General features: G+C 38.8%; 2 protein-coding genes and 2 non-coding genes across 10 annotated transcripts in view; 1 reads left to right on the top strand and 3 right to left on the bottom strand.

Annotated features, from left to right (window-relative positions):
- Window positions 1-105328: 105328 nt before the first annotated feature.
- utrn.S (utrophin S homeolog) lies at window positions 105329-551544 on the bottom strand. Of its 6 annotated transcripts, XM_041564420.1 has the most exons (77): window positions 551116-551544; window positions 538293-538448; window positions 485980-486041; window positions 471883-471975; window positions 469412-469489; window positions 467518-467610; window positions 466130-466302; window positions 457956-458071; window positions 455184-455344; window positions 444248-444445; window positions 442162-442343; window positions 439337-439487; window positions 438763-438882; window positions 433229-433330; window positions 432850-432957; window positions 431272-431451; window positions 430969-431138; window positions 429224-429347; window positions 427895-427982; window positions 425830-426062; window positions 424933-425113; window positions 424616-424761; window positions 424119-424331; window positions 419976-420089; window positions 419662-419817; window positions 418567-418737; window positions 417019-417198; window positions 415245-415379; window positions 414365-414514; window positions 413027-413188; window positions 409485-409613; window positions 408634-408807; window positions 407280-407435; window positions 406737-406907; window positions 403098-403277; window positions 400148-400276; window positions 397785-397955; window positions 394824-394985; window positions 393341-393478; window positions 392484-392636; window positions 391408-391572; window positions 390140-390334; window positions 388843-389015; window positions 388151-388301; window positions 387281-387456; window positions 386537-386672; window positions 384670-384819; window positions 382957-383041; window positions 380475-380689; window positions 379744-379861; window positions 376616-376821; window positions 374998-375152; window positions 362901-363090; window positions 263585-263757; window positions 260673-260829; window positions 220368-220497; window positions 199547-199815; window positions 194840-194986; window positions 181762-181840; window positions 181313-181373; window positions 172671-172732; window positions 170871-170945; window positions 164828-165029; window positions 158167-158252; window positions 153804-153961; window positions 139701-139867; window positions 138844-138955; window positions 128196-128332; window positions 127943-127981; window positions 127670-127735; window positions 124565-124630; window positions 119512-119670; window positions 117795-118038; window positions 115921-116029; window positions 113332-113418; window positions 108995-109017; window positions 105329-106557 (listed from the first exon to the last, which is right to left on the bottom strand). In XM_041564420.1, the coding sequence occupies exons 2-77, from the start codon at window positions 538372-538374 to the stop codon at window positions 106549-106551; spliced, it is 10617 nt and encodes a 3538-aa protein (XP_041420354.1). In that variant the 5' UTR covers window positions 538375-538448; window positions 551116-551544; the 3' UTR covers window positions 105329-106548. The 6 variants fall into 6 exon arrangements, with proteins under 6 accessions (XP_041420354.1, XP_041420352.1, XP_018120690.2 ...); XM_041564418.1 differs by lacking the exons at window positions 538293-538448; window positions 551116-551544 and adding an exon at window positions 499923-500038; XM_018265201.2 differs by lacking the exons at window positions 538293-538448; window positions 551116-551544 and adding an exon at window positions 499923-500038 and having other exon boundaries at window positions 108995-109014.
- A 3902-nt stretch (window positions 551545-555446) lies between these two features.
- On the top strand, window positions 555447-555529 carry trnal-uaa. Its single transcript has one exon. It is a non-coding gene; the product is annotated as a tRNA-Leu (tRNA).
- Window positions 555530-558938: 3409 nt separating this feature from the next.
- Window positions 558939-559021, bottom strand: trnal-uaa. Its single transcript has one exon. It is a non-coding gene; the product is annotated as a tRNA-Leu (tRNA).
- Window positions 559022-566116: 7095 nt separating this feature from the next.
- The window catches only part of stx11.S (syntaxin 11 S homeolog), a 17430-nt gene continuing 6830 nt past the window's right edge, over window positions 566117-576716 (bottom strand). For both annotated transcript variants that reach the window (NM_001093177.1, XM_018264451.2), the window contains 1 exon segment: window positions 566117-569068. In NM_001093177.1, the coding sequence (NP_001086646.1) occupies window positions 568206-569063 (858 nt within the window). In that variant the 5' untranslated portion in view covers window positions 569064-569068 and the 3' untranslated portion in view covers window positions 566117-568205.

The raw sequence follows: 576716 nt of genomic DNA, 5'->3' as shown, positions 1-576716 counted from the left end.
AACATTGACTCAAGTTGAATGAAACAACCTGCAAATTCTGTACAGCTAAAGAATTAAATGTTTGTATAAACTTTTAATTGTAGAACCAGTTGTAAGGAAATTATGTCACCATACACGGCTTCATTTATATTTTGTTATACAGCAGGCATAATTTGCCACCTGCTTCAGGTTCTTGAGGTTATGTCCTTCATTTGACTTTGATTCCTTCTGTTAATATCCCAAACTAATTATCAAATATAATGAGATGACACACTTTGATACTATATTGCAACTTGGAGATGAATCAATATTTTGCTTCATCAGAACATAAAAAAAGTTTAGTAGTACTGACTGTGCATTTTCTAAGCAAGATAAGTATAATCCAGATTTCAGACAGTCCAGAGATGAATATCATAATAAAAAAAAAAAGGTATTGGTATCTTTAGACAAGATAGCCTTTATCACTTCCTGCTGGCAGCACAGATTAACAGAAAAGGCTGCAATAAACTAATTTCCAATTCTGCTTTGTTGAGACCCAAGAGAGCTCTTGGGTGTAAATGAACCACACAGCTAATATTTATAATAGAATTGCTCAGCTAGACTAAGAAGTGCTAAACCTCATATGGTTTCTGTAAACTCCAACATCAGTGAGTTCAACAAAATCAAGTTTAGCATTGAGGTGTTTGACATGGGCTGAAGCTATTCCTTATACTATACTGCCAGTCGACATAATTAAATTTATCTCAAAGACTTTTGAAATATATCAATTTTACAGAAGTGTGCTGTTTCTGAAATAATCAAGTTGCTCTTCACTAACCCCCTCTCAACAATCTGTCTCTCTTTATGCAGAAGTTGGAGTCAGATTTTGATAGATCAGATATATTGGTGTGTGCAATCTTTGCCTAGAAAATGCTGTAGAGCTGACCGACTCCAACATCAAGTTGTATGTAGAAAAAGAATGAGGAGGGGGTTACTAAAGAGTAACTTGATTATTTATTAAATGGTACAGAATTTTTAACTGTTTATAGTTAGTTTCCTTTTCCATGAGAGGAAGGTTATATTCAGTTTTCATTATAGTTACATTTTAAAATGCAACAAAACTTTCTGTGAAATATTATACCTGGTGAATACATTATAGATACCACAAAGTATTCTTTAAACAGACCTGTCACCCAGACACAAAAATCTGTATAATAAAAGTCATTTTCAAATTAAACATGAAATCTAATTTCAATTTTATTAAAGCATTCATAGATGTTGTGGACTAATTTAAAAATCTCAGCTGTCAATCAAATATTGTCTGCCCCTCCTCTATGCCTTAAGTATAGAGGCGGAGCAGACAATTACTTTCACTTTCCATTCAGCACTTACTAGATGTCACTGCTCTCCCCACATTCCCCCATTCTCTTCATCATTTAATTGTGTTGCCAGTGCATGGGGATGGACATTGGGTCCCCCCAATCTGGTGCATTAAAAAGATCCTGAGATGATGCAAGGCTTGCCTTAATAACAGTGTCCACAAAATGGCTCCTGCCTGCTTGCTATAATTATGAATTCCCAGATTGAAGGAAACAAGATTCAAATAATTTATATTGTGTAATTAAAGTTAATTTTGCTTGACTAATGTGATAAAATAGGATCCCCTTTAAGTACAGATGAAGCCATCAGGATTTCACATTGTGTCATATTGTGTAATTTTTTAGTGCTAAGTCCTGCCTCTAGATAGAATCAATGTACAAATTGTAAATATTACCTTATTATGTTGGAAATAACGCGGGCTGAAGAGATATGTTTTGTCAGACACATGCTTTCTCTTTTAATGCCCTCGCTAGCTATCTCCCTGTGTTGCTTCCTTTCCAGGCCTGTGTCATGACCACCAGGAGAATACCAAAATCCTGTGGAAGGCCTTTCTACCGCCAAGTGTAGACAAGGAGGAAGCAGTAGAATCATCAAGCAGTTTGGACCATTCATAATACATTGAGCTTCTGAGAGTGGCAGGTAAACAAGGTTTTCCATGGCCAAATGCATGTTGGAATAAATAAGAGTTGCAAGAGGCCTCATGGAAGGGAATAGTAGGACTTGATGCAAGATGCATATCCTTAAAAGAAAACTAAACCTCCCAAACAATGTAGGTCTCCATAAAAAGATATTGCATAAACAACTCATGTAAAACCCTGTTTCATGTAAATAAACCATTTTCATAATAATATACTTTTCTAGTAGTATGTGCCATTGGGTAATCATAAATAGAAAATTGGCATTTTAAAAAATAAGGGCCGCCCCCTGGGATCATATGATTCACTGTGCACACAAACATACCAACAAACCATACTTGTTAGGTCACATGAGCCAATTAAAAGACAGAGTTCTGTATTTTGCTTCAACACTTCTTTCTGTTACAGCACAGAGACCATCACGAAATGGTGGCTCAAGGCAAGAGATGTAAAAGGGCACGATTTATTTAAATATTAATAAGTTAGAGGTTGGGGAGCACCATCCATCCGACTCAAAGGAAGGTGTGCAGGGTCAAATAATAATTAGTAATACAAAAAAGAAGAGAAAAAGAGATGACCCATCTCATTGCACCTTCCCATCTATGTGTTGCAAAAACTCCAGTGAAGGGATTCTTAAAACTTAACTTTAAATAAAGCATTAAAAACCTACGTCTAGATAGCAACATTAAAACAGAGGTTCGATAGGGGGCTGATAGACTGATTAGCAAGGGGTAGGAGGGGTGAAGTCACTTCACTGGAGTTTTTGCAACACATGGATGGGAAGGTGCAATGAGATGGGTCATCTCTTTTTCTCTTCTTTTTTGATTTACTTAAATATATAGAACAGTTTGGTGAGATTCTTTAATATGCCACTTAATATGATGTAAACTATCTGTTGCTTAAATATTCATTTTGGGGGTATAGTTTTCCTTTAAATGTGATCACCATGCAAAATAATTTCTTTGCAAAATAAAAGAAAGTTATTATAAGCAACTCTCCAATATAGTTATTTATTATTATTATTATTAATAATAATAATAATAATAATAATAATAACATATTTAATGTTGTATATAGTTTGATTAAAGTACAGGTAAGGGACCTGTTATCCAGAATGCTCCGGACTTGGGGTTTTCTGGATAACAGATCTGTAATTTGGATCTTCATACCTCAAGTCTACTAGAAAATCATGTAACACAAAATAAGCCCAATAAACTGGTTTTGTTTCCAATAAGGATTAATTAATATCCAAGTTCCTGTGGCCCTCTTTGTTCCTTATTCCAAGCCCTGTTCCAGTTTCTTCCTTGTTCCTGTACCCTGGTGCCCCTCCTTGCTCTGCTTTTGGATTCCCCGGTTCTGACTCCTGGCCTGTCCCTAGACTTTGTTAGTCTGCTGCTTGCCTTGACTCTTTGGTCTGATTCTGGACTGTGTCTCTGCCTTCTGCTTTCTATAACTTCAAGTTTGTACATGCATTGTGAGCACCGTGAGTTGTAATCACTTTTCTAAGTTTATTAAAATATTCTTTCACCATTATCATGAATTCTGATCTTCGTAATGCTGTGTATGGTTACACCCCTGATTACCCAGTCTTCAGGCTCCCAACTACCTGGTACTCCACAACGTCTCCCCAGGGAAGACGTGACACTTTCTGTAATTTAGAGCTTTCTGAATAAAGGGTTTGCGGATAATGGATCCTTTACCCGTAGCTGTAAACCCGAAACACATTTTGCAGATGTAAATGCATTTGCAGGTGAAAGCAGTATTTTCATGTCAGTTCCAGCATCTCCAGTTCTTTTTCCTGAAACAGTGTAGCAGGTGTCAGCATTGCATGTGTTTTCAAGCCTATTTATCAGCTGTTTTTTGCTGTATTTGTCTCAAAAGTTAGAACACCCAGGGCACAGAACATAAGGGGACAAACAGATATTGCTTTCAATAGCTGTTATATTTACAACAACTCTTGAACATTTGTGATTAATTTTTAATGGAATGTTGCTTAGAAAGGCTTGTTTAAAAAGTTTTAAAGAGCTTGAAGATTCAAAGAGTTGGGTTTTTAGTACTGTAGCAATCAACAAAGAAACGTCATAAATTAATTGACTGCAAAAAAAAAGAAAACAAATTAAATGTTTGGATTGCTCTGGGGAGAAGATCAAACAACCAAAAGCAATGGATGAGTTCTTATAAAAGACATTTTACCAAAAAAAAAAAAAGACTTTTAAATGGGTTGTTCAACTCTAAATTAACTTTTATAATTAAGAAGAAGGAGATATTCAGATACATTTAGCAATTTGTTTTTCATGTTGGGTTGTTTGTAGTTTTGAGTTATTTCACTCTTTTATTCAGCAGCTCTCCAGTTTGCAGTTTCAGCAATCTGGTTATAGAGTGCAAATTACCCCAGCAACCATGCATTGATCGAGTAAGCGACTGGAATATGAATAGGAGAGGCACTGAATAGAAAGATGAGTACTAAAAAGTAGCAATATCAATAAATCTGTAGCCTTACAGATCATAGGTTTTTAGATTGGGTCACTTACCCCGATTTGAAAGCTTGAAAGAGTCAAAATAAAAAATAAAAAAATAAAGACCAAACGAAAACTTGCTGAGAATTAACCATTCTATAATATAATAAAACTTAACTTAAAGGTGAACCACCCTTTTAAGGACACTGTAGAAGAAACATTTATTTTTATGTTGCTGAGAAAGATAACTTTTAAGCTCAGAGTACCGAATTTACCCATCTAGGGCCAGAAGGATTAGAGCAAAATACTACAGGGCAGAATCATTGGAATATATTCTTAAAACACATGCTATGTGTTGACATTGTTATTCTATTCTTTTGCAACATAACGGAAAAATGCAACATTTTTATATGAAAAGCAATATCGCAATATAATATTCTCCATTAGATATTTACTGCATTGCAAATTTTAATTGTGCAGAGTGGACTTTTAAAGGACATGTAAACCCCCTCCAAAAAAGTTTAATCAGTGAACAGCCTCTTTGAAATCTTTAAATAACTGGTTGTTAAAAGGGTAACAGTAAGCCTGCAGCATCCCCTTAATCACATAGAAATCCTTCTCCTCCTCTAACCCACTTGGTCCCCTCCCTCAGGAATTTTCTTTGGCTGTTGACTTATGAGCATGCTCAGTTCTTCTCAGCTCAGATTACTAAACACACCCTCCAGTCCAATGAAGAGGTTAGTGGTTGCCATAGAAACTCTGCTCTATCAGTTTGATCCTGTTTTTTCCCCTAACCACCTCTCCTGAGCTCGGCTTAACTGTTACAGTGCCCAACCCCAGCAGAACTGTATGTTAATCCTGAGTAAAGCTGCATTTTACATTGCATGAACTTTACAGCATACATGTCCTGTTTGCAGATGTCAGTGTTACTGATGATGTGTCAGAGGGAAAATGGCCACCTGGTGAAAGCTGCGACTTGTTTTAGGAAAATGTGATGGTGTTAGCAAATGGAGGGGGTATATCCAATATACAATATAATCATTGTGGGGTGGGGGGCATATTTTATTTCTGTCTTCAAAAGTTGTTTTTTTGTCGTGATTGCAGATTGCTTACTGGTACTCATATGGCTGCCCATATTTAATTTTTCTTATAATTGTTCACTAGATACTGGGAGCTCAGAGAAGAAAGAGTGTTATAAATAATATATTGCTTTCCTGCTAAACATTTCATTACTTTATAACAATTCATATAACACGTGAAAAGAAACTATTGCAAACAAAACATATTAAAATGGATAATTTGTTCTTCTCTGTATCTATTAACAGGTATGAATTGGATTTTATATATATATTATTTAGGACAAAAATAAAGCAAGACACTGTAAGACTCCTACACAGTATATGAATCACTGAGATACTGATGTATGTTACTTTCTTTTATTAGCCATGTCTGTTCGACCATTATATGTAACTAATAGTTAACATTATGCAGCATTTCTCCTTCATCCTATATATATCCTATATAATACTTTTAGCAGTATTTTCGTACTGTATTTTAGGTCCTCTGTTATTCATTTCCCTGGCTTTTTGATTTTTCCCACACAGTTTATAAATTTTACAATCTCGTCAGTCAGGGTTGTGGCAGCTGTCACCATAGATTTTGCTTTCTACAGCGGTCAAGCAGCAAACAACCATATGAGTCATTTACGAGTGAAAGTGCAGTATGCAATGTGCAGACAGTCTCCCATAGCACCAATCAGTTAATGTGATTTTTAGCCAGCTGCAGGTTAAACAGTGAATGATTGGTTACTACAGGTTACTGCCCATGTGTCAATTTGCCCAGTGTTTATAAATGAGTCCCAGAGAGTGACGTTACATGTTACATAGGGCATGTTGATTATATCAACCAGGCAAACATGGCGTAATGGCTTAGAGTCGGGAGAGATTACGTTATCAAGTCAATGTAAGTCAAGGCACTTTTTAAAAAAAAAATAAAAACAGTGAATAAGTAAAGCTCAACATACTTTTATTAAAAGGGTAAAACCAGTAGTTTAAGAGATACTGACACCAGAAATTCAATTTACATCTATCATAATATTGCCTTTGAAAGCTAATAATAACTTTGCCATAAATAGTGATGGACGAATTTCTCCCGTTTCACGAATTTCCAGCAAAAAATTTGTGGAAAATTTGTGATATCGGAAAGTTCACGAAAAAATTGTGAAATCGGAAAGTTCACAAAAAAATTGTGAAATTCTGTAATTTTCGCGAAAATATAGTGAAATTCAGATATTTTCATGAAAAAATCTTGAAAATCTGACATTTTCATGCAAAATTGGGAAAATCAGAAATTGACGCCAGCGAATTTTCACTGCAGATTCGCGAATGTATTCGACGCCGGCGACAAGTGGAAATTCGCTGCAAATTCATGCCAGGCGAATTTATTCAAATTGTGTGTGATTATTAAGAAAGTTCTCAATTAGTACTTGCTTTACACACTGATAAAAAGCATCAGCGTCCTCTTAATTAGAAATAGTTACTTTAGTGGACACATTTCTCTTTAGCAATAGCAATTCCTCAGTTACAGTAAGTGGTGGGAGTTGAAAGGGATGCTCCCCCTTCCACCGCTCAGTGTCGGACTGGCCCACCGGGATACCAGGAAAACTCCCGGTGGGCCTAGGTCTCAGTGGGCCCTCATGCTGCTAAACTTTTGGCCTATTTCATGGCCATTCCCTATTTCTATAAGAACAAAGTGGCTAAATAGTTGAAATAATAGATTATAGTATGTAAAGAAAAGAGACTGGGAGAATAGAGGCTGAGTGAGGAGAGGAAGATAATAGTACTGAGGGTGCCCCTGGTCTAAAAATTTTTGGTGGGCCCCTGGTGTCCCAGTCCGACAATGCCACCGCTTGCCATGCTACATGTAAAATTTCCTTACCCCCCTGCAAACCAGCAGAAGGGGTTGAATGGGGAACTTCCATACAGTAGACCTTGTGGTCCAAGCCAGGCCTGTTGTATGGTAATTACTGCCTACAATCAGGTATAATTGTGATATTAAACAAATCTCTTCTACTTAGCAGATAAAAATAACTAACTACAAATAATTAGACAAGTGAAACATGTAACATTTTACATGTGACACAAATTTTACTACTGTTCTGTTTCTTAATTCCCCACTAACTGTAGAAATAGGAAGCAAATGTCTAACTGTGGAACCATTAATGCCTTGTTGGGCATTTACTGACTTGAATGGAAGTTAATCCTCCAGCTAAAGTAATTGCAATATTACGTGTGTCAGTGCATAATGCAGTGAATCAGAGGTTTACATTAGTACATATTTATGGGCAAATGTAATAAAAGTCTTAAATAAAAAAAAAGTTTAATGAATCAGAACAAAAATTGTGACTGCACAATGTAATATTCTTCTTTAGTTAGTTTTTAAGTTGCTATTTTTAATAATGCATAATTATGGATAGCACAATGCTATGCTGCTTGAATTTGCCATATTTTTGTTGCAAACATATTTTTTTTTAATTAAGAAGTTTAATTGCATACACTGAGAACTGGTTCAAAAACTACAACTCGTAAGGGGACAATCGCAACTGCAAGGGCAGTCAGTTGTGAGTTAAACTCCATTATTCAAAAATGTACTTATAGTTGTGCTTGGCTCTGCTCAGCCCTTCCTGCCTCTTGTTTCAAACCGAGCGCTGCTGCGCTTATTGATACAGGGAAACCCTGGAGCTACTGCTACCTCCACACCAGGTGGTAGCTCCAGGGTTTTCTTCATACTCTGCTTCAAAAGGTGCAGAACACTCATGTCTAAATGATCAGGCACAGTAGTAACTCACTCGCTAAACACTCTAAAAGCCCCAAGTGGACTGTTTGCGTCCGATTTTTGAAGAAGTGTGTGCAATTGCATTGATTCTGATGAACTGGGCACGATTGCAGTGAAACAGTCGCATTATGAGAAAAAAATATTAAAGGGATTCTGTCATGGGACGCATTACTTAATAGTGCTACTACAACAGACTTCTGCACTGAAATTCAATTCTCAACAGAGCAAACAGGTTTTTTTTATATTCAATTTTGAAATCTGACATGGGGCTAGATATATTGTCAGTTTCCCAGCTGCCCCAGTCATGTGACTTGTGCTCTGATAAACATTAGTCACTCTTTACTGCTGTACTGCATTTTACTGATAGACAGTGAAGGCCTGGAGGCACTCAAACAGGGAAACTTCCACCAGGCAAAAGTTTTCAGGGTGAAGAATAATTTATTGTATCCAAAGCCTTACACGTTTCGTGTTAACAAACACTTAATCATAGGCTCATGTACAAACTCACTACATACCAAATTTGCAAAGCAGAGCCTACCTGCAATATTTTCTTAATTTTGATTTAATTATTGTTCCATAATTACAAAATTGATCTGAAGCTAACTTGATATCTATTTGAAACATTTTGCCATTACTCAATAGAAGTTGAAAATTTCCAATAACGAAAAAAGTGATTAACATTACAATCCCTCAGCATTTTTCGAAAAGCTATTTCCAAAGGAACTGTATCCAGTCATTAATGTTCCAAACTAAAAACCATGGGACATTTATCTGTAAATGTAATGGTATATTTTATTTAGAGAAAAAGTGGGTGAACAAATGATGACATGCCACAGACACGAGTGAAGATGATAGGTATGGGATCTATTATCCAGAATGCTTGGGACCTAGGGTTTTCCGGATAACAGATTTTTCCGTAATTTGGATATTTCTACCTTACTGCTGCTCGAAAATCATGTAAAAAATTAAATAAACCAAATAGGCTGGTTTTGCTTTCAATAAGGATTGATTATAACTTAGTTTGGATCAAGTATAAGGTACTGTTTTATTTTTACAGAGAAAAAGGAAATCGCTTTTTAAAATTTGGATTATTTGTATAAAACGGAGTGTATGGGATACAGCCTTTCCATAATTTGGAGTTTTCTGGATAACAGGTTTCCGGATAACAGATCCCATACCTGTACAAATAAAAACATATAGTACACACACTGCATTCGCCCTGCAGTCAGCCATTCATTGAGCCACAAGCAAACATGGTTTATTCTTTATTAGCAATTCTCAAACAAAAATGATAACTAATATAGAGTGCTCAGGTAATTGACTATGCAATTCTCTAACATAGATTCACTTTTAAAGATTCGAAACTGCTGGTTTTACATTTTAAAGAGGGTGCAAGGTTCTATGGAGAATTTTAGATTTAAAAGAGTAGGAGCATGAGAGAGAGAACTTAGTTTCTAAAAATATTATATAATTCGGCTTAGGGTAGGGCTACATGGACGTTTTCGGCACGATCCAACGCGCTGTGACAAAACACCTGTGACAACTGTTGCACACTGTGTCTGCTTCCGACAGTCGTGTCGCGTCAGATCAACGCTGCGACTTCATCCGACATTTCTATCTCTTACCTTATTTTTGTCGCAGGCGTTTTGTCGCAGCGCGTCGGATCGGGCCGAAAACGTCCATGTAGTCCGACCCAAATAAAACACATGCTATAATGCAAATTATTTTAAGCATATTAAATGAAAACCAACCCCTTGAGGCCTAGCTAGGCCTCTGTATTCAAAATTTTTATGAGTAAATCTTTTTCGTGTGACAATTGTTTCTCACTCCAAATGCATTAAAATTAATGGGTCGTTTTCGTCTTGGTGACTTTTTTGTTGAGGCAAAAAATTTTGCGCCCAATTTTTGCAGCAGTTTTGTGCAAAAAATTGCAGATCGTGAAGTGTGGAATTGCTGATCGCTATTCACAAAAAATAACATCCCTTCCTATGCCTCCAACAGTTGTCCTTCAATTGCAGATTATATAGATTAGTAGGATATCTGATGCTTATTTATGACTGTGTAAAACAACATCAAACCCAAACCACATCACTGTCTGATCATCAGGTATCACCATGTAAAAGGCAGTGTTAAATTATTTATTTTCAGCAGGTGACATATATGCTATACATGCTGTTATCCTTTATCACTTTTTAATGCTTTTTTTTAATGGTGTTAAATATAGGAAATGGGTGGCGCAAAAGAAAATAGACAGTGCCATGTATTATTCATTGTTTTTACATTGATTTTCTGCCATGTATTGTTTTACACACCATAATAAAGAGGCCCCTGAATGTATTTCACTGACTTATATTTCAATTAATAAGGTTTTGTTATAAACATTTTATTTATATTAGCATTTTGTAAAAATTGAATATAAGGTATATTGTATTTTCTGTTGTATTAGCATGGATCTTGTAATCTGTAAAAGCTTTAAAAAACAGAGTGAGTAAAGAGGAATAGTCTCTTCTTGCAGTAAATAATAACACAGAGCTCATGTTCAACATGCAGACTCACCTTGATGTTTCCTAGACAAATTTGTGATGTAAACAATTGGTCTATGAGAATCATTGTGACCCTCAATTAAATTAAAGGAATAACAGTTGTAATAGGTAGTAAAATCATTGCTTTTTAGCATGGGAAAAGTCTCTGCCTTATTGTTGTTACTCTTTGTCATGTTAAAAAAGCAGAGCCCCATGGCACTTTAGAATATTAGGAGAAACAGGGAAACAGGGATCCTGTTATGGCAGTATAACCGGGTTTATTTTATAAAATGTGCAAAGTTTGCTACAGGTCTAATCGTTGACAGCGACCAATCAGCAGTTAGCTTATACTGGTCATCTGTTTAAAAGCCATTTATGTGTGAATAGTGTTGCTTCCAGCACACAGCCAAAATAACCATCCAATTTACTAGACAAAAGTCAGATGCATGTGTAGACATAACCCACTAAGGAAGGGATCCCCAACCTTTTGAACCCATGAGCAACATTCAGAAGTAAAAGGAGTTGGGGAGCAACACTACCATGAAAAATGTTCTTGGGGTGCCAAATAAGTGCTGTGATTGTCCATTTAGTAGCCCCTATGTGATTTGTCAACAGACATTGAGACTCTGTATGGCAGTGAACCTAGTTCTTATGCAACCAAAAGTTTCCTCCAAGCCTGGAATTCAAAAATAAGCACCTTCTTTGAGGCCACTGGGAGCAACATCCAAGGGGTTGGAGAGCAACATGTTGCTCACGAGCTACTGGTTGGGGACCACTGCACTAAGGGAACCTTGGGATAACAGGCAGGCTGGTGTTATTTCCATGGCTCACCTGTTCCATTACGCCCTGTACTTTGCATTTGCAGGAAATTCAGCAGAGCAGGAGGTACAGGCTTATTGGCACTTTTCCTAAGTTCTTAAGAAATCTGGTTTTGTCATGTACCACAAGAAAAGCTTTGATTAAAACTACTAAAAATAAGTTCACCTTTATTCCTGTAGAAATGTCAGACATGTCATCGACAGCAGTATTGACTTTCCCACTAGTGATGTGCGGGTTTCCCTGACCCACGCACGCACGCCCGCACCCGCTTCCGAGGGCCTTTTATAGACCCACGCCCACCCGCCCCACCGATGACATCACAATGACGTCACAAAAGGGGCTGGGCGAGCAGACGTGAGACTATAAAACCGGCACCCGGAAGTCGGATGCCAGCATTTGAAGGTTGCACCCACAAGAAGGACTGCGTGGTCGAACCGAACCCGCCCGACCGGGTATCGGGTCGGCCCGCACATCACTATTTCCCACTAATGCAGAAGCTCTGTCCCCAGGTCTGGAAAATACAGAGAAAGACTCAATCCCTAGAATGGCAAATTGTAGTTTAGAGGGTATACAGGTATTTTACACTTTATATACAGTATATATATCATATTTATAGAAAACAAAATATTTTACACTTTATATACAGTATATATATATATATATCACATTTATAGAAAACAAAACCTTAACAAAACCTTAAGTTTGAGTAAAGTAAAACTCAGCAGATTATGGGACATTCATTTGAGTCCAATGTTCCTGGTGTACTTACAGTATATTGCTGGGCAAATGTTGTATAACAAACACAAGTATGGATACTCAGAAAATATCCTTATGAGCAAATAAACAGACAACTAGCAGACTTGTAACATAGCCCCTTGTGGCTGGTAGGCTCCTGTTACGTACAGTAGATGATGATGAAGTTCATCTATTGCATAGGTCAGCATTCAGGCCTGGAGGTCTCTACAGATCTTCAGTATAAAAGGCCACCCTCAACTTTGGGTTAGTAGCTTTGGCTCAGACCCATAAATGGGGGCCAGAAATTTGGATCATCACTTTGTAATCCTGATGGCCATGCACCAAAGGTAATGGGACTACCCACATGTATGTTGAATTGATGTAGAACTGTACACACTTCAAATTAAGCTAACTAAATCTATTTAATTCTACTGTAAGGAGCAGATTTATCTAGGGTCGAATATTGAGGGTTACTTGAAGTTCGATATTCGACTGTCGAATGTAAATCCTTCAACTTCGAATATCGAAGTTGAAGGATTAACCGCAAATAGTTTGATGAAACGATTAAACAAAAAATCGTTCGATCGTACGATTGAATCCTTCGAATACTAAGGATTTTAATCCATCTATCGAACGATATTTCTTCGACCAAAAAAAGATTGCAAAGCCTATGGGGACCTCCCCATAGGCTAACATTGAGCTTCGGTAGGTTTTAGGTGGCAAACTAGGGGGTTGAAGTTTTTGTTAAAGAGACAGTACTTCGACTATCGAATGGTCGAATTTTCGAACATTTTTTAGTTCGAATCGTTCGATTCGAAGTCAAAGTCGTAGTCATAGGTCAAAATAGCCAATTCGATGGTCGAAGTAGCCAAAAAAACATTCGAAATTCGAAGTTTTTTTTTATTCTATTCCTTCACTCGAACTAAGTAAATGGGCCCCTTTAAGTGTAAGATTTTTCTCACTAGCAGTACATCAGAAGACCTAATCACTAATCCAGCATATTTTTTAAACCAATATTTGTATACATGTATAAATATTAATATTAATGAAGGTTCACCTCTTTATCACACAAAACTGCAGCAGCCCAAAAATGTAGTTTGTTTGGGATGGACCAAATCCAAGCTTCTGTTTGGGATTTGAATGGGATTCAGTCTTTTTCAGCAGGATTTGGATTTGGCTGAATCTAAATGCCTGGCCAACTGACTCTAATCCTTAAAATCATGTGACTTATAAATAAACATCAAACAAAGTATTTTTTAACCCTTCTTTATCCTAATTTGCATTTGCCCTTCATGAAAGATTTGTGATTCTGACAAATCTCAAAATAGTGGATTCGGTACATCACTATTTTTTGCCCTGCTGTAACTCTTAAAACACAATGATTTTGCCAGAACATAATGCCAACCCCAAGGGTCCAATGGGTGGCACTTCTGCATTAGTTAGAAAGTTCATACTCTGGTGTAAGCCTCAGTTTAAATGTGATTCATACTGTGATTTAATAATGTTACCACTTATCAGTGTCCAAAAATCAATCATCATAATCAAATTATCATTATCATTCTACTTTAAATTATAATTTAAGATAATTATAATTTAGGATTTGACATGCTCAGGTTTATTGCTAGACAACTAAGATGAGCTGAACAGGTTAATGCAATTTATTATGCACAGCGTCTCTTGTTATTTCAGAGAGCATTTCTGGTGATCAAATAGTTCAGCTGTCATTTCATATTATGAACCTGTGCTTGTTTTACCTGAGACCACTAATTAGTGTCTTTTAAGTTTCTAGAAGAGCAAGGCTGTCCGTGTACTAGGTTATTCACAAACTGCACATTCTAAATAACAGAATTATACACGATAGTGTATAGTTATGAGCAAACGTGCATTTTCACTTTGGCAGAATATTCACATAAAATTTAGAAATTTTGTAACACGCATTGAAGGCAGTGGCCTTTCTCTGCACAAAAACCAAAAAAAAATTGTATTTTTTGGCTTCAACTTTTTCCGTGGCAACTATTTAAGAATTTTTTCCCACAGTTTTTGTGCTGTTTTGCAAGAATTTTCACCAATGGCAAAATGTGTAATTTTGCTTCAAATCCACGCCGCGTGAAACAGTTTGCTAATCACCAGTAGTGTAGCCTTAATAAGGATTCGATTTATAGTGCAATATGTTGGTCTAAAAATGAAGTCAAGATGCAAGTTCATGTAATTTTATGATATATAATATAATCTTGCTAAAAATAAGGTTCTTCAAAATTTGATAGTGCTATATTGACAATGTAAATGTATTTGGCCCAACAAACACTGACCTTCATACTAAAAATACAATAGCAAATGGAGTGAAATGAAGGTGTACCTGCTGAAATCTAAGTGAAATCACATTCATTATTTCTAATATTATGAATGTCTTTGATTGTAAGCAGAATATTTTTAAAAAAGATTAGCAAAACTTTTTTCAGCTGCATATTTACCAAATTTATATTTATATTTCAAAGCATGCTGAGTCATTTTCATATTTCTGCTCTGCTTGTGCAAAACCCATTGCATTGCTTCAAGTGATTTTTTTGTTCCAGATGGGTTGCCTCTAGTCCTTTGTTCTTTTCTATGCAAAATAATATCCAATCTATAACACCCTCTAAAATATTACTAAAGACTATTGGTGTCCCCTCACATGAGCCTTTTCATGGAGTACAACCTCAAACAACCATACCTTTGACCAATTTAGTTGCAGGCCTCTGCACTATTTCCATTGATACCATTTTTATGGATTGGAACCCAAAAACTACACTGCATACTCAGTGTACCTTTTTCGTGCTGTAGAATACTATAGTAGACACTGACATTGCCTAGTTGTAATGTCTGTTATCTACAAAAACAATCCCTTCGTTAAGGAAGTCTCCACTCCATTTTCATTTAGTGCATAACTTTTTACCCAAGCATGAAATCTTGAATTTATAAACCTTAATTTATTCTTATGTCTCTGCATAGTGGAAACATCCTTAATGGAACGTATTGTTTTGTACAATTTAGTATCTTCATGGTATAAACCAAATGATAGAAACCAAACAACAATTTTACTCCCCAATTTTACATAATCTTCAAATACAAAGTGGCCAGGTGTTTCAAACAGGAATGGGAACTGAATGATGTAAGGGCTATAGAACAACTAGCCCACACAAACCAACATAAAAACTACTCAAATGTTGGATACCCCCCCACACACATACAATCTAGAAATATGTTTGCCTTCCTTCAAGATCAGACATAGAGAAGCAGAACAATGTGATATTTCTCACAGAAGACTTGGCGGCATCTGATTAGCCGAGGGCTCCTCCCGAGGTGAAAGGCAGTGGTTAAAGGCAGAAGTGAGAGCCGAGACCAGGGAGTTTAGCTTGGGTTCTGGATATAGGGTGCCGAACGTGACATTGGCTTCTACCGAACCTCGGCAGGTCTGAGCTGAAGTACTTTAATCAGACTTTTAACATCATCTGGGTTTAATAAATCTCAAAAATTCAAGTTTTTTTTTTACTATGAAAAAATTGTTTCTACCCTTTAAAAGTCTGACCAGAAAAAATTGGACTTTAATAAATAACCCCCTTAATGCTGGTTTTCGTTCAATATCCCAAATAAATAATAGAAAGTCATACGATTTGGGTATCAGAAAGAAAAGTTGCACAATTCAAATTTATGCTGGACTTTGTATCAACGTTTTCTCGCATCGATTGTTTTTTGAGAAAAAATATTAGTAAATTAAGTGGGTTCGGGTTTGGGAGTTTGGTCCAAAAATTAAGAAAAAGTTGAGTTTTAGTAAATAATCCCCTTGCAGTTATGTAATAAAATGGACAAAATTACTACAGGTCTAATCAGCTAGCTAGCAGCCAATTAGCAGGTACAATTTACTAGACATCTGTTTAAAAGCAAATCTTATGGGTTGCTAAGAATTGCTGCACCTGGGCAGACACTGTGCCTTTTATTACATATGGAGTTTTATTGAGTTGGCACAAATTTTTATGGTACCTGAAGCCTAAAGGGTAAGGGGAAAATTAAGTGTTTATTTAACAGAACTTCCAGTTATTAAAGCAGTTTAGATTTTTTTTAGATTGGTCTCATGTCTAACAGCAATCCATGACATCAGCAATATCATTAATATTATTCCTCTCCATGCTGAGAACAATTGTTGCATAATAGGAATACTTATTAACCATACAAATCACCGATTGTCCTGCAACTTTTCTCCCTGTGAGCAGCAGTTTGATTTGCAGTTTTAAGAAAATATATGTGCCCATTGTAAATCAATGTCAAGGTTATACAGAGCCTTGTGAATGACGGTTTATTTTTAGGCTTGTCATTTTTCAAAATGCACATAAGAAAAATCAATTTACAGATCTATTACGAGGCACTTTTTGTTAAATAATATCAGTAGGTGAAGCAAATGACAAATATGTTTATACTGGTGCGGATGCTGGCAATGTAGGGAACTGTATCCTATAAATCTTACTTTTCAATGTATCTAGCAAACATCAACATCATAATGATGTTCTTCTTTCTTGGTAAAGCAAAACGGAAACAAATATTCACAAGACAAGGACCATTAAATGAACAGAGCAAAATGAGTACGCTGAAATGAAGGTTATAAAAACAGTAAGGACATATCCAGTAATTCCACTAATAAGTGCAGAGCTAAATAAAGGAGAATTCACAACAAGATATATTCAAATAATACATTTTTTATTGTGGGGCCTGCTCATACACAATGCATAATTACATTTTCTGAAAGCAGCACATTTAAAAATAAAACAAAATAATTTTCAAAACTATTTTTATGAAATAAAGTTTTTAAGTTTTTTTTAGTATGCATCCCTTGCAAACCTTGATTGCCAGTACCTCATTTTTTGTAAAAATTATTTTTAAGGCAAACCGTGCACTGGCAATATTTCTCTTTGTGTACAAATTTTGGCTTTTTATCATTTATAGCAGCCGGTCAACTCCAGATTGGGTTAGACTGAGCACTGCCATTTTATTTCTGTGTTTCGTGTACAAATTGTAGCCAATAGCTGCCATTCAGCCTTTAAAACAGGGAATTATTTATGGATGGATGTTTATTGGCTGGCTTAAAAGCTCCTTGCTTTTTCACTATAGCTCCTGAGTTAAGGGGAAGTGTACCACAGTCTTATTACTCAGCAGATTTATCAAGGGTTGAAGTGAAAATTCAAATTCTGAATTAGAATTTTTGAGTTTTTTTTATGGCCAAAACTGTCAAATTGTACTAAGGAATTGTTAGATGGCCCTTTAAGAACTCAAATTTGACTATTCGCCACCTAAAACCTGCTGAATTGCTGTTTTAGTCAATGGAAGATGTCCTAGGATCAACTTGGAGTTGTTTGCAGCCTTCCTGAAATTCAAGTTTTTTTCAGAGAAAAAACGTGAATTAAGTTTTTAAAACTGTAATTCGATTTGAATTCAATTCAAGTTTTCTGGTTGATCCTATTCATCCAAGTTTGTAAAATTCTATTTTTTAAATAAATTTTGATTGGGCGAATTTCAAGTTCATGGGAGTTTTGATAAATCTGCACCATAGTGTAGGACAGGGATCCCCAACCTTTTGAACCTGTGAGCAACATTCAGAAGTAAAAGTAGTTGGAGAGCAACACTAGCATGAAAAATGTTCTTGGGGTGCCAAATAAGTATGTGTGATTGGCCATTTGGTCTCCCCTATGTGGATTGTCAACCTACATCGAGACTCTGTTTGGCAGTACACCTGGTTTTCATACGACCAAAAGTTGCCTCCAAGCCTGGAATTCAAAAATAATCACCTGCTTTGAGGCCACTGGGAGCAACATCCAAGGGGTTGGAGAGCAACATGTTGCTCACGAGCTACTGGTTGGGGATCACTGGTGTAGGACAATAAGGGCCATTGAAGCGGCATGTGTACAAATGTTGGCTTTTTATTGTTTATTGCAGCTGGTCAATTTCAGATTGACTGCGCTTGCGATTTTTTTCTGTGTTTCTTGATTGACAGTAGTTGGATAGATTTCCTTTTAAGGTAAAAAAAAGTTCATGGTTCTGTTTACAAAGCGTCGTCCCTGAAAACCTTCATTTTTCAGAAACTTGCGTGATTTCTATCTCATGTTATTGATCATGCTGCATGTGATAATAACCATAACTGAGGAAGGTCACAGTCAGTAAATGGCCAAGCAAAACAAAACAAAAAAAAACCTCAAGAAATGTCTTTATTAATATTGTTATATTAATTATGGCTAATCATAAATTTACCTTTAGAGAGATTGGTTTTAGAGGGAAAAAATAAGCAAGAAATTATTTATGTTAATTAAGTTGACCTTAATATAAATATGATCAATTTCTTTTGTGCAAAATGTACACGTCTGACTTTCCCCTGTTAAGGTTTGTAAGGCTCAAGGCTTGAGAGATAAAAGTTTAAATAAAGGTTTTTTATTATTATTATATTATACTTTTTTTTTACTTGCCTTTTTGTGAGTGCTCAACATCCATTTTTCTTGTATTGCATACGGTGTGTCAGCTCCATGGAGCTGAGAGTCTGGAGCACCTTGACCCCAATATGGCTGTAGATAGTGATTAAATTGACAAACCTATGCATTTTTGGTGCTGGAGGAGGGTCGAGTACAGCAGTTCAGAGGTTTGCGGAATATCAGGAGATTCTTCCATCTCATAGGCCCGTTGTACTGTTCGGCACCCTATATCCAGAACCCAAGCTAAGCTCCTTGGTCTCGGCTCTCACTTCTGCCTACAGATGAAGCCACTTGGATTTGTGAGTTAAATGCGTCATGACTCAGAGTTAATTGAAGAAACTGTGTTATCTAAAGTTATCTTAACTCATTTAATGCATTTAACCTTTTCATTAGCATACCAAAGCACCATTGTTCACAATGGTGAATGCTTTAATTAGATGGGATGTTGTGACACAGTTTTCTGTGTTAAATGAGATAAATGGGATATCTGTGTTTAGTTATTCTGTGTCAAACAGACAAACCAAAGTGGCTGCATCTGTATAACCGCCGCCTTTCACCTCGGGAGGAGCCCTCGGCTAGTTGGATGCCGCCAGGTCTTATTTGAGAGCGGAGCAAAGCTAACGGTTCTGGGCGAGCAAAGGGGCACGATCGTCTCACCAGGATACTGGAAGGAAGAACACACCAGGAACAGGCAGGCTGGGCCAGCACAAGCAGAGAATAGTCAGACAGGCTGGAATCAGGATTGGAGAGCGTAGAATAGACAGTGGACAGGCAATGGTCGGATTGGAGAGGTCAGAGTAGTCAAACAGGCAGGCAAGGTCCACTACACAGAGGATAAATGAGAATCACTTAGAAATGGCACTAGGAACAACTTAATTAAACCTAACAATGGGCAGTGTTTTTTACTACAAGGCCCCTTTTAAATACTTTGAATCTTGCGCCCTTACGCGATGACGTCGCCACGCCGGCGCACAAAACCCGGAAGTGCAGGCCAGTGCACGTAATAGGGAAGACGGCACAGGAGGAACAAGCAGCATGTGGCGGGCACCCCAGCCGGAGACACAGCGGGGGACCCCACCCGCTAGACCACCAGGGTAAGTCCTTACACAGAGGAAGGCAAAAAAAACAGCCTGTACAGAAATGACAATATAACAAAACATGCAGGAATACATCCACATTTGCTCAATAGATAATATGACAACATAAAGAGAAACTCCTGACTTTTCATAAAATATGCAAAAAAGGGGATGGTGGGTGGGTGGGATGTTTGTACCTGCTCAGAAGATAAGGAAGTGAACTGCTTCTTCCCCTGACATCACATCCCTGTCTTTCTCCGCCCCCAGTCTGGCATTTCCCTGCCTTAACTCATTCCTACTCACTCACCCACTCACAGCTACATCTGATTCTGCCAATCTTTAAATATAAACCAGTGTAATCTTGCTGCTGGTCATTCTGCTGGTCATTCGGATCCCTTGTCATGCAGCCCCTGTGTTTATAGCTCCAGGGCTTTCCTTTACATTCCCCCTTTTAAATATCATATATCATACTACATAATTAATCATTTGAACAAACCAAAGAAATCTGTATGCCTTTCTGCTTTTCTGTCAGATTTTATATCCTCTTATCACCAATGTTGGATCTTGATGCATGATCACATTTCAGACTATATTTGTTTATTCGCTTGTCATTTCTATGCAGAAAGTTAATTTGGATATGTACTTGAAATCTTTCCTAGAGTTTGAAAACAAAGCATCACTAATCAAAATAACAATTATGTTATTTTTGTTATGTTATTATATTATGTTTTTCCCTCTTATTAAGTACTTCATGACAATCAATTTCACATTCAAATTATTTTATTTGCCTCATAGGCACAGCTTTCATTTGTGTTTTTATCTTTCAAGCCTTTTTGTAAATTATTGCTGGAGATCATCCATCTTTGTTTAATTTGGGATATGGTTCATTCTGTTCTTAAATCAGAGGGTTCAGACCAGAGAAGTAAACTTTGTTCAGTGCACTCATTATTATACAACAGCATACTGCATGGGAAGAATTGCATAAAAAAGGGAAATTGTTTATATTGCTGTATTCCCTTGAAAAAAATATGATTTAGTTGGTAAATATAATAATATTATCGTTAACATGCAACAAGTCCTATAGTTTATACATCTACACTGTTTTTATTCAGTCTGTTTATTTTTAGTGGTTATGTAAAATAAGCAAATTCATACAGGAGTCAAAGTTATGCTAAGCCAGCTATGTTAAGGTTCTAAAGAGAATACAAAATGCATTCTTAGTCCCTATCTGCCCACTTTCTATTCCCTTCTACAGCTGCATTATTATATCCTGTTGATGTATTCCATTGTTCAAGCTTATGACTACTGCACACTTTTCAATAATGTGCCGAGTAGCTGAACTTCTGTGGAAAACTTGTGACCATAAGTAATAGGGAACACACACACACCATAGTAATAGAGGGCACACACAGAAAGAATCCACCAACTGCCTGGGTGAAAATGGTAGTTCATTCCAAGACATTCATTGCATGATGGCACTTAGGTCTTAGGGCTACATACTGTATGTTATTATATTTATCAGACTGGCTCAACTTGATACTAGGAAAACTCCTGGTGGGCCCAGGTGTCAGTGAGCCCTCCTACTTCTAAATGCTTAATAATTGAAGAATATAGTAAGTAGATATAAAAGATTAGGAGACTAAAGAGGTTGATTGAGAATAGGAGGAATAAAGTGGGCCCACAGTCTAAGGTTTTCTGGTGGGCACCTGGGATCCCAATCCGACACTGTATTTATTTGCAAACTAGATACCTGACACCTGTGGTCTCTCATTAAGGAGGCCCTATTCCAAATCTATACAGGCAAATAATGATAAAGAATTAGAACAGGTGTACAGCCTATGGATTGGGATCCACAATATGTGTACGGTTGTACAGTTGGGTCACAATGATCCCTGTTAATATTGTTAAATATATTCCTCCAACATTCCTAATTCAAATGAGGAATGAAATTCATTCTAAACCAAATTATGAGTAAGGACACTTCTTCTAAGGGATGTTATCTAGAAAGTTATCATATCATCATATTAACTACCAAAATAAATGGCTTATGTTCTTCTATTATTATATCTATGTTGGATGTATAACTGAAATATGCATTCATTTCACTTTTTAAAAGAAGAACTAAACCCCCCTAGTACCCTCTTAACTACCTTCCATCTCCTACCTCACCCTTCCCTCCCTACACTGTGTAGTAGACACAAAGTGCCCCTGAGAAAAACCCTAAGTCTAAAACGCAGAGCAGTGCAGTGAAACGGAATTAACCAGAACCATCTTCTGGCCGTCCACATTCTATTACTGTCTCTTCACCAACACTAAGTTTGTGGGAGCATGCGCAGTTGGGCCTAGTCAGGAATCGGCTTCAACTGCACATGCTCCTACAGGCTTCTTGTTGGAGAAGAGACCCCCAAAGAATACGAATGGCCAGAAGATGGCGTGGGGAACTCCGCTGTGCTGCTCTGCATTTTTGGCTCAGGTTTTTTAGGGGCACCTTTCTGTCTAATGCACAGTGCAGGGAGGGAGGGGTGAAGGGGGTATGAAAGGTATTTAAGGGGGCTGTTGTTACTGGGGGGTTTAGTTCTCCTTTAAAGACCCAATAAATCCAGTCTTACTGTTTGTGGTTGTGCATGTTAAACCAAGAGCTCATTCAGTTTATGCAAGAGTAATTATCATTAAATAGACATCTCAAATCTGTTTCAGCAATTTGTGATCCAATTTGCATTGCAACAGCTTTATTATATTATAATTATCAGTCACTGGTGATTCCAGTTTTTGGGTGATGTGCTACAGTTATTATACATGTAGTTCAAATATATTTTTATCAGCAATTAATACTGTTACAGTGATATAGATAATAAAAAAGATGTTTAATTGTTTAGGATATAGTATTTTGAAAAAATAGGTCCCTCTATAACATAAAAGTCTATATAAATGTTGCCCAAAATTTATATTGGTGAGTCTTTTATAGTATAGACAATAGAGCAAATTGGTGTCCTGGTATTGTGTGGACAATACAAATTAAGTTCTCTGCATTTTCTGCATTGCTTTGTTAAAAAAATATATACAGACTGCAATTACATAAGGAAATCATTATAACAGGAATCAATATGTTAAAAAAACAACAAATCTGCAAATGATAATGTACAGTGACAGTATATTTTACTTCCTAAAACATTGGGGAAAAAACGGTGGCATATGCAAAGGTTTGGACACCGTACCACTTGTCCAGTTAAAAATATTGTTTTTGCAAGATTAGGCCTTACTAGCCATTAGATGTTGCCACAGTTGACTATTTCAGAGTTTAAACTCTGTCACCCCAAACTAGGGTGGTCACTCAAAACCATCGGCTCTTCTAAGCAACTGAGTGGAAAATTGAAAAGTACAGTGGACTAATATAGAAAAAAAATAATCATTTGCCCACAAACAACAAAGTTTTGTTGGTGAAGCATTCGATGAAAAAAAATGATTTGGCAACTAATAAAAATTTAATAGATCCATTATACTTTGTAGCAGTGATGGAACTACTGGGGGAGCGGGGGTACGATTGCACCAGGGCCTGCACCCCCACTTATCTATCAAGGAGATCGCTTCTGGAGGGGGGCCACGTCTGGGCCCAGCACCGATTAGTTATTTTACTGCTTTGTAGGTGTGTGGCAGCCAGTGGAGCAGGAAACATTGTACTTGTCTAGGGAATAATGGATTCCACCAAATATCAGAAAATTCTGGATGCCAATATGAAACAGTCAACAAACAAAGTGAAGCTGAGCAGGGTATGGCTCCTACACCAAGACAATGATCCAAAACATTCCTCAAAAGCTACCATTAGCTACATAAAGAAAAGCAAGCTGACGTTTTTTAAGTGGAATTAAAATAGTAATCAAAGTGCCACATTATGTAAAACAATACTGCTCTTAAGGAAGTCAACTATGTTGACAATATTTACTTTTTTCTTGGAAAAGCTTATGGGTTTTAGAATAGCAACTAACAGTTTTTAATTGTAGTCCCACTTTACCCTAGTCAGAAATTTTGGGTCCAGTATATGTGTAAAAGTAATGAAGCACTGACCAGGTCTTTGAGTGGTACAACTGTTATTTCTTGTCAAGTATTGTACTTAGGATGTCTCATTTTGCTTTTGTGCTTCTGTCTGCAATGATTATACCGAATCCAGTTGCAGAACATACAAACACAGGGAAAATAATGTCATGACATGTCAAGATAGGTGCCAAGAAAAATATTACTACATGTATATGTAACAGCAACAAAATTGTGTCAAGAAGCCACATTTTGTTATTTCCAGATGTTAAATGATGGCAAATAAGTCAATGAGAAAACACAAATGGGCTAAACAGTAGCTACAGAGTAAACGGAACATTCTCAAAAGGAAATTTCATAGATCATTTTGGATTTTAAACATTTTGGATGTTTTGGAAATAAAACTTCAACAGGGAAAATGTTTCTCCTAACTATATTGGTGCGCTACACATATAAGTAGGATTCAATTAGTATTGTAGAAACTAGCGCTCAGTAGCCCGAGGTTTAAACAAAGTGTAGTATTTTTACATAGATTCAATACACCGCTTAGTGAGATTGAAATATTATAAAAAATAATAAGTGCCCTTTTTCAAATTTACTATTATATTCTATGTGCCACTTATTCCAGTTCACATGGTGTGGTGAATCTTATGGTAAGGTACTCACGAACGTTCAAGAAGAAATGAGCGTTAAAAAGAATGTTTAGCAGTAGCCTCTCCAGGTAACTCCAAAATCCAAAGCTCTAAAGAAATGCGCTGACAAAGTGTAAAACCGTAATTTTTTTAATCACCAATAAAGTTAAAATTAAACTCACAATGTTACTGTTAAAATTCGCATATAAACTTTTAAAACTCACCACTTTGCCGCTTTCCGGGTCCCCAGGCAGTCTGTATAGATGGAATAGCCGGCGTCTCGACCGCCACGTGTAACCCATGGCGCCTGTGGATGACGTCACTGCCCGTCTCTCCTTTGTTTCCTTTCTCTTTCCCTAACAATAGATTAGTTCTACCTATTTTATCCACTTTCTCTTTTGATTCTTTCAGTAATTTTTCTTTATATCCTCTTTCCTGAAATGTATTGCTCATTTGATCTAATCGATTCTTTAGTACTTTTTCTTTGCTACAATTCTTTTTAATTCTACACATTTGGCTAAAGGGGATGCTTTTTACCCACTGTGGATGATGGTTACTATTTGGTAGTACATAATTATTTGCGTCTACATCTTTAAAAAAAGTTTTAAAGCGTAGTTGTGTGTCTTTTGAGTAAATCTCTAGATCTAGAAAATGTATTTTCTCATAGCTATAGGTGAGTGAAAGATCTATATTAAGATCATTCTGGTTTAAGGAAGCAATCTATTCACATAGGGAACTTTGGGAGCCTTTTCAGACAATTACTATTTCATCTATGTAGTGACGCCATAGGACAAGGCTCGCCCCCAGTTGTAGGTATGGGAGAATATGACACTCTTCCCAATACCCCATATGCAAATTAGCATAACTGGGCGCAAACCTTCTTCCCATGGCTGTCCATGGAACAAGGTTGGCTCCAAGTTATGCTAATTTGCATATGGGGTATTCTATACATTCTTTGTAGAAGTAGTAAAACTACAAGGAAGCACACATTAAATAAAAACTATACAGTGTTGCAAGTTGATACAAACTGTGTATATACAAAATGATGTGTTAAAAATGAACAATAAAATCCACTTAAAGGAGAAGGAAACCCCCTGGGCGCAAAACCCCTCCCCCCTCCCCCCTCCCCTGTGTTGCCCCCCATCGCTTCTCCCCCCTGGCCTACCTGTCCCCCTGGGCAAATGCCCCTAACTTGTTACTCACCCCTCTGCGCAGGTCCTGTCCACGAGTTCACAGTCGCCATCTTCTCCCACGCGCGTCTTCTTCCTGCTTTGACTGGCGTCTTCTGGCACATGCACAGTAGGAACAGTTACCGGTACGGATCTACTGCGCATGTGCCGAATGTCACAAAGTTTTCCTATTTCACTTCGTGACATTCGGCGCATGCGCAGTAGGTTTTTTGCCGAACCGATTTTATGGAGTTTTTTTTAATGATAAATAAGGTCAAATCATGAATTCTAGTTTGGTTGGACTTTTTTTACTTAAATAATCAAAAAATCTTCAAAATGTCAACGGGACATTTGCTATTGACTTCTACATTAACTTGGCAGGTCTGAGTTGGACTTTTTTTTTGGACTTTTAATGGAGAAGGAAAGCTCCAAGACAGTTTATTGCTAACAGATTAGCCACAATAGTGCAAGCTAGAACGCTATATTTTTTCTGCAGAATGCTTTACCATACTTGAGTAAACACCTCTAGACACTGTCTCAGTTTGTTTAGGATAGAAGCTGCCATTTAAGCTTGGTGTGACATCACTTCCTGCCTGAGTCTCTCCCTGCTCACATACAGCTCCGAGCTCAGATTACAGCAGGGATTGGAGGAGGGAGGGGGAGAGGAGCAAACTGAGCATGCTCAAGCCCTGCCCTGGAGGTTTATGCTGAAAACAGGAAGTCTGGTACAGAAGCCCATGTGTACACAATAAAAGGAAAGAAATGGGGTGTTTCTTTTGACTTAGGACTCAGAGCAGCATTACTTTGAGGGTTTACTGGTGTATTTATAGAGACCTTTCTGATAAAGTTTACTTAATTTTAGCCTTTACTTCTCCTTTAACACCACCCGGTTTTAACAAATATTGAAACATTTTTTCCTCTACAAAACAAATAGTATTTTTCCCTTTAAAAGCCGGAACCAGAAAAAACTTGTCTACTTACAAAACATCCAATATAGTTACATACATACGTAGAAAAACAGAATGAATACAATTCAGTCCAACACGTTTCACGTGGTTAGTCTCCACACTTCTTCAGGGACAGGATTCTGTGTCTTACAGTTTACATTCTGTCTGTGTCTTACAGTTAAGTTTAGTAATGTATGCCTTGTTCTGTATTTTACAGCAACAGTGTTCAGTGAAAAATGCACATAATATTAAATACATTATACATATCACAATATCAAATAAACAATACACAATATATAAATTAAATAAAAATAAAATAATCCTTAAGCATCACTGACTTATCTCCTCTTAAAATAATTACTTTCCTTAGAAGGCACTAATAGCAGCAGCAGACATTTTATTCTAAGGTTGCTTATAAGTGTAAAAAGAAAGGTTGTTGTATGATAAAAACAGAAATGTGATTACTAAATGCCAATCTGCATAGTGTCTTGAGTATTCGATTCTGATGTTTTGACATGGCATATCATTATAGTGAGTTTTCTCTAACGGCAGTAACAATGGGCCTATAAACATGAGCTACAGACATAAAAGGTTTTAAATATAAAACTTAAAATCATCTAATGAGCCATTGCAATGCGGAAAGCAGCCATTCAGATGCAAAAAGTCATTGCTGTGACATGTCAGACACATTTAAGTCTATTTAATGAATATTCATCATTTGAACAACTGTGTAACTATGGAGACAATTACAACTTGAAGTGGTGATAGGCCTCCATGCCACGATAATGACACAATAACCACCGTGCAAATAAAACTCGCTATTTTGTTGAAATGGCTTTGCTGCTATAATAACACATAATCACATCCCAATTTGATTGAAGGGGATCATACCCTTTTAACACAAGAAAAAAAGCTTTTTTGCTTCTTGTAGAAAAAATAAACTTTCCTCAAGGATAACAAAGGATAAATGGAAAAGTTTGTGAAGATGTTAATTCTAAAACTTGCAATTTTGAAAAAAAGTCCCCATTAGGACCCATTTAGGCATCCATAATACCAGGGATGTGCCTGTCAATAATGTGTAAGGGTGTCTAAATTTTCACATCCCTACAATAATAATATACTTTTCTAGTAGTATGTGCCATTGGGTAATCATAAATAGAAAATTGCAATGTTAAAAAATAAGGGCCGCCCCCTGGGATTGTACGATTCACTGTGCACACAAACATACCAAACAAACTATACTTGTTAGACAGAGTTGGCTATTTTGCTTCAACACTTCTTCCTGTTACAGTTAGAGCTGTAGTATTTCTGGTCAGGTGATCTCTGAGGCAGCACTCGGACCATCACAAAATGGTGGCTCAAGGCAAGAGACGTAAAAGGACAATATTTACTTAAATATATATACCAGTTTGGTAAGATTTTTTAATATGCCACTTAATATGATATAAACTGTTGCTTTAGTATTCATTTTGGGGGTATAGTTTTCCTTTAAACAATGTTACAAAAGTCTTAGCTCCCAGCAAAGACAAGTCTATTAATCAGCTGCCTTGTCTTACACTGTATCAACAGGACAGAGAGTAGAAAGGGACAGACAAACACTGCTTTCAATGGCAATACATATACAATAACTTGAAATCCATAAAAAAAAATTCTGTTATTAGGCAGATTTATATTTTGGGGTTGCCTTGCCCTTTAAGAAACGTTGCTTTCTTCAGCTATTGCAGAGTGAAACCTACTACAGGTATGGGAACCATTATCCAGAAACCCATTATCCAGAAAGCTCTGAATTACAGAAAGGCCGTCTCCCATAGACTTCATTATAATCAAATAATTTTTTAAAATGATTTCCTTTTTCAAATAATTTTTTAAAATGATTTCCTTTTTCTCTGTAAAACTAAAACAGAACCTTGTACTTGATCAAAACAGATATAATTAATCCTTTTTGGAAGCAAAACCAGCCAATTGGGCGTCTATAATATTTACATGGTTTTCTAGTATACTTAATGTAAGAAGATCCAAATTACGGAAACCCCAGCTTCCCGAGAATTCTGGATAACAGGTCCCATGTAGAGTTTCCTTACTTAGGAGTTAAATGGGAGTAATAAAAGACAAGAAACAAGCTATTTAAAGGAACAGTAACACCAAAAAATGAAAGTGTTTTAAAATAATGAAAATATCATGTAGTGTTGCCCTGCACTGGTAAAACTGATTTGTTTGCTTCAGAAACACTACTATAGTATATATATATCATATAAACAAGCTGCTGGGTAGCAATGGCAAAAAATAAAAAAAAGGCTATATGGCACAGAATAAATAGTGGATAACAGATAACCTTATGTTCTACTGAGCTTATCTGCTATCTGCTATGTAACTGGAGCCTTTTCTCCTTTGAACGGCGGTCCTCCTGACTACACAATAGCTTATTTATATAAACAATAATAGTGTTTCTGAAGCGAACACAGCAGTTTTACTAGGGCAGGGCAACACAGCATTATATATTTATAACTTTTAAGCAATTTCATTTTTTTGATGTTACTGGTCCTTTGAGCTATCCACAGGAAAGCATCTGCGCTATGCTATGGTCACCAAAATTCTTTCATTGATGTTCAAAACATCAGGGGTCAATGTGGGTTGTTCAAGCAAAAAGAGTGCAACTCTATTCTTTTACAAGTGAGGGCTCACCCGTGTATAGTTTTAATATTCCTGTTGATTATATATATTGACTATATAATATCATGCATGAAAATGATGAACTCATGTACCACAAGTTATGATAATCCACCTTAGTGATTTATAAACCTATGGCTAGCAAAGATCTTTTATCCTTGGTAATATTGAAGGAAACTACAATTTGTGCCTAATTAACAAAATTAAAGGGATTCTGTCACAGGAAAACATGTTTTTTTCAAAATGCATCAGTGCAGTGCTGATCCAGCAGAAATCTGCACTGAAATCGGTTTTTCAAAAGAGCGAACATATTGTTTTATATTTCATTTTAAAATCTGACTTGGGGCTAGACATATTGTTCATTTCCCAGGTGCCCCCAGTCATGTGACTTGTGCTCTGATAAACTCCAGTCACAATTTCTGCTGCACTGCAAGTTATCACTCCCCTCCCTCCCCCCAGCAGCCCATCAGCAGAACAATAGGAAGGTAACCAGATAACAGCTCCCTGACACAAGATAACAGCTCCTTGGAATATATGAGAATAGCACTCAATAGTAAAAATCCATGTCCAACTGCGACTTCTTCAGTTACATTGAGTAGGAGAAACAATAGCCTGCCTGAAAGCCTAACGTGCTGGCTCTTTCTGAAAGCACATGACCAGGCAAAATGACCTGAGATGGCTGCCTACATGTAAGGGGAATTTCTTGACACAGACCCCAAACATAAGAAGTCGGAAACACCAATTCTTAAAAAAATGAACTTTGTTTATTTTTCTGATACGTCACTGGCAGTCATATACAAATTCCAACAGACTTTTCAATTGCCGTTTCCACTTTAAACTTTCGATTGCTTTCCGACTTAGTAGTCTGTACGTTACTACCCAGCGTTTAGAATAGGGTTACTTTTCTACTCACAACCTTCTGGTCCTCATTGGCCTGGCTCGGTGATCCGGTGCACCACTACACACCTTCACCATTCCACCAGTCCCCCGCTTCGATCATCCAGCACTCGACCAGTGCCCCTTGACCACTCTGGCGGGTACCAGCCACCTGGACTTGAAGTCTTCTACTTCCACCCTCTCTTGCCTAACAACCTCACCACTGTCACCCTATCTTGGGAATTAATCCCCGGATCCTAATCCGACTCACTCCTTGTCGGGGCAAAAGACTACCCTTTCTTGCTCCCTATCTCTGACATCTAGTGCCAGCTATTACTGAAACTCCCTATCTAGTAAACTACCTGTTTCCGGGCCGGTGTTCTTCTTCTCAGCGATTGGGGAAATTCCCTCTATGGGTTGGAACACAGAACTGCTGCTAACTATAACACTCTACTGCAACCTAGTGGATTTTTGAAATAACCATTTACACAGTGTTACATACAAATATTCATTAACATCATATAATTCACAAACAACATTTTAACCATTTCACCCACCCACAACACAATTCACTCTCTTACATACACGCCAATATTACAACTAAAAAATAATACACTTGTTGGTTTAGGAATGAAATTTGATATGGTGAAGTGAATTATTTGCAGTATAAACAGTGTAATTTAGAAATAAAAACTACACCATAAAAATCATGACAGTATTCCTTTACGCACAAATTATAAAATGTGTTCATTAATGCTGCACCACTGATACATATACACATATATATATATATATAGATATATATATATCTATATCTATATGTATATATATATATATCCACAGCAATGACCCAGCACTTGAAAAAAAAAACTTTTATTGTGCACAATCAACATTGGGCATATATAATCAATTATAAAATTCTAAATATGTTACCAAACATTAATTATGAACAATAAAACAATTTTTCATTTTTGCTATGGATTTTTTTTGTATTATGTTTATTTAAATTTTTATGGAGGAGGATTTTTTTTGCATGTGTGTCAAAAAAACACCCTTTGACTTTAATGCATTTGGTGTGAGAAAAAAAAAGTCGAGTGCATAAAAAATTGTCGAGCAACAAAAAATATTTTGTTGCCTTTTGACTTTAATGCATTTCACACATTTTTCACTGTTTTGCATTTTTTTAGCAGTTTTACTTTTTTTTGCTGAAGAGAAATGGAACAGATTTGCTCATTACTTTTGTTTAGTGACTAAAACCTGTGAGTGCAGCATTCTTTGTTAAATTATATATAGATTCTACCATTTTGTCCATTTCAAATATGTACAATGCTCTGGTTTTTGTGTTGGCTGCCAACTTAGAGTGATTGTTATCACTTTTGGCCCAAATACAGTTCTGTAGGCTGCTGTTTATGTCAAGAGTGATGTATGTGCGACAGTATCTTTAGTCTTTAGGTAAGGTTTTATATCCGAATCAGTGATGTATTTTAAATAAATGAACAAAGCTCACTGTGTCTCGAGATAGCTATGCTGTCACTTTAGGGCTAGTCCACACGAGGAGATTCGGGGAGATTTTGTCGCCTGGCGACAAATCGCCTCGTCTTCTGAGCTACTATCTCCCCGTGTTTTCAAATAGGCTACAATGAAAAGTCGCCTGCGCTAATGCACACGCGCCGATGCGTTTCCAATAGTCGCCCAAAGTTGCCTCAGTGTTTTTTAGTTTTTGGACCAAGTACCATAAGTTGGTTTGGGGCTTGGATACACTGTGAAGGAGACTTTTACTTAATTACATGCTACACAGACTGACTCCAATGCCAGTTTTGGCAGTACTCCTGGGAACTCTCTCTTCAGCAATTACAAAATATTGGGCCTTTGTGGAGGCAAGACAGCTATTCAGCAAATGTTTTACTAGCTCCATCAATATTTTAAATTGAGTTGCCCTAAGTCTGAGTGGACTAGTCTTTTCAAGCTTCAGAAGAATTCATTTTAATTTGTTTGTAAATTGAAAATTTTCACTTACAAATGGTTATTAAAGACCCATAAGTATGTTATGGTGTTATGGGTCAGATGTTGTATATGTGTGTAAAATTGAAAAGTGCCTTGTCTTGTGGAAAACCCCACTGTGAATAAGACAGGAGCAAATGCTTACTTGGGGCTATGTTGGCAGGCCCGGATTTACTTACCAGGCGCCCCTAGGCAGACTCTGTCTTTCACCCCGCCCCATCCTGTCCCGCCTCCCTCCCGTTGGTAGTCTCCCTCTCCTTCCTGCGCCCTGGCGACTGGTGTGTGGGAGATAGGCTATATCGTTATAGTGCACTGTGTGAGGCAGAGCAGGTAGCTAGCACATGCAGCAAGGTTCCCGACATGGAGATCCGCCATTTAACAGAAAGAGCAGAAGGGCAGGGTAGTGGGCTTTTGGACAAAGAAATAGACTAGGCTGTGTAGAACCCATTGTGAGGACAGGAAAGTCTGGGGTCATAGGGTTTAACCCTAAAGAAAGTGAGAGAAAGACCAGTCCTAGAGGCCACACCTTAAATGCGGTGACTGTAATCTAAGGAATGTTTATGAGTACAGGTATGGGGTCCGTTATCCGGAAACTCGTTATCCAGAAGGCTCTGAATTACGGAAAGGCCATGTCCCATAGACTCCATTATAATAAAATAATCCAAATATTTAAAAAAATATTTATTTTTATTTTTAATAATAAAACAGTACCTTGTACTTTATTCCAACTATGGTATACGTAAAGGAGAAGTAAACCATTGCTACTAAAATCCTCTACCCCTTTACCCTTCATAGACGCCTTCCCTGCTTCCCACCCCCCAGCCTGGGTGCTACTTTTGAAAATGCCCCTAACTCTTGCACTCTCGGTGCAGGTTCAGGGCATTAGAGTTGACGACAGCCATCTTCTTCTCTCCGGTAATCTCCGTGAAGTAAGTGCCGTATCGGCGCATGTGCAGTTGGAGCAATTTTCTGTTTTGCGACAAGTGTGCATGCGCCGAAAGTCACGGAAATTGCAGATGTGCCGAAGACCTGAAGATTACCGAAGTGGCTAAAGATGGCGCCCGTAAAGAGTTAGGGGCATGTAGCAAAGGTAGCACCTAGGCTGGGAAGGGGGTTTTAGTAGCAAGGGTTTGGTTCTCCTTTAATCCTTATTGGAGCCAAAACAATCCAATTGGGTTTATCTATTGTTTAAATAATTTTATAGTTAATGTATGGAGATCCAAATTACATAAAGATCCCTTATCCAGAAAAACCCAGGTCCCGAGCATTCTGGATAACCGGTCCCATACCTTTATTATGTATGAGAAACCTTCTGAAACTTAACTGTCTTTAGAAAGCTGTATCTATACTCTGAAATTGGTAGTAACTGTGGACCTCTGTGTAAAAAATCTACAGTTTTGTAAAGGAGTACTGGTTCCATTCTTATGGAATACTTCTTGGTCTTTCCCTTGTCAGTTGCATTTACTCCTTAATATGTTAGTATTCTATACACATATTACAATGATGAAGCACATCTTCCCACTTCTCCCACTCCTTCTTTGTAATTTAAATCTTGAGCTTAAAATTTGAAAGAGCAGTTTTTTACTAATAATGGTGGAGAGAAAAAAAATAGACCTGGAAACAATTTAGCAACTAGAATGCAATTAAAATTCTCTCGGTTGGTTTAATGAGTATATGTTATGCATTTTTAATTTGTTTTCAAAAAAACAAGCTGTCTTATTTTTCTTGTATTCCCTTGACCTTATGTCAATAAATATATATTTTGCTAAGGCTAATATCCATAATTATTGGTTACATTCATGAAATGAAGATAATGATCACGGCTCGGCAATATACAATGACCTTTCAAAATCCTAGCTGCTGCTTACAGGTTATTTAGGCATTAAATGATGTGAATTTAGAAGTACTTATTTCTCCTAGGAAAACTTAATAACATTAAGAATATGGAGTAATAGTAATTGTGCAGAAAAATGATTGTCGAGAAACATGAATAAACCATTTTAAGTTTTAGGACTCATATGTGTTTTTATGCACCCTAATGCATCAGCTAATTGATTTCATTCTATTCTGCCTGGTTGTACTCATGAGTGTTCATTGCATTTATTTCAACACAAAATGCTGAATTTTCTTACACTTGAAGAAGAGCAGTAGATGTGATCTATTTGGATGTTGGCAAATTGTTTGATAATGTGCCCCACAAACGACTGCTTTATAAACTAAGGGCTATTGAGGTTAACAAAGTCGTTTGCACATGGATAGGAAACTGGCTACAGGATCGGGTACAGAGGGTGGTTGTTAATGGGACATTCTCTACTTGGAGAAAGGTTCTTAGTGGGGTCCCTCTGTATTGAGTCCACTTTTATTTAACTTGTTCATTAATGACTTAGGGGAGGGTGTTGTAAGTAATGTATCAGTGTTTGCAGATGACACAAAATTATCCAGCCCAATTAATTCCATCCAGGATGTGGCATCCTTGCAACATGATCTTGACAAACTGGCAATCTGGGCAGCTAAGTGGCAAATAAGATTAAATGTTGTTAAATGTAAAGTCATGCACCTGGGATGTAAAAATATCCAAACCACTTATACCCTTAATGGGACTGCACTAGGCAAATCCATTATGGAACGGAACACTGGAGTCCTTGTAGATAATAAACTTGTTTGTACCAAGCAATGCCAGTCAGCAGCATCAAGTGCAAATAAAGTCTTGAGCTGTATTAAAAGGGGCATTGATTCATGGGAGGAGGGGGTCATTCTTCCACTGTACAGAGCACTGGTAAGGCCCCATCTAGAATATGCCATACAGTTTTGGTCTCCAGTGCTCAAACAGGACATTATTGAATTAGAGAGGGTACAGAGAAGGGCAACTAAGCTGGTAAAAGGTATGGAAAATCTTAGCTATGAGACTGGCCAAATTGGGGATGTTCACGCTGGAGAAGAGGCGCTTAAGGGGTGATATGATGACTATGTATAAATATATAAGGGGATCATATAATAATCTCTCTAATGCTTTATTTACCAGTAGGTCTTTCCAGCTGACATGAGGTCACCCATTCCTATTAGAAGAAAAGAGGTTCCGCCTAAATATTCGGAAGGGTTTTTTTACAGTGAGAGCGGTGAAGATATGGAATTCTCTCCCTCAATCAGTCGTACAGGCTGATACATTAGACAGCTTTAAGACGGGGTTAAATGGCTTTTTAGCAAGTGAGGGAATACAGGGTTATAGAAGATAGCTCATAGTACAAGTTGATCCAGGGACTAGTCCAGGAGTCAGGAAGGAATTTTTCTCCCTCTTGGAGAGCCTTCAAAGGGTTTTTTTTTGCCTTCCTTTGGATCAGTTAGCAGTTATGCAGGTTATATATATATATAGACTTAAAAGGTTTATCTTAATGGATGTGTGTCTTTTTTAAACCTTACTTACTATGTTACTGTGTTGATGCATGGTCTGAAACCAATAGAATAGAGGGTCATGCTTGCAACTGACAAAAATGCACTTATGTGCATTCAGAAAAAAAATGCTTATAAACGCAATATAAGTTTTTTTTTTACACATTTAGGATGCTTTTTTAAACACATTAAAAAAACGTCCATGTTTAAGAGTCCTTAGCGTTAGCCAACCAAGAGAAAACACAAATAAAATTTCTATGTAGAAGTGGATTTTATCTAGATTAAGGCTAAATCAGTTGGGGTAATGTAATAAAAGGTGCAAAGAGATCATTTAAAAACCCTACTGGAAAGGACAATAATTTTTAGAAAAACTAAAGGCAAAAGCAGACCACCAGCAATAAGATGGATAGATGCACATTATTCAGGGATGAGAATAAGGATAAGGCAGTCACTTTTTCCTTAGCATCATAAGGCTACATAATCAGTGAAGGGGTAAGCAATGCTATTCTGCAGAATTATGAGAAAAATAAGCCTTTTGTGCTGATATTTCACCTTTATTTTGCGGTCTTCTAGGGAATATACAGAAAATTTATGAACTAAAGTTCTTAATTTTGCAAAAAAACATTGTTAAATACTACATGCATTTCATTGTAAATGATTTTTCATTGCATTGCTTCTGCTGTTAGAGTCATATGCTAATGGTCTCTAAAGGGAGTTCAGTGTGTCTCACTGAATAATAGAGCTTTACTATTCCCAATTAAAGCTCTCAGCGAGGCACAGCCATCTAGGTGTCTGTAAGGAAATCTCACCCATATAAATTTAGAAGGTTGGTAAAAATTTTACAGTTAATAACAACCTATTATCTACCACTAAAGGCTCATTTTGCTGTTCTGTGGCTGTTAATTAATAGGAACCTTCGGGAGGTCTCGTATGTTAGGTAATTAAGTATAATGTTCATTTCTCAGAAGCAAGATTCATTTGAATATTTAGCTATAACACTTTCCAAGATACAGGCCCAGGAAATAACAAGTTTTAATATTTACATATGCTGGAGACACAGAATTAGTATAATTGCAAGACTATAGGATCATCATTAGATGGTTGCTAAAGATAACAAGTATATATATATATATATATATATATATATATATATATATATATATATATATATATATATATTATTGGGATACCTCAAAAAGAAGCACTCACAGGTCTTAAAACTCATCAAAAAAATTTAATAAATTGTAGGCACAGAAACACACAGTGAATACAACGCAAAAAAAAAAAAAGCCGTTCATGTTACACAAGCACATTATGATTTGTGATTGGCTCATTTGAATTTTATTGAGACACTTACTAACCAATTACATGGCTTCACATTACACACACCCCCTGCCTGACACAACACCACTTGTCTCTGCCTGTATATGAACTGTTTGTTTGCAGTGTTGTGTTTACTTTGAAAAAGGCCCACAATTTATTACAATTTTTTGATGAGTTGTAAGACCTGTGAGTGCTCCTTTTTATATATATATAATCTTCTACTGCCATCATAAATCATATAAGTACAATGCTGTGCTCTGAGAGTCTTCCCGGTATATGTGCAGTTTGCTTGTTCCATGATGCAGTAGGAGAGTGTTGCCATTTTGCTTAAGAGATGTGATAACCGGTAGCTCAATCTCACGTGAGCCTGCAGCTTTCTTTTTTAACTGAATTATGTTTTTAAACATATGATGGTATAATCAAATTGCACACTGTTGTTTTAATAAATGAAAAAATTATATTTCTGGGACTCATTAAGAAGTAAGTAGGTAAGTACTGAGCCCGAGGCAACTCTGCTAATAGAGACGTCCTAGAAATAAGCCAGAAGGGAGAATGACTCCTTAGGAATCTGCCGTACCTATAGCTTGTCAAAATAGGAAATATAATGAACCTGAAAATGTATTGCCAATAAAACACAGGGTTACATCTGAGCTTCAGCAATACACCATTTCAAGCCCATGACTTCTGTCTGATACTATATTAAAGGGCATGTAAAGGCAAAAAAATAAAATCCCATTTTTACTTTCTTTAATGAAAGAGAAACCTATCTCCAATATACTTTAATTAAAAAATGTGTACCGTTTGTATAAGAAACCTGACTGTATGCAGTGAAATTCTCCCTTCATCTACTGCTGTGGATAGGAATTGTCAGATGGTCCCTAACTGCTGAGCAGGGAAACAATCATTCATATGAACAGCAGGGGGAGCCCCTGCCTTACTTCCCAGTCATGCAGTTTGTTTATGATGATCCCTAAGCAGCCCAGACCACACTGAGCATGTGCACAGTCTTGGTCTTGCAAAGATGTTTAACAAAGTTACAAGATGGTGACCCCCTGTAGCCAACTTTGAAAGCATGAATTATTTGTTTGATTAGGCTTGTGGTGCAGTAAGTTCATGTTTATATTTAGTATACAAAATACAGCATTTCTAGCCTTATTCTATTGTAGACTTTACATGCCCTTTAAGCTTGTTGCAATGCTAAAACCAATGATTTATTCACACGCTGCTAATGGCTGTGGTTTTAACTCAATGATTCGTATTACATTGGTGTATTGAATCATCATTTTATTGTTACAGGTGTTGTAACAGATTATGCCATTACTGAAAGATTCCATTTTCTTCCCTTTGTTTTGTTGTGTTCACTTGTGACAGTGTTTCATTGTGAGGACAAACTATTAGAATTGATGACTATTTAAGCAATAAACGTTGCATAAAGTAGTGCTCTTCCTCTTGCAGTGATTCAGATTCAGTGGTCTGTGTGGCTGAGAATACATTTAAAAAAGTACATATTACACGTAGTGATAATGTAGTAATTTTTTGTGCCCACCTGGGTTTTTTTAGTTAATGCAGTTTTTATATCAGAAACGTAGTGAGTGTCATTTGTCGGTATCTAAAATAGCCACATTGAACCAAGTCCTCTTTGCACAGACCCCTATCAGCTTATAGTAAGGACATACAGTATTTATAAAAGCATTATTTTAAGAGTTGGTATGATGTAGCCCCTGGGGTATCGGGTTCTCAAGCTGCACCCCCTGAACTTTGTCTTGAGCTCCAATTGGTGTAATCTTCATAGTTTTGGTACACACTGTAAAGCTGACAAACGTTTTTTATTTTAAAGGGGTGTTTCACCTTTAAGTTAACTTTTAATATGTTATAGAATGGCCCATTCTAAGCAACTTTTCAATTGGGCTTCATTATATCTTTATTTTATAGTTTTTCAATTACTTGCCTTCTTCTGATGAGCTTTCTAATGCCTTCTAAAAATATAAATGCTCTGTAAGGATACACATTTATTGTCATTGCTACTATCTATTACTCTTCTTTCTATTCAGGTCCTGTCCTATTCATATTCCAGTCTCTTATTCAAATCTGTGCATGGTAGTTATGGTAATTTGGACCCTAGCCACCAGATGACTGCAATTGCAAAGTGGAGAGAGGCTGAAAAAAGCTAAATAACTCAAAAATCACAAGAAATAAAAAATGAAAACCAAATACAGTTTGCCTCAGAATATCATTCTCTATGGCATACTTAAAGGTAACGCAAAGGTGCACAACCCTTTAAAGAACCGTTAACTAAAGAGTTTTTTTTTTTTCTGAAACCCCTTGTGAGTTCATTAATTCACACAGGGTTTCCTTCATGGTTGCTTGAGCTGAAAGGCAGTTAATAGGCTTCAGTGATATCCAGAGTTTTAAGCTCCCCATAGACGCGACGATTCTTCTTGCCGAACGACCGATTTTAGGGAAGCCCGACCAATCCTTCGAAATTATTGTGCGGTTAGTGGTATTCGAACGATCGTACATCTTACGATTTTTCGGCCGACATCAGTCAGGAAATTGATCGGCCAGGTCAAAAAATCTTTGTCGGTCCCAGTGCAATCTATCTATGTTTGCAGGGCCAAGCAGGCAGCTCCCCTTTGTTTTCCTGGCAAATTGGTCTTTTTAGTTGATGGTAAATTCGTACGATCATACGATCGTTCTGAGAAGATCGTGGTCTCACGATCAGGATCTGATCTTTTAAAAATCTCAACATCTATGGCCAGCTTAACCCGCTGCAGAAGGAGTGATTGTGACATCACCATGAAACACATGCTGGTGCTGAGCCACATAGTGAACAAAGGCACACATTTTTGTATGAGTGCAGTTACCTACTGTATGTCAACCAACACATCTTTGCATTATCACAATGTTCTTGAAGGTATCTAAATAAACCAATCATTCTTTAGTTGCTATGGGCAACTGCCCAAGTCCAAATATGCCCAGTGTTAGTAAATGAGCCACAATGCCTTCCTCATTGCTCTAAAGGTTATAGATTTGACGGGTATAGACAAAACTTTGCTCATTGCTTTTGTACTTCATGGGAAATTTTCTTGTGTGTTTAATGAATTGCTTAAATGGATATGGATCTCATCGGTGACCTAATATATATTTTACAATAGAAGGCACTTTATTCCCTGTTTAAATATGCATACCAAATTATAATATTGACAATACGTGCTATTTATATTATACTGCTACTACAACTGTTATTAAGACCTGTACAGGAAAAAATTAAGTATGTTACAAAGTCTGTAAAGGTTTTCATTCATCCAGGTCATGGTATACTGTATCTGTATTAATAAATCAAATCAACTGGTCTTGCTGTATTTTAATCAGACAGACTTTCTAAATTCCTGATGAACTCTATGGAATCTTGCTCCAATTTCCATAATCTGTTTAACATAACCAGCATGGGGTCAGAGACCTCAGGGAGGTAAGGTGTTGATTGTATTAGCATGATTGGTGTTATGAGGTGTCATTAAAGTATCCAGAGAATGGGTCCAAAACAGAATTGTATGTGGCAGATAATAGATGTTGCACCCCCCCCCACACACACACACCTTTATTCAAATGTGTTTTTTTTTCTTGTTTCACATTCAGGTAGAGTCTTGCACAGGTCTAGCTGGACAAACCCTTGCCCAACCTGGACCCACTGACTCGTAACCTGACCCGCACCCACCACCTAGAACGATAGCCAAGCCAGGCCGCATAGAGTTAACTTAACTTCCAACCCAGGTCTGTGTAACTGGAAGTCATCGCAGACCAGTGACATTAATCCGGTGTCAATACAGCAGTAGATGCAGCACTGTAGTCACGTACCCAGGCAGGTCACCCAAGGACTGCCCACGCGATCAGGGATCTTCTGCCTGAACCCGAGTGCTTTGTGGGTATTCTGCATGTACAAGACCGGGTGCAGGACTCTACATTCAGGAAAGACATAGATAGAGAAATATAAACATGTAGATAGAAATGTATTTATAAATCAACCATTCTGTAGATTTGTAAATATATTTCTATCTCCCTTTCTTTATTTCTACAGAATATCTATATATTGACAAGGGGACTCCTTCGCCTTCAGCCATCCCATTCAACCCCACTGTTACAAACCGTAATAAAAAACCAGGAGCCAGAAATGGTGAAAAATTGCCACAGCGTTTATTAACATTTTATCAAAAAAAAGGACCTTGCCAGCCTTACCCAAGTCAATATTCAAAGCCAGAATTCCATAAGAGCAGTGTCGGACTGGCCCACAGGCATACCAGGAAAACTCCCAGTGGGCCCAGGTGTCAGTGGGCCCTTGTGCTGCTAAACATTTGGCCTATTTCATGACCATTCCCTATTTCTTTGAGAACAATGAGGCTAAATAGATGGGATAATAAATTATAGTAAGTAAAGAATAGAGACTAGGAGAATAGAGGTTGAGTGAGGAGAGGAAGAATAATAGTACTGAGAGTGGGCCCCTGATATATGGTTCTTTGGTGGGCCCCTGGTGTAAGGTTTTCGGATGGGCCCCTGGTGTCCCAGTCTGACACTGCATAAGAGTGCTACTATACTAAGCCGTTCCTCACTTCAGATCAGCACTATGTCATTTTATCCACCACTGAGTATTAGGCTGCCTCTACCTACAGAGATGATGCTACCTACAGAGATGATGGCCCCAAACTCTGCTACAAGCAGCATCTCCCACCATGAGAGAAGTTCAGCAGCCCTGCTGTCGGTCTGAAATCTGCAGAGTGTCGATGATAGGAAATCCAAGCAGGCTTTTACCTAGCACAAGCAGTAGTAGTTTCTGTATCAATCAACCCACTGTGCAGTTACAGGAGAGAACCTCTTTTTGCCCTCTTCTAAATCTACCTGTGCTGTACTCTGGCAAGGTCCTACCGCTGCTGTGACAAATAAAACATATAATATAATATCATATATCCACTGTTTTGATCCAGAGGAAGGCAAAAACCCAGTCTAAAGCCTGTGCCAATTATGCCTCAAGAGGGAAAAATATTCCATTCTGACCCCAGTGGCGATCGGAAACATTCCCTGGATCAAGCATTTGACATTCATTTAACATGAATAATAATATGCAAACTCTCTCATGTTTATACAGTATAACAGTACCGACACCACAATATAACAGTACATGCAGGAAAACATCCACATTTGCTTATTAATAGATAATATGAGAACACAAAGAGAAACTCTTGACATTTAACAAAATATGCAAAAAAAAAGGGGTGGCTGGGTGGGATGTTTCTACCTGCTCAGAAGATAAGGAAGTGAAATGCTTCTTCACCTGACATTACATCCCTCTCTTTCTCCGCCCCAGTCTGGCTTTGACCTGCCTTAACTCATTTCTTCTCACTCACAGCTGCATCTGATTCTGCCAATCTTTAAATATAGTTTGCCACCTGTCCGGTTTTGACTCGGACAGCCCGGTATTTTGATGGGCTGCCTGGGTCAAAACTTCCTGCCCGGTTTTCCAAATAAAGAAAACCGGGCAAGATTCCCTTGATTGAAACGGCGATCAGACAATCGTCGATTGCTGCGTCATAGTCCCGCCCCCTGATGTCACTGACACACCCACCAACACCACGGTCCTGCCCTCTGACCCCCACCCACCTGCCCGGTCTCACCCACTTAAAAAGGTGGCAACCCTATTTAAATATAAACCAGTACAATCTGGCTGATGGCCATTCGGATCCCTTGTCATGCAGCCATTGGGTTTATAGCTTCAGAGCTTTCCTTTCCTGAATTGAAAAGATAACCAAGGTAGCACAAATAATTCAAAGGAGTGAATGTTTCATAACCCAGCACAAATTTAATCTAAATTCAAAATAACTTACCGCACGTAAATTGCAGCTCCTGCTTTGCTTATTTTTCTGTTACAAGATTTTGTTAATTAAAAAGTTTTAGTGCTTTTTCAGGACATAAGTAATGTGATGAAGGCATAAATGTATTTCTATTCAACATAATGGTTGTCAGCAGATTATGATATATATTTCCAGTATCATATGCATGCAGATAAACAGATGAATCTTGATTAAATTTTCTCTCTCTAGGCAATAATATATAAATGGATTATGTTTGCTAAATTATGTACAGAGAAACATGCCTATTTCCCAGACCTGTACTTTTACCTTTTCATTGTTTTACAAGCCCTATTCAATTAGATTCCATTGTTTAGTCTCTGTCCTGGATATATCCCCTGCAAAATATACTTTTTACAAAATGTACTACCCAAGGCCCCCCACCCTCTTCTCAGCACATGGTATTCAGGGGCAGGCAATTTTTCTGCCGCTCTCTGCAGCAGAAATGCCCAAGCTGTTGGTGATCTATTACCTCTGGATCCAACCAGTACTCACTAGTTCTAGAGCTTCAAGATCTTCAGGATGGCAATAAATAATGAATTTTGGCTCACCAATTAAAATTTGTGCCAGGCTGTTGGGCCCTATAAGAGGTGAAAGTGAGTAGGGCATTGGATCACACTGTATTACTGTTGTGTGTTATGTAAGGGTACTAGGACATGGGACAGTTTGCAGATTATGTAGCTTTGTTGCCAAGGGACAATGGTTACCTCTTTATTAAGATGAATTGAAAGTGGGTTTCTAAGTTACTGATGCCAAATGTCTGTTGTGCCTTTAATTTAAATGTGAATCCTTTACCCAGATTTCAACTTGAATGGCTGCATAATGGCTTTATTTATTTATACAGTTTTCTTTTAAAACATAATTTTACTCACCTGAACCATGATTCCATTCTCTAGCTAAATTCCTTTCCTCTTCAGCATATGGTGCACGTATGGACGATTTAAAGGGATACTATTAACATGTGTTTTTCAAAACGCCTCAGTTAATAGTGTTGCTTCAGCAGACTTCTGCACTGAAATCCATTTTTCAAAAGAGCAGAACATATTTTTTTTATTTAATTTTAAAATCTGATATGGTGCTAGACATGTTGTCAGTTTTCCAACAATAGCCTGTCTGAAAGCAGTTCTATCATGAAGTGCTAGCAAGTACTGTAACTATCCGATGCACGGCCTGGGTGCAGCATGTGCAGCCAGGCCCCCCGCCCCCCTCCAGAAACGATCGTTGCCGGCAGTTTTTTCCCAAGAGCGAACTTCCAGCAGACTCATGGTGCCAAATGTTAGGCACCCCCAAGTGATTGCAGTTACTTATATGAAACCCTGGGCCGGTGCTCCTATCAGCAGAAAAGCCCGGGGTTCTTCCAGCGAAAGAAGCCGGAAGCAAAGCGCTCTGTGGTGCTCGCTGGAATTACTTCAGGCCGGTGCAGTTTTCTGCTGATAGAAGCACCGGCCTGGGGTTTCAGGTAAGTAAATATATTCACTTGGGGGTTCTTACATTTGGTACCCCAAAGTGATTAACACATTTCCTTCTCCTTTATGATTACATACATTTCAGGAAAATTACCAGTACTTGCACTGACTCTTCTCCTCTTTTCCCTGTTTTTATGCTCCCTATCCTTTTCTATCTCTGCACTCTCTTTTTTTACTTTTTTTACCTTATTGTAGTAAGCTTTATACAGTTTTTCCACATACTTTCTGGGGCATTATCTCCTGACTTACAGCTTCCCCTTTGACCTTACTCTATATTCTGCTGCAGCCATGCACCTGTTTGCTTCCATGCCTGTATTTTCTAGTGCCTCCTTGACTTTCATCTGTGACTTAAATCCTGCTTTGAAGCTGCACCTTTTGACCTACTGCCCTGCATCCTTGCTCCCTTTCACTCCCACGCTTTGAGCTGCTTCCATTCCCCTTCCCCTGTGATTCATCACCCTGTTCACTGATCTCTTCTTGTGGTTTCTCAGTAAAGTTTTGAACAGTGTAATTGAACACTCTGGAATCTCTGCAGACAGTCAAATCTCAAGTATAAGATCTAAAACTTTATTTAAAGAAACGCAGATGGGGAAAACTTAGGCATGCCTAGAAGGAACCCGGCGCCCACCAGGATTTTTCTTTTTCTGCAAGTCTGCCGCACTTCTTAATGCCACCAATGCAGGACCATAGGAGCAGGAGCACTTGCTTAATGCCACTGAAGAGGCAAAACAGAGGCAATGTGCACACTAAAGGACACTTTACAGGAGTTGGCAAAGTACAGGGGTAGCAAAAGTAGAAATACAAGAAGAAATAGAAAAAAATTGCATGAGCACAGAGATTGATTTCGGGACAAAGGAGATGATCAGAAATGATTTCAGAAATGTTCATCTGTGTGCCCTAAACACATAGAAAGGGATTTGCAAACATTCTAGCCATTTTGTTGCAGTAGCTTTTCTTTGCTGGAGTTGTAATGCTGAAATACTATAAGCAGCACAGCCCCAGCTGTTATTTTGTAATGCTTCAAAGAACCAAAGGTCAGGTTTGTTTATCATTCAAGGAAGCGAGTCTGATCAGCACAGATAAGGATTACTAGATGATTTTGACAATATTCATGCAGAAACTGCTGCAGAAACTGGAAGCTTGGGGGCAGATTTATTAAAATTCCAGATCATGTCTTTTTCATGATTTGATAAAATTGTGGCAAATAGTGATAGTAGTAATAGTGAAACTCCAAAAATGTGGCCACTTTTTTGTCTCAGTGGATTTTGTCCAAATGCATTAAAGTCAATGGGCTTTTTTTCAACAAAATTTGCAAGTGGCGAAGTGCTGCAAGGCCATGTCTGGCGAATAAATTCGCTCATCACTAGTAGCAATCAAATGTGATCAGTTCATCCAAACTGAGCTTTGAGAAAAATTAAATCAACTGAGTTTTCTTGTGATTTATTTCTAGTGTTACAGTCAGCAACCAAAAAAATCCAGATACATAACCAAGGCATCCAATTAATTTCCGCAAGATAATGCACAACATAACATATATGAATATAAAATCAGTAAAATAAAAATGTAGGTTTTTCTAGGTATTACCATATCTGCAATACGATTAGTTTTGAAGTTATTGCTTGGAAGCATGCATTCTACTATTTTCCATAATACTGCAGCCACTAGGGACTACTGTTATTCAATTTTACTTTGGCAGGGAGATTTCCATTTATATGAATAAATGAAATGTGAAAATGAAGTCTATCTTTGCACAATACATTTTTATTTTAGTTCCCTGTACTTATGATTAGAGTTTATTTGTTTCTCAGTTTACCCACCTGTCAAATAGAGGTAGCTTACAAGACACTTTTTAAAGTTTTTCCCAACATAAAGTAGATCTTGATAATATTTGCTTTGTCTCTCCGTTTGCCTTATTCAAAGTTTCGCAACGTTATTTAACTGGTGTTTTTCGCACCATGTGCACCAAGGGGGCTATTTATTAAACTCTGAATGCAAAAATCACGAAAAAATTTGTGATTTTTTTTTATAAAATAGGACTTTTAAAAAAAATCACAAATTTTTTGGAATTTTTTAAACCCAGAGGATGGAAAAGACCGAATCTGAAAATCCGGCATCTCAGACCTGTCGAGGTTGCATATAACTCAATGGGAGAAATCCCAATAATTTTTGAATGTGCGCTGGGTTTTGGCAATACCCCGTAGTTTTCAGAATTTTCAGCTGAAAATCGTGAAAAAATCGTGAAAATCAGATGAAAAAGTCCCAAAAAAATTTGTGAAAACCTGATTTTTTCCCGCAAAGCAAATTTTCGGGAAAATGTAATAATAAATAAGCGTTAAAAACCCGAACGGATTTGATCGGAGTTCGTAGCAGAAAATATTGAGATAAATTCAGACTTTGATAAATAACCCCCCAAGTGTCCACTTGCAAAACAATTGGATACCAGCGACAAATATTGGTCCCAATTCAATTCAGTGAGAAAAAGGTTTATCAAGTGAAAATTCATAGACGAGATTCAATTTGAGATGCAGTTTTGGATAAACTTATCTCACGACTTATCACGTGAAAACTCTTGAAGTCTATAGGAAGAACAAGAATTCAATTAGGAGAAAAGTTTATACTCAAATGAATCCTCGTCCATGAGTTTTCACTTGATAAATCATAAGATAACTTTTCTTCACTGAATTGAATCTGGGTCATTATGCTTGTTTATAGTGTATAAATAAGGCCAACCAAGTATGAAAAAAAACATTTATAAAAAAACCCATTTAGATTAATTATTACAAATTTGACAAAAGTTTCAATTAACTCTAAAATAACTTGCATGGCTGAAAATAGACCTTCCATTGACTTCTTAAAAAGCTTGCCGGGTTTTAGCTGCTGAATTGCTTAATGCAATTTTTTTTTCTTTTTCAATTGATAAATCTTGAAAATCTGAGTTTGAACAAATTTATAGATCAGGTTTTTCACCATGATGCTTTGAATCATGGAAAACACAATATCAAATTTTAATTTATATGCGCCTAGATGTTTCGAATGCTGTGCTGGAGGGTCCAGAGAAGAGCACACACCACATCTCTCTCTAATTTACCCTATGGTACTACTCTATCTACTTAGAGTCCACCATCCTAATGAAATACTGACATGTTTTAGTTCTACAAATTTAGCAGCCTTCTGCCCAAAAATAGGATTAGAATGTAGACTCTTAATGCTGCTACTACTGCATACAATTTTAATAGAAAATGGGCCTATGTCACTCCTAAGTTTGATTTTTATCATTATCTCATATTCAAGAAGCAATTGTAAATACTGGGATGATTGCTCATGAGAACGATTTGTACCTAAACAAATTAAACTTCAATTGTTATTATAAAATTTAGTGAAATATAGTCATTGTTTTCACACCTCCTATGAAGCACTTTCTACTGGTGGCATTTAGGGAAACGTCTAAAAAATCTGACCGAAAGGATAAAGTTGTATGTGCTGTTTGCTTCCTCGTCCAATGAAAGGTAATAATGTATTACGTATGAAAAGTAATTTCAGAGACAATAATTCAGTACCCCATGGTCATCGAAAATTCCCATTTATCCCCATTTTGCCTGTAAAGCTGGCCATAAACGCAAAGATAAAGTCGGATGAATCCCAACATTTTTTGTATCATGGAAACCGGTTGTTTAGTTGATCGGACAGGTAGAATATTTCTGCATGTATTGCCTATCTGATGATATCAGTGGGTGACTGTTACTACTATTTGTCAGACATAACTTTTGTACATGCTGTCATGGCCAGAACACTACTACTACTAATACTACTACTTTATTTAATCTGAATGGTTTGTGGCAAGTCGTAAAATTGCGATGTATGACCGTATGTCACCGTATGTATGACGTCTGCACGTCTATGGGGGGAATTTTATTTTGGGCAAAACCAAAAATGGAACCCATATCATAAGTTCACTCCGAAGTGTGGCAGCATGTGAAATCATACTAAGCATTCTGAAGCAGGCAACCAAAGCAATTCAAAATTTTAAAGAGATAGATACATATGATTGATCGAGGCAAAAGTATGTCAGCCAAAGAAAGAAACCTATTGCAGTGGTCTGCTGAGTTTTCAGGAAGAGGCTAAATTATGGAGATAACCAAACCTGTATTTCCTTAACGTTAAATATCTAAGGTATTATGGTCTTATAAAGTATAATTTACACAGCTGTCCAATATTAGACTCCTACATTTAACAAAATAATGTCATGAAATTTTAATTAGTGCAGAAAAGCATCAGACAGATGTAGAGAGAAAATGTGGATTCTTGTACCTCATTCATGAGCAGGTCAGAAGAGTTCAGCAAAGCTTTTATTTCAATGATTTCTAGTTTTATTATTTATTGCCTCTACAGAAGAATTACATTTCACAAGGGCAGCTGCCCCCAACAAAAAAAAACGTTTTTCTATTGAAGCTATCAAAGGTTTTAATGATGGCATTTGGCTTAGTGGCTTGATCAACATTGCTCATGAAGAGCTTGTCTCTTATGGCGACGGTTCTGTATTTTAACTAATCATTATGACCTTTATTCTGCTAACCGTAAAATTTGACAGTCCATGTTGCAGCTGGGCAAGTGAAGACAATGTGCTAATGAACCTCATGGTAAACAGTTGAGAAAGCTTTGCCTTGTTGACATTTAATTATTATTTCCAAGAGACAGGATATGTGTTATAGACTGGTATGCTCTATGGTCATAAATTAGGTCTACTCAGTACACTTGCAATTTATTATGACAATGTTTTAAAGGAGAACAAAACTTTGCCACACATTCGTTTCTGGAATGAAAATCCTTTATTACAGTGTATTGAATCATTATGTCAGTTTTGATGCTCATTACCACCAAAGCTCACATTACAGTAGACAGTTTCAGAGTCAGTTATCCTTTATAATTTATTTAATAATGTATTTTATTTACAACATTTTTATTTTGTTTATTCACTTTTAGGTTGTTTTATAGGTACAATCTTAGGTTCTTTATGATATATTGTGATTCATTTTTCTTTTTCTAACTTGCCTCTTAAAAGTTTATTAGTTTGTTGCTTTAGAGTTATATTTGCACTATATATGCAATATTTATGCTCTGATGCTCACTTTTACAAGTAAATCGCCATATGGGCACTTATGATGAAGCCCAAACACTTACAGACCAAAAAACACTGAGGTACCACTATCTTTTTGGTATGATATACATTTAATATATATATTTATGTTTTTTCTTGAGCACAAAATTTATTTTTTGATGTGTGATAATTTCTTATCATTTGTATTAATATATCACTTTACAAGGATTATCTGGGTTTAGCTGATAAGGGACCAATCATATCCATTGAGAAATGATGCTTAGAATTCTATCAGTACTGCTAAGAGTAAGGGGCAGATTCATTAAGGGTCGAATTTCGAAGTTAAAAATACTTCAAAATTCGACCCTCGAATTGAAATCCTTCGACTTCGAATATCGAAGTCGAAGGATTTAGCGCTAATCCTGCGATCGATCGATCGAAGGATTTTTCGTTTGATCGAACGATTAAATCCTTTGAATCGAACGATTCGAAGGATTTTAATCCAACGATCGAAGGAAAATCCTTCGATCAAAAAATCACAGGCAAGCCTATGGGGACCTTCCCCATAGGCTAACATTGACTTCGGTAGGTTTTACCTGCCGAAGTAAAGGGTCGAAGTTTTTTTTAAAGGGGAAGTACTTCGACTATCGAATGGTCGAATAGTCGAACGATTTTTCGTTCGATTCGTTCGATTTCGTTCGAATTCGAACGAATTTAACCAATTCGATGGTCGAAGTACCAAAAAAATACTTCGAAATTCGAATTTTTTTCATTCGAATCCTTCACTCGAGCTTCATGAATCGGCCCCTTAGTGTTTGATGCCTCTATCTTTTAAGGTGTCTTATAGTAAAAATCAAACTTTAAAATGAGCATCTGAAAGAAAATATTTTTTATGTTTCACTGTTTTATTTAGTTATAAAGAAACATTACATTACAAATCCTACAGTTACAGTATCACAAGCTCTACTTTTATTATTATTATTATGATTGTTATAATATTTATATGATTTTTCCTTTTATTTTTTAACAAAACACCATCCTTGAGTTATTACAAAGAACCAGAAACATAATAAAGAACCAGGAATAACTGTTATATATGGAATATTTTGCTCCCAGCTGTTGTTTCAGCACAAATCCTTCCAATAAAAAACCCCCAGATGCAAATAGTTTAGTATTTGTTGATAGCTATATTAGTGATGCTTCACAATGTTTATCAAACAATGAATAATTAATATGTTTCAAAAGCAAACTAAGGAAATAGCTGTATGCAAGACTATGGAGATCACTGACCATGCTTTATACATTCAGTGATTGTTTTCTCTATATTTGGAAGTTTTTATTTATTTTTGCAGATATATGATCTAATGGTCTAACACTGTTTAATTCATTAGAGAAAGAAAATAATTTTTTTAAATTGATGTTTGGCATTACTCATAGACCCTGCAGTGGCCGATTAAGGATGTGAGGCCCCTAGACTACACTTTCTACAGGGGGCCCTTCTAGGCTACTCCTGTTCCCAAAAGTTTTGAGTTTTTTTTTATACAACAATTAAGCTTCAAATTATTAAATATTAGTAATAGCAAAATAATTTCTAAAAACGAATTGAAATATGATGCAATATCAAAACACATCAGAAAAACAACCAAACGGTAAGCTTACACTTTGACATCAGGCTCATCATGAAACAAGAAAAAGCACAATAGAGACCTGGTTGAATAAACACATCTCAAAAGCAACCTTAAAAATCAGATTGTACCTTGATAGTGTGTGTGTCAACTGCAGTACTGCACTATAACTGAACTGAACACACAATAACAATAGAGACAGGAAAATTAAAAAATAAAATACAAAATAAGTTATCATTAGAATGTTTTCTTTCGTGCTCACTGACAGAAAACTCCTTGATCAGGTTTCTGAAATCCATTTTCTGTAGGACATCACTTTCAACTGACATCAATGACAGGTGATTGTTGACCTTAGTTTATTTTTTATTTAAAATTAATTTCTTTTTTTATGAGAGACAGTTTTGGAGAATAAGCACTCCCCAGTTGCATTAGTAACGGGTAATGTCATGAAGAGTCGAAGAGCGATATCCACATTGGGAAAAACAGACAGCAATTACTTCTGCCTTATTAACTGTAGCAGGCCCCTTGCTGCTGTTTTGTCATGTCCTTGCAAAAATTCTCTGTATTGACGCATTTCATTGGCAAAATATTCTCCCAAATCATCTGTATATTTCCTTTGGAGATTAGTAGCTAGTACATGTAGATCATCAGAAGAGTTGTTATTCAGAAATCCAAATGTGTGATGTATACCGCTCAGTGTCGGACTGGCCCACCAGGATACAAGGAAAACTCCCAGTGGGCACAGGTGTCAGTGGGTCGTCATGCTGCTAAACATTTGGCCTATTTCTTGGTCATTCCCTATTTCTATGAGAACAAAGAGGCTAAATAGATGGAAAAATAGAATATAGTATGTAAAGAAAAGAGACTAGGAGAATAGAGGTTGAGTAAGAAAAATAGTACTGAGAGTGGGCCCCTGGTCTAAGATTAATTGGTGGGCCCCTGGTCAAAGGTTTTTGGGTGGGCCCCTGGTGTCCCAGTCCGACACTGATACCGCTGTAGGACTTGTGCCTCTGGTCCATTTCAGCAACAAGTCAGTCAATTACAGAAAACACCTGTTCTGAACCTTTCTCTGCCTGTCTGTATGCACTCTGTCTCTGCAGCTTCATCTGATTGTTTGCTTCTTTTGCTTTTTATCTTTCTGCGAGAACGGTCAGTCTGAGTGCACCTGAAGCAGGGGAGAGTGAGACAACAGGCAAGGTGCAATCCTGGTCTAAAAGTTAAATATGGAGTAGAACTTTACAGCCTCTGAAGCCACTTTTTATAGTGCTTTCGAAATGGGTGGATTAATGCGGTGAATCACAGGTGCCCCTGAAGACAATAGATTTTTTCAATTATTAGTTGTATGTTATATTCTTAAATTTTTTATTTTTATCTGTGGAGCTGGACCAAGGTCACGGGTGCACAGTGGACCTGGGGGCATGTGCCCATCTTGCTTTGTTTTCTAGCTTTTATTTTGTTATTTGCTTTTATATTCTTTTATTCTATTTTATATTTGTATTGTATATATGTATGCGCTGTGCCCTGGGACTGGTCAGGTGCAGTGTAAGCCTGCACTGTCAGTAGTACCTACTAGTCCTTATTTATTTTCTTTTCTTTAAAAAAATGTGTTACAGTGTGTGCTCTCTGTTCTCTAAAGCCACACCTGCTTTTCCCCCGAAGACGGCATGACTTTACAGACATGCACGTACCTTGCCTAAATCTTCCCTCAAGCAGCAAGCAGGTATCAGTGTGCATAGGTTGGGGGGGAAACGCTTGTCTCAACAGCAGCTGCAGCAGACAGTGAATTATTTTTAAAGAAAAATTTTAAAAGCATTTGCAAAAAAACCCATGGGCCCCTGGACACTGTGGACCTCTAGGCTAATGCCTATGTTAACCTTTCCATTAATCTACCCTGAGACACTGGGCTGCTGCCTTTTGATATTTAAATCAGTACAGATTATGAATACAGATCTGCCATTGTAATCAGAGTGACGTGGGCTTTTTAAACAAGTTCTTCCTTTTAGTAACCAGCTTCTGTTAAAATATTGCTATTTACAAAGCCATTAGCTGTACTTTGAGTGATGATGCCACACAGTTTTCATTGTAGACCCAGCATTTAATCAAAAACACATCTACATGCTGATGCTACAGAGTACAGTTTGTGCACTCGCTACATTTGGAAATATTGCTTTTAATTCCACTTGGAGACATTTCCAAAATAACTAATTTAGAGATTTTTTTTTTAACATTCTAAAGCACATAAAGTATTTTTCACAGTGAATTGTAGTATTGGTTTTGTAGCTATATTTCTATGAGATATGTGTTATTAAATATGTTGCTATGGGGATGTAATATTAGCAACTATTTAATCAGATATGTATATGAATTTCTGTGCCCTTTTGTGGGGTGTAGGTAGGGTTGCCACCTTTTAAAAGAATGCTTACCTGCCTGTGGGGGCGCAATGACCTAAAGGGGGCATGACAGTGGCACAAAGGGGTATGTGCTGGTAAATTTGTAATACTGGCCCTGGCAGGTGTTTTACCGGCTAGGCAGGTAAAATACCGGCTGGGTGGCAACCGTAGTGGTAGGGTCAGGGTTGGAGAATAGAGCGTACACGCGGTACCCTTGGGACCTTCTAGGCTTCTCTGTCAATCCCAAAGTTTTCCCCATCAGCTTTTCTTTAAATAAAGTATGCTTGAGATTTGACTGTATGCAGAGATTTCAGAATGTTCAATTACAAAGTTCAAAACAAGAGGTCAGTAAACAGGGTGATGAATCACAGTGGAAGGGGAACAGGAGCAGCTGAAGGTGTGAGAGTGAATGGGAGCTAGGGTTGCCACCCAAACAGCCTAGTATATGGAAGGGCTGTCAAGGTGAAAACTACATATCCTTATTTCCAAATAAGGAAATCTGGTCAGGACATTGAAGTTAATGACATGGCGATCAGCCAATCGCTGATTCACATGTCATCAGCCCCATCCCTGATGTCATCCGTGCCTTCCCACGAAGTCACCAGCATCTCCCCTGATGTCACTGACCCCTCCCCCAACATCTTCCGCCCTGTCCTTTGTACAGTTTCCCCTAACAGAAAAGTGTGCCAACCCAAATGGGAGCAAGGATGCAGGGCAGTACAGAGTAAGGTCAAAAGGAGCAGCTCTAAAGCAGGAGATAAGTCACAGATGAAAGGCAAGGAGGCACAAGAAAAGAGCAAACTGGAGCATGGCTGCAGCAGACTATAGAATGAGGTCAAAGGGGAAGCTGTAAGGCAGGAGATAATTCCCCAGAAAGTATGTGGAAATACAGTTGGGAATTATTACAATAGGGAAAGGTAAAAATAGAGTGCAATAACAGAGAAGGATATTGGAAAACAACATTTTAAAAAAAATGGGAAAGGCCACAGAAAGCAGATAAGGCAAGGGGGCTAGAAGGAAGATAGCAGATAAGGTAGACAATATATGAGGGTGCATAAAAGCAGGGAAAAGAGGAGATGGGGAAGGCAGAGCCAGTGCAAGTACTGGGAGTTTTCCTGAAATGTACGTAATCTTAAAGGAGAAGGAAAGTTGTCACGCTGGCGAATTTGTGCTAGCGTTAGGCGCTTCGCGCTTTAGTGAATTTGCCCCTTAGTTAGCGCTTCTCTAGTGGGCCCTTGGTATCCCAGTCCGAGACTGAGTAGGATTTTTTAGCATCAAGGATGCTCCATACATGCATTTAGCAAGCGCAGGTATCCAGAATGCTCGGGACCTGGGGTTTTTCAGATAACAGATCTTTCTGTAATTTGAATCTTCATACCTTAAGATGGCCACATTTATGCTGTTTTTGTCCTTCACTGTTAAACAGGTGAAATTAGCTATTTTAATAGTGATGGGCGAATTTGGGGCGTTTCACCGAAAAATTTGCGAATTTCCCACTAATATCTGATTTCCTGGTTTGACCTTGGCCTGCTCCATGGACTTTTGTTTGTTGCTGTCAGTTTCGACCACTGGCTAATTCTCTGACAAAAATTTTTGAACAAAAGAGTTGGCAACCCCCCCCCAGAGCTGCTTTAGAAGGTGAAAAATTTAACTTTATACTTCAATATTAGAAGAACAGTCACAAACAGAAATACAGAAATTTGAAAGTAATTGAAAAAAGTCATTATTTCTGGTGAACTATCTGAAACAAACCCCTTTAAGTATTTTGCTATTTTTTTTTAACCTTTAAACGATAAATATAACAGATATAGCAAGGCCAGTATTCTTTCAAAAATAATACAGTCACCTTCAATTCTGGGTACATATTTGCTGTTATATGTGAAAGAAATGTGTCAACTGTACTACATTAAACAAAAACAGTCATTGCAAGGCTATAAAATGCTCATTAAAAATTAAATGATGAAGGTATTTTTCTTGGGCAAAAAAACATGACAAAATAAATCATCTTTGATAATCTGCATCAAAACCAATATTCTCTGATAACTTTATATTATTTTGAACATTCTAATAATAATTTATTGTTTTTTTTTTTTACAACAGCGTGCATGGGTACGGCCCTTTATTAAAGATCCACTCCAACAACTTTCTTCTGTTTTGTTCTGATTTATCATTCTACTTATACATTATTAAAGCCCCTTCATTACTAGTAGCAAAGATAATAAATCTACTTAACTACCTTCCATATTATCCATTGTCTGTAAAGACAGACAGAAGCCTAGGGGTAATGTTTCAAAGCCGAGTTCTTCAAACAAGAACAGTCTAGACACGCCTGACAACCCTGATATCTTACAAGTATGATGTTCTAACATTTGCAGGCTAACCTTAAGATGAAAAATGTTATTAAATATCCATTTTAAATAATTAAACCAGTATTGCCATGGATTGTTGTATTTTAAATCATTGCACAGAGCCTAAATGCAGTTAACAAAACTGACATTTTACATATTTGTCAATTCAGACCACCATGGGTAAACCAGAAGTAAAGTTACGCTACTTATTTTTTAGTCCATTCACAGCATAGGTTCTACAGCTTTGGGTAGATTTTAAACATGCTTTAGATTTCCTCCCATGTCACAGTCATTGACAATCACCTCCCATGGATTCCTCTTGTGTCACAAGTAAATTGAATGGAAAGAACTCAATACAGGTAGTTTCTGTATTATTAAACTACTAGGGGGATATTTATCAAGAATCGAATTTGTGAGTTGTGAGGATAAACTCAAATTTTGAATGTTTGGCATTTATAAAAAATCTGAATGTCAAAAACTGAAATGACAAACAACGGGAAGTAAAAACTCTAATGATGGAGTTCATGTCTTGAAAAAACTCAAATCGATTGAATAAATGTCCGAAAACCCAAATTAATTGAGTTTTCTGATTAAAACCCTCAAATCAACCAAAAAACTTGACAAGTTTAGTCTAGGACAAATTACATTGACTTCTACGTGACCTCTTCAGCATTTAGATGGCAAATTTTTACATTCGAATTTCCAAGGTTTTTTTTGTTCAATAAATACCAGATATTTGAGTTTTTGAAAATATAACCTGAATCTGTGAGATTGGGTGCAAAAAAATTTCAAATCGTGGAAAATCACATTCATTTTTTTTTATAAATATGCCCCCTAATGTCAGTGCTTATTAGTAAGTTACCTTCTGTGCTATATTGTTTCAAAAGCTTTAACAAGTAGATCACATCCGCTGCGACACCCTGTAGTCTAGGTTCCTGCTCACTTCTTTATAGAAGGCAATTAAATTAGTGTTGCAAGATCTATTATAAATAAAACTATGCTGGCACAGACTCAAAGTATTATGATTTACAATGTATTTAAATATTGTATCTCTTATTCACCAATATCAGCACCATGCCAGACCTTAAGGAATCCTGAAAAGTTAAGCAAAGAGGTTTGGTAATCACAGAGGTAAACTCATTTAGCATCCTGCAATAATTTGGTTCTGAATTTCCTCTTGAGTCATTCTTGCTTCAGTAGTTATATTATGAGATGAAAATTAACACAGTAACATAGAGTTTACTCACTTGATCTTTAAATTCCAACGATGACTGTCCACTCTACTCTGGCTCCGGAGGAAACAAAATCAGCTATAAATTGAACTATAACAGAAAATCCTGCATGGATAATAAACAATGGAAGAATCCATGTGTATTCAAAAACAGTTATCTGATCAGATCAAGAAGTTTTTGGGGCTTGAAAGCTTGGGGCTAAATGTTTTTATTATCATAATTTTTCTTTCCAGGAATTTTGAACACTATGGGGGTTATTTAATAATGTCTGAATGCCAATGAATCCACAAATTCGAGCTTTTATTACTATAAAATCTGAAATGTTAGTGACAAAAAATACCAACCTAGGGGTTGGAAAAAGTCAGAATTTGAACATCTGGCATCTCAGACCTGCCGAGGTTGTTAGAATGTGTTCTATGTCAGAAAGTGTAATAAAATGTATTCTGCATCCTTCTTTTGCAGCAGGCCAAGTGTTAATTTTTCATATTTACCCATTTGGTAGAATGCCTAAAAATATATGGGTTACTAGGGTAACTAATTTTATGTGGATTTACCGCACATAAAAAGGAGTAATTGTGTTGATATTGCAATAGCTAAAATGACAGAAATGAAAAGCTTATGGGGGGATTTTCATTTTTGAGCCCTTAGTGACCACATACTTAAGTACATCTATGCACATGGGGTATCAAATTGTTCAGAAGACCCCTGGTATTCATTAGTTAAAATGGCAGAAATTATAATAATAGTTACATAGTTAGTTACATAGATAAATCGGGTTGAAAAAAGACAAAGTTTATCAAGTTCAACCCCTCCAAATGAAAACCTAGCATCCATACACACACCCCTCCATACTCTCAGATAAATGAGATATACCCATATCTATACCAACTATAGAATTTAGTATCACAATAGCCTTTGATATTATGTCTATCCAAGAAATCATCCAAGCCACTCTTAAAGGCATTAACTGAATCAGCATCACAACATCACCCGGCAGTGCATTCCACAACCTCACTGTCCTGACTGTAAAGAACCGCCTACGTTGCTTCAAATGAAATTTCTTTTCTTCTAGTCTAAAGGGGTGGCCTCTGGTGCAGTGATCCTCTTTATGGGAAGAAATGTCCCCTGCTATTTGTCTATAATGTCCTCTAAAGTACTTGTAAAGTGTAATCATGTCCCCTCGCAAGCGCCTTTTTTCAAGAGAAAACAACCCCTACCTTGACAGTCTACCCTCATAATTTAAGTCTTCCATCCCTCTAACCAGTTTAGTTGCGCGTCTCTGCACTCTCTCCAGCTCATTTATATCCCTCTTAAGGACTGGAGTCCAAAACTGCACTGCATACTCCAGATGAGGCCTTACCAGGGACCTATAAAGAGGCATAATTATGTTAATGTCCTTTTTTATGCAAGACAGAACGTTAATTGATTTAGTAGCCACAGAATGACACTGCACAGAATTAGACAATTTATTATCTACAAAAACCCGAAGATCCTTCTCATACTCCCAACATATATTTTATTTTTGCCAAAGTGCATAACCTTGCATTTATCAACATTGAACCTCATTTTCCAGTTTGCTGCCCAGTTTCCCAATTTAGACAAATCACTCTGCAAAGTGGCAGCATCCTGCATGGAACCTGTAGTTCTGCACAATTTAGTATTATCTGCAAAAATAGAAACAGTACTTTCAATGCCCACCTCCAGGTCATTAATAAACAAGTTGAAAAGGAAGGGACCTAGTACAGAGCCCTGCGGTACTCCACTAACAACACTGGTCCAATTAAAAAATGTTCCATTTACCACCACTCTTTGTACTCTCTCTTTTAGCCAGTTTTCTTTATCCAGGTACAAATACTATGTTCCAGGCCAACATTCCTTAATTTAACCAGTAACCTTCTGTGTGGCACTGTATTAAATGCTTTAGCAAAGTCTAAGTAAATCACATCCACTGCCATCCCAGAATCGAGGTCCCTACTTACCTTCTCATAAAAAGAAATTAAGTTAGTCTGGCAAGATCTATTACGCATAAAACCATGCTGGCACAAACTCATAGTTTTATGATTTGCTATGAAGTCCACTATCTTATCCTTTATTAACCCTTCGAAAAACTTTCCTACCACTGACGGCAGACTAACTGGCCTATAGTTTTGAGGCTGAGAACAGGATCCCTTTTTGAATAGCGGCACCACATTAGCAATTTGCCAGTCTCTCGGCACTATGCCAGACCTAAATGAATCCTGAAAAATGATATATTATAGTTTATATATTACTATAGATTATAAGATTATACCACACTATAAGTATAAAACTTTTAATTTATGTTTTAAAGTTTTAATACTTATGCATCAAGTCAGTGTTCATGTGAATGTATCCAATGTGTCAGTAATTGTATGCGCCAAAATGTGCTTTTATGTGTTTGATGTATTTTAACTGCTATTGTTTAGAGTGTTATTGAAGGGATTTTGTCATGAAAAAGCATGTATTTTTTTTTTTCAGAACACATCAGTTAATTGTGCTGTTCCAGCAGAATCCTGCACTGAAATCAGTGTTTAATATGGTCTTTCCAAGGTTTCCCAGGTGCCCTCAGCCATGTGACTTGAGCTCTGATAAACTTCAGTCACTCTTTACTGCTGCATTGCAAGTGATATAAACACTCCCCCCAGCAGCCTAGCAACAGAATAAGTAATAAAAAGTACACCAAAAAAAAATTCATGACAGAATTCCTTTTAATATTGAAATATTTTTTGTATGTGTTAGTGGGTGCCACTGGCTTCTGAGTGTTAATGTTTGCCATGAAACACGTTAAGTCGCCTGTCTCCTATCCACCATTGAACTAGTTTAATGCTTTATAATACAGTTTATTAATTGTTGAATATACATGGATTTTGCCATCATTTGTTGACCATGATGTTATAGACATTTTTTAAGTTGATTATCTTAGACACCTTACCCAGAAAACACCAAGCATAATAGTTCTCATAACTCTTATATTACATATTTCAGTCACTATATAGGAGTTTGTGTGATAGGGATTCCCTGTAGCATATAAATTATGGTTAATAGTGGTACCATACTGTCAAACAATTCCATTGTTATTTATGTCATTAGCCCCAGAGTGCTAGTAGCTTCAGTGGAGCTCACCTTAGTCGATAAAATAAGTAGGTAATGTAGCTGAGTTTGGGCTCCACTGTGCTTTTATTCATAACAGTGGTTAAGTGTTACAATGGATCAAGCACAAGGGTAGCACCCAAACAATGCCCTGTTACAAGCAGGTAAGAACTTCATGGGAAATATCTTAGGGAAGACATATCCTAGATAGTAAGAGGAAATGCCAGGAATTCAATATAGAATTAAACACAAGCATATTCTCTGTAATAAAATGAGCAAAACATTTTTACAAAATTAAACATTGACCTTTAAACAACTGTTATGTTTGTGTTGAAGGGAATGTGTTGTGGTGTATTGTAACATTTATCAACAGCTCAAAATCCTGTGTAAAATGAAGCAGTGTTATTGAATTTAAAAGACTTGCACCTTGGGTCACATACTATAATAAAAGGCTGAATAGACATCAAATGGCAGGTGGTTTCTTTTTTTTAACAGGTACCAAAGACCTAAAATGCTTTCTGTGAAGTAAATTGTCATAGCAAAAAGCCTGGGGAATAATATAGAAGTATTGTAAAAAAAAAAAAAAAAAAAAAAAAAAAAAACACTGGCATTGCAATATATTTTGTCTCAAGGACACAGCATAAAAGCACTTAGGAAATTTTTAATGCAGGCATGCTTATGAGTGGACCAAGACTGTTCATTAACAACAGTTTCATATCCATAAAATTCAAGAGTTAATTTTTTTTTAGAATAATTAGACGCTGAATATGTGGAAGTTCAAAATTATATAAACATCTCATCTAAAAAGTTTTTATGCTGTGATGCCAGGTGGTATCATTGGCAATATGTATTTTATGAGTCATATTCCCTGTTCGTGAGTTACATTTAAAGGTGACCATTCCACTCAATTATAAAAAGAGCAAGTACAAGCCGATAATATGGGTTATACTGTTACTTCCTTCCTCTGTAAACTATGCCCACTCCTTTATTAGCAAGAATTCTTGTACAATCGGAACTCGAGTAACGTCTAGTTTTTACATATGGGATATCCTATAGCAGCCCTAAGCATAGAACGTTTTTTGTCAAAACGTTTGGTAATGATTGGGTTCTTCTATATGCCTTGTGAATGTCACGGCCGGCACCCAATACCAGAACAAGTGCCAAGTACCCTGGTCTCGGCTCGGCTTCACCAGTAGTGTGACCACCGTTGGGCTTTGGGAGGAGCCGTCAGCTTACTTGGGTGCCACCTGGACTTAACGAGGGGTACAAGGCGAGATGTTCTGGCTGGCAAAGGGGCACGGCTGTTAGCAGAGTCTTTTAGGCCGAAGGTCACGGTACAAAAGGACTAGGCAAGCGGATGGTCAGACAGGCTGGGTCGAGGCAGGTGGATAACAGAATCGTCAGGCAGGCAAGGGTCAAAACCGGGTATCAATCAGACAGATGGGATCAGGCAAGAGAGTGGTCAAAGTTCAGGCTGGGTCAAGATTCAGAGTTCAGAATAGTCAGGATACAGGCAGGGTCAAACACTGATAATCAAACAAGATACAGATACATGTTCAGGAAGCACAAGGCTCAGGAAGCACCAGGATATCAATCCTATCACAGGCAATGATAAACAGTAGGAATATCCCATTAATACTTTTAAATTTCGCGCCATTGCGTGCTGACGTCATCACGCCAGCGCGCATGCGCCTACATAACCCAGAAGTTTTAGCGCGCGCACTAAGAAAGAGCCAGCGCAAGAGAAGAGGAGCGGCACGGCGGGCGTCCCCGCTGCACCACTGGACTACCAGGGTGAGACTTATTTATTACAGTGGCATAGGGTATTGGATTTGTTACAATACCATGTTATAGTTCAAAAGAGTCACACATTGAGCTAAACTAGTTTGCATAGGAGTTAAGTCCAGATGTAAATCCCTCCATCAATAATACAGCATGTTTTTCTAAAACACATAGCCAATCAAGCATTGTGTCTATTTGATTAAATGTCCTTCCTCACAGTTTTATGTGGACGGTACCAATGGTATGCTTATGGTACATTTCAGGGAGCACAGATCATAAGAGGCTGTTTTAATTAGGCAAGTAAAAAAATATGGCAACTCCTTTTCAGTATGTTATAGATATTATAGAATAAATAGTGCTCATCAAATGAGTAAATGAAGACAAACAGTTATAGACCATTGGGCACTACATTTACACCATATAGTGAAAATATTGCATTTTTATCGAAAGGTTATATATAATTTAGTGATTAGCGAAATTTTTTACCAGGCATGGATTAGCGGTGAAATTTTGCATTTCGCCAACTGTGAATTTTGTAGCGAAACTATGGCAAAAATTTGCAGCAAAAAAATTGTAGCAACAAAAAGTTGCCGAGGAAAAATTTCACAATGGCAGAAAAATTGCCATAAGAAAAAAAATGTCCATTAATTTTTAATGCATTTGGCCAAAAAGTCACAAGACAAAAAAGTTGCCACAAGAAAAAACGTCCATTGACTTTGGCATTTGGTCACATGTTAAAAAAAAACCTTTGTCAAATATTTTTTTGCTGGGTCGCATTTTGCTAATTTTTAGGGAACCAATACAAAATATTAAAATTCATGCAAACCTTTTCATATCTTTTGGTGTTACTGACCTTTAAGCTGGGTGGATTTGTAAGAAATGTATATATGTATAACTTTATGTGTAAAGCTCTGTAAAGATGTGAAGCGAATAGCAATGTACAATATATAGGCTTATATACATACAAACCTTATAAACATACACAGAGCTTAAGTGGCATGTGGTAAGAGACACAGTAGGAAGAAGGTTCCTGCCCGGTAGAGCTTACAATCTAAGTTGATTTATAACATACATGTTATGAAGGGAGACTTACATCAAGGAGGTACATGCTCAGGGTCCCATTGCACAGACTTTATTAGCTGATCCCAAGAGAAACCATTAGCTACTGCCCACACAGTCTGTAACTACCAATAAGTATATCCTGCTAATTCTTGCATAAGTCAAAACAGTGGGACCTCTAGTGGCCAGTTGTAACATATCATATTGCTACAGCCTTTCTCTTTAAAGAACACAAAAAAAAAGAACAGCAAACAGATACAGATTGGTGGGCAAAAGTGTGCAAGGTAAAGACATTGCGGGGCATATTTACTAAGGGTCGAATATCGAGGGTTAATTAACCCTCGATATTCGACCCTTGAAGTAAAATCCTTCGACTTCAAATATCGAAGTCAAAGGATTTACCGCAAATCCTTCAAATCGAAGGATTCGAAGGATTTTAATCCATCGATTGAAGGACTTTCCTTCGATCAAAAAAAAGCTTAGAAACCTTATGGGGAAGGTCCCCATAGGCTAACATTGATGCTCGGTAGGTTTAAAGTGGCAAAGTAGGTAGTCAAAGTTTTTTTAAAAGAGACAATACTTCTACTATCAAATGGTCGAATAGTCAAACTATTTTTAGTTCGAATACTTCCAATTGAAGGCGAAGTCGTGGTCGAAGTAGCCTATTCGATGGTCGAAGTACCCAAAAAAAAACTTCGAAATTCAAAGTTTTTTTACTTCGAATCCTTCCCTCGAGCTTAGTAAATGTGCCCCTGTCTCTTAAGTGCCAGGACTAGACTAATGTTCTACTGCTCCAAAAGGTATAATCTGAGTTTTTCTATGACAGCAGAAGGAGGAGGAATTCAGGGATTGAATTCCAGAGGTAAGCAGCAGCAACATAGAAGGTTTATAATGAGAAGTGGCAGTAGAAGTGGCTTTCAGAGGAGTGGAGGAGATGGGCAGAAACGTACAGTGAGACAAGTGAGGAGTAGAGGAGTGAAGGGCTTTGAATGTCAGCAGAAGGATTTTATACTCTATCTTTTTCTTAACAGGCAGTCATACTAAATATTTTACCTGCTATTGAAAAGGTTTGCTCTTAGGAGAGAGCAGGAGAATCCTAGCAGCAGAGTTTAAGATCGAAGGAAGATATTTGGGAGTCAGGCCGTATAGTAGGAGATTGCAACTATTGACACTATTTTATTGTATATAGGTATGTATTCATGGCAGTGTGGTTTATATATGATATAAGAGTAATATATGTCTAGCAGAGAACCAGTTTCCATGAAGCTTAGACTTCAAGTCACTCCAAAAGCAAAATAGTCATATTAAAAGGATTCCTGTAATTGGTAGTTTATCTGTTTTTGTGCTAGAGCAACCATAAAACTCATTACTGCATGAAGCCCTCACAACAGGTTATGAACAAAGGGCTAGGAAGTGAGGGGGGACAGTGTGTGACGAGAATGCATGTGACGACTGCAGATGTTCTGGAGACTACAAAAGAGATCCAGGATGGGCCCATGTGTCAGAAACTGACTACCATGTTTCCTTCAATTGTTGGTAATTATAACTTAAATTGCGCATTATCGCTAAGCAAAGATTAGCATTAACACCTGCTCTGGCGTTTCGGTAAATATTTGGTTGTAAAAACCCTTTGTGATTGCGAAATATTTTTACATACACTGCACATGTTCACTAAAGCCACTTGTTCTTAAACTTTGAAACTTTGTGAGGAAGTCGTTTAGCTTTCAAATTGGTCATAAAAGAGGAAAACAAAGAAAATCTTGGTCTTTAACGTTTGCAAAGGTGTATGCGGATGTTTTTTGCGCTAACGCAACAAATAACAATCCCCCATTAGTATTATAACTTTATTATACAGCATATATATTCACTTAAATTGACACGTATTGGTGTGAATTCTTTTCTTTCTCAAAAGAACCATAACCCTAGTAAGAATGGTGAATATTATTAACATTATCAAATCTTACAGATTCAATTGCATTAACTTATTTCTTTGCCAAACATTGTTGTTAACCTGGCTGCTAGGTAATTATATTATGATTCTATTTTTCAGAAATTAAAAGCTATCAAAGTTGTCTTCAAAGAATTAATAGGGAGTGGACCGATTAAAGGCTCCCTATTACAAAGGGTGCTGGTTTTTGTAACTGCTTGCCATTTGAGAATGCAGCTTTGCACTTTTCTGAAATGCCAGTGATTTAATAATTCTTTCCCACAATGGCCTGAGGTGCCCCGGGCTATTTTTAAAAAAAAAAAAAAAATACAAGTCAATTGATTATACAGTAGCTTTCTTTTATTCACAAAGTTAAACATGATTCAAAATGTTATTAATATATTTTTTATTTCTGGAGGCAAACCAAATATGAGATAGTTTCATTCCTTTTGTGAATGCAGAATTGATGCTGGCCCCTTTTGAAGATGTTGCTGACCATTATATCCTCAACATAACATATATTTTTGCACCGGATAAACCTTGTTAACTGATTGCTGTAGAGACGATTTCAAAGAGTTTTAGCAAATTTGGCCAGGCCAGGTGACATACTAGACCTTCAATGTAGTGGATAATATGCAGTAATATATGTAAAGTCACATTTTAAGAGAGGCTGATCACATGACTATGGTGGCAGGTTCCGGGAATCTCTTGAAATCTAATTAATGTAAATGTATAATTGATTTGTATTTTATTAAAGTCAAAAACATATATATAAAAAAAACCTTATAAAATGCTCCTTATTTGCTTGTGAGTGTCTCCTGACCAAAGCAGTGGTCTTGCAGGCTGATCATCCCTGCTATTGCTTTTATAGGGGAGGATCAAGATGATCAGTAATTTTTAAAAGCATAAAATCACCATTACAAGCAAGGCAGAGTTTGGGCTTCCTTCCTATAGAATAATTATTTATGTTTGTTAGCAATCAGACCATCACATTTTGACATTCATACATACAAGGAAGGACTTGTGTAAAAAGCAGTGGCTTGGAAATGCATTTTCTATGACATTCCAACATACATCCACCTTATACATAGGTAATGAAAATGTACTTATAACTCGTGCTTATTGTCATATATTTAGGGGCAGATTTATCAAAGGTCGAGGTGAATTTTCGATTGAATTTCAAGCTATTTTTGTGTACTTTGACTAGGGAATAGTCAAAATTCGATTCGAATTTGAAAAAATTCAAAATTTATCATGTACTGTCTCTTTAAAAATTAGACTTCGACCATTCGCATCTAAAACCTGCCAAATTACTGTTTTAGCCTTTTGAGGACCTCCTACAACCTATTTGGAGTGGGCTTTGGTGGACTTTGAAAAGTCAAAGGTTTTTTTGGGGAAAAACTTTGAATTGAATTCGATCGAATGCGCTATTCCTTCGATTCAAACTATTTGAATTCGGCCGAATGAGGACCTATTCAATTGGAAAATGGACCTATTCGACCCAAAAAAAACTTTGACTTAATTTCGGTAGGTCTTTTTGAATTCGAATTTCGTAGTTTTTTCAATTAGAAATTTGAACCTTGATAAATATGCCCCTCAATGTTTGGGTTGAAAAAAGACAAAAAAAAGTCCATCAAGTCCAACCTCTCCAAATGAAAGCCCAGCATACATACACACATCCCTCCATAAATTCTATATACCCATATTTATACTAACTGTAGAGTTTAGTATCACAATAGCCTTTGATATTATGTCTCTCCAAGAAATCATCCAAGCCATTCTTAAAGGCATTAACTGAATCAGCATCACAACCTCACTGACCTCATTGTAAAGAACCCCCTACTTTGTTTCAAATGAAAGTTCTTTTCTTCTAGTATAAAGGGGTGGCCTCTGGTACGATGATCCACTTTATGGGTAAAAAGGCCCCCTGCTATTTGTCTATAATGTCCTCTAATGTACATTTTTTTCTAATCACTTTCTATTGAGAAATACCATAACATGTATCATTATCAAGTGATAGCAAAACTAGATTAAAGACTGAAACGAATGTATTTTGATTACTAAAATTTCTTTTACACCAAGAAATATAGATTTTTTTTTAAGAACGTTTGTCTTATCCAAATGATAGAAATTTGTATTTTGTTGCATTGATATAAATTCCTTCTATTGAAAATATCTAGAATGGTAAATCATTTAACATGCATTTTCTACATCCATTTCTGTACATCCCTGTGCACTACACTAAAGCAATTTGTAGTGGACTAAAAAAAATAAAACCTTTTTTATAGTTATTACTTGTAAACACGCTGTTTCTGAAACATAAATAGTCAGTTGGGATTTAATATTCTTCTCTTTGGCCTTCAGGTCTTATGTTGGTTAGCCATGCAAACAAGTATTTTATATTTAATTCATAAGTTCTTTAGACTGTTTACAGCATTAAATCTGAGTCTCTACCTTCAAAGAAGAAGAAAAAAAGCTCAAAAAATGTCTTTTGGAAAATAAAATATTCTCTGTTACTTTTAAGTAACAGATTTTTGTCGAGTCTTTTCCCGCACAAGATATTTTTGTGAAAATGTATTCATGAATGGGGGGGGGGTAGTCAGTGTGGATTTGGTTGGAGTGGTTTTCAGAAAATAGTGAGAGTAATTCAGATTTTGATAAATAACCCCATAAAATGTAAACATGCAGACTTTGCTTGCATAAAGGTATTTCTGTAATACATTAACTGGGAAAGGCTATTCATAGGGTTAGACAGAAGGAAAATGGGATGTCTTTAAAAAGCTGCTTAATTCATATGCATGTCATTATATCCCCTTTAAGCAATGAACAATGTCACAAAGCTAAACCGTCATGGTTTTATAAAAGTGTTGGTAAGAAAAAAACATGCTTTAAGGCATTCAAATAAGCTGCAACAGTGGAAACTTTAAGCCGGTGCAATGAGGCCAATAATGCTTGCAAAAAATCAGACAAGCTAAAATAGAGAAAATGGTATTGTACCAGGGAGTAAAATGAATCCAATATTATTTTTTAAATATATCGATAGTAACAGGTGTGACCCTTAGGGCCATAGTTATGAAGGGTGGAATTTCGAATTGCAAAAACTACGAAATTCGAATTCAAAAAGACCAACTGAAATTAAGTCAAAGTTTTTTTTGGGTTGAATAGGTCCGTTTTCGATCGAATAGGTCCGAATTCGTCTGAATTCAAATCATACGATTCGAAGGAATAGCGCATTTGATTGAATTCGATTAGAAGTTTTTTCCAAAAAAACCTACGATTTTTCAAAGTCCACCAATTGACTCCAAATAGGTTCTAGGAGGTCCCCCATAAAACAGCAATTCGGCAGGTTTTACATGGCGAATGGTCGAAGTCGAATTTTTAAAGAGACAATACGGGGCATATTTATCAAGGGTCGAGTATTGAAGTTAAAAAACTTCGAAATTCGAATTCTAAAAGACCAACCGAAGTGAAGTCAAAGTAATTTTCTTGGTAGTAGAGGTCCGTATTCGGCCGAATTCTAATCGTACGATCGAAGGAATTGCTCCTTCGATCTACTTCAATTCAACGTTTTCCCCCCCAAAAAAACTTTGATCTCTCAAACTCCACCAATTGCCTCCATATAGGTTCTAGGAGGTCCCCCATAGGCTAAAACAGCACTTCGGCAGCTTTTAGGTGGCAAATGGTCTAAGTCAAAGTTTTAAAGAGAAAGTACACAATAAATGTCAATATTCGAATTCCAAAGTTTTTTTCAACTTAGAATTGAAGTTGAACTATTCCCTAGTCGAAGTACACAAAAAATAGCTTGAAATTTGAAGTTTTTAACGTCGAAAATTCACCTCGACTTTTGATAAATCTGCCCCTTAATATCAGAGGTGGGTAAGTTGGTTGATGAGAACAGGGAAAAAGCAGAGTTTCAAAATTGTTATTTTTAATCTGTGTGCACAACTGAAGAACCAGCTAAGGGCGAAAGCACACGTGGTACACATGGAGGGGTCAGACTTATTGGACTTTTATTGATCTTTTTTCAACCAAACTTAATTATGTAACAAAATACTTTAAGGAAGGTCCACAGAACAGATGAATTCTAGTTCAAGCACAATATACTGTACTAAAACCTTTAAACAATTCCCCCAGAGACCCCTTTTATATAATAACAAGGTTGCAATGAATAATTTAAAATTTTTTAAATATTTCCACACAATATACGTCAGCTTTATTCAACTCTCCAAAAACCAATGTTTGTTTTCAAGCTCACTTTAAAGGAACAGTAATACCAAAAAATGTAAGTGTTTTAAAGGAATGACTGGTAAAACTGATGTATTGTATGTGTTCTGGTCTACCTGTGGTAATTACAAAATGAAAATAATATAAACTTTAAAGAATTCACTTAATATAAATGGGGCTGAAGATGTTCAGTTTTCCTAAGTTGCTCATTAAAAATTATGGTTAACAGTACCTATAATATGATTTTATCTCAAGTGGGAGGTAGTGATATTACAGAACCTTACTGAGAATGCTCAGATACACAGAGGCTGAGAGCTTAACATTCTCTAATATAAAAAAAAAACACAGTTTATGGATGAACAGTTTAAGAGCTTGTTTGACTGTTCATTCAAATGAAATCATTTGCTGATTGAAAGATATAAAATTGAATTACAGAGTTAAAATGAGGATAGAGAAGTTGTCAATAAAGATCTGGAGGCATGCATGGTAATTGAAGAATATATTAAATATAATCGTGGTTAGAATAATTATTATTTCACTGGAAATAAGGATTTTGAAGGAATATATATATATATATATATATATATATATATATTTTAATATAATATTCGCCTACAATAGTAATGGAGTAGCATGGAGAAAATTATTCAAGGGAGGCCATAAGTATCCCACACAATCAGAATGTGGTTTGCTAATGAAGTGGAGGTGATGCAAAAGGTTGAAATGATTTAACTGGATTTGTGCAAAATGTTTTTGAATGATGGCATGGCACACAATGAGGGCATATTAGAGGTTATTACTTAACATAAATGGTTAAGCTCTTATGAATGTATCCAAGTGAAGGGATAAAGGAGTTTACAGGTATTTTTTAATCATGAAGCTTATCATGACTGTATTCAAGGACAGCTAACAGGCTGAGATCCATATTGTAAACTGACGTTTATATCTATTAGAGCAGGGATCCCCAACCTTTTAAACCTGTGAGCAACATTCAGAAGTAAAAGGTGTTGGGGAGCAACACAAGCATGAAAAATGTTCTCGGGGTGCCAAATAAGTGCTGTGATTGGCCATTTGGTAGCCCCTATGTGGATTGTCAACCTACATTGAGGCTCTGTTTGGCAGTACATCTGGTTTTTATACAACCAAAACTTGCCTCCAAGCCTGGAATTCAAAAATAAGCTCCTGCTTTGAGGCCACTGAGAGCAACATCCAAGGGGTTGGAGAGCAACATGTTGCTCACGAGCTACTGGTTGGGGATCACTGTATTAGAGAGTGGGCCTATGCAACAGAATTATTTTTTCTGCATTAATTAATAAAAGCCAAAAATGTAGAAATATTACATTGCATGAAGATTATATGTTGATCACAGTCGCTGCCCTTAAAGGAACAGCTTATTTGCATTACAGCATTGGCCTGTTATCACAGTATGCAGCACAGGTAACAAAATACAGTTAATATTGAGTCAGTGAAATTTCTTCCATATCAGGGCCACTCGTTAGGCCTACACTTATTGCTCAATTCCCTACCTCAAGGCTCTAACCCAACTGTTACTCCATGTTGGGACAACAGGCTGTCAGTGCTTGCTAGCTAGATCCCAGAGGAAATATGTGGCTTATGATCTGCACCTCAGAACATTAGCGGAATATATGAAGGTGAATCGTATTCCAAGGGGCCTGAGGGTTCGCCTGTGTCCCACATTGTTTGCCTCTGATAAAGAATTCTGCACACGCTGGGAGGCTATTATTAATAAGTGCTCATCTGACCTAATGCTGGCTACGATGGAACGCTTGCAGACAGAGTTACCTGGTATCAAGAAACAGATAGAGTCGGTGGAAACAGAGATCCGGAACGCATTTGCACCAGACGTTGTTGCACAGGTGAAGGAGAAACTGGCGCCCCACATGCAAGGCTTCCGCACAGAGGTGGAGACGCGGAAGCGCTCCAAGTTCCAGCGCGACGCTAATGATTATAGCAATGGTCGGGTTTACAGATGGAGGCACCCAACCCAAGTACCGTTCGGAGATGGTGGATTCACTGCTGGGGAACGACAAACCCGCCCCAAGCAACGGAGGGGAGATGATATATCCCCAGGGCCAAGATCGGAGTCTGCCTCCTCGTCAGCATCTTCTTTTTTAGGTGGATCGCAAACAACGGAAGTCGCACCAGGAGTAAGAGAAGAGGGGGAAAAAAGCATCACAAAAAAGAAAGGCCAAGCTGCGGCTCGCTACAGACGGAAACAGTGGTGAACATTTCCAGTGTGCCCCTCTCGATGGAACAACAACAGGTATTAACAAAGGGCCTGTCTTTTGCATTAGTATCAGACCCGGATTTTTTCCAACTAGACATTGAACTTTATCGCTTTTTCAGGGACATACAGCTTAAAGTACAACATGTGGGGGTGGAAAATAGGATTGAAAAATTTGGTACCTTTACTGGGCATACCATGGGTCTTAAATCCATGAGTACTGTGATGTTTGGGGGATCACAGCGGAGTTTTTTCACCAAACATGCAGGCCACTCCACGTTAAGGGAAACATTTACTTTATTTTCTTCAGTTCAAATAAATCTCTCACAGACAAGCAGTGGCATAAAAATCAAAACAGCTTCAGTTCAGCAACAAAATAAGTCCCAACAAAAGAGCCATGTACTTGCCATGAAAACTTGCAGTGTCCAGTCTGCCGGGAGTGAACTCCCTAGTCTTTTAGAAAGGAACTTTCTCCAACTCCACAGTGAGTAGCCACACATGAAAACCAAACTTTTCAGTTTAACACAGCAGTGAGTTTCCACACCCCCCTCTCACCTGCTGCTCACCTCCATTAAACACCCCTTGGATGTCCAGCCCACCTCTGGCTGGTTAACCCCATGGTGTCTTTTAAAGAGGTAATTTTAAAACCTAAAGAATGGGGATATATACCGGTCATCTACAATATATCCCCCCCAGCTTCTACATATTCCCCCCCTCTGCCTCAACCCAGGGGAGGTGGAGGCACCAGAAGAGCCCAAACAATGGACTCGGGAAAGAGCATCAGCATTCAGGTGCTGTTTTCCGGGTCTGTGCTCTACCCTAAACTTGAACTCCTGGAGTGCCAGGAACCACCGTGTTACTCTGGCATTTGCCCCTTTTTTCTGCTTCATCCATGTGAGTGGGGCATGATCAGAAACCAGCCTGAACCTTCTACCTAAAAGGTAATAACGGAGCGAGTCCAAGGCCCACTTGATGGCCAGGCATTCTCGCTCAACTATTGCATAGTTTTTCTCTGCTGTAGTCAACTTTCTACTGAGGAACACCACGGGATGCTCTTCCCCATTAATGACCTGTGATAATACAGCTCCCAAACCTACATCTGAAGCATCGGTCTGGACAATAAATTCCTTGGAGAAATCTGGAGCCACCAAGATGGGGTGATTACAAAGTGCGGACTTGAGCTCCAGAAAGGCCTTTTCAGCATCAGTGTTCCACTCAATCATAATTGACTTACGACCTTTGGTCAGGTCTGTTAATGGAGCAGCTATAGTGGCAAAATCGGGGACAAACCTACGGTAGTACCCAACTATTCCCAGGAAGGCTCGTACCTGTTTTTTTGTTTTAGGGCGGGGCCAGTTCTGGACTGCATCTATCTTATTTAACTGGGGTTTTACTAGCCCTCTTCCAACGATGTACCCAAGGTACCTTGTCTCTTCCATACCTAGGGCACACTTTTCTGGGTTCACTGTGAATCCTCCCTCTCTCAAGGAGTCAAGAACTGCCTGGACTTTAGGCAAATGGGACTCCCAGTCCCTACTAAAGATGACAATGTCATCCAGGTAAACGGAGGTGTACCTGTGATGGGACCTCAAAAGCTTGTCCATTGCCCTTTGGAACGTAGCGGGTGCTGTTTGTAAACCAAAGGGCATTCTCCTATATTGAAAATGGCCATCTGGAGTGGAAAATGCAGCTTTCTCCCTTGCTGCCTTAGTTAGGGGTATTTGCCAATACCCTTTCGTGAGGTCCAAAGTGGTGATATACCGGGCAGGACCCAACCTCTCTATAAGTTCGTCTACCCGGGGCATGGGATAGGCATCAAATTTGGAAATTTAGTTGAGCTTTCGGAAATCATTGCAGAATCGCAGAGTACCGTTGGGCTTGGGTACCAACACAATAGGACTCGACCATTCACTCTGTGACTCTTCAATAACTCCTAATTCCAACATTTTTTTTACCTCCTCTGAGACAGCCTTCCGGCGAGCCTCTGGAATACGGTAAGGCTTGAGACACACCTTTACTCCCGGCTCTGTAATTACGTCATGCTCTATGACATTAGTGATCCCAGGCTAATCAGAAAAAATATCTTTGTTTCTCTGCAGAAACTCCCTGACTTGTTGGGTCTGAGCTTTTGACAATGCTGTTGCCACGCGGACACTGTCAGCACCAACCTGAGACTCAAGTTTCCCACTAGCCAGTGCCGAAACTGGTTCTCTATCCCTCCAATGCTTTAACAAATTTATGTGATAGATTTGGTAGGGCTTTCTCTTACCAGGTTGGTGAACCTTATAGTTCACCTCACCCACTTTTTCTACAATTTCAAATGGGCCCTGCCACCTGGCCAAGAATTTGCGCTCTACAGTGGGAATCAACACTGCTACTCTATCTCCCACCTGGAATTGCCTCACTTTAGCGGACTGGTTGTATACCCGGCGCTGAGCCTCTTGGGCACTTTGCATGTGTTCCTTAATCAGTGGCATCACTCCTGCAATTCTTTCCCTCATTTGAGAGACATATTCCAAAACACTTTTGTGGGGAGTAGCTTCACTCTCCCAAGCCTCCTTTACAATATCAAGCAGTCCCCGGGGCCTGCGCCCGTACACCAACTCAAAGGGGGAGAAACCTGTAGACGCCTGAGGCACCTCTCGAATTGCAAATAAAAGAGCAGGTAATAAACAATCCCAATCCTTACCATCTTTTTGCACCACCCGCTTAAGCATTGTTTTTAAGGTCTTATTAAAACGTTCAACCAAGCCATCTGTCTGAGGATGGTAGACAGATGTATGTAACTGCTTTATCTGGAACAAGTTACACACACCGGCCATAACCTTTGACATGAATGGGGTACCCTGGTCAGTGAGTATCTCCTTTGGGAAGCCTGTCCTTGAAAACATTAGGAACAGCTCACGGGCAATGGCTTTAGATGTGGCATTCCTTAAGGGAATAGCTTCCGGGTATTGGGTGGCGTAATCAAGGATTACCAAGATATACTGATTACCTCGGGCAGATTTTACCAGGGGACCCACTAAGTCCATGGCTATACGTTCAAATGGTACTTCGATAATGGGTAAGGGCACCAAGGGGCTACAAAAATGGGAAGCCGGGGCTGTTAACTGGCAGGTGGGACAGGACGCACAGTAGGTTTTTACTTCAGACTTTAAACCTGGCCAGAAAAACCGGTCTGTGATTCTTGCTTCGGTCTTCTCTGCCCCCAAGTGACCACCCAGGGCATCATTATGCGCTAGATCAAGTACCATTCGTCTGTATGGCCGGGGAACTAACATTTGTTCAACAACCTCCTCACGGACCTTGGGGACTCTATAAAGCAGATCACTATTTACAGCAAAGTGTGGCCATCGGTTATCTGCACCTGGTTCTTGGGGAACACCATTTATCACCACCACCTGCTCTCTAGCATTAACTAAGGTGGGATCCTGCGTCTGGGCCGTGCTAAAGGCTCCCCTTGACACATCCAGATCAGGAGATACGGGATTTGATGAATCATTCTCATCATCCTCCCCTAGCATTACCTGTAATGGAGAGAAATCCCCCCCCTCAGAGGACAGTTCGGTCTTCTGACTGGGATCCTCTATTGCCTTATTACTTTTCTCCTGAGTTTGGGGCAGTGACACATCATCATTTTGAAAATCATACATCACATCATTTTCAATATCACTGGGTATATCAATTATCACATCCCTTGGGTTTTGGGGACCCAATCCCACCCTCAAGTCAGTGGTTTCCTTCCCCACACTTTCCCACAAGTCCCAGAACTTTGGAAAGTCACGTCCCAAAATAGCGGGGTGCAACAGTTTACTCACCACCCCAACTTCATGCACAATGGATTCACCGGCAATAGTGATGGTCACTGGGACTAGCGGGTAGGACCGGATATCCCCATGGATACAAATTACCCGGAGTGATTTGGCTGCTAGTTCGAATTCTCCAATAACACTGTCTAGTACCAGGGTTACCATACTCCCCGAATCTAGGAGAGCCTTGACAGGAACCTGATTGATGTAAACATCACACTCAAATTGCCCCTCAAACAAGTCAGGGCATGCAGTGTAAACTTTCTGTGCATAACAAGAAAGCTGGGTGAGAGCCCCACACTCCATGGTCTCGTCTTTCCACGGGCACTGTGCTCTAGTGTGCCCCCAGGCTTGGCACTTCCAACACTGCAAGTTCCCCCCTTTCCAGGGTGAAGACGTATCTGTGGGGCCCCTTGTTGGGCCGGTGATGGCACTTCTCCACTTTCTTTCACACTAAGCCTAGGACTCTGCGGGGAACTTTTCCTGGCCGGTGTAGATTTCTCCGGACGTGAACTGGCGAATGGTCGCTGACGGTTGGGAGCAAGTAGTTCCTCGGTAGCCATGTACCTCTCAACCATCTCGACCAGCTGATCCGCTGTTTTGGGGTCCCCATGACTCGCCCAACGCTGTAGGTCAACGGGGAGGGACCGAAGGTACTGGTCTGTCACAACTCGCTCCACAATCTGGGGTCCATTCAGATCCTCGGGTTGCAGCCACTTGGTGGCCAAATGGATAAGGTCGTGCATCTGTGACCTAGGTGGTAGGTTGGTTTGATATTTCCACCTGTGTACCCTTTGGGCTCTGACTGGAGTGGTCACCCCTAAGCGGGCCAGGATCTCTGCCTTTAGCCGATCATAATTCATGGCGTCATCTGGGTTAAGATCATAATGCGCCTTCTGTGGATCGCCAGACAGAAATGGAGCTATTAGGCCAGCCCATTTATCTCGGGGCCACCCTTCTCGCTCTGCAGTCCTCTCAAACGTGGTAAGAAAGGCCTCCACATCATCCGTGGGACTCAACTTTTGGAGAAAATGAGTTGCTCGGGTGGTTACCTGGTTCTCCTGAGCCACGGCAACGGTCTCCCGTCCTGGAGCACACTGCTTTACAGCCTCAGCCAATGCCCTGGCTTGGGCAACTGTAGCATCGTGTAAGGCGGTGGCTTGTAAAGTTACAGACTCTCGCAAAGCAAGCAACTGAGCATCTGTGGAGTGCTGTTGAGACACCATGGCCAATAGCTGGGCCTCCAGACTCTTTTGCTGAGCATCTGTAGCCTGCTGCTGCACGACCATGCTCTGCTGTAGCTGAACTGTAGCTCGAGCCAGTTGCTGCAACAGTTCCTCCATCTTAGCAAAATGGGTTACTGGCTCTTTAAATGTCAGTCAGAGAGAAAAAAAAAAGTCTTTACCCTTCGGTAGTGCCTGCCCGCATCCGAGGACCAGTTGTGATGTTTGGGGGATCACAGCGGGGTTTTTTCACCAAACATGCAGGCCACTCCACGTTAAGGGAAACATTTACTTTATTTTCTTCAGTTCAAATAAATCTCTCACAGACAAGCAGTGGCATAAAAATCAAAACAGCTTCAGTTCAGCAACAAAATAAGTCCCAACAAAAGAGCCATGTACTTGCCATGAAAACTTGCAGTGTCCAGTCTGCCGGGAGTGAACTCCCTAGTCTTTTAGAAAGGAACTTTCTCCAACTCCACAGTGAGTAGCCACACATGAAAACCAAACTTTTCAGTTTAACACAGCAGTGAGTTTCCACACCCCCCTCTCACCTGCTGCTCACCTCCATTAAACACCCCTTGGATGTCCAGCCCACCTCTGGCTGGTTAACCCCATGGTGTCTTTTAAAGAGGTAATTTTAAAACCTAAAGAATGGGGATATATACCGGTCATCTACAATATATCCCCCCCAGCTTCTACAGTACATACAAACCAGATATATCCAATGTTTTTGTGGATGCCTTTATGTCTAATGTCACAAGGGATATAGCCAAACTAGAGCAAAAGTATATTCATGGGGAGGTTAATGTACAGTCCAGGAATTTGAATAAAAGGGAATTTGAGGCATTACAGGAAATTAGAAACAATCAGTTGCTGGTAATTAAACCTGCAGATAAGGGAGGGGCGTTGGTGGTAATGGATAAAGAAATGTATATAACAGAGATTAAGCGCCAATAAGACGATATTGAAACATACAGATTGGCTACCACCAACCCCCTCTTTGATATAAAAAGGAAAATAGATGAATTAATAAAGGAGGCGCTACAAATAGAGGTCATAGACACTACTCTAGTGCAATTTCTACAACAACCTTTTCCTGTTACGCCCATTTTTTACATCCTCCCTAAAAAAAAATCTGTATAATCCACCAGGCCGTCCGATTGTTTCTTGTATAAACTCCATACTGTCTCCCTTTTCTATCTTTGTAGACCAGGTGATTAAGATGTATGTACCTAACCACAGATCCTTTTTAAAGGATACAAATGATTTTTTATCAAAATTGCAAATGGTGTCAGATTTACCGAACAATTTCTTGTTGGTAACTTTCGATGTGGAGAGCCTCTACACCTCTATCAAACATGATGGGGGTGTAGAGGCAGTCCGCATCGAGCTGAGACACGATGAGAGTTTGGATGCATCTCAAAAAATTTTTTTGATTCGATGTCTCGAGTTAATACTCCATAACAATTACTTCTTATTTCAAGACGAGTTCTTTGTACAGATCAAAGGCACAGCTATGGGGTCTAATGTGGCCCCGTCCTATGCGAACATATTTATGAATAATTTTGAAACCAAGCATGTGTATGTAAATGAGTTGTTTTTTGCAACATTGTAAGTTATGGTTAAGATTCATCGATGACGTGTTCGCAATATGGACGGGGCCACTATGTACCCTTAAAGACTTTCACCAACAAATTAATTTGGCGTTACCCCATATCAAATTCACACTACACGCTGATGAAAGAAAAATTTCAGCTTTTTTTTTTTAGATACGATGGTATTAAATCAGGACGGGAAATTGGAAATAGACCTTTTTGTGAAGCCAACTGATAAGAATACACTCCTTCACTACGAGTCGTTCCACCCTGTCTCAACAAAAAGGTCATTGCCAAAATCACAATTCCTACGGGTAAAAAGGATTGTTTCCAACAGAGATAGACAGAGTGAACGTCTAGAGGAGATGCAGGATAAATTTGTTCAGAGAGGGAGAGAGGGTATCCGATGCCCTTATTAAAACAGCAACGGAAAGAAATTGAGGGGGACCGAAAGGAGTGTAAATATCAGGACAAACCTAATAAAAATAAAACTAAGAGGGTTCCATTTATCTCTAAATATACATCTTTAAGTAAAGATGTGGCTAAAATTATCAATAGACACTGGAGTTTGCTTAAGGAGGGGATACCGTCTGTGGAATCCTTTCAAGCTTTACCCCTTATGTCATACAAGAAAAATAGAACCCTTGGTTCTATGCTGGTGAGATCGGACCTAGGGGGCAAACAACTGAGGCAAGGTGTATTACGCTCAAAAAATAATGGGACTTTCCCGTGCCTTTCCTGTAACTGTTGTTCCAACTGTCAAAAGGGAGATACTGTGTATCATCCACGTAAGGGCAACCCCATCAAGATCAGGGGATATTACACTTGTACATCAACTTTTGTAGTGTATATTGTGAAATGCCCTTGCGGGTATTTGTATGTAGGACAGACCACTCGCATGATACGAGATAGGATACGGGAACATAAGTCCGCTATAAGGTTAAAGAAAATAGATCAGGCTGTTGCAAGCCACTTTGTGGAAAAAGGTCATGGGGTCCAACAATTAAAGTTCCAAGTTGTGGATAATGTGCCCAAACTCTGGCGGGGAGGGGATAGAAATAAGGAACTGTTAAAGAAAGAAGCATGGTGGATACGTTGCTTAGAAACCATGGAACCCCATGGCCTAAATCGTGAATACGACTTACACTCTATATTCCGCTAAGTATGTTTTTAACTGGATTTTTATTTATGTTTTTAATATTACAGATTTTTGAACAAGAAAATAGCAGCATAGATATGGAGAAGGAGACTCCACCGACAAAACAAAATATAGCATGTTTAAAACAATTTTTTGTGATCTGTAGTTTGTGATGTGTTTAAGGATTGAGCCACAAGATGGCGCTATACAAGGTAATATAAAAATGTGTAACCATGTGTGAAACATTAACTTGACAAAGGGCCATGCGGCTTGAAACGTTGTTGCGTTTGTTCAGATGATAAAGCCATGAAGTTCCAATAAAGGCTTTTTTAAACAAATCTTCAAGACTGGTGCTGTCTATTGTGATTTTAGTGCTTGCTAGCCCTCACTAACTTTCACTCCTAAAGTGAATTCACTGGTCACTACTATCCACTAGCTAGCCCTAATGGTACCAACCTTCCCAAGGGTCTGGCCACATCGGTCTGCTGCTGCTTCTACATCTTCCATACCAAAAGAGGAAGTGACCCAGCAAACCACTGTCTTATATAGGCTATTTACATTATAAAAATAATTTCTTTATTTTTACCCCTTTACAAACTCATACATTTTCTCAATGGCAATGCTGGGGAACAAAAACAAAATGGAGATTTTAATTGTATATTTGGATTTTGTAATCTATATTCTAAGTAATTTTTACAATATACCAGATGCCATCCCTGCCATCTCAGGTAAAGAATATTTAGCTTTGGTGTCACCTTCTAATTAAGGGAGCAGAAAACTGGTAAATACTGTACATATAACCCTCATTTGGTTACTGTCGCTTTAAATATCAATTTCAAATCCAGGGCCCTGAGTCCCTTTTGCGTATGAAAAGTACTGGGAACTGGGATTTACAGCGCAGTGCCTCCACCTAGGGAACACTGAGGAGCACACCTCAGGGGATTTTTTTTTTCTTTATTTTTCATTTTCTCTAAACAAAAGAATACAGAAAAAAAAAGGGGGAAGGGGGAAATATGGATAATATCTTAAACACCAGTTCACATTAAGCTCCATAGGTTATATCATGAAGTACATCATGTTAATACCCTCATCATAGCATAAATTGCTAGCATTATTATTAGTCTATTTTCTCATTATTCTCTACTCCTATCTTTACCAGCTAACTTATTCCTTGGTCTAATCTTTCAATAAATCTATACCAGGGGGACCATATTTTCCAATAAAATACACTGTATATATTTGTCAGTTCCTCTAACTGTCTAATTTCTTCAACAGCTCTCATCCAATTATTATATGAAGGTGGTTCTTCAGATTTCCAGTTCTTGGGGGTAAGTGTTTTAGCTGTTTGAATAAGTTGAAAGGTTAGTAATTTTGTATACACTTTCCAAGACTTGAGCCCAATATTATTTTAAGACTGGACATGTTATCCAAATATGTGTATGAGGACCCTCGCTTTCGTTACACCCCCAACACAAATTGGGTCTGTGGGTACATCCTTTGAGTCTTGCTGGTGTATAATGTCATCTGATTACCATTTTATATATTGCTTCTTTTACTTTCGATGCCCTAGCCATCTTATTCCCATGTTTAAATAGCTTTACCCAGATCTGTTCTGGTATTGTTATACCCAATTCTTTCTCCCATGCGGAGCAGAATGAGAAGGGCTTAAATTCTTCTCTATTTAGTATAATCTCATACATTTTTCATAAAGGTTTAGCAATGTCTGGGTCTGTCTCTATTATCTGTTCCCATTGGATTAAAGGTCTTTCCCAGTTATAATCTTTATGGGTAATCTTTATGGTAAAATGGTACACTTAATTATATCCCCACAAGTCTCTGGGATGTTTCCCCCATCTCATTTGTATCTCCTGAAGGGAAATCATTTTACCTCCTTTAATAAAATCCCGTATTTTAGTTCTTCCCATTTCTCCCACATTACATATGCTCCCCTTTCCATACTTGGTAAGAAATTTGGATTATACATAAGTGGTTGTAGTACAAATAGGGTATTGGTCAGATGCATACCAATTTTGTTCTTATGCCAAACTTTAAGGGTGGTACTGATTAACGGATGTTATATTTTTGTCTTATTCTTAACCCAGTTCTCATCCCAAAGGGGATTTCCACTAGGAAAAATAAAACACACAAAGTTTGCAATAAAACAAATACAAGTGTTATGCAAACTGTATTTAGTAACTGTAAATGCAAATCACACAATATCGCTTTACTCTGGGGAACACCGGTGTGGACTATCAACCCCTGGCACAGTCTCTCAATGCCACAGTCCCACACTCCACACTGGGTGGATAAATGTAGAATAAATCCGGTCAGTTCAATGTCCCTTCCCCAAGAGCTCTTTTGTCCCCAGGTAGCACTACTTGCCCCAAGGTACCTTTCCCTTTGGAGGTAGTAGCAACTCCCAAGTGGCAGATACACAAGCAAGACCTGTCCTCACCCTGGGGAAACACACAGTGGCCAAAGTATCCACAGGAAGCAGATAGAAACAGGCTCTCCCTGATGCTCAAATACTTTATCAAACAGAGCAAAACACAGCCCTTTCCTTTTCCTTCTCCCTGAAAAATCCGTTCAAGCAGCACACTCCACAGATCTTGATCTCTCTGACTGTTGCAGCATGGATCCCTTTATAAGCTCTGTTGGAAACCCTGTACATTTGGCTCCAAAGACAGGCACTCCCCCTCTGCCAAGGATGCACTGGTGCTCCCAGCCAATCCGATGGCTCTCCAGCCAGTAACTGGGCTGGATGATGTCACAGACAGAAAAACAGGGGAAGGATTTATCTGATCCCCTACATACAGTAAGGGGCAGATTTACTAAGGGTCGAATATCGAGGGTTAATTAACCCTCGATATTCGACCAGGAACTAAAATCGTTCGACTTCGAATATTGAAGTCGAACGATTTAGCGCAAATCCTGCGATCGAACGATCGAAGGATTATTCGTTCGATCGAACGATTAAATCCTTCGAATCGAACGATTCGAAGGATTTTAATCCAACGATCGAAGGAATATCCTTCGATCAAAAAAACGCAGGCAAGCCTATGGGGACCTTCCCCATAGGCTAACATTGAGTTCGGTAGCTTTTAGCTGCCGAACTAGGGGGTCGAAGTTTTTCCTAAAGAGACAGTACTTCGATTATCGAATGGTCGAATAGTCAAACGATTTTTAGTTCGAATCGTTCGATTCGAAGTCGAAGTAGTAGTCGAAGGTCGAACTAGCCCATTCGATGGTCGAAGTAGCCAAAAAAACACTTCGAAATTCGAAGTTTTTTTAATTCGAATCCTTCACTCGAGCTTTGTAAATGTGCCCCTAAGTGTGAAGTATTGTTACCATGTTACCATTATTTGTTAAATGGAATGGTTAAGACGAGGAGTCATATTCCATTTTGGAGAGCAGAGACCTGCAGAAATTCTGAGAAGTGCAGGGCAAGTGTGAAAAACCTTTTGCACCCTACCCTGCACTTAGTAAAATACCTCTTATGAACATCATTGGATATGCACTAATCTGAGTCAGAGGGATGAAAGCTGGGATCAACTGAAATAGGACTCGTGTTAGGGCAATGTCACACATGGGTGATGGAATCTTCTGCATGCAACAAAGAGCAACATGCAACATTGCACTAAATTTACTGCATGAGGACATTCTGAAGAGAAGCCACAAGCCAGTACAGGTATGGGATCCACTGAACCCATTATTCAAAAAGCTCTGAATTAGAGAAAGGCCATCTCCCATAGACTCAATTGTAATGAAATAATTCACACTTTAAAAAATTACCTTTTACTTGATCCCAACTAAGATATAATACATCCTTATTGAAGGCAAGGCAATTCTATTGGATTTAATTATGTTCAAATGTTTTTTTTTTTTTGGTTTTTTTTTTAGACATAAGGTCATAATGTTCCAAATTAAGGAAATACACCTTACCAGGGAAACCTCAGGTCTCAAGCATTCTGCATAATAGGTCCCATACCTTTATTTATATATAATAAGAGCACAAATGTAGAAAATTCTAAGCTATTAGAAGCAATTATAATTCTAAGTCTGTGGCACCAGAAAGAGAAATAGTAATACTGAAAGTCTGTAAATGTGCCTGGAATAAAACAAACACTTTGCTGCACTTGAAAATGAAATGTAAGTCAGATGCTTATCACTTTAATTAGCCCATTCATTAATACATTTTATTAACTCTGACACATTAAGTCATTCAAGCACTTAATTCCCGATGGTTTTATGTTTAAATGTCACAGAAAATTTGTTTGCTATTTAAATCTGCCTTTTACAAAGAAAATCATTTTCACAAACTGCTTAGTAGGGAGAATAGCACAACAGGAATATAGTTAAAATACTAAGCAGATATTTGTCCTTTTGTAAACTTAATAATGTAAACTTAATGGTGGGTTTCATTGCTGTTATCACTGTTTCATTTAGTTCTTTGAAGTGGGTATGGGAAGGATTCATACAGTATCTCAAAGATGGAAGTTTAAAGGGCTATAACTGAGCCATTTGTTTAGCAGCTCACATACAAAGTTTTAACACCTTTCATTTAGGCAAATCGTTGTGCCTCAATCATAAGAAAAGTCAGAGCAGTTAAATAGAACATATTTCTTCCAGCAGCCTCATAATTGTTGTCATTTCTTTTCCACCATAATTGAACTAAGACAAACAGAGCCACAAAAATATATTTACTGCTACTCAAATGCTGCCACATTTCATTGAGCTCGGTATAAAATAAAAGGTGTTTTTATGGAAAATAGTTAACACAATACATTGTTTACTGGGCAAAGATACCTGACACCGTGAATAGTGGGAATACGAACTAAACATCAATGCTTGCTGTGCAAAGTTCATGGAAAACACTCTATAAAAAAGGAAAGGCATTAAGGATTTTTTTTTTAGTTTACTATCACTTGTCTACAGTAATTATGAGACACAAGCTAAAATGGTTTAGCTGTATTATTGTTCCTATGTCACCTGTTACAAGGTTCCCCTGGGGTTACACAGATACAGTTCAATGACAGTGGGGTCTAGAGTTAATAAGGTGAGAGTGCGTATTTTCTGCTCTGAACAGGCCTTGGCTTATCATCTTTGTTCCCCTTTTTGTTTTTTTGGTGATTGGTTTATTGACTCAGCTATGTTATGTATGCTGCTAAAGGTGGCCATAAATAGGCAGATTAAAGCTGCCGATATAGCTCCTTTAGAGCAATTTGGCATCTTATCTGCCTGTGTGTGGGGGCTTCCGGCGGGTTTCCGCGATCGATATTAGATTAAAAATCATCCTGATATTGATCAGGCAGGTTTGATTTTTCCTGCAATCGAGGACTGCATCAGCTAGTTGATGTGGTCCTACGACCCGTCGGCACCCATTTCCTTCATTGTAATCTGATCCGCTTGATTGGCAACCTCACCAAACGAGCGGATCTTATAGTGTAAGGCCACCTTTAGTTGCTACAGTTCATAGGGAAATTATCTGGATATAAACATGTGCCCAGACTATGGCTGAAGCTTAATAATTCTTTTTACACAAATAGGGTTTATTATTTTTTTCAGTATATTAGCATGCTTTGACAATTATATTCTTCCCTTTTGCAAACAATTAAACCATTATAAAGCCAAACAAAACTTGTAGGGAAGTGCCGAAAAACCATCCACAGGAGCATTCTGTTTTTAGCCAGTATCCATTTTGGATATACACAAGGCTCTGATGAGTGATAGACATTTGGCCTGGCTATATTGGCATCTGGGAGTATGTGATTCAAGACAACATTTCAAAAGAGAGATGTGAGTGCCTCCAACAATAATGAATCAATCAGTTAAACAATTAAAAAAATTATTAGGACATAAGAACAAGACCTAATGCGTTTCGTGCCTGCTGGGGCACTTACTCATAGGCTGAATGGCACATCCCTATACACAGGTTATAAAGGGGCTGTAGCCAATCACAAGACAACAGTCACCACTTTATACAATTAGTAAAAGTCCACCTAGTGGTTAAAGTGCTAATTGTAACAAACGTATCTGTGCAAATCAATGTGTCAAAAAGTAACACAATAAATACTAAGTGTAAATTACACCTCAAACAAACCAGACAAAAATAATAATTAATAATAGATGAAAAAAGAAAAAGGGAATGGACAGTATGAAAAATAACTGTTAATAAGCATTAAGAAATAAAAATTCAATTAGACCAGGTTTTCTCCAATTGCACAAAAAAGATATATATCAAAAAACATTTTTAAATATTTTTAAATATACACATAAGGTTTAGATATTATCTGTTTGACACATGTATTCTATAGGCTTACATCTAGGCATGGCGGTTAACAAGCTTTGTGGTTAACTCTAGATATGGCAATTAGCAGACTTTATACAGCGATCATGATATATAGCAGCGAGTGATCATAAGCAGTAGTTAGCAGGCCTTTATTAGACAACACAGAGGTAAGACTATATTACATCGAATCTGGGTACTTAGAAAAAGCACATCAAATAAAAGTCACTATTCAACCCAGAAGGTTTCCTGCTCTGTAGAAAGAAAATCCATTTAGTTTCTAAACGGAGTAACTTTGGTAGTATATCTCCCCCCGTTTTCCCTATACCTAAAACAGATAGTTTAGTGCTATCCCCTCCATTGCATTCTTGAAAATGCTTTGCTATTTGAGAATCTTGATGTCCCTATCATTATAGTATGTGATTGAGCCAAGGTGGGGTTACAAGATCACCTATCTCTATACTAATTTTCATTAAGAAGATTTGAGCACCTACACTTTTAAGGGGTTAATACTGGCATGCGGGCACTTTGTTTATTGTTTTGAAGATTTTACACCAGTGGTTGGTTTTTCTGCGCTTCCCTACAGGTTTTGTCTGACTTTATTTGGAGGATCTCGCAGAGTGGATCAATTAAGGAGGCTGTAATCAAGCTACAGCAGCACAGTATAGAGCTGAATAACCTTTCTTCTATTCATTTAACCATGATGTTTGTCAGTAGTGCATTTCAAATTGCTAAGACCTGGTTAGACTTATTTACCTATAAAATACTAATGTTTAGTGAAAATTCAAATGGAGAAACAGATTAAACAGGAGAAACCTCTATCCGCTGGTTTCCTCTGTCTATTTAGATGAGAACACTGGCAAACATGAGATAGCAAGATCTAGGGTTTTTAAGGGATAGAGTCATCAAATCATCCATCTAAACTGGATATCTATAAAACATACATGCTGCATGGTCAATTACAGACAACATTTCCCTAAATGACCAAGCAATGTCCAAGTTGTCAGGTTGCCTATTCTACCATACTGAAATAAACATTATTTAAATGATTTAGGAATGGTGCTTATGCTACTAAAATAAAATTCCCATATAAAGTTTCCAGTTTTTTCTCATAATTTAACCACCTGTCCCATATCGAAATTTGTATACACTTAACTCCTTTGTTATGTAATAACTTGTGCCAACTATGTTCTGCAATGATAGCGCTATTATTACAAAAATATTGGGTCTCTTAAAAGCATAATGGTGGGCAAGTGATGTTTACATATGTCTGCAATCAATATTATATCGATTAAAGGATCTATTATGAGTAATACTGATCCATTATGTCTCCTGCCTGGATACCAAACATATCTGGGATTATTACTGACCTCTGTCTGTCCTCTCACTATGCTCTGCTTCTTCTCAGTTCCTTCTGTTTACATCTGGTTCCCATGCCTGCCAGAACCTGTGCCCTGGTTCTCTCACTTTAAGACCTGGCCACATCAAAGCAGTTGAGGCAGAAGCTTGAGCCATGACTGGAACCTTGGCCCTTGTTTTGGGTTTTGGCAGACGGTGCGTGGCATCCTGACTTTATCTGAAGTAGATCTACAAAATTTTAAAGAAATAAAAAGTATGCGTAAAGTATAGTGTCTGTTCCTGTTTTGTTGCATATTCCTAAACACACTAAACAAGATCCTAGGGTAGTACATTCTCCCTAAAATAGTTAAAGCAATGGCACATAGGGCAGTTTCAGGTGTTTTGCCTTTCACAAAAAATGATGCATCAAAATCCATAAGCTTGCCTTTTATGATAATTATTTGAACGAACCAATAATACAAAAATCTTTTGTTGGTTCACTAAGATGTTTTATTTAGTAATACCTTTTGTCTGTATTCAAATGTTGTACCATCACCCAGGCAAGTTTTATTTTTTTTTGAGTCTTACTGTGTGTTCTTGTGTGGGATTTTTTTAACCAAATGTATTCAGGTATCTGCCATAGAAGAAATGGGAAAATATAGTTGTGGCTTTTTATTTAGCTGTTTAAGTTCTGTTAGGACCTTGGGGCACCTTGGGATCTATTTATAACCATGACCCTCAGGAAAAATAAATTGTTCTCTATTCATAGAATCAGCTGCTCACTGGCACTTGTCACATTTCATCCATATGCTAGAATGTATCTGCTAAGGCTATTTTATTGAAACTCCGAGTATCAAACCTTCCAAGAAAGATGGAAAAGGAATCTAATGAATGTAAGCATATGTGCTTATGCTAATTTATATACTTAGATTGTCATTACACTGAAGACAAAACTGAAGGTTAATATTTATTTAAAATTGAAGACCAAATTTTATCAGTTCAAAACTAATTTCAAGCTACTGCTTTATGGTTAAATCAATACTATACTCCTGCTTACAGCGATAATATTATTGCAATTAAAACTGTAATAGCATTATATTTTTTCCCTTTCACTCCAGAATGTTTCTAAAAATAATTAGATAAATCATTATTGTCTGCAAGATTAGGGGGATTAAAAATCGGCCCTGGAATTTTTTGCTACACAGAGGCCCAAATAGTCCCCTATAGGTCTAATAACTTGTGGCATCCTATATAGCAGCCCCTCATCTACAGATCCACAGACTACCTGCCTGGGCCCATAGTTACACTAGTATTGTGTCCCTCTGACAGGGAAAAGGCACTCACAGTAATTTACATCGTATAAATTATTTTTTATCCCTTCCTTTGCAACATATTGTACAAATGACACAGAGGCTCAATGCAGCATATATTGTACATATTGCTATGTGAAGCTCATAACATGCATCTGTTCCGCTCAGAAGTCACTTGGCATTGATTGTTCCAGGAGCCCATGGCAACAAAAGGAAAATGATGATTATTTATGTACTGTATCTACCCTACTGTACCTCCTGGGAATTCTGACAACAATGGATTCTTCATTTACTGCAACTTTTCTTAACTAAAGGTGGCCTTACACGGAGAGATCCACTCGTTTGGCGATCTCTCCACCTTAAGGTGGGCAATATCAGGCTGATCCGATCGTGGGCCCTAGGGCCCAACGATCGGATCCTAACGAATAGTAACGGGAGGTCGGATCGCGGGACCGCATCAATGAACAGATGCGGCCGCGATCCAACGGGATTTTTAGTCCCATCCGATCGAGATCTGCCCGACTTTCGGCCAGATCTCGATCGGGGAAGCCCGTTGGGGGGCCCCATACACGGGCCAATAAGCTTGGTCTGTCGTCAGCTTTTATCGGCCCGTGTATGGCCACCTTAAGGGATACAGACACTGGGGCTCAATTATCATCCAAAGGCAAATTTGATTTTATCTGTCGACTGAAGGTAAAGTAATGAAAGCAAATTGATAACTGTTACTATAATTTACCACATTAGGGCAAATTTCCCCAGTAGTGTTAAATGTGTCCCAGTTGGTTTTGTTTACAGGGGCTGAAGTGTCGCTTGTAAAAATCTGTGTCTGACCATCTAACCATGTTACATAATTTGAGTAACCATATGGTATCAAACATTCAGACGATGCATTGCATTCATGTTTAGGATTCTTTTTCCTTACTCAAATGAACCCTTTGGAGATGCTTTGAGATACTGTAAACTTCCACTTGTAAGTCTGTTTTGCAAAAATGCTGAAAATATCATATACTATATTTTATCAAAGATTTGTGGCTTGATTTGTGTTTCTTTTATATATATAATCTTTTTTCAGAAATTGTATTTGGGATTTTAACTGTTGAGGCTGAATTGATAACAATGACAATATTTATATTGTAAAAGAATTTGCCTAAAACATATGGTTTTCTGGGAATAACTTTTAATGGATTTTATGACAAATAAAATGCAGGCAGTGTATTGTGCATTCATTAGCCAAGATGCCAAACATGACATTTTGGTGTCTCAATATGCAATAGAGTTGACTATATCAACTATCAAGAAAAACAACCCCTAAACTACTAAACTAAAAGTCAAGAGATTTGCCAGGTGATGCATAGTGAAGTTTTCATTCCCTTTAATTTAGTGCAAGTTCTATGTCGTATATCTCTTTTACGTGCACACACCTACATTTCTCACTATTTTCTTAAAGCCATTTCGACCGAACTCCAGTGCACATTTTTACCGTATTCATCAATAAATTAATAAGAAAAAATCTGGTGCAGGAAAAGACTCGATAAAATCGTGAAAAAATCTGAACCGTATGATTTTTCAGATTCTCCATTTTTTTTTTTTTTTGGATTATCGCCTGAAAACCACTAATTCTAGGATTATTGTACAAAACCCAGCGCAGATCATCTTGTCTTCCAATTGTAAACAGGACATCTGCCATTGACTTCTACATAACCTCAGTAGGTCTCAGATGGAGTACTTTTTTACTTTTAGCAGCCTCCGGGTTTAATAAATCTTGAACAATTTTGGGTTTTTTTCTACGAAAAAATTGTGTTTTCCCCTTTAAACTCCAAGCAGAAAAAAATCAGACTTTAGTAAATAGCCCCCTTATAGTACAGTACAAGTAAACAAAAGTAAATCCATTATAACACAAAGTTCTCACTCAACAACTTTTATCTCTTTTTACATAAAACAGTTTACTGACCTGTGAACTAGTGTCAAAAAAGATTGAAGATGGAGTCTATTGATAACGCAGTCCTTCAGAAGTACTTCTCACTTTCCATTGGATGTCAAATGTATAGTACCCAGGCATTTTGCAATAAAACATGGATAGGCTGATTAATGAGTGAAAAGGAAAGTTGAGGGTGCCTAACATTTAACATGTATTATTTTGGAATGTATTTACATCCCCCCCCCCCGGGCCGGTGCTCCTGTCAGCAGAAAACTGCACAAGCCCAGGGTTATTCCAGTGAGCACCACGGAGCGCTTCTCTTCCGGCTTCTTCTTTCTTCAGATTTCCTGGGGCAAACGCAGGCGCAGTAGAATGAAAAATCCAACTTTTTAGTTAAGGTTCGACTTTTCACTCTAATGTGCATGCGCAGCCATGAGATTTGCGAAAAATCATGAAAACGGAAAGTTCACGGAAAATTTGTGAAATTCGGCCGTTTCAAGAAAAAATCGTAAAATTTGGACATTTACATGAAAAATTCGTGAAATTCAGACGTTTTCACGCAAAATAGAGCAATTCGAATTTGTGCCTGGAGAATTTATTCGCCCATCACTAGCCAAGATGGCCACCTATTTTGCCCAGCATGGAGGACTAACATGATAATGAGGAAACAGCTGTTGTTCTGCTAGGCTCTGTTACTCATACAAGCCCCAAAACGATCTTATTTAGGAACTCAGGAAATGAAAACACCAACAGAAACTCATAAAACCCAGAGGTTCAGAAACGCAATGTTCTCCTGAAATTTGTAATTGGGTGTGGGATAGATTCCATGCATCACAATGGAGCTGCTGCAGGGATGGAGTCTTCAAATTTCTACTCCTTCAACATAGAATTGAAGGAGTACAATTCTATGTACTAAACTCAACAAAGTTAAGCATTACAAACAAGGTTCATTTAGTACTTAAATTGTGAAATCTTTAACTGGTGTAAAGAATCTTGATTGCAGCCCCCCTTCACTCTGCTGGACTCTCCAACGCAAAACAAATCTCTGTAGGGAAGCGCAAGAATGGATACTACCAAATTTGTATATTTAAGTGCCAAGTGCAACAAACGGTGCTGTGTTAATTATGTGAAACTTGTTTATTCAAACAGAAACACAACTTGCAATTGGCCACCTTAAATACAGTTTCTCATGATTGGACACACCTGTCTATGAAGTTAAAGGCTTAACAAGCTACTCCAACCAATTTGGTGTTGCCAGTAATCAATATTGAGCAGTTACATGCATTCAAATTCGCAAAATTACAAGGGTACCCACATTTTTGCACAGTCAGTTTTTCACATTTGATTTAATTTCATACAACTGAATACTGCTTCACTTAACATCTTTGTTCAGAAAACACCCAAGATGTTCCTGGGAAATGAAAGACATACCACTGTTATCTTTTTTGTTGAAAGTGGAGTAAATTATTATGCAGGCTGAGAGGGGTTCCCAAACTTTTTCATATGACTGTATATGGTTTTCAATACCACCAGTGTTAACTTTAATTCTTTCTCAGCTATGTGTGGGAAAAAATTATTTTGAAACACTGTGTACTCGGGTCAGAATAAATAGAGTGCACACCTTGAAGGGAACATTGAATACTATCTATATACTGATGATACAAAGCTTTTTTGGACAGGGACCTCTTCACCTTTTACTGGTCGCTATGCATGTAAGTCTGTATGTTCTTTATATAAGTCAATTTATTTTACAGCACTGTGGAATATGTTGATGCTCTAAAAATACATGTTAAAGGTGTATGGACAGCCTGCTTCAAATCATCCCATAGATTTTTGGTGATATTCAAGTCGGGGGACTGTGACGGCCATTCCAGAATATTGTACTTCTCCCTCTACATAAATGCCTTAGATTTCCAAGTGTGTTTAGGGTCTTGTCTTGTTGGAATATCCAACCCCTGCGTAACTTCAACTTTGTAACTGATGCTTGAACATTATCCTGAAGAATTTGTTGATATTGGGTTGAATTCATCCGACCCTAAACTTTAACAAGGGCCCAGTCCCTGAACTAGCCACACAGACCCACAGCATGATATAACCTCTACCAAATTTTACAGTAGGTAGCCGGTGTTTTTCTTGGAATGCGGTGTTCTTCTTCCGCCATGTAAAGCTTTTTGTTAGACCAAATAACTAAATTTTGCTTTTTTAAATGAGCTTTTGAATACAACAATTGACTCTGTTTGTGGTGTGAGTGCATAAAGGGCTTCTTTCTCATCACCCTGCCATACAGATGTTCTTTGTGCAAATTGTGCTGAATTGTTGAATGATGTACAGATACACCATCTGCAGCAAGATGTTCTTGCAGGTCTTTGGAGGTGATCTTTGGGTTGTCTGTAACCATTCTCACAATCCTACGCATATGCCACTCCTGTATTTTCCTTGGCCTGCCAGACCTGGATTTTACAGCAACTGTGACCGTGGCCTTCCATTTCCTGATTACACTCCTTACAGTTGAAACTGACAGTTTAAACCTCTGAGATAGCTTTTTGTAGCCTTCCCCTAAACCATGATACTGAACAATCTTTGTTGTCAGATCTTTTGAGAGTTGCTTTAAGGATCCCGTGCTGTCACCCCAGAATGCAGTTTGGAAGGCGCACACCCAAAAAGGAATGCTGAGATGCTAATACCTAGGGGGCCGCCCAAAGAAGCCTCCTAAAATATATCAGCTCAAAAATGAAGGATTGCACACTCAGTCTTAAAGATACAAAAATAATTTTATTAGACACTTACATAATAGCAGGTTGCCTTATGCGTTTCGACCACATGAGTGGTCTTCATCAGGGGCCAAATATTATACAATTACAAAAAGTATAAAAAGGCAGAATGATTGTAAGCAGTTGACAGTTTAAATACCTTTTAGAAACTCATATCTGTCCCATAACCGCATGTATTTCGGCGTGTGACGTCATTTCCGCCTATTATAGGTTAATGACAGGAAGTTTGCATCTATATTACCCAGTGGAACGCACTTGCGTTCCATTCAAATTTGGCGCATGAGCAAAGCATGCCCCATTGTTTCTATTACCCGGTGGAACTCACTAGCGTTCCATAAAGATTTGGCGCATGCGCAAAGCATGCCCATCGTACTAGAACATTGCAAATGACCATATAAAGGGATTGCAGCATAATCTATGCCGAAAAAAAGGGGAAGTGAGACTCACTCCGTATGTCAGTTACTTAGTGTATCAAATAACTGACAACTCTTATGTCTAATTTAACCATAGCATATTTAAAGGAGTACTAATCTATTGACTAAGGACATGGGAGGTAATCACATTGGTGAACAGCTGATTAAACAAAAAACTTGTGTGTGTAATCCTTTATGTCCAGAATGTTTTCTGAAAGAAAAAAGACAAATAAATAAAAATAAAAATAAAGAAAAAATATATCACCAGAAATAAAAATAAAAAGGAGAAAACACGTATTTCTATATATCAAAAAACGGAAAACTGAAAAAACTCCAATCTAAATCTAACCCCACAGTTATGCATCATATGTGTCTCAAAACTAGGGGAGATTGTGGATGCACACCTAAGGCCAATTTCAAAAAGTTTAAAGCCCTGTCTAAATGATTCAAGTAAATATGCAAGTGCATGTAATTTTGAAACAGGGTTTTTTTGTTACAAAGTTATGATCATAATATTGATAAGCCACCATACCACGTCAAGGTAAAACCCCCACATGGTGGTCCCTAACTTATTTATCTTTAGTCATAGTAAAAAAGGAACATTACCTCTCTGTGTAGTAACAATTCTTTATGTAAACATCTCCTGTGCTTTGGTTTCAAACTCTGTGCTAAATCTTCCCCCGCCAACTGCTAAGCGGCTTTTAAGTGGGAGAGACTGCCTTAACCAACGCCCATTTTAGAAAAGTAGAAGTCAGATGTTGTAATTAAAAACAAAGTAGAGTGATATGTGCAGTTGCACAATAGTGTGTATACATGTGTAAATGAAATGTGAAGGTGTGTATGGTAGTGGTAAGGGAAAGTGTATGTGTGGAATGTTTTCCCATTAGACACTTCTCTATGTACACACACACTTATTGTGTCATTCATTTATTTCTCTTTTACACCCTTTCATTCTATGCTTACTTTCATACATACTCCCAAATACACATACACTTTCCTTTGCCACTACCATACACACCTTCACATTTCACTTACACATGTATACACACTATTGTGCAACTGCACATATCACTCTACTTTGTTTTTAATTACAACACCTGACTTCTACTTTTCTAAAATGGGCGTTGGTTAAGGCAGTCTCTCCCTCTTAAAAGCCGCTTAGCAGTTGGCAGGGGAAGATTTAGCACAGAGTTTGAAACCAAAGCACTGGAGATTTTTACATAAAGAATTGTTACTACACAGAGAGGTAATGTTCCTTTTTTACTATGACTAAAGATAAGCTACTCCAACCAATTTGGTGTTGCCAGTAATCAATATTGAGCAGTTACATGCATTCAAATTCGCAAAATTACAAGGGTACCCACATTTTTGCACAGCCAGTTTTTCACATTTGATTTAATTTCATACAACTGAATACTGCTTCACTTAACATCTTTGTTCAGAAAAAACCCAAGATGTTCCTGGGAAATGAAAGACGTACCACTGTTATCTTTTTTGTTGAAAGTGAGAGTGAGAGTAAATGATTATGCAGGCTGAGATGGGTTCCCAAGCTTTTTCATATGACTGTATATGGTTTTTAATACCACCAGTGTTAACTTTAATTCTTTCTCAGCTATGTGTGGGAAAAAATTATTTTGAAACACTGTGTACTCGGGTCAGAATAAATAGAGTGCACACCTTGAAGGGAACATTGAATACTATCTATATCTATATACTGATGATACAAAGCTCTTTTGGGAAGGGACCTCTTCACCTTTTACTATGTATGTAAGTCTGTATGTTCTTTATATGTCAATTTATTTTACAGCACTGTGGACTATGTTGATGCTCTAAAAATACATGTTAAAGGGGTTGTTCACCTTTAAATTAACTTTGGGTATGAACATATCTAAAAGTACACAGGTGGAGGAATCAGCCACAGAAGCCAATGATAGGTTTCCAGAAGCATTGTGAGAGAAGTCTTCAGCCCAGCCTTTCAGTTTCCTCCAGTGGATGCCCATCTCTGGAAGTCCCCAGGGATAAGGAACTAGCCACAGGAATACAGGGCAAGTTGCAGAAGCCTCAGGGAGCGCAGCAGGCAGCTTGGTCTTTCAGTTCCCACAAGGAGATTCCCCTCTCCTGCAGTCCTCAGGAGGAAGAACTTGCCATGGGAGCCCACCTAGGGTCCCAGAAGCCTTGGGATGGGAAGCCAGCAGTCCAGCCTCTCAGTTCCCATGAGAGGAACGGCCATAAGTACCCAGTGTAAAGAACAAGCCATGATAGCCCAGTGCAAATTAGCAGGTATCTTTGGAACAGAAGCAAGCATCATACTTGGTTGTCGCTAGTTGATGCACTTTTCCAGCAGTCACCAGATTGCGAAACCAGCTGTAGAAGCACAAGACATGGTCCCAGGAAGCAGGGCCGGAACTAGGGGCCAGGGGTAGGCGCCCGCCTAGGGCGCAGTCATAGGGGGGCGCACTTTTGAAAAGAGAGAATTTTTTTTTTTTTCCGTTTCTTTTTTTTTTCCCATTTATTTATTTAAGTTCTCCAATGCGGCCAGCAGAGTTCCGCTCTGCTTCCCACCTCCCTCTTAATTGCCCTGGCTGGATCTGGTGCCTCAGCCTGCCCTGTCTCTCCCTCCTGCTAGGTTGCTTGCTCCAGAGACTAAAAGTAGACAAATGCGCAATTGCGCATCCATGCGCTGTAGTAAGCATCGCGCCGGCATGGTGACGTCACTCAGGGAGGGAGCTGTGTGCCTATGCTGGTCTGGCATAGCACTTGGAGAGAGCCCTCAGGCAGTGGGGGTGCGGTAGCATAACCGTCATTCTGGTGTTATTGGCAGATGGTGTTATTGGCGAAGAGAACACAGAGAGAGAGAGAGAGGACAGGTACACACTGATCTGGGCTGGGGCCAGGCAATTTTGGTGATGCTGCATTCTTTGGCAGTTGGCACAACAGGTACAGACTTCAGGGGGCAATATTTTGGGTGCTGCTGGCTGGCACAGATACAGATTGGGGGCAATATTTTGGGTGCTGCTGGCTGGCACAGGTACAGATTGGGGACAATATTTTGGGTGCTGCTGGCTGGCACAGGTACAGATTGGGAGCAATATTTTGGGTGCTACTGGCACAGGTACAGATTGAGGGTAATATTTTGGGTACTACTGGCTGGCACAGGTACAGATTGGGGGCAATATTTTGGGTGCTGCTGGCACAGGTACAGATTGAGGGTAATATTTTGGGTACTACTGGCTGGCACAGGTACAGATTGGGGGCAATATTTTGGGTGCTTATGGCTGGCACAGGTACAGATTGGGGGCAATATTTTGGGTGATGCTGGCACAGGTAAAGATTGAGGGTAATATTTTGGGTACTACTGGCTGGCACAGGTACAGATTGGGGGCAATATTTTGGGTGCTTATGGCTGGCACAGGTACAGATTGGGGGCAATATTTTGGGTGCTGCTGGCTGGCACAGGTACATATTGGGGGGCAATATTTTGGGTGCTGCTGGCACAGGTACAGATTGGGGGGCAATATTTTGGGTGCTGCTGCCTGGCACAGGTACAGATTGGGGGTAATATTTTGGGTACTGCTGCCTGGCACAGGTACAGATTGGGGCAATATTTTGTTTGCTGGCTGCTGGCACAGGTACAGATTGGGGCAATATTTTGTTTGCTGGCTGCTGGCTGGCACAGGTACAGATTGGGGGCAATATTTTGGGTGCTGCTGGCACAGGTACAGATTGAGGGCAATATTTTGGGTGCAGCTGGCTGGTACAGGTACAGTTTGATTCATTAATGTGTTGTAAGTTTTTTTATTACGTAAAATAATACGCGTGATTCTGTGGGAAATGGTCATACAGAAAGGGGGCGGGCGCTGATTGAAGCCCTTGCCTAGGGTGCCAAACTACCTTGGCCCAGCCCTGCCAGGAAGCTTGGGGAGAGAAACCATCAACCCAGCCTCTCAGTTCCGGCCAGAAGATGTCCCTCTCTGGAAGTTAACAGGGGAGAGGAACCGGCCACAGGAGTGAAGGGTAGGATCCCAGGATGCTCGAGGAGAGAAACTAATTTGCATTGTTATAATTATCTGTTATCCACTATTTAACCTGTGCCATATAGCCTTTATTCAATGCAGCTTGTTAATATGAACTACAGTAGCGTTTCTGAAGCAAACAGTTCAGTTTTGCCAGAGCAACAGTACATGATATTTTCAAAACTTTTATTTTTTGGTGTTACTGTTCTTTTAAAGTACAGAGAAGTACGTAGGATGGAGGAGAAAAAAGAAGAGCCAAGCTGTCCACTCTCCACCTTTGAGTACATACCTTATAGATAAGGATACCCGCAAGTGTTTTGCTGAATGCAATACAAATAAAAAAGAACTTTGTAACTTTGTAGGCATTTCCCCATTCTCTCAGTTCTTGCTAAACAGAGAAGCTAATTGATTTACCAGGAGGTGAATCGTTCAGGAAATGCTGCTCTTTATGATCAAAAAGCAGAAGTTTTATTTATCTAAAAAAGCAATTCAACCCTGATGAACCATCTGCCTCTTAACTCAAACAAAAAAATGTTTCCAAAAGTTGCATTTTATTTCTCCTCTATATGTATGAATTTCGATACGACTTGGAATTCAGTAATATAAAATAGATAATATTTTCCCAAAGTAAAAGGACACATTTTTCTCCACCCTTCACTGATATTTTTACAAACTTGTGATTTAATGCTTCACCTCCACTTTTACTTGCCTTGTTTGTAGGTTTGTCTGCTCCAGTCCAACACATGTTTTTGTTTTTTGGTGGACGTTTTCTTTACTATGGTATATTAGATTGAAAATAAAATCTGCTTACAATATAAATACACATCACCATTAATATGGAAGACCTACAATCACCATCATTTTTGTCATTAATTAACACTAGCACACGAACTACATAATCCATCCAAGTTAATGGGACAAATTCAAGTCCCTAGAAAATGATAGTGTAGTATGTAGTATAAAAAACATGGCACTGGTGAAATAATTCCTGCTTCGGAAAACTATTTTTCATAGGCGCACTGCTTTTTCATGGCAGAATATTACACTGGACCATCTACAAATCTTTTCATGAAACTGCAGAAAAATTTGACACAGCAAAAAGTTGCTGAGATTAAAAACATTGTGGGGAGACATTGGTGTTGGGTGTAGGAGGTGCCAAGATAGATGTTTGGAAAGATCTATTAGGACCTGAACATTCAAGAGAACAGGTTTAATGCCTGCAATACAACTACTTTGCAGAACATTTTTCAGGGTGGGGCAAGCAGGTAAAAGTATCAAAAGTAAAACGTCTACAAATATTTTGGTGGCAAAGACACACATCTAGAGACTGGAATGGTTAATACACTTGAAAGAGAGAACTATTGGACATCTAAAATGGTTATGGGGTTAAGTAGCCTGATGGCGAAAAGAAATATTGTGCAGAGAAAATGATATAATAGTATGTGGGGAGGTTATAAGTTACACACAATGTAGCCATCTTTATTCACTTTGAGTCAGTGCATCAGATGCATTGGTCAGTGATCTTAGTTTATTTACACACTTGCGTCGACACTTAGGGGCCGATTTATCAAGGGTCGAAGTGAATTCGAGTGAATTTTCAAAGTAAAAAAATTCGAAATTCAAAGTAATTTTTTGGATACTTCGACTCCGAATTTACTTCGAATTCGATTCAAAGTAAAAATCGTTCGAATATTCGAACATTCGATAATCGAAGTACTGTCTCTTTAAAAAAACTTCAACTTCAATACTTCGCCAAATTAAACCTGCCAAAGTGCTACGTTAGCCTATGGGGACCTTCTACAACCATTTTTTATACATCGAAGTAAAATCGTTCGATTGTACACTAAAATCGTTCGATCGATTTTACTTCGATCGTTCAATGGGCAAATTACTTCGATCGTTCAAGGGGCAAATTAAAATACTTCGACTTCGATATTCGAATTCGAAGTATTTTAATTCGATGGTCAAATTTCGAAGTATTTTTTACTTTGAAATTCGACCCTTGATAAATCTGCCCCTTACAGTCTCAGACTAGTGAGAAATAGCTGATCTGCTGGAATCCACTCGCTTTTGCCTCTTCATTCACAGGCGCAGTGTTGGCCTGGGTGCAAAACTACAGACCAGAGTTTGAAGTGAATACATGCATTTGTGCTGAATCCCATTCCATGGTTCTTTACTCAGGTTCAGTCCCCTCTCAGTGCCGAGACATAAGTAATTGGGTTGAGGCCAAAAAAAAAAACCTGCATTATTTGGAAAAGATTCATTTGATGACTTACACAGCAGTGGTGCTGGGAGCTCCATTAGTGGTGCAGGGACAGGCGGAGGGTAATGTTTTGGTTGCTGGAGGCTAATTACAGCTATAAACTCAATTCATGGTCAAATGGCAAAAGAATTCATACAAGCATATACAATGCACTGCCAAGCTGATACATACCTCCCAACATTTGAAATAGGGAAATAGGTCCAAAAAAGATCTGCTGCGTGCAGCACAGTGAAACTTTTTTTTACCATGCCTATTTAATGATTAAATCCCCTAATTACATGTCCATTTTACAAATATTTAGGGCCATGTTTAATGTTTTGCTAATGAAGGTGAATTGGACTTTAAGCTGTGAGTCTCAGTTCTCCCAAGGGACCTGCTTATCTTAAACAGTTACAATTGTATCTTTGCTTAACTTAAATAGTTACAAATGGATCTAAATGCAGGTGCTGGGTATTCTGGGATCTCTGCCAAAAAGCCTCTTATTAAGTTTCAGAAACATTGTATCTTTTTCTGGCGTCATTGCAGGAGATCAAAGAGAAACTCTGGACTTTTAAATAAAAATCCAGGACTTGCGGTTTGAGCTGTGAAAATCGGGACTGTGCTGCAGAAAATGGGACAGATGGGAGCTATGCTGATATATAATGCCCCAGTACAGAGTTTCAGTGCCAATGTTGTATAGATTGTCTCCATGTAGTAACATAAATAAATAGGGCAGCTCTCTGCATAATAGACTAAAATATGTTGCAGTGTAAACATGGTCCCAACTCAATAAAGGATACCCCAGAACACAGGGTATAATAAAAATAATCATCATAAAAATGCCATTCCATTTTATAATACACCAGGAAAGACAACAGAAATAATACAGTCCCAATAGCAATGGTGCCAATTCCATTAATATACTCCTAGAAGTCATAGCTGCATAGATACAGTGGCAATATTAATGATGATACCTCAGAACACAGGAGAGGATAAATATAGTGCAGGTAATGGTGTGCAAGCAATCAGGGACTCAGGTAGGTGCACAAATGCACACATACAGACACACATACAGACACACATACAGACACACACACATACAGACACACATAGGGGCATATTTTCTATGCTGTGTAAAAAGAAATGTGGTAAAAAAATAAAAAAATTAGCTGTGTAAAATATTGCATGGTGTGTGTAGTTTTATACCATGCGAGCACCAGATTTGATGCTGTTAATTTACATTGTTCTCAGCAGAATCACATGAGAAAAAAAGGCATAAAAATGTTATGCAAATTGTTTTACACAGTTTTATAAATATATGCCATGGTGGGAGTTTTTAGGCTGTTTTCATTATTTAACAAAGCGGTACTGTACAGAGGATAGGTGTCAAACATTGATTCAGTGTTGTTATCACAATGATCTGATGATACAACTCATATAAATGTTATTCCAGTACCTTGTGTTTGGCTCTTGTCATCTGTCTTTATTTAAAGGCCCAACCTCCCCACCCCACAAATATAAAAACTCACATCTCTTACCTTCTGCCCTGCTCTCGAACGCTGGGGACTTTGCAAAGTCTGTCAAAGTCTCCTGCCCTGTTCAGATGTGATCACCATGCCTCCCCCAGCAATTTGCTGCCCTAGGCCTACGCCTTTGTAGCCTGACCACAAACCGGTGCCTGAAAATACTTACCTGATGCTAAGAACTCTGCCCTACAGTTTACAAGATTCATATCAAATATGCTGCAATTATGAATAACCCAAAATTCGGTGCCAAAAAAGTTTTTTTGGTTGGGAGAGAGTGGTCTGGCCCGGAGGGGGCCCATGGGGTTTTTTTTCGGTGTCCCGCCAGGCCAGACCTCTCCTTGCTAGTTCCCTGTCTGATAAACTATTGGCGAACACCTCACTCCAACAACTATCACATAAATATAGGGTCTGTAGGAACCAAGAAAGAACAGAGGGCAAAGTTAAAAAAGTGCTAAAATCCTAATAATATCATAGCTCCCAAACCTTTGGAAAGAGAAAGAGGGACAAAAATATTTGCCAGGCGGAGCCATTTTTGTGGCCACACCCCCTAATTACCATGTTAATTTTACTAAATTTGGCAGATCATAAAAGTTTGAACACATTTATGTGGTTTTTATGTGTTATTACAGTTTTGCTAATAAATATGAATTGCCCTTTAAGCTCATAGTTTCCCCAAGAGACCTGGTTATCTTAAATTGATACTATTATTTCCATGCTTATAATAAATTACCAAAGTATATAAGTGCACCTGCCATGTATTCTGGGCTCTCTGCCAAAAGCCAATTAAGTTTTAGAATCTTTTTCCTGGGCAGTTCAGTGCAGGAGATCAAAGAGACATTCAGTAACTGCAGGTTGAGCTGTCAAAAGTTCACCTATTCTACCAAAATGCTCATTAATTAATGCCTTATTGGGGCCCCCCTTAACCGCAGGGTCTGTATCCTCTTTGGTTACATCCCTGAATTTAAAATGCATATATTGCAGTAAAAGTATACAGTGTAAGAATAAGCAGGTGCAATGGGATATGCCTTCAAACAGCAATTCCACTTATCAATGGTGTTTAAATAATACAACAGGGAATTAATTGCATAAGCATTTAACCTGCATTATTTATACACTTATCTGCAATGATGGTTAGAAATCTGCCCGGCAGTGGAAAAATGGAATTGCTGAAAAACAAGGCTTGTTGCTTAATACTCAAGGCTAATGTTTTTTTTCTCCTTTGCCATTCAACTAGAGACCAAGTTCAAAGGAAAACATGTTTTTCAAAACGGTTATATTTTTTCCTGATTCCCACAGTTAGACTAAAATTGAGTTTGATGTTTTATGGACAAAATAATGTTTCTTCTGGGCCTATAGGGAGTTGTACTTTTGTAGCTGGAATCAAAATCTTGTTTTTAAATTCTAGGCTTTTCCACAGATGAATAAACCCAACACACACCAGCGTGTTTCTATTAAAATCTAAACCAAAAATGTGCAGTTTTAACTATTTACACACATTTTCTAGAATTCTGATTTTCAACATAATTTTTCATTTATCTTGATGTAGTCATTCAAGATAAAAAAAGACTTACTTTCTTTTATAATGTATATATCCATCCATTTCTGACAGGCAGATGATTTTTTCAGTAAAACACTTTACTCATGGAGCCGGGGGGGGGGGGCTTTACGGCTTGCATGCAGTCCCCATATACTTGAAACCTGTTATCCAGAATGCTCAGGCCCTTGGATTTTCCAGATAACAAATATTTTTATAATGTTGATTTTTGTACCTTAAAGGGCATGTAAAGTTTAAAAAATGTTAATGAAAAAGAAACCTATCTCCAATATGCTTTAATTAAAAAATGTGTACCATTTTTATAAGAAACCTGACTGTATGCAGTGAAATTCTCCCTTCATTTACTGCTGTGGATAGGAATTGTCAGATGGTCCCTAACTGCTGAGCAGGGAAACATTCAGACTTATGAACAGCAGGGGGAGCCGCCGCCTTACTTACCAGCCATGCAGAACTCAAGCAGCTTTGTTTGTTTCCCTGTAGAGTAGTCGGCGACTGTGTAGAGATTTGTATTGGATTTTATTTTTGCCTTTACATCCCCTTTACTGTTTCCAACTCCAGCTGCAGGGACAAAGATCATGGAGCCGGATTTAAACAGATAAATTGGGATTCTATTTGGAGGATTATTTTGCTGCAGTCACTTGTTCAGCAGAGTTGGAGAAAGTTTGTATTAAACAATACAAAAAACATCAAATTCACATTAGATTACATGACAACACAGGACCCAGTGCAGTCTGCATATTCTGATTATTAATCAGTCTTGCTGTATTGGCTTCTGGAAGATACTATTTGACTTGTGCTGTTTTGATCATTTATGATGATCCCTAAGCAGCCCAGACTACACTGAGCATGTGCACAGTCTTGGTCTTGCTTATGTTTAACAAAGTTACAAAATGGTGATCACCTGTGGCCAACTTTGTTATTTGTTTGATTAGGCTTGTGGTGCAGTGAGTTCATGTTTATGTTTAGTGTACAAAATACAGCATTTCTAGCCTTATTTTATTTTAGACCTTACTTAAGTCTGAGAAAATCATGTAAATATTAAATAAACCTAAGAGGCTGGTTCTGCGAAGAAGGATTAGTTACAGTATATCTTAGTTTGGATCAAGTGCAATGTACTGTTTTATTAATACCAAGGAAAACAAACTAATTCTGGATTATTTGGATAAAATGGGAGTGTATGGAAGACAGCCTATCTGTAATTCTTTCTGGATAACAGGTTTCCAGATAACAGATCCCATACCTGTAGCTTAATCACAGAGCTCACCAAACACAAGTAGGTGCTTAGCAGTAATAGTATACTTTGAGCATTGGTAACTACAGGAATCTGGTTGCGTTGTAGAGACAATTTCCCTTTAAGCATTTAAGGAGAACTAAAACTTAACCAAAGAAGTGGCTAGAAATGTTTTACATTATGTCTCTTCTGTACTAACCCAAGACAACCACAGCATTTGGAAGTGAAGATCTGTGCCTCCAAAGATTACCTTGTAGCTCCCCATCTTCTTTTCTGCTGATTCACTGCACATGCTCTGTGCTGCTGTCACTTACTGAGCTTAGGGACCGGCCCAAAATATACAGAACACATAGAATATAAATGTCACAATACAAGGCTGATTAGTAATTAATACAGAATACAGATTGCATCAGCTTATATTACAGTCCAACTATTTTCTGCTGGATAATTTGCAATGACCCCTAAGCTTAGCTTCTCAACAGCTGCTCAGAGCCCACTGAGCATGTGAGTGTCACAGACACTTTCCAAGATGGTGACTCCCTGTGACAAGTTCTGGATCATTGCTGCTATTGACAAGCTGAAACCTTAGGCTGGTGAATATATAAAATATGGCATTTTTAACCATATTCATTATTTGTGTTTAGTTCTCATTTAAAGGAACATTTGTCACTATTACACATTTTGATATATTCCATGCAGTACAGTTTTTAGAATCCCTTTCAGATCCAGTATTTCCAAAACACCCCCTCCCCCTAATAATCTCCAGCACTGCCCCTTCTTAGTCTGTCTGACTCCCTCCCCATGTCTCTCTGCTCAGGGCCAGATTTCTATTTCCGACACCCCTAGGCCGGACCACTCAAGGTGTGTATGCGCACAAACTTTCCCTGTCCCTTACGGCACTGAGGACTGTGTGTGCGGGTAAGTAAGTGTGGAGTTTGTAGTGCGTTAGGACAAAGATGCGGCTGGATGGAATTGTGCTGCCCTAGGCCTGGGCCTTTGTGCCACAAATCCAGGCCTGTCTCTGCTTCAGTCTGACTGACTCCCTCCTCCATGTATCTCCACTCTTAGCCTAACTCCTAGGGTTGCCACCTATCCGGTTTCTACACCTGCTGTCCGGTTCGAAAGTCTGAAAACAGGCAAGCCTGTTCCTTGCTTTCTGAGCGTTCTGGCCAATCACAGGCTGCCACATCACTGGGCCGCCCCTTTGCATCACTGGCCCACCCCTTTTCATCATCAGCCCGCCTCTGATGTCGGCAGCTTTTATGGGCCCGTGTATGGTCACCTTAAGGTTGAATGAATTGGTTGCTGGCAGCAGGAGGGCCACTTTATACAAGAGCTAGCTAGAAAGCTGCACAAAATACAACACAGTTAAACTTTACAAAGTTACAGCTCCACTAATCAACACCAACAGGAACCCAGGGCTGATATTACAGAGACAATAGAGGGATTTTGGGCTGCTACTGCACAGTTCTGCTTGCAACTCTTGTGCATCAAAGCCTTTTGAGGTTTAAAATTTGGACTGCCGCTGCTTTGTTCATAACAGATCAATGAAAATGCTTTTCTATCAACCATAGTTCAAGACCGATCATGACTAGATGCATGAGAAAATAATTAGTCCACATAGGCCATTTACATTAAAATGCATTTTATTATGCAAAAAAAAAGAATCAGAGCAGAAAAATGCTCAAGTACATGTGTAATTTTGTGTGAACAAAAACAAACAGGGTATTATTCACTCCCCTCAATAAATTCAAACTGTTTATAGACTGGGGCTCTAAAATATATGTACTTTAAAGTGATTAAAGACCACCCATTGCGGTAGCTCCTCTTCATTCAGTAACAAAATATCATGTAGCATATTCACAACAACATCGGTTCTGGATATATAAAAATATCAGGGGGTTTCATGTCACCCACTCTTTAAGGAGACAGTCGCTCAGACATCAAACAATTGGAAACCCACAGTTGGCAAACATTCGGGAAATTACATTTTGTATTTATTCTCATAACAGCCACATTCAGATTAGGCTTTCCAGTGGAGAAAGAACAGACTATATGACTAGTCTGCAAAGCAGAAAATAAAGAGTTTAAACTGGATAGAGCTTCCATGTATATTTTGAAGCAAGCATTATTGTTCCATGATACAATGCAGGACAAGTCAAGTTAACTTGCTCCCCTGGATACAGTATATAGAGGCCATTCAGATTTTTGAATGCAGTCCTATGGAGACTCTTACAGCACTTAATGGTTCACACGTGGTAAATTCACAAAAAGAGCTAAAACACTTTGCATACAACAACAACAACTGGTGATGTTTCAGAGTCTCCTGAATATTTTGCTCTATACTGAGCACAGGACAATGAAATTTTCAAGAGGATTCTGTAAGCTGACTGTATATACAGGGTGACTTTGATGTGAGGCTTGATAATACCTTAATACTGATATGCCACAAAAGCCAGGAATGAGAGCTGGAAGCATACTTGCTCTAAAGCAGATGCACTGTATGTGATTACAAAAATAATCATAAATTCTAAAACCATCCCAAATCCAAATCCTAGTAACGTTTATTTTTATACAAACATTATGTAAGCTTATTTCCAAATACTCCACAGATTGTTAATTTACATTTGCATAGAAAGGGAACAAAAATAGTGGACAGACATTACATTAATAAAAACACAACATCTTCATCTTTGGATATTCAGTGTTGTAATCCTTCAGTAGAACACACGGTTGAAAGTGGTAGAATGGTTGTCAGTCCTTTGCAACTTCATGACAATAGGCTCTCCCACTGGCTGTGTTATGAAGGGACTTTGTGCCAAGGACAGATGTTTCCATGGATGTACTTTCACATTGCCTGTATAGAGCAGAACAATAGAGGCTGACAAACTCATCAATCTTATACACGGCTGAACACAGTCAAAGATTAATTGTGTAGGGGAGTTCAGTGCTTCTATATATATAAATAGCAAGAGCCACTGTATTCGAGAAGCCCCTAAGAATTCAGAATATCCCCATTTTATACATAGGATTTGCCATTAAAGGACAAGGCAACCCTTATAAGATAGTGTGACAAAAGATAAGCCTAGTTGTAGTAGCAACCCCAATGCCGCCCCCCTCTCCTGCTCCGCGCTTAAAAGTTTAGCGTCGGAGTGGGTCAAAAGGGGCTTCATCGCTAGCGAAGCGAGCGCGTATAGTCGAATATCGATGCAGCCCCTTGTGATGTCAGCAGGAAGAAAATGGTAGTGTGATGAAGGGTGTGATGTGAACTTCTCATTGCAGCATGGCAAGAAAATGATTGTCTAAAAGAAAAGAAAAACCTAGCAGTTCAGGAGGGACAAAGGGAGACTACATGTGGGAGAATTGCAATTTACGGGGATTGTCTTGTCCTTTAAGACAATTAAAGGATCGAAGAATCATTTTTGCTAGAGGAGCACCTTATGCCAAACACAGGGAACTATTTTGGGTATAAATGCAAACTAACCTTATTCTTTTGAATTTTAATTGTTTTTAAACAGTTCAATGCATGCCAACGATCCCCCATAACATAACCTGGACAAAGTTAAAGGGATACTGTCATGGGAACATTTTTTTTTTTTTCAAAATGAATCAGTTAATAGTGCTGCTCCAGCAGAATTCTGCATTTAAATCCATTTCTCAAAAGAGCAAACAGATTTTTTTATATTCAATTTTGAAATCTGACATGGGGCTAGACATATTGTCAATTTCCCAGCTGCCCCCAGTCATGTGACTTGTGCCTGCACTTTAGGAGAGAAATGCTTTCTGGCAGGCTGCTGTTTTTCCTTCTCAATGTAACTGAATGGGTCTCAGTGGGACATGGGTTTTTACTATTGAGTGTTGTTCTTAGATCTACCAGGTAGCTGTTATATTGTGTTAGGGAGCTGCTATCGGGTTACCTTCCCATTGTTCTTTTGTTTGATTGCTGGGGGAGGGAAAGGGAGGGTGGTAATATCACTTCAACTTGCAGTACAACAGTAAAGAGTGATTGAAGTTTATCAGAGCACAAAAGTCACATGACTTGGGGCAGCTGGGAAATTGACAATATGTCTAGCCCCATGTCAGATTTCAAAATTGAATATAAAAAAATCTGTTTGCTCTTTTGATTCTGCTGGAGCAGCACTATTAACTGATTCATTTTGAAAAAATTTTTTTTTTCCCATGACAGTATCCCTTTAAGCACACTAGAAGTCATCTTAGCGTTTCTTAATTTGTATAGAATGATCTGGCCTGCAGTCTCATACATCGTACCTTTGTGTGGTCCTGGACTTTGCAAGATAGCAATGGGTAAAGGAAGAGGATTATATTTTGAGAACAACCCAAAAAGCAAGGTTTTTTTGAATTTGCCACAGGCTGTAATAGCCTAAGACAGAGTAGAGTCAGTTCAAATTTAGATGTATTTATCCCCAAATGGTTTTATTTTTCTAATCATGAAATATATCCCTATAGTCTAATGTTACGTCATTTAATTCCCATGTTATTTCATAGTACGGCTCTTTCAGAAAATACTTCATTGTCATGTTCCTTTCTTTTAGATATTGTAAATACTGCCAAACCAGATGAAAGAGTTATTTCCCATGACAGTATCCCTTTAAGCTTGCAGTATAACAGGGCAGGATCTGTGCCGGCCTTGTACTTAACAACTGACAGTCAACATCCCCATAAATATAATCTGCTGAATACAGGCAGCAAAGTATTCAAGACAAGGTGCAGAGTGTATAAATACAAGGTGGTTTGCATCCATTATCTGCACCTTGCCCCCAGTTATATAAATTCAAATGTTTTTAGTTCCATTCTACCAAACCAGAGACATTCCAGTTATGGTAAACAAGAAGAATGTGAGCATGCATGGTGGAGAACATACCCTACTATTAGACAGTGATAAACAAGAAAGTATACTTTTACAGTTTTAAACGTAATATGTAAATGTAATTGCCTTTGAAAGGAGTATCATTTTGGAAGTTACAAACATACTGTATGTCAGGTCCCAGTCTAAAGCAGGAGCAGGCACTTTTTTGCTCAAGAGTCACAAAAACAAATCTCATAGCTTATATTAAACACAAACATTGTTCTAATAAAAAAAGATCTGCAAAACAAATATTGGAAATGTTGAATTTTGACAATTTATGGCCTCTGTTGAGTCGAATACAGCTCGGCACGCTGCTTTATAATTTAATGCTAAATGTTTATACTGAAGAGAAAAAGACCAACATAAAAACACGCCTTGTAATGTAAGCTGTTCATTGTATGGTAAGTAAATGAAATATGAAACATACCTGCTGTCTCCCAGAAAGGCCTGCTGCAAACAGGAAAAAAGAAAACCCATTAATCATCTCAGATAAAATGAAAATATATAAATCAGGCATGTTGTACCAATTTGGAGGCTTAGAAAATTACTACACAATAGAAGAAAACATTTTTTTTTGGCACCTATACTGTATTAGTAGGAAAAGGTGTCAATTACTGTTTATGATCCTATTTCTACAGGCACAGCCAGGGATTTCTACATTTATTTCCCATTGGATAGTCCAATAAAATGGGCCCTGATTTAAGTTCATTACAACTGAGCAACGTGTGACACCCCAGCACTCCAATATTATATTGTCTGAGACAACTTAGAAGTCTTTTCAAAACTCAACCTGCAAAAGCCAATAGATTGAGGATGTTTCTAGGAGGGCATTAAATCTGACATGGATTTGTTAACTGAGGGGAACGCATTACCATGTCTTGGCTGTTGTTGACCTGCCCAATGAGCTTATTCATTCATACAACTTACTACTTCAGGTATAGGATCCGTTATCTGGACACTCCTTATCCAGAAAGCTCAACATTTTTAAAATGATTTCCTTTTTCTCTGTAATAATAGAACTGTACCTTGTAATTTATTCCAACTAAGATATAATCAATCATTATTGGAGGCAAAACAATCCTGTTGGCTTTAATGTTTAATGTCACCCTAACAAATAATTCCAAATACTATTTTATCATGTTAGTTAAGCAAAATAAACTTTACTAATACTATATAAATTATTCAAATCTTGTTTTCTTCAACCTGGGAATTCATAGTTATAACAAGCAGGCAGCTGCCATTTTGTGGACACTAATATTAATGCAAGCCTTGCATCAGCTCAGACTCTTGTTTGTGTGCCAAAATGGGGGACCTGATGGCAATCCCCATGCACAGGCTACACAATTAGATGGTAAAGAGAACGGGGGGAATGTGGGGAGAGCAGGGAAATCTAGGAAGTGCTGAATGGAAAGTGAAATTAATTGTCTGCCCCGCCTCTATGCCTAACTCATAGAGGAGGGGCAGGCAATATATGATTGACAGCTGAGATTTTTAAATGAGTTTACAACATATATATGGATGCTTTAATAAAAAAATTTGGATTTCATGTTTAATTTGAAAAGGACTTTTATTATACAGCTTTTTATGTCTGGGAAAAGGTCCACTTTAAATAATTTTTAGTAGGCTAAAGGTATGGAAATCCAAATTACATGAAAATCCCTTATCTGAAAAATCCCAGGTCCCTAGCATTCTGGAATACAGGTTACATACATGTACTACTACTTAATAGTCCCATGCACAGAGGGATAGCAGAGAAAAATGGTAGTTTAAGGGAATATACCTTTAAAATGACGCTGATCTTGGTACCTGGGTATATAATGGCAGATACTGTAGGTACGAAGATATCACTAGTAGTTTTAGTAGTAACATGTCTATCTTCAGATGTAATAAACTGCAAGCCAATATCTTTTTGTTGGCCCCTAAAAGTGTCATTGTAAAGTAAAGCCTGGCTGGTTTACAAATAGGGATGGGAGAATTTTTTCGCCTTGTTTCGCCGCAAAAATGACGCCCATAGACTTGTATGGCGGCGTGCGTCAACAAAAAAAAGTCGCACGTCAAAAAAATTTTGCCGCATGACAATATTTTTTACAAATTTTTGGCAAAACTAAACGGGTCAAATTCGCCCATCCCTATTTACAAATAAGTCCAAAGCCACCCTCTGAATTTTCCATACAAAGTTTAGATTCAAGTGAAATATTATGGGGCCTATTTATTATGCAAAATGAAAAACGAAATTTGCCGAAAAAAATGGTGTAAAAAGCTGTGTAAAATAAACAGCAAAGTTATTAAGGTGTGTGATATTTTTACTACACGCGAACGCCGGATTTCCCCCCATTATTTTACACTGCTTCAGACCTTTGAAGGTTCTGTAAGTTCTGGTGGAAGTTGCTCAAAGAAAAAGAGTGTAAAAAGATGACAAAGTTGTTTACATGGCGCTATCTGCCAATGTGCGGCGAATTATTCCACCACATAATAAATATGCCCCTAAGTGTGAGCCTACCTGCAAAGCTATTCAGGTACAACTTCCTATTGCTGTCACTAAATAGATATTTGTCCCCCAGTTTCTATTAGGCTCTGCTCCATTTAGGAAAACAACAAAAATAAAGTTGTAGTGTGATTGGTCCTATAGATTAAGCAAATATTTCATAAGAATGTTTTAATGTATAATTACAGCTATTAACCAATTCTTTATACAGTTCAGACCTGGTCCGTTTATCTGTTTTTATCTTGTGATGTTAACATTTTACTGTTATTAATAAGATATGTCATATTTATGACTGTATGTTCTATTTTAAAAAAAATTTCAATAAACCTAAATAGATATTTATTTTCTAATCAGTATTTAATGCTGAGGCATCTTCAGTTCATTCTCTGTGCCCTAGCGACCCATACACAATTGTGATAGAACAATCCTGTCATAACAATCTCTCTCTCTCCATCTCCAAAGACCATAAAGATTGAGAGCCTTTTAGATAACGAAAAACAGCCAATATCAGCCTTTTCATATAGGAAATTCAGCTTCAATGATACCTTCCAATATTGCTTTCATACTCATATACAGTAGAGATATTGCTTCTGTTCTCACACTATTCCTGCCTTTGTTTATTGAATAGTCTCCATGAAGGAAAAAAAACCCCATCCTTGTCATCTCAACTCTGGGATATGATGTTATCGAGAGCCCGGCTTCATTTTTCTTTGTCACAGCTGTCAACTGCGTGCATGGCTTATTTAAAATGAATCTTTACACTTCCTTTCAATATTGCTGTGCTGCCTGTTATCTGGTAAGACAAAGCTGGCAAGGTGCAAGGGTGAAAATAGGGATTTGCATTGCTGAAGGGAGCAACATTTGCAGCCTTGTGATACCATTTTGGCAGGCCTCCCCGTAGGAAGATAGTTCTGTTTCGTAAATACTATTCAGTAATGAGAAGGATGAGATGAAAGCAGGAAAAAATAAATCATTACAAGGTTTTTTGGGGTAGGCCTACAGATCTGTCAGCAAGCACCAGCTGTAGGTATAGCAGTAAAGGCATTGTTTATTGTAAGGGGGAAAAATCAGCAGTAAATATTTACCTGTAGTATAAATCCAATGAGTTAAGCTTTTCCTACTGCTGTGCACAATCGTTTCATGTATGTTGTTACATATATTATTGTTTCGGTTGCAACAGTATAACTACATATAGTCTACGGTCTGCACCATACTAAACGTTCATTTTAAGTTAACAATATTAAGTAAACAGTATTGTAAGTGAACAACCTTTAGGGCTCTTACACACGGGCGGTTTTTCCTGCGCTCCCCTACGTTGCGCTCCACTACGTTCAGCCGCAGGGGAGCGCAGGAGTAGACGCACTCAGTTATTGTGAAGGGGGTTGTACTCACACAGCCGAACGCAGGTGAAATTCAATATTCTGCGTCCCACTTGTGTTTGGCGCTTACATGCGTCTGTGTGAGTACAGCCCCCTTCACAATAATTGAGTGCGTCTACTCCTGCGCTCCCCTGCAGCTGAACACAAGAAAGCGCAACTCAGGGAAGCGCAGGAAAAACCGCCCGTGTGTAAGAGTCCTTAATCAAACATAAAACAAACAATTTAAAAAGTCTATCTTCCTCTAAGGCAATTTCACTTCAAATCTCACCTTAAATCGACCATTAAGCTAGGGTTTCAGCAATATCTAGCAGAGAAAATAGTCATTTTCTCCAAATAACCCCAAACTTGCCTGTGAGACTGGCCCACCCCCTCCCAAAGGAACAGTCCCACAGTCTGGAACCCACTGTCCTAAAGAAGGAGGGAGACAGTCTGAAACATGTTCTATTTAATAACAATACCAATGGAGAAAAGACAGGCATAATATATTATTCATGCAGCTTCATTGTCATCCCAGAATGCTTGGGATCAAGGGTTTTCCTGGATAAGGGATGTTTCCATAATTTCGATCTCCATACTTTGTGTACTAAAAATCATTTAAACGTTCAAACAATGGCATTGTTTTGCCTATAATAAGGATTCAGTAAGCTGAAATCAAGTACAAGCTATTGTTTTGTTATTACAGAGAAATTGAAAAGGAAATCGATAAAAAAAAAAACAGAACAAAAACTAGTTATGTAATCTATGGGAGATGGCCTCTACGTAATTTGGAGCTTTCTAGATATAGGGTTTCCAGATAATGGATCCTATACCTGTAATATAAAGTTAGTTGTCCAATAGCTGTCCCTAGAATTGGTGCTGAAATACAACTCTGAGCATCTATGCAAAGTGGAATATACTTACAGCTGCTTAAGGGAAATGTGCTGTTGATTTGTTCCATCACATCTGTTAAGTCTGTGCCGGCACTATACGTAGCGTGCAGCACATCATCTGTGGGGAAGATGCAAAACATACAAATTAGCTACAGGAATAGATCAGTGATACTCAACCTTGGACTAGGGATACTGAAAAGGCTACTGGGAACTGCAGTTTAGCAGCAGCACCAGGATATGGATTTGCTTTGCTTTTGCTTCACTTGCACACTTGTGATCTGCAAGTAACACTGAATAACTAAGGTAGAAAGCACTCTTACCTGAGTTTACCTGAGTATACTGTATTCAAGAACATGTCTATTAATGCCTTACTCTGTCCACTTACCAGTAGCTGTAGAACCAGAGAAATATTTTTTACACAGTGACAGAAACAAAGTAGAGTTTGCAAAAGACATACCTCAATTAAGTTTTAAAAAATGTTGTTTAAATAGTCCACAGTTAGCTAAGAATTTCCCCATAAAAAGAAATATTACACATCTATATTCTGAGTCAAATACTTCTTGTTATAAAATTATAGTGACTTTTGGGCTTTCTTACGGACATTGATAATTGGGATGAGGGAAAATGTTTATTATATAACCACTATAACTACAGGTGCTTAATGACTCATTTTTAGTACAGAAGGCTTAGCTTAAAGGAACAGTAAAAACTGGGTTTTAAGGGGGTTATTTATTAAGCGCCGAATACCCAAAATCAGAAAAATTCAGATTTTTCGGGCCTCAAAAAAAATCTGAATTTTTTAGGTTTTATTAAAGTCCAAAGGTATGAAAACTCTGAATCCGAAAACCCGGCATCTCAAAGCTCTTGGGGTCCTGTATTAGTCAATGGGGAAGGTCCCATTGTCTGCGCTGCTGTCCGATATCCGATGATTTAGGGGATTTTCTGCCAAAAAGTCAGAAAACTTTTCGGGCAAAAGTCCGAAGTTTTTCCCAAACCTATTTTTTTTTAATGATAAATAATGTCCATTTGGGCATTCGGTGTTGCCTGGATTTTTATCTTAGAAATACTGAGATAAATAAGGAGCTTGATAAATAACCCCCTAAGAGTTTCCATTTTTATTACATCAGCCTAATGCCATACTTTGCATTGATTTTTACCTGGTGTAACCTATTCAAGTAAATGAGACCAACTTAAGTGGTGTAAAAAGCTGTGTAAAAAGTTGGTGAGAGTTCAAAGCTGAATTTATATTACTTTTTTTTGGATGAGTTTTAGACTTAGCTACACATAGTCATAACATAACTCACAGATCTGTAAAAGTGAAGGTAATAAATGGGCCAATATTTGGGGGGTTATTTATCAAAACCCAAATTTTTCTGATTATTTTATTAAAAGAATCAACAATTTAACCATATTTATTATTATTATTATTATTATTATTAAGGGGCCGATTCACTAACTTCGAGTGAAGCATTCGAAGTAAAAAAATTGTTTTTGGGCTACTCTGACCTTCGACTACGACTAAGAATCGAATGATTCGAACTAAAAATCGTTCGACTATTCGACCATTCGATAGTCAAAGTACTGTCTCTTTAAAAAAAACTTCGACCCCCTAGTTCGCCATCTAAAAGCTACCGAAGTCAATGTTAGCCTATGGGGAAGGTCCCCATAGGCTTGGCTAACTTTTTTTGATCGAAGGATATTCCTTCGATCGTTGGATTTAAATCCTTCAAATCGTTCGATTCGAAGGATTTAATCGTTCGATTGGGGAAAAACGTTTTTTCAGATTTAAGACCAAATTTTTTGGATTGAAGCCCGAATTTTTCCCAATTTTGGCCTGAAAAAGTCAGATTTTCAGGCTAATTCCAGTGCAGCCCACAGAAATGTCCAAATAGGATAAGGACCTCTCCCATTGACTTATATACAACCTCGGGAAGGTCTGAAATGGAGCATTTTCAGATTTGGACTTTCTGCAGCCTCGGGGTATAATAAATAAAAAGGGGCAATAAACCCAACTGATGGACTTTTTCTTTTTTTTTTAACCCAATTTAACTATGTAACTAACTATGTGGGGAGCAACCCCCTTCATAAGAGTTCATAAGAGTCCCTCTACTCTTCCACTCCCCGGCGGCTGAACGGAAGAAAGCACAACACAGAAAAAAACGGCTGTGTGTAAGAGCCCTTCCTTCCCCAGTAAAGACAGGTCAATTACTCGCCTTGTCTTACATTGTTTCAAAAGTCAAAGCCATCAGAGCAAAGAATAGAAAAAGGGAATAGAAAGGGACAGATAAACACCACTTTCAATAGCAATACACATATAAATCACTTAAAAACCATAACAAAATTGCAGTGAATGTATATCACACAGTTGCTTAGAATTGATGTTTTCTTTTATTAGGCAAAAATTATTTGACATTTTATTTTATTTTAGTTTTATAAAGTAATATTGCTTTAAGAATACAACCCAGCCCCCAGCATGAAATAGGTTAGTGTGTTCTGGGATTTGTAAATGTGAGTAACAAGAGCAGTGCAACATTGCTTATTGCCCCTTTAATAATGTGTTTATGGGTTAACTGGAGCGAGTTTGAGCCAAATCACAGTTTATTGGACACATGCTACTTACCTGTCTGCTGAAACTGAGAGCTATAATCATGATCGGCAGAATATCTGGGGGCAGGCAGCTGTGGCGAGACAGATATAGAGACTCCATTAACCCTGGACTCGGATTCAGGCTGCAATGTAATGTAAAACAAAACACAAATGAAGAAGCAATCACCTTGAAGTCCATTCTAATTCCTACAGGTATGAACAGATGCATTGTGCTCAAAGCTTTAGAAAACACATTTTCTGGTACAGCAGAAAATGCTTGATTTTGACCTTCCCAGCTCAATGTATTTTATTTGTAATCATTTCTCGGTCTGCCCTTGTCAAACACATTAAATATTGTCTTCCATGCTACCCTTCAACTACCTTTCAATATATTAATTATTAAGTAGAGATATAGAAAACAAATATATATATATATATATATCCAACAGCAATATAAACATATGGGGTAGATATGTTGTACAACAATAGGATCCATCATCCGAAAACCCATTATCCAGAACAGATATGCTGTTTCCAATAGACTCCAATACAGGTTTAGCATCCATTATCTGGAAACCCTTTATCCAGAAAGCTCCGAATTATGGAAAGACCATCTCCCATAGACTCTTATAAATAAATAATTCAGATTTTAAAAAATGATTTCCTTTTTCCTTGTAGTAATGAAACAGTACCTTGTACTTCTTCCCAACTAATATATAATTAATCCTTATTGGAAGCAAAACAATCCTATTGGCTTTATTTAATGTTTAATTGATGTTTTAGTAGACTTAAGGTATGGTGATCCAAATAACAGAAAGATTCCCATATCCGGAAAACCCCAGGTCCCGAGCATTCTGGATAACAGGTCCCATACCTGTATAATGAAATAATTCACATTTTCTTTTTTCTCTATAATAATAATAATAATAAAATAGTACCTTGTACTTTATCCTAATTCGGACATAAAAAAATAAATATTGCTCTGTGAGGCTACAATTTCATTGTTATTGTTACTTTTTATTACTTCCCCTATTCCTCTCCTATTCATATTCCAGGGTCTTATTAAAAACACTGCCTGGTTGCTAGGGTAAACTGGATCATTGCAACCAGATAGCTGCTGAAATTCCAAACTGGAGAGCTGCTGAACAAAAAACTAAATAATTTTAAAACATTTTTCAAAAAAAATGAAGACCAACTGCAAATAAAATATGAACGTCTACATCATACACCACCACCCTTTTAAGTTGTATGAACACTATTTTGCATTAATAGGAATACGTGTTCTTACTTCTAAAAAGGTAATACTTAAACTCCATGTTGACGTTTTTAATGGTTCTAAGTCTTTTTTTCTTGAAACAGAAGAAGAAAGGGAGAAATTTGACTTACTATATAACCTGCTTTACATAAAATAAACATTTTTACTTATACACTTCATGAATGAATATTACAGCAAACATTTGCTCAGAATTGAATCATATGTTCTTTCAATGCAGTTGTCTCTTCTATATGCATATTACTGTATATGTCTTCTATTTTAATTTCAGTTTCATCATACTGGGTTACCTAGCAATATACTGTGTCACCATGGTTACCGGAAAACTACCAAATAGCATCATAAATAATATCACATAGCTAATTTATTTGTAAAAGGTCAAATTTTCCCAAAGACAGAGTAAAAAAAAAGAAGTCAGATTTCCCTTATTTGAGGGACAGAGAATAAAATACTGCATTTCATTACAGTTAAGGCAATTTATATAATTAACCAGCATCAAATATATTGTGGGCGACTTCCTTTGGAGCCATTATTTATAAGCTAGCTGAAGTCAATTGACCTTCAAGTGGGGTTTCTTAGTGTTTGCTATTTACCACAGCAGTCACGCTGAATATCAGATGCAAAGGAAGTGATACCTGTTCTAATAACTGGCGTAATCGATGAAGCTGGGACTCCAACTGTTTGTTGTGGTCTTCTAAAATTTGCATTCTAGCTTCCAGGCGCCCTTTGTGCTGTCTAAGCAGTTTTGCCTCGGCGATGAGTTCTGCATCTTCTGAAGCGTGCTGCAGGGATATCACCGAGTCTGGGGGTGATGATGGCGGGGTCAGTCCTCTTCGCAAGTGCTGTGCTTTCAGCTGCTCATATTCAACCTTTAAGTTTCTGAATACAAAAAAAGGATGCAAACAAATTGTAGGATATTTTTGAGGTGGGATTTTTTTTTTCTAAAGGCACAGTTCCAAACAGTGTTTCAACTCTTCTCTGAGAGGAAGGTCAGCACAATATCAGTAGAGCAGTAGGTACTGCATTCACCATGTCACTTAGTTGGCAAGCCTCCCTTTCAATGTTGCTGCAAATTAATGAATGAGTAGATTTAGCAGTGCTAAGAGTATATTGTTAACTGGATGGGAAGCCACATTAAATTACATTAAAAATGTCTTTATTAGCTTAAAGGAAACCCACAGACACAAAATTTCATGAGTCTATTTTAATTCTCTGTTTCATAAGGGTAGAACTCCATGGGCGACTTTAATGCGATACCATCCGTTCCGAAGTGCTGAGACTGTTGGATGAAGACGCAACATGCAGCATTTGCATCCGACAGTTGCGTCGTGACGGATGCACGCAGCAACAACATTCCTATTACTTACTTTAGATTCGGCGCATCCAACATGACGCAAAAAAAAATTATGAAAAAATGTGCAGTTGCCGAAATGCAGAATTTTGCCGCAAATCCATACCTGGTGAAAAAATTCCCTCATCACTATTAATTGGCTATGTTTTGTATGAGATCATATGTTTAGCTCAGAATTCCCAAAGATGTTACCTAATGCACTGCTTATGCAGTGTTTAGGAGTTGGACGAAGGTTAACAGATGCAATCATTTTTAGAATATAGAATTTCCTTAACTTTATGGTAGAAATCCATTGGTGACTTTCAATGCCATACCATCCGCTCCAACGTGCTTAGATTAATCGCAGGCATCATGTCGGATGCGCCGAATCTAAGGTAAGTAATAGGAATATCGGACATTGTCACTGCGTGCATCCCACACGACTGTTGGATGCGAACGATGCATCTTGCGTCTTCATCCGGCAGTCGTGTTGGTTGAATGCAGCGACAACATCCGGCCTCTGTCTGGTTTAATCGTGATGATTACAACAGACAGGGGCTGGGCCTAATTTAGACTTGGCTGCAGAAGCGGTTACCCTTTCCAAGTTAAAGTGTTCCCAGGCAGAACTATTTTTGGCCAGTTGGGTCAGGTGTCCCTAGTCTTTAAAAAGGGAAGTCAACATATGCTCAGTCTCTTTGGTCCCCACTTGCCGGAGGGGGTAGAGAGAGTGAGGTGTAGGTAGGCCTTACTAGGAGAGGTAAGTGAGGAAAGATCTGTCATAGCTCACTGTAGCAGTGAGGGTTAGGATCAGAGAAGTAAGTTAATCAAGCATAAGCTCCATCAAGAAGGCCAGGATGGTTACCACTCAGTGTCAGCCACAAGCATAGGGATTTTGAAGATCCGTGCTTGTGGAAATGGCATGCATTAGTAACATCCACTGCAATGGAATGTTCCTAGCCCAGGTGTACATAGATAAAGTACATTAAAGCACAAACAAGGCCTCAGGAACAGTTGGAAAATACCTTTGTTCTTCTTCGAGATCAGCAATTATACGCTCCAACTCTCCCCTCTCTTCTTTTTCTACGGACTTCAATATCTGGGCTGGACTCTGTGGTTGTCCAATAGGTGAATCTCCTCCCAGGGTGTGACAGAACTGCTGGATGAGGGCATGCTCATCTTCCCTACAATCAGAACAGAACTCTATGAAATTCAAATATTATGTTTCTCATAGGCAAATCATTTGTGAAAATGAACTAATTATATTAATGCCTTAAGTCCATTTTTATTATAATTAATTCAGTTATTTATAAATAAAAATATGGTTTCATTAAGGCAGCTTGTATTTTTCAATATGAGTTGCCTTTGAGTGAAATTGCAGTGTATAAAAAAATACAACGTTCTTCAGACTCAATTCCAGGATAGTAATTAAAATGCAGAATAAAAGTGCTGCAACCCTGCTTCAGTCCAACTTTCCTTGTAATGAGACTGCATACTTACTATTACACCTTTCAATCCAGACACAAATCTCTTTTTAACCAGTTCATATCTTGTAATGTTCAATAAAATTCCTAGAAAACCCCTCTTATTCTGCCAGCATGGTTTTATATCTTTTTTTAATCACAAGACTGAAAATTACAGTGAGAGTACTTTGAAGTGGTAAGAAGGATCATCCATCAAACTGAGTGGTTTCAAAATGCCTAACCTGCTTGTTATTGGGATATTGTTTTTTAAAGAGCGCTAAGAAATAACAAGGACCATTAACAAAGCCAGCATTTTTGGAATATAATTCTGCTCAATGAGGATGTGCTACAGGAATGGCCACAATACATTTGATTATATAATGTATTGGAATATTAACCACACAGCTGAGTGATGGTCCATTAATGAATCTTCCACACACTAAATACATAATAACTGAAAGATGTCCAATCATTTCATTTTCATCCAGGTGCTTTGGTTCCATGACAATAACTTGTTCGGTTAATTGCATAATGAGGAAAATGTAACCCAATAAAGAAGCTCCCGTGGACAGGGACTGATGTGAATGATCACTATAATATCAGATATAATATGTTTTCACTATATAATTGAAACATAATAATAATAATAATCATAATAATAATCATAATAATAATAAAGGGCAAATATGTTGGCACTAAAAAAAAGTTGAGCAATATAGTTCTCATATATACTTCTATGAGCAAAGTTAAATCGGTGGAGGAATAGGCAATACTGCAGGTGTCTATTGAAATTAGAATGCAAGCTTCAGTGCGGCATGGATTGATATGAATAAAGAATACATGTCTGCTATTAAATAAAGGATAATAATTATAAATATTAACACAACACATTTTTATTTGCAGGAGATGACAGTTTAAGTAAGGTAAACATTGTTCTGTATATAATAGAAACAGTCTCAAACACTTGCTTTGCTCTGCTAATTTAATTAGTCTTTGAAGAGCTATTTTAATTAAAGAAATGGAAAAAACCCACAAGAGATACAGTTATTAACAGAGAAAAAAGCAGTTGAAATGGGAAACAGAGCATTCAGTGACAAGCTGTACAAACAACTGAAAGGCGCTAAGTCAAAGTTAAGAAAGATATTTACCTACAGTAGATGAACCCATGGTGCTACGAACAAAACAATATGGCAGCAGAACAAACGGTTTTTAGTGGTGCATTTCATTATAACATGGGTAACCCAGCCTTGAATTAACTTTGTAGAAATAAATACTTTACACTGATTTTAGTTCTTATTAAACTGTACGTAGGGAGAGAGGGTGAAAAAGAAAGATTCAGTTGCATATAAGCCTACTTTTGGTTATAGCGTTATATGAATTCCATTAAAAAATATGGAATTAGTTATGTTAGTCAGTTAAAACTGTCATCTCTGAATGACGGGGAAATTTTAAAAAAAAATGCCACAATGTCTAGAATGGCCAATTCAATTATGATATATGAAATGTCACATTGCTGTACAAAGACATGTAACCAGCGCTTAAACTATGGAAAACTCTATCTTTGAATAACAACAGTGGCATGAAATACCCTGAAGCCCAATACTGCATTACACAGCTCAGAACATAATGACAGCATGCGATTACCAAGAACGCAGTGATATTTGCAGTGTACAAGCCTGAATTTGTACCAGACCTTATCTTTGATTTGACAATCTAATGCAATGTACTGTTGGATTGGAAATAATGTTAACAGGTTATAATGAAAAATGACAGGTACAGCTTGTCCTAACTCCTGGATCCGAACAAATCTAACAGAAACCTAATTCAGTGGCTGAAGATCAAGCACGGGATAAATAATACCTTCTTCTGCAATGCATAGCATGAAACATAGCGCTTAATCATGAACTTGTCAGTTGCTGTTAACCTAAAGCCCAACTTATAAAGATTAAGTAAAACCTTGCAAAGCTCTGTTTATCAACATTCATTAGTCTGAAAAGCAAGAATCTGATTCCTGAGTCAACCGAGTACTTGTTTTTAAGGAGATTAGAGCATGTTTATTATTAAAAGATGAATAATTTAGTCTTAATGAGCGCGGATAGCGTGGGCTGTTACACCAATTCAACCCAGAATACTTGATGGCTCAATGAGCTGCTAGAAGATTCTAAAAGCTTGTTTTAACATAATCACTAAGCAAAATATTTAAATTGAACCCCACCCAAGTGTTCTTTTGCATTCTGATAATTATAAAATTGAGTTCTGAGAAACTTTCCAAAATGCATTCATTAAAAATGTTCTATGTTTTTATATTATATTATTTTTTTTTGCACCAGTACTCCTGACTCTAGAAATAATTTAACAAAAGACCTCTCACCTTCAGCCAAGTACTATTAATGAGCTGTCTTATGTTATTATTAGTATGCGTTAAAAAGGACAGACAAACCCAGCTTTTAATAGCAATTACATTTACAAATAACTAAATGTTATTTTAATATATACTGTACTGGAAAGATACCTGACCTTCCTTGACATTTTTCGAAATTATGCAAAAGGAAACACAATAAATAAAAATGTGGGAGGAGTAAGTGAATCAGAACAAATGTGAAGGCACAGCAGAGCATCAAGAAAGGGTGGGCTTTCTGGTGGCTGATTTTATAGCTTATCATCAATTTTCCGTTAAGGGTGAAGTTTCAGGAAATAATAGATAAGTGGCATGCAAATACAGTATGATACAGGTATATGTTCCCTTATTTGGTAACCCGTTATTCAGAAAGCTTTAAATTATGGAAAGGTTGTCTCCCATAGGGGCAAATTCACTAAGATGCGAAGTTGCGCCAGGCGCAACTTCGCCGCACTTCGCCAGGCGTAGTTTCGCCAGCGCTTCGCAAATTCACTAAAATCCAAAGTTGCGCACAGGGGTAGCGTAAGGTTGCGGAGTTGCGCTAGCATTGATTCGCTATATAAAGCGAAGTTGCGCTAGCGAAGGCTAATTTGCATACGGCGCGAAATTCAAATTTCAATGGAGGAACACGTATCTGCACTACAAATGCCTAGAAAACCTTCAAATCTGCAAATAAAAATGTTATCTTGCCCTACACATGTGCCCACTGTCTAGGTAAGTTGCCATGAGTCAGGAAATGTAGGGGGGAGGAAGGGGAGCCCCAAAAATTTTTCGATCTTTTTCAGCCTATCAGCCATCATGTAGAAAACACGCCAGCGTTTTTTGGGACTTAGAAAAAAAATTGACTTTTTTTGAAACAATCCCTATCTACTCTATTGCGCTTCGCCAGGTCTGAGGTGGCGAAGGCAGTCTAGCGTAAAAGGTAGCGTTCAGTACACTGCGCAAGTTAGTGAATTTGCGTAGTTTCGTCGCTAGCGAAGATTCGCCTGGCGTAAGGTTGTGAAGTAACACTAGCGAAACTATGCCAGCGTTCGTTAGTGAATTTGCGCAGTAGCGAAAATGCCAAACGCTAGTGAATTAACGCTAGCGTTCGGCGCTTCGCGCCTTAGTGAATTTGCCCCTTAGACTCTATTTTAATTAAATAAGTAAAAATTGGAAAACACATTTCCTTTTATCTCTGTAATAACAAAACAGTACGTTGTACTCTATCCCAATTAATTAGTGGGAAAACAATCCTATTGAGTTTATTTAATGTTGAAATAATTTTTAGCAGACTGTTAGCAGACAGAAGTTCCAAATTACTGAGAGATCCAGGCCTTGACCATTCTTGATAACAGGTACCATACTTGTATAGGGTTTGGGAGGAGAGGAACATTGATAACAACTAGAGAATACAAGTATGCTGGCCACATGGGTACTACTGCTGCAGACTTTGTAAATTGTCCTTAAACATGTATATTGGCAAGATGCAATTAAATTAATCCTTTGGCTATAGTTGGCTAATCTGCCAGGAAGTGGGAGGATGTACATGAAAAAAATACCACTGCAGCACCTCTTTGTTGTGAAGTGAAAAGTGAAAACTTGGATTTATTAGGTCATACATCCAGGCAACATTTTGGGCTTACTCTTGCCCTTTCTTGAGAACTTGAGGCTTGATAAAAGGTGAGAGTAAGCCCGAAACATTGCCTGGTTGTTTGACCTTATAAATCCAAGTTTTCACTTTTTGCAACAAAGAGGTGCTGTAGCAGTATTTTTTTTTTCTGTATGTCTATGCAAAACCCCTGGCAAGGGTCTCCAGACTGCTTTGCACCCAACCTACAAGGTTTTGGTGGTTGAAGCACACACAATATTGACTACTCAGGAAGTGGGAGGATGGTCATCCTGACAATAGTTAACCTCCCTCCATACACTAACTTGTTCTCACCCTGGAGCAAGTTACAACTGGGTCACACAGCAGTCACTACAAAAGGTCATCTAGGTGCCCCTTTATCTTGCTGTAGCACACAATTGGCAAGTTCAGTAGGATGAACTAACCCATCACTCCATGATTATTTACAAAAGGTAAAGACTTAGATGATCATGGATGCTGATCAAGTTCTGTATCTATGTTATATACCGGTTCATAAGTATTGTTACCAGCAAGTATTTTCTGCTATATATTCACATTCATCATTTTTGCCTGTTATTTTATAAGCCTCAGTATAATAGTTTACTTACATGCTTCCGGTGGCAGAGCTGTTGTCGGTGAACAATGAACCATTGGTTCGTTCCATTTGTGCCAGCCTGAGAAGCAAGAAGCATTCATTAAATATGATGTATTTGGCCAAGTGAATATATAGTAACAGAGATGTCTGCTTGTATTTAGGTGATTTGTTCTATTAGGCTGAAGAACATCTCGTAATTCACACAGTGGTGTTTAGTCAAAGATATATTTTTGCTTGAGTATTATTATTGCAGGTCCCTAAGGTTATTTTGCTTAGAGTGGGCTCAAACTGGTAGTTACTGACAATTTGTGATATATCCGTATAGCTGGAACAGGAGGGCAAAAGAACATTCTTCCGTGTGAGGAACCGACACGTATATAATCTCTAACAATTATAAAGACTCAAAGACAAATGGAACCAGTGCTTAACAAATCACTTCAGGAGAGAAATGTTTTCAACCTTTGAATTAGACTCCTACTTTGTGTAATGAGTGATTGGTAAATTACAGAAAAAGTTAGCCAATGTATTTTTAAAGTTTGTTTAAAAGTTAGCACCGTCTGCATTCATTCTAAAAGAATCCACAGTTTTAATGTCTGCCTTTTATAAATTCATTGATATAGTTTTAAGAGAATATCCAGGTCCCACTGACTGAATTAAAACAATGCAGGCAGTTTGAATTATTGTGAAAAGAATATATGAAAACAGTTTTTATCATGAAAATATTTCTGAAGGAAATGCACATTTCAGAAAACCTCACTTTCCAAAGGCTTGTTTATAACTCTAATTATATTCAAGTAACAGTAAACACTTTGAAGCAAACTATTTCCACGCGTAGTATAGTAGGAAAAAACCCCACACATTTTTAATGAATAAATAAATATGTAAAGCAGGTTGGGACTGAATATTTCTCTAAAACAGAGAAATATCTGCTCTTTTAAGGACCTTTTTCATCACTTCTCCCTTTTCAAATAGAATAAGAAATGACAATGTTGTCAGAGAAGTAAAACTCATAAATGCACAATCACACTCAGATCAAAGGCTTGAGTTGAAAGCTTTAAACATAGAGTTTTCAAGAACAAGCTTCACACAGCACAAGGGAAAAGTTCTAGAGACGAGTAATGTTCCTGTGGGTTTGGTGGCTTGTCAGCTGAGCAAATAGCAATATACTAACCATTAACTTAAATGAACAGCCTTCACAATCTAATGCAACCACTATAAATATGAATACAATATACATAAGAAATAAGACAAGAGGGACTGGACAGGAACATCCAAAGGATACGCCTCTTAAATTCTACAAACAAATATGTACAGAATGGTATCAACATGGGGAATCTCTAGGGAAGAGCTACTTTGAAGATTCTATTATGTATAAATTATTTTTCCTTTCTCTTGGGTTCTTGAGTTTCTAAGGTTTCTGTTGGGTTGAGCGGTGTGCCCTCACTGTATAATCTTATTTGTAGGGAGATTTTGGTCATTCTCATCTTGAAAGTAGTACATGTGAAGGTAAATTGCCCCAAAATGCACCTTTTTTCCCTTTTTCCAAGCAACAATTGTTTGACAACTGCTTGAACTAGCATGTTCAGGTTCTTCTTGAGTAAGTAAGGGTGGTTTAGAGTGATTTGGTGTCGCATGTTAGGATTACTAAAAATCACTGTGACCAAAATGCCTTTACCCTTATGCTGGAGGAGATCAAAACCCTGCTATATGGAAAAAATAATCCTATTAGCTCAAGAATTTCAACTTCTATTATTAAAGGGGACATGTCACCCTAAGAAATAATTCCAAATTCTTTTCTATCATGTTAATTGAGAAAAATAAACTTTACTTACACTATATATATTATTTAAATGTTGTTTCCGTCTGTCTTGGAATAACACTATCACAGCAAGCAGGCGGGAGCCATTTTGTGGAAACTGTTATTAAGACAAATTGTGCATAACCCCAAAATCTTAGGTTCCCCATGCACCAAAATGGAGATCCTAATGCCCATGTGCAGTACCCTATGTAATAATAGAGCCTGAGAAGGGAAGGGGCAATGTGAGGAGAGCAGTGACATGTAGGAAGTGCTGAATGGAAAGTGATTGACTGCCCCACTTCTATGCCTCAGGCAGATAATATTTGATTGACAACTCAGATATATAAACACCTTTATGCCTTTTATATTTATAACAGCTATGGATGTGTTAATTAAAAAATCATTTGTGTTCCATGTTTAATTTGCAAAGGAGTTTCATTATGCAGCTTTTTATGTGTAGGTGACAGGTCCACTTTAAGTTTGTGTGATGCTTATTGGTTTCTATAGTATCTATAGTATGTAAAGGAAAGGGAATCTTACCACTATGGGGCAAATTCAGTAACCTGCGGCGTTTTGCTAGCGCCAGCTTCGCCACACTTCGCCAGACGAAATTTCGACAGGGCGCCGCTAATCCACTAAAATCCAAAGTTGCGTTCAGGGAGGCGAAAGGCAGCGAAGCTGCGCTAGCGTCAATCGTCAAGCAAAGCGAAGTTACACTAGCGATGCCTAATTTGCATACGGCGCCAAGTTAAAGTACAATGAACGTAAATGTAGCAGCAAATACATTACACTACACAAGCCTGGGAAAGCTTCCTAAAATAAAATAAAGTTGTTATATTGCCCTACACATGTGCCCACTGTATAGTTTAGGTGCCATATATTAGTAAATGTAGGGGAGAAGGAGGGTGCCCCCAAAAAAATTTACGATCTTTTTCAGCCTATCAACCTAAAAACTAAAAGACGCCAGCGTTTTTTGGGACTTAGAAAAAATTTCAACTTTTTTTGAAGCAATCCCTATCGTCTCTATTGCACTTCGCCTGGTCTGAGGTGGCGAAGGCAAGTCTGGCGCAAGAGGCAACGTTCAGTAAAATCCGCAAGTTAGTGAATTAGTGTAGTTACGTCCCTTCAGCATAGCGCAACTTCGCCTGGTGTAAGGGTGCAAAGTAGCGCTAGAGTAGGTCCACTTCGCTATCGAATTTCTACCAGCGCCCGTTAGTAAATCGGCGAAGTAACAAAATGACGTCACACTGGCGAATTTGCCAGTCATATCGCAGCACTTCAGCTGCAAAAGCGGGAGAATATTTTGTGGTATCTGCCTACCTGCTGGCATACTGTTCTATCCTTGAGTGGGTGTCATCATCAAGCAGTTCTGGGGAGTGCATACCACTAAAATTAAAAAACATTATTACATATAGATTTGCATTATATTAAGCAAAACAATAAATACTGTAAGACCTGGTACAAATTTAGTCGAAATGTAGGATGCTCATAGACATACAATTATATTTGATTAGGTCGTATGCAAATATCCATATTAGATCATGTTAGAAACCATAAACCATATTAGAATACCAGTCATAGAATGATACTTACTCAAACTGGTCAGGCCACATGCTGATAAGGGTTATAGGACTGCAAGAAAAGGAGGAAATCACAAAAGAAACAAATTTACTGTCTGCAAAATAAAATTCGACATGCCAACCCCCTGCCAATTTTTGCCTTTTTTTGGCACTTTGCATACTGCGTCCTGCATTGTAATTATAACGTAAAATGTAATTGCTTGTTTTAGTGTAACCATTTCTGATAGAAGTAGGTACTTTTATAAAAGCAGAAGCAGTCGACTTACGTCTCCATGTTATCCCCTTCCAGGACAGTCTGGACTGGCAAGTAACCTAGCCTGGGGTGCTTGTCAAAATATTTCTTGGAGCGGAATTTGTTTTTCAGCACCTTGGTGAAGTCCCGAACGTCTTCCCCTGATGTTGTCTAAGAACAACAAAAGAAAAGTTTTACATGGCAAACATGACATTTCAGTGTCTCATACATGAAGCTGTTTTTCATCCTGGCAGCAGAGACCTCTTGGATTAAACAGGCCTGGAGTGCTAGACAACTTAAATAATGAAAGCCTGGCAGAAGTTGTCCTCAAATCTGACAGCGCTCTGCTAAATCTGCAATATAATTAACACAGAAATTTGACTTTTTAATTTCAAAAAGAAAAATGAAAGACTTAGAGAAATAGGCAAACTCTGGCACCAATCCAAAACCGAGAAGATCTGTAGAAAAAATGCATATTAACAGAAGCAAATATTTCCAACACAAAATTATGAGGTTTGATTCTCAGATTTCAGCAGAAAAGAATGTGTTTTAGACAAAATACAAAACACTGACAAATGACCTGGTCAAAAAAGGGTCCAAATCATTACAGCAATACAGATTCTTCTTGGGTGGATTTTGTTGAAGGCTTAGAGAGGATAAGGCTCCCCAAACTAACACCTATAGAACTCTTACAACAAAAAGGATTAAGGGTCTGGCCACACAAGCAGATTCGGGGAGATTAGTCACCTTAGCGACAAAAATCGCCTGTGGCAATGCACACGTGTTGCTTCATTTTCCGAAGTCGCCCGAAGTTAAAACGAAGCGCTAGAAGGTGCAGCCTGAAGGGTGGTATATTAACCTATGCACCACCTTTCAGAATAGTGATATATAACAATCATCGTGACTGGCTTGAGATAAATGAAATATGGGATATAAGTACATTTATAAATGTGCCATTTTGCAGCTAGTGACATGTACTCAACACTTCTACAATCTAAGAAACAATAGCAGTATTTTTTTCAAGTTTTAATGCCACAATTTTCACCATAGTTTCTATAGTATCTGCATGTTTAAGCTAAGTGTACCTTTAAAGAAAAGGCACGCTGGATAAGGAGGTAGAAATAGGAGGTGAGAAAGGAGTCACATGAAACGAGAGGAATGGTATGAAAGAGAAATCAGAGGAAGAAATTAGTTAATTGTAGATTTTAGTATCATCGTAGCTTCTATTATGCTTAGAAATCATTTAAGTCACTCTTAAAGGCATTAACAGAATCAGCCATCACAACATCAACCCGGCAGTGCATTCCACAACCTCACTGACCTCACTGTGAAGAACCCTCTACGTTGCTTCAAATGAAAGTTCTTTTCTTCTAGTCTAAAGAGGTGGCCTCTGGTACGGTGATCCATTTTATGGGAAAAAAGGTCCCCCACTAGTGAATGTACTTGTAAAGAACAACAATGTCACCCAGAAACAATCTAAACATTGACAGTCTACCCTCATAATTGAAATCTTCCATCCCTTCAGCCAGTTTAGTTGCTGCACTCTCTCCAGAGTCCAAAACTGCACTGCATACTCCAGGTGATAAAATCTGTGTTTTTTTTAACCTTTTTTTCCTTTAATATTAAAGGAAAACTATACCCCCAAAAGAAATATTTGAACAACTGATAGTTTAGATCATATTAAGTGACATAATAAAGAATCTTACCCAACTGGTATATATATTTAAGTAAATATTGCACTTTTACACCTCTTGCCTTGAACAACCATTTTGTGATGGTCCCTGTGCTGCCTCAGAGATCACCTGACCAGAAATACTACAACTGTTACTGTAACAGGAAAAAGTGTGGAACCAAGAGACGGAGCTCTGTCTGTTGATTGGCTCATGTGACCTAACAAGTATAGTGTGTTTGGTATGTTTGTGTGCACCGTGAATCATACAATCCCAGGGGGCGGCCCTTATTCTTTAAAATGGCAGTTTTCGATTTAGGATTACCCAATGGCACTTACTACTAAAAGTATATTATTATGAAAATGGTTTATTTACATGAAGCAGGGTTTTACATATGAGCTGTTTTATGCAATATCTTTTTATAGTGGCCTACATTGTTTGTAAGGGTATCATTTTCCTTTAACAAATATCTGTATTATATTGAAAATCTGATATTTATGTAGGTCTTATATTTGGTCTAAATATGTTCACCTTTGTATCATTCAGTGAAACGCTGGAAGCTATTTTCCTATTTCAGAAGCACGAGCATCTGCCATTATTTCACTCCTTACTGTTATTTACAAAGTACATTAGAGCAGGGCAACATTAAAGCAAATGGAAAGAGATCTTGGAAGAAGCAGACTGCAGTATAGATTCAGGGCTTTATTAATAGAATATCTGAACTGATTTTTTAGTTTATGGTAATATTTATGAGAGAAAGTTTTCTTGTTCTAATATATCCAGCTAAGTATGCCTTCAAAAAGCAGCCTAATATTTCTGTGCTGAAGTCTCAAAAAAGCACTGCAAACTGTCAGAATTGCCATTTTTAGTTCAAATTTAATGATGGGCCAGATGTTAATCCCAAAAGAGATAAATTCAGCCATTACTTATTTTGTGCCTTGTGTTCCAGCTATGTTTGCAAGCGACTGTGTTGGCAAGAGTAACAATACTTCATTTGTATGCAGAATCAATGAATACAAGAATTAGAATGATGGCTATAGATAAACGCCTCAAACAGTGATGCTAATTTTGCATGCCATTAATAGTCAGTAAAAGGTTTATAAACATATTTTATATTCTTTGGTACACAATTTTAATATTGCCCAGTAAAACAGAAACCTGTAAAAAAAGAAATATTAAGGGATAAATACATCATTTTTAGGTTCAGGCATATCATGGCACCCTGCCTGTATAATCAGACACAGTCAAACTCAGATTTTACATTTTCCAGAGGATCAGGAAATTAAAATATAAAAATGCGGAAAACCAAAAATGTGGGGATGTAAAATCAGAGTTCATCTGTATAATTTATAGGGCATAAACAGGTGTTTTCAAGGAAAATGGGCCAAATTCATGGCATAAAAACAGGAGGAAAAATACAACTTAAATTCCGGAAACCCCATAAAAGATTGTGGCTGGTTGGGTGAGAGACCTGTTATACACAATGCTCAGAACCTGGGGTCTTTCTGTAATTTGGGTCTCCCTATTTTAAAGTCTACTAAAAAATAATTTAAACATTAATTAACCCAATATAACTGTTTTGCTTCCCATAAGTATTACTTTTATCTTAGGTTGAAGCAAGTACAAGGTACTGTTTTAGTTTTACAGAGGAAAAGAAAATATGTAATATGGGAATTATGGGAATGCCTTTAGTCTATAAATTATGTTTTCTTACTGATACTACAGGTGTTTTTGTACTGACCAACAATGTTTGATAGTTACCATTATATTTAAATCCTTTTACACTACCTAAAGTGATAAAGATATGGGATTCCTTATCTGGAAACCAGTTATCCAGAAAGCTCAGAATTACGGGAAGGCCATCTTCCACAGAGTCCTTTTAAAGCGAATAATTGAAATTGTAAACAATTATTTCCTTTTTCTCTGTAATAATAAAACAGTACAGGGGGCAAAACAATCTTATTGGGTTTATTTAATATTTAAAAAAAATTTTAGTAGACAAAGGGGCAAATTCACTAACCTGCGGAGTTGCGCTAGCGTAGGCTTCGCGGCACTTCGCCAGGCGAAGTTTCGCCAGGGCGCCGCTAATTCACTAAAATCCGAAGTTGCGCTCAGGGAGGCGAACGGTAGCGCTAGTTGCGCTAGTGTTAATTCGTTAAATGCCTAATTTGCATACGGCACCAAGTTAAAGTACAATGGACATATATGTAGCAGCAAATACATTACACTACACAAGCTGGGAAAGCTTCATAAAATAAAATAGAGTTGTTATTTTGCCCTACACATGTGCCCACTATATAGTTTAGTGCCATATGTAAGGAAATGTAGGGGAGAAGGAGGGTACCCAAAAAAGCCTATCACCTTAAAAAAGGAAAAGACGCCAGCATTTTTTGCGACTTAGAAAAAAATTCAACTTTTTTTGGAGCAAGCCCTATCTACTCTATTGCACTGCGCCTGGTCTCAGTTGGCGAAGGCAAGTCTGGCGCAAGAGTTATGAAAATCCGCAAGTTAGTGAATTAGTGTAGTTACATCCCTTCGCCATAGCGCAACTTTGCCTGGCGTAAGGGTGCGAAGTAGCGCTAGAGTAGGTCCACTTCACTAGCTACGCCAGCACCCATTAGTAAATCGGCGAAGTAACGGAATGACGTCACTCTGGCGAATTTGCGCTAGCGTTTGGCGCTTCACACTTTAGTGAATTTGCCCCCGTGTATGGAAATCCAAATTACAGAATGACCCCATCTCTGGAAAACCCCAAGTGCCAAGCATTCTGGACAACGGGTCCCATAACGGTCTGTTGCAAATGAAAACTATAAATGGCTTGGTTGTTGCTGAACCCTAGACGCATGATATTTATCTACTCTGTGCCTTATGTGCCATCTCTCTGGCTGTACAGAAATTATTATTATTAACATGTATTTATATATCGCCAACATATTGCGTAGCACTGAAATCAGTACTTTACACATCTACACATGTATTTCTTCTTGTTTACACCTAAATAAAAGGGAGATACCATTGCCCAAGATTGTTAGACTTTATACTAGAGCACACTGCAAGCACAGGTATTATGATCCAAGCAGATCTAAAGAATAATTGCATGTATAAATAAGCAGCTTGTACGGCAGGTGCTGACTTGTCAGCTCTACAGAAAGCTGCAGCTCACACACAGGCTAATCGCAAGAAAAGTTTGCTAACTGGCATTTTATTTCATCCTTACTGACAAATAGATAATCATCAGACTAAGGATACACCTGAGCCAACTGATGTTAAGCTTCATTAGAGGAGAAATACTTGGCAATGCCATACAATACGTGCTTTCAACTAAGATCGCGCTTATAGTTCTTATACGCATCTGGCTCTAATCCATCTGTATCTGTAAGCATTATTCAAATATTTAGCAACTATAATCTGATGCATAGAACAGAATTGTTTAAAAAATGAAGCACTCTCAAAAGAATATTTTATAAGTGTTTATGCTTTTTATAGCAATGTGGAATATATATGGATTTGGAGATATAAATAGAGTTTCATATGATAAATGCCTGGGTGCCCACCATACAACAACTCGTGCCCTGGTGCTACCATTGGGAGAGTAAAAAAATATATAATTCCCTCAAGGGAATCTTCCTCAAGACAAGACACTATAGGGGCAATATACCCCCACCTCCTTTTTCTACATGAGCTCAATGAATAGGGTGTATGCTGAGCATGATACTAAGCTTGCACTTACTACAATATACCTTTATGTGTGTGTAAATATATATATATATATCTATAGAATTTATTTATTTTTTTAATCCAGAGTTCTCGGGACTTGGGGTTTTCCAGATAATGGGGTAAATTTATCAAAGAGTGAAGTTCCACCACTAGAGTGAATTTCCGCAGCTCACAATTAATTTCTATGGGATTTTGAAAGGCATATTTATCAATGGGTGAAAGTGAAAGTTCACCCTTTGATAAATACGCCTTTAAAAATCCCATAGAAATGAATGGAAAGTGGAATTTCACTCTAGTGGCGGAACTTCACTATTAACGTCACTCTTTGATAAATATACCCCATTGGCTTTTTCTGTAATTTGTATCTTCATACTTATAAGGTGGTATTGAAAATGAACAAACTTTCCTGTGACTATTGGTTGCAGGAAAGATCATAATTGTAACGTCTATTACCACCTTAAGTCTACTTTAAAATCAGGTAAACATTAAATAAACCCAATAGGCTGGTTTTGCTTCCAATAAGGATTAATTATATCTTAGTAGGGATCACGTACACGGCACTGTTTTATTATTACAGAGAAAAAGGAAATGATTTTTTAAATTTTTTGATTATTAAATATTTGATTATAATGGAGTCTATGGGAGACATCTTTTCTGTAATTCAGAACTTTATGGATAACAGGTTTCTATATAACGGATCCCATACCTGTAATTTTAAAAAAAAAATTGTGGGAACTACTATCCAGAATGCTTGGGATATGGGGTTTCTAGGAAAAGGGAACTTTCTGTAATTTGGATCTCCATACGTTGAGGGGCACATTTACTTAGCTCGAGTGAAGGAATAGAAGAAAAAATACTTCGAATTTCTAATGTTTTTTTTGGCTACTTCGAACATCGAATTGGCTATTTCGACCTTCGACTATGACTTCGAATCGAATGATTCGATCTAAAAATCGTTCGATTATTCGACCATTTGATAGTCTCTTTAAAAAATACTTTGACCCCCTACTTCGCCAACTAAAACCTACCGAACATCAATGTTAGCCTATGGGGATGGTCCCCATAGGCTTTCTAACAAATTTGGGATTGATGGAAAATACTTTGATCGATTCGAAGGATTTAATCGTTCGATCAAAAGATTTTTCCTTCGATCGATCAATCAATCGATATTCGAAGTCGAAGGATTTTACTTTGACGGTCGAATATCGAGGGTTAATTAACCCTCGATATTTGACCCATAGTAAATGTGCCCCTAAGTCTTCTAAAACAATTATTTGAATATTAATTAAACCCCAATAGGATTGTTTCAAGTAAAAGGTACTGTTTTATTATTATAGAGAAAAAAGAAAAATTTTTAAAAATGTGAATTTTAAAATCCCATCCCATAATTCAGAGCTTTCTGGATAATGGGTTTCCTAATAATGGATCCCATGACTGTATATAAAATTGCTTTTATCTAATTGTAAAAATCACATATAGCAGCCAAAAGCATTGGTGTATAAAAACAATAGCTTGGGTACTATGTTCAGTAAATACTATTTATTTTAGGGAAAGCAGGAAACCAACTAAATGCAGATAACAGTTTATTTTTCCCTTTATAACCCAGAGGCATTTGTGCTGTGCAAGTAAGTGTGCTTTATTAGGTATGAAACATATTTCCCCTTAAGGAAAAAGCTTCCATTTAAGCTAATATTTCTTGACATGTTGCTTATCACGGAATGGAAGCGTTTAGGGAAATACAATATTGGTCAGCATCCTTCTAAAGTAACACATCAACAGTAATTACAGCAGCAGCAGATCGATCCACTGGGAGACAAGTATCAGTTCTGAAGTTTTTCCCCCAAGGATTTGAATCAGAAGAAAAAGTGTCTAGTCTTAAAATGTTATAGAGGTTCTGCATTAACGAAAAGTAATCTAGTTTATTTACAACTAAATGTCCCCTTTTGCAAATGTGAACATTTTATTCTCACACCGCTGAAAGAGGGGGAAAAGTCCTTTATTTTGCCTTAAAGCAACCTTTCTAAACCATTTTTTTTAACAGATAACAGATAAGCCTTTCAAGCAGACTTTGATTACAGCTTTTAGGGGCCTATAATAAAGATGGAATTTGCTTTCTCGACTGTTATCACAACACCTATATGGCTAATCAAACAGGCCTAATCATAAAGACCACAATGACCCCTCTAGGATCACAGGATACACCATTCTGATTGTCCAAGAGAAACTAAAACCCACAGGATATAACTGCCTGACACAGCTTTCTTAAAGTACTGTACATTAAAATGTTGCCCTACATGTAGCAAAAAGAATAAATAACATAACAAGCAGTTGTGACAGTAAAAAATCACTTACTTTTAATATTTTAAAATGATCATAATTGTTCATTTAAAATATATTGTGTTCTTCAATCAAGAGGCCTGGCTGACTTATATTTATTATTTACCCTAAAAAGGCCCAGACCCTCTCCTTACTGCTGCTCTCCTTACCTCCTTCCCTGGCCCCGGTCTCTGCAGAGTGAAGGAATAGGTAAGTGGGGGGTCAGAGGGGGGTTGCGACTGGGAAGGGGAGGCCGGAGAGGGGTTGTAGCTGGGGGGCCATTTGCGGCTGCTGGTGCAATGCTGATAACTACAGTGCAGCACAAAATAAAGATGCTTCTAGAATAACTGTGCTATCAGTAATCATGAATCTCCATGTATATGCATGACACTTGGGAAAAATTAGGAGGAAAAAAATAAATAGGACATTTAACCCATTTTCATTTCTTGGTGGTGCTTCTTCTATAAAGGGGAAAGCCAAATAAGTCATCCGCACTTTTTAGAACACATCATCTTATGGCTTGTGGAATGAAATGTAAGAAGATTAGTATTTTGTGAGTTTTAACAGAACAGAAAAAAGTCATTATCCTAAATGAATACACATGGGGGCACATTTACTTAGCTTGAGTGAAGGATTAGAATAAAAAATACTTCGAATTTCGAAGTACTTTTTTGGCTACTTCGACCTTCGACTACGACTTCGAATCGAACGATTCGAACTAAAAATCATTAGACTATTCGACCATTTGATAGTCGCAGTACTGTCTCTTTAAGAAAAATTTTGCCACCTAAAACCTACCGAGCACCAATGTTAGCCTATGTGGAAGTAGGCTTTCTAAGTAATTTGGGATCGAAGGAAAATCGTTCGATCGATGGTTTAAAATCCTTCGAATCGTTCGATTCGAAGGATTTAATCGTTCGATCGAACGATTGTTCCTTCGATCGTTCGATGGGACGAATTGCGCTAAATCCTTCGACTTCAATATTCGAAGTGGAAGGATTTAACTTCGAGGGTCGAATATCGAGAGTTAATTAACCCTCGATATTTGACCAATAGTAAATGTGCCCCATATATAAGATCTTCTTAAAGTATTTCACGCGGTGTTGTCCGCCTATTTATTGTGATAATTTTTAGTGTTTTAACTGGTATATATATATTTCATTATAAGCAGATAAGTAAAAATCAAAACGTTTTATGATCGTGCCCAGACTGAAATTGCCAATACGTGCAAATTATACTGTATATATTGTCAGTAATTGCTTGGAATGCCTAGGTGGCAAATAAGAAGAATATACAGTGGGACAACATGGCCTTGGAAGCAGAAATGATGAAAGAGAATGATTAATCAGAAAGTGTGAATGCAATGTCGTTTAAGACTTTTCTTGACAGTACATTTTCTGAAGCAATCAAAGTAACATCTTTACACCTGGACATTGCCAGATGGAGTTCAATGAAATCAAATAGACTACATTCTCTGTGCCAAGTAATGGAAGAGGTTGATTTTCTTAGGTGCAAGCTTAAATAGAATAGAACAATATGGCCATAAGATTTCCAAGATAAGACCTGGAGAATTTACCCATTGCCTTGAATGAGAAAATTTCTGTAACCGATTTGAGATGCTACACCTGATAAAAACCAGATTCTCAAAAATTTATAGGGATGCACCGAATCCACTTTTTTGGATTCGGCCGAACCCCCGAATCCTTGGTGAAAGATTCGGCCGAATACCGAACCGAATCCGAACCCTAATTTGCATATGCAAATTAGGGACGGAAGGGGAAAACATTTTTTACTTCCTTGTTTTCTGACAAATAGTCACGCAATTTCCCTCCCCGCCCCTAATTTGCATATGCAAATTAGGATTCGGATTCAGTTCGGCCGGGTAGAAGGATTCGGCCGAATCCGAATCCTGCAGAAAAAGGCCGAATCCTGGCCGAATCCCGAACCGAATCCTGGATTCGGTGCATCCCTAAAAATTTAGTTTAAAAAAGAGATGACATTACCAAAATAAAACAAAAGTTAAGAAAAGTCAACATTAAGAAGGATAAATTAACTAAATGGTGCAACCCAGAAAGCTGCCAAGAAGGACAAGTACCACCACCAACAGCACCTACTGTAACAACTATAGAAAAAGAACCACTGTTTTTCAGAAGTTCGGCTGGAGCAAAATAAGTTTCTGGTATGCAGAAAGGATGTGGACTGGCAAGGAAGGAATGAACAGAAGACATTTACAGGAAAGTAACAACTAAAATACTTTTGAAGATGTCAGCTACACGGCTGGAATATGGAGACAGATTCAGACAGGTCACCGCCAAAAAAGCCAACAGCATTGGAAATATTACAAACAACTGAAAAAGAACTAGACCAAATAATGCCAACAAGCCTGGAAAGCATATGGTAGACTGAGAGAGGATAGTTCATATTCAAATATCAAAAAAGAAGCCCTTACAGATCTGCAAACTATCAATCAATTGTCCTTATTTTATATCAGAAGAATTATTCTAAAGATTATACAGTCTGACTAGAGCCCTAAATTAAACAAACAAACTGACCGACATGCAAGATGGGTTCAGAAATATTTCCGGAGCAAAAGATAATCGTGCGGATGCAAGCTTCAGCTGTGTAGACCATGTGAATTTACAGATTATCCTTAAGAAAATGTGTGTACTTGAGCATCTCATTGTTTTTATGCTACTTAAAAATGATAACCTTTATACACACTAGCACAGGGTATTTTTTTAAAACCAACCTGTACAGAAGGCAAACTGTTAACGTTGAACTGGAAATCTGAAATCTCAGCAAATGACTTTCTGGGCAACTGTTCCCACCCTACAAACTCATTTCAGAATTACACCATTTGTTCTATAATGTAAGTTTTTCTTTGTTCAAAATCTTCCATCTTATTTTTACCTTAGAATAGCAGACAACTGAACATGCAATAAAAAAGTATTATTAAGATTCCAGATTAGGGGCACTTACAGGAGTGCAGTATTCCACCATTGGGTGATGTAACTTGTGACCCTTTGCTGTCCTTCCAGAAAAGAAGCAACTTTGGCACACATCATAGTTAAAATGCTTTAGACTCCTGTACCTAGAAGCAGAAAAGAACTCTATTATAGCCAAAATGTAATCATTTTTGTTTGCATTGTATTAGATTATCTTTGAAATTGCTATTTGTCTTGCATTATGTTGTTGCTACACTATGTATAAAGCTGGCCATACAAGAACAGATCTAAGCTCAAAATTTGATCCCTTCAGACTGAGTTGGTAGCTTATCTGTCCGTGTATGGGCCTTCCTTGACAGTATCTGTCCGAAAATCAGAGAGAGGATGACATATGTATGTTGATGTGGGGATTCAAAGGGCCATAGGATCAGATCATCCTAATATGGCCCAGTACATAGTTGGCCATATGTGGCAAAGATGTGCTTGTTTGGTGACCTTGCCAAACAAGCGGATGTATGGACATTTTAAAATTAATGGTAAGAATACACACCTTGCATGAATCTGCTACTCAGTGTCAGCTTCAGTGTTCCTATCTGTTACTTCTGAGATGCAGATTCAATGCATGTCTGCCTTCTCTGAACCAACTCCTCAGAAAGTTTCTCACAGCTCTAGCAGTGCCTTATGTCCAGTGCATGACCCTTATTGCTTCAGATGGTCTACTAGTAGCTAAGGTGATGCTTACATGTGGCTGGGGATATAGGGGTCTATAATTAAGACTATCTAATGCTGTGTGTGTGGCCCAGAAAGTGTAAAACCTTGGTTTACTTATCAAGAAAACATACATGATTTTTTTTCATAATCCAGCAACAGACAACATTTATATTTATATACCTGAATCCAACAATGGGGCATTCTTTACAGATGTTACACTTGGCTTGATGCTTAGCTGTTTCAGCGGCGGCTACTCTGTGAAGTACAGGTAGCCATACAATAGACTGAGGTTCCAAGCGCATCCACTCAATGAAATGTTTGACGTCAATTTCTGGTTTATTTTGAGCCTATAGGATGACAAAACGGCAAGGATACAATGTAAGTTGGATACAGAAAACAGGATTCAGACTATAAAACCTTACTAACAGTTATGCTTGAAGAACAAACCACTTTGATATTGTTTTGCGTAGGAAGACATTAGTGATGGGCGAATTTGGGGCGTTTCGCTTCGCCGGCGAAATTCGCGAAACGTCGAAAAAAATTTGTGAAACGGTGCCGGCGTCTCGTTTTTGACACCGGTGTCCATTTTTTTGGACGCTGGCGCACATTTGTTGGTGAAAATGCGCCGGCATCCAAAAAGACGGATGGACGACAGCGGATTTTCACGAATCGCGGGAATTTGTCACGAATTCCCACCTGGCTCATAAATTCGGTCATTAATAGAAGACATGAGAAAAGTTATTTGAACGTTCTCATATTTTCCCTTAGCTAGCAGAACAACATCATAGGAGTTTTTTGTTTGTTATATTTCCCCCATCTGGGAAAAATGGTGAATTATGTCTGAAACTGCATTTTTCGTTTACCTGTTGCATTTTGCATACATAAATGAGCCTCAAAGTAGGTACAGAGAAACTCATAAGAAATAAACGTCTTACAAAACGCTACTCTTTTTTTATACTACCGGTACTTTATCTACTATTTTATATTCATACAGCAACAATACAGCATTCAAAATGCATAGCTTGATTATTAATCTTATTATGTTATAATGGTACTTCTCACCAAAGTGGAGTAGAAAAGGAAATTCAATTTTCAACAGTAAAAACACTGCAAGAAAATGTCCTAACAGCAGACTGTACTGCATATTCATTTACAATACCTGCAGTTAAGCAATTTTTCTTCCAGACCCCCGTTCATATTTTTGATATTGAACAAACATTGATTTTAACATTATTTGTAATTATGTTCGAACATGTAAATTGACAGCAGATGAAAACCCATCAGCATATCCCCATCTGTCCCATATCTTGCCAACGTCAGCTGAGCTCAGACACGGTAAGTACTTGGACTTTTTCCTAATGAGGAAAGCCTTATGTCTGTGCTAGATATGAACTAGCAAGGATGCCCTTTTCTTCACAGGCAACTGCAGTTTCAGTTTCAACAGGAAAAATAAATATGCACAACATTATGGGGCCCATTTACTTAGCTCGAGTGAAGGAATAGAGGAAAAAAACGTCGAATTTTTTTGGCTACTTCGACCATCGACCTCGATTCGAACTAAAAATCGTTTGACTATTCGACCATTCGATAGTCGAAGTACTGTCTCTTTAAGAAAAACTTCGACCCCCTAGTTCGCCACCTAAAAGCTACCGAAGTCAATGTTAGCCTATTGGGAAGGTTTGGTAGCTTTTTTTGGTCGAAGAAAAATCGTTCGATCGATGGATTAAAATCCTTCGAATCGAACGATTCGCAGGATTTAATCGTTTGACCGAACGAATAGCGTTAAATCCTTCAACTTCGATAGTTCGAAGTCGAAGGATTTAACTTCAACAGTTGAATATCGAGGGTTAATTAACCCTCGATATTCGACCTCAAGTAAATTTGCCCCTAAGATTCAGGAGAAATCGAAGCATTAGAAATGCTTTGCTTGGTTTATTCTCACAGTATCAGTATATAGTGAGTCTGAGTATGACTACATTCAAATGGACAGGTATAATTATTTTTTTACTTGTATATTTAGTTTCAAAGATTAGAAATGTTCATGGAACATTCCATTTTTGTATCATATAATATACTGCCATTTACCTGGTTTTCTATGCACCACAATACTGTCATCTCATGTCCCTTATTACCAAAAGTTATATATACAGTATATCTGTTCAGAACATGTTGCGTCTAAGCTGTACCTTGCCATCATATACTGTCCAATTTCGTTGGTGTCCATTTGCTCAGTTATATTGTTAAATCAAATGATGGTGACACTATATGCTACCCATTCCTTGTTCCAAACTCTCTATAGAACTATTTAAAGGGGAACTCAACACAAACATAAATTTGGCGTTTTGAAAAGTAAACACAATTTCAAGCAACTTTCCGATATACAGCAATTAAAAAATATGCAGACATTTCATGATGTTTAATGGATTGGTACAGTTCGCTTAAGCTGGCCATAGACGCAAAGATCCGATTCGTACAATTTGTACGACTTTCGGACCGGGTGTGGAGAGTCCCGACATTTTTCGTCCTACGGAGATCAGTCGTTTGGTTGATCGGCCAGGTTAATTTCTCTGCATGTATTGACAATCGTACGGTTTTCAGTGGGAGACTGTCACCAGCTTTGTTGGACATAAATTTTCGTACGATTACTGTCAGGGGCAGAACAGGTTGATCTGTACTTTTACTACTTTATTTAAACTGAAGGTTAGTGGCAAGTCAGGAGATGGGGAAGTCCGACCGTTCGAGGATTCAAACGATCGGATCTTTGTATCTATGGCCAGCTTAAGCCTAGCCCCTGCTGCTAAACTGTTGGACTACTTTGCTGAGCTGGCTGACTACTGTTACTTTGTATCAGCAGCCATCTGTCCTCCAAACTCCACAATTCCCTGCACATGTGATTTCAATAAGGAACATCACAGTGCAATGCATTGTGGGTTATGTATTTCCTGCATGCTGTCCGTAAACTGTGGAGAAGTTGTTACAATTTGTAACATCAGTGTTTAATCCCTCCTTCCCTGCCAGGCTTTCAAATGATGCAGAAAGAAAAAAACTGTTAAACAGCTGGATTTCAGCATAGAGTTCCCCTTTAACTTTTTTCTAGCGGTGGTATATATTTATGCACATACTTAGATTCAAAACCAAATATGAAATATAAATTGTGGTCTTCTTCTAAAACGACCTTCAATTTTTAGGAGACCATGTGTTAAGGAGATAGGTCAATTTATACACTTAAATAATTGTGAGTTGTGCCTTGATACCATCCAGATTCAAGGAGTAAAATTTCTACAGGAAATTCTTTATTTAGTGGCTAATTCTGAGGTGGAATTAAGTTTACATAACACCCTTGACTTAGACACACTAGTAAATACATTTCTAGGCATGATCTCTTAGAAAGAACCACAGAGACAAAATCACCCTTATCTGCTGGCAGCCATTTTTATTTTGATTGAACTGCCCAAAGCAGATCATAGAGCTCCACCAGTAATAGGAGGTAAATGTCCATTTGTCATCACTACTAGTACAGAATCTGCCATTGGCAGAACAATTACAATGCTTTATCAGGGGATAAGGTGACAGGTGATTAAGAGCATTTTGACTGTTGATAAGAACACTCTGCGGGTCACATGGCAATATCTGTTGGAGACCTTTTTATTTGGGAGTTGTTGACATGAGGAAGCAAATAAAGGAAGATAAATTCAAGCAAAACATTTTTGTTTCTAAAAATGCACACTAATTTAACAGTGTACGAAAGACGAAAGATGTTTTTATGGGATGCTTTCACAAAACAACCAACTAAACAATAATTAGTTTGTGTAATTTAGCAAAACAACAGTTTTGCTAAACCTGGAGCCTGGAATGACAAATTCACTGCATTTTCAGTGCAGTACCCTTAAGAAGTAAAGACAAAGCAACAAAAGCATCTTGTGTGACATAAGCTATATTGGTTAACTGAGCAGAGCGCACATGGAAATGTAAAATGACAGATTTGGTACCTTCTATAGAAAAAAATGAATAAGTGATACTTGAATAGCCGTTCATGTTTTCTGAAAAGCTTGCAGCATTAGGCATTTAATTTAGGCTGCAAATATTCAGCAATAATGACTGAAATAGTACAACTATTGCAAGTATTGGTATTGATTGATTTTAAAGAGTATTCAATGCAAACAGCTCAAGTGGAAATGTTTCCAAATGGATGGCTTCAGAAACATGCGTTGAGATAAAGTGGGAAGGATTTTTCTCCTTCTGCTAAGCAGAGTTTTGTTGAGGCCAGTAAATAAATCACATTCACAATGTAGTGTAGTAGTATTGAATTCTGTCCTCAAAAGCAATTGTTCCAGATATCCACACATCACTGGTACAGAGAGATGTTAAATAATGGAATCATTCAGGCTTCTGGGAGGATATCCTAAATACATGCAGCCAATTGTGATGATGGAAAATAAGCTTTGGATGCGAAAGAGGCTTTTTAAAGTGGGCAAAGAGGCTTTTAAAGCTTTTTTGGAAGTAAATAGATCAGTCAGTCATGTTTAAACCAACAAGTCCAATGGGTTTGTGAAATATAAAGAATTAAATGTATAATTAAACAAATAATTTCGAATTATAAGACTCCAATAGACTCCATTTTAATCAATTAAAACAATTCAAATTAAAAAAAAAATGAAATGCTTTCTGGCAGGCTGTTGTTTCTCCTAAAGATAAGGAAGCAGGGCTGACCGGCACTCAAACGGATCCTCAAGACCAGAGATATTCAGTTGAAAAATAAATTTATTAGTGGAAAAATTAAAATTGTAGCTTCATCTCCATCCACCCTCAGGGTGCTTAGTCATGGGCTTCCTTATCTTCTGCTGTACCGCTCCATAAAGCTGGGGGTCTGGGGCTGGTGCTCCCGGACCACTTTCACTGTTTGGCGAGTTACTTTACCATTAATTCTGGAGCACCTCGTCCTCTTCTAACCATTTGAATTGTTGTTTCTCCTACTCAATGTAACTGAATGTGTCGCAGTGGGACCTGGATTTTACTATTCAGTGCTGTTCTTAGATCTACCATGCAGCTGTTATGTTGTGTTAGAGAGCTGTTATCTTCACATTGTTCTGTTGTTTGGCTGCTGAGGGGAAAGGGGGTGATATCACTCCAACTGGCAGTACAGCAGTAAAGAGTGATTGAATTTTATTAGAGCACAAGTCAGATGACTGGGGTCAGCTAGGAAACTAACAAAATGTCTAGCCTCATGTCAGTTTTCAAAATTAAATGTAAAAAAATCTGTTTGCTCTTTTGAGAAATGGATTTCAGTGCAGAATTCTGCTGGAGCAGCACTATAATCACCAGATTACAACCTGTAGCATGTTTACTACACAATATTGCATCATCCTAATTAAACCCATCTCAGCACTTGTGGAAAATTTACACTAGACTGTCCTACTTTTCCCATAAATGTGAAATCACATTTGAGCTTGAATGATGTACTGTACATGCGTGACCATTAGGATAGGTGTGGATCAAATGTAACTGCAAATGGACTGTGCATTTGCAAGGGGGTGTATGGGAAATAACAGCATAAATACCAATGTGCAAAGTAACTACAGGTGTGAGACCTGTCGTCCAGAATTCTCACAACCTTAGTCTTTCTGGATAACAGATCTTTCTGTAATTTGGATCTGATCTTCTCACCTTAAAGGCCCCCATACACGGGCCGCTTATTGGCCCGTGTGTGGGGCCAACCGATGGGCTTCTCTGAACGATATCTGGCCGAAAATCGGCTTGATCTCAATTGGGCAGGTTAAAAAATCCCATCAGATCCCGGTCGCATCTATGTGTGTATGCGGTCCAGCGATTGTACCGCTCATATCAGATCTATTATGATCCGATCGTTGGGCCCTTAAATTAAATGTAGGAATATCAGGGAGAGATCCGCTCGTTTGGTGATCTCTACGTCTATGGCCACCTTAAGTCTACTAGAAAACCACTTACATTACATAAACCCAATAGGTTCAACTTCCAATAAGGATTATTTATATTTTAGTTTGGATCATGTACAAGGTACTATTTCATTATTACAGTGAAAAAGGAAGTATTTTAAAGATTTGAATAAAATGGAGTCTATGGGAGATGGAGATGGTCTGTAATTTGGAACTTTACAGATAACAGGTTTCTAGATAACGGATAGGCCTGTCAATATACTGCAGGAATACAACATTGCTGTTAATATAAGAACAGGAGCAATGCTGGGACAATGTGCCTTACTGATATTAAAAGCCAGTGTTCATGTGTTGTAAAACTATATAGCACCTCCCACTTACTGAACATTTAAAGAGAAATAAAAAGTGAACAAGTCCTACTGATAAATAGGGTCTATTTTCTCAATTACTGGAATGTAACTCTGTGGTTCCCTTTGGGAGCATAATATGGACATAACTGTAAAAGAGATTAGCTCGTACAAAACCCAACCACAAACATTACACGGATACAGAAATGTCTTTTTTATTGTTTTCAAATTAAAAAGAGTATTTACAGCACTGCAACCTTAAGTCTGTTGTTTATTTTAAATGGATGCAGCAATTTGCTATTGGCAGGGAGAAGCAAACACATATACATTTTACAGCAGCAATATTTCTACATTAGATCTTTTGTGCTGAGGAGACTGAAGAGAAAAAAAAGATATGGGAAGAGATAATATAAAATTGAATTATGTTGTATCAGACAATATTGCATTGTCTAATTTGCAAATCAATGTGGTGATGCATGCCTGCATCTTTCTACTATTCCTCTGGTTATAAGTAAACTCTTTCCCCAAGACGTGCCATACATCATAGCTTGTCTGATAGAATTCTTAGCTTGTAAAAGACATTTTTTTTAATCAAAAAACTACTATTATGAATAAAGTCCCGAAGTAAGAAGCATGAAGAAGAATGGATAAGGTTGTGACAGAGACTCATGAAAAATGAGCAATGAAGTCATATAAATGTCTTGCATCTCAGCAGTGAGACGTGTAGGAAAAGACCTCCAATATTCCTTTGGCTCTATATATAATGCTCTGCTACTAGAATGGTTCTACTTTACTCTTAGTTACAGTGATTTAATCTACATACAGTCATGTGAAAAGTTTGGGAACCCCTCTTAATTCTTTTCAGTTCTGTTAATCATTGGCTGAGCTTTCAAAGTAGCAACTTTCTTTTAATATTTAACATGCCTTATGGAACCAGTAGTATTTCAGCCGTGACATAGAGTTTATTGGATTAACAGAAAATATGCAATATGCATCATAACAAAATTAGACAGGTGCATAAATTCGGGCACAGGGCACCCCAACAGAGATATTACATCAATACTTTTTGAGTCAAGCCTCCTTTTGCAAATGTAACAGCCTCTAGATGCATCCTATAGCCTTTGATGAGTCTGGATTCTGGATGGTGGTATTTTTGACCATTTGTCCATACAAAATCTCTCCAGTTCAGTTAAATGTGATGGCTGCGAGCATGGACAGCCTGCTTCAAATCATCCCATAGATTTTCCATGATATTGAAGTCGGGAGACTGTGACGGCAGAGCCGGGCCAAGCTGGGCAGGCGCCCAAGGCAACCTGTCTGGTCGTGGCGCCGACTGGGCCCGCTCATGCTTGGCAGTGTCTATTGGATGCTTGTGCGCATAGAACAGGAGCTTGCACGCATGCGCGAGTACACACTCGCGCGCATGCGTGAGTAAACGCTTGTGCATGGGCCGATCGGCGCGCATTTGACAAAAAAATGCAGAAGTGGCAAGAAGCAGAGAGGGGACCGGACTAGGGGTACCAGGCAGAGGAAGTACGTGCCTGGCCCTAGGCATGTGCCTACTCTGCCTACCCCTAGTTCCGGCCCTGTGTGACGGCAATTCCAGAATATTGTATTTCTCAATCTGCATAAATGCCTTTGTAGATTTCGAAGTGTGTTTACGGTCATTGTCTTGTTGGAATATCCAACCTCTCCATAACTTCAACTTTGTGACTGATGCTTGAACATTATCCTGAAGAATTTGTTGATATTGGGTTGAATTCATCCGACCCTTGACTTTAATAAGGGCCCCAGTCCCTGAACTAGTCACACAGCCCAACAGCAAGATGGAACCTCCACCATATTTGACAGTAGGTAGCAGGTGTTTTTCTTGGAATGCGGTGTTCTTCTTCTTCTTTTTGTCCCTTTAGTCCAAAGCACTTTGTTCCAAAATGACTGTGGCTTGACTGAGCTTTTGCATACAACAAGTGACTCTGTTTGTGGTGTGAGTGCAGAAAGGGCTTCTTTCTCATCACCCTGCCATACAGATGTTCTTTGTGCAAATTGTGCTGAATTATAGAACAATGTACATATACACCATCTGCAGCAAGATGTTCTTGCAGGTCTTTGGAGGTGATCATCTCACAATCCTCCGCATATACCACTCTTATATTTTTCTTGGCCTGCCAAACCTGGGTTTTACAGCAACTGTGCTTGTGGCATTCCAATTCCTGATTACATTCCTTACAGTTGTAACTGACAGTTTAAACTGATGATACTGATGATACTGAACAATCTTTGTTTTCAGATCTTTTGAGGGTTGATTTGAGGATTCCATGCTGTCACTCAGAAGCACGAGAGGAGGAGAGGAGAGTCAAACAGAAGCACGAATTGCAATTGGCCACCTTAAATACCTTTTCTAATGATTGAACACAACTGCCTATGAAGTTGAAGGCTTAACGAGCTAATCCAACCAATTTGGTGTTGTCAGTAATCAGTATTGAGCAGTTACATGCATTCAAATTAGCGAAATTTCAAGGGTACCCTAATTTTTGCACGGCCAGTTTTTCACATTTGATTTAATTTCATACAACTAAATACTGCTTCACTTAACATCTTTGTTCAGAAAAAACCCAAGATGTTCCTGGGAAATGAAAGACGTACCACTGTTATCTTTTTTGTTGAAAGTGGAGTAAATGATTATGCAGGCTGAGAGGGGTTCCCAAACTTTTTCATATGACTGTATTGTGTGATGTGCTTGTGTCTTACTGAACTTATGGGTTACTTTGCAAATATCTGAAATCTGTTGGGACCAACAAAAATGTTACTGTTGGATAGTCATATTGCTCTCCTCGCCATCAATAACAGAGTGCTGCTTAGTGCTAGGTTACTTTAATCTTTTTTTCATTAATTCTTTTTTCATTTGACTCTTTTCCGCTTTCAAATGGGGGTCCCATGTAAAAAAATAAATGCTCTGTAGGGCTACAAATGTATTGTTATTGCTACTTTTTGTTACTCGCCTGTCTTTTCAGGCCCTCTCCTATTTATATTCCAATCTCTCCTTCAAATCAATGCATGGTAGCTAGGGTAATTTGAACCCTAGCAACCAGATTGCTGAAATTGGAGAGCTGATGAATAAAAAGCTAAATAACTCAAAAACCACAAATAACAGAATATGAAAACCAATTGCAAATTGTCTCAGAATATCACTCTCTACATCATACTAAAAGTTATCTCAAAGGTGAACAACCCCTTTAAGAGCTATTAAACCCGGAAATTCGGCTTCACTATTGCGCTTATTATACTAGCGATGCTGCCCCCTCCCCCCCCTTTGACCTGCTCTGATTTTTTAAGTGCAGAATGGGAGGGGGGCAGCTCAGGAGGCAACAGCCTTAGAATTGCCCCTGCAGCTGCCATTTCTAATTCCCTATAACTTGTAAAGAAACAACAATATACTACAGTGTCTAGGATGTCACTGGGAAAAAAAGTTGTTTTTTCCCGGTGTCCCGCATGCCCAGTCCGACCCTGACTGTGCATGTATATGCCTCTTTTTGAGTTTAATCTCTTTCTCGAGCACACGACTTGGTTCTTTCAAGCCATTATGGCGGGTTTTCTTTCTAACCCACAAAACTTTAATAAATGGAGGGAGGAGGCAGAGGAGATCTTTGGTGAAGGTGGTAGTGACTACACTACAGTTGATTCCAGCCCTGAATTGGAAACAGTATTTAAGAATTTGAAACGAGGAATGATCAAACAAACCAAACTCTGGTGGGAAATAACTGCATGGGAAAAATATCTGATTCATAACATTGTACCAAGAGGCCTGAGAATCCAATTGGCCCCAGCTGAGCATTTGGTCAGTGATCACTTCGTTAAGCAATGGAACGAGCTGCTGACCAATTGCTCAATTGGATTGATGAAGCTTATTAAGGTCACGGAGGAGGAGCTTTTGGAACAAACAAACAGTGAAGTTGCAAATAATCTCAAACTCATTCAATCCTTTAAAGAGGATGTTAGTTTCAAAAAAAGGGAAAGCGATTTACAAACCAATATTGACAAATTGGCTGCTGAACTTAAAACCCGCAAATGGCGGAAATTCAGCAGGGATAAAATGGATTTCAGCACAGGAAAAATCTATAAGGCTGAAACAAGAATGACCAATAACAATATTGATTTTAATCGCTTTAGTCCAGAACCCTATACCTCAGAGAGTGAGCTAAGTGATTCGTCACAGGGTAACCTAACCGGCAATCGAATGGGGAAAAAGTTTAAACATATCAAACCTCCCATAGCCAAATCAGCACACTCTCCATCGCCTCAAGTGGTTTCTCAGAGCAATTTTTTAGAACCACGTCAGGGGGAAGGAATGGGAAGGGTGAAACTAAGGGACCGGCAGCACTGGGGATACCGGTACAACAGATAATTGAGAGCGACACCTTGCAGGTTTTTAATCTATCTAAAACAGCACTTACCCATCACCAACTCGAAGGTTTGAAGTATGGTCTTTCCTTCTCTCCCACTAACACTTTTGTTTTGTTTGATCTTATTAAGGATTTACATCTTTTTGGGAGAAAACTCTCCTTACACAAACACTTCAATAAAGGCAATAAAGGTGAACAGTTTACTGCTGAAGAAAAGCAGGCTTTGCAAGACCTCTGTTATTTGTTAGAAGACAATGAGGCATTTAGGACCGAATGTGTAGGTCCTTTTACCAAATTGCGACCGAAAAGCACATTCACGCCAGTAGGTTCCACAAAAGTTGATACCTTTATAGAATGCTGTTCCGCTGATTTTAAAAAATTACAACATAAAGTACATACGGAGGGCCCCAAATCCAGGAATTTGACATATAAGATCAGACAGGGCATTATAGAATTGGAAAAAAACAAGAATATAATAGTTAAGCCCAGTGACAAGGGAGGGAATATCGTGATACAAGATAGAGAAAAATACATTCAGGAATGTCTACGTCTATTAAGAGACAAAAACTGTTACACGTTACTGAGCAGTGATCCCACGAAGGCTTTTCAGATAGAGCTGAGTGGCATTCTCAAAAGAGGGAAAGAATCTAACATTATCAGTAAGGAGGAATTTAATTTCATGATGGTAAAATCACCCACCATCCCCACTTTCTATACGATCCCCAAGATCCACAAAAATGCAACGTCCCCACCTGGACGTCCAATCGTCTCAGGTATAGGCAGCCTAACGGAACCTGCCAGTATCTATATTGACCAAATACTAAAACCATTTGTATATAGTCTTCCTTCTTTCATTTTAGACACCATGGATGCTTTACGGCATCTAGAAGGAATCTCTCTAGGTGAGGATCATTACCTGGCCAGCTTAGATGTCGAATCACTCTATACAAGCATCCTGCACGAGATAGGACTTAAAGCGGTCATGGACACCTTAGAGCAAAGGGGACAACAATACAAGAAACACAATACATTTGTGGTAGAACTGTTGGAATTTTTACTTAAACACAACTTTTTCACATTTAATGGGCACTACTACCATCAAATACGTGGCACTGCGATGGGTAGTACCTGCGCTCCCACGTATGCCAATATCTATTTGGGGTGGTGGGAGCGGAATTTTGTGTTTAACGAAACCCTCGCAGAGTTCACAGAATACATCGTACTATGGTTACGCTACATAGACGATGTAATAGTAATATGGTCAGGCTCTCCAGAAAAATTTCGTAGGTTTGTCGATGCTCTAAACAGGAATAACATAAATTTGAGAATTACAGCTGAAATTAATAAAGACGTAATTAATTTCCTAGACATTCGAATCTATAGAGACCCCAACAACAATATCCAAACTACGGTGTTTAGAAAGGAAACAGCAACTAACAATCTCCTGCATGCTCGAAGCCAACATCCTACACGCCTTATTCGAGGCATCCCGACAGGGACAGTATTTGAGGGTCAGAAGGCTCTGTAGCACTTTGTCCGAATTTAAGACTGAAGCTGATGAATTGTACCAAAGATTCAAATTGAGGGGGTATAGCCACAACTCCCTCAAGAAAGCGTACAAGAGAGCGCTCACGGCAGACAGAAGTCACCTTTTGGTTCCTAGAAAAACAGCAAATAGTGGACCAGCTAGTCCGAGTGAGGATCAGAAAGTGATAAGGTTCATTGGGAACTATAGTTCTGAACACAAGGAAATTCGCCAAATTCTAAGTAAACACTGGCACATTCTTGAGCAGGACAAAGATATATCAGAAGTCATTGGGAGTAATCCCACAATCACTTTTAGACGCAGTAGAAATCTACGTGACCAGTTGGTACATAGCCACCTTAGCAATGAGGCTAAACCAACATGGTTAGAAAATAAAACTAAAGGCTGCTATAAATGTGGTAGCTGTCAAGCCTGTCCCTTCATAGAGAAAGCGTCGACATGCCATGGTAGATTGGACATCCCTGATTACACCTTAAAGTTTTTTATGAATTGCAAAACATCAGGAGTAATATACCTGATGAATTGTGGGTGTGGGAAACGCTATGTGGGCAAAACAAAACGGGAATTTAGGAGAAGGATCCTTGAGCATGTTGGAGATGTGAGGCACAGGAGAAACACATCGGTAGCGAGACACATCAATGAAACACACAATGGCAATATTGAGATGTTAAAATTTACAGCAGTAGATCACATTAAACCTACAATGCGGGTTGGCGATATTGACAGGAAATTATTGCAGCGCGAGGCACAATGGATTTACTGGTTAAACACCAAAGTGCCATATGGCCTAAATGAGGGCTTTACTTTCTCTCCATTTTTGTAAATCGTAATAATTTTTCTTGATACAATAATAGACTAATAATTAACTGAGGAAGCTATCTATATGTAAAGTTTTTCTTTAAAAAGAATAGGATTGGTACTGTTCCTTTTGAATAACTTGTAGCGATCTCTAGCTCGCCACTATCCCGAGCACTAGTATCTTAAAACTTGGGGCCTGTTACTTTGTTTTTTGCATATAATCTTGCTGCACCTTGAATAGGTTACTAGCCATATACTTCGTAGCAACGAGTGTTCCATAGGGTACGCATGCGCAAGATACGAATGCATGAAGCGCATGTCATTACAATTGAGATAGCGCATGCCCTTTAGACTAATAAGGCGTCCACACTCATTTATTGCGTGCCAAACTTGAAGTGCGTACGAACCTTTAGTTATTTAATTATTTATTTTTTGTCAGATTGGGACAGCGCATGCGCAAAAAATATACTGCAAAGCGCCTGAAGGGACATAACATACACGCGATTGGTGAGGATGACATCATAGGAGGAGTTCGTGTGGGCAGCGCATGCGCATTAGGCATATTGAAGCGCCTAAGCACTTTCTCTGCATGCGCGACCGGAAATGACGTCATTCTAAATGCGCCCTTTCAGACGGACGGCTAGAGACGGCTATTTAAACCGAATTTTGACACACACCCGGCACTTATGCCCCTGAGGAAGCCGCGCAAACGGCGAAACGCGTCGGGCTTTGGCATAGGTGGACGGTGGGCGACTAGCTCCCACTTGCTCCCTACGTAGCTAGGTAGAAAATTTTGGCCTGGGGAACTTGTGGAAGGGAGGGTTCTGGGATTGCGACTGGCATCCATCACTCCATACTGCTTATAACCAGCACACTGTCAATTGAGACAGTTGGATTTGTGCTTTGCACCGTTCTATCTATAGCCTGGTTTTAATGTGTTTTTAGGGACACTTTACCCAGACTTCATTACTAACACCATGGAGTCTTGTTGTTTTTATTCAGCACGTTGGTGGTGTGTGTTATGGTTTTAAAATATTTATTAAAAGTTATGTTTTAGCCAGTCATTTTTGTTAAGAGTGTCTGAACTGGTTAGCTTTCAGTCAACAGGGCTTTTAAGGCTTCCTTGTCTGGCCCAGCGGACTGTACTTTAATTGGAAATCATGTATATGCCTCCCATTAAATATAAATGCAGATAATCCCTGTACATAATGGACTCCTGCAAACAAAACAGGTACAACAAATGGTGAAGGGAAGTTACATGCAACTTTTTTTCCACTTACATGTTGAAAGCAGCTGCGTACACTCGGCTCAATGTTACTTCCTCCAAAAGCTGCGACTTCCCCAAGCTGACGTGGGATTTGGATGGCATCATGAAGCAGCAAGCCGAGCTGTCTCTGGTCACATGTATCTCCTGCCCCACATACTTCCTTAAAAAGATCTAGGATAGGGACAGGTGGTTCTGGTTAGTACATTTACATAACCACATGATAGCTGCATGATGTCACAAACCACCTTAGCATAATACTTGTCTTATTGAAATGTGATTTCTTTACTGTAAAAAGTCAAATACATCCAAGAAGGATAACATAAAATGTAGAATTAAGGGAGAAAAAAAACAATTACATTTTACAGAGGTACTAAAGCTCCTCATCGCCTCCTATAGTGCACCTATTGTGTTTGTAGTCCCCTTACATATGGGGGAGTAGCCGGATGATCAAGGCAACACGGTATGAGCCAGGATGCTGTCAGCATAACAGGGCAGTAAATGGCTTGGTATATCTACATACAATGGACTGGTATTTGTTATAGTCTGTACAGAGAGATACTATACATCTATGCTAGCGCAGGTATTAAATATTAACATGGTCAAAGTCTACCTGCTGCCTGGAATCCCTTCAGAATTATGGCCCGATAATCACCAGAGCCTCTAAAGTTAATGGCACATTAGATATGTGCGACAAAAAACACATTTTTAAGTAGCTCTAAAAGTTAAAGCTCACAAAACAGCCCCCAATTTCAACCAACTACAATCACAATTTTCCAACAAAATCCAAAAATTTACCCACAAGGCATAATTTTCCCCCACAATTCCAGTGTCATTGCACTTGTCATAGATGCTGTTCCTAATGCAATAGCAGCAAATGAGTTATTATTAGTGTTATTGTGCACAACTCTACTGCAGCCAGGCCGGATTTGTGGAAAGGCCACCAAGGCCCGGGTCTAGGGCTGCAAAATTTTAGGGGGATGGCTGTCCAACCACATCCACTGGATCCAGAAACACTGGGGATGCATGGGAAATACAATATTTCTTTTTACAGTTTCCTGTATGCCAATCCCCAGTGCTTCAGACCTGATTAAATTTGCATATGTGTATGAATAAAGGGGCGTGGACAGGAGCGATGAATGACAGCAGGTCTACGGGCAACCGCTATGTAAATCTGACCATGACTGCAGCAATTAAGACAGGGAACTGGGGGATCCTTGAGCTACCACCTGGTTTGGGGGCAACTCCAGGGTGTAGAAGCAACAATGTGCAGTTTGGAATGGGAGACAGGGAGGATTGAATGGTGCAGGGCATGACTATACAGAAATGCAAAGAGCACCCATTGACACCTTTAAAGCTGGCCATAGATGCAAAGATATAGTGGTACAAAACAAAGATTTGTACGATTTTCGCATCATACATACCTCCCAACTGTCCCATTTTCTGCAGGACAGTCCCGATTTTGATAGCTTAACCCGCAGTGTCGGACTGGGACACCAGGGGCCCCTCTCAAAAAGCTTAGACCAGGGGCCAACTCTCAGTACTATTATTTTTCCTCTCCTCACTCAACCTCTATTCTCCTAGTCTCTTTTATTTACATACTATAGAACTTTAATCTATAATTCCATCTATTTAGCCTCTGTGTTCTCAATGAAATAGGGAATGACCATCAAATAGGCCAAATGTTTAACAGCACGAGGGCCCACTGACACCTGGGCCCACTGGGAGTTTTCCCGGTATCCCGGTGGGCCAGTCCGACACCGGTCCTGGGTTCCTTACTGAAATGTTCCTAACGCGTTTCGTGCTTATTGGGGCACTTACTCATAGGCTATGAGTAAGTGCCCCAATAGGCACGAAACGCGTTAGGTCTTCATGTCCTAATACATTTTTCTACTTTTTATATTTGTCTCTTTATTTTTGGAGATCCTCACATCCTTTTGGATACAGTGTTTTTGGTTTTTGCACCTTGGGACTGAGGTGAACTGTGAGTGTTTTCTCCTTTATTATTTTTTCTACTTTATTTTTGTATCTTTATTTATTTGTTGAGTGGTACCATAGACATTTTTTGTTATGTGGCAGTAGCACAAACCAAAGTATTTTCAGTATAAAGCTTTTCTGCAGAAGTGTATACTTTATGTTTTATCATTATCTAGTCCTTTTCTCTTAAAGCAACATCAACACCTGACTACAGTATACCAGTCCTGAGTATAGACTAGTGAATGAAATTGCCTATTAATATGTGTGTGTTCCTTGTTTCAGGATATATGTAATCCTTGCAGTGAAACCCATTCATAATTTTATATATGTTATTTATATTTCTTTTCACTTTAGTGTCTAGATTTTCATTTTCAGTCTGGCAGCACCTATAGGCTGCGGTATATCTTAATGGAGGCTGTATGTTAGTAACTACCTTGTAAAGAAAAAAGTCACTTAGTTGCAAGTACATTTAAAATCTGATCTGACTGCAAACTGTTACCATGTGCCAACTTGAAAGCGTGCCAGGTACAGATTGCTTCCCAGGCATTAAAGTTTCATTTGAGCTCCCCAAAGTAAAATGATAATGAATATGTCAGTGAAGAAGACCTAGAAAACTATAACTGGTTGAAACCACTTGATATAGTTTATAACTAGAATGCTTTACTGTACCTGTCCGGACATAAAAATCAACTTTAATTCAGAAGAGTTCTAAATGGGCCGATTTCAATACATATATACAGATATCAGACCCCTTATCCAGAAGCTCCTTATCTAGCCAGCTCTGAATTACAGGAAAGTCATCTACTGTAAATAAATAATTCTAATTAGTAAAAATGATTTCCTTTTATTCTGTATTAATAAATCAGTACCTTGTGCTTGATGGTAGCTAAGGCGCATGCAATATCATTGGTGGCAAAATAATCTTATTAGGTTATTAAACGTTTGATGAATTATTTTTAGCAAACATTCAAATTATAAAAAAAAAACGTATCAAGGGAGCCCTAGGTTCCAAACATTCTGTATAATAGATCCTGTGCTTGCACAGGGACATTTTAATAAGATGCACTATTTGGAAACTCTGTAATGAATTTCTTTAGAAAAGTAAATTTTGGTGATATTTGGGTTTTTACATTTATGCCAAATAATGTCAGTTGTCTCCCACTTGCAAATGAACAACTTTCTCTGACCCAATAATCAGTAAACAGCACGACTATAAGCTTAGATGCTTATTCATCTTTCTGATTATAGCCTGGTTCCTAGGATCCGTAGCTAAAGGATCCATATGACAGTATAAATGCCAAACTAGAGAGATTCTGAGAATAACATTAAATAATTCAGAACCCCAAAATGATTTAAAAAAAGAGCAGCAGAGATGTCATTTTATGAACTTCTCGTTTCAAACCAAAAAGTCTTCCTCTGTAGCAACAGATCCTATGAACTTATACTCACCCCCCATTTGTTTCTTTTCCCTGATAGATTGTAAGCAGTAACGTGTATTGAAAGCTCTAAGCTGTTATATCTTCTTTTACAGTATAACTTTATATAACTATACCCCTGTCTGTGTTCGCAGCTTGTAAAGCTCTACATACATTTGGGTGCTATATAAAGAAATACATACAATATAGTAGGTAGGTATGTATGTGGGTGCAGGTAAAATGTGTAAAATATTACACACACTAATTAATTTAATGCCCATTGGTGTTGCCACATTGTCCCTGTTCATAAACAATGCAAAAAAAGAGATGAAAGCTGATATTATGTTTGCGCATTATGTAACAATTTGGCAGCATTAAAAAAAAATAACCCATTAATACCTAAGAAACATCATGTACAGGAGGATTTCTATTGAACACAATATACAATGAGAGGCTGAGTGGGAACATATCAACACTTAAATGAGTACACGCTGGAGTACTTTGTCCACTTGACATTCAGGAACATCCTTAATTTTTTTCCACTAAAGTAATATTTGTGGTTGATATTTGAACTTAAGCCCCAGCACCGCAACACTGTCTGAAATTAAATGGCATTTTGTACCTTGAAAAAGTAAGAAAATGCATCTTGCTCATTATATTCAGAAATGTAATCTCAGAGAGGGACTGTAGCTCACACAGGGACTATTTAGAGGAAAAATAGATGCGTAATGTGCTTGAAGAAACAGCAAGAAGGATAAGAGTTTTATGAAGCATTTATCATTAAATACTCACTCAGAAAATCCGTATTGTCATATGATATCCCATAATATTTATACATCTGAATCAACCATTCCCCACATGCTTTAGTTAGCGGAAGTGAATGCTTAGCCAGGGATATCAGTATGGGGAATCAATAAATAGAGCAGCATTATGACTACAACATCTAGATTGGCATGAATAAACAAAAGTATTCAGCAGTGCACTTACGTCTGTATTTCTCTTCTAGAAGGCCTTTAGATAAACACATGAGCCCAATCTTCAGGGACAAGACTCGTAGTTTACCAGTTCGACCCCTGAAAATAAAAGAATCCCCATTAGCTTTCATACCATAGTGAGAGGTTTCTATTGCAGTAGATGAGAAACACAATTGAGACAGTTAAAGAAGACCAAATTGAATCTGTATATATCACATGGATCCAAATACCTGTATGTATTTGCTCTTGATTTGATATGAACATGATTACAGGGGTCACTTATCTCTACCCATACTCCTAAAGGTGGCCATACATGTAGAGATCTGCTTGTTTGGCAATTTCTCAAAATGAGTGGATCTCTCCCCAATATGCCCACATCGAGGTGGGCGATATCGGGCTGATCCGATTGTGGACCCTAGGGCCCAATGATTGGATCATAATGCAGCCAATATGGGTGGTCGGATCGCGGGACCGCATCAACGAACAGATGTAGCCGCGATCCGATGGGATTTTTAACCCTGCCCAATCAACATCTGCCCGACTTTCGGCCAGATATCGATCGGGGAGGTCCGTCAGAAGGCCCCACACACGGGCCAATAAGGTGCCGACTGTCTGTTGGCAGTTTTTATCAGCCCATTTATGGCCAGCTTTACCTGCATGCCTGGAAAGAGCAGATCAGTATCACAATATCTCAAGTGGCTAAAAGAGACGAGGTAACTTAGTAACAATGAAACCAGGTATGAACATAGCTCAGAATGTGACCTTGGGTTGCTAGATATTGCGCTAGATATTGCACTGAATGTGTACTGATGTGAAATGAATGAAAATTTGAGAGTGATGCATCATGCACAACAGACAACAAAGCTGTGGTAGGTAATACAGAATTTTAAAAATATTTGGAGATAAACACTAACGGGGGAATGTAATATCACGCGCAATCGCATAAACTGTTCGCAAAGCGAGTAGTTGGCGTGCGAGAGTGGGTATGTAATAATTTGATTTTCGACTGTTCTGCTACATTTGCGACTGTTTCCGCTGTTTCCCTCCACTTTGCGAACTATTGTTGTTGCGCTCTATTGCGCTGTTGCGCTATCAATGCAATAAAACTTCTTATCGCAAATTGCTTATATTGCGCTTGATTTTTTAACGAGTCGTGTCTGTAGTCGCTGTTCAGTGCAAATGTTATTCGCAATCTAATCGCAATGTAATTGTGTTCACGTGACTTTGCTATCAGTGTTGTGAGAAGAAGGTTTATGTACAACTTTTGCAGAAAGATATTCGTGGAGCAATTCCACCGTTCACATTGCGTACGTTTTTTCACTATTCTTCTTGTAATTTAAAAATGTGGTCAAGTTATATGTGGTAAAGATATATGTCAGCATTTTTTTTTATATGTGGTAAAGGTTTATGGTTATTAGTTTTTTTTCCAGTGAAAACATCTTTCATTCCGACTCATCTTATATTTGCATTTGCTACTGTTTTGTGCTTATGTAATATATCTGTGCGAAAAATATTGCATTCTGCTTAGCGCAAATATACTCGCAAAAGTGTGAATGCGTGCTGCGATAACGCCAAATATTACATTTGGTGGTACATGTGCTTTGACGATGTTTGAGAGTTGTGGGTTGACATCAGAGGTGTACAAGTTGGGCCTGGGTCTATAAATAGTAGTGCCAGTTGGGTGTGGGTTGGGTGCAATTTAAATTTTTGTTAATTTTTGTCAAACAAGTGCCAGTGTTTGCAAAGAGTCAAATTTTAAATCACAGGTGAGGATTTGAATACTACACATCAGGACATTATTTTATTATTCTGTTATATATTGCAGTTAATAAGAATGTTTTCAGCAAGAATTATCAGAAAACTAGAAGTAAGAAATCAGACCCAGTTGCTGTACTAGTTTGTCCGGTGAAGCAACATCTGCAAGGGATTCTATCACGGAAAAACATGTTTTATATAATAAATATATATATAATAAATAATCTATTAATAGTGCTGTTCCAGCAGACTTCTGCACTGAAATTCATTTTTCAAAAGAGCAAACATATTTTTTATATATAATTTTGAAATCTGACATGGGGCTAAACATATTGTCAGTTTCCCAGGTGCCTCCAATCATGGGACTTGTGCTCTGATAAACTTCAGTCACTCTTTACTGCTACACTGCAAGTTGGAGTGATATCACCTCCTCCCATCCCCCCCAGCAGCCTAACATTAGAACAAAGGGAAGTTAACCAGATAAAAGCTCCCTGGCCCAAAATAACAGCTCTTTGGTACATATGAAAATAGCACTCAATAGTAAAAATCCAAGACTCCTTCAGTTACATTGAGTTGAAGAAACAATAGCCTGCCTGAAAGCAGTTCCATCCTGAAGTGCTAGCTCTTTCTGAAAGCACAGGATCAGTCAAAATGACCAGAGATGGCTGCCTACACACAATATTACTAAATACTACAAAAATACACTTGCTGGTTCAGGAATAAAATGTTATATGATAGAGTGAATTATTTGCAGTGTAAACAATGCAATTTAGAAATAAAAACTACACCATAAATATCATGACAGAATCCCTTTAGTTTTTTTTTCAAGCCATTTTTTTACTGCTTAACAAAATGCAAGGTACGTTTGCACACTAAAGTGTGCCCATCAATCAAATCTAATAAGGCATGCAAGTTGAATATCAGAACTATGCTAGCTCAGTGTGTGTATTTCAGCATTACATTTTATCTAGCGAGTTTTTAACACAGTGATTCATGAAACAAAAATGACACCATCTCACAGCAGGATAACATATTACATGGTGGGAGCCAAAGAGTGGATAATAATGCACAGCTATTCGATAATACAACCCATTAATTCTCTGGCTTCTAGACTCTTTGCTTAACTGTCAAGATGTTTAACAATACAGTAGTTGTAAATGAATACCAAAATACATTGGTAAACGAACCACTGGAGAAAAAATGTTTCCAAAATGAATCAGTTAATAGTGCTGCTCCAACATAATTCTGCACTGAAATCCATTTCTCAAAAGAGCAAACAGATTTTTTTATATTTCATTTTGAAACCTGACATGGGGCTAGACATTTTGTCAGTTTCCAAGCTGCCCCCAGTCATGTGACTTGTGCTCTGATAAACTTCAGTTGCAGCTGTACTGAAAGTTAGGGTGATATTTCCCCCTCCCTTCCCCCCACAGCAGCCTAACAAAAGAACAATGGGAAGATAACCAGAAAGCAGCTCCGTAACACAAGATAACAGCTCCCTGATAGATCTAAGAACAGCAAAATGACCTGAGATGGTGCCTACACACCAATATTACAACTAAAAAAAATACAGTTGCTGGTTCAGGAATTAAATTTTATATTGTTGAGTGAATTATTTGCAGTGTAATTTAGAAATAAAATCTACACCATAAAAATCATGACAAAATATCTTTAACTTGGTGATGATAATACATCACAGTAGCCATTCTCTGGCTGGATCCCCAAACCAGAGATAAAAATACAATTTGATTGAAATGCACAGAGGATGATATCAGGACAGTTGCCAACCTCTCCTAGTAGATGTGTGGTCAAGCTGTAGGGTCAACCTGTGAGTGTATAAAACGGACCATGCAGGAAGCCCTCTATTTCATCAGTGCACTTATAATATAATAATTATAATATACAACTTTTTGAACAACTGTTGGCATTAGTCAAAATATGAACATAATTATTTCTGTATCACATATCCTCTTAACATGACAAAGACTTTATTAAATTTACTAATGAAACATGACCATAATAATTGTGAAAACAAACGTTACAAAAATCCACAACAGTTCGGGCACAGGATTAGACCGATGACAGTTCCCACTTGACAACTACATTTAGCAATTTTTTTCTAAAAACAAATAGATAAAAGCCAAATTGGCTTTTGAACAGGAGCAGCACCTTTACTGTAGGATACAAAGAATGTTCTAAGATTCACAGACCTGCTTGTCAGAGATCCTGTCAATTGAGAGAACAAAAACATATATTTTTCTGTAGATGAGAAAAAGCAATTCGTGCGGTTTCTTCCTGCCACCCAGAGCAGGTCAATATTTCAGTAGAGTTTCCATTTTAACAAATGTTAAGAGCATACTCTAAGACAGGGATCCCCAACCACTTTTTTTTACCCGTGAGTCACATTCAAATGTAAAAAGAGTTGGAGAGCAACACAAGCATGAAAAAGTCCCTTGGGGTGTCAAATAAGTGCTGTGATTGGCTATTTGGTAGCCCTACAAGAGGCTCTAATTGGCACTATAATTAGTTTTTATTCAATTAAAACTTGCTTCCAAGCCTGGAATTTAAAAATAAGCGCCTGCTTTGAGGACACTGAGAGCAACATCCAAGGGGTTGGAGAGCAACATGTTGCTCATGAGCTACTGGTTGGGAATGGGGATCAATGATCTAAGAAAATGCTTGATTTGCTGTTTCATAATGGAGGTCTGCTTGTCACTGGCGATGTTCTTTAACAAATGTATTTCCATAAAGCTGTATGGGAAGTGGTGATAAAAGGAGAGGGACTCTTTGCCTAAGAAAAACATTCTTAAATCAGGACTAAGTCACAGAGACCAGGATGCCCTTCACATGGCTACTGTCTGCCTACAGTTCGTCTCTACAGTCACAAATTGTGTCTTATCTTCTAGTGCTGATATGGCTTAGCTGGTCATTAACACTGTAGACATTTTACATGTGCATAGGGGACTATACTGGTGACACCAACATGAGGTACCAAGGGTTGGTGTTCAATAGCTGGTCCAAGCTCTACAGGAAGTCAGTATGAAAAACAAAGTTCTATTGATAATGAAAAGAGAAGAGCAAAGAAGAATAACTATGCATTATTTATTTTAACTGAAGTTCTAGGTCTGCATGTTGACAATGTTTAAACATAAAACGGCTACTGACAAGATCTTAACAAGAAATGTCTCGTTCTTGAGATTCGCATATGTTAGTGGGCTTCACAGAAGACTGACAACCCCCTCAGTGGCACAGATAGCTAATTACATTCTAGGTTAACAGCATGGAGCTGGCAGATGCTTTTCACTGGCAGTTTAATAACTTGGAAGAGTCTAAGAGATCAATATTAGAATAATAAACAAAGCAAAAGCCTAACTACATCAGCAGCTCCAATATAAGAGAGCTGATGAAATGTGATAGCTAAAGAAAAAAAAACGGCTTCACGATAAAATACATGAGCATTTAACGTATATTGGCTTGCAGTAACTGATCCCATAATAATTCTAACCGATCTTGCTGAAATTACTGTTCTTAGTATTGATGCATTTGTATGAGGTTAAAAATAACCTTAAATGTGCAATAATAAAAAAGAAAAAATCCCCAGATGACATTTCCGTTCAGTTTATAGAGAGAGTTAATTTCACTAATTTCTATGGTTTTATTAAAAAAACAATAACATTTTCTTGCACCTAAACACTGAGTGATGAGCTGTAGAATTTCAACTTTGGACATACAAATAATAATAGAGAAACTAACTAGGAAAAATGTTCAACAAAAGCCACAGACCCTGTATCTGCTATATCAATTTACGTATCATCATGCCCTTATATTACTTATGATATAGCCTGTCTATCTTTGGCATCATATGATCCCTAATACTTAAAGGCGTTGTTCATCCTTGAGTTAACTTTTAGTATGAAGTAGAGAGTGATATTCTGAGACAATTTGCAGTTTTTTATTTTTTATTTTTTTCATTTTTTTTGAGTTCCAGCAATCTTCCTTTGAATATTTAAAATAATGTCATGCTTTGTGCATGAATTCATATTTTGTTGGCTCCAAAAATTGGAAGCTAAAAATATAACTTTAAAAGCTAATGATTTCAATGAATATGGAAGTTTGTCAGTTTGTCAGAAATACTAATTCAAGACAGAATATTTTTTATTAAAAGGAAAAAAACTATTATAGAATTGTATGTGCTAAATGAGAAAAATGTTGGCAAAAAAAAAATGAAATTGTCGCTATTCGCTCATTTACTTGACAGATCAAGAAAGGTGTTGGGATTTGTGAGGAGAAAAGATTAGCGAACAGCACAGCGAAAGTGACTAAGTGCTACTTCTTATTTCATTGAAAGTTCCAATATGAAAAATAGCACAATGGGAAAGATTGGGAGCCACTCTCGGTCTGTTCTATTGATAAAATGCCAACTTTGGTATTATTACACTAAACTTGAAGACAGAAGAACATTAGACTTTTCCAATAAATAAAACAATGCTAATCCAATAGACTTTATAATACTAAATGGTATTTATTATAAAGAATAAAGGCAATTATTTTTTATGTCACCATTCCTGATATAACTTCCATCAGATTTTCTATCAGAAAACCTTTGCTATTGCCCCTGTTAAGCTTCTCTCAAACTTCAACGCATTAAATAAATGTGGTCTACAATGGTCTGCAAGGGTCACATTACTGGAATAAATAGTTTGGTCATTGACTTGTCAGATGTATGTTGATGTCAGTTTGGCCGGCAGATAAGATAATAACGGGTGCAAATAAGATAATAATGGGGGCAACATAGAAAACATTGCCTATGAGGAAACAGTTCCCACCACGAGCACAGGGTTTTGTAGACATTTCCACAATGACACAGTATACATTGAGAACACAAATCAAAAGAAGAAGTTACTAAGGAAACCACTTACGTGTCATACACATTTAGCAGCCAATTCAGACACATTTCGATGCAGAGTGGTACATTCACCAGTTCCTTGTGCTTCTGCTCTAGTCCATCATAGATGGTTGTGAGGACATTGATAACTTCAGGGACTGACAGCAGTTGATTGTTTTGATTTAGTTCATGTTGTTTGAAAACGCTGTGTGTTGTAGTCAGATCCAGGAGGTCCACTACAATATAAAGACATTAGGTTTCAAGAAATAGTTTTTCTACAGTATGAACTTTGCTAAAGTCAAATAATGCAGATAATCTAAAAATGTGTTATTTTCATTTAAGGAACAATAATGGAAATGATCTGTGAGGTTGTGTAACATTGATTAAGTTTGGTCTTGGAATAAGCTGCATTAGATGGGGCTCACAATATGCTTCCATACTGTCTTAGCATATGTTGTACTGTTGTATGTCATAAAAAAGACATCATACCCTTCCACAAAACATGTGTAATGATATCAGTACATGTAGTGTTTGTAAAGATTTCTCCCCATTAATGGCAATGGGGTGGTTATAATGGGCTGATTTGGGGCATTTTGGTATCTGCAATATTGTGTAACTCTTAACACTGGAAGTCTAACCCCTTTCCAATTCCCTCTTATGGTGACCATCTTAAAGTGCTCATGTAAGTGTTATCAGGCAAACTGGGACTTCTAGTGGTATAACTTTAAAGGAAGCAGACCCCTTGACCAAAGGGAGGCTCGGGCTGCAGCGTCCACTTACTCCATGGCTCAAAGAAATATAATACCATGTCCATCTTTTCCTGTACAAAAAAGAAGACATATATGCAACAGGCTGAAAACTATGTAAAAAATGTGTTCTTTTAAAATGAAAATTATACCACACACTAATGTGAGATATATGATCTACACAAAGCTTATACTTAAAAGAATATTGATTTTTCCTACCTCAATTTATATTAAAGGTGAAAATGGAAATTTAATAGAAGCTTCAGCATACTGAAATAAGAAACTTTATAAATACAATCAATTAAAAATGCTGTACCTTTTCTGAAATAATCAAGTTTATCTTTACTTTTCCTCTCTAAGCATCTGTTTCTTCTCATTCTCTTTTAATTCAGGAGTTGGGTGTCAGATGAATGATCCAATATATCTTATTGGGGGGGGGCTCCTTTTGCCTAGATGTATTAGAGCTAACTCTATTAAAACCAACAGAAATCCCGTCTCTCTACATGCAGAATTTGTGCAAAAGGCAGTTATTTTGTTAGATTTTGTTTGTTGTGTAATCAGTTATTTGAGTGAAATCTAATACATCTGCTAGGAATGGGAGCCCCCCTATAAGATATATTGGTTCATTCATCTGACACCCAACTGCTGCATGAAGACAGAATGAAGAAAAAAGTTGCAAAGAGAGGAATAGTTCATATAAACTTGATCATTTCAGAATATGATGCAGAAAATTTCATTGATTGCATTTATAGAGAGAATTTAGAGAATTAAGAGAGACCCACAGTGGGTTATTTTAGTGAAGCCAGCACATTACATGCTTAAACACTTTTATGGACTGATTGCATTTACTAGCGCCAGATAAAAAGAATATTTTCCAAGTGGCTAGAAGAAAATCTAAAGGTAATATCATTCATAATGACACATTTCACTACACGTACAGACATTTCAGCAAGTGGTGGAAGTACTTTTCTGGCATTTTCTCACAGTAACAAAATGTGCGCCTGGAACTTCATCAACCAGGCGGGTTGGTTTGGCTTGGCGTCAGCAAAGAATTAAAATTACAAATGTCACTCTTTTATGCTAATAAGAGCCGACAGGTCTAGTGAAAGCCATAAATCACTACACTCCCAAGAATGAAAGGCAGGTGGCAGGGAAGGCTGAGTGGATAAAGGCTTACAGAAAGAGATAGCAGGATATTTGCTTTACTTTAATACACTGAAACACATCACAGCTACTTAAATTATCAAGCACTGCATTTATGAGACCCACAAGTTAAAGTAAAACTTTTGCATTTGGAAGCAGTGTATATATACTGCTGTACACACAGATATCAGTGAAGTTTTCCACCAGTAGAGGTTATAATTATATATCTGGCTTGTACTTTTTTTAGCAGTATTACTAATTTTAAGGGAAAAGTAATTTAAGTTATTATAAATGTGAAGTGAAGCATAGGGACGAATCAGATCAAATGAAAAGCAATGGATGGGGAGCATCCAGACATGAGATTGTTGAGGTTGCTCACAAAGAACGAGATTACTTATTGTAATAATTGTATTTGTAATATGGTTAGAGGAGAAAGTAATAGATCAGGTTAAAACCTATTTTATAAATAAAGGGGAAATATGCCTTTTAAGTTGAAACCATAGGTAGATTGTATTTACATCAAATTTTTTTTAATTATAACGCAATATAAAGCATTATTTTTGTTTCACACAAATTAGCTGAACTTTTTTAGCTAATGATAATAAGCTCTGCATTGTGATTGTTTTGGCTTGCAAATATGCAGAACTCCATTACCCCTATATACCTTACAAGAATCAGAACCACTGAAATGTTTAAATTTGTCTGTTTGCTATGTTTTGCTTTGCGGGCAAGCCAGTGGTGCAAAGTTAGGAGCAGGGTCGGACTGGTGGACCCCCGGCCCTCATGGGCCCCCGTCAGTCCAGATCCCCTCTCCTGATTTCCTGGCCCCACAACAAAATAGGGGGTCCAGAGGGGGGCCCTGCACAGTGGCCCTGGACAGGAGTCCTGGGACCCCCTGGCTCCCCAGTCCGACCCTGACTAGGAGGTAGTCAAACAGAAGAGGTATGTGCCTGGCACCCCCACCGTTGCACCCTAGGCACAAGTCTCTTCTGCCCACCCGAGTTCAAGCCCTGTTCCCATCTCACAAAATCAATTCTATATGGGCCTCTCTTTATGCATGAAGTCTTATTGTATTGAAATAGGAAAGCATCTTCCCCAAACTGTTGTTACAGAACAGATTTGCCAAGAATTTTATTTTTGACTGTAGCCTTAAGTTTGCTTTCAACTGAATCAGGGACCATGGAAAACACTGCATCCCTTTATTCCTCCTCCAACAAAGTTTACTGATCTTTCTATAAGCAAACACATTTATGACAGTATTAGTACTTAATCTTTATATTAAATCTTGACTTATATTTAAATTAATTTAATAAAATGTGATTCAAGGAAAAATTGTGATTGGTAGTACATAAGCACATGAGTGCAAATGAGCATTTGGGGGGGGAGCAAAATTTCTCAGTAAGGGGACATTGGCCAGACAAGGGGTAGGTGAGGTGACAGAGAAGGTATGTACCTGGCGCCCCAAAGCTTTGCGCCCTAGGCATGTGCCTCCTCTGCCTATCCCTAGTTCCAGCACTGCACCGGAGTGTGCCTACTACTAGACAATTCAATAGGTAAGGATGAAGAACTCCAGCAGATTTACTGCCAGTGAATTCATTTAGAGGTGAGGTTAGGTAATGTATCACTATCCTGAATAAATTCACTGGTAGTAAATCTTCTGTGTTTTCTGTTTTCACTATATAAGAGTGCACTACAGCATCTTTCTTGACTATTTTTGTGTTGATATTTATTTGATTTGCCAGACATTATATGACATAGGCCACCAAATTAGAAGCATAAATACCTGTATGGGATAGAACAGGGACAGATTAAACAGAATTGTCTCATTAAAAAGCACTGCACAGAGAAAATACTGTAAGACAATCTGATTTGTGGACAATTGCTTAGTATCATGCAATGACATGAACTGATGGCTATAAATGGAGTTTCTGTCCAAGCTGTAAGCAATTCATTGAAGAATTGGACCGGGACATACATAAAACTTGTGTTACACATGCTACCAACAGAAATCGAATTGTCCGTAAAACTTTTTGTGGGAAATTGGGTGTTTTTTTCGGATCGTTCATCTTTTTTTCGTTCAAACTTTTTTTTAAACAAAAACAGTTTTAGTGTTTGCAAGTTTGGTAGTGGTTTTAAAAACCACTCGAATCTGACCTTTAATAAATATGCCTCCAAGTCTACTAGAAAATTGTGAAAAATGTGTGTATACATTAAATACACCCAATAGGCTGGTTTTGCTTCCAGTATATCTTCATTTGGATCAAGTACAAGGTACTGTTTTATTACAGAGAAAAAGAAAATCAATTTTAAAAATTTGGATTATTTGTATAAAATGGAGTCCATGGGAGATGGCCTTTCCATAATATGGAGCTTTCTGGATAACATGTTCCTGTATAACTGGTCCCAATACCTGTATATAAATTCACAAGGAGAAACCCACCTTAGAGCATAGAGCAGTGGAGCAATGAATTAACCAAATGTGGTTTTAGGATGTAAAGAAATCTCTTAAATTGAAAATTAAACTCAGTTTTTTAACATTATTTGGACCAGGGCATCTTTGATCATTCGTATGTCTACTGTCAGCTTCAGAAGTCAAGTAAGAACATAATATATGTACAACACTATTTCCGTACAACTCTTTTCAGATGTCAGAAAAATAGATTCCAGACAGATGTACCAGTATCAGAAATATTTGATGAAATATTTCAAGTCATTTTCCACCTACTGGGCCCTGTTATGCACAGTAATTGAAGAAAAATGGTTTAAAATGTAAAACCATTCAATCCTATATGTGAGGAGTGGGAGTAACCAACTAACATCAGCCAATTGTGAATTATGGAATGTGATGCTATTGTGTTACTAATTAAACCACTAAATGGAGGCTAATTTAGACTGATTGCATGGACATAATTTTTCAAAAGAAACAATCCATGCTCTCATCCTGTTTTGCCTCCCAAAATGTGGCATGGTATACCTAATAGCCTGCAATGCAAACCCACGTCGACAGCTGAAGATCAATTATTAGCATAGCTTAAGTACCATACAAATGTAACTAAACGTTCTATTTCAGTATATTAATTTGCATACAAAATATAAAAGGTTATAAATGTTTAATGCTGCGTTGCATTGCAGTGCACGCTCGGATATCATTTCTTTTTATAGTTACCATCTGGAAGCTTGTAAAGATAACCACTTGTGACCATACATGTGTTTTAATATGTAGTTTAGGGTTGACAATTTAGCAAAGAAATGGCAAATAAGCACAATGTAATATCACGGTTTATGTTCCTATCAACTAAATATATATCTGTGTGGCATGTTTTACAGTAACTTTAAAAAAAGAAGTCTATCACAAGACGTCTTAGCTCTCTTCTATGGGTGCTCTCTATGTTTTAATTATAATTACCTTTACATTTTAATCTTATAACAAATTCTGTTAATGAAGAGCATTCTCATCTCTTAAGTAGCATAGAGTAGTATAGGACAACCCTGGATCATCAGAACTAGAAGGTTTTTGGAAGTTATTGGAAAAGTCTTGAAAAGCAATTCGAGCCTTGTCCAAACACAGGGCCTTTTGTTTATGTGTTAAATATGAAATGTGCTCCTGTTTAAGGCATGTCATATTCTATATCTATTTATCACAAATGAAAATAGTATGGTCATTTCTATCCCTAGTTGTAATGATAGTAGTAATGGTTTAAACGGGAAAGATATGGTTGTCCACTAGTCATCAAGCAAAGCCTTGATGAAAAAAGGCAAACCATTTGTTCCACTGAATTATTGTTCAGGTGATGAACTATCCACAGTAAGTACTCAAGCTTCTCATTGTGGATAGTGCTATCAAGGACAAAGGATGAAGGTCAAAGGACGTCATTGGCTTAAGGGGGATGTTGACCCTGACCATTGTTTGGCACAGGGCTCCCCAAGAATTTCTTCCACCACTGTTCCAGGAACATAACAAATACATAATACACACAAAAAAGTAATGAGAATAAGTAATGAATTAAGAACTCATCATAAATAGTGTTGAAGATCTTCTACAAATAACCGCCCACAGAACCATGGATGAGCATTTCACATAAAAACTCTTTCCACATATCTAACAAGATTTCCCAACATATATAAAACTGAAATCTCTATACTTCTGCTTCCATATGGAACAGCGAGTAAGTGTTCTGATATACTCACAGCACAAGGTTTTCTGTAGTCGTCTTATCTTCATGGCAGTACGATAAGCAGAGAAGCGCACATTATTTAAGTCACCTGCAATATGACAGGAAGCAAAACCAATATTTATAGGGTAAAATGATTTTTTTGTTGTTGTTCAAAGCCAGCAAATTATTTCCATAGAATGATTGATACGTCTTCGTATTATAGGTCTTGCTCTGAGGTTAGAGGTCTGATGGGGCAATTATAAACTAAGGGTAAAAAATGGAACTGTAAATTCATTGGACTAATGTAAATGCTCCCAAGGAGATTTTGGTAAAGCAGATTCATTAGCAATAAAATTCTAAAAGTTTAAATCAAGCATAAAAAAAGGTCAGTCCTACCATACTCTTCTTCCACCTGGTAGTAAAAATTGACTAGACAGGTTGAGTCGGTAATTATTGGGTTTGGGTTGTCTAAGGGCAAATCAAGATGTAATTGAGATTATGTAATTGAGATTATGAATAAGGGCTGTAGCAAATCAAATCAGGTCTTCTACCACACTGTACATATCTAGTAGCTGTTTTTCTGGCTTTCTTGTATTGAAATAAAGAATACAATCAGGCTAATGTTACATTTGCAAAAGCTACAATTCTTCTTTAAAGGGGTTTGTCATATCACACTTTTTTCAGTTCAGTTGGTTTGAGATTAGGGATGGACGAATTTAAGCCATTTTGTTTCGTTAAAAATTAGCCAGTTGTCTCAGACACCCATTAAAGTCTATGGGCGTCAAAACATTTTTGACGTGCGTCTTTTTTTTTTTTTTTGATGCATGCCACCATACAAGTCCATGGGCGGCATTTCCATGCCGAAACAAGGCGAAAAAATTCTCCCATCCTTATTTGAGATAGTTCACAAGAAATAAAGACTCATTTCAATTACTTTCTATGTTCTATTTGTTACCGTTTTATTAATATCTGTAGTGTAATGTTTCATTTTTCACCTTCTAAAGAAGCTCTGGGGGGAGGGTCGCTGACTCTTAACTTTTCTGAATGGATACATTTAGTTGATACATTTGTTATCTTTGTCCCTGCTGAGCAGAATCTCTGGATTTCATCAAGGGGTGGTAACTTTTAGTATGTTATAGAATAGCCAATTTTAAGCAACTTTTCAATTGGTTTTCATCATTTATTTTTTTATAGTTTTATAGTTATTTGCCTTTTTCTTCTGACTCTTTGCAGCTTTCAAATGGGCGTCAAATGGGCGTCACTGAACCCATCTAAAAAAACGAAGTGCTCTGTAAGGCTACAAATGTATTGTTATTGCTACTTTTTAATACTCATCTTTCTATTCCGGCCTCTCCTGTTCATATTCCAGTCTCTTTTTCGAATCAATGCATGGTTGCTAGGGCAATTTGTAGCCCAGCAACCAGATTGCTTAAAATGCAAATTGAAGAGCTGCAAATTGTCTCAGAATCACACTCTCTACATCATACTAAAAGTTATCTCAAAGGTGAACCACCCCTTTAAAGGCAGCTGTTACAATTGATACAATAGTTGCTAATATTCCACAGATACTGCTGAGAAATGTATCAACTAAATGTAGCAAATTGTAACAGTTCAGAATCTGCTCCTGGATCACTGAGCTGCCAGACTGAAACAATAGAGACAGGAACTTTAAACTCTGATGTTGGGAAAACAGTAAAATAGAGAAGATGGAAAGCAATTGCAAAAAGTCTTTGTTTATGGTGAACAATATGAAAACAATTGAACTGAAAATAGGTGAACAGCCCCTTTAAACTAAACTACTTGGCACACTCACAGTGTACTAAAAAGAACTTACCTAGAGACTGATAAAGTTCTGTCATTTTTGGGTGATCCCAACAAGTAGTTTGTGTTTGATGGCTGCAAAACAGAAAAACACACTAATTTAGGGTTTAACAGTAGATGTTTAATAATGTTAGAAGATATGTAACCTTAACTGAAAATAGCATTTATATTATGTAGCTCTATAAAAGGCAGTGCAAGATCAGCGTTATAAATAGGGACGATTAAAATATAACCGATATTAATGACATTCATCACACCAATTAGATAAAGAGTTAATAGCACTGCAACTGACATAGTAACATTTCTTTCCTTCCCACTGACAGCTCTTCTTCAGAACCAGAGATAAATGATATCAAATTAACTTGGAAAGATGTTTAACTTTCCAAATATTATGACTGCCGGCTTGTCTGTGAAAAAAAAATTAAATTCAAGTCTGTGTTAAAGCCTACCTTTTGTTTTTTACTGGTTTATTTTAATATTAGTGTAGTAGCACAACTTTTTAAACAATGCCTTTACATTGGCCAAATCAAGATTTCCCTGAAAGTATTTCTACAACATTTTTTAAAAAAAAAGAAATAGGTTGAAAAGACATTATTGTGCATTAACAGGAAAGTGCAGCTTTCATTTCTCATTTCTTCTCTGGTGTTTTTTTAATGTAAGCTTCGCACAGTTACTGAAATAAAATGCCTAACTTGTTAAATGGTACTTTGTAGTCTGGAGTGTAAAATGCAGGTACCTCAGTTCTTCAACACAATTTCAGTTTTTCATCTTAATAGTTTTACTGAAAAAATGACACCAGACTTTCCATTAACTATTGTAAATTCTTATGAACTGAAGAACATATGCTTGAATGACAATTATTTCATCTCCAGGGCACATGTGGTATAAGTGATATCGGTGAAATAAAAGAAAGTTGAGTTTGGATATAAACATGATAATGATTATTAGTGATGGGCGAATAAATTTGCCTGGCACGATTTGCAGCGAATTTCCGCGTTTCGCCGCCAGCAAATAAATTTGCGAATCTCCCGCGAAAATTCGCTGGCATCAATTTCCGATTTTCACTATTTTTTTTGTGAAAATTTCAGATTTTTTTGTGAAAATGTCAGATTTTCACGATTTTTTTGTGAAAACCTTCAAATTTCATGTTTTTTTGTGAAACCCTTCAAATTTCAAGATTTTTGAGTGAAAACTTCCAAATATCAAGATTTTATCGTGAAAACTGATTTTTCCCATGAACTTTCCGATTTCGCAATTTTTCAAAAAGCGAAGCGAAACGGGAGAAGTTCGCCCATCACTAATGATTATCCTACCACTCTGAGATAATCTTAAATCATTGTAAGGCTGGCGAGGCAACATTATGAATGACACCATTCTATTAATAATCGTTAACTGAAATAACTGAATTTTTTTTTTTTTTTCTAACACCAAGGTGTAAAGTTAAAAAGAAACAAAAAAAGGGCAAATACAGGTTTAAAATAACCCTAACCCATGGCTATTCGCAATGAAACAATTAATAACCTATCCTTTAGGTTTTTTCTCAGATAAAATGCATTATTTATCAAAATCTGAATTTTAAATATTTAAATAAATATTTTAAGTAAGTATTTAAATTAAAAAAAAAAGTCAGACCAAACTAAATCCATTATTGGACAATATTTATTATTAAAAAAAACACTATTTAAATGTATCGGGGACAAACTAGATAAAATCTTGCTAAAATCTGAATTGTAACATAAGAAAAGAAAAAGAGAAAAAGTACCTTGGTTTTTAGTTTGATGTTTTTTTAATTTGCCATGGCCGCTTAATAACTCTTTTATCAATCTATGATTTCTTATCTTTAAGACTCGATTATTAAAATGAAATGTTACACCATCACATATGTGCCAATCAATCGATATAATAAAGTAATGTGATTATATATAAAGTGCAAGTGCTTTCTGTGTAAATAAATTAATTAGTATGAAATTAAATTAACTTTGCAGTCAATTATTCCACTCCAAACTTAGTCCAATCTATTGTGAATTTCTTAATTCCAAAATTAATTCAGTGCTCCACAACAATCAAAACGCTATTACTTCCGTGTAAAATAATCAATTCTTAATAATGATTAATTGGATTCCAAAAGGGACTTCTAAAGTGTCAGTGCTTCCAGATTATTAGTATCAATCCAAACCCATTTTTATCCAATCAAATTCATATATTAATAAAGTGACCTGTGCCAATAAATTGTATGATTTTTCCGGGTAAATCCAGCACAGACCATAGGATAGGAAACCTCTCCCAATGACTTATATACAACTTATATACAACCTTGGCAGGTCTGAGGTGGAGGATTTTCAGATTCTGACTTTATCCATCCTCAGGGTATAACACTGTTAATCTCAAAAAATTCACGGCTTTTTTTCCACAAAAAAAAAATCGGATTTTATAGTAAAAAAAAAACTTGTTTTTTTGTTTTTAACCAGTTTTCTGTATTCATACTTTAATAAATAATAATAAAAATAACCTCCAAAATGTTCAAATATCTTTCAATTAACCATGTTGTATCCCAGCTCAGCAAAAGTTTTAAAAATCATGCACAGTGAAGTTTTCATTTTTCAGAACTTTAATAATGACAGTGCAATTATAAAGCCTTTCATTTGTACCCCATGCAATCATATTTAAGTATGATTACTTCCATAAGCTGCAAATTGTATACTGCTGTCTGCAAAATCAACAGCATGAATATATAATATATAGTAGTTTAAGCTCTATAGAATAGATTTAGCAACCAAACTGATATATATTACAGATGTCAACCGTACATTAAAAGATGAATTAAAGAAAATACAATAGGAAACAGGTTTTACAAGAGCAAATGGCAAGAAATCAGAGCAAAATTGTGTGGAAATACATTAATCATTAATCTGGCTATATAATTTTCTGAAGTTTATAAAAACAATTCTTTATTCATTTGTTTTTACTAATGGGCCAGTCTCTTGTAACTTTACGAGCTGAATTTATGGGTTTTAACACAGAAATTCGGCTCAGCCCAGGGATCGGACTGGTCCGGCGGGATACCGGGAAAAAACTCGGTGGGCCCCGGGCTCTACTGGGCCCCGTCGACCCAGATCCGCAACCCTGGTTTTCTTCCTTCCCCGGTTACGGCAATAAGCAGTAGGCGTGCTGACGCACATGCACGTGTGTAAGCACATTAGTGCGCTTGAACACACGTGCGGCTGGGGTTGTTGTTGGACGGAAGTCCCTGAGGCAGCAGCCCCTAGGGTCCGGAGGGGGGCACTGAGGCAGAAGTCCCAGTGGCCCCGGGCCCCCCAGTCTGACCCTGGCTCAGCCAGTGCAAAGAGCACTATTGTACTCATTCCACTTGCAATGCAGCCCCCTTTGACCCCCTCCGACTGATATTTTGATTTTTGCTGTTGATCAATAAATGAAGCAACACCTCTAGCATATGCACAGCCAGCAATCTCTACTACTGACAGCAACACATACAAACTCTCATATACTTGTATATAAAGAAAGTGATAAAGAATTATTTTGCTGGACTTACAGTTACAGTAACACAAGATAAATGCTTCATTTAACTCAAGCAGTATTGTTTATTCTGTCTTTTTTGGTAGTTTGGGGTAATGAGGTTTGAAAGTAAAACTATGTATGACTTCTTAGATAGTAGAGGCAATTTGACACAATATTCATGCAACTCAGATTCAGCACCCAGTCTAACATTCTAATCTCAATATTGTTTTCAGTTTCCATGACAGCAACCATTTGACTGGCAAAGTTTCAAAGATTTCTGCCACTTGGACTATAGCTCACACTACATCTAATGCAAGAAAGTTAATGCTAAAATGGAGAATTTGGCACATACTGATTAAAGCATATAAGTCATGTTACCGCTGCTGCCCATTAGGATTCCTGCCTTCGGCTTTTTCAAGTTATTTGTCAAAGATTGTATAAGTTAATGTGTTCCTCTATAGCAAAATGGGAGTAACATCAATAATGTAGATCAATTACTTCTACTAAACATGGCTCCCGGTAACATTCAGGGGAAACGATTTAATATTTTTTGGTAATTAAATCACTACGTGAATGTGTTCAGATGTATGTTGTACATGTCAATTTAAAGGAACACTGTTAAAATGAGGGTTTTATTAAATATTCTGTAATAGTTTTCTCAACTAAACGTGGTTGAAAATTCTACAAAAGCTATTATTTGGTAATGGTACAAAGGGACATGTTTATCAAAGAGGGAAAACAGACAGAACTCCCTCATTCTCTAAATACCTGTGTATATTTTAATGGGATTTTTATATTGAAGGGTGAAAATTGGATTTATTCTATTCCTACCGTTTAAAAAAATCCTATACAAGTAAATAAAGAGCTGTAAAAAAAATCTTCCACTGGAAAACTTTAGCACCGTCTATTTTAACCCTCTGGCATCCCTTATAAATGAGAACTTATATGATAGAGCTTACTCGCGCCTGGCAAATTTATTCGCCCATTACTACATGAGACTCCTATGAAACAGTGGTAACCTCTAGTGTGAAAAACACACTAGATTGCATGCCTAGTTATATGATTTTTTTTCTTAAAAATTGTGATTCAATAAAAAATATTTTTATTTAATATAAAAATCACTTTAGTTTGCCTTTTTGCAATCCATATAATGTGTGGGAAAGGAAGGCTACACATGGAATTACAGTCTAGTGTGCGATGGAAAAGGGTTAACATACACTACAAAGAGCACACATAAATTATATGTTTATCAAAAACCTAAAAGCGGCACATGCTCTGCCCAGAAGCTCCTGGATGGGCTGTGGGTTTTTGGAACTGATAAAAAAATGTAAAATGCTCAGCATAAACACAAAGTTATCCTAGAAACCAATTTGCAGTAACACAGATTTAATCAGTTTGGTTCATTGAATATTTTTACTCAAGAACCAGGACTAAAATTAGCCAAGTTATAGGGACTGAACAGCCTAAATGTAATAAAGCTTCAGATTATTGTGTAGAAAGTTTGCTAATTAAAAAATAAGACCCTGAAATTGTTTTCTTTAAAAAAACATTTTTCCCAGTGGTTTATTGCTTATAATATCAGATATGTATGCTCTTATCCATTATCCAAAAGGCATACAAGCCTCCATGCACTTACTTTCAAATGCTAGTTCAAAGTTTCTCTTTAATCAAGAGAAAAAACACATTCTGCTACGATAGTAAAAAGTCTGAAATGCATTATAGTATGCAAAGCTAAATGATTTTTATCTTGAGTTTATCTTGGCCTTGTTCTTATTCTACTGGTATTGGTATTATACATTCTATTTTTCTTCCTTCCTTCCTTGAAACAGGCCATTTATCAACTAAAAAATATGAAATATTTAAGTATTTAATATTTAAAATAATTAAAATTTAATATTCAGATGAGATACTGGAATTCTTACATTTCTGAGATCATAAGCAATAACATAAAGGACAAATTGTTTTACTTACTTTGATTCTTGATTTTTGCCTACATACTAAATATTACTTGTGAGATAGCAACCCAGTGGGCTCCAGACCCCCAGACCAATGCTATTTGTGGACATGGACTAGTGAACAGTGAGCTTTTGTTGATGGTTGGGCAACATAATTTTTGGTTGGCCTAGGAAGTCAAGTTTAGAAATTTGGCCCTGGCATCAACCCAAGACATACTATGGTCAAATCTTACAGGAGGTTCGACTGTTGTCTTGGGAAGTCAGAGCCATAACTTTTCAGAAGCCCAGGCATCCAATAAGCATAAAAGATGAGTAAATTAATCTTACAATTGAGGCATAATTGGGGGGGGTCCTAGAAGAAGAAACGCATGGTAATTAGGTGAAGCCTGACAGGTTAGAAAGGTGGTGAGGGCTGCGGATTATTGAGATGGTAGTTGGTTGGTGGATGTGCTGTCTAAATCAACACTTCCCTATGAAATACACAAGCAGATGCAGCCTAGCAAAAACAGGAGAACGTTTTTTTTTTTTTTTATAAAAATGCAATAGTACTTCTGTTGATCATTATATTGCAGCTAATGGGCTAAAATTAACACTCAAAAAAACAAATGTATATACGTACAATTTTAATGACACTGTGACAATATCTACCATATAGGGCAATAGCGTTAGTAAATCAGCAAGTTCACCAACTCTGAATTCTTTTGTGTGGTCAACAATGGCTATGTTGTGTTTAACACTACAGATACTACAACTACGGATATCTGGGTTGCCAAATATCTTTATCCAACAGAACCATCCTCAGCCACCTAGTCAGCTCTGCAAACAACAGTATCAAGCAGTTCCGCTAGTTTTGTCAAACTTTGTCAATCAACCATTATCGAGTTTTGAGAATAATAAAGTCACTTCAGTGGAAACACTTTTCTCAAGACTCTTTCCATACATTTTGTTTATTCGGATGTATCCATGCTATATTTCCTTATTTACACTATATTTTAATAAACATCCTTGAATATATGAATATATTCCTCCTAAAAGAAATACTGCCATTTTAATCTAAATATAAAAATAAGAAGAGAAAGCAGTTTGGCAACAAGATCAGGCTCTGTGTGCACCGTTATCATATCTATTGAGATTAAGAGACTGAAATAGACTTTCGACTCAGCTTGGCTCTTGAGTTTGTCAGTTTTTCAATACCCTTACCTTATCAGATTGCTTTCATGGCTAAAAATGGTGTCCTTTTCATTCTCAAATATTGCAAAAAGATATAAATTATATTCCCTGTTTACATGCTTTCACAACCCTGAAGGACTAGAGCAATCATTTGCTAACTTTCTCTCTAACTTTGCTTTTTTCTCTGTTTTTTTATTTTCTGGTAAGTGTTACGTAGTAAGAGTTATACTCCAATTCAGTCTCCTGGCTGATGAATCACCATGACAAACTAGCCAGCTCCCAAAGAAAAAATGTCCCCAAACTTTAAGTTTGAAATGAATTTAACAAAGTATGCCAATTACTTTTAAAATGTTTATAATTTATTTATTCTTCAAGCTGAATATTACCGTAATCAAAGTATTCAACCATGAAAAAGCTTTGTGCTAAAGAAATGAAGCCTAGAGATTTCCAATAAATTATATTTATTTACTGGAGCATGCCATTGGTACAATTATAATTTTAAAGGTTTGAATGAGGGCCAATGAGAATTAATTCTATACTATGTAAAATATCTATGAAATACTTTTTAAGTGCACCGTGTTTACACTGCTAAAATAGAAACATCTCTAAGTATCCATCCTTATAGGCCCACTACATTAACCAGCTCGATAGGAACACTCTTAGAAGTTAATGCATGGCTACAAAGCATGCTTAATGATGTGTCTCTTATCGGTGTTCTTTAATGTAAATGTTGCATGGGAGCATCATCAATTTGTATTTGATATACTTTGCCAAGTTTCTGCTGCTCTAAAAAATATCAAGTTCTACCATCTGATGTATAGCAGAATGTTACCATAGCCTGTTATGCAAGACATAGTTAAAATGCAGATCAGTTGATTCCGTTAATTTGGAATGTGATGATTGATTGGAAGATGATGGCTAATTTGTGTACAAGTGTGTTTTGTAAAATTACTCCTATGATTTCGAGTACAGTAATAAGCTATTTACTGATATGGTTTAAACTACTAAACTGAAACTATAGGAAAGATACACATTTCATTGCCAAAGATATTATACTCTTGAATGATCTTATTCAAAAAGGCTTAAACATATCATAATCGGGTACATGCAGGCAGGGCCATTATGAGGCCCCATACTACTAAGTTACCTGGGTCCTCCCCACCTAGGGGTCCCTAATTATGAACCATTGGTTACCTGGGCCCCGGGGTGGAGGGCCCTGCCAACAAGTAAAACAAGACCATATTTGTTTAAAAGAAAAAAGACCTGCTGGTGCATAACTATGAACCATTTCACCCACACTTATTATACTAAAACCCCACCCACAACCCACCCAAACCACACAAGCTCAACTCCGTTTGTGATTCATGAATAGTACTTTTTATGTCTTTTAGCGTTCCCTCTTTCATGGGATGCCTAACTGCAATACCCCCTGATAGCGAGCAGCCTTGCATGCAGAAATGCTCCATGCTCACACATTATGCACTCTTACCTTTTCTTATTTTCTGAATCCAGTGGTGAAACACAATCTTCACTGTAATAGCTTTTAGATTTAAAGAGATAGCTTCTACTTACAAAAATGTAGACCATACATTGCCCTACACATGCATTCATCACACTTAACATGGCAAAATACTACTCTTTGGACAATCGTGCTACTCTTAGCATAATTTATATAACACTGCCTTAAAAGAAAACACTCTGCTTGATCTGTAAATTACTATATTCACTAGGCTGATTGGTTGGGATAATGTTTTGATTCTGGTGAAAGTTTGAGATTTCAGCTTGTGACCAGCAGAGATATGCGTTTAACATATCAATTTGTATTCAATGCAACATCTTCCATCCGATAAAGCAATGAGTGGCACAGTCTAACAAGCATCAGTCATCAATGATGAGCAAAGAGTACACACCCCGCCATCCCAGTAATCAAGTTAGTTTCTCTTTTTTTTGTTTATTGGGTTACTGCCCTAAGAATGTTATGAAATAAAAAAAATCAAAAATTACAATAACTTACTTGATGTAGTAGGGTACTTTGTTGAGTGATACTGACCGCTGCCATGGAAGCTGAACTGAAGCTTAGAAGCAAAAAAATAATAGGTTAGTAGTCACACTTTAAATTACAGTATTTCAATATTTAAAATATTAAAGGGAAAATTTGCCCTCATATAACCCATTTCCTGCTAATGATGTAGCACCTACATCTCTGAGTTTAAGGTTGCACTACTGAATATATATATATATATATATATATATATATATATATATATACTATATGGAGAAAGGAAATATGGAGACTTGGAGAACAAAGGCATGAAGCAGAGAGTAAAACGCTTTTAACTGCAATGGAGAACTCCCTGGCACAAAACATTCCCAACATTCTTTTTGGAAACCCATTAAGACATTCCCATTCAATTCTAATTTATTTTGCTTGAATTATTATACCAGCAAATAATTAAAACCTACTAGAGAGAAAGTGTTGGGAGGCAGGTCCAAAATCCCGATGTGCTTCTTGGAGTTGTTTGAGACGTTCTTCAACAGCTGCCTACAAAGCAAATGCAGAATTAACACCATATGGTGAAGTAAATATCATTATCAAGAATTCTCTTGAGGCTGACCTTTATTTATACAAATTTTATTAATAACAACCATTAATCATTTCAAAGTTAAGTGACCAAAAGGTTCTTCACAGAGTATTTTTATCATTTTAGATTTGTAGAAAGAGTAAAGTAATGCAAGACTGAGAAATTATGTTCTGGCATAAACATGATGTATGCATAAAATACAGCTATAATAACTAATCATAATATCACTGAATCAATATTTCTTCCATATAGGCTGCATTGTCATGTATGTAACACTAGTCATGCTGTGTCTTTAATGACATTGGACAGAATGGATGGGAAAAGGAAGGTATGTCCAATGTTGGAGGACCTGCTTCTAAACGCAACTGCTACAACATTTAGTGGAAAGTACTGTGTAGCTGGTTATAAAGAAGAAACAGTGGTAGCTATGCTATGATCAACTGCAAATAGACTGGGGCAGCCACAAAACTAACTTAGTAGAGTAGAGCTTACTAGGGATGCACAGAATCCACTATTTTGGATTCGGCCGAACCCCCCCAATCCTTTGTGAAAGATTTGGCCGAATACCGAACGCAACCCCTAATTTACATTTGCAAATCAGTGGGGGAGGGGGAAAAGAGAGACGCACGCAAAGCGCTCGGCAAAAAGTTTTTACTTCCTTGTTTTGTGACGAAAAGTCACATGGTTTTAAATATTCAGATTCGCTTCGGCCAGGCACAATGATTCGGCCTAATCCGAATCCTGCTGAAAATGGCCGAATCCTGAATTCGGTGAATCCCTAGAGCTTACAATCTAAGTTACTTAACACATGCACACAAACATGGTCAACCCCTGCAAAAGCCATTTAACCAAATCTATATCTAAGCCTTTGCTATGTTTTCGGTGTATTTTATCTCACACAACTCTTAATCATTCTCTTTCTTCTTTCAGTGAAATATGCCCTCCATATATGTCCATACTGCATTGCATTCCCTACACTCTTCCCCTCTTTTTTACACTCTTTCTGCCCCACACAGTTTTCCACTCCATGATGCATCTCCTGTTCTTCAAAGTTCCCTTCACTCTGTGTATTCCCTATTCCAAATCTCTACGTCCACAAAAACTGCTTTCTACATACTGTCCTCCAACACAGTTCCACCTTGCTCTTTCTTCATCCAGGCAGAGAGACAATTGCATAATCTGTGTGCCAGAAATTGTTGCATGTATACAACATGCAACAAAAACATTTGGAGCATTATACATCATCAGTATTATATGAATTGGGAAACATCTAAAAAAAGTAGCTTGAGCCAGTATGGATATCAGCTATATGCATACAATTTACAGTTATTCATAAATGGATCACTACTCTTCTATCCTATAGTGGTTAGGAATTCAGTGCAGAAATGCCTCTGATGAAGCACATAGAGGTTACACTTAACTCTATTATATAGTAGAGTTGTATTGCTTTGTCAGAGGTCCCAGTCTGTATTGGAGAGCAGCAAAATGATTCAAGGAGAACTGCACAGAGAAACTACTGTAATTAACTTTGTGATCACTTTATCTGCCATTGATCCCATTTCCTGTGTGATAGGTTGCTGCTTTATTCATTTTATCTCCTGCCACAAACCTCACCCATTACTACAGCAATCGATTATACATTCTATTTAAGGCAAAATATCATCATTATTTTAAGAATTCAATTTAAGAATTGGGTTATTAATTGACCCCAAAACAAACTGCCTTTTTATCATCTGCAAATATGCACATTTCTCATGGGACACCATTTTTTACATGCATTAGAACCCAGATTCAAAAAGAGCTGAAAAGATAGACATTAGAAATCGACATAAAAAGAAGAAGACAGAGTGCCAGCGCATGGTTTGCCTTTAAAAATAATTTTACAAAAAATGAGGTGTTCGTACCACACATTGGCCAAAATATGTAAGCTCACGTGCCACTTCAATACCCCTCATTGTATGCGAGTCCTACACTATCCATTAGCATTCTAAGTTTGTAGTGCATTTAAAATCAAGTCCCCCAGGAACAAATGTGACTTAGTAGTAAGACCATCGTGCACTTACTCTTAACTCAGGAGCTATAGTGAAAAAGGAGAGAGCTTTTAAGCCCCATCCCATTAACATACATATACAGTTAGTAAGAATTTGCAAATAGACATCACCAGACCAATGGAAAATTTCTTAAAAAGCCTTTATTTGAAGGGCTTTATTCAGACGCAATACAGCAACGTTTCAGGCTTACTTTAGCCTTTCCTCAAGCTTACATATACAGTTATGCCCAAAAATCTTTGGACAGAGACAACTTTTTTCTAATTTTGGTTCTGTACATTACGACAATGAATTTTAAATGAAACAACTCCGATGCAGTTGAACTGTAGACTTTCAGCTTTAATTCAGTGGGTTGAACAAAAAGATTGCATAAAAATGTGAGGAACTAAAGCCTTTTTTTAACACAATCACTTCATTTCAGGGGCTCAAAAGTATTTGGACAATTGACTCATGGGTAGGTATGGCCAATTCTTTCGTTATGTGATTATCAATGAAGCAGATAAAAGCCCTGGAGTTGATTTGATGGGGGGGGGGGTGCTTGTATGTGAAGATCTTTCAGACAACATGCAGTCAAAGGAGCTCTCCATGCAGGTGAAACAAGCCATCCTTGATCTGCAAAAACAGAAGCACTGGTGAACTCAGCAACACAAAAAGACCTGGACGTCCACGGAAGACAACAGTGGTGGATGATCATAGAATCATTTCCATGGTGAAGGCCACTCATAAGCATCAAGAATAGAAAGCCTAGATTGGACTTTGCTAAAAAAGCCAGTATGGTTCTGGAAAAACATTCTTTGGACAGATCCAATAAAGATCAACCTCTACCAAAATGATGGCAAGACAAAAATTATGGAGAAGGCGTGGATCTAAAGCATAATCGAACGAGAAAAACTCTGGCACTCAAGGCAAGTGAAATGCAGGGTTCCCCCTTGCTTTTATTTCTTGTGCAGACGTGCAACGTTTCGGGGTGACCCCCTTTATCAAGCATACAAACTGACCAAAGTGCAAACCATATAAAGAGTGACCAATTAAAATAATTAGCATACATAATTGATATCATTCAGTTTGAAAGACAAAGTTCTCAACCAATGACTTTACAACATGTGGAGAAAAGTTTTTTTTAAAAAAACTTTAAAAAAACTTTCAAAAGCATTACAAAATATTACATAAAAACATGTTGTTTAAAACACCAAAAATTCAGTGAAAAAGTCCAATTGTGCCAGGGCATTCAATCCCTTTAAAGTGCAAAAAAGAACCATGTGTCTGTAATAAAGATAAAACGGATACAAAGTAGTTAGGTAACTGTCTCTTATACTCAAAAGATAAAACCATTAAAAAGTATCAATTTTGAAAACACAAACTTGCCCTACTGTAGATAAGAGGAAATTACCTGTCCCTGGAGAATATACAAGAATTTTCTTATCTGTAAAAACATGAAAGAAACAAGATTATTTACCACAGGCTTGATCAAAATATAAATACACACATTTTAAACAAAGCAGGACAAGTTATACTCCTCGTTAAGACCCTTTGGGCTCCTGGATTGGAGTAACCAGATCCAGTAGCATTCCCTTTGGAGTAGCAAACGTTTTTTGTCCTGCCCTTGATTGGCACGTATTTTTTCTAAAATCTGCCACCTTAATTGTGCCACCCGATGGCCATGGGAAAAAAAATGTTTAGCCAATAAAGTTTCCCTTTTGGTTGTCTTAGTTTCCTTCTCCTGCTGTTTAATACCTGGAAGTTGAGGGGCCTGTGGTTTGTAATTCCGTATCATACACTTGTGTTCGTTCAGTCTAACTTTAATTGGTCTTGTCGTTTGTCCAATATAAACAAGACCGCATGGACATTTAATGCAGTATACTACATCATTGCTATCACATGAAAAACAACCCCTGATGTCATGTTTAGATCCATGTTGTGGATGTGTTACATAATTACCCAATATAATGCTATTGCAGTGACCACAATTCCTGCATGGAAAAGTGCCTTGTGTCCTAGATGTTAGTGAGGGATTATATCTCTGGTGTCCTAATGATTTGGGTTTAATTAAATCTCCAATATTTTTTCCACGTCTATAGGAGAATAAGGGTGTCTGTTGAAATAAATGGCCATATTTAGGGTCCGTGCTTAATATGCCCCAGTATTTTAAAATTATCTTACGATTTGCTTTAGAATTACAATCATATGTTGAAATATATGGTATTCTCTGTGTTTTCTTAGAATTTGTTGTTTTTTTTGCAAGTAATTGTTTTCTGGGTATGTTTCTCACTTCCTCCCTATAAGACTCCAATGTAGTTTTTTCATAACCCTTTTCCGCAAACTTAAGCAACATTTTGTTGGATTCTGCTTCATAGAGATCATCATCAGAGGTAATCCGTTTCACCCGTAAAAATTGGCTTTTTGGCAAACCTTTTATTAGCCCCGGTGGGTGATAGGATGTGGGTTTCAACAGATTGTTACGATCAGTAGGCTTTGTATAAACAGTGGTTACAAATCTGCCCTCCATTTGCATAACATTCACATCCAAGAAATGTATTTCTTTGGCATTTACTTCCATTGTAAATTTTATGGTTAAGTGAATGCTATTGAGATACATGAGAAAATCATTTAAAGCCTCCCTGGACCCAGACCACAGGAAAAAGGTATCATCAACATAGCGCATGTATGCATGAATATGTTGAGAGAAGTGATCGTTTGAAAAAATGTGTATCTGCTCAAAGTGATCCATAAATATATTCGCATAGGCAGGTGCCATGTTGGCACCCATGGCACAGCCTTGCATCTGTATATAAAAATCATTATCAAATTGAAAATAATTTTTAGACAGAACAAATTCCAATAAGATGCAAATGAAATTAATCATATGATTGGGCAGTGCTCCTTTAGCAAGATATCCACGAATACACTCTATTCCTTCATGATGGGGTATTGATGTGTATAAATCTTTTACGTCAAGTGAACACAAAAGGAATTCCCCTGCTGGCATAACAATCTTATCCAATCTGTTCAGAAAATCAGTTGTGTCTAACAAACAGGGCTGTAAAGTGGATAACACATCCTGTAAAAAAGTATCTATATATATGGCTATGGGTTGCCAGATTGACCCAACGTTAGACACAATTGGTCGTCCAGGTGGATTGGTAGGGTGTTTGTGGATCTTGGGAAGAAAATAAATTTTAGGAACTTTAGGATTAGTGTTAATCAATAATTGACACATCTCATCACCAATTATTCCTTCCATGACCGCTGAATTTAAAAAGACATTTAGTTCATTTTTAAACTTAAATGTAGGGTCAGAATCTAATTGTCTATAGTGAGAGTTATTATCTAATTGACGTTTAGCTTCCCCTTTATAATCCTCTGTCCTAAGCAATACTATCCCGCCGCCTTTATCTGCTTTAGTGATAGTAACTTTGTTATTCTGTTGTAGCGAAACTAATGCAGCTTTTTCATTTCTAGACATATTATTAATATGCTTTTTAGACGCTCTTTCGTGTATTTTATTTATTTCAGAATTCACTATCGTTTCAAAAGCCTCAATACAGGGGTAATTACCCGGGGGCATGAAATTACTTTTAACCCCCAACTTATTTTTTATAGAAAGCAATCTAGTGTCAGGTTCATCTTTCATTTGTTTATCAGCAAAAAATACTTTAAGTTTTAAAGAGCGTGTAAACTTAAACATGTCTATCGAAGCAGAAAAAGCAGGCATTGTAAATGTGGGAACAAACCCCGGCGTGAAGTCTCATGGACATTACACACTGCCTCTTTGGCGGAATACGCCAAGGCTCATCGTATCCCACGGGGATTAAGGATTAAATTACAGCCGGCATTGTTTAAAGACAACACAGAATTCCTGCAAAAATGGCGCGGTATCTTGAACCGCTGCAGCCTGGACTTAATCACCCTGACGGTACAGCAGTTACAGATCGGCACACGTGAGTTAAAGCAACAACTCCATGCTGCAGAGGAAGAGGTTAAGTCACATGCGGATACGGACAACACACAACTGAGGGAGCTTGAAGTAAAAATAGAGAAAGTGCAACAGGAGATTTTACAGATGAAACTTCGTAAATTTACCCGCGACACCAGGGATTATGAAAAAGGGGAGGTGTACACCTGGCAAAAATCAAGAAGAAGAGTGAGGAACTACAAGCGCTCGGATGCCATTTCACCTGATAGATCGTCTGTGGGAACGTCTGATGGCGGACAGGAGTCCTCCGCTTCTTCACACCATTCCCCGGTTCCTTTTTTAGGTCCAAGCCAAGCAAAGCGCAGCGCAGGATTCGAAGGGGACAAAGGAAGTCAAAGCACCAACAGCAGTCATCGGAGCAAATACAAAAGACATTACCGCAGGTAACCTCGGTGTTTAACCTCTCTGACTATGAACTCAATGAACATGAACTGACTGTACTTGAAAAGGGTTTGGGGTTTGTTCCCACATTTACAACGCCTGCTTTTTCTGCTTCGATAGACATGTTTAAGTTTACACGCTCTTTAAAACTTAAAGTATTTTTTGCTGATAAACAAATGAAAGATGAACCTGACACTAGATTGCTTTCTATAAAAAATAAGTTGGGGGTTAAAAGTAATTTCATGCCCCCGGGTAATTACCCCTGTATTGAGGCTTTTGAAACGATAGTGAATTCTGAAATAAATAAAATACACGAAAGAGCGTCTAAAAAGCATATTAATAATATGTCTAGAAATGAAAAAGCTGCATTAGTTTCGCTACAACAGAATAACAAAGTTACTATCACTAAAGCAGATAAAGGCGGCGGGATAGTATTGCTTAGGACAGAGGATTATAAAGGGGAAGCTAAACGTCAATTAGATAATAACTCTCACTATAGACAATTAGATTCTGACCCTACATTTAAGTTTAAAAATGAACTAAATGTCTTTTTAAATTCAGCGGTCATGGAAGGAATAATTGGTGATGAGATGTGTCAATTATTGATTAACACTAATCCTAAAGTTCCTAAAATTTATTTTCTTCCCAAGATCCACAAACACCCTACCAATCCACCTGGACGACCAATTGTGTCTAACGTTGGGTCAATCTGGCAACCCATAGCCATATATATAGATACTTTTTTACAGGATGTGTTATCCACTTTACAGCCCTGTTTGTTAGACACAACTGATTTTCTGAACAGATTGGATAAGATTGTTATGCCAGCAGGGGAATTCCTTTTGTGTTCACTTGACGTAAAAGATTTATACACATCAATACCCCATCATGAAGGAATAGAGTGTATTCGTGGATATCTTGCTAAAGGAGCACTGCCCAATCATATGATTAATTTCATTTGCATCTTATTGGAATTTGTTCTGTCTAAAAATTATTTTCAATTTGATAATGATTTTTATATACAGATGCAAGGCTGTGCCATGGGTGCCAACATGGCACCTGCCTATGCGAATATATTTATGGATCACTTTGAGCAGATACACATTTTTTCAAACGATCACTTCTCTCAACATATTCATGCATACATGCGCTATGTTGATGATACCTTTTTCCTGTGGTCTGGGTCCAGGGAGGCTTTAAATGATTTTCTCATGTATCTCAATAGCATTCACTTAACCATAAAATTTACAATGGAAGTAAATGCCAAAGAAATACATTTCTTGGATGTGAATGTTATGCAAATGGAGGGCAGATTTGTAACCACTGTTTATACAAAGCCTACTGATCGTAACAATCTGTTGAAACCCACATCCTATCACCCACCGGGGCTAATAAAAGGTTTGCCAAAAAGCCAATTTTTACGGGTGAAACGGATTACCTCTGATGATGATCTCTATGAAGCAGAATCCAACAAAATGTTGCTTAAGTTTGCGGAAAAGGGTTATGAAAAAACTACATTGGAGTCTTATAGGGAGGAAGTGAGAAACATACCCAGAAAACAATTACTTGCAAAAAAAACAACAAATTCTAAGAAAACACAGAGAATACCATATATTTCAACATATGATTGTAATTCTAAAGCAAATCGTAAGATAATTTTAAAATACTGGGGCATATTAAGCACGGACCCTAAATATGGCCATTTATTTCAACAGACACCCTTATTCTCCTATAGACGTGGAAAAAATATTGGAGATTTAATTAAACCCAAATCATTAGGACACCAGAGATATAATCCCTCACTAACATCTAGGACACAAGGCACTTTTCCATGCAGGAATTGTGGTCACTGCAATAGCATTATATTGGGTAATTATGTAACACATCCACAACATGGATCTAAACATGACATCAGGGGTTGTTTTTCATGTGATAGCAATGATGTAGTATACTGCATTAAATGTCCATGCGGTCTTGTTTATATTGGACAAACGACAAGACCAATTAAAGTTAGACTGAACGAACACAAGTGTATGATACGGAATTACAAACCACAGGCCCCTCAACTTCCAGGTATTAAACAGCAGGAGAAGGAAACTAAGACAACCAAAAGGGAAACTTTATTGGCTAAACATTTTTTTTCCCATGGCCATCGGGTGGCACAATTAAGGTGGCAGATTTTAGAAAAAATACGTGCCAATCAAGGGCAGGACAAAAAACGTTTGCTACTCCAAAGGGAATGCTACTGGATCTGGTTACTCCAATCCAGGAGCCCAAAGGGTCTTAACGAGGAGTATAACTTGTCCTGCTTTGTTTAAAATGTGTGTATTTATATTTTGATCAAGCCTGTGGTAAATAATCTTGTTTCTTTCATGTTTTTACAGATAAGAAAATTCTTGTATATTCTCCAGGGACAGGTAATTTCCTCTTATCTACAGTAGGGCAAGTTTGTGTTTTCAAAATTGATACTTTTTAATGGTTTTATCTTTTGAGTATAAGAGACAGTTACCTAACTACTTTGTATCCGTTTTATCTTTATTACAGACACATGGTTCTTTTTTGCACTTTAAAGGGATTGAATGCCCTGGCACAATTGGACTTTTTCACTGAATTTTTGGTGTTTTAAACAACATGTTTTTATGTAATATTTTGTAATGCTTTTGAAAGTTTTTTTAAAGTTTTTTTAAAAAAAACTTTTCTCCACATGTTGTAAAGTCATTGGTTGAGAACTTTGTCTTTCAAACTGAATGATATCAATTATGTATGCTAATTATTTTAATTGGTCACTCTTTATATGGTTTGCACTTTGGTCAGTTTGTATGCTTGATAAAGGGGGTCACCCCGAAACGTTGCACGTCTGCACAAGAAATAAAAGCAAGGGGGAACCCTGCATTTCACTTGCCTTGAGTGCCAGAGTTTTTCTCGTTCGATTATACATTGGGGGCTGCCGTACCTCTACCCTGTGCACCAGGTGTTCTCTGTGAAGTTATTAGAGTGTGCTCTGCTTCACCTTGTTCCTGTGGATCTAAAGCATACCACATGTGTATAAATCATGGCTTGGGCGTGCATGGCTGCCAGTGGCACTGGGACACTAGTGTTTATCTATGATGTGACACAGGACAGACGCAGCCAAATGAATTCTGAAGTGTTCAGAGACATAATGTCTGCTGAAATCCAGCTAAATGCAGTCAAATTGATTGGGAGGCTTTCATAATACAGATGGACAATTACCCAAAACATACAGCCAAAGCAACCCAGGAGTTTATTAAAGCAAATAAGCGGAATATTCTTGAATGGACAAGTCAGTCACCTGATCTGAACCCAACTGAGCATGAATTTCACTTGTTGAAGACTAAACGTAGGACAGAAAGGCCCACAAACAAACAGCAACCGAAAGCCGCTGCAGTAGAGGCCTGGCAGAGCATAAAAAAGGAGAAAACCCAGAATCTGGTGATGTCCATGAGTTCAAGACTTCAGGCTGTCATTGCCAGCAAAGGGTTTTCAACCAAGTGTTAGAAATTAACATTTTATTTTCAGTTTTTTAATTTAATTACTTTTGAGCCACTGAAATGAAGTGATTGTGTGAAAAAAGGCTTTCGTTTCTCACATTTTTATGCAATCTTTTTGTTCAACCCACTGAATTAAAGCTGAAAGTCTGCAGTTCAATTGCATCTGAGTTGTTTCATTGAAAATTCAATGTCATAATGTACAGAACCAAAATTAAAAAAAAGGTGTCTCTGTCCAAAGATTTATGGGCCCAACTGTATGAATAATTCCCTATTTTAAAGACTGAATGGCAACTATAGGTAATATTTGCTACAACCTGTACAAGAAACACAGAAAAAAATAATTTGCGCTCCGTCTTACCCACACTGTGGCTTGACCAGCTGCTAAAACACTGTTGTGCCAGAGCTCGGTCTAACCCACAATCTGGAGATGACCAGCTGCTATAAACAATAAAAAGACAATATTTGTACACAATTCCAGATTGTGAGATAGACCAAGCTCTGGCACAAGGATGTTTCTAGCAGCAGGTCAACACAACAACATGGGTTAAACCGAGCGCTGGCAGTTTTTTTCTGTGTTTTGATTAGAAATCGACATGCTCAATAGTTTGCACACAAAAAAAAAAAAACGGAACACTACTAAAAGTGTTTTGATCTGGCTGCACAGCTTTCTCAACATAAACTCCTAGTCCTATAATATAGAAAAGAAAAAAATCAAACAAATCGTTCCACACAAGGTCTTGATTTCATTTACCACAAATGCATAATTTACATTGTATTCCAAACAGTAGGAAAAAACACTTTCATGATGTTAACATAAGCCGGTGTTTGAAATTCTGCGGGAGACTACAGTGTTACAATGAGCGTTCTTCCTTCAAACATTTCCTATGTTCTTTGTGAAGTGGGGAAAGCTTAAAGGCACATTTGCAGAGGAGAATAGATTCACTTTCCACTCACAACTACAGAACTATAAAATTAAGAAACTTGATGCAAACTTTACATTGGCATTTCATACAATCTAAATTGACACAAGAAATGTATGAATTAAACTGTTCTATAGATTAAAGGACTGCTCTAAGAGAAGATATTAACAACAGGATGATGTGCACCATGTATCCATAGCTGAGAAGAATCTGATCGAAGGATAAATAAAATGTTCAGATGAGCTTACACAGTTTGGAGAGTGTGCGGAGATAAACATCAAAACATTAGTGTTCAGTTACAAACACACCTGCAATAGCAGTGGCTTTAAAAGGGACACAATAGACCCATATTGATGCAATTTATTAAGCTACTTCCAAGCAACGCCCTTGTAATTCCACCTGGTTGCCAATATGTCTATCATGACTCTGCTGATAAATAGTATGAAATTGTGCCATTGACACTGGGGACCTCTGGAGCTACTGCCACCCTGGGCTTGGTGGTAGATGCAGGGTTCCCACAGCAGTTGAGTCAATATTCACACCATACAGTGAATGACCTTTCATCCCACTCTGAACTTGCGTTTGTAAATGCCCCTTAGATGTTTCAAACTTGCCAAAAGGTTCACTGGGCCTCTAACATGTACTAAATGTTATTATAGAGTTAAACTGCTCATAATTGTGGATTGCTCTGAAAATTATTTTTCTGACTACAGGGGACTCCAGGGGTTTTTTAATTGAACACAGCTAGATAATATGCTGTCAAAGTTTAAGCATGGAAAATCAACTAGTCTTATGGAAAGACAAATTTGTAACTTAAGCCAAATGAACTGCTGGTATATATAGGATATATCAAAACAGAGACATATTTAAAATAACTTAAAAATTCCTTTGATGTGAGCTCAGCTACAACCAGATATTCTCTTTCAAAGTGCACCCCAGTAAATGCTACCTGACTGTTTAACTGTTATGAGATTTCCCTGTTTTTTCACACTTTGCTGTTTGGGCTTTGTATTCAACGTTTCTTCTGCATTGTTCAGTGGGCATTTTTAGGTACATGATATATGCATATGCCAGTGCTTGAGGTTCTCAAGAACAGCAGAATGATTTATGGAGTTACTATACTTCCAACAAACTGCATCCAATATTTGTATTGCAAAAAGTGACAACAGATACATATGCAAAATCCCAAATGGAGAGAATTACACAAAAGGGAAATTAAATCTCACAGGATTAAGTTGTACATTATAATTTGGATAATGGAATTCAAAAAGTTAGGGGCACAGAGCGAACACCTTGCTTCAGGCAAAAAGGTGTGTCTGGTAACTTTTAGAGCTGAATTTCCAGGTTTTAAACCAGAAATGCATCTCTTCTACTAGCGATGTCCCCCCTCCCCGACCCGCTCTGATGGAAGATGGTGGGGGCATCACAGGACCCTCTTCAGGGTGGCTTAGGGGTACGAATTGCCTTTTTTTAAAAGCTCTATATGTATCATGTAATACTTATATAGGCAGATATTGATAAATATATGCAATACTTGTAGAGGCTACAATTCAAAGGAAATATTTTTGTAAATGATCTCGCTTAAAACACAAGATATGAGTAAGGCACCAGCAACAAAGTCACTGTTTCTCCTCATATGCACTTGTGAGGACACTGGCAATTCCTGGAGCAGAATATTCTGATTATATCTTCAGCGCAAACGAGGCGAGTTAAGCATCACCCCACTGGTTCTCAGGAGTGGCAAAAATGCAGGTCCTGGTAACTTTAACTTCTCTGTGCTAGCATCATGGACCTCATGGTCCCCCCTGGATCCCCAGCGCAAAAAAAGTAAGGGGGGAGGGGTGATGGCAGCACTAAGCCACCTCAGGGCAGCATAGGGACCAGGACCATCCTGCTTCAGCCACTGACCAGCTTCCCCTATGTGTCAAAAGCTTTAGGTAATATCTAGTATCCTTACATTTTTGGTGTGGTGAGGGTCATAATATATTGCAACATAAAAGCTATTTCTGGAAATGTACAACCTCAACTACATGAGTACTTTGGAAAAAGAAGGAAATACTTTGATAATACAGTTTAATGCACCGACATGTCTGCTGTCATTTCTGCTGTGAGATGAGACAAGTATTACCTGTAAAAGCTTCCATCTGATGTTCAGGTCATCCAACTGGCGAGATGTTTTTGCAGATGGCTGAATGTCAAAGGTACAAAGCTGACTGGCCATATCATTCAGTGTTTGTACTTTAGAGCTGACTGGGGCAATTTCCTCTCCAAATGCCTGTCAGAGAAAATTACTATTTAGCATTTAACACTGATGTACAGAGGCAAGTATTTCTTATTAAGGACAATTACACTCTCCAATACATTTGACTTGAAACCGATAGTGACATCACCATCTGAATGCTGTGTATTGATTTTTAGGTGACCGTGTACCAAGCCAAATTCCAGCCTAAAAAGCAGTTTTCATTTAATGTTTAAAAATGTGCCTTTGTCATTGCCACTTTTTATAGGTTTTTTTTCTTATTTAACCGAGCAGTTAAGCTTTTGCAACCCCTCCCCCCCCCAGCAATATCTCCTACCCTAGGACAGGGCCAGCAATTTTCTTCAAAAAATGTATCAGCCTGGGTTCCATTGATTGCAAGCAGTGCACTTGTTGAAGCTGGGCAAATGCACTGTACAGAAATTAGTAAGAAAATAGTAGAAGAAAAGTCTCAGCCGGTACAAGGAAAACAATTAGAAACACCCAGTTATTCTGCTTTTTCTTCTCCTTTAATGCCTTATGTGTGGTCTGTGAAAATACTGCAGCTAATTCTTTTTAATGGACAATTTCCACAAATAGCATTAAATACAGTACATTGTTTATTTTACAATGTTTTATAACTTTTTTTCTGGCAAAAATCAAATTATCCTTAATAAATGTTTACACATTCGTTCTTTGTTTAGAGTATGTGAGTAGAATGTTATCTTTTTTTAGAGACAAAAATGTAAATTGTTGAGTGGAATTTGTTTAAATCGCCACTAGATGGCAGAGTTTTAGTTTAGTTTAGATGTTATTTTTACCCCGGCCACCAGAGGCCACTGTGGGACATAGAGGGCTATAAAAGGAAGTGCCCAGCCCAAGGTGAGCTGTATTGATGGGGGGGCGTGGCCGAAGTAACATTAGCTGGTCGGTGAGTGGAGACATTAATGGCACATGGGAAAAGATAGACAGTGAGATCTCAAGTAAGCGAGCACTAGGTACACGAGACTGAGGTTATTTAGTAAGGGCAGCTGGGGCCCCATCAAGTAGGAAAGTAGAATTAGTTTTCTACGGGCACTCCGTAAGTAAGAAGTGATAGTTTAGGAAAAAGGTAGGAAGGACACCTGGGTCTCTGGACAGGACTTGGATGGAAAAGGGTCCTAACGAGAAAGAGTGGAGGGGTATCACCCAGTAGGTATCGGGCCACTATTGGAGAGTGGGGGGATATGGGTGTAGTATATACCAGACCACTAGTCGGTTAAGTGTAATCCATGATCCTAAGGCAGGTGTGCCTACTCAGAACTGATTCTTTGAAATAAAGGTAACTGGAAGTGTTTGAAGAAGTAATTGCTGGAGAGTGTGAAGTGTGCCTGTTGTAAGAACCCTCTGTGTCTGGTGTGAATAAAATCTTCTGTTTTATTCAGTGAGTTCTGTGTTGTGAGTGTTAATTTGGGTGAAGTTCCCCTTTAAAATCTAGAAGCCCCTCCCACAAGTGGACATCATATGGCAGCTCTCATGCCTGGATTAGTGGGAAGGCCACACAGGCTCAGGTTAGGATGGCAAAGTTTTATGCAAGGCATGCCACCCACTTTCCAGAGTAATGGGGAGGTGCACAGGGTACTGCTCCAGTCTAGGCTTGGAGGTAAGTTTCAGCTGCGTAAAAACCAGATGCACTATCAAACAGAGACTCCTTTAGACTGCCTATCCACATAGGGGATGCCAATCCAGCCCTTATTTGGCACCCCCAGGAGCTTTTTCATGCTAGTGTTGCTCCCCAAGTCTTTTTACAATTGAATGTGGCTCATGGGTAAAACAAAGTGTTGGGGACCCCTGATCTTCCAGGCTGGCAGGAAGGCAACCTGGCCAGCCCCTGTGCGTGGGATTGCTACCTTGTGCGTGCATGGGCAGTAGGTGAGGGGAGGAGAGAGGGGAAAGCATCGGAGGGGAGGGACTGTAGAGCGACTGAGGGAAGGGAGAGCGACGGAGGGGAGGGACGAAGGAGAGAGAAAGAGGAGGGGAGGGAACACGGACTAGGGGTAGGTAGAAGACACTTTACCTGCCCAGAGCCCCCCTTTCGTTGCACCCTAGGCACAGGTGCCTCTTCTGCCTACCCCTAGTTTTGACCCTGCAGGCTGAACACAAGCTCATTATCACCTCTTACTGTGCATAGAATGCCAAGACAAGAAGCAGGACAGGGGAATGACAGTGACAAGTCAACACTGGGGTGGGAGACATTTCCAGTTGGATGGGGCCACAGTAATTAGGTTTTCTTTTTAGGTTTCCTTTTAGGTCAGGCAATGAGAAATTCAATAAATATATCTGCATAGGTAATCCCATATTCTAAACACTAGTCTGCTAGAAAACATGATGGTACAGGTGCCTTTAAAAAAAAAAAGTGTAAGGATCAACATCATAGCCTGTATGGCAGCATTTCACATACATGTTGTGTGGGGCCCCTTTGTGCAATATTGCTGTAGTCAGTGTATGGAGTTGTTTTTATAAACAAGTAATTTTAAAAAAAAGAATGTTGAAATGCCTGTAGATATAGCATTAAAGTATAAAAGCAATGTTTCATGTTTATATTAGTAATTACTTATATTAGATAAAGTTATTTTAATTGGGTAACCTCACAAATATTTCTCTCCCACTCCTATAGAGGTCCTTGTATTGCAGTATAAAAACCTTGCTGCTTGAGCAATATTCGGAGTCCTATAAAGCCAAGGCTACAGCTTGCTTCAGGCAGAAAACTAAATTGGCTGAACTAAAAGGCCAACATCAATGATGAAGCGGATGTGTCCACTTGACTATTTCAAAGCCCTTCCCTTGAAGTGTGTCAGAGCATACAAATCCAAACCAGTGGCATCCTTGAGCGTCAAATGAATAAGAATGCCACTAAAAGAAGTGGAGCAAAAACAGATGCGACCTGCTCAAAAGAACTATTTTTAATCATGGAACCATTGTGGTTTAAATCTAGCAGACTTATGGCACAGCAAAGTTCTGATATCCAGCAAGTCATTGGGTAACAAACAATGAGATACAGGTCACAACTGCTGGAGTGCTAGCTTTAAAAAGTTTTAGCATTTTCATGTTACTTGAGGGCAATTTTATCAAACTTGGAATTTTCAAATATTTGAGTTTATTTCAAATTCAAAAATCTCAGCTGTACTTTTTAAGAAAAAAATAGCCTGTTCAGGCCCAGATTTGTGGGCAAGCCACAAAGGCCCATGTCTAGGGCAGCAAAAAACTGGGGGCATCATTCTGCCCACATCTGAACCAGCCCACCCAGTCCCCTGTGCGGCAATCCAGGGAATTGCAAAGTAGGTGAAGGAGGTAAGTGGTGGGGCTGTGCAAGTGTGGGTAGAGGCTTTTGCAAGTGGGTCAGGGTATTTGGGAGCGGGTCGGTGGTCCAGCAGTCTAGGGACACACCATTTATAAATCTGGCCCTGAGTTTGGTCACCTTTCTAAACACTACAGAACAAGGCAATTTTGCTGTGGCCAGCTTGTATTGAAACATATGCCACCTATTCCTTTTATTTATGCATTAAAGGACCAGTAATTTCAAAATGGTTGGCCCCATGGCTACAGAGCAACTTATTTATATAAAGTATATTAAGAGTTTTTGAAGCAAACAAGTAAGGGTAGATTTATCAAAGGTCGAGGTGAATTTTTGAATGTAAAAAATTAGAATTTCGAACAATTTTTTTGTGTACTTCGACTAGGGAATAGTCCAAATTCGATTCATATTTGAAAAAAACTTTGAAATTCGAATATCGAAATTTATCATGTACGGTCTCTTAAAAAATTCGACTTCGCCATCTAAAATCTGCCGAAGTGCTGTTTTAGCCTATGGGGGATCTCCTAGAACCTATATGGAGTCAATTGTTGGACTTTGAGAAATCAGTTTTTTGAGGGAAAAACTTTGAATCGAATTCGATCGAACGTGCTATTCCTTTGATTGTACGATTAGAATTCAGCCGAATACGGACCTCTTTGACCCAAAAAAACTTCGACTTCACTTCAGTTGGTCTTTTTGAAATCGAATTTCAAAGTTTTTTCAATTCGAAACTCGACCCTTGATAAATATGCCCCGTATTATCTCTTTAAAACTTCGACTTCGACCATTCTTCATCTAAAACCTGCCTGATTGATGTTTTAGCCTATGGGGGACCTCCTAGAACTGGAGTCAATTGGTGGACTTTGAAAAATCAAAGGTTATTTTGGGAAAAATTGCGAATCGAATTTGATCGAATGCCCTGTTCCTTCGATTCGTATGTTTCTAATTCAGGCGAATACGGACCTATTCGATCGAAAACTGACCTATTCGACCAAAAAAAAAACTTCTACTTAATTTCGATTGGTCTTTTTGAATTTGAATTTCAACGTTTTTTCAATTCGAAATTCGACCCTTGATAAATATGCCCCATAGTTTTTATCAGTACAGGCCAACGGTATATTACATTTTCATCACTTTAAAACACTCTCAGTTCTTGCTGTTAATGTTCCTTTAACGCAAGGAGGCTTCTGTATATAATCTTTATCAATGTGAAGACTGATCAGCAACTATATTCTATGACATTCATTTAAGTCATTAAGACTTACTGTTGTTGTCTCAATGTGATCCTTCAAGGAATCAATTAACAGATCTCCTACAGGTTTCCAGCTTCCCCGTATTCGTTCTGCACTCATTAACTCCACATCCAGTTCTTCCATTGCACTTTGTAACTCCTTCAGCTTCTCCAAGGCTTTGTCCACTTGCTTCTGCCAACTGCTGGCCTGAGAGTTCAGGCTGTCCCACTTCTCTTTCACCTCCACAGACTGCTTACGCATAGCTCTTGTCACTTTCTGTGCTTTTTCTTCTGCGGTTAATTCTATTAAAAAAATAGTAAGCGAAAATATATGAAAAGAGAATGCTAAAGGCTGCCATTAATAACATCTTCCAGTTACATGCACTTGATTTATAATAGCCGGAATAAAGAAAAAAAAAAATAGTTTGTTAATGTTTATGGGAAACCCTTCACATTTTATCCTTAAAAATGTTCAGTAAAAATGGGTCTGTAATAGTCGAAACAGTCGCTTCATACCCTGAGTACTTGCATCAGTCTGAGTAGGACCTGCCATTCTACTTGTCAAGGTAAAATGAAACATCCTACACTTATTGATTCAGTGCTACCACTCACTACATTATGTAGAAAATGGCACAGAACAATGAATGCTTGGATTTAACAATCACTTTTGGAGAAATGCATATTTCAGATATGGGAGCTTTGCTCCTTGGCTTGGGGAAATAAAGAGCTCATTTACCACCATTATCCACAGGACTAGACACAGTTAACCAGCATATAAGTACATGGTGTGCCCTACCTACATGGGTACAACTAGCAACTATTAGCACATAGTTTACTAACCACTAACTACTCCAGTGGTATCAGGAGACAGATTAGCACCAGTAACATAACTACCCCCCTCCAAAAGCGATTTTCTGTGCAGATTCGCTCGTGACTCAGCTGGTGGGCCCCGAGGGGGTGAGGGCACCTGATTGCAGCAGACAAAATTGCCCTATAATTCTGCAAATGAATGCTGCATTGTGGGTAAATTCAGGTTGAACCGGGCAGATTATAGCTGCGATTAACAGACCTGAGAAGAAGAATTATAAAAGCTCACAAGGTACGGTGGGAAAATTGCAGTCTTGGCTCGAGGAGAGTGGACTAATGATACAATGTTTTGGTACCTGTTATTCAAAATGCTCATGATCTGGGGTTTTCCATACAAGGGGTCTTTCTGCAATTTGGATCCAAATACTTTAACTTAATAAAAAATAATTTAAACATCAAATAAACCCAATAGGACTGTCCAATAAGGATTAATGATATCTAAACAAAGTTACTGTTTTATTATTACAGAGGAAAAGGGAATCATTTTTTACAATGCTAAATATTTGTTTATAATGAAGTCGATGGGAGATGGCCTTCCTTTAATTTGGAGCTTTCTGGATAAGGGGTTTCCAAACCAAGGATCCCAGACCTGTAGTATATGTAAGAATGGCGAGGGACAGAAACTACTTCCAAAAGCAATTACTTTAAAAGATCATTGAAAGTGATTAAACGTTAAAAAGTTACTTAGTATTACATTTTCTTTTATGATGTAACAATTTTATTATTTTGGTAAAAATTGGCTAAAAATTTTCATAAATAGCATAATGCATCATTAATCTTTGTGTCCACACCTTAAACAAATGGTCGTTACTGTTACAGAGCCACAAATATCCCATTATGATAAAAGAAAATACATACTATTGTATGTCAATAGGTCAACTACTCTTTAAGACATTTATTTTTAAAAGATCTAAATGGGAAGCAAACATAGGGGTGATCCAGTGGATTTGTTTTGACCAATGCCATAACCTGGTCACCAGCTCAAAAGCTACTGGTAGATCAAAATTTATTTTCTTAACAAGATTGGTCTAGGACCAAAAAAGAATTCCCACCTTGATAAGACTTTAATATGTTTAATATTTAAAGTCCTGTATAAGACAAAGAGAAAAACAGTGAATACAAATTGTATTTAGCTCTTAATTTAAACTGCCTGTTGTACCTACCCTACTTTAAAACTCCAATCAGGTGATCTTTGTGGAGCCTAATAAATGGCGTATTAATTGGGGATTTTTAACTGTATTGGGCAGTTGCAGAAACCCTCACTACCAATAGAAAAATATAGCTGATATAGTGTTTTCACCAATTATAAATTGTATGTAATTTGGTCTTGGTTGGTCTTACCTGAAAATACATGAGATTTTTTTTTCAAATTTTAGGCAGGCGTGTTTGGATATGGCCTAATTAAATCCCATTTTCCTTGTTTCATCATGTATTTTGGGAAGAAGCAACCACATAACAGATTCTTTTAAAGCTTGCACCATTAAACCTTGCTTTTCCACAGGTGAGGGCATTTTGAAATAGTTCATGTTATACTGTATAACAAAATGCCATAAGGTTTTCTTATCCTGGCAAGGATAAGCGCAGAGTGACAATTTTCTTAAATGCAAGGAATCGCTACTGGATTGTTACGGATCATAGGTTCAGTAACAGATATACGGGCACGGCTGAGCTGCAAATCACTGATACAGCAACATCATATGCCTGTTTATGTCTCTTTATATCATGCAATAAAGGACAGGTTTACATTTCAATACATAGTCTATATAGATTGCACTTTAATCTGTGTCTTACAGCAAACATGGCATGTTCACTAACTGAAATTCATATGCATTAAATGGCTCATTAGCCGGAGCTTTGTGAAGTGCTAAGGCACAAAGGTCGATATCTAAACTTTTATAATATGGAACCAGGTTTTGCATCTGCTCAGCTAACTAATGGGTGAATATTCTGCAAACGCATTTTTCTTGCTTAGACCACTGCCAAGATCAGATGATACCCTAACCTCTCTGCAAACAAAAAAAAGGCTAGTTCAGATTTTCATCCAGATTCTGTGACCCAGATGGGTATGTTGATTAATAATAGAATCCTGTAAGGACACAGTCAGAAATCTTTAGATGAATTGCTCTCTTGCTATGACACTGATTATTTTGCCACCACATCAGCAGCTGCTTACAAACAAAATATCAGCCTGTTCTGACACAGCCATCTGCCTTGCAGGGGAAAAATATGGACAACCTTTATCAGTAAAGCATGGAAGGTATTATGGGATAAATGACAGCTGACTCTTAAAGCAGTAGCACAAAAATAAAAGATTCAATCAATGAACAGCGAATAGAAAAACCTTGAACAGGCACTGTTTGTACTTTTCAAACAAAATTAGAGCTTTTAAATAAATGTTTTATACAATTTATTGTTAACAATGTACAGTAAAATGCTTTATTGTGCCGTTTCCCAGAATGTAATTATGTAATGGAGTGTTTAAAAAATATACATATTTTTTGAGGCTATTTTTTTGTGAGGCCATTTGCAGTCTAGAGTCAAAGTCCATTTCGGAATAGGCTCAAAAGAGGATGATCTAGCTTAAAGTCTTAAATAAAGGATTATCAGAGTTGCAGTTAGCTGGCCCCAGCTGGAAGCCTTTAAGAATACAATAATTTAAACTCTGGACCTCTATGTTTAAGCCTTATTTAGTGCTTTGAGCAAAACATATCAGCCTTTAAAGTAGAAATATAGCTGAAATTAGAACTTAAAATTGCTCAGCGCACTCGCATGAGCATTTTTGCAAAAAAAAGAAAAAATATATATATATATGGCGCTATTCACTTCTAGGGAGGGTATTTAGCAGTTTGTGTTGGTCACAGTCTGGTTTGTTATCCTTGAGCACAGTTGGGGGCAGATTTATCAATAAAAATTCAAATTTTTAAATTGAGTTTATTTTAGTGTAATTCGACTAGGGAATAGTCCAAATTTGATTTGAGTTTAAAAAAAATTACAATTTAGAAATGTATCATGTACTGTCCCTTTAAGAATTCAAATTCGACTATGCAACATCTAAAACCTGCCAAATTGGCGTTTTAGCCTATGGGGGACCTCCTATAATCAATTTGGAGTTGTTTGGATTCATTTTTTTTTTAAATTTCTGAAAAAACTCAAACCAGATTCAATTCGAGTTTGTGGGTCGAATCCTATTCACTCAAATTTAAAAAAAATAAAAATTTAGATTTTTTTCGAATTTCGAGTTTTTATAAACTCCCATAATCTCTAAATCCGACTCTTGATGAAATATGCCCCTTGGTGTTCAAAACGTCAGAATTTTTCAATAAATCTTGATTTTTCAATTTTTTTTCAATTAAAATTTTTTAATCTGAGTAGAAAGGCAGTTATTCTGCCAGTGGTGTGGGATTCACACCTCCAAGATTACTATAGGGCACAGTGGTATCATTTAAAGAGTATAGGTGAAGTATTTTTATGGTCTTTTGTTGTTACTGCAGCGCTGCCATTATTCCTTGCTATAGATGGTCTTTAAGTCTGGCAAAGGCTCCCCTGCAGATAGCAAACAGTAGTGCAAATAAAAAAGTTTGTAACAACTCTGCTTTCATCTTCTCTTAGCAAATACAGCTTTTATCTGTAATGTATATATGTATAGCTTTATAGATATATAGTGATACTTGCATAGTTAGGGCTGTATATTTTTAAAATACTGTAAACAATGAGGCTAAACATAGCAATAAATAAATATACAGAATTATATTGATTATGTGCCTTGTACTATAAGAGACAGGTGATAGCGGGCCCCTGTACCCAATAAGTATCCAATTGGGTCAATAACATACAGTTACAAATAGGAGGATAAAAAATTCCCAACCTTTGTGTATAGCATCACTTAAAGGTAAAATAGAGTTATAATAACAGGGGGATGCTAAAGCTTAGGCTCCCCTCAGTGATAATAACCACTATCCTTATACTCCATGCCGGTGTTGCTCTTCACTGATAACTACACTAGTCTGGAGTACTGGAGCACCACATCGCAATCTTTTTCTGCTTCTTCAATCATCTCTACTGCCTTGGGCCGGACGACCGTGGGCAGTGGAGTTAAAAGACAAGTTGTTTTTGGGTGGTGCTTAACATTTTGGCACCCCTCTGTGATTTTCCCTTTCCTTCTCCTTTAATTGCCAAGACTGGACCAGATAATGTTCTGGTGTTCAAAAAGTTAGGATTTGTGTTTATATGTAAAGGTAATAACAAGATAATTACATCTTAAGGGCCCTTTAGTATGGATTAGCAATTTGTAGAATTAATAAGGGGTTATATTAAAAATGAGTCAGTCATTCCCAGTTCACTATTAAAATTATACTTACATGTACTAAAGAAGACTTCTCTCTGTACCGGGTAGTACTGCAAACAGTCAAGTGGCTACTTTGATTTAAGAGTTTATATCTAGATTTCATGAGACACAATGGGCAAAACTGAACACACAAAGCCTTGTTACTGTTGACTGCATTGACCCATGTAGTAAATTTATCTAGCAAGGCAATGCCCTCAAACACAAGAGAAAAATAACACTGAGGGGCACACTAAGGGTTGAAGTGAATTAGAAGTGAATATTCGAATTCAAAAACTTCGAATTTCAAAGTAATTTTTGGGTACTTCGACCATCAAATAGGCCAAATTCGACTTCGACGATTCTAAGTGAAAATGCTTCGACTATTCGATAATCGAAGTACTGTCTGTTTAAAAAACTTCGACATTTTGCCACCTTTAACCTGCCAAATTGCTATGTTAACCTATGGGGACCTCCTAGAACCTATAGCCAGTATTTGGAAGTCGAAGGATTTTTTGTAAAATCGTACGATAGTATGATTAAATCATTCGAATCGTTCAATTCGAAGTACGATTGTACAATAGTAGTATGATCGTATGATCTTACAAAATCCTTCGACTTTGAATGTAGGACTTTCCTATTCGTTGGTCGAATTTTGAATTTTTTTTCACTTCGAAATTAGACCCTTGATAAATCTGCCCCTCGATAAATCTGCCCCTCGATAAATCTGCCCCTCAGTGTCTTAAGAGGAGGGTAAACATTTTGTTTGGGAAGGCTAACAATAAAAGGCTTGCCATTGGAGAACTTCTCTACCTATGCTTAAATACAATGAGGCATGGTTGCCCCTAGTACTTAGATTCTGGAGTGGATATTTGCACAGGCTCATCCACGCTCCTCCCTCTCCTGAACGGTGGGAGCAGATGATTAGAGGGCTTTGCACCCATTACTTGACTTGGCCCGACCTTGACAGATGGAATACCTTATGATGGCCCAGTTAGAAGACCAGATATTAATTCTGCTGAGAATATGTAGCTTTATTTGAAAACTGGAGTGTAATTGGCCTAACCTAATAATGTTGTGTTAAAAACAAATATTAAGATACCTTGCTTTGAGATTTAAAATAATTATATTTTTCAATATAGAAAATTATATTATAGTTTTCAACAGAGTAAAGACACAGTTACTTGCATGCTTTGTCAGGTTAATATTGTTCATAAAGTGATAATTATTATTTCTTAACAGATAAGATATTACAGCAATAACCAAGCAAATTGCACTTCATTATCAACAAATTAGCTTGATGTTTTGTTTTTGCTGAAGCGAATGGACGGCATTTTGCCATAAGACCACTTGGGATTGCTTGCAGGAGGATATTAAAGGGGAACTATCGCGAAAATTAAAATTGAATACAAGCTTCATCATACTGAAATAAGAAACTTTGTAAATTCAATCAATTAACAATTCTGCAATAGTCAAGTTTATTTTCACTATGTAACGGGCCCGAAGGCACAGTAATAGTGTAGACCAAAGAGGAGACCAGACCAGGTTCGAGGTACAAGAGGGTTTATCCAAAGAATCGTCAAAATACAGGCAAAAAGGTCAGACCAGGCAGAAGACAAGCGGAATCGTAAGACAGGCAGGAATCGGTACACAAGTAATCAATATAGTAAATAACACCCAGGAACACAGTAACAGGAACCTATAGTTGGGCAAGGAGTGGAAGGGGAAGTGAGTTTAAATAGTCCCAGGGTTGGCGCCAATTTTTGACGCGCTTGCGTCAGACGCAGACGCCAGCGTCCCCACGCTGACGCCTTGACGCCGGCGCCCGATTCTGACGCCGGCGTCCGTTCCGTCGCCGACAACCAATCCCGGAATGGGAGGGAGGTGAGGTCATAGACCTGTGTCCAGCAAGAGCCATGTGGTGAGGTAGGCGGTCGCCATCTTGGACGCCATCTTGGACGCCATCTTGAGAAGCCGAGGTAGATTCCATTACAGTACCCCCCTCCTTAGGGGGGGCCTCAGGACCACCGAGACTAGGGGAGAGAGGGAATAATTTATGGAATCTACGAACCAAGATGGGCGCATGGACATCTGAGCTCCTGACCCAGGAGCACTCCTCGGGACCGAACCCCTTCCATTCGATGAGATATTGAAGAGTGCCCCTGGAAAGACGAGAGTCCAAAATCTTCTTCACCTCGAATTCCTGGTGACCATCAAGCAGGACTGGAGCTGGGGGAGAAGAAGAAGAGGAAGAAGATACAGCAGGTTTGAGAAGAGAAACATGGAAAGCATTTGGGATCCGCATCTCAGGAGGGAGTTGAAGACGAACCGCCACCGGATTGATGACTTCAATGACAGGAAAGGGACCGATGAATCTGGGACCAAGCTTGGGGGTCGGAATCTTCAGGCGGATGTTACGGGTGGAAAGCCAAACTTTGTCACCAGGAGCATAGGGTGGAGCGGAAATCCTCTTCTTGTCGGCAGACCTCTTCTGGACCTGGGAGCTCTTCAGCAGATTAGAAGAAACAGCAGCCCAAATAGCCATCATGTGGGCAGCCTGATCGTTGGCGGCAGGGACATTGGTGAGGAGAAGATCCTGAGGGAATGCCAATGGATTCTGACCGTATACACAGAAAAAAGGGGATTGATGTGAGGAAGAATGGAAGGCGTTGTTATGGGCAAACTCAGCCCAGGGAAGGAGATCCGACCAATCGTCCTGGCACAGGGAGACATGGCAGCGAAGAAACTGTTCTAATGCCTGGTTCACTCTTTCAACGGCTCCATTCGACTGTGGGTGATAAGCAGAAGAAAATTGCAAGGAAATGTTGAGAGCTTTGCACAGGGATCTCCAGAATCTAGAGACGAATTGTGAGCCTCGGTCAGAGACGATCTCGGCAGGAAAGCCATGGAGACGAAAAATGTGTTGGATGAACAGCTTGGAAAGTTCAGGAGCAGAGGGGAGTTTATGGAGGGGAATGAAATGAGCCATCTTGCTGAACCTGTCAACGACAACCCATATGACAGTGTGACCGGAGGAAACAGGCAGATCCACAATAAAATCCATGGCAAGATGAGTCCAGGGACGAGATGGAATGGGTAAAGGAAGAAGAAGTCCTTTGGGGGGAGAATGTCCAGATTTGGAAGTGGCACAGATGGTACAAGAAGAAATGAAGTTTTTGACGTCCTTTCTCATGGATGGCCACCACACCAGGCGAGAAAGGAGTTCGGTAGTCTTTTCCACTCCGGGATGGCCGGCCTGTTTAGAACTGTGAGCCTGAGAAAGAAGAGACTGACGACAATCAGGAGGAACAAATGCAACCCCAGGAGGAATATTGTCAGGAGCCGAAATTTGAGCGGAAAGGATCTGTGAGGCCAAGGAGGGAAATAGAGCAGCGATGATCTTGGAGGGAGGTACAATGGGTTCAGGATCTTCGGAACAGGGAACTTCAGGAACAAAACTTCTTGACAAGGCATCAGCTTTTCTATTTCTAGAGCCAGGACGAAAAGTGATAATGAAGTTAAAACGGGAAAAGAACAATGACCATCTGGCTTGTCGGGGATTCAGGCGTTTGAGGGATTGGATAAATTCAAGGTTTTTATGGTCTGTAAAGATGGTCACGGGGATGGAGGATCCTTCCAATAAATGTCTCCACTCCTCCAGGGCGAGCTTCACTGCCAATAACTCACGATTCCCCACATCGTAGTTCTGCTCGGGGGAAGAAAATTTCTTAGAGAAGAATGCACAGGGGTGTAACTTCCCATCCGAGGATGATCTCTGTGATAAGACAGCTCCAGCTCCCACATCTGAGGCGTCGACTTCGAGGAAAAAAGGAAGAAGAAGCTCGGGGTGTCTGAGAATAGGTGCAGAAGAAAAGGCAGTTTTCAAGGATTCAAAGGCGTCCAAGGCTGGAGGAGGCCAGTGCTGTGGTTTACCCCCCTTGCGGATAAGGGCCAGGATGGGAGAGATCTTAGAAGAAAAACCTTTAATAAATTGTCTGTAGTAATTGGCAAAGCCAATAAACCTCTGGATAGCCTTAACACTTGTGGGGAGGGGCCAATCAAGAATTGCCGAGACCTTGGCTGGATCCATCTTGAAACCCTGCTGGGAGATGATGTACCCGAGAAAAGGGATGGAGGATACTTCAAAGGAGCACTTTTCAAATTTGGCGAAGAGACTATTTTTTCTTAGGCGAAGAAGAACTTCCTTCACTTGGGAGCGATGCTCGTGGAGATCTTTGGAAAAGATAAGAATGTCATCCAGATAGACGACAACGCTTTGTCCCAACAAGTCTCTGAATATATCATTAACAAACTCCTGGAAGACCGCTGGGGCGTTACAGAGTCCAAAGGGCATGACTAGGTATTCGTAATGCCCGTCTCGGGTATTGAAGGCGGTCTTCCATTCATCCCCCTTACGAATTCTAATGAGGTTATAGGCACCCCGAAGATCCAGCTTGGTGAAGATCTTGGCCCCTCTTAGTTGATCGAAGAGTTCGGAGATTAGGGGGAGAGGGTAATGGTTTTTAATGGTGATCTTGTTTAACCCCCTATAATCGATGCATGGTCTCAGACCTCCGTCTTTTTTTTCAACAAAGAAAAATCCGGCACCAGCAGGAGAAGAAGAAGGGCGAATGAAGCCTCTTTGGAGATTCTCCTGAATGTAGGTCTTCATGGCGGCCGTCTCAGAGGGGGAGAGAGGATAGGTGCGACCCCGGGGAGGCATGGAACCAGGAAGAAGTTCGATCGGACAGTCATATGGTCGGTGAGGAGGAAGAGTCTCTGCAGAGCCCTTATTGAAGACATCGGTAAAATCTTGATAGGCGGATGGAAGGGAAAAATTGGAAGACACAGAAGACACTTTGATAAGAGGTACGGCAGGCAAACAGTTCTGAAGGCAATAGGGACTCCAGCGGGAGATTTGCATGGATGACCAGTCAATGACTGGGTTATGAGTGCACAGCCAGGGGAGCCCCAGAACGAGTGGAGTTGAAGGGCAGTCAATGAGTAGAAAGGCCAATCTCTCCAGATGCATGGTGCCCACTCTTAGAGAAAGTTCAGCGGTGGTTTGAGAGATAATGGCCGAAGACAGAGGGCGGTCATCAATAGCCAATACTCGCAGAGGAGAAGCCAAGGGTTGTAGGGGGACCGCATGACGAACAGCAAATCCTCTGTCCATAAAATTTCAAGCAGCACCAGAGTCCAGGAACGCTTGCACTGGGATTTTCTGGGAACCGAATTGGATCTGTGCCGGAAGAAGAAAGCGTTGAATAGAAGGTTGGGGAGGATAACAAACACCACCCAGATAGGTCTCCCTAAACCTACCTAGGTGCTGGCGTTTCCCGGCTTCACCGGACACTCATGGGCGAAGTGCGATTTACCCCCACAATACAGGCATAGACCAGCAGCCCTTCTCCGTAGCTTCTCCTGTTCAGAGAGACGAGCCCGTCCTATCTGCATGGGTTCCTCAGAAGATGGAGCAGAGGAAGCAGAAGCCGCAGGAGTAGGAGAGGGAGAAGCAGTAGCCGGGTTGAAGAGTAGGGGTCTCTGGAAGCGGGGAGCCAGTGTGGATTGGAACCGGGGATACTTCTTCGAACGCTCTCTGTTGAGCTCGACTTGAAATTCCCTCTGTCGGGTGTCAACCTTTACGGCCAGCGCCACCAGATCCTCCCACCGAGAAGGAATTTCCCGGGAGACCAGGTCGTTTTTGATACGCATGGCTAGGCCGTTGTAGAAGGCGGCATGGTATCCATCATTGTTCCAGGTGGTCTCCGCCACTAGTGTGCGGAACTCGATTGCGTACTCAGGAACAGAGCGAGTGCCTTGCTGGATCTGGAACAAGCGAGCCGAGGATGACATAGCTCGACCAGGGGCATCGAAAACGACCCGTAGTTCACGGATGAAGGCCCTGGCGTCGTCAATCAAAGGGTCCCTCTTCTCCCACAAAGGTGATGCCCACTCCAAAGCCTTCCCCTGCAGGCGAGCAATGATGTACCCCACTTTAGCCTGTTCGGATGCAAACTGACCTGGCAGCAGGGCGAACTGGTCTGACCTTTTTGCCTGTATTTTGACGATTCTTTGGATAAACCCTCTTGTACCTCGAACCTGGTCTGGTCTCCTCTTTGGTCTACACTATTACTGTGCCTTCGGGCCCGTTACAGTATAGTTGGGCCATGGACCCTTTGGAGGAGACTCCAGCTCCACCTGATGTCGGTGGCGCCATCCGCGGTTTGGCTTCCCGCATGCAGTCATACGAAGCCCAGCAGTCGCACTTCGGAACTGGATCTCGCACTGGTTGATGAAACCTCTGCATGCATCAGGGTCGCCGCTGTAGAGGGGAGGCGCAGGAATGCGAGGCTCCGAGGGTTGGAGTGGGCTTGCAGGAACGGCCACAGGGACCGGGGCCACAGGTGATAATGCCGACAGCTTGTCCAGGATAGCTTCTAGAAGTGCGACTGCTGGGCTTCGTATGACTGCATGCGGGAAGCCAAACCGCGGATGGCGCCACCGACATCAGGTGGAGCTGGAGTCTCCTCCAAAGGGTCCATGGCCCAACTATACTGTAACGGGCCCGAAGGCACAGTAATAGTGTAGACCAAAGAGGAGACCAGACCAGGTTCGAGGTACAAGAGGGTTTATCCAAAGAATCGTCAAAATACAGGCAAAAAGGTCAGACCAGGCAGAAGACAAGCGGAATCGTAAGACAGGCAGGAATCGGTACACAAGTAATCAATATAGTAAATAACACCCAGGAACACAGTAACAGGAACCTATAGTTGGGCAAGGAGTGGAAGGGGAAGTGAGTTTAAATAGTCCCAGGGTTGGCGCCAATTTTTGACGCGCTTGCGTCAGACGCAGACGCCAGCGTCCCCACGCTGACGCCTTGACGCCGGCGCCCGATTCTGACGCCGGCGTCCGTTCCGTCGCCGACAACCAATCCCGGAATGGGAGGGAGGTGAGGTCATAGACCTGTGTCCAGCAAGAGCCATGTGGTGAGGTAGGCGGTCGCCATCTTGGACGCCATCTTGGACGCCATCTTGAGAAGCCGAGGTAGATTCCATTACACACTAGTCCTCTCTCAGCATCTCTTTGCTCTTCATTCTGTCTTCTTGCAGCAGTTGGGTGTGAGATATTCATTGACATTTAGACCCAATATATATTATATAATATATTATATAATATATTATATATATATATATATATATATGTATATATTATATGAATTAGAGCTCACTCAAATAACTGATTCCAGTACAAACAAAATATATCAAAACAACTGCCTTTGGCACAAATTTATGTACAGAGACAGGATATATATAGTCTGTATATTCTGACTTATATACCCTTCCATAATTAAAGAGGTTGTTCACCTTCCAAACACTTTTTCCAGTTAAGTTGTTTTCAGATTGTTCACCATAAACAAAGACTTTTTTCAATTGCTTTCCATCTTTTATTTTTTTTACGGTTTCCACAAAATTGAAATTTAAAGTGTAATGTTCTTGTTTCTAGTGTTACGCAGCTCAGTGATCCAGGTGAATTCTGAACGCTACATTTAGTTGATACAATTAGTTGATACATTTCTCAGCAGTATCTGTAGAATATTAGCAACTACTGTCTCCAATTGTATCTAAAAGCTGCCTTTAATGAAACTCAGGGATTCTGCTCAGTGGGAAGAAAGATAACAAATGTATCAACTAAATTTATCAATTTAGAAAAGTTAAATGAAACTTTGCACTTCAATGTTAGAAAAACAGTCACAAATAGAAAATAGAAAGTAATTTGAAAAAAAGTCTTTATTTCTGGTGAAACCAATTGAACCGAAAAAAGTGTTTGAAGGTGCACAATTATATGTTTCATGTGTTTGCTACACACAAATAGGGATGTAGCGAACGTCGGAAAAAAGTTCGCGAACATATTCGCGAACTTGCGCAAAAATGCGAGCGGTTCGCGAACGGTTCGCGAACCCCATAGACTTCAATGGGAAGGCGAACTTTAACATCTAAAAAAGACATTTCTGGCCAGAAAAATGATTTTAAAGTTGTTTAAAGGGTGCAACGACCTGGACAGTGGCATGCCAGAGGGGGATCAAGGGCAAAAATGTATCTGAAAAATCTGCCTGTGTGTGCTTGGAAGAGATAGTGTAGGGGGAGAGCTGTTAGTGATTTCAGGGACAGATGATAGTAAGTTTGCTGGCTAGTAATCTGCTTGATACTGCTCTGTATTGGAGGGACAGAAGTCTGCAGGGATTTGAGGGACATTTTAGCTTAGGTAGCTTTGCTGGCTAGTAATCTACTGTTCTCTTTAAACAACTGCCATACGTTGACCTTGTAGGCATTGTTTGCCCAGTTTTTTTGGACGCAGCCACTGAAGCACAGTTGCCAGAAAAAATATGCCATATAAATGCTGAAAATAGTAATTTTTCGCCATACGTTGACCTTGTAGACATTGTTTGCCCAGTTTTTTTGGTTGCAGCCACTGAAGCACAGTTGCCAGAAAAAATATGCCATATAAATGCTGAAAATAGTCATTTTTTGCCATACGTTGACCTTGTAGGCATTGTTTGCCCAGTTTTTTTGGTCGCAGCCACTGAAGCACAGTTGCCAGAAAAATATGCCATATAAATGCTGAAAATAGTAATTTTTTGCCATATACGTTGAGTCAACGTATGGCAAAAAATGACTATTTTCAGCATTTATATGGCATATTTTTTCTGGCCTCTGTGCTTCAGTGGCTGCGGCCAAAAAAACTGGGCAAACAATGCCTACAAGGTCAACGTCGTTGACCTTGTAGGCATTGTTTGCCCAGTTTTTTTGGCCGCAGCCACTGAAGCACAGAGGCCAGAAAAAATATGCCATATAAATGCTGAAAATAGTCATTTTTTTGGTCGCAGCCACTGAAGCACAGTTGCCAGAAAAATTATTGAAGAAAACACTGTGCAAATACTGCCCACAAGATCAACGTATACACTACTACAGCGGTGGATACGGATTACGTAAAATATATGAATGCTGCTTGAAAAAAGTCACTCCGGTGTTTTTTCTGGAGACGGTAATATTATGGATATTTAGACAGAATGTGAACAAGGTCACACAGCTAGATGGCAGTTGGTTGAATAACACACTGGGCAAAAAATGCCTACAGGGCAAATAATGCCTAAAAGGTCAACTTATACACTACTACAGCGATGGATACGGATTACGTAAAATATATTATGGCTGCTTGAAAAAAGTCACTCCGGTGTTTTTTCTGGAGACGGTAATATTATGGATATTTAGACAGAATGTGAACAAGGTCACACAGCTAGATGGCAGTTGGTTGAATAACACACTGGGCAAAAAATGCCTACAGGGCAAATAATGCCTAAAAGGTCAACTTATACACTACTACAGCGGTAGTAAAATAAAAAAAAGTAAAATAAAAAAAAAATGAATATTAAAAAAAAAAATTAAAGTTGGTGCTGCTGAACTACTAGGAGCAGCAGATTAGCACACCAGTCCCACTCCCCAACACTGCTAGACTAATAGCACTGGGCTCTTATAGTAGTAGTAGTAGTAGTAGTAAAACAACAAAAAAATAAATAAAAGCAGTCCTTACAAGGACTACTGTTATTGCAGCAGTCAGCAGATGAGATCAGAAGCAGGACAGCTGCCCACTGCAGCTACATACAGAGCACTGCAGTAGAAGGTAGATTACTAGCCAGCAAAGCTACCTAAGCTTAAATGTCCCTCAAACCCCTGCAGACTTCTGTCCCTCCAATAACAGAGCAGTATCAAAACGATTACTAGCCAGCAAACTTTCAACTGTCCCTGAAATCACTAACAGGCAGCAGCTCTCTCCCTACACTATCTCTTCAGCACACACAGGCAGAGTGAAAAAACGCTGCAGGGCTTCGGTTTTTATAGGGAAGGGGAGTGGTCCAGGGGAGAGCTTCCTGATTGGCTGCCATGTACCTGCTGGTCTGGGGTGAGAGGGCAAAAAAAAGCGCCAACAATGGCGAACCCAAAATGGCGAACGTCGCGCGACGTTCGCGAACTTCCGGCGAGCGCGAACACCCGATGTTCGCGCGAACAAGTTCGCCGGCGAACAGTTCGCGCCATCTCTACACACAAATAGATGGACTAACAAAATGATATCATACATTGTCATTACCAAGAAACATTAGATAATAATTTTTAAATCATTTTAGTGTGTTTTTCACAGTTCTGTATGATATCATTTTTTAGTCCATCTCTTTGTGTGTAGCAAACACATGAAACATAGAAACAATGCAGTTTCCTATTAAACAAAAAAACATTAGGGTGTAGCATAGTTTGCACACCTGCCTATATGCCTCTATAAGTACCTGAGAACTGGAATCTTCAGTAACACCCCTGGCAGACATACTGTACATAGACTGGCCTATAGTGAGGCAATGTACTGTCTTTTTAAGGTTCATATGACATGGACCAGTCACACTGGGTTTCATTCTGCAAATTTGGTCTAAATGGCAAAACTAGCCATTTTCAAAGGAAATGAGCAGATGTAACTTTAATAGGCTTATTTAATAAAGGTCAGATTTTAGTGGTTTCAGAGGTTTTTGAAACCATGACTAAACCCACAAACTGTAAAACTACGAATGTCATGAGATGTATTACAAAATCAGAATACAAAAAAGTATGAATGAAAAAATGGGCTGAACAGTCAAAAAAAAATGATCTGAAAAAAAAAATCAGACAATTAGTAGTGAAGAAAATCAGGAAAAAAACATTTGGATCTGTTTAAAAAAGCCCAATAGGATCAGTGCTCCTCTAGTTGACTTCTATAGCACCTTGAGAACTTTTACTTTGCAAAGTTTGGCAGGAAAGACTTTTGTGTTTTTTTTCACTTGATACATTTTTTAGAGATTTTTTAAAAAATGAGAAAACCACACATTTTTTGAAGAAAAAAAAAGGAAATTCAATTGTTAATAAGTGACCTCCTTAGTGTAGAGATAATATGGTAGATGCAAGAATTAGCTTGTGTGCAATCAGACTAAACAGGCACTTAGAAGTGACATATTCAATATTTCAATATAATTCAATATAATAAAGGATGATTTAGAAAAAGCTATGCTATGTTACTACATACACGCTGTAGGGTAAAGATCTTATTTAGTACTGTAACTGTGTTAGCAAATAGACCATCTGCTAAGGCTAACTTCCAGGGTTCATTTGGAGGGGTTGAACCCAGCTTAACTATTTAATAGGGTTGCCACCTTTCCCTGACACTTATTTCAAGCAGGGGTTGGTGGCGTGGCAGGGGCAATGACGTTGTGGGTGCAGGTCAATGAAGTTTATCACTTCACATGACTGAGGGCACAAGGGAAACTGACAATATGTCTACCCACATGTCAGATTTCAAAATGAAATGTAAAAAAATCAATTTGTTTGTTTTTTTTGAAAAAATGGATTTCAGTTCAGAAGTCTGCTGGAGCAGCACTTTAACTGATGCATTAAAGTAGAGTACTTGTAGTTGGATGTTTTCTGACTTTTTTTTTGTTAAACCCCTATTCAGAGGTGCAACATTTGTTTAGAAGAGGTATGGGACCTATCATCCAGAATGCTTGGGACTTGGGGTTTTCTGGTTAAGTAGTCTTTCTGAGCAAAGGATCCCAAGAGCTTTCTGGACAAAGGATCCCATACCTGTGCTATCGTTGACAAGAAGCACATAAAAAGCTTGCTGAATTTTTTAGTACTGTATTTGGTGTTACAGTGAGACGTGGTTCATTCAATGAACTGCTAGCTTAGTATACTGTATACAAATTAATACAAGGAAAATCATAATAACAAATCAATATAAGAAAACCCTATATGTGCTGAATGCAGTTAAATAACAATGGTTCTATAAATAATGACTTATTTAATCATATAGAAATAGCATTACTGCTGATAGAAAGGAACTTCTATTGGGGAAGCAGCATTGATCAATACTGCCTTAGCGGTTAGTTCGAATATTGGTTAAGATTTCCATCACATATATGTATAGAGTGATTTATGAAATGCCAAACACTAGGTTATGCTCATGATTTTCCCACACCTCTCCCCATTATAAGAAGCTTATTTTCTGGGTACTTTATCCGCAGCACCATGCTGTGTTATCTGACATATTCTGCAACTAGACTGATGTCAAATGACTAGAAAAGTTACTGATAGCAAGAAAATCACATCCAGTGAGTTGTTCATGTCTGCTCAGAAAGCGGTAGATTTCTATAAATAAACTATAGAATATAACTCAAAAACAAATAATGAATCTTATTTGATGGAGTTTGTTCTCACAGCTGCACAGACGCCCTGTAACTAGTTAGTCCAAAAGTCATGTGGAATGAATGTGCTTGCAGCTGTTCTTTGTTGCTCAACTTAAAGGAGTAAACATATGTTTTTTAAAGAAAATGTAATTTTAACAACTTTACATTTTTAACATGTACAGTGCAAACATAAAAGAAAATGGTTTTGAAAACCCAGAAAATGGCTGGAGGTACAGCGATTTATTACCATGGTAAAAAAAGATCATTGGTTACCAAGCTATATAATACAGTCTAGGGAAACACATCAAATGATCTGCTCCTGCCCTTTAATCCAGTAGATCAATATAATTTTCTTGAAGTTTCATTTTTGATTCTGATCTGGCGTGACCTATGTCACCTTCAGTCTGGCCATGTCTAAGTTACTTTAAGGGGCCGATTTATCAAGGGTTTGAAGTGAATTCGAGGGAATTTTCGAAGTAATAAAATTCGAAATTCAAAGTAATTTTTTGGATTCTTTGACCATCTAATAGGATACTACAACTTCGAATTTACTTCGAATTCGATTCGAAGTAAAAATAGTTTGAATATTCGACCATTCAATAATCTAAGTACTGTCTCTTTAAAAAAAACTTCGACTTCAATACTTCGCCAAATTAAACCTGCTGAAGTGCTATGTTAGCCTATGTGGACCTTCTACAGCATTTTTCTACATTTTTGGAAGTCGAAGTAAAATCGTTCGATCGTACCATAAAATCGTTCGAATCGTTTGATTCGAAGGATTTAATCGTTCCATCGAACAAATTTACTTCAACCGCAGAATACCCAAATTCGATTAAAAAAGTTCGAATTTTATATTCGAATTCTAAGTATTTTAATTCGATGGTTGAATTTCGAAGTATTTTTCACTTCAAAATTCGACCCTTGATAAATCTGTCCCTAAGTCTAAGACAAAGGTTCACCATAGGAAGCTCATAGTCTAGAACTTCATGACCAAGGAATCATGATTAAAAAAAGTGTTTCAAGCAGGCCATGCTTTGCCTTTTACTTTAGCCCACCATCTGACATTTTGCTGAGCACATGTTATTTAAAAAGGGAAATAGCTACCTCCAATTCCAGTTTGAAGCTTCAACAAAAAAGAAAATAAAACATTTGGCCGGGAGGACAGGATGTTCAAATACATATGACTATATTTAAAATCGATATTATTTATCTTGTCATCTACAAGTGCTAACAACTGCAGGTAACACTATCATAGTAATTGTGCAGTTATAACTGAATTCCTTTTTCTTTGTGAACATAGAAACTAGACCTTTTGTATTGTTTTAGATTGCAGGAATAAATGTGGCCATTGTGAGCAATATTCTCAGCACACCAAACTGCTTGTACATCCAATAGTGCTTGAGAAAGCAATCTCCTTTCATCCAGTGGATGTAAATCTGTTATGAAAAGCTGTCCATAAGCCAGCTCTGCTTGACCCATTTATTTTCCTCTGCCCTAACTTATTGAAGCTTATTTATACTACTGTAATGATTACCTCAAAAAGCCATTCGTTATTTTGTGATATAAATCTAACAATTGAAGAATTATTTTTAATTACAATAGCTACACTTTGTGGATAAATTAAAACATGCATTTGTTTTCCCCATACAGCCGAGATATTGCTTACATAAATAATTTAATGCCAGCTCAGGAAGCTTTGTCCTTGAGACTTTTCCTAAGGAAAAAGAAATAGACCTAAACAAAGGTAAGAATCCCCTACATAAAAAACAAAGACCTGGGCTAACGATGATTTTGGCATATATTATTAACATAATTATAAAGCTTCAATGTTCACATGAGGTTATCTTCTAAAGCATCAGAAGTGTAGAACCTGTGCCAAACTGGGAGATGGAAAACTATCAATAAATTTGATACTGAGGGAGGCATACGGTTTATGAACTCATTTTAAATTCTACAGTGTTAGCAATTTTATGGGTAGTATAATTCATCTGCATATTGAAAAAACCCTTTGAACATTGTATGGAAACAAAAGACAAACAAACAAAAAAGCTAAATATTATATTTGTTTTTGTGGCTCTCTCCCATGTGAGTTTTCTCCTGGTTATTCCAGTTTCTTTTAATATTCATAATCATACAAGAAGGCAAAACTGGCTCCTAACCAGTGTGGAATATATGTTTGTGTGTAAGGGATATTAGACTGTGTGTATGTCAGCGTGAAAGGGGCCTCTCCATAAAGTTCAGCAGATGTAAATAAGGGATTAAAATAATCACATAATAAGACATTTCCCAGCAACTTGCATCTATCTTAAAAGTTTGTTTTGTATATACCTGTAACTGGGGCTTCATCTGTATTAGCATACTCTACAGAGCAGCTCACACTGTAGGGTTGCCACCTTTTTGGTTTTGACCCGAACAGTTTTGCTTTTCTTGGGGGTGTTTGGATCACCACTGTATGCTCTAGTTCAGTGATCCTCAACCAGGGGCTCATGAGCAAAATTTGCTCACCAACCCCTTGGATGTTACTTCCAGTGGCCTCAAAGCAGGTGCTTATTTTTGAATTCCTGGCTTGGAGGCAAGTATTGGTTGGTACTGCCAAACAGAGCCACATATAGCCAACCAGTTCACATAGGGGTAACCAAATAGCAAATGAGAGCCCTTATTTGGCACCTCCAGAAATTTGTGTTGCTCCCCAACTCTTTTTACATTTGAATGTGGTTCACGAGTAGAAAAAGTTGGGGACTTCTATTCTATTTTCATTCTTGCAAAACTCGAACAATAATCTGTCCAAAAACCAACTCTGATATCATGGCTCCACACAAGTCACAAAAAACTCCTGTCCTCTTGCTGGTTTTTGCCAATTTTCAAGGTGGTCGCAGATCTTGAGATTTCTTGCCAATCACTACATGACTTAAGTCTGCTTTAATAGTAAAGTACATGAACTTGTAGGTTTAAAGAAAAATATATGAATTCTGAAAGCAGCTCAATTGATAGGAAACACTGAAAAGCAAATTTTAAGTAAAATAATTCTCTACAACACTTAACTCCTTTGCAAATTAAATAGAAAAAATGGCCTTCAAGCTTACCGTAAATACTGCTAACATAGTCCACATTATCAACAATATATACTGTATTTCAGTATCAGTTAATTCTAGTTTTTCGTCCTGCTCGATTTTGCACATAAGTGGTATTTTCCTCACATGCTAAAGATTCTATTTCAAATTCCATTATTGTTTTTTCCCCCAGGTGTAAGATGGTAAAATTCATTTTAAGAGGATACAGGTAAAGAAATTCTTAACATGAGCACGATAGCTTCTCAAAATGCACATTCATGGGACTTGAATATTTTAATAAAAAGTGAAAGAAAGAAAGTTTTTAACTTAATTTTGCCAAGTTTCAGAATAAACAAACCTGTTTTGGGAAGCAAGTTCCGTCTGGGCTCTTCTGGACCATCAATGGGTTGCTCTGAAATGAATATCCTTGCTTGTTCTATGGTATGCATGATGGCTGGCTCCTTTTCCTTTAATTCCCGCTTCAGAACCTTGAAAAGAAAAGGAAAAACCAGAGTCTGAGATCAAAAGTTAACAATGCGATAAGAGATTTTCATGTACAGCCATGAAAATGGGGATTCTATAAATCTATACAGTAAATATTTAGATAAAGTGGATGTTATTCATGCTACTAATCTTTATGCTTTGGTGAAATAACTCAGATCCATGTTCTGTTCTAATAAACAGCAAAAATAGTGAAACTGGTTGCTTGTACTTGTTACTTAGATGAAGGCTTAGTGGGTGGGAATGATGGACACAGAGCATTGCAACATAAATTATTACAACTAATAAGCTAACAACCTTTTAGCCGAATACATTTTTTTACACAAATCCATATAACACAAAACAAAATATATGACACTGTCTCGTAAATGCTTCAGTACAAATACAAACTTCAGCAGTACGAGTAAAATGATATGACATATTCATAGAGTATCAACAACAAGGCTTCTGCAAACACATAAATCATATATAATATAAAATAATAATGTCTATGGCTGACAATTTTGCCCTAAAGAAATATGCACCAAAAAAATCCCCTAATAGTGATATAACAACAGATTGTGTGGTATACAAAATGAAGAAAACTGGCTTTTTTTTAAAATTCCAATTAATGACCAAATCAAAAATCTTTGAAAAAAATAAAACAGCCTACACTTTTTCTGACAATTGCTTGAAAAGGTACAATATACAACATCTTAGGGGTCATAAAGCATTAGCAACACTCACAAATAGGATTTGGTTGCCCTGGAGTCTGAACTGTAACATAAACAAAGTAATAAAAAGGTCATGGCAGTTCCCTTTAAATGTTTCATGAAACTGTAAAGCAGCAATGCACAGAGCATGATTAATTCCTTTTCCTATCATCTGGCCAGCCTAGGGTTCACTGGTTGCTCAGTACTCAAGCCTATGGGCAATTAAATTCAATTAAATTAAGATTTTGTGCAGAGACAAATGTATGTGAATAATCCAAGTGAGCTGTTAAATGGGTCATAATATAGTTCCAGACAGGAGCCGAGTGTGGGTAGCCACACAAAATGCATCTACAGCTGCATATAGGTTAACTGGAGTGCCTTGTAGCCTGCAAAATCCTGAACTGCATAAACCAGATAATTGTCATTAAAATAAACATCATATCATACTCCCAAGTAATAATTTAATGGGTCAGTGGTCTATGTGAGTGTCCCTTACAATTAATTCTGAATGATCACATCATAGTTCACTGCCCCAACTAGATCAAGTTAGCAGATGGGACTCTGGTTCTTAAAAAAAACCCTTTCCAAAGCCAACATTTTAGGTGTGGTAAAAATACAGATTCACCATATCCATAAGTGTAAATAGATTATACAAGTCAAGCTGAGCCAGCACTCGACCTGTATCCGCAAGGTCTATAGTATAGGTATGCAAAAAATTACAAGTAAAATAAAAGTAGATAGATTAAAGGAAAAGGAAAGGCTAAAATGAAGTAAGCTTTATCAGAAAGGTCTATACAGCAGTAAACCCTCAAAGTAATGTTGCTCTGAGTCCTCTGTCAAAAGAAACACTGCATTTCTTTCCTTCTATTGTGTACACATGGGCTTCTGTATCAGACTTCCTGTTTTCAGCATAAACCTCCAGGGCTAGTGCTTGAGCATGCTCAGTTTGCTCCTCTTTCGCTCTACCCCCCCCCCTTTTCTCTCCTCCCTCCTCCCCTCCCTGCTGTAATCTGAGCCCAGAGCTATGAGTGAGCAGAGAGAGACTCAAGCAGGAAGTGATGACACAACAAATTAATATGGCAGCTGCTATCCTAAACAAACAGACCGCTTCTATAGCTCTTTACTCAGGTATGGAAAAACATTCCGCAGAATAAATATAGTGTTATAGCTTGCACTATTGTGGCTAATCTATTGCCAATAAACTGCTTTGTTAGCTTTCCTTCTCCTTTAAGGCAACTCATTGTTTTATAGCGTCACTGTTGGAGGGATGCTGGGATCCACAAAGTCATCATGAATGGCTTACAGTATGCCCAGCACTGGTACAAAGAACTAGAAAAAGGATACACTGAAAAGAACTATAGGCTTTCCATTCCTCTAGGGTGCTGTACTGCTTCACAGCTCACAAGCTACAGAGCACTGGGACCCGTTTTTGTGTTAGGTTTTTTATTTTTTTATTTTAAATCAATAGTTCTAGTGTTTAAAGCCTGTAACATCTTTCCTCCATGCTTCAGCAAGTATAAGAGGTGTCTTGCTGCTGTAAGGTAATAATGACTGACCAGACGCCCGCAGGGCAAAAGCTGCTTCCGATTATTAGAGAGTATTGTTACCTCCGTGTACATCTTCTTACATTCAGCAACTCAAATTTGAATACAAAAGTCTGTATATACAGACGTAAATTATGGTACTAAAGATGACTGTTAATTGTCCCTTACTAGTTCCTATTTAAAAGCATTCAAAACATTGTGTAGATCTCAAAAGGACAAATAATAAAATGTATTCATAAAGCAGGAGAGAAGCAGAAGCCACAGAGGTATTTCTGCCTCAAACTATTAAGCGAGAGCTCCATTAATACAAATGCATGCATTAGCTGGAATACAATGGGCACAGGCTATTCATTTAAAATGATGCATCTGTGTTATTAGCAGAAATTTAAACAAGCCAATCCTGGCAATGGCCAGCAATAAAGAACGGCAGGCAGACCCTTTGGCAAACAGAGGATTGTAAAAAGATCTTAATTGAAAAGAGCACTGAGTCTACTTAATGCTGAAAGAGTCTTTACAAGGTTCGACAGAGCCACACATATTTAACATCTGATGTTAAGAAAATCTCATATAATGCCATGCAGGCTATACATTTCTAGTACATGATAAACAGTTAATAAATAAGCCTCAAGTGTGTATTCCAGTTGAACTGAGCCTTTTACCCTCATTTCAAACTTTTCAATAATTCATATATCATCAGTGATGCTCTTTTGTCAGTGCTTAATACCATAATATAGTAATACATTAATAGATAGATTAGATACTGATATACTGAATACAATTATACTGTCAGATATTTATAGGATACATTTGTATATATTAAGATATACAGCCAAGGAAGTGAGTTCTAACAAACTTCTTTTCCATATTCTTAGAATAGATAATACCATATGATATGTCAAACTATAGTGCTTTCCATATATAAAACTGTTATTGTCCTTAACATATATATATATATATATATATATATATACACATATCATACCTCCCAAAATTTTGGAAATAAAAAGAGGGGCAAAAAAATTTGCCACACATAGCATGTTGAATTTTTTGACCACGCCCATTTTTGTGGCCACATCCCCTAATTACCATGTTCATTTTACAAAATTTGGCAGGTTATGAAAGTTTGAACACATTTCTGTGTTTTTCTGAGTTATTACAGTTTTCCTAATGAAGGTACAGTAAATTGCCCTTTAAGCTGTGAGTCTAACTTTTCCCAAGGGACCTCCTTATCTAAATTATTACTTATTTGTGTATCTCTAAATTCTTACAAAGTATCTTAATGCACCTGGTAGCTGTTCTGTGCTCTCTGCCAAAAGCCAATTAAGTTAGAAACTTTGTTTCTTTTTCTGGTTGTTCATTGCAGAAAAAGTTGGGACTTTACAGTACAAACGAGTAGGGATGCACCGAATCCAGGATTCGGCCAGGATTCGGCCTTTTTCAGCAGGATTCGGCCGAATCCTTCTGCCAGGCCAAACCGAATCCTAATTTGCATATGCAAACTAGCGATGGGAGGGAAATCACATGACTTTGTCACAAAACAATGAAGTAAAAAATGTTTTCCACTTCCCACCCCTAATTTGCATATGCAAATTAGGATTCAGTTCGGTATTCGGCCGAATCTTTCATGAAGGATTCGGGGTTTGGCCGAATCCAAAATAGTGGATTCGGTGCATCCCTACAAACGAGGGACTGCGTATTGAGCCGTCAAAAGCGGGACTGTCCCACTGAAAATGGGACAGTTGGGAGGTATGAGATCAGTTATCTGGAAACCCTTTATCCAGAAAGATCTGAATTACAGAAAGGCTGTCTTCCATAGACTTAATTTTATCCAAATAATCCAAATTTTTTTAATTATTTCCTTTTTCCCTGTAATAATAAAACAGTACCTTGTATTTGAGCTAAATTAAGATATAATTAATCTTTATTGGAAGCAAACCCCACCTACTGGGTTTATTTAATGCTTACATGATTTTATAGTAGATCCATTATCCGGGAAAACCCCAGGTCCCGAGCATTCTGGATAACAGTTTCCCATACGTGTGTGTGTGTGTGTGAGATTTGTTTTCCAACGTTTCGGCCCTCTTCAGGGCCTTTATCAAGGATCCTTGGTGTGCGGCTCTATGTGAAATTTGTACATAATATTTGAACCAGCACCCACATTCACAAAATCCGGATCCGAGTGCGGCTGCCTGCAGGAAATATTTATATATATATATAGAAGTCCAGTGGTTACACGCACACCGATGTTAATATTAAAATTAATTTATTAGAAAATCATTAAATATACATTGCATCAACGTTTCGGTTCGGAGTTTAGAACCTTTCTCAAGATGCCTTTCCCTCTTGAGAAAGGTTCTAAACTCCGAACCGAAACATTGATGCAATGTATATTTAATGATTTTCTAATAAATTAATTTTAATATTAACATCGGTGTGCGTGTAACCACTGGACTTCTGGATTTCACAATCTATACACAGCACCCGAGTCTGGATTCATAACGACGAGTGCGGTCCTTAATGGTGGATATATATATATATATATATATATATATATATATATATATATATATATATATATATATATATATATATATATATATATAAGCAAGAAAGAAAAACCGCACCAACAGGTCTTAATACAAAAATAGAAAAACTTTTCGGCTCGACCGCTGGAGCGAAACTTTGAGTAATAAAAGTTTTTCTATTTTTGTATAAAGACCTGTTGGTGCGTTTTTTCTTTCTTGCTTATTACTATTGACACATGTAGCCAGCACACAGGCATTGCTTTTTTGGTTGTCCCCTTTATTCTAATAGCTGGGATGCACTATTATAGGATTTGGGATTTGGCCAAATCCTAAAATAGTGCATCCCTAAAAAATACTGAACCAAAATAAACAATTAAGGGCAAAGAAGGGGCAAAGAGAACCACTTGCTGTACGGTTAAGAATTTTTTTAACTTCCTTGTTTGTGTGCCAAAAATTCACATGATTTTTAGGATCTGGATTCGGTTCGGCCAGGCACTTGGATTTGGAGAGATCCGAAACCTACTGAAAAAAAAGCAGAATCCTGGATTCAGTGCATTTACAGTTATTTCTAAATCTAATTCCCATTGAAAGCAGTATCTGTCTCTCTCTGCTTCAGGCTCTGACTTTTCAAACAATTTTGCAAATGCCAGTTCTCCTCCAGCACAAAGAGGTGAATATATATTTGAGTTGCTAAGAGCTGCATTTTCTTTCATTACAAACAAAACTGTATTCATGAACTGACATTCCCTTTAAAGGTTGTACTTTCAAACTTAGAACCCAACTGACTATATTGTAGTTTGTGGTTTTGTTTCATCAACTGCCTGCAGGGACTTCTAAAAGTCTATGACATGGTCTATAAAAAAATGGGATTTGTCTGCCTCAATATTAGTAACCTTCACTCTCATAACCTACCAATTCCCAAACCTTAAAATTCCATCAGCCTTTACAAACTAGAACAGCGAAGAAGGATCCAGCGTAAAGAGGTCATTCAAATACAGATCTGCAACTGAAAAACTCTGCAGGTAATATACTGTAGCAATCAGGTGCATAATACCATTACTGCAATAACTAATTGCAATATAAACTCTTTAAAAGAACTTTTCTTCTATTAAAAATTAAATAATAATGCTTGAGAGCATTTTTTTCTGATTATATGTACATTTATACATGGAATGTCATATATATATATATTTTGGATTGCATTAAGAATGTAGAGCAACATGGCAACTACTCTTCCAGCATAAAGAAAATAAGAATAAAGTTAAAGAAACAGTAATACCAAAAAAAATTAAAGACAATATAATGTACTGTTTTCCTGCACTCACAAAACTGGTGTGTTTGCTTCAGAAGAACAATTAAAGTTAATATAACAAGCTGCTGTGTAGCCACAGGGACAGTCATTCAACCACAGAGCAGATAAGAATTTTTGAAGAATCCCATTGAATACTATAGAGCTTATTTATTACTGTATCTGCTTAAGTATCCTGTGCCTTTTCTCCTTTCTCAGCTTTGAATGGCTGTCCCCATGTCTACACAGCAGCTTAATTATATAAACTATAGTAAAGTTTCTGAAGCAAACACACCAGTTTTACCAGTGCAGAACAACAGTACATTATATTTGAATTGCTTTAGGACACTTTCATTTTGTGTTACTGTTCCTTTAAGGCATGCTCTTCTATTTCATTGTCTTTTAAAGTTAAACTAAAAATAAAGTTAGATTAATGGAATTTTCAAAAATATTACCCAAGATTCCAGTGTAATAGTGTTTATTATGCACGGACATGGAAAACATGGCCACTTTGGCACTAAGTGGGTGGCTGAGTAGATTGAGAAGTGGCCTCTCCACATCCAACACAGGCAACTTATATTAACCCTGGAAATTTGCTCTTAACTTGCAGTGATACAAATTCCTCTGTTAATAACAGTCATCAGGGCAGAGTTTCTACTTTCAAGCAGTCTTTCCGTTATTGTTGGGCGAATTTATTCACCAGGCGCAAATTCATGGTGAATTTGCGCGTTTCACCACCGGCGAATAAATTTGCCCCGAAAATTCGCCGGTGTCAAAAATTTTGATGGTTCCGATGCCATCACTATTTATTGTGCATCAGGAAGGGTTATTATAGAGAGAAACACTGTGCCAGAGTTCATAACATAAAGGCCTACTAATCTCACTCACAACAGAGAGGACTATATGGCAGATCTTAAAGGACCAGTAACACTAAAAATGATTTAGTTCAAAATGTATTCTATACAATGCCTCCACCCTGCACAATGTTTAAAAAGGTGATAGGGAAAATGGTGTCTCCAATCCATTTAGTACAATATAAAACTTCATGATCCAAATTTTTTTTGATTTTGGGTGCCTGTAGCAGTTTTTTTTTATCAATTTCCAGCTCACCAGCTTAATTTTTAAGCCAACCACTTCCTCCAGCAATGAAACACAAGGGTCAGGCAAGTTTCACTTGAAAATGCTTTCGCCAGCATGTATTCTCCATAGAATTTAATTAGGATCAATCCTGACCATTTTGTCACTTGCCAATGTTTGGTTCAGGATTTCACCATATGCCACTGCCATAGATAGTTACATAGTACAGAAGGCTATGGTTGTGCGACAACATTTCTAAAGTTTGCATCTCCCCAGCCAGAATATGATTTTTTTTCTAATGTTATCATATCATGAGAGGTACGGTTTGGTTCTTCTTAGAGCAGTCTGCTTTCTTATCATATTTAATCCCGAAAGAGCTATTCCACGTTGCTTCTGCAGTTTATTCTGGATAGCAGAAGCTGATAAGAGGTTTTGCTATTTGTCATGGCAACACTCCCTAAGCTTTCAGCCTCGGTGCCAATCTGGTGCTGCTTTGTGTCTGACTCATTTGCACACACTGCAAATGCACAGCCTGTAATTTAGGAGTGATAAAAAAAAAATTGTTTATTCAGAGAGTTAGATTGAATAAGTAGCACAAACAATATGTTTTCAAGCAGAGGTAATTTCGTGCTGGTGCTTCAATTATTTTAACATTGGCAGCATTGCCATCACATATTTGTTTAAAGACCAATCATTGCAATAGAAGGAGGGATTAGCTAGCATAGAATATTTGTCTTTTATTCATGTAAAAGCAGTACGGTGAAACCTCAGTTTTACAAACCTTGATTTTAAGTTTTCCTTCGTTAAGAGGGGGGGGATGCCCACTAATCGCTCTACTGTAAGTGCTTGTCATTTTGAAAAGTACCAGTTCATGTTTCTAAGAAACAACAGCCCCAAATTACTTGCACAAGTCATTACAACAGGCAATGGAAAGCAAATCTGGGCTATAGGGTGTCACCTCATGAGTTCAAATTTTAAGGCACCAAACTGCCTTAAATTGCCATGAACTTGTACCTTTTCATAATCCTTTACTTTGCTTTAATAATTGACTCCTCTTTTTCCCATGACAGTAGCAAAATTAAACCTCTGCTAACCACTGTCTTTTGTTTCCTATGGCTGTGGAATAGAAGAATTCGAAAATTCGAATATCAAAATTTATCTTGTACTGTCACTTTAAAAATTCTACTTCGACTATTCGCCATCTAAAACCTACCAAATTACTGTTTGAGCCTCGAACTTATCTGGAGTCAATTCGTGGACTTTGAAAAATTAACGTTTTTGTTTGGGAAAAACGGAATCGAATTCAATCTAATGCGATATTCCTTCAATTCGAATGATTCTAATTCGGCCGAATACAGACCTATTCCATCAAAAATGGATCTATTCGACCATTCAATTTGAAATTCGACCCTTGATAAATATGCCCCTTAGCGTGAATTTAAAATAAAAATGTGCCATATGGCTGGGTGTTATTCTTTCTAACCAAAGTCAAATACATGATTTATGAAAGAAACTTGGTTGTGTGCGAGGCGCCAATGAAGCAGGATGCCGGGGAAACCAAACTTGAAGTAAAACGTAGAATCTTTATTAGTTCAGGTTAAAACACAATCTGAAACTGCGGGCAGAGGAACCAGCTTAACGCGTTTCGTGACCAAAGTCACTTCATCAGAAGCTTAAGCGCCCCCTACAGGTACAACTTATAAAACCAGTCCAATTAAAAATGCATATTAGTATAAAATCAAGTGATCACCATACAAAAATGAAAATCCTTATAATGAATATAATTAATAAACATTGTGCATATTAAATGATGGCATATATCATAAATATTATAGATATTCAAACAGTAGATGGAACTTGATACAGCCCACAATACATGATTATAATTGTATAATATATAAATATATTGTCCATAATAAAGAAATATATTGTTACAATCAAAAACGGCTCGGTTATACAAAAGAAGTACTTCAAAACCAAAATAGTAGGTAATAGTATTTAGTATTTAATATTTATCATTAGTTATGTAATTCAAATGTGAATATAAATATTGAAACCTGACCGAGATGTACGATGGAAACAATATATAGTGGGGATGTATCAAGATACATGATCAAAACCTATGCGAAGTCCCAGGTTCAAGTAATAAATATCAAAATATCCAAATTTTCTAAATTGTCATACTTGAAACCAAAGAACTCCCAGGGGGGGAGAAAAACTCCCAATGCAAAACTCAAGAAAACACCAACCTAACTTCACCTACAAGAAAGGACGGAGTCTGGGTTCTAGACTATCTCCCAGTCTTTTTAAGGATACTACAACTACCCGACAAACCCATTGGTTGGAGACCAAGGGTTGTTATAAGTGTGGGGTTTCACGGTGTGGTTCCTGTAGATATATAAAACCCTCCAAGGATTTTGTAGGTAGGGATAATCCCAGACGGCACAAAATCAATTGTGGCACAAAATTTGTCATTTATTTGATAACCTGTGTATGCGGACTCCAATATGTAGGCAAGACCAACAGACCGGCCAGAAAGCGTATATCTGAACATCTGAGTAGCGTCTCTAGAAGAGACAACAGCTCAGCAGTAGCTAACCATCTACTAGATCAGCATGCAGGTAATTTATGTATATACTTCCAAATTATAGATAGAGTGGTGCCCGATGTTCGCAAGGGGGATCTAGAGACCGCCCTTTTGAGAAGAGAGGCGTTTTGGATCTACACTCTAGACACCATAGCACCGCATGGTTTGAATAGAGAGTGGGAGTTGAGCTGCTTTATTGACCACTAATCGCCAATAAGTGTGCCCTTGGTGGTCTTTTCGCCATGCCCGTGTCCCAACACTTGCTTTATGGTCATTTTTTGAGTTTTGATTATTGTTTTTTGATTTTTGATATATTTTCCATTAACTATATATACTTCTTTTTGGTGTTTTCTTGAGTTTTGCATTGGGAGTTCCCCCCCCCTGGGAGTTCTTTGGTTTCAAGTATGACAATTTAGAAAATTTGGATATTTTGATATTTATTACTTGAACCTGGGACTTCGCATAGGTTTTGATCATGTATCTTGATACATCCCCACCATATATTGTTTTCATCGTACATCTCGGTCAGGTTTCAATATTTATATTCACATTCGAATTACATAACTAATGATAAATATTAAATACTAAATACTATTACCTACTATTTTGGTTTTGAAGTACTTCTTTTGTATAACCGAGCCGTTTTTGATTGTAACAATATATTTCTTTATTATGGACAATATATTTATATATTATACAATTATAATCATGTATTGTGGGCTGTATCAAGTTCCATCTACTGTTTGAATATTTATAATATTTATGATATATGCCATCATTTAATATGCACAATGTTTATTAATTATATTCATTATAAGGATTTTCATTTTTGTATGGTGATCACTTGATTTTATACTAATATGCATTTTTAATTGGACTGGTTTTATAAGTCTTGTACCTGTAGGGGGCGGTTAAGCTTCTGATGAAGTGACTTTGGTCACGAAATGCGTTAAGCTGGTTCCTCTGCCCGCAGTTTCAGATTGTGTTTTAACCTGAACTAATAAAGATTCTACGTTTTACTTCAAGTTTGGTTTCCCCGGCATCCTGCTTCATTGGCGCCTCGCACACAACCAAGTTTTTTTCACGTGTGAATCACCGCAGCCAGAGCGGATCTGTGGGAGGCGTGCTCATAGCAGGTTATACTGTTTCCCTGTCGAGAGCGGCAATGGCGTTGGCCCCTATCCGACTGTCAAATACATGATTTGATACCTATTATTTACATCAATTTCACGCCATTTACAGATTAAGCATAATGACGGAGAATAACAATGTAATTTTATGAAAACTAGAAAGAATTTGGACCTTTTTCCATTTCAATAGTTGTAAGCATAGCAACCCATAGCAATTGCCCAACAAGTCTCCCTGGGTAGAATAACTTAGAGTATACAAATATGTTTAACCAACATTTACAGAATATAAAACAGCAGCCTTAATTATGAGTAATGTATTCTCCAAGTAAAAATCCCAACATGCTTATCAGTTGCATGCTTATCTGGAATAAAGATACCAAGCATCACTAAATATATACAATTGCCCAATAAATTTCCTGGGTAGAATGACATGCAAATATATATATATATTTTTGGAAAACAAAACAGCAGTCTTAATTATAAGTAGTGTAGTCTCCTGGTTACTATCCCTACGTGCTTATCAGTTGGCTGCCCATCAGGAATAAGGCCAAAAAAAACAGACATTGCATCAATGGTGAGGTCAGGACAATTAAAAGGATCAGAAACCTCGCAATGGGGTAGAATCTAAAAATACATTGCACCATTTTAGTGATGGGTGAATTTCTCCCGTTTCGATTAGCCGAAAAATTTGCGAACTTCCCGAAAAATTTCTCGAAACGGCAAAAAATTTGCAAAAAATCGTGAAATTGGAAAGTTCACAAAAAAAATCATGAAATTCTAACGTTTTCACGAAAAAATCATGCAATTCCAAAGTTTTCACAAAAAAATCGAGCAATTCGAAACTTTTTCTCTAAAATCTAGCTATTCAAACGATTTCACTCAAAAATAGAGCAATTCGAACGTTTTCACAAAAACAATCGAGCAATTTGAACATTTTCCCGAAAAAATCAGAAATTGACGCCGGCGAATTTTCTCTTTACACTATGCTATGTCTGGTTAATGCAGTTATCTGCATGAACCTATAATTAATTTGACTTAAGAATTCTAATATATATTGCCAGGTAGAACAATTCTGCTATTGGAGAAGTAACAAGTAAATTAAATGATTCTGTACTGCTGAAATAACAGGAGACTGAGACTACTCTTAAATTAGCTGTCAAAACTTATGCTCTTAATGAAACACACTACCTACATTTGACTTCTTTCTAGGTAATCAAGCTGTCAACATAAATGAAATATTAATTATAGAAATGCTATAAGCCATTGATTCCCTTCTATCTAAGCTCTGGAGACACCTGATGAAAGGCTTTATACTGTATATCATTGTCAAACAAAGTCAGAATCAAAATGATGATCAAATTACATTATCACTAATAGCTGATCATTATGTTGGTCCTGAACATCCTTAATAGTCTGGATTTCAATAATTGTGAAATGCAGAATTTGACATTATAACATAAAATAGTATGAGAATGGGGCTCATTTATAAACACTGGGAAAAACTGGGTGGCAAATGTAGGGGGGAGAGTGCCTATATCAGGGGTCCCCAACCTTTTTTTTATCCATGAGCCACATTCAATTGTAATTGAAAAAAGTTCCGGAGGGTGCCAAATCAGGGCTTGGATTGCCTATTTGGTAACCCCTATCTGCACTGGAAGTCTATAGGAGGCTATGTTTAGCAGTACATCTAGTTTTATGCAACCAAACTTCAGCCAAAGTCAAGAATTCAAAAATAAGCAGCTACTTTGAGGCCACTGGGAGCAATAGCCAAGGGGTTGGTGATGTTTGGGGATCACTGGCCTATTTGGCAAGAAAAATTTCCAAGAAAAAGTAAATCTGCACCCAACTGCCACTTGATACCTCTTCATTAAATCAGCTGGCGGAGGAAGCCTCCAGAAAACACATTTTCTTCAACAGAATGAAGGCTACCGGCTTCAAAGTCAAAACCCATTTGCATGATTTTATAAGCAATGCCCGTAATATCCAACTAGGTCCACTGGGCTTACAGAGAAACTACCACACTAAATAATCAGGGCTGGCTTTACATAGAGGGAGCCTATAGGTCCGCTCAGGGGCGATCCTGGCCCCTCCGCCGCCTGAGGCAGCAGCAGTTGCTGCTGCCCCCCTCCCCCGGAAATTCGCTCTTAAAGTACCAGGAGCAGCATTTTTGCTGCCCCTTGTACCTAGTGGGGCGCTGCCGCCTGAGGCGACAGCCTCAACTTGCCTCATTGGCGAAGCACCCCTGGGTCCGCTGCCATTCGTCGATCCCGTCCCTTACCTTTTATTCAAACAATTTTCATCATCAGGACCTGAGCAATGGGGATTGGCACATGAGAATTTTAAAAAACTATTGTAACTCCTGCGCATCCCCAGTGTTTCTGAAGCAATGTGGGTGTGGTTTGCCAGCATGTCACCCCCTATTCAGCCACACGTTCCAAGTCTCTCATTCAAACCACTGCCTATGGTATATTGGACCCTAGCAATCAGACAGCTTGCAAAGTTGTAAACTGGTGGGCTAATAAACAAAAAGCGAAATCATTTTTAAAAAGCGCAAAACATACAAGTAAAGACCAGTTGCAAATCATCTCAGAGCATTACTTTCTACATCATACTAAAGGTTAATTTAAAGATAAACTACCGCTATAAACGAGAAAAGCCACGGGTTATCCCTTTGGCTTTAGTACCAGCTCAAGACCACAGCCCGTCAACAGTGACTATATGAGCCTTCGAAGATGCCCCCAGTATTTGGGTTAACAATTCATCACAACTGATCTTATGGTCAAGTTTTATTTCATATCAGTAAAACTGCATTTGGAGAGAGTGGATTCAGTTTTGACAACTAAGGGCAAGGCCAAGGCCAGACGTGCCATTTTTATGTTGTGTTTTTAAAAAAGCTCCGTTGGGCGTAAATACGCATAACCTGCACTACCCCTGAAACTAATGGAAAACGCACTATGGCAATTCCGCCACGGGACACCAGTATTGGCGTTTTTCAGCAGAAACGCCAATACATCAAGAAACTACCAAATCAATAGATTCTACAGGATCTACATGTTTGAAACCACACTTTAAGTAAATACACAGCGTATTTTATATATGGTGTCCAAATTCTAACGAGATAAATGACGTATATAAGTTTTTACGGCGTATTAAGGTGGTGACGTAATTACATTGCGTATTTTGCTTTTCTACTTGGCTTATATAAATCTTCCTCCAAAGAAAGCGGAATTATGGGGAATGAGATCAATGAGAAATGCATGCTGGGAAAAGAAACCTACGTCCTTAAAAAATCATGAAAAACGCATGTTGATGGTCACGTGTGGTTTCAGTGGAGTATTTACAACGGACAGAGCTTTTTTAAAAACACAAAGTAAAAACGCCACGTCTGGCCTTGCCCTAAATGCCTGTAACAGCCAACTGTATTGCTCAGCATTTTCCAATGCAACTATACCAAAAGGATCTACAGAAAATACAAGGTTTACAGAAAATTAAAAAACCTGTGTAATCTGAAAGTAGATATTAAAGGAAACTACAATTGCTCAGTTCAAGTCTACGCATATAACTATATGAAATAATTTTGTAAAACAGTTATCTGGTACAGGTATGGGACCTGTTATCCAGAATGCTAGGGACCTGGGTAACAACCCATAATGCTCGGGACCTGGGGTTTTCCAGATAACGGATCTTTCCGTAATTTGGACCTTCATACCTTCAGTCTACTAGAAAATCATGTAAACATTAAATAAACTGATTATGCTGGTTTTGCCTCCAATAAGGATTAATTCTATTTTAATTTGGATCAAGTACAATGTTCTGTTTTATTATTACAGAGAAAAAGTAAATCATTTTTAAAAATGTGGATTATTTGGATAAAATTGAGTCTATGGGAGCCATTCCATAATTCGGAGCTTTCTGGATAACGGGTTTCCGGCTAATGGACACCTTTATCTGTTTTTAATGTTAGAATTACATGAATGGGTAATAACATCTAATAGTGATTCTTTAATTCTATTAATAGCTGCACAATTTCTAACAGCAGAGTTGGACAAAAGAGCAACAATCAACATAACTTAGAGCATTTTTACCTTATCTAAATAAGAACTGAGAAGATCCTTGAATGCTTTCTGTCTTATGTGATTCCTGAATAATGCAAAAATGCCTCCCCCTTATAAATCATGCCTCCAATAAAAACATGCAAGTAAACATATACAAAATTCATGTGCTTTTACCTACAGTAAGCTTTGAAATCCATCTGAGAGTTGACGTATTTCTTTATGAATGCCAGGCAACAAGGATTACACATCTCTTCAGTAACAGAACAGAGCTGTAAATTTTGGCTCAGACAGATGCAAGCAGTTGTGTTGCTCATTTTATACAGAAGGATCACTTTAGTGGCTTTTTAAAAGCAGTTTATGTCATATCTGAATTTGTATCTCAAAGACAAGCAGCAAGGTAACAGAAATTACACTTCACTACAGACTAAAAACCCCCATAGATGCAAAGATTTTGCTATGATAGATGACCGAATTCAGTGCAATCCAATCACCAAATGATCGGGAGGTCGGTGTGCAACAAACCATCGTACATCTACCGATCTTTCTCCCGACATCGGTTGGGAAATTGATCAGGTAGGGTAAAAAAATTTCGTCTCTAAACGCCGAAAATTGGCCATTGATGGGACGGACAGATTGCGATCATTTACAATTTGTAAACTGCGCATGTGTGGGGATTTTGTTTGGTTATGGCTGGTCGAAATAAGTGTTCGAAATTTGAGTCACACATAGGTAGTTTCTGAAATCCATCTGGGTTAAATTCTTTTATGTGAAAACTTATGACGGTGTAATAACCACTGTTTGCTCCATATTGATCTTTTCTTCTCTCTCTTCTTTATGAAGGTTAATAGCAGTATCGCTAATGCAGCCCTCCTATCACCCATAAATATGCTCATCTTCCTGAACGATCGGTGAAAGAGATCCGAATATTCCCAATGGATTCCTCACGTTGAATGAATGCAACACAAAGGAATGTTCGTTGAAAAGCAGATTAAACTAAAGCATAAATGGCATATCTACTTCCAGTTTCGGGCTGCTACTGGATGATATCACTTGAAATGGTCATTTTCGCTGAAGGACAAATTGTAGCTGTAAACAATCGATTCACCAATATCTTCGTTCATACTATTACAAAAAATATTATATAAATTATATAAAAACTGCAGGTCTATGGGGAGCTTAAGAGCACCGATAAAGTGAGATTTGTGGCCAATGAAAAAACACATATGGGGGAGCAAACTCACTCCTAAATGGCAATTGACTAAATAGTCAGCAAATACCTTTCCACCTTAGGCTAAGGCCACACTAGGCGATAACGCCGCGATTTGACTCGCGGCGACTTTTCGCCGCGACTTTTAAGCCGCAATCGCTGGGGAAACTTTTGCGCTGGCGTCTATGGGGAATCGCGAAAAATCGCCAGCGTAAAAACACACGCGGCGATCTTTTCTCTACTGTCGCTCGAAATTGCCTCGCTAGGCGATTTCGAGCGACAATAGAAAAAAGATTGCCGCGTGTGTTTTTACGCTGGCGATTTTTCGCGATTCCCCATAGACGCCAGCGCAAAAGTTTCCCCAGCGATTGCGGCTTAAAAGTCGCGGCGAAAAGTCGCGGCGAGTCAAATTGCGGCGCTATCGCCTAGTGTGGCCTTAGCCTTAGAGGTGTCTGAATGTGAAAACTGAGTCATTATGAGCAAAAATTATTTTCAAACAATTGATGGGAATCTGGAATCAAAAATGGATTTTGAATACAATTACAACAAGCCTTATTTTAAACAAGGCTTTATATTGACCAGTCTTTTTGAATAGTAGCCATAACATTGATCATGCACTGCTTGCTCCGAGTCTACACCCACACTATCAAAGAGTGCATAAAAATAAAGCAAAGGTCCAAGAACAAGACCAATTCACAGATTTTAACCAATTCCCTTAGTGGTAGGGTTAGTTGGGAACAGGCCAAGTTATTCAGAATGGCTGTGGGCTGGTTCCACTAGGGACAGAAATTCATGACAGAAATACATGGGGGGATGCAGTGTAAGGGAAGATTCTGGCTTATCTTTAAGAATTGGAACATATATTTGGATACTTGCAACCAGGTTTCACTTAACCTTATCCGTAATCCTCCAATTACCTTTACTAACAGGAAATTGTACACCTAATGTTTTATATTAATAGAGCAGCTGAGTGTGAATTAATAGTTAAACAAATGTTATGGCTGCTAATGTAGGTTTAGAAAAAGCGTAACCGATCCAACACTGCAGATATGTAGTTAAAGTTCGGCAGCCCAAAGCATCTGACTGGGAGCAGGAGTCTCTTAGCGTCCCACGCTGTACACAATAATAGCTGCCCTTTATCATAAGTTTATGATTAAGGCCAGCTGTGCCCGAAACGTGTCAAGCTAGCCATGCAGGGTGTTTTTAAACATGGATTAAATTAAGACTTTTGGTTTTTAAACAAGCAGTCCGGTGTGCGGAATTCTACCATTTTCTCCTCTCTATGGCTGCTAATGTAGCAATATAGTTTTAAAGGCAGCCTGATCTTAGCTCTTCCCTAGTTCTCTTTTTCTTCATTATAAGATTGGGAGACATCCTTCAGTAGAAAATCATTACTTTTCCCACTGATACTTAGTTTAGGGCTAATGTGCTTTAATGGTATTGATAGTATTTTGAGTAATTAAAAGTTACTTTTTATCTGTACTAAGAACCCCTAACATTACTATATGCCCAACCAGTTAAACTACAGTTACAATACATAAGGTAAGGTCAGCACACTCACAAACGTTAATAAATGGTAGGAATACCACTTCTCCCAAGCCTCAACTCTCCCAAGTAGTGATGGGTGAATTTATTCGCCAGGCGCAAATTTGTGGCGAATTCCCGCAATTCGCTGCCGCAAATAAATTTGCAAAAATAAAATGGATGCTGGTGCAATTTCGGCAAAACTGACGCCAGCATCCAAAAAAACGAGACGCCGGTGAAAATTTTTCGCCTTTTTGCAAATTTTGCAAGAAATTTGTACATTTTTCGGCGAAACGCCCCAAATTCGCCCATCGCTACTCCCAAGCCTCAATCATTCAATGCATAAAACAAAAATCACCACCTACAAACAATTTTGAAAATCAACATTCCTCTTTCCTTTCTTCCCTTGAAGACTAGATTTTTAGTTACTTCAGATCATTACAAAATCACATTTCAATAAAAATTACAGTTTAAAGAAAACTGACACAATGGATTACACCTTCTGGGGTGTATATTAACACATAAGCACCACTGTAATTTGTTTCTACACTTTATTAAATATAAGTGAACTTTATATTATATATAATATAATATAATAATATAAAATAATGATATATAATAATATATGGTGACCAAACAAGCCTATTGCCCTTCAAAACTGTCTTGTGGAACAACGTGTTACAGGCCTCAGGGGCTGCCCCTTACCCTAAGCTAAGCCTGAAAATATGAGCAAACCTGGATTTCAGGGATAAGATTTTCATCAAAATGAACAAACTGCTGAAACTACTGGCTGCTTACTAATGGAACAGAACAATTAAATGGCCTGCCATTCTCTCTTGTTTAAATGTACGCTGACAGTTATGCAACATTATGAACTTTCCATTTTAAAAATCAATTAAATTTGAAGTACAGCGTTCAGTTCAGGAAATAATTCTAACATGAATTATGCATCCAGAATGTCACTGGGCATCTATGATAAGTTTGAGAATTACATAATAACCTTGATAATTCATAAAAGGTTTTCGATATTGGCTAGACCTTCCCTCACATCAGGTTTTCTTCTTGTTCAATCACTATACGTGGGATAAATCCAACAAAAGCTCTACAACATTTAAACTAGGCAAATATTCAGGCTATTAGAAAGCTAACAGCTTAGTAGAGTTGCACGTTTGCATAATAGAGTGTTTGTCTTTCCTTTTGTTATCGAACGACTTGTCGTTTTGACCAAAAGTGCCCACTGCGACATTACATTTGTTTATGTTATGAGACAAAGATAACATTTCTGATACACTGTATACTGCTTATATCATATCCCACACATCTGACACAAAACTACTTAAGTGGCATTCAAATGGCTTTGGAATTATGAAACCCTACAGTAAAGAAGTGAAATAACTATAGCACCACTGTTGCGGTATTATCAGTAGGGGTCTCCCAACACCCCATGGCTTCTTTCTTTCTGTTCCCCAACTACAGCTGGTTTTAAAAGCCATTCTTGCCCATGTACTACTACAGTCTTTATCAAGTAAAATGTACTTTCTTCCTGTACAGGTATGGGACCTGTTATCCAGAATGCTCAAGACCTGGCATTTTCCGGATAAGGGGTCTTTCTGTAGTTTTGATCTTCATACCTTAAGTCTACTAGAAAATCATGTAAACATAACATAAACCCAATAGGCTGGTTTTGCTTCCAATAAGAATTCATTTTTTTTTATCATAGTCAGGGTCAAGTACAAAGTCATATTTTATTATTTCAGCGAAAAAAGGAAAACCATGTTTAAAGATCTGAATTATTTGATTTGAATGGAGTTCATGGGAGATGGCCTTCCTGTAATTCAGATCTTGTTGGATAATGGGTTTCCAGATAACAGATCCCATACCTGTACCAACATGCTCCCATGTGGCAGAGTTAAAACCCTGTTTGATGTTGAATTCAGCAAAATAAAGAAATAAATCAGAAGTTGCAACGCTACGAATGTCTTTTTCAGTAACATATAATACAGAAACCCACAGTAGTTGGTAATAACAAATGTTCTGTACATTTACAGCCATCTACTGTACACTAAAGCCTCGTGAAACTCATATATGATTAGAAAAATCAATAGGGAGCTCATTCAATTCATTCAGTCATTGCGACTGTGATATCTTCTCTGCAGGATATTAACACAGAAATAATACACTGTGTGCCTTTTGCTGACATAAAAAAAATAACAAATTATGCAAAAGTCCAAGTCAGCAATTATCTTTTATAAAAGACCATTTTCCCAAATGTTTTTACTACTTTAAGCAATGATTATACCCATTACCAATCGCTGAAAGGAACAGTACTTTTAGTGCTACAAAATCTCGACTCATTTCCACTTTGTTAAATGAAATACTCTGCTATAACTAGAAGTGGGGAAAGGCATCAAGCCATCAAAGGGAATTCTAACGGATTAAAGCCTTGTAACATCACAGCTTTACTATGCTACTGTTTCACTAATCTTTAATGTGAACGGATTATTTATGAGCACAATGATGGTGATCAAGCTCAGCAACCTGCTGTTTGGAACAACAATTACCAGAATCCTAATGAAAGTCAATGGCTGTTGTTCTGATCCTGGCAGTTGTAGTTCATGAAAAAAAGTTTTGAGCTCCACAGGTTGCAGATAAATAAGCATAAAACTGTACATACCTCCCGACATTTTGGTAATAAAAACAGGCACAAAAAAGGTTTGCTGCGTGGAGTGCGACATGTTCTGGCTGTTCAGTGCAGGAGATTAAAGAGAAATGTTACATTTCAGTAACAATCCAGGACTGCAAGTTGAGCTGCCAAATTTAAGACTGTCCTGCGAAAAACGGGACAGTTGGGCATGGTACTATTGTAGCTCAAGGAACAATGCACAAGAGGAAAACATGCCAATTTGCTGGTGCTGTAGTTTTTAATAGCATTATTCAGCAGTGCTCACTCACTATAATGTTACTGCAATTTTAAGTAGACCTTTTTTACAGCCTGAGCTCAAAGAGATCAATGAAATATTAAGCGGGAGGCTAAAAGTGACGGGTAAAGGCAAGCCCAGATTTGTGGCAATGCCACAAGGGCCTGGGCCTAGGCCAGCACAATTCTAGGGGTGACATGTTGCCCAGCAGCATCTACTTCCTACTGAGGACTGTGTGGAGTAGTTTAAATTTCCCGCACGAGAGGTCCCAGTGGCAGATGAAGTTTGCATGCAGGAGACACAGAAGACAAGGGTCAGCCTAGGGGTGCTAGAAAGAGAACTCTGGCCCAGGGTAAAGGAAGATTTTCATTACTCTGCCATCTGAAAGTATCCATCTAATCTTTTAAAACTATTACCTACAAAAGTTTAACTTGCACGCCACAGACCCCCTATCTACACCCAACCAGGCCTGGATTTGTGGCAAGGCCACATAGGCCCGGACCTAGGGTGGCAAAAAATAGGGGTGGAATGCTGCGCAGCTGCATTATGGGGACATGTGAGTCCCCATTCAATTACACCAGCTGCGCCACTGGGAAGGGGAAGTGTAGGCGGGCGCTAGGACCGCACGGTTGCCCCGCGCGGCCTTGTGGTGGCTGGAAAAGAAATCCGGTGGCGCACCCAACCTGCTGAAAGGTAAAAAAATAAAAAAAAGATCCCACAAATTTATCTCCCCGAACTGCCTTCCCATTGGCTAGAATGTAAGTCACAATTTGGGGAGATTAGACACCCAAAGAAGAATCAATTAGTCGCTGGGCAACTAATCTCACAAAATAGCAGCGTGTGCCCTGGCCCTAAGGGCTAGTCCACACGGGGAGATAGCCACGCGTCTGCGGTCGCGGCGACAAAGCGCCGCGCCAGTCGCCGCGACCGGCGCAGGCGACAGTTTTGTATGGGCGCCTATGTAAAAACGCCTGTGCTAACCACACGAGGCGATGCGCTTTTCAACAGTCGCCTGAAAAAGCCTGGCGAGGCATTTTCAGGCGACTGTTGAAAAGCGCATCGCCTCGTGTGGTTAGCACAGGCGTTTTTACATAGGCGCCCATACAAAACTGTCGCCTGCGCCGGTCGCGGCGACTGGCGCGGCGCTTTGTCGCCGCGACCGCAAACGCGTGGCTATCTCCCCGTGTGGAATAGCCCTAAAAGTATGTATCTAAGTACATGAGTGAGCAGAAATGCATACAAACCTTGGATGGAACTTTACAAATTTTCGAACCTAAAACAAAATCCCCTGTGGTTTAATTATACCCTGCAGAAAAATTCTGCATTGCATAAATTGCTCAGCTAATTAAATTAATAAAGCTACAATATCAATGTATGCCTTATATTTTACTTTCTTCTTTTATTCCCCAGTACTTTCCCTTGGTTTTCATCCAATCGTCAAGGAACCGTGTTCTACATAATGGGATTAGCCTCTCCCAAGATAAAATGAATGCTGGTTTAAACAAAATTTAGTTAACTTCTTAGAATTAAATTTGCTTGTCTCACTTCAAAGGTATACTGCTTATTCAAGTGGATTCCCTCATTTAGTAGAAGGGTAAGAATTCAATTGATGGTTGTTTATTTGACAGACTATCAAAGGAAAAAAATTCTAAACAAGACTTTGCAGCATCCCTGCTTTTCCGGTAAACGTTTGAAAAATTTGCATCTAGCGGATGTTAAATTCATGGCCTTAGGCTGTAGTTAAATACAACTTCTACAGGTTTGTCTAAGGATCATTTAAGTTTCAGTACATATATAATCTAGAGAGAAGAATTTGACAAGCCTGGTCATCTGCAATTGGCCAAATGTATTCAAGCAAAATGACAGTTTTTAATAAAGTTTCAATATATTGCCATTTTCTTCTGTGTAAACCATTGGTTTCAAATTATAATATTTCATTATACACATAATCATAGCTTCTGATTTAATGAACTTGTTTATAAATAGAACAAGGAAAAGTTAAAGGGCAAGGGAAGTTAATATCACTAGGGAGTGCCAATTTGCTAGAAAGATTTATTAGAGCCCACTCTATCAAAATAATAAGACATCATGTCTCTCTACATGCAGTGTTTGTGCCAAAGTCAGTTATTTTGTTAGATTCTGTTTGTAGTGGAATCAGTTATTTGAGTCAGTGCTTATACATCTGATAGGAAAGGAAGCCCCCCCTAAGGGTCAATCCACACAAGAAGATTAAGGGAGATTAGTCGCCCCAGCGACAAATCGCCTCTTCTTCGGGGCAACTATCTCCCCGAACTGCATTCTCCCTGCCCTTCACCTGCTAAAATGAAAATCTCCTGTGGCAATTCACACGCAGCGCTTCATTTTCCAAAGTCGCCCGAAGTCGCCTCACAAGAAAACTTCGGACGACATCGGAAAACGAAGCACCGCATGTGAATTGACGCATGCGATTTTCATTTTAGCTGGCGGAGGGCAGGGGGAAGGCAGTTCGGGGAGATTGTCTCCCCGAAGAAGAGGAGACTAATCTCCCCGAATCTGCTCGTGTGGCCTGACCCTATAAGATTTATTGGATCTAACTGTCAATGACTGATCTGACACCCAACTGCTACAAGAAGACAGAAAGAAGAGAAACAGATGCTGAGAGACGGATAGTGAAGATAAACTTGATTATTTCAGAAACAATGCAGATATTTAATTGGTTGTATTTAGAAAGCTTCAGTTTTGGAGCATAAAAAATCTTGAAAAACTTGAGGGTTTTTTTCTCTTGAGTTTTAACCCTTAAAAACTCAACCAGAAAAATGTGAGGCTTAATAACTAGACCCCTTACTGTTAGTGCACATATGGAGCAGAGAGATCCCAAAAATACTTATTTGTGAATAGGGATGTCGCGGACTGTTCGCCGGCGAACTTGTTCGCGCGAACATCGGCTGTTCGCGTCCGCCGCAAGTTCGCGAACGTCGCGCGACGTTCGCCATTTTGGGTTCGCCTTACCTGGCGCTTTTTTTTGACCTCTCACCCCAGACCAGCAGATACATGGCAGCCAATCAGGAAGCTCTCCCTCCTGGACCACCCCCACACCCCCTGGACCACTCCCCTTCCATATATAAACTGAAGCCCTGCAGCGTTTTTTCATTCTGCCTGTGTGTGCTTGGAAGAGCTAGTGTAGGGAGAGAGCTGCTAGTGATTTCACTGATTTGAGGGACAGTTGATAGTAAGTTTGCTGGCTAGTAATCTACTTGATACTGCTCTGTATTGGAGGGACAGAAGTCTGCAGGGATTTGAGGGACATTTTAGGGTAGCTTTGCTGGCTAGTAATCTACCTTCTACTGCAGTGCTCTGTATGTAGCTGCCTGCTGTGGGCACTGATCTCTTCTGATCTCATCTGCTGACTGCTGTAATAACCCAATAGTCCTTGTAAGTACTGCTTTTATTTTCTTTTTTGTTGTTTTACTTTGCTACTTTAACAGCCAAGTGCTATTAGTCTAGCAGTGTTGGGGAGTGGGACTGGTGTGCTACTGTGCTGCTCCTAGTAGTTCAGCAGCACCAACCCGAGAATATTTTTTTTTTTTAATATACATATAATTTTTTTTTTTATTTTACTTATCTTACTGTTCTTTAAGGTGTCCAGTGCTGTTTGCTGTTCTTCATAGTAGTGCACCAATAGTAGTGCACTTGCAGGCATTATTTGCCCAGTGGCCATCTAGCTGTGTGAGCTTGTTCACATTCTGTCTAAATATCAATAATAATACCGTCTCCAGAAACACCACCTGAGTGACGTTTTTCAAGCAGCAATAATATATTCCGTATCCACCACTGCTGTAGTGTATACGTTGACCTTGTAGGCATTATTTGCCCAGTGTGTTCTTCATTTTCAAACCACTGCCACTTAGCTGTGTGAGCTTGTTCACATTCTGTCTAAATATCAATAATAATACCGTCTCCAGAAACACCACCTGAGTGACGTTTTTCAAGCAGCAATAATATATTCCGTATCCACCACTGCTGTAGTGTATACGTTGACCTTGTAGGCATTATTTGCCCAGTGTGTTCTTCATTTTCAAACCACTGCCACTTAGCTGTGTGAGCTTGTTCACATTCTGTCTAAATATCAATAATAATACCGTCTCCAGAAACACCACCTGAGTGACGTTTTTCAAGCAGCAATAATATATTCCGTATCCACCACTGCTGTAGTGTATACGTTGACCTTGTAGGCATTATTTGCCCAGTGTGTTCTTCATTTTCAAACCACTGCCACTTAGCTGTGTGAGCTTGTTCACATTCTGTCTAAATATCAATAATAATACCGTCTCCAGAAACACCACCTGAGTGACGTTTTTCAAGCAGCAATAATATATTCCGTATCCACCACTGCTGTAGTGTATACGTTGACCTTGTAGGCATTATTTGCCCAGTGTGTTCTTCATTTTCAAACCACTGCCACTTAGCTGTGTGAGCTTGTTCACATTCTGTCTAAATATCAATAATAATACCGTCTCCAGAAACACCACCTGAGTGACGTTTTTCAAGCAGCAATAATATATTCCGTATCCACCACTGCTGTAGTGTATACGTTGACCTTGTAGGCATTATTTGCCCAGTGTGTTCTTCATTTTCAAACCACTGCCACTTAGCTGTGTGAGCTTGTTCACATTCTGTCTAAATATCAATAATAATACCGTCTCCAGAAACACCACCTGAGTGACGTTTTTCAAGCAGCAATAATATATTCCGTATCCACCACTGCTGTAGTGTATACGTTGACCTTGTAGGCATTATTTGCCCAGTGTGTTCTTCATTTTCAAACCACTGCCACTTAGCTGTGTGAGCTTGTTCACATTCTGTCTAAATATCAATAATAATACCGTCTCCAGAAACACCACCTGAGTTGTTGTTGTTTTTGTTTTAAAAATAATGCCAGGCAAAGGCAGGCCGCCACGCAGAGGCACTAGGGGCCGTGCTGCTATGCTATCCTGTGGCCCTAGGAAATTGCCCAGTTTTAAAAAGGCAATGACCCTGAACTCCCAAAATGCTGAAGAGGTAGTTGACTGGCTTACACAGCACACCCCATCCTCTACCGTTTCTAACTTTACCACAACATCCTCATCCTCCACTGCTATGGGCACCCCACGTAACACTTCCTCCACCACCGGCGCCCCTTCTTCACTGGAGTCAGAGGAGTTATTTTCACATGAGTTTCTTGAACTGAGTGATGCGCAACCATTATTGGCAGAAGAAGATGAAGGAGATGAGGACGTTACACCAGATTTAATTCTGGCAGAGAACACAACAGAGATGGACATAATGAGTGATGACGAGGAGGTCCCCGCTGCTGCTTCCTTCTGTGAGCTGTTAGAAGAAATTGATGCATCTGAGGAGAATGATGATGAGGAGATTGATGTTTTGTGGGTGCCCAGTAGAAGAGAGCAAGAGGAGGATAGTTCAGATGGAGAGACGGAGAGTCAGAGAGGCAGGAGGAGAATAAGACTTAGAAGAAGCAGGGAGGACAGCTCGCAGGGAACAGTAGGGCAACAACATGTATCGGCACCTGTGGTCAGCCGGCCAACGCACCCGCCATTGCCGCCAACTTCTACTTTTACCCCCAGATTGCCAGCCTCAAAAAGGTCAGCAGTGTGGGATTTTTTTAATGTGTGTGCCTCTGACAAAAGCGTTGTAATTTGCAATGAGTGCAGTCAGAAACTGAGTCTTGGGAAGCCCAACAGCCACATAGGTACAACTTCTATGCGAAGGCACATGAACGGCAAGCACAAAGCACTTTGGGAGCAACACCTCAAAGGCAACAGGCAAACTAAAAGCCACCCTCCTTCTGGTCCAGCATCTTACTGCTCTACCTCTGCTGTCCTTGACCCGTCTGAACCACCCTCCACTCCGCCTTCCACCTTGACCACCAGTTCCCATTCTCAGTCATCTGCCCCCAGCCAAGTTTCTGTGAGGGCCATGTTTGAGCGTAAGAAGCCAATGTCTGCGAGTCACCCCCTTGCCCGGCGTCTGACAGCTGGCTTGTCTGCACTCTTAGCCCGCCAGCTTTTACCATACCAGCTGGTGGACTCTGAGGCCTTCCGCAAATTTGTAGCAATTGGGACACCGCAGTGGAAGGTACCCAGCCGCAATTTTTTTTCAAAAAAGGGAATACCACACCTGTACCACCATGTGCAGAGCCAAGTCACCGCATCTCTGTCACTTAGTGTTGGGCCAAAGGTCCATATGACTACTGACGCATGGTCCTCCAAGCATGGTCAGGGCAGGTATGTCACCTACACTGCCCACTGGGTGAACTTGGTCATGGCTGGGAAGCAGGAAATGTGTGGCTCAACAACGACAGTGGAGTTGGTGTCACCGCCACGGATTGCACGCGGTTCTGCCACCACCTCTACTCCTCCTTCGCTCTCTACCTCGTCTTCTTCCTCTTCTTCGTCCTCTGCTGCTGGGTCCTCCTCCTCCTCCACACCTGTGCACCCCCAGCTCCCCCTAGGCTATTCGACGTGCCAGGTACGCCGTTGTCATGCTGTCTTGGGGATGACGTGCCTGGAAAGCAAAAACCATACCGGATCTGTACTCCTGTCATCTCTGCAGTCACAGGCCGATCGGTGGCTGACCCCACACCAACTGAAGATCGGAAAAGTGGTGTGTGACAATGGAAGCAATCTGTTGGCAGCACTGAGACTGGGCAATTTAACACATGTGCCCTGCATGGCACATGTTCTGAATTTAATAGTACAACGTTTTGTCTCAAAGTACCCAGGATTCCAGGACGTTCTCAGGCAGTCCAGGAAGGTGTCGGCCCATTTCAGACGTTCCTATACAGCCATGGCACGCCTTGCTGACATTCAGCAGCGGTACAACATGCCAGTCAGGCGTTTGATTTGCGACAGCCAGACTCGCTGGAATTCAACGCTCCTCATGTTGGAACGTCTGCTGCAACAACAAAGAGCCGTCAACGAATACCTGTTTGAACTGGGTGGTAGGACTGGATCTGCAGAGCTGGGGATTTTTTTCCCCCATTACTGGGTGCTTATGCGCGATGCCTGCAGGCTCATGCGCCCTTTTGAAGAGGTTACAAATATGGTCAGTCGCACCGAAGGCACCATCAGCGACCTAATACCCTTTGCTTTCTTCCTGGAGCGTGCCGTGCGACGAGTGACAGATGAGGCTGTAGACCAGCGTGACGAGGAGCAGGAAGCGCACGATTTCTGGTCGGAATCACCAGAACGAACCCAGGCACCTGCTGCAACGCAGGGAGAGGTGTCAGAAGTGGAGTCAGAGGAGGAAGGTGGCTTTGTGGAGGAGGAGGACCAACAGGAGCAGGCTTCCCAGGGGGCTAGTGGTGACCTTTTGGGGACCCCTGGTCTTGTACGTGGCTGGGGGGAGGAGACCGTGGATGATGCAGTCCTTGATAACGAGGAAGCGGAGATTAGGGATGTAGCGAACGTCGGAAAAAAAGTTCGCGAACATATTCGCGAACTTGCGCAAAAATGCGAGCGGTTCGCGAACGGTTCGCGAACCCCATAGACTTCAATGGGAAGGCGAACTTTAACATCTAGAAAAGACATTTCTGGCCAGAAAAATGATTTTAAAGTTGTTTAAAGGGTGCAACGACCTGGACAGTGGCATGCCAGAGGGGGATCAAGGGCAAAAATGTATCTGAAAAATCTGCCTGTGTGTGCTTGGAAGAGATAGTGTAGGGGGAGAGCTGTTAGTGATTTCAGGGACAGATGATAGTAAGCTTGCTGGCTAGTAATCTGCTTGATACTGCTCTGTATTGGAGGGACAGAAGTCTGCAGGGATTTGAGGGACATTTTAGCTTAGGTAGCTTTGCTGGCTAGTAATCTACTGTTCTCTTTAAACAACTGCCATACGTTGACCTTGTAGGCATTGTTTGCCCAGTTTTTTTGGACGCAGCCACTGAAGCACAGTTGCCAGAAAAAATATGCCATATAAATGCTGAAAATAGTAATTTTTCGCCATACGTTGACCTTGTAGACATTGTTTGCCCAGTTTTTTTGGACGCAGCCACTGAAGCACAGTTGCCAGAAAAATTATGCCATATAAATGCTGAAAATATAAATTTTTTTGGTTGCAGCCACTGAAGCACAGAGGCCAGAAAAATTATGCCATATAAATGCAGAAAATATGCATTTTTTTGGTCGCAGCCACTGAAGCACAGTTGTCAGAAAAATTATGCCATATAAATGCTGAAAATATAAATTTTTTTGGTTGCAGCCACTGAAGCACAGAGGCCAGAAAAATTATGCCATATAAATGCAGAAAATATGCATTTTTTTGGTCGCAGCCACTGAAGCACAGTTGCCAGAAAAAATATGCCATATAAATGCTGAAAATAGTCATTTTTTGCCATATACGTTGAGTCAACGTATGGCAAAAAATTACTATTTTCAGCATTTATATGGCATATTTTTTCTGGCCTCTGTGCTTCAGTGGCTGCGGCCAAAAAAACTGGGCAAACAATGCCTACAAGGTCAACGTCGTTGACCTTGTAGGCATTGTTTGCCCAGTTTTTTTGGCCGCAGCCACTGAAGCACAGAGGCCAGAAAAAATATGCCATATAAATGCTGAAAATAGTAATTTTTTTGGTCGCAGCCACTGAAGCACAGTTGCCAGAAAAATTATGCCATATAAATGCTGAAAATATAAATTTTTTTGGTTGCAGCCACTGAAGCACAGAGGCCAGAAAAATTATGCCATATAAATGCTGAAAATATAAATTTTTTTGGTTGCAGCCACTGAAGCACAGAGGCCAGAAAAATTATGCCATATAAATGCAGAAAATATGCATTTTTTTGGTCGCAGCCACTGAAGCACAGTTGCCAGAAAAATTATGCCATATAAATGCAGAAAATATGCATTTTTTTGGACGCAGCCACTGAAGCACAGTTGCCAGAAAAAATATGCCATATAAATGCTGAAAATAGTCATTTTTTGCCATACGTTGACCTTGTAGACATTGTTTGCCCAGTTTTTTTGGTTGCAGCCACTGAAGCACAGAGGCCAGAAAAAATTAAACCAGTAGGGTTTGCACCCTAGTTTGTAACGGTGGCGGAGGGAGGAGGAGGACGCTAAAGGACAGCTGTGTGTGGAGTCATGAGGCTTGAAGAGAAGGACAGCTGCATAGAAGTCAGAACAAGTCTTCCGGCGTGCAGTAACCCTCCGAGATCCACCCCTCATTCATTTTAATAAAGGTCAGGTAATCGACACTTTTGTGACCTAGGCGAGTTCTCTTCTCAGTTACAATCCCTCCTGCTGCACTGAAGGTCCTTTCTGAGAGCACACTTGAGGCTGGGCAAGACAAGAGGTTCATGGCAAATTGTGACAGCTCTGGCCACAGATCAAGCCTGCGCACCCAGTAGTCCAGGGGTTCATCGCTCCTCAGAGTGTCGATATCTGCAGTTAATGCCAGGTAGTCCGCTACCTGCCGGTCGAGGCGTTCTTTGAGGGTGGATCCAGAAGGGTTGTGGCGCTGCCTTGGACAGAAAAACATTTGCATGTCTGACGTTACAGACTGGCCAAAGGGCTTTGTCCTTGCAGGTGTGCTCGTGGCAGGATTACTGGCACCTCTGCCCCTGGAATGTTGATGAGTTCCTGAAGTGACATCACCCTTAAAAGCATTGTACAACATGTTTTGCAGGCTGGTTTGTAAATGCCGCATCTTTTCGGACTTGTGGTATGTTGGTAACATTTCTGACACTTTATGCTTGTACCGAGGGTCTAGTAGCGTTGCGACCCAGTACAGGTCCTTCTCCTTAAGCCTCTTGATACGGGGGTCCTTCAACAGGCATGACAGCATGAAAGACCCCATTCTCACAAGGTTGGATGCAGAGCTATCCATCTCCGCTTCCTCATTATCAAGGACTGCATCATCCACGGTCTCCTCCCCCCAGCCACGTACAAGACCAGGGGTCCCCAAAAGGTCACCACTAGCCCCCTGGGAAGCCTGCTCCTGTTGGTCCTCCTCCTCCACAAAGCCACCTTCCTCCTCTGACTCCACTTCTGGCACCTCTCCCTGCGTTGCAGCAGGTGCCTGGGTTCGTTCTGGTGATTCCGACCAGAAATCGTGCGCTTCCAGCTCCTCGTCACGCTGGTCTACAGCCTCATCTGTCACTCGTCGCACGGCACGCTCCAGGAAGAAAGCGAAGGGTATTAGGTCGCTGATGGTGCCTTCGGTGCGACTGACCATATTTGTCACCTCTTCAAAAGGTCGCATGAGCCTGCAGGCATCGCGCATAAGCACCCAGTAACGGGGGAAAAAAATCCCCAGCTGTGCAGATCCAGTCCTACCACCCAGTTCAAAAAGGTACTCGTTGACGGCCCTTTGTTGTTGCAGCAGACGTTCCAACATAAGGAGCGTTGAATTCCAGCGAGTCTGGCTGTCAGAAATCAAACGCCTGACTGGCATGTTGTAGCGCTGCTGAATGTCAGCAAGGCGTGCCATGGCTGTGTAGGAACGTCTGAAATGGGCCGACACCTTTCTGGACTGGGTGAGAACGTCCTGGAATCCTGGGTACTTGGAGACAAAACGTTGGACTATTAAATTTAACACATGTGCCATGCAGGGCACATGTGTTAAATTGCCTAGTCTCAACGCTGCCAACAGATTGCTTCCATTGTCACACACCACTTTTCCGATCTGCAGTTGGTGTGGGGTCAGCCACCGATCGGCCTGTGACTGCAGAGATGACAGGAGTACAGATCCGGTATGGTTTTTGCTTTCCAGGCACGTCATCCCCAAGACAGCGTGACAACGGCGTACCTGGCACGTCGAATAGCCTAGGGGGAGCTGGGGGTGCACAGGTGTGGAGGAGGAGAAGGAGGACCCAGCAGCAGAGTAAGAAGAAGAAGAAGACGAGGTAGAGAGCGATGGAGGAGTAGAGGTGGTGGCAGAACCGCGTGCAATCCGTGGTGGTGACACCAACTCCACTGTTGTTGTTGAGCTACCCATTCCCTGCTTCCCAGCCATTACCAAGTTCACCCAGTGGGCAGTGTAGGTGACATACCTGCCCTGACCATGCTTGGAGGACCATGCGTCAGTAGTCATATGGACCTTTGGCCCAACACTAAGTGACAGAGATGCGGTAACTTGGCTCTGCACATGTTGGTACAGGTGTGGTATTCCCTTTTTAGAAAAAAAATTGCGGCTGGGTACCTTCCACTGCGGTGTCCCAATTGCTACAAATTTGCGGAAGGCCTCAGAGTCCACCAGCTGGTATGGTAAAAGCTGGCGGGCTAAGAGTGCAGACAAGCCAGCTGTCAGACGCCGGGCAAGGGGGTGACAGTCAGACATTGGCTTCTTACGCTCAAACATGGCCTTCACAGAAACTTGGCTGGTGGCAGATGACTGGGAATGGGAACAGGTGGTCAAGGTGGAAGGCGGAGTGGAGGGTGGTTCAGACGGGTCAAGGAGAGCAGAGGTAGAGCAGTAAGATGCTGGACCAGAAGGAGTGTGGCTTTTAGTTTGCCTGTTGCCTTTGAGGTGTTGCTCCCAAAGTGCTTTGTGCTTGCCGCTCATGTGCCTTCGCATAGAAGTTGTACCTATGTGGCTGTTGGGCTTACCAAGGCTCAGTTTCTGACTGCACTCATTGCAAATTACAATGCTTTTGTCAGAGGCACACACATTAAAAAAATCCCACACTGCTGACTTTTTGGAAGTGTGCGATCTGGCGGTAACAGTAGAAGTTGGCGGAGTTGGCGGTATTGGCGGCAATGGCGGGTGCGTTGGCCGGCTGAACACAGGTGCCGATACATGTTGTTGCCCTACTGATCCCTGCGGGCTGTCCTCCCTGCTTCTTCTAAGTCTTATTCTCCTACTGCCTCTCTGACTCTCCGTCTCTCCATCTGAACTACCCTCCTCTTGCTCTCTTCTACTAGGCACCCACAAAACATCAATCTCCTCATCATCATTCTCCTCAGATGCATCAATTTCTTCTGACACATCACAGAAGGAAGCAGCAGCGGGGACCTCCTCCTCATCACTCATTATGTCCATCTCTATCGTGTTCTCTGCCAGAATTAAATCTGGTGTAAGGTCCTCATCTCCTTCATCTTCTTCTGGCAATAATGGTTGCGCATTACTCAGTTCAAGAAACTCATGGGAAAATAACTCCTCTGACCCCAGTGAAGAAGGGGCACCGGTGGTGGAGGAAGTGTTACGTGGGGTGGCCATAGCAGTGGAGGATGAGGAGGATGTTGTGGTAAAGTTAGAAACGGTAGAGGATGGGGTGTGCTGTGTAAGCCAGTCAACTACCTCTTCAGCATTTTGGGAGTTCAGGGTCATTGGCTTTTTAAAACTGGGCAATTTGCTAGGGCCACAGGATTGCATAGCAGCACGGCCCCTAGCACGGCGGCCTGCCTTTGCCTGGCATTATTTTTAAAAAAACAACAACAACAACAAAACTCTGGTTTTTCTGGAAACGATAATACACACAGCTAGATGGCGGGTTGAAGAAAACAGTGTGCAAATAATGCCTACAAGGTCAACGTATACACTACTACAGCGGTGGATACGGATTACGTAAAATATATTATGGCTGCTTGAAAAAAGTCACTCCGGTGTTTTTTCTGGAGACGGTAATATTATGGATATTTAGACAGAATGTGAACAAGGTCACACAGCTAGATGGCGGGTTGAAGAAAACAGTGTGCAAATAATGCCTACAAGGTCAACGTATACACTACTACAGCGGTGGATACGGATTACGTAAAATATATGAATGCTGCTTGAAAAAAAGTAACTCAAGTGGTTTTTCTAGAGACGGTAATATTATGGATATTTAGACAGAATGTGAACAAGGTCACACAGCTAGATGGCGGGTTGAAGAAAACAGTGTGCAAATAATGCCTACAAGGTCAACGTATACACTACTACAGCGGTGGATACGGATTACGTAAAATATATTATGGCTGCTTGAAAAAAGTCACTCCGGTGTTTTTTCTGGAGACGGTAATATTATGGATATTTAGACAGAATGTGAACAAGGTCACACAGCTAGATGGCGGGTTGAAGAAAACAGTGTGCAAATAATGCCTACAAGGTCAACGTATACACTACTACAGCGGTGGATACGGATTACGTAAAATATATTATGGCTGCTTGAAAAAAGTCACTCCGGTGTTTTTTCTGGAGACGGTAATATTATGGATATTTAGACAGAATGTGAACAAGGTCACACAGCTAGATGGCGGGTTGAAGAAAACAGTGTGCAAATAATGCCTACAAGGTCAACGTATACACTACTACAGCGGTGGATACGGATTACGTAAAATATATTATGGCTGCTTGAAAAAAGTCACTCCGGTGTTTTTTCTGGAGACGGTAATATTATGGATATTTAGACAGAATGTGAACAAGGTCACACAGCTAGATGGCGGGTTGAAGAAAACAGTGTGCAAATAATGCCTACAAGGTCAACGTATACACTACTACAGCGGTGGATACGGATTACGTAAAATATATTATGGCTGCTTGAAAAAAGTCACTCCGGTGTTTTTTCTGGAGACGGTAATATTATGGATATTTAGACAGAATGTGAACAAGGTCACACAGCTAGATGGCGGGTTGAAGAAAACAGTGTGCAAATAATGCCTACAAGGTCAACGTATACACTACTACAGCGGTGGATACGGATTACGTAAAATATATTATGGCTGCTTGAAAAAGTCACTCCGGTGTTTTTTCTGGAGACGGTAATATTATGGATATTTAGACAGAATGTGAACAAGGTCACACAGCTAGATGGCGGGTTGAAGAAAACAGTGTGCAAATAATGCCTACAGGGCAAATAATGCCTAAAAGGTCAACTTATACACTACTACAGCGGTAGTAAAATAAAAAAAGTAAAATAAAAAAAAAATGAATATTAAAAAAAAAAATTAAAGTTGGTGCTGCTGAACTACTAGGAGCAGCAGATTAGCACACCAGTCCCACTCCCCAACACTGCTAGACTAATAGCACTGGGCTCTTATAGTAGTAGTAGTAGTAGTAGTAAAACAACAAAAAAATAAATAAAAGCAGTCCTTACAAGGACTACTGTTATTGCAGCAGTCAGCAGATGAGATCAGAAGCAGGACAGCTGCCCACTGCAGCTACATACAGAGCACTGCAGTAGAAGGTAGATTACTAGCCAGCAAAGCTACCTAAGCTTAAATGTCCCTCAAACCCCTGCAGACTTCTGTCCCTCCAATAACAGAGCAGTATCAAAACGATTACTAGCCAGCAAACTTTCAACTGTCCCTGAAATCACTAACAGGCAGCAGCTCTCTCCCTACACTATCTCTTCAGCACACACAGGCAGAGTGAAAAAACGCTGCAGGGCTTCGGTTTTTATAGGGAAGGGGAGTGGTCCAGGGGAGAGCTTCCTGATTGGCTGCCATGTACCTGCTGGTCTGGGGTGAGAGGGCAAAAAAAAGCGCCAACAATGGCGAACCCAAAATGGCGAACGTCGCGCGACGTTCGCGAACTTCCGGCGAGCGCGAACACCCGATGTTCGCGCGAACAAGTTCGCCGGCGAACAGTTCGCGACATCTCTAGCGGAGATGGATACCTCTGCATCCAACCTTGTGAGAATGGGGTCTTTCATGCTGTCATGCCTGTTGAAGGACCCCCGTATCAAGAGGCTTAAGGAGAAGGACCTGTACTGGGTCGCGACTCTACTAGACCCTCGGTACAAGCATAAAGTGGCAGAAATGTTACCAACATACCACAAGTCTGAAAGGATGCTGCATTTACAAACCAGCCTGCAAAACATGTTGTACAATGCTTTTAAGGGTGATGTCACTTCAGGAACTCATCAACATTCCAGGGGCAGAGGTGCCAGTAATCCTGCCACGAGCGCACCTGCAAGGACAAAGCACTTTGGCCACTCTGTAACGTCAGACATGCAAATGTTTTTCAGTCCAAGGCAGCGGCAGAACCCTTCGGGATCCACCCTCAAAGAACGCCTCGACCGGCAGGTAGCGGACTACCTGGCATTAACTGCAGATATCGACACTCTGAGGAGCGATGAACCCCTGGACTACTGGGTGCGCAGGCTTGATCTGTGGCCAGAGCTGTCACAATTTGCCATGAACCTCTTGTCTTGCCCCGCCTCAAGTGTCCTCTCAGAAAGGACCTTCAGTGCAGCAGGAGGGATTGTAACTGAGAAGAGAACTCGCCTAGGTCACAAAAGTGTGGATTACCTGACCTTTATTAAAATGAATGAGGGGTGGATCTCGGAGGGTTACTGCACGCCGGAAGACTTGTTCTGAGTTTCTGATTCTGACTCCCCATGCAGCTGTCCTTCTCTGCACGCCTCATGACTCCACATACAGCTGTCCTTTAGCGTCCTCCTCCCTCCACCACCGTTACAAACTAGGGTGCAAATCCTACTGGTTTAATTTGAATCCAGGTAAATCCTGAGTTTTTCTGGCCTCTGTGCTTCAGTGGCTGCGACCAAAAAAAACAGAATATTTTCAGCATTTATATGGCATATTTTTTCTGGCCTCTGTGCTTCAGTGGCTGTGACAAAAAAAATGAATATTTTCAGCATTTATATGGCATATTTTTTCTGGCCTCTGTGCTGCAGTGGCTGCGACAAAAAAAAATTAATATTGTTTGCATTTATATGGCATATTTTTTCTGGCCTCTGTGCTGCAGTGGCTGCGACCAAAAAAAACAGAATATTTTCAGCATTTATATGGCATATTTTTTCTGGCCTCTGTGCTTCAGTGGCTGCGACCAAAAAAAACAGAATATTTTCAGCATTTATATGGCATATTTTTTCTGGCCTCTGTGCTTCAGTGGCTGTGACAAAAAAATGAATATTTTCAGCATTTATATGGCATATTTTTTCTGGCCTCTGTGCTTCAGTGGCTGCGACCAAAAAAAACAGAATATTTTCAGCATTTATATGGCATATTTTTTCTGGCCTCTGTGCTTCAGTGGCTGTGACAAAAAAATGAATATTTTCAGCATTTATATGGCATATTGTTTCGGCCTCTGTGCTTCAGTGGCTGCGACAAAAATAAATGAATATTTTCAGCATTTATATGGCATATTTTTTCTGGCCTCTGTGCTTCAGTGGCTGCGGCCAAAAAAAACAGAATATTTTCAGCATTTATATGGCATATTTTTTCTGGCCTCTGTGCTTCAGTGTCTGCGACAAAAAAAATGAATATTTTCAGCATTTATATGGCATATTTTTTCTGGTCTCTGTGCTGCAGTGGCTGCGACAAAAAAAAATTAATATTGTTTGCATTTATATGGCATATTTTTTCTGGCCTCTGTGCTGCAGTGGCTGCGACCAAAAAAAACAGAATATTTTCAGCATTTATATGGCATATTTTTTCTGGCCTCTGTGCTTCAGTGGCTGTGACAAAAAAATGAATATTTTCAGCATTTATATGGCATATTGTTTCGGCCTCTGTGCTTCAGTGGCTGCGACAAAAATAAATGAATATTTTCAGCATTTATATGGCATATTTTTTCTGGCCTCTGTGCTTCAGTGGCTGCGGCCAAAAAAAACAGAATATTTTCAGCATTTATATGGCATATTTTTTCTGGCCTCTGTGCTTCAGTGTCTGCGACAAAAAAAATGAATATTTTCAGCATTTATATGGCATATTTTTTCTGGCCTCTGTGCTGCAGTGGCTGCGACAAAAAAATTAATATTGTTTGCATTTATATGGCATATTTTTTCTGGCCTCTGTGCTGCAGTGGCTGCGACCAAAAAAAACAGAATATTTTCAGCATTTATATGGCATATTTTTTCTGGCCTCTGAGCTTCAGTGGCTGCGACCAAAAAAAACAGAATATTTTCAGCATTTATATGGCATATTTTTTCTGGCCTCTGTGCTTCAGTGGCTGTGACAAAAAAATGAATATTTTCAGCATTTATATGGCATATTTTTTCTGGCCTCTGTGCTTCAGTGGCTGCGACCAAAAAAAACAGAATATTTTCAGCATTTATATGGCATATTTTTTCTGGCCTCTGTGCTTCAGTGGCTGTGACAAAAAAATGAATATTTTCAGCATTTATATGGCATATTGTTTCGGCCTCTGTGCTTCAGTGGCTGCGACAAAAATAAATGAATATTTTCAGCATTTATATGGCATATTTTTTCTGGCCTCTGTGCTTCAGTGTCTGCGACAAAAAAAATGAATATTTTCAGCATTTATATGGCATATTTTTTCTGGCCTCTGTGCTGCAGTGGCTGCGACAAAAAAAAATTAATATTGTTTGCATTTATATGGCATATTTTTTCTGGCCTCTGTGCTGCAGTGGCTGCGACCAAAAAAAACAGAATATTCAGCATTTATATGGCATATTTTTTCTGGCCTCTGTGCTTCAGTGGCTGCGACCAAAAAAAACAGAATATTTTCAGCATTTATATGGCATATTTTTTCTGGCCTCTGTGCTTCAGTGGCTGTGACAAAAAATGAATATTTTCAGCATTTATATGGCATATTTTTTCTGGCCTCTGTGCTTCAGTGGCTGCGACCAAAAAAAACAGAATATTTTCAGCATTTATATGGCATATTTTTTCTGGCCTCTGTGCTTCAGTGGCTGTGACAAAAAAATGAATATTTTCAGCATTTATATGGCATATTGTTTCGGCCTCTGTGCTTCAGTGGCTGCGACAAAAATAAATGAATATTTTCAGCATTTATATGGCATATTTTTTCTGGCCTCTGTGCTTCAGTGGCTGCGGCCAAAAAAACCAGAATATTTTCAGCATTTATATGGCATATTTTTCCTGGCCTCTGTGCTTCAGTGTCTGCGACAAAAAAAATTTATATTGTTAGCATTTATATGGCATATTTTTCCTGGCCTCTGTGCTGCAGTGGCTGCGACAAAAAAAAATTAATATTGTTTGCATTTATATGGCATATTTTTTCTGGCCTCTGTGCTGCAGTGGCTGCGACAAAAAAAAATTAATATTGTTTGCATTTATATGGCATATTTTTTCTGGCCTCTGTGCTGCAGTGGCTGCCACAAAAAAAAATTAATATTTTCAGCATTTATATGGCATATTGTTTCTGGACTTCTGGTTCAGTGGCTGCGACAAAAAAAACATAATTTTTCAGGAAAGTACACATGCCTAATTTTTCAGGGTTCTGCAACAGTGGCAAAATCGCATCTTTTATGGTCACCGCAGGTGATCAATAAAGTAGACCAAAACTGGGCCCACACTGCAGAATCAGTGTTTTTTGGTTCACTTCACTGTACATTGAATTACCTCTGCCTGACCGTGCACGTGCGCACAAGCACGGTGACTGCTAAACACACCACTACAGAAATATTGCCACCAACAGGACGAACATCCTGAAGGTGACAAGCAACTAGTAATTAAAAACTATTATTTGCTCACTTGACGGTATCATTCATTAAAGCTCTTTGCGTCTTTTTGCGTTGCAGTAAGCACCGCGTTTCGTCTTTGCGTGTAAACAGGCTGTAACCTTTACACGACTTGATTGGCATGTAGACGCCGGACGTTTTAAAGCATTTTATTACACAGGTTTAGAAATGTAGTGTAATTTCTGCCCTTTACAGCACAAAACGCAGCGCTGTGTCAACAATGGATTTTTTAGAAACATTTTTGCCCTTGATCCCCCTCTGGCATGGCACTGTCCAGGTCGTTGCACCCTTTAAACAACTTTAAAATCATTTTTCTGGCCAGAAATGTCTTTTCTAGCTTTTAAAATTCGCCTTCCCATTGAAGTCTATGGGGTTTGCGACGTTCGCGAACCGTTCGCATTTTTGACGCAAGTTCGCGAATATGTTCGCGAACATTTTTTCCGACGTTCGCTACATCCCTATTTGTGAATCCTTAAGCTTGAATCCAGTGAAAAACAGATGTAAGCAAAGTAACCAGCAAGAAGCAGAGACAGTTTCGGCAAACACTTGCAATTCTCTGTCAGCAGAGAAACAATGGTAGAAGTGGTGCCAGTCGTTCCATTAGCCTTAGGGGGTATAAAGCTTCCAAGGAGAGTGTCCAACTGTCTCATCGCATTTTATCTGTAAACTTAGAAAGAAAAATGTTCTTTTTCTTTCTCTACTTTTTATGATTATTATGGACCATGCCCAGAACAATACAACAAATGCTATTAACATCCATTTGAAGAATCAATATAACAATCATAAAGCACTTAGCGATACATCAAACCATATATCTGTGCCTTAACAAAGATGAAGAATTTGAAAAAAAAAATCAATTACCATTGTAGTCAATATCACTAGGAGCATAGTATAATGCAATACATAAAGTGGATAGTGCCAAATTGGCTAGTGTCTAGTAACAAAGTGCTTGTTGCGCTTAAGATTTGTAAATGAGGTGCTAGGCTTGGGGTGGCTTACAGAATATAAAGAAGCACTATATTTTACCCTTTCAGTACAGAGTTAGCAGACTTCTCTGCTACAGTGGGGTCTCCATCTGCTTCCTCCAAGGAGGACTTGCTGGTGAGCCATGATTTTGCATGTGTTGCAGGTCGTCGCACTTTTATGACCCATGATTTTGCCAGGAAGAAAACTTTGCTATGCCCCCAAAGTTGCATCATTGACTCCTTCCACTGAAGGCAGCAGGTTGTCCACTCATATAGAAATTGGCTTACCTTACAGTATTCAAACTGTTGTTGTACTGTAGGGACATCTCCTCCCACAGGCATTTGCTTTTTTAGTTCTTCATTTCGAACATCTAACCAGTTGATGAGTTCTTCCAGGGATTTCATTAAGTGGTTCCATTTGTCTGCACTCACTTCTAAGTGTGTCCTGCAGCAAAGCAAAGAGCAATGGCTTAGAGTTGAACTTTTTTTCATGCATGTGTACCTCATGAGTAAAAAAAAGGACCCCTGGGTTAGACAAACCCTGCCTTCATTAAATCTTACATTTAAATTGCTTACAAGTACAAGTAAATACTAATACACAATAATGTGAAAAATAAATTTGTCCCCTACCCGATTTCCAATAGTTTCTGGACTGTATGGACATGTAAGTAAGTCCAAATTCCAAAAGCAACAACCCTGGCATAATATATTTGGTGTGTACTGGCCCCCCTTAATTCCAGCAATCATTTTTTCACATGGAGCATATGATTGCTAGATAACTTTGTTCTAAATGAGTCACTGGGGCTCATTTACAAATGCAGCGTGCAAAGTGCAATCTCAAATTGGCATGTTTTTAGCCACAGTGCAGCATTTTTTACTTACAATTCAAGCGTATTTGCTGCCCCAAGTTGGCAATGCTCAGCCCCAGCTAAAGTGCCATGAAGCCAAAATGCCTTTTAATTAACTTTTAGTATGATGTAGAAAGTGATATTTGGATACAATTTGCAATTGTTTTTCACTTTTTACTGTTTGTGGCTTGAGTTGACTTTTTATCTCCAGGTTATAATTCCAGAAATCTGGTTACTAGGGTCCAAATGACCCCAGCATCCATGCACTGATTAGAATAAGATACTGGAATATGAATAGGAGAGGGACTGAATATAAGGTGGAGTAATAAAGAGTAGCAATAACTATAAATTTGCAGCCTTACAGAACGTTTGTTTGTAGATGGGGTCAGTTGGAAAGAGTCTTTAAGTTAACGTTTAATATGACACAAAGAATATTATACTGTGGCAATTTGTATTTGTTTTTTATTTTTTATTATGTATTATTTATTTTATTTGTTTTTGTGATATTTGGCTTTTTATTCAACTGCTCTCCAGATTGCTATTTAAGCAATCAGGTCGCTATGGTCCAAATTACCCTAGCAACCATGCATTGATTTGAATTAGAAACTGGAATATGAATAAAAGAGGGCTTGAAAAGAAAGATGAGTAATAAAAGCAATAACAATACATTTGTAGCTTTACAGATCCCCATCTGAAAGCTGGAAAGAGTTGGAAAAAAAACGGAAATAATTAAAAAAAAAAAAGTAATGTAGACCAATTAAAAAATTGCATAGAATTGGCCAAACACTCCTTTAATGTGACTATTTCATTAATTGATGGACTGGTTATATTTAGAAAATTTCTAATTCTTATTTCTTATTGTAAGATTTAAAAAAATAAAGACCAGTTGCAAATTGTCTCTGAATATTAAAGTCAATATCATACTTAAAAGTTAATATAACTTTCATGATTGTTATTCCAGAAACACTAAGCACTCCATGTACTACAAAAATACAATATCTGTATGTATCTGACAGGGACCTGAGATTCAAGTGATGTATAATCTATGTAAAGCAATGCAGAATACATTTGGTGCTATATGAATAATGGATAATAATTAGAATAAAAACAACCATGAAAGCCATATTGCTGCTTGCTCCACTCTGTGGCATATGGCGCTACCTTCGTAAGGCACTGTATCAATATGTGGAATTGTCATTTCTATGCAATATGCTTCCTTCCAATGTTATGACATAGTGCAAATGTTTTATTATTTTAGAACATGGCACTTAGTGAGGGAAAAAGCTGAAAAGTATGCCTGACACTCAGACTCAAGGGAAAAGAAAGCATATGCATTTTCCTACAGAACAGTTGTAAAACAAAGGAAGTTACAGAGTGTATCATTACAGAACACTGCCTAGAAATAATGATTTTTAGAGATTCCTTTGAATTTGTGTAAGGCGGCTGAATGTTGCAATTGTTTGACAGATATTTTTTCCATTTGAATGCATGTAGAAACGAACTGGTCAACAAACCTTACCAAACCTTTTTTGGACTTCCCAATAACACTTGGTCAGAGAAACTTCCTCCCAGATGTTCTGTGTTGTTCAGTTTGATATAAAATATGTACAGGACTGCTCTCTACTGTTCTTATTTCTTTTTTAAATTTGTGACCAAGGGAAAAAACTCTAAAATGCTGCTTTTTTTCATTTTATCTTAGCCATGCAAAATATGGACTAAATCACTATGTCAGTACCCTTCCTAGTGTTGGACTGGGATGCCAGGGGCCCACCAGAAAACCTTGGAAGACCATGGGCCCACTTCCAAACCATTGTTCCTCCTCTCCTCACTCAATCACTTTCTCCTAGTTTTTTTATATCTACTTAATATACTATATTCTTCCATTATTAAGCTTCTTTTTCCCATAAAGAAATAGGGAATGACCATGAAATAGGCCAAATGGTAAGAAGCAAAAGGGCCCACTGAGACCTTGGCCCACCTGGAATTTTCCTGGTATCCCAGTGGGTCAGTCTGACACTGATCCTACTTACCATATCTGCTTGCTTTATTGGGTTTATAGTGGTGACATGGATGACTAGATTAAATATCTAGTTCTAAAACAAGAAGCTAATGAATGACAGGATGGTAATGGCACAAGGGAAGAAAAAAAGGAGAGAAAAGACTGGGGAGAAAAAGACAATAGAAGGTACTAAGGTTGATCATCACGATAGTCCAAACCTTAAAAATATACCATGTAGTTGTGAATGTTCGTGCCCTAAAATATACAAATATTTTTATTCAAGAGCTAGCAGATTTAAAATATTATTTCCCAGATAACATTTTAACCAAGAAATGCAGAAAATCGTGCTCTACCTAATGTTGGATGACTTGGCCTTTAAATCGTTCCACCGTTGGTTCATATCATCTAGCCTTTGCTGCAGGAGAGTCTCTTCTTCTGAGGTTCCAAGTGCTTTCACCATCTTCTGCCGGTTCCCATCAATGCTTTTAAAGATATCATTATGGGCATCTATCTCAGCTTGAATATCCTTAAGAGAAAATAAAACCAAAAAAAGGTGTAAGTGACAATAAAATGAGTTACATGTCAAATTCAGGTATAAGTTGAACCACAGCCTATTCTAGAGTTAACATTTTTAAAATTTTTATAAAGGCCACCACTAAGACATGGATATCAAATATGAACAGAAAAAAACATGGCAATACATTTTATTGAACAATGTCTTAACGTAAAAGTCACATTTTATAATGGGAATGATTTCCTTTTACATGTTTAAATTCAAGTAACACACTTCAGATGTCAAGCAGAATATTCAAAGATGCAAGAATTTAAGCTTCTATACCACAACACATATTTAGACAGGATATTTTTATTGTAGAACAGGAAGGTTATTTTTAGTAAACCCACCCTTTATTATTTTACACGAGTCACAATGCATCATCTACATTACTTATAAAAATCAATAACACTGATGCAAATTACTACGTTAGCTTTTAACAGTGTCTTTTGCAATTAATAATTTTTGTTGGCTTCACAAATGAATTATTTCTAGCTTTTTCAGAATGTGGTGCTCAAAATATATGGAAAACTGATTTTCTTTCCATCATGTTGACTGATTTTGAAGAGTTACCTAGCTAGACAAAGTGCTAGAATAACTGCCACAATCAGAAGTGCTTACTCAAAAAAAAAGATCCCATAAACCACAAAAGCTAAAATTGAAATCTTCAACTGAAATTGGAAAACACTTCGCAGCTCACTATATTTATGACATACAACTCACACTTTTTATTATATAACCGGATTTCTCTGGGCTCAGAATGTAGAATAAACCTTTCTAAATTATGAGAAAAAAAATCTTATTGTGTGAGCAAAAAACAGTATTCTCTTCATACTCACTTTTAAACACAGGCTCTCCAGGTAATACAGTAAATACAGAATTTACTAGACCAAAAAATCTGTTGACGAACTTGCATATTATTATTATAAGGCTATATTTATATTGTGTCAACACCTTTGATGGTGCTTTACAGTTATTATACATCATTTATATCAGCCACTGTTCCAGTGGAACAATATCACATACCAGAACTGCTGGGGAAAGCCAACCCAAGAGCATACAATCTCTTTTCAGATTTAATCCTGGCTGGAATCGATCCTAAGACCAAGCTAAATGGTCACCATGCTCTTTTTTTTTTTTTACACAGGACTACATTAGCTTCGGACTCGGAAGCTTATTCACCTGTTTATACAGCCTGCATAACGTGTCCAGAGGAAGACTTCATGGGGCAAATGTGAACTTCTGGGCAACTTGAGTAACCAATTCAGGGCTGTCCAAAGGGAGGCATAGGGGCTTGATGTGGCTCTATAGAGGTTATTTGCCCCCAAAACAGTGTATACAAATGCCCCCTCAAGAAGCACATTAAAATTGTTCCCCTAGACAGCTAAGTTCCACCATACAGAAACATCTAAATCAAATTCATGCAGGTTATCATATTTGCTTGTTTCCATAGCTCTTCTTGCCAACAAGGAGCATACACAATGTAAGACAGGATGACATTAGATTCCACTGATTGCTGGAAACAGGAATTGAAGTGGCTTCTAGGATTTGTTTAGGGGAGTAAATTTGGTGCAGTTTTGGAGGGAGCAATGACATTTGTGGAGCCGCCCTAAACTAATTTAATGTGAAATAATTTGCAGAGCCACATCTAGCCCTAATACCTCTATTTGGACAACCCTGAATTAGAAAGTCAGGTTTTTAACAGGGGTACGGTTCACTTTATAGTTTAAGGCAACCACTAAAACAATAAAAACAATAGGTGGACCAATAAAAAAATGATAGCAAGGGTAGTTAGTGTTCTGTTAAAGGACCAGTAAATAAAAATGTAAAATGATTAATTGGCCTGCTATTTATTTCTATCCTGCCTATGAGTGAGTAAACCTGTGGTCGCTTGCATTTTGCATTGTAAATAAATCCCATCTGTTATTTCACCAAAAGAACCTCCTGGCGTCCAATAAATCTATTTTTATATGCAGTAGCCTGTGTGTCATAGATATACTACACCTTAAAGGTATAGCTTCCACTTGGCAAAGGCAATGACCCTGTTGTGTAAGTCTCAGTGTAACCCATGCTCATCCCAATAGCTGGACACTTCAACTCCTTGTGGTCGGGATAGCCCTGATTAGCGTTACAAAACATGTTACAGTAGAACCACCATTTTACATCCCCTGATTTTAAGTTTTCCCTCATTTTACATTGTTGTTTTGTAGTCCCACCTATATATTATGCATACTACATTCCTGATTTTACATTTTCCTGGATCTTACACCATTTTTTTCTGGTCCCCTGAAAAACGTAAAATGGGGGTTCTACTGTATATATCCGTAAACAAAGCCCCATCAAACACAATATATAATTCACCTTCAACGTAAACCTTTGAAGACTGCTCCAAAGCTACTTTGGCATTTCTCTTTAAATGTTCCCTGATTCCTTTATATTTACTTGCCTCCTAACGTGCATAAATGTCAATAAGTAGTGGCAGGACAAGGGACAGCAAGGGAACATTTTGTGAATTTGTGGCCTGTGCCATGGTGGGGTTTTCTTTTCATTTTTAATAGAACGAGTTTGTTGTGAAGAATGACTTCATCTTTGTCCCATGCCCACAGCAGGCTCATTTAATGTTATTCTGTTTGGAGCACTGTGGTTGCAAAATTATTTTCTCCAGACATATTAAATTTGGACACCTGTTCTGGAACAGGGAACTGGATCACAAACTGCTCAGGGACTTCGATTTGGTCTCTGACCAGTTTAGTTTTTCTTTACTGATTTACTGAACTTCCAGCATAAATTCAAACAAAGCAGAGTTGATATTTCTATACATGAGGGGAATTCCTGCTAATAGGGACTGTTTTTATTTAAGCTGAAGCTGCTTGTTAAGTCAAGCCTGTCAAATTAATACACCCATTTGTTTTGGTTTGGTATAAAGAAAACATAGACACTAACAGCAGGAGAAAACCACATGGCCTACTTAATTGCTCCTCCACTGGGTCTGAAGTCCTTTGGTGCTTTGATGCTGTCAGTCATTGTACAGTCTGCAGACTTGTGCTATACGGACAGTGCTGTGAAATATATTGCTTTCTTTTTAAAATATAAAAAAATAGAAGTAAAAAAAAAAAAAAAACAGGAAAATAAAGTCCTTTTATCCCTTTGCCAGATGCTCATTAGAAACAAACAGTTATCATCAGATGGGGAAATATGGGGAAGAAAACACATTGCTAGGTGTCATGGCCAATCATTGTGGCTGCCAGAAGACAGTAATTAACTCCTAGTACGCCTAGCCTGCAAGCTATACACCTGGCTTTTTTCAACGTGTTTTACTTGACTTCATGTCATGGGTACTTCATGAGAATTACTACTAGAAGGAGTGGTAAACTTCCTCCATTTCTACTCAATACAGGAAAGCAGCCCAATGTAATCTTCAAACGCTGAATAAGAAAATCCATTTGCGTCTTATCTGTCAAAAAAATAGCTTGCTTTGATGTAGTAGAACATCTACTGCCTATAATACACTGTTTCCCAGCATAAAGGTTGGTATTTGTCATTACAGCAGGATGAAATGCCTAGCTAAGATAAACATGGGGAAATGAATATGATAAGCAATAAGCATGCATACCTATCCCGTGACCAACATGACAGAGAATGTAAAATTGCAGGATTTAGGTGAATCACAAAAGCAGATCCCTGTAAGGTAATCTTAAATCCTAGCTACTGTAAGACGCACATTCCTGCATCAAAGCCCCATGGTTTATCCAACTCTGACACAAAGCTTGATGGACACCATCCAATGAGCATTATACTTACTCCAAAACGTTTAATCACAGGGGAAAATAAGAATCCAAAGAGAAGAGATTCTTTATGAACAGTTAAGCCTTTCAGATACTAAATAATCTAACATCTTTGCCGTTAACAAGCTGTTTTTATTAGGTTCCCACACAGCAGAAGGAACCTGTCAGTCGCTCTCCTGGGAGTGCCATTTTGGAGAGATGAGCATTACAGAAATGATTTTGTTGTGCAGCAATCGGAGGCACCCACAGGGCAATTCAATTTCTCATGTCATTTACATGCTTGCCTGGTGCATACATATTTGAGGTAGGGGGGTTATTATATTAGGATGTGATGCCTACTGAGTTGGCGATATGCAACGGAAATGTGACATTATCAGCCAGATCTACAGTGCAAGAAAGCTGGTTATAAGTATATTGAAATTGTTGAAAAATGTTTCTCTATAGGCCATAATTAATTCTTGCTACTTGCTACATTCCTGAGGGTATAGAGCTGTTCTGGTACAATAGACTTTATTCTAAGAAAGCTACTGAAACTGAGTGTAAATGTAATGTTCTGATATGCAGTCTAAATTGCCCTGTGTGGTGTGTAATCTTATCATGCTCCCTTAGCTGACAAATGTATCACCGACACTACAATCTTGCATGAAATAGATTCAGCAGCCCCCCGTGACTGCTGGGGGGCAGGAGTATAGAGGGCTCATGACAGATAAGGCATAAGATGTGCAGAGAATGAACAAAGCAGTTTGAAGGTCCCACTAAAATTATTGCTAATAAATGCAGTGATATATTATAAAGGGTAGAAGCCTTGGGATACTTTGTAAGGCAGGACTAAGCTGGCAATGCACACAGAGAGCTCAGTGATTCTCCTGTAATAAGAAAGCATTTTTGAGGATATGTTTCCTGCAGCACTCATTGATGGCAGTCTCTAATAACTTGCTGGTCTGTCTCCAGGTAAGCTCTGCAGAATATTTGTGCTTGAAAGATTTTACACTATGTACAGTTAGTGGCACTATAGAACATAAAAATATATATATACAGTTAGATCCATAAATCTTTGGACAGAGACAACTTTTTTCGAATTTTGGTTCTGTACATTACCACAATGAGGGGAGGTGCTTGTATGTGGAAGATTTTGCTGTGAACAGACAACATGCGGTCAAAGGAGCTCTCCATGCAGGTGCAGTGGCAAAATCTACAGTTTGGTACATCCAGAGAAAGAAAGAAAGCAATGGTAAACTCAGCAAGGCAAAAAGACCTGGACGCCCACGGAAGACAACAGTGGTGGATGATCGCAGAATCATTTCCATGGTGAAGAGAAACCCCTTCACAACAGCCAAACAAGTGAACAACACTCTCCAGGAGGCAGGTGTATCGATATCCAAGTCTACCATAAAGAGAAGACTGCATGAAAGTAAATACAGAGGGTGCTTTTGAGGATTTTACTACCAAAATTATTAATAAAATAATAATTCCTTTTCTAGCTCAAAAAAAACAAAAAACATTTCCCATGTGTAACAGATGGAACAGCTCCAAGCTTACTGGTTGTTACCACGCTCCTAGACATTCTGACCACTTCTGAGCACTGTCAATGGGCATAACAATATTTTATCATTTGGGGCTCAGTGAAACCAGTACACAAACATAATTATGCAGGGTCTGCAGGGTCAAGATAAGCCCTATTACGCATACCCAAGCCACACACAATCAACCTCAATCATTTTCCTATTCTAAGGAAAAACTCCCTCTAAAGTTGGTGTCCCTGGGCACATGTTCCCTATGCCCTGTATAACATTGTTATAAATGGCATCACTCAAATACAACTCAACAAAGTCAGTCCTGCTCCACTAAAAAGCTAGTGTATGCTCAGTTTTAGCACAGGTTAACCAAAACAATCCAACAGTAATACCTACAGTCGGCAAATATAATAACGTATTAATCAAAGGGTGAACTCTCGCTTTAACTACTGGCTAAATATCTAGGTACAGTGAATAGAACACCGTGATTACTCTTACTGGTGAACTGATTATTTATATCTTTGTTATGATGAAATATAAGAACCTGTTTCATTATCACACAAATGAAGGGGATTCATTTTTAAAATTTTTAATTATTTGAGTAAAATGTAGTCTATAGGAGCTGGTCTTCTCATAATTTGGATCTTTCTGGATAGTGAGTTTTTGGATAACAGATCCCATGCCTATACTGTATAGACCAGGTCTTGAGTCTGAGTGGCGACACTGTGCTAGGATATGCCTATGCTTCTAAATCTGTTCTTTACTAGTGTCAGGCCTACTGCCAGTAACTTCTCTATATTAACTGATCAGCACCATTTGTTTTTTGGTTTTTTTTGCAGGCATAATTAACTACAGAAAACTAACAGGTACAACAGATTTGCTTAATTGCCCAGTACAGTTGCCTGAAATGCATTACCGTAATTGCCAGTTTTACATTGGAGGCACTAGAACGTTGCTAATTTTAAATACTCAAGAAACCCATTAAGACGTGGAATACCCACAAAAGGAGGAAATGAGCAGAACATTCAAATAAAAAAAATGTTCACTCTCCTTTGTTCAATTCAATGGGGCAGCTCGGTTCCCATTTATACACAGAGAACACCTTTTCAAATGTGTCTTCTTAGTAAACAAGGGCAGCTTTTTAACACTTGCCCATCATCCTACGATTTCTAGTGAGACCTTGGACAACTAGCACATTAGTCCATCACATTTGAAGTAGAATACGTGCTTGTTCAGCCAAATCACTTCCAAAAAGTCTTTTGTTTACAAGGGTGAGCATCTGTGATCCTCATTATAGTCACAGTACGAGCACTTAAGATGCTTCTCACAGCAGCCATAAGCGTGGCCAAAAACAAAGAGCAGATGTTTTACAGAACAGAAATAAAGGCCGGTGCCAGGCCTGGCAGTCTTGCTTTCTATGCGTTTACTGAAATGAGCTTTATTAGGAATCAATAGGAAGACAAATATGTCATGAAACAAATGGCAGTGGAATGTACCAGCAAGTTGGAATATATTTGAAAATGTCTGGCTTTTTTCAATGTGGGTGGCATTCACCACCAGTAACTTTTTTTTCCTTATAATGCTTTCATGGTAACTTTGCTTTCAGGATTTCAGAAATCCTACAGTGTTCTCTTGTTGTGGATCTTTTGATTTACAATAAAAAATGTAGATCACTGTGTTTCAAAGAAATGCATGGCTCTTATTATGAATCACGATTCCTTTAGGTTTCTCATCACATCATTTGAAATAGTCAGGAAATGCACAGGGCATCTTTCATCCTTTATGGTTTCAATCAAATCAAAATCATTGATCAGGAGTTGAACTGGGTTGACAATATCACAAAGGTAAAAAGGAAAAAATGCATATGTTCTATAAAACCAACACAACTGTTATTATACATATACACCGCTAAAAGTAGCAGCTAATATTCCAGTTCGCAAATATTTTATTGTACATATTTAGTTGTCAGCTATCCTTAGTGCAATTTAACTGCTGTACTAGGAAACAATCATGTTATTCTGCTGAATAGAAAAAAACCACACTTATAACTACACTGGATATAATTAATTTTTATTAGGTGTGTGCAACACTGAGCAAAGAGACAGAGAGAGAGACTATTTTGTGTCCTTTAAAGGAGACGTATGAGAAAATACAAGGGCAACAACACATGCAACAGGTGTGATTATATACATATCACCCATTTATGTATGGGACAGCTGTTATATTACATGAGTGAGCTATACGAGCTTCTTAATTATTTTCTACTTTCTAAGCTATGGAAGGTCAAAAGCTTCATACATTTTCCCTTTTGCTCTGATCGTTCCATTGGCTAATAAAAATTAAAGTATACATTACACTCTAGGCTTTTAGCAAATCAAAGTTGATATGGTATGCAATAAGTCAAGATAAGTATGCACTTAATAACATAGTTTTGTCCCCAATATAGTGTGTTAAATGACCTCCAGCTCATGTCTGGCAATTGATTGGGGCACCAGAAGGGGAATACGTAGAAGTCTGGTACAGGACCTGTGCTTTCAAGGCAATAAGCAACTGCAGACACAATGCAGAGCCACAGACATTTATGTTCATGCTCACAAGTGGGGCTGCTCGTGCTATGAACTATGTAAGTAATGCAAGCTAAGATAATTTGTAATGGATGTGTAATTAGACTCAACAATGGGTGCATCCTATCATGACACACACAGTTTTGAAGGTGCATTGTACAAAGAAACAAAAATAGAAGAAAGAGAAAATGTGCAAAATTGTCCGAAATCATTTCCTATTACAGATAATAGGCATTCCGGTGGTTATGGTACATGTGAGCAACACTACACCTCTGTGACTCTCGGCATTATTGTTCATATACAGTATATATATCAATAGTCTGATGAGTATCCGCACTCCAAGGCAAAATTTCCGCATACAATTGGGGTGCACAGTTACAATTTATACATATCCACGAATTTCAATACCGGCACAACCATGTAAAAATCTTCACCTCTTTATTTTAGTACATCATATCAGAGTCCAACGTTTCAGTCCTCATTAGGACCTTTTTCATTTCATGCTCATTTGAACAAACCAATGGGTGCTCAGTATCCACAATCAATCAATTAAGTGTTCATTTCTATCTGTGACCATCTTCATCAGTGTCATATTAAAATGTAATCCCGTTCATTGTTTTACAATTATCATTAAAGTGTATAAAAAACTTGTGATATAAATACTCAGACATAATATATATATATATATATATATATATATATATATATATATATATATATATATATATATATATATATATATATATATATATATATATACATACACACAGTACAACCACATTTAACGTTTTTCAGGGAACCAGAAAAAGGTGGAAAATTCAGGAAAATGTAAAAATCAGGGAAATGTATTATGAATTATATATGGAAAATGATGGAAAACTTAAAATCAGGGGAGGAAAAATTGAGGTGTGTGTGTGTGTTCCCCAATACTTATAGTGATCCCCAATCCTGACCCCCCCTCCGATAGCATCACACAGGGTCCCCAATTCTAATGCCGATCCCCTAATCCTGATACAGCCAAACCTCATCACACAGGTCCCCAAGTACTGATTAATGTCATTCATAGTTGCACTGCTTTCTGGTTGCTAGAGACAGAGACCCTGTCAACCATGTAGCATTTTAAATTTCAGTCTGGAAATAGGAAGAATATAACCAATATCACTAAAGTTGTACTGGCCCTTTGGATTTCTCTGAATTAGTGGTTTCCCTGAATTGCTTTAAGAGACCATTGCCCCCCCCTATCTTTTTTTTGTAAAGAGGAAAAAAGGCTGATTCAGTCCAGAATTCTAAACGCTGACATTTTCATGACATATTGATACATGACAGCCGAGTAGAAATTGCTCTCCTGTCTATTCTGTATTGAAAATCACTGAGCAGACGAAATGCACTTGCAAAGTACCAGGCAAGTCTAAACATTATGTGGGAAGTCATGTCAGGGCGACAGAGTCCCCTTAACTAGCATGGCATGTGTCCATCATGACCAAATGAATGGAACATCACATATTTAAGCATCACATTAAGGCCTCTTTTTAAAGGGACCATGCAGCAAAGTAACGAGAGGGGGGCGGGAACTGGCGCGGACGCGCAGCCGCCCCCCATCGATACGCCTGGAACCAGCGGAATTCGTAGCACGCGAGCTGCCGGGGGGGGCCCTGAGGGGGTGCAGGCCCTGGCCCAATCGCACCCCCTGCTCCCCCGGTAGTTACGCCACTGGGACCATGCAGTTTCTAAACGCAGCAATATTTACCACAGAATTGCACTATATCAATAAAGCTTTAGGATTATATTTTTACTCATTCAAGCAAGACTTTGTATGTTTAAGGCAACTGTCATAAAATAATTAGAATTGACGGGGACAGACTTTAACAAATGATTGAATGAGGGGAGAGAAACATCAGGGAGCAAATGGTTTAAAGTCAAATTTTGTGTGAGAATGAATTAAATATTCCTATCCTTAATGATGGGAAATCTCAAAGATTTGAGTCTCAGCCGTTTACCTTATACTTGTTAAAATCTGCATCTGCTCTGACATGTAGAGGGGTCACTGGGGGACAGAAATGGGACGGAGAAAGGCTCTCAATAGATGTGCCATTCTGCCACATACCTCCCAACTGTCCCATTTTTCGCAGGATAGTCCCGATTTTAATCAACCTGCAGTCCTGGATTGTTACTGAAATGTCCCGAATTTCCCTTTGATCTCTTGCACTGTACAGCCAGAAAAATATACAAAGTTTCTAACTTAATTGGCTTTTGGCAGAGCGCCCAAAATATGTGCTAGATGCACTTGGATACGTTTGTAACAATTTAAGATATGCAAAGAAACTATTGTAACAATTTAAGATAAGCAGGTCTCTTGGGGAAACTGTGATTTGCAGCTTAAAGGGTAATTCATCTTCATTAGCAAAACTGTAATAACACATAAAAACCACAGAAATGTGTCCAAACATTCATAACCTGCCAAATTTTCTAAAATGAATATGGTAATTAGGGGTGTGGTCACAAAAATGGCAGTGGTCAAAAAACATCTTTTTGTCCCTCTTGCAATTTCCAAAATGTTGGGAGGTATGCTGCCGTACAGTGCAAATACTATTGTCAAAAAAATTAGCACATATCTATTCTGACTTCTAGCTCTCCTGCGTATTGACACCTTCTAAGTGTTTGAAAGTTATTATCAAGTTAGTATCAACTACAACTCCCAGCATGCTCAGATATTGTAAGTGCATGACTGCTTGGAGTTTTTGTACATTGCACATCATGATTTTCAAATCTATTTTGTATGCAATCTAGAAAATGAATCACAGCTCCCCATAGTGAATTGCCACTATATAGGCATCAGGCCACTTGGGGTTGTACCGTAAGCTTGTCATTATTATATTATTAAACTATGTCATTATTAGGGATGTAGCGAACTGCCGAGTATGTGTTCGCGAACGCCGTTCGAACGATCGAAGGATTTTAATCGTTCGATCGAACGATTTTCGTTCGAATCGAACGATCGAAGCCATTCGATCGAATGATTTCATTCAATCCAATGGCTTCGATCGTTCGATTCGAACGACAATCGTTCGATTTTAGCGATCGAATGGTCGAATGGTCGAACGATTTTGACGCGAACGCCTATTGGCGAACGTCTCGCGACGTTCGCGAACTTGCGGCGGACGCGAACAGTCGAAGTTCGCGCAAACTAGTTCGCCGGCGAACAGTTCGCTACATCCCTAGTCATTATTACTAATAGGGTGTGTACTTGAGCCAACATAAAACATTCAGGGTCAGGTTAAGGATAGAGTAGCTATGGCATGTGCTCTGAACCCAAAATCGCTCTTGAGAAAATTTCCTTAAGAAAAGTATATATTATTACAAAGAGTCATGACTGTAACATATTTAAATATTTCAGGCCATAGATGTTTACCTGACCAAGGGAATGATGGAAGCTGAATTATAAAAACAGTTTGAGGACCACAGCATGAAATCCAATTCAAATCGCTTTCCTCACTCTCACTTTGGAGCCTTTTCTCACCTTCACCAGGTACCCCTCCTTCCCACCTTCTCAAACTCAAAGAATTGTACATTCTAGTATATAACACATGGGGGGAGTTGATTTGGATATATAGGGTTCACCCTATATATAACAAGCGATAGTTTACATCAAGGTAAATTATCTAGAGGAGGCGCAATACACACAACATGCTTTCCTGTTTCCATTAGCCAAACAAGATACCTTCTCAAATTTAATCAGCAGCTCCTGCAAGCTGAAGTACATGCCAATCATTGTAATCACATCCAGTGTGGGCTACATCTTCCTGGTACAGTTCCAGCGATCAGTCTCCAACGTCTTCCGTACCGCACTCTTTTGTCAGTCACCACTTCACACACAGGCACATTTACCCTGCATAGTTCCCCAACGTCTTCAGGTCACATTGTAGCATCTCGGTGCTTTGTTTCACCAAATACATTGTTGGGGCATGTGGCTCTTGGTGGACAACGCCAGCCATTGTGGCACTGTTACCCAGGCTCCATGATGTGGTTGTCTCTTATTCCTAACCAACAGCCTAAGTCTTGAGGTTTTGCTCGCCGACCTTGAGACTAGCAGGCCTCCCGAATGCAATCTCCCGGCTCACGCATTGGTTTTCATCACATACAAGTAAAAAAAATTCAGCACTGGTATAAACAGTGGGTTTTTTGTTAAAAGACGCAAATTGGGATTTTTATGGCAATCCATTCAAAATAAAAAGGAACATTCCATTGGTCACCAGATAATAGAACAGGACGATACAGCACGTTCTCTAAATGGAAATAGAAAACTTCCTAGTGGATTTTCTTAACTCAAGCACACATGGTATACGAGCAGTGATAACCAAATGAGGACCAGGTTACTTGTATCCTTTCTTCCATAGGGATGCTGAAAGTGAAGCACATTAGCTGCCTTACAAAAACTCCCTTCCCAAGTCCTACAAGTTGGTCTGTGAATCTGTTCCAGCTTTTGGTTGGCCCACTACCTCTTTACAGAAAGAATGAAAGCAAACCTCTATTATGAGCTGTTTATTTTTTTTTTCTTTCTCATTCAACATACTCCACTTTCCAAACCCCCCATACTATTCCACACAGCTAAATACACTCCCACTTCCTGAGGCCTCACTCTCTGCTCAACTTCTCTGCCTCGGGAGGAAAACGTAGTAGAAAGCTGGAATCAAATGCAACTCTCTCCTTCCCTCCTCCTGTCTCCCCTTAAAATAAAAACAGAACAGGGACATGGGAGGGAAAGGCTTCACTTTCAGGCAGCGATTAACTGTTTGTGGTGCTACTGAAAACATTTCTTGGTTTCTTCTTCAATGGATATAAATATATGTCCTGGAACAGACACTTTCATTGAACATTGATCATTAAATAAACCTGGATCCGAAATAAAGAGCAGTAACACCTTTGCATTTTGTCGTAAGAAACAAATATACATGTATACTGCTGACTACATCTTATCCTTTTGCAGATAAAAATGATGACCACCATAAAACTGAATGAGGTTCTTTTAATAACTAGACACAGCATGGTTTAGTTAAAGGTCTCTAGGACAATACCTGTTCATGTTTTTAATAATTACTTGGTAATAAAGTTTTTTTCATTGATTTTCACCCGTGGTTGCAAAAGGCTCCCATCAATTCACTTTCTGATGGGACACAACAGGTTCTGACTGGAACGGAGTCCAGGCGACGGGTGGCCACCACGAGGGTAACTATAAGACCAACCACATGTGAGTTCTCTCAATGTACTTCTTTTTATAAGACACTATACTATACACAATGATTTCCATCATTATGTTTTCACAAAACTGCAATAATCATTGAAGCTTTCTTAGGAACGGGACCGCAGGTAACCTAGTTTGTCCAAAGAATAGCTGTGCCACTAATTTAATTTACCAATTAACTAACTAATGTGCTGGGGAAAAAAGGTGCCCAATTAAGGACAAAAGAACAACAGAACCATTACACTTTGCTGCCAATATTGTATCAGGTACAACACCAGCTGTACACTCTAAAGGCAAACAGAGAGTTGTTGTGTTTGTCAAAGTCATTAGGATCCATCAATCAGGGACAGAAATAACAACAAACATTAACTAAAGTGTTAAGCATCTGTTGTGGAGACCTTACTAATGTTAAGCTACCAGACAGTGGGAGGATGGGGACACACTTTGACATTGTCCTTACTTAAAAAAGAGACTCAGGGCAAGCTAAAGAAATATTTATTTCTATTTTATAACATTAGCATTTTAATATTTTTTTTCCAACATTTTCCACTGTATTTGTACATTTCAAGAAGTAATATTGCTTGCCTTAAGACGCCAAAAAGAAGCCCATGATGCACATGACTAATACACGCATAAGATGAGCCACACAATTAAGCAGGTAATACTAATAAATCAATTCTGATACACCCAGTGGCTTAACCTGGCTTGCAGTTCTTCTCTTGTCAGGCATATGCTCCCATTCAGGCACAATTTACTTAATTATGTTTAAACACACAGAGGACACCTGAAGGCATAACTGTGCAGCAGTTGGTTTTTTGACTTGAGGGCTGTGGGCCGGAAAAACATAGTAATACACCTAATAAAAACAATTGCCATGAAGTCCTGCCTTCACGTGCCCTATGACTGTTTAAACATAATTAGGTCCCACTAGTATATAGAGGATATATATACAAACTAAAACATGAATAGAATTTCGTGTAAAAACAAAATTGAGCAATGTCTAGGCATCAGAGTTTATATTCTTAGATCTCTTTCAGTGGTTTTAGTTGGATAGATTTACTGAGCTAACATCCCCGAATGCCTTAAAATCTGTTTTGGCAAAAGCAAGCAAAGTTGCCAGTTATCCTTTCCCAAGGTGTGTGACCCCAAATATGAGCTGATGCATTCTTAGGCAAGATTTACACCAGTGTTCCATCCCTGACCTAACCTCAACCATCAATCCTCATAGGAAATGGGCCACAGCTAATCTCTGCAATGATCTGTGACAGTCATCTTCCTCAAGTAATAGTGACAAGCAGGAGTGAGACCAGGGAGAAATAGCAACCCTTAGCTTTGCAATGCCAAAAGGATTCTGTCCAGACACCAACAAAAATAATAAGAATTTAAGTAGTAAGCTTTTTAGAAAAATAAGAAAATGTGTATTGACTCTTCATTGTTTTAATCAACAGCGACAATCACTAATATATACATATATATATATACATATACATATATATATATATATATATATATATATATATATATATATATATATATGACCTATTGTCATCAATTAGGCAAAAACAATTAGAATATTGTCTGATTTTCTGTGTTATCCCTATAATGTTCCATGACCTCATCCAATGCAAGGCTTAGGGGCCGATTCACTAAGGGTCGAATATCGAGGGTTAACCCTCGAAATATTCGCCTAGGAATTAAAATCCTTCGACTTCAAATATCGAAGTCAAAGGATTTAGCGCAGATAGTTCGATGGAACGATCGAAGGATAATTCCTTCGACCGAACGATAAAATCCTTCGAATTCGAAGGATTTTAATCCAACGATCGAAGGAATATCCTTCGATCAAAAAAAGTTAGCCAAGCCTATGGGGACCTTCCCCATAGGCTAATATTGACTTCGGTAGCTTTTAGATGGCGAACTAGGGGGTCAAAGTTTTTTTTAAAGAGACAGTACTTCAACTATCGAATGGTCAAATAGTCAAACGATTTTTACTTCGAATCCTTCGATAGTCGTAGTGACGTCGAAGGTCGAAGTAGCCCATTCGATGGTCGAAGTAGCACAAAAAAACCTTCGAAATTCGAAGTTTTTTAACTTCGAATCCTTCACTCGAAGTTAGTGAATCGGCCCCTCAATGTACAAAGTTTCCAACCATCTGTTTTATTCTTTGGACGATCCTTTTTCCCACAGTGGAAAAATGGCGAGGGCATCCTGAAAGTGGGCAGGGATCAGGCTGGAGGCATGAGTGATAAAAATCCTGCAACACTGAATGATGCATGAAAGCTAGTGAGCCTTGTCAGAAGTTATTGTGTTTGAGGTTTTTCTTTCTGTTGCTATACATACGAAGGGGGGAAAAAAGTACATGAAATTTTAATGCCAGCCTCTGTGACATTTTAAGCAACAATTAATCAGTTGATAAATGATAAAAGTAGAGTTACCTAATAAAACATTGGTTCCAGGTGCACATGCTAAAGAACTTCAGCTAGAGGAGCTGAGAATTAGAGTAGCCTACATATTACTGAACTATGTGAAGGGTGATGAAACGTTCACTAAATGGTTAAGCAGCAGATAATAATTCAGGTCCAATTTCGGCACTCCGATTTCTCTAAGAATTGCTAGTAACTATGTGAAACATGACATAAGAAAGAAATAAACTGGTCACGTGTGTAGCAACACAAATCTATAGAAACCTCAGTATATTTAGAATACGTTTTTGGCCTGTGCTCTCCAAACACTTGGGTGACGAGGGCTATTTTATCATTTATTTTTTCCTATTAAATTAGATCTGAAAGGAAGGCAGATGAGAATATGGACAGACTGGAAGCCATCAGACATTCATAGCCCACAACACATATCTGGAATGTATAATAATTGAAAGGAACAACCGAGTTGGTCAATAAAAGTCTCACTAGTTGCTTGAGACCAAAATGAAAAATGAAATATGTTCCTTTGAAGCCATGAACAACATTGCCTTTTCATAAGCACAAACAGTGCATTCCATATATATGGGAAAGAGAAGTTCTAAAAGAAAACAGAGCAACCTTATTACTTAAAACTAATACTGTATAAAAGATATAATAAAAACCCTTAGACCAGGGGCCCACCTTAAAACCTTTAGACCAGGGGCCCACCCTAAGATTATATTCTTCCTCTCCTCACTCAACCTCTATTCACCTATTCACCTATTCTCTTTTCTTTACACACTGTAACCTATTATTTCATCTATTTAGCCTCTTTATTCTCATAGAAATAGGAAATGGCCTTGAAATAAGCCAAATGTTTAGGAGCAGGAGGGCCCACCGGGAGTTTTCCTGGTATCCTGGTGGGCCAGTCGGACATTGTAAGGGGGAGGGTTATAGCAGTAAGAACCTTGCCTTAGGCAGCAGCAAGTGGCCAGTTACAAGGAGCGTCAAAAAGTCGTTGCTTTTAACTTTAAGAGCTGAATTTCTGGTATTTAACCCAGAAATTCATCTCTGCTAGTGCAGATCACTATTGCGTCGGTGATGCTGCCCCCCCTTGACCTGCTCTGACGCTGATTTTTAAGCGTGAAGCGGGAGAGGGGGCAGCATCTGGGCTGCTGCCTCAGGTTGCACCCCAGGTCACAGACTAGACATGAACATTGTAAAACAACATTAACATTGAAAAAGCAGATACAATCTTTAATATGCTTGCGTGCAGCCAAGAATATTTCTAATATCTTTTTAAATTCTGATTTGAACACATGATATGCAACTTGAGCAAAATAGCCAATGGTTTAAAAAGGTATCATCATTCATAAGAAGTGACAGTGTATTTATATTTATTTTTATGGCCGCTCTCCAGAGTTTCAGGGAGATTTATTACAATTGATTAATGGAAAGATGATTGGCCACTTAGTGGCTATTGTTGTGTGTGTGAAGGCTATAGTATGATGGTTAAATTAAAGGCCCCATCATAAATCTGAGTAATAACCAAACCCTGCATCACTAAGTGGTTCTACCGTATGGTATGTGATTTATGACAGTATTCCAAAAGAAAATCTCCAGTTCTTAACCATCAAGGTATTTCCAATAACTTGATTTTCAAAAGTGGCGCATTATATTCAAAGATGGCATAGGATTAAAGGGGTTGTTCACCTTTCAAACATTTTTTTAAGTTCAGTTGTTTTCAGATTGTTCACAATAAATAAAGACTTTTTAAAGGAGAAGGAAAGGCAATGTACACTTGGGGTGCCAAATGTTAGGCACCCCCAAGTTAGGCACCCCCGGGACTGTGCTCCTATCAGCAGAAAACGGCACCAGCCGAGGTTTTTGTTCTACTGCACATGCGCAGCCACGCGAAGAAGGAGGAAGACAGAAGAGAAGCACTCCGTGGTGCTCGCTGGAATAACCCCCGGCCGTTGCAGTTTTATACTGATAGGAGCACTGGCCCAGTGTTTCAGGAAAAAATCACTTGGGGTGCCTAACATCTCCTTCTCCTTTAAAATTTCTTTCCATCTTTTATTTTTTACCGTTATCCCAAAATTGAAGTTTAAAGTTTACTGTTCCTGTCTTTTGTGTCTCAGTCTGGCAGCTCAGTGATCCAGGAGCATTCTGAACTCTTACAATTTGCTACATTTAGTTGATATATTTTTCAGCAGTATCTGTGGAATATTAGCAACTATTGTATCAATTCTATTTCTAACAGCCTTTAATGAGTCTTGGGGATTCTGTTCATCACAGACAAAGATAACAAATGTATCAACTAAATGTATGAATGTAAAATAGTTAAAGAGTCACGACCCCCTCTTTCCTAAAAGGTAAAAAATGACACTTTACACTTCAATGGTAGACGTAGAAGCAGAAGTCACTAGTAGAGAATGGAAAGTAATTGGAAAAAGTTTCTTTCTGGTGAACAATCTGAAAACAACTGAACTCAAAAAAGTAGAAACTGTATAGATTTGCGCTCTGCCTTACTTCTTTCTTAGTTGTATGCATCAATCCTCTCACAGAGATGTACCAATCATCCCAGGATATCCACTAAAAGTTGAAAGAGAGGAGAGCACTCAGACGCAGATTAACCGCTGACACTTGAGAAAGGGCAACACTTGCCCGAAACATGTCGTGTAAAGCAGCATGAATAATAAATAATCACAAGCGGTTAATCTGCGTCTGAGTGCTCTCCTCTCTTTCAACTTTTAGTGAACTCAAAAAAGTGTTTAAAGGTGAACAACCCCTTTAGGATAAAGTATAGGTGCAGCAGGCTTTCCTATTTTAACTATAATACTACCTATAAATTCTGCCAATATCTGCCAATATCAGAGGCTGCTGGAAGATTTAGTTCAGCATTAGTCACATAACAACTTGCCCTTGGGCCCCCTTGCATGCACAGCCATTTCCGAAATGCCCGTCTGCTACCCACCCACCTGCACGACCTGCTACCCACCTTCCTGCTCTACACTAGTGGCTGCAGAGGGGAGGCACATAGCTTTAAAGAAAGCAGACCCTGTGGTTTGTGCCCCCTGCAACCTCAGGGTCTGCTTCCTCTATAGTTACGCCACTGTTCAGCAACATACCTGTTCTAACAGAATTGTGCAATTATTTAAGGAATCTATCCACAGAAGAAGCAAATGGCTTGCCATGCTTACATTTTCATTTATAAATAACTATGTTGCTGAATTAAATATTCAACTGTGAATAAATATATATATAGTGGGATTTAAAACAGTCCTTGGTATATCAAGTACACAGATGCCCATACAGCCCCAATAAATAGTGACTGTCTATTGCAGGGAACGCCAATCTTTTTTACCCATAAGCGACATTCAAATGCCTTACATGAGAATCTGTTTGGCAGTACATCTGGTTTTTATGCAACCGAAACTTGCCCCCAAGCTAGGAATTCAAAAATAAGCAGCTGCTTTGAGGTCACTGGGAGCAACATACAAGGAGTTGGTGAGAAAAATGTTGCTCATGAGCCACTGGTTGCGGATCCCTTTTCTATGATATCTAACATCAGCTGTCAGATCCTAACTCACCTTGGTCTTGGGTACAAGAAATTCTCATGGGATGAGAGTGTACTGGAGCTTAGGATTTCCACTAGTCTGCTGAGGGCAGGTACCCATGAGCATGAACATATGCTATTGTCATAACAAGCTGTTTTTGGAATTAAACTTAAGGGCTACACACATGAGAACTGATGTTATAACAACCATGGGAATGGAGACTAATGTGAAGCTGCAATACATATCACAAGCCATCACAAGCATGGCTAAATTAACAACGAACAAGAGACGAGGATTCAATTCTGTTCAAGTGTCCTAGAAATTTATGTCAATGATCTCTTCAAAAATAACTAAACTACCTTAAAAATGATCGATGATTAGATAGCAAGGCGTACACACATTCTGTGAGTGTCTGCAGAGACAACAGAGAGACGAGCATTAATATTCATTAGCAGAATTAAATCTTTGGCTAATGGGACTTTGCTCAGGGATGACAGCTGGCCATCAAGATGTTAACCAATCTGATGTAACGTAACTTATACTAATTATGTCCAAATTAAATTGGAAAAGACTATTGTGACTCATCAGCATTTGCATAAGATTAAGCATGTGCCCAAGTACTTAAAGGCAAATGATACTGTGTTTATAAGTAGGGTGTGTATTTTATATTCCAACACATTTTGAAGAATTTAATACAGAGTTTACTGTGCTGAGAGTTGTTCATATTAGTAATAGCAAACCCTCAGCTGCTAGCCTACCTTTGAGAGAGGACTTCACGAATGGAGGCTATAGGGAGGCAAGAGAATGGGCTGGTGGGGTAGGAGAATATGCAGGGGGCTTGTAGGGATTGCCTTGCACCGGATTTTCCTTTGTGTAATTTAAATGCTTTCCTTGCAGTGGTGTAACTAGTGTGCGCCAGGCCCCTGTTACAAAAATCCATGCAGTCTGTTGAATTTGAACATGAAGAGATCATGTTTGTATAGAACTGCTTCCACTTTGACCTAGTGGGGCTCTTTGGACAAAGGAATTAATGTGTATTATATCAAGTTCACCTAAAAACTATGAATGTGCATGTGTAGGCTTTATTCATTACAGAACAGCTCCAGCAAGTCTGCAATTAGAGAGCAGATCAGCTGTGGCCCCAACGTAGATATTTATTAAATTTCTTGATTAGAATAACTTACCTTTTTAACTGCATGTCAAGTTTTTTTTGCTTACAGTATATTACTGCTTAAACTAATTTGTAATCCTTTTATTTTAATTCCAGATGTTTTCCAGGACTTGGCTGTCTAAAAACAGGCCCCTTAGTACTTAACAGGTCAGGTTTGGTACAAGGTTCACTCCCAATGGAATACAGATAAATGACACAACATGGCTGAATCACTAATGGCCTTACCTATGCTCAGCAGGGATTGTTGGCATTTGTGGCTTGGGATTGTTCCAGAGAAAACACTCGTTTCATACGAAGGTAACAACCCTCTTTATATTGAGTGTGAAAGACATTTAATGGACATGCATGGAAGTACACTAAGGAATGAAGTGTCTGACTCCTGCGAGAGGCATTGCTAAATGAGTATTACATGCTCTTGATGCTTTCACAGTATTCCTGATTGTAAACTTCTACAATGTTGCCTTATTAAAACAGGAACTAGTGGATTATATGAATAACTCATCATAGGTGAATGGATCTACAATTTGATTGTGGTGATGAATGATTCATACTGTATTTAGCCTCTCTGTTCCCATACAGAAGTAGGTAATGAACATGAAACAGGCCAAATGGTTAGAAGCAGTAGGGCCCACTGACACTTGGGCCCACCGGGTGTTTACTTGGTATCCCGGTGAGCCAGTCTGACACTGCATTTGCCTTTCCTGAAGCATTACATATTTTTGTACAAACATCAAAAGCATAAATGTTGGCCACTGGATTTAAACAATAACCAGTGGCGGAACTACAGGGGGAGCAGGGGTGCGAGCAGGACAGGGCCCGCACCCCCTCAGGGCCCCCGGCAGTCCGCGCGCCACTGTGCTGCGCATATTCCCGGACAGTTTCCGGGTGTACGGAGGGGGGCGGGGGCCCGGCTGCGCATCCTGTGCCAGGGCCCGCCCCCCTCTAGTTACGCTTCTGACAATAACCACAGAATGTAATTAATTGAGCAAAGCTATAAGGGCAAACTCAGCAAACTATGACATTACCAGAGGGTCAACAATCACATCTGCCTAAATCCCCTAATCCATGTATGGCTTCCAGCTGTATTTTAAACATTAAAAACCCGAGATCCTGCTCTTATACAGTATACAATTCGTCCTGTAGTATCAATAAATATGGGCTTGAAAGAAAGGTTTTTCCACTTCTGTTTCAAGGACTATAGATATTTTTCCAAATGTGCTAAATTAAACAGTACAGTACGACAGAAGGTTGATGCAAAACAGCTGTTAGTGCAACAAAAAGCCTTATGAATTCACATTAAAACTGTGCATTTCCAAACCCAAAATAATTTCCATCACCTACAGCTATTCGACAATAAATGAAAAAAGGAATCCATTTCAGCATGCAACAGAGCCGAGAATTATAACCCCAGTGAGCTTTTTATCCAAGTATAACACACGGAAAATGTATGTGCGGAGAATAGATCTCAACACTGAAATATAGAGTGAAATAGTAAATCAAAAATATATAACTGCTAGAATCATGTATCAACACTCAGGAAGATGACAAAAGGTAAATGTCTAGAAAATATATATAAAGCAAGAAAGTTCACAATTTCCTAAGATAGTTCTTATTGGTTTCAGAACCAGTAAATGTCTTATGTCATGTCAAAATATTTTGTTGTCTGGTTCTTATTTTATCCAGTAAAGATTATAATGCTTTAGGAGGAGATAAGGAAAATAAATCTCAACAGGAAAAGGAAAATGAGCCTTTGGAAGACAGAGAATAATCAGCAGAGAAAGAAATACAGTACCTTCCAGGACAAAGGGTAAGCCATGCAACACAATTATGGCTTATCAGGGGTGCTTCGCCAATGAGGCAAGTTGAGGCTGTCGCCTCAGGCGGCAGCGCCCCACTAGGTACCAGGGGCAGCAAAAATGCTGCTCCTGGTACTTTAAGAGCGAATTTCCGGGGGAGGGGGGGCAGCAGCAACTGCTGCTGCCTCAGGCGGCAGAGGGGCCAGGATCACCCCTGTGGCTTATTACACGTGGAGCGATTATAAGTATTAGTTATAAGGTACTTTTTGTAAATCCATGGGCCGGGGAGAAAAATACTTACTTTGAACAGCATTTTATATAAATCTATAAACCACTCTTTTTCAAAACACATGTTAAGAGCTGAATTGTCAAGTAAACACAATAGAATGATTTCTAATTAAGTAGAAATTGAGGAGTAAGCCTAAATGTTCTCCTAATTAGGTCAATAAGGGTGATATTCAGGATGAACACTAACTATCTATTGTAGATATTATTTGAACAATGGCTTTATGCCCCACCCCCTGTAAGGGGGGGTTTGACCTCATATGTTTGGATTGCATTGCATTGGTATTGTGGGCAAAACAAACTCATTCTCTAAAAACAGAAAGGTAAATCAATCAACAGAATGGAATAAGTAAGCACTGCCTAGGGTCGAAGTAAAATCCTTCGACTTCGAATATCGAAGTCTAAGGATTTTGCGCTATTCCTACGATCGAACGATTAAATCCTTCAAATCGAACTATTCGAAGGATTTTGATCCATCGTTCGAAGGATATTCCTTCGATCAGGAAATTGTTAGGAAGCCTATGGGGACCTTCCCCATAGGCTAACATTGGCCTCGGTAGGTTTTAGGTGGCGAACTAGGGGGTCGAAAGAGATTTTTAAAGAGACAGTACTTCGATTATGGAATGGTCGAATAGTGGAACAATTTTTAGTTTGAATCGTTCGTTTCGAAGTCGAAGGTCGTAGTCGAAGGTCGAAGTAGCCCATTCGATGGTCGAAGTAGCCATATTCGACCATTCGAAATTCAAACTATTTTTCCTCTATTCCTTCACTCGAACTAAGTAAATGGGCCCGCAGTGTTGGAAGGACTGGGGGCACAGAGGCAGGTATATCAAAATTTAAAAAATACTCTCAAAAGCTCTCAAAAAAAATATTTTCTTAATTCCTTTAGTTATTATTTGTTGCTTCAGTCTTCTCAATAGCAAAAGCACTCAAGACAAAATCTGAGATTGGCATAAGGTTTCTTATTTACTTTAGTGGTAAAAAAGTCATGACAGCCATCATGAATTCTGCGCGGAGGCAGGAAGAGTTCAGTTGAAACATATGTTGATGTTCCCATTCATTTCAATGGATCTTGACAGGTTTGAGCTTGTAAAACTGTTGTTGAGAAAACACTGTCAACAATACTTGGAAAACATTGATAATTAGTGTAGGGACCCTTACTGGGTAATCTGCCCTGCAGCTTTAAGGCCCCCACCTTTTTTCTTAGAGTGATCTGCCAGGAGAGAATGACATTCCCCTGCTACACTGCTATATAGTGTGTGTAGGGAGTGGCCACTTCCTCTTTGGCCTGTGGATGGTGATCCAGCTGGATGTGCTCAGGGGAGCCTGGGCACAGCTAGGCCCAGAAAGGCCCATGTGCTTTGGAGAAGAAGTCGGGGACCAGGTAACCCCGTGAATGAGGAATAGTTGCACTAGGGCAGACTTGTCATAGTCTCTCTAGGAGAGAAAGGCAGAGAGGTGAGAGAGAAAGAGCAGCTGAAGCTCCAACAAGGATTTGCAGTAAGAAAGTAGCTTCCCAGAGGCTTTATGTGTTGCCTCCAGTCAGGGACCTCAGTGAAGAGGGACTGTAGGGTAGAAGCTGCTTTCCTGACAACTTCCAGGAGGGAATGTGTGTAATACTGCAAATGCCTAATGGAGACCTTTCCTCTGTGAGAAATGCCTAATGCCTGCAGCTCTGTGTGAGAAATGTGCTATTGCCTCAGCTCCTGCGTGAGTACTAAACCTGTGGTCACTTGCCTCGTGCATAGTTAATAAACCGTTTTCTGTTTTACTGCAAGAACCTCCTGGCGCCCAAGTTGTTTTTGTGTGCACAGTAGCCTGGGGGGGATGTAGTTGCACTACACCATAGAGGGAACACTTCCACTTAGCGAAGGCCCTGCCCTGGGTGTAAGTTGCGTGTAACCCATGCTCTAGTGTTCTAGCTGGTGAATTAACCCCGAGTGGCCCAAATAGGTGTTACATTAGCAAAAAAGAGTCAATCTGCCCTAGAATATTATTTCTTTCTTTGAGATCGAGCATCTTGACCTTTGCTATATCAGCCCCGTATGTTTGTAACACACAACATCCAACTGTTCTCTAATAGGAATCCTTGACAGAAGAAGAGTTGCTTATGGAGATCATTTCTAAGACAAAATAGTAATAAACTTCACTATCTTCAAAGGTCCAACAATTGCCTGAATGTCCTGCACGTACAGTACATAATTATATTTCAGGTTTCAAAATCTGACCATTGGTAGGCAGACAGGGTCAAGCTTATAAAAATGTCTTGTCCTTACTTTGCTTAGATGTGCTGAATGAAAGTTCATAGGGACTGAGTAAAGTTGCAGTGTTATTACTGTGAATAAAATGACAAGTGTGTTCAGTTCATTCTAGATAATTACAATTAGAGCTGAATTGAAGGAACACTATCATATATATATATATATATATATATATATATATATATATATATATATATATATATATATATATATAATAAAGTACCCCCTCTTGTAAATATAAGGATATTATAAGTTAACGAGGAGTTTCATAACCATATAAAAGCACAAGGCCGAAGACATCAGAACTCACTGTTTATATAGTGAATAAAGTACACCTCTTGTAAAATATAAGGCTATTATAAGTCACGGAGGAGTTTCATGACCGTATAAAAACATGAGGCCGAAGGCCGAATGGAACTCCGAGGTAACTTCTAATATCCTCATATTTTGCAACTGGGTGTACTTTATTTATTATAATACACAAGTTTCAGTCAGTCATGTGACAGAAATGACATCAGAACTCACCGTTTATAACTGATGACATCAGAACTCATTAGTTTATAAGGATATAATCTACAAGATAGCAGAAAAGTTTATATCAAAAACACCTATGACTAAGCGCCGGAGGGTGCGAAACGCGTAAGGTGGGATATGTGGGGTGGTATGTACTAGATACTGTTTTAATGTGAATATCAATAAATTAATTTGTTTTTACTTTAAGAGGCCTTGGGACTTATATCGCTTTTGATATAAACTTTTCTGCAGTTTATTGCCTTGGGAACTGGGGCGGGTCCCTTTGGCCTGGCTAAATAACTATATGGACTCCCGATTTTGAATTGATATAATCTACAAGATAGTCATGGCTTTTGTGTATTATATATATATATATATATATATATATATATATATATATATATATATATATATATATATATATATATATATATATATAAACACAAAAGAAACATTTTTATGTACTATATTATAAAAGTTAAAATGAGAGTAGAAAACAAAATAATGATTCACTAGTGACCTGCCGTAAAGCACATAGGTTTATTAACTATTCCATTGGATACAAGTTATTAGAAATGTTCTTTTAATATAGTCCTCTCCTCCGGATCTGGTACAATATTTTCTGTTCATAAAATATTCAATTTCATTTGTGGTGTAAAAACAAAGAGAACCTGCTTCTGTTCTCCCTTGCCCCTTCCAATACCTCCTGCAAATATAGTGCTGCCAAAAAGAATACCTTATATCAGGTGTCCCCAACCATTTCTACTTGTGAGCCGAATTTAAATGTAAAAAAGAGTTGGAGAGCAACAGAAGCATGAAAATGTCCATGGGATGTCAAATAAGGGCTGTGATTGGTTGATTGGTAGACCCTATATGGACTGGTAGCCTACAGGAGGCTCTGTTTGGCAGTACATCTGGTTTTTATGCAACCAAAACTTGCCTCTAAGCCAGCAATTCAAAAATAAGCACCTGCTTTGAGGCCACTGGGAGCAACATCCAAGGGGTTGGTGAGCAACATGTTGCTTGCGAGCTATTGGTTGGGGACCACTGCCTTATATGAATATAATGCTTACTTCTTCAAAGGACTAATTGTTACATTTTTACATTCTGCTAGCTTTGCTTTAATAGCTACTATCTCTTTAAACCCAAGGCCCGAATGATTTATTTTGCATAATAGCGTATCTCTGCATAACAAATAAACTCAGCCCAATAGACGGTGGTTATTTATCTGGTCAGTTCTGTGATAATCAACTCTAACATTAAGGAAGCAGTGACTTGGAAAATATTCTTCTGATGCCTTTTTAAAAATCCTGCCAGATGGTTTGACTTTGTACAATAAATGCCTTAATAATTGCATTCTGTTTTGTAATCCTGCTAAACCTCCATCCTTTTCCATGCTCTCCATTTAGTGATGTGGACAATACAAACAAGCCACCCTGTGTATGTTGCTGTATTGCGTGACTGAGCCATTTATTTATGTATATCTTGGGAGATTGACTGAGTAGCTTTTCCAACAGTAACAGTCGCCAGCAAAGTGATTAAAAGTTGTAATTCAATTTAAAATTACTTCTCCAAAGAGGGATAAACCTTAAGGTGGCCGATATTCAGACCCAATAAAGCAAGATTTCTTTAGATAACAATTTCATTTGTCTCCTTGGGTAAAGTTCTTGAAGACTGAAAGGCATAATGAAAAATTACTTTTCATTCATTCTTAATAGTCAGCATGTAAAGAACAGAGGAGTCAGAGGGGAAAAGAATGTGACATACAAATCTCACAGTGAGAATTAATGCAATGAAGCGAATAATTGAAAACTGGGGAAGATAAATAATTCTCCCCAAGCAGAAAGTCAATGTATTACTAATAAACAAGTGAAACTGTGGTGAACAATCAAGAGGTTGCCGCTCCGAAATTGGAAAAGCTCAAGATGACAGAAGTTGATTTTCATTTATGAGTTAGGGTAGTAAACTTGGAGGCATTTCCAAGCAGCTTGCTCTACTATACATGGGTAATAATGGATGAAAGGTCACATGCAAGAGCCACAGGCTTAAGACTCAAAGTAAGCAGCATATTCTCCTCTTAAATTAGGAATATGATGTAATAAACAACATGCAGTCAGCAGCAAAATTTACTTCATTACCATGCGTATGCATTTTGTAGCATAATGAGGGAGAGACAAATATACTCTTTTATATGAGAACGTTTTTGATTCCATAAATTACATCTGACCTATTTATCTTCCTATGTAAGAACAAAACACATGCTATCAGTTATCCGCTATATTAAAGTGACCGAACATGGTCACATTTAATCAGCTGATTCAGAAGGCTATCTGACTATGTATTCCAACGGGCCCATTAGACTGAGATCTGTATCGGCCAGATGTCACTCAAGCAGGTTTCATTCTTCCCACTGGACTAATTCGGCTAGTTGATTTAGTCCCTACTCCAAAGGCTCATATTTCCTACTTTGCAACCCTAGACCCTAGGGCCAATAATCAGAATAAGCCCAATATCATACACCTTAAGGGCAGGACTACATGGCCACGATCTGACGCACTGCACAAAATCGCAGGCGTCACGTCGGACGCGATGGAAACAAGGTAAATAATTCAATTGTCGCATTGTGTAGCAGCATTGATGTGATGCGACACGACTGTCGGAAGCAGGCGCTGCACGCTGCGTCTGCATCTGACAGTCATGTCGTGTCACATCAACAATGCGACACGATCCGACACTGCCATTACTTACCTTGTTTCCATCGTATCAGATGTGACGCCTGCGATTTTGCGCAGCACATTGGATTGCGGCTGAATCGGCCATATAGTCCTGCCCTAAGTGAGCATACCAGGGAAAAGATCCACATGTTTGGTGGCCTTGACAAATGGGCGGATCTTATGCAGAGTGGCCAACTTAACCTGTGCCTGTTTCCCTATTCTACTTAAATAGCTGCCCTCATTGCTATACATCTGTTTCTGAAGCAAATATGAAGTTTTTTCAGTGCAGGTATAGTTATATAAATAATGGCCGCACAAATAAATGCAGCCATATGGCAGGTCAAATGTGAGTGCAGTCTCATAAACAAAAACTCTGAAGTTAAATTCCAAATGTTCTTACAGGAAACACCATACCCAAATATATGCAATACATTGACATGTCAACCTTACAATATGACATTTCATGAACTGTTCATCATCAGGCTTAAGGAAACAATTATCCCTTGATCTTCTCATTTCTTCAGTCTGCATAATAAGTGAAACATGAAAATAATTCCCCCCTGACCTGGTGATCAATAACACACAATAGAGAGGTACCTAGATATTTATAAAAAACATATGTGGCCTTCAGTACTGACAGTTGTAGCAAACATAATTATGGTCTCATCTACAGTCTAATTTGTCCCTTTAAAAAAATATGAGTACTAACTTGTGTGTGGAGGCATACGGAACTCCTCTGCCAATTTATGTGCCAGTGGTGATGGTTTGGAAAACTAACCTGCATTAGTTGAACATGGAAATTTATTGTGTGGAATTCCAACTAGCAGTCAGTTTTTAGTGGCCTACTGTAAGACAAGGCCATTCTTTAACTGGTCTAGTGTAGTTAGTTAAAAGTAGTTTTGCTTTGTTTCTATGAGTTAAAACAAACTTTTGCTCAAGTTACTACACAAGTTACTACACAGACGCCACCTTTTTCACCTGTCATTATCAAGCAACTACATTGCCACTTTGGGTTCTATTATTATTATCAGTGCCTCAAGATTAAAAACATACTATATACTTAAATTTAAAACAATTATTTATTGTTGAGCTACTCAGAACCAAATCTCACAAGCTATTAATTATCAGACTGGGGAGGCCAAGGTTCCCTGCATTCCTCTGTTTTTGATTTTTTAATGGCTGACAGGCCAGGTGGTTTAGAATAGTCTGAACTCTCACCTTTCCAATATTTGTTATTCCTCTTCCTTTTTTTTTTCTTATCGATCTATCACCCCCTCCCTCCATCAGTCTAGATAGATTACTTAATGATACACAAAAACAATGCATAAGCTAAACTGCATCATCTTCCTTTAGGTTTAGAAATGGGGAGGTTGGTCCTTAATAAATGTGCTTTGTAGTCTGGTAACTTCTAGTTAGGTCACTATAGTTCTTGTTTCTAACCTCCTGATTGCATTCTCCTATGTATGAATTACTTGCATGTGCATCAGTGATCCCCAACCAGTAGCTCGTGAGCAACATGTTGTTCTCCAACCCCTTGAATGTTGCTCCCAGTGTCCTCAAAGTAGGTGCTTATTTTTGAATTCCAGGTTTGGAGGCAAGTTCTGGTTGCATAGAATCCAGGTGTAATGCCAAACAGAGACTCAATGTAAGTTGACAAACCACAAAAGGGCTGCAAAATGGCCAATCACAGCACTTATTTGGCAACCCAATACAAATTTTCAAGTTAGTGTTGCTCCCCAACTCCTTTTACTTCTGAATGTTGCTCACAGGTTCAAAAGATTTGGTATCCCTGATGTACATGCTCTATCAACAATGTACCTTTTATTGCATTATCCTTTCTCCCTTTCTATACCTCTGAACTAACCTTTTGCTTCACTCTTCGAACAATTTCATTCTCCTGATCCAATATTGTTCTAGTTAATAGGATACCTGTTGACCCTGACAAAGCTCTCATTGGTGGAAATCTGCACCCACCATAACAATTGTGTGGCATAACTGACTTATCTAACAAAATAAAAACAACAAAGAGATTGCTGCATTTCATACTGGATCTGACAGTCCCCTTTACATGGTACCCTACAAGGAAAAACCAATCATAAACTGAACGTTGTAGAGCTCCAGCTACTTAAAAAGAGAGGTCCTTTCTGACTGATAAGTCTTCAGATGATGGTGGGGACTCTCCTGGTGAGTGATGCGCAAAGTTTATTAAAACTGCCCTCCTGGTCAGCCTAACACCATAGTCACCAAGAAGCATACATTCAAATCTGTAGTACATTGCATATTACAAGGGACACAATACATGGGGAGCAGCAATATAATATGAAAAAATATATTATAAAAAAAAAAAAAATATATATATATATATATATATATATATATATATATATATATATATATATATATATATATACACACACATGCATGATAAACAATGATAGACATTAGGTATTGTTTACTGCACTTAAGCTATATGGCCTCATGCAAATACAACTCACTATAAACAATTTTATTCATAAAACTAGAGAAGAAAAAACCCAGAAGGCAGCCAGTGTGTCCAGTCATTAAATAATCAGTGTGAAGGCTTGTGATTATTAAAGATACTTTTTTATCAGGAGGCTCAGTTCTCTGTAAAGAAACAGATGTTTAAAAAAAAAAAAAAGATAATTTCTTATTTTTCCCAGAGACACAGACAGATATTTCCCACAGGGGTGTAACTTAAGTCAGAGTTTCTTTAAACCCTTCTTTGAACTGATAAAGTTGTAACACAGTGAGGATTCACTTCTAAGGCTAAAAATAGTCATCCTTGAACTGTGTTTAGTACGTTTTTAACGCTTCAACTCCTGCAAGTGAATTACTGTAGCCTGCTGCTTTAGTCAGTGTATTTACTGCAGCGTTATTGCTCCCAACTGAACTCTCAGATATTGCAGGAACACGCTGCTGGCTCCAGGATAGACAGACAGCAAGCCAAAGCCAAGCAATACACTATCACTGCTGGTAGAAAATATCTTATATATATATTTAAAGCAGTTGTTCACCTTCCAAACACTTTTTTCAGTTCAGTTGTTTTAACATTGTTTTTATTTAAATAGTATTTTTTGTTTTTTTACAGTTTTTCAATGTCCTGCAGCTCAGTAATCTAGGTGCAGATTTTGAACTACAATTTGAACTACAATTTGTTACATTTAGTTAATACATTTCTCAGCAATATCTGTGGAACTATTGTATCAATTCTAACAGTTGCCTTTAATGAATCTCAGGGATTCTGCTCACCAGGGACAAAGAAATGTATCAACTTAATGTATCAGTTTAGAACATTTTAAAGACCCCACACCCCCCATAGCTGCTTCACAAAAGACATAATAAGGAGAATAATTTAACTTTAGGGCAGAGACAGACGCAAAGATTCGGGAAGATTTAGTCGCCGGCGACTAATCGGCTCTTCTTCAGGCGACTAATCTCCCCGAAAAGCCTTCCCGTCAGCTAGAATATAAATCGCCGGCGGGATGACACTCTGAACGCTTTGTTTTCTGAAGTCGGCCAAAGTTTCCTTGTGAGACATTTATTTTTTTAACTACAGTTATTGGATCTATTATCAGGAAACCCATTATCCAGAAAGTTCTGAATTACAGAAAGGCCGTCTCCCATAGACTCCATTATAACAAATAAATCCAATTTTTTTTCTTTATTAATAAAACAATACCTTGTACTTGATCCCAACTAAGATATAATTAATCCTTATTAGAAGCAAAACCAGCCTATTGGGTTTATTTAATGTTTACATGATTTTCTAGTAGACTTAAGGTATGAAGATCCAAATTACAGAAAGATCCATTATCTGGAAAATCCCAGGTCCCGAACATTCTGGATAACAGGTACCTGTATTGTAAAAACTCAATCAGTCCAAATCAAGCTAAGGAGAGATCTTAGCCATTGGCAAATTGCCCTCTAAGTGCAGTGTGTCTTTATATATGTCTTTTTACTTGCAACAAAAATATTAGTAAGTCAAACAAGTTTAAAAAGTAAACCATTATGTAACAGAGGGAAGTGATTAACTGAAATGTTAGAAGCAAGTAACTTGGAAAACTGTGTTTCTTTGATGTGCGTTTAAAAAGACCATGTTTATTTAATCAGCTCATAGTATACACTCGAGTATAAACGATCTACATAGATATAAGGATTTTTTGCCAAAGAAACACATTCGTTAAGGCAATAGTTGATTTTTAGGTATTGAGCACACAGGCAGATTCGCAGAGAAAGGCAGTTCGGGAAGATTGTCGCCTCGCAGAAGAGGCGATTAGTCGCCAGGCTACTAAATCTCCCCAAATCTGCCCGTGTGCTAGCTTCCTTACACAAGTGCAGCACATACAATATGAGACACAGAAAGTATGAAGGAAGAAACATCTGCCATTAGGTTTTATTCGAATGTGCTTTTATTTTACATAAGGGAGTATTCCTTATATTAGTAGTATTACTTATGCTTTTAATCCTGCTGATAATCTTGTAAACAGCCTTTCAAAGCACCACCTCTTTTCTAGGATCCCACAAACCAAGCATTGTATTTATACATAGCCACTTGAGGGCTTGTGTCTAGGGCAGCAGATTTAAAGGAGAACTAAAGCTTAACTAAAGATGTACGCTAGAAATCCTGTACCAGCCCAAAGCCACCACAACCCTTTAGCAGGGATGAGCTTCGTCTCCAACGATGCCCCAGTAGCTCCCCATCTTCTTTTCTGCTGATTCACTGTACATGCTCTGTGCTGCTGTCACTTATTGATCTTGGGACCCACTCACAATATACAGTACACATAGAATAGAAATGTCACCATATAAGGCTGATTAGTAATTAATACAGATAATTAGTACATGTCGGCACAGAAATCAGTGCAACTAGCATCAGAATTGAATAATCAGCCTTGTAGCATCAGCTTATATTACAGGCCAACCTCTACTTTTTTTTTTTTTCTGCTTGATAATTTGTGACGACCCCTAAGCTTAGCTTTTCAACAGCTGTTTAGAGCCCACTGATCATGTGAGTGTCTGCGACACTTTCTAAGATGGTGACCCCCTGTGACAAGTTTGAAGTCCTGGATCATTGCTGCTATTGAGATGCTGAAACCTTAGGATGATACAATAAGTTCAGAATACAAATATGTCATTTTTAGCCATATTCATGTTTAGGGTTTAGTTCTCCTTTAAAGGGGCAGCCCTCAGGTGCCTATAGGGTTGCATTTTTCCTAAATATAGCACTGCACACACATAGATTTGTAACATTTTAGATGCACAAGTGATGTATAAAAAGCCACAGACTTAGTCAGCAACTTATACAGGCCCTCCAATATTGGCAAGATGGTGATTGAGCAGGTTAATAAATCCCGTCCGTCAGATATGCTTCCACTAAGCATTTTTATGGCCCAAAGCCTACTCAGCAGACCACTTGGTATGACTATGATATTGTGGCTCATAAGCAAGATGAATACTGGACAATTATTATAAAGCTTCACAGATTCCATTTTACCAAAATGTAATTTTAAGGTGAACATCTCATGCAACTTTTCCATAAACACAGGACCACCAGCTTTGCAGACAGTGCATAAAAGAACTGTGAGAAGCACAGGCCAATACAAACACGCAAAGAGAATTTATTTTATGCCGTAAGCATTAAATGATCCCACGTTCAATCACAAGGGCATGATAACAACGATTTCCTTCTCTGCAAGTGTATTTACTATTCCATGTATTCCAGAAGAACAGAGCCCCAACTCTTGACAGAAATACAGGTTCAGGAAGAGAAATACTTATCCACTTTATAACTAACATTTTGGCTCCGAAAACATTTAATGAGAAATACAAGAAAACAAGTGAAAGCTGGTCAATGTCAGATAACAGCTCCGACAAAGCAAGTATACAATGAATATTTATCTTTACAAGCCAGGGCTTCAGGAAAGCAGAGTTAAGGCACTGCAATAACAAGCTGGCAACTAAATAATTCCACCTACGTAAGGCACTTTAAATAAACAATGACTATTTTATATGATTTTAGGTAAGGCTGATGCATAAAGGCCACATTTGTTGAGAATGTAATATAAATAAAATAATATTAGCATGTGCAGGTATGGCATCTTGTTATCCAGAATGCTCGGGGGGACCTTCGGTTTTCCAGATAATGGATCTTTCTGTAATTTGGATCTCCATACCTTAAGTCTACTAAAAAATAATTTAAATATTAAATAAACCCAGACCTGCATAGGCTGGAGTAGGTGTAGGATGTTCTCTCATCTTCCTAATCCTTATGCCTAGATGCCTGTATGTCAGAGAATGGTCTTGTAATTGTGTTAAAGGAAAACTAGATCCCCAAAATAAATATTAATAAGCAACAGATAGTTTACATCATATTAAGTGGCATATTAAAGAATCTTACCAAACTGAAATATATATTTAAATAAATATTGTCTTTTTATATCTCTTGCCTTTAACCACCATTTTGTGATGGTCTGTGTGCTGCCTCAGAGATCACCTGACCAGAAATACTACAGCTCTAACTGTAACAGGAAGTGTTCAAGCAAAAAATTGGCTCATGTGACCTAACAAGTTTGGTCTGTTGGTTTGTTTGTGTGCACAGTGAATCGTACAATCCCAGGGGTTGGTCCTTATTCAGTAAAATGACAATTTTCTATTTATGATTACCCAATGGCACATACTACTAAAAAAGTATATTATTATGAAAATGGTTTATTTACATGAAGCAGTGTTTTACATATTAGCTGTTTTATGCAATATATTTTTATAGAGACCTACATAGTTTTCTTTATAGAAACACACTCCGCAATGGGGGCAATGTACTAATGGTTAAGATTTCTCCTTAGCTCGATTTGGACTGATTGAGTTTTTATAATACAGGTATGGGACCTGTTATCCAGAATGGTCAAGACCTGTTTTTTTCAGATTATGGATCTTTCTGTAATTTGGATCTCCATACCTTAAGTCTACTAAAAAAATATTTAAATATTAAATAAACTCAATAGGCTGAGGCTTAGACATTTTACTCAGGAAGTCTCCCTTGTATTTGGACACCTAAGTGGCCCTTTGATTTACCCAGGCAGGTATGTTCCTGTGCCTGGATCCATTGTAGTTCAAGGTTTCCTAGTAGGTGGCATACATTTAAAAGAGAGAGCATACATGCTCAGGGTCTTTTCCCTGGGACCTCAAATCTTTTAGAGGTTGATATAGGTTCAGGGGTTCCATGTGTGTTAAACTTTAGCTTAGGCTTAGCTAGCGTTAGTCAATAAAAGTCATAGTCGTTCTAGGAGTGAGAGGGAGGCTTAGGGAAGGTAGTGAGCAGCTCTAGGCTCTAACAAGAAGAATTAGAGGGGTTAGTGGAGTGTAAGTGTGTGAGTTGAGGGTCAGGTAGGGTGCCAAGATACAAGAGGACTGAGGATTACCAACAGCGGCTTACTACTTGCATATTGGAATCTGTATTCAGGACTGTGGTAATATATGTCTGTTTGCTTATTTTACCTCTGGGGTAGTGATGTGCAGGTCAGGTTTTTCCCGACCCCCACTAGACCCTGACCCGTCCTCCCTCAGCCTGCGCCCACCCATGCCTGACTTCCGGGTTCCTTTTATAGACCGGCGCCAGACCCACCCAGAAGTCAGAAACCGGAACTGCAACGCATCGAAGAGGAGTGCGAGGTTGGCCCAAACCCGCGGGTCCCGCAGGTACCGGGCCGGCCTGTACATCACTACTCTGGGGAGGATTTGTCATAATTAAACTTTGCACTGCTTCCAAGAAGTGGCTAGTGATGGCACTTATTTTGTTGTTCGCTGTTAATAAACAAGTTCATTGTTGCAAGGAGATCCCTATGGCTGGAATTCATTCTACTAAGAAGATCACTCGAGGTACTGGGAGTTGCCCACAGCGCAAGAGTATCCGGGATACACTGGCAGCAAGTCACCCTAAAATCACACTACTCACACACTTTTACAGGTGAGCTGCACTCCTATTATGTGAATGACAACAACTAAATCAGAAGAAGGAAGGAGATGGAAAGTCCTTTTCTGCTTGGGGGGTTCCAAGTGATTGTTTTTACTTATATGATACCCCGACTTGTGCTCCTATCGGAAGAAAACTGCACTGGTCCAGGGTTCTTCCAGTGAGCAGCATGGAGCAATCCTCTTCCCAGGCCCGGATTTGTGGCTAGGCCACATAGGCCCGGGCCTAGGGTGGCACATTTTTGGGGGCGGCATTCCGCCCAGCCGCTCTGTGGGGAGCCTGTGCTCCGGCGCTCGCACGCTGAGCGTGTAGTAGTGCGGGCGGGTGATAGGACCGCGCGGAGCGCACGGCCTAGGGGCACCCGCCCATCAAATCTGGTGCTGCCTCTTCCTGCTTCTTCTTTCTTCTGATGGCCACGCATGCACAGTAGAGTAAAAAGCTGAACTTGAATGAAGAAGCCGACTATTTCATTCTACTGTGAATGCGTCTGCCCCAGGAAATGAAGCACGAAAAAGTGAAAAAGAGGATTGCTCCACGATGCTCACTGGCAATTCCCCTGGTTCAGTGCAGTTTTCTGCTGATAGGAGAACTGGCCTTGGGTGTCAGGTAAGTATATACAATCACTTGTGGGTGCCTAACTTTTGGCACCCAAAAGTTAAAAAGACTTTCCTTCTACTTTTCAATGTGTTATTGAATCTGACGCATTTATTTTCCCCCGATACTGATGTCAAAAATGACAGGTGGAAGTGACCCCACAAAAGATAGGGGCCCAAGACAAATATTCAAATATTTAGCTGCAATTTAAACCTGTACAGGTATGGGACCTGTTATACAGAATGCTTGGGACTGGAGGTTTTCTGGATAAGGGATCTTTCCGTAATATGGATCATCATACTTTAAGTCTGCTAAAAAATCTTTTAGGGCAGAGACACACGCTCAGTTTCGGGGAGATTCAGTTGGAAATAGCCTCTTCTTCGGGGCGACTAATCTCCCCAAACTGCCTCCCGCCAGCTAGAATCGAAATCTCCGGCAGGATGGCATGCGGAGCACTTAATTTTCTGTAGCCGCCCAAAGTTTCCTCGTGAGAAAACTTCGGGCAACTTTGGAAAACAAAGTGCACTGATTGGCATCCCGCCGGCGATTTACATTCTAGCCGGGAGGCAGTTAGGGGAGATTGGCCCCAAAGAAGAGGAGATTTGTCGCTGGACGACTAATCTCTCCGAATCTGAGTGTGTGTCTGTGCCCTAAATCATTGATTAAACTTAATATAATTGTCTTGCCTCTGTTTTATTATTACAGAGAAAGGACATTTTTGGATCCCATACCTGTGTATGGGATATATATATACTGTATATACACACATGTGTTGCAATGGCACAGTATAAGGGACATTATAATTTCTAAATACTACAATTATCCAGTTACATAGAAATGATCATAATTTAAGTTATTTGCAGCAACCTTAAATTTTCCTTTTATCCATTTTATTGATATACCCTGTTGTTCTACAATGGAACTTGCATAGTCAAAGTTCAAGGAAAAAGCTGCATTCACTTATTTAAAAAAAACAAAACACTCTTTTGGGGTGCATAAAAAATGTCAATGGATCATTTCCCTTGCTCCAAGTAAGACTAATTCAAACAGAGCCTACATTACTTTTGCCTCAGCTTTTAGACCTTCTAGAGTCCGTGCAGTAGTTTTTCTACAGCAAATCATTTAGGCATCTCCTCAAAGTTAAGCGCAAGGAGAGATCAGAACTATACCAGATGACCCCAGATAAATTGAAAAATTGACCTTTGAGAGAAGACATACCAGAAAGGTTTTGATAAACAACTTCGTAAATAATTTATAAATCTTCAAACGGAAATTCTGCTTAAAAATGTAAGATTAAAGCCAACCCTGTGGTCTGGTTCTAAAGGAATAAATAAAGTCATTTGAGCCTTTACCTTTTAAATTATGAAATGCCTACACTTAACTTAACTATTCCTCTTTCAAATCAAATTGAATAAATATTTTAATAAAAATGGTTTATATTATTACGAATGTATATGAATGGTCCCCAAGAATATTTACCAAATTATTATTTTTAGCCGTTTACCTGCCAGGGACTATAAATTCTATGGCAAATTCTATGTCAGGAACATAACATCACACGTTCTTTCTTGATCTCTATGCTGTGCTACTGGCAAGCAACACATAGCATGGCATGACCAAAGAACCCAGAAGTGAAAGGTTTAAAAAGAAACAACAAATGCAAAATTGTCAATAACCATTAAATGTTTACATTTTAACAGAAACGTGCAACTTAGCCAATTTTGTTTCTTACAGTGAGGCCAATAGGTGTCATTACTGACTGTAATGTTAGCTGTATAAATTCTTCTGTAAAGGCTTCTCTATATGTATGAATACAATATGGCTTGACATGGCCACATCAAGCAAAAATGCGCTTTGCTCCAAGGAACAATGAATCTGATGGTTTTCAGCAGACCAAGGTGCCCAGTTTTCCATACTTCCGTTCAGCCCCCTCCTGCACAATTCTTCATTTTAATCAAATAAAAAAATAGATATAATTATTCATTATTTGAGGCAAAACAATCCTATTGTGCATATCCCGCCCTTCTATGTCATGCACCCCACCCTGTGACATCATGCACACACACCCTGTCCGGACGGGAGATATAGGAAAGGTGGCAACCCTAGTTCTGAACATTCTGGATAACAGGTCCCATACCTGTATTATCAAGCAGGCCCTGTAGTTGCTTCAATTATTGAATATAGAGATAGTTTGTTTAGGCAACACTATAAATTCCAAGCATGGGTCATTTCTTTACACTTTTCTCTGAACTGGTTTATTTGGCAATATATTACAGTGTTTGAATAAGCAGTTTCAGTTCATAAAGGCTGGTATGAAACTGGTATAATGTGTATGAATAGCAAGTAAAAGACTATAGCTTGCTTAATTAAAGGGATATATGTCACATTAACATTGCTGTATATGGATTAGGTTACTAATAGATTGTTGGGTAATATTTTTTTTTATTTCACTAATGCATTTAAATGTTTTATGAGGTCACAACTTCTCAGTGTGTGTGTGTATATAGATGAGAGAGAGAGAGAGAGAGAGAGTGAGAGAGAGAGAGAGAGTGAGAGAGAGAGAGAGAGAGAGAGAGAGAGATAGATGGATAGATAATAGATAGATGGATGGATAGATGGAACCAAAACCTAACTAGTGGTTACTGGCTGATTATATTATCTGCACTGCTGGTTCTGACTCCTTCATGGCACTTCGCATTGATATGAGTATGGCTAAATAAAGATTGGTGAATTTTCATATATAGCGGTCATGAGTGCTTTCTACTGTGCAAAGATAGATAGATAGAGATCAAACTGTGAGGATAGCCTGGATATCAGATGAAAGTCAAACTGGAAGCCAAAAACAATTTGTCAGTGGTTTTTGTATATGGTCTATGTTAATAGTTACTAAAGGTTACTGGCTGTTTATATTATTAGCTGGTGCTGACCAACGCAGGTAAAACGAGCTGAGCAACTTAACCGGAAGAAACTAGACTTCAGCTGCATTGATTCAGAACCAGAAAATAATAAACAGCTACTAATTTCTGTTCAATATACTTAAAAGATGTATAATGGAAAGGTATTAACAGTTTTTTTGAGTTTTTTTTTTTGAGTGGACTTTACCTTTTATGCACTACATCTTTTGGACCACAAATATACTGTCCCATGCCAATATGTGTGATTGTCATGCCCCCCATAAGAAGGATTTCAGCAAGACCAATGACAGCTGAGGATGACCAATGTTCTCCCAGCACTTCAGACAAGTGATTTGATAACCCAGTCTGTGATTCACTGTATCAGTGTCACATGCCAATCTGGAGGGACATTTTGCCTGTATGAGACAGCACTAAGTTCTTGAGAAGATGGAAGTCACACGCTAACAACATAACTTTTTCTGACTATTCAGCCATAACTGAGCCAGTGTAGGGTCATCGTGGGAATGTTCCTTTTTTCAAAGAGAGTTTGTGGTGCATTTTCTTTAAAAAAATGTTTTTCAGTTACTCAAAATTAACGGAGTAAATGTAAAAGATAGTCATTAAAGAAAGAAAAATAAGGTTTAGCATAATGTGCTCACAGTTCTCCATGATTGCCACAAAGAAGTTAGTCTGATAAAACTGATCATTTAGTGATATTATTATGTCAGACAAATGTACCACTACAGCCAGTCTTCAGGAATAGATTATAAATATCCTTCCCATTAATGCATTGGTTTCATCACCGGTATGTAATCTATTATAATAAAGTCCATTCATAATAATGTGCAATCATACAGACCGCCCACTTTTTTAATGAAACAACACAAACACACCCCATTATCCCTTGTTTTACCAGCAACCAAACAGGAATTCCTCTGGTGACAAAGGTTTGGCAAAGCAAGCTTTTGTAATCTAGGAAGATATTGCTCTCTTGATGCCAGTGTATTATCATCTTTCATTTTCTATTTGCTGACAAATATTTCTTTATCTTGGATAAAAATTATATATGAAGGTCATATTTCAAGAGCCCTTGTGTAGAGATGAAGAATGAATTTGTGTTCCCGTCTCTGGGATAATCTGAGAACTACACTCTGTCAGCGGCTGGTCAGGATGAGAATGACTTACAGTATGTTATAGGGCACCACATCCACTATACAGGTTACCACAGGGTAAGTAAAGGATGTAGAGCCCTGGCAATTGCTAATTAAATCAATTGCTGGGCCATTAATAGTAATTGCATCAGTTCCAGGTAAAACATCAATCTGATTTGGTGTGCTCAGCTAGAAACGTATTCTAAGAGCTGTTAAAACTGCACATATGAACATAAATTCCTTTAACCATAAAATATAATGTTTGTTATTTTAGGCTGTGGTTTCATTAACAAGAGAGTTTATGCCCAACTAATACCTGTGTAGTATATAATGTTTTCCTAATGTTATCAGTACAGAATTATATCGCTTTTGAAGGAAACCAAGTCATTGTAGTGTGCAGTGATAAGATGCAGAGGAAAGAGAAAGTTTATACATGATGTTTATACATATGCCAGGGGCTGGTATCCTTCCCATTCACGGGAAATGGCCTTTGGCTGCAGGAGACCAAAAGTAAATTGTAACCCACAGAGGGGAGCCATGGGACAACAATCTTGCTTTGCTAACATAAAGTCTACACACTAGTCACACCACCGGGATATTATATGATTACAACTAGCTTAAATAGCCCAAATGTTGGAGCAGTAATATAAAGAAAGACATTTTTGATAAAAAGGAAATAACGTTCCTCATTATAACTATTTTTTTTGTACAAAATCACTAAACCTAACATAGAAAATACTTATAAAAACAAGTAGTAGATTTTGCTGACATATAAAACAGTAATTAAGTAATCAGAACAAAATATTCCTAGTATGCCCCACTCATTGGTGCTTTCCAGTCCTCTCCTGCTGTCGAGTCCTTCTGCTCCAGTTCTTCTGCTCCCCTATACTCATCTGATTCTACGCCCGCACCGCCCTGACCTGATTTTACACCCGCACCGTCCTGACCTGATCTATGCCCGCACCATTCTGTCTCTCCCTGTCTGTTCCTGTCATGCACCTCCTCCATCCCGCTCCTACCCAGTCTGCTCCTGTCCCGACTCATCAACCTCTTCTTCCTGTCCAGTCCTGATCTTCGCCCTCTCTGTCCTGTTCCACTCTGCACCTGTTCCACACTGACAGACTAGGCCCTCGTCACCCTGTTCCTGCCTTACCCTTTCTGTTCCGTGGGCCCAGTCTGTCCCTGCCTAAAGGACTAACTTTCTACCTCTACCTCCACAGCGCTCCCTACCGAATCCATGACAGGTACCCAGGTATAGATGTAGTATATGGTGTACACCGAGTGGGCTATGTGTTTGTGTATATATATATATATATATATATATATATATATATATATATATATATATATATATATATATATATATATATATATATATATTATACACAAACAGAACAATAACAGAGTAGAAGATAGTACCTACAGTAAATGGGGCTGGCAAAATATTAAATGCTGCCAGTTGAAATAAGAACCCTGCTATACATTTCTTATCATATTCACTTAATATAAATCACTTGGTAAATCATAGGCTAACAGCATAGTGAAATTTCAAATTTGTACCTGCACTTTGCACATTTATAATGTCAGCCAGCTCTTCTTCATTCTTTAAGTCAATAAGTTATTTTAGCTGGTAATGTTTCAGCAACCACTTAACAAAATATGAATCGTCTGAGCTTTCCAGAAAGCATTCAGCAAGATAATTGATTCCCTGCACACTTCTGACTGTCCTTCAGAGCCTACCCAGGGCAACTCAGTAATAAACTTGAACAATGCGATCAGTATCTTGTGTAATATTTTCATGGTGCAACATGCCATCTAACTAAGAAGCATTTAACATGCTGTGAATTCACCCTTACAGAATAAAATAAGCAAACAAATAGAAGAAGACAGCATTTTATGTATCTGTAAGTTGGCCATTTATGTATGCTCATGGCACACATCAATTTTTACCTCCACTGTTCTCATCAGCATTTTCCTTTCTAATTGCTACCAGCACTTTACATGCACCTGTGTGAGTACGGGCCCCTTTAAATGAATAAAATGCATTTCTTCCTGCGCTCCTCTGAGGCCCATATGTAACAGCCCTTAGACAGCCTTCCATTCACCTCTGACTATGACACAAATGTGTGGGTATTGCTTGGGAAGTCTGACTGCTTTCAAGAGCAATAAACACCTACAGGCCCAAAGTGGATCCAATAGACGGTGTGTTACTCGATCAAGGGAATATGTGAAGCAGCTTTCTCCAGGGCAGGGTGTTATGATGATCAAGATTCTCACCAAGAGGACTGTGAGTATCACAATTCCCTGTGTGAGTGCTGATAATTCAAGTAAACTACATATATTTTTCAAGAAGCTTCTTGGGTCTAGAAGCCACAGTGTATTTTAAACCATGGTGTAATGCAAACCGCATCAAAACAAACATGTTCTCTGCACCTGAATGTGAACCCAGCATTGATAGGATGGACTGCAAATAACTGTAAGCAGTTGCCTGTGCCTGGCAGTGCAGACTAGTGGAGAGGTATTTTAGTTGACCTGGCTGTTCCTTGCATATCATCAGGGGTGCTTCGCCAATGAGGCGAGTTGAGGCTGTCAACTCAGGCGGCATGGCCTCATTAGATACCAGGGGCAGCAAAAATGCTGCTCCTAGTACTTTAAGAGCGAATTTCCGGTGGAGGGGGGGGGGGGCAGCAGCAACTGCTACTGCCTCAGGCGGTGGAGGGGCCAGGATCGCCCCTGCATATCATTCAGGACTTGCCAGGCAGGATCACCAAGAGTACAATGCATAAGGGTTCCTTGTACTTAAAGGGGTTGTCACTTTCAAACACTTTTTTCAGGTCAGTTGGTTTCAGATAGTTCACCAGAAATAAAGACTTTTTTCCAATTACTTCCTTTTTTTTTTTTATTTGTGACTGTGTTTCTAATATTGAATTGTAACGTTTCAAAAAGCAGCTCTGGGAGGGGGGCAGGGGTCGCAGACTTTTTTTCTGTTCAAAATTGATACTTTTAGATAATACATTTGTTATCTTCGGCCCTGCTGAGCAGAATCCCTGGGTTTCATTAAAGTCAGCTGTTAGAATTGATACAATAGTTGCTAATACTCCACAGATACTGCTGAGAAATGTATTAACTAATTGTATCAACTAAATGTAGCAAATTGTAACAGTTAAAAATGCTCCTGGATCACTGAGCTGCCCGAGATACTAGACACAGGAACATTCAACTTTAAAGGACAAGGAAAGTCTTAAATAGAATAAGGCTAGAAATGCTGTATTTTGTATACTAAACATAAGCATGAACTTACTGCACCACAAAGCCTAATCAACAAATGATTTATGCTTTCAAAGTTGGCCACAGGGGGCTGTCATCTTGTAACTTTGTTAAACATCTTTGCCTGACCCTGACCCTGCACATGCTCAGTGTGGTCTGGGCTGCTTAGGGACTGTCATAAACAAAGCTTCTTGAATTCTGCATGGCTGGGAAGTAAGGCGGGGGCTCCCCCTGCTGTTCATAAGTATGTGTTTCCCTGCTCAGCAGTTAGGGACCATCTGACAATTCCTATCTACAGCAGTAAATGAAGGGAGAATTTCACTGCATACAGTCCGTTTTCTTATAAAAACGGTACACATTTTTTAATTAAAGTATATTGGAAATAGGTTTCTTTTTCATTAAGAAAATAAAAATGGGATTTTATTTTTTTGCCTTTACTTGTCCTTTAAACTTCAAAAAAAATGGAAAGCAAATGAAAAAAGTCTTTGTTTAAGGTGAACAATTTGAAAATAACCGAACTGAAAAAAGTTTTAGAAGGCTTACAACCCCTTTAATGCCTGCTCAGGTCAATGTTTAGGCCTGTCAGAGCATCCTGGATTGAAATTCAATTTGGTGCAGAACACAACAACACCAACTATGGACCGGGGCTCGAATGGAAAGTGCAGAGACACTACAAGAGCACATCTGTTCCTATAAGCAAGCGCAGCTCTTAAGGGAGAAGGAAAGGGTAAAATTAAGTACGCTTTAGCAGAAAGGTCTATATAAATACAGCAGTAAAGCCTCAAAGTAATTCTGCTCTGAGTCCTCTGTCAAAAGAAACACCGCATTTCTTCTATTCTTCTATTGTGTACACATGGACTTCTGTATGAGACTTCCTGTTTTCAGCATAAACCTCCAGGGCCAGCATGCTCAGTTTGCTCCTCTCTCCCCCCATCCCTGCTGTAATCTGAGCCCAGAGCTATGAGTGAGCAGGGAGAGACTCAAGCAGGAAGTGATGTCACACCAAGTTAATATGGCAGCTGCTATCCTAAACAAACAGACCACTTCTATAGCTCTTTACTCAGGTATGGAAAAGCATTCTACAGAATAAATATAGTGTTATAGCTTGCACTATTGTGGCTAATCTATTGGCAATAAACTGCTTTGCAGCTTTTCTTCTTCTTTCTTTTCTTGCCCTGACGTGCACTTTTATACCAATCAGTATACACATGTATGGGCAAACAGAACTGATCTAATGGATAATTCTCAAGGGCAGATTGACTAGCTTACTAAGTGCAACTGCATCTTATTAGAATTGTTTATATACCATTTCAGATCAAGATATAAAGGACGCGGCCCTTGTGTTTGAAAGATGACCAACATACCAATGGCTGTAATGGAACAACCTGATGTTCCACTTTTGGCAATCAACTCAAGTGATTGTTCAAACAATTTCAGTGTGCAGCCTAGAAAAGGAACAAAGGCCGGCCAATTCAATTAAAAATGACTGAAATAAATGACTAACCCAATCGCTAACCAGCATTTTATAGATATTGGTTCTTGCTAAGTAATGTGAATCCACTGGTTTGATTGCCAATTAACCCTGCCTGGTTATATCTTAAAACAATTACCTCGGGCAGTTTACATTTCTTACTTTGATTAGACAGACCTTGATAAGCAATAGCATCCCATTTTTTTCCAGGAATACACAAGGTTCAGTGAGTAAGCAAAAAAAAAAAACATTCACTTTAGTCACAAAAAATGTCAATATCACTAACCCAAATTTGGGTGAGATCTCAATCTCAGAGAAATTGATAGTGAAGCATAAGTTGTAACTAAGATAAAATGTGATGTCAGCTGCCAGCATTTATTAAGTATGATATTTTACTAGAAGTCACGTTATTATCGGTTCTGTTCAGGCCCTATATTTTATCCGAGTCCCTGCAGCAGCTGCTACTGTCTGTGATTTGCATATGTGATAGATTCCATTACACACAAGCAAAACTATTATACAGGAAAATATATCCAACAGAAACCATGAGCAGGACATTATTTCTGTTTAATTCTGATGAACTAATTATCTCATTTTTTTCCCTAAGATTGTGAGGTTAAAGTGTTTAGAAAGAACAGTAGGAGAAATGAGCATGGGGATTTTAGAACAGAAAATAACAATTTCTTGCCATATGTTTGTCAGTGTTATTTGCCAAGGAAACATCTGTTCAGGTTACCAAGAAGCAAACTTTTGGCCGAGTAAGTTTTATTACAATGCACATCTAATAACATAATCCATTCACCAATGGAAATTAAGTTAGTCAACTGGTTTGATTTAATATATTGCAGCACATGTAACACACATATTATTGCAATTATAGCACAGGAATGTGCAGCTGATACTGCAAATGAGATGCAGAGAGACTTGCTGCTGCCAAACCACTAAAGGACAATCTACCAACAAACAAAATATATATATGGTATATTTTAGGGCATGTTCACTCAACCTTCAGCATACATGTACAAAATTACACATATACTGCTTACTTTTTGTAATTCTTAGCAACATTTACACTGGTCTTCATTGTTTAATGATTTACTGTAATTTGCCTTCCTTTTCGGATTCTTTGTAGCTTGCAAATGGGGTCGCTGACCCCAGCAGTCAAAAAACTATTGATGTCTGTTGTTAAAATTCTATTGTTATTGCTACTTTTTAGTACTTATCTTTTTATTCAGGCCCTCTCCTATTCAAATTCCAGTCTCTCCAACCACAACAAATTGTAAACTGGAGAACTGCTGAACACAAAATAATTGAAAAAACAAAATAATAGAAAATGAATAGCCATTGCAAGTTGTCTTCGAATATCTCATTCTACATCACACTAAGGGGCCAATTCATTAAGTTTGAGTGAAGGAATAGAAGAAAAAAACTTCGAATTTCGAAGTGTTTTTTTGGCTACTTCGACCATCGACTACGACTTCGAATCGAAGGATTCAAACTAAAAATCGTTCGACTATTCGACCATTCAATAGTTGAAGTACTGTCTCTTTAAGAAAAAACTTCGACCCCCTAGTTCGCCACCTAAAAGCTACCGAACCCAATGTTAGCCTATGGGGAAGGTCCCCATAGGCTTGCCTAATTTTTTTTGGTCGAAGGATAATCCTTTGATTGTTGGATTAGAATCCTTCGATTGTTGGATTAAAATCCTTCGATCAAACGATTATTCCTTCGATCAAACTATTTGCGCAAAATCCTTCGACGTTGAAGGATTTTCATTCCGCAGTCGAATATCGAGGGTTAATTAACCCTCGATATTCGACCCTTGATTAATTTGACCCTAAAAGTTAATTTAAAGGGGAACAATCCCATTAAGCAGCCATATACCCTCTTGTTCAACATGAGTTCAATGAATAGAGCGTGTGTTGAATGTACTTTTGCATTTTGGTTTAATTAGAAAAAATATATGTTTTTGTTTTTGTAATTTATTGAGCTAAACAGGACAAACAAGCTTGGTCCTTGTGAGGTCTACAACCCCCTCCCTTTACCCTATGTTGTGTTTTAGGGAGTAGTCCATAATGCAGGGAGATGCACTGGTAATCATATTATTTACCTAGCAAGACCAAACATGAAGCAGCTTTAATTTATTGGTTTAGTGCTATAAATAACAAAAAACACAGATTTTCCATGAACTATCAACAATAGGCAAATGCATGTTCAGCCCTATTCATTGAACTCATGTTGGGGGGGGGGGGTAAAAGGAAGGTATACTGCCCCTTTAACGTCTATTCAAAAGGGTTGGCAGTGGACTGTACTTTCAAAGGCATGGCACTTCATATAGTGAAAGAGATCATGAACCTTTATAGATGGAGCAAATCAGAGGAAGCTAAATGTATTCTCCTTATAATTCAAGATATGTAAAAATGAAGCACAGCTTTTTTTTTCATTTTAGTATGTATTAAAAAAAACCCTGCAGAAAAAGACTGCAATGCCATAGCATTAAATATAATCTGGCTTTGGGCCATGTTTGAGTGTTTATTTTATCTTGAATATCAGTTCAAAAATGTATAGAGCTCTGTACTGGAAACAAATTTTGGACAGAAATTAGATTTCGCCATATAACATCCGTGCCGCTGTTTATCTCAAAATCCAGCAATTAGAATAACCTTCAATTAGAATTGCAAACTCAAATTTTGCTTTCTATCATAAGATGGCTTCTCCAGTAAAATGCAGATATATAAAATCATGCAAATGGTTTCACCATAATTGCTCGCTTTTATCTGTCCTTTGAACTCAAAATGAACAGAAAAAATGGTTTGCATGAATACAGTTTTAATGCCGGTGTAGTTCTTAAACTAGAGTCCTTATGCTAATATGTTCACGTCCTAGAATTTCAATTTTTAAAAATGATTTAATGTCCTGCCTTGAGGCGGAGGTATCAAAATCACTTAGAAAATGAAAGATGATAAGTGAAGACGTATTTACAATATCATTTGGCAAGTGTGTTTTTCTTTAGAGTTAATATGCAGATATACTGTATTAGAAAAAAAAACCCACTAAGCTCTAGTGGGCAACCATAAAGTATTCCACTGGTCATGATGTTATGGAGCCCCATATTGTAAATGTAGTTCTTGAATGAAGAATAGTTATAATTTGTGTTTCTGGTTCCAAGATTTCAATGAGCTGTTTGTGAAATTGGAATTGATGGTGTCTATATGCCCAGGGGTTCAGGGAAACCCAAAGGCCATATTTATCATTTAATTTTGTATGGAAAAGCTCTGGTACACAGAATATGTTGGGATTTTAAAGGCAAACTATTACTTCTCTATGCGATTGGAAATGCATTGAAATGAATATGAACAAAGGTGTGTGTAAGTGTAGTAAACATGCATAAAAACCGCCTTTGTAAAACGGTGCAAGAAATTGTGCGCTATTTTGGTTTTAATGCACATTTAATAAGTGTCATTTTTCTGAGATTTTTTTGAATCCATGGATCCAGAGTCTCTGCTCCACTTTATAAAATAGACTGATTTCTACATGGCAATCAGTCGAGTAAAATGCTCTACATGATATTGTAGTTTTCTGCCAGTTATTTTACTGGTTTCTAAAAAATGAGCCTTTTCTTTTTTCTTTCCTATGAGTAGGAACATTTTTTACACACTTCTGTTAAGTACCATGTGTTTACCATATTTTGACTTGAACTCTGATTTCGCACTAGCCAGAACTTTGTCTGTTAGTTGGCTCATGTGACCTAACAAATATGGTTTGTTTGTGGGCACCATGAATCATAGGATACCAGGGGGGGCAGCCCTTAGTTCTTAAAAAAAATTCTATTGATGGTTACCCAGTGACACATACTATTAATGTTTATTTACATGAAGCAGGGTTTTACAAATGAGCTGTTTTGTGCAATATATTTTTATAAAGGGGTGTAGTTTTTCCTTAAAGGACAAGGAAAGTCTAAAAAAGAATAAGGCTAGAAATGCTATATTTTGTATACTAAACAAAAGCATGAACTTACTGCACGGCAAAGCCTAATGAAACAAATGATTTATGCTTTCAAAGTTGGCCACAGGGGGCTGTCATCTTGTAACTTTGTTAAGCATCTTTGCCTGACCCTGACCCTGCACATGCTCAGTGTGGTCTGGGCTGCTTAGGGATCGTTATAAACAAAGCTGCTTGAATTCTGCATGGCTGGTAAGTAAGGCCGGGGCTCCCCCTGCTGTTCATAAGTATGATTGTTTCCCTGCTCAGCAGTTAGGGACCATCTGACAATTCCTATCCACAGCAGTAAATGAAGGGAGAATTTCACTGCATACAGTCAGGTTTCTTATAAAAACGGTACACATTTTTTAATTCAAGTATATTGGAGATAGGTTTCTTTTTCATTATTGAAAGTAAAAATGGGATTTAATTTTTTTGCCTTTCCTTGTCCTTTAATATATGTCGGTACTTTACACTGTAAATTAGTCTATCAAGTCTGTATGCATTTGTTTCCAGATGTTTTTAGTGCTTCTTTTCTTCCTTTTTTCCCTCAATATTGGGAAGCTATTTCCAGTAAAACTCCTTACAATCAATGGAATATAAAAGCTAAAATGGTATATGGCACATGCAGCGAGATTAAACGTTGCTAACAGAGCATTACTAATAAGTAAGAATGCGATTGCTATAAATGTATGCGGGCAGGAAACCTGCATATAATTCATCTTACCTAGGTTCCACTTTATCTGCCTGCTTTATAGCTCCTCATAAAATGTCCATAACATGGGGATCAGGCTCTTTCCAGGTTTCATGGCGTGCAGAACACAAAAAAAATGGCCACTGTCATTACTTTAGATTACATATTATACTTCTCTTCTTTGATTTCAAGCAAGTAAGGCAGTGGCAGGACATAACAGGATTATGGTTACAGAACATGATGTAGTATTCTATGCTTATTTCAGATAATGCCACTGATGGAATGAAGGTTATATGTACTAGCTACTAATGCCTAAGCATCTGCCCCTGGCAGCTCAAATAAATACAACTTCAGGTACCAATAAATACATTGATTAAACTGGCTTCTAGAAAAGGGAATACAATTATTTTGTGACCTGAACTTTTTATGTCACCGAAATTCTCTTATGCTGCATATTTACATTAAACTAGAAATTAAATGGGAACATTTACCACATTTAATAAATGTCAATGTTTCTTATGGGAAACAAATAAGACTAAGTACCAATAGCTGGATATTAATTTGACTAATATACATCAGAGATACAAATCTACTATTTTTTTCTCTTGAAGAAGCAACACTAAAATCCAAAATGCCTAAAAGCTCAACTACAAGCTTGTAGGGAGAAATTTGCTAAAGGGCGAAGTTAGTTAACGTTAGTTACGTTCGCCAGTGTGACGTCATTTCGGTACTTTGCCGATTTACTAGCGGGCACAGGCGTAACTATGCTAGCGAAGCGCTACTTCGCACTCTTACGCCAGGTGAGGTTTCGCTCTGGCGAAAGAGCATTACTTCGTAAATTCACTAAGATGCGCCTTTTACTCAACGTTACCTTTTCCGCCAGACTTGCCTTCGCCACCTCAGATCAGGCGAAGTGCAATAGAGTAGATAGGACTACAAAGTCCCAAAAAACGCTGGCGACTTTTCAGTTTTCAGGGTGATAGGCTGCAGAAGATTGTACTTTTTTTTAGGGTACCTGGCTTAGACAGGGACCCAGGGAATGTGCACTGACCCATTTGGTTATGTCAGTAGCACTTCCCTTATACTTCTATACATTTTTACTTAGCAATGCGGGTGCGCCCACAACCCCCCTTTTGTATTTGCTCTTATAGCCTGAAGCTTTGGCTAAGCTTCTTCTGGTTTGCAGCACCCCCCAAACCCACCCCTATCAATTAATTGTGGCCCTATGCTTTTTAACATATTAATACATATATTTGGGCAATCACTCTCTCTTAAAAGCTGCAAGTTAGCAGCGGGGGAGGATTTAGCCCTCAGACAGAAACCAAGGTTCAGCAGACTTCTACTTTTACTAATGCAATTATGCAGAGAGGCATAGGATCCTCAATAATATGACTGGAGGTAAACAAGTTAGGGACCGCCATATGGGGTTTACCTTGACGTGGTATGGTGGCTTTTCAACTTTATGATCATAACTAAAAACCCCTGTCTTTGTGAACACATGCATTTGCATATCTACTGAATTACTTAGACAGGGGCCCAGGGAATGTGCACTGACCCATTTGGTTATGCCAGTAGCACTTCCCTTATACTTATATACATTTCTACTTAGCAATGCGGGTGCGCCCACAACCCCCCTTTTGTATTTACCCGGCTTCTCCCCTACATTTCCTTACATATGGAACATAAACTATACACTGGGTTCATGTGTAGGGCAATATAACAACTCTATTTTCTTTTATTAAGTTTGTCTGGGCTTGTGTAGTGTAATGTATTTGCTGTAATTGAACTTTAACTTCCCACTTTATGAATATTAGCCAACAATAGTGCAACTTCGCTTTGCTTGCCGCTAAGTGAAACTTCACCATCGCTCGGCGCCCTGGACGCAACTTCGCATTTTAGTGAATTAGCTTTGTCCTGGCGAATTTTCGCCTGGCGAAGTGTGGCGATGTGAGCGAATGCACACAAATTTTCGGAGGTTAGTGAATTTGCCCCTAAATGTCTAAAGGCTCAGCTGACAAGCTCAAAATCTGGCCACAATTTAAAAACTGTCATAGGACTGTTGAGCACACCCGGATGTATAGCAGTCCTATGAGCTTAAGTAGCAAGTCATCCCCAAAATTTCCACCTGATCTCTTCAGTGTGGTTCATGCAACCTGCAACCTTACTATTTCCATCACCCATTCCTGTGTTGGTTGTTCGATCAACATTTTTTTTAGTAGACCTAATGTATGGAATTCTAGAAAATCTCCTTATCCGGAAAGGCCCAGGTCTAAAGCATTCTCGATAACAGGTCCTGTATTAGGTCATGCGTCATGCAAACGACTAAAAAGCTAAGTAAAATAAACCTTTCTGTGCTGAAGTGGTGAAGACAGTAGATGTCATGTCAGGTGTAATCACAGCTGTTTGTGCACCCTCAGTATGAAACAAAAACAAGACATTTACTCCAACAAACATTTAACTATAAACACTGGAAAACATAAATAATACAGTACTTGAATGCAAATTCTGCCTTTTGATGTTTGCTGTTGCAGGACCTTTAATTTAATCTCAGCAGAGAGAAAACAGAATCTTCATAGGCTGTGTGTGTCAGACTCAGAGAGATGCCGACTCGTACAACACCCCTGTCAGACAGCACAAGCGCATGACTGGAAACATGACTTCATCTGGGGAACGGTGAAACATTTAATTAAACCTTTCAAGATTAGTGTCTGAATGAAAACAAAAGAGTGAGGATGAGTTGAAAAAGTAATTTAACTTAAAATTTCCAATTCTGCATCTATCCTTTCCAAATCATAGGGACTGGCATGCCTGTTCCATGCCCGCAGAGCCCTGTTCAATTTCGGTCAAGGTCACACAGGTTTTTCTGAGGTTATACTCGACTTCTGGCTCTGCTATGGTGCAGCATTTGGCAGCTGAGATGTCATTAATTTTATGAAGTATAATACTGTAATTTCTGTGTTGTACTTTTATTATATATTGCTATATTGCATTCTAATTTTCTAAAGAATGACCACATTTTGAAACAAAAACGATTTACATCATTCAGTCAAGTTTTTATTATAGGTTATTCCTTTGTAAATAATTAAAAAGTTAAAATTAAAAAATAAAAAATTATTAAAAAAAGAAGCAATTTAGCATAAATATTCAGTATTCTCCATACACTACCACAGTGATCCCCAACCAGTAGCTCGCGAGCAACATGTTGCTCTCCAACCCCTTGGATGTTGCTCCCAGTGGCCTCAAAGCAGGTGCTTATTTTTTAATTCCAGGCTTGGAATCAACTTTTGATTGCATAAAAACCAGGTGTACTGCTAAATAGAGCCTCTGGGATTCTGCCAGTACACATAGGGGCCACCTAATAGCCAATCACAGCCTTTATGTGGCCCCCCAGGAACTTTTTGCATGCCCGTGTTGCTCACCAACTCTCTTTATTTTTGAATGTGGCTCACGGGAAAAAAAAGGTTGGGGACCCCTGCACTACCACATACAGACTATTTATATTAGTTGTTAGTTCCCCCAACTAACACCCATAATATACCAGAAGCATCTATCTTTGTTAACAATTCCACTATCACCCCATCTCCCCCGGCCCTGTGCCTTGGGGTTCTCCTAGACCTAGATTGTGCCCTGTCCTTCACTCCTCATATCCACTCACTTATTAAATCATGTCACTTCACCTCAAGAACATATCCAAACGTTCATTTATCACCCAAGATGCCGCCAAAAGATGATTCATCAGCCAAGATGCCAGCGAAGATACCAGCAAAGCGCATGAGCATAAATGACCCCTCCCCACTAGACGCAATGACGTCTGATCCTACTTGTCATTTCTATGCAAGCGCGCTCATGATTATTTTTAGATGCGCTAGTCTTGCACTCTCAACAACTGCGCACACTCAGTGGTCTTGATGCAGAAGCATGGAATTGTGAGATGTTTTAAAATAGAACTGCTGAAAAAAAAAAAAGACTAAAAAATTTGTGGACTTCAACCAAAGCATACTAGAGCATAGGTATGCCTCTCAGTGGACACAAATTCATTATTTCACTTGCTTTCTCCTTTAATTGACCTTCCCTGCCAGAGACACCTCTCCAGTCCATAATTTATACTTTATTATTTTATACTGCCGCCAGGTTTATACATCTCATCCATGCCACTCTACAAATCCCTGCACTGGCTTCCACTACCTTTCAGAATAAAATTCAATCTAATAATTTACATATCAGTTCATAACTTTGTTCCACCCAACTTATCTCTATAAACTCACCAAACCACTTACTATGCTCTTCTACTAACATGCTCCTTAACCTTATCACTGGAATATGAATAGAGGAGGGCCTTAATAGAAAGATGAGTTAATTCAAATCAATGTAAAGTTGCTAGGGTAAGTTGCACCCTAGCAACAAGATTGCTGAATCTGAACTGGAGAGCCGCTAAAGAAAAAGTCGCTAAAAAACTTAAAAACCACAAATAATAAAAAATGAAAACCAATTGCAAATTGTCTCTTTATCACTCATACTAAAAGTTAATTTTAACAACCCCTTTTAAAATTTGCTATGAAACTTTTTTAAGATTTGCAGTGTTGTACCTTATGAAGAATATAATAGCACTAAACTCAAAATGTTTGTTATTTATGCTAATTTTTCATTTTCAACATCCAGCATTTTATTTCATTCCCCCTAATTTAATTACAGCTATCTATCTATCTATCTATCTATCTATCTATCTATCTATCTATCTATCTATCTATCTATCTATCTATCTTACCAGGTATCAGTTATTTAAGAAGGTAGAAGACTTTACATTTAAAAGCTAAATGTCTGATCAGGCTAAAAAAAAGGCTTTCTGCTCATGGCAGAATAAGGCCCAATTAATTTACTGTTAAAAAGGAGGCTGCCTCATTAAGTAAGTGAAGTGTACACAATTGCACAGTGATCTTACAGGAGCAGAATGAAAGCAAATCAACATACTAATTATGTGGTCCCTGGAACCTGGTCATCTCCGAATTACCCGGCACTCTGCCAGAGCTGTGACTAATAAGGAATTTTGCCAATTTTATAGAAGTGAGTAAACATGTACGTAGTATACCCCTTTCCTGGTCCCTCTGTATTGAATCCCTTGAACAGATGCATGCTGGGAAACATGTCAGGAAAAAGAAAAAAAAAATAGCAATCTGCCAGTGTATTATGTGACATCCAGACTCCAAGATTCTAAATGTGACTGTTTTATGGAAGACTCACAACTGCAAATGTAGCCCCAAGTAAATTATCCATCATATACACTTTTAAAATAACAGCTTAATTAAATGTTCATTGGATTCAGAGCTCCAGCCCAGTAAACCCCCAAAGAGCTGTTACACATCATGTTTAATATCCTTAGTTCCTGGCAAGTAGCACCAATAGCAAAAGAGACACAACCATAACAGAACTAGCACAGAACTGTCAAGCAATCAGTTGCTGTGTTGCATATGTCTAGGTCAACAGTGCTAGTCAACACCCTAAATTTTGCAGTAATGTCTCCAGTTGCAGTACCCACCATGTGAATCCATTAGTAAATGAAACAACATAGGGATACAAACCCATTGTGTACTGTTTTTAATTTATTAATAACAAATAATTACAAATCTCCATAAATATTAGACAACCAACAAAGGTTTACCCATGACCAATAAGAAGGTAGCTAGCACACAGAGCCTTCCATGATGATAGTAAAAAAACAGCGCTGGAATTAGTGGGCGGCCACCCCAAGGCCGCATGGTCCTAGCGCCCGCCCGCTTACCCCACTCCAGTGCAAGTGCATGCATGCCTGCACCAGATCGCTACCAGAGCGCTGCGGAGCTGTGCTCCCAAGGAGGCGGCTGGGCGGCATGCCGCCCCAAATATTCTGCCGCCATAGGCCCCGGGCCTTTGTGGCCTCGCCACAAATCCGGGCCTGGTAAAACAGGTTAAGGCATCTAAGGGTGGTGGCACACGTAGCATTTTGGGGAGCGCTCCGAGTGCCATCCCTCCGGCAATTCACATTCTAACTGACGGGAAGGCATTTCAGGCAAATTAGTCACCTGTAGAAGAGGAGATTTGTCACTGGGCGACTAATTGGCCCAAGATGCTAAGGGGCAGATTTATCAAAGGTCGAAGTGAATTTTCTAATGAAAAAAAAAATAGAATTTCGAGCTATTTTTTTTGTACTTCGACTAGTCCAAAAACTTGGAATAGTCCAAATGCGACTTCGACCATTTGCCATCTATTTGGAGTCAATTGGTAGACTTTGAAAAATCTAAGTTTTTTTGGGGAAAAATTTAGAATCGAGTTCAATTCAATGTGCTATTCCTTGATTTGTACCATTCAAATTTGGCAGAATATGGACCTATTTGATGGAAAACAACTTTATTCAGCTTTTATTTGGTCTTTTTCGAATTTTGACCCTTGATAAATATGCCCCTAAGTGTGCCACCACCCTAACATCACTGCTTTTAAAAAGAGTGGCCATATACCAATTCTAGAGCTTTTAGCTTTTTCTGTTTTTGCTTCTTCAGGGAAAGAAGCTGTTTGTACTCCGACCATGTAATCTCATTGTGTGCTGGGAATTATCTGCTAATTTATCATGGGTGCACTGAAAACAATTTGCAGTAAAGTGACTGCAAAAAGTGACTAAACATGGCTCAAAAATCATTCATGGCTCTCTCCATAACTAGAGAAAGAAAACCTTCTTACACAGAATCAGTGCCGCCATTAGAAATCACTGGGCCCCGTACAACAAATTGTTCAGGGCCCTGCCCACCCCGGCCCCCAAGCCCCACTCCAGATCCCGCCCACTCCACACTACAGTTAAAAGACCACGTCAGTGCTAAAAAGGTAACCCCCCTACACACACACACACATTATAAAAAGCTATTGATGGTCAGGCCCCCTTATAAATTAAAAAAAACTGTGGTGCCAGGGCCCCCCATAAAAAAATAATCAGTGATCGGGGCCCCCCTACAAGTTAAAAAAAAATAATTGATGATCAGGGCCCCCCTACAAGTAAGTGAAGCATGGCCGGGCCCCCCCTTAGACACAAAATCCTGCGGGCCCGGGACAATTGTCCCCCTGTGACCCCCTGATGGTGGTCATGCACAGAATATGACTTTTTCTTGAAAGAAATGTGTTTGTAGTAGCCACACAGCCAGATATAATCTCTACAATTAAATAACATACATTGCATTTTTTTTTTTGTGTTGTTGGTCCTTTAATTCAGTTGCAAAGCTAAAGTCCGTAACTCAATGTTATGTTTTGTGTCCATTTAATCAAGATCTGGCAAAGGGCCGAGAGATATAATTAAGCCACTACATAATGATGGACTGAAGGAAAGACAAGAGCTGCTGTTTTATTACCAGAAGTGATCAAAGGCTTATTGCCCCTGTTACTCTGCAATTTAGAAACATATTCTGTTTTAGATGTTGGACGTGTGTTGGGAACAAGACTGAATTAAATTAGATGGAACCCAGATTCATCATGAGGTTACTGGCTTTACAGATACCTATCAAATACTGTCTGCTTAATGGCAGGAAGAAGACAGCTCTGCTGTAAAAATGACCACAATTGCAAGGCTTTCAGGAGTGGGACAAAGTCAAGCAAGCCATTTTTCCATTGTGCTACCTTTTCCACGTATTTTCTTCCTAGATTAAATTGTACCAGTCAAAAAAATATAATTTAGGCTGTCCGATGAGATTTGGAGTCATCTGGTTAACTGGCTCTATTCTTTGCATCGAATAATAATATAAAATTTGTACATCCAGCTACATTTTTCAGAGGCTTAATAAAATCTGAAAAATATGGGGTCACACATGTCCAGTGGAACTCCCAGCATTCCACATTGTTGGAGGTTGTAGCTCAACAACAATGTTGGATCTGAAGTTAATACTTAATCATCAAGGGGAGAATGTAATTAAAGTCGCAAAGAGAAAAACAATTCGCACCAATAAGAACAAAAATCCACATCTCGCAATGTTATATAGTTCCTTAAACTGTTAATGCATTGCGAATTTTAATTGCGCACTCTTAAGTAGTGCTTGAGGGTGTCTTAATCTTTTGGAGCAAACATAATGACTTTTTCAGTAAAAAGTTTTATTACATTTACTGCGCATCGGCGCAAACTATAAAATTCGCAAACGGTCTTCCACTGTCGGAAACAATTTCCGGGTTCGCAAAAGCTTTATTATAACTTTTCACATTGCGAATAGTGTTTCCATTACCGACTTTTATTACATTCCCCGACTAATGTTCTAAATCCATTTAAACATAGTTTAAAATATTTGCGGGGGAATGTAATTAAAGAGCAAAACTGTCCGCCGCAATAAGACTAAAAATCCACTTCTCGCAATGCAATATTGTTCCTTAAACTGTTATTGCATTGCGAATTATAATTGCACATTGCGAATTTGAATTGCACCCTCTTAAGAAGTGCTTGAAGGTGTCGTAATCTTTTGGAGCAAACATAACGACTTTTTCAGTAAGAAGTTTTATTACTTTATTATTATTATTTAATTATTGACTGCGCATTGGCACAACTATAAAATTTGCAAACGGTCTTCCACTGTCAGAAGTGTTCGCTAAACCATTTCCGGGTTCGCAAAAGCTATATTAAATTCGCGCAAAGCAAAATTTGTTTGCACAAATGTAGAACTTTTCGTATTGCGAATAGTTTTTCCGTTACCGACTTTTATTACATTCCACCGTTGGTGTCTTCAGCTAACCATCCCAGCTTAATTTCCCTCAATAAAATGTAACTACATAAAAAGAAAAGAAATAAAAAAAAAACTAAGGAAATAAAAGGACAGTTTGCAAAATAACTAAGCCCACACAATTTTGCAGTATTACGTGACTTGCAGAGAAAGGGGTTAACCCATTTATAAAGCATGTATAAAGAAATGCAAATTAATATACAGAAATATCTCTTCCCATTCTAATATAAATCCCAGTATCTCTAATTACTGTACAGAAACGACATGAAAAGATGCGCCAGGCAGTTGTTCTATTAATCCGCTTTCATGAAAGCCGGCGCAACTGACCAGATAATTGCCAGGAATTATTTGCCCTTAGCATTGCAATTCAAAGCAGTTTATCTCTAGGTTGTTCTCAGATTGTCTTATCTAATGAAGTATTGATTGGTAAATGTTTGGCTGGTGTACCACACATCACATTTATTTTTCTTCTGTCACTCTTAGCCATTCCATGCCAACTTCAGGCTTCGGCCATTTGTCAGAGTTGTTGCCTGCCAAGATAGTTTTAGCAGCTAATAGCAACAATCTTAACATTGTTGTGTCTCACCCCAGGGGCAGCAGGTTGTTTGAATCACTGTTCCCCCAATAAGTGTGACTAACTTCCCCCAAGAACTGGAGCACATGATCCCAGCTTGGCTTTAATGGATTGGCTTCCCAGACCAGATGAGTAATTTCTGGAGACTTTATATCTTTATAAAGAAAACATACCCAAAATAAAGCACAGACATAATTGTTATACTTTGTTTGCTCTGTGAAATGTACCGCATTAAATAGAATATGTGGAATCAGGTATGTCTGTGCAGAAAAAAATATATTTTCTTTTAACTGACCAAACTCTAGTGATGGGCGAATTTTTTCACCAGGCATGGTTTTGCGGCGTTTTTTTGCATTTTGCCACCTGCAAATGTTTTTGCAAAACTGCTGCAAAAAACTTGTCGCCTAAAAATTAGGGATGCACTGAATCCAGGATTCCGTTCGGGGTTGGGCCAGGATTCGGTCTTTACCAGTAGGATTTGGACGCGGCCGAATCCTTCTGCCCGGCCGGACATAATTCGAATTTGCATATGCAAATGAGGGGCAGGGAGGGAAATTGCGTGACTGTTTGACACAAAACAAGGAAGTAAAAAATGTTTTCCCCTTCCCACTTCTAATTTACATATGCAAATTAGGATTTTGGTATTCGGCCAAATCTTTCACAAAGGATTCGGGGGTTCAGCTGAATCCAAAATAGTGGATTCGGTGCATTCCCACTAAAAACTTGCTGCGACAAAAAAGTTGTGCATGTAAAAATTGTTGCACATCAAAATGACTTTATTGCATTTGGACAAAAGAGTCACGTGTGTAAAAATATCACGTGCATAAAAATTGTCGCGTCAAAATAATTTTGACAGCCATTGACTTCAATGTGTTTTGCACATTTTTCCAGAGTTTCGCAAATTTTTGACCGAAACAAAACAGGACAGATTTGCCCATCACTACTGAGCTCATGTAAAAAAGGGGCATTTTGACGCACTGCGACAAAACACCTGAGAAAAATCGCATGTGATGGAAATAAGACGAATGAGGTAAGATGAAGTCGCAGCATTGATTCGATGCAACACGACTTTTGGATGCAGATGCAGCGTGCAGGCGTTTTGTCGCAGCACGTCGGATCGCGCCGAAAATTTGTGTAGTCCTACCCTAAAAGATGGCATAAAATGAAGAAGTGCCTTGCAGCTCTAGTGAAAATTCTTTTAAGGGCAAATACAAAGGGCATTTCAGGAGTCACTGGGAGAACTTACTGTGGGGAAACAATACTTCAACTTGCTTCTGCTTTAAAAGCTTAGGTTATGGGGAAACAAACGTGTACAGTATATACATTTGGCAGAGAGAAACATTTTCTTCTAATGTCAGGATTCTCTGTACTTGGCAAAATGTGTCCCTGGAAATCCATCCTGATCCCACAAATTCCTGAGTATTTGCATAATTATCAACATGATATTTTCCATCTTGGCTTGAGCTGGTAGAGAAAGACACAAAGCTCTAGCCTGGTATCTGGAAACCTGATCTTTCCATCCATATCCAACACCCTAGTTAATAGCAATAAAGTGTGCATTTTTTGGGACACTTACACTGAAACAATTACTCTAACACCAACAATCAGTTTTATGAATAATTCTTGCAAAACTGTTAGAACACCTAAAACAATGACCCTAAAAGTCCCAGAAATGTGTTCAATCTTTCATGGTCCCTCTTTACATTTTTCAAATGTTGTACATAGTGATGGGCGAATCTGTCCCGTTTGGCTTTGCCAAAAAATTTCCGAAACAGCAAAAAATTCTTGAAACACATTGAAGTCAATGGCCGTCAAAATTATTTGGACGCGCGGCAATTTTGGAGCGATCAACAATTTTTATACGTAAGTCGAAATGCATTAAAGTCAGTGGGCACCGAATAATTTTCACATGCGTGCCAATTTTGACAAATTTTCACCACAGTTTTGTGATTAGCCCAAAAATATAATAATTAGCCCTGTAGCATGAGCTCATATGATAGGCAAACCTCATTTTCTGCTTGATGATTCACAACGACCCCTAAGCTTAGCTTCTCAACAGCTGCTCAGAGCCCACTGAGCATGTGCAAGTCTCAGACACACCTAACAAAATCCAAGATGAAAAACTCCTGACAACCTTGAAATCCTGGATCATTACTACTTCCTTGTAATAGGAACGCTTAAAAATGCAAGGTAAAAATGAGATGCTGAACCTTTAGGCTGGTACAATAAATTCAGTATATAATACTTTTTCAGCCATATTAATTTTTAGGGCAATGGCACACAGTGATATTTGTCACCCGGTTACAAACCACCAGAAAATACCCTGCCATAGAGAACTGTCTCTGAGACCACTCAACTCACATAATTGCTCAAAGAACATGAGCAACGATAGCGCAGTGTGTCATTGCCCTCTTTTTTGTGGAAAACCCCAGGTCCCAAGATTTGGGATAATAGATACCATCCCCAAGCTAATTTTCTAGATATATTTTGTCTCTACAAATTTGACATGGGTCTTGTAATCCATTCACGTAAAGGAATGCAACATTTGCATTGATTCTTTCAGAGAAATAAAACAAAAAGGACAAATATGATTTACAAAGTAATTTGCCGATGTAAATTTATTTTACAATCTATTCTGAAGGTTTGTCTGGCAAATGATACACACACTGTAAACTAGCACAGCAATAAGGAGGCAGAATCAGCGGTGGAAAATCATTCTAGCGAATGGGATCATTTTTACCTTGCATTTTTTAGCATTCCTATTACAAGGTACATTGACTCTAATCTATTGTGTGCATCAGCTGGAGGTTTGCAGACTGTCAATAGTCATTTCATAGAGAAAAAAAATAATATTGAAAGTCATGAAGCACTTTTCAGAATTAAATATTCACTAAATAGAAGACACATTGCCAAAGCTTTGAAAGTATGAGGTGAAAACATAATCAAGATGTCAAATTCTGGGAAACCATATCTGGGAGATTTTTGGCCTGTTGCAACAGAAGGTGTCTCTAGAAAAATATTATAGTTTGTGGATTGAGTACTTATTCAGCAAAATATTTTTTTTTCTTATTTTTTTTTAATGTTTTGAAAAATGAAACATAAATGGCACAACGAGTTTTGGTACTTTAAAATATATATCATATTACATTTTCAGAGTAGCATACCTTTCAATGGTCCCGGTTTTTAGGGAACGCTCCAGCATCTCGGACCTGCAAAAGGGGCAGGGCTTCATGGATAAATAGGCAGGTTTGGTGGATTAGGGGAGGGAAAGGGGCGTGATTAGCCCTTGATTTTATATGTTAGTAGGCATAGTGTACCATTTGTTATTAGGGGCTGAATATTTGTATATACACAAACACAATTTTTTTCCATATGATGCAATGATGCTTATATATGATTCAGTTTGTATACAAATAAAAAAACTAAGAATCACCTTTTCAATAAGGGATAAACAATGCATTATTGCCATATTTAAACCCTTACAAAGTCATACCTCCAAACTGTCCTGTCTTCAGCGGGACAGTCCCTCTTTTGACAGCTCAACCCGCAGACCTGCGTTTGTACTGGAAAGTCCAGATTTTCTCTGCACTGAACAGCCAAAAAAAGAAACAATGTTTCTAACATAATTGCCATTTGGCAGAGAGCCCAAAACAGCCAAGAGATTCAGATAAGATACTTTTGTAAGAATTTTGAAAAAAGCAGTGCCTGGTAGAGTCCTGCAGCGGGTCGGGTACCCGCAGGTTACCCGCAAAAACCTGCGGTACCATGCGGGTTGCAGGAAGAAGTTCCGGGTATAGACGTGGGTCGGCGGTTTTGCGGGTTCACGGGTCGGGCCGCGGGTCTTCTCAATAGCGATTTTTATTCCTTTTTTTCTAATCATGTCTACTTCCGATGATGTCACTTCCGGTTTACAATGACATCACATCCTGTTTAACTCCCATTTTTCTGACCATGTGCCTACTTCCGATGATGTCACTTCTGGTTTACAATCACAGCACTTCCTGATTCTTGATGGTCAACGGGTCGCGGGTCCAGGTTGCGGGTCGGTAGCGGGTCCAAGCGGGTAAGAATGCGGGTTGCGGATTGCAGGTTGCGGGTACGGGTCGGGTACGGGTGCCTGGGTTCTAGTGCACTAGTTGCATAAAAACCAGTGTCACTGCTTTTTCTGTTATAGAAATGCTAATTCTAAGCATTTTTCAATTGTTCTTCATTTTTCCCTTTGTTTAAAATAGTTTTTTGAATTGTCATCTTTTTAAATCTTTCCAGCGGTCATATGGGGGTCACTGACCCCATCTAAAAAACAAATGCTCTGAAAGGCTGAAAATGTATTGTTATTGCTACTCATTTTTCTATTCAGGCCCTTTTCTAACCATATTCCAGTTTCTTACACAAAGTCAAAGCATGGTTGCTAGGGTAATTTGCAGCCATATTGCTGAAATGGCAGACTGGATAAAAAAAGCTAATAAATGTTTTTTGTAAAAAATAAAACCCAACTGCAAATTGTATCAGAATATATCACTTTCTACATCAGTGATCTCCAATCAGTGGCCCTTGAGCAACATGTTGCTCTCCAACCCCTTGGATGTTGCTTTCAGAGGCCTTAAAGCAGGTGCTTATTTTTGAATTCCAGGCTTGGAGGCAAGTTCTGGTTTCATACAAACCAGGTGTACTGCCAAACAGAGCCTCCGATAAGCTGGCAGTGAACATAAGGGCTTTGTTGGGGAACCTTGCTCTACATCATTAATTTAAAAGTGAACAACTGCTTAAAACAGTAGAGAAAGTATAGGTGTAGTAGTAGTAGTCCCATGTTATGCTCCAACAAAATGTTATCAGCACTTAAAGGAGAACTAAACCCTAAAAATGAATATGGATAGAAATGCCAAATTTTATATACTAAACTTATTGAACCAGCCTGAAGGTTCAGCATCTCTAAAGTAGTGATCAAGGCCTTTAAAATTATCAAAGGAGTTTCCTATCTTGGATTTAGTTAGGAGTGTCTGTGACACACAGACACAGGGTCACCATCAGGGAGCACAGGCAGGCCCGGATTTGTGGCGAGGCCACAAAGGCCTGGGCCTAGGGCAGCAACATTTCAGGGGCAGCATGCCACCTAGCTGCATCCTAAGGAGCACTGGGGCCCCACAGCGCTCTGGCGCTTGTGTGCGCAGGGAGAGGGCGCTCAAAGTTAGAGGGCGCTAAGACCATGCAGTCTCAGGGCACCGATCAGAGAAATCTAGCCCTGGGCACAGGGGTGACTGTTGTCCCGGGCCTGGAGCATTTTGCATTCTAAGGGGGGCCCAGCCATACAGCAGAAGAAACTCCAGAAAAGAACAAAGAAGACGGCTCTGGAAAATAATGAAGAAGATCGCTTGAGAAGAACGAAGACTGATAAAGGGCACCTGCCAAAATTTAAAGTTAATTTAAAGTAAATTTAGGTAAGTTCCACTAAACACCAATGTCTTTTTCTTTAACCCCCTGGCCACCAATTACCTCAAATTGTATTTCCTGACCACCAATGTTTTTTTTTAACGTGGGGGTCCCTGGCCACCCCCACAGGGGTCCCAGAAAATGTTATTGTACAGAGGCACGATTTCTGGTGGCGGCCCTGCACACATATGCTCAGCATGCTCCTCCAAGCTGTTGAGAAGCTATGCTTAGGGGGTTGTTGCAAATCATCAAGCAGAAAATAAGGTTTGCTGGTCATATAAACTGATTAATTCTGATGCTAATTATGGTGGTTTTCTGGGTTGCCCTACACCAATAATCTGAATTATTTATTAATATTGTGACATGTATATTATATATATTCAGCATATTGTGCAATGGTACCTAAGTTCACTAATTGTGAGCAGCACAGAGCATGCGCAGTCAGTAGAAAAGAAGATGGGGAGCTACTGGGCCATCTATGGAGACACAGATCTTCCATGCTAAAAGGCTGTGGTTGCCTGCAGCTGGTACAGAAGCTCAAAATTAATGTACAACATTTCTGCCTTATTTGTTCAGTTTTAGTTCTACTTTAAGGGCTCCCTACAGCAGTACAAATCACGCCACGCTGTGTAACAGAGAAGAACAATCATTTATCTTTATAAAAGTACAATATTTATCACCTAGAACATGGCTGTCCAACTGGCCCCCCTTGTTTGGCCCTGCTCTGCCTGTGGAACAAGTCTGGTATTTTTTTTTCTGGGGGTTTGTTAGCAATTGAAAATTATCATTAATCATATGTTGGGGGTGCTGTGTTAACCACAGGGGAAGATGAGGCTTATGGATTTAAGTGTGTGTCTTAATATGAATTGACTTTTTTCACATATGAGTGATATCCCTGCAGTGAGCACCAACCAGTGTTAACACCATTAATGTGGATGTGGTCTTGTGGTGATATGGGTGTGGTTTTAAGTGGGTGTGGTTGAAAAACAACACTGGCTTCCATTATCGGCCCTCCACCATGAAGGTCAGAAAAATTCCAGCCCTTGATACCACAGAAGTTGGACATAGAATATTGAAAGCATTTTAAGTCGTTTATGTCCATTCCTACACACAAAATAGAGCAAGTAAATTATTTTGAGTTTGGCTGAGTGTCAGCATCTGGTGACCTTTTGATTTAATCATTTTAAGCGATCCTACATTCACATGTGGTAAAATATCTCTAAAGACAAAGCAGTGTTAATGCCCAAGTATAATCTTCATTTCAGTACCAGACACATCTGCTAGCATTTTTTGTTTTAATCTATACCCTTGTAGATGTGTAAAGGAGATAATGGTCTCCTTTCACTCTGCAAATCATGGATTACAGAGATTTACTGCTTATGAGCAACCACTCTGATCCTACAAAGGCTGATATTGGGAAGGTTGGGAGATATGTACTAATAACGTACATAGTAGGGCAATGATACACATTTGATTTACTTCACCAAAGCTCACCAGGCAACAGTTGCTTGGAAGTCACATTTGCAAACAAAAAATGTCTCAAGAGTGCTATAAGGCAATCGCCACTGTAGGTATCAGGGCAATTTCAGGACAATTGGTGCTGCCTCCTGAACTACTAAAAATTGTGGATTTCAAAGTTCCCCAAAATCCCCCCATTATCACACTGCCCAAAATGGCAAGACATTCCCTTATCATAGAAATACCCAGCGTAGGATTGGCCCACCAGGATACCAGTAGAACTCTAGACTGACCCAATTGTCAGCATACCCTCCTGCTCTTAACCATTTGATCCACTTCATGGTCATTACCCATTTCTGTATGGCAACAGAGGAGAGAAATAAATAGAAGAATATAGTATGCAAACATACAAGGCTATGAAAATACAGATGTTGAGAGGAGTAAAATAATTAAGAGAATGGGTCTAAAGGTGGCCATAGACACACAGATCCAATCGTATGTATCGAGGATTCGTACGATTTTCGGATCGTGTGTGGTGTGTGCCGACATCTTTCGCCCGGCGGAGATCAGTCGTTTGGTCAGGTTTGATTTTGACCCGACCGATCCCGCCGGAGCGCATGGCACATCGTAATCGTATCGTTCAGCTATACGGCCGAACAATCAGATTACCCCGATATAGCCATGCCTGTTAATGGCATATCGGGGAAAGATCCGCTCGTTTGGCAACATCGCCAAACGAGCGGATCTTTGCATCTATGGCCACCTTAAGGTCCAAGGTTTTCTGGTCAGCCGCATGCATCCTAGTCTGATACTGGTAGTACATTGGCTGTCTATTATATAGGCTGAAGGTCCATGAAGCTCTTAATTTGATAAAAGGCTAATGTGGGATATCCATCAGTTTCAGAACTAAAAGTCCCATGTCAGAGACTCAGAGACCACTTAGACCTTTCGGAGAATCCAGTTTTATACTCACACGTCTGACTTGGCTGAAAAGCATCCATAACAATGTCACAGAACTGAATTTAAGCTTGGAAATGCACAGGGATATTTTTAGACAAGCTTCACCTTTAGGTTAGAGTTAAAATGTTCCTTGGGACCTGAACAATAATTCTATTTTGCCTGACCTACTTTGAGCTTACCAGCAGTGTTGGCCAAGGTTTACTATATGATCATATGCTTTAATGATGTCCTTTATAGAGCAGTGCACAGACTCAGCCCTGTAGAGGTAATAAATAAACCATCTTGTTTAAGACCAGGCTGTCACAAATGTAGGTAATTATCTAGAAGATCAACAAAAATTCTTCCCATGTACCTGCACACAAGCCCAGAGGGATCTGATGCCTGGAAGCATATTCTTCTACATGCACAGTTTTATGCACCTTATAAAGCATCCAGTTGCCTAATTTTATTCTGCCATAAATTATTCAGAAACAAATGTGAAACTCTGAGCTTTTAAAATAAAAATCCAACAACTTGGTTTTTTTTTTCCCTTAAAGTTCCACTGGGAATATGAGTTTCTGTCACTCCTTTGAAGAAAATTAGGAAATAAGTACAGTATCAGTGACAGTTGTTAAGATCTTCAGTGTCAAGCAACACACTGTATTCACATACTCAACCACAGAACAGCTCTTATTAGAAGGTGGAAGTGAAGTGAAGCTTCTTATCCTGCTGTCAGCTCTTTCAGGGGAACTGAAGGATGAGATTTGTTAATTACTCTTTATTCTCCTTATTTCTTCCTTCCCACACAGACAGTGGCTAGACCCTTGTTTATAATTTTAAACAAAGGTACAACATGTGCCACATTACTTAACAATGGCACTGAAGTGGCACTTGCTCCGAGTGTTTACAAATCAACAAAAACAGATAACCAAGAACAATTTTTAAAGGACATGAAATATACAATATTTTCAAACCATACGAGCCATTAATTCAAGAGCCCTCATGTGCCACATGTACAATGGCACTAAAACTTCCAAAATCAAATAAAAGCTTTAATGGGGCTAAACCAGCTTTTTAATTTACCTATTGTATAGTTCTTGTTCTACAAAAATTCAGAATCTTGCTATGTATTATTATTATTATTATTAACATGTATTTATATAGCGCCAACATATTGCGTAGCACTGTAAAGTAAATGTGATTATACAACTACATCACATGAATTACATACATAGAATATATGGAGTAACAAACATCACAATCAATACAGGTACAAAAGGTGAGGAAAGCCCTATGCATAGGCATACACTCTAAAGGGAAGGGAGTAATACACAAGGTGTGGGAGTGGGCAAGATCGAATTAAGTAGGTGAGAAATGTGGTACTGTATGTGGTGTTGCGTTTGGTAGTTAAGCAGAGTGAGGGTAGGCTTCTCGAAAGAAGTGCGTTTTCAGAGATTTCTTGAAAGCAGAAAGGTTGGGAGAAAGTCAGACAGACCGTGGGAGAGCGTTCCAGAGGAGGGGTGCAGCCCTTGCAAAGTCTTGAATGTGAGCATGTGAGGAGGTAATGAGAGAAGAGTTGAGTAGCAGGTCAGTAGAGGAGCGTAGTAAGCGAGTGGGTGAGTATATAGAGATGAGTTCAGAGATGTAGGGTGGGGCAGAGTTATGAAGTGCTTTGAAAGTCAGTGTCATTAATTTGAATTTGATTCTGAAAGGTAATGGAAGCCAGTGCAGGGATTGACAGAATGGCGAGGCAGAGGAGGAGCAGTTGCTGATATATGTATATATATGTATAATGTATATTATATTAGCTTTTAGAAGTCAGCACTATACCAAACTAATGGCACATAGGGTGTTATTTAAGTAACTGCTATATAGCGGCAAACAGTGAAAACCTGCCTGCTTATCTCCACTCTCTATGTGATATAATCAAAAGATCCTTGGATAATACACAAAAAGCACCACTATTTTGTGTGACTACTCAATGTGTGTCATATGGGTACTTTTCATGAAATAACATTATGACTGGTGAGAGGTAGATGTTTAACCTCCACTTTTGATTTTCCACCAGATGTCAGCAGCAGGACAATACCCTATGTGCCATAGTCCTAAAATAGTTTACCATTCAGAGTCATATACAGGTATTGGAACTGTTATCCAGAACGCTTGGACCAAGGGTTTACGGATCTTTCCGCAATTTGGATCTTCATACTCATAGTCAATGAATGCACAGGGACAATGGAAGGGGTTACCGTAATGTGGCTGATCACAGCTCAACATGACAGACAAGGAACTAAAGACGAAAAAACGTATCTGGCTATGTATGGCCAAATTAAGTGATAGGCAAAGTTTCTTAAGGTGGCCATAGACGTAGAGATCCGCTCGTTTGGTGTTGTCATGAAACAAGCAGATCTCTCCCCAATATGCCCATATTAAAGTGGGCGATATCGGGCTGATCCAATCGTGGGCCCTAGGGCCCGATGATTGGATCAGAACGGAGGAGAAACGGGCGGGTGGATCACAGGGCCGCATCACCAAAAAGATGCAGCCGCAATCCAACGGGATTTTCTAACCTGCCCTGCATCTGGCTTTCTTTCGGCCAGATATCGATCAATAATCCTGTTGGATGGCCCTACACGGGCGATAAGCTGCCGACTTGGTCTGTCGGCAGATTTTATCGGCCCATGTTTTGGGGCCTTTAGTTCAACGCGGCTTTGTGAGGCCAATCAAGAATTCTAAAATGATTGATCCTTGACCACAGGAGGCAAATTATAGATCATGAAGGATATTTCTGTTTACCTCTTCTAAGCATTTCAAGTTGCAACTTCAACTGATACTTAAATGAAAATGTATAGGTAATTAAGGATAAAATAACATCTAGTTATATAGTTTAATAAATATTTACATAAAAACTAAGTGAAAGTATTCCTTATTTATAATTAGGAATCTTTATTAATTTAAAAATAGGCTGCTTGGGGAAAAAACGTACAAATTCAGACTGAGCATGGAGAGCCTCCTGCTTCCAATATAGAAACATATGTTAAGAAATTCACAACACATTGAAGACAAGATACATGGATCCATTCCGTCAGCAGCAACAGGAATCATATGGCATGGGAAAACAGATTTACTACAGAGCTTTTCTCCATACTAGCCAAAGCAGATATTCTGCTCCAAAGCAACATTAATCCTCTAATCATTCACTTTGGGTGCTAATGTTATAATGGGCTCTATCGAATAACTGGTAAAGCCCAGTTAGAGTAATAAAAGCAGCATTTCTGACAAGCTGAGACAACTGTTCCCTTAAACTCACCAGCAAATGCACCATTTCTTAACTTAATTTAATGCATTGCGTTGCCTCTGAATTTTTCTGAAAGCTTTTGGAAATTTTTTTAGGTTCCCCATGTGTATATGAAAATCTCTCCCTTTGTCAACAGTTATTTATGCTCAGAAAGGTGTGTTGCTTTGTAGGCTTCCTGATATCTAATAGTGTGCATGATAAAATCCTGATACAGGTATGGAATCCGTTATGCAAAAACCTGATATCCAAAGAGCTCCGAATTTAGGAAGAACATCGCCCATAGACTCCACTTTATCCAAATAATCCAAACTTTTAAAAGCAATTTCCTTTGCTCTGTAATAATAAAACAGTACCTTGTACTAGATGCAAATTAAGATATAATTAATCCTTATTGGAGGCAGAACAAGCCTTTTTAATAATGTTTACATAATTTTTAGTAGACTTAATATATGGAGATAAAATTTAATTTGGATAAATATTCTATAGTGTTAGACATTTACTTGTGTATTATACTACTGATTTTTATATTTTATATATACTATCATGGGAAAAAATGATTTTTTTTTTTTCCCAAAACGCATCAGTTAAAAGTGCTGCTCCAGCAGAATTCTGCACTGAAATCTGTTTCTCAAAAGAGCAAACAGATTTTTTTTATATTTAATTTTGAAATATGACATGGGGCTAGACATATTGCCAGTTTCCCAGCTGCCCCAAGTCATGCGACTTGTGCCCTAATTAGAGATGGCGCGAACTGTTCGCCGGCGAACTTGTTCGCGCGAACATCGGGTGTTCGCGCTCGCCGGAAGTTCGCGAACGTCGCGCGACGTTCGCCATTTTGGGTTCGCCATTGTTGGCGCTTTTTTTTGCCCTCTCACCCCAGACCAGCAGGTACATGGCAGCCAATCAGGAAGCTCTCCCCTGGACCACTCCCCTTCCCTATAAAAACCGAAGCCCTGCAGCGTTTTTTCACTCTGCCTGTGTGTGCTGAAGAGATAGTGTAGGGAGAGAGCTGCTGCCTGTTAGTGATTTCAGGGACAGTTGAAAGTTTGCTGGCTAGTAATCGTTTTGATACTGCTCTGTTATTGGAGGGACAGAAGTCTGCAGGGGTTTGAGGGACATTTAAGCTTAGGTAGCTTTGCTGGCTAGTAATCTACCTTCTACTGCAGTGCTCTGTATGTAGCTGCAGTGGGCAGCTGTCCTGCTTCTGATCTCATCTGCTGACTGCTGCAATAACAGTAGTCCTTGTAAGGACTGCTTTTATTTATTTTTTTGTTGTTTTACTACTACTACTACTACTACTACTATAAGAGCCCAGTGCTATTAGTCTAGCAGTGTTGGGGAGTGGGACTGGTGTGCTAATCTGCTGCTCCTAGTAGTTCAGCAGCACCAACTTTAATTTTTTTTTTTTTAATATTCATTTTTTTTTTATTTTACTTTTTTTTATTTTACTACTGCTGTAGTAGTGTATAAGTTGACCTTTTAGGCATTATTTGCCCTGTAGGCATTTTTTGCCCAGTGTGTTATTCAACCAACTGCCATCTAGCTGTGTGACCTTGTTCACATTCTGTCTAAATATCCATAATATTACCGTCTCCAGAAAAAACACCGGAGTGACTTTTTTCAAGCAGCCATAATATATTTTACGTAATCCGTATCCATCGCTGTAGTAGTGTATAAGTTGACCTTTTAGGCATTTTTTGCCCAGTGTGTTATTCAACCAACTGCCATCTAGCTGTGTGACCTTGTTCACATTCTGTCTAAATATCCATAATATTACCGTCTCCAGAAAAACACCGGAGTGACTTTTTTCAAGCAGCCATAATATATTTTACGTAATCCGTATCCATCGCTGTAGTAGTGTATAAATTGACCTTTTAGGCATTATTTGCCCTGTAGGCATTTTTTGCCCAGTGTGTTATTCAACCAACTGCCATCTAGCTGTGTGACCTTGTTCACATTCTGTCTAAATATCCATAATATTACCGTCTCCAGAAAAAACACCGGAGTGACTTTTTTCAAGCAGCATTCATATATTTTACGTAATCCGTATCCACCGCTGTAGTAGTGTATACGTTGACCTTGTAGGCATTGTTTGCCCAGTTTTTTTGGCCGCAGCCACTGAAGCACAGAGGCCAGAAAAAATATGCCATATAAATGCTGAAAATAGTCATTTTTTGCCATACGTTGACTCAACGTATATGGCAAAAAATTACTATTTTCAGCATTTATATGGCATATTTTTTCTGGCAACTGTGCTTCAGTGGCTGCGACCAAAAAAACTGGGCAAACAATGCCTACAAGGTCAACGTATGGCAAAAAATGACTATTTTCGGGGGGCGCATGCGCGGCATGATCTGGTGAGGGCGCATTTTCCCGCAGCTCCGCAGCGGTAGGCCTATTCCCCGCTCTACAGCTACACTCCGCTCTTCTCAGCGCGGGGAACTCTTCGCCTGGCACATACCGCTCATGGGGAAGAAGAAGAACTTGGAGCCGACGGGCTCCCTCTCTCCGTTCTTGCAGAAATCGGCTGTCAAAGTCAAGCCGCGCAAGATCCAAGATGGCGGCGCCGATCACGGGCGAGGTCCCAAGCGCGACTCTGGCGCCAGCCCCTCTTCTAATGGGGACACGGCCAGGTATGAGCTGGCAGCTACAAATAAATGTAGGGTGATGGAGGGGGGATTTGAGCCGCACATTGACCCGCTTCAGCACAGTAGCCCTTCAGCTGCTGATCAGCTCTCCTCCCAACCTGCTTCAGCGACAGGGCCTGACCGGTCTAACATACAGAAAACGCTTAGGGGCTCCAACTGGGGTGATAGGAGGTCCCCTAGCCCACCTACTGATTGGCAGACATTGGAGGAAAGACCTGCCCCAGCGCTCTGTGCAGATGATGACCCCCACGCTTCAACCCCAGTAACTGCAGGCATACTGGCTCAGCAGCTCCTTGCGCTTCAGAATTCTTTGTCAGCTGCAATAGCTGGGGCTGTTAACACAGCTATGCAGGAATTCCGGAACGATCTACACTCCGTGGGCCAAAGAGTGGATAAGTTGGAAACCATTTCCGATAATTTAATCCTGAGACATAATGCTTTGGAAGATGATCAGCTTACTATACAAGAGGAACTGGCCAATCTCAAGTCATATTGCGAGGACCTGGAAAACAGGAATCGCAGGCAAAACCTCAGAATTAGAGGGGCTCCAGAAAGTGTGCTGCCGAAGGATATTAGACAATACTTGCGGGCACTATTTTCTGAACTTTGTCCGGATTTGCCTGCGGAGGCTTGGAGATTCGACAGAGCTCATAGAGCTTTGGGCCCCAAAAGACCGGGTCAAGCTAATCCCAGAGACATCATTGTGTGCTGCCATTATTTTGAAAGCAAAGAGAAAGTTCTTAAAGCAACAAGAAATTCGGCACATATTGAATACCAAGGGGCAATTTTACAAATTTATAATGATATTTCTCCCATCACGCTGGCGAGACGGAGAGAGCTTAAGACTGTGACGCAATACCTTCGAGCTCAGAATGTTCCCTACAGATGGGGATTCCCCTTCAAGCTACTTACCACCGTGAAGGGACAACAATATACCCTTTCCGACCCCCGGATGTGCGACGCGTTTCTGAAGAACCTAGGGGTGCCAAATCCTTTGCCATCGAAGGAAGCATCTCAAATCCCACCACCTCGGATGACTCCGGAATGGGAATCGACAAGCCCGCAAAGATCCCGTCCACCCTCTTCACCTCCACGCAGATCTGATCCGCCTCCTTGAGGGATTCTACGCTGTAGGGGGTCCCCCTTGCTTTATCTTTTTTCTAGGTTGCCTTCCCACTTCTACTTTTGAGTGGTCGACTATCCGTGCCTACCCTGCGGAAGGGTGTGTATTTTTCTTTTTCTCTCACCGGTTTCTTCTCGCCTAGACTTTCCCGCCGACACCGGTACTTGCGAGGAGTGTACTGTACCTATGGTGTCCCCAGTTACCGAAGGTCAGGTAACACCACTGTTTGCTCATGTCTGTTATTGGTTTTTGTTGATTGTTGTTTCTGCTTTTGATTTTTTTTTTTGGAGGCCTCCTATTTTTTGATATCTACCATTTCCCATATGGAGACGACCAAATATTTCCCGATTGCTCTTCAGCTCACTCAATCCGACCACCCCTATCTCTCTCTGCTAATTTTTTTCAGTCCTGCTCCTGGGCGGCTGTTTGGACTACGATTCACAGTCTTTTTTTTGTCCATTGACTTTACCCCTGTCAGTTTACAGATTGTACTTTCGCGTGGTTGGCACGCATTGTGTGGGGCTGTTTTTATCTATTTAAGGGTTATCGTTAGGCTTGCAAAGTTGTATGTTTTCCTTAAATTGGTTGTGTTCGGTCCACTGTATGAGCCTATTAGCACAGTGTCCTTTTTTGATTATTTAAGATGTTGCGTCTGGTCTCTTTGAATGTCAAGGGACTTAATAGTCCTAGAAAGAGAACCTTGGCTTTGAAAGAGATCCAACGCTTTCGGGCTGAGGTGGCTTTCCTACAGGAAACACATTTTAAAGCATCGGATAACTATAGACTCAATTCTCATATCTATTCCAGAATTTACCAGGCCTCAGGTCCCCATAAAAAGGCTGGGGTTATGATTTTGATACATAGGGACTGCCCCTTGGTTATTACGAAACAAGTGGCTGACCCGAATGGACACTTTATTCTGCTGCAAGGCTCCTACGTGGATACCCCGATTACTCTCCTGAATGTATATATTTCGAATGTGAAACAGATCCGAATGGTTCGTAAATCTCTATCTTTGATGAACAAATACTCTTCTCCTGTAATGATAATGGGTGGTGACTTCAACTTAGTGCTTTCTGAACATCTTGATAGGTACCCCAGTCCCTCCCCTACATCACGGGTCCCTTATAAGGCTAAACAGTTTCGGGCTTTGATTAGATCTCATGCATTATTTGACTCATGGCGTATAAGTAACCCAAGGGATAGGAGATATACTTTCTACTCATCCCCTCACGACGCTTCCATGAGGCTAGACTATTTTCTTGTCTCCCAGAATTGCCTGAAATTTCCTTTTTCTGCCTCTATACAGGCAATCTCCTGGTCTGACCATGCCCCTATCACCTTGACCATTGCACTTCCACCTAAACTCCACAGACAATCGCATTGGAGATTGAATGAAACTATTCTAAACGATGTAAAAACCAGGGAAACTGTAGCGGGTCACCTTAAAGATTATTTTGCAGATAATAGAGGCTCCATTGAATCTTTAGCTTTGACATGGGAAGCCCATAAGGCTGTACTACGGGGCCACCTTATTTCGCTATCCTCTGCTAAACGCCGTAGTAGAAGACAGGAGATTTACTGCCTAGAGAACAAGTTACGTAACCTAGAGCTTGTTTACCAACAGGATCCGAACCCAAAAACGGCTTTAGATATCCAAGCCTTGCGTTCCTCGCTTAAACAAATGGCTATTTTAGATGCGGAAAAAACCTTAATTTGGTCAAGAAGAAAATATTACCAGATGGGGAATAAAGCCCACACAATCTTAGCAAACCAGTTGAGGAAACGCTCCAGACTCTCTCAGATTTTATCTATACAATCTCATACTGGAGACGTCGTGCACAATCCCGCACAGATCTCAAAAGCTTTCCACTCCTACTATTCTGCATTATATAATTTGTTCCCGGTAGATTCCCATATGGCTGAATCCAAATCTACACAGATAGCCCAATTTTTAGAAAACTGTGGTCTGCCTGTCCTCTCAGAGGAAGATTTGGAAATTCTCAATGGTGAGGTGACTAACGAGGAGGTTCTTAGTGTATTGGGGTCCCTTCCGCTCCACAAATCTCCAGGTCCTGACGGGTTCTCCAACTCTTATTATAAGACGTTCCAAACAATTCTTTCCCCAATTCTAACGGAATTGTTTAATCTTTTTCTCTTGGGGAAGGAAACTATTCCGGATTCCATGCTATCTTCTTATATAACTGTCCTTCCTAAAGAGGGTAAGGACCCTTCATTGTGTGGAAATTATAGGCCCATAGCACTACTTAATAGTGACTTAAAGATATTTACCAAATTGTTGGCGCAACGACTGACCCCGCTATTGCCTAAGCTGATCCATTCAGATCAGGTGGGCTTCATTACAGGACGGCAGGCAGGAGATAACACTCGTAGGGCAATAGATCTTATTGACATGATTCAATCAAAAGGTACCCCCTCAGTGCTGTTGAGCCTAGACGCTGAGAAAGCCTTCGACCGGTTAGACTGGACCTATATGACTCAACTACTTCAGCATATGGGTTTTCAGGGCCCCTTCCTACAAGCTATCAAATTGTTATATACGACCCCGTCAGCCTACTTGAAGATGAATGGAGATGGTGGAACCCCAATACACATTAGAAATGGTACGAGACAGGGCTGCCCTCTTTCTCCCCTGCTCTACGCTCTCAGCATAGAGCCTTTAGCTGCTAAAATTAGAGCGCACCCAGATATTTCAGGTATAACCGTTGGCAGGGAGGAATATAAAATTTCACTTTTCGCAGACGACATTTTGTTGACTCTTAGTAACCCTTTTATTTCCCTGCCCAACTTACATGGTCTTCTACGACTTTATAGTACAGTGGCTGGATATAAAATTAATTGGGCAAAGTCTGAGGCCCTCTCCTTTCACTTAGAAGGGTCTTCTAAAACAGCCCTGCAAGCCGATTTTCATTATAAATGGCAGACTTCTCACATACAATATCTGGGAATTAAACTAACTCCGCACTATCATCAACTTTACCGAACAAATTTTACCCCTGTAGTGAAACAGATCACGTCAGATATGTCAGATTGGAAACAATATAACATCTCATGGTTGGGCCGTATAACTGCGGTTAAGATGTCTGTTCTTCCCAAACTGCTGTATCTCTTTGAAACTATTCCAGTTCAAATTCCCTCTTCCACTCTAGACCAGATTCAAAAAACGATATTTAGTTATATCTGGGGATCCACTAAGGCTAGATTACCTCGCTCCGTGCTGTTAGCGGGAAGAAGCCAGGGGGGCCTAGCAGTGCCGAATATTCGGAAATATTATGAGGCATCTCATTTACGCCAAACGCTAGCTTGGCTGCAACCGAATCCTCCCACTAGGTGGGCCACGCTAGAATCTGAATGGTTGGCTCCTTTCCATATCAGTAATCTGATTTTGAGCACTAAGCCTAAACTACAAATACCGGCCATGGCGCCGAAACCAATACAATTCACTCAATTTATTTGGAGACGTTGTCTTAAACTATATCGGATTTGTAAATTCCCTTCTATTTTAACTATACTTTCCGCTAATCCGGATTTTCCCCCGGGACAACGTAAAGCTTTCCATAAAGATTGGAATTCTTATTCTCTAATTAGAGTTAAAGATTTTTTTAGCCCTGTGGGGAAAAAACTGTCTACGTATGACGAACTTCAATCGAGATGTAACTGGGGCCTAGATAAAACGATGGCCTATCTGCAAGTTAAACATTACATAACGACGCTACTTGGGCAGACACCAAACCTTCAGTTGACCCCATTTGAGAGGGTGTTAGGGGGGATTTCCCCTGTAAAGGTCTCATCTCTCAATTATACGGATTAATGAATATGCTGCCGGAGGACCCTTTTCCCAAACATTCTTATATGCGGTACTGGGAATCTGAATGGGATAGGGAACTGTCCCTGAATCAATGGGGTAAAATTTGGGAGAATGCACGTAAAATAGTAGTTTGCACTCAACAAAAAGAGAGTGTATACAAGACTATGATGAAGTGGTATCTTACACCTGACAGACTCTCCAGAATCTATCCACAATCCAGTCCTATGTGCTGGAGAGATTGTCAATTTAGGGGCACACTTCACCATATTATGTGGACTTGCCCGAAACTGTCTGAATTTTGGGTGGCGGTTTCCGGGTTAATATCCTCGGTCATGAGAACTCCCATTACTATTGAGATGCCCAATTTATTGTTAGCACTCCCAGTTCCGAAATTGTCGAATGCGGTCCAAAAATGGATCAACCAAGTAGCCACTGTAGCACGGTTGGCTATTACTTCCAAATGGAAATCGCCAACGGTCCCTACGATTCAGGAGGTCATCTCCAGACTCGATATAAATAGGAAGTTCGAGGAAATGACAGCTCGGATAACCGATACCCTGCAACAACACAATGATGTCTGGGGGAACTGGGAGTACTACAAAACCACAATAGCTGATGTGACCTAGTTTCCCCGCTCTTGGTTTTTTCCACTGGGCATGGTTATTCCATTACTGGTCTCCATATTTTATTTTATTTTATTTTGTTTTGTTTCCTTTCCTTTTCTCTTCTTTTTTCTTTTTCCTTTGATCTCTTTATGGTTCTTTCCTATCTTTTCTCTCATTACTGTTACAGTATTGTGATAATAGTCTCCGGCTGTATTGTTTTAATAACTGCTGTGACTGTTGTACGAAGACAAGCAACATAATGTATCGATTACTTTACTTGTACTGTACTGAGAAAACAATAAAAATTTTAAGTTACAAAAAAAAAAAAAAATGACTATTTTCAGCATTTATATGGCATATTTTTTCTGGCAACTGTGCTTCAGTGGCTGCAACCAAAAAAACTGGGCAAACAATGTCTACAAGGTCAACGTATGGCGAAAAATTACTATTTTCAGCATTTATATGGCATATTTTTTCTGGCAACTGTGCTTCAGTGGCTGCGTCCAAAAAAACTGGGCAAACAATGCCTACAAGGTCAACGTATGGCAGTTGTTTAAAGAGAACAGTAGATTACTAGCCAGCAAAGCTACCTAAGCTAAAATGTCCCTCAAATCCCTGCAGACTTCTGTCCCTCCAATACAGAGCAGTATCAAGCAGATTACTAGCCAGCAAACTTACTATCATCTGTCCCTGAAATCACTAACAGCTCTCCCCCTACACTATCTCTTCCAAGCACACACAGGCAGATTTTTCAGATACATTTTTGCCCTTGATCCCCCTCTGGCATGCCACTGTCCAGGTCGTTGCACCCTTTAAACAACTTTAAAATCATTTTTCTGGCCAGAAATGTCTTTTTTAGATGTTAAAGTTCGCCTTCCCATTGAAGTCTATGGGGTTCGCGAACCGTTCGCGAACCGCTCGCATTTTTGCGCAAGTTCGCGAATATGTTCGCGAACTTTTTTTCCGACGTTCGCTACATCCCTAGCCCTAATTGAGTAGGGAAAACAACAGCCTGCCAGAAAGCAGTTCCATCCTAAAGTGATGGCTCTTTCTGATAGCACATGACCAGGCACAATGGCCTGAGATGGCGCCTACACACCAATATTACAACTAAAAAAATACACTTGCTAGTTCAGGAATTAAATTTTACATGGTAGAGTAAATTATTTACAGTGTAAACAGTGTAATTTAGGGTAAGGCCAGACGAGGAGATTCGGGGAGATTTTGTCGCCTGGTGACTTATCGCCATGTCTTATGCGCGACTATCTACCCAAACTGCCTCAGCGTCTTTTCCCCATAGGCTACAGCGCATAATCGCCTGCGCTAATGCACACGCGCCGATGCGTTTTCAATAGTCGCCCAAAGTTGCCTCAAAATCTCCCCGAATCTCCTCGTCTGGCCTTACCCTTAGAGATAAAAACTACATTATAAAAATCATGACAGAATCCCTTTAAGAATGATAGCTAAATAGACAGACAGATAGAACCTATGATCCTATGGATAATGTCAGTGCCCAAAGCAAAATACAATAAATCAAGCCTGGTTTATAAATGTCCCGTGTTCCATAGGGATGATAGCTGTGACTTAAGGTCACTTTCTCTGTCCCACTTGCTGCTAGGTCTTTAGGTATAACCACATGACTAAAAATGTGCAATAAAATACACCAAAAGTTCTGAATCACTGAAATATTTATAGTTTTTTTTTATAGTAAATGTTAACAGATTGTTTTGTTTGGATTTTGTTTATAAAAAATATTGAAAAAATTACTCATTGGGTTGGCATACATTTGCAGGCATCTACATACGTAGGACTCCAGCAATTGAAAATACAGGATGGCAGAAAAAAAGTTCCATGCAGAGAATTAGCCCAATGATCTATGGTTAGTAGTTTTTGTTCTATTACCTCTTCAAAGCACACACACATCCAGTCATTTGATCTCTGCTACTGACTTACAGTGACACCTGCAGGACCTCCACATGCATGCAATCCAAGCACCATGACTCTATATCTGCTTATTCTCTCCCATTCAGCAGCTATCCATTGGGAGCAGTTTTACGCAGGATCATTATGGTAATTTTTTACCTGGCAAGAGGTAGGTTTGTAATATTACATTGTCTGGGCTGTACAAAACATGGACACTTTAACAAAAGAAGTGACTAAGGCTCCTTTTTTTGGTGAAGATTTCTACAATGGTAAGAAGACTTAAAGAGATAGTGTGACATACATAAAAGGGGCTGATTTTAGTAAGTCCATTTATCTTCATTTGCACATTATGATGAAGACACACGGGGGTAAAAGTAACGGCTACTTGTTGTGGATACAAAATGGCAAAAAAATACCTTGGCATAGGCAATGCTGAGAATTGGCTCTGCTAAAACACACAGCCGGGACAAGTAGCTGCTACGAGAAGCTCTGTGTGTCTTCACCCTTACATTCATGTTTTGTGACAAATGTGTTTTCTGACTTTCCAAGAATGGGTTAGGTCTAGCTTTATCATAAAAAGCAAAGCACAAACAGATTCGGGGAGATTTAGTCGCCGGGCGACTTCGGAAAATGAAGCTCCGCATGTGCTTTAGCGCAGGTGACTTTTCATTATAACAGATGGGAAGACATGCAAAGGTAGTTCGCGGAGATTGTCGCCCAGAAGAAGCGGCGATTAGTCGCCAGGCGAAAAAATCTCCCCGAATCTCCTCGTGTGGACTAACCCTTAAACTCTCTTATACAGGCAACACTATTAAAACAAAAGTTCGTCTTCTTTTTGTCTGATACACAAATGCCACCCTTTCATTAAAGGGGTGGTTCACTAATTCTAAGCAACTTTTCAATTGGTCTTCATTATATATTTGTTATAGTTTTTGAATTGTTTGCCTTCTTCTGACTCTTTCCAGCTTTAAAAAAAAAAGTAAAATAAAACCCCCCATTGCCCTGTAAGGCTACAAATGTATTGTTATTGCAACTTTTTATTACTCGTGTTTTTATTCAGGCCCTCTCCTTTTCATATTCCAGTCTCTTAATCAGTGACTGGTTGCTAGGGTAACTTGGACCCTAGCAACCAGACTGCTAAAACTGCAAACTGTAGAACTACTGAAAAAAAGTTAATTAACTCCAATTAATTAAACCCCAAATATTAAAAAATATTAAAAAATGAAAACCAAAAGCATTAACTATCAGTTAACTAAAAAGGTGAACAACCCCTGTTAATTAGGCATGTGGGATTTCTGTATTACATTTAGTATATACACAAATGTATCAGACAGTCCTCCTTTAAAAATCTGACACCACAAATTCCAGTTGACAGCTTGCTTTACATCTGCACCTTTTCCAAAGAAAGTGGAAGTATTAATCATTATACATTCTGTTATTAGAACGCGCTCACTCACCTCGACAAAGGTCACAATGTCATTTGAAATGTAACATTAATAAATGTTATTCACTTTAAAAGGAGTGAGATTGTCCTCTTTAATAATTCTATGCCAATCTACTTTACATTGAACCTCTCCAGTCTATGCATATTTGATGTGTGACCATTACTATTGCATGTATATACTGTAGTTATTATATGCCACGGAGGGGGCATGGCGATTAATATACTTCTGTACTTCTATCAAATATTGAAATTTTTTCTTTTTTAAAATCTACATAATGTTTGACCTGACAAGTTCTGCCTTTCCAGTAACATTTTTCATTCTTTCCATTTAAATTGTATGTGGGGTGGGGTGGGGTGGGGGGTAAGATGTGCCATTTTAACTCCTGGGAGGAAGATACTGACCTGGTTACAATAAAGCAATTATTTTACAGACAATTTCAACAGGTAGCAGGGCACAGGGAATATGCAGAGTTTAAAATATGCTATAAAAAGAGACAGTCAGCTAAATATATAAAATATACAACTTCTATGAACACAGATTATTGCACATGTTCACTAGAGCCAAGAATAAACTATTGGGCCCTGCACCACCACCCCATTGACTCCTCCAAGTGATCCTGCTCACTCAGTCCCATTTGTCTCTTAGAATCCATCTATCTCCATTCAGTCACCATCAGGGGCGTGACTACAGAGGAAACAGACCCTGCAGCTATAGGGGGGGCCCAGAAGGTAAAAGTGCCCCATGAGGTCCCAGTTCAAATACAATTTCAGTAAATATTAGTAAAACAGTAGTGATAGGCAAATTCCCGCGATTCGCCGCCGGTGAATAAATTCGCGAAAATTTGCCAGTAAAAATGCCCCTTTGTCCAAAAAACGGACGCCGTCGTCAAAAAAAGACGCCGGTGTCAAAAACCAGATGCTGGCGCCGTTTTGCGAATTTTTTGCCATTCCGCGAATTTCGCAGGAATTTTTGGCGAAACGCCCAGCACTATAAAACAGATCAACCTCTAGACAATGAAAAATTATTTGCTGTGGGGCCCAGTAATATCTAGTTACACCACTGTATACAAGATAGATAGATAGATAGATAGATAGATAGATAGATAGATAGATAGATAGATAGATAGATAGATAGATAGATAGATAGATATTGTTTATACTTATGTGCATACTTTCTACACAGCTTGTGGTGTTAGAGTTGCTGACTGTTGTGTAATGGCTGCATGAGTCTGCTAATAAAGCACTGTTATACTCTCCTCATCCTCGGCTACACAAACATAATTTCCTAAACCCATGATAAGGCATTTAGCCACATCTCCATTTGGCATTCATATGGATCTAAAAAATGATGGCAGATCTGATAAACCTCCTGCAATGACAGGGTCATGGACAGTTCACATAAAAAAGTACTAAATGTCAATGAATTAATAGTGTGTGTGTGAATGTGTGTTAATGATGAAGAATACTGAACTGCAAATATCCCTGTCCAGCAATGAATAAAGCAGGAACTAAACTACCATTATCCAATAATCTATAAAAGCTAAGAGCTGGTAAAAAGCACCCAGAACGTGCCATGAAAAAAACGCACAGTGATAGGCTACATTCTATTTGTAAGAGGAGCAGTGAAGTGAGACTGTTTCATGTTTTTCTCACAGTGCCTTACACTGAAACTTTATCAAATGAAAAACATTTGTCCATAATTCAGATTTGCACTTAATCCAGGCAGAGCAGAAGAGAAAGCAATTAACCACAAATTATTATTCGAAATGAAGATCACATAAGCATTTCTTAACATTCTGTCAATGGTAATGCGGCCTCAGCAGGGACACACAATATTCCTTCTCTGCTACTAAAGTTGCCATATTGCTTGCCTCAGGTGGTTAATTCTGCACCAGACGTACCTGTATAATAAATCCTTTTCTGCAAATCAGCCGTAGGAATGGTATTTCTAAGGCAATTTCATATATAAAACAAATAACATAAAGAGACACTGTTCTAGCTGTCCTAATGGAGTTCTGCTGCCAGGTACAGTGATCCAACTGATCTTTATGGCCACAGTATATGAATATTATAATCAGACTAATACAATCAGTATTTACTAAAATACATAACTGGCTAACTAAACTTTTTAGTTTGGACAGTACTGGCTACCCATTCACGCTTGTTCTTTATAGAATTTAAGCTACTTAGTTAAAGGAACAGTAACGCCAAAAAAGTGTTTTAAAGTAATGCAAATATAATATACTGTTGCCCTGCACTGGTAAAACTGGAGTGTTTGCTCCACAAGCTATAGTTACTACTACTACAGTTATATAAACAAGTTGCTGTGTAGTCATAGGGATAGACATTTAAAGCAGAAAAGGCACAGGATTACACAGCCGATACCACATGGTACCATTATATGCTAAACCCACTTTATGCACTGTCAACATACCCAGGTTCCATGCCAGGCAAGGACCCAGAAGAAAGTCACAATATTTCACTGTTATTTAATATTATTGCAGCTCACATTAAAGGAGAAGGAAAGCTACTAAAGCAGTTTATTGCCAATAGATTAGCCACAATAGTGCAAGCTATACCACTTTATTTATTCTGCAGAATGCTTTACCATACATCAGTAAACAGCTCTAGAAGCTCTGTTTGTTTAGGATAGGAGCTGCCATATTAGCTTGGTGTGACATCACTTCCCACCTGAGACTCTCCCTGCTCACTCATAGCATTGGGTTCAGATTACAGCAGGGAGGAGAGGAGGGAGGGGAGAAAGGGGGGAGAGGGAGAGAGGAGCAAACTGAGCATGCTCAAGCCCAAGCCCTGGAGGTTTAAGCTGAAGGCAGGAAGTCTGATACAGAAGCCCATGTGTATACAATAGAAGGAAAGAAATTCAGTGTTTCTTTTGACTCTGGACTCAGAGCAGCATTACTTTGAGGGTTTACTGGTGTATTTATATAGACCTTTCTGATAAAGCTTACTCAGTTTTAGCCTTTCCTGCTCCTTTAAGGGCTGTCCATTTTGTAAATTTACAGTAAGGCAGTGTCATTCCTGTCATTCCTGAATAAAGTTGGAAATAAAACATATGTTTTCTAGAGATTCAATAACTTTTTTTGCCCCTGACGTACTTCAGCAACAGCAAAGAACACCGGATTTGTATAAATACTCACCAGAAACATTGCTTCTTACTTTGTTCAATAACTACTTTGGTTGTTCAATAACTACTTTTATGCAAAATGGAAACAATTTATAATACCTCACAAGGGGAATGTAAACTCATTAATATCACACTGAAAGTACAGCGCAGGAACAGGTACTATCAACACAGCGCACACATACCAAATTAAAAAAAGCCGATTTAATGGAACTTATCTCCACAGTGCATGAGAAATGTTTGCCTATCAATTACCGATTAAGGCACATAATATGAGGTACGTGTGTATCTAAGAGCTGCTGTGCTAACTAGGGTTGCCACCTTTTCTAGAAAAATATACCAGCCTTCCTATATGTTTCTTTTCTATTAATAGCATTGGCATCAGGCATATTTTTTAATGGCCTGTTCAAATGGCAAAACTAGTGCCAATTCATATCCTTATTACAAGTAATTAGCAGCCCCCAAATGTGCCCAATACTCTACAGATGCCCTGTTTCCAACCTGCTGGTTTAAGTGAAAGTATGAAAGCCCAGCAGGGGCAGCCGTCAGCAGTCTTAACCCAGAAAAACATGGGTTAATAAACCTTTTAAGTCACGTAGTGTTGAAATAACTAATCTAATCTAATACATCTTACACTGGAACTTAAATTAATGCACACCCCAAATTCCACCCTATTAGCCTTCATGCTATGATTTCAGGAGGATTTTCTACAAATTTTTTCCCTAATTTTTCCCTAACTGGACTTCAGTTTGAGCCCTCCAACCTCTGCTCTGGGCAAACTATGGCTTCCATAACTGTAGTCCGTTACAACCCTGTAGAACAGGGGTCCCCAACCTTTTTTTACCCCTGAGCCACATTCAAATGTAAAAAGAGTTGGGGAGCAACACAAGCATGCAAGAAGTGGGCTTACAGTCTACAGGAGGCTGTTTCTAACAGTAAAAATGGTTTATATGTAACCAAAACTTGCCTCCAAGCCTGGGATTCAAAAATAAGCACCTGCTTTGAGACCACTGGGAGCAACATCCAAGGGGTCCGAGAGCAACATGTTGCTCACAAGCCACCGGTTGGGCATCACTGCTGTAGAAGATGGAAAAACAAATCAAGCAGTCAGGAAAGTAATGTTACATACTTTCATAGCTCGATCAGGTTGAAAAAAGACAAAGTCCATCAAGTTCAACCCCTCCAAACGAAACCCAGCATCCATACATACACATACTGACAAATCCATACACTCACATAAACTATATATACTCATACACTAACTATAGATTTTTCATTTCACAAGTCAAGTGTTGTTTCTATATATATATATATATATAATATATATATATATATATATATATATATATATATATATATATATATATATAATCTTTCGATAAGGACCCGCACTCCAATGTTTCGTGAAAAAAGTTTTTTTATTTTAACTTGTGCATCCAACGTTTCGGCCCATGCCTGGGCCTTTATCATCCTTGATAAAGGCCCAGGCATGGGCCGAAACGTTGGATGCACAAGTTAAAATAAAAAAACTTTTTTCACGAAACATTGGAGTGCGGGTCCTTATCGAATGATTGTATGCTGAAGCTTTGACCGAGCACCCACAGTATCTCCAAGACTGGATTTGAGTGCAAGCGTTTTTATATATATATATATATATATATATATATATATATCCAAAGGTAGTTAGAGATGCTGTAAATAAGAAACACTGCTTTTCATACTGATCAAGTCAAAAGGTGCAGCAGTCTATTTTCATAAGTCCAAGCAGGAGAAGGCTGCCTTGGACACTTTCAGATTTTATAAAGATTTCCTCAAGTAACAAATATATATTCTATGCAGGTTGTAATGCTAAGAATTAGCCCCTCTAGTCACCCATTTAAACAACCAGCACACAGGGTGCAAACCATTCCCATTTGTAAACAAAGCCATGTGTACTTAAGGCAACTGCTGGAAAATTGCCTTTCTAGTAATGATTCAGGTAGGGAGTGAATATAAATGAATGGAAAAGGAAACTTGTGCCTGCGTATATGCATGCTGCTCATCAATGAATCCATCTACTTCTCTCCTTGCAAATCTGTAGACACCACTATGCCTTCTGGGATCTTATTCAGTTACCCAAAATGTCAGACTTGATGTAGAGCAGCACATAGGAAGTAAAGGAAGACAAACAAAACACTCAGAAAATGAAACAATTGAGTAACCTGATTTTAATTCTGGGGACAATGTAGAAAAGAAAGCAACGAGACAAATAAAACAAATTAGTTAACAGTAGTGAGACCGAGGAAGTTGTCCCAGTTCCCACAATGAGTAAGTATCTGTCAGTAAGCAAATTTAATGCATCCATCAGGGTAGGAATTTCATTATCTGCCAGAGATAACCCTATGACCAAAGGCATGGAAAGCCTCATTAGTGACAGCAACTTTCATCCCAATCCCATACAGGTAAATGGAAGGAACCAAATGAGTGCAAGTGAAAATAATTGAATTTCAATCCCCACCCCCCCCCCCCAAAATAAAATCACACTATCAAAAGTTTTTAGAAGACATATTATTTAAGATTCGTGGAAATATCCAATTCTCTCAATAGTGGAATGCAGATATATAAGAAAGATACAATTCAGCTAAAAACAAAAGACAGACAAATTTAGACAGAAATATAACATAGAACAGCTTGTGGAGCAGTTGCAGAAACTCACACCCCAACATTAGGTCCACCGCCCCCCACAGACTCACCTTGCACAGTTTCTGGTAGCGAGGAGAGGACACTGCCATCCTTTGCAAGTGATGCAACAAGACCACAACTTTCTGCAGAGATGTTCTCACCACAGCCATCATTTTAAGTTTGCCACACTTCTGCAGGCACCTCAGAATTTGCATTATAAATGAAAAGCGGCAATCATTTCCTCATGGTCACTGGACAACCATTTGCCAGCTGTCTGAGCATGCTCCCTTCCAAATATTAGGGGGAAAAAACACTTTCGGGAGAGCAAAGCCCACACTGCTTTCAATGGCAGGAGAGGATTTCATCTCCTAAGTTTGATTCCCTGAAACCAAAATCCTTACTAGGCAAGCTCCATAGAGGATGAGATTCCGTGCTGAAGGCAAAGCAGCAGAGCCAGGCTGCCTCAGCCAAACGCCAGCTTATCCTTGTGCAAAGCCATTCAATAGGGTGTGACTTAAGGAAGCGTAACAGAAAAACTGAAAGGCATTGTGGAGCCCCTGGAGAAGAGATGATGGATATACAAGTGAAGCCAATTTCCCGTAGCCGCTCTACACTGAAGGACAGAAGGAGCAGGAGAGGGAGGTTTGCACCCTTCCAGTGAAGAATGTGTTTTGTTCCCTGTTAGCTCGCCTCTGACTGAATGCAGCTCCAGAGAGAACTACAGACTGGTATAAATCTTCCCAGGGACACTGAGGGATAGCTGCTCTAATTATGAAAGCCATACGCTAAATGCTAATTGAATTAACTACACACGCAGGCAGAGGATGAGTGATACCTACTGAAAAATAATCAGAAAGTGGATAAATGTTTAAGATCATATATCCCCCCCCTATTATTCCTTCCGTTCATGAGCACCTGATTGTAACAGCATGTTAGTATTATTATCTTTTATAACAGGAGTCTCACCCATAAGAGGGCTATAGTTTCAGCAAGCATAAGAATGCTGTAGGCACAGCTCAGATGAGGACATGCTAATGCCTTCTCTAAATCAACCAAATTTTACAGGAAGAATCTTTTGTAATTGGTTATTGGAGGGGTAAGGAGTCAACAATGTGTGTTCTGTATGTGGAGCCACAATAGCTCAATGCTCCTTATCTAATCAGATCTGACACAGCAGCTTCCTATAAGGCAAATGGAAGCAGTACCAGTAAAAGAAAACACAGTATATGGCATATATTAAGTAATTTCTAGTAAGTACTGAATGCATTATTATCCTAGGGGTGCCAATCCCTCAGTCCTACAGATGCTGCTGTTAAATATTTTGGATAGGTTAAAGGGGTTGTTCACCTTCCAAACACTTTTTTGAGTTGTGTTGTTTTCAGATTGTTCACCATAAACACTTTTTTCAATTGCTTTCCATTTTTTTATTTCATAACCATTTTCCAAAAATGTAAGTTTCATTTTCAGTCTGGCAGCTCAGTGATCCAGGAGCATTCTAAACTTTTACAATTTGCTACATTTAGTTGATACAATTAGTTGATACAATCTTCAGCAGTATCTGTGGAATATTAGCAACTATTGACTCAATTCTAACAGTTGCCCAGCAGGGATAAATAAAACAAATGTATCACCTAAACATATCAATTTAGAAAAGTTAAAGAGTCGACGACCCCCCCCCCCCCTCCCAGAGCTGCTTTAGAAGGTGAAAAATGAAACTTTACACTTCAATATCAGAAAAATGGTCACAATTAGAAAATTGAAAGTAATTGGGAAAAGTCTTTATTTCTGGTGAACCATCTGAACCCAATTGAACTGAAAACAAAAAATGTTTGAAGGTAAACAACTCCTTTAAAAATTGTCTCCAATAACATTCTCACAGCCCAATTTTACTGGAAATATGCTAAGAAGGTTACTGCATGCTTCAAAGGTGGGAACCTACACCTCTCTAGAATGCAGCAGGATACATGTCAGCATGAAATACAAGATAGTGCTAAACATTTGACATGAGACAAATAGGATCTTGTATTCCTAGACAGAAATATTATTATTTCCTATCAAACGGCTTTTAAGTATACGCAGGCACCAGGGGAAGGCTATAATGCATATATATTACTGCTACTTTAAGAGTACAGCTTCCAGGCAAAAGGCTATTTTTATCACCAAAGCAGGGTTTTTTTCTGCTTTTGGATGCTTTTTCTAAAATAAATCCCAACAAGCTGTACACTATTAATAATGGCACAATAAATAATCAGCTCAAGCAGCATTAGTCTAAAACAGGGAAACCATTTACACTGCACCTGAAGCTTGAGGAACAACTAAAGGTTACTGGAGCATAAATGAGTATCATGCCTCTAGCATTACTGCACCCACTTTACCATGAAGCTATAGCATTCTGGTACATAGCAATACATCTCAAAACAACAACCCATATAGGCTTTCCCCCACTAACCCAAATTAATGTAACTGTCTGGATTTTAAAAAAAAATCTTTGTACATCAATGTAGCTCTGCAATGAATCTTCAAAAAAAAAAAAAAAAAAAAGCAAAAGAAGGAATAAAGCCAACTGTATCACAGAGAGCAAGCAGTGCCTTGTATAATTATGTTTGTACAGATCCAGTCGATTGCAGCACTTCAGGAGATTAGCAAATCAGTATTTCTAATTAAGCACGTAATACATTTATATAGATATGAATGAGCAGGAGCATTTCATACTCATGCTAATGAAGGGCATGCAGAATAGAGGAGCCAAGATAGCTCAGGCCTCTCACTGGTGTATTCATTCATACTTCTTGTTAGGACAGGGGCACATGGGCAGATTTGGTGAGATTTAGTCGCCTGGGGACTAATAGCCTCTTCTTCGGGGCGAAAATCTCCCTGAACTGCCTTCCCCCTGCCTTCCGCCTGTTATAATGAGAAAATGGCACAATGGCACTTGCGCTGCTTCGATTTCTGAAGTCGCCTACGCGTTTCGGGATACAATCCCTTAATCATAGGCCTATACCTATGATTAAGGGATTGTATCCCGAAACGCGTAGGGCCTTTGATCCCTGTTTTAGCTTGCAATAAAGACTTTTTTCCTCTTCAAGTGGAGTGCCGTCCATTCCTTTGGCACAGTTTGAGTTAAGCGGTGGGGACGCTGCGGACTGAGCACCCCTGAAGAGGAGCTGGAGCTGCTATAGGAGGGGAGGCTGAGCGGTCTCCTAGGAGAGACAGAGAAACTTCGGGAGACTTCGGAAATCGAAACACTGCGAGTGCATTGCCGCAGGCGATTTTTCATTTTAGCAGTCGGAAGGCAGGGGGAAGGCAGTTCGGGGTGATTGTCGCCCTGAAGAAGAGTCGATTAGTCGCCAGGCGACTAAATCTCCCCGAATGTGCCCGTGTGCCCCTGCTCACAGTCTGGGACTGCATAAAAGCATAAATACTGCTGATTTGTAGTTTTGTGAAATTATAGCATAGCAAACTGGCCAAATTGTAGCATTGTTCCTCCACATTTTCGTAGTCCCTAGGAGGGTGGCAAATGGTAATGTCACACAGGGATATACATTGCCTCTCTAACTGAACATTGCTATGCACTGAGATTAGTCAAATGACAGATGAGTATGGTGCAGATATGCAGCTCCGTGCACTGCACTTTGAATGGATAAATGCCATTTTCTATCCGTGTGCCATTACCCTAAAGCATTGATCCCCAACCAGTGGCTTGTGAGTAACATGTTGCTCATTAAAGCAGGTGTTTATTTCTGAATTTCAGGTTTGTCAGCAACCTTCAGTTGCATAAAAACAGGTGTAGCACTGCATAGGCTGCCAGTCCACATTGGGCAAACCTCCCAACTGTTCCATTTTCTGCAGGACATTCCCAATTTTGACAGCTCAGCCCGCAGTCCCAGGTTTATTACTGAAATGTCCAAGTTTCTCTTTGATCTACTGCATGCCAACTTCATTAGCCAAACTGTTATAACACATAAAACATGGCCCTAAAACTCTTAGAAATGTGTTCAAACTTTCATAACCTGCTGAATTTTGTAAAATGGACATGGTAGTGGGTATGGCCATTAAATGGGAATGGTCAAAAATGTTTTTTGATGTTTTTGCCCCTCTTTATATTTTTCACATGCTGGGAGGTAAGGCATAGGGCGTAAAGCACTTGGAATTCCCCCAGGACTCCAAACTGGCAAGAACTGGTCACTTTAACACAGTGATTGTGAATATAGATTTACACAGGACAATGTACTTAAGTCTTACAAACTCACATTATTCCTGGAATATTTTGTAACTATCCATGCTACCCCTTAGTCCAAAACATTCTTCCCAGTCCAATATTTTAACCAATCAAAGTCCAGCGTCCTTGTTTACACAATATTTCAACCTAACAATGTCCAGATTTTTGTTCATAAAACTTCATCTCCTTTGAGGTACATTGGGTTTGCATAGTCTTTGGTGATAACGCATTATAGATTATTCCAGACATGCTTGGTGGCTATGATCCCTTTTAAGGTATAAACAACTTACACAACTTCTGAAGAAAAAAAAACAGAGAATGCATACTTTTAGTTCTAAATAACAGTATGGCTGACGTATGGCTAAGCTACAATTCTGTCATGTAGCCTTCTATAAATCCTCTATTTGTGGCCTAGGTATTAGTTTGTGTAAGATCAAACTTATCCTCAATCCCCTCCTCTTGCCCCTAGTTAGGGCCACATCTTACACCTCCATATCCACAAAAGAATCAGACCTCAGATTGGGTACTTTATAACATGGAAGCTCTACAAGCAACACATGGCACAGGAGATACCAAATAGCCAATCATAGCCATTAGTTGGCACCTCCAGGAACATTTTATATGCTTGTATTGCTTCGGCAACTCTTTTTACATTCAGGCCTGGATCTGTGCGAGGCCACAAAGGCCCGATGATTTCTTAAATGGCCAGCGTGCTGCCAGGGTTTCAATGAGGCAGACTGCGTGTGGGCTCACGAGGGGAAGGAGTTTCACACCTTAAAGGGATACTGTCATGGGAAAAAAATGTTTTTTCAAAATGAATCAGTTAATAGTGCTGCTCCAGCAGAATTCTGCACTGAAATCCATTTCTCAAAAGAGCAAACAGATTTATTATATTCAATTTTGAAACATGACATCGGGCTAGACATTTTGTCAATTTCCCAGCTGCCCCTGGTCATGTGACTTGTGCTCTGATAAACTTCAATAACTCTTTACTGCTATACTGCAAGTTGGAGTGATTATCTCCCCCCCCCCAGCAGCCAAATAAAAGAACAATGGGAAGGTAACCAGATAGCAGCTCCCTAACACAAGATAACAGCTGCCTGGTAGATCTAAGAACAGCACTCAATAGTAAAAACCCATGTCTCACTGAGACACATTCAGTTACATTGAGAAGGAAAAACAGCAGCCTGCCAGAAAGCATCTCTCTCCTGAAGTGCAGGCACAAGTCACATGACATGGGGCAGCTGGGAAATTGACAAAATTTCTAGCCCCATGTCAGATTTCAAAATTGAATATAAAAAAATCTGTTTGCTCTTTTGAGAAATGGATTTCAGTGCAGAATTCTGCTGGAGCAGCACTATTAACTGATTCATTTTGAAAAAAAATTTTTTCCCATGACAGTATCCCTTTAAGGCTAGTAACACATGTTTTCTCTTGCAGTGTAAATTTGCCCCTGGAGAAAGCACAATCTGTTGCCTTCTCACACACGCTTGGTGGATTTTGCCGCAAAGATTAATTCTTTCACGTTTTTATGCTAAAATCAGCCCTATGGATGTATAACAGATGAATGCCATGCCATGACAAATGTGGCAGATCCTGTTTTCTCCACTAATGTATTTACACCAGTGGGAAAGAAGGCACTAGCCTTAAGGGAAATGTTTTAGGAGCTGTGATATGATACAGGTTGATAATAAAACAGTGGTAGAGACAAGGCCGAGGCTCTCTAACGAATAATGTTGAACAAGAAACAGCTAAGCCATCAGCACTCTCAGTATTAAGGCAAGCTAGTTATGCTAAACTAAACATGACATTTGTTAAAAAGATTGAAACATCTGAGAATTCATAAAGCATTTGATGGACAGTGCTCTTGGGTGGATATGCCAGCATTTAAAAAACATGATAATACAGAGGTTAGTAATGCCAAGTTAATTGCAATTCACAGAACAAATACTGTGAGGAGTGTGGAACCTGCATCCTAATAATGCATTTCATCAAAATTAAAATATACTCACATTTTAAGGTGTGATTAACCTTCAGCTTTAAATGAACATTTATGCACCAAAGCACAGAATAGAGTGCACCGAAAACTCCTTCATATTTTTGCAGTTTTACATTTTAAAGTGACTAATGTACTTTGGAAATAATATAATCTTTCAGCTTCAAAACGGAAACAAAAGGTGTACTGTACAATCAGTAAAAGACACGTGCTGTAGTAATGAGACCACCAGCTAATTGTAGGTTTAATGCAGCAAAGAGATCCCTTCCAAGTATAGCAGTACCCTTAGTCATAATGTAAAAGTCACATTTTGCAGTATTTGATTCAAATTGTACAGTCAATGGCAAGCAACCAAGCACAGGGATTGGATCCTTTAAGTAACTGACCAGTTTCAGGGCAGGTGCAACAAGCGGATCTTTTGCAAAGTATCTCAAGAAAATATCCTTTGGTAGTATAGAAACAGCTGAACCTGTATCAAGCATCAGGTTAATGGAGTGTCCCTTGTCAGCAGACGCAGTACTGACACTGACAGTGTATATAAACTTGTCTGGAATAAATGTACCCGCTTTATCCTCACTTAATACTGTGACATTTGTAGTAGTGACTTCATGAACATCTTTAGCAGAACTACGGCAGATCTTAGCAAAATGTCCTACTTTTTTGCAGTTGCGGCACCGTTTAGCTTTTGCAGGACATGTAACATGATTTGCAGTGTGTTGTGTTGAACCACAGCGAAAACAGTATTTTCTTTTTGTATTTGCTGTATGGTTTTGCAGTGTAGGTGAATCCCTTTCCTTAGCACTGTATTTTGCCTGTGACTGTGCATTATTAGGCCACAGTGTTGAATTCACAATCTGTACATTCCCAGCAGTTCCCTGACTGAGAGTTTTAGCCTCTGCCACTGCTGTTTCAATTTGGCTAGCAACTGTAATAGCCTTTGCAAGGGTTAAATCCTAGGAGCAGTCTCTCTCTAATGCGAGGTGAGTTTGTTTTTTCCACAATTTGGTCTCTTAGCATTTCTTCTGGTAACAACCAGCTCTCTCAAAGCTGCTACAAATTGTTCTGTGGATTCGCCATTAGATTGTCCACGTTGGTGGAATTTATATCTTTCAGCAACCACATTTACTCTCGGCACGAAAAAGTTCTTTATAGCATTAAGAGCAGTTTCATAAGTCTCATCAGGTAATGGTAATGTATAGAATATACGCTGTCCCTCTGCTCCCAGGCAGTGAATAAGTAAAGCACGCTTTCTAGCAGCAGAAATCTCCCCTTGGTCAGCAGCAATAACGTAGTTTTCAAACATACGGATCCAAGCAGTAAAAGGTATAGTACGCTCACAAGGGTTTGGAAGAAAAGCTGCAAGCTGCTGCAGAGGAAGAAGAGCCATCTCGTCGTCAGTTTGTTATGTTTTGGGTAGCTGAGGATGAGTAGACTATAACAGTGCTATATTAGCAGGCTCATGCAGCTATTACACAACAGTAACTTCAATTTTAAGCTGTCAGGAAGTATGCACAGTATAAGTCCGAGCACAGTGACATCTACAGGCCATTTGTATAAACACCACACAGGGTCAATAACTTTTTTTTGCTTTTGTCCAAAATACTTCAAAATCCAACATATTTTGCATCTCATGAGTCACTTGTACAGCCCTAAGGATTATGATGGTGGTTTCACAGGAAACTTAATATGAATAGTTCTGAGATTTCTTTTCAGGCCAACAGATCTGTGCAACTATTTCTGCATGGGACCGTTCTGCAGTGGGAGCATGTTGAACACTACTTGTGCAGAGGATCAAGTACAATCCATCCATGATAAGAGGGGAACGTATGAGTCGGTTGCATCCTTTACAGATACATACATACATACATACATACAGTATATGTCTGTCCCTCTGAACTATGTGATAAAAGCAGAATCACAGCTCATCTAAGACCAGCAGAGAATTTTAGATCACACATGGACCAAAATGTACTGATGGGTTCCTTACACCTACATTGGTTTCCTGGCAAGTCAGCCTTTGCAAATAAATTGAGAATTTTATAGGTATTCGAAAATAACTCCTGGTGTTCCTGCAGTGCATTTATATTTCCCTATTCCTTTCAAGAGGAGACAGTCCAGTCAAGATAGACTAGGATCCATATAAGAAGAGAGGATTGGATTAATCTTTTTCTTGCCAACCAGCAGTAGAACATTAAACATTCTCATCAGTGCTCTAGAGAGTGGCCTCTTTATAGGCAACTAAAACCACTTACATGTACAAGTAGGATAGTTTTCCATTTCAAATGAACTTTTATCAGATTTGGATAACTTATACTCCTGACCCTAAATCAGGAGGAAAATGTTTTCATAGAAATAGGAACCTGTGTTGCTGCCAACTTCCATTTCTGGCTATGGAGCTTGGAGGGCTTGCTTGCCCGCTACATCAGGTTTAACCACATATGACCCAAAACATAACAAAGGAAAATAATTTGAATAAATAAGATGATCAGTAAAATATATCTATGTAGCTAATTAAGCAGAACCAGTCTATGATATAAAGAAAATGCCTGTTAGTAGAACCCTACAGAAATCCCAGCGGCCTTTTTGGTATTTGTTTTACTGCACTGCATATATCTTCCTATTACAGGAATAGATCACAACATCTACTTTATTTTCATGGAAGACAGCATGAGTTATAAAGCACTTGAGAACTAGCTTTGCCCCAGGGTGATAAAACCACAGCCAAGATAAAAATGTTGTCAACTGAGAGGACCTACAGTATGTTTCCCTAAATATGTCACATGCACTGAAACACTAGACCTTTATCTATGCCACTAGGGAGAAACCGTGAACTTACACTGTCAAGAGAGGATAATCACAGAAGCCAATTCTTATCTCCCCACCTCAACCTCCAAGGCAAATGTGTATCTCTGACTTTAACATATGCTTTAGGTGACTAGGCCATGTATACTAAGATATCAAGCAAGATCTAAAATATTAGCTGAAATATTTCAGCAGAAGCTCTAACACTTTCACATTTCCTTATACCTCGACAGTTAAATATGCAGTTTAAGTAGGTGAGAGAAAGCATGCATTATACATACACTACTGCTTCATATTGTGCATTACACTAAAGGGAACAGTTTGCTGGTATATCTGTGAATAATATACTATTCTCTTCTCTCTCCATATGAAAATACAAGTAAGAATCATGAATCTTGGTCTTCCAATTTATCTGCCTTAATATATCTATATATATATCTATATATATATCTATATCTATATCTATATCTATATCTATATCTATATCTATATCTATATCTATATCTATATATATATATATATATATATATATATATATATATATATATATATATATATATATATATATTTATTTATACTCATAATGCCTGTTCGTGAGCCCCATGGTGGCTGTTCTGAGCACAGCTTTAAAGAACTTGGACTTCATTAACATATCTGGCGTTATTAAGCAATTTGTTTCTTGGAGCCTCACACCAGTCATGTACAGTGGAATGCATTATGCTGCCTGTATATACAATGATTATAGGATTATCATAATTATCAGTGCATTTCAGTGCTATTGGCACAGAGCTCCTTCATGCAAGGCTAATAACAATTAGGGAGAATTCACACACAAAGCTGTAGTTTTGTACCAGTACAAGAAACCAAGAATCTCTAATTCAATCACTTTAGTGGAGTTAGAATAAGTTGACCCATGAAATGCTGATGAAACCAACAGATTCTCTGCCCACAGGTGAAGAGGAGAGGCCACCACGGCCCAGGCTTAGGGCAGCAGGATTTTAGGGGGCGGCATGCTGCCCAACACACCCATATTGGTTCAGAAACTCTGGGGCGGCACAGGAAAAATATCCTGTATGCCAATCCCCATTGCTCTGGTTCCGATGATGAAATTTCGATTTAATAAAAGGGAGGGGACAGGGCAACGAACGACAGTGGGCCTAGGGGTGCCCTGCTATGTAAATCCAGCCCTGAGGGTCAGCGAAGGTAACGGGAAGGAAAGGGGGTAAGAGGTGTAGGATTATTATTCATTATTTATATAGCAGCATATTCCACAATGCTTTTCAGACATTATTCATGAACTGTGTTGCTTTCACATTCATTCACACAACTTGGCTAATTTTATCAAGAACCAATTAACCTTTCCATGGGGAGAAGGAAAAATTGCAGATTGGCTGATCGCAGCACCATTTATTTTAAAGACAGTTTTCACCTGGATAGCCCTTTCCAAAAACTGGGTTAGGGCCCTTACTCACGGCGTTTGAAGCTGTGCTCCCCTGTGTTCTGGTTTTATGCATTCAGGTGCAGGGGAGCGCAGGAGTAGACGCGATTAATTCTTTTCAATGCGGCTGTACTCACACAGATGCATGTAAGCGCCGAACGCAGGAAAAATGCAACATGCTGCGTCCCAACCTGCGTTCAGCGTTTACATGCCTCTGTGTGCATACAGACGCATTGAAAAGAATTCATTGTGTCTACTCCTGTGGTCCCCTGTGGCTGAACGCATAAAACCAGAGTGCAGCTTCAAACGCTCGTGAGTAAGGGCCCTAATCCAGGTGAGAACTGGACAGGTGGATCCCTAAAGCCCAGTGATTAGCACTAATTCCTTGCAGCACTAGGATCCTATCTTGAATTTCGGCCGGAGCACAAAATGCAAGAGTAGTATGTTTTCCCTGTGTCTGTGCAAAGTTCCTTCAGGTACTCTGGTTTCCTCCAAATCTCCAAAAACATAGAGGCAGAATGAACTCCCTGTGAGTGCTATACATAAGTGCTATAAAAACATTTAAATGAATAATATATATATTTATTTTTACAGTAGAAGCTGTGATATTGTAGAAACATTCAGTACAGTGAACGGAGGACTGTCACCTCCGTGTCTGCCATAGGCTGAGTATTTTCTCAGATACCAGAATCAGTTTATTAAGTTTGTTTCCCCACAAACCAATAATCAAAATGCCATGTTAACCATAGTACTTACTACCTCTGTACAACATTAAAAAATACCAATAGTTTTGAAAGCACAGAACATTGCTCCCTTCTACATGTTATGAGATTTAAGACATGGAAACTTTCAGAAAGTATTTGGAAATAAAGCATCATAGATAAATAAAGTAGAGCGTGCAGCTCATTCTGCAACTGGATTCAGGGTTTTTCAAGCTATGACTTGAATATATCAGAACAAACCATTAATACCCACCAGCACATACGTAAGAGCTTATGAACTGAAGTCAACTTTGTATAATGGTTCCTACCTGGAGTTGCGATTTCAGTTGGCGCAGGCGACTAACATCCTGCTGAATCCCTTCACGCTGAGATGCATCCATCAGAACATTTACAGTCGTTTCAGCTTCCTGCATCCATTTCATAAAGTTCTCATGCTCCCTGACCAAGGCTTGTACATTCCATAGTTCCTTCTCTAGGGTGCTCTGTCGGTCACCAACCCTAAGAAATAAGTACAAGCAGCTTAGCTTTGATTCCAAGTTTAGAGAAACAGTGGCAGGAAGGGCCAACATCCATTAGGTTAATGATTATAAAAGCATACCTCCCCACATTTTGGAAATAGAAATAGGGACAAAATATTTTTTACCCTGCCCACTTTGTGTTCTGTCAAAATCGGGACTGTCCCGCGAAAAATGAGAGAGTTGGGAGAAATGCAAAAGTGCTAACCAAAAATATACCTCAATGCTTTAACATTTTAACTTTCTTTTTGACAGATAGTTTTATTTGATAGGCAGCATAGCAGGCAGACAGGAGCCTACACAAGGGAAGCTTTGAAGTTGTTCTGTTTGTGCTTCAGTTGCATGCTGTTCAATCATAAGCAGAGCAGCTCCAATCTGCACAGGGAGTCAGCCTGATTTCTATCCTTTACTATCTCTGTAGGTTAATAGATTTGGTATTTTAAACAAAATCTTTCAAAGCATGAAAGTCATAACAATTGCTATAAAAGATCAATATATGATTCTGGACAATGAATATTACACACAGCCCCCTACCAACTTCAGGGCCCCTCCTTCGGGAGCACAAGCCTGCAACCCGCCCCGACCAGGGCTTACCTGAGATTTTCTTCTATTGGTCGGGGCAGGGAGAGATTGCCAGTCAGGTCAGGCAGGCGGGGGCGGATTAGGGTTTTCTCCCTGCTCACTCATAGCTCTGGGCTCAGATTACAGCAGGGAGAGGAGGAGGGAGGGGAGAAAAGGGGGAGAGGGAGAAAGTAGCAAACTGAGCATGCTCAAGCCCTAGCCCTGGAGGTTTATGCTGAAAACAGGAAGCCCGATACAGAAGCCCATGAATACACAATAGAAGGAAATAAATGTGGTGTTTCTATTGACAGAGGACTCAGAGTAGCATTACTTTGAGAGTTTACTGCTGTATTTATATAGACCTTTCTGATAAAGCTTACTTCATTTTAGCCTTTCCTTCGCTTTAAACAAGACTATTCCTTTTGTCCCTTTTGCCACCATTATATGGTCATTTCCTTTCTTTGCCCTAAAGGCACAAGTCACCAATCATTTTCTGATGTAGCTAGCTCGCTATAATGGTTGTAGCTTCATTTGGAAAATTAAATACAGTATATTCTGCTGTGAGGCAGTAGGAAAGTCCAGTAAAATCATGGCTCACATCCCAAGAGGCTCACAGTAAAAAGCTGTACAGCTAAGGGACCTGTTATCCAGAAAACTTGGGCCCTAGGGTCTCCATACCTTAAGTCTACTAAAAAAAATGTAAACATTAATTGAACCCAACATGCTTGTTTTGCCTCCAATAAAAATGAACTATATCTAAGTTTGGAACTAGTACAAGGTACAGTTCAATTATTACAGAGAAAATGGAACTAGTGTTTAAAAATGTAAATTATTTAATTACGGTAAAATCAATTCTATGGAGCATGGCCTTCCTGCCATTTAGATTTTTCTGGAGAAGGGGTTTCTGGATAACGGATACAATACCTGAACAACAAAAAACAGCAATGCATAAATATTCATCTTGTACTATAAGCTGGTAAGGATTTTGGAACTTCCTAAGCAACTGATATGTATCTGAGGCATGCGCTATTTAGTGCCACACTGAAGAACTTTGCGGCACTCTATTAGTTGTAGTCAAAGTGTAAAATTATCAAGCCTGTCTTGAAAAAGGGCCCAGTGGGTTCCGAAACATCTTCTTGCCTTTCCTTTTGGAAAAATACATTTTTCACTTTGACTACAACTAATAGAGTGCCGCTAAATTCTTCAGTGTGACTACAAATACGTCTCCAGTTGCAGGCTAGAGACCCATTAGCGAGCACCTACCATCACACCGGATGGATATCACACCTGTATGGGTAGGAGCATTCTAACTTTCATTGTATTGCGCTATTTAGTGTGTCTGCTCATATTAAAAGGGGGAGTTGTTAAAGGGCCCAACATAATGTAAATAGTGAGATAAAATATATGCCTAATTTCAACTATTTTTTTAAGGAAACCAAATCATAATCAAACCTCATAAGATGTATTTTCTCTCATTATATTTCTCTTATACCCCACACTAAACAAATATAAATATGTGCTTTGTGCAAGACATGGGGGTGGGTTGTACAGTGTTTAATGCTGTTTATAAGAAATGAGACACAATTAACTGTTCTTGCTTCTAAATCAGATGTGTGGTGTAGCCATAGTAACACCAATTATATGGATATCTAAAAATATGTTGACCACCTGAGCCATTAACAAGAGACTGGAGAAAAACAGGGCTTTGTTATTGACCTGGCCCACTTACCTCTACTGACACATCAGCTCAATGATATAATGTGAAAAACAACGACGGATATATAATAAGAAACATCTTATTTCCAACATGTAACAATTGTAATGAGTAATATGGTATTTGTTAATTAGTGTATATATGTATATATGTATATATATATATATATATATATATATATATATATATATATATATATACACACACACCCGCACACAAACATATCATTGAATAATAAATCCTACACTGAAATGTTAAAATAAAATGTCTGAATAGTCTGTTTGCATAAGTATTTAAATCCCAACATATAAATATTTGATAGGTACAAACAGCACGCTGTACAAACTATGTACAATTCTGTCCCATCCCTCCAAACAGCTTTACTGTAGGATATGACTATGAAGATTTTCATTCATCCAGGTCATGGTATATCTAGTATAGGTAAATCTAAAAACAACTGGACTTGCTGAGTAATCAATGAAGACGTTTCACTACTCATCCGAGCAGCTTCTTCAGTTCGACTGACTGGTGTGGGAAATTCTCTGCATATAAACTCTTCCACTAATCCAATCACAATGGCACATTGTAACTCTTCAAAGAGGTGACATCTGAAGAAATTCACAGAGGTGTAGATTCTGTGTAGTTACTGTGATAGGATTATCCAATGTGTCATGCAACTCCTAGAAAGAGGTGTTACCTGTGAGAGTTGCATGAATGGACGTGTGAAGTGTTCTGAAACCGCCGGGGTACAGATGTTAGAACAGCATTGTATGTAGCAGACAGGTGGTGTCGAAGGCCCCCACCTCCGTTCAGGGATGGTTTCTCCACCTTGTCATGAATCGCCCCTTTCACGTCTCGTTCAAACCAGCGGTCTTCTTTATCCAAGATTTGGACCTTGCTATCTTCAAAGGCGTGTCCCTTGTCTTTTAAGTGTAGAAAGACAGCTGAGTTTTGCCCTGTAGAGTTTGCCCTCCTATGCTGAGCCATTCGCTTGGTGAGCAGTTGTTTTGTCTCCCCAATGTATAGATCTGTGCACTCCTCGCTACACTGGACTCCGTATACAACATTGCTTTGTTTTTCTTTAGGGGTTGGATCCTTAGGGTGTACCAGTTTTTGTCTCAGTGTGTTGCTAGGTTTGAAAAACACAGGGACGTGGTGTTTGTTAAAAATCCTCCTGAGTTTCTCAGACACTCCAGCTACATATGGGATGACTATGTTTCGCCTACTATGTGTCTCCGGGCAGTTATTTCTATTGGTGTTCCTGTTGGGCTTGGTTGCTGCTGTTTTGACAAAGGCCCAGTCTGGGTAGCCACACACTTTCAAAGCTCCTCTAAGATGTTTTTGCTCTTTGTTTTTGGACTCTGTATCAGTTGCCACAACTTCCGCCCTGTGGTGCAGAGTTCTAATGACACCCAGTTTGTGTTCCAGCGGATGGTGGGAATCAAACAACAGATATTGATCCGTATGAGTGGGTTTCCTGTATACTTCCGTCTTCAAGTTACCCCCCTCTTGGATGCATATCAAACAGTCCAAAAAGGCAAGTTTGTTCTCGTGGACATCTTCCCTTGTAAACTTGATGTTATTGTCCACTGAGTTAATGTGTTCTGTAAAGGCAGCCACTTCATTGGATCTGATTTTAACCCAAGTGTCATCCACATACCTGAACCAGTGACTTGGTGTAGTTTCCTGGAAAGTAAGTAAGGCCCTCCTTTCCACTTCCTCCATGTACAGGTTTGCTACAACAGGAGAGACTGGAGAACCCATTGCACAGCCATGTTTCTGTCTATAAAAAAGGTTCTTGTACATGAAGTATGTGGTGTTAAGACACAAATCTAGCAACAAACATACTTGGTTGGGACTGAGCTTCGTTCTGCTGCTGAGGGTATTATCTTGTTGCAGTCGATTTCTTACAGTCTCAATTGCCTCTGTAGTAGGTATACATGTGAACAAAGAAGTGACATCATATGATACCATTGTTTCTTCTGCCTCTAGTGTAATGCCGTGAATCTTGGTTACAAACTCTTTGGCATTCTGGATATGATGCACTGTATTGCCTACCAACGGGGTTAAGATGTTAGCCAAGAATTTTGCAATGTTGTATGTCACTGAATTTATGCTGCTGACAATGGGTCTTAGTTGGGCTCCTTCTTTGTGTATCTTGGGGAGTCTGTATAAACATGGTGTGGCTTCTCTGGGGTACAGGCGGTGGTATAAAACTCGATCAATGGCTTTCTCCTTTTCAAGTTGTTGTAGGCAACCTATCACCTTTTTCTTGTAACCGCTGGTTGGGTCTTTCCTTAAGGGTTCATCTGTATTGCTATCACTGAGTAGAGTGGTTATCTTGCAGTCATAGTCAGTTGTGTTGAGCACAACTGTGCATCTCCCTTTATCTGCTGGCAGGATAGTGATGTTCGGGTCCTTACTCAGCTTTACTGTAGGTTGTTCAGGTTAGTTGGATGATGGTTTTGAACTTCATTTATCGAACAGTGCCCACAGATTCCCAGTTGCATTGAGATTAAGGCCTTGACCGGACCATTGTAGGCTATTCATCCTTTTGTCTTTGGGCCTTTCCAGTGTTACTATGGCATTGTATTTGGCATCAACTCTGCTGAAAGATTAAGATCTACCAAGCTCCAAGATTTAAGTGAAAATGTATTTCCCTGTATTCTGCACAATCCATTCTGTCTTTTCTTCATCAGGAATCAACCCCTGCTGATGAAACACAGACCTAAAGCATGATATTTCCAAGACCATACTTCACAGTGGGTGTCATATGAAGAACTTTGCATATCATTAGCCTGCCCAGGAAGGTTGCAGAAAAACAAAAACATGCCTTTACACAAAAAGAACCGTGGGAGAACATGTCTGGAGTTTGCCAAAAAGAATGAACAGCCTAGTAGCAATGTACCTGTATGGCACAAATCTAAAATTAAAAAAATACCAAACCTCCAGTGTAGTACGGTGGTGGTATCATCATTAAAAAAAATTAAAAAGCTGGAAGGACTACAAGCCCACACCTTTGTTGGGTACCCAGCCGCACAACTTATTTTGGGTGCTTTTGTTGTCCTGTGTGTCAATGCCCTACAGCTAATGTCACACTGTGCATTTTCCACAACACTGTTTTCACAGTGTTTGCACTGACAGCAAATGCCAGTGACAGATTTTGCCTTGAATATACCAACTTTTGCTTAATAAGCCTCTAAAGACTTCAAAAGCATATTATAGATATATATTCTAATAGCACTAAGCTTCTGTAATATAAAATGTATAATCAAACAGAGCTACAGGATACTAGGTACCACAGTTCAGCAAAAGCTGAAAATCAAGGACTGCAGATCCTGGATTCAGAGAAGTGTTAGAACTCAATATCTAGATGTAAACTAGGCACTAAAAAATGTATTTAGGACTAGAATATTTAAAAAAATAAAAAAAAAACCTTCATAATCCAATCTCTTTTGAAGCTGCATCATATCAGAGTTGTCTGAAATATAATAAGTCCTTCCTGCCACAGGGTAAAAGCAACATACCCTTTCTGTTAATAATGCAACAGGGCAGTATTTTAACTGAAAAGCAAATTATTATAGATAGAGCTTACCAATGTTGTAATCAGTTATAATCAGTGTTTACTAAGTTCACTTGTGTCACATGACTGTGAAACTTGTGGTTTATTTGAATAAAAAAATTCACCTCTGTTGTGAAATATGAGTATATTGGAAGTAACCATGACCAGTATATGACTTTATATAGATAAAGAACTCCTTGGTTAATTTATAACCTTATAATACACAAAAGCCATGAATATCTTGTAAATGGTATCCATATAAACAGTGAGTTCTGATGTCATCCGTTATAAACGGTGAGTTCTGATGTCATTTCTGTCACATGACTCACTGAAACTTGTGTATTATAATAAATAAAGTACCCCCAGTTGCCGAATGTGAGGATATTAGAAGTTAATGTAGACAGCGAAGAAGCACGCACTCCAAGGGCCAATAATTGTGATTAAAAGCCTTTATTCAAACAGCTAAAACAAGAGAACCTTACGCGTTTCGTATCCGAGGATACTTATTCATAGGCCTATGAATAAGTATCCTCGGATACGAAACGCATAAGGTTCTCTTGTTTTAGCTGTTTGAATAAAGGCTTTTAATCACAATTATTGGCCCTTGGAGTGCGTGCTTCTTCGCTGTCTACATTGAGTTACTCCCCCAGCTACGGGTTCGGGGCGCTGCACCCGGGCCACCAAGCATCTTCGGTGAGTTTCTATACATACAAGATTGCCGAGATTTATACTATTTGTGCCGTACACTGGTTGAAGCTACACCCTACAAACGAGAGACCCAGGGTTTTTACACCTGGGTCTGGCTCTATGCTGGGTGAGCTGTTAAGTTAATTTAATTCAATTTATTTATTAATTGATTTATTTATATTTACTTTGGGGACTGAGCCGATAATTTTCTCTAGATATTAGAAGTTACCTCGAAGTTCCATGACCTGTATAAAAACACTTGGCCTTCGGCCTCATGTTTTTATACGGTCATGAAACTCCTCTGTAACTTATAATATCCTTATATTTTGCAAGAGGGGATACTTTATTCACTATATATTTTACAACGGAGAAAGCGATTCCCTCTATAATGGAAATGAATCATGAATTATTGTAACATATACTGAGAAACATGACTTGGCGTTGTCATCAGTACAAGTAGACATCAATATGTAAAGAACATGCCACAACAGTCCAGTTAAGCGTTGTTTTTTTCAGTACATTTTCTAAAAAAGAGAATGTTTTTCCTTGAAGATACAAATTTTGTTTCATTAATATTCCATTTGAAAATAGCAAATATGATTCCTTAGCATGGAGTTAAACTGTGCATATTACTTACACAATTTTACTTTTCAAAAGCAGCAGCATTGATTTTCCAGGACAGCTGAAGTCCTGAAGTGGTGGGCGGAATAATCCAAATAATTAATTGTGAATTGACATAAATGACATATCAGTAAACAGTGCTCTAATTGTGTTTTCCCTGTCAGACATGATCATTTTCCTGCTCGATAGATATATATATATATATATATATATATATATATATATATATATATATATATATATATATATATATATTTAAAGCCAGTTTTTTGCCTATAGATTAGCCACAATAGAGCAAGCTAGAATGCTACATTTATTCTGTAGAATGCTTTACCATACCTGAGCAATTAGCTCTAGAAACTCTCTCTGTTTGTTTAGGATAGCAGCTGCCATATAATATTGGTGTGATATAATTGACAACTCAGATTACAATGAAAGGGAGAAAGGAGCAATATGAGCGTGCTCAAGCCTGTGCCCTGGAGATTTAAAGGAACAATAACACCAAAAAATGAAAGTATTCTAAAGGAATGACAATATCATGTACCGTTCCATGTTCTAGTAAAACTGGTATGTTTGCTTCAAAAGACTACTATGGTTTATATAAAAAAGCTGCTGTGTAGCCATCGGAGCAGTCATTGAAGCATAGGATACAAAGTAGATAAGAGATAAGTTCTGATGAATCCCATTTTATACTACAGAGCTTATCTGTTATATGTTGTGTATCTGTAAGGCACCACTGGACGCAGCCTGTACGCAGGCGCAGGGGTGTGTAGGTTTCTGCGCATTCTCGGCGCTTGTTGTCTGTGTGTGCGTCTTCATGCGCGCGTCCGTTTACTCGGGCGCCCGTACGCCACACAATATGTTTGACTCTTATCGTCATCACGCTGCGCCCTGACGTATGGTGCCAAAATCGTCCCTTTAAATAGATGTCTACAGAAGTAAACAGGGCTTGGTTTTTTTCCTGGCTTGTGATCCTGAACTTGTGAACTTTTCCTGCTTGACTCGGCTTGCCCACAGATACTTCTGAATCTGATCTTCTACTCGATTACCGACCTTGGCCTGTCCCCGACTACGTTTGACTTCAGCCTGCCTATCGACTTCTGCCTGTCTCTGATTACACCTAACTTCTGCCTGCCTACCGACCCCTGCCTGACATCGACTACGCTTATTATTTCTCTTCAAATCCCTGTCTACACTTCAGTAGTTATCACTGCCATTCCTGACAGTATCCTGTGACTTTTCTCCTTTTTCAGCTTTGGATGGCTGTCCCCATGGCTACCCAGCAGTTTCTGGAGCAAATACACCCGTTTTACTACTGCAGGGCAACAATACATTATATTGTCATTCCTTTAAAGGAGAACTAAAACCAACCCAATAAGAAAAACCTCTACCCAATACCCTACATATCCCCCCTCCCTGCTTCCCCCCCCCCAACATAGATGATTACTACTGAAAGTGCCCCTGATTCATTACTCATATATAGGTGCAGAGTAAGCGAAGCTGAGCTCATGGGCGCCATCTTCCAGCTCTTCTGAGGGAGGGGGACTATGTAGAAAAAACTCTGTTTTGACCATGCCCATTTAATAAACACACCCCTAATTACCATGTCCATTTTACAAAATTTGACAGGTTATAATAGTTTAAACACATTTCTGGGAGCTATGAGTCACAGTCTCCCCAAGAGACCTGCTTATCTTCAATAGTTACATTTGTGCCTTTTCTTATCTAAAATTGTTACAAATGTGCAAGTGCTGTGGGTTATATACTTTCTGCCAAAAAACATTTTTTTAATTAAGTTTCAGAAACTTTGTATCTTTTTCTGGCATTAGTGCATGAGATCAAAGAGGAACTTGGAACTTTTTAATAAAAATCCAGGACTGCGGCCTAAGCTGTTAAAATTGGGACTGTACCACAGAAAACGGGACAGTTGGGAGGTACGAGTTCAAGACTGCATTGATATTTAAAGGAGCAGTAACACCAAAAAATTAAAAGTGTTTTAAAGGAATAACAATATAATGTACTGTTTCTCTGCACTGGTATAACTGGTGTGTTTGGGTCAGGACTTACCTGTTCTCGAACCCTGGTTAGCTTGATGAACTATGTCTGCATTAATCTTCTCAGCCATGGGGGGTTTTCAGAATGTATGCGAGTCAACTATCCTGATGGTCATGAGTCGCTTTGTTCCTGCTGGTCTCTTCCTCCCAACTCATTTACATCAAGTGTTTCCAATTATTCAATTAAGGGGCTTTAGAAGCCCATTGGAAGCAACTCCTGGTTGCTTGATCATTGAAACCTCAGAACCAGATGTAGTGTTATTCTGTTCCTGTGTTTCTTGTTCCCGGTTCCTGCTATTGTTACTAATTCCTGCCATAGTTCCTGAGTCCCCACCTGGTTCTCTGTTCCTGCTCCATGCCTGTGTTCCTCAGCTCCAGCTTTGTTGGATCTCCTAGTATTGACCTCAGCCTGCCTATTGGACTCTCCTTGTCAGCTGCCTGACCAGACCCTGCTGTATTCTTTCCAAATAAAACTTCATTCTTTCAACATCAGCTGCCTTTCAAGTTCCAATTTTATATTACCCACATTACACCGCACATAGGCTCCTATCTGCTAGTCACTCACATGTTGCTCAACCTGACAGTTTGCTACAGAAACGCTACTATCAATTATATAAACAAGCTGCTGTGTAGCCATGGGGGCAGCCATTCAAGCACAGGATACACAATAGATGTAATCATAAATACATGATCTGTTATCAGCTGTGTATCCTGTACCTTTTCACCTTTTTAAGCTTTAAATAGCTGCCCACAATGGCTACACAGCAGTTGGTTTATATAAACTATATTACTGTTTGCTAAAGCAAGCACACCAGTTCTACAGTGCAGCGCAACAGTACATTATATTTACATTTCAACACTTACATTTTTTTGGCGTTACTGTTCCTTTATGCCACTTACAGAAAGATATAAGCGCTGGCAGCATGTTGCCTTAATGTTTTGACACCTTTCTTCCATCAACCAAAAAGCATAAAAAGAATCTTTTTTCGCTTTTTTTTATTCTTTTGGAAAAAGGTGGTAACAGAATTTTGGGTGCATATCCCCTGTTATATTACCGCTTCAACTTTTTTCTAACACATACTTCGGATCAGGTCGACTGGACTCTCCACAAGCAAAACAGAAAAGGGTATGATAAGTCCAAATATTTCTACATATCTTTGAGATGGAAAAAATATAACAGATCAAATTCTGGAAAGCAGAATTGTGTGTTATTGTGTCCTACCATCATCCAATATTAACACATCTGTCAAACAACCACAGACTAACAAACTATCCAAATAGGCTCAAATACTCACAAAGACACTGAACTGGGGTTAGACCCTCTAGAACACATTTGTACAGATGATATTAGTTAGAAGACAAATTTATAGTATAGCCAAGAAAACATGCCGTCCACTCGTCCACTGAGACTATAAAAATGAACAGACATTGACCTTAAAGCTGAACATTGCTCAATATAGACTCATATATTATAAAAAGCCTGGATTTTATGTTATAGCAGCAAAATGAAGGCCTCAAAGAGGTGCATATATATATATATATATATATATATATATATATATATATATATATATCATTAGGTTTTCTCTTAATATGAAAATCACTTGAAGATTTTCATTTACTGAACAAAAGATCAAATGTGAATCTTCTGGGGAGGGGAAATGAGCAAAATAACTTAGCAAAAAATGTGTGCAACGGCACAGATAAATGGGAAATTAAAATGCACCTAAGGGAAAACCAAGGCAAAATGTAATCATGTATCTGGAACATTCTAAAGAAATGTCAATGTTTGCTCAATGTCAAAGAAGTCTGGTGGTGACATTTTAGCACATTAAAGTTTTTCAGTCATTAAAACAAAGTGTGCATGTAATAAGCTACAGGTATGGGATCCATTATCAGGAAACCCATTATCCAGAAAGCTCCAATTTACGAGAATGTCATCTCTCATAGCAGCAACGTAACAAGAGGGGGGCGGGCCCCGGGCCCCCACCCTCCTCCGTGCACCCGGAACCGGCGGAATTCGTGGCGCGCAAGCTGCCGGGGGGGGCCCTGAGGGGGTGCGGGCCCTGGCCCAATTGCACCCCCTGCTCCCCCGGTAGTTACACCACTGTCTCATAGAGCTCATTTAAAGAAAACAATTCTGATGAGTAAAAATTATTTCCTTTTATTCTGTAATAATAAAACAGTAACTTGTAATTAATCCCAACTAAGCTGCATCAATTCATTTTGGTGGGAAAATAACCGTTTGGGTAGTGATGGGCAAATTTATTCGCCAGGCATGGATTTGCGGCGTATGTTTTCGCAAAACTGTGGCAAAAAATTTGCAGCAACCTACTCAGCTCCATGCGGGCACACGTCTGCTTGCTGCAAGGGGCCCTCAAATTTCCAGGGAAGAGAGCTGCTATATAGAAAGAGCAGATCCTGCGGCCCAGGCTCCCCTTTAACCACGGGCCCTCCCTTGACCACAGGGTCTGCTTCCTTTATAGTAATTCCACTGATCTCTTATCCAGAAAACCATAGGTCCCAAGCCACTTGATTTGCTGTCCAGATAGACCAACACCAATCCAGACTGTCCAGATATATTTGTTTAGGAATGGTTAGAATCACGGGGGTATTGTTAGCAATGTATGGGGACATTTTATTCTTAGTAATAACTGAAATAATGCACAGTGTACAAAACTACTTTCTCACCTCTTATTCATATTAACCCAGGTCATGTATAAATGATCACTGGTTTCCTTTACGTTCCTGGTGTCATCAGTGGCGTAATCCCGAAGCAGCTTGTTGGATAAGTCATTGAAAGCGTCCATAGCAATCTCTCCTTTATGCAGGTCTTGCACTAGTGACTGTGACATAGAAAGTTTAGAAAAGTGAGTGCAATACAGAAAGGCATGGGATAGCCACAAGATGAAAAGATAAATACTATAAAGCCATACAAATCATTTTACACCCAAGAGAATCAGTTTAGCAAAGTTAGAGTGCTTTTCTAAGGGTACCCATTCAGCATGGGCATTTGCCACAGTTACGATAAAGGGGCACAGGAGGAGCATGTGATGCACAAAACCCCCAAATCAATAGTATCTAAGCAGTATTTCTCCTGTTATAACTCTCTACAGCAGCCAGTGGCTCATAAGCAACATGTTGATCCCCAACCCTTGGATGTTGCTCCCAGTGGCCTCAAAGCAAGTGCTTATTTTTTAATTAAAGGCTTGGAGGCAAGTTTTGGTTACATAAAAAACAGGTGTACTGCCAAACAGAGCCTCCCGTAGGCTGCCGGTCCAGATTGGAGCTACCAAATAGCCAATCACAGCCTTTATTTTGCATCCCCGGGGACTTTCTTCATATTTCTGTTGCTGCCTAATTTTTTTTGCATTTGAATGTGTCTCACAGTAAAATAAAAGTTGGTGACTCCTGCTCTACAGGCATTGGTTGCCTCTGGCATACTGATAAATTAATTTATATAACTGTAAGGGTGGGTCAAAGTAAAATATTTCTGCTGCAAAATGCAGTATCACTTGTTCCACGGATATCTTAAGGCTAAAGGTCTACCCTGCCATAAAAATTGTCCTTTCACAGACTATCATAAATTGCCCAGTTTCACTGATCGCTTCATTGCAATGTCACCATGGCCCACGCTATATTTTCATTTAAAATATTCATGACTTACAGCCAGAGTTTATGACATATAATATAAGTAAGGATCACCGATGCACAACGCAAGCCATCACACAAAACCATTGTTGAAGGATATAGCCACATCTAAAAGCAGCTGCAAACGTTAAACTACACCACTAAAATTCACATTTATAGAGGCTGTTCTTTAAATAGAATTCAACATTGTGTAATGGGAACTCCCTCTACTGGCCATTACGGTCAATTACATTTGAAAGGAACGGGTTATTGGTGAGTAGTTGCTATATCTAAAGACAAAATTAGAGCATTGGATGTCTTTTGAAATACCTACTTACATAATTGGACATAGTATTTAATATATTATTGCACACTGTACTGTTCATGTAATTATAATTAAACGTTTAGTTATACAGTGAAATCTAACAAAGTTACATAACCAGATTTTATATTTAACATTATGTTTTGTGGTCCTACCAATATATTATGTAGAATACATTACATTTTCCTGGATTTTACACCATTTTTTTCTGGCCCCCTAAAAATGTAAAATGTGGGTTCTACTGTTATAAGCATGCACAGACTAAGCAAACCTTAGAATTTCAACAACTATCTCAACCCTAAATTATGACAAACCCGTCAAGACCAAACAGAATATTTATGTATACAAAGGCTTTACCTTGGTTTCAGTCAGTTGTTTCACAGGTGTATCCCTGTATGTTTGAGTAATGGTATAAAGGCGGAAGTCTGCCTGATCCAGGATATTCTGAATTTCTGCCCTCTGCTTGTCCCATTTTGTGCTGTCTTTCAGCATCTCTTGCAACTGCTGCTGGCGAACCTCCACTCCATGTTGTGTGCTGTCCCAATGGCTCTTGAGTTTTTCCGCTGTAACATTTAGAAAGATTTGTTGAATTTATAGTTTTCTTAGATAAATGGAACACAATAGCTTTAAACAGACAAAATCTATTCTCAGTGTTACTGATAACAGGCAGGCGACCATTGGTGTTTCTATTTCAATATACAGATCACATGCATTGTACAGTACAGGTACGGGACCTGTTATCCAGAATGCTTCAGACCTAGTGTTTTCCAGATAACAGATATTTCCGTAATTTGGATCTTCATATATTAAGCCTACTAGAAACTCATGTGGCCATGGGGGCAGCCATTCAAAGCTGAAAAAGGAGAAAAGGCACAGGATACACAGCAGATACAGTATTAAATAAGCTCGGTAGTATACAATAGGATTCTTTAGAACGTATCTGTTATCTACTGTATATCCTGTTCTTGAATGGCTGCTCCCAAGGCTACACAGCAGTTTGGTTATATAAACTGTAATAGTGAAAGTGAACCAAACACACCAATTTTACCAGTGCCGGGGGCAGTAAATTATATTGTTATTCCTTTAAAATACTTTAATTTTTTGGCATTACTATTCCTTTTAAACACACATTTTTGACCTCACTACCTTTTATAACTGTGCCCCTTGCTGTTTTGCATTAAGACCATACAAATAGTATTTTCCCCATTCCAATAGCAAAACCACTACCTCATTTTTTTGTACAGGTATGGCATCTGTTATCCAGAAACCAGTTATCCAGAAAGCTCTGAATTACAGAAAGGCCTTCTTCCATAGACTTCATTTTATCCAAATAATCCAAATTTTTAAAAATGATTTCCTTTTTCTCGGTAATAATAAAGCAGTACCTTGTACTTGATGCAAACAAAGTTATACTTAATCTTTATTGCAAAGCAAAACCATCCTATTGGTTTTATTTACTGTTTAAATGATTTTCTAGTAGACATCAGGAATAGAGATCCAAATTACGGAAATATCCATTACCCGGAAAGCATCAGCATTCTGGATAACAGGTCCCATACCTGTACTTTCTACATTGTTAAAACTACAGGTGTAAAAAAGTTTTTGTTTTTAAAGCCAATAGGTAAGATTGTCACCTGTCAAAAAACAGAGTTAGGTTTTGATTGGGCTGTTCAGTTTTAACGCGTCAGGCGAGAGATGACTATATAATAAAGCTTTCAATTTTTAATCTACTATTTTTCTGGTCTGATCAATATGTGAGTTTGCCAGTGTGCCCGGCACCAACAGTTACGCTTTTGTATACGGATTTACCGCTCCCTTGAGCTGAGGGCCTGGAGCTGGAGCACCTGGGCCACGTTTCTATTTCGGTGAGTGATTCTACAACATTTGTTTTATGGTTAAAATGTTATTGGCTCAGAAGCCTGAACATTTACCCGGCCAAAACCAACCTGTGATGTCACAGCCTTGCCACAATGTTGTTACAAACCTGCCCGCACATCATGCCATCACTGCTCATCCCCCAATACCATCTGCCATCCACTTTTTTCAGTTTTTGCCAAAACTGGCAACCCAACCAAAACACCCTGAAATACTTTTAAAGTCTTGTTCTGTTGATATATTCAACTTCCTGAAACTGCTCAGACTGAGAGTTGCCAGGATTTGTTGTATTTTAATAAAGGTAGAGTGCTGTAGGAAGAACCGAACAATAGTTAATAATACAGAACTTGAGCAGCAAAGAAATTCTACTGGAGACAACAACCAGACAGCATAATATAAAAGTAGTATATTACTTACACGTTTTCCAGCAAGAAAGGAGCCTTAATCAGAGTGTAACTGAGTATTTGGTCTATTCAAGCAAGATGACTCAGGGACTGGGGGGTTGCCATTTTCACTGTACTGTTTAAGATTTCTTGTAACCCCAGCAAAAAGTCAATCTTTTAAACCTGGCTATAGAAATTCTCCTGTCTGTGCTTAGTGAAATGCATTTCTCCAGTGAATGAAGTACGGGAACTGATAAGTACTCTCACCTTAATTAACTCTGACCACATCAAGAGGTTGCTTACATCAAGTTTATGCTTCCTATTTGGGGCACGGTTCCCGCATCCTCCAGTCAAGAAAGGATGCATCACTGGGAATTATAATGGGGTGGGAGGAAAGAACGTACCCAACCCTCTCTGCTCATATTAAAGGACAAATACATTTGGTAAGTGAAATCTTTTATTTACATTTAATGGTTATATATTGTTTCCCCTGCACCCACAAATAAAATGTTTTTTTACTAAAAGGTAAGAAGCCATGAATGACATGACTTACAGGTATCTCCTTTTTAGCTCAATTTTTCCAGTGCAAGGTAACAATATAGGAGACTGAAATGCATTAAATGTCCTCTATTTAGAAGTGTTTCTAGCGCTTTAATTTGATGGTTTGGGTGAGAACGCAGCTCTGGCATATAGTCCTGAAATGACAAATTGTCACAGGTGTTTAAAGCAATCTGCATGTAACAGCAATTGCCCAATTTTCAATGAAGCCACAGGCCTGAATAGTTTATACGTCTGGTAATCTGCCATAGACAACAGGATCCAAATAAGTCCTGCAAATGGAACAAAACTGCTCATTGATGATAAGATTAGCTGCACCTGCCCAAATATTCCAAAAAAAACCCCAAAAAACTAAAGACTCATATAAATATAGAAAATATCATAAACTTTCTTTGCTTTTAAATCTTCTATATTTTTGTTAGACACAATGTATGTGTGTATTATATGTTTTTAAAATATGTATTTCCACCCATTCTTCCTGCTGTTTTCATTCTCAGCTGCAACAAGTTGGCTTACTGTACTGGTAGTGGGTGATGTAGCTTATAGCAGATCTAGAGACATTGCAAACCCTCAGGGGATACAGGACCAAGAATTCAAGTAAAACATCGATTTATCGAACTGGCTGCATTTACAATTCCCACAGGGCAGTTTTAATTTGACACCACTTACATTTTTCCGTGATGGCAGTTCTCACGTCTAAATTGGAGGTCTTGTTTTTCACATTTTGGGCTAATGTAAGAACAGACTCGAGCTGTGGGTGACGCTGTTCCAAGTCTTCATTAGTTATCTGTTAACATTGAAAACGAGTAAATTGTGATTGTGGAACACGGATACATTTTTTAAGGAAGCAAGTGCATGTACCTGTACTCCAGCAGCTATAACTGACACTACTTTCTAGGAATGACAAATTACTAAAATCCTAATAACATAGAAATTTAAATCAGACCATAAACCAGTTTTCTTTGTTTCGAAATGATATCCCACCACTTTCTTAGTGACAGGTTCATTCCTTTGAGGTAAGCAACCTATTGCCTGCCATGACAATGTGGCTTGAAATCCCATACACTACCAGCCACAATGCTTTGGCTGAGCTCTAGGCTACACAACTGCTCAATTTTCTACCAAACTATTGAACGGCACAGATTGGTATTTTCTGGGGCATTAGTCTTACAAGTTGCACATTAGTTCTACTCAAAGGACAATTTAATTGATACAAGTTATCTGTATCTACAGGAAACAACAGGTCACACAATGATTTTCATACAAAAATGAAGATCCCTACAAAACAATGATGACCTTGGGGTACAAAATAGAAATCTTTCAGACCTGTTGCATGTTTTGTAGCCCACACAGAAATAAACTTCATTGCAACTTATTATTCAGTGTATTGATGCTACTACCTTCATGCGAGCTATTGTAGTGTTGATTTCTTCAGCATCGCCTACGGTCACTATGTTGGACTTCAGCATTTGGTCAATTAGCACAAGCCAGTCTCCAAGTTCTGTAACAGTTTTATCCAGATCGGAAGGTGCAGGCAGCTCAAAACCATGTGCTGCCAGGCTTGGGACTTCAGAGGCAGAAGATACCAATACCACTTGTTGGATTGGAGTATAGCCTGTGAGAAAAGAAACAAAGAGATAAGTATTATACTCAGGGTAGTCACAATAATTCACTGGGCTGCATAGGCCCACCTGGTCATGCCTCCATCCACCCTTATTCTGTCCCTTTCTGCCCAAACTCTGCCCCCTTACCAGGAAGCTCTGTCACTTTCAAGTCAGTTGAGTCTCCCTGCCTTTGCTGGGACCGTGATTACACTAACTATATGAACCAGACGGAACTTGTAGAATATAGGTCAAATATTTGTTTGAAGCATTAGTAAACCTCAGCATTGTACATAGAGAATTCTGCAAAGTTTGCATCTTTGTTATCAAGAATGTTCAGCCTTTAACCACTAGTTATGGCTGAAAAACTGACAGCTTTTCCAACAAGAGATGACAAACCTTTAGTTTTCCAAGTCATGTAAGCAAAATCTTTAAGCAGTGAGTGATCAGCTGAAAATATTAAGTCCTGCTTTACAACTATATATTTCACATCAGAAAATGAAGTCCAAGATTCTGGTAGTGTGCATTGGTTGTGCCTAAGAACAGGTAAGGACAGGTTTATTGCTATCTGCAGCAATGTGTATGAAAGTACAGTATTTGACACACTAAGCCTCACTAAGTAGAGACATAGCCATTTGTATATTTCATACTACAAGTACCAATGCAAAAGGAAAGCAAAGCAAGATAAACATGCAGAATGAGCTACAGGGTTGTTTAACTGGCAACCCATGACTCCTCCTTGTGTGGCCCTCCACATGAAAGTATGCCTGCTGTAATTCCTTACCTTGTGTGAGCTTTAAAAGGTATTAGTACTGAGATTAATTAACCCCCACATTGTTTACACCTCAAATTCAGACAGTAAACTCCTGCATTGTGCACACCTATAACACCTCTATTGTTCCCACCACTAAAGCCCTGTACTTTTCACTCCTCAGACTTAGACTGAAAGTGCCCACATTGTTCACCTGTTCACTCCTTAGGCAAACCAGCATTGTGTCACAGTATGAACTGTCCATCTTAAAGTACTGTTTGGTCTCCCTGTTTCCTGCTCTATTCTGCCTTCCCTATGCTCCCAGTGTGTGCCATACTCTGCCTGCCCTATGCTCACTGTGTGTGCCATACTCTGCCTGCCCTATGCTCCCTGTGTGTGCCATACTCTGCCTGCCCTATGCTCCCAGTGTGGGCCATAATCTGCCTGCCCTATGCTCCCAGTGTGGGCCATACTCTGCCTATCCTATGCTTCCTGTATGTGCCTATGCTTCCTGTAAGGCTCATTGTATTAGATGGAAAATAAACTGGTTAATTTTTAAACTTTAAAATGTTTGGCTTCCTGAATGAACACATGTTATCACGAGCTACCTGGGATCGTACTCGGAATTATACACTCACAAGCTCCTGCATTACATCATTGAGCCACTGGAGACCTTTGGAATCTGATCCTACTTGTATGATTAAAGACACTCTGGTTACCTTATACATTTGCTCACCTCGTCCTTGCTCTACCAGTCGGTACTTGATCATTGAAGCTCCCAAGCTAGATCTAGCGTACTCCTTGTTCCTGTGACTCCTTGTTCCTGTGACTCATGTGCCTGATTCCTGCCTTGTTCCCTGTTCCTGTCCTTGTCCTGCCTGGTTCTCTGCTCCCTGCTCCCATTAACTATTGGATCTCCTGGTATTTGACCTCGGCCTGTCTCTTCAACCTTTCTCTGCCTTCATCCTGCCCCTGAACTCGGCCAGTTTATCGGACTCTCCAAGTTTGCCGCCAGTCCTGACCTTTTTGCCTATTCCTAGGATCACTCTTGCCTGCAGCCTGCCTCTAACCATTGACCCATTAAATGGACTTCTGTTTTTCTTGCAAATAACCAGTTGTGTTGCCTGCACTTACTTAAATAAATCTTTCCACGCTACAACATGTTTCCTGTGTATCAGCACCTTAAATATCCGCTGTTTCCATGTTACACAGCAACTAGACTCTTACCTGTAAGCCACTCACCTGTGGCCCAGCCTGACACATGTATTTTTCATTTAAAAAAAAACTTTACATGTTTTGTGCCATACTAGTGCCCCTGCAGACAGCAAACGCATAAAGCTTATTGTTTTACATGGAAAATAAACATGTTCATTCTTAAACTTGGCTTCTTGGCTTGGTCCAGTATATGCCTGCCTGCAATATATTTTTCCTGTGCACTAAGAAGTAAGGGCAACATTGTCAAAAATGCTGTGTTTGTAAATATCAAATAAGAATGGATGGAATATGGTGAAGCAGAAATGTATTTCTTACTAGGTAATGTTGCCTGTGTCTCATAGGATGAATAATATAAACTTTCCTCCAGGTCCTTTATTTTCTCCAGCAAATCTCTTGACACCTGTAATATTAAGAAGAAAACAACAGGCAAGTTTTTGTATTAAAACAATCTAAACAATTTGCAAGGTTATCAACAAGATAAGTCACTACAGTCCACCAGCCATTTGCCATCATAGGTGGGTTTCTCCAGACTATAAGGTAATAGGATGGATTCTGTCTATCTTCTGTGAAAATTAATGATGATCTGTACCTAAAACAGTTTTTTGTATTTCTAAGAAATGCTCCAATATACATTAACTAAAAAAAAAATTGTAAATATAATTAGTGCACTCTACCACTCATGAGAAAGCGGGACACCACAAAATGTGTTGGGAACATCTTTAACAAATTATTCTTATGAACGATCATTATCTGCTGAATTGTAAGTGCAATATATCTTTATTTGCATAAAGGCGCTGATATGATTTGACATGATGGGAGAGGCAGGGCCCGATTTACATAGCAGATGCCCCTAGGCCCGCTGCAATTCATCGACCCAGTCCCCTCCCCTTCCTTTGTGCAAATGAGCACATTTTCAGCATGAGGTCTGGAGTGCTAGGTACTAGGAATTTTTCAAAATCTCCTGCAATTCCCCTTCTGAACTAATGTGGATGTGGTTTGGCAGCATGCCACCCCCCTAAAAATCTGCCTTTCCACAAATCCGGCCCTGGGGAGAGCGCCACTTCTTTTATGTTTATTTGTAGACTTTTCCGGTTTGGGACAAGCAGATAAAGGAGGCAGCACCCCATGTGGAACATTTGTTGGAGTTATCGGATCACTTGCTTGTTATCTGATCAGAATAGATTGCTTTGACCTAATAAATATTAATAAATAATCTACAGAGATTGCCCATCATTCACATAAGGCCCTGCGTAGGAGGAGTTACAGTCTAAATTTCATATCACATGGCAAAACATAGGCCTCAAACAAACTGTTAAAAATATAAGGTCCAGGGCCAAACTGGGAAAACTGGTTGCCCACTTTCTGCCTATGGCCTGAAGATTGAAAAATTTAACAATTGTTAAATATGGATTGGAGATCCAATACAAGATTCCAGAATCCAGCATTCCATGGCAGGGCCATGGAAGGTCCTTAAGGTGTTACAATGCTATTAACTTGAAGGGGCTAAATGGTGCTGTAGCCGAAGAAGATGATGGGGAACGTTATAATTATGCAACTTGCAGACCAACACAAGTCTGAAACCCATCATTATCACCCAACTACAATGAGCCAAAATGTCTGTGGAATTATAAAACCAGCAATTCAGGTTCTATAATCCAAGAGAAAGTTTGCCCACGGGCAAGAACCTAGTGCAAGAAATAAGACACTTGTTTTTACACAGCACATCAGTTAATGTTACCTACTAATTTGTTGCTACAGGTGATAATATCTGTAGCAAACTGAGTATCTTTTATATGAATCTTCCCTTATAACAGTTCCTGGTGCTTACCTTATGGAGCATATTATACACCTGTAGCACTCATATTTCACAGATCTGTCAATCTGAACTGAGGCAGCTCAAGAATAAATACTCTGAAAGCATTTGTACTTGAGCAGAAAAATCCTGGCTCTTGTGAGGTCATTAAGTCCATGCAGAGGAGAACCACAGTTTGACAACCTGTATAATGATATCAACTAATGCTACTTTACCTGTGTCCAGTTCATGTTTATTGTTCTCAGTCTGTAATTAAGTCTCTCTCTCTCCTGTGGGTTGACATTCACACGAGCCATCATGTCGGCCCCAGTGTGATTCAGCCAGTCCAGCTTTTCACTTTGCTTTTCCATCTCTATAGTAAGGACCTGAAGAGGGCAGAAGTGCGCTGTAGTTAGAGGAAAACAAACTAACACTTGTCTATGGAGTGTTCCAGGGAAGAACAAAAACGTACTTCACAGAGACCATAATGTCAAGAATTTTCTCATAAGTATTTTTGGAATGCTTAGAGGTCATTATGCAATTTTTCCCTCTGAATGCGACGGAGAAAATAAACATCTGTATTCTGTTTTATGCGTTACAGCAGAAATGTCCTGAATAACGGATACTGCTGTTACAGAACAATAGGGAACAACACGGAATCTCCACAAAACTGAGGGTGAATATGAATCAGCTACTGTTCACTTGCAAAAGGTTCTCTCCAAAGCAGAACAAGATTAATGCACAGCCTTCCACACTAGAATTAACCAGCGCTCGCAATAATATATCAAATGGCCACATGATCAATAGAGACAAACTATTTGCTTACCTGGAGATGAGCAAATTTAGAGCATTTCCCAATCATTTTTCTATTTAAAGGGAAAAAAAGTGTAGCTGCAAAATTGGTTTGACTTAACTCCTTTGTCACTAGTGATTGAGCCAATTGACTTTAATCTTACTATCCACAGATACAAGGTTTGGCATAATTGCTGAACACATATTACCGGTTTCAAAAGGGTTTATCTTTTTTAATAAAATATGAAATAAATATATATATATATGTGTGTGCGTGTAAAATATTAGTGTCGCATTTCTAGAATTGCAAAAGGGAAACTTTTTTTTTTTAATTCCTACTATTAAAGGAAAAGTATAACCCTCTTTTTGACATGAGCTCATTCAGTTGGGTTAATGTAGAAAAAAAAAGCAGGTGCTGATTTACAAATCGAATTTCTATATTTACCATGAATGTCAAAAAATGTGTGATATATGTTTTTTAAAAAATAATTGAGATTTATTAAGTATAAAAATCACGAAAACCTCAAGGTCACTGGGAGCTGCGCTGATCTTATCAGACCATTTTTAATCAATTCGGACTTTTAGAGGCTTTCAGATTTTTTTGCTCGTAATTGTCTGAAAAAACAATCATGGATTCTTTTCAATCTGTGGAATCAGGTAATTCTGCTTGAAAAAAATTTATTTATTTTTGGAAGTTTAGGGGGTTATTTACTAAACTCCAAATGCTAAAATCCCGAAAAATTTGTGATTTTTTTTAATAAAATCGGAAAATCACAAATTTTCTAGAATTTATTAAACCCCGAGGATTTAAAAACCCGAATTAGATCTGTCGAGGTTGCATAGAAGTCAATGGGAGAAGTCCCAATGATTTTTTTGATGTGCACTGGGTTTTATGCAATACCCCAAAGTTTTTGGACAAAAAATCATAAGAAATCTGAGTTTTCAGGTGAAAAATCAGAAAAAAAATTGAAAATCTAATTTTTTCCTGCAAAGCTAATTTTCGGGAAAATGTAATAATAAATAAGCGTAAAAAACCTAAGCGGATTTGATCAGAGTTTGTAGCAGAAAATGTTGAGATAAAATCCGACTTTGATAAATAATGTGTTTATGAACCTTTTTTACATTAACTTAACTGAATTTATCTAAAAAAAGGGATGGGGGTTTAATATTCCCTTCAAGAAATGTACCATATTAACTGGGATAGAATGAGTTGCATTCATGCATTGGTGGGGTGAAGGATTTCCTTGTATTAACCAAAAGTTCAGGTATTTGCAGAAAAGGAAAGTACATCTTTTACACTTGAAAGATTACCTTTAACTCTTGCATTCTCTCTTCTTTATTCAGTGTGGGTGTTCCTTGTGTCACATTTGTTGTTTTTTCCAGCCATATGACAATTTCATCCATCTTTTTGTTAAAATCATTCAGTTCTGTATTTGCTGCTTTTAGCCTTAACACAAAAGAGATAAGATTCAAAATGGAGAAGTTTATTTCAATGCACGTGTTTGCACTTAAACAGAGTCCAAATACCAATGGGCTAAGAAAACCTGTATGCTCCTAATGGTCTCTGGGTAATGCATATTAACTATTGGTTGCCAAGATAAATGACAAATGGTCATCTGAAAAAGCTCCAAAGCAACTGGTTATCACATTATGCTTTTCAACAACTAAATAATATCTATAACGAATAGTGGTTACATTCCCTGCAGTACAGTAAGAATATTTTCAATAGTATATGAGCCAGGTATTAGTGATCGGCAACTAAATTTGGCAGATACAAATTTACGGCGAATTTCTGCATTTCGCTGCAAACAAATTAATTTGCGAAGCTGCAGCGACCATTCAACTGTGAAAAATCCACCGTGTCCAAAAACAATTTGACATGCGTCAAAATTATTTGGACTCCCATTGATGTATTTGGACCAAATCGTTGCACGTATAAAAATTGACTGTGTTTCGCCAATTATTCGCACAGATTCACCCATCACTACCCAGTATTTATCTAATGTACAATAAGATATATGAGTGCAGACCTTCAAGTGTTTCTGAAAAACATACCTGTTCTGTCGGTCCATGACTTCTGCCTCAACTGCAATCCAGCGCTTATTCAGTCCTGTAAGTTTCTCCTGCAGGAATTCTCCATCGGCAGGAGAAAGATGGTGTACAATACCTTCCCCGCTTTGGTTTAGAATGGTAAAACTTAGCTGATGGCAGCTCATAGCTTCCTCAAGATCCTGCCATGAAAATGCAGTTTAACTTTCAGACTATCAATCTGCCATCCATATGTCTTTCAGTTTACAAGGTTTACAATACTGACACAAAGCAAATGATCCAAACTGAGAGATAATATGGCCCAGTATAGCACTGTTTTCAATGTGTTTTTATTCCAAATGTTTGGGGCTGAGTAAAATGAGAGGATTATAAGGAACTGCTCTTTAAATACAGTAGTCGTGGCCTTTCCACTGATCTTAGCCCTGACACATGGGCTATTCAGTTGGATTGGTATGCAAAAAAACTGTGGTCTGTTCAATTCTGGGTCAATGGATGACCAGTCCACTGACCAGTACAGCCTGCATTGTTTTTTATTTTGGCCATGGGAACATACTAGATGTTGATCAATAAATTTTTTATGGGGCATCAAATATTCTACTAATCATATAGTCTGGATCACAAGTCTGAGTATGTTTGGCAGCAACAAAACCAGCCTGGAAGCAATGAGTATATATTGTTAATACCCATTTAGACGGTAATCGCTATGAGGCAGGAACCTCCTTCAAACTGTGTCTCTTATAGTACTTAAGCTATGTGTCCTTATATGAGCTCTGTGTACTGTGTAGATTTATTGTATTTAATGTGTACTTTTATATATTGTACTTGTACGGTGCTGCAGCTCCATAACATCGCTTAATACAAGTTACACATACATACCCGTTGATGCAACTTCGCTATTCCCAGATCTAAATTCCCGCTAGGCATGCTAGCTTCTGCCAGCAAGTTCTCTGCTTCAGTCACCCACTGTGTCAGGTCATTAAGGTCACAATGGAACTGTCGCCATTCTTCAAGTGAACGGTCAAAATGGCTGGAGAGCAAGGAAAGAAAACATAATATCAATAAAGTATATTTTCTCCAGTACATTCGTTACCATTATGATGCAGACAATGTCTCAGTTGCTTTAGTACATATGAGGCACATTTACAAACTCCCCCGTCCTTAAGTTCTTTTCATAAAAATTAATAAATGTTATTGGTGGATCACTGTTCTGGATTTGGGGGCCAATAAATCTATTGGACAATACAGATGATTTTATTGACTGGTGCATAAAGTTACTGTCATAAGACAATGGGATGTTCTAGGGATTTTATTGCATCACTCTCTGTTCAGTCTCCCTGATCATATAATTGATATTCTGATAAAAAAAGACCTGTCTGACCTGATTGTACTTCAAGTGGTCCGGAATCCTTGATTAGAAATGTGTGACTTTAATCTGCATCATGCTAAAAATAGCCATTAATCTGGTTCTGCCTAGCTGTTTTTCAATATTAGCAACATACCATAAAACAAGGTTTAAAGCATGGTATCTGCTCAGCAGTTAGTTTCTATGTGTAGTACATGGCTCTTACCTCTTGCGATCATTGTGTACTCTGTTGATCCGGTCCCACTCAGCATTCACTTGGGTCAGAGAATCTCCAATCTGTATAACCTCAGGGCCTGTGGCCTCTAAGATCACATCTGGCTGTCTCTCATGAATAAACGCAATCTGCTCCCCAATTCTGTCCAGGACATCTTTTATGTTCTAAAAGAGTCACTACATCAGTTACCCTGAACTGGAATAATCTGCGACAACAAACTTGCTCGATCAATTCGGTGTAAAGAACAATAAAGAGCGTGTCCTGCCTATGAAACACATCGTCCAGTCTGCGTGTAGTGACCAGAATGAATGCAATCTTCCAGTCACTGTTCACATAGGGCAGATTTTAGTTTGAAAATTAAAAAAAAACAAGTGTATCCTGGCAGAAAACTGCCCCATGTGCACAGCAAGAGAAGAATCATATTCATTTTTGTCAACAAACACAAGAAGGGCAGTGGCAGGATCATCCTTTTCTCCTTCCAACATGAAAATGTTATGTGTGCCATAGGCCTACTTTTACTTATGTCATTAGAGATGTGCCAAACCACATATTAGGTAGAAACTTTAGTGTTCAGCAATTGAAGCCTGAACCTGTAAACAGGTAGTTCATTTATAATTTCACTTTGACAAAGGAATTCATTGGCCTTATGCCTCTATCAACTTGTAATTAAACGGCTGTCATGTCACAGACCCTGGCAGTCATAAACAGGTATCCCGGGAAGCTACAATTTTATTGTTATATACCTATTTAGGACTTATGTTGTCTTAAAACTTATTTCTATTCAGGCCCTTTCCTATTCATGTTACAGCATGTCATCCTCACCACTGCCTGGTTGCTATGGCAAACTTAGACCCTAGAAACAAGATAGCTGCTTTAATTGCAAACCGAAGAGTGGATTATTGGTGGATTATTGGAATTAAAATGAATATCAACTCCTCTAAGCACTTTTGTACTCTACATTAATTTGCTATGTTTAGTGGTCTAAAATTCTACAAACCACCACTGGATGCAGTAGCCTTTCCATATGAAAACATTACAGTAAATAATAAAGTAGTATTCTCAGCTTTACTCCTGTTTGTGCCAGAAAAATGAGGAGAACCCAGCTCTGTGGGATGAGATAACAGGACATGTGGGATTTAGGTGCAAAAGAGATTGTCAGGGTTCAGGCATTGCCATGACTGGATTGCCATGGAAGCCTGACATTCAGAAAACATCAGTAAATATTCCTATAAAATAAGCAATTATACTAAGAGTCAGTGATGCTTTATATGTGTGTGTGCTATTTTACCTTTAGTGAATCTTCCTGTAGGGAAAAGTTCTCATACTCCCCACTATTTAGCTCAGGGCCATTCAGCAGCAACTCAGCATCTGCTATGGAAAGCAGAACCTTGTTTATTTCTACTAAGTAGTCTGAGGAAAGCACCAATGGAGCGAATCCTGTGGAATGAAAGGAGCTCACATCCAGGTGTTGATCACTATCATCCTATTGAGAAAAAAGGAAAACAAATGATTAGGGATATAATCTTAATGGTGTAATGTTTTCTTATAGATACACAAATATTGCTCGTTGTGTGAATGGATCATTTCTTCTTTCTGCATATTTAATTTTTTTATCGATATTCAAATCAGTGGCATTTGCCATTAAACTTGTCTCTCCATAGATATAAATGCAACAGCACCTCTAGTGGCCTTTTATAGCTGTTTATAAAGCTGATGTCCAAGCAACCCCCAGTCCATGATTTCAAGACAACATTACCATAGCTATGTATACAAGCCTATAAACAGATATGGAATTTCCCATACACATATACAGTATGTTGTATAAACTTTGTATGCTCTCATGCATTCATATATTTAAGAGTGAATACATTTAAGATGAGTATCAATAAGGACTGCTTTGATCTAAACACAATAATATTGATATGACTTGTGCTAAGCATATTACTGCATGAAAGGATCCACTCAGATATTCCAGTAACCAAACAATTAAACCTGAACCTTTCAGACAGCTAATATTTAAACCCATACAAATCAAGCTGTAATCAATTTGATCTGGATAGGAACAGTATTTCCCTGGTTCCCTACAGGTAAGAAATATCAAAGGGACATTCTAAAGGGAGTCCTTCTCATGCACCCAGAGCTTTCTTCTCATATTTCTGACTTGTCGGGAACCAGGTACACACCTGACTGGGGTTAAATTTCCTCCAAATGCAGGCCAAGCAACCACATATCCCTATAGTAGAAGTGCATTTACCAAGTAAATGAAAAAGATCTACTGTATAAATGTTCAGCATTGCATAGATGTTTTTTAAAGAAAAGCCATGGAATCCATGGTGCAGGCCAAAAAAGGACATGGGATTCAATATACTGCACTCGGGTAAAATCAAGATTTGGGTTTCAAATTTGTCTGCAGAAGTAGTTATGATTTCCTGTTAAAAATACCAACACCTGCAAGTATGTACAGTACCATCGGAAGAGCAAAAAAAATGCAGTGCCAACCATTTTACAGTCTGTTTAGATCTGCCTTAAGTCATTATATTTCTACAGGGAACTCACTAGGACAGAATGCTGAACTCCCAGGTAAAGAGCAAACTGCTTCTCAATCTCCTCCCAGCGCTGCTGGACTTGTTCTCCATCTACCTCATCATGCCGAGATGCTTCATTCTTCTTCTGTAGGGCAATGAATTCTTCTCTGTGTTCCTCCAGTTCTTGCAAAAGCTCCTGCCAATGCAAACACACTATTAAAAGCTGTACATACAGGAGACAAAATTAGGCCTAAACACAAAATGCAATAGCATGTTCATTGTCTTCATCTTGCATCTATTGATTGTTTAATGGGAAGAGAAAAGTATTTGTTATTTTTGTTTTTTGCAAAGGTGAAAAGAAAGATGGATGTTACAAACTCAGGGCAGGTGGGGATGTGACCACTGAAATGCACAAGGGGTAAAATATATTTTGAACTAAGTAAAAGTATATATAAATATATAAGCAGGGACAGTGATTGAAAATATCAGTATCTCCAAGCTCTTCATAGCATGTCATAGTTATCGGTTTGGTTGGCAGTGATCCTTTACTTTTTTGGTTGAATATACTAAACGGGTGATTGTGTCCCATGGTCTTAAAAGCTGCTGTCAGTGTCACAAAATGAAATCCAGCAGCTGTTTGTTTTTTCCTTTTAACTCAACCTAAGGGCAGAGACACACGCTCAGATTCGGGGAGATTAGTCGCCCGGCGACAAATCTCCTCTTCTTTGGGACAACTAATCTCGCTGAACTGCCTCCCCTGCTTTCCCGCCAGCTAGAATGTGAATCGCCAATGGAATGCGATTTGTTTTCCCAAGTCCGAACTTGCCTCACGAGGAAACTTTGGGCGACTCAAGAAAACAAAGCGATTCGATTGACATCCCGCCGGCGATTTACATTCCAGCTGGAGGGGGGGAGGCAGTTCGGGGAGATTAGACGCCGGGCGACAAATGTCCCCAAATCTGAGCATGTGTCTCTGCCCTAAGACCAAGATGAGCTGGGCTATGTCACACAACAACTTAGAACTAGTGGTGTGTGGGACGCAAAGTGTGTTCAAGTGAATATTGCTTGTTATAGTCTTCCATGAATTAAGGGGAAGCTCTTTCTCACTTGTAGCTTCTTGTCATCTTCAGCCTCATGGAGGCCGGACAGACGGTGTTCTGTCTCATTCATCCAGTTGAACAAACTGCTGTTCTGCTGCTCAACGCGAACAGACACTGGGAGGAGCTTTACGTCTTGCCTCCTTTTCACTGCTCGCAGTTCCTGCCATACCAAAAGAAACACTGGGTGTAATCAAATTAGTCTTTCAGCAGGACCAATATCCTTATGCCAAACAGTTGCTGTGTGCTTCAACTCTAGCCATCTTTACTCTCCAAACAGCAGGCAGATGATGAGGAGCATGAAGAGTAGAAGTGCTTAAAGATTCAAATAAGTCGTTCAACAGAACAGCGATTCAATACATTTTAAAATAACAATAAATCATATCTAGACTCACAATATTTTGGTGAGGTTACTGGGATCTTTAAGATACAAAGTTAATTTTTAGATATTAAATAAAAATAACTATTTATTATAACTATATTATATTTCTATGCAGTGCGTTAGCATTTCCAGCAACTGAAAAGGAAGTGGTGTGTTACAATCTTGCCCTCTATTCTATTCTTTTATACAGATCAATATAGATCTATAGACCTACTTTCAAATTTTCTGTTCCCAAGGATGTTAAATATTGCCACTAAACTAGCAGCAGATGGGGAGGGGACAGCAGGGTCCTGAACAATGTGCAATTCCGATATACAAAGGCAACAGAGATCATTTACCACAAGGTATATGAGATGATAGTGTAGAAAATACTTTAAATGCAGTAATGTCAGCCTGTGGTCATCTAACATATTAGAAACTACAACTCTGAGCATAACTCAGCTGATGAGTTGTAGTTTAAGAATAGTCAAGAACAGTCTAGAAACCTTCACATTGCTGTATCTGGTCTGTAAAAGCAGCAGCTCCAATCTGAGTTTCTCTCTCTTATTGTCTTCCATTGGTAGCTGTAAGAGTTTCTCTCCTTTCTGCAAGACTTCCTCAATACGAGCCTTCTCCTCATCAATCTAAAGGAACAAGATACGTACATTCACAAATACTGATGTATTTAATGCCAATCCCCTTAAGCCACCCCCACTTGAATTTCACATTTACTAGTGGGGCCATGAAGAGCCCAATCTTTAAGTCATGTTGGAACCAGAATTTTGGCTCTTATAGTTACTAGGAGCAGCTGTTTTTACTGCCCCTGGTAACCTGCGGGCTGCTGCCACTTAATACGAGTTTCTCAACTCCTGGCAGCAGCGCCCCTGTGTATCCCACAAATCCTTAGTTTAGCAGTGGTAATCTCATATTAGCTAAAAGCCTGTAGCCTTGCTGTAAAAGGAACAGTAACACCAAAAAAGTAAAGAAAATATAATGTCCTGCACTGGTACAATTGGTGTGTTTGTTTCAATACTCTCCTATAGATTATATAAAAAAGCTGCTGCTTAGCCATGGGGGCAGCCATTCAAGCTGGAAAAAGGAGAAAAGGCACAGGATACACAGCCGATACGCTCTGATAGTATTCAATGGGAATCTTCAGAACTTAGCTGTTATCCACTGTATATCCTGTGCTTGAATGGCTTCCTCTATGGATACACAGCAGCTTGTGTATATAAATTATAGTTGTGTTTTTGAAGAAAACACACCAGTTTTACCAATGCAGGACAGCAATACATTATATTATCATTTCATTAAAACACATTTTTTGGTCCTTTAAGTGTCCATTTGGCTTAGTCTTCTTTTATAAACAGAGATGTGGTTGTTGCTAACCACAGCTCATGTTATGCTACAATTCCCTTCCCACAAGATATATAACTAGATTTTATAACTAATCTAAATAGAACATGAAATATTCTGGCTTACATAAATATTTATATGAATCCCTGAAGCACAATCTAAAGGGCACATCCAATTCCTAACATGGACTATGTACCGCTAATACACATTAGCACAGATTACTGTGCATATAATGGATTCTATTTGCATGCATAAATACCTTATTTGTACCTTATGAGGTTTTTTTTTTTTAACTTTCCTTGTAAAATATATTAAAGATGGAAAAAACACTCCAATAGTTTAGTAAAACATAGTAAAATTTTAGTTTAAGATCATGAAAAAACACACAAAAACATGCCAATATGAAAGCATGAAGCAGGCACATACCATTTAAGTGATTTAATCATGTTAAGTATGCTTATATTTTTGCTTGTATACTTAAAGAAATCCCTTCCAAAGTAATATTTTTATTCCTTTGTTTTACTTCTGCAGTAAAAGATTGGACAGGTTCCACCCAAATAATTTTGATGGGGAAGTGAGTTTGCCATGTGAAGACTACATGTAAAAATGGAGTCAAATAACCAACTTATTCACCTTGTCATTGTCATCGGTTGACTGGGAAAGCCTCTCCACTATTTCCTGAACATCAAGGACGTTGGCTTCGAACGTGTCCAGTTCTGCCGCAGAGATCTCAGCATTGACAGACTCCTGTTCTGTACCAGCTACTGGGGTCAGTGGCTCATGGTTCATCAGCATCTAAACATAAGATACAACTGGCCTTTCATTTTCCCATCTAAAGAACAGGAAGTCAAATATGATCTTCCTCCTATATTAATCGGTCTCATTTAAGTAAATAGGTTTACCGATATGCCCCATAACGTTTCTTGGCAATGCTTTAGAAATACCATATACAGTGGTGTGAAAAACTATTTGCCCCCTTCCTGATTTCTTATTCTTTTGCATGTTTGTCACACAAAATGTTTCTGATCATCAAACACATTTAACTATTAGTCAAAGATAACACAAGTAAACACAAAATGCAGTTTTTAAATGAGGGTTTTTATTATTTAGGGAGAAAAGAAATCCAAACCTGTGTGAAAAAGTAATTGCCCTCTGAACCTAATAACTGGTTGGGCCACCCTTAGCAGCAATAACTGCAATCAAGCGTTTGCGATAACTTGCAACGAGTCTTTTACAGCGCTCTGGAGGAATTTTGGCCCACTCATCTTTGCAGAATTGTTGTAATTCAGCTTTATTTGAGGGTTTTCTAGCATGAACCGCCTTTTTAAGGTCATGCCACAACATCTCAATAGGATTCAGGTCAGGACTTTGACTAGGCCACTCCAAAGTCTTCATTTTGTTTTTCTTCAGCCATTCAGAGGTGGATTTGCTGGTGTGTTTTGGGTCATTGTCCTGCTGCAGCACCCAAGATCGCTTCAGCTTGAGTTGACGAACAGATGGCCGGACATTCTCCTTCAGGATTTTTTGGTAGACAGTAGAATTCATGGTTCCATCTATCACAGCAAGTCTTCCAGGTCCTGAAGCAGCAAAACAACCCCAGACCATCACACTACCACCACCATATTTTACTGTTGGCATGATGTTCTTTTTCGGAAATGCTGTGTTACTTTTACGCCAGATGCAACGGGACACGCTCCTTCCAAAAAGTTCAACTTTTGTCTCGTCGGTCCACAAGGTATTTTCCCAAAAGTCTTGGCAATCATTGAGATGTTTTTTTGCAAAATTTAGACGAGCCTTAATGTTCTTTTTGCTTAAAAGTGGTTTGCGCCATGCAGGCCGTTTTTGCCCAGTCTCTTTCTTAGGGTGGAGTCGTGAACACTGACCTTAATTGAGGCAAATGAGGCCTGCAGTTCTTTAGATGTTGTCCTGGGGTCTTTTGTGGCCTCTCGGATGAGTTGTCTCTGCGCTCTTGGGGTAATTTTGGTCGGCCGGCCACTCCTGGGAAGGTTCACCACTGTTCCATGTTTTTGCCATTTGTGGATAATGGCTCTCACTGTGGTTCCCAGGAGTCCCAAAGCTTTAGAAATGGCTTTATAACTTTTGAAATTGAACTCAGGTGTGATAAACCACAGTTAAGTTATTTTTTAACAAGGGGGGCAATCACTTTTTCACACAGGCCCATGTAGATTTGGAGTTTTTTTTCTCCCTTAATAACGTAAACCTTCATTTAAAAACTGCATTTTGTGTTCAATTATGTTAACTATTACTCTGTAAGGCTACAATGTTATTGTTATTAGTTCTTATTACTTATCTTCCTGTTTAGACCATCTCCTATTCTCATCTTCCTATTTAGACCCTCTACTATACTCAGCTTCCTATTTAGACCCTCTCCTATTCTTATCTTCCTATTTAGACCCTCTGCTATTCTTATCTTCCTATTTAGACCCTCTCCTATTCTTATCTTCCTATTTAGACCCTCTCCTATTCTTATCTTCCTATTTAGACCCTCTGCTATTCTTATCTTCCTATTTAGACCCTCTCCTATTCTTATCTTCCTATTTAGACCCTCTCCTATTCTTATCTTCCTATTTAGACCCTCTCTTATTCTTATCTTCATATTTAGACCCTCTCCTATTCTTATCTTCCTATTTAGACCCTCTGCTATTCTTATCTTCCTATTTAGACCCTCTCCTATTCTTATCTTCCTATTTAGACCCTCTCCTATTCTTATCTTCCTATTTAGACCCTCTCTTATTCTTATCTTCATATTTAGACCCTCTCCTATTCTTATCTTCCTTTGAAGATCCTCTTCTATTCTTAGGAGAGGCTCGTAGGAACCAGCTAACTGTAGAACAAAATTACTTCTGAGGCAAGCCCTTAGGAAAGTTACTGATACCTTCAAGTTAAGTTATACACACCTTAAAAAACACCAAATATTACTAGTGGCTTTTAAACCAATTTCTATTTTAAATTGTAAGACTGTAAATTGCATTTTAGATATTACTATCACACTACACTACATTCCACACACAACATGCAATAGATTACATGCAAGACACGCATCTGTATTTTAGATTTGTCACTCTCATTCAAGTCAAAGATGCTACAATACAAACAAATTAGGCAGTCACACAAGCTCATGCGTGATGGACAATTACTAATTTCCCTAATGTCTCATTGGATATTGGACTGGACATTATTTCAATGATTGAGATGGCAGAAACAGATTGCAGATTGTTCCAAAAAATGCTCAATTGAACATACACATTTTAATTACCAGAAATTGGAAATGTTGCATCTAGCATAGCTTTAAACATAAGTTGGTCCAGAATGTTTTCGCTTATGAAAACACTCCTATAAGCAACAACATTACTAAATTATTAGCACAGCCACATAAAAGGCAATGTGCAACTTTAATGAACAAAATTATACAAGAAGGGCTAAGAGTAGCAGCAGGGATGCTTTCTGCCAGCAGAGAAAATATCTAGTGTGCCATCAGAATAAAACAGTTAGCATTGTATCCAACCCGCTGCCTGACCTGCCAGTTGCTCTATCAGCTGAATGCCAGCATGAAATGCGTCAGCTCACACTTACTTTGGCAGCCTTGATGTGCTGTGACACCTTTTCAAAATTGCGATTCAACTCAGCCAGTTTTGGTTCCACTAGTTCCTGGCAGGACGTTCCCCTGCTGCTCATTAATATTATGGCCTGTTCACGGACATTGTCTATGCGGAGACTGACATCATCGAGTTCAGACAGCAAGCGCTGGAATCAAGCAAATTAGATTGATAAAATACCCACCCTTGGGATTAACATTGCATGTCAACAATAGACATGTAATTTTCTAGTGCAAAACCAGAAATATTTTTTAAATTGCCATTATTTTCAAAGCTTAAAGTCAAAGGAGCATGCTCAGTATGGGCTGAAAAGCTACTTCTGAGAAATGTATAAGCTAATGCAGCAACTGCTGGGAGCTAATAATCAGGATTGTTCAGCGGCTGCAGGGAAACTAAAATAGAATAGACTCATTTTTAAAACATAGATATTAAAAAAGGGTAACAGCAATAAAGAAAAGCCATTATTTGTGGTTTACTATTTGAAAGTATATGGGATGTAAACCCAATGACAGCATTTTGAAAATACAATTTTAAATGGGTTGTTCACCTTTGAGTTAACTCTTAGGATAATGTAGAGAGTGCTATTCTGTGACAATATGCAACTTCTTTTCATTTTTTCTTATTTGTGGTTTTTGAGTTATTTGGCTTTTTATTCAGCAGCTCTCCATTTTGCAGTTTCAGCAATCTGGTTGTTAAGGTCCAAATTATCCTAGCAACCATGCATTGATATGAATAAGAGACTAGAATATGAATAGGAGAGGGCCTGAGGAGAAAGATGAGATCAAAAGTAGCAATAAAAATAAATGTGCAGCTTTATAGATGGGGGTCAGTGACCTCTGTTTGAAAGCGCCAGAAGAAAAAGGCCAATAATTAATAAACTATCAAAAATAATGAAGACCAATAGATAAATTGCTTATAATTGGCCATTTTATAATATACCATAAGTTAGCTTGAGGGTAAACTAGCCATTTAAAACTCAACCCTATCGGCCTTCCTTGCACTCACTGCTGGTTCTTCCTCCATACAGGAGGCAACGTGAAGCTTTCTTTAACAACAAAGGTTTTTCTACTAAGTATTAAATAGATTTCAGTAAGTGTGTTCAATACTTATTATTTGTGTCATTCTACTTTACTACACATAACTTAATTTATGGACTTATTTGTTTTGAGCAGGGCCGGAACTAGGGGTAGGCAGAGTAGGCACGTGCCTAGGTGCAAAGCTGCCTGCTACCCCTAGTCTGGTCCACTCTCCACTTCTTGCCTGACCACCAATTCCGCATTTTTTTGTCAAATGCGCGATCAGCGCGTGTGCATTTACTCACGCGCAAGAGTGTATTCGCGCATGCTCACAAGCGCCCGTTCTATTTGCACGAGCATCCAATAGACGCTGCCACACATGAGCGGGCCACGACCAGACAGGTTGCCTTGGGCGCCTGGCCGGATTGGCCCGTCTCTTGTTTTGAGTTCTTTGTATGTGAGGATTCAGGGCCGGAACTAGGGGTAGGCAGAGTAGGCACGTGCCTAGGGCGCAAAGGTTGAGGGGCGCCAGGCACGTACTTCCTCCTACCCCTAGTCCGGTCCCTTCTCTGCTGACTGCCCACTGTCCCATGCATGCGTCAATTCGCGCATGCGCAGAAGCGTTTTTTTTGCGCATGTGCAGAAGCGCTCATCCAGCCGGCACAGCAGCTGGGCAGGCTGCCTAGGGCGCCTGCCCGGCTTGGCCCGGCGCTGGGAGGATTACTTGGGTTATTACCGGCATCTGGTGTAAATTTCATGTCAATAACCCCCATTAGAAATATATTTAATGTTGAGGTGTTCAATATTTTTTCCTGATGCAGTATAACTCAGCTCTCCTATGAAATGGCGCAGACCTGCTTGCGGTGATTGTGAATTCCATGACTAAAGAAAGCAAGATTTACAGTTTTATATTTTAATAGAAGTTAATTTTAGTTGACTAACATCATAAAATAGTATTTTGAATTATTTCTGAAGGTGACAGGCCCCCTTTAACTTTTAAACCTAAAAATTTGTATTGAATCCTCAGGTACACCAGAAATCAATGGCATCAAATGAATCTTATAAAAAAACTATTTCCTGGAAACTTAAAACAAAAATAAAACCAATTATGCATAAAATTTATTTCATGTATCCTTCCTTATTTTTATGGAATATGCCAAGCTTTAGGTCTATATAAAGACAGGCAAAAACAAACATCATCCTGGGAGGCCTACTAAAAGCTGAACTTCAAGTTCAACATTCAATAGGCCTCCCAGGATGATGTTTGGTAGGAAAACAAATTGTCATGATATATAGTTATCTGTAGTGTTTAGCAATCCATTACCTTCACTGTTTCCTCCTTTAGGCTAGCTGGCTTTTTCTCATTCTCATCCAACAGGGCTTCCGCTTGGTAAAGCCAAGTGCTTATGTGAGCAACAGTCTCATCGAAAATCTCCATCTGACCCTGGTGATTCTAACAAAACACCAGAAAGGGTCACTAGCAGAAAAACTTTCACTCCATGACGAACAGTAAAGGTTAAAGCTGAGAGCTGGCATCAGAAATGTATTTATTTTAGAGAGATGAAAGAAACCAGAGTATTTGTATGGGTACATATGTGCTAGCAGATATTGCTCTTTGCAGAGGACCCTATGCAAACAATATATTTTAACTTTACTTTTCAACATATTTGATATTTCTTCCAAAAGTTGCTTGTGAGGATTGTCTCTTTGTGAGAGCAGAAAGCTTACTGTCTGACTGTTATAGTAGGTGGATGGGAAGTTAAAGTGAAGACCTTGCCTAAGACCTGCTAACTCAAACTTATCTGCAATATTGCTTTGTTCCAATTGGCTTCCCACGATTTCAAAATACTTATAAATCCCCATCTAATGCCCCCTATTGGGGTAAACGAGAAACACGTGCCGTGTCTTAAGCACTGGTCAAAAAGAATTGTTAAACCAGACATAAAGCTTAGGAGTTGTGGGAGCATACCTAAAGCAAATAGGAATAGTGGGTATAAACTAAAGCTAGTAGAGTTTTACTTGATGTGTTACTGATCTGGTCTATAGCCGCACACACATAATTACGCACAGGAGTACTGTTATGTCAGCAATTTAAAGATGGCCATACGGCTTGAGGTCTGCTTGTCTGTTGACGTCACCAAACAAGCAGATCTTTTCCTGATATGCCACCTAAAGTGGATGATATTGGGCTTTAATCTTATCGTTGGCCCTAGGGTCAAACAATTGGATTACAACATTGGGAATATGAGTCAGTGAGGACCACATCAACTAGCCTATGTGGCCCCTGATCCAATAGGAAAATCAAACTTGCCTGATCAACATCTGCCAGATTTTTGGCCAGATATCAGTCAAGTGGGCACATCGGAGGTCCCCATACATGGGCATATAAACTGCTGAATCAGTCAAAAGTACCCAAATCTGCAAATTAAATCTGCCCATGTATGGCTACCTTAAGGGCTCAAGACTTGGCAAGATCAACCATATATAATCAAATCCAAATTTGAGATGAAAGCACAATAGTATGTTAATAATTTGATCAACACACCAGAGGTCACCCGTTTAAACTAGAGCAATGATCCCCAACCAGTGGCTCATGAGCAACATGTTAGTTCTGAATACTTTGCAAATAGCAAATCATAGCTCATATATGAAATCTCAAGAAATATTTTGCATGTTTATGTTGCTCTCCAAAGTTTTTTTTACATATGAAAGTGGCTCACAGGTAAAAAAGTTTGGGGACCCCTGGACTAGAAACACAGAATTTTTATTTGAAGCACCGTAGGTGGTTCTTCACGGTGAGGACAATAAGGATGGGGAATGTCTTTGAGACTAGCTTGGATTAATTCTTAAACAAGCATAATCAGAGGCTATTGTGCTACAGGTATGGGACCTGTTATCCAGAATGATTGGGACCTGGGGTTTTCCGGATAATGGATCTTTCCGTAATTTGGATCTTCATACCTTAAGTTTACTAGAAAATCATATAAATATTAAATAAACCCAAGAGTCTGGTTCTGCTTCCAATAAGGATTAATTATAAGGATTAATTATATTTTAATTGGGATCAAGTACAAGCAACTGTTTCATAATTAAAGGGAAAAAGAAAATCGTTCTGAAAATGTTTGATAATTTGTATAAAATGGTGTCTATGGGAGACAGCCTTTCTTTAATTCCGAGCATTCTGGATAAGGGGTTTCCGGATAATGGATTCCATGCCTGTACTATAATTTACCATTAGTAGAGATAGTGGTATATATAGTACCCTGGGGTAAAAAACCCAGTTGGCCCAGCCAGCCCAGACCCACTCCGTGCAAAACACCTTCTTTGCTGCCTCCGACCTCCCTACCACAAGGAGAAAAAGGTACCCGGGGTGGGTGGAGGGTGGTTGTGGTTCAGGCAGGGGGGCTTGAGGGGGCTTTTGAGGTTCATGGGGTGTAGCCCTGAGGCAGCAGCCCCGGACCCCCCGTATGACTCAGTTTAAGCCTTTTTTCAACCCAACTTATATATGAACTAGGGATGAACTGAATGATTCTGCCTTTTTCAGCAGGATTCGGATTCGGCCAAATCCTTCTGCCCGGCCGAACCGAATCTTAATTTGCATATGCAAATTAGGGGCGGGGAGGGAAATTACGTGACTTTTTGTCAGAAAAAAATGTTTTCCCCTTTGCATATGCAAATTAGGGTTCGGATTAGGTTCGGCATTCGGGCGAATCTTTCGCGAAGGATTCGGGGGTTCGGCCTAATCCAAAAAAGTGGATTCGGTGCATCCCTTCAAGACTTTGCAAGGGCTGTATCCCTCCTCTGGAACTCTCTCCCACGGTCTGTCCGACTTTCTCCCAACCTTTCTGCTTTCAAGAAATCTCTTAAAACTCACTTCTTTCAAGAAGCCTACCCTCACTCTGCTTAACTACCAAACGCAACACCACATACAGTACCACATTTCTCACCCACTTAATTCAATCATGCCCCCTCCCACACCTTTAGACTGTATGCCTATGCATAGGGCCTTCCTCACCTGTTTGTACCGGTATTGATTGTGATGTATGTTACTCCATATGTTCTATATATATAATTCATGTGATTTAGTTGTATAATCACATTTACTTTACAGTGCTACGCAATATGTTGGCGCTATATAAATACATGTTAATAATAATAATAATCCCTAATATGTACTATAATAATCAAACTGGGAACACATAAAAAATCCCATCAGTAACTGCAGCAGGTGCAAAATATTGGTATTTAATGTAAGTATGTATATATTTACTCACCTGAAGTGTATTGCACCAGTCCTCAGTCCATGTGCGAACTCGACTCCAGCCAGCGTTCAACACACAGAGTTTCTCTTCCAGGTTGGATTCACTGCCCTCCACCAGACACTGTAGGGCTGCACTGCTTTCAGTTACACTGTTCAAATCGCCTTTCCTCCTCTCCAGCTCTTTCAGTACGTTCTACAAAAGGAACAAGTACCATTATTCACAGCACGCTCACAAACTCTCTAAATTCCCTGAATCTTTTTTTTTTTATCTGTTTAACATTACAGGAGAGTATTTTGCTTCACCGTGCTGCAGACAAAGCCAGGGATCTATAACCTAAAAAGGCTAATTAATGTTGTGCAAAGAACTGGGTAAAGACAAACAAATACAGTGTGAAAGAGTGGCCAATTTATCACTAATGTAACTTATCATTAGCTTTATTTCATTTTTAAAAGTCCCAAAAACCATATATTTAACAAGAATATACACAAAAAGCAGAGAAGAGGAGAAAACGGTTACTTTGTAAGTTGATTATATTTGGCCCTTTCTACCTCTACTGCCACAGCTTATGCAGAATAAAGAACTAGCATGTTGTTCTCTACTACTATTACAATTTTGCACCAATGCACTTTGCATCAGAATACAGAAAAAAATTATTTTTCTATCCTATTTTCTGGAGGAAAACAACTCTTGCTACATTGTGAAAATATAGATTATGGCATATATTAAAATAATGTAACATTTTTTTTTTTACATAGCTTCAATTGACTGTGCTTATGTTTAAAAACTGGTTTGTTTGCCCTTTAAATACCAAAATTAAAGATCAGTGGTCAGTCCTCTAAATATTAATACACAAGAGACTCAAATGTGTTCTTTATATTATGAGTCACTTCAGCATATGTAACTATAAGGCCATTTAGGTGAGTGCCATTAAGTCTCTGTATATGCAGATAAATAGTCTTTTATTCACGTGTATAAAAGAGTTACCTGTGGACATGCTAATAAAAGTAATAATGTAATGCAAAATATAGAGAAGTCAGGGAGCACACCGGATACTACTCAACCTTGGCGTGACATAGCGTAAAGCAGACACATCCAGATATCCATGGATGAATAAACATTGGATTTTTATTTTTACTTGAAACTCGTCCTTCGCAGTGCTCTGTGTTTCACATGGTTTGAATAAAAACCAAATATCTCTGCAATCATTTATATTATAAATATAAGTGCCTGGGTCTTACAAATCCCATCAATTAATTTGAGGGCTGCTTTTTGTTTTATCCTATGGGTAATAATATATCCTCTAGATCAGTGATCCCCAACCAGTAGCTCGTGAGCAACATGTTGCTCTCCAACCCCTTGGATGTTGCTCCCAGTGGCCTCAAAGCAGGAGCTTATTTTTAAATTCCAAGCTTGGAGGCAAGTTTTGTTTGTATAAAAACCAGGTGCACTGCCAAACAGAGCCTCAATTTAGGATGACAATCCACATAGGGGCTAAAAATGGCCAATCACAGTCCTTATTTGGCACCCCATTTTTCATGCATGTGTTGCTCCCTAACTACTTTTACTTCTGAATGTTGATCACAGGTTGAAAAGGTTGGAATTCAGATTACTTGAAACCCCAAGAGGACTTGTGTTGTCCTTATTGTCTAATAAGGGATATATATATTATTTTTATAATAAGTTCAATAGGTCATGAAACATGCATCCTCATCACTTCACCGCTGATCATAAGCACTGCCATCCGTAAGCACCATTTTTAAGAACACACACACACATATATATATATATATACATATATATATATATATATATATATATATATATATATATATATATATATATATATATATATATATATACGACCAAACCAGATCCGCACTCCGTTAGTATAAATGATGCGATAACCCGGGTGCTGCTCCGAAGGAAAAGATGCATAAGAACGTGGACACGGATATAGCACTCCTGGGATTTCTTAAAAAGTTCAATTTTATTTCATGCTTAAAAATAATCAACGTTTCGGCTACTGTCTAGAGCCTTTGTCAAGATTAAAAAATTTAATTAAACATGCCCTATTTAAAGGCCCACCCTGGGTGTTACCCACAAACATGTTACCAACCCACCATCATGGACACACCTCTCCTTTAACCCCATAGGTGCTATATAGATTAACCCTCTAAAACATATGTACATAGTAATGTCGTGAATCAATTAAATACAAACATTGCATAAAAAGAGAGATACATATAATAAATAGATGTATACAGGGTTCAAAGTTAAACTCTAAAGTGACTAGTGTCTTTCATAGCTTATCTAGTATTAAGGAAGCAATTAAAGAAACATTGTTCATTGAGTCCCTTAGGAGACATAGTATCCAAACGCTTAATCCAATATGTTTCACGCTGTAACAGCAACTGGGATCTATCACCACCGCCTCTTCTTGGCTCAGGGACATGATCAATGCCAATATATCTAAATGTAGGCAACCTATGGCCCATCTCCAAATAATGTTTTGCAACTGGCTTTGCTGTCTGATTATCCCTGAATGCTGTGCTAATGGCAGATCTATGTCCATCCATCCAGATTCTCAAAGTCAAATCTGTCTTTCCTACATAAGCTAGACCGCAGGGGCAAGTAATCATATATACAACATGTGTGGTAGTGCATGTGATCCGGTGTTTAATTTTAATGTTTTGTCCTGTATGGGGATGATGGAAAGTCTCACCAGGGGACATATACCTGCACGACGTGCAACTGGGACATCTGAAACATCCCGATTTACCTGACATCAGCCACATCTGCTGATGTTTTTGGTAACATTTCACCGGGTCAGTTAGTACCAGCAAGTCACGCAGGTTATGCCCCCTGGTGTAAGCCATCAATGGAGGATTAGGGCACAGTTTAGCCAAATCTTTGTCTGCTCTAATAATTGACCAATTGCTTTTAACCATCTGTCTTACCCTCTCAGAAGAGGTGTTGTATCTGGTAACAAAAGTCATGCGCTCACTGTTCGAATCTCTTAAGTGTTGTAGCATATATATATATATATATATATATATATATATATATATATATATATATATATATATATATATATATATATATATATATATATATATATATATATATATATATTTTTTTTTTTTTTTTAGGGGAGGAATATTTCAATCATATCTCCTGCAGAGAACTGCTTAGGCAAGTCCCTCATTTGCAGGACAATTAGATTGTTAGTAGTAAAAGGGGACTGGAAACAGTATGCAGATAAGCAATTGAGAAGATTAAGAGAGATTTCTAGAGGTTCAATGAACCAGACTTAATTTTTTACCAATAAAGCCAACAGTTGTAAAAACAAAACTTTCCTTACACCTACCCAATCTAGTCAATAAAAATAGATAAGAGAGAGAGATAGATAGAGATAGATAGATAGATAGATAGATAGATAGATAGATAGTGCCACTGTAATGGTTTTCTATAACTGCTGCAATCTTAAAAAGATCAATGAAAAAATTTAAAGATTTAAGCTGTGTCTAAAGACAGAGTTCATGTTGTTAGTATAGATAAACCCTAAATGTTAGAAATTAAATATTTATGAACAGTCCAACTGGCTGCTCATATTCAGGAATAATCCTAAATATAACCCAGAAAACCTCTTACTTTGGCCCAGGCAATTTCTGTATCTAAATCAGCACCCTGGTTGTCAACAGTGGATTTTTGCACTAGTTCAGATTCGGTGGAAGCCAGCCATTCTGACAGCAATGAAGAGTCTTTCTTCAGCTTCCCAGCCAAATGCAAAGCACGCTCCAAGTCTTGCTTCCCTTCTGTCACCTGCTCAAACAAGTAAAGCAAATCAGGTAGGAGGACCACAAAGGAATACATTCACTTTCATGTACTTCCGAACCAAAGCACGTTACTTTTGCACCAAAATTTAAAAATAAGGCTGTGTTCCTGCATTATTTTGAGAAAAACATATTCAGGAGTTTTAAATGTAAAACTATGAAATATTCCTCACCTTTTGTTGTTTGCCCCCTTAAAAATGGAATTTACTGCCAGATCACCATGCAAGCAGGAATATTTAAGGTGTGTTGTAAAGGCTCTCCTATATTTTCATACTTTTTAAAGGACCATATAATTTTTATTATTAGTTAATTTTTGGATACGACAAATAACAGAAAGAAAGAGCAGATGGACATCATGTACCTGGGCGCCAAGGTCATTATACAGCAGTTTTAATGCAGTCAGTTGTTCATCCATGAGTTTGGGATTGTCAGTTTGCTGCTTCTGCACAATTTGCCTTCCTGTCTTTATAACCGTCTCTACTTCCAGTTTAACTTCACTCAGGGTTTTGTATAGTTTCTGAAGAGTGGATTAAAGCATTAAAATGTGCAATGCACTGCAGCCATCCCAAAGTTACAAAAAGGAAATCTGAGATACCCACAATGTCTTTTGCATGGCAACACTTAAGGGCTCATTTATCAAAAATCCAATTTGTGAGTTTTTTTTCTACTTCAAACAAACTCACAATTTAAAAAAACTTCAGTGTTTGCTTATTTATGAAAAAATCTGAATGTAAAAAACACGACTGAATACAATCGTAAAAAAAAAAATGAATAAAAGAATGGCTTGAATTTTGCCTAGGACAACTCCCACTGACCTCTGGCTGAACTCGCTAGCTTTTAGATGCCAATTTTTTTACATTCCAAGTTTTTGCTTAATAAATACCAGACATTCAAATTTTTGAAAATATAATTCGAATTTGTGAGGTTTTTCTGCAAAAAAAAATTCAAATTGTGGCCCACTTGCTTCTAACTAGGGATGGGCGAATTTTTTCGCCTTGTTTCGCTGAAAAAATTACGCCCATAGACTTGTATGGTGTTGTGCGTCAAAATATAAAGACGCGCGTCAAAAAATTTTGCTGTACGACAATTTTTCTTAATGGGTGTTGGCGACATTTCGCCAGTGATTAATTTTTTTTTTTGATGCACACCGCCATAAAAGTCTATGGGCGTCATTTTTTTGGCAAAACGAGGCAAAAAATTCACCCATCCCTATTCCCTATTTCATTACAGGAAGAAATGCTTAGTAATGGAAGAATATAGTAAGAAGAAATAAAAGACTAGGAGAATAAAGAGTAAGGAGAAGAGGAATATTAGTTTGGAAAGTGGGCCCACAGTTTAAGGTTTTCTGGTGGGCACCTGGCAACCCAGTCTGACATTGGCCCCTTATATGGATAATATGCCCCATCATGCATCAAGTAAATGCTCAAAAAGTATCTCTCCAATTCTCATCTTTCAATGTGCAGAACTAAGGATGCAAACATATTAAACTTGTATCCACAATTTAGGGTCCACTGAATAAAGTGAATTAATTAATTAAATGAAGAATTCAAAACAGAAGAAAAATGCAGAAGCGGGTTAGCCTATGGCTCCACCATGTGACTGTAAATACATCACACACCATTTACTATACTTCCAAAGAGGCCAATGTGAGCAAAATTTTCCATTCCGGTGTAAAACTGGATAACACCAAACCCGTTCAAACTGAGCAAGCTCACCATGCAGCCATCTAGGTGGGTTTGGATGACTTCGGGATTGACATCCTTCAAATCGATAACTACTAGCTCCGTTTTCACTCCTTCTAGAACACGTTTACAGTCCAGCATTCTCTGCTCAAAATTAGCTGGCTTTTGGAAGAGCTGAAATTTCGTGGACACCTCGCGAAGCTTCTTCTATACAAACAATGAAACATCATTTTATAGAAAGCAACCATTTTATAAAAGGACCTAACACAATGAACCATAACAATATTAATTATTTCTAACCAAATTAAAAACAAACATTTTTAAGTATTTCCATCTCGAAGATGTCCAACATATTTATCTGGCTTTTTTAAAGGATGTCTAATCCTAGATTGACATTTGTTGGGCTGCTTCTCTTGAAGCTAAATAAGAAAAGGAATTTTGACGGCTACAATGAGCATCAAGTATCAACAAGATAAAGATCGTTGAGGACCTGTATGACTGTTAATCACTGCCTCTGCTTAACCTTGAATCTTAATAACTAGTAAAATGTGTGCTCTATAAGCCTTTTTAATGCCCTCCATGCTATGAAACACAAAATTCATCCAGATTTGTGAGATGCTCTGTTGTCTTAATGAATTGCTAGTACACAACCAAGGTTCCAATGCTGGGATGGCTTGAAACCCAGCTGTGCTGCTTGTTGTTCTAGTGAAGAACAGGGCATTCTGTTCAGTATATGTATTGTAGGAGTAAAGATGTTAAGTGTGATCCATTAAACAGAAATAACACTTTTATGTATCGTATAGGATCTAAAATAATCTAATATAAAGATTTAGAAAACTTAAGTTTAGGGCATTAAGGAAAACCACCCTGTAAACAAACATTACCTGGAGCACATCTATCTGGGATCCTCCCCGTGGGGATTTGGTCTCTGGAGTGGTTGGTTGCATTGGTCGGAAATTACGCTTCATCTCTTCCAGCGAGGCTTCATGGGCGCTGATTTCAGCCTGGATTTTCTATAAAAATAATAATGAAAATGTATATATATATTTTATAGTAGCAGTGACACCTAGGGAAATGTACCAGGTACAGGTATGGGGACCTGTTATCCAGAATGTTCTGGGCCAGGGGTTTTCTGGATAACAGATCTTTCTATAATTTGGATCTCCATAACTTAAGTCTACTAGAAAATAATGTAAACATTAAATAAACCCAATAGGCTGGTTTTGCTTCCAAAGAGGATTAATTATATTTGGATATAACACAGTAATAAAGGATATCAAAGGTTTTGGTGGTTCGCTCCCTCTGCCGGTTCCCAAAGAGGTCTGTTCTCCCTCAGACTTGTATAGAAATCCAATTCAGAGTTACGGAAGGAAACCAGCGCTCATCCAGCACGAGGTATAGACAAACAAAGGGGCAAGAAAATGATTCTCATATAGTGCAGTATTTTTACATAAATATGTACTATATTTATGTAAAAATACTGAACTATATGAGAATCATTTTCTTGCCCCTTTGTTTGTCTATACCTCGTGCTGGATGAGCGCTGGTTTCCTTCCGTAACTCTGAATTGGTTAATTATATTTGGTTCAAGTGAAAGGTACTGTTTTATTATTACAGAGAAAAGGGGAATCATATTTAAGAATTTGGATAAGATTGAGTCTATGGGAGATGGCCTTTCTGTAATTCTAAGCTTTCTGGATAATGGGTTCCATACCTGTATTACAACAGTGGCCCACTAAAAGGTACTTGAGAATATATGGAGAATCAGTGAACTTAGTTACCGATCTTTACTTGTGTAAACAAGCTTCATGATGTTAAAAGGGTGGCACACCTTTACACTAACTTTTAGAATATTATAGAATAACCTGTCCCTATAAACTTTGCTAATTTGTCTCCATCGTTTATTTTTAATCGTTTTATAATAATTTGCTTTCTTCTTTTGCCTCTGTTCAGCTTTCAAATATGGGTCACTGACCCACCAGAAGCCAAAAATCTATTGCTTTGGGAAGGTACAATTGTATTGTTATTTGTTACTTTTTATTACTTATTCAGTCCCTCACCTATTCATATTCCAGTCTCTCATTCACACCACTGCCTGGTTGCTAGGACAAATAAGACCCTAGCGACTAGATGGCTGATGAAAACAACAAAATGAAGAGATACTGAACAAAAACCTAAATAACAAGGAAAATATAAAACAAAAAATGAAAACCAATTGCAAATTGCTACAGAATGCCGCTGTCTACATCATACTAAAAGTTAATCTAAAGGTGAACCTAGCCCTTTAAATGGATTAAATACACCTAAAATCAACATGAGAGTCTGCTCAGAATTAAAAAAAAATGTTTTCCACCATTCCTCCTGTAATAAAGAGCGTTAAATAGTGCTAACTAACATGTCTATAAAGGAATCCCTTGTTTCTCATTTCACTGTCTGTACCTTAAATTTACAGATTAGGAGGAGTTCACTAAATAACTCATGAAACACAGCACAAAAGCTTATTTACATTATATGGTTAGAAAATGCTGTATATTATTGATGTTATATATACCCAGAAAAGGGTGGCAGATTGCAAAGCTTGGCAATATCTAGTCTACATGCATTCAATAGTTAAAGTACACTACGATAATAAGTTGTGTTTCAGAATAAAATAAAACCACATTACCAACACTAAACCTACACGGTTAACTCCTTATATGTCCAGCAGAGGGCAGCAGTAATTACCAATATTTAGTTGTCATGCTTAAAGTAGCAGACTTTTCTTTAAAGGCCCAGTAACATTAAAAAAAAGATTAAAGAGTTTAGCAAATATTTAGATATCATGAATTATTACCAAGCACTAGTAACAACTCTGTGCAATTACAACTCTGTACAAATCCATAGGATAAAACCCGTACTGGTACGTAATATGTTGAAGTCTTGACAACATGAATTATTTTACTTTGTAGTAAAGGGCTTCTCAAAGGGGTTGTTCACCTTCAAATACCTAATTGTTTTCATATAGTTCACCAGAAATAATGACGTTTTCCAGTTAAGTTTCTATTTTCTATGTGTGACGCTTTTTCTAATATTGTAAGGCCATACTGTAATATTGTAAAGTAATTTTTCACCTTCTAACGCAGCTCTGGGAGGGGAGGTCATCGACCCTGTAAACTGTTCTACATTGATACATTTAGTTGATACATTTCTTTGTCCCTGCTGAGCAGAATCTCTGGGTTTCATTACAGGCAGCTGTTAGAATTGATACAATAGTTACTAATACTCCAGAGATGCTGCTGAGAAATGTTTCAACTAAATGTTGCAAAATTTAAACAGTTTAGAGTCTGCACCTGAATTACTGAGCTGCCAGACTCAAACACCAGACACAGGAACATTAAACTCTAAACCAGGGCCGGAACTGGGGTAGGCAGAGTAGGCACGTGCCTAGGGCGCAATGGTGGAGAGGCGCCAGGCACGTACTTACTCCTACCCCTAATCAAGGCCCTTCTCTGCCGGCCGCCCACTTGTTCTATTTGCGGAACTTGATCTATTTACAAATGGGCACGAGTGTCTATTCGCGCATGTGAACGAGCGTATTTTGGCTCACGCGCATGCGTGCATCCAGACGGCTGCCTAGGGCGCCTGCCCTGCTTGGCCCGGCTCTGCTCTAAACTAAGATTTAGAAAAATGGGTAAAAAAAATAAAAAGGAAAGTGATTGAAAAAAGTGTTTCTGGTGAACAGTCTGAAAACAATTGAAATGAAAAAACAGTATGGTAAACAATTCCTTTACCAATGTGAGGGCAAAAGCACTAGCTGCACAAATGGATGCAACGTTTCTCCCATTACAGTGCTATACACTTGAGCAACATAGGCACAGTACCCTTAGGGGCAGATTTATTATGTGGTATAAAAAAAGACAGAATAATTTGACAGGCATCGCCATGTAATAATTTTTGTTATGCGCTTTTTCTTTGAGCAACTTCCACTGGAATTTAGTTAAGGTGTGTGAAGCAGTGTAAAATAATCTGGCATTCGCATGGCATAAAAGAACACGCACCTTGATAAATTTGCCATTTATTTTACACAGCGTTTTTTTTGCAGAATCTCCTTTTACACAGCATAATAAATAGGACCCTTAGCTGTGCCCACAAACGTTGCCTCATCACACTTCCCTTCTGAAGAGAGTATATATAAAGGGCAGGGACATGGACACCCAACTTCTGTCCCCTTCCACTGCTTACATGGCAGGAATACACTGCACCCTAATACAAATGATTTGGATTTTGGTATTGTCGGGCCTTTAAATTAAGGCAAACATTATCATTCACTGGTTAACTTCTTCTCTCTTCTCTGGTTGTTAAAGTACACAATGATATAATGACATTGCGCTGTAAGAGGGGCTTACAGGACTCAATGTTCTCACACTGAAAGGAAATGCCAAGATACCTGAGCCTCCTGCGGCATCCGGAGGGCATCGACTCTGTCCGTCAGGTATGTGGTCAGCTGCTTATCCAGCTCTTCCAGGGACTCCTGCAGCACATTCAGCCTGTGATCGCTCTCTTTCAGAGATTGCAGGTGCTGCTCTAGAGAGATCTGCCTGCTCACCGCCTGATGGAATAACAACCATGATTAGGGCTTGACTTGGGAAAATTACTAAAACAAACATTTAATATTTAAATTATTTACTTTCAAAAATTAAAAACATTTCCCCACATTAACTATCCATTTTTTATTGTAACAATGCAACATATGATGTTGTTTATGCAGTATGGTGGTTGTTTAAAGGAACGTATGGGTTATTGCGATGTAGCATTAGATAAAATTAAAAGGTAATTTGACTACTGGAGGCTTCTTTAGAGTTTAGGAAAGACAGTGTTTTGTTTTTTATCTCGTCAGGGCAACAAATATGGTAGAGTCCTGCGCGGGTCCATTTTTTGGAACCCGTACCTGACCCGTACCCGCAACCTGCAATCCGCAACCCAGAGCCATAACCTGCATTCTTACCTGCTTGGACCCGCTACCAGACCCGACACGCAAGTACCTTATCCGCAACCCAAACCCGCGACCATCATGAATCAGGAAGTGCTGTCATTGTAAACCGGAAGTGACATTATCGGAAGTAAGCATGATCAGAAAAAGGAGTAAAAGTCGATATTGAGGTACCCTGCAGGTTGCGGGTAGAAGTTCCGTGTGCAGGTATAGATGCGGGTGGGCGGTTCTGCGGGTTTGCGGGTCACGGGTTGGGCTGCGGTATAGACCGCCCACCCGTGTCTATACCTGCACCCGGAACATCTACCCGCAACCTGCAGGGTACCTCAGGTTTTTGCGGGTAACCCGCGCCTACCCGACCCACTGCAGGACTCTACAATATGGCAGATTCCTAGAGTGGAAATTAAAGGACAAGGGGGTTACTAGTTACTACTGGCAGTTACTAGTATGTTAGCTAAACTTTTAAGAAAAATATGGACCGATCTGGGGAAACAAGTTTTCTGAGGAATGACTGGAAAAAAGTAAGAAACACAGTGGTGCAACGCATGCCTAACTGCTAGTTGATAATGTTTTAATAAACCTTTTGTAAAAAAAAAAAAAAAAGTTCTGTATAGAATTAGAGCAAATGTTTTCATTCAACACTCAATTTCAACAGGATGAGGTGGATTTGAACTTTGTTCTTATAATTCTATGAATATTTTATAACAGCTAAATCCGTCAAACATTGTTTAAAAATAGGATAGCAAGATTGAGTTGTGCTGGAACAACGGGCAGTAATAGCTTTTTAATGCTTACCAAATGACTCAGCTCCTCATAGCGAGCATTAAAGTCCTCCAGCTTTTCGCTGATGATGTCATCAAGTATACCGCCATCAATCAAAGTCTGGCCAAGCTCACGGATCTGAGTTCTATTGTCTGCCGGATGGCGTAGGATTGACTCTAAAGACTAGAGACAGAGAGATTATTCGGAGCGGTTATTAAAAAGTGACAGTTCACATTAACAGCCAGTCTGGGGTGATGCGCCCACTGTAAATAAACCCTCCTGTACTAATAGGATTAAACTACCCCTGTCATTTTAAAGGCAAGGATTAAATACCAGCTATAATGAAGAAACTTTGAACTGTAAAAAAGAAGAAAGCTAGAAAACTGAAATTTCCAGAACAGTGATATGACTATAACAGGCAAAAAAAAAAAGTATTTTAAGTACAGGTCCCATTATTTGAGCTGATGTTGAAAAGAGGGTTCTACTATACCAGGGGTGTCCAAACTGCGGCCCAGGATGCATATGAATGCGGCCCAGCTTGGTTCCCGAGGAAACGTCATGTCGCAAAGGATATAGAAGGAGGGGGGACTCTGCCCATTGCCCAGTTAGTAATAATAATATAATAATAAGTCTATTTAATATCCAGGTGTCCCATATTCCAGTGTATAGCTCTGGTTATCCAACTGGCATTGTAGTTCTTTTCTGTGTATTTCCTTTACTTTTACAAATCAAACGTGTTTGTGTATTTTCAGACAATTTTTCTTTATCCGATGTGGCCCTGCGAGCCAAAAGTTTGGACACCCCTGTACTATATCTTTAAGTAATCCTTGAAAGCCTCAACTAAAGTTTAATAATTTTCCCCCTTTATATTAATTAACAATTTTTACCCTTATGTTCTGTCTGTATCAGTTACCTCTAGTGCTTCGCTGACTGACTCTGCCTTGTCAGGAAGATTTCCCACATTTTGTACTCTTTCATCCAACGTATTTAGCCATGCTGTCTCCAGCTTCAGATAGTGCAGTAGCTCCTTCCAGCAAGACCAAACTTCCTAGAGGGCAATAACATACAAGGTGATAACAGTTTTAAGCAATCGGAATTATGCAAAATATTCACAAATTGCATTCTGGTAAAGTTGTGTTTGCATGGGCCAGCCATGTCATCAGAAAAATGCCATTTGTGTGACCAAATTATATCATCTGGCTGGAACGACCTAGCCTATGGAAGCAAACTTAAGCTATAGCGTAAGTCTAAATGACTTAAACCTGCATGCCCTCAACTCAATGCTGGTGATCATTTCTCTTCCAATTCGTCCACCATATTTTATGGTATATGGAAAATGTTTACATTTAGAAATGCATTCTTGCAAGATAGCCTTTTTAGTACTTATATGTGGAAAATATGGTTATGAAATATATGTCAGTCTTTACTGTAAATCTACAGAAACCTTGTTTTGTCATGCCATCATTTTTATGTTTTCATTATATATTATAAAATGACAAAAGTGTACATAAAAAAAATTAAAACAAAATAAAAAGATATGAAGACAGGCTTTTATTCTAAATATTGTTATAATTATTTATTTGTACAAAGTAATTGTAATAAATATTACACAAAAATAAATACAGGTATGGTACCTGTTATCCAGAATGCACGGGGCTTTTTGGATAACGGATCTTTCCGTAATTTGGATCTTCATACCTTAAGTCTACTAGAAAATCATGTAAACATTAAATAAACCCAATAGGCTGATTCTGCTTTCAATTCAAAGGGATTAATTATCTCTTAGTTTGGCTCAAGTACAGGTATGGGATCCCTTATCCGGAAACCCGTTATCCAGAAAGCTCCGACGTAAAGGCCATCGCCCATAGACTCCATTATATGCAAATAATGCAGATTTTTAAAAGTGATTTCCTTTTTCTCTTTAATAAGAAAACAGTAGCGTGTACTTGATCCCAACCAAGATATAATTAATCCTTATTGGAAGCAAAACCAGCCTATTGGGTTTATTTAATGTTTAAATGATTTTCTAGTAGACTTGAGATATGAAGATCCAAATTACGGAAAGATCCATTACCCGGAAAACCTCAGGTCCCGAGCATTCTGGATAACAGGTCCCATACCTGTACAAGGTACTGTTTTATTATTACAGAGAAAAGGGAAATCCTTTTCAAAAATTCAGAATGTTTGGATAAAATGGAGTCTATGGGAGACGGCCTTTCTGTAATTTGGAGCTTTCTGGATAAGGGATTTCCGGATAACAGATCCCATACCTGTAATCTATTTTATAGAATAAAAAATGTAAATTGCCTACTACAGAGGAGCCCAGAGTTATAAATGGCAAATTAGCTGGGTGACTGCTAGGACTATTTTATATTTATCAGGAACCTTGTTATGAACTATGGGGATACCTGAACATAAATAAGGACCACAAAGAGAATATTAATCCAAGAGAGCTAAGACCCACTGCTCTATTTATGCTTTGACTCTTAATGTTTTCCTTTAAGACAAAACAGAAAGTTCCTATGTTGTTCAACTATATTTAATTATACTAGGACTACCAAGGAGCCAGTGCAAGTGTACCTTTAGATAAATAGACAACTGTTAAATCTGATAAAACACAAAAGCTACAAAATATTCATAGGTAACTAGTCTCACAATAATGAAAGTCTTCAAAGACATTCCCGTACCTCTAGAGTGTGGCACTTCCCCCTGATCCTATTGCAAAGCAGCTGGTAATTGTCCAACACCACCTTGAGCTCTGGTGTCAGGTCTTGGCCCCCAGATTGACCTTTAGCAGCAAGAGTCTTAATGTTGTCTTTTAAAATTTTCACTCGTACCTCCTTCTGCAACACCTCTTCTTTTGCTCTCTGTCGGGAAACAAAAGTTACTATTAAGTGGAATGCAGTAACTTCATATAGAGGTGCATTCAGCATGAACATATATTATTCTCTGTATAGTTCTATTTCACTTGTGCTATGAGACAATACAAAAAGCTGTACAAACTGAAAAATAAGATGATGGAAAGTGCTCTCTCCTCAATGACTTGTATCTAAAACCTGCACTCATGGTCTTTGTTCTGTTGGATTAAATCAACAAAGTGACTTCCATTTGATCTAAAAGTTATTGCAGTTTGGAAATAGAGTCCATAGCATGCTCACAGGGCAATTTCTATTCTCTCATCTATGGCTCTATGACCATTGTGCCTCTATATGGCTTTAGATAAAACATTCACGGCCGAAAACATATATTATTTGTAATTTTGCAGACTATTACCATACAATCTATAATTTTACAAAAAGGTTATACATCCGCACAAATATTGGAAAAAGACCAGGTTAAGACATTCAGTATTCCCACTAATAATGAAATGCTGATTAGATTCACAAATTACCACTTTTTGCTACATATTAAACTGGGGTTTGGGCAACACAGCTGCCATCGAATAAACATTATAGGCCCACAGTGCACTAAGTATTATTTTTTTCCCCCAAAGCTATTAGGACTATAGGCATGGCAGTCTGGTTAAAATGGTGGGCTAAAGGGATAGCAGCCTAGAGAAAGGGTCACTTGCACTTGCAGGGGTGCCAGAATTGTGAAGGCAGAGATGCAGGGATATCCAGGCCTGGCTTTGTAATTGATTATGTGCCTCAGTTACAAGAAAATTGGGAAACAGTGACTTATCTTATTTCTTGATACTTTCCCTGCTGCTTTTAATTTTGAATAATACTTTGTCTTTTCTAGAATTGATGAATTTTTGTCCCACACTGTGAGACACTGTGATCCCCCAACAAACATACGCATTTTTCACTGTCCTACATCATGATCATAGATGTTTGTGAAGATTCTCATTCATCCAGGTCATGGTTTATCTGTAGAAATAAGTCAAATCAGCTGGATTCACTGTGTTTTTTCTTGAAGACGTTTTACCAGTCATCTAAATGTCTTTCTCTATTCAGAATGATCTTTTGGGAATAAATGGCATCCAGTTGAAATTTCAGAAACATAATTTTTGTGAAGAGGAAAATGGAATGGTGCAATGACATCATTACCCAAGAGTTCATTTATAAGTATACTATATAAATCTGCCTTCAGAGTACTAGTAGTTCACCAGCATAAAAACACAGCCTACATTTTATCCATTTTTGTATATTAATATAATTGGAGAAGATGAAATGTGGCCTGCAATATTCCAGTGCCTCACTACGTATCACAAATACATGTGTACTTTGTCTTACCTTCATTTCCTCCAAAGCACTTTCTAGCTCTTCTGGAGACTTGTACTCAAAGTCCTTTTCCAAATATTCCTCCTCAGCTTGCGTCATCCATTCTTGCATCTCTGCCAAATCCTTCTTCAAGTTTAAAGCTTTCTCTTGACTTTCCGACAACTTGTTCATTTGATGAATTACCTAAAATGGAACCCGTTAATACTTTATCTGTGCATCAAATCAGTTTTCCTGACGAAGCACAATATGTAGACAGCTGTACAGGAATTTTTGGGGTGCATCTTCCATTTTAATAACAAACAAAATACATTAATATCCCCTCACTCATTGATACAACATCTCAAACAACTTCTTTTTTACAGCCAATGCAAATTTTAAGACTCACATTTCCTAGTGGCTTTCTATTCCAGAACTAACACTTTTCTGGATAAAGACCTGTCTCTAATCATGTCTGCTGACTTGCAAGCCATATATTATATATATATATATATCTATATATATCTATATATATATATCTATATATATATATCTATATCTATATCTATATCTATATCTATATCTATATATATATATATATATATATCTATATATATATATATATATATCTATATATATATATATATATATATATATAATCCTGCTTATGTCACTTCTTGGTTTGGGAATGAGGAATTGCAGATATGGAAGTTAAATTAGATACATTTCCCACTCACTGCTGCTTAGATCCTTTGTACCAAAATGAATCACTGCAGTTTTGTCTTGTGTATGGTTGGCCAGATTTCACAAGATGTAACTGTTCATCCTCCTGGGCAATAGCCTGACAATAATACTGGACTGATTATGCACAAATCCCCACAGCCTAAAATATTTGATCGGCAGAAATTGAAGAGGAGGTTCTGTTAGGTCAGATATAAGGATGGTGAAAACATGTCTAGAAGATTAGGGCACATACAGTCCAAAATGCCCAACAAAATATTGTCATGTAAGTACAAGAATAATGCAGAAGATCCATTGTCTCTGATAGAAAAAAGGATAAAATCATAATGAAACACAATTAAAACAGATTACCTGTAGAACAATTCTCTACCCCTTGTAGTCTGTGCTCACCTGTTTGCTTAGAAGTTCCCATTGTGCCTGCTGGTCAGCCAGTCTGGGAAGTACCCAGGTATTGATCATAGTATCTGGACGACTACTCAGAGTAGATTCCACTTCATTCAGGTTTTTCAAGGAGGATTCCACAGCTTCCATTTCACTAACAAGTTTCTGGAACGGGACAAGGGAAATCTGTAAATGTTTACAACATATGTGAAAGTAGCAGTTATCTGCACAGGAAGGCTTGTGATGTAATATCTCCCAAATGTTACCAAACATAGACATTACGAGGTTGGGAGTTGGGAAAGATGAACGGGTAGTGTTCATACCATGCACTGGTCCAGCTGCTTCTGTACTGCCTGGGAATCTTCGGAAGTACCATGTTGATTTAGAATAAAATCTTTTGCTTCGCTGAACCATTTCTGGACAGTTTTCGATTCATCCTGATAAAAAAAAACAACATAGAAAGGTTTATAGAACACCTGCAATTAAACAGCAAAAGTAAAGGATTGGACAAGTGACAAAAATATCTAAACAGCTTACAACATACATCATAGATTTCAGTGCTTACAATATCAAGAAAACATACTCAACCTTTTACTAAAAGTTATAGGCATTAATCCAGATTGATTCATATGGAACAGTGATGTATATTTATTCAGCCATAGATAGAACTAATAATTCAATAAGATTGGTTTCCACCTGCAATGTAACAAGACGTGCTTTATGTTTTGTGGCCGGTACATTATTAATTGTCACATTTACTTGGGTAAGAAGTTCAAAACATACATCTATAGGAAGCAGGAATCCTACTGTGTAAAATTTCATTCCTAACTCAACAAGAGTATATTTTTATAGGCAGCCATCTCAGGCCATTTTGCCTGGTCATGTGCTTTCAGAAAGAGCCAGCACAGAATGGAACTGCTTTCTGACAGTCTATTGCTTCTCCTACTCAATGTAAATGGAGTCGCAGTGGGACATGGATATTTACTATTGAATGCTGTTCTTACCTACCAGGGAGCTATCTGGTTAACTTCCCATTGTTCTGCTAATGGGCTGCTGGGTGGAATTACTAAAATGCAGTAGTAAAGAGTGACTGAAGTTTATCAGAGCACAATTCACATGACTAGGGGCACCTGGGAAACTGTCAATATGCTTAGATTTCAGATTTCAAAATTAAATATGAAAAAATCTTTTTGCGCTTTTGAAAAACGGGTTTCAGTGCTTAAGTCTGCTGGAGCAGCACTATTAACTGATGTTTTCCCATGACAGTGTCCCTTTAAGCGGATGCCTCTCTCAGACCTCAAAGTGCGTTAAGGCAGGCCTGTCTGCTTGTCCTCGTTTGCGGACATTTGCGCATGCATGTCCTGGCTTGTGCACGGTTGCTTGGGGGGGAGGAGCGCAACGTGGCCGACTGGTCTGCCTTGGGCGCCCAGCTGGCATTAGCCAGCATTGCCTGGCCATGGTCAGAAGCCAGTAAAGATGTGTCTTTGTCTTTCAGAGCAGTTACTAGTGAATACCCAGCGATTGCACAGTATTTCCACTGGCCTTACACGTTCAGCCTGTCTAGTAACCTCCTGATGTGCACAACTACAATAATTCACCAGATCATCTCCCTGCCTATGAAAATCATTATCCCAGAACAAAACACAATCCTTATATGTTTTATCCTGCAGGCTTTCACACTTTATGACAATCAATCTCTTCACTAGCAGTCATGGACTTAATATTTATCCATGATATTCCCTATACAGCCACATGCTATTATACAATATACTTTGCGCATTTATCTCCATCCCTTTAGGTTTAGAATGTAAGCCCCTATGAGCAGGGCCCTTATTAAATCTACTGTATTGGTGTGTTTGTATGGCACTTATTATGCCACTATACGTTTTATCCTGCAGGCAATTAGCACTGGCAGAGACTACAGATAGCTTTCTTTTGTCTGAACCAGTAAATCCCTTATCAATTGCATGGCCTAATTTAAAGTCCCAAGAAGTGTTTTAACCCTCACTGATTATCAGGGTTTCTGTAAAATGTTCAATGAAAGTGAACACACAGGCATTGCAAAACACTTATTTCATATATATATATATATAACAAAAGGAGTATTGCAGTTGACTTTTCCAATGTGGTAACATGAAAATCAAGGCAACAGCTCTGAAGAATTCAGCATTTACACATCACACATGTGCTTGTATTTGACTATAAATTGTCGCATAGCTAAATGTATGTGATACACTATTGTTCCTAAAATAGATCAGCACTTTATTGTGTCAATTAAAAATCTGACAAAATATGGGCTCTTTGCAATAGGTTTGTCTGTAAATGTCACTGTAGCTTTTGGTCAATTAGAAACTGGCAGTTTAATGCTTAGTGGGTCTTCTTTATTCTGTCCTTCAATTTCGGAGGCTTGGGGTCACCAAACACAAAAGGAAAGGCCAAGCTTGAGGACACAATGACAGTCACATTGATGAAGATCCCATCCAATAAATGCAAATGCACACAGCAGGGATAACTGAATACACAACTGGCTATACATAGTGAGGATTATAGATATGCTTCTCTGTGCAGTTATACTTTAGTACACGGACAACCCTTAACTGTGAAAGCCAAAAGAATTAGTAGAAATGAATATCATAAAAGGCCATGGCTTTGTATGGGCTTTGTGTGTTTTCTAATATAACTACAAAGAGAACAGTGCCAAGTTTGAGGACACAGCCAAATTAATCATGTATTTCTCCATGAAAGTGACTTATTTTCTTCATACTCCTTCAGCTCCTGGGAGGCGGATGGAATCCAATAATGTCTGCATTGGTAAAAGGCCTAATAAAATACATACATTACTGGGGGTGAAAATCACAATTATAAAGAACATTATAGGGCACATAACTTAACAAGATAATGCACTGGCCAATTTTGGATTAAAAAAAATAACAAACGGTTATGCAAGTTATGCTTCAGTCTTTTCAAACACTTCAGATTTTCTTTTTATGATAAACTGGCCACTGGAGGTCACTGTTTCCTTAAGGCAAAGATGTTCCATGTCAGCTAGTCAAAAAGTTACAGAATCATACTTTCCATAAGAAGCAAATCGAAGTGGTAGAAAAGGGATAACTTTGTTAACAAACTATCATGCTATTCATAGCAAGATTTTAGATTAAGAACATTTCAGTTCCTTTTTTCAAGCAGATTACAAAAGAGCTGTGTTGGTTTTGATATAATCATGAACAGGTATATTATATAACCATACACACATGGAACTCTGTACACGGAGAAAGTGACAAACCAAAAAGAATATACTTACGCATAAACTGATGTACGAGCAGAGACATAATTAGCGAGAAGGTGGCTATACATTAAATATATGTTAATTAGAAATAATATATGCAGCCAGAAATGTACAAAAAGATGATGAAAAAGATAATCAATGTGTACTAGGTTATTCTGTTGTCTCCAGAGATTTTTTTGTTTGTTTGTTTTCTTTTAGAACACCATGGTAGTAAAAACAGCAGGGATGTGATATGGAAAGGCTTACTATGGAACATGTGCCTAGACCTGACTGTTCAAAAATGAATGCCAGTGTAAATGAACATCTTCATTGGGAGCACTGTTAGTGGATTGCATATACTATAATTGTGGCCAGAAACTGAACAATAAGGCGAGCAGATACAGTGGCTCCACATTCGCATCAATCTGCACATTGAACCAACATATGTAAACATAAGAGTTTGGCACCGTTTAGGCACATGGTATATTTTCTGTGTAGCCCCCTGACTATGGCAATAAAGCAGTGATCCATCTTTACCATTCATATCCTCTAAATACCCTGTACTGTAAAATGAATGCCAGAAGCCAAAAACTGCCCTTATTCAAACATTCCCTATGGAATAATTGTAGAACTAATTGGATAAGAACCAAGTGAGTCAGATTGGACAAGCAGGTCTGTTTCCAAGCCTGAGTAATGTGAAAATAAAGAGATTGAGCAAACCATTTTGGGGATGGCATAAAATGATTACTGTATTTAGGCCCTCAACACTTTTGCTGGACCACCATTAATTATCTAATAAATACATTTACTTTTTTCTTAAACAATTTTGAAAATGTTCAGTTTCAAAAATCAGTTTTTTTGTCCTAGAAAAGAACATAAATATATATTTACAAAGTGGGGTCTGACCCATATAAGCTCACTTCTTCAGGATGTAATTTTCTCCCCGTTGTAATCCCTATGAACACCTGCCAGTGACTAAACCCCCCAATTAAATAAAATATACATCTATGGTATGAAAAATGGGCATATATTTAGTTCTAAGGCAAACAGAGGGGTGTACCAAGGAAAGTCTAAAGTGCATTGGACATAGAAAAGGTCAGGTATGAATAGTTTAGGAAACACAAGGTTGAAACAACATTTCAGCTCAAACACAGGAAATCCAACTAACTGGACTTTTGGAAACTATGCATTGTTGGTTTACCTCAAATACTTGAAGTTTGGAAGAAATGTCCTCAAGTATGGAAAGTCTACCAGCAACATCTTTCTTTAATTCAGACCACTGATCCTCTATATCCTTACACTCAGCCATATAAACCTTTGTTGTGTCTTCTGGTGCCCGACTCTGGAGCATTTTTGTTTCAAAGAACAGTTTATCGATATTTGTCTTCTGATCATCTATTGTTTGTGAGAGACTCTGTAAAAGGGAAAACTCATTAGTAATTTTACGGATATCTTTTTTATACTTATTCTATAAACAGTATTTGTTTGGGAAAGATTTTTCTCCTTGTTGCACGAGTCTCAGGAGCTTGGGCCTACTCTATTTCCAGTGCTTTTGATATAAGGCAGAATAAAGGTGCAAAGATTTAATTGTACAGCCAACTGGCATTGGTGCCAATCACTAATATCCCTGTCCATTTAGAACAGGGTTTACCCTAGTTTTTAGAATACAGAAAAAAATATTTCCTTTTGAGAACCCACCTTATCCTCTTGCAGGGCCTTCTCCACTGCCACAGGGTCACATAGGCCAGTTAAGGGTGACTGTACTTTTTGACGACACACCAACAAAGTTTCTTTTGTAATTGTTCTTGTTTGCATGTAAGATTGACTGGGTTGGCGTTCCAAGGCTTCAAAAAGAAACACTGTGTTAATATTCATATTTTACCACAAAAGATAGGGTTCCAGTTTTTCCACCATGGGGCAGAACTATCAGTTGTAGTGGGAAATATTATGCAAAGAGTAGCATATTTAGAATGCATATTATGTCACTACTGTTACAGTATCCTCTAAACACAAACCTTTCTGAAGTTCCTGGACATCTTGCTCAGCTCTCTTCTTCACTCTGTGGTAGTGATCTAGGAAGCCATTTAAACTGGAGGAAATAAAACTTGGAGCCATGGGGTGGTAGTTCAGTACCAGTGCAGTTGATTTTATGTTTTCAATGCGCAAGTTTAGCTCATCGAGTCTGGACACATTTTCCTAAAAAGTAAAGTTCAATATTATAATTGCATGTTCCATCAAAATCCAGTGTCCTACAGAAACCCAGTTCTAGGTGTGTGAGCTTTTACAATGCAAATGCTCATAAGACAGCTTTTTTAATGCACTTTTGAATTGAAAAAAAAAAATTGACAATGTTTATAAATTCTTACACTACACAATTGGATGCTTTTCTAAAAAGATATCAAACCTATGCATATTTATCCTCAGCCAGCTAGTGCTGGAAATGAAAAAGATAATCCACAAATATTGATAAAATCATCACTGTGATCAATGCTAAATGACTATGCCATATCATATGAAAGACAACAGCCTAACACTGCCAGACATATGAGAGAAAGCTTTACAGCACTTGCCAAATTATTAAAAATTCCGGACAAAATAAACCTGCATTGCAACACAATATTTATTAAAATGCTTTCTCATTAGTATTAAACAATGGCAGATTCACTATTATTTTGTAAAGAAGGTTAAAACTGTTTCAGACAGTTTTATGCATATCCCTGGAGATATAGTCTACAGTGGGCACATTCATTCATACTTATTCCAATAAGGTTATAGAAAAGCATGCTTCCACACAAACTTTGATAAATACAAAGCTTTGTGATGCTTTTTGGCTTCAACAATGAAGGGGGTATGGAAGAACTAAACCTACTTGTTGGACAAAGCGTTATTACAATGCAACTACAATTACTGACCTTGTTGGATTCTACTAGGGATTCCAATGACTGTTCTTGAAATGCAGGAGTATCCAGTCTTTCCTTTACTTGGTTTAACATTTGCTCCAAGCTCTCCAGCTCTCTAAAATGAGCACTAATATCATCCTGATACTGGATCCCCTTCTTCAGCTCATCAAGTTGCTGGGAGGTCTCTTTCCATTCAGACTGCAGCCTATCCAAGGAGTTTGTGAGTTCTTTCTCTGGTATATCTTCTGCAACAATCCCCAGAAGCAACACATCAGTGCAATAATAGTTATTTGTTCTAAAATATAATAATACGGAATAATAATATAACAAATTATGTACTGCAAACAACTACTGAAAATGACTCAACTTTGAAGTAGCCTCAAGGTTGAGCCCCTTTTAGGTGTTGACTCCAGTAGTTGTGTTGGACTGGGACATCCAGCTTGAATTTTCAGTATTGATATTCTGTATATCACTATTCAATCTGTAAGTATATATTGATTTGGATAATGATGTATTCTTCTGAATCCTCTAGTTTACAAACCTGAATCATGGGCCATCACATTAAAGATACCATACTGTTGTGAACTCTCACTATAACCCTTAAGAGTAAAAGTAACACCAAAAAATTAAAGTGTTTTAAAGGAATGACAATATAAAGTACTGGTGACCTGTACTGGTAAAACATGTATTTGATTCAGAAACACTACTATTGTTTGTATAAATAAGATGCTGTGTAGCCATTGTTGTACTGCACTGGTGGAACTGGTGTGTTTGCTTCAGATACTCTACAATAGTTTATATAAATAAGCTGTTGTGTAGCTATGGGGGCAGCCACTTAAAGCTAAAAAAGGAGAAAAGGCTCAGGATACCCAGCAGATAACAGATACTGTAGGTTCTTAAAAACATTGTATACTACTGGACTTTTCTGTTATCTGCTGTGTATCCTGTGCCTTTTCTCCTTTTTTCACCCGACTTTCAGTAAAGGTGTAAGGGCCCGAAGGCACAGTAGGAGTACGGACCAAGGAGGAGGCAGGTAGCTAACCAAAGTTCGTGGTATCAAAAGGATGAGGCAAGACATACAAGTTTCAAAAAAAAAGGATGAGGCAAGAGAGTAGTCAAAGTCCAGGCAAAAGTTCAATCCAGGCAGCGAAGGGTCAATCCGAAATAAGAGGCAAAGGTTGGTAACACAGGAATCAATCAATAATAATACACCCAGGAATACACGAAGTTAGACCTATACTTGGGCAATGTTTACAGTGTCCAGGTTGCTTTAAATAGGCCAGTCTTGGCGCCAAAAGTTTGGGCGCAATGACGTCATGACGCTGACGTCAATACGCCGACGCACGTTCTGACGCCGGCGACCATTCCGTCGCCGGCGACCAATCGGCAAGCGGGAAGACGCTGGCGTCATAGTGCTGCGACCAGCAGGATCCACATGGAGGGGCAAGGAGTCGCCATCTTGGACGCCGTCGCCATCTTGGATGTGAGTAGTGACTTCCATTTCCATTACACAAGGCAGCTGTTAGTATTGATACAATAGTTGCTAATATTCCACAAACATTGCTGAGAAATGTATCAACTAAATGCATCAACTAATGTAGCAAATTGTAACAGTTCACAAACTGCACCTGGATTACTGACCTGCCAGACTGAAAGACCAGAGACAGAGACATTCATCTTTAAACTTTAATTTCAGAAAAACAATAAAAAATGGAAAGCAATTGAAAAAAGTCTATTTCTGAAATCAACTCAACTAAAACAAGTGTTTGGAAGGTGACAACTGACTGTGCAGTGTATGTACTAAAACTTCTTAATGCAAAAGTTATGTTTTCTTCAAAATTTTACACCTCCATCAAGCAGAGCCATGCGCACTTAAGATTCGCAATGCAATTAAAGCCTAATGAAGAATATTACATTCCGACATGCAATTTTTTATTCACAAATGTGTTCCCTTTACAAATGTTATTACATTTCCCCCTAAGCCTTTTGTTCAAATACACAGTACATTTCAAGTTTGGTAGCAGCTATACAGCACGTGGGCACCTCACAACTAGTTCAACCAGCAATTCTGACATACCTTGCTTGCACATTTCTAACATATGCTGTCCATTTAAGGAAAGTTCCTGAAATATTTGTGTTCTTTCCATTTTTTCAGTCTCCATAGCCTGAAATGAAACATAAACAAAGCAAACTTTACTTGTGCATATGTCTACGAGGAAATTATTAGAAAACCTCTACTTTAAAAGCAAAACAAGTGCCAAAATGCAAGAATAACTTCTGTTCCCCAGAATAGGCCTATAGCTATGTCTAAACTTTAACTTCTAGCACTCCACAGTAGCTTTTAGCTATGAGTGGGATGTTGTAAATTATAATTCAACAACATCTGAAATAAAATCTGTTGCCTATTCTTGGCATATTTAAAAGATTATTTTAAAATATTTCTAGGGATGCACCAAATGCACTTTTTTGATTCGGTCGAACTGAATCCTAATTTGCATATGCATATACAAATTAGGGCTGGGAAAACATTTTTTACTTCCTTGTTTTTTGACAAAAAGTCAAGCGGTTTTCCTCCCCTAATTTGCGTATGCAAATTAGGATTCGGATTTGGTTCAATCCAATCCAGTTGTGCTGAAAAAGGCTGAATCCTGGCCGAATCCCAAACCAAATCCTGGATTCAGTGCATTCCTAAATATTTCTGCTGCACCAGTTATGGCAGCACCCATGCTATACAACAACATACAATCTTTTTTTATGCAACAAGCTACATTTTAAGCTAAAAACAACACTACATCCCAGCCCCATGAATAAAATAAAAAAAGTGGGCTAATGAGTACATTTTCACACTATACTATGCCAAATCTCATGATCTGCATTTCAAAAACTATCAATGCAATATCAGGATATGGCAGAATCTGCTACACTGTTCCAGCAGAGGGGGGGAAAAAGCCAAATTCTGTCTGACTGCTACTACACTGTACAGGCCAGTAATAGCCCAGCCCAGCAGTTACAGAAACACTAGAGTAGTCAGTTATGTAAGGCCTGCTATGTCAATTTACACCCATTTCTATAAATAATTATTGAAATGTAAGAGTCCCAACATGAATGTGAACATATAGGGCCAACGCATAGATTTCCATAGCGAGCATGAACAGAAAAAGAAATAGAACACATAATTAATGATGCATATCCTAAGCCTATAAAACTGCCCCATGAAAAGCAAAAGTCTCCCTGATAATATTTATAACACACAATGCAGATGACTCCATTGTCTTTTGTTTGGTTGAGCAGGCAGCCAATAAGGCCAGAGCATTAAAATTATGCAGTTTAACTGCAGATCATACCTTTGGCTTGTACATAATTTACAACAGACAAAACCTCTATTCACAGATACTTCCCTCTTTACCTTTAGCATTTCTTTTATGTCGGAGGATTCTCTAATCTTTCTGTAGTCACTGATCTCTGTAGCTTGAAGGGCAGCTTTGAATTTAACTATCCAGTTCAATAGCTCCGCCACTTCTGCATCGAATCTGAAAAATAAAAATCCAAAATATGTCTGACAGTTCTCTCCTGAGGCACACACTTGACACTAAAAAGAGTGGATCTTAAGTGGTTGTTATGGGTTAAAAGAGGTGGCCAAAGTAAAACATTTGATAACATTACCCTATAGGAAGCACGGTGCAGACATATCTAACACGTGCCCACACTCCTTTGTTACATTGTTCTCAACATTCTCTCCTACTTAGTATTTTTCTTTAGGTAAATATATCCAAGCTTGGCGAGTGTTCTTGTACCATATAGAGGTAGTGGGTCAAATAGTAGGTGTATTTCCTGGTTTTGAATTGCTATTCAAGGGCACTAATTTCTATTTCTAAGAAATATTCTGCTAATGATATATGTCAGGCAGCAATTGTATACTAGAGGGTTTCATGTATCACCAAGGACCTACCCTCTTCTCTTGTAGCCTAAATATGTCAAGGTGAGTATAAAACTAAGTTGCAGTGAAAGCAAACCACCACAGCAGAAACCAACATATCTTAATATACACAGTATGCTGGAAAGGTCTAGACCAGTGATCCCCAACCAGTTGTTCATACAGTGTCGGACCCCCCGACCGGGATACCAGGAAACTCCGGCTGGGCCCAGGTGTCAGTGGGTCCTCTGGCTTCTAACCATTTGGCCTATTTCATGGTCATTTCCTTTATGGGAAAAAAACAGGCTTAAAGGAACAGTTCAGTGTAAAAATAAAATCTGGGTAAATAAATAGGCTGTGCAAAATAAAAAAATGTTTCTAATAAAGTTAGTCAAAAATGTAATGTATAAAGGCTGGAGTGACTGGATGTCTAACATAATAACCAGAACACTGCTTACTGCTTTTCAGCTCTATAACTCTGAGTTAGTCAGTGACTTGAAGGGGGGCCACATGGGACATAACTGTTCAGTGAGTTTACAATTGATCCTCAGCATTCAGATCAGATTCAAAAGTAAACAGGTATGATCAATATGGCTCCCCCTCAAGTCACTGATTGGTTACTGCCTGGTAACCAATCAGTGGAAACCAATTGAGCTGCAGAGTAGGAAGTAGTGTTCTGGCTATTATGTTAGGAACAAAGAAAACTTGAATTGCGCCCTGTGTGCCGGTACCTGTTTTCTTTGTTCCTGTTGTGTTGAGGAAGTGCCGACTTCCTAGGGTCCGAGTACCAGGTCAAGTATTCCATAGGGCTAGGGTGTGCACGTGATTGTTTGTTTGCATATTGTCTATTATGTTAGACATCCAGTCACTCCAGCCTTTATACATTACAATTTTGGCTAACTAACTATATTAGAAACATTTTTTATTTTGCACAGCCTATCTATTTACATAGTTTTTATTTTTACACTGAACAATTCATTTAATAAAGAATACAGTATAGATAGTATATAGAGCAGGATCCTCCCTTTGACTGTATTTTCAAATATTTGTCAATGCCTATCCTAAACACACAATAAGAAGAAGGAGGAGGTTAGTTATGGACATGCATACAAGCACTATAAACAGTTTAGGTGCCAAATGAATGCTTCATAAAAGTGGAGATATACTATAGTAGCTCATGACCCTGGTGATAGTGTGGATAAATACATATTCAGTATTTTACACCTTTACAAACCCACTTTTTCTTCTCCTCTGAATCCAGGAGCAATTGTTGTTTCTTTGGTGGTGGTGGAGGGGGCAGATCTTGCTTGGTAAGATGAATGAATTCATGTTCTTTAACAGTTACTGTTTCAATCACAACCTTGCGTGATACTTGGGTAACCCCTAATGTGGTTACTGCTTCTGAAACCTGAGAGAAAAGTAGTAAAGAAAACACGATAAAGAAAATCAATCACTGGTTTGTAGCAAGCATGAAAGAAACCAAAGGTTTGTACTTTGCATATGAAATGAATGTTATTAGAAGAATCCATATCTCAGCATACCTGATTAGTGTAGTCCTCCAGCTGATGCACCAGCCCATCCCACCTCTGGGCAAGATCTTCCATGTCACCCTTAAGTTTCTTAGAAGCCTTACTATTGCCAACAAACTGAACCAGATCCTGGGCTATCTCATGGAGATGGTCCAAAGTCTTGCGTTTCATTCCCATTTCTTCCTTAAAAACCTAAAAGCAAAGCAGAAAATAAGCACATCTGTCTACTAAGAATATGTAACCATACATAAACCTTTGCTTTATAAAAGGGATTGTTCAACTTTAAATTAACTTTTAGTAGGATGTAGAGAAAGAATGATGTAGATATTCTGCGATAATTTGCAATTTTTTTTTATTATTTGAAATTGTTAAGTTATTTAGCTTTTTATTCAGCAGCTCTCCCGTTTCAGCAATTTGGTTGCTAGGATCCAAATGACCTTAGCAACCATGCACTGATTTGAATAAAGGATTGGAATATGAATAGAAAAAATGAGTAATAAAAAGTAGCAATAACTATATATTTGTAGCCTTACACAGCATTTGTTTTAGATGGAGTCAGTGACCTCCATTTGAAAGCTGGAACGAGTTGGAAGAAGAAGGCAAATAATTCCAAAATGATGAAAAAGAAATAATTAAGATCAATTGAAAAATTGCTTAGAATTAGTCATTCATAATTCAATTGTGCAATAATGGAAAATTAGTCACAATTTAGACAAATAAAATAATCTGATTGGTCACTGCAGTTTTTAGGAATGGGGAAGCATACTGTATATTTGTCAAAAAAAACCTGCACAGCCGCTCCACACCAACGTGTTAGGCCTTAGAAATGTAGCAGAAACGATACAGCCAATACCAGCAATAAAATTAAAATGTGTGATTTTTATAAGAGCTGCAGAAAGATCTATAGTATCTTTCTCAGAAGACATCTATGTTTCAGGAACCTTCTGAATCAAGAATGACAGTCAGTCCTGTGGTCCCACACCATCTAGTGGCATAGTTACAAAGCAATAATGTGAATATTCTCAACATATTTATTTAAATAGATAAAATAAAATGCTAAGTGGTTAAAATGCCTTTGCAGTACCTAAGGGAATAGTAGTTAGACAATATCTGAAGCGCCACAGATTACACATTACTGCTTTGTTCTATCCGGTATGAAGACAGGAGCAGCTGAACATGCTTTAGCATCTGCAATAATTATTTTGGGTTTCTTGTTCTATTCTGTACAGCACTGCAGAAAAGGTGTTTGCTTCATTTATCATAATATTATATTAGTATACTCCCACACGTGTTTAACTGAATAAACCAGAGAAAGAATTATTATGACAGATACACCTGTCCCTTGTGAGCTTATTCTGAATTGCTGTGAACTGTGTGCCCATTATTCTTAATGAAGAAATGCAGAAAACCAAGGACAACATGCTTTTTTTTATTTCTAGTCCAGTAGAATTTAATGCTAGATAAAAGCAAGAAAAATAACCACAATTTAATCTTAAAAAGTGTATTAATTCTTGAATCTGGACACTTTGCTTTCCGCAGCCTTGACTATCTGAGGGGTGTGCACATTCCTTGCATAACACAAATACTTACTGCAAGCTTCCTCACATTCACACTCAGCTCTGTCTGGTCTTTGAAGTCTCTCCTTTGGACCTTAATCAGAGACTCCTCTTTCTCAGATAACCACGTTCTGAACAAGCACTGAGGAAAACAACATAAAAATACAGTGATTCCAAAAATGGCTCATGCACTAACTTGCTATATTGCAAAATACGCACAACATGACAGTAAATACATTGTGCATAGCATTGTTAATGTGTCATGGCTATATTTCAACTACTAATAGACCATTAGTCAACAACTTCTTGTGAAAAGGCATAAACCAGGTGTACCGCAAGTTGACTATATAGATTTTTACTCTTACATTTTGCATGATGTAAGAAATTGCAAGCATGACAATTTTCCTACAAACCTGCTCTTCTAGCAGCTTTTGCCACAAGACAAGAATTTCCTGCAGCTTGCTCCAACGATCCTCAGTCCAGCGACACACCGCTGCCCAGCGTTCCCCGAGTTCCTAGAAAACAGCGGCAAACAATTCAACTGTTACAATAAATATGGCTTCATTGTTGATAGATTGCCAATCCAGATGATTATATTACAGGCATGGGGTCCGTTATCCGGAAGCCCATTATCGAGAAAGCTCAGAATAATAGAAAGACCATCTCCCACAGACTCCATATTAATCAAATAATTCTAAATTCTAAAACATATTTCATTTTTCTCTGTAATAATAAAACAGTGCCTTGTAACTGAACCAAACTACCAAACTAAGATATAATTAAGATATAATTAATCCTTACTGGAAGCAAATCTAGCCTATTGGGTTTATTGAATGTTTAAATGATTTTAAAGTAGGGAGATACAAATTACAGAAAGACCGCTTATCTGGAAAGCCCCAAATCCCATGTATTCTAGATAACAGATTCCATACCTTTATTAACATACACACATGTATAATGTTTTCATACTATGAGCAGAGTATACTGGTAAGTGTCAATGGCATAACTATAGAGGAAGCAGGCGCTGCAGTTGCTTCCTCTATAGTCAGGGACGCTGCTGCCATGAAGTGAGTTGAGAAACCGCTCCTGGTAACCTGAAGAGCCGAAAATTCAGATTTCTAAATTAGAATTTCGGCTCTTCTAGTCCAGAGAGCGCAATTGTGCTCTCTACACTAGCGATGCGGCCTCAACTTGACCCACTCCAGCGCTCAGAAAGTTAAGCGCCAGTTTTTTTGCCTCAGGCGGCAAAAACCCCAGAAACGCTTGTCTATAGTTTTACAATCTGCTTTCTCTGCTCCTGTCCCCTCTCCACAGCTGCCTGCCCCACTCCTGTCCCAGCTCCTCAGCATACCTAAAAGAGAGCTTTGCTAAATGGTGGGGAAAACAGGGTGGGCGGCCATGTATACAAACAAAAGATACAATAGAATTCTACTTGTTCAGCATTAACAGTGGCTAATGTTCAGGTGCCTGCTCAAATATTTCCGACCACTCTGATCAATGAGCTGTCTAATATCCAAGTCTTCTGCTGATATCGATCGGCTGGTCTCCCGCCATAGACACACTGAATAAAGATATTATCAGTGTGTCTATTGCCACCTTTAAAGAATTTGTTCCAGTAACAAAACTATGGACGGTCGGGCCTGGGTGCAGGCTGTGCAGCTCCCCACCCACGTACTTTTCTGTGCACCTTTGCTTTGGTGCATGCATCTGGAGGGCCTCAAGGGGGTGCGGGACCAGGTGCGGTTGCGCCCCTGGTTGTTCACCTTTGAGTTAACTTTTAGTACAATGTGCAGGATCCTGATCCTGATCTACCTTTTGGGCACCCCCGATGTAGGGAGAAGTGATGGGTGAATTTGTCCCATTTTGCTTCGCCAAAAAAATTTGTGAATTTCCTGCAAAATTCACGAAACGTCGAAAAATTAGCAAAACACAAATTTTGATACCATTGTCAATTCTGACGCTCGTGTCAATTTTGACGCCGGCGTCAAAATCAATGGGCGTCCGAATATTGTTGACATGCAACGGTTTTGATGCAAGCGACTTTTCCGACGTGCGTCCAAAATTTTTTGACAGCGACAAATTTTCAATGTGATTGTGAACATTTATTCGCCAGCTGCAAAATGTGGAAATTCACTGCAAATTTGCGGCTGTCGAATTTATTTTGCTAATTTTATTTGTAGTTTTTGAGCTAATTGGCTTTGTATTCAGAAGCTCTTCAGTTTGCAGTTTCAGCAGTCTGGCTGCTAAGGTCAAAATTAGCCTAGCAACCATACACTGATATGAATAATAGAATTGGAGAAGACCTGAATAAAACGTGGACGTGATTGGGTTAATCGCTGCCCAGTTTTCAGAGAGTTGAAAACCACGCAGAATGTTTTGAATTGCAAAACCCTTTTGAAACCTGTGCTGTCCAGTTCAAAACTGAACAGGTGGCAATGCTAATACCATATCCACCACTTTGACCCAAGGAATTCTATATGGTTTAGCTGGTGTATTGCCAATTTAAGGTTACTTTCCTTAGAAGCCAATAAATAATTTTTGTAGTTATGAGAAATCAATGTAGCAGAAGGAAATTCAAACAAGCATCGGAACAACATACAAACTCCATGCAGAGTGTTCCCAGGAAACAACCCCAGCACCCCAGTCCTACAAGACACCTGTGTTGATCTCTGTGATCTCCCGCCTGCAAGTGTTTCAGCAAAGGAAGCTGTCAGGAGCCAGAGCCATAATATAATGTAGTATTAAGAAGAAATAACATTTACCACCATTTGAAAATGTGTGTTTTTTAATATTTATGAATTATGTGTTTGAAGAACAAATAAGCACATACGGTACTATATCACAGCTTGTTATTTAAAGGGCATGTAAAGGCAAAAAAATAAAATCCCATTTTTACTTTCTTTAATTAAAAAGAAACCTATCTCCAGTATTTAAAAAAATTAAAAAATGTGTACCGTTTTTAAAAGAAACCTGACTGTATGCAGTAAAATTCTCCCTTCATTTACTGCTGTGGATAGGAATTGTCAGATGGTCCCTAACTGCTGAGCAGGGAAACAATCATACTTATGAACAGCAGGGGGCCTTACTTCCCAGCCATGCAGAACTCAAGCAGCTTTGTATATGATGATCCCTAAGCAGCCCAGACCACACTGAGCATGTGCACAGTCTTAGTCTTGCAAAGATGTTTAACCAGTTACAAGATGGTGACCCCCTGTAGCCAACTTTGAAAGCATAAATTATTTGTTTGATTAGGCTTGTGGTGCAGTGAGTTCATGTTTATATTTACTATACAAAATACAGCATTTCTAGCCTTACTCGATTTTAAACTTTATATGCCCTTTAAGTTAAAGAATAGACATTTTCCAATACTCATGGTATTTCTACATTTTAAAAACTTTTCTTTTTTTAAGGCTGGTACATAAGATATTCAATATGGCAGGGCACTGATCACAGTAAATCTTTGAAATTACATGCCCCGCATGATCAATTTTACTGTTTCAAATGAAACCGCTAAAGTTTTTTTTATTATTTATAAAGCAGAAAAAAAGGTTTAAAACAATGGAAAATCTGCAGTTTAAACTGGTTATTTTATATGTCTGAATCTAAGCACAAAATTTGTGTAATTTCATGCTCTGTTTGCTACATAAACTGCTGAATTGTTTGCCTCTGTGCTGTCAGCCTAGACTCCAGGCACATTCAGAAATGTATCACTTCATAAAAACAAATGATACTGTAATATGCACACGTATCTCATTGATAAATGAAACACATGCATGGATACATAAAACAATTGTTTAAAAACTTGCCTTGTTATATCAAACCAATTAAAAATGAAGTTATATATTTTGAGGCTTTGTTCTCACAACCCCAGTTTTCAGCACCCAGGAAGCCTCTAGCATTTTATTTCAACACTTCAGAATGTCTGTTTTATCCTCCCCTAACCACTGACCTACTACACTCTACTACTATAAAATCACTGCACCATTATTTTTAAATCTGACACCACTATCAGCTACTTTGTACTGTTGGCAGTCAGAAATTATATCCACAAAATTCAAAATAACCAAACAATAAAAAGATGGGGCTAAATGCAACTGTAGTCGAGGGTGCTACATGTGGCCTTTCAAGGATAGTGTATGGTCCATGGCATACCAATGGGCTCCCAAGACTTCTCTGAAATAAATAATTAGATTAAAAGGCAATAATCACCTGAGTTCAACGTGATTTCAATAACCAGGGCATGAAGGAATGCTTAGGGGCCTCCTGCCATCCTCTGTACTTGAAGAGATGAAATTCTGGGAAATTTTTAATTTTTTTCCTAAAATTTACCAGGTACTATTGGCGTTTCCCCCCCCCCTGCTTTTAATCTTGCTCCATTTTTGCTAATAAGCCTAATTTTTTTTAATTATTATTTATATGTTTTATTGATTTTTAAGGAGAAGATAACAGTGAAACAGACACCATTTGTTTTGTACAAAAACTATTCAGTATTTTCATTTAGTATGATTACACATTGTCATTAATATTGTAATGGCTTTAAAAATTTTTCATCTGGTGTCTGATAGAAAGGGTTAGAAGAGAAAGAATGTCAAATGGTTTGCCCAGTTGAAAGCTGGGGATAGGAGTATTTCAGGGGGTGGATCAATAGGTAGGGTCTGGGGGGGTAGGAGTTGTGGGCAGGTAAAATATGAGTGAGTAAAGGTTCCGTTCTCTCTCCCTTTTAGGTGGATGTTGTTCTTCCTGGTTCCAGGCCTGTGGGGGTCATGTGTATACCTGATATCGCTATGTTGATAATTAATATCTTTCTTTCCAATGTTTCCATAGGGCTATGGACTTTGTATTGTGATATTTGATCCTGAGTATAGTAACCCAAAAATCTTTCAATGTTAAGTTATGCTGAACCACACAGTTACAATGACATTTGGCTTAAAGGGAATGTATCAAAGGAAAATTGTTTCCCCCACCAGAGATGCTGGCTAATAGATCCACACGCCAGTAGGAGAGGAACAATGGTATTTTGTGCAAAAAATAAACCCAGCCATTGAACACCAGTACTTTAATTGTACAGTTACATTACTGCTGCTGTTGTAGGTGTGTCACAGTGAAACTGTACTAATTGGTAAAAATACAATTATCTGTACATCTGTACATGTGTATAAATATTTATACATATTTGGTTTTAATCAGTGTGTGTGTGTGTGTGTGTGTGTGTGTGTGTGTGTGTGTGTGTGTGTGTGTGTGTGTGTGTGTGTGTGTGTGTGTGTGTGTGTGTGTGTGTGTGTGTGTGTGTGTGTGTGTGTGTGTGTGTGTGTGTGTGTGTGTGTGTGTGTGTGTGTGTGTGTGTGTGTGTGTGTGTGTGTGTGTGTGTGTGTGTGTGTGTGTGAAATAAAACATAATATTTCTATTAATATTCTAAAAGTGGAGAAAAGCAGAATGAAACCTTTAAAAAACAGATTATCTGTCAGTGTAGTCTAACACAAAAGCCTTTGTTTACACAATGGGCATAGGAAATAATTATCGGGCCTACTGAATGTAATCAAACTAAAATAGTCGTTAGTTCTCTTTGCACACTGATTAAATATAAGCCTCACAACACAGCACAACCTTTCATATAGAATTAGTTACATTGTTACAAGAATTCATATGCACATTCTGTGTGTTTGCTCTGTAAATATATAAAAGCTGCTGAGCCTATAAAGTATATTCCTGCCAAGGAGGAAAAACTCGGAATGAATATTGAATCCCACTTATATGTCAAGGCAAACCAATCCACTGAATTGTAGGGGATGCTTAGTAGTGCACTTCCAATTTTTGACTCGTGCTGGAATCAGCCAGTTAATGTCAGCATTAGTGTGTTGACTTAAAAAAAAGGTTAATTGGAGGAACTCATAAATAAATTGTTAAATAGATGAATGTAACAAAATTTAATAAAGACCATTTGTCTTACCTGCAGCTGTGTTTCCAGTGCAACTGTAGCTCCTTCGCCGCTATTTTCATCGACTATGACCACCATGTGAGTTAAAGCGTTGACCTTCACCTGTTCTGCCTCAAGGTCACTCTGCAGTTCCTGGATGAGTAAAGAGTAGGTACATTAAGCGTACATAAAAACTGCCACTAATATAGTATTATCAGTAATAGCAAAAGCTGCCATAAAAGCACACATTTCAGAGTACCTGAATGCCAATAAATCAAACAAACTTCGTTGTTACACTAATTGGCCAATTTCAACTTTACTTCTCAACATCAAATAATCCATAGACGCCACATAAAGCAGTTTGGAGGAACTATTGTGAATATGTGATGCCTATTCTTGCACTGTGTATGAGCCATCTGAATATCCAGAAGCAAGGGGTGCACAACTCACTCCCATAGCCGTACGTGATTGCTTGCTTGTTTAAACCACTGGTCAATGCATCATTCACAGCTATCTGCCCACCCATGTGGATGGCCAAACTAACAAACTCATTTCCAGGTAAGTCCCACCCATGTTGTCTCTGTTCTTAAGCACGCAGAACACTTACTTTGTGCTTTTCGATTTGCTTCCGAAAAGACTGTAAATCTTCCCCAAAGGGTTTCCTATCCATCTTCTGAATCCGTTCTTCAGTTACTGTTAACCAGTCAGACAACTCATCCAGCTGTTTCCTTTGCAGATCCATCAGTACTTCATGTAGACTTCCCAAACGAGAACAAAACAAATGCATCACAAAACAAGTAAAGTATATCTTTCCTATAAAATTACATCCAGATTGATTGATTCATACAATGACATAGCGAATTAATAAAACAATCATACTACAACTAATTGCATTTTGTTAAGTAAAAATAAATCCATAAAAAGCAGACTACTCAATTTATCAGACTTTTTCTATATTTAAATGTTGCAGTTTTCAGCTGCTTTATATTTCCATTTGGCAGCCTGCATTAAAGGGGACCCGTCACCCAAACAAAATTATTCCAAATCCTATTTTATCATGTTAGTCAAGCAAAATGAACTTTAATTACACTGTATAAATTATTTGAATATTGTTTCCATCAGTCTGGGAACTCATAATAATAGCAACCAGGAAGGAGCCATTTTGTGGACACTTTTATTAAGGCAAGCCTTGCATCATCTCAGAATCTTGTTTGTGCACCAGGGGACAGGGAGCCAATGTCCATCCCCATGTCCTGGTTACACAATTAAATGGTTAAGAGAGCTGGGGGAATGTGGGGAGAGCAGTGACATCTAGGAAGTGCTGAATGGAAAGTGAAAGTAATTGCTTGCCCCGCCTCTATGCCTAGGCATAGAGGCGGGGTAGGCAATATTTGATTGACAGCTGATATTTTTAAATGAGTTTACAACAGCTATGAATGCTTTAATAAAAAAAAGAAATTGGATTTCATGTTTAATTTAAAAAGGACTTTTATTATACAGATTTTTATGTCTGGGTGACGGGTCCACTTTAAAGTGTTAGTTCACCTTTATGTTGTAAAATGGCTAATTCTAAGCAACTTTCAATTGGCCTTCATTTTTTCTTTTTTATAGTTATTTGCATTTTTCCAGCTTTCAAATGGAGGTCACTGACCCCTTAAAAAAAACAAATTCTCCCTAAGGCTTCAAATTTATTATTATTGTTACTTTTTATGACACATTTATTTTTATTTATTCCAGTCTTTTATTCAAATCAATGTACGCTTGCTATGGTAATTTGGACATTAGTAAATAGATTGCTGAAACTGCAAACTGGAGAGCTGCTGAATTAAAAGCTAAATAACCAGTGGTGTAATGAGATATTACTGGGCCCCACAGCAAATTATTTTTCAGCCCCCAAAATGTCTAGAGATTGACCTGTTTGACCAATATTTATTGAAATTGTATATGAATTAGGTCCTCATGGGGCCCCTATACTGCCTGGGCCCCCCTGCAACCGCTGGGTCTGCTTCCTCTGTAGTTACGCCCCTGTAAATAACCCAAGAACCACAAATAATTAAAAAATGAAAAGTAAAGGCTTGGGCAAATCCACTGCAGAGGCAATGAACCCGAATACTGTCCAGGCCCTGCTCAGCACTGGATGATAGCGGTAAGAAGAGAGAAGCAGCAGCCTGATGTAACTGCAGGTTTACAGTACATTAAATAAAATCAAATTTAATTATAACTATATTATATTTGGAAGCAATTTTTATGAATATTACCCCAAAACAGGATTCAAAGATAATCCATGCAATCTCTACATTTCGGATTCCTGTGTTATAGTCTGCACTTGGCTTTACACTGTATGTAACTGATACACTGGACAATGAATAGTTGATTGAACTCCATAAGCTCTTGATAAACTTGGCAGTGGCTCAGTTTACCATAATTTTCTAGAGACAGTACATGGAAACCCCTTTTTTTATATTCATTGACAGTAAATACATTAAGCAGGAGAATGTAGGACCGATAAATTGATTCATGAAAGTAAGGAAAAGGCTGCTTCTATTCTTTGGTTTAAGATGAGAAACCAATGAATGAACAATTTCTTTCTCAGTCAGTTTTTAATTATGGGGCACAGATTTACACAGTAAGAAGTGCTGTATTAGTGCTGTATAAATGGAGGCTCTCAAGGGCTCTATTCATCTCTTCAGATAACATATGGACAATAAGGAAATTAGCTTCAAGACTTATAAATGCAAGATTGTGCATCTGTCAAAAAATAATTAATGAAGATATACATCTTAATAGCAGTGGAACTGGCATTTTGCTATAAAGCAGTCAGCAACTACTAAGGGCCCCCACACATCTGCTGTAGGTGGGAAAAGATCAGTCACCAATAACCACCTACTTGAATGTATAAGCAGCAGGTAATAATACTGATGATTCAGGGTTTGTCGTGAATTTGAGGGGTGGGGGAGGGTAGGAGCTGATGTTGAGAAACACAGTTGGTCCGATCTCTAAGCCAAATACTGTATGGCTTGTTTGGACCCAGGTCTGGCCACCCTTATGCTTTATTTTGATGCAGTGAATTGGCTCTTAGCAAAGGGGGTTCTGTCTTTTCTCTATCCATTCCTTTTTTACATATCTGCTTAGTATTAAGTAAACTTTATTATGGGAGCAGCCTTATTAGCTTCATGCATTATTACCCTGATCCAAAATAAATTACACAAATAACTTTATGAAAAAGTCATCAGAACATGGGTCACATCTAACACTGAGACTTTCCATGGGCAAAAAAACAAACTTGTAAAAACAAACAAATCTGGAACTGTCACAGATGGTTCATACTGGTGAATAGTGTATCCTAATATTGCTTTAATATCTATTATTGGTGCTGGGTCACATTAACCATGCAGTTTATTTTTAGATGTCCCCCTTTTGTATGCTTCTTACCGGGACTGCCTGTCCATGCTGTCCACACGCAGAGCTTCCCAGCGGGAGTTCAGCAAGGTCATCTGTTCCTGTATTTCATTCTCTTCTTCAACGGATAGGTCTCCCTGAGCAATCAGCTGGTTCCCTGCTTGTAGGACATTTCCCACACTGCTCTGATGTGCTGTTAGCTCCAACATAAAAGCCTACAAAGGAGATGATAATAATAATAATAATAATAATAATGTGGCTGCAATTCTGCCGTCCTAGGCCCAGGCCTTTGTGGCCTTTCCAACTTTCAATTGGGGATCACTGACCCCATCAAAAAAACAAATGTCCTGTAAGGCTAAAAATGTATTGTTAATTTTTATTATTCTTTTTTTTATTCAGGCTAATCACTCAAAAACCACAAATAATAAAAAATGTAAACTTAATTGCCTAATATCACTCTCTACATCATACAGTTAATGCAAAGGTGAACAACCCTTTAATTCAACACAAGGTGTTTACTTTCTTGATTTTAAGATAATTTCCATCTAGGTCACAGGCTATGATACGCCCATTGTCTCAGAGAGGAACCTAATAATTGTAGTTTGTAAGTATCACATTTCTATTCTATTGGTTTGCCATTATTTAGTTTCCAGTCTGCATGAAACAGAAAAAGTATACAATTTTCTATCACACTCAAACTATTACTCACAAACTCATTTCCTATTTTAAAAACCTTTTGCATTATAGAAAACATTAAAGGAGAAACAAACCCTGATGAAAACATAGCTAGAAATGCCATTTTTTTACTGCACCAGCAAAAAGGTTAAGAATCTCTAGAACGATCCAAGTCTCAAAAGTTATGCACAGGAGCTAACCATTTTGATTTTGCGTCAATAACACTGCACATGCTCAATATGCTATGGCAGCTGTTAAGAAACCATCAAGCAGAAAATAAAGTTTGCCTGTCATAGAAGCAGGTCCGGACTGAGAATTAAAATAGGCCCTGGCACCACACAGAGGCCCAATCAGCCCACACAGAGGCCCAAACAGCCCCCACCAGCCCACTAAATATTGACTTTCTATGGCACCTTATAGCAGCCCCTCTGGCATTTGCCAGAACCCACAGATTGTCAGTCTGGGCCTGTATAGAAGCTAGTTCTACAGGGCTCATTATTAAATGTTGATGCATTGGTTTTTATGATGCCATGTAATAAGAATCTGAATTACAGTAATTACTTTTATATTCTTTATATGCTGTATATTTTTTAGACATATAGATTTCAGTGGTAGGCTGGCAAAGAAACTGAACTTTAGTCCAAAAAAAGATGCAAATAAAAAAGTTTTATTATATAAAAAGGAACATCTCAGAGGGTGGCCTTGCGCGTTTCATGACTTCTGGGCACTTATTCATAGGCACAGCCTATGACTGAACCTCTCCTTGTCCTGCGGTGAGACCCAATAATGGCAGCTACAAGCAGTCAAAGGAATTACATGGTTCATCTCCAAAAGTATTCGTTGGGAAGGGAGGTACTGCAGGGGGGGGGTAGGGTCTTGCACCAATGTAAGAGCTTCTGTGGCTGGTGATTGTGTGTGGCCCTTGAGTAGGCAGCCCCAGACTTCCCATTCCAACATTAAAGTGCTGTTCAGTAGAATTAGCAGAAGAGAGGATGGGGAGATACTGTTGGCATATTTAGAGGCACAAATTCTTCACTATTAAAATAATTCGGTTGCCTTGAGTTGTTACGGAACCCAAAAAAAAATAATGTGCAGTAATTAAATCATACCTTTTGGTTACGTTTTAGATTTTAGAACATAAAATTATCTTAGAGAGCTCTGGAGAGGAATTAGTTTTGTGAATTAACAGTATTTATCCTACCAGAACCTCTTAGTACGTAAGTTAAGACCACCTGCCTGAAATACATAGCCAAATCCAGCTCATTTCCCAGCATCATTTGGACGGTCAGGTTGACTGGGGTTTGAAGCTTCATTTAAAGATTACCTTGGTCACACCAATTTTAGTTTAGATTATTTTGGCTCATTTATATATCGGTTGCTGGTACTGCATTTTAATGTGTAAAAAAGTCTAAAAAGAAACATTATGTAATCAAGAAACACAAACCTCATGAGTGGCAAATTGATGTTTAACTTCTTCTACGTCATCAGATATATCATCTTGTTCCTGAAATGTGTCTTCTGCCATTAAAAGCCAAGTGAGCACATCTTCCAGAGCCACCTGATAACTGTCGAGATCCATTTCTTCCTCTGTTACTGTGCTGGGTGTTCCCAGACCTAAATCCCCATATTGTTCTTCAAAAGCCTGTATGAATATATTAGTCACAATACTTATAAACCAACCGTCACTTTTTTACAGAAGACATGCGGTTCTTTACTTCTTTAGCTGAAACTAAAAATTAATTTCTCTACCATCCCCGGGTCAACCTATTGCCTGCTGGTGTGACTAATGTCACCACAGCTGCTCTCTTAACACACAAGTGCTGTATAAAACATTTCATGGATAAGGAGGATATGTTTAGAAAATGATTCAATATTTTTACTGATAAATTTTTGAACAACAATTTATAAAGCTTACAAAAAAACTATTCGCAATTTGAAAAGATATGCCTTTCCGTGAACAAATTTTGCTTTGCGCTAATTTGATATAGTTATTGCAAACCCAGAAACTGTTTAGCAACCACTTCCGACAGTGGAAGACCGTTTGCGAATTTTTTATAGCGCAGTCAATGTAATAAAACTTCTTAATGAAACAGACATTATGTTTGCTCCAAAAGATTACGACACCTTCAAGCACTTCTTAAGAGTGCGCAATTAAAATTCGCAACAGTTTAAGGAACAATATTGCATTGCGAGATGTGGATTTTTAGTCTTATTGGTGCGAATTGTTTTGCTCTTTGTGACTTTAATTACATTCCCCCGATAGTGCTTAAATTTACTGTAGTACAAATCTGTAAAAGTAATAAGGGATTTGCACAGTCTCTTAGTGAAAAAAATGCAAAACCAAATGGAGAATCTTTACTGCAGCTGGGTCAGTGAGTAAACCACAAACAGGCTGAGACTTCTTAGGTATTGGGCGATGTTTTCACAAATTGCTATTTTTGTCACAAATGTCCTTTGTTTCTTAGCTAGAAGCAAGCTACCCTATCTGAGCTGCACTTTCCTTGTGGTGTCTAATATTTCTGTGGTCTGCAAACAAATGCACAAACATACCACTAACTCTATGTTCATCAGTGGGGCAGATCTGTTAGTGGATCATTGTGTTCTTTTCCTTTTTCCTCCACAGTTGCACCTGTCCTTTTCTATATTGTTTCAGTATTACTGGCCTGGTAAAGACAAGCAATCTGGCTGCTCCAATTCATGTAAATGAAAACATGCAGCATAAATAAGCTATACTTCTTCTGTACATTTAAAGATGTGTTTACTATTGGCAATATCGTCTGATCTGACCATTTTTTTGTGCCAAACGATTGGCTCATATTAAGACTGCACCAACAAACCATTGCAGTTTTTTTTCCCAACAGGTTTGGAAACCTATATCATAGATCTCTGCCTATTTTTTTCATCTGTTATAGTGTTAGAAACCAAGAGCTAGGCATGTGCTGCTTTCAATAGCAATTGTGTTTACAAATAACTTTAAAAGCTTCCCCCGCATGTGCAAGCGTGCATACACACGCATGTGGGACTGCATGCATGCACAGAAAGAAGAGCAACCATCAGGGGACAAGGGTCAAGACTAGAGGTAAGTGATGGAAGAGGTATGTGTCTAGCAGCCCCGCACCTTTACACCATAGGCACGTGCCTCTTCTGCCTAGTTCTGGCTCTGAATGCAATATTCAAAGCTGCTTAATAAATTATTTATATTTCAAAACAATCTCATAAACTATAAATTTGTTTATGTGTTTAATTCAACAACACAAAAAAATTGTATCTTGATAATGCTTGGAGCACTTTCCAAATTAAATAACAGAACCATATTGTCACACCAGCTATTGCTTTGCTGTTCTTTTGTTCTTGAAACAAACATGACTATTCTGTTGTTAAAACTACATCTCCCAGCATCCCCCTGTCACTGTAACAACAAAGTATGTCATCATGCTAAGCTACAGTAACTTTAGAAATGGTATGCAGCCCCTGAAAAGAATTTGAACTTAAACTAGCAGTTTATTTTGGCACATTAGTAAAACCTTTCAACAGTCACTTCAAGCTTAGACCATTACATAGCCGCTATGGAAGCCAGAGTGATTAAGTCATAATGTAAAAGGCTTATCTCTCATGAAGCAAGAATGACCCATGCAACAGAAATAAGGGGACCTAAACTCAAAAATAAGATTTTGCCTACTGGCAGAAAAGGTGATTCTAAGCAACTTTCCAATATAGATTCATTAAGTAAAAGTTAAATGGGGCAGTGTTATATGTTTTATTAGTGCGAAAAACATTCCTAAAGACCATTGTGAATGTTAGTGACCATGTTTGCGTCCTTTTTGACAGATTACTGACCTCAACGACTTGGCTTTTGCGAACATTCGCTGTATATTTAATAAAATTTGCCATTCGCATAATGTATTTTGCGACAAAAAACTTAATGAAACTCCAGAGCAGGTGTTAACACCAACCTTTGCTAAGTGATGTAATAGTCGCCAGCTAATGATTTTACATTGCAAGCAGAGCTAAACATTCTAAAAAAAACGCGATTTTAAACATTGCTTACAATTTTTAATTACATTCTCCCTAAAGGATTTAAAGTTATTTGTAAATATAATTACTATTAAAAATTACTATTAAAATCAGTATTTTTCTGTCCCTTTGTGTACTAGTAATTGTTTGGCTTAGGCTACATAATTTCTAAGAACCACCAGGGCAGAGAACAGAAAGGGAAAGACTTATACTGCAGTTATATTTAATATAAAATACTTGTAAAATAATTATATATATGAGTTTACATCCCCTTTAATCATTTATTCTGGATTCATTTAAAATTAACCAATTGTGAACAGTGGACAGTATTATTATTATTATACAACAGTTTTGTCTGTATTTATGTTCATCATGCTCTGCACTGCTGGTTCTGACTACATGAAACATTAAAGGGGTCATTTGCCTTCAAATTAATTAATATGATGTAGAAAATGATATTCTGAGACAATCTGCAATTGGTTTTCATTTTTTACTATTTGTGTTTTTTCAGATATTTAGCTTCTTATCCAGCAACTCTCTAGTTTGGAATCTGGTTGCTAGGGTCTAAAGACTGGAATATACATAAGATTTCAATTTACAGAAATAAAGGAATAATTTTACAATAATATTCAAATTATACATTGGTTATTCACAGGGGTTGAGCAACCCTTCACCAAAATGCTCAGAGCCATCTTTGAATAAATGGTCTCCACAGTCAAAGAGCGAACCCTTTTTTTTATTTTATAACTCAAACACTCAAACAAGGGAGCACGGGGAGGGGGGAATTTGGGCTGTGTGAGCTTGCGTTGACAACTGTTCCCAAGTGTGTATGTGGTTTTGCTAGTTAGATTCTTCGGGTGTGTTCATATCAGTCATATCAACCCATATGCCCCAGACTTTCTCAAATGTATCTGGGCAGCCTCTACTAATATATGTTAGCTTGTAGAGGGGGAGTGCTTGGTTTATTATAGATTTCTATTTCTTTAAGGTGGGTGAGGTGGGCAACTTCCAAGTTAGGATAATAGTTTTCCTGGCATGGTAATAAAGGAGTCTCAGGAGGGTGCGTTGGCATTTATCCTGGACAATATTCTCCCCTAAACCCAATATACAGGCTTCTGGGAATTGCACGTTTAGCATGTTTAAAGCTTCCACTACAAATGGCACCACTTTTCTTCAAAATGTATTGGTCAGCGGGCAGGTCCAGAACACATGTATGAATGTACCTGGACTTGTTCCGCATTTAAAACATAGATTGTCTGGCTTAAGACCCATTGAATGCAGTCTGACCGGTGTGAGATAAGTCCTATGAATTGCACGGCACTGTATCATGATATCATTAAGTGTGTAAGGTCACCCCAGTCATCAGAGTCCAGGTGTGGGAGATCCGAGGTCCATTTGGTGTAGCATTGCGCAAAAGGGTTACCGTTGAGTATTAATGGTTGAGTAAATGCAAGATACTCAACCGCTGATTGGGCGACCTTAGTAGCTCCTCTAGCAGAGACAGGGTTACATTGGGGGGGGGGGTGTCTGGAAATTTTCTATTGGCTGCAGGACTCATCTGTAAATATCTGAACCACATTGTTCTTGGAAGCTTATACTCAGTAGTTAGAGCTGCAAAAGATTTCAGCCCTTGAGCGTCATAGTTGACCAACATATTTAATTTTAAACTGTGCCCAGATTGATGGGTCAGGTATCGTAAGTTTTGTATCTTGGGATTACACAACAAGGGGATATTGCGTTCTGTAGAGTCGTCGTATTTAAGGGCTTTTTCCCATATCGGATATAACATTCTCAGTGTAGAGGGGGGACATCCTCTTTGAGTGGTTCCCCTTATGGGAGTATTCACTAGTGCCTCAATTGAGCCAGCTGCTTCTGCTAAGATGGGGAATGCAGCATTTTCTGCTGAGGAAGAGAACCACCAGGCTACATACACTAGCTGGCCAGCTAGATAGTATAGGAAGAAATGTAGTAGCGCCAAGCCACCATTCTTTTTGGGGGCTGTTAGGGTTTGGAGGCTTACGCAGGGTTGTTTATTATCCCACGCATAAAGCCAGACTGGTCTGGATGTATTAAGGATTGGATAACCTTGATGAGCCAGTTTGCTAGGATTTTTGCTAGGATTTTAACATCGTTGGACAGCAGAAATATGGGTCTGTATACTGCACAGTCTGTTGGATCACCTCCCTTTTTAGGTATTAGTATTATGAGTGCTTTTCTGAGAGATAGGGGTAAGGTACCAGTTTCAAGGGCCGTTTGATATAATTGAAGCATTTTTGGGGCCAGATTGTCTATGTTAAGTTTATACCAGTCTACCGAAATGCTGTCCAAGCCCAGTGTCTTTCTGGTGGGGAATGAGGAGATTGCATTTTTGATTTCAGTGAGTGTCAGTGGCTGGTCCAATTGTTGTTGCTCTAGCCTATTTATTTTCTCTAGGCGGGTATTGCTTAGGTATTCTCTCAGGTTTTGGGGTTTTCCCTCCTGCGTGGACCTATATAGTTTCTGATGATGGGCAAATGTGTCATTAATTCCCCTGGGGGTATTGCAAAGGGTTCCGTCAGGGCATCGTACCTTTGTGATGGGTGTTAGATTATTGGTTTCTCTAAGTAGTTATGCTAGTAGTTTGCCCCCTTTGTTACCTTTTTCAAAGAGTATTTGATTGGAGTATAGGAGCTTTTTTTTGTTTTTTCTAGCAGATGGAGGTGGTATTGTCTATCTAGACTAGGAGGAAGTGTTGTTGTGTGGGAGTTCTGTTGAATGTTTCTTCCGCTGTATGGGTAGCTTCTTCGAGCTCCTCTGTTCTTTTATTAAGCTGTTTCCTATATCTAGCTATAGATGCCACACATGAACCTCTCAGGAAGGCCTTGGATGCTTCCCACACAATCTGTGTGGGTGCTGAGCCGTCATTGATTTCCCAGAATTCAGTGGTATCTTTGATTATTTGTTCACAAACCTCGGGTACTTGAAGCCTCCATTGTGGAGAGCTTGTTTCATATGTAAGCTTATCATCAGAGGGGCATGATCCGAGATACCACTTGGGAGGTAATTAACGTCTGCTACCTCTGCTAGTAGTGATTTAGAAAGTAAAGTGAAACCTATGCTAGAGGCGCAGATGCCATTGAGAAAGACTCCTTACACACATCATTCTACTTTGCTTTAATAATACTCATATTAAAGGAGGGAAAGGATCCAAAAAAATGGGATTCTTACCGCCCCATATCCCTAATAAATACGGACATGAAAATATTTGCCAAAATTCTCGCTACTAGGTTAGCAAAAGTGGTCACAGCTATAATTCCCCCTGACCAGTCAGGATTTATGCCTCAAAAGTCAACAGCTATAAACCTTAGAAGACTCCATACACATCTACAAATTGATCACAATAATAAAGGTTCTAGAGTAGTGGTATCCATTGATTCGGCGAAGGCGTTCGACTTAATTGAGTGGCAATACTTATGGTTTTAGGCCGAACTTTATTAAGTGGGTCCAATTGTTATATAAGTCCCCCTTGGCACAAATCAGAGTGAACAATATTAACGCAAAATCTTTTCAACTATCTCGGGGGAACACAACAGGGGTGCCCCCTGTCACCTCTTATTTGCAATTGCTATAGAGGACCTAGCCCTCAAGATATGCCAATCAGTAACGGGGTTTTCAGTACAGGGTTTTCAGCTGGGCGCTTTAGAGGATAAATTAGGCCTCTATGCAGATGACCTATTACTGTTTCTTGGTGACCCTAACCAATCGCTTGAGAATACTCTACACATACTGGATGATTTCCAAAACTTCTCAGGACTAGCTATAAATAGGGAGAAATCTGTAATTATGCCCCTAGACACCCTCCCAGCCCAGGCTGACACCATTATGGGATTGAAGTGTGTAACAAGTTTTAAAAACCTGGGCATTCATGTTTCCACTGAGACCAGTGAGAACCTATTTTGATACAATTTAAGAAAGCGCTCACAACCTGGACCAAACTACCAGTGACTATCTGGGGCAGAGTAAATATATACAAAATGGTATATTTGCCCAAATGTTTGTATGCATTGCTGAATGCGCCTTTACAGATTTCACTATCTTTCTTTAAAAGAGTCGCTTCCCTACTTATTTCTTTTCTCTGGGCCAGTAAAGCATCCAGACTTTCCAGGGTGGCTTTAACTGCTCCAGTCGACAAAGGTGGTCTTTGTCTCCCCCATCTCCTCTTTTACTATATAGCAGGCCAACTGTAAAATATCCACCCATGGTTCCACTCTGATGTTGAAAATCCAAACACTATATTGTTGGGGAACCTACTGGGCTCTTTAGAGGCACTACGTAATGTCGCATACAGAAAACTTGAAGATTATGATGCTCTTCCTCCAGTTGTCTCCACTCCCTATGGAGCATGGCTGACAGCATGTAAGATCCGCACCCCTTATCTCCCCGCACTTGCCTCTTTAGAAAAATACCAACCTTCCCCATTTGCAGGGGTTGCAGGACTTCCACTATTGGCCCCAGTTATGTGTAAAAACCCTAAATGAACTTTTGGTCGACTCCAAATTCCCCACTTTAGACTAATTGAAACATTCAACAGCCCAGCAAACTATTCAATGGTTCCGGTACCTGCAATTTAGAAAGGCTTTCCATACACAATTCTCCACTCTCCAGATAACGTATGCTACCCCCAAGTTTGAGGAAATTCTGTGGGACCCTAAGTGAGATAAGTTGATTTCTAAGTTATATAAGTCACTAATCATGTGCCTCCCCGCACCATTTGATAAAGCTCAACGAAAATGGCTAACAGTTGTTCCATCACTGGAACCAGATGCCTGAGAGGAGGCCACAGGTGGCATTTATGGTTTCCTGATCTCATTAAGAGACTGTCTCATACAATTTAAGTTCACCCACCAATTGTACATCATACCAGACAGAATTAAAAAATATGGTGGAGCTGCTGATGCCAGGTGTCCCAGAAGCTACATTTTGTCATATGGTGTGGGAGTGCCCACAGATCTTCCGGTTTTGGACAGAAGTGGTGGGTCATCTGCAAGGTCACTTGTCATTCCCTGGGGCCTGAACACCAGAAATATGTTTGTTGGGAATAGTTGAAGGCATGCTCCCTCTGATTAAAACAAGAATTCTTATAAAAATACTCTTGTTCTACGTGAAAAAAGCCCTGGTCATGAAGTGGATGGCCCCCCAACCCCCCCCCCCACAATGCAACATTGGCTGTCATTGATAGAAAGGGCCTTGGTAAATATAAAACTAACATATGAAGCAAGACAAAATTTGACAGAATATGGTCCCCCTGGTTGGAACTGCACTCAGAGCAAGAACCGTAAATATGTAATGTATTAACATGACTGTGAGACCTTTGTGACAATTATCTGATATGTAATTGCTAAATACAACTTATATTACCATTTGACAGTAGACACATCATGGAAGTTTTTTGTACTGTATGTATATATTTTTTGTTTATCTCGTAATCTCTTATCCCCTACCCAGTCCATCCCCTCCCTGTTGAAACGAAATAAACACAAACTTTAAAAAAAAAATCTATACTAGAGGTTGCGCTATGTGAGGCAGAATAACAGGAGTAAACCTTTCGGGTTGGGAATTTATGCCTCCATGGGTCTATTAGGTTGTCTATTAGGTTGTCTATTAGGTTGTACAGGGCTTGAGGTTATATTTAAATCCCCCATTAGTATCAGAGGAGCAGGGTCCCAGTTACTTATTTTGGTCATGATCTCTGAGAGGATGTTGAGGTGCGCTGGTGGGGGTATATAGATACTAGCTTTTACATATGGCTTATTTTCCCACGTACATCTTAGCAGAACATTACCATTTGGGTCAGTGCAGATATGTTGAACGTGTAGATTGGTGGATTTTCCAATGAGGATGGCCACCCCGCGGGAATATGTGAAAAATGATGTATGGAGTACCCTAGCCACCCATGCTTTCTTAAGTGCCAAGAACTTACTACCCACTAGGTGGGTATCCTGTAATAACACAAGGTCTGGGTGTATTTTTTAAGATACTGGAACACCAGTCCACGTTTAATTTTTGCGTGGAGGCCTCTGGTATTCCAGGAGATCAGCTTAAGGCGTGCCATAGTAACAGTGCACTATATTTTCATCCCGCGGGTTAGCACAGTCCCAGAGAGCCACCTTACACACTAAAAGAACCTGATTGTGTTAACATGAGAACTTTTAACTCCAGGGGGCCCCGAGGCCGCATAGGAAAGAGGGAGAGGTGAGGGAGATGGAGTAAAGGGGGGGAAGAACAAACCAAAATTATGATAAGCTTTGCATTGCATTGTAACAATCTCAAACCCACCCTGCCTGACCACCCAACTTGGAGGGCTTTTTCCCCAAACACAAACTATATACAGGAGAATGTGCTCCATTGGAGCACCCGTTAACTAACAAGCAAATGTGTCGCTCGCATAACCGTCAGGATTGTTTACACACCTTTGACAGTTCTTGTGTGTAGCAAGAAAGGGAAAAGTGTTATGCTCAGCCCCCCCCCATAGCAGCTGGGACCTAATTGGGTCTCTAGTAGCCGTCTGGCATCAGACTCCTTTAGCCAGTTCTCATCCCCTTTTACCAAGTAATACTTGACGGTTTGTCCTTCTGCTGGGATGCATCTAGTTCCACTTTGTCGTATGGGGGCACGTTAGTTCAAGTGCTCAACCGCAGTATGTTTACTATGATGTTACCTCTTATTTTTACATTGGGAAAGAAATATTTCCTAGTGCCCATGTGAACCTTCCCCAGGGTATGTGAAAGTTGCGCCCATGCTGTCAGACAGATATACTGTACATTTATGGATGTTTCTTTTATTTTATTTTACATACAAAGAAATTTGCATCCCATTATAAGCCAAGCTGAGCCATTCTGCTATAAAGAGAACTAAATTCTTAGGATACCAGCAATAACATGAAATGGTTATTGGCACTGGATTTTTTCCCATGACCTTACTGATCAAACACAAACTAGCAGGGATAGATAAGACAGTGACCCAGTGAATCTGGAGTTATCTGATGCTAAATATTAAGCCTACAGTAATAGGCCTTCACCAGTCACAACAATTTACTTCTGTACTACTGAACTAGTTAGAGGCAGGGCCGGAACTAGGAGTAGGCAGAAGAGGCACGTGCCTAGGGCGCAACGGTGAAGGGGCGCTAGGCACGGTACCTCTTCTGTTGCCTTTCCCCTAGTTCAGACCCTTGTTTCCCCACCTGCGGCAGCAATCCCTGCTTCTTGGCTCCGCACACTCTCCCACGCATGCATGCACACGCACGCTGGTTCGGCTTGTGTGCTTGTCCATGCGTGTGCACGCTCACCTATGTGTGCATGCGCGCCTATACGTGCATGCACATCAGGAGGGGGCGATGTAGTTGGCCAGGTTGCCTTAGGCGCCTGGCTAACTTGGCCCGGCACTGGTTAGAGGATTTGACTAAATCCAACGTGCTCATTCAAAGGCCTACAAATTATGTATTTAACACCAAAGATCTCCTGGTTCGTGTATTTACAACGCAGGGTTGTTTTCAGTGATTATTTTTACATTTAAAAAGGATTGAGGTTTAAATCCACATTATATCATCTATCACTGCACCAGGGTGTCCTGCTATTTGTTTATAATGTCCTTAATGTACTTGTAAAAATAACACCAACGGCTGGTATTTTTAGTCAAAGTAGGCTTAAACATGAACATTTCACTCTAGGCTCATCCTTAGGAATAATTCATGTACAGTGTGTAATTTCTTTTCTATTTTGTGTGTATATATATATATATATATATATACATATATATATATATATATATATACACACAAAATAGAAAAGGCCTTCTCTATCCAACGTTTCGGCTCCATCTTTTCCCTGACGAAGGCTCCAAGATGCCAAACATTGGAACAAATAAACCTGATTTAATTTAACTCTTTTTGCTGTTTTCTTTTACATTCCTTGGTGTGCCGTCACCCGGTGTGATATATATATATATATATATTTATATTTATATTTATGACAATTCTTGTACTTTCACTTTGGCAGACAATGTAGAACTAAGAGAAGAACTGCACGGAATTTAGCTTATTTGTGAACATAAATAGTGCAAAGCATGTTACATATGACACATCTGTGTCAAAAATAGCCTCCCATTGCATATTTACAATAGACCAATTTAATAATAACCTTAAAAGTAAGATAGGTAAGTTGGTAAGTTAAGTAGCTTGGCAAGACCAATATTAAACATAAAGCAAGCCAGCTCTTTCCAACTGCAAGTGGTGCCATTTGAGCATAGTGGACATAATTACACAGGACATAAGTACTGTATGATGCCGCATGTCTGGATGGAACAACATAATGTAACACAAATGACAGTACCTGTTGCTTATTGGAAACCATCTCCTCGCAGACACCCTTGTATCTCCTGGGAAGTGTTTCCACTTCATGGATATCTTCCAGTGTGACCTCATGTGGAAGCACTTCAAACAGTGAGGTTAAGTACATAATTATCGATTTTTTGTCAGGCAGCTGTACAACATCTGGAAAAGAAAACATAAGCTCTTAAAAATATTTCAAAACCAAGTTTATATCATGAAAGCATCATTTAACCTTCTTTGTACAGCCCCATTGCTTTCTTATCGATAGAATTACACACAAATATCCATGAAAATTACTTATGTCTGACAGAATCCAGCCACTAGGGAGTTTACAAACTGGGAAAAAATCTGATTTTTTTTATAAGCGTTTAGCAGGAAAGGTAGAATGTCTACGGTACTACAGACTTACATCTGCATATCCCACGTACATATATCTGTGTCTAATTTAAAATAAAAGCAGCAAAATGAAAATAATATAAGTGCAGAACACCTTTAGATTAATTAAACCATGATTTCACATTTCTGAGTTCTCTGGCCAACAGTGTCAGACTAGGACACCAGGGGCCCACCATAAAAACCTTAGACAATGGCCCACTCTCAGTATTCTTCCTCTCCTCACTCAACCTCTATTCTCCTAGTCTCTTTTATTTACATCCTATAATACTATAATCTATTATTCCATCTATTTTGCCTCTTTGTTCTCATAGAAATAGGAAATAGCCATGAAATAGGCCAAATGTTTAGTAGCAACTTCTACTTCCTACATTTTGGGGCAAATTCACTAACCAGCGAAGTGGCTAACGCTAGCGAAAATTTGCCAGCGTTACGTCATTTTGCCACTTCGCCAATTTAATAAAAGTGTCCCTGGTGAAAATTCGCTAGCGAAGTAGACTAGCGCAACTTCGCAGCCTAGCCCCAGGCGAAGTTACACTCTGGCGAAGGGGCAAAACTACGCAAATTTACTACGTTTTTTTTTCTGAACGTTACCTCTTCGCCAGGTGCGAGCAGGCGAATTGCAATAATTTGCCTCTTTGTTCTCATAGAAATAGGGAATAGCCATGAAATAGGCCAAATGTTTAGTAGCAACTTCTACTTCCTACATTTTGGGGCAAATTCACTAACCAGCGAAGTGGCTAACGCTAGCGAAAATTTGCCAGCGTTACGTCATTTTGCCACTTCGCCAATTTAATAAAAGTGTCCCTGGTGAAAATTCGCTAGCGAAGTAGACTAGCGCAACTTCGCAGCCTAACCCCAGGCGAAGTTACACTCTGGCGAAGGGGCAAAACTACGCAAATTTACTACGTTTTTTTTTTCTGAATGTTACCTCTTCGCCAGGTGCGAGCAGGCGAATTGCAATAGAGCAGATAGGGGTTTGTAAAAAAAAAAAAGTTGAAAAAAGCTGGTGTTTTGTTTTTATAGGGTGATAGGCTGAAAAAATCTGAATTTTTTTTAGGGTACCCTCCTTTCCCCCTACTTTTGTTAACATATGGCACCTAAACTACACTGTGGGCACATGTGTAGGGCATTAGAACACCTCTTTATCATTTTATTAAGTTTCCCTGGGCTTATGTAGTGTTATTTATTTGCTGCAGCATACACGTTCTTTCAAAGTTCTATTTCGTGCTGTATGCAAATTTCAGATCGTAACTTCAAACTGCTGATTGTAACATCGCTGGCGCAACTTCGCAAACGATCGGTAACTTGTGCGCAACTTCGGATCTTCATGAATTTGCGCAGCCCTGGCGAATCTACATCTGCGAAGTCAACGATGGTGCAACTTAGAAAGTAGTAAATTTGCCCCATAGTATCCAATTCTCATTCAATTGTATAAAATGACATATAGGTAAAACTGACAGACTAGACTGTGGAGTAAAAGCCTCTTCTCCTTTGCTGTAGTGCCAAGTTCGTATATAATTAATTTTTGTTGTAATATAACCAGAAATAAACACAAAGAGTGTCAGAGAAACAAATAAGGGCTCTTACTTCATATCAGAGTTAGCAAATAATTGGTCTCTCCTTAGGAGCACAATTAATTTTATTTCTCATTTAAAATGGAACAGATTCACTCCATACTTTATATTTATGATTTTAAAATCAAAGATGAGCAGTGTCTAACCGGAGACAAAGAATACAGCATGGGGCATACGACTGCCTGCTGGAAGATTTGGAGCATAAAGGAATAGAGATGTATACATTTCTTTATAGAACATTAAGCCAAAATGTAAATCTGAGATTAAATTTCATTATGCTCATGTTTCTAGGCTGTTGCAATTGACTTTACGCATAATACCCAGCTTGTTATCTCTGCACTGGGCCGGTCAGCTCTTTTTTTTTTTTTTTTAAATTCTTACATTCTTTTCTGCCTCAGTCACACTCATGATAAAGCTAATCTATCTGAGCCAACCACAAGAGCCAAGCTGCCTGCTAGTTCTTTATTAGAGCTCATATCTCTTAAAGGAACAGTAGTAGCAAAAAATTAAACTCTGTTTACATAAACTATAGTTGTTTTTCTGAAGTAAACACAACAGTTTTGCCAGTGCAGGGCAAAAGTACATTATATTGTCTTTTCTTTTAAACACTTTAATTTTTTTGTGTTACTGTTCCTTTAATATTTTCCCTGAAAAATCAGAGCTAAGAGCTGCAACATGCCTGGAGCACAGAAGGTCTTCCGTATCCAAAAGGTTGTGCATTATCCATGTACACAAAGGCTATTATACTCACAGACAACATATTTGCATCTTTAGTACAATGGAATAAAGAAAACAATTGATACCTTCCGGGTCAAGAAGCTTTTCAATCCCCATGTGTTTCTTTGCAATATTGAATGCATGGTCAAGTCGCTCTAGGGGGGGAAGTGTGGCCACTTTTTCCAAGCTAAACAGGTCTGGTCTGAAAAAAAAAATGATCAAAACTTATGTACTATAGACTGGACTGGGTAATTCAGAATTTTTAATCTAGCCCCTGCTGGTATCTAAAAGCCACAGTAATGTTTTACCATCATAAAAATGATTGAGAAATGAGAAATTGTCCAATAGAATTATTTAAAAAAAAATAGTTATTAAAAATATATATTGAGTTTGATATTGCCTGTGAATCTGAAATATATATATATGTATATATATATGCGTGGACCGAAGAGTCACGTCGGCTATTCATGCAATAATTGAATACACTTTGTTTTGATACACAAAAATCCTGGTGTTGCTGGTCTTTTTGAAGTATATATATAAATAAATATGTGAGTAGCTGTATGCCGGCACAGCACGTGTAACTGTATACGTTGCCTGGGTGCACAAAAGCCCAAAAGGGTAAATGCTGAACAGGAAGAGGCTCGCACTCACAGGTCTTACGAAAACAAAAGTAGTGTTTATTGGTCAAAAGTAGTGACAAATGTTTCGGCTAGCAATCTAGCCTCTCTCTCTTTGAGAAAGGCTAGATTGCTAGCCAAAACATTATGGTATGTCATTATCAATGAAGCATAAAAGCCCTGCAGTTGATTTGAGGGGGGGTGCTTGTATGTGGAAGATTTTGCTGTGAACAGACAACATGCGGTCAAAGGAGCCCTCCATGAAAGGATAACTTTCTCCGTGAAACATCCGAGAAAGTTATACAATATTAGGAGTGGCAAAATCTACAGTTTGGTACATCCAGAGAAAGAAAGAAAGCACTGGTGAACTCAGCAACGCAAAAAGACCTTGACATCCATGGAAGACAACAGTGGTGGATGATCGCAGAGTCATTTCCATGGTGAAGAGAAACCACTTCACAACAGCCAAACAAGTGAACAACACTCTCCAGGAGGTAGGTGTATCGATATCCAAGTCTACCATAAAGAGAAGACTGCATGAAAGTAAATACAGAGGGTGCACTGCAAGGTGCAAGCCACTCATAAGCATCAAGAATAGAAAGGCTAGATTGGACTTTGCTAAAAAACAAAAAAAAAAACATCTAAAAAAGCCAGCACAGTTCTGGAAAAACATTCTTTGGACAGATGAAACCAAGATCAACCTCTACCCCTACAAGAATGAAGGCAAAAAAAGTATGGAGAAGGCGTGGAACAGCTCATGATCCAAAGCATACCACATCTCTATAAAACATTGTGGTGTTTGTGCAGATGGCCTGTAGATGTCACTGAGGTCAGACTTACAGTATACTGTGCATGCTTCCTGGACAGCTTACAAAAGTGAAAGTGAAAGTTACTGTTGTGTAATGGCTGCTAGAGTCTGCTAATAAAGCACTGTTATACTCTACTCATCCTCGGCTACCCAAAACATAACAATTGGCGACGAGATGGCTCTTCTACCTCTGCAGCAGCCTGCACCTTTTCTTCCAAATCCTGGTGAGCCTACTATACCTTTAACTGCTTGGATTCCATGCTAAGGAAAGGGATTTACCTACACTGCAAAACCGTGCAGCGAATACAAATAGAATACTGCTTCCGCTGGGGTTCAATACAACACACTGCAAATTATGCTACATGTCCTGCAAAAGCTTTACAGTGCCACAAACAGGGCTGGAACTAGGGGTAGGCAGAAGAGGCACCTGCCTAGGGCGCAACAAAAGGGGGGCGCTGGGCAGGTACCAGTCTTCTGCCTACCCCTAGTCCATGCTTACGCTCTCTCTCCATTCCCTACCAGCTCTCTCCCCCTCCCCTCCGGCTTTTTCCCCTCTCTCCCCTGCCCTCCCTTGCCGAGCTCACCTCTTCGGTTTTTCCCCTCCCCTCCGTCGCTCTGCGCATGTGTGCGCACGCTGGATGGGGGGGTGCATGCATGGAGAGGAGCGCGCACACAGAGAGGATCGTGTGCACGCACATGAGCACGGAGGGGAGCACAGTGGCTGGCTGGGTCGCCTAGGGCGCCAAGTCAGCTTGGTCCGGCACTGGCCACAAATGCAAAAAAGTAGGACATTTTGCTAAGATCTGCCATAGTTCTGCTAAAGATGTTCATGAAGTCACTAATACAAATGTTACAGTATTAAGTGTGGATAAAGCACAGTGTCATTGTCAATACTGCTTCTGCTGACAAGGGACACTCCATTAATCTGATGCTTGATACAGGTTCAGCTGTTTCTATACTACTATTTTTTCTTGAAATACTTTGCAAAAGATCCGCTTGTTGCACCTGCCCTGAAACTGGTCAGTTACTTAAAGGATCCAATCCCTGTGCTTGGTTGCTTGCCAGTGACTGTACAATTTGAATCAAATACTGCAAAATGTGACTTTTACATTGTGAATAAGGGTACTGCTATACTTGGAAGGGATCTCTTTGCTGCATTAAACCAACAATTAGTTGATGGTCTCATTACTACAGCACCAGTGCCTCCCACACAGCCAGTGTCTAAAATTTCACCACAAACCAACACTTCACTGGGTTGTGCAAAAAACTTTGTACACAAAGTTAAGCTGAGACCAGATGTAAAACCAGTGCCGTTTCCTGATTCAGCATGGGAAAAACTTGATGTTGATGTTGTCAGTCCTTTAGCAGATGCTCCTATGGACTGTAGATTTGCTATAACCTTGATAGACTATTACAGTAAATGGCCAGAAATTGCATTTGTTTCTCATATAACATCAGCTACAGTAATAACATTTCTGTCTGCAGTCTTCGGCAGAGAAGGTAATCCAAAGGACCACAGTTTGTCTCATACGAGTTTGAATCCTTTCTGAGAGAGAGGAATATTGTGCATAGGAAATCTTCAGTGTATTACCCACAAGCAAATGGAGAAATCAAGCGATTCAACAGAAGTCTGAAAGAAGCACTACAGACAGCAAATCTTACATGGGAAATCTTGGAAAGTATTTACAACAGAGGTCCTACATAACTACAGAGCAACGTGCCATGCAACAACCCAATCATCTCCTGCTGAATTATTACATGGCAGACAGATGTGCACTAAGTTACATGTTGCAGACATCAAACTTCCACAAAATACTGCGCCTACAAAATCATCTACTGCTGACATTGTGAAACGTCAACAAGCCAAATGCAAGGCTTATACTGACAGAAAACGTGGTGCCAGAGAAGTACACTTTCAGCCTGGATCTTTAGTCAGAATTAAGAAACCACGAATACTGAAACAAGGACAATCTAAATTTACTACATCTCTTGAAGTGAGATGCCAGCGAGGACAATACACATATGAACTGTCTGATGGACACATATGGAATGCAAGTCGTCTTGCGCCTGTTAGAAATGACTTTGGAGAAGCTCTATTTGATGAAGGACATTTTCCTACTCCTGATGCCAACTGAAATAGGCCTGAAGAAAGTGAACCTATAAGAAGTACTGAGAGAATCAGAAAACTACCTGCATGGCAAAGGACGATTTGTTGTGAAGAATGTATATTATTGCTTTAAAATGCATTGTTGTTGTTTAGTACATTTGCCAAAATGCTTTCCTACTATAGGTGGAATATGTGGTGTTTGTGCAGATGGCCTGTAGATGTCACTGTGCTCAGACTTATACTGTGCATACTTCCTGGACAGTTTAAAAGTGAAAGTTACTGTTGTGTAATGGCTGAAAGAGTCTGCTAATAAAGCACTGTTATATTCTCCTTATCCTCGGCTACCCAAAACATAACAAACATGGAGGAGGCAGTGTGATTAGTGATAGGCGAATTTATTCGCCAGGCGCGAATTTGCTCAATTCACCGCCGGCGAATAAATTCTCAAAATGGCCGTGATAAAACCCAGGAGTTTATTAAAGCAAAGAAGTGGAATATTCTTGAATGGCCAAGTCAGTCACCTGATCTGAACCCAATTGAGCTGCATTTCACTTGTTGAACACTAAACTTCGGACAGAAAAGCCCACAAACAAACAGCAACTGAAAGCCGCTGCAATAAAGACCTGGCAGAATCTGGTGATGTCCATGAGTTCAAGACTTCAGGCTGTCATTGCCAGCAAAGGGTTTTCAACCAAGTATTAGAAATGAACATTTTATTTTCAGTTTTTAAATTTGTCCAATTGCTTTTGAGCTCCTGAAATGAAGTGATTGTGTTAAAAAAAGGCTTTAGTTCCTCACATTTTTATGCAATCTTTTTGTTCAACCCACTGAATTAAAGCTGAAAGTCTGCAGTTCATCTGCATCTGAGTTGTTTCATTTAAAATTCATTGTAGTAATGTACAGAACCAAAATTAGAAAAAAAAAAAGTTGTCTCTGTCCAAAGATTTATGGACCTAACTGAATGATAAAAAATAGAACAACATAGAATACAAATTACAAAACATTACTATTTGTGATGTATTATTTTAAAACTACTGAAAACATGAACTGTCCCTTTAAACACTACAAGGAAGAATTAAAATCAAACAAAGAAATAAAGATTTGAGTACAGTCGTTAATGCTGTGTGTAAGGAAATAACAGATTATAACTATGCAATTAATGGTAAATCCTCTTCCTTTGTAACACATTTTAAGCACTAGAAATAGAACAAACTACTTCCCCTGATAGTACAATACCACAATATTATTCACTTCAACTGTTTCATTAGATTCTATTTTTAGTATTGATGCAAAATAATGGGACCCTTACCTTTTAAAATGTCTCACAACTACCCAAGTTTTGAAATAAGAATCTAGCTGCTCACCTCCTATATGTTGCTATTAGACTGTTCTAGCTCAGGTCAATGAGCTTGCTGGCCTCAAAATGAAGCTGAAGTTTCTTCTCAAAGCAAAGTCTCAATATTCTATCAAACCCCTATGAAGATTAGTGGAGACTATAGTAACATTTACGCAAGATATACCTAAAGTAACGCAAAGCCAGCAATTCTCTATTTACAATAGATAATCTTCCAGTCATGAAATTGCTAAAAAAAAAACAATTATTTCCCAGAAATTCAGTTGTGCAACTTAACCGCACAGCATGCACTCCTCCTAAAGACAACTCCTGAAATTGCCATTCTAGTTAGAGTATAGAGGGGGATCAGAGACAGTTTGTCAACATTTATTACTAATGTCAATGAAGACATTCCTGGAACCTGTGTAGCACTGGGGAAGAGGAAAAATATGATAGCTGTGAATTCCCTGTTGCTGGCAACACCCCAGAAACTGGCAAAAGGCTTGAATGAAGAACTTGCCAGTGTAACTTGTCCTAACAGCTAGCTAAGTATCATATTTGGGGCCATTTGCCAAAAGAATTAAATAATTATAGGGCATAAATTGTCAGTGAGTTGTTTACAGTACAGATAACAGTTGTTACTTACTTGAGTAATTAATCAAAAAGAGATAATATTAAGCAAAAGCCAGGCACTCAACATAATAAAAAATGTTCTAAAATCTCTTTAGGTATGGTGAAATGAAAAAAAAGAAAATCACAAAGGAAATGTTTTCATAAAAATAGAGGAATAAATACAGCTCTGGGATCAGTTATCTGGAAACGTATTATCCAGAATGCTCCAAATTACAGAAAGGCCATCTCCCATACACTCCATTTTATGCAAATAATTAAAATTTGTAAAAATGATTTTCTTTTTCTCTGTAATAAGAAAACGGTACATTGTACTTGATCTAAACTAGGATATAATTAAAGGGGTGGTTCGCATTTAAGTTAACTTTTAGGGGCAGATTTGTCAAGGGTTGAAGTGAAAATTAGAATTAAAAAAAAGTAGAATTTCAAGCTATTTTTTGTGTACTTTGACTAGGGAATAGTCCAAATTTAATTTGAATATCGAAAATTTATCATGTACTGTCTCTTTAAACATTTGACCGACCATTTGGCATCTAAAACCTGCCAAATTGGTGTTTTAGCCTATGGCGGACCTCCTAGAACCTATCTGAAGTCAATTGGTGGACTTTGAAAAATCTAGGTTTTTCAAAAATTTCTATCGAAATAAGATGTTACTTCAATTTGTGCGATTGAATGCGAATGAAAATGGCCTATTCACCCGAAACTTCGATTTTTTAATAAATTTTGGTTAGTCTTTTTTTTATTCGTATTTTAAAGGTTTTTTTATTCGAAAATTGACCCTTGTTAAATCTGCCCCTTAGTATGTTATAGAATGGGAAATTTTAAGCAACTTTTCAATTGGTCTTCATTGTTTATTTTTTTTTATATTTTTTTAATTATTTACATTTTCCAGCTTTCAAATGGGGGTCACTGAGCCCATCTACAAACAAATTCGCTGTAAAGCTATAAATATATTTATATTGCTACTTTGTATTACTCTTCTTTCGATTCAGGCCCTCTCCAATTCATATTCCGGTCTCTTTTTTAAATCAGTGCATGGTTTCTAGGGTAATTTGGCCTAGACTGCTGAAATTACAAACTGGAGAGCCGCTCTAAAAAAGCTAAAAAGCTAAATAACTAAAAAATCACAAATAACACAAATATAAACGAATTGCAAATTGTCTCAGAATATCTTGATATCGTACTAAAAATTATCGCAAAGGTGGACAACCCCCTTTAATCCTTATTGGAAGCAAAACCAGCCTATTGGGTTGTCACGATCGCCGCCCGGAGCAGTTCCAGGAGCTACGGGCAGCGTGTCATCCCCTGCCGGCGTCGCTCCCAAAATGGTGGCGCCCATGGCCGCCACGTGGGTAGCGGCACTGGCGCAATGATGTCAGCGCGTCGACGTCGGCGCAAGGACGCCAATGACGTCACTATGGCGCCAAATTCAAATATAAAAATGCTACCAAGACGCCAGAATGGCGCCCAAGTATAGGAAACATTTCCTGAGTGTAACCTGGGTTTCCTGTGAGCTGCTATTGTTGAAATCTTGTTCCTGATTGTTATCTTGACCCTTTGCCTGGACTTTGGACTTTGCTGTTATCTGCCTGCCCGTGAACTCTTGCCTGGATTCTGACTACTCCTTTGATTAACCCTTTGGACACCGCGACCTTGCTCCCTTAAGAGGGCTTCCTCCTCGATCCTGACTACCTCCCTGGAGGGAGCTCCTGGCTCCCTGACATGGGTTTATTTAATGTTTACAAGATTTTCTAGTAGTCTTAACGTATGAAGATCCAATTCCGTAATTCGGAAAGCCCCAGGTCCCAAACATTCTGGATAATAGGTCCTATACTGTACCTGGGCAGCTAATCTAATAATAATCTAAAATGCTAGCCACAGCCTGGATGGTAAAAAATAGACTATTACTTACTACAATAAATAACATTACTGTTACAGTTGTACAAATCTGAATTCTTTTGTTTGTAAATAGTGATGAGCGAATGTGTCCCATTTTGCTTCGTTAAACTGGGTGAAAATTTGCGAAACGGTTGTCTAGTGCCTTTTTTTCTTGGCACCTTGTTTCTGCTTTGGGGCTACCAATAAAAATTGGGAGGGCAAAATCACATGCATTTTTCACTGATACACACATGCCCTACATTGTTAGAGGACCTCCTATCCACTAGGCTTCCATGTTGCCAATTTCTTAAAAACGTGTCTGTGATTTTTTTTACATTACGTCTGGTTGACTGGTAATAATGGTATCTACTACGTCACGATGTTGCTGTTTAGGCAAAAAGTACCATCTATATATTACTACTAGTTTACTAACACAAGCACAGCTAATAATAAATCTGACCATCAACAGATAATACCGAGATGCTTTGTATTCCACATTACAATGAATAAACCATATAGTTATGTGTGTGTCCTTATATAGACAGTGGGATGGCTCAGATACCTTTGGTTGATGTGGAAGGATAAAATGACATATGTGTTTGTCGCACCTCTTTTTGTTCTGTTTCCAAAGCAAAACAAGCAGTGTGGGGAATTATTTTACATAGTTTTGCGAATATTTTCGCCGGTGGCGAAACACGGAAGTTTGCAGTGAATCTGCACATGGCGAAATCGCTCTTCGCTATTTCTAAATTAACTGGCACATTAACACCCTAAAAGTTGATCAAATAGGATATCTAACCCAAGAGAAGACAGGGTATCGCACTGGTTTTACATGGTTAAAATGCTATAGGTGCAATGAGCCCCATTTAAAACTAGTCACCCACTTGTGTCTGTGAAGAAGAGCATTGAAGGCCAAACCATCTGTCCAGCTTGTGGTGAAATTCAGAACGTTAACTTGATTGTAAGGCCTTGTGGACTGCCTGACCCAGCTCAGAAGAATCTTCTCACTGTTGGTCTGTTGAAGGTTGGCCATGATGGCTTTCATTACATCTTTCACCTGGAAAGTGAAAGCTGTTGTGTTAGTCAACCACTCTTGGAAAAGAAGAATAAACAACCTAAGGCAAGTGGTACGCATTCTCATCTTAAATCTTTTTCTTTGCTTTATTTTTTTTTTTTAAAACTGTACCCTTTTGCTGTTTTCAACACGTATTTGAGCTAATTCTATTCAGTCGTCCAGCAATCTGTCACGATTTCTACATGTCCAGTGTTATCCACTGCATAAATTAACAATAAATGATGATAAATGAAAATGAATGACATTCAAAATAAACAACCCTTCTTGCACTATGGTCTAAACCTGTGGGCTGCTATGTTTTTCTATATCTGTAAGAATTTGTAAACAGGTTTTAGTAACAGGGTTGCTACAGAATAAAGGTTTGTATATATGGGCTGACTACAGGCCTAGCTGGTAAAATATCTGCCAATGACCAGGCCAGCAACAAACTTATGTTTTTGCCAATAAACTGATAATTACAATTATTCCACCACCCATACTTCCAATCACCCCTCTCATCTTACCCTAGAGCCAACCCTCTTTCAAAGCTCTAAATTCACACCTCATCCTGGATGTCAAACAGACACTGCACAAGGGGCTACACATGTGTAGCGCTTCCTTTACTCACTGCATTCTTCCTTTTATACACATTTTTGTTTATGTACGTATGATGATTTTAAGAGAAAAATGTAAGACTGTCAGATAATATTTTGTTTATTTATGGAATTTCATCATAAACAAGTTAATTTACACCCATCAGTAAGAATTTCATTTCCTTCCAATTCTAGTTCTGGTCGTGTCCCCCTAAGCTAAAATACAAATGATCTTGAACATATTAGGCTCCCCAAGGCCTGCTGTTGTTCGTCGCCCCGTCCCCTCCCCTTTATTTGCACAAATTTTCAGGGGAAAGGGGATAGGTGAACGGGAAGTTTAAAAAAATTATCGTATCTCCTGCGCATTTCCAGTGTTTCTGAACCTTGTCTTTCCACAAATCCGGGCCTGATCTTGAACCATAAGCCCCATCTCGTGCACCCCTAGATATGAACCTTCATTCTGTCTCAGTAACGCAGCTATTTCACTGTGTACGTGGAGTAGGATCAAAGTGATAGAGCATTAAAATGCCATTGATTTTACTGGACATCAAACAGACATCCCAAGCTTTTCAGTGGCACTTGCTGAAGTAATAATTCTAATAATTACTTAAACTTAATTTCTTACCTGCCAGTGCAAAATGATGCTCCATATTAAACCAAGGGTCAGTTTATGGTTACCATCAACAATGTCTGTACCTCCAATGTTTACCAGTTCAACCTAAAAAAAATAACTAAAATTATTATATTGACAATATATATATATATATATATATATATATATATATATTATATATATATATATATATATATATATATATGATATATATAGATATAGATATAGATATATATATATACACACACACACTAAATGTATTAAGATTTGAGCTACAATAATCATAGGACTAACAGAACTAATGCGGATTCCACATGAAAGCACCCTGTCACTTGTATGTATGTCTGTAACTGTAAATTATTTTAAACGTTAAATAAACTAAGTAGGATTTTATTTAGGATCAGGTACAAGGTACAGGTTTATTATTACAGAGAAAATGGAAATAATTTTTAAAAATGTGAATTATTTGACTAAAATGGAGTTAGATGATGGTGTTCCCATAATTCAGTGGTTTCTGAATAACAGAGCCCATAGCTGTACTGAAAGAAACTTTGGATATCCCAGTCAGATGATTGATTCAAAATGTATTATCCCAGCGCAACCAGCCCCACTATTACTGCAACTACTATTGTTATCAATTTAGTTAGCTTTATAATTGTTGCACTATTAGATAAAGTGATATAGGCTCACACTATAAACAGTGCGATTGAGAGGATAATGCTGCTTTATGGGTATATATCTTATATATTTGTAATTTGAGATTGTGATGATTTTATCATGCAGATGTGGGTGCACAGGCAATGTTTTAAATCAGATGTGATCTATATGTCTCTGTTGAGGTATGTAGCATAGTTTTAAAGTCATAATAAACCTAGCTCATTTACCAACACTGGGCAAATTTGCACCTAGGCAGTAACCCACACCAATCAATAAATTAGCTTTGTTTAACCAGCTACAGGTAGAATGATAAATGCTAAAACTGAATTTGGCCAGTTTAGCAATGAGCTTAATGTTTCGTCAAGCTTCACCATGAAAATGACACCCATACACTGTAATGGGTGAAAAATTTGTCGTGCATCAAAAAAATTTTGTGCAATTTATCACGTGTCAAAAAAATGTTGTTACCCATAGACTTCAATGCATTTCGGCAAATTTTTGCCATTTTGCAAATTTTTCAGCGAAGCGAAATGGACCAGATCTGCCCCTTCACTAGTTATATAGCTGTTTTTAATTGATCATGCGTGCCTTGGAACCCTTTAAAGGAATAGTTCAGTGTGAAAATAAAAACTAGATAAATAGATAGGCTGTGCAGAATAAAAAATTTTTTTATAGTTAATTAGCCAAAAATTTCATGTATATAGGCTGGAGTGACTGGATGTCTAACATAATAGCCAGAACACTACTTCCTGCTTTTCAGCTCTATAACTCTGAGCTAGTCAGCGACTTGAAGGGGGCCCACATGGTACATAACTGTTCAGTAAATTTGCAATTGATCCTCAGCATTCAGCTCAGATTTAAAAGCAACAGATATGACCCATGTGGCCCCCAGGGTAACCAGTCAGTGTAAACCCGCTGAAAAGCAGGAAGTAGTGTTCTGGCTCTTATGTTACACACCCAGTAACTCCAGCCTTTTTACATTACATTTTTGGCTAACTAACTATATTACAAACATTTTTTATTTTGCACAGCCTATCTATTTACCCAGTTTTTATTTTTATACAATTCCTTTAAATAGTGTTACCCTCTCCAGCACCCAACAGTACCACCTAACCGACTACATATACCAAGTATCCTGAAGTTGCCGTTTAGAGTGGGTTATTCTATATTTGTGAGTAAACAGGTAAAATAAAGCTATGCACAATAACTGAAAAGATATTATTTGCCTAAATGAAAGAAAAAAACTTACACTGTTCTGATGTAAAATTTGCAGGACTCTGTTGACATTATTTAAGGCATGAACTCTTGTTGATCCACGTTCCTTTGGCTAAAAGGTTAAAAACAATCAAAGATGTCAAAAAGCTTTGGAGAGCAAGAGTTTCCAAAGCCCCAGATGTTTAATATGTCTCTGATGGACAGCAAGAATGTAAGATGGTTACAACAGTAAATATTACTGGAATGACAGTCGTGGTGACATTTAAATGCATGAACTGAATTCTTGATACATATGAGGGCAAAGTGGTGACCAAAGATGAAAAAGATACTGAATATCCTACTTGGATATGGACTTGGGATATGCCAGGCACTATTTTGTAGAAGGATCTACTTTGAGCTTAAATAAAGATGTAATGCAACACCAAGTATTATGTCAGTACACTGAAGGCACTTACATGTAAATGGTCTTATAATTACCCTCGTGGTGGCTGCCCGTCAACTGGACTCTGTTCCAGCCAAAATCTGCTGCGTTCCAATAGAAAGTAAATTGAAGGGAGCCGTTACAACCACGGTTGAAAATTAATGAAAAAACTTTATTACCAATTAATCATTAAGAACAAGAACAGGTATCACTCTAGAGACCTTTAACTAAACCATGCTGTGTCTAGTCACCTGACGCGTTTCATGAAATGCATGAAACGTGTCAGGTGACTAGACACAGCATGAAACGCGTCAGGTGACTAGACACAGCATGGTTTAGTTAAAGGTCTCTAGAGTGATACCTGTTCTTGTTCTTAATGATTACTTGGTAATAAAGTTTTTTCATTGATTTTCACCCGTGTTTGTACCGGCTCCCGTCAATTTACTTTCTATGTACCATAGGCTCTCCAATGAAAGTCCTATTACAGGATACAGTGTGTCCCCATCTCTGTTCCATTGAATTCACAACTGCACTAATACTACTCCAAATTTTCCAAATTGGCTACCCTCTGTGTACATGGGTCCTGAATTGCATGGGTGGGGCTTAACTGAGTATAGGCCAGATCAGTGGCATATTTCTTGTGGAATTGTATGTGATGGGGGCACCCATATTTATAAAGACCCTAAATTAATACTATGGGTTCTTTCATGAGTGGTAGGGATTAAAAAACAGTTAAGGCTTTAAAATAGGGGTTGATATTGAAGAACATTTGCTGTGTTGCCAAGCCCTCCAGTGGGGCCATGACACAAACAAATGTAAAATCTAACAACCAGTTAGCCCATTTACGCCTAATACTTACATATTAATGAAGTCACATAGATAGTGTCAGACAGCACAAAATAGTTTGGAGCTGCAATGGAATGGAATGCTTAAGCATAAAGTAATGTAGCCTCCGGATGCACAACTATTTGTATAGTATTTGACTACCTGCAGGCAAGTACATTAGGATCTAAAACCTGGCCTTTCTTCAAGGACATACTAATTCCTATTAAGGCATAAAGACAATGTTCTCTATTGAAAGTAAGGTTTCACTGTTACATGTGCTTAGTTCACAATAAAATTATTGTTGTTTAGGAATTCATTAAATGTATGCCCTAAGCTAAATAGAATGGTAATACACAAGTGTATTCATTTCCAACAAAACAAGGGACCTTGGTTATGGGGGAGTAACAAAGGTCTCCATTGACCTCTATAGATGTCATCAACCTTTTAATTTAATCTGGTCCCTGAACATGTACTATATTAAGTATAGGAACACACACACACATATATATATATATATATATATATATATATATATATATATATATATATATATATATATATATATATATATATATATATATATATATATATATATATAGAAAAAGGATTGCTGCACTCACAAAAATGTTTTATTATTAAGCCTCAACGTTTCGATCCCCCATAGGGATCTTCGTCCTGACGAAGATCCCTGTGGGGGATCGAAACGTTGAGGCTTAATAATAAAACATTTTTTGTTTTTTCACTAAAACCCTGTGAGTGCCGCAATCCTTTTTCACTGCTTATTTCCCATGCTGGCACCCAGGTATTAATTTTGTCTACGGAGTGCACCATTCCTTTGGTTTATATATATATATATATATCTATATATAGATATATATATATATATATATATAGATATATATAGCTATATATATATATATAGATATATATATATATATATATATATATATATATATATAGATATATATATATATATATATATATATATATATAGACATATATATATATAGATATATATATATATATATATATATATATAGACATATATATATATATACATATATATATATACATATATATAGATATATATATATAGATAGATAGATAGATAGATAGATAGATAGATAGATAGATAGATAGATAGATAGATAGATAGATAGATAGATAGATAGATAGATAGATAGATATATTGAAACAGTTGAATGACCCTGCTTTATTAGAATACACCCTAACCCAATCTGTGCCCAGCTTCTACTTACCAATGTTGTTCCTGTAAGTCCCTCTAGCAAGTCTAGCAGTTTCCTCCCATCTTTGAGATCTACAAACAAGTCCTTCACTGGAGCTTTGTCACACTGCATGTGAAAAACAAACAATTTTTATTCATCAAGGAAGAAATATTACTAATTGTTAAATTGTAATGTTTTGATAAGCAATAAAATCACAAAATTAAAAATGTTGTTTATGTTTCACACACTGGGAATGGGAATGCAGTGTACAAAGTACAAAAAATGGCCTGCTTTTTTTTTTTGCAGTTTGCTGCCTATTAATTAATCTCTAGCTTTTTGGAGAATGACTGGAGAAACTGAAACATCTCCCTTGTTTCATTGAATGTAGCATTGAACCATGCCAAAGAGATGCTCCTTGAAATTCAGTTTAACCAAGAGATTACCTTTCTTTCCCTGACACTATGACTGGGAGAAACCTTAGGTGACATTTAGTTAAATGAGCCACCTCGCTGGTGGATGTATAGAGGATCACCAGGCAATCACATATGAAATATGCAGATAAGAATTTCCAGTTCTACATCAAACATATAACAATTACAATGCATCTATTATCTGGAATGCTTGGGACCTGAGCTTTCTTTCTAAAATGTGGAGCACCCTGAGCTAAAAACATTTATTCAATATGGCTTTGCTACTTAGTTACATGTCTGGGATCCGTTATCCGGAAACCTCCAAATTATACATAGGCCGTCTGCCATCGACTCCATTTGAAATAACTGTTTATTGAGAGTTTTATACACAAAAAGAAAACATAAAAAGGGGGGTAAAACAGAGGGGGGAGTATGACATGGAAAGAAAGGAAAATATAGTGCTGTAGATACAAGCCACATCGGAATCTCCATTACAATAATAAATGACAATATAGGGTCACATAGCGAGACCATCAAAAAAAAAAAAAAATGCGCTGAGTTAACAGCAATGAGGCAAGTGAGAAACAGGAATTGCCAGGCTATACATTGAACATGACACTGAAAGAAGGTTATGTTAAACTCCTAGGAGAGTGATTGTTTATAGTAATCCTACTCCTTAAATGAAATCCATCTATACCACTTAGTATTATAACTGAGATGTGGATCAGTATCAAACAATGATAATTGTTCAAACTTGTGTAGTTCTTCTATCTTATGAAACCAATCTTGTAATGTGGGGGAGATAGTTTGCTTCCATTTTAATGGGATCAACATTTTAGCTGCATTCAACAGGAGAGGTTCAATAGTGGAAGTGAAATTGCGAAGTGATTTGTCCATATGAAACAACAGCACATACGCCGGATCGTCAGGAACATCAAACTGTAGGATACGGCTCATGGTTAGTCTAATAGTATTCCAAAAAGGAACGATAAGTGGACAGGACCAGAAAATATGTAACAACGTTCCCTCCCCAATTCCACATCTCCAACATCTGTCGCTCGTGTGTCTAAAGATGCGTTTGAGTCTGGAAGGAGTTAAGTACCATCTAGAGATTATCTTATAGTTAGTTTCTTGCAGTCTACAACACCTGGAGCTTTTAAATAATTTGAGCATACAGTCGGCTAAGGTCTCTTCCTGGAACTGAACACCTAGGTCTGTAGACCACCGAGCCAGGTAGGATGGAGATATGAACTGGTGAGGTTGACGCAGTAGTTTGTAAATTATAGAAATTATGTGTCTTGGAGCCGTCCCAGTGGAGCAGAGGGATCATCGACTCCATTTGATCCAAATAATCCACATTTTTAAAAAATATATTTTTCCCTGCAATAATAAGGGCTCTTACTCACTGGCGTTCTGACCTGCGCTCCCCTGCGTTCCGTTTTTTGGCGTTCAGCCGCAGGGGAGCGCAGGAATAGACGCATGTCATTATTTCAAATGGGGCTGTACTCACTCAGGCGCGTGTAGGCGCCGAACGCAGGTTGAGACGCAACATGCTGCATTTTTCCTGCGTTCGGCGCCTACACGCGCCTGAGTGAGTATAGCCCCATTTGAAATAATGACATGCGTCTATTCCTGCGCTCCCCTGCGGCTGAACGCCAAAAAACGGAACGCAGGGGAGCGCAGGTCAGAACGCCAGTGAGTAAGAGCCCTTAAACAGTACCTTTTACTTGATCCAACCTAAGACATAATTAATCCTTATTGGAAGCAAAACCAGCCCATTTGTGTTCATTTAATGTTTACATGATTTTATAGTAGGCTTAAAGGAGAAGGAAAGGCTAAAATTAAGTTAGCTTTATCAGAAAGGTCTATATAAATACACCTGTAAACCCTCAAAGTAATACTGCTCTGAGTCCTCTGTCAAAAGAAACACAGCATTTCTTTTCTTTTATTGTGTACACATGGGCTTCTGTATCAGACTTCCTGTTTTCAGCATAAACCTCCAGGGCTAGTGCTTGAGCATGCTCAGTGTGTTCCTCTCCTCCTCCCACCTCCCATCCCTGCTGTAATCTGAGCTCAGAGCTGTAAGTGAGCAGGGAGAGACTCGGGTAGGAAGTGATGTCACACCAAGCTTATATGGCAGCTTCTATCCTAAACAAACAGAGACAGTGTCTAGAGCTGTTTACTCAGGTATGGTAAAGCATTCTGCAGAATAAATATAGCGTTCTAGCTTGCACTATTGTGGCTAATCTGTTGACAATAAACTGTCTTAGAGCTTTTCCTCTCCTTTAAGATATGAAGAGCCAAATTGTGGAAAAACCTGTTATCCGGAAACCCCCAGGTCCAGAGCATTCTGGATAACAAGTCCCATATCTGTACCATCAATACAAGGCACTGTATGTTTCGTACCGAGAAAAGGCAAACCAAAGATGAAAAATGATTTGCCAAAACAGGCTACTATTTAAAATGGCATATTGACATATTTTAGAGCTTTCTATATATTACCAAAATAGAAGACAATAAAAGATAATTGGTAATTTGCTAAAAAAATGTCGAATGCTACAACATGCAGCGAAATAAATACAGTTGTACTTCAGCAAATGAAGGTCCCTTTTGGCAATAGCGTTACAAAGATTACAAAGAGAGCAGAATGAATCAATTGGCTTGGTTATATAAATAACAAACATTATAAAATAGATTGCTACGGGATGCATGACTCCTGAAGAATGAAGATGAAGTGAGCTGTACAGTACCAGGTGCCCGATCAAACAATTCGAATATTATGGCGTATCGGGCAAACAGCTGTGATATGTAAGGGACAGCAAGACTCAATATGAAGAAACAATTGGCCATTAGCACTTTGCATTCCTTTTATAGAGTACAAGGAAATACTTTCCACTCATCTTTTTCCCATGTGTTTTTTTTTTACCAGAAATAAATGATCCAAATGATGTGCTGGGTTTCCTTGGTCAGCCTTGTATTCAGATTCCTGCTCCCATTGCTATCTATTCCTTATATAGCTCAGGCTGTATGTGCAGCTCTGCAAGCATTAAGTCTAGTTTTATTTTCAGCTTTCTATGACGATTACATTAGAACTCTATGAATATCCTGCATTGAATTTGGGCACACCGGAGGACCATAAACTGGATATTATGAATTACTTAACTGAATTGTCAGTAGCTGACCTTATACCACACTAGCCTGGTGACTAATCTCCCCAAATCTGCCAGACCCTTAAAGTGGTGGTTCACCTTCTGACCCGTTCTAAAAAACAAATGCTCTATAAGGGTCTGCCCTTAAGATCCACTAGAAAGTCACCCCAAGTTCAAAAGTAAGCAAAGGTTACATATATTAATTTACAATTTAGCTTCAAAGAGACACAGACTTTGCTTTATATCTATAGAAATAAGTCAAATCAACTGGACTTGCTGTGTTTTTTCCTTGAAGACATTTCACCAGTCATCCAACTGACTTTCTCAATTCAGAATAACTATGATGACTATGAATGTATGAACACATTCAATGCTGTTTTGGCACCTCTCCCTGGAAGGTTTAATAACACATCAAAGCTCCAATCTTGCTTATACAATCAACACCTAATTTAATGACATCATTATGGATTATGATAAACAGATTATGCCGATTGGAGCAACATTCCAGAGGATATATATTCTCGAATGAAGATTTACAAGTCATTCTGAATTGAGAAAGCCAGTTGGATGACTGGTGAAACGTCTTCATGAATGAGAATCTTCACAAACACTTGTTTTATATAAATGTGAATTTGTGAACAGCTTTTGAAAAAAAAATGTTTTCAGACAGATAACAACAAATATATATACATATGGAAACTAGATAAACTAAATATATAAAGAAAAAGCTTCATTTTTATGGGGATATTTTGGCCATTAAAAACAACCATTGGTTACCATAGGTTACTTTTCAAGGTCTAGACGGAACACACTGATTATTGTGCCCTAGCAGTGTCGGACTGGCCCGGCGGGACACCGGGAAAAAACCCGGTGGGCCCCGACCCTCGAGGGCCCCCGGCGGGCCAGACCCCCTCTAATAGTATAAAAATGTTGAAAAAGCTTCCAGCGATGCGCATCCTTGCACATCGCCGCTTGCGCACCGAGAAGCGCCGCTCGCGCATGCGCATGGCGGCGTTCGAGCGGCGCAGAAGGGGGGCGGGGGGCCCTGGACCAGCAGTCCCAGTGGGCCCTGGGCCCCCCAGTCCGACCCTGTGCCCTAGTGTTGTCCAACATTATCCAAACAATTTGGCCCATGTGCCAAATGACTGGCTGAATTCAGTTTAGCCACCTACATGAATAAGTATACTGTTTATGACAGTAACGTAACCAGGCCCGGACTGGCAATCTGTGGCTTCTGAAATGCCAGGGTCTATTTTGAATTTCAGTCCAGACCTGAACACCCCGCCTGATTCTGGCCAATACAAATTTTTTTAAAAAAAATCTGTAAAATATGTAACTATTCACCACTGCCAGTGTGGTTTGGCCAGAACTAAAAATGCAGCAGATTTTAAAGTTCTGAAATATGCCCCCAAGGTCCCGTTCCTAAACATCAACAGAACATTTTAGGTGACTAGCGGGCGGTTATTAATTATAACTTGGTTGTCATAAGTCTTGGAGATAGTACAAAAGTAATTCTTGCCTTTACATGCTTGAATATTATACCTTAAGTATTAATTCCAGTATGTAATAACGTTTTTGAAGCTTGCAATAAGCCAACTTTGCCAAGCTTTGTAATTACAACTCTTTGCTAACCGCCCAACTTTAATACTGGTTCACTTAAAAGCTACAGTTTACAGTCTTTTCTTAGTAAAAAGACAGTAAAAAAAAAAACTCGGAATTTGCAGAGCAGTGAGCTCTTCACATATAATGGCACTAGAGGCAAGATGAATGCAAAAAATGCAATTTTCTTTCCTGTGGATGGCAAAACATGTAAACAGAACTAGGAAAAACTAATGAGCACTAGTATGGGATCTGGAAACTCCTTATTTAGAAAGTTCTAAAATACACCATAGCCCTTTTTCATAATGTCCTATTTAAATATGCAATTAAAATGTGTTTCGGGATTTGGTTCGCCCTGTAATAATTAGACACTGCCTTGTAGTTCATTATAAGTAAGCTTAAATAAATCCAAAATTATGGCAAAATTATTCTTGGTTTTAAATATGTTTTAAAATAAATTGTTTGTTTTAATTGTTAGTTTTAAAGGAATAGTTCAGTATAAAAATAAAAACTGGGTAAATAGATAGGCTTTGCAAAATAAAAAATGTTTCTAATATAGTTAGTTCGCCAAAAATGTAATGTATAAAGGCTGGAGTGACTGGATGTCTAACATAATAGCCAGAACACTACTTCCTGCTTTTCAGCTCTCTTGGTTTCCACTGATTGGTTACCAGGCAGTAACCAATAAGTGACTTGAGGGGGGCCACATGGTTCATAACTGTTGCTTTTGAATCTGAGCTAAATGCTAAGGATCAATTGCACAAACTCACTGAACAGTTATGTCCAATGTGGCCCCCTTAAAGTTGCTGACTAACTCAGAGTTAAAGAGCTGAAAAGCAGGAAGTAGTGTTCTGTTCTGTTAGACATTCATTCACTCCAGCCTTTATAGATCACATTTTTGGCTAACTATATTAGAAACATTTTTTATTTTGAACAGTCTATCTATTTAACCAGTTTTAGTTTTACACTGAACTATTGCTTTAAGACATAAAGATCAAAATTATAGAAAAATCCTGTTAAAGGGGTGGTCCTTTACATTAACTGTAACATAACTAACGGGGGAGCGGGGGGATGCAATTGCAACCAGCAACAAATGCGGTAAGGAAAACACGCGTCTAAAGGGGTGGGGGTGCCTAGATGCACATCCTGTACCTGGATCCAGAAAAACTAGTTATGTTACCGATAGAATGTTATAGAATGGCCAGCTGCAAGCAACTTTTCAGTTGCTCTTCATTATTTATTTTCTATAGTTTTATAATTATTTGCTTTCTTCGTCTGACTCTTTCCAGCTTTCAAATGGGGGCCACTGACCCCAACTAAAAACAAACACGCTGTAAGGCCAATGGCTACTTTTTATTACTCATCTTTCTTTTCAGGTCCTCTCCTATTCTAGTCTCTCTCCAGTCAAATCACAGCATGGTTGCTAGGGTAATTTGGACCTTAGCAATCAGATTGCTGAAACGGCAAACTGAAGAGCTGCAGAATAAAAAGTGAAATAATTCAAAAACCACAACAAAAATTAAAATCGTTTGTAAATTGTCTCAGAATGTCACTCTCTACATCAAGTTAATGCGAAGGTGAACAACCCCTTTAATAGAAAACTCCAGGTCCCCTGCTATCCAAAGATGGACTTGATAGGGTTAAACACTATGTTAAACTGCTGTGTTAGTGGTGGAAAATAGCACTGGAAGTTGCTGGTCCAAGAACTTGGAAAGGAGTCTTCAATTTTAAACATAACTATTCAAAATATAACATTTTGGGCCAGATTCAATTCATTGAGCTCACGGTTCGTCAAGTGAAACCTCAAGGGCGAGATTCAATTTGAGAAGAAAATAACTTTTCTCCAAATTCAGGTTCCAGTTTTATCCCATAGACTTCAATAGAGTTGTCACATGATAAACAGTGAGATTAGTTTTTCTGAATTGAATTGCATCTCAAATTGAATCTCGTCCAAGACTTTTCATATGGTAAACCTTTTTCTCACTGAATTGAATCTGGCCCAAAATGTTATATTTTGAATAGCTATGTGTAAAATTGAAGACCCCCTTTCCAAGTTATTGGAATAATAAACATATTTTCACCTCAGGTTAAAGTTTTAATTGAAGGTAGCGTCTGGGCCAGTGGGACACCAGGAGAAAACCAAAGTTTGAACACATGGGGGTTTTAGGGTTCAGGTTTTATGTATTATGACAGTTTAATAAAAGTGAATTGCCTTTAAGCTGAAAGTCACAGTTACCCCAAGGGGCCTGCTTATCTTAAATACTAACAATTGTTTCTTTGCTTATACTAAATTGTTACAAATGTGTCTAAGTGCACCTGCCATTCTGGGCTCTCTGCCAAAAGCATCAGTTTTAGAAACGGTATATCTTTTTCTGGCTGTTCAGTGCAGATCAAAGAGAAAGTTGGGACATTTCAGTAACAATACGGGACTGTAACAATCTGCACTCTCCCGTGAAAACAGAGACAGTTGGGCGGTATGTGTAAGTAAATATAATATAATCGGCTTAGATGCTCAACTCATTTTTCATTTCAAGACGGAAACCGGCTCAACATAATTAGGAAACATACAGCTTTAACTAAACTAAAACCAGTTTTAAACATGAAAAAGAATGAACTGGCCCCTGAAAGATCTACAAAAGTCCGGAAGAAGAACAATTGTCCAAACACAATGGCATGCAAATGCTATAAAAACTTTGATTGATTTATGAAGGGATTTTGCGGAGAATTAATAATACATGACATTAAAACTCACTTCTGCCTCGATTTAAGTGCATCAAATAAAGGGCTTTGAAAAGCTATATGGTGTGGGAAGAGAGCACACTACAAGTCTGATACAATGAGCAATTACATTATTAAATAAACAAGCACTTTGCAGTTTTCTCTGCCACATTCCTTTCCTGTAAACCTGAGTTAGACAAACCTTATCATATTCCACAACGAGGATTATGATGCTCAGTTTTATTTGTTTTTAATTCTCCCTAATGATAGTTACACTGGTTTAGGCTGGTAAATGATCATACATCATCATAACAGTGAAAAGATGTAATTTTATGCTAATTTCAGCAAACATCAGCATCCTATTATTAGACAAATTAAGCAGCACTAAATACCCACAGGTAAAGAAAATCTGCTCTAACTTTGTTTTCACAGCTTAATTCTACCATTACAGGGCCCCAGACTACTCAGCTGGTCTCCCAGTTAGGAACATTTTATCAGGAGCCGACTAAGCCGCCAGTATGTTTTGAATGTGGGAGGAGATGGAAGTGCCCAGAAGAAACCTACACAAGCAAGGATGAACATTCAGATATAATGCAGGTTGAAATCAAAGCTAGGACCCCAGTGCTACAAGACAGTAAAGCTAAGCACTGCAGTTATAGTTTATATATAGGAATTTACCAGGCCGGACTGGCAATCTGTGGGTTCTGGCAAATGCCAGAGGGGCTGCTGTAAGTTGCCATAGGCAGTCATTATTTATTGGGCTAGTGTGGGCTGTTTGGGCTGCTGTGTGACCTGTTTGGGCCTCTGTGTACCTGAAATGCCAGGGCCTATATTGAATCTCAGTCCAGACCTTTTCAATTTACTTATACAATACAACAGTTGACAGATACTAAACCCACAGTGCAGGGCAGCTTGCAGCATGAGAAAAGCTACAAAGGCTCTCAAAACCTGTAATCTGCAGTCTCCAGCACGCAAACCTTAAAATGAAACCCTTTTTTTTACATCTATCATAACATTGTCTTTGCATGCTATTTATAAATTTGCCATAAAAGTGTTTGCCTGATGCTTTTAAGTTACCTATCTGATTCCCTGTGCCATATCTGTGCAGGGGTTGTTCATCTTCCAAACACTTTTTTTCAGATCAGTTGTATTTAGATTGTTCCCCAGAATTAAAGACTTTTTCCAAATACTTTCCATTATTTATTTTGTGCTATTTTTCCAAAATCTAAGTTTAAAGTTGAATGTTCCTGTCTCTAGTGTTTCAGTCTGGCAGCTCAGTAATTCAGGTGCAGATTCTAAACTGTTACAATTTTGCAACATTTAGTGGATACATTTCTCAGCAGCATCTCTGGAGTATTAGCAACTATTGTATCAATTCTAACAGCTGCCTGTAATGAAACCCAGAGATTCTGCTCAGCAGGGACAAAGATAAGAAATGTATAAACTAAATGTATCCATTTAGAGCAGTTTACAGGGTCGGCGACCCCCCCCAGAACTGCTTCAGAAGGTGAAAAATGACACTTCACACTTAGATATTAGAAAACAATATTAGAAAAACGGTGACACAAAGAAATAGGAAAGGCATTGGAAAAAGTGTTATTTCTGGTGATCTATCTGAAAACAACTAGTTGTTTGAAGGTGAACTACCCCTTTAAGAGGGACAGTCAAGTAACAATTACATACAAAGCAGTGCAAACAATCAGCATGACCTATAGGTAACTTTTAGAGGTACATTTATCAAAGGTCGAATTTAGAATTCATATGAATTTTTTTTTAACTCTAATAGATTCGAATATAGTCGAAATTTGACGGGGGTATTTAATAAAAAAAGTGAATATCTAAAAAGCAAACAAATATAACTGACCTGAAAACTTGAATCGAAATAGACAAAACTGAAATAGAGCTTTTTCTCCGAAAAAAACCTCAAATGTAAGGAAGGTTAGTGACATCTTCAAATTGGTCACTGGACCTCTACCCTTGACTTATACATGAACTCGGTAGGTTTTAGGTGGTGAATAGTCAAATTTTTCAAATTTTTTACAGGGGCATGGTTTGATAAATCTCAAAATTCGAATTCAAATTAAAATTCGAATCAAGTTTGGATTATTCACAATTCAAATTTGAGATTTTTGACCATAAAAAGGGTCGAATTTTTAATTTGACCATTAATAAATCTGCCCCTTATTGTACATGAATATTTTGAAGTGTAGATTTTTTCGTGTCAGTATCACTTTACATAAAAAAATTATATAGTTTCACTTCATAGTGTTATACTTCCCAATAGACAGTGTTTCGTGTGACAGTCCCACATGGGGGGGCTTTGTGGGAAAGTTGGCAGGTTATGGTGGATCAAGAGAATGCCCAGGCATAACTGAGTGTAGTCTAAATTTTATCTCATTTTAGCATTTAAATGTTGTATGTATGTATGTGTGTGTGCATGCAGTTGATAGCATTTGTAATTTTAATCATATAAAGGGCTGGAATAAAGCCCGAAATGTTGCCTTTGGCACTCAAGTAAACATTTTTTTCACTTTCTACCAATATCACCAGAGCGCTGCTGCTTTTATTGATTTGTACGTGTGCATGCAGTATTACGGGGCCATTAAATCATAGATTATACCATGAAAAATCTAAAAGGCCAAGTGCCTTGGTCCTTATTGCTGAGTTACAGTGTCTAGGGCAGCACCAGACCTAAACATAGCCCTGAATGCAGGTACAAATACCTTTATATACATAATACTCTGCTGGCACAAATTAAACTTTTTTTTATTTTTTGCATTTTATTATATGCAAATATCACACAGAGACAAGGGACAGCTCATACAAGCAAATATATAAGGCTTCCTGAGCAGAATAAGTGAGCATTCAAAGAAAGATTAAGTGACTGCAAACCCTGATTATAAATATAGTGTATTTCCCTTTTAAATACCTTACCTAATCCACTTATCTTATGAGTACCACATTAATGCCTACACTGAAAGCAGCTGGACGATGCAGATCCACTTAAAGGTTGTCTCCCATCCAGCTGGCTGTAACTGGGGAGTAAATACAGGATGTTTTGCAATGTTTATGCAAACCTGGCTCTTGAACAAAAATGTTCTCTGTGCTCGCGGAGCCTTACTATTTCAACAAAAGGCACAGGAGGGAAAGAGGAGGCATAAGCAGGTTTTGCTACAGTTTCTGCCCTGTTTGTTCTGAAACCTAAAGCCTCAGGCAAAATGTAAAAAAAGGAAATGAATTCCACTGCAAATGTTCATTTATGATCAGGCAGGAGCCGCTATTCAGACAGCAGCACCTGCTAAGGTCCATTTCAGCCAGTTAGGCCCCTGAAGCTCTAAGATTAGCAGCAGTTATATAAGTCAGTGGGCAGAAACAAGGTTAAAGGACAAGGTAACCACCACCAAGCTACACTTTTTTCTCCCGATTCCAGTTGTTCCAATTTTCTGAAGGGAAAGTGATCTCCTTTAAAGTAAAAGTAACACCAACAAATGAAATTGTTTTTAAATATAGTAGGTGGTTATATAAGTAGTTAACATATGATGCATTGTTGCCCTGCACTGGTAAAACTGACGTGTTTGCTTCAGAAACTCTACTATATTTTATATAAACAAGATGCTCTGTAGCCATGGGGGCAGACATTCCGTTTGAAAAAAGGAGAAAAGGCACAGATTACATAGTAGATAACAGAAGTTACATTTGTATTCTACAGAGCTTATCTGTTATCTGCTAAGTAAACCTAAACTTTTTCAGCTTTGAATGGCTGCCCCCATTGCTACACAGCAGCTTATTTATATACACTATAGTTGTCTTTCTGAAGCAAAAACTATTTTTTTTTTTACCAGTGCAGGGCAACAGTATACCTCTCAACTGTCCCGTTTGAGCGGGACAGTCCCGCTTTTGACAGCTCAACCCGCTGTCACTGATTTGTACTGATAAGTTCTGGGTTTCTCTTTGATCTGCTGCACTGAACAGCCAGAAACAGATACAAAGTTTCTGGCTTAATTGTGTCTTGGCAGACAGCCCAGAATAGATGCTTGACATACTTTTGTGACAGTTTGACAAGATAAGAACTCACAGCTTAAAGGGCAATTCACCTTCATTTGCAAAATTGTAATAACATATAAAAACCACAGAAATCTGTTCAAACTTTCATAACCTGCCAAATTATGTAAAATAAACATGGTAATTAGGGGGAGTGGTCACAAAAATGGGCGTGGCCAAATCTTCTTGTCCCTCTTTCTGTTTCCTAAATGTTAGGAGGTTATGGGCAACAGTACATTATAAATGAATTACTTTGAAAAAAAATCATTTTCTGGTGTTAATCTGCATGGTATAGCACTGTGCTGGCCATTAGAGTCTGTACTGTGCATGATTCGGAGTATTAGGAGTGCCTGCAATGATTGTGAAGTAGGGTACTGCAGACATATTTTCAAAAGAGGACCATAGTCTTACATAAAGGTTATAAACTAGGGCCAAGGGATGAAGGTTTGCCCATAAACAGGATTGTTTAATGGTGGCGTTTTTTTTATGTTAAACATTCTGTTGAAAGCTTGGTATATTACACACAATAGCTGCAGTATTAATTGTCTCTTTTCCTCAAATTTCCAATTTCATAGTGTATATTATACAGGTGTATGTTTTATACAGTTCCCCTGATAAGCCTCCTTACAAATGGTTTCATGTTAATGGTTGCAGCTGTATAATTACATTTTTGAATGAGAAGGAAAGTCTTTTTCCACTTGGTGTGATTGTTTTGACTTACCTGAAACCCCCTGGCCGGTGCTCCTATCAGCAGAAAACTGCACTGACACAGGGTTATACCAGTGAGCACCACGGATTGATCCTCTTCCAGCTTCTTTCTTCAAATTTCATGGGGCAGACACATGTCCAATAGAAGAAATAGCCGTCTTTTTAGTTAAAGTTTGGCTTCTCGCTCTACTGCGCATGCTCAGCCGAGAGAAGAAGGAAGATGCCGGAAGAGGATCGATCCGTGGTGCTCACTGGTATAACCCCGGACCGGTGCAGTTTTCTGCAGATAGGAGCACCAGCCCAGGGTTTCAGGTAAGTCAATACCATCACTTGGGGGTGCCTAACATTTGGCACCCCCAAGTGGAAGAATACTTTCCTTCTCCTTTAAAGGCAAATGTGTATTCACAACCATGTTTTATTTATCAAAACAAGTGACATTTTCTCAATCATGCAGTTTAAAGAAAGCAATGAAAACATCAGTGTCATAAAAAATGAACAGAGATTAATCACAGCAAAATAGCATCATTTTGATGAATCCATTCATAAGTCAAAACTGCACGATCATTGCAATGTAGATTAGTCTCAATTAGATGTGACTATGCAATTTTTCATACATTCCCCCAAGCCTCAAAGCTGCATATCCTGTAAGTAATGGACTGGAAGGAATGTAATACGCACAGATCATTCATTCCATGCCTGCACAGAATCTTAGAATTAAAGAGCATTTGCCCATGAAGTTCAGCATTTCAAACTGTGTTTAAAGGGTTTAAGCATCTATACAGATTTTTTTTAACTATAGAAAAGACAGAAAAAAAAAAAATGGTGGTGTGGCATCGCCCAACAAAGTTGTCCCTTATACAGAAACCTTTGAATTCTGGGATGGCCATCTCCCAGAGAGCCAATTTTAATCAATTTATAAATATGATTGCCTTTTCTCTGCAATAAAAATAGCTTTTAATGCTTTATTTTATTTTTTTTTTCAAAATTTAAGTCTTAAGTTTAGGGGTTATCAAAATCTGAAAATATCTCAGAATTTTCTGAAAACTACTCCAACCAAATCCGCCCCAATTTTTTCCCCTTATTTATCAATACATTTTCCCTAAAAATTATTGTTTGGGAAAAAACTCTGAATTCAAACTTTGACTTTTTTGGATTTGACGCCCAAAATACCAAAAAATCCCCAAAATATGCAGCATAACTTAGGCAGGCATATTTTCAAAACAGGACCATAGTCTAACATGAAGATTAGGTTTGCCCAGAAACCACAAAATCTTCAGATTATTGCACGAAACCCAGAGCAGATCAGGATATTTTAGGGACTTCTCCCATTGACTTCTGATTTGGGGTACTTATTCAGACTTTTAACACCCTCAAGTTTTAAAAAATTGCAGTAGCTTGTGAGCAACATGTTGCTCTCCAACCCCTTGGATGTTGCTCCCAGTGGCCTCAAATCAGGAGCTTATTTTTGAATTCCAGGCTTGGAGGCAAGTTTTTTTTCCTCTTACCTTTGAAAAGCGAGCATTTATCCATTTGGTAAAGGTTTTTTTCTGTACATCATTATGCTCATCTGAAAAACAGCAGGTTAAAATCTGGTTAGTTTCTTTTGCTTCAGAACCCCACAATGTTCTGTTGGTTTAATAATGATAACAAAAACATTCAGACAGTACAGTAAAGTGAAAGACATACATTGTGCATGACAAAACATGATGCAGCCCACACAAAATAAAGGTTACAATCATTCCACAATAGCATACTGCAATCCTTCCTTAAATATTGCAGCTGTTGGAAAATGAGATCTGGGAATGTATGTCAAGCTATACATGTCACTTGTATTGTTCACCTTCACTGGTCAATGCAGTATCTAGCAACTGGTATACATACACGAAAGAGCACATGCTATATGTAACAGTTGAATTTATTAATTTACCCAGTAGAAGGATTATTTAAACAGACCAAGAGATCAAAACACTATTTAAGAAATGTTTGCTGTTTATTTTTTTGCAAACATATTTCTTATTATGTATGTCTTTTGCATGTTCCTAATTGTTGGAGGCATGTTTACATTCAGTTCACTGAAAAACCTGTCCAGGATTTTCAGCCTAGGTCTGTGCAGCTGCTGGTGAACTACAGTTGTCATGCTACTGTGAGTTACAGGACTACAAATTCCTAGTAGGGGGTTAAGGGTTCCTGCTTTATAGTCTTTCCCAAAGTGGCACTTGCGCCATCTATGGAAAATAAAGCCTGTACAGATCAATACTTAAAGCTTTTCAACATTAGGTAAAAGGGTAAAATTCTTTAAATTCCTAATGAACAGGTTTGCTTAGAGAACAGAATGGGAAATGCCTCATGACTGTTAAAGAAATGTGTAAAATGTAGGTGCTTTATCAACTATGAATAGAAAAATAAATCAAGTTGTTGCATGTGAATATTGCAAAGACTCATATAACACTGCTCAAATGCATTTACTTTTAGAAATGCCAGTTTATACGTTGCGGGAGAATCATGGTTTTATTTGCCTTACACATATTATTAAGGGTTGAAGTGAAAATTCAAATTCTAATTTCAAATTCTTTTTTTTTGCTCAAAACGCTCAGTCGAGTTTTAAATAGAATTTCAAGATTTACCATACTCTGGCCCTTTATGAGCTCAAATTCGACTATTTGCCACATTAAACCTGACAATTTTTTTTTAAGTCAATGGGAGAAGTTCAGGGATCAATTTGGTGATTTTTGCAGCCTAAAACTTTCAGGTTAGTTAAATTCATCCAATTTGAGAAAATTTGATTTTTTTTTTTAATAATAAATTTCAGTTGGTCATATTTCGAGTTTAAGGGAGTTTATGGGAGTTTTAAATAACATGAATTTGAATTTAGACCCTTTATAAATGTACCCCATACTGTAGCACCCTGCCTATATATTTCTAAAGCTTCCAAAAGAAATGGATGGTCTTGTTTATATGATGGTCCAAAACATTTACTTTACTGTACTGCATTTAAGTATAATGGTCATTCACTTGGCAATATATAGAAAATACTATAATGTTCCATGTTTTGCCAATAAATAAAGTGCTTGGTTCTCGACTGTATTTGCAGTTGTTCTGTTAAGCAATGGAAATTCATAGGCAATAACACAGTTTTAAGGGCGTTTCTGTAAGCCTTAAAAATGGGGTGTTAAAAAAGGAAATCAACAAAGCTCAGGAAGGAAATGTTTGAAAGAAAAGGAACAGAAAAACAAAAGGCCACTGTTCATAACAGCACTGCCAAAGAAGGTCTCCTAGCAGCAATGTTCCCAAAGCATACTGTATATGGAAGAGGAATTAATAAATGTGCAGGGGCAGATTAATGCTCAGGCTCCCCTAAGTTATAGCCTAGGGGCCAAGTGTGATCAGGGGCTCATCTAGATTTTTTCAATTATTTTAATTTCTTTTAATATTTATTTTAATTTGTGCTGCTGGGTCTGGTCTGAGGGAACTGCAAGGTGCATATATGCATGCGCCCAGATGCATGCAGATCCAATGATGTCACTGGCGCGTGCTAAACTTGGTATAGAGCTTGGGTGCAGGCATGCCTAGATCTGCACGCAACCAGACTGAGCTGTAGCCTAGAAGGGGTGCCTGTGTGAATGTAGCCTAGGGACCCCCTGTGTCATTAATCTACCACTGTAAATGTTTAGACATAAGGCAGTTTACTGTTTTGGCTGTGCAATTTAAAAACTGTGAGATCAAATCTTGTTTGTTATAGGAGCACGATCACCTTGGTACTTTCTAGATTACTTTTAGCAATCTGCTCTTACAACAGTAGAACCCATATTTCTATTTTGAAAGACTGACAGGAGGAGGCAGAGTTGCAGGAAATGCACTTAATACTGCACTATTTTATTTTTAATCAAAAAATATACTGGTGCTGTCTCTGCAGGGACGTACTGGGCCGGCGGGACATCTGGAAAAAACCCGGTGGGCATCACCAGCCCAAATCTGCACCACACAGTATGCGCACTGCCACGCATGCATGAGTGTACGCTGATGCTCGCTGTGCACGCTTGCGCACATGCATGTCGGGTGGGTTGTCGGACAGGAGCCGAAGAGGCAGCATCCCCAAGGGCCGGAGAGGGGCCCTGAGGCAGAAGCCCCGGTGGGCCCTAGGCCCCCGAGTCTGACCCTGTGTCTCTAGAATGCTTGCTGGCCATATGCATTTAACTGGCTAAACCTTACAAGTTGTGTGCTCATTAAGAACCAACAGTGTCTGAAGGACAAGCAGAGAGTAAGCAGACAGTAGCATATAGACATGGGTTGTTGAAAAGTCAAAATTAATAAATAAAATAAAATGCAAAAGGCAAATAGAATTGGGAATGTGTACATATGAGGAATAGAATGGAAAAAGTGAAAGAGGAAGAACATTTTTGGGGATACAGAAAGCAGCGCAAAGTGGGATAAGGGAAAAAGGCGAGAGGAGAGAAATATGGGGGAAAAGGGAAAGGATTAAAGGAAAACTATAGCCCTCAAACAATGTAGGTCTCTATAAAAATATATTGCATAAAACAGCTCATATGTAAAACCCTACTTCATGTAAATACACCATTTTCATAATAATATACTTTTTTAGTAGTACCTGCCATTGGGTAATCATATATAGAAAATTGCCATTTTCAAAAATAAGGGCCGCCCCCTGGGATCCTATGATTCACAGTGCACACAAACAAACCAAACAATCCACACATGTTAGATCACATGAGCCAATTAACAGACAAAGTTCGGTCTTTTGCTTCCTCACTTCTTCCTGTTACAGTTAGAGCTGCAGCATTTCTGGTCAGGTGATCTCTGAGGCAGCAAAGAGACCATTAGGAATTGGTGGTTCAAGGCAAGAGATGCAAAAGGGCAATATTTACTTAAATATATATTCCAGTTTGGTAAGATTCTTTAATATGCCACTTAATTTGATATAAACTATCTGTTGCTTAAGTATTAATTTTGTAAGTATAGTGTTCCTTTAAAGAAAAGAAAGGAAGGATATATAGAGTGATAAGAAAAAAAGGAACCTGCAAAAATTCTGGAAAAATTTGAAAATGACAAAAAGGAGAAGAAAAAAAGCATGCACCAATAGATATGGTGAATTCTATCATGATTTTTATGATGTTTTTATTTCTAAATTACACTGTTTATAATGCAAATAATTCACTCTACAATATAAAATTTCATTTCTGAACCAGCAAGAGTATTTTTTTTTGTTGTGAATTGGTGTGTAGGCAGCCATCTCAGGTCATTTTGCCTGGTCATGTGCTTCCAGAAAGGGCCATTACTTAGGATGGAACTGCTTTCTGGCAGGCTGCTGTTTCTCCTACTTACGGTAACTGAATGTGTCGCAGTGGGACCTGTATTTTACTAGTGAGTGCTGTTCTTAAATCTATCAGGCAACTGTTATCTTGTGTTAGGGAGCTGCTATCTGGTTACCTTCCTATTGTTCTGTTGTTAGGCTGCTGGGGGGAAAGGGAATATCACTCCAACTTGCAGTACAGCAGTAAAGAGTGACTGAAGCTTATAATAGCACAAGTCACATGACTGCGGGTTGCTGGGAAACTGACAATATGTCTAGCCCCATGTCAGATTTCAAAATTAAATATAAAAAAAAAAATTATAAAAATAATATAAAAAAATAATATAAAAATAATAGTTGGGGGCTTGTACCATTAATGCTCTACTCAACATAAGCAAAGTATTTATATTGACAGCTGGTGCTTTATTTTTCTTCTAAAATTCGGTTTTGGTTCACTATTTGGCAGGATCTTCCGAGCAAGTTCATCTGAACTAAAACTTAAGGTCCCCATAGACGCGACGATTCTTCTTGCCGAACGACCGATTTTAGGGAAGTCCGACCAATCCTTCGAAATTATCGTGCGGTTAGTGGTATTCGAACGATCGTACATCTTACGATTTTTCGGCCGACATCTGTCGGGAAATTGATCGGCCAGGTCAAAAAATCTTTGTCGGCCCCAGTGCAATCTCTCTATGTTTGCAGGGCCAAGCAGGCAGCTCCCCTTTGTTTTCCTGCCAAATTGGTCTTTTTAGTTGATGGTAAATTCGTATGATCGTACGATCGTTCTGAGAAGATATTGGTCTCACGATCAGGATCTGATCTTTTAAAAATCTCAACATCTATGGCCAGCTTTAAGGATTTGATGCACCATTCATAAACACCCTTTTAATGTTGGGCAGGCAGTAATCTGTATGTTTTTACAAACTGATCATATCACTACAGTTCTAACTTTCTATTAAAGAAACAAAATATAGTCAAATAATGTAATACCATTTCGAACACTAACAGCAATATATTATATCATATATTATATCATTTAGCAAGATCACTTGCAAGTGCAGAAGTTCTGCAAACATACTATAGTGGTCATGTCCTAGCTTAGCCAACATGTCTGAAATGCCCCTACAAGAGACCAAAAAAGTGCAGCAGTCATAAGTTCTAAATAAAGAGTTAGTACTCAAAATTCTGGCTACAAAGACCAAGCTGTTCCCATCTGCCATCAAGTTGCACATTCTTTCAGAAGCCAGCTGGAGAACTAAAGCAGTGGTGACACTGGATAAATACCTCACCTGTCAATAATAAATAAACTCAACATATAAATGTAGCTGTGCAAAGAAGGGGGAGTAATATAAAATGTTAATTTGTTGCTAACTGTGCCATAAATCCCATTACTGTTTGCAAGTGTAACTTTGTGTTCTATCAGAAGAAGAAATTGGACATTTCAAACAGGCAAGGGCAGAGTATTTTAACATGGGTCTCCTAAAAAAAATAGCCTGGGAGCGTTGTGACCCTGGAGAATTTATAATCCATCTTGTCGGGAAAGAAAACTTTGTTCAAGATCATAGAGCATTTTCAGTATTGGGACCCAAATTTGTGTCCATAAGGTAAACCTCACTGGGCTACGGGGAATAATTGTTCTAACCAGTCCTAAATGGCATGAAAATATATGAAAAGAATCATTAGTTCCAGCACCCCTGCATTAATTCTCTTTTTGAGGGTGGTGTTTTTGCATGTATGCTTCAATATCTATAGCTAAAAGCCGTTATGCTGCATGAAAAAAAAGCACTAATAAACTAGGTTATATTTATTTAATTACCACTTATATAATATAATGGATCTTGTGTATATATATTATCATATCATAACTTATTTATATAGCTACAGCACTTTGCTTCAAATATAACACACAGGGGCTTTACAGTAATTTATCAAACAAGAGTTACACACTGAAAATGGGATAAGTGCCAGGTATTCTCTCCACACCAGCATTTTTTTAAGAAAATAATAAAGAGTCCGACAAATGTTTTTAATAGCAAAACACAAACACACACACACATACTTTGTAAATAATATATATTTGCTTGTCCCACGTCTTCATCCAAGGGACTTCGTTCTAATAGATCATAAAAGGCAGGGGAATAAAGGTAGTCTGTATGGTTCTGAAATGTGTGAACTGACAGGCCTCTTTTAATACCACAGTAGTGTTTTCTCTTTTTACAGTGAGTGGTACACGGATTTTCTGGGAATCAGAGAAACATAATTCTGCCAAAGTTTTCAATAAAAGAGCAGTTGGAGCTATGAAGTAAATGGACACATTTTCAAGTGTATAACTGATTATGATTAGTGCAGGAATGCAGTGCCAATCAGTGTCAGACTGAGACACCAAGGGCCCATCCAGGTCCGGACTGGGATTCACAATAGGGTCTGGCATTCCAAGTACACAGAGGCCCAAGCAGCCCCCCACCAGCCCAATAAAGTGATTGTCTATGGCTACTTACAAGCAGCCCTCAGAACCCACAGATTGCCAGTCTGGGCCTGGGCCTATCAGAGAACAGGATATAAAGAGTTTCAAAACCTTTTCTTTTTACTAAGAAAAATCCTGGAATCCCCATGTTTGAGAAGTTCATTGTTCAAATTATTATTAAAAAATAAAATAAAAAGGGCTTACTGAAATTAGGGCCCGATGGGAAAATCCTGGTAGCCCTGCAGGCCAGTCCAATATTTGATAATTTCACTTTAAGGAAAAAGGTTTTGTACCTTAAAACAACGATTAATGTTATGTTTAGTGGGGCCTGCACACCCACCATCACATAGGCTAATGCTACACGTGGGATGATCTCGGCCTGCCGAAAAGCACAGGCCAAAAATCAGCAACAAAACTGCCATTAGCTTTCTTCTTTGCCTGCACCCAGAATGGCTGCATCGGCCCGGGTGCAGGCACATGCGGTGGATTTTGGGGTGAAAATGTAAACTCATGCTTCAGCACCAAAATCCATCTTGTGTTCCTGTATCTGGGCTGACACAACAGTTCCATGTGCAGGCAAAGAAGAAAGCCAAGAGGATGTTTATTTCCACATGCACATTCGATCCTTTGGCTCATAGACAGAGATTTCCGATTAGAGAAGCCAAGACTGGCCATCTACAATTGGAAAACACGAGTCATCCAATCAGATAAATTCCTCAGAGCCTTTCATTCCAATTTCATTGAAAATGAGTCAAAGTCTCTACGGGCCAAGAGATACCCAACTGAAACTTATGCATTCTACTGACAAAGTGAAAAGCAAAGAAATAAACAGAAAAGTAAACCCAAAAACGAACGAGTGTCCTGCTTCTATAATTAAACTTCTACTTGCTTAAAATATCCTGTAAACACACTGACCCTACATGTTGTAAACTGCCAAGTTGTTCCATTTCTAAATGTTGCAGGAGATGGCACGTTCAAGAGGAAATATACGCCTAGGTTTTGCAGGCAAATAAACAGGGCTTGTATGAGTCTTTTTTTAATGCAAAAATATAATTTCCACCCCCTGAAATTTAGGAAAGTAGTATCACACCCTTCCTTCCTACTACGGACTCTCTCACATCATAAGGACTTTACTAGTTTCACTAGTTAGTGTAAATATTTACAAACTGGACAAATAGATTAAGTCAGCAGAACACAACCAACACTTTTTATTGGGCTTATTGGGCTTATCTCAGGCAACTGCGGGCAGTTGCGCACGTGTGTCCTCGGTTGCGCACTGCTGCGGTGGGGGCCAAAGTTGCTTGGGGTGCCCTGCTGGCATGGCCTGGCATTTTCCCACTACTATGTAACCCATACCACCCAATCAATTTGTTATTCTAGGAACCATCTTCAAATGGTCCATCCTTCTAGGAGATGTCAGGGCCACCGACCTACCCGGCCTGTGGCATGAAGCATGTGCAGTAACTACCTCCAATAGCTGTGCTCATTTACATGATACAGATACAGATACCTAATCCCCCTAATCCAATAAATTTACCTCCCCAGATAAAAAGACTGCTCTGAAATCTGAAAAAAATAATCAAAAAGGAACATCAGTATTATATAGAGCATTATTATCATTAAAAGATGACACACCTAAATGGCAATTGAAAAAGTGGCAAGAAACTTTACAAACTGACATCTCACAAGAAGATTGGGAATTAGCCCTAAAATCCTTAAAGAAAGCATCCCATTGTGTTTCACATCATGAGAATTGGATCAAAATGGTTTGGAAATGGTATATGACGCCTGAAAAAATATCCAAATTTGACAGCAGAACAACACCTTTGTGCTGGAGGAACTGTGGCCAAACAGGCTCATTGGACCATATTTTCTGGCACTGCCCTAAAATTACACCAATATGGTTAGAAGTAGAAAATGTTTTACAAAAATGACCAGTTAACCTTATTCATATACCCCCAGGTATGGCTTTGTTACACTTGGGAATCAGGGACCTGCCCAAGAGAGAGAGGCCCATATTCCATCATATATTTGTATCCACAAGACTTCTAATTGTTGATAACTGGAAATCTCCATATGTTCCAAAAATTACTGAAATTCTGAAAAAAGTGAATTTCAACTTGACAGCTGAGAAGTTTTGGGCTGTTAAATGTGGAAATCTACAAACCTTTCTCGACAGGGCGAGTCTTTGGTTGTCAGTGTATCCTGCATCCAAATTATCTGAATTTTAGATCTCTCACTAGTTAAATTTACTTTGATTCTGCAATACTTAAACAACTGGTCATTATAGCTAATTATCCTATCCATATACTCAGTGACATGTCCCGTTAGACAATCCCTGTTCATTTGTTTATTATTTGATTACTTATGGTTATCGATATAAACTAGTAAGCGATAGAACTTCACATTAGTATCCCTTAATATAGTAGACATATCTACAAATAAAATAATACGTAAAGTTTATTAGTTAAAAGGACACAAATGCACTGCATATATCCTTAAGGGATGGATGCGACCCTTGGAAACTTAGCAGGGAGGCTCTGCTCCACTTAGGAAAACAACAAAAATAAAGTTGTAGTGTGATTGGTCCTATAGATTAAGAAAATATTTCATAAGAATGTTTTAATGTATAATTACAGCTATTAACCAATTCTTCAGACATTAAAGTTCAGACCTGGTCCGTTTATCTGTTTTTATCTTGTGATGTAAACATTTTACTGTTATTAATAAGATATGTCATATTTATGACTGTATGTTCTATTTTTAAAAAATTTCAATAAAAAATATTGAAACCTACATGATACAGATACAAAAGAGTAGAAGCCATAGCCATGTTAGCAACGCTCTATGCAGATGTGCACGTTTAAGGCTAAACCCTAATGCACCCCCACCAAATTTGTATTTTACAAACTACCCCTAGATCTAGCCTAGTTAAACTGTCAAATTGTCACCTGTTTTCAAAAATGAATCCCAGTGTGTCCAAGGCAAATGAAAACATTCATTCTACCAAATGTGTCAGGTGGAAGAGCCATACAAGAATGCAGGATATTCACTTCCACTTGGAGCAAGGGTGAAAATCTCACAGCTTATTGCATTTCCCCATGTAACACCATAAATGTCCTTAAGGGATCAAACTTTTTTTTGTAGTCCACTGAACAAGAACACATGTATAACAAAACTTACTCTACATTGACTTTACTAGCTATGCTGCACCGGATAACAGATTGCTGCATTCCAGATCCGCTTGGTGATTCCGTGCAGCAGTGACTCCCCTCCATGTTCCATTTCAAATTTGGACAATTTTTTACTCTGCTCTAATATATTCTGATAAGTCTTCAAGGTAACCAGTCTTTTGACATTTGAACATTACCTTACATTATAACCTTTGTAGTTTTCTAAAAACATGCATCTAGATATTAGGGTGCTGGCTTATTTATGGGGCAGGTTGTTTCATGATACACACAGGGGCAAATTCACTAATGGGCGAATCTTCGCTAGCGACCGCTTTACCATACTCCGGTCCACTTTGCCAGGTGCAAATTCGTTACCACTACTCTAATTCATTAATATGCTAAGTTGCATCTCAGCAGCCAAATGCCGGCGGATTTTCGATAGTGTTACTTCGGCTGGGCAAGCATTTCATAGCAAATTTTCCCTAGCGTTCATTTCTGCCTAGCGAAACTTCGCTAGCACTCTTGCACTTAGGTTCCTTTGAATAGGGCAGGTACCTAAAAGTCATATGGACGTCTTTAATAGTAATGTTGGTGCAAACGCTTGAAGTGGCTACATTTTTCAAACAGATGAGCCATAAAAAAGAGTGAGATGATACTCTAATTCCCTAGACATGAACCCACCCTAAAACAAATGTGGCAAATTATTCAAAAAAATTGCTCACACATAAATCTTTAATAGTTCGGATCAGGCCCTGACTGGCAATCTGTGGGTTCTGGCAATTGCCAGAGGGGCTACTATAAGGTCCCATAGAAAGTCAGTATTTAGTGGGCTGGTGGGGGCTGTTTGGGCCTCTGTGTACCTCAAACGCCAGGGCCTATTTTGATTCTCAGTGGTTTGAACTTTTAAAAGGAATCCTGAGTAAAAAAAAAAAGAAACGTCGCATGCGGTTTTTTTCAACTTTTATGAGTTTCCAGCATACAGAACATGAGGTTCACGGATATAAGATTGAGGAAGATGTAGCTTCATTTTATCAGTTTGTCTGGTCCGAGTTGACAAAGTAAACTCTGGTGAAAGAGGTAACGTTCAGTAAAATTCCCACCTTAGTGAATTTGCGGAGTAGTGACCGTTCACCAGAGCAAAAAGTCACCTGTAGATAGGGTGCAAACGAATGCTATCAACGGTCTCACTCGCTAGTGAATAGTCTTCTACACCTCTTAATGAATTGGCGATGTCCCTGTGGATAAGATTTCTGGAGAATTGTCACTAGCGACGGCCACTTCACCCTTGTGAATCTGCTCCCTTGTTTGTTGCACTAGCGTAATATCATGAGGGACGATATTACAGGGGCAAACCTGGAGTTTTTTTTGCTGCCCCCTGTAACTTACCGCCGTCTGAGGCACAGTTCTCATCTTGCCTCATGGCAGGAGCGCCCCAAATAACATGTCGCAGGAATGCTAAACTATGTTGCCTGCAGAGATATAACTTGTAAGCTGCCATCTACACTTGCAAGTTTCAAGATATATATACAGACTATAAGTGGTGAACACTGGCTAGGGCCATCTGTGAAACTTTTCGTAAATGAACTGGTGCTTAAATTCATCCATGTGACACTGGCCTAAGCAAAGTCAGTGAAGTGTACCTAAAATGGTTTACTTACTGTAACTAGCTAAACAGAGAAAGCTTTTATTATGCTTATTTTTAGCATTATATTTATGTAAGGAGTAGCAATACATTCCACAGGCCTGTGCATGTACTGAATAACAATAACAGAAGGAAAGGGGGCCTATAATCTAGATAACGCATATAATTGTAGGTGTGTAGATGACAAACCACTGACTATTGCAACCTGGCCACACGATTTATCATGACAGTTATCCACTCTATATATATTTGTAGGGTATATCCTATAGATATATATATGAAATAATCAGGTTTAAGATCAAAATAGCCAATTTACTACTACTTCTACAGTATGAGCTCTATTGCATAATTTAATGTAATTCTATGGTGACAGGTGTGCAGTTCCTCTATTCAGCCTATGGTACAACTGTTCATATGTAACAAAAGCATTGAGAGCAGATTCAGTTTCTCTTACTGAAAGGTAACAAGATAAGAATTGTGCTTCTGTCAGGCGCTTAGACTAGATTTATACTGGAGAGTAGAATGTAAAGAAGGAAATGAAAATACTGAAAGGAAATATATCCTAGCAATAGACAGGTTCTACACTGATTTAATTTCCCTATGAAAGATAAAGCGACAATTTGCCTCCATAAAGACTTGAAAGCTGCAAAAGCTAAACACTGTAGAGTAATTGTTGTGATCTGCTATGATAGATACTGGCATTTCTCTGAATGACTGATAATATATCAAAATTTGAATTACATTTTTACAGTCTATGAAGCCAGCGACCTTGTTTACAGAGCTGCCCATAGGAAACTTGAGAGTAGAGAAAATAAAACGAAAATAATTGGATGAAGCCTACATTTAAAAGTTAGTTGTTTTGTTTTTTTTTAAAAAAAAAAAAGTGATTAATTCTGGTATAATATTAGAAAACAAGATTTATAAAGTTGAATTGTCCCTTTAAGAATATAAATGGCATTGAATCAGCTAAAAGAACACTAGCTTAATATTAATGTTTACTCATTATTGCCAGGATCACTCATGTGGCAGCTTCAAGTGCCAATGAAATCTCAACAAATGATTATTAAAACAAAGTAGCACAGGGGTCACTCTCAGCCTCTGTGTAAGGGCACACCTGGAGATTTTTCCTCATGAGTAAACTTCGGACGACTACGGAAATCGAAGCGTCGCGAGTGCATTGCCGCAGGCGTTTTTTCATTGAAGCAGGCGGAAGACACGGGGAAGCAGTTCGGGGAGATTAGCCGCCCCAAAGAAGAAGCGATTAGTCGACGGGTGACTAAAATCTCCCCGAATCTCCAGGTGTGCCCATAGCCTAAGCATTTCATACTTGGGAGTCCCTTAGTTTTACATAGAAACAAATGATTGATTATCTGCAATGGGGCAGTATATGATTTTAAATCTGTAATAGGTCAGTGTGATATCCCCTGCCTTGATACAGTACATAATTAGCAGCTCATATCATCGTTTTGCAGAGGTCCCTCTGATGTAGATAGGCTTATTCACCAACAACTTGCAGTTGGTCTTTAATTTGTGTATGTGGTTTTTTTTTTTACATTATTTAGCTTATTGTATAGCACCTCTCCAGTTTAGAATTTCAGCAGCAATGAAGTCGCTAGAAAATAATTTACCCTAGTAACCATGCAGTGGCTTGAATAGGAGACTGGAATATGAATAGGAGATGACCGGAATAAGAAAATATGTAATACAAACAGCAATAAAACTTCCTCAAGGAGCAACTGCTTTATGTCTAGTCAGTGACCCCTTCACCCATCTGAAATTTTGAAAGAGACAAGAATTCAAAAAACTATTAAAGGGGAGGTTTACCTTTAAGTTAATTTTTAGTATGTTATAGAATGGCTAATTTTAAGCAGGGTTGGACTGGTGGAGCCCAGGGCTCACCGGGGTAGCTGTCTCAGGGCCCCCTGAGGCCCGACCCTGCCGCAAGTCCTGCTCCAGACCCCGGCCGCCTCCTGCCACTATCAGCATGCCCATCCTACCTGGATCGTGTGTATGCACGTACCTGGTTTTGAAGCGATTGGGGCTAGATACAAGATTGGGGCAGCAAGGGCAAGGAGCAGGCCCGGGACGTTGGGGCCCACCAGATTTTTTCCTGGCACCCTGCCAGCCCAGTCCGACCCTGATTCTAAGCAACTTTTCAATTGACCTTAATTTTTTTATAGTTTTTGAAATATTTTCCTTCCTCTGACTTTTTCCAGCTTTCAAATGGGGATCACTGAACCCATCTAAAAAACAAATGCTCTGCAAAGCTACAAACTTAGTTATTGCTACCTTGTATAACATCTTTCTAGTCAGACCCTCTCCTACTCATATTCCAGTCTTTTGTTCAAATCATTGCTTGGTTGCTAGGGTAATTTGGACCCTAGCAACCAGATTGCTGAAACTGCAGAGCTGCTGAATTAAAAAGCTAAATAACTCAAATAATAAAAAAAGAAAACCAACTGCAAATTGTCTCATAATATCACTCTCTACATCATACTACAAGTTAATTTAAAGGTAAACAATCCTTTTAACAACAATCGAGTCAAGTTGAAAAGCTAAAAATAGGACATCCTGTAAGATATAAAAAGTTATCTTAAAGGTGAACTAACACTTTAGTTATCTTTGCAATCACATGGAATGGTTCTTTCAATTCAGGGAAAGTGGTCTATAGAACAGCAGGCTACAGGTGCTAAATGAAAGTGCTCAAATTAATTCAGATTAATTTCGAATCAATTGCATGTATAGTGTTCCCAAGCAACAGGTGTAAAGATGCCTGTTTGGTGCAGCAGTCCTAAAAACCACTTCAGGCTGACAGCAGTGACATTACAGATTGCCCTCCCCAAGAATGCTAATATCTTTACCTGGTGTCACAGTGTGTGTCCTTAGGTTTGATGGTGCTGTAAAAGAAAATTGGGGATGTTTCCATGTAGGTTGTGCAGGCAGCCCCTTCACACTCATGTTAGCGTAACTGCAAGCAGCAGGGGAGGAAACGGATACTGATTTTAAACTAGAAGCAATTGCATTGTGGGCGTGTGTGGAACTTACTGGATTTCCTATATTACGCATAAAGTATGTGAAAACACAAAACAGACAAAATGCTCCCCGGAGGGTTAGAAAGCATAACAGAGGCAGACAAGCCAGTGTGGGAACCAGAACTTCATCTGGTGCTGCATGATAAATAAATAACAAACATTAGCAGCAAAGTCTGCCAAGAAAATTATTTGGCACTTTCCTAGCATTGCTACAACAGCATTCACTTTATTCAATTGTACTGCAGCATACCTGCAGCATTCTAGCTGGCTGAGCATCATGGGACTTGTGGTTAAACAACAGAATAGCTCTGTATTAGCACTAAACCACTGCGATTAACTCTTTTTGGGCTCTCTAGTACCTTCAAGACAATGTTTTATAAAACGAAAGCAAAATGTATTTCTAAGCAAGTTACAACTATTCAAGGATTTGTAAGTCATACGGAAGTCACAAAGGGTTAAAGGGAAAGCCTGGTCCCTTTATATTTGATGCTTCTATAGAATGAGCAATTGACAAGAGGAAGCAGCTGCTTGTTAAACAGATTCATATTTACTGTGATGGCAGTTAATGAATTTAAGAAATGAACTTTAAAAAGCATGGCTTAATTTAGGAGATAAAACTAAATGCAATTTGGATTCATGACAAAAGTGAAATAAGGAGATTTCAGGTTCTCAAAAAAAACAAAAAACAAACAAACATCATTTGTTATTTGTTTTCAAATTCACGTTTATTATAGTATACATTGCTGTATATTTGAAGTCTCCACCTGGTCACCTGGCCAGGAAAAATGATGTCATGTCAATGTTATTAACCCTTTAAGTGCCAGCAGAATTTCACATTTTGGTTACGCGAAATGCCAGCCGTTTTTGAAACATTTTGTGCTCTCTCACTTTAGGGGCATTTTCTGAGGGGAAACCTATAGTTTACCTAGGAAAACTATACATTGTTTTTTTCGGTAGAAACTGAGCTTTCTAAATCTGCCTGAGTTTTCATGTATTTCCACCTGTGCAAAAAAATTTATAGTGCTAAATACCAAAAAAAAATGAAAAATTACCATTTTTCATCGTATATCAATTTATACCAGAAAAATATTTCATTTTAGGGATGAAAATCCAACTGATTTGGAAAGCCTTATGTCTCTCGAACGTGCCAATACCAGATATGTATAGTTTTAAGGAGATTTAGGATTTCTGTACAGCAAAAACTCCCGGCAGTATATTACCGAATTTTGAAAGCACTAAGGCAGAAAACAGCATGCTTTAGATTCCAAGGCAAAAAATCCTGAAACCGTAGGTTTACCCCAGAAAACCATACATTTTTGAAAAGTACACATTCTGCCGATTACAAAATGGGTAACTATGTCTCTCTACTCCCAACTACCAAACATAAAAGCTTGTCTGAAAATAGCGGTTTTTCAAAAAAAAATTCAAAATTCTGAAAAATCATTTCAAAGGTTTTATTTTGCTGCTCCGCATATCCCAAACTATATTAGGTACCAAGAAAAAGCACCTGAAATATGATTGCCAGGGGTCCACTGAACAGTTTGATACCCATTATGCATAGGTTTACCAAAGTATCTGGCATTTAGAGACACCAATATGAAGTTAGCACATCCAAATTGATCAGGACTTTACTTCAGCTACTGAGAAATCAACACATTGACTGCATTTTTTGTGGGGTAAAAACACAGAAATATATGTTTACCCCCCAAACCCATATATTTTTGGAAAGTACACATTCTACTGAATCTAAAATGGGTACCCATGCCTTTCTGCTCCAAACTACTGAGTCGCAAGGCTTTCCCAAAATTGTCGGTTTTGGTGAAATATCTGAAAATTGCCTCAAACCTTCAACTTCCCAGCACCATATCGCCCATGTATCATTACGTACTAAGAAAAAGCACCCTAAATATGATTGCCAGGGTTCCTCTGAACATTTTGGTGGTCATTGTTCATAAGTTTACCAAAGTATCTGGCATTTAGAGGCCCCAAAATGAAGTTAGCGCATACAAACAGTCCCGTGGGTAACTTCAGCTAATGAAAGATCAACACATTGACTGCATTTTTGTGGGGTAAAAACACAGAAATATATGTTTACCCCCCAAAACCCATATATTTTTTGAAAGTACACATTCTACCGAATCTAAAATGGGTACCCATGCCTTTCTGCTCCAAACTACTGAGTCGCAAGGCTTTCCCAAAATTGTCGGTTTTGGTGAAATATCTGAAAATTGCCTCAAAGCTTCAACTTCCCAGCACAATATCACCCATGTATCGTTACGCACCAAAAAAAAGCACCCTAAATATGATTGCCAGGGTTCCTCCAAACAATTTGGTGGCCATTGTTCATAGGTTTACCAAAGTATCTGGCATTTAGAGGCCTCAAAATGAAGTTAGCGCATACAAATAGTCCTGTGGGTAACTTCATCTAATGAAAAATCAACACATTGACTGCATTTTTGTGGGGTAAAAACACAGAAATATATGTTTACCCCCCAAACCCATACATTTTTGGAAAGTACACATTCTACAGAATATAAAATGGGTACCCATGCCTTATTGCTCCAAACTACTGAGTCGCCAGGCTTTCCCAAAGTTGTCGGTTTTGGTGAAATATCTGAAAATTGCCTCAAAGCTTCAACTTCCCAGTACCATATCACCCATGTGTCATTACGTACTAAGAAAAAGCACCCTAAATATGATTGCCAGGGTTCCTCTGAACATTTTGGTGGCCATTGTTCATAAGTTTACCAAAGTATCTGGCATTTAGAGGCCCCAAAATGAAGTTAGTGCATACAAACAGTCCCGTGGGTAACTTCAGCTAATGAAAAATCAACACATTGACTGCATTTTTGTGGGGTAAAAACACAGAAATATATGTTTACCCCCCAAAACCCATATATTTTTGGAAAGTACACATTCTACAGAATCTAAAATGGGTACCCATGCCTTTCTGCTCCAAACTACTGAGTCGCAAGGCTTTCCCACAATTGTCGGTTTTGGTGAAATATCTGAAAATTGCCTCAAAGCTTCAACTTCTCAGCACCATATCACCCATGTATCGTTATGCACCAAGAAAAAGCACCCTAAATATGATTGCCAGGGTTCCTCCGAACAGTTTGGTGGCCATTGTTCATAGGTTTACCAAAGTATCTGGCATTTAGAGGCCCCAAAATGAAGTTAGCGCATACAAATAGTCCTGTGGGTAACTTCAGCTAATGAAAGATCAACACATTGACTGCATTTTTGTGGGGTAAAAACACAGAAATATATGTTTACCCCCCAAACCCATACATTTTTGGAAAGTACACATTCTACAGAATCTAAAATGGGTACCCATGCCTTATTGCTCCAAACTACCGAGTCGCAAGGCTTTCCCAAAGTTGCCGGTTTTGGTGAAATATCTGAAAATTGCCTCAAAGCTTCAACTTCCCAGCACCATATCACCCATGTGTCATTACGTACTAAGAAAAAGCACCCTAAATATGATTGCCAGGGTTCCTCTGAACATTTTGGTGGCCATTGTTCATAAGTTTACCAAAGTATCTGGCATTTAGAGGCCCCAAAATGAAGTTAGCGCATACAAACAGTCCCGTGGGTAACTTCAGCTAATGAAAAATCAACACATTGACTGCATTTTTGCGGGGTAAAAACACAGAAATATATGTTTACCCCCCAAACCCATATATTTTTGGAAAGTACACATTCTACGGAATCTAAAATGGGTACCCATGCCTTTCTGCTCCAAACTACTGAGTCGCAAGGCTTTGCCAAATTTGGCGGTTTTGGTGAAATATCTGGAAATTGCCTCAAAGCTTCAACTTTCCAGCATCGTATTGTCCATGTATCATTACCAGCATAAAGCATCCTAAATATAAACATAGGGGTCTACTAAACAGTTTGATGCCCAATATGCATAGATATACCAAACTATGTGGCGCACAGAGACCCCCAAATGACAATATGTATAGACATTTTCACGGCTGACGCGCTGGCTGCTGCAATATAACCACTCGGTGTGTGTATTATGCGACATTAGACCCCCCTAACAGTACAGAGACCCCAGAAAACCATATATTTTCAGAAAGTACACATTCTGACGAATCCAATATGGGTAAATAAGTGTTTCTACTGCAAACTGCCAAACTGCAAAGCAATGCTGAACATAACGGTTTTTATCAAATTTCTGAAAATTGTCACAAAGCTTGAATTTTACCCCATTATATGCCCCACATTTCGTAACTTATCAGCATAAAACATCCTAAATATGAACGCCAGGGGTCTACTAAACACTTTGATGCCCAATATGCATAGATAAACCAAACTATGTGGCGCACAGAGACCCCCAAATGACAATAGTGTATATACATTTTCACGGCTGACGCGCGCTGGCTGCTGCAATATGAGCACCTGGTGTGTGTAATATGCGACATTAGACCCCCTAACAGTACAGAGACCCCAGAAAACCATATATTTTCAGAAAGTACACATTCTGACGAATCCAATATGGGTAAATATGTGTTCCTACTGCAAACTGCCAAACTGCAAAGCAATGCTGAACGTAACGGTTTTTATCAAATTTCTGAAAATCGTCACAAAGCTTGAATTTTACCCCATTATATGCCCCACATTTCGTAACTTATCAGCATAAAACATCCTAAATATGAACGCCAGGGGTCTACTAAACACTTTGATGCCCAATATGCATAGATATACCAAACTATGTGGCGCACAGAGACCCCCAAATGACAATAGTGTATATACATTTTCACGGCTGACGCGCGCTGGCTGCTGCAATATGAGCACCTGGTGTGTGTAATATGCGACATTAGACCCCCCTAACAGTACAGAGACCCCAGAAAACCATATATTTTCAGAAAGTACACATTCTGACGAATCCAATATGGGTAAATATGTGTTCCTACTGCAAACTGCCAAACTGCAAAGCAATGCTGAACGTAACGGTTTTTATCAAATTTCTGAAAATCGTCACAAAGCTTGAATTTTACCCCATTATATGCCCCACATTTCGTAACTTATCAGCATAAAACATCCTAAATATGAACGCCAGGGGTCTACTGAACACTTTGATGCCCAGTATGCATAGATATACCAAACTATGTGGCGCACAGAGACCCCCAAATGACAATAGTGTATATACATTTTCACGGCTGACGCACTGGCAGCTGCAATATAAGCACCTGGTGTGTGTATTATGCAACATTAGACCCCCCTAACAGTACAGAGACCCCAGAAAACCATATATTTTCAGAAAGTACACATTCTGACGAATCCAATATGGGTAAATAAGTGTTTCTACTGCAAACTGCCAAACTGCAAAGCAATGCTGAACATAACGGTTTTTATCAAATTTCTGAAAATTGTCAGAAAGCTTGAATTTTACTCCATTATATGCCACACATTTCGTAACGTATCAGCATAAAACATCCTAAATATGAACGCCAGGGGTCTACTGAACACTTTGATGCCCAATATGCATAGATATACTAAACTATGTGGCGCACAGAGACCCCCAAATGACAATAGTGTATATACATTTTCACGGCTGACGCGCTGGCTGCTGCAATATAAGCACCTGGTGTGTGTATTATGCGACATTAGACCCCCCTAAAAGTACAGAGACCCCAGAAAACCATATATTTTCAGAAAGTACACATTCTGACGAATCCAATATGGTTAAATAAGTGTTTCTACTGCAAACTGCCAGACTGCAAATCAATGCTGAACGTAACCGTTTTTATCAAATTTCTGAAAATCGTCACAAAGCTTGAATTTTACCCCATTATATGCCCCACATTTCGTAACTTATCAGCATAAAACATCCTAAATATGAACGCCAGAGGTCTACTGAACACTTTGATGCCCAATATGCATAGATATACCAAACTATGTGGCGCACAGAGACCCCCAAATGACAATAGTGTATATACATTTTCACGGCTGACGCGCTGGCTGCTGCAATATAAGCACCTGGTGTGTGTATTATGCGACATTAGACCCCCCTAACAGTACAGAGACCCCAGAAAACCATATATTTTCAGAAAGTACACATTCTGACGAATCCAATATGGGTAAATGTGTGTTTCTACTGCAAACTGCCAAACTGCAAAGCAATGCTGAACATAACGGTTTTTATCAAATTTTTGAAAATCGTCAGAAAGATTGAATTTTACCCCATTATATGCCCCACATTTCGTAACGTTTCAGCATAAAACATCCTAAATATGAACGCCAGGGGTCTACTGAACACTTTGATGCCCAATATGCATAGATATACCAAACTATGCGGCGCACAGAGACCACCAAATGACAATAGTGTATATACATTTTCACGGCTGACGCGCTGGCTGCTGCAATATAAGCACCTGGTGTGTGTAATATGCGACATTAGACCACCTAACAGTACAGAGACCCCAGAAAGCCATATATTTTCAGAAAGTACACATTCTGACGAATCCAATATGGGTAAATATGTGTTTCTACTGCAAACTGCCAAACTGCAAAGCAATGCTGAACATAACGGTTTTTATCAAATTTCTGAAAATTGTCAGAAAGATTGAATTTTACCCCATTATATGCCCCACATTTCGTAACGTATCAGCATAAAACATCCTAAATATGAACGCCAGAGGTCTACTGAACACTTTGATGCCCAATATGCATAGATATACCAAACTATGTGGCGCACAGAGACCCCCAAATGGATATATAGTAGATAAAATTTACAAGGCAAAACAAAATAAGGCAGTAAAGGGTGAAATGCAAAAAAATCCAATAAAACCACAAAAATCAATGTTTTTTTTCCAGACTAGTGTTATCGGCCGTCAGAATCACAGTTTGAATATTTTAGATGGGCCAAACAGGTTCTACGGCTAGAAACAAGTGAACACAACATATGCAGAGCTGAAAATGCAATAAAATGGCTAAAAATTCAATAAAATGGCTAAAAATGCACCAAAATACCCAAAATTGCAATATAATCACCGAAATAACATACAAAAGGTATTGCACAGTACGGTTAGCGAATACGCTATGCGTAATGGCAATAAAACATTTTTTTCAGCCAAAAAAAGAAACGATGCGATAAGAAAAAAAAAAGAAAAAGCCACAATGCCATGTATGTGCGTGTGCGTGTGTACAAATGGTAAATTACATGTTATGTGCGCGTGTGTGCGTGTGCACATGTGTGTAAGTGCAGTGAGTGTAAGTGACCCCCCCAATCCCCAAAAATGTATGTGTAAGTGTGTGTAAGTGTGAATCTAAGTGTGTATTACTGTAATAAGTGTGTGTTGGTGTGTTTGTGTGTGTAATTGTTGCACTAACCTGAAAAAGTCGCTGGAGACTGTTGCAGGCGATCAGGAAGAGCCTCTGGAAGACATCTGCCTCGTGGTTCCTGTCTGTGTGCTGTGGGGGCGGAGATCGTCGATCCGGTGCAGGCTGCAGCAGCAGGACACGTAAGTAACACGTGCCTGCTGCTGTTTTTGGGCCCCTGGGCGATCGCGCCCCAGGGGCCACTCGATCCCCTGCTCTGCTCGTTGCCTAGGGGCAGGGGATCGAGCAGGAACGGAGCGAACGGCTCTAACAGCCGCTCCTCCGCTCCTGAACCAGGAAATGCTGCAGAACGTAGAATCTACGTTCTGTGGCATTTCAAGTACCTTTGCCACAGAACGTAGATTCTACGATCTGTGGCATTTAAAAGGTTAATATTGAAGAAACATGAAAATATCGGAAGACTGGTATTTTTTTCCAGAAAAAAATGGCAACCCTATGTGTATTATATAGGGTTAATGAAAAAAAGGGACTGTACTTTATTGGGAACTGTACACTCCATATACAGGGCAAGTTGTAACACTTGTATAATTATTTCCCCATTTCAGATCACCATTCACTCAATTAGCATCTCAGTTAAAATTTGGTGTAAATTAGACAGAAATCATTTTATTTGCAGCCTGGAACATGCACAGTTTTAAGTAATAGAACAGTTCTTGTGTCTCAAGGTCTGAAAATCACTGCTCATTAGATGGCAGGATAGTTTAAATTTAATAACATTACAAGTACTGGCAGGCAGGGCTGGAACGATTTTACCACCTATCAGGATTGTATTTAACCCTCAGGTGCCTATATGGTAAATATAAATCATGGAGGGGGGGAGAAATCTCCCCAGTTTGCCTCCAGGCATTGGGATAAATCAGGAGGCAGAGCTGAACTTAGGGTTGCCACCTGTTTGGTTTTGAAGTAAACATTTTTGGTTTTCTTAGGGGCGTCCAGTAGTGATGGGTGAATTTCTCTTATTTTGCTTTGTCAAAAAAATTATCGAAAAACAATGGACGTCCGAATAGTGTTGTCCAAAATTTTTTGACGCAGGCGAATTTTCGCAGGAGTTTCGTGAATTTATTCGCCAACAGCAAAACAAGGAAATTCACCACAAATTCTCACCACGGCAAATTTATTCGCCCATCACTAGTGTCCAAGTCACAACTGCATGTTTGCCTTGTGAAACCTGAACAACAGTGGTATAACAAGAGTGTACCTGGCCCCCCTGCTAAAAAAAAAACTTCAGAGGGGCCCAGCGCACTACCCATCCTCCTGCCCACTTAGCACCCTGACTCCGCCCAATCTCTGCTCGGACTCCGCCCACTCTCTTCCCCATGCCAACTTGCTCTCTGCTTTCCCACCGCAGGTAAGAGAGCGGCTGGGAAGTGGGTGGGGGCTCTTGATAACTATAGAGGAAGCAGGCCCGCACAATCCGGGCCCCCTTGAGACTGCGGGGTCTGCTTCTTCTATAGTTATGCCACTGCTGAACAATAATTTGCCCAACAACCACCTCTGATGTCAAAAGCAGGCCCCACAAAGCACAGGAACAGCCCCAAATTTCATAACCCCACCTTCATATTTCTGAAGTCAAAGGTGTAGCACCTTGTTTCCTTAAATGGGGAATGTGCAGTATAACAGGACCATCTGTGCCAATCAAGAGCAAAGAGGGATGGCTGAGGTCCAGTGCCAAGAACAGCACTGGACCTACAGTAAATACAGCTCTGCCCCTGGCTGGAAGTGACATTTAAAAACCCCTGTGTTTCATTAGCCTAAATGTAGTCTTCAAACTTCTCAACTATAGCAGTGTATGTAGCAGAATATCAGATATAATATGTTGAAAGTCAAATCATATCAAAATGAAGATGTTTAGTGAAGATCTGGGGCAAGATTGGGGCCATAAGATCCTTGTTAGACTGCCAGTAGGACACCCTTGGTCTATAAATCTTATGCAAATACTACATTTATGAAATAAGATTTTCCAAAGGACAACGTTTACCACTGTTTCGTGATTCATATTCCTAAATGTGTTGACCCATACAATTTATTCTCATATCTAAAGGCCTACGCTTCCCACCTATAATTAGAAACTAGGCAGCTGCAGAAGTGGAACGCTTTGAAATAGAAAGAGAAATGAGAGTTGAGCTATGGTTCTTTCAGGATCTTTTTGTAGTTTTAAATAAGAAGACTGTCACTATACAGAACATAAAACCAGTTACTGGAAAATTCTACCTTATTTGTAGCCTGTAATCATTACTCATTCTCCCTATCTTTATCCTGTGGTTTCTAAACCACAATTTCAAGTTCCCCTTGTCACATTAAACATCAGCTTTATCCCTATGTTTGATTTAGATTATATATATTATATATATATATATATATATATATATACTGCATATACCTAACTTTTTTCAGATGCATTGGTAAAATTGAAATGGAAGAAAAACCATAAGGTTTAAAAGGTACAAAGAAAATGAACAAGCTTTTGATATACAGGTATGTGATCCATTATACAGAAACACATTATCCAGAAAGCTCCAAATTACAGAAAGGTCATCTCCCATTATAATCAAAAAATCCAAAATATTTACAAATGACTTCCTTTCCTAAGATATAATTAATCCTTATTGGTAGCAAAACCAGCGTATTCGTTTTAGTTAATATTTCATGAATTTTTGGTAGGTTTAAGGCATGAAGATCCAAATTACAGAAAGATTCATTATCTGGAAAATCCCAGGTCCAAAGCATTCTGGATAACTGGTTCCATACCTGTATTCACCTGCAGACCTGTTTACAGAAAAGTTTGGCCAGTTGGCCACTATGAAAAATGGAAATAAAAAGAGAATGGGATGATTTGCAAATCATTTAAACCCTATATTTAAATGCAAATAATAATGACAAATAATAACAAATGAGAAATGTTAGAATGCTGAAAAATATATGTGCGCTTTGAATTTGATGCACACTTCAAAACAGTTGTTAAAAGAGAAGGAAAGGTTTGGTGCACACTTGGGGGTATCAAATGTTAATGCAAATACAAAAGGGGGGTTGTGGGAGCACCCGCATTGCAAAGTAAAAATATATAGAAGTATAAGGGAAGTGCTACTGGCATAACCAAATGGGTCAGTGCACATTCCCTAGGCCCCTGTCTAAGTAATTCAGTAGATATGCAAATGCATGTGTTAACAAAGACAGGGGTATCAAATGTTAGGCACCCCCAAGTGATTGTACTGAATTGAAACCCCTGGCCAGTGCTCCTATCAGCAGAAAACTGCACCAACCCGTCTTCTCCTTTCTTCAAATTTCCCGGGGGAAAAACACATGCGCAAATGAACGAAATAGCCGACTTTTTAGTTAAAAGTTAGGCTTTTCATTCTACTACGCATGTGCAGCCGCGCAAAGAAGGAGGAAGACTGAAGAAGATCGATGCGTTGGGGTTCTGTAAGGAAATCTTACCCTGGTGGTATAGTGGGGGGACGGCAGGGACGCCTGCCGCCCCCTCGGCGGGGACGCCCGCCGCGTTCTTCTGTTCCTCTGGTTTTCGCCGTTCCAGGAAATCCGTCCTGGATTTTGTGCGCATGCACGCTGACGTGATGACGTCAGCGCGCAGTGGCGCGAGATTCAAATAGTATTAAAGGGACTTTCAGTGTGTAGTTCAGTGCCCGTGGTAGGATTCGTTTCCTGGTGCTGTTAGTTCTTGCTATTCTGCTCAAACCTGATTCTGCTTACCTGTTTTGACCCCTGCCTGGCTATTTTGACTACTCTGATCTCTGGAACCTGACCTTTGCCTGAAACCAACTTTGATTCTGCTTCACCCTCCTGTTTGACGTTCTGGTTTGACCTCTGCCTGTTATTTGACTCCGATTCTGCCTCAACCCATCTGATTGATTACCCGGTTTTGACCCTTTGCCTTCCTGACGATCCTAGCTATCTGCCTGCCTCGACCCGGCCAGTCTGACCACGAATCTGCCTTATCCTGTTGTACCGCTTTGCTTGCCAGAACGCTTCGCCTTGCTCCTCTCGAAAAGTCCAGGTGGCATTTGAGTACGCTGAGGGCTCCTCCCGAAGCCAAAGGCGGTCACACTACTGGTGAAGCCGAGCCGAGACAAGGGAGCTTGGCACTAGTTCTGGTTTAGGGTGCAGACGGTGACAGGTTCACTGGTATAACCCCTGGCTGGTGCAGTTTTCTGCTAATAGGAGCACCAGCCCGGGGTTTCAGGTAAGTCGATACAATCACTTGGGGGTGCCTAACATTTGGCCTCCCCAAGTGCACTAAGCTTTTCCTTCTCCTTAACAAAAGACTGGCAAAGTGATGCTAAAAACATTAAATATCTCACCAATTGGCAACAGGTCAGTAATATTATTACACAGAGTGGTAGAGTCTCTCAAAAGTAAAGATGGGGAGGGGTACTACTACACTTTGTTCCTCAAGTTGAAATTTCAAAACGACCATCCAATATTGACCAGTAAGATGGACTAAGGTGAAATATCTTCAGGTCTTTTTAAACTCTTTTTCAAAATTGATGCTGTGTCGTCTGGGCTAAAGAGTAGAAGGGTCCTTCGATTTGTTATCAGTGTGCATTACTGCACATGGCACGGGTAGCTTACACATCTGGGGAAGGCACCAATACTGAACAATATATAGAGGGTTTGGAGCAACATATGCTGCCATTTCATGGAAGGCCTTGGTTATTTCAGCAATACAAACTGCAAACTGCATTCTGCTAGTGTAACAACAGCATGGCTCTGTAGCAAAAGTGTCTGGATGCTAAACTGTCTATCACCCATTGAAAACATGTGGTACAAAAATACAACTAAGGAGACCCCAACTGTTGAGCAGCTGTATGTGAAGCAAAGATGGGACAACATAGGTCTCCATTGGTCTCCTCAGCTCTCAAACGGAGTGTTGTTAAAAGAAGAGGTGACACATAATGGCAAACATACTCCTATTCCAACTTTTTTTAACTGTACTGCCGACATCAAATTCAGAGAGTATATATTATTCAGAAAACAATATCTCTCAGTTTCAACATTTGATATTTTGTCTTTGTGTTTTATTCATTTAAATTCAGGATATAAATAAAATTTGCAAATCATTCCATTCTCCTTTTATTTATATTTTATACAGTATCCCAACTTTTTTGATAGCTAGGCTGTAAGTTCACCATAAAAGACACATACAGTACAGAATAGCATATGTTGCAAACAGTAGTAACCAAATGTAATTTCAACTGCCTTCACATTGCTAGGGAGAGATAACCATAGAGTTTCCTCTATATGTTAATCTGTCCTTTACAACCAAGCGGTCAGACTGCCCAAAACAATCTCACAAAATTCATAACAAATGCCATGATGAAACTCTCACACTGCATGTCCCTCAACATCACAGCAGCTGTCACTCAACATCACAGCAGTAAATTCCCATGATCCTCTTACTTGCCTCTCAATTTATGGCAAATGCTAAAATTACATTTGCTTTTGGCACCATGCAAATAAAACAACATATCAATATACTGTATTGATGGCAATGTCAACCACACTGTACAGACAGTTAATAATATTATTATATTGGTTTTTTTTTATATGCCAAGTCTATAGCTATCTTGGTACAGCTACGGGAGGGGAATACAAATACAAAGTCATGTACATCATGGAACAATTGTAGACAAACCCAATCTTGTAAAAATGCATAATCCTGTACAGTGGGGGCTTTGTCAGTAGATGAAAATGTATTTTTATGTGGTATGTTAATTATTCCTTACTGAGCAAGTAAAATGCTTTGTGAACCCAAGTCGTAGGAGTGCAAACACTAGGGCAATTCACAGAAGCATGGGTCAATTCTAATGCTATATTTATGAGATTGATCTATCCTTACCACAGCAATTAACCATGTTTTGAAAGGAAAGTATAACTGGGGATCACACATTTCTCTCAACATAAACTATATCTGAAAACAGTCTGAAAAATCACTGAAGTACAGTAAGTACCAAAAACTGTTTATTTTATTTCTTTAAAAAACTTTTTTTTACTTAAATGAAGTTGCAAATAAATAAAGTTTTTAAACAGGAGTGCAGCATTTTCAATAAAAAAAAGTCAGAGAAACTTTGTTTTAATTACTGTCAAAAAGTCTTCATTTATGGTATGTCCATTTGCTGTAACCATCACTCCTGCTCTGTCTGGCATGCACTGTACATGTTTTCACATAATACAGGTATGGGATCCCGGAAATCAGGAAAACCTTTATCCAGAAAGCTCCCAATTACAGGAAGGCCATCTCCAACAGTCTACTTTAATCAAGTAATTCCAAATAATAAAATTAGTACTTGATCCTAAGTAAAATATAATTAACCCTTATTTGAGAGAAAATAATCCTATTGGGTTCATTTAAAGTTTAAATGCTTTTTTTTTTAGTAGACTTCAGGTACGAGATCCAAATCCATTATTCAAACAGAGCTCCGGTAGTTTTGATGCATGTTTAGGGCCATTGCAAGTCACTGTAGAACAGTAATTATAGAGAAAGCAGACCCTGCAGTCGCAGGGTTGCCAGGGTTAAAGGGGGGTCTGCTTCCTTTATAGCTAATAAGAAAACTCCCCTCCTCCCTAGCCACTCTCTTATCTAAGGGGAGGAAGAGGGAAGGAGTGCGCCGGGTACCTCAAAACCCGTTAAATTCTAGTATGGCTGTCGCCTCATATAAGCTCTCAAATGGCAATAGTAACCTTCAAATTCGGTTTCAGGTCTGATCATGAGGTTTTTTTTTTTGGTTTTTTTTGAGTATCTATTGTAATTGGATTGAAATAGCAGTGTGTGTCTCTGCCCTTAGCTGGTGATGAGTCGATCTCAAGACACTGTCAACAAACAGCTTGTCTAAATCACCCTCCTGTTTCATGATTTTCATTCAGATATTTATTATGCTACGGTCACATAAGAAATAGTTGTTTGTTAAATATAGAAAAACACATTTCCTACAAATCAGTATTTAAATAATATTTTCCATGAAACAGAATGCTAACAATGCTTTTATGTATGTAAATCATAATGGGACAACAAAGAGTGGAGTAAAATATGGGCACTCCTGTACAGTATCCCTTTCAATCTAGCTGCAGTTATGTAGTGGAATATTTTAGCACTCTAGAGAACAATTTGACATTGAGCTACTTCACAAAGTCTCTTGAGAGTGCTGGAAACGGCAAGACATATACCGTATATACTCGAGTATAAGCCGTCCCGAGTATAAGCCAAGGTACCTAATTTTACCTCCAAAAACTGGGAAAGCTTATTGACTCGAGTATAAGCCTAGGGTGAGAAATGAAGCAGCTTCTGGTAAGTTTCAATCAAAAAATTGAGGGTTTCTGCTGCCAATGAAGGTGCCGGCGTCTCGTTTTTGGATGCGGCGACCATTCTTGGACGCCGGCGAATATTCTTGGAAACTATTCTTGGATGCTGGCGAATATTCTTGGACGCCGGCGACCGTTTTTGCGCTTGACCCGAGTATAAGCCGAGGTAGAGTTTTTCAGCATATTTTGGGGGCTGAAAAACTCGGCTTATACTCAAGTTTATACGGGTATTTCAGTATTCTCTTTCCAGGATTAGTTGTTAGAAGACAACACAATTTAGACTTTAGTAGGAAGACACACGTTACCTTTTTGTGTCAAAGAAATTTTAAACAAAGGAAGCCTTATGTACATCTTCAATTTATGTGTGAAGCTTATTATTTGAACTATTAAAAAAAATTGTGGAAACCTTCCCTGAACAGGATGGAGACCCATTTCTGGGTGCCAACCCATAAGATAAGAAACCATGATTCAATTATTAAGTAGGGTAATCCATTGGCTTTTAGCAGACCTCAGTATTGGTACTGGTTTGTTTACAGCTCTGAGTCAAACAGATGCAGTCTGATACTGCGATTACCTATGTGAGGTTAGTCCAACTAGGACATCAGCAGTAACTTCTCTGGCACATTTCTGCTGGTCAGGCAACTAATCAAAAAAGCTGAAGCAAATAACTCTTTACCGGAGCATAAATACACAATAAGGATCTCACTAGAGGAAAGACATTATTCATGTGAACCAGAAAAAAATAGTTTTAGACTTTTTAGGGTTAGTTCACACGAGGAGATTCGGGGAGATTTTGTCGCCTGGCGACTTATCGCCTCGACTTCTGGGCGTAACTCTCCCCGAACTGCCTCCTCATGTCTTCCCATCTGCTATAATGAAAAGTCGCCTGCGGTAAAGCACACGCTGCGTTTTCCGAAGTCGCCTGAAGTTGCCTCACAAGGAAACTTCGGACGACTACGGAAAAAAAATCTCCCCGAATATCCTTGTGTGAACTAACCCTAAGATCAAAATTTCTGTTTGTGACTCAACAATTAGTCAAGTTCTTCTTAGTGCAAAATATTGATACAGATGAATAGAAACCTGTCAAATTGTGCTGTACCAGGATTATGCAGGACAGCAAAAATCAACCAATCCAAATGGCGTTACAAAATAAACCACTCCCCTATTATACTGGATACCCCAAGAGGGGTTGTCACTTTTACAGTACGTTTCTTTCCATAAAAACCCCATTCTTTAAGGTAATGGAAAGTTGTCCTCTGCTGCTCTGGCAAGTCTAATGGATTTATCCAGTTAAAAAGGCATTAATAATTCACCGACCTAGAAAAACAAAGTAATTTATTTCACCATTAGGCATCTAGTTGAAGAAAGACAAAAATGTGCTTACTTAGCAGACAGCAAAACAAATTGCGGAAGGCCATTCTGTTGTTGTAAGTCTAAAGGAATGCAACTGCTGAATGAATCAAAATTATTCTATATTGATTACTGATGTCATCATTGCTGCAGTGATGTCACATGACTACAGCAAACAAATAATTTAAAGTAATCAAAACTGTATTTTCACACACACATCTTTTAACATTTAAGGGCAATGAATACAATTTACTGATCCACCTTGGCCACTTCCATTTATGACCTGATCAGCCCAAACCACAGCTACAATACAATAAATATATTTTGGGGTTACAGATAATATGAAACTAACCTCATTTCCTAGAATTTCAAGGATGCAATCAGTCAGGAGACTTTCTTATAACACCCACATACAATGATTCTAAGACAAATTGTAATTCGCGTTTGCTTATGTACTTTTTGGACTTAAGTGCCCTAGTATGCAGTAGAGAAAACAGTAAGAGTAGGTGCAAAGGTAAGTTCTTTGACACACAGGTTGAACACAGTTGTGGTCAAAATGCCCCTGTCCCCTTGTCCAGGACTGTAATATTAAAAGTTGTATTTAAATATAACGTTTAATGTTCCTGTCTCTGGTGTTTCAGTCTGGCAGCACAGTAATCCAGCAGCAAATTCAGAACTGTTACAACTTGTTACATTAGTTGCTACATTTCTAATACAATATTAGCAACTATTGTATCAATTATAACAGCTGCCTTTAATGAAACTCAGATATTAAAGGGGAACTCCACAAAAACATAGCTTTATGAAAAGTAAACATAATTTCAAGCAACTTTGCATTTATAAAATATGCAGACTTTTCATGATTTTAATGGTTTCTGACAGTTCCCTAAGCCTAGCCCCCTCATCTCCTGCTGATCTCTCAGACTACTTTGCTGAGCTGACTGACTACTGTTACTTTGTATTAACAGCCAGCTGCACTTAGCCTGCATCCTCCAAACCCCACAATTCCCTGCACACGTGATTTCAAAAAGGAACAGAACATCACAGTGCAATGCATTGTGGGTTATGTAGTTCCTGCATGCTGTCTGTAAGCTGTGCAGAAGATGTTGAAATTTGTAACATCAGTGTTTTAGTCCCTCCTTCCCTGCCAGGATTTCAATCAATTTAGAACAGTTACAGAGCGGCCCACCTCTTAGAGCTGTTTTAGAAAGACACACAATGAAATTTTATCAGAAATAGAAACTGATGAACTTTCTGAAACCGACTAAACTGAAAGTGTTGGAAGGCAAACTACCCCTTTAATCAATAGAAAGTTGCCTGTCTGATCCACATGAAGTGGTTGCACATGCCATCAATGCTGGCCATAAACGTGAGGATCTGCTCATTTGGCGAGGTTTCCGATCCATTTAGCTGCTCTCAGGTTGAATCTGTACCTGTCAGTGCAAATAAACCTGGAAGTGCTAAAAAATATTCCCCTGCCCTGCCTCCTGCAATTAATCTGATTGTAACTCCAGTGGGCCCAAAGGGGTTGCTGGCGTATGCGCACCTCTGGAAGTTACACCACTGGTTCACAAATATTTTTTAATAATGATTGGGAGTTCAGGACGGTGCATCAGAGTGCATTTATAAATAATGGGTGTGGTCTAAAATACCCCACCTGGGAACATGATATTTTGCAGTTTATAACTTATCCATGGGTGACAATGTGACCCACAGGCCTGTATAGTGCAGATACACAAGCAAACCAGTAGCAAATTCCCATGCAGAATAACCTATTGGGAAATACAGCAAGCCACACCTATCATACCAGTTCTTTTTCTTGACAACAAACTACTTAACATTCATATTCCTCTCTACTGAGCAAGGTTGTTTGGTGTTTAACTCCCCTGGAGTGATTAATGTTTCCTCTAGCTTGGTTGGGTTCATTAGTCAATTTACTCTCCAGGAACAAAGAATGCTAATAGAACAAAGGGACAGCCAGTTTAGGAGAGGCAGGTTTATCCAATAATAATGAGAGGCAGAAGAGGGCCAGGGTTTCAGCAGTAACCAACCCAGTAACAAATCACATGTAGTAAAATAAAAGGGTAACAACACTCATTTTTAGTGCACACAGTTAATAATTTCCCTAAAATAGCAGCAGCATACCCCAACGTATTAACCCCAAACCTGCTAATCTGCTGCCTCTATAATAAGATATGTCAGAAGCGAACACCTACCAGTACTAGCATAAATATTGGTTAGGAATTTGCTTCTTTGGTGCAGTTTAGTGCAAGAGGTTGGATGTAACTATGCCAGATTTATTTCTAAATAAGTTCCCTAAACTGAAGTCACACTGAAAAAGTCTATAATCCTAAATAAATGACATTTCTGCAAAACGACTCTAAGACAAACAGACTCTTGATACTTTATAGGCATGGCAATAAACAGGAGAGGCATGGCTGACAACACAAAGAGTTCCCTTTCATTAGTCGGGAGACAAGACGATCCACAAGATGTTCTTTACAATTCTAAATATTATGCTGACTTGTCCTTCCCAAGTTAACTCCATATTCTTTTCATTTGTAACAGAGAACATCTGGGTGTTCCCACTGTCAGCTAAGAATGAAGAAGAGGAGGACTTGGAAAGTTCCCTGACCTGAATTACAACATGCTATTGTTTTAATGTTGGCAGTGCAGAGCAAAATATTTTTACCAGCACTGTCTTCCACTCAGCTCTGCACAAATACAGCATGTCAAAGTTTTCCATCTGGAGTCTGTTTTATTGGCAACAACTAAAAGCACAAATAGTTTGTATGTGCTGTACTGTGAAATTGTGTACCTGGTCATGTGTACGGATATGCATATGTACAGCGCTGAATGCCAAGTATTGTGACTTGTTTCTCCACCAACCTTTCTTTTTTTCTTTTTATTTGTATTTTGTTTTGAAAACAATAAAAACGATTATAAAAAAAAAAAGACCAAAAAAAAAAAAAAAGCACAAATAGTTTTCACTTGCAGTTTTCTATTTTCAGTGGAGTGAGCTGCTATACAGACAAGTCAAAAGCCAGCAAAGGTGTACAATAAGAAAGCAAACATCCCATAGTGAATGTAAACTCTTATAAACAGTTTTCCTTTAAATATTGCCTAGTCCTGCCACTGATAAGCAGCCAGTGAGACATTGGTTGGGATACTGTATCTCACTGGGTATTTGACTGCCGATATTTGTACAGCCATGCAAACTACCACAAGTCACCATGCCTCAATATATAAAGCACAAAACTGCATGCCTACTCATTATGCTTCCAGTGATCCCAAATGAGAACCAAACAAAGGAGTAGCTGCTTTCAAGTCAGTCCTCTGAATAACATCTTTCCTAGTGATGAGCCAAGTTTTGCTGCGGAAATGATGCCCATACGCTCTGATGGGTGAAAAATTTGTTGTGCATCAAAAATTTGTTGCGCAAAAATCAAGAAAGTTGTCTCCCATAGACTTCAATGCATTTCAGCAAATGCTCACACTTTCACAAATTTTAGGCAAAGTGAAATGGGTCAGATTCACCGGTTTCCTATTGCCCTTAAAGGGGACAGCAGCAGCCAAATGTTATTGGTCAGTATACCATCAGCTCCACCAGCTGTCCCTACATCTCTTCAAAGGAGGCAAATTCTCTGCAACAGCAAACTCTGCACCTTCGATCTTCCAATGAATGGAAACCTCCATCAAAGCCAGAGCCATCAAAGAAGAAGGTAAACATTTGCTGGAACTATGCATAAAGGTTAGGTTCTGACTTTGATAGAAAAGCATTTGACCCTTCTTTTCACTAGGAACTGAAGACAGTCAAAGAGGAGCACTACAGAAGTCAAAACAGCAAAGAAATCACAAATCTTTTAAACGACAAACAAATAAATAAAATAAATATTGTACATTTTGAACTTGGTATTAATATTGGTGTAATTCTCCTGATCCTAGAAGCTGGACAGCACTTTAGGCACATTTTTATACTTTATTATTCAATTTTTGCAGTAGAAGTTGTGTGAAAATCAACATTAACATTATATTGTGAATCAACAGGAGAGAAGTCCAACCAATTATTTGAGTCCAGCAAGCTATCAACTCACTTCTACTTCTGCACATGGTATTTAAGCTGCTCAATATCCCCAAGAATATATTATTACCCACAGCTTAAAGGAGAACTTAACCACCCCAATAAGAAAAACCCCTACCTGCTTCCCCCCCCCACAAAGTTAGTTACCCCTGAAGTTAGCTCATGTTTCGGTGCAGAGTAAGCACAGCGGAGCTCATGGGCGCCACCTTTCAGAGCCTCATCTTCTTCTGTGAAGCGGTGTATTGGCACATATGCAGTTGGAGCAGTCTTCCGGTTCATAGCAAAGCCGGAAGCAGTGCTGGAAATTGCCAAAGGGAAAGAAGAGGACCCAAAGAAGACCAAAGATCCTGAAAATGGTGCCCATGAGCTCCACTGTGCTTACTCTCCACTTATACGTAAGCAAACTCTTAGGGGTAATTTCAGGGGTAACTAATTAAACAGGGAGGGGGGACTACCTAGGGTAGTAGGTAGGGGATTTTCTTATGGGGGGGTTTATTTCTCCTTTAAAGTAGAACTAACCCTCCTCAAGAGAGAATACCCATCCAGTAGCCCCATTCACCTCCTCCAAGGCCCTCCCCCGCAAAGTCCACTATTTATAAAAGTTTTGCACAATGTCCCACAGACCTCTCCATGCAGAGTAGTGCAGCGAAGCTCATGGATTCAGATACATTTGCTAAAGGACCGCTGACACTACACATTTTTACGCATGCACAGTTGGAGCTCTTATACGCACCTACTGTGCATGCGCCAGAATGGTCTGTAAACAGCTAAAGGAAAGAAGAGGATACAGAGAGATACCGAACATGAAACCAGTGAGCTCCAATGAGCTACTCTGCATGGAGAGGTCTGTGCTACTTTCTGCTAAATACTGTACTATGCGGGAAGGGGGGCAAATGGGGGCTATTAGATGGGGACTCTTTAGGAGGTGGGGTTTAGTTCTCCTTTATGCCTGTCACATTCAAATGACTCACTGAAACTTGTGCAAACACTTGTACAATCCCCATATTCCGGACCGCCATCAGAAAACACAGGGCCCCATACGACAAAATTTCCTGGGCCCCCTGGGCTGCGCCCACTTAAGCCCCACCTACAGGTCCGCCCTCCCCACTCCACATGTCCGCCCCCCACCCCACAGTAAAAAAACAAAAAAATATTGGTGGCTAGGGTTCCTACATGTTAATCAAGTAAGTGTGGCGTGGCCGGGCCCCCCTAACCCTCAGGGTCCCCTACAATTCTCCCCCTGTCCCCCCCTGATGGCTGCCCTTCCCATATTGCTCTGTCCCCTTGACTTGCTCCCAGCCGCCTCAAAGCATGTGCTTATTTTTGAATTTCTGGTTTGGAGTTAAGTTTTGGTTGCATAATATCAGTGTGAACTATGCCAGTCCACATAGGAACTACCAACAGACAATCAAAGGGGGGTTCCGTTTGAGAGAACATGGCGCTACTTACAGATCAACAACTGACTTGTGCTGTTATTTTAGGGCATAATCCCCTAAATGGGCTGGGACATTCAGTGGATCTCTATGGAGAAAACACACATTCTATTGTTAATAAAAGGCCTGTAGGGAAGGAATTTAACTGAGCAACTTAGCAGAGCAAAAAAGATAATGAACAGTAAAGAAAGGCTAACAGATAAAAAGAGAACTGCTATAAGAAAGACATGAAGAGTTTCTTATGACAATACACTTTAATGTAGATATTTAGGACTCATATCTGTAAATATAATGTGTATTTCTGGTTTATTTAATAGTCTGCTCCTTCATCAAGCCTATACAAGTACTACCATTTCAGGCTTCAACCCAAATACTGATCACCTTTTAAATATATCAAATATGCTCAGTGTGGAATTAAAGAGGTAGTTCATCTTTGAGTTAACTTTTATTATGATGTAGAGAGTGATATTGTGAGACTAATTTGCAGTGTTCATTTTTTATTATTTGTGGTTTTGAGTAATTAGCCTTTTTTCAGCGGCTCTTCAGTTTGCAGCTATCTGGTTGATAGGGTCCAGATTACCCTAAGAACCATGCAACAATTTTAATAAGAAACTGGAATATGAATAAGACATGGGTCTGAATAGAAAGTGGATTAGTAAAAATTAGCAATAACGAGGGCGTGGCCAACCACGCAGCTAAATGGCCGCATTCTGAGGCACTCCTGGGGCTCCAGCATTAACTAAGCCTCATCCATCCAGCTAAGCCCGCACACCATTCACCGGGGCACTTTGGGAATGTTGGGGCACCATCCGGCAGCCGTGTCCCGCAAGCCCGCATCGCCCAGCAATAATATAAGCTGTGGACAGGTTGCGGCCTAGCGCCAGGCCTGAAGCTGCGGCCTCGAGTAAACGCGGAACCCGCCCGCGGCCCTACCATCAGCGCGGTTCCCCTTACAGCACCTCGGGGACGTTGTGGTGGATACGGTGTCGACATCAGAAGGTGGGGTGAGTGGTGCTGGAGCCCTGGGGACCCATCTTCAGCCCGCAGCAGCCACTGCATAGCCGGGTTAGTGTTCTGGCCCCCTCTACATATCGTACCGCAGCCCAGCACGGGAGGTGCATCAGGCCCTACACATCCTAATCCTGCAGAGAGAGGGCTTACCTTGCTGCCTTAACCAATCCCCTGGGCCCTACTACTAGTGTCCTGTCCAGCACTAGTTGAGATCACACATTGAAGGGGGCTGTGTGGCTGGAACAATGAACTAACCAAAGGTGCTGTGCCTTAGCTCCATACCCCTGATATTATCCTGGGCGCGTGTTGCCTGACCCACCTGTTACTGCGGGTCCTGACTACAAGCAACCCACTAGGGAAGGTGTCCCTGCAGAGAAGAGATGGAGAAAAAAAAAGCTGCGCAGAAACGGATTGATTGTCTAGAAAGAAAACGATACAAGTAGTGTCATGGAACATGCGTGGTTTGAATGCATCAAACGCTCTATTATTTTAGACTATCTTAAAAAAACTAGGGCAGATATCTGTATGCTCCAAGAGACACATCACACGGGGAGAAGAGTATGGCACGGAGACGGGCTTGGGTGGGCAGCCTTTATCATGCCGAATACTCCTCGCATTCCAGAGGTGTGGCAATTTTCACTAGGAAGGGGCTAGGTCTGGGAGTAGAAGACCTGCGAACTGACACGAAAGGTAGATCTGTAATCCTAAAATGCCTGTTGTTGAATCAATGCCTAATAATCATCAATGTGTATGCCCCTCCCCCTTTTACTGTACTCCTTCTCGATGAGATACTAATGCATGTCGCAAATATGGGGCAGTACCCGACTGTATGGTTAGGGGATTTCAATGCAGTCCCTAATTCTTCCATGGACAGGCTCAGGCCTTTAGCCCAGGACTCCTCAATTTTTCCTAACTGTATAGCAGGAGCGGGACTACTAGATGCGTGGAGGTGCAAACATCCCAATGTTAAGCAGTACTCCTGCTTCACTGTAGCAACCTCTGCACTATCCCGTATAGACCTTGCCTTAGTTAACCAAGAGGCACTCCGCCTTGTCATCAATGTTGATTTCCTACCCCGGGTGTATTCTGATCACGCACCCCTACAATTATCCCTCCAACTCCCCGGCCCTGAGCAGACATACCCTTGGCGTTTGTCCCCAAAATGGTTTCACAACCATTGTGTACTAGAGAGTTTCCAGCCCCAGCTGAAAGAATTTTGGGAAATAAATGTAGATACTGCGGCAGCAGAAACAGTTTGGGACGCATGTAAAGCGTGGACTAGGGGTGCTTATATTTCACTCATTAAGAAGGAGCGTATAAGAATAGAGGGGGACATAGAGAGGGCCAAGACGGACCTACTGGAAGCGGAGAACAACTTGACTCAGGGAGATAGCCCCTCACATAGACAAGCCTTAGCGGCATCGCAAAGATCTATAGACCTCCTGCTTACCGATAAATACTCCCAGTTCGAAGTGAATAGGCGGGCTGCCTGGTATGATAGAGGGGATAAGAGTGGCAAATTGCTGGCGCTATTAGCGAAGGACCCCACGCAGCTGACAGTCATACCTAGATTGATTGCACCCTCCGGGGAGGAGCTCTTAGACTCTAAAGCAATAGCGAATGCCTTTGGGATTTTTTATAGGGATTTATATCAATCAGGTTGCTATGATAGGACCGCAATGGAAGAATATTTGGAGCTGACACCCTTCCCAAAATTAACTGGTGCGCAGATTGAATCCTTAGTCTCCCCTATTACGGCCGACGAGATTAAAGACGCAATAGCTAACTTCCCTAATAATAAACCCCCCGGACGGAATACCACTAGAGTGGTACAAGGCTAATGCTACTCCGTTGGCCCCTATCCTGGCCTCACTTTTTAATGATTTTGCCGAGTCCGGCAGTATCCCGCTCTCCTGCTCTTTAGCGACGATAACTGTGATCTTAAAGCAGGGCAGACCCAGCCACTTGTGCGACTCATATCGTCCCATTTCGTTCTGAACGCAGATATTAAGATTTTTGCCAAGGTCCTGGCAACCAGGCTTAAAGAGGTAATAGAACATCTGATTTGCTCAGATCAGACAGGCTTCATGCCAGGAAGAGCAACAGATATCAATATTAGGCATCTGTATACCAATATTCAAGCCCACCATGATAACAGGGGAGAGAGGGTTGTGGTCTCATTGGACACAGCCAAGGCCTTTGATACTGTCCAGTGGTCTTATCTGTGGGAGGTCCTGGCCCGCTTTGGTCTGGGGGACAGATTTGTCAAGTGGATAAAAGCTCTGTATAAATCCCCGACGGGGCAGGTCAAAGTCAACAACTACATTTCAGAACCGTTTGAGCTACATAGAGGCACGAGGCAGGGCTGCCCTCTTTCCCCCCTTCTGTTCGCGTTAGCGATAGAACCACTGGCCATTCAGATTCACAGAGACCCAGGCATAGTTGGTCTCAGATTGGGTCAGCTGGAAGAGAAGGTGTCCTTGTATGCTAAAGATATGCTGGTATACCTGGCGGACCCGGGGGCCTCGCTAACTAGGCTTCTGCAAGTGGTTAACCAGTTCGGTGTTCACTCTGGGCTTCGGGTAAATTGGGAGAAATCTACAATACTCCCAATCGACCAGATACCTCCCCTGGCTCGAACCCCCTCCCCTCTGCAATGGACTTGCTCCTTTAAGTACCTAGGTGTGATTATTCATAGAGACCCCAAAGAATACATATCCAACAACTTAGACCCTGTCTTACAAGAATACCGCAGGAAAACTACCCCTGGGCCAACCTTCCTCTCTCCCTAGTGGGAAGGGCGAACCTTGTCAAGATGATATATGCCTAAGTTCTTATATATGTTACATAATGCCCCAACGTAAATACCCCAAAGCTGGTTCAAACAACTGGATAAAATAACCAGCTCCTTTCATTGGGAGAATCGAGCCCCTCGCATCAGCCTGGCAGCCCTACAGTCCCCTACATCAGGGGAGGCCTGGCGTTGCCAAACTTTTTACTTTATTACCACGCCTCACAACTGGTTTATGCTCACTGGTGGCTGACCTTGGATATGAATAATCATGCCCTTTTGGCGGAAGCGGCGTGTGCCACCTCACTTGAGGCTCTGGCAAATCATTTGTACAGAGGAGAGAACTCCGCTTTTCCCCATACTTCATCTATGACCCCAGTGAAAAAATTTTTTAATCTATACATTAAGCACATGTACCCACGCCAAGACACCTGGTCGCCTGGTACCCCCTTATGGGAGAACTCCAAACTTCAACATTTTAAGGGGTTTCCCGATTCTGGGCGTTGGGCGTCTATGGGAATCAAATACCTAACCTATATTGTAGAGAGAGGGCAGCTTAAACCCTTCCAGACCTTAAAAACAGAGCATCAGCTACCAACTAATATGATATTTCGCTATCTGCAACTGAGCCATGCCTTTCAGGCCCAGTTTCAGGTCCGTCCCTTAGACTTAAAACAATGCACGCTCTAAAGATACCTCCGGCAGCCAGGGCTGCAAAAAGCCATATCATGGATTTATGCTATTTTACAGAAATCCTCGGGCTCACATGTGGAACATTTACGCCTAAAATGGGAAGTATATATCCCAGCTATGGATGAGGAGGCGTGGAAGGGTGTCATAGAGCAGATTCCAGAACTTTTCATTTCAAATAGGGATAGACTGATACAAATAAAATTTCTCAACAGGGTGTATCTTACCCCCCAACGGCTTGCCAAGATTTACCCGGGAACGCCAGACACCTGCTACAAATGTGGGATAGAGGTTGGTACTCTCTTCCATGTGTTCTGGGAATGCCCTGGTATACAAGGTTACTGGGGGACTGTACTAGACTATATTCAATCTAGCTTTGACTTACCGAATATTCGCTCCCCGGAGCTATGTCTAATGGGTCATACTGAACCACTTACTTTCCCCCGGTGCCAGAGATTATTTTATTTGCAACTACTCTATTATGCTAAGAAAGCCATTTTGTTGACCTGGAAGGATACTTGCCCCCCCCCCCTCTTTAAGTCGATGGAAACGATTAATAAACTAAATTCTCCCCCTGCAGAAGGCAGTGTATTTAGCTAGAGGGTGTCCGGAACAATTCCTAAAGATATGGGGTCCTTGGCTTGAGTTGCCTGACACTGCTACTCACTCATTCCAAGCATTGACTTAGGCATGGTTGTATTGCTCTTCATGAAGCAAATGCATGCATATCGCTTTGTTGTACCTAATATGTAACCTTTGACTACCCTCGGTAGACAATTGTAAGACTTTCTTTTGTTTTCTTCTGTACTTTTGTATGTCTTTTTGAAAAAGTTAATAAAAAATAAATTTAAAAAACAATTACAGAGCATTAGTTTTTTTAGATGGGGTCAGTTCAGTAGGGTTAGCAATACAAGCCTGCATGGCTAATTAGCAATTCATTTAGATGCATGCTGCAGATTGAATTGAGGTGCCAAGCCTAGGTCAGTGACTCCCATTTGAAAGCTGGAAAAGTCAGAAGAAGAAGGAAATAATTCAGAACTATAAAAAAATAGATAATGACGACTAATTGGAAAGTTGCTTAGAACTGGCCATTCTATAACATTCTAATAGTTAACTTAAACGTAAACCACCCCTTTAAAGGTCTGTACAATCATTGCACTATTTATGTTCAGATTATTTTTGGGAAAGTTGTATTTCAATGCAATTTCTAATGCAACAGCTCCTGGGGCTCTTGCACAAAGATGTTTTAACTTGAATTCCGGTGTGGTGCTTTTTCACACTTTCGACTGCATGAAAACACAGGAGTTAAATTCACTCAATTCTGGGGACTGGACCTACTGAAGCGCACTTAAAATATTAACACAGGTAAAATTTGGACATTCACTCCAGTAAGGGCTGTCCCCATAGAGCAGGCTCAGGACAGTTAAATCCTGTGTTGATGGTGGTATTTTGGGTGTTCCACTGTACCAGAGAATAGGCAGAATCCTCTGGCATCCACTCTGATTATGTGCCTGTACCAAAAGGCACTGCGTCAGCCTAAGTGCAGACACAGGCAAATTTTGGCAACAAAACATGTTTTGGCTAAAGCAGTGCCTCTGGGTGCAGATACAGAAGAGCACAAATGTGAGTGGACAGGCTGTGGTACTAGCCTCGAAAATAGTAAGCTATTTTGGTCCCGTAAAAATTAATGACATTTTAATTACACAACATCAAGGAGGCTACAGGCACACATATATAAAGAATACCCTTTCTGCAAAGCAAAATCACATCTGCTTGGTTCGATTGCCTTTTGGCTGTTTCATTATAGGTCACACACACTGGCAGTTTAAATGACTATAAATCAATATCTGATTGGGACACATTAACTTAAATTACATGACAAGTTCAATAAACACATTTTAAAAGCTTCTGGCATGCAAAGTGCTTTGGTTACATATGGGTTAAAATATTTAAAGCTGTATCACCTCTTAGGACCAGGGCACACGCTGCTATTTCGGGAGATCAGTCGCCCAGCGACAAATGACTTCTTCTTCGGGGACTATAAATAACAGCATTCTAATTAAAGGAACAGTAACACCAAAAAATCTAAGTGTTTTAAAGTAATGGAAATATCATGTAGTGTTGCCCTGCAATGGTAAATCGGATCTGTTTGCTTCAGAAACACTACTATAGTTCATATAAATAAGCTGCTGTGTAGCAATGGCGGAAATTGAAAAACGGCTATATGGCACAGGATAACTAATGGATAAAAGATAACACCATTAGACAGACAGAGCTTATTTGCTATCTATGTAACCTGAGCCTTTTATCCTTTGAATGGCTGCCCCCGTTGCTACACAGCAGCTTATTTATATAAACAATAGTAGTGTTTCTTAAGCAAACAAACCAGTTTTACCAGTGCAGGGCAATATTGCATTATATTTTCATTACTTTAAAACATTTTTATTTTAACCAGTAACCATAAAGCAATCACAAATCTACATTTGCCTTTAAAAACTTAGAGGAAGCCGACCATGGGGTCAGTACAATGCCATATATTTGTATCAAACCAAACAGTTCCAGGTTACACTAGAAATTACAACACTTAATATGCAAAGGGGTGATGTATTAATAATTTAGGTCAATGTTAAACTAGGCTGTGTCTCCGTCTGCATAAAGAATAACAGCGCATCTGCACCATCATGTACTGCCTTCTTCATGTCCATTGCCTTTAGTCTATGATTGATTAAAATAAAGGTGTAAATTCCTGGCGTAAATCGAATACTCACCCTTATACATAACATAGTTTTTTTTTTTTGTTTTTTTTTTAACAACTTTTTACTTGTAAATTTCTCCTCTGCTACACAGCTGTAGAAATGTAACTTTTATTTTACACCACTTTGTTTGGTGTAGACATTTTACACACCTTTATATATGTCCTTTTTTGTCGCTGGTTAATTGTGGACAGACACCTAAGCGCAGTGCAAATAAGCAGCTGGCAAAGTCGCTGAGTCAGCAGCTTATATGAGCCATAGTAAAGCAATCTTTAATCTCTTGGTTAGTAAAGCACACTAGGGGGGGTTTAAACATTATAAGCTGCTGGGTATTTAATTGTATGGACTACAGTGTATGAATAGATGTAAGCATCCTATAGCCTGTGATTATAGTCCAAAAATGTCAATTATCAGATTGAATGCATTATTGTTAGATAAAATGTGTTTTCTGCATTTGTTATGGTTAGTCATTGCCACCAAGAAAACCCAATTTTCTTTATTTCAGCACGCAGTGGCATAACTACCAGGGGAGCAGTGGGTCCTGGGTGCACCTGGGTCTACCTAACTAATAGGGCCCACCAGAGTCACTGCAGTGCACCTGGAGTCACCATACAGAGGCCCGAAGGTAAGATCATGTGTCTGGCACGTGTTCTGGGGGGGGGGCTGGGTGCAAGGTTTGCACAACGGCCTGTGGTCCCCTAGTTCTGCCACTGGCTACACAGATAAATGATAGGGCCATTTACAAACAACCTGACACAAGTGCTAGCACACTAAGGAGTGCAGAAATCATCTCTTACAAAGCAGGCAGCACTGTATTCAAGTACAATGCACTAGTGATGTGCGGGTCAGGTAAAATCCGACCTGCACCCGTCCCTAACCTGTGCTCCCTCAGCCCGTGCCTGACTTCCGGGTTCCTTTTATAGACAGGCAGTGCAAGGTGCGCCGCCCGCAAATGGAGATGCAAGGTCAGCCCAAACCCACCCAACCTATGGGTTCCGTGGGTATCGGCCCAGCCCGCACATCAGTACAAAGCACAACTCCATGCGCTCCAGGCCTGCATTAATAAATAACCACTCATTACTTTCATTAAAGGGTTTATTCACCTTTCACAACTTTTTTGAGTTCAGTTGTTTTCAGATTGTTCACCAGAAATAAAGACTTTTTTCAATTGCTTTACATCTTTGATTCTTTACAGTTTTCCCAAAATTTAAGTTTAAAGTTGAATGCTCCTGTCTCTGGTGTTTCAGTCTGGCAGCCCAAAGATCCAGGAGCAATCTGAACTGTTACAATTTGCTACATTTAGTTGATACATTTCTCAGCAGCATCTGTGGAATATTAGCAACTATTGTATCAATTCTAACAGCTGCTTTTAATGAAACTCAGGGACAAAGATAACAAATGTATCAACTAAATGTATCAATTTAGAACAGTTAAAGAGTCAGCGACCCCCCCCCCCGCAGCGCTGCTTTAGAAGGTGAAAAATTACACTTTACACTTCAATATTAGAAACACAGTCACAAATAGGGTTGCCACCTTTTTTGGAAAAAAACACCGGCCTTCCTATATTTCTATCTTTTTTCCCTATTAATAACATTGGGATCAACCATCATTTTTACCGGCCAGGCCGGTAAAACACCGGCCAGGTGGCAACCCTAGTCACAAATAGAAACTAGAAAGTAATTTATAATCTTTATTTGTGATCAAATATCTGAAACCAACAGAACTAACTAAAAAAAAAAAAACAAACCCTTTAAAAACAAGTGAAAATACTCACTGTAGAACGAAAAAAAGTTATTTTGGTTTTCAGTGAATCCCTAAAAGCTTTAAGTTCCATGCCATAATCATGGTTGAATGTAGTGCAAAATAATCCTCAGGATGAGTTTTTTTGGACATGATTTCATTTACATTCAGTACCAAGCCAGGGTTAATAAACTTAAAGGGATACTGTCATGGGAAAAAAACATTTTTCAAACATATCCGTTAATAGTGCTGCTCCAGCAGAATTCTGCACCAATATTCATTTCTCAAATAAGCAAATAGATTTTTTTATATTACATTTTGAGAGAGGACATGCGGCTAGACATATTGTCAGTTTCCCAGCTGCCCCCAGTCATGTGACTTGTGCTCTGATAAACTTCAGTCACTCTTTACTGCTGTACTGCAAGTTGGAGTGATATAACCCCCCCCCCCCAATATTACAACTAAAAAGAAATACACTTGCTGGTTCAAATATGCAATTTTATATGGTAGAGTGAATGATTTGCAGTGTAAACCGTGTCATTTAGAAATAAAAACTACATCATGAAAATCATGACAGAATCCCTTTAAGACTCACCAGCCACACTTCCAAGGACAACTTTTATTTTCCTTTCACCCTGATGGTTGAACTGGCTTTGTACTCTGAATGCCTCATGCAAAGCAGTTTTGGCACTCAAACTATTCATTCAGGGACAGCCTACTGTACTCATTGTGTCTGACCTGGGCAACTGCCAGTGCCACGTGTTTGCAGATTCAGCTAAATAAAGGGATATGCCAACAGGTTAATCAGTGTTAAATGAAGAGTTCAGTTTGCTGTAAAAAGTACTGTAACTTCCAGAGATATTATATTACAGGTATAGGAACGATTATCTGGAAACACATTATCCAGAAAGCACTTTATTATAGAAAGGCATTTCTCCCATAGACTCTATTTAAATCAAATAATTAGATTTTTTTTAAATTATTTTCTTTTTCTCAGCAATAACAAAACAGCACCTTGTAGTTGAAGTTGTAAGATATAACTAATACTTATTGATGCCAAAACAGTTCTACTGGGTTTATTTAATGCCTAAATGTTTGTTTTAGTACACTTAAGGTATTGAGATCCAAATTACAGAAAAAAAACCTTTATCTGGAAAATCGCAGGTCCCTAGCATTCTGGATAACAGGTCACATACCTGTATATTAAAAATAAGACAAACTATATTACTGGAAAATAGAAAGTGGCTCTGCTTACCAATGATAGAACACATGATTTCCATCTTCTGATAATACAGTATGAGGCAGATGACTTGTTGCTGTAATGAATACAGATTCTGCCCTAAATATCTGTCACAGAGATGTTAAAGTTCTTGTGGGTGGGCCACAATCTTCACATGGGGGCACATTTAATCTGTTATTTTTTTTTATCTTATTTTTATGTCCTTTTTCATTTTGCCCCTGGTCATTGGCAATTCAGACGTAATCAGAGTAACCACAGTCAATATCAGCAATTACAGAGAAAAGTCTGGCAATAACCTTTAGATCAGTGATTCCCAACCAGTAGCTTCTGAGCAACATGTTGCTCTCCAACCCCTTGGATGTTGCTCCCAGTTGCCTCAAAGCAGATGATTATTTTTGAATTCCTGGCTTGGAGGCAAGTTTTGGTTGTATAAAAACCAGGTACAATGCCAAACAGAGCCTCAATTTAGGTTGAAAATCCACATAGGGGCTACTAAATGGCCAATCACAGCCCTTATTTGGCACGCCAAGAACATTTTTCATGCTAGTGTTGCTCCCCAACTCCTTTTACTTCTGAATATTGCTACCAGGTAAAAAAGGTTGGTGATCCCTGATTTAGATCAAGAGTGCTAGGCCAATGCAATCAGAAATTTAACTCTTACCAGTAATCTTGTCGCAATGCTAGTATATTTATGGAATTGTTATAAGATAGCAGTTACAAATAAAACATAAGAAGCCACTGGAAAATAATACAAAGATGACGGGGTCTAGGATACGGTTTGTGCGTTGCTAATTGGCTGGAACACATTTATAGCAGTTTCCCCTGGATATCCAATACATACCCCCAGACCAAGCACCCTACATCAGTCCCCCACTACTCCTCAAACTTGAGGGGGTACAGGATTACAAGCCTAAATGTATTTTTAAAAGGCATTTTCCAAAGAACGATTGAAGTCTAACAAAGGTAATGAAATCTAATTCCTGTGTACAGGATTGCTTTTGTTTACCCTTGTCTTGCTTCAACCCCTCCCAATATCAGTAATGGTGGCAATTATTGAACTTGTATTGTGGGGAGATTGGCAGTATCCTATCCCCAGTAAGAGACATCCATTGCATTCATACCATATTTACATTGCAATGTTTCTAAACAGACAAAGTAACATGAATCAAATACTTGAACTGAAATGCAGAATCATGTTACAGCACAGACCAAATAATCTAATATCAAATACAGACGCATGTGAGAGAGGCACACCAGACTGCACAATCTATATATCATTTATTAGATGGAAAAGGACAAGCACAAACTTCCAGGGCAAGGGTAAAGGATGAGCTGTCTTGTGACTGGAGCAATGACTTAATCAAGCGGGGAATTACAGCAGCTATCTGGTTGTTAGGTCCAATTTACTCTAGCAACCATGCAATGGTTTGAATGAAAGGAATATACATAGGAAAGGATTTGAATTGAAATATATAAAGTAATATAAAGTAACAATAAAACTCATTTTATGGAGCAATAGTTTTTAGCTGCCAGGGTCAGTGACCCACACTTGAAAAACTACAAAGAGGCAAAACAATAAAGCAAATCATTTAAAAACTAGCAAACATTATTTTTTTTAATGAACAGTTTGAAAAAAATTGAGAAAAGAATGTACAAACGTGTAAGAGAACATCACGCACACACGCACACACAAGCTATCAGTAGGTCAGCTGTACACAGGATATTGTTATCTAGTACATACTGACACATACAGTAATAAAGATTTAACTTCAGATATGATGTTGCTCTCCTTACCTAATGTATTTTACAACCTTATAACATTTCTAAAGCGTACAAGTGATAACAATCTGGTTATGATGGGGTGAACAATCTAAAGGTAAAATTGCTGGATGGTGTACAGGTGCTGAATAGGTAAATATGTCCCCTAAATATTGCCAAAAAGAACCCTAACATTTATTAGTAAAATACATTAAAGTGACAAATATTTCTGCTCTGCTAAAGAGCCTGAAAAAATACTATGTATGACAGTGAAATTGGCCCTTGTGTGTTCAGGTGAATGAAATAAACTGGTTATTGAACCATTGTGAGTCCCATTGTGTTATGATTACATAGTGTGCTGGATAATGTCTGCAACACAACCATTATTTCCAGATTCTGTAACCCTGGGGTATGCAAGTCCTGGGAAACTGCTTTATAATGCAATTTAGATAGCACAATGTTAACAAAGACAAGCAAAATTATAATTTGCAACATTCAAAGGTTGCTCATGACTATGTAACGCATGTCAGCAGGGTTTGAGAACTGTAAAAAAGGGATTGGCCAGACTGAGACTTCCCTGGTATTGTACAACTAAAACTTTCAACACTTCCCAGCAACAGTCAACAAAATGTAGAAAACGCACAGACGATCTTTGCTTTATATATACAGATCAAAGTTCCGGTGTATGGTAAACTTTAATTATGACCATCAAGTGATTGCTAATATGGGAAACACAGGCAGTACAGAGTACCAAACAGTGATTACATTTTAGCATCAGTGTCCCTGTTAATATGGAAGAACTCCGCTGCATAGTAAAACCATTGCTAGAGTGTGAAGCAGCTGCTATCAGTGTGCATGAAAGTCTTATTCCTGTGTATTGATAAGATTTTGACATGTCAAATCACAGCTTTGGTACCTCCCACCCAAAATCACTTGCACTGTTTTTTTTCCCTAAACTGAGATCAAAACAAACTCCCAACAACTTTGGCAATCCTGCAAAGCAATAGAAAGCCCCAGCCAGCCAGGCAAAATCTTTGTGCAAAAGCAACACTTGACTGCAAAAGGTAAACTTAAACTGAAGTAGCTATTCATGCTATTTGAAAGAGTATTCTGAAAGATTAAACATCATTCTGTCGCAGTACTTGAGATATAAAGAGTAGAACTTACGAGAAATGAATGCGACTGTAACATTATGATGCATCAAAGTATTGCCATCTAGGTTTTATATTAGTCTTATTAGGGAGTCACTTCCTGTTTTGCACCCAAAGTCATGAATAAACACAGGAAAGGAGTATGATAGAATGACTTTCTTCTGTGATGCAACAAAAAGAACTCAAATATAAGAGTCGTCATTGTATGTATGTATGTATATTTTTATTTGTATAAAGCTCCTTGATGGCAAAGCACTGAACAACAAAACAATAAATTAGTAGTAAAAAACAAGGGGTCATTGAAATAAAAAGAGGAGCCTACCCTGTAGGGCTTACAGTCTAAATGGGAGGGTAACATACAGACACAATTCAGAGGGGTATTAAGGTGCTGTAGGTTACAGTTTGTTACACTGTTATTTAAGTGTCAGTTCCCAGTTCAGGTCTTATTCAGGTGCTCCCAGAGGTAGTCTTTGAGTTTTGTTTTAAAAACACTGAAGGAGGATTCTCTCCTGAGAGATTCAGGAATGGCATTCCAAATATAAGGAGTCGCAATAGAGAAGGGTTTGATACGGGAAACAGCAGTAGTAGTGGGGGGTACAACCAAGCAGTTGCCCTGAGAGGAGTGGAGGTTTCGGCCAGGAACATATAGAGAGACAAGAGATGAGATGTATTTAGGTGCAGAGGAATTAAGGGCTTTGAAGGTTATGAGGAGGAGTATATAAGTTATTCTTTGTTTTATAGGAAGCCATAATAAGGTCTTCAGCAGCGGAGGGGCCTGTACCCTTTTGGATGAGAGGAGGATAATTCTAGTAGCAGTGTTTAATACAGACTGTAGAAGGGAGAGATGGGAGTTAGGGAGGCCAGTTAGTAGAAGGTTACAGTAATCTAGTCGGGATAGGATGAGAGCATGCATGAGTGTCTTGGCCATAGCAGGTAAAAGGAAGGGACGGATTTTGGTAATATTGCTTAAGAAAAAGTGACAGGTTTTGACAGTGGTGTTAATATGATCAGAGTAGGAGAGAGAGGAGTCAAAGATTACCCCCAGACAGTGTGCTGAGTTGACAGGATTAATGAGCATGCCATCAATAAAGATAGTAAATAGGGGAGTAGGACCAGGCTGAGGTGGAAAGATGATTAGTTCAGTTTTTGTTAGGTTGAGTTTGAGGTGGAGCTGGTTCATCCAATTTGAGATAGCTAGGATGCAGTTAGAGATTTGAGCCTCTGTTTCAGCTGTTAATGAAGGGGTGGATAAATATATTTCGGTATCATCAGCATACAGATAATTAAAGCCAAATGAATGGATGAGATCTCCCAAAGACAGAGTGTACAGGGAGAACAACAGCAGACCAAGTACAGAGCCTTGCAGCACCCCCACATTAAGTGGAACTGGAGATAAGGTTTTGTTATCATAGGAGACAGTGAATGAGAAAAAGAGAGCCAAGATGCAGTCTGGTTACGGATGCCAAGCGAATACATTCATTGCACTTGGGCTGACCTTGACACCTCTTTCCTAATTGGGAGTACTGACAAGCTATCAAATTATTAGAGCTATAGCAGCAGCACATTACTGTACCCAATAGATGCAAGTGTTGCACTTATTTTGTTTTGCTGCAGTTGACTGACTATATGCAGTTTTTTTCCAGAAGGACATTCTTTCAACATGCTGTCAGAACTGTTCTTACTATTAATGGGATTTCCACTTCTAAGAAGAGTATTTATTGGTCTACTCTCTTCTGAAAATTTCCCACTCAATTGTGAACAGGAACGTAACTAGGGGGCATGGAACGCGGGTGCAGGTCATGCAACCGGGACCCCCCACCCCCATCCGGAGGAGATTTTTTTCGGTGGATTTGTGCTAAGACCAGAGCTGCTGGTGGGCCTGAGGGGGTGCGGACACTGGTGTGATTGAACCCCCTGCACCCCCAGTAGTTCCGCCACTGATTGCGAAGTAACTGGCCCAGCCAGTATAATGAGGTTTTCTGAATATGTGGTCAAATGTACAATTCTGTGGAGTTCCATTGAAAAAAAAACAAACAAATAAAAACTGGAATTTAGAGACAAATTTTTATATAGGTTTTAACACAACTTTTCACACCAGAAATTCTTTGCTTCCTGAATTTCTTTCAATTAACTACAAAGAGTTACACCAGATCTAGAGCGCCATGAAATAATGGTGCCGACCTTCATAACTTTGTAATGGATAATGCTTTGCAGAAGTTTATGACACAAACTTACTCTTACTAACAAGCTGGTTCATTTTAGCCTAGGTACATTTTAGTCAAGTGTTACATTTAGGAAGTGACCTTTATTCTTTGATCAGTAAGTGATAATCTACCTTCAATACAATTTACTGAAATGCAGGTATGTGATCTTTCATTGGAAAACATTATCCGGAAAGCAACAAAATATAACATTGCCATTTCCCATAGAGTGCTACAGTGGCCTGCAAGTGATGGTAATTAAAGCTGACCATAAAGGGGCAGATGAAAGCTGCAAATCTTTAGATATTAGTATTATATATACATTACTGGCTATTTAGGTAATATCCAAGAAAGAGTTTCTAATTAATAGGAACCTATTGCTTCCCCCCAGACACATGCCCTGATACTACATTGCATGTGTATAATGAGCGAAATGCAGCTCTCTTAATATGCATGTGTGCCCACCCACAACAGGCGCTCCCTCGCAATGCAGACAGCATAGCAATTACAAGGGGAATTTTCTTTAAAAAAAAATATTGTTTCTTCAATTTATTATATTATTGTTTCCCCCATCCAGAGTCGCAGGTTGAGGTGGAAGAACGTGATGGGTGACCTTAAATGGGTTGTTCACCTTCCAAACACTGTTTCAGTTCAGCTGTTTTCAGATCAGCAGAAATAAAGGCTTTTTTCAATTGCTTTCCATTTTTTATACTTTATTATTTTTCTGAAATTGAAGTTTAAAGTGCAATGTTACTGTCTCTGTTGTCTGTAGTCTGTCAGCTCAGTAATCCAGAAGCAGATACTGAACTGTTACAATTTGCAACATTTAGTTGATACAATTAGTTAATACATTTCTCAGCAGCATCAGTGGAATATTAGCAACTATTGTATCAATTCTACCAGTTGCCTTTAATGAAGCTCAGGGATTCTGCTCATCAGGGACAAGTATAATAAATGTATCAACTAAATGCATCAGTTTAGAACAGTTACAATCAGCTACATCCCCCCACCCCGTCCCCTGAGTTGCTTTAGAAAGACATAAGAAGTTAAAAAATGAAACTTATAATTTCAATATTAGAAAACCGGTCACAGATAGAAAGTGTTTGGAAAAAGTCCCCCCTTTAAAGGGGACCTGTCATACAGACACAAAAATCTGTATAATAAAAGCCATTTTTAAATTAGACATGAAACCCAAATTCTTACAGAGAAAAAGGCAAATCATTTTTTAATTTTTATTTTTTTGTTTAAATTCAGTCTACAATACTCAGATTTTTGGTTAACGGGTTTCTGGAGAACAGATCCTATGTCTGTACAAACTTTTGTGCTCACAACTTACCAGATCGAGATTTTATGATGTCACTGAATTCATTGTTTTCTTCTCCATCGGATCTGTCAAACTGGGAACCAACATTAGCCATTTCCCACAACGGATCAGCATAAAATATCCTTGTTGCAAATTATGACCAGAAAATTGGAGCTGAATAAAATAATCCTGAAAAGAATGAAAATGCTAAATTAATAAATTACACTGAATAAGACCCAGATACATATGTTGATTTTGGGTTATTTAAATAGGCACATTTCGCTGACAGTGTTTTGCCTGGATAAAAGTAAAAATTAGATACAGCCAGTTGGATGACCGGTGAAACATCATCAAGAAAATTCATCATCAAGTCTTGCTGGGTTTATTTCTATAGATATACCATGACCTGGATGAATGAGACTCTTCACAAACACATTTAGGGGAAGATTTATCAAAAATCAAATGTGATTTTTTTTTTGTCCACGATTGGTTTTTTTTTTTTGGACCCAAACTCACACATGCAAGCTATATTTTAGAAAAATCAATCAATATAGAATATACAATCTGCGGGAACATGAAATATTATTTCAGGTCTTATGGTTTCCTTAGGAAGTACACAGGAAGGACTGTTACATTTTTTTATCTACATACTGTAAGTTCACCATGTATTTTTGATTGGGACTTGCCATACTCAAGGCAAGCCAATAATTAGCAACAGGCATTATGGGGAATTTTCTGTTAGGTAGGTCACATTCCTGTGCAAACATTTAGATAAGGAATGCTCTGTGCTTCAAACAACTCTCATGCTGTACCGTCTATTTATGACATTAACTGGAGAATGAAAGTTCAATATAAATAGGGTATATTTTCCAGTTGATGTAATGTAGCAGATGAAGATGCTAGGCTTTGTAGATCGTAGATTGTAGCTTGTAATACTGAAGTGAAAGTTTTCCATTAACGACATTCCTTCTGCTAAAGATAATGAAACTTTCAACTAACATCCTCTTTTAATACCACAACTATTCATGGCAAAATGGCTAAAAGCTAAAATGCTACAATAGTCACTGTTGGCAAAATTTCCTTGTATTAATAAGATGTCCCTTAAGAAATGCACCCAATGTAACTGGGTGTGTAGGTCAAATAGAATTTAAGTTTCACTTGAACAAAAGGTTGAACTTTATACACCTAGGTCTTGTTAAAACAGACTGGCAGGACACCAAAAAAAAAAACCTGGTAGGCCCTGCCGACCAAAACCCGATCCTGGCCTCTGCCATCGCACCCCGCTTCCCCTTGTCCCCTTGTCCCTTGATTCAGACTGAATCCTAACCTGCCCCATTGACCCACTGCTGCCATCCCTCCCTCAAGACCCAATCCCGACCTCCCTTGTTGAACCCCCGCTCCCCTACTCCCCTGATCCTGGCCTCCCCATCAATCCCCCTCTGCCCTCACTCCTTCTATCCAGACTCAAATCTGGCCTCCCCTGACGCTCCTCCGCTGCCCTTCCTCCCTTGATCCAGACCTGATCCTGGCCTCCACTGATTGTGGCAAAAGTTAAATATAAGGATGGTGCGCACACAGGAGGGAAGGGCTAGCAGTGGGTTAGCGGGAGGACAAGGGGGTCCCAATAGCAGCCCCAGGTGACCACGCACACTCCAGTCTGACCTTGATGAAAGCACCAATTTAATTGGTTCCCATGGGTAATTGTCCAGGTGCAGCTTCATGTTGGTAAACAAGCCCCAGCATAATCGGTCATATATTTAAGGATCAGCAAACATGGAGCTGGAATGATCTAATCATTTTCATGGGTGCCACTGATCAGTTTATACTACAGGCCTACAAGGATCAGTCAGGTAAGGACCATATTCATCACACAACAAGGTTTTCAAACCTGCCCAACAGATATCTGTATACATTTTAGGCCAGATATAGATCAAGCAGGCCCTCCTAAAAACTCAGTACAAGTATGAAAAAAAATAATGGACTACTTTAAGATTATTTTGACCAGGCCCATGTTGCTCGCAGCAGACTACTTGTTAAGGTGGCCATAGACGCACAGATAATATTGTACGAAACTAATTTTCATACGATATTTGGTGCGTGTATGGTGGGAAAAGAGCTGACCGATATCAGCAGAAGACTTGGATATTGGTCGGCTCCTCAATCGGGCTGGATGGAAAATTTTGATTGGGTGCCTTTGAAAGCACCCAAATATCGGCCATTGTTAAGTGTTGACTCATCAGATACAGGTAGAATTCTATTGTTTCTATATGTATATCTGACAATTCAGCTCTACACGTGTGTATTGAAACAAACGTTCTTTCTTGGAAAGATCTTTTCCCAGAAACTTTGTAATTGTTACGTCTATGGCTACCTTTAGATACAAATCTTGATTGGGTGCCTTTGAAGGCACCCAAACATCGGTCATTGTTAAGTGCTAAATCGTCAGATACAGGTAGAATTCTATTGTTTCTATATGTATATCTGACAATTCAGCTCTACACGTGTGTATTGAAACAAACAATCCTTCTTGGAAAGATCTTTCCAAGAAAGTTTGTAATTGTTACGTCTATGGCTACCTTTAGATACAACTCATTTAGGTGGGATCTTTATCTCTGGAGCTGCAAAATAAACTCTCCTTCAGAAGCTTTTATACCTCTTACATTTTCAGGGTATACAGTATGCTCACATCTGTGATATTTTTTGATATAGCACAAAGGCCCTTACAGTGGTTCTCCTAAAGGATCTCTCTATCCCGGAGTGTGTTCAATGAAACTGCTACACTGGCAGGTAAATCTCTAGGTACTAAACCGGTTTTCTTTAAAAGACAAAATAAAACTATATGTAGATACCAGAACAACTGAAGGTTGCAGGTCTCCTTGAAAAGTGCTAATTCAGTTTCAGTAGATATCAAATATGCCTAACATCATAAAGGCATTGTTCACCGTTCACTTTGTTCTTGGAGGGGGGCACTGACTGTTAAAAATGGATACATTTAGATTTCATATCTTTGTCTCTGCTGAGCTTTCATTGTCCCTGCTTGACTTTCATTGAAGCCAACAGTTAGAATTGATACAATAGTTGCTAATATTCCACAAATGTAGCAAATTGTAACAGTTCTGAATCTGCACCTGTATCACTGAGCAGTCAGACTGAGACACAAACAGACCAGAGACATAAACATTAAAACACAGAGGCGGGCCAGGCCAGCTGGGTGCCCTAGGCAACCCGGCCGGCCAGCTCGCCCTTCCTTCTTCCGTTGTTAAACATAAAGTTGTGCATGCGCAGTGATGTCACGCGTGAGTACGCTTACAAAAATGCGTGGTGACGCCCCGCACGCATGTACACACAAGTTGAGTGGCAAGTGAGTTTGGCCCCCAATTGTTGCGCCCTAGGCAGCTGCCTCTTCTGCCTAGTTCCAGCCCTGTTAAAATATGATTTTGGAAAAACCGTGAAAAATAAAAATCAAAAGCATTCAAAAAAAAGTATTTATTTCAAAAATGTTTTGAAGGTGAGCAACCCCTTTTATTATGCATGGGTATAATCAGGGCAGCCATCAGGGGGGGACAGGGGGGAGAGTTGTAGGGGGCCCGAGGGTAAGGGGGGCCCTGCTACGTCACACTTACTTGATGAGCCGGGCCCCCCATCTTTCTGAGAGCTGCTGACGGCATGGACGTTTAAGGGGCCCTGGCCACCAATTTTCTCATAATGTGGGGGGGGGGCCCTGGCCACCAATTTTTCTTTTCTCATGTGGGGTCCTAGCCACCAATATTTTTTAATGGGGGGGCCCTGGCCACAAATGTTTTTTTATGGGGGGCCCTGACCACCAATATATATAATATTTTTTATTAACATGTGGGAACCCTAGCCACCAATATTTTTTTTGTTTTTTACTGTGTGGTGGGGGGCGGACCTGTAGGTTGGGGAGGGCTGACCTGTAGGTGGGGCTTGCGGTGGGTGCAGCCCAGGGGGCCCAGGAAATTTTGTCGTATGGGGCCCTGCGATTTCTGATGGCGGTCCTGGGTATAATATACAGAATACATACTCCATAATCACTACAGATATCAAGGGATGTCTTTGGGCGACCTTTCAAGCTGTCAGATCTAACATTCCATGTGAGTAGTCACTTTGACTGGACCACCCATAGATACAAAAATGAGCTGCCTAAATCTAAGCTGGAGAGTCAAAGAAACACATATAGTAGAAATTCAATGTTACATCTGTAGTATGTGCCTTGCATTTTATATGGTCTTAAGTGGAAAATTAATCTCTGCCTCTTGCAGTGTCACATATATAGGTTTCCTTGTTTTCTATGGGGACATAATAAACTAATTGCCCCACAGGAACAATGAAATCTATTTCTAGCCAACTACAAGCAGCAGTGATTAATCTGTCAGTGTCACATAAGTCGATGAAGTTGGCTTTTTTTTTTTATGAAATATATATGTACTACCAAAATCCTTATTTTTTGCTACTGTATGAATTACGGATGTTGCTCTATACACTTAGTTTTCATTGAAACAATGAATTGTCATGGGACAGCTGAGCCTCTGTGTGAATTCTCCTCTGTATTCTCCAATTATAAGGACAATGCCGCGCAACTCTCTACGCGTAATCACCAGTGCTCCGGCTCATGCGCATGAAAGCAGGCAGGTGCTAGGACCATATGGTCTAGGGACATTCAACATGGAAATCTGGACCTGTTAATGAAGACATTTAGTACATTGCAGTGTTCAATATTATGTTTTAGATTAGTGTGCCATGACAGGATGGCTTGAAGATACCCCACCAGTGACTGGGGTGTCCAGGATTCATCAGGGCACCAAACCCCAGTTGCAAATTCCTCAAACCCTCCACTAGCCTCAAATCCCCCACGCTGTACATTTTACTTTGTACTTGTGGCCTAGATGGGGTGGAGTACCTGAAGTCCCTGGCAGGTAGCAGGAAGCTTACCTGGGTCAACAGGGACCACTGGGTTTTTTCACCTGTGTCCTGCTGGCCCAGTTAGACCCTGAACCCCATGGTTAATATAAACATCTAGGGGGTTATTTATTAAAGTCTATATGCCAAAAAAGAAATCAATAAAAAAAATTTATTATACCCCGAGAATGAAAAAAGTCAGAATCCGAAAATCCGGCATCTCAGGCCTACTGGTGTTATATATAAGTCAATGAGAGAGGTCCCTATCCTATTCAGAAGTTTCTGTGGTCTGCGCTGGAATAAGGCCGAAAATCTGACTATTTCAGAAAAAAATCCGAAAAACTCAGGCTTTTCAGGACAAAGCCCGATTCGGATTTTCACTTGATTTTTTTCATGTTTGTCCCCGCTCTGATCTAAAAGATCAGTAACAACAGGTAAGGAAAATGCCCTACAGAGCATTTACAGAGTATTCACTTAGTATGCAATTCTGAAACTTTAGTACCTCTTACAGAAAACACATTTGTATATGAAAGTTCCTTTTTCTGTTTTTCTGTCTGGGTTTTTGAGACTACGTTATTAATGTGTATTATCCAAAGCTGATTGTGAATTGGTGTTTTCTAAATTGGCATGACATTAGCCTTTTGGGGTTATGTAAAGGGGTCAAATTTTGCTTTGCAGTGAGCAAAGCAAAATTTTGAGTTCAATTTCAATGTTTTTTCTTTCCATTATGAATTGTTTTTCTTCCCAAAAATTCTAGCATTGGGAGAAAATAATGCATTCTGGGAAAGAAAAAACAGCTGCCAATGAAAATACTTCCTTACCTAAATGATCTGGTTTAGGAATTTGAAACATTCAGGGCCAAATTTGCTAGGCTAAACAATCATTATGTACTACTAGTGCAGTGTGGCACAAGTTAACCTTGCAGCAGACTGACAAACCATTATTTAGTTGTTATTCTATTCTGCTGCAAACTGAAAATATAAATTACAAGAAGAGACAGCTCAGTCACGTTTCTTAAGGAACCAGAGTCTTTTTAACGAGATATGCTCCTGCTCTCTATAACTAATATGTGTGCAATGAAAGAAACATTGCACAATGTATCTCGCTTGTAAAATGTGTGAGATCACTATATACGGGGACAGATTTATCAAAGGTCGAAGTGAAGGTTCGAAGTTAAAAACTTTGAATTTCAAAGTAATTTTTGGGTACTTCGACCATCGAATAGTCCAACTTCGATACAAAGTTGAAAAAAACTTTGAAATTCGAAGGTTGAATGCTGTCTCTTTAAAACTTCGACCATTCCCCACCTAAAAGCTGCCGAAGTGCTGTTTTAGCCTAAGGGGGACCTCCTAAAACCTGTATGGAGGCAATTGGGGGAGTTTGGGAGGTCGAAGGTCGAAGTTAAAAAAAAACTTTGAATCGAAGTAGCGATACTTCGAATCATACGATTCAATGTAGGCCCACTTCGACCCCTATAAACTTCGACCACCATTCTGTTAGTCTTTTTGAATTCGAAGTTCGAAGTTTTTTTAACTTTGAACTTCGACCTTTGATAAATATGCCCCTTAATATAGAGTGTAAAGAGCAAATAAAACTATTTGAAGAGTGCAGACAAATGAAAGCACTAACATGCATACAAAAGGCCATTACCTCAAGGGATAAAACATAATTTTGCCTCTTTATAGGTCCCTGGTAAGGCCTCACTTTGAGTATACAGTGCAGTTTTGGGCTCCAGTCCATAAGAAGATTAATGAGTTGGAATGAGCTGGAGAGGGTGCAGAGACGCACAACTAAACTGGTGAAAAAGATGGAGGATTTAAACTTTTTAAACACAATTATAAGCAACTTTCCTATCTGAATCTATTAAAAAGTGCTTTAAAAGTGGTTTGTTCATTGCTACTGAAAGCAGCATTTGCTTAATTCCTGGTTGTTACTTTTTAAACAATCTCTTCCAGTTTATATTACATTGTTTAAAAAGAAAGAGCCATCAGGGCAGAGAAAAGAAAGGGGCAGAAAAACACTGCTTTCAATTGCAATACATATACAAATAACTTAAAAGCCATAGAAAATGTGTAATGAATGTGTACTGCAAAGTTGCTTAGAATCATGTTTTCTTTTATTAGGCAAAAATATATTTTTTTTATTAAGCAAAAATATATTTTTTTTATTAGGCAAAAATATATTTTTTTTATTAGGCAAAAATATATTTTTTGGGCTGATGTCTTTTAAAATTGCAATTTCCTGCTTATTTACTGGTGCATAGTACTAGAAAAGGATATTTTTAGGAAAATCATTTAGAAGAAGCAGTGTTTTAAATATGAGTACTTTTATGTGATAGATTTTTATCAGAGAGATCTGCAACGTTTCTTGGGTATAGTTTCCATTATTTCCCTATAAAGACCTCACCATTTAGAAAGCTCATTACTAGGTAGCCTTCCCACCACTGTCAGTTTACTATGTTGGGCTCTGGAGGGACATACCTCAGAGCCAACAGTGTTATAACAGTTGCTGCAGCTCTTCCCCACTAGTTACTATTCCTCAGCCAGTGATCGAAAACTCACAACAATGTATATTGCTAAAAGCCCATTTTTATGACATATCTTATTATGTGTACTGTGTCCTTGTTAGAACATTAACAGGGACATGATTCTTGAATGGGACTGGTGCCTGTAGCAGCTGTGAAAACACTGTGCTGCATTTGGGGACACTGATCCCTATTTCTAGATTTCTAGAGCTCAACAAACTGACAGCAGTGGAAATGTTCCCTTTGATGGAGGCTCCGAACTGCAAAAGTCTGTTGCACACGGAATTAAATCCTGCTATTCCAGTACTGACATGAGCTAAAAGCAGAAGTTTAAAAAAGTTAAAAGATAAATACAAATTTTGAAAAAAAAAACACATTAGTTTGGCCATATCTAGCTAAAGATTGGTCCGTTTTCTGAAATCAGGCACTTTTGAAAATCAGAGGTGTTGATGTGATCCTCACTCAGTGGGTTTACAGTATGATCTGTTTGTTGGCCCTGCAAATGGGTGGTTAAAATGTCAATTTTTCTTAAAGGGGTTGTTCACCTTCCAAACACTTCATTCAGTTGAATTGTATTCAGATTGTTCACCAGAGGCTTTTTTCAATAGCTTTCCATTTTTTATTTCTTACTGTTTTTCCAAAACTGAAGTTTAAAGTTGAATGTTCCTGTCTCTGGTGTTTCAGTCTGGCTGCTCAGTAATTCAGGTGCAGATTCTGAACTTTTATGGTTACATTAGTTGATACATTTCTCAGCAGCAGCTGTGGAATATTAGCAACTATTGTATCAACAGCTGCCTTTAATGGAACTCAGGGATTCTGCTCAGCAGGGACAACTGTTAAGGTGGCCATAACGGGCAAATTTAAGATGCCGATTCAAGTCCTTTAGACCAATTCGGCAGCTTATCTGCCTGTATATGGGCCCTTCTGATAGGCCTCCCCAACCAACATATTGCCAAAAATCATGTAGATATCGATTATGACAGTGCCCATTCCCATCAGTAATCTGATTGGTTGGCCCTAGGGTTAAACGATCGGATTAGCCCAAAATTGCTATGCCTTTGGTGGGCATATCAGGAGAAAGATCCACTCTTTTGGCAACCTCGCCACATAAGCAGATCTTATAGTGTATGGCCACCTTAAAGGAGAAGGAAAGCTCCAAGACAGTTTATTGCCAATAGATTAGCCACATTAGTGTAAGATAGAACACTATATTTATTCTGCAGAATGCTTTACCATACCTGAGTAAACAGCTCTAGACACTGCCTCTGTTTGTTTAGGATAGAAGCTGCCATATAAGCTTGGTGTGACATCACTTCCTGCCTGAGTCTCTCCCTGCTCACTTACAGCTCTGAGCTCAGATTACAGCAGGGATGGGAGGAGGGAGGGGGGAGAGGAGCAAACTGAGCATGCTCAAGCCCTGCCCTGGAGGTTATGCTGAAAACAGGAAGTCTGATACAGAAGCCCATGTGTACACAATAAAAGGAAAGAAATGCTGTGTTTCTTTTGACAGAGGACTCAAAGCAGCATTACTTTGAGGGTTTACTGGTGTATTTATATAGACCTTTCTGATAAAGCTTGCTTAATTTTGGCCTTTCCTTCTCCTTTAAGAAACGTATCCACTAATGTATCAGTTTAGAACAGTTACAGAGTCTGCAACCCTCTCCCCAGATGCTTTAGAAAGGCATAAAAAGGAGAAAAATTCAATTGTACACTTCAATATTAGAAAAATGGTCACAAATAGAAAGCAATTGGAAAAAGTCTTTATTTCTTGCAAAGTATCGGAAACAAACTGAACTAAAAAAACTGTTTGAAGGTGAACATCCCCTTTAACAATTCCTCAAATACGAGGTAAACAATGCATGACACAGTAACATGTAAGCATGATTTCCCACAGTGACAATGTGCCCAGTGGGTCATTGTCCTGTATGACCCTGTCCCAAAAAGCTTGTAGTCCAACTTGAGTTACTGGATATATACATTAACAGTGAGTCCTTTTTAAAGGAGAGCAAAGGTTATATTTAAAATACGGGACTCCTGCCAAATGCAAAAAGTGGTTGTAATTGCTGCCTACATATACGTGCGTGGTTTGCCTTTGGTTATTGCACATTCCAAAAACAGGCAGGGGAATTGCTTCCTGAAGAATGTCACCATAGTGTGTGATAAAATATAAGCTCAACTGGGACAGGAACCTATGTAAATCATGCATAACAAGCACTGTAGAATTAATTGGTGCTATAAAAATAATAAAAACACGTTATGTGCTGGCACAGGTGTCCCCAGAGAATAACACTATTTAAAATCTACAATTGCCTGCAACATTGTCAGCAAAGTATATTCTACACTGCTGACACTAAAGGAGTTAAAAGATTTATCTCTAGACAAGGGATTATCATTCATGTTTTACCCTGCAAGAAAAGACAGCCACAACTGATGTTATTAGAAACCCTGAATTGTCATGATACTGTCCCTTTAAAATGGAAAACAAATCAAAGCAATAATGCAAAATATTAAAAATCCGGGTGCCTCATCTTTAATAAGTGACCAAAATGTAGATTTAATTTGATGTGCAAATTATATTTTGTTGCATACACTTGTGTGTTCTCATGCACGTGCTCAGCTCTGACAAAACTCTGAGAGCAGAGATGTCTGCTGGTATCTAAACAAGAGGATTTATACGGGAGAGGTGCTGGTGCCAGGAATAAGGCTTCTGCGCCTGGTTCCTAAGTAATGTATATAAACACAAACACGTGCTAGTTGGGCATTGTTTGGAAAACATGTGCTAATAATGTAATTAATGCGATTGCCCAGTGGATTGTTACTACATTACTACCGACAATCAGAGGAAGCAGACCCTGCAGCAGCAGGGGGGCCCAGGAGGTATAGGGGGCCCCAGAAGGCCCTAACTAATGAGTAATGTAATATTTATTGGTAAAAGAGGACCACCTCTGGATATTCCAGTGGCCCTAAAATTATTTTGCTGTGGGGCCCAGTAGTATCTAGTTACACCACTGCAGACAATGTTGCCATATTGGTTAAAGCTTGCCTGCTTTTTTGTTTGAACTAACATTATTCAGGGTTCATATAATTACAAAACACTGCAGCTTATATTTTCTTCTAGATATTCAAAGCCTCAGAGATTAAACACCGGCTTTCTTTTAGTTTAAAAAAAAAAAAAAAAGCACCGAGACCTAGTTTCTTAACCTTGGTTCTCAGATGATGTTGGACTACAACTTCCATAATGTATGAAACCACTCTCAGTAAGTTTATCAACATCCGAGGACTCAAAGTTAATAAACTGGACTCTAAAGTGACAGCCAGTATTGCAGGGATGGGCATGCAAGGCAGACAGAGTGGCTATAATGCAATAACACTGCCCACTCATAACTTTATTTTGGGACTAAAGAGGTTTCAAATTACTATGAGAGGTCTATGGTGACACCAAAATAGAAAAATATATTTTTACAACATACATGAAATCTACTGCTCGCCATTATATACATTTCAGACATATTAGTAGGGCCAAAAGGAATGCATATAAGTACTTGTTACTATGAGGATCTGGATATCAAACCCTGAATATGGACTTTACCTGCAGATTCCCATGATGGACACATTCCACCAAATACCATAAAAAAGAGGTTAAGAACTCTATTAGGGAGGGTTGAAATTCCATGTTATATTTAGTTATTGATATTATGCACCCTCAAAGGAAAGCTACTGAGCACAGCAGGTTGTTTTCAGTTATGTTACAGGAACAGGGGGCAGATCAGGCAAATCTAACAACATTTTATGTACCTAATTGGCAAATAAAAGGATAAAACTGGGCTGATTTCATAAGGGATTCGAAGTTTTTAAAGAAGAGTCGCACAACACCAATATTTGCTGCAGGTGGGGGGCTTGCCCCTTTTATTGTCACACCATGTGCATCAACGTTTCGGGGGGGGGGGGGTTTCACCCTCCCTTCACCAGGGATTTCTTAAGGGGACACATGTTGTAAAGCTTAAGTGGGTACAACTTACAATATTTTTGTAACCATCAAGGCATCAACATTTAAGCTTAGTGAACCAAGATTTTAAAAAAACTACTTTTCATCTGTTTGTTTTTTTTAACATCTAAGTACAAGCTTTGTGAGTCAGATCTGACATCCCCGGGTGTAAACATGAGAGCGCCCTTCGCTGCACTTTTCCAGGCGAAGTTTCGCCAAGGCACCGCTAATTCACTAAAATCCAAAGTTGCGCTCAGGGAGGTGAAAGGTAGCGAAGTTGCGCTGGCTTTAATTCGTCAATCGAAGTTACGCTACCGATGCCTAATTTGCATACAGTGCCAAGTTAAAGTACAATGGACGTATATGAAGCAGCAAATACATTACACTACACAAGCCTGGGAAAGCTTTATAAAATAAAATAAAGTTGTTATTTTGCCCTATACATGTGCCCACTGTATAGGTTAGGTGCCATATGTTAGGAAATGTAGGGGGGAAGGAGGGTACACCCAAAAAAATTTACTTTCTTTTTCAGCCTATTACCCTTAAAAAAGTAAAAGATGCCAGCTTTTTTTGGGACTTGTCAACCTTTTTTGAAGTAAGCCCTATCTACTCTATTGCACTTCGCCTGGTCTGTGGTGGAGAAGGCAAGTCTGGCGCAAGAGGTAACGTTCAGTAAAATACGCAAGTTACTGAATTAGAGTAGTTACGTCCCTTCGCCATAACGCAACTTCGCCTGGGGTAAGGGTGCGAAGTAGTGCTAGAGTAGGTCCACTTCGCCAGCGAATTTACGCCAGCGCCCATTAGTAAATCGGCGAAGTAACGAAATGACGTCAAGCTGTTGAATCTGCGCTAGCGTTAGCCGATTCGCGCTTTAGTGAATTTGCCCCTATAGATTGCTGAACCTTATTTGACAACCCAAACATGGGTGCAGAGGAGGGCAGAACCACTACAGATCAGCAGTTAGTCCCCTGCTTTGTAAAATCTTTGCACCAATCTAAAGGTGCCAAACAGGTGCAGGGTACATTAACTTTACTGAAAAATAAATATGGAATATGAACAGGTAAATTCCAGCAGTTAATAACAAATTGAGAAATAGAAAAAAGGGCTCCTGACAATCAATGCCTGAGAGGTGGTGAGGGAGTTTCAACATAAATCAAGCACAATACCCATAGCCCTGATTTGTCGGTGGGGGGGGCATGGGAGTAGTAGTTCAGCCACAGGATGGACATTACACCTGCCTGCACTCTAACAACTGTTACACAACATAACATAGTTCTTTCAGCGAGTTCCTGGAGTCAGAGCATTGCTTTTCATGGAAGGGAAAGAGACAGCAGGCAAGGTAGTGGCAGGTTTGCTAGGAACTTCTTTCAGATGAAAGGCTTAAGCTCGGGTTTCACTGGCAAATGAATGATTCAAAGCTGTAACCTTACCTGGGATCCAGCGCAGTCCAACAACGTCCTCGAGACCAATCACAAAGTGTCACCCACTTCCTGGGCGCCCATAGAATTCCCAGGGCTGGAACCGCCACTCAAAACAATGAGGATCCCACAGACCGAGTCCAATCCCCTCCTCCCTCAGTAAACACACTAACACACAAACTTGCAGCCGACTACTTGCACTTTTCTTACTAATTCCGCCTGCTCGGACTCTTGTGAGGACAGAAATGTGTACTATTTACTCCCGAGTTTCAGAGCCCCCCTGTGTCCACTCCTGGCTGGTCTCTTCCAACACAACTTTGCATGGGTTAGCGATCCCGTGCTGTGCCTCACTTACTTTGACCCCAAGGTTCACATTCCCTTTTCCTTGTTTTATTTTCAGCGCGGTCGGGTCTAAGGCAAAGAGAACGTGGCATATAATCTCCTCACGTCCCCGCCCACCCCGAATGCTTACTGTTTCTTTCTGTGGGAGAGTTTAGCTAGAGATGCCGCGCCATCTGCCGGATTCAACCATTCCACCTCATTCACAGACTCTTTAATTCATAGCCAGAAAGTGTTTCAGAGACATTTAGCATGTTATACAATCAACCACACCTCACAATTTTTTCAGAGGTTTTAGGTTATACTTTAATTTGCCTTTAAATACTGCCTCTATTCATCTACTGTTTCGAAATTGTATCTGGTTGTCAGGAGGGGGTCACTGACCCCTGCAACCATGAAACTATTACTTTGAAATGCTACAATACACAATAATATCTGCTCATTTGCCAAGGTCGCCAAATGAGTGGATCTCATCCAGATATGCCCACCAAACGCAAGGCGATATCGAGTTAATCCAATCGTTGGGCCCTAGGGCTAAACAATCGGATTACAACAAAGGAAATAGGCGCCGACTGGGCAAGGACTGCATCAACTAGCAAATGTGGCCCTCGATCACCAAGAAAGATCAAATCTGCTCAATCGATATCTGGCTGGCCTTTGTTCTGATATAAATCAGGGAGATCCATCGGAACACCCCATACACAGACAGATAAGATGCGAATTGATCTAAGGGCTGAACTCCAAGGGTGTTTTTTGGCAGATCGGTGTGCGGTGATGAAATGCAGTAGGCATGTCGGATATAGTTGCAGGCTTCAAAATATAATGGGACTCAACAAAAAAATGACACAGTTAGACTGTTGGATGAAGACGCTGCTTTCTTCATTTTCAGTTGTGTTGTGTCAATTGTAATATAGTTTTTACCTGCGACTTTTTGTTGAGTCCAATAATATTTTTATGCCTGCGATTGCATCCGACTTGCAGCCTGTGTTTTGTCGCCACACACCGAACCGCCGAAAAATGCCAGTGGAGTTCAACCCTAAGGGCAGAGACCCACGCTCAGATTCGGGGAGATTTAGTTGCCTGGCGATAAATTGCCTCTTCTTCGGGGGACTAATCTCCCCAAACTGCCTCCTGCTGGCTAGAATGTAAATCGCCTGCGGTATGGCACTTGGAGCACTCGCAAGGCAACTTCGGGGGACTTCGGAAAACGAAGCGCACAGATTTACATTCTAACAGGCAGGAGGCAGTTCCGGGAGATTATTTCCCCCGAAGAAGAGGATATTTGTCGCTGGGCGACTAATCTCCCTGAATCTGAGTGTGTTTATCTGCCTATGTATGGCCACCTTTACTTTCTTATTGCTTGTCTTTCTATCCAGGCTCTCCTCCATTCAGCTTTCAGTCTGTCATTAAAACCACTGGCCTGGTTGTAGGGTAAAATTGGAGCCTAGCAATTCCAAACCTAATAGCTTCTGGATAGTGATGAGTGAATCTGTCCTGCTTCACTAGGCCGAAAAATTCACAAAAAGCTGAAAAAATGTGCGAAACGCATTAAAGTCAAAATCTTTTTTACGTGTGACAATTTTTTATGTGCAATTTTTTTTTCTCTCCAAATGTAATAATGCATTAAAGTTAATTGGCATTTTTTGTTATGACAACTTTTTGTCCAGGAGACAATTTTGTCACGGCAAAATTTTCTGCTATGAATTTTTGCTTAACTTCTTAACAGAGGGGACCAGGGCTACAGTGGGTCCAGCAGGGGTCTACACTTTTCAAAATAGCCGCCCCCCCTTGACAGCACCAAAGCCATGCCGAAGTCCTGAAGCCGCGAAAAGACCCGAACTCACGGAAGGAACCGAAGTTGAAGTCCCGAAGCTGCAAAAAGACCTGAAGCCACGAAAGGAGCCAAAGTTGAAGTCCTAAGCTGCGAAAAAACCCGAAGTTGGAAGTCCAATTGGAAGTCCTAAAGCCATCAGTTCAGTTCTACTGAATACCAATGAGTTTTTTTTAAAATGTTATTAAACCCCTGGCCACCAATGTATTATTTTAATACTCTATATCACCCTGCCACCATTGTCTTTTTTTAAAATATTCTCTGGGGCCCCAATGTTTACTTTTAACTTGTAAGGGGGGGGGCCTGATGCCAATGTTTTTTTTTAAAAAAAATTTATGGGGGGCCCTGGCGCCAATGTTTTTTTTTTAACATATGAGGGGCCCTGACCACCAATGATTTTTTAAAAAAAACCTTTATAGGGGGGGCCCTGGCATCATTTTTTTAAAAAAAAACTCTTATGGGGGGCCCCTAGCATCAATGTTTTTTTATAGGATGGCCCTGGTCACCAATTATTTTTTTTTTAACTTGCATGGGGACCCTGACCACCAATGTTTTTTTTAAACTTTTGTGGGGGGGGCCTGGCGTCAGAGATTTTTTTTAACTTATAAGGGGACCCTGACCATCAATGGCTTTTTATAACTTGTGTGTGGGGGTCATTATCAGTTCACATTGCCCCCTAATAATTTCTACTGGACTGACTTCATGGCATTTTCTTTCTGAACCCAAATCCCACCCCCCCCACCCCAGGCCAGCGCATGCACAGAGGAATCATCCCAAGCCCTAGGCATTGTGTCTTGCATTTTTTTGACAGTGTGATGGTGTGTGAATCACATGACAAGTACACGTCACCTCTGACCTTCAGTGAAGTGGATTTTGCTTTTGTTAAGATAATAGGATAAAAAAAAGCATAGTTTCCACTACTCACACAATTTCCAACACAGATCATTGTGAACAGCATACGAGAGAGGGGAGGTAGTCATTTGTGTTGCCACCATGTCTGGAAAAAAACACCAGCCTTTCTATATTTTTATCTTTCTTCCCTATTTATAACATTGGCATCAATCATTGTTTTTACTAGCTTGCCAATAAAATACCAGTAATGTGGCAACCCTAGTGGCCAGAAACCTTGTTGCTTAGGGAAGGTGATGATGAAATAAGATTTGGGTCACAATTGTCTCAGAAAAGAGCACAGTTTGTGCAGCAAATCCTCAAATAAAAGCACAATCTAATCCATATCCTCAATACTGATTTGCTTTCTCCAACTCCCATCTTTACTGGTTTGTGGGTAAAGCTGGCCATAGAGGCAAAGATTTCCCAGCAATATCGGAAGAACAATTGTACGTCCTCATCTCCCGACCTGCCACTACCATTCAGATCAATCAAAGCAGTAAAGAACAGATCATCTGATGTTCACAGCAATCGTAGGAACAGCAATAGTGGAGCCAAGGCAGGGGGCTTCAAGGAGGAGTTACTAGCTATTTAACTGCTGGATGTTTATGTCAGACCTAGGGTTCACATTGCGCCTGTATAATTTCTACTTGACTGACTACATGGCATTTTCTTTCTGAAACCCAAATCCCTCATCCTGGGCTGGCGCATGCCCATTGTGTCTTTTCTTAGACAATGGGATGGTGTATGGATCCCATGATAAGTATGCGTCACCTCTGGCTTTCAGTGGAGTGGATTTTGCTTTTTTTAAGCCAATAGGATAAAAAAAGTATATTTTTTTTTGCTTGATATTTACTACTCATTCGATTTCCAACACAGATCATTGTGAACAGTGTATGAGCATCCTTGGAGGTAGTCATTTGTGTTGCCACCATGTCTGGAAAAAACACCAGCCTTTCTATATTTTTGTCTTTCTTCCCTATTTATAACATTGGCATCAATCATTGTTTTAACTAGCTTGCCAGTAAAATACCAGTAATGTGGTAACCCTAGTGGCAAGAAACCTTGTTTCTTAGGGAAGCTGATGATGACATAATATTTGGGTAACAACTGTCTCAGAAAAGAGCACAGTTTGTGTTGCAAATCCTCAAATACAAGCACAATCTAATCCATATCCTCAATACTGATTTGCTTTCTTTCTTTCTCCTTTAATACCCAACTCACATCTTTACTGGTTTGTGGGTTAAAGTAGAAATATTTAGCAATTGCAGTTTCACCAATCCACGCCAGGATGGCCAAGTGGTTAAGGCGTTGGACTTAAGATCCAATGGACAAATGTCTGCATGGGTGCGAGCCCCACTCCTGGCAATTGTCTTAAATGTCCAGATATAACTTTGCCATCTCAAGAAAAATGTAGCAATATTCATGAAATGTTTCATTCAATTATCTACCTTGTAAGATGCTTGAGGCCGTGGATTGTGCTCTTGAAGTGCATAGAGTGGTCTCCTGTCTGTGTATTATAGAACCTATATCATCAATCTGTGCACCCACCACAGCAGGGGTGCCCAAAAGGTAGATCGGGATCTACCAGTAGACCTTTAGCTGGTGATCAGTAGATCTCAAGACTCTGTCAACAAACGGCTTGACTAAATTACCCTCCTATTTCATGTTTTTCATTCAGATATTTATTATGTTAAGGTTACAGAAGATATAGTTTTTTTTATAAATATAGCAATATACGCTTTCTTATAAATCAATGTTCAAGTAATATTTTCTATGGAATAGAATGCTAACAATGCTATTATGGATGTAGCGCATAATAGGACAACATCACTAAACGCAGACCTTGCATTGGTAAAGTATGGCCACTCCTGAACCAAGGGTTCATCCTAACAGTCAATAAAAAAACACTGATCTTATGTCACGCACATTCATGCTCATAATATGAAAGATAGGGCACTGGGAGCTTTCCCCGCTTACAAAGGGTGGGGGTGTTTCTTGAATTGAAATAATACTGTTTCCACCAAGCAGTGAGGGTTTCCAGTGGGGGAAACTATTTCAATGTGATAGCTGCCCTTTAACCTCATGTTGGTTTCAGATGTCACTTGGCCTGATGAGCGACTGGTTACCTGGCAGTGTTAGAGGAGAGTCCCTAGCTGGTGGGATTGGAAATTATATATGACATACAACCGAACTCAATAAATAATCCTAACAGTGGTTCTGCTTCAGATCTGATTTGGGTGCTCCTATGCTACCTTGACTATATATATTAATACGCTTTATTTCATTCTGTTTACATATATTGTAAATAACCTACTGTTAGTATCACAGCTGAATTAATAGTGTTATAGATTTCAATGAGCAGCCAGGTTCAAACCCCACTCCTGGCAGCTGTTTTAAACTCCCTCAAACAGTGTTGTCAATTAAAAATATACAGCAACATTCAAACATCTACCTTGCAACCTGCTAATATTACACACTGTTGTGCCCTGTGGCTCAAGAATCAATCATATTACATTACATCTTGATTACCTGATAAGGGCACCTGACTAGACTGTCCCCGCACCAAAGAAAGGCCACAAAAGGCTCAGTCCTGGGGAGATACAACTTTGGAGAGCATAAGAAGGGGCATCACAACAAGAGAAGTCATGTGAATTAAAAAAAAACGTAATTGCTTCTGTAGATATAGATATCTTTTAAAATAAAAATATTATATTATTTATGTTGCTCTGAATAAAAACAGTTGTTTTTTGTACCATAGCTTCCCATTCTTCTGCCATATTGACATGTTTATAAAAGTGTTGTATAGACCTAACATAACCCACTGGCATCAAGGAGAAAAATGTAGGCAACAATGAATTTCTAGTATGAAAAGTAGCACAGCGGAGGGTTGGGTTGTCATGAGGGGGAACAGGGGGAAAACATGCCAGGGGCTGTTTACTAGTAGCCAGATAAACAGAATTGCAGGTCACCAAAGCAGTGGAGTTTGTATCTAGAATGGTTGGGTTTGGGTGTGTTTTGTAAATAATTGTGACCAGTAGATTGGGGGTGTGGGGGTTAGGTGGCACAGCGCTAGTCTGTGTGGGCCTTCAAGGTATGCTCCCAGGCCTGTTACTTCTAGGGATACTGTCATCAGAAAACATGTTTTTTTCAAAACACATCAGTTAATAGTGCTACTCCAGCAGAATTCTGCACTGAAATCCATTTCTCAAAAGAACAAACAGATTTTTTTATATTCAATTTTGAAATCTGACACGGGACTAGACATTTTGTCAATTTCCCAGCTGCCCCTGGTCATGTGACTTGTGCCTTCACTTTAGGAGAAAAATGCTTTTTGGCAGGGTGCTGTTTTTCCTTCTCAATGTAACTGAATGTGTCTCAGTGGGACATGGGTTTTTACTATTGAGTGTTGCTCTTAGATCTACCAGGCAGCTGTTATCTTGTGTTAGGGAGCTGCTATCTGGTTACCTTCCCATTGTTCTTTTGTTTGGCGGGGGGAAGGGAGGGGGTGATATCACTCCAACTTGCAGTACAGCAGTAAAGAGTGATTGAAGTTTATCAGAGCACAAGTCACATGACTTGGGGCAGCTGGGAAATTGACAATATGTCTAGCCCCATGTCAGATTTCAAAATTGAATATAAAAAAATCTGTTTGCTCTTTTGAGAAATGGATTTCAGTGCAGAATTCTGCTGAAGCAGCAATATTAACTGATTCATTTTGAAAAAAACATTTTTTCCCATGACAGTATCCCTGCATTTACAACACACAATTAAAAAGCTGGAGAGAGTACAATAACATTTCTAATAGTGGAGGTGACCTTTAGTGATATGCCCCCAAGAAGACTACCCTGCTCCCCAACTTCATAAACCCAATCCCTTTCCCAGGTTTAACCACGGGCAAAGATTGCAACCCTACTGTCATATCAAGAAACTCATATGCCTGGGGGAACACCACAGCGAATTTGTCCCTGTCCACATTTCAAGTTGACAGCTGAACTGTCTCCTTTGTAAATGTCATGAAGATAAAGCAGGGACTAATGGGAATCATGAGCTCTCTGTAAAGTCCTAGAATACGTTGGTGTTATATAAAGTAATATAATTAAGAAATAAAATATAGAAATATATGATTACTATCTCTAATTTAAATCTCCCTGGTATGCCATGAGATTTGCTTCTGCCAGGGCTATAGATATGGGTTACTTTTTGTGACAGTTCTGTTTACCTTTTGTATCGGTTGATTGCTGTATCTAAATCTGTATGTTTAATTGATACACCCATTTATTCTACAACACTGTGTAATATGCTGGTGCTTTATATAGTGAATAAAGTGCCCCCTCTTGAAGGCCAAGTGTTTTTTTAATATCCTCATATTTTGCAACTGGGGGTACTTTATTTATTATAATAAACACGTTTCAGTAAGTCATGTGACAGAAATGACATCAGAACTCACTGTATATAACTGATGACATCAGAACTCTATTGTTTATATGGATAACATTTACAAGATAGTCATGGGTTTTGTGTATTGTAAATAAATAATGATAATAATAGTACGGTAATAATAATAGTAATACCAATAATATACAGTACATTCTAATTATGTATCCCTTGAAGTTACCTGCACACATCAATGTAAATAGTTACCTTTCTGAGATTAGGCTTCAAAGTAACACAGCTTTGTGACAGTTTTATCATGCGTTCTTATTAAGTAATATATAAGAACATTCAACTGATTTAGTATTATTTAATTTAAATTATTATGAGAAAAAAAAAGTTCTACCAGGAGTGGGGTTCGAACCCACGCGGACATACGTCCATTGGATCTTAAGTCCAACGCCTTAACCACTCGGCCATCCTGGTGAACATGCTCACATCCTTCGATCTGGATCTTATAAGGGAATACCACACGAGATGTTTTCGGTTATCGGATTTTAGTTGCGTTTTGCTTCCGGTTGTACCACAAAGTTCCCTGACAATGATTTTACTTTAAAGAAGAACGGCCATGGCCTCTTCACCTCTTCTTTTTATCCAGTACTATAATAAATTCCGTGTGTGCAATAACAGCTATACCAAAGCCAGTCAAATTTGTATTTAAAACGCATTTTTCTCTAATTTCTAAATAGGCATTTTTAGAATTGAAAGTGGCGTGTCGGTTCTATAGAACACGTCATCACAGGGTTCATTAAGCCCCGCCCACGTTCCTTGAATCTTAGTTCTTCGCCGCCGCCTCATCTGTTAAGTCATTTTTGTGCGCATTACACTGGGATTTGTTCTTACAGAGGGGATGAAGTATGCTGGGTATTTTTGTCTCGGCGACGTGACTAAATCAGCAGGGCACGCATTTGTAAAGAGAGAAAGTGGTGGAGTTTTGTGTAGCACCGGCTCTTAAGATTTCTGCTGCTCTTTCTTTCTCTGCCCTCACAGACGGAATCCTGATTGGCTGCATAGTGGAGGAGGGGCGGGGCGAAAGTTTTTTTTCTGGATAAACTTTAATAAAGTGTGTTTAACTATGAAAACGGATTTTTTTTTTTTTTTTACAAAATAGAACCTATAATATCTCGGGTAGTTTTCGGTAATTTTGGTGTTTCTTATTTAATCAGTTACTTCTTCCCTACCTGTAATTCTCCACCCCTTTAAAGGGGAAGTAAAATCTAAAATAGAATAAAGCTAGAAATGTTGTATTTTGTATACTAAAAGTAAACATGAACTTACTGTGCCACAAGCCCAATAAAACAAATGATTTATGCTTTCAAATTTGGCCACAGGGGGTCACCACCATGTAACTTGAAAAAAATTCAAAATGAATCAGTTAATAGTGCTGCTCCAGCAGAATTCTGCACTGAAATCCATTTCTCAAAAGAGCAAACAGATTTTTTTTAGATTCAATTTTGAAATCCGACATGGGGCTAGACATATTGTTAATTTCCCAGCTGCCCCAAGACATGTGCTCTCATAAACTTCAATCACTCTTTACTGCTGTACTGCAAGCTGGAGTGATATCACCCCCTCCCTTCCCCCCCCCCCAGCAGCCAAACAAAAGAACAATGGGAAGGTAACCAGATAACAGCTCCCTAACACAAGATAACAGCTGCCTGGTAGATCTATGAACAACACTCATTAGTAAAAACCCATGTCCCACTGAGACAGTTACATTGAGAAGGAAAAACAGCAGCCTGCCAGAAAGCATTTCTCTCCTAAAGTGCAGGCACAAGTCACATGGCTTGGGGCAGCTGGGAAATTGACAAAATGTCTAGCCCCATGTCAGATTTCAAAATTAAATATAAAAAAAATCTGTTTGCTCTTTTGAGAAATGGATTTCAGTGCAGAATTCTACTGGAGAAGCACTATTGACTGATGCGTTTTGAAAAAAACATGTTTTCCCATGACAGTATCCCTTTAAACATCTTTGCAGGACGAAGACTGTGCACATGCTCAGTGTGGTCTGGGCTGCTTTGGGATCATCATAAATGATCAAAACAGCAGAAGTCAAATAATATCTGCCAGAAGACGATACAGCAAGACTGATTAAAAATCAGAATATACAGATTGCACTGGGTTCTGTGTTGTCATGTAATGTAATGTGGATTTTATCGTTTTTGTTTAATACAAACTTTCACCAACTCTGCAGAACAATCCTCCAAATAGAATCCCAGTTTATCTGTTTAAATCTGGCTCCATGATCTGTGTCCCTGCAGCTGGAGTTGCAGGTAAGGTCACACCTGGAGATTCGGGGAGATTTAGTCGCCCCCGGCAACTATTCGCCTCTTCTTTGGGGCGACCAACCCCCCCCGAACTGCTACCCCCTGTCTTCCTAGAATGAGAAATCGCCTGCGGCATGGCACTCGCGGCACTTCATTTTCCGAAGTCACCCAAAGTGAGGCAACTTTTGGCGACTTCGGAAAACAAAGTTTCCAATCTGCACAAACTGCCTTCCCCTGCCTTCCCTTACCCTTAGAAGGTGAAAAATGAGACTTTACACTAAAATATTAGAAAAACGGTGACACATAGAAAACAGAAAGTAAATGGAAAAATTATTTCTGGTGATTTATCTCAAAACAACTAGTTGTTTGAAGGTGAACAAACCCTTTAACTTCCAGGTGCAAAGGAAAGTTCTGGCCCCTCTTTTTATTCCATGAAGAAAAGCAAAGGACGATTATGCTTGCTCTTCATCCACCAAATCCAGAATTCTCCTTACAGCTCTGATTAATGGACTAATCATGGCAAAATCAAATGAGGGAAAAGACTCCTCCCCTGATTCTTTGTCTGAAGAGGAACTCGCATCAATTGCTTCCTCCCAAACAACCTCTGAATCAGATTGCCCCAAACCAGTCACTCTGTCCAAAGTAGCTAAACAATCCTCTTGGGACACAGCCTGCTTAATTCAGGACATGATGTCTGATTGGGAGACGGTTGAGCTTCCAGCTGCTTCATTCAAGCAAGCCTGGCAAAAGAACATGCCAAGCAAGTGCCCAGGCCTCAGCAGATGCATTTGGCCCTGGCAAAGAAGCCTTCTTTTCTTTTGCCTTGGATTTAGCATGTTTCATCACTGTGAATTAAACAACATAGGACAGTTAAGGAATCAATTACTTTTGTAAGGCCAAATGTTTTTTTCTAACCTCAACCTGATGGGTAGACCTGCAGAGCAAAAAATAAATTGGGACCAATAAGTACAATAAAAAAATCAAGCCCTAAACTATTGGCATTATTCCAGGTGCCCCCCTAACTTACACAGAAGATAGCAGTTCTAACTTCAGGTGTGGGCAGTTGAAATACCAAAGACATCAATCACAGAAGCGCTTCCTGTCCTCTTAAGTAAACACACTACCTTCTTCTGTCCGCAAAAGACCCTAACTTCCACCACCCTCCATGTCCTTCCAAAATGACGTATCCTGCTCCCGCAGTATAGTGTTCTGAAGGTAGGACCCTATGTGCAATGGTCACCGATAGCATTTGTGCATATCAGGTAAGCTGCCGAAAGGAGAACATGGAGTTCTCAGGTGAACGCAGCACTGGATAGCTCAAAAGCAGACGCCCATTTCTATGCAGACTGCCACCAACTCTCTGGAGATGGGAAGACAGATAAGGGCCTAGACCCCACCGCAGAAAAGTACCCATTTAAGGGAAAGGGCCCACCGGCTAAAAAAATCTTGGTTCCAGACCACATTTCCACAGGTCTATGCAATCCTCCAGGGAAAAATAAAACAGACTCCTTCCCAAAGCAGTGGATGAGAAGAAGAACCAAAAAAAAATGCTAGTGAGTCCCAGTGGATGGTATTTATTTACTTGGTGGGGGTGAGGTGAGACTCTATCCCGAGAGTGCTGATATGGAGAGGGCCAGGGAAAGGGATGTGTTCCCTACTTTTTATATTCAAAAATGTCTTTGTGTCAAATGTCTATTTTATGTGAGAAAGGTTTTCGATCATTAGTCCTGTAGAGAGCCAGGAATTACCTGAATGACCCCTCTGTATGTGATTGTGTAAGAAGTAATCTCATTACATTCAACACCCCATGTACAGAATTTAGGCTAATTCCATATGGGATTTATTATTCTCAGCCTGCGTGTAAATGCAGACCAAACATCAGCTGATTTTCTGGCCTCTGCTAGCTCCTGTGGCTGCACTCAGAGGTGCTGTGCTGGGTGGCCTTGGTCCAGACACAAAATTGGTGCACAAATGCAAGTATGACTTTTTTGCAACTAAATCTGCTACATGTGCCAGCCTAATGTAATGCCTCTGAATGCAGACATTAGAGCAAGCAGAGTTCCGCAGATCTGCAGCTGAAAATCATCCCTCCATGTGACAGTAGCCTTTGAAATCAATCTCATATTTTTTTACTAATAGGACATTTGTCTCTTATCATCCTTGGTAAAAAAATGCCATCCAAATATTGAGGGTGAGAAATTATACAACCTGCCCTGAAGCACTATCTGCAACTTGCTACACTCCACACACAAAATTGCACTCAGTTTGATGTATCGGGTGTAATCGGGTGTAATTGCGGCAGAGGGCTGATAGCGATCATCTGCAATGATGATGGTACTTGGGGAGAAAGATGCTTCATTGTGGGTATAAAACTTGGTAATGTGTGTCTGAAATTTTTCTTTGTAGTTGTTAATGATTAGCAGGTCAAGTAGGTGTGCACTCATAAGCTACCAAAGGTATTAGTGTTTTTTTTTTATTTCAAAACATTGTTTTTCTGGCATATTATGTTGAATTTGCATATGAATATATCAAATCCCCTCATGTACCCCCCATTTTATGGATTTTGTGTGTTTTTGTTTTACTTTTTTTCCCCATTCCATTTATATTGTAATGTATTTCCCTGGGAGATTTTCCCATATTTAAGTCTACTGGAAAATCATATAAAAAATAAATAAACCCAATAGGCTGGTTTTGCCTCCAATAGGATTAATTCTATCTTAGTTGGGATCAAGTACAAGTTACTGTTTTATTATTACACAGAAAAAATATGGTCATTCTGTAATTCAGAGCTTTCTGGATAACGGGTTTCTGGATAACTGATCCCACACCTATACCAAGCATTTTTTTTTACAGAAACATAAAATGTATGTTGTTTTTTTTCGAGGCACACAGCCAAAACTTGAATCAAGACTGCAGTGGACATACAAACAATTCTTTGACTGTGCCCCCCCCAAAAAAAACACATTTGTGTCCATGTCATTAGGAATAAAGAAATATATTTTATTGAGGCACTTTTTTGTCATGTGTATATATGCAGAGCACATTCTTAGAAAAAAAAGAACCAGGCACCACCTGTTTTCTTTTACTGAAATTGCACTTATTGTTATGTAAATAATATCTTTTCTTTCTGCACTCAACATCAGCAGCAAGTTTATTTTGTTTAGTTAATGGGTACACAATCCCTTCTGGCTTCATCTCTATGATATGTTTATTTATTGGCACACTTTCTAAGAATAGGATTCCACTCACTAAAACTTGGTGTGCTTACGCCCAGCAAACTGTCAGACATGGAACCTCTGCCGATTTTTGAAGACACTGTGAAATTGGTATCTTACAGCTCAGTGCCTCCACCTAATGGGCACTGAGGGATATACATCAGGTGGTCCCATTAGGAAATAAAATGCACAGAGATGTGCAGCAATAATAAACTTTCCATATAGAGAGAAAAAAAGCAATGAGTTTATAATATAATTAACACTCCTGCAATGGGGCAATTGTGGTGCTTTATCTGACACACTAGCAGATCAAACTCTGATTGGCCCATCCTTTAGCTTTGACTCCAAAAAAAAGGCTTTTACTGTACCCCATTTTTTACCCAGATGTACCCCTTAGGCTAGGGCCTGATGATGTATACCAATGCGGAGAATCCACTGTCCTGCTGCTCCCCTTGCCTTGTGAACTACAGGTCAATTTCGTCGCAAAGTGCAAATTGTTGCGTTTTGGCTCCAAAATCACGTGCAGCCAATTGTCTGGCTCTAGCTTTAAGATGACAATACACTGGCAGCTACCAACAGGTCTCCCAGATGGATATCTGACCAAGATATTGATCGGGAAGGCTTGAGTTTTTTTTGCCAATCTAGAACTGCATTGACTAGTTGATGCAGTCCTCATCCCATCTGCGCCCAATCTCTTCAATGTAATCAGATCATTCGGCCCTAGGGATGAACGTTCGGATTATCCTAATATAGCCCTGCCATTGGTGGGCATATCGGGGTAAGATCTGCTAATTTGGCAACCTCGCCAAAAAAGCGGTTCTTAACCCTTACGGCTACCTTAAGGTTCTCAGAAAGCCAGTAGTCCTGCCTTCCATCCAATACCAAGCCGGACCAAGCCGGCCGGGTGCGAGAGGCAACCCAGCCAGCACCATCGCCACCTCTGCAGCCCTCGCGTACCAGAGTGCGTGCAGGAGCGCTCTGGAGCAACTCCAGAAGCAAGGAAATTACTCATGCAGCTGGACAGCATGCCACCCCTTAAATTATGCTGCCCTAGGCCCAGGCTTTGCTTATGAAATCCCAGAGTGCAATATATATTAGTGGTATTCTGTTATGATCACTATACTGTATATAACAGTACTGGTTCTTAGCTTTATGCAGCCCTATTTTAGTTAGGAAATTTAGCCATTAGACTAAGTAACTAGAGGTTAGTAGTAAGGATGGGTTATCAATATGCAGACTTAGGAATGTCAGTCTCTTATAATATCAACTCTTCAGCAAGGAGAGAAAAAAGAATAGTGGGTCCCCCTAGAATGCTTATTGATTCTTATTTATGTGCATTTTTGCTGAAGACCGAAAATCCTTATTTGTACAGTATGCTATCTATAAACCAACTGTTTTATGCAAATACTGTATAAGGCTTATCTTCTAGAGAAATAACTTTATGCAAATACAGAAACAGAAGAACATATGATACAAAAACACTTTATCTGCATGGGTTTCCTGTAAGTACTCCAGTTTCTTTGCATACTCCAAAAACATGCATTAATTTTAATCGCATCCTTACAAAATTGCCCGTTGTGTGTCGACATATGTTTAAAAGATACCCAAATCTGTCACTAAATGAAGTTATGGATAATAAAATGATGAGGAAAAAAAGGCCTGGTTCTGTTTCTTGTATAGCTGGTTTGGTTTTAACAGTTTTCTAACAGTGCGGCGCCTGTAACAAGTTAGCACAGGAAGCTAGAACAGAAGAGTTAGAGCTGTCATCATTTACAGAGACAACAGTGAGATACAGAAGGAAGATGCCTAAAGAAAAATGCTGTATATGTATGTGAATACATGAAAGTATAAAACATCTGCCATCCCTCACAACCCCTCTACAAGTTCTCCATTAGATGCTTAATTACAACTCTTAGAATCCAGCGGCAGCAACTGAAAGAGACTGGCACATTACGTTATAATGCTGGTGTGATCAAAGTTTTCTTCAGACATTGTAAAGGAAAAAGATAGATGAATACGTAAAAGCATACAAAAGCCAGTAGGTTTACAGGAATTTTATTTGGACATATGAAACAAGTTTAATAAATAGCACAGTAAGTACAATGCACTGCCTGACCCAATGGTGGAAAATGTTGCTGTATATTGCTTTGCATGTGAGCAAATAAGGGTTAAAATTATTACTCATTTATGGAAATACATATACTGCCTCTGAGAATTATTCTCACAATGCAGTGTTTTGAAAGGCTAGGTCAGACTCATTGGATACATATATAATAAAAGCAAAACAGTAAAATGACACAGAAAAGAAGAGCGCAAACATAAAAACGCACAAGAAAGAAAAAACTGGTTGCTGGGTCACAATGGCTTTGCATAAAGCAGTTATATTAAATTCTACTTAAGCCCTAAGCAAGCTCACCTTTGTCCAAAATAGTGCTGTGCAAATTTCTAACTCTATGCCATGAAGGGCCTAGCAATCCATGTCAGCAGCACATACATTATTTTCCTGCTGTGTCTGGCACCTCCTCCTACTCTCATCATGTACATGTCCAGTTAGGCCACATTTTGTGGTATTTTTGGCCTGCAATGTGTTTTCTGAGCTCAAAATTAGTTGCTGTAGCTTCTCAAATCTTGTGCAAATGGGTAAAAATTGCTTAGTTGCATTTGCATGCAGTTCAACAGCAATAAGCGGGGGGTATAGCTAATGATTTAGGGCCTTTTGATGCTGTGGTTCTAGGTCCATACTTATCAGAATGTGCCATAATGATTAGTGCCGCTTCCCATTGCCATTTAAAAGCCAATTAATGACATATGCTTTGATCTGTTGATGAACCCACAAGTATAAAATTATGTAGACAGAATTGCAAGCCTACTAGACTTATGTAGGAACTGCATAAGACACCAATGTTCTTGTGCAGATGAACTATGGTGGATAGTATACTGTAAGTTTACTAGACAAAAAGCTTTTTCCATCAAATGGTATATTTTTGACTTATGTTTCTGCTTAATACGGATATGAGTATTTTTTTTTTTATAAATAGCACACCTAGAACCTTCACATAAAAAAATTACACTCAAGAACATGCTCTGTGTAAATGTAAACACAATGTAAAACATAAGCATTTTCACACAGACATTTCCAGACAATTCTAAATCCAAGTATCACTGGCTAAATACAAAAAGGAGCTGAAAGGTAAGCAGGTAACATGGGGTGCAAATTTGGATCACTGATAGACCCTGCCATTAAATTCCTCTAGCGCCAGTACTAATCCACTCCAAATGTTTTCCAGTCGGCAATAATGTAAATTGACGATGGGGAAACATATGATTCTCTTTGGCTTTCCAAAGTCCTTCCTTGGAAGGCAACTTTGGGCGACTTCGGAAAGCCAAAGCTGCTTCTATGGTTTCATTATTGTTGGTAGGAAAGCATTTGAAGCTTTTGAATTTTGGAGATTGGAAATTATACACTTTGAAACCTTCTTTGATGGTAATAGCATGAATATTTTGAATTCTGAACAGCTAGTAATCATATGACCTTTTTCATTTAGCAGCATGGCGTCTTCATGTAGATAAAATTAACTGTTCAAGAAAACAAGTCTGACCTATAGGTCCATGCTCGGAATTGTTCAACGAACAAATGGAAAATGAATAAGCCATCCAGACTGGCAGGCTGAATTTAGACCTACAATCTAAAAAAAAGTGTGTGTAGGTGTTAGTGGAATGTAGGCAGCATGTCTGTAGGTATAACACAAATGGATTGCCTGTGCACCTCTGTTAAGTAAACTCTTCAGCAATTTATCTAAATAAGCTTTGTTTATACACATGGTCATTCCTTACTTATTTATGCATATAGCTTGCCATTTTATGCTTGTGAACGTAGGCAAGCAAAACATAAAGTAATTTAAAAAGCAAATAAAGGCCCAAAAATGCACATGAGGGGACAGCTGACTGCAAGAAGTAATATGGTTTTAAGAGCGGATCACTAAACTGCTGGAGGTGAGCTAAGCTCCTTCCCTTATTTAACTGCAGCCCCCTGTATAAACACTTATTCATTTTGTAAATGTAATTTCATATCAACACTTTTTTTTTTGCAAAAGGAAAAGTCTGCTAAAACATTTACTTGAAAAAGAATCAATTGCAGCAAGGAAAGCAGCAACAAAACATGCGACGGCAAGGGTGCTTTCTCTTATATTCAACAGCTTGTTTAACTTGAGCTTTCGCTTCTCCCACATAATCTTTCACTTTTTCCATATTAAGCTCAACAACATTTAAGGTCTCTGCTTGTTCTTCCACCAACAACGCCATCTGTAAAAAGAGGTCATGGACCTCCCTAATACGCGTTTCTAGTTTTAAGAGCTCCTTATGGCGTGTTTCAATCTCATTCAAGGCTGAACGGGCAACTTTAACATCAGATAGCAGGTTTTCAGAGAAGACATCCCATTTGCCTTGCTCAATCATTTCATCTATCTGATTGCAAGACACATCTTTCCCCATTATCTCTAGCTGACGCTGGATGCGGATCTTGCAGTTTTCCCTCTGGACCATCTCAGCCTCATTGTACTCAACCATGACTTGCTGAAACTCACGTGTTAGAGTCATGTACTGAGATTTTGATACACGTGCCATGACTGAACTTTCTCCATATTTGCTCTCTGAGTCCTCGCTGAAATTTTTAAGGCTTTGGAGTTTTCTGTGTATGCCTTCAGCTCTTGTCTTAATGTCTTTAGCAATGCTGCTGGAATCTCTTTTGATACTGCTGAGGCGACGCATTGAAGTGAGGAAGCGGGTGGTTTGCTTTCCCAAGCGTTTAACATCGACTTTCATTAATTGGTTTTCTGTCCGGATGAGCTGTATATCTTGGTACAGGCTTTCCAACGCATGGTCAGTCTCAAATACACCAACGCTTTTCAAGTCATTCTCTTCTTCACTCTGGATATACTGGATGTGGAGCTTTGCATATTCCAACAGTTCACTAAGGCGATCCTTCATGATTGCTATAAAAAATAAACAAACAAAAGTTAGACAAGGACAATTCAAATTTGTTTTTAAATTTGCCGATTGATTAACACAATAGAAACATATATAAAATAGTTATAAAGGCATTGAGAAGACCAAATCTATCTCATAGCTGGTCCTAGATGTCCACAGGAGGACTGGATATTTAGAAATATTAGAACAAGCCTAAACTGTTATATGAGGTATAAATGGGATAGGGAAGAGCCGTATACTTATGCATTCAAAATGAATTATGATTTGACAGAATGTTTCATCAAGCCTACTACCAAACAAAATAAAATAAAATATGGAAACCACGGTAAAATTCTATCAAAAAAGTCTGTATTGCCTCAACTGAATTTGCATCTCTACTGTCAGTGGAAGAGGGAATAATTTAGCCACGCTTTTGGAGAAGATCCTCTCTTGATTTTTCTCACACAATCTCACAAGTGAAAATTCAGTTCAAATTTCTTCAGCTTGAAGAAACGCAAGAATATTTTTTTTTGTTTGTGATTAATAAAACTCCAGACAGAAGTGCATAAGTGCACCGTTAACTTATTCAGGGGTTTGTATATAGCCAGTTTCATAAACTTAACAATCTTACAGGTCTCCAATGCATAAGGAAAACTTTCAACCTAAGCACAATAGCTTGAAACAGTGCTACGAGTTTTAAACAACCCCTTTCTTAAACTCCCAGCACAGCACCGTATCTTTGGGAAGTATAAAATACCAATGCTTCCTTTATAAAGACATACGCATTGTGGAATTTATATATATATCAAAACAAAGTAAGTCTTACAGCTCCAGAAAAGGGAGAAGTTCTGGATTCATACTTTGCAAACGCTGCATCCCAAGGGTCTGAATAGGGAATATGACCTACATGCCTTTATATAATATTGTTACTTATGGGTGTGGTTTGGGACTATGTTGTCTTTAACACACATTGCATCTAAATGTAGCTAGTTAGTTCCACTAGAGGTTACAATATTGTCACATACTTAAAAATGACATATGCTGTAATATGATAACTGTAATATGTGATATGATGTTCAAAAGCCATAAACACAAAATGTGATGTATATAATATGGGTGGAACCTGATTTACATGTTCCAGGATCCTGATTGGATTAGCTTTGATTTGATTTGTTTCACGTGTCAGGTGTGTTAAGGCATAGCCTTTATATAGGATGTGATGTCACTTTGATGTATACTGCTTGATAAAGAAGCGGGAGCTTCGAAACGTTGCAGAGTTTCTGATAAAGCAATACTTTTATTTCACTACATTGGTCTGGACTTTTTTGTTTTGATATATATTTTGTCCAGAATATGGACTAAGTCCACGACAGGGACACCGCTCCACTCCAGTTTGTACGAATATATATATATATATATATATATATATATATATATATATATATATATATATATATATATATATATATATATATATATATATATATATATATATATATATATATATATATATATTGAACTAAACAAATTAACCCAGCCCTATCATTATACAACTTTAAGGAACAATTGGATTAAAGAGAACTTATCTGAATTTGGCAAAAAGAGACACTTTTGGTTACATGGTTTGTACAAAGTATGCATAAGCTGATGCGCCCCGCCAAGGCAGTGTCCATGCATCAGTCCTACCTAAGTGAAAAAGGGTATTTTCTTTGGGAGGAGAAAGACCATACCTGCTTCTCTCTTTATTTGGCATGACCTCTTCCAAAGAAACATTCAGCATTATGGGCTTTTAAGTAATCTGTAGGACTGTGTTTAGAGGGGCGGGGGTTGGGAGAGCAAGCATTAAAGGGAAAGCCACTTTCCTTTATAGAATATACAAAAACAAAAAATGCAGCTCATCCATGTGTTGCAATTAAAATCAGTCTGGTGCATGGGTGTGTGGCTTATATCATATACTGAACTAAACAAATTAACCCAGCACTATCATTATACAACTTTAAGGAACAATTGGATTAAAGAGAACTTATCTGAATTTGCCAATTGTTCCTTGTTCCCAATAAAGCCTATTGGGTTTATTTAATGTTTACATGATTTTCTAGTAGACAAGGTATAAAGATCCAAATTACAGAAAGATCCATTATCCAGAAAAACCCAGGTCCCAAGCATTCTTTATTTACAGTTCCCATATCTGTATATGAATTTTTGCCTGTGTTTGGTTATGTATTAATCTGTATTACTATGTATAACATAGTGAAACATGCATTATGATACTGTATTTTCTCATGAAGTTCCATTGAACTTTATTTAGTTTTTCACAATGAGAGCAAACAGTTGGCGATTTCCTCCTTTGAATTTTCTTGATTACATTTATACTGTTTTATAAGGTTGCTTATATGGACATGAGTCACTGGAAGAGGATAGAGCAGACTGGTGCTCAGTAGTAGAGTATACGGCAACCTCAGGATAGGGCAATGTAACAAAGATACCGGTACACAAGGCTTGATTTGCAGGAAAACCCTTGCTTTAATTCAAAGTGCAGAAGTGCAATGTTTTGGGGCCATGCTTGAGAAAGGGGCGTGGCCCCGAAACATTGCACTTCCGCACTTTGATACCATTGATACAACGCCAAAGCATGCCTGTGTTGTGATATCTAAATGGGTGGCTGAGTGCAATGGGTTTGTAGGGACCGGTTCATAGAACAATAAAAGCTCTGTTGCTCGAAAACTCTTTCATCAGATTATGCAATGTGATTTTGTTATACTGTTGAGCAAGTATTCATCACCCTGCATTATAATTATGTGCAATGCCAACTTTGAAGAACTCTCCTGAGATGTGTGTAAGCTATCATATTTTTATGAGCATTTGCAACTCGTGAGCATGTAATTGAGCATGCTTATGAAAAATTCTCCCTACTTCACTCCTCCTCAATTTGGTGCAACGTGTCGAGTCTTATAATTGTCCTTATGCAACAGTCACAAGTTCCTTCCTCATTCTTCTGAATACAAGCACTAAATGCTAAAATCTTAAATAGTTTCACATTTCACATTTCATATTTTAGTTACCATCAAGTACAAGGTTATTACTGTAGAGAAAAAAGAAATAATTATTAAAAGTTGTGTAAGATTTTGGGAGATGGTCTTCTTGGGTTTTTGGAAATCAAGTTTGCGGATAAGTGACCCCATACCTGTACTAGAAACCCCAGTTCTTAACCCTTTGCCTTGTTCTGGGTTCCTATGCCAGTTCCAGGCAGACATACTGTGACACTTACTATAGGCCCTGAAGATGCATCTGCAGCCCTATTATTAATTTGGCTGTGGCTAGCTATTTATGGAAACTGCTCCAGAAGTTATTGAAAAGCATTGTATGTGTCGATGTCTTCTACAAATAAATTATTTTTCATTAATATAACCCTACCCCATTATATTTAATTAAAATAACTGTACAATACATTATTTTTTACTCTATAGATATTAAAGTAGATAGCAATAGATAAAAGTGGGTATAACTCCGTTATACTGCTTGTACTTCTTATTTTTACTTTTTATTATTAGTGAAAGGGAAATGTATGTTGACAAAGCCAAGGAATTGTTACAGGTCACTTCTTATAGAATAGAATCAAGAGAATTACACATGACCTAATTATCCCCCAATATTACCCAATTAATGCTTGTATATTTCCCATAATGACAAGTAATTAAAATGATTTAGTGGAGTATACATATTGTTTCCCCAGGTCTCTGGTCCTATAAATGATACTCTTTACAACAACAACAACTAGCACTCCGCTAGAACCACAGCTAGCCATTGATTTTTATGGAGACTAGGAATCTATTTGTATTCTATTGAATTTCCCTTTTACTAGTAGAAATTCATTTTGTATAAGTAGATACTGTAGATATCTCATCTTGCACAGATTTTAACTAAGTTAATGAAAAACTTTTTAAATGCATCCACACAATTTTTTTCTAATGCAATAATTACAATACTTACAATAATTACATGTTACAACCAAAATATATTTGTGGTATCACATGTACCTATTTACCTTTAGCTTAGTGTGCAATAGTATGTCAAGTACCTACATGAAAAAGGGCTTGACTGAATTATGAAGGAGTATTTTAGATATTCTGTTGTGAGTACTTGAGACTGTTTTTTGTTTTCAGATGAAACAAACTCTACTGCATATTTGCTTTCTTGTCAAGATGCAATTACAACTAAGAGCATTCTACAGTTACAAGATCATAAAAGAGTTAGATTAATTGAAGAATTGTTCCTATTTCTTAAAACAGTGAATATACAAGGGACGGGATAATGCAACCCTGCAGGCAGAGTATTATGCTAACATTGCTACAATATTATCATTTTAAGAGTGTTCATTTCTTTAAAAAGTCTTAGAAATAATTAGATTTTGTTAAAAAAAAAATATATATATATATATATCTTACGAAACACATCTGATATTTACTTTAAATACAAATGCTGTTCCACTTTTCCCACCGTCCGGTTTCTCAAAAAGTCTTTTTGGTTTTTTCCGTGAGTAAGGCACACACAGGGGCATAAGGAAGACAGAGTATGGCACACACAGGGAGCATAGGGCAAACAAAATACAGCAGGAGACAGGGAAACCTATCAGGATGAATCAAGATGAACAAATCCGGATCCGCACACACAAATTCTGCAGTTGATTATCCTGATGAAGGCTGGGTATGCCCTCCAAAACGTTAATAATGTCGGTAATACAATAAAAGGCAGAAATTGAGTGTGTGCAGATTCATGAATTTTTTGTTGTTGTTAAGAGACCAAGCCAGGTCAAAGGAGGGCCAGCACCACCAGTGAAGTATGTGTGAATTGCAAGTGTACAGTTGATTAATTATATTAACTACATACAGTGACACAAAGCTGATGCCCCTCCAGCTGTTTGTCTGAGGTTTGAACAGGTGAAGAATGTGTGTACAGTACAGGGCTTTAGGGGTGTGATTATCAGCCCCATTACATTTGGACGCATGCGATTACACCTCCTTCAAAAAACATTTGTGCCCTAAATGGTTACATGAAATAAGGTCTAAAAATGCCTCAATGAAATGATCACTTGCAGCAACACCATCCATTATAAAACACTTGTGGAGGTCAGCCCTAACTAAAGGTCAGCCCAAACTAAGGAAGAAGAAGTTGGACTGAATAAAACCTTAAAAAAAAAGTCTAGTTACCAAACAAATTGTTGATTTCATAGCAATAATTGCTGTCTGCTGTGAGTTACTAGATCTGAAGCAAAGTTTTTGTCTTTTATAACATATTGGTGAATAGGCAGCCATTCGGGCTATTAGGGCAAAGGGGGGTGATATCACTCCAACTTGCAGTGCAGCAGTAAAGAGACACTGAAGTTTAGCAGAGCACTAATCACATGGCTGAGGGCACCTGGGAAACTAACAACATGTCTAGTCTCATGTCAGATTTCAAAATTAAATATAAAAAGTCTGTTTGCTCTATTGAAAAACAGATTACAATGCAGAAGTCTGCTAGAACAGTACTATTAACTGACGTGGTTTGAAAAAAAACATTTTCCCGTGACAGAATCCCTATAAAGGGGTTGTTCCAAACACTTTTTTTCAGTGCAATTGTTTTCAGATTGTTCCCCAGAAATAAGGACTTTTTTAATTACTTTCCATTCTCTATTTTTTATGTTTTTTCCAAAATCTAAGTTTCATGTTCCTGTCTCTGGGGTTTCAGTCTGGCACTTCAGTAATTCAGGTGCACATTCCGAACTGTTACAATATTTAGTTGATACATTTCTCAGCAGCATCTCTGGATCTCTGAATTACAACTATTGTATCAATTCTAACAGCTGCCTGTAATGAAACTCAGAGATTCTGCTCAGCAGGAACAAAGATAAGAAATGCATCAACTGAATGTATCCATTTATAACCGTTTACAGGGTCAGTGACCCCCCCCCCCTTCCCAGAGCTGCTTTAGAAGGTGAAAAATTACACTTTACACTTTTATATTAGAATAATGGTCACACATAGAAAATATAAAGTAAATGGAAAAAATATTTATTTCTGGTGAACTCTCTGAAACCAACTGAACTGAAAAAAAGTATTGGAAGGTGAACAACCCCTTTAAGTTAACTAAAAAATCTATTAACATTTAAAATCAGTAGAATGTTTTGCTTCCAATAAGGATTAATTATATTTTAGTTTGGACCAAGTACAAGGTGCTCTCTTATTATTATAAAGAAATAGAAATCATTTAAAAAAAAATGTGAAATATTGAAATGGAATCTATGAGATGTGGCCCCTAATTCAGAGCTTTCTGGATAACAGAAACAACAATGCCATTTTTTTTAGGCAAACACACCTGGAGAACCTATTTTCATCCATCACCTTGTTACCTGTGTCTATACAAATTTATTTAAAAAGCAGCAATTCTCATTAACTGGGCACTGCCAGTTTAGGGTTTTCAAGCTCTTTAGGACAATGAAATTCCCACTTTACTTGGGCATTCCAAATCCTTTCCCACATCAAAACATGTATATAGCTTAATAGATAATTTGAAAATGTTAAGATAAAAAAACATTTATAATTACATGTATTTATGCTATGTGAATTTGTAGTTTGAAGCAACCAAGACATTTGCATCTGTATGGAAAATGAGGAACTTAAGTGACAAAAAAAGCAACAGAAAGAGATGCCGGGGCCAACGCACAGAACAGTGAAAAATATGAGAAGAAGTTGTGAAGATACCACAACAAATGGATGTAAGCAGAAAATGAACAGAAATATTTTAAATGGTCACAAACCCAAATAATGGCACTTACCAAAAATACACAGTGTAAATGAGGAACAGTATAACGTTCTTATTCCAAAGCACAGGGTTCCAAATACACTTTACAGAAGCTGAATTTGGTTTATACTTAAAATAATGAAAATAATGGGCAGGACAAGTAATCAAATTTAAACACACTGCAAGCATCACTATAGTGGTCATTTGCAAATACAATATTTTTTTACCCACAATGCAGTATTCCCCCAACATAATAGGAGTTGTCCATAAAAAAAGTGTTTCTTGCAATTTGTGCTCAATTTACTAATTCGTGAGTTAATAAATCACAAGCAAGCTGTGGGTTTTTTCTCTGTCAATGTGTATGAACTACTTATTTTCCATTGCAGAAACGCTTGCAGCACCACTAATACTGTTAGATAGCTGGGAAGTTATAAAAGTCATCTTTACTAAACTTCAGAGGGGTAGGTTGGGATTTTAAATGAAATTCTCTAAATAGAGTGCAGACATATTTCCATTTAGATGCTAAAATACATAAAGAACTTATCAGATATTTTTGGAAACTGAATAATCTGCATAATCAACAGAACCAAGAGAATTCATATTGAGATATGGTCTACAGTACCAAGAAAAACACACCACAAGCCTTTCAATGCTTTGTACCTAGATATGATCTATACTATGCAGGAGGGCGTCATTATCTAGGCACATTCTGTGCATCACCCAGTCACTGGAACTTATACATATACAATATGTATCTTCTCCTTCCCATATAACTTAGCATCTTAACAAAGTCTAGATTATTTGAACTGCACGGCTCTTTGCCAATATGTTCTGTGCCAGTTGTCCTATTTTTCTGGTTAGTTTAGAAGATGTTTACTCAATCTGCTTATTTCA

The sequence above is a fragment of the Xenopus laevis genome, chromosome 5S, assembly GCF_017654675.1.
Source record: "Xenopus laevis strain J_2021 chromosome 5S, Xenopus_laevis_v10.1, whole genome shotgun sequence".
Classification (NCBI taxonomy): domain Eukaryota; kingdom Metazoa; phylum Chordata; class Amphibia; order Anura; family Pipidae; genus Xenopus; species Xenopus laevis.
The sequence above is the reverse complement of the archived record's forward strand: the minus strand, read 5'-3'. Positions and strand labels throughout refer to the sequence as shown.

What these genes read in the sequence shown, in the direction of transcription:
- utrn.S (XM_041564418.1), bottom strand. Translation starts at nt 500,019, where the DNA reads ATGAGTGTGAAGGGGCTGCCTGCACAACCTACATGGAAACATCCCCAA. An exon ending in AAAGCTTCTTGACCCGGAAG is followed by an intron (nt 455,345 to 457,955) that starts GTATCAATTGTT and finishes TTTCTTTTCCAG; the next exon opens with ATGTTGTACAGCTGCCTGAC. An exon ending in AACAGTTTGAATACTGTAAG is followed by an intron (nt 220,498 to 260,672) that starts GTAAGCCAATTT and finishes TTTCTTTTCAAG; the next exon opens with GTTCTGAAGCGGGAATTAAA.